Genomic DNA, 576,716 nt, shown 5'->3' on the forward strand with positions numbered 1-576,716 from the left:
CACCTACCGTCGTCCACTTTTGGGCTTCTTTCTTTGTTTCACGAAATTAATACTCTTTCCGGACCACTGCTCGAAACAGGGCGGCATAGAACAAATTCCTACAACCATTCTTTCCGGTTCCGACTCTCCACATATGTGGATCTCAGTTGTGAGCTAATTTCTCGTGTGTTTTAATGCGGAATTTGTTGCGTAGCGACCGCAATCCTCGTCTGTGTACCTCTTAATTCACCTTGTTGCCACAGGAACGCTGTGTTACTCCTGTCATGGTAGATTTAAATGTAAAGAGTGGTGAGCGAGAAGATGGCTTCCTCCCATCATGCTGAAAGTAAGTATATATTTCCCAGTAAATAACTCAGAATCTTGCTAAGCTGATTTTTTTCAGTGTTGTGTAGCATTTGTAGAGTCGGTGAATTAATTCAATTTATCAATATTGTTAAGTGGTACTGATATTTATCGCATAATGTGATGGTCCTCATACGTGGACCTCAGTTGAGTGTTGTATTATTTTTTCTGTAGGTTTTGATATGGGAGTGATAAGTAATAGCATCACAATTACCGAATGATACTACAGAAAATACGTTGTTTTATGGCAAAATAACTTACTTTGTTTATTCCTTTTTTTACAGAAGGAAGATTTCTTGAGGAAAGCGATATATGGGCTTTTCTGGATGAAAGTGATGCGGATCTGTCCGAGGGCGAGCTTGACGAATTCTCAGTTACTGATGTTACTAACTTTGACTCATCTTCTGTGTACGATAATGACGGTGATGTAAATGAAGGTGAAGGTCTTGGAAATGAATGTGTCCTAAATAGAGAAAATGATGTGCTTGGCAACAACGAAGACGAAGGAAACAGATCTACGGAATTGGTGGTATCTCAGGCGCTCACACCTCCAACTACTAAGACCCGCGATATGAAATGGAGAAAGAAACCTATGACTTTACAGGACCCCTGCAATGATGAAGTATTTTTAACAGACTATGACAATGAAAAGGGAATTTTAGATTCATTCTTGGAATACCTACCTCTTAGTTTCTGGGAACAACACGCGGAACAAACTAACCTCTATTCAGTTCAAAAGCGCGACTTGAAATCCGTAAATACTACTAAGGAAGAAATGATGCATTTGGCTGGTGTGCATGTGATGATGGGTGTGCTGGGTTATCCACAAACCAAAATGTACTGGCAACGTGATACTGAGGTGCCGATAATTTCTAAGTGTATGTCCAGGGATCGTTTTTTCGAACTGAGGAATTTTATGCATTTTGTTGACAATCAAGGGGAACGTGAGGGACCACTCTGGAACGTGAAACCATTTCTTGACTGCGTGAAACAAAAATGCATATCTCTCCCACGGTCAAAGCATGTATCACTTGATGAACAGATGGTGCGTTTCTCAGGCAAGTGTGGCTTTAGGCAGTTTGTCCCTTCAAAACCCAACCCATTAGGATTGAAGAATTTCATTTTGGCAGCACCAGATGGATTAGTTTTAGATTTTATGTTTTACACAGGGGCAGGTACAGTATCGATTGAGGACCAAAAATAATATGGTCTTGGTGGTGCTATTGTCAAGGTTTTGACAGAAAGCATTCCACAAGATAAAACTCATTGTGTGTACACTGATAGGTTTTTTTACCAGTGTAAAATCAGTAGACATGCTACTGCAGAGAAATATATACCAAACAGGGACTGTCATGAAAAACAGGGTGGGATCAGTGTCACAAAAACTGAAAACCGATAAGGAACTGAAAAGGGGAGAATGGGAGGAGTGGGTAAGGGAAGATGAAAAAATGTGCATTGTAAAGTGGAAGGACAACAGAAGTGTTCTTCTTCTGTCTTCATGTGTTGGCAGTGAGTCACCTACAACATGCAAAAGATGGTCGAAGGAAGAAAAGAAAAAGGTTGTTATTCCTCAGCCATTGATTGTTAAATACTACAATGAAAAAATGGGTGGAGTAGACCTTTGTGACAGATTCATGTCATACTATAGGTGTTACATTCGTACCAACAAATGGCCAGTGCGTATGTTCAACCACTTTGTTGATCTTATAATTGTTAATTGTTGGATAATGTATCACAGATGGTGTGCAGGTAGTGGTATTATTAGACAAAAACGACTCTCATTAATGGATTACAAAATGCACGTAGGAAAGGCATTGATAAATTTTAAGGACATTGGTTACATAAACATTAGGAAGCTAGGACGGCCTCCGTCAGCATCCACCAACCCTGTTGACGAAGATGATGACTCCGAGGATGACATGGACAAACAAGGTACGGTGAAAGTATGAAGAGTTCAGAGCCAACCCATTCCAGAGGTTCGTTTTGACAATATAGGCCACTTACCAAAATTTGTTGATGCAAAGAATGCCTCGAAATGCAGAAGGCCTGGATGTCGTTCCAAAACGAGGGTAGTCTGTACAAAATGTGGTATGTACCTTTGCGCTCTAAAAAACAACTGCTTTTGGCATTATCACACCAAGTAATGAGTAGAATGACTTGTGTAGTGAGAAATTGTTCAATTATGTATATATTTCGTTTCTATGTATGCATGCATAGAGTATGTATGTATGCATAGAGTGTTTTAGAATAGGTGTTGGTTATTTTACGTTAGTAATACACAGTTTCCATGTTATGAGAGTGTTTTAAAATAGGTTTTGGTTTTTTAAGTAATTAAAGTGCATAATTGGAATGAAAACGCATATTGTTTCCAAAAAACCCATCTGCTAAATCAAGAGAAGTGTAATCCATAATGTGTTAACAAAGACCTGAGGTCCACATATGAGGACCCTCAGTTATGCCCTTTGGGCACGTTGCGAAGAAAAATTGTATTGCATGGTTTGCTTTCTAGTGACCCATATTCTCAGAAATGGCATGTATAAAAATTCTGTTTCCGGAGTATTCAGTCCGGGATTGAAGAGGTTAATACTCTTTCCGGACCACTGCTCGAAACAGGGCGGCATAGAACAAATTCTTACAACCATTTCTTTCCGGTCATTGCTTCGACCTCCAGTGGTTGGGGGTGGTAGAACAACATCCACGGTATTCCCTGCCTTTCGTGAGAAGCAACTAAAGGGGGAACAGGGACCCTCAACTTGGGAGCGTGTGCTGGCGACCATGGCTCCCCTAGCTGAGTCTGGCATTGTTTCCACTTAATTGTGTCAGGCTTCTCGCTTTTATCTTTCCTATCCGACCTCCCTTGGTTAACTCTTGTTTGTTTTCCTACCCACAGGGTATTATGTCTAGGGATGTGCCTAAGGAGTGTTTTATTTTCACACCCTTCGTGGCCCTTGTCTTTCTTTTGGCAATACCTTCATTTTTTGAAGTGTCGAATCTCTTCCACTTTTCCCTTTGATTAGTATTAATAGAGGATGGTTGCGCTGTTGTACTTCCTCTTAAAACAGTAATCACTACCACCACTGCTTCGAGGGTATGGAACACGATCCCGGTGGGTATTAAGAACTCTTCTTCGTTTAGGACGTTTAAAACTGCCTGCCGTAAATTCTTCCAGAGTACATGCAGTTGGCTTGAATGAAAGTAAGCGTAAGTGATGTGTGAATGAGAGGCCAGAAGTCAGGGGAAGGCACTGAACGTGATATTAATAACGAGTTGCTCCTCCGCGAACCCTCAAAACGACAGCAATACGGCGAGTTGGAATCATTCTGAAGGGATCTGCACCCACGCATTTTGCACTCTACCCACAATTGGTCTTGTGCAATTGGTGCGAGGTTCATGGAGCGTATACCAGCATCGACAGCATCCGATAAATGCTCGATTGGATGAAGATCGATGGATATGGAGGGTCAATCCATGGCCGTAACTTCACTGTAGTGCTCCTGCAAGCACGTGGGTGCTACCACAGAGCGGTGAAACAGGGCATCTCCATCAGGGTACTCTAGGGCCAGAAAGGGATGCACTTGGTCTGAAAGAATGTCCACATAACGTGCACCTGTCAGCGCTCCCTGCAGCCTAATTGCGACGATGAGAACGCCGCCCAGATCAGAACTGAACCACCTCCCGCCTGGACACAACCTTGTTGACACGCTGGATCCGTAGCTTCATGGGGCATACGCCACACTCTCACGCGCCCATCAGCTCGATACAACTGGAACCGAGATTCAGGGGACCATACCACACGCCGCCACTGTTCCATGGTCCATTGCCGATGTTTGCGGGCCCATGCACGTCGTTGAGCTCTTGTGTCGAGGTGTCAGCAAACAGGCACGAGTTGGTTGTCGGATGGTGAAGCCTATGCGGTGCAGTTTCCTCCTTACAGTCCTGGTAGAAATGGGTTCCTGACTCCCAACATTCAACTGGGCGATGATCTGACTCACAGTAGCCCGTCGAGCGCCCAGTATGGTTCTGCGGAGACGACGTGATGTCCATTCGTTAAACACCTGTGGTCTTCCCATGCGGCGGTTTACGCAGGTGGCAACATTCACTCTGCGATATTGAAGATCCACCCTCGACACTGTTGACCTCGGAACCCCGAATTCGCGTGTTATCTCGGCAGTGCTGTGACCCGTGCGCCGTACACCAATGATCGTCCCGTGTTCGAAATCGGTTAACTCGTGACATGTTGCCATCTTCACGACACTGGTGTCTGTGACAGACTGCTCAGCTACGCCGCAGCTAGCCCCAACGCTCAGGGGTCATACACGGCATATTTTCTAGGGGGGCACCCCTTCCCGTGACTTTTAATCACTCAGTATATCTTAAATGTAACTTTACGTTTTACCCTTCTCATTTAAAATTATGCATCGGTTGCTCTGTCTGTTAGGTCAACAGCGCAAAGGCTGGTTGGATCCTCAAATAGCACCACCAAAGGTTATGCGGTTATAAGGAAACCCCAAAAACCGATGGCAGCACCAAAATGAGGCGAAGTAGGCAAGATAGGAGTGAGGTAGTTTGCCATTGCTTTCCTCACTGGATCAGAAAGTACTATTGCAGCACGACTGACCCTGTGAGCAGCACCTTTCATATCACTCAGATGCACTAGTCCTGCTCTGAATGTCATTACTCAGCACTACCCATACCCCAGCAGCTTCCATATTGTCACAGTCATGGATGTTGACTGGGACTTCGGTGGAAGCTACACCTTACTCTGGCCTCTGCAAAAGTAATGTATCCATCAAGAAATGACAACAGGCAACATCGGTTGCTAAGAATATATAAAATATAGTAACGCAGTAATATGGTTCTTAGTTGACTGAGATTGGAAAAAAGTAATATTCACTTCATCATTTTTGCCTCATATTCAGTAGAACAAATTTCACTTTAAGGTACTTTTTTATTTTCAAAATCTTCCTCCAATCGGAGGCTACCTAAGACAAAGAATAACTAAAACAATTTCATTCAAAAATATAAAAAACATATTATAAGTGAATTATTTCTCACTCTGGCGAATACAGGTGGTGTCTGGGACCAGAAGAGAACCTCTGAGCCCTTTCAGCCGCCAGGCGATGAACTTCTTGGAGTTGATGTTGAACGTCTTCATCAGCTCTGTCGTCTTCTTAGGGACTGTCCCTCTCGCATCGATCATAAGATCCCTCACTTCTGCGACGACCAGCTCGTATTTATTCATATAATACGGCACTGTAGGCAGGTAGATATACTTTTTTTTTCTCTGTCTACTTCGTCTGGTTGGTCGGAGTCCGTTTGAAATCTTACTGTGGGGCGATCATGTCGCTTAGTAGGCCCTGGTCTTTGGGGCTGTTGCGCCGTGGGGTTTGGTTTGGTTTGGTTTGGTTTGGGCATCGTATGACATGGAGTCTCGAATATATTTTGGCCCTTCAAAAATCCGACTACCGCTGCCGGTTTTGAACCTGTAATCCTGTGATGCGCAGGTCGACACTGTACCACTGATCCTCAGAGCAAGCGCTACTGATTAGTCCCAGAGCAACAGACAGGAGCAGCTAAATTCTAAACGGGAGAGTCTTGAGTGTAAACATGCCACAGGTCACCTCCAGCACTGATGTGGCACGACAAACACATGCAGTATAAAAGTTGTCTCAAGGGAATGTCAACAGTACATGACCAAGAGTGAGTAATCTGCTAGAACAAACAGTACTGTATCACGCTGACACTTATTGTTCCCACTAGTATAATAGAGGGCCGCGCGGGCTTTTAGTCTGTGGTGGGCTATCATGGAAGCTGGAAATGACTAGCATCTAGTCCCGAGCTTTAGGAGATGTGTCGCTCTATCATCTGAGCTTTTTGCTTTACGTCGCACCGACACAGATATGTCTTATGGCGACTATGTGATAGGAAAGGCCTAGGAATTGGAAGGAAGCGGCCGTGGCCTCAATTAAGGTACAGCCCCGGCATTTGCCTGGTGTGAAAATGGGAAACCACGGAAAACCATCTTCAGGGCTGCCGACAGTGGGGCTCGAACCCACTATCTCCCGATTACTGGATACTGGCCGCACTTAAGCGACTGCAGCTATCAAACTCGATCTCTGAGCTATTCAGCCGGAATTATTATTAGCCTCAGACCTCTCACCTGTGGGTTCCATGGTTCAGATCCCGGTCTTTCCATGTGAGATTTGTGTTGGACTAAGCGTAGGCGGGACAGATTTTTCTTCGGGTACTCACTCCAGTATCATTTCATCTCATCTGTCAAATCATTAATCATTGCCCCAGAGGAGAGCGGTAGGCTTCGGCAGCCCTCACAATTCCTATCCTCGCCACTACATGGGGCTTCATTCCCTTCCTGACCCGGTTAGATGACTGGAAACAGGCTATGGGTTTTATTATTATTATTATTATTATTATTATTATTATTATTATTATTATTATTATTATATCGCGTGGCCTCTGGAGGGGCCTAGTGGAGATGTCTCCATTTTGACGTCCGTGGATAAGCTATTGTTCTGGGTGTGGTGATGGTGATGACAATGAGGCAACCTGAAACCTGGTCTCGGCACGTAGCCTACTCCTGTCGAATAACACCACGGAGTCTGCTCAAGTCTTAAACGTATCCACCCGACGGACATACAAACTTTAACAGCATCATATGCCTTCACTCCACGCATGGACGCTACGGAGAGGTTTGTAATTGAATCCATGCTCTTGGCAGGCAAATTGGTGATCAGAAATTGTATACCACTGCAACATTGTGATGGGGAATATTGTCTACCGACCACGTAACCTCGATATCAGACCATAAAAACTTGACGCCTTAATTATCATGACCACTAGACAGGCTGCTGCTATTATTATTATTATTATTATTATTATTATTATTATTATTATTATTATTATTATTATTATTATTATTATTATTATTATTATTGAGGGGAGTGGCTGCGCGTGCTAATGCGCTACAATTATGGAACGAATCTCTGCATTCGGGAGGGGAATGATGTCGGGAAACAGTGGGTTCGAACTCCACGGTCGGCAATCCTTAAAATTGTTTTCTGTGCTTTCCCATTTTCGCTTCCAGGCAAATGCCGGGGAAGTTCCTATTCAGACGCTACAGCCGATTCCTTCCGCCTCGTGACCCAATTTCACTCACCATCATTCATTTTATCTTCATTATCTCGAATTGAGCTCTACGTCCCAAGGGCATTCGGCCGTTAAAACATGCCGTGTAATTCGGCCGGCTGTGGACTTCGTTATTTCAACCATTAGCATCCTTGAGGTTTAATTCTTTCCCACTATTCTAGCATTTGCTTTCTGTGAGCCTCCCTTCTTTCATCAGTCCACTACTTGCCTGTTTTCCACTTCGACTTTTCTTGGAATCGCTGCTATGCTTTTTTTCTGGAGAGGAACATGTTCATGGATGTCTTCATGTGTGACCCTTATTTCTTGAAGGTCTGTTTCAACTTCAGTGAACCAAGGTCCCTTGGTTTTCTTGTTTATAAAGTAGGAAAAGATCTGGCTGGCCAATCTCTGCGAGCTCATACTTGTTATGTCGCCATAAAAATTAATCCTCTGTTTCCGAATGGTTTCCGTTACCCTTTCCATATGCGGGTACATTTCATTGTTTTGCCGTCTCCTGTACTCGCCATTTTCTCTGATTGGTCAGGATTTTTCTTTCTTTGGCTTCTAACTTTTCAGTTAGGCTCTTCCTGTTTAATGCAAGGTATTCTGTTGCATACACATCCTCTGGACGAATGACTGAAATTATTATTATTATTATTATTATTATTATTATTATTATTATTATTATTATTATTATTATTATTATTATGTTAGTGCATCTCGACAGGATGGATGATGTCGAGAGAGATCGTTACATGTAAAGTTAAAATTCAGCCGAAGTGCTGACGTGGTGCGGGACTTTAATTTATGTTAACGTCGAGCTGTGAGGGAGAAGGGGTTGGTGTAGATTCTCTCCCGGGCCAGATCACTCAAGTAGAGCCTGACCTCGGGGCATCAGAGACCAGAACAGCCAGTTAGAGCGCCACGGAAATCTGACCTGCTCTCTTCTCTATTTTCCCAGCTGTGTCATTGTAATGCCCTCATTTCTCTTGGGACTAGTAAATGTGAAGTAACCTTTCGCGATCATCTTAGGCTAGATTCACTCTTTTTAACGTGAATAATAATAATAATAATAATAATAATAATAATAATAATAATAATAATATGAATATGGCCTCCGCTACCTTGTGCAGGAATTTGAATTTGACACCATTTATACTGCTTGAGTGTCAAATTTCGACTTCCTGTTTTGCTCCACCAGTGGGAAGATAAAATGGATCTCCGTTGGGCGACTTCGTTTTTAGAGTGTGGATGATGAACGGGGAGGTGACAATCTCGAGGTGTTTGTTCTTATGTGGAATTTACAGTATTGTATTATCGTCTACTCCTCCAGTGCTGGCGAGCTTCTGATAATGACGTGACAATCACGGAACCCTAACTTAATCGTTAGTAGACTTCTCTCTTTTGTCCTTCATGTGGGGCCTCCCTTGATCTACTGTTGTCTTCTTCCGACCCTACGAACTTAGACTTGCGATGCCTCAGATTTTGTGTGTGTATTTTCAGTCCCCAGTCCGAAGGCTGTTTGGATCCTCAGCAGCACACCATTAGCTGTCATAGCTGGCGTAGGCGTCACTGAAGAGGCGTACTAGGAAAATGAAGAGTGAGGTGGTTTTTCGTTGTTTTCTTCACTGAGCCAGCAGTTACTATTACACATCCGTCTGCCAAGCCCACTGATACGCATAAACGGTTGGCTGGACACCCCTGTTACGGTGAGGGATGAAAAGAGCAGTGAAAACCAGTCTAGAAGACAGCAAGGCGCAACCTTCACACCAGTTGTTACCAAGCAGTGGGATTAAAAGCAAGTTAAGATGTCAATGTGGTCTAAAGGTGAATATCGTGCAATTATCCGGTACAATTTTGCTCGTAGATTAACTGTTGACCAGTGTCTGGAGGAAATGACTCCTGTGCTGGGGAAAGGCGGTCCACATCGGACTACAATTTTCCGCTCGTACAAAGAGTTGCGGGGGGGGGGGGGGGTGATTTTTGGGGTTGAAGACGATCCTCATTTTGGGCGACCGTCTGAATCAGTGACTGAGGAAAACATTGAAGCTGTGAGGGAAATGTTGCAGCAAGAGAGGCAGTTGACATATCGGCAGGTAGAAGAGACCCTCCACATCCCTGCACCAGCTATTCATTCAGTTCTACACGACCATCTCCATGTTAGAAAGGTTTGTTCCCTTTTGGGTGCCCCATTCACTTTCAGAGGAACAAAGGGCACATCAAGTGAAATGGTGCCGAGAAATGCTAAAACAGTTTGAAAATGGGATTTCGCGTAACGTCCATAGCGTTGTTACAGGTGACGAAACTTGGCTTTATTATTACGATGTCCCTACAAAATGCCAGAACAAGGTGTGGCTGTTTGAAGATGAGGGTACTCCTGTGACTGTGCGAAAGTCAAGGTCAGTGAAGAAAAGGATGATTGCAGTATTCTTCACTGAACGTGGCATCCTGACTCGGGTTGTGCTAGAAACACAAAGGCCAGTTTCTGCGAAGTGGTACAGTGAGACTTGTCTGCCTCAGGTCATCCAGGCTCTCAAGCAGCTCCGTCCAAGGTCACAACTCAACACTTGGCTCTTGCATCACGGCAATGCTCCAGCACATCGTGCTAATGTAACAATGGATTTTCTTGCCAGATCAGGGTTGACTGTGCTTGATCACCCTCCTGATCTTGCCCCGTGTGACTTCGTACTCTTCCCAGAAGTGAAGATGAAGTTGAAAGGGCGGCGTTTTGCATCCGACGATGAGCTTCTGGCAGCATATGATCAAGAGTGTGAAAAAGTAACCGAAGAAAAGTGGCAGATTTGGTTCAGTGACTGGTTTCGACGTATGGAAAAGTGTATTGAGTGTGGTGGAAATTATTTTGAAAAAGTCTAAAGCGTTCACTCACATTGAAAAACTTTCCTAGTGCCCGTTGTACTTGCACCAACCGACCGCATGAAGAAAGGTTTCTCTATAACACCCATAATGAAGGACACTTATTGCTGATTGAACCGCTCTTCGGAGTAGCTTAGTTGGTGGTCAGAGCATTCTTCAGGAGACCAACGACGTGAAAATCAACGTGGAGCATCAGCACACGTCGTGACAGTTTTCCCTGTCTAAGTACCATCTTGCACAAGAATTGAATCATGTCACTTTGTATTGAATGTCACAATTAATACGTCGAGCGCCACAGCGAGCACCGGTGATTATTTTCGAATTCCCTACTTGGCCACAGGAGACCACGTTGTCCTCTTGCGCCCAACGTGTTGCATACGAAAATGATCTTCAACGTTTTACCTTTACTTAGCGGCCACGTCACTTCTTGGCAGTCTCGCAGGCACGGTTCTGCCCTTGGGTCACATGGTCACGTGCCCTACCATTCTTGAAGCATTTAAAGAAAGACGTAACTATGACGTTATTTTTCATTCAAAGATGCTTTGTTGTAGCGTTTATACGTCACGTTCCTTTCCCGCATGTTGGAAGAAACTTGGCAACACAGCAATGGTCACATTCTAGTTGTAGACTTCCTCTCTCCATTCGCCAACCCCTTACCCTCACTTGCAACTGCTTGAAGATGAAGCGGGGTTACGCTGAAATCCACTTACGAAGGTCACGGAGATTTTGAGATCGGACACTCCGGCGCTGTAATAGATAGATCTTCCGCATAATTTATATTATGTACACGAGATGGTGACAGGAGCTATTATAATATAATGCGCAGCAAAAAATTACCAAGCACGACAATATCAATTGGTTACACATAAAGTGGTTTCGCTTTACACAAGGTAGCAGCTCGGTTAAGTTTAAGTATTCTGCGAAGGACGAATTCCGTGAGATGTAGGTTAACCCTAAGGGCACTTAAATAGGATGGAATCACTCTTCAACCGAAATACAGACAGCTGCTACCTATATCACTTCAAAAGAAGAGAGATTTGTTGACTATGTTGAAAACTGGAGTCATCCCAGCTGAATATAAGGAGTTTTACAATGGTTTGTCTTCGGCAAAGGGAATTCATGACGAAGCTGTTTGGGCAGCCGTAAGAATGGATGAGGCAAATGAAGAGGACCAGATGACAGTAAATACCCTTTGGATTGAAAATCGGTGCAAAATTCAATTTCTCTTGCTTGCGATGCATGAAAATAGCACCTGTATTCACCTTATGCAAAAATGTTTCTCAAACAAAAATGGTTCATAACAGTCGTTTCTAACGTAGGAGAAATTTGATTTTGATTTGATTTTACTACAAAAATTCAGTTTAGTAAAAATCCTACGTTCTATAATGTACGTATTTCTTAAATTTAGATGAATAAATGTATGTTCTATTGAATTTATGACCTGGTTTATAATTATAAGAAAAGACAGTATCCAATGTCCAATAAAACTGCGTTTAACAAGTGCTCAGTTGTGCTATGTCCTGACATCCGCACAAATAATCACATTTAGAAAGAATGTATGCAAATTTTGAGTATAAATTGATTAGAAAAACACTTCTGAGTGATTATTATACCTAAAAAGTCAGCAACCACCAAAGAATAGCACATCATTTGGTACCGAAACACGGGTTTGAAACTTTGTTTTTGCATTTCCCGCAATTTAAGAAATTTGGACTTGACACTACTCTTCTTTAAGGTATCGATATTAACTTTCTTTTTAGCAGTCTGGTAGGATGAAGGATATTTCCTTCTTTCCCTACAAATTTTAAACTCCCATTTCTCCAACGAATTCAAACCTTCTCACGATACAATCGTCATGAAACTAGAAGCGCAAATAATGTGAAGACAATTATAAATTGAAAAGATACATTTTCGTGCAGTATTTGCTTTCACTGTCCGGCTCGATGGCTAAATGGTTAGCGAGCTAGCCTTTGGTCACAGGGGTCACAGGGGTCCCGGCTTCGATTCCCGGCAGGGTCGGGAATTTTAACCATCATTGGTTAATTTCGCTGACACGGGGGTTGGGTGTATGTGTCGTCTTCATCATTTCATCCTTATCATAACGCGCAGATCGCTTACGGGCATCAAATCAAAAGACCTGCATCTGGCGAGCCGAACATGTCCTCGGACACTCCCGGCACTAAAAGCCATACGCCATTTCATTTTCATTTTGCTTTCACTGTTTTAGAGTGAACCAAATCAGTGGTGTGAATGTAGCGATTTCTCCACTAGACCTAGCTGTTTGAGATGTTTTTAGCTGTGGAATTTAAAACAAACCATATGTTCATGTGGGGATCTATTGATTTTTTCAACTTTTAGCTGCACAGAAACATTCCTTTTCAATCATTATAAAAGGAATTGAGCTAATTTTTGTTTCGTCGTTGTCGGTTTTCGATGCAATTACAAGTGATAAGCGAGAAGTGAACACATGATCACTCTTTATTGTAGTATGCGATTACGGTGCATGTCGCTCTTCGATACGTTTTCGATTTTTTGCTTGTGAATATTCAAATGTGTGTGATATTCCTGTGTGATGTGTCAGTGTAGTAAGTAAAATGAATCAGGTGAGATGTTAACGAATTTAAAAGGAAAACGAGAACGATTACTTGCTAAGGAATAAGATCCACCACGACGAGAACTTGATATAACGCAGGTGTTTAAGGATAAAAATAGAACATATAACAGGAATTTCAACAAAAACGTGCACGAAGAATGGGAGTGAATGGGTGTCAATTTACCTCGCTCACTATTTTGCTTTCCGTGTATTTCGTTTGGTGGGGAAAGAGGCTAGGCCGGCCGCAAAATGAGACGCAGGTCCGTGAGGTGACGAAGGATGGCTCACGGTGAATTTCTACGAACCACAGAACTGACTGGACCCGCGCATGTTACGTGACGTGACGCAGATGCTGCGCGTGGTGACCCTGTGGACCGCAGTCTCTCTTCCGCAGTTTCCTGCAAGACTCACGGTGATTTTGGTTGTTCATATTATTGATAAGCCATTTTTCTGACTCAGGAATTTTTTGAAATATCATATTAAATGTATTTTTATCGAAACCACCATAAACTGTATACTGTGTTTTGAGAAGAATTAATGTACACTATAAAGCAACGGGATACCAATTTATTACAGTTAAATGTTTTATCTATTGATGAATGCAAAATTAATTGTTTTGAAATGAGAAATTCCAAAATTAAACTCATGTGAGAAATACAAATTATTTGTAATGGCTAAGCTGAGATATACAAATTGAAAACAACTTATTTCCAGACACAAAAAGTGCGTTTTAGTGAGAAAAATAAGTAACAAATAATGTGACGAAGTCATGACGAGGAGGTGTGAGAGAAGGAAGTAATTACGAGTATTTCTTTTCTTTTTACAAGTTGCCTTACGTCGCACCGACACAGATAGGTCGTAAACTGCGTACTGAAACTGCAATCCAACTTGCGACGATTGTCGCCATGACTCCCTCTGCCGTGAAGAATTCGACGTGAGTCACCCTGCATCACCTCACGGACCTGCGTCTCATTTTGCGGCCGGCCTTTAAGACTGGAGTAAAATACCTGAAACAGTGTGCCCCATCTCTTGTAAACCCCACGAATTGCGATGCTGTCTCGTTATGTATTTGGAGTGTTGACAGCCCTATCTATGTTTCAGTTGGGCAACCCTGATATTACTCAATATATTAAAAAAGGATAAATTGTAAGCACTATCGGTTAAAATAGCTTTGGCTGTTTTTATGTAATGGGTATGACCATTATCTGTCTACCCCAGCGACGCTGGAAATCTACCTCTGTTTTTTGCGAAGTCAAACAGTTATTCACAGAGAACTTTAAAAAACTATCAGAAATTCGATTGTACTACCAGTAGCGGCGATTGGTTTTTTAATTTTTTTTACAATTTTGCTTTACGCCTTTTTGGAAAGGCCTAGGAGTGGGAAGGAAGGGCCGTGTCCTTAATTAAGGTAAATCCCAGCATTTGTTTGGTGTGCAAATGGGAAACCACAGAAAACCATCTTCAGGGCTGCCGATAGTAGGGTTCGAACCCACTACCTCCCGGATGCAAGCTCACAGCTGTGCGCCCCTAACCGCACGGCTAACTCGCCCGGTGATTGGGAATTAAAAGTGTGTGTGGCAGGGCACGAAATGTATAGAGAACAAAAAGTACCGGGAGTTTGGGGGATATAGTGGCGGGTAGAAAACAACATTTTAAAAAATAGCTACAGAATATTACGTTTTTGATGCTGTCTGAGCGAATTTCGACAGAATAGTAATGGTTGACAGTGTACCTATCTAACTACGGTACGAATAGTTTTTTCGAGATTTTGATTCAATACTGCACCATAAAATTTTCACCAGAGGAACATCTATGACAAACAGCAGTACAGCGTGATTATACAATAAAAAGCGATTTATTATTTTTCAGTACTCTAAGAAAATAGATAGAAGTACACACAGACACATTGACTGAGTGAGGCTGCCAGACTGATGAATGCGCGGGGCAAAAATGTATCCCTTTATTCCCTTCCTTGCAGCACATGCTGGAAGTGCGACTACTATCTGATGGCGCAAACCTGCGCGAAGCCCCGAGCTTGGAGGGAAAGTAGAGGAAGGCAGGCGGTAGAGGGGTTAATTACTGTCGAGTTGTTGGAAGCGAAATGAAGCCTTGTCGCCTTAACGTAGTAGCCAGGAGCCGATGTGAACACTTCCGTAGCAACTAACAAGGTGGCCGTTCTTCCCCTCTCACATACATTGCAACTCATGGACTTGTCGGCACACAAAACTCATTTAGTGCTCAGCTAAGGTTTTATGTCATCAGATAGTAATCGCGCCTCTGCACGCTGCTGCATGGGTCTGCATTACTTGCTGTGGCGTACGAATCGGTTAGCCGCGTCGAGTGACATTTTATGTGTATTTCCGCTAAGTAATTTTTCTAATATTTATAAAAATCGGGGGAGTAATTAGGTGATAAGTCAACAGGGTTTGCATAACAAAATACAATCCTTTGTTTTAGGTGGCTAAAATGGAATAAAAAAATGTTTTTCCAAAACACTTTTGTGGGGTGACTGGGCCCCGCCCTTTTCCCTCCCGCCCCTAATAACCGACACTGTGTACTACTTAAACTTTCCAGTTGAATTCTACTGATATATTTTTTCTTAATTCGACAATTTTCTTAGGTGGATTGGCGAATATATGTTCAGTTCTACGATATGTTATTAGTGTTATTACATCATAATCCAAATATATACCGGTTCATTCCTTCGTGTGCTGTTTGTTGGATTGTTACTGCGAGTATCGAAGGAAAGCCGGCGTCTCTAGGACTGATTACCCAGTGTTTGTCCTCCAACGATCAGCAAGTTTAAGGCAATCTCGTTCTTCTCTAAACTTGTTTGTTCGCCTCGAGAGGAGCGGATAGCTCTGATAACACTACTCTCGTTGGATCGAAAGCCGACACCAAGGAACACAGACCGGAGACAAAAGGCTTACGTCAACAGCACACCATGAGTTAAGTCTTCATTTCGTATCGTGAATAATGATCAAGGACGGGAAAATTTAGCATTTATGGTAACTGCGCATTTTTGTTTTAGGAATTAAAAATGAAGATTTATTTTTTTGATAGTTGTAGGTTGTGCTGGAACACTATGTTACCAATACTTAAAATGCGACACAATGTTAATTTAGCAAAACATTAGATTTTGTAGGGATATTTTATTTGCGAAAATCATGTTATTCGACTGGAAAGTGTCGAAATTTCTATTCTCAACCAGTACTATCGATTGGTATTAACAGAATTAATCGATTATGATGTAAACGTCGATCATACTACTTTTTTTCGACTTTTAAAATGCATTTTTAAAGGAACGAGATCGGCACGAGACAAGACGTGAGATGTTTCCTTTCCCTTCATTCCTATTTGAACTTCATTGTGCGCAATGCGAAGAGAATAAATCACCATTAATCGATATACGGCTATAAAATAATGCCCATGAGAGAGCTCGGATTCAAATGAAACGATAACACGCCACAGATTCACTGACAGAGTTTTGCAAATTTTGTAATTGTAGAGTTGCGTGGGATGAGAAGGACAGTATTGTAACCCATGTTAAGAGTTTAGACGTGACGGAAGCGACGCGAAAATTCCACCGCTGGCGCTGGTCAGCCTGTATCTCAAACAAAATAGACTTCTGTTATGAGCGATTGGACAGCTACAAACGCGGGAAATTTTCCAAAGATAACAGTTGAAGTGTTTTTCAGAATCAAACATCCCTTTGGAAAAGATAGAAAACCAGGAGTTACGAGCATGGATTATAGTTTTTTCGAATGAATATGTGCCATGTGTGAAAACTCTGCGTGAGATGTATAAACCAGGTAAGGAAAATGTAATTGAACCAATACAGAAGGTGCAACTTCAAGGAAAGCGATGCAAAAGCTGAGCAATACTTCATTTGAATAGTTAATTTTCTCGTTGATTTGAGCAGTATTGTATCATGTCCTCAAACCATTAAAATTTAGAATAAAAAAATATAGAAAAGAAGTGCTACAAGTGCTTATTTTAACGTTTAAAAATAAGCACTGTTTTTCAGAAAGATGCTAATTTTAATAAACATATGCTAATTTTTTCACTCTCTAATTAAACGTGTGACAACGCTGTCTGTGTTTTCCGTCTATACTAATAGATGGAAGTCGAAAGGTAGCGATTGATAAAGTCATGTTGTAACGTTCCAGACGTTACAGTGTAATTATGTTAATTTTATTATGTGTAATTAATTCAGGAATTTAACGTCATGATATTTATTTGGTATGTAATTGTATTATAATTCATGTTTAATCATTTGCTCACTATCATTTCATTACTTTGTAACTACGACTTATAAACGAGGGCTGAATATCCTCATATTCACTTAGATTCTTGCGACAGTTGGTTAAAATTAACTTGCAGTAGATTTCAGTTATCTTGCCACATCACCGAGGAGGAAGGAAGGACAAATTTAGACGCCAAGTTCTGGGAAAAGCGAGCACGTGTTCACGCGTCCTAACGTAAGCTACCGTATTTCGACCAGAATTATTCGAACTGATCAACGCCTATATTTTCAAAGGAGCGTCATGTTGCCATGGATACTGATTGAAAGGACGAATAGAAGAACAGTTGATATCTTGTGTGGGACCCATCTACTCTAAAATCTAGAGTGGGGAGAGAAGTGTCATCTGATTGGACCACGTGGTAGCGGCCTGTAATTAGCGCGAGAGAAGGTGATAAAAGGACGTGTTGGAGCTCGTGGCTTCATTCTTATTCGCTCTCTACAACGTCTTATTCGCTTCTGCGAGTCTCTCTACATTATTCTACGATCTTCTACGAGGCTTCTACTTGATTTTCTACTTGATTCTGCGTCTCGATACTTAGAAATTCTGAATGAGGGGTGTATAGCCACTCTCATGAGGAAGTACGTACAGCACGGCTATAAGACCGGTTTGAACCAGTCTAAGTCAATAGATAGTTTTAATCTAGATAGAAATGAAACTTCAGAGAACATTTTCAGTAAAGTTGGAAGGATTCTTAATTGAGTATCCTCTCCATATAACCCAAGGTGGTTCTTCTAACTATGACTTAGGGCTTATCTCCAATATATGGGATAGAGCATAATAGGGAGTGTTAGTTTTGAAGTCATCTTCCAATTAGTGGTGGATGCAATTGGCAAGGCAGGAATGGTACTGAGCTGCAGATGAAGAGATATCAAAGACGGCCGGTGATGTTCCCGCTACAAGGAGGGAAGCTTTCCAAGGACCAGCAGAACAAGACGACATGGTGAGCAAGCGAGTTAAAGATATTGCAAGTTTTCGCGAAGTAGAGTCATTCAATTTTTATTAAATTCATTTTCTAATTTAAATTCAGTTCTCGTTAAACCGTCGTCATTTATATTAAATATAATAAATAGTATTTTTCTAGTTTACTTTAATCAATTTGCCTTAATTAGCCTTTTGATTTCTAATTCTCCTGCTTAATGATTAGTGTATATCACCCCACCCCTGTGATAAGAGTCCGTCCAAGCTTGATTATAAATTTTTATCTTTAAGTCCTCAGCTTAAAGATTGGCGCCCTTAGCTTGAATGGTTGCATTTCTCATTTGATGATTGTTCTCCGAGAGGGGAAGTCACAATGTTAGAAAAACGTAAATCTACATGAATTAATGTGGAACTTCCAGGAGCTCGAGAACGTTAAAATTTGGTACCCCGAACATCCGCTGCAAATTCGAACGTTTCCAGAGCTCCCGGAGAGGCCTGAGGAAGGTGTTCCAAAATTTGAGGCTCTAAAGCAAAACAGCACAAGTACTCGAGTGTAAGCAGTTGTTTTCACCCATTGAGAAGATTCTCATTTTCTTGGGTTTAAACGTCCCAGTTAATTTTCGACATTAAACCCGGAGAACATGTTATGGGAAATTTTTAAGATAATAAGGTGGTAAGAGATGTGGGACTAAACGAAGCCACAGAGGATTGTGGAGGTGGTTAGTAATTCACAGAGGTTTGCAGACTGAACGCTAGAAAGCGTAAGTCTGTAATTAATATGTAAGCTCACCGGACAAGAAATTAGTCACCGTAGTACGCACGCTCAGATGGATCGTTAAGCCTGTACGGATGGCGCAGCGAACGATTCCCGAGCTCAACTGCACGCGCTTTGCATCTGCGTGAGCACGACAATCAGTGAGACATTGATGTTTCAAGCGGACGTTGTACGTCAACATGGTTAGCTGTAAGGATGTGACAGAGCGACAAAAAGGGGCAGTCGTTTTTGGCCGTGCCCATGGCCATACGGTGCGTGAAGTTGGTAGATTTGTTGGTGTTTCGCAGCGGACTGTTCAGCGTGTCTACAAGCAGTGGTGTACTTACTATACTATGTGGCCACGAAACACGACGGCAGAATTGGGGTCGGAAAAATATCCTGACTGAGAGGGACCGGAGACGCGTTTCACGGCTTGTGAATCAAAATCGCTTCCAAACCCGAGAGGAATTGCTGGAGTCAGTGCATCCCAACCTGTCAGTGAGAGAACATTGCGACGAGAAATGTGTGCAATGAACATTTGTAGTTGGTCACCTCGCAAGAGGCCATTCCTCACACAGGCACATAAGTCTGCACGTCTTCAATGGGCTAGAAATCGAACATGGACAGTAGCTGACATGTAGTCTGACGAATCACGTTTTTGCGTGTATTCCAATGACGCACGTCGTCGAGTGCACCGAAGGCTTAATGAAGCATTTCATTCTGGATGTGTGCAAGGTCCGGTTCAAACCGGAGGGGCCTTTCAGTCAACATCTGCATGATGAGTATTCTGTTGATACTCCGATTTTTCAAGATGACAACAGCAATGTTCATCGGGCTGGACACATATGTGTCTGGTTTTATGAACACTCCCCCCACCCTATTACATCTCGATTGGCCTGACTTGAACCTCATTGAAAGTCTGTGGGACATGTTGGAAAACGCCGACATCAGTGTCCCCGCAGTTTGGTGGAAATGTGCGATCAAATCCTCAGCGAGTGACATAACCTGGATACGACGTACCTGCACAACCTTGTGGACTCACTTCGTAACCGAATTCAGGCGGTTATCAAGTCCAGAAGCGGAGTTACACGACATTAAATGATGCTTGTAATGATCTTTCCGGGGCTGACTAATTTTTTGTCCGGTGGACTTACGTATGATGCGTTAACTCAGATGTTCCCAAATATTTCTTTGCGCGTAAGTTGCTGTTGGTGGTACAGTATTATTTTTTAAAAAAGTACCTGCAAGGTCGTAGCGATTGAATGTTTATTTAGATTCTTGATTTGCCATAGAGGTTGTTTCTTAGATATGTTTAACCGGGCGAGTTGGCCGTTCGGTTAGGCCGGCCGCAAAATGAGACGCAGGTCCGTGAGGTGACGCAGGGTGACTCACGGTGAGTTTCTGCGAACCACAGAACTGACTGGACCCGCGCATGTTACGGCGCAGGGTGACGTGACGCAGTTGCTGCCCGTGGTGACCCTACGGACCGCAGTCTCTCTTCCGCAGTTTCCTGCAAGACTCATGGTGATTTTGGTTTTCATATTGTGTTTTGTAATTCGAAATGGAAGAAAAACTCATTGAAGCCGTGCGTGTTCGGGAAGTTCTTTATGATACAAGCAACGAAGCCATTGTTGCAGGTGCTGAAGCGAAGGCGATCTGGGAGAAACGGAGACATCCGCTGAGAGATGCTCTCAGAAGACAGCAAAAATACATGAAAAAATGGATCACCGGTTGAATCTGTAACATATCGTTTCGAACACAAACTCGGTATCGGAATCCGATTCTGAACTCAAATCTATTAACATAGCAGCAGTATTCGCCATCTCTGCCAGAGCTGAAGTTTCGTGCTAAACTGCGTACTGAAACTGCGATCCAACTTGCGATGATTATTGCCGTGACTCACTCTGCCGTGAAGAATTCGACGTGAGTCACCCTGAGTCACCTCACGGACCTGCGTCTCATTTTGCGGCCGGCCTTAGGGGTGCGCAGCTGTGAGCTAGCATCCGTCAGATAGTGGGTTCGAACCCCACTGTCGGCAGCCCTGAAGGTGGTTTTCCGTGGTTTCCCATTTGTACACAGCAGGCAAATGCTGGGACTGTATGCAGGGTTGGTCCCAAGTATTTGTTATACTTTACAGATTCCAGCTGGGTGTTTCCGCATGTGAACACGTCTAACCTGCTGGTTTTTCCACCCCTCCTGAACTTTGTAACTTTGGTCTTGTTTAGTTGTCTCTCAGGGGGTGTTACTTCGGATTATGTGCCACAGTTGCATAAGAATCTTGATAGCTTACGCCCTTCGTCTTAAGCATCTTGAAGTACATAAGGAAGTACATTGCTTTGTTGATCGAATTGTCTCTCAGCCCACTGACATTGACAAGGAAAGGGATACACGAACTTTCCATCCCCCTTTTCCTTCAGTCATTTAATTTAAAGGCAGATTGTTTTGACAGGTATGTGTCACGAGGGGAACAATTGCGACATCATCTATAACCTGGCGGCAGAAATAAGAAAACCCTCCCAAGATGAAATCGTGACGTGCGTAATAAAATAATTTTTCTCCGTAGTGTGACACCTTCTGTATGGCGTACATAGCACGCAGTTGCGTTTGCAGCCTGCATGTACTGTATTTGTAGATTGATTCAGATCAAATTGTTTCTTTAATTGTTTGTATATATTTGAAAAAAAAATTGATTGTGTGCTTTTTCGTAGCATTCGGCAAATCCATATACTGCATGTTGGATCAGGTACGTAAAAGAATAAATAAATAAATAAATAAATAAATAAATAAATAAATAAATAAATAAATACATTTATGCTCGGACCGTACGTTTAGTTTGTTGCCTGCTGTAATGCGATCTTGTGTCTGGAGTGAAGTGCAGTATTATGTGTCATCTGCATAAAGGAACAATTCCACTTACGATGCAGTCACCTTTTCCACTACCTTGTGGGTTAAAATTTAGAATATAACAGGACTCAGATGATGTAAAACTCCGTTGGTTTGCATGATAGCTTCCGAGCTCCTTACTCCATCAGCGACTATCAAGAGGTTATGTATTGTAGGATATTGCTTATTATCGATAGGAAATTCTGGTTTAGTAAAAGTATCTTAAACTAAGTTCGTCCCAAATACTTCTCAATTGCTTGAAGCGTGGATCTTCGGGCCACTAAGCCATACTGCTCTTCAAGTATTGCATCCATTAAGGCAGGCATTATTCGATGTTTTGAGATTGTCATTCACAAGAATAGAGTACTTTTTTTTTAGAATACCTCACCGAGCTCGATAGCTGCAGTCGCTTATGTGCAGCCAGTATCCAGTATTAGGAGATAGTGGATTAGAACCCCACTGTCGGTAGCCCTGAAGATGGTTTTCCGTGGTTTCCCATTTTCACACCAGGCAAATGCTGGGGCTGTACCTGAGACCATGGTCGCTTCCTTCCGACTCCTAGCCCTTTCCTATCCCATCGTCGCGATAAGACCTATCTGTGTCGGTGCGACGTAAAGCAACTTGTTAAAAAAAAATACTCAGATTATTCTTCTCAAAAAATGTTCAATGTTTTCCATCATCCTATAGAAATCCTTCGAATTCCTCCGTTTTTTTTTCTTCCTGCAGTATAGCTTAATAGGGGTATACCGTCTATAGTTTTTCCTCTCGGGTTTGAAGCGGCGCACTGTTAGTTCAACAGAAGCGAAGGAACATTGAGTAAATACGGCAACCCTCATAAATCTGGTGTTGTATTCCTTTCTTTCGATAATACGTTGCATGCTTTGGTCTCGTTATTCAATATCAAGCTAGAGAGTACAGTATCCAATGTGTTCCTTTCTTATTTATCTCCGGCTATTCGTTGATATGAGTCGTGATTTGTGTTTCAAAATATTAGCGGCGAATGATGTATACATGTGATTTATTGATGTCAGCGTCGAAATTTGTATCGACATATGGTTCACCAATACACACTGATGATTTGTGAAGTATACGGCCCCACCTTTACCTACGATGCATGATCTTCACGAGTGCTGTTTGTTTTCACACACATTCTGACAGACCTGTAAACAGTTTGTACGAGTGCCATTTCAAAACTTCTGCACAGAGCGCATGCGCGTCCGTTATGAGCCAGACTTTCAGCTGTCGCCACGTGTTTTCAGTGTTATGATAATTTGTGTTTTGAGTGAGAAATTTTGATTTGAAATGGAGGAAGAAAATGACTTACATCGAATATCACATAGTGACCAGCGGTCTTACATGAAAATTGAATGTTTGCGGGTTAAAACACCTACCGAAATTCACAACGCTTTTGTTGAAATTTTTGAGGGATAGTGTATTGGATCGAAGCAAAGTGTCATGATGGGTTTCCTGTTTCCGCGAAGGCCGGACAAGTACTAAAGGCAATCCAAGGAGTGGGGGGCCGGTAACTGCAACAGACTACACGACCGCTGTCATAATTAACGACATTCTTCAAGAAGATCGGCGCAAAACATGCGAGGAAATTTCAAATAAATCAAGACGATATTACACGAGCTTTCTGCGGAATGTTTTGTGGCCAAAGATTCGCCGATGAAGATCCGACACTTTCGCAGCTGGAATGCTTATTCTGCGTGATAACGCACGACCCAATACTGCCAAACCAGTTCGCAGAGTTTTGGAGGATTGTGGTTGAGAAATCCTTCCCCAACCACCTTACAGTCCTGACAAGAGTCCGCCAGAACTTGATTTGTTCCCAAAACTCAAGAATCCACTTCGAGGTAAAGGTTTTCAAAGCATTTGAGTAGGCTTCCGGTGCAGCGACCCGAGTAAATCAGACAGATCAACAGAGATGGGGTCCTAACGGCAATACAAAACTTGCCGAAACACTGGGCCGCTGTTATTGAAAAGGATGGAGATTGCATTGAAGGCCTGTAAAGTAATTTTGTGGAAAGAAAATACCAACGTAATTTTACGGTATGCAGAGTTTTTGAATTGACCTTCGTAACCTCTGTAATTACCTTCGTAATCCCTGTGGGTGGAGGACGCAGACGAAGAATACACCCACGTTATCCCTTGCCTGTCATAAGAGGCGAATAAAAGGGACGACCAAGGGATGATGAAGTTAGAACATTGAGACTATTTGTGATTAGTACCATTACGTGATGAGCATCATGAGTCGACATTACTTGCGATTGGTACGGTACCACCATGTGAGGAACACCATAGATCTACGTTACCTGTGAATAGTACCCTTATATGAGAAACACTACGGGTCTGGGCGTTGCTTGTGGTTAGTAGTCCCCACGTGTGTATCCCTCCGAGTTGGAGTGGCGGGGGGCACTCGGCTTCGCAGACTAATGTCCATGCGAGAAAAGACCGTACTCTGCGCTGGAATGGGTCTGTTGCCCTGTATTCAGAATGGGTCTGCGTTACCTATGTGTAGTACCACTATATGAAGAACACCACGAGTCTACGTTGCCTGAGAGTGGTACCATTATGTGAGGAACACAGCGGGTCGTGCCTGTGGATGGTACTATAATGTGTAAGACGCCGTGGGTTTGCATTGCCCATGATTAGTACCACCAGGTGAGCGGCACCAAGAGTATACGTGGCCTGTGATTAATTTCACTATGTGAAGAACACCATGGGACTACCGGCGGCCGTGATTAGTCCCACTATGTGAAGAACACCATGGGTCTGCGTTGCTTGCGATAGGTTCCCTTGTTGTTACCACAGAGATGGTCCGGCTCCATGGCCAGCGTGCTGGCCTCTGGTCACAGGGGCCCTGGGTTCGATTCCCAACAGGGTTGGGAATTTTAACCATCATGGGTTAATTTCCCTGGCACGGGGCTGGGTCTATGCGTTGTCTTCATCATCATTTCATCCTCATCACGACCCGCATATCGCGTACGGGCGTCAAATCAAAAACCTGCACCTGGCGAGCCGAACCCGTCCTGGGATCTCCCGGCACTAAAAGCCATACGTCATTTCGCCATTTCATTTACCACAAAGATGCACACGCAAAATGCTGTCAATTGTGTACACTATTTTATTTACAAATTATATACACATATTCTACACACACGCACTAATAACTGCCATCTTGAAACAAAACACTACTGCGAAGAAGAAGCAGAAGAAGATTGGAGATTGCAACACTTGCATGTCAACTAACTACCAACGTTAAAAATTCACATACCGGTACTCGATTAACGACTGGCACTCATAACTCTCACTAAAACAACTCCACTCAACCCTCAAGACTGCCCTTTTATGTACATTGCCTGGCCAGGCTGCTAGAAGAATATGACACAACGTGTTTTTTCCTCGTAATTTAGAGAGTCTCCAATAACCTATTTACAATGAATGGAATTTTCTGTAACTTTCCAGCTCCAAAAATACGTTGTTCTGGACTATTACAGCATGTTGCACAACACTGCACTCGATTTATGGATTTATACATCATATATACAGGTAATAATACATTCTATTCCATTAATTACGAGTTTTTACATTAAATAAACTCATATTAATATGCATACAAGCAAACGTGTCGTAATATAACCTCACATACAACACACAAATAATAAGACCACGATTTATACCAAATAAAGTCCGGACATAAATACATAAGTAATAATAATAATAATAATAATAATAATAATAATACTCATCATCAAGTTCGATATTCCCGTTATTTACCCATGGGTTAGAGAATTGTTTTCAAGTTATACTAGTCCATTACGCTTGCATCACCCTTATGTGGGGAACACCATGGGTCTGTGTTACCTGCGATTAGTACAACTGTAGGAGGAACGTCATGGTTCTGCTTTACCAGTGATTAGTACGAGGGGCCGGTGACGACCTGGATTTTGGACCTCTTTTATAACAAGCATCTCAGAAAGAAAAGAAAAGGGGGCATTGTGAATTCGATCCACTGATTGTTTTGGGTTAATGGTCATTGTTTCATTATTCGTTGTATATGTAAGTCAGTAGATACATTTTGAAGTTCTAATTATTTCATTTCGTTGCACCTCGTACCATTAGGGGCCGATGACCTAGCTGTTAGGCCCCTTTAAACAACAAACATCATCACATGTCTGCATGTAAAAAGATCTCTAGTGACACATTTGGTGTTTACCCGACAAAATTAATTAAATCTCAGCCTAGACGCCCAAGAGAGTTTCGGTTTACTCGTCTGCCATCTAGTAGGCCTAGAGTAAAACGGACCGTCGAAATTGACGAGCAGACAGCCAGATGGCGTCAAATTGAAATGTCTGCACATCATCACCACTAGGACAATGTACACTTCATTTCGCAATATCGTCGTTGAAGAGCCCAAACCTCGTATGCCACAATGCTCTTCCTATCCATTATTTTCATGACGGATCACTCCTCCCAGCCACATATGGATATGCAGTCCATGAGCACAATTTTCGTTGTTCATTTACCCATGCTTATGTGTAAAGGAAAACGAACCTTACCGTAACGTATTGTAGGGATGTATGTTCGCTCGACGAATTTACCCACTCGCACAGAACACTGTATTTAAGGTTCGTGTAAAATGATGGCATCAGGCGACACACTTGACTGCGCTGGCGCAACTGGCTGTGTAGCAAACCAAACTACCAACGAAGGCACTCCGTGACATCCATCTGCCACTAGTAGTGATGGGCTGCGAATGGACTCGCGAAGACTCGAGTCTGGGATCGTAAAACTCGAGGTACTCGAGTCCGGACTCGAGGCCGAGGACGCTGGCAGCGTTATCTGCAAGCCGTGTATGGAAACAACGCGATGCTTAATACTGTAGGTAGGCCAAGGACAAGTACTGGGTCCGTTTCCCAGTAATGCACAGTGATATAATGTACTAACTGATGTTGTGATGCGGTACTTAACATCACTTTAAAGAAGTGTGTACACAGTCACCCTTTGAAACAGTCGTTAATCCCGAAGCATACACACAGTACCTTACCGAAAAAATAAGTTCGATATTATACGGCAGAACAAAATACCGGAGTTGGAAACAATATAATCGTTATTCTTGGGTACCTCACCAAATGCCCAGAGCATTCCTTCAATCAATTGAACGTTGTGGACGTTTAACTAAGGCATTCGTTGTTCTACTGCACAACAATATATACTATACAGCCGAACACGTACATTATGCCGTATTTACAAGAATGTATAGGCCTACACAACAAAACCATATTGTAACGTAAACTAAGGAACGTGTGGACACAGGTGCTTAGGAACCACAGTCCGGCTCCATGGCTAAATGGTTAGCATACTGGCCGTTGGTCACAGGGGTCACGGGTTCGATACGCGGCAGGGTCGCGAATTTTAACCATCATTGGTTAATTTTGCCGACACGGGGGCTGGTTGTGTGTGTTGTCTTCATCATTTCATCCTCATTATGACGCGCAGGGCGCCTATGGGTGTCAAATCGAAAGACCTGCATCTGGCGAGCCGAACATGTCCTCGGACACTCCCGGCACTAAAAGCCATACGCCATTTCATTTTACCGGCGCTCAGTGTGAAATTGTAGAGATCAGGCAGGACAAAAGTACATTTTTGCCTAATCTATTTATATTATAAAGGGCATTATTGTACGCTGGTGATTATACAAAGAATACCTGACCGCAAAGCTTTTAAAGCTGTGTGTGGTATATCTGACCTCTACAATATTGTGTGAACATTGCGCCCCTTACCGAACCTTGCGTCTCGCACTGGCAATTGTATGCAGTGTGTTCAGATGAATCTACGTAACTAGCGACTGTGTTAAGATATTTTTAATGTGAAATAGGGATACAGCTAGATTGCAATCTTTCTTTCTTAATCTGTTTACCCTCCAGGGTTGGTTTCTCCCTCGGACTCAGCCAGGGATCTCACCTCTATCGCCTCAAGGGCAGTGTCCTGAAGCGTGAGACATTGGGTCTGGGGATACAACCGGGGAGAATGACCAGTACCTTGCCCAGGCGGCCTCACCTGCTATGCTGAACAGGGGCCTTGGTGGGGGATGGGAAGATTGGAAGGAAATCTACAATGAATAGTTAAATTATGCTCCTAATCTTCACTCCGTATCTCATGTTACCAAAGGCTAACCTACTGGGCGATATAATGCAAATATGCAAACTCATATCCTCATCCCGAGGTGGTGCCGCTCCTTTCGGGAAAACCCCCATTGCAGGTGAGCTGCATATACCATTTCAATCACATACCAGCCTTCCCGACATTCTAAAATTTCTGGCGGAACCGGGAATCGAACGCAGGCTTCCAAGGATGGAAGTTAATAACACTACACGTTACTCTACAGAGGCGCTGTAATGCGAGCCCAACTAAATATAGATGAAGGAGAAAAGGAAGAATGTCATTGTGTGACAAACTAAACGAATGTGTTACGGTCTTACACTCGCGTGTTTCACGGTATGGTCATCGTTTACGTAGCTGTTGTAATAGTACTTAATGATTGGGGCATTTCCTCCGACTGCTTGGCAACAGGTCGCAGTTACGGATCGTGACGTCACAGTGGAGACTCGAGTACTTCGCACGGTTTACTCGGCGAGGCTTGGACTCGCCAGACTCGATTCTCGCGAGTCCAAGCGTCACTCGCGCACATCACTAGCCACTAGAGTTGCTACAGTCCGCCGCTAGCTTGTGCCATTTACCGGCCAAGTTAAAAGTTAGAAATACGTACTGCATGTATGTTATACAACAGTAAATTTAAAATAAAGCATTGTGTGTTTACAATACAATTTCGCTCTGTAAGTAATTTCTACTTACATTATTATTGTGAACCCCGTGGATTATCGTCGCGGACCCCTAGGGGCCCGCGGACGACAGTTTGGGAATGGCTCTCTTAAATCATACAGCCTCCTCCTTTGAAGGCGCATGCCAGAGAATCTTCAGTTTTCGCGCACAATACAGAACGAGTAGTGGTACGCCCATTCTACCCATTCTGCGGATTTCCCCACGAGCACACTTCTTATTGGTAAACTACTGACCAGAAGCAGAATACTGTGTAAGTTAAGACGTGATTCAGCAAAAAATATCAACAAATACATAATGAATTCTGTCAACATATACACTGTTGCCTAAAAAAAAAAAAAAAAAAAAAAACCACCTCCATTACGCTAACAGCTTGCATTCGGTACATAGTGGGTTCGAATCTCACTGTCGGCAGCCCTGAGAATGGTTTTTCGTGGTTTTCCATTTTCACATAAGGCAAATGTTGGGGCTGCACCTTAATTAAGGCTACGGTCGCTTCCTTCCCCACTCTGAACCCTTTCCTTTCCCATCGTGGCCATAAGACTTCTGTCGGTGCGACGTAAGGCAGATTGTAAATATATACTCCATTACATAGAGCAACGACTCCCAACGGAGGTTTCCACAAAAATACATACACTATTTTAATAACAGATGCAATTCAAACTTATTTCTGTTGAAGACACAGCACACGAACTTTGCTGACGTTCCGACGAGCGGACTTGCTGCCATCTGGTGCTACAGAAAGAGGTTGGTCAGTATAGTACCGCCGACTGCATCTCTTGCTTACATCTGTTATACCGGCGTCATTGGCAGCAGTGCATGCATTTGGCGTTCGTACTGCTGTATATTTGTGTTAGTCACAGTGTGATGATTAGCAAAATTACATTATAGTAAACTGCTGTAGAACTTTGTGTTTACCTACCAAAGTTGCGACCAAGAATAACATTATTGTGTTCCAAGAGACGAGCTCAAGCATCACATTGAATTCTGTTTCGACAGAATTATATGTTTAAAGAACAGGTTACTTGTTTTACTGCCAAGCTGAGTGGTTCAGACGGTTGAGGCGCTGGCCTTCTGACCTCAATTTGGCAGGTTTCGATCCTGGCTCGGTCCGGTGGTATTTGAAGGTGCTCAAATACCCCGGCACGTAAAAGGACTCCCGGGATAAAATTCTGGCACCTCGGCGTCTCCGAAAAAGATAATTAGTGGGACGTAAAAACCAAATACATTATTACTTGTTTTACTGAGGGTGAATCTTTTTGGTATATGCTTTACGTCGCACCGACACAGATATGTCTTACGGCGACGATGGGATAGGAAAGGCCTAGGAATTGGAAGTGACCGTGGCCTTAATTAAGGTACAGCCCCGGCATTTTTCCGGTGTGAAAATGGGAAACCACGGAAAACTATCTTCAGGGCTGCTGACGGTGGGCCTCGAACCCACTATCTCCCGATTACTGGATACTGGCCGCACTTAAGCGACTGCAGCTATCGAGCTCGGTGAGAATGAATCTTAAAATAGTGCTTTGTAGAAACAGTATTAATATAAACTGTATTTGAAAATACTTTTGCATCAGTTAAGAAATTCTGCTTATGTTATTTAACAGTTATTGTATGTTTTAAAGTAAAAACTTTTAAAATGAAAACCATTAAATACTGTTCTAAAATGTTACTGAAGTCATACGAATTGCTGTTCGGCTCTCCTTTCAGGATAACACAGTTATTTGCACTAGGTTAAAATATGTGCGTGGCAGTCAGTTTCTCAAGGTTCAGTTAAAACTCGAAAGTCTATAACTCGAATTTTCGGCATCTCGAAGAGATTTAAGTTTCCCGACGGAATCTTACATATTTTCTATAATTCGATGTTCTTACTTGAATTTTTTGATACCTCGAAGGATCTTCGGAGTTCAAATGTAAAAGAGTGTTTCTATAATTCAAAATTATGCGGAACATTCCGCTTATGCGTACACATTATTCCCGCAAAAAGCTTGTTCCTGTAGAAGGAACCTGAACTTAAGTCGTCTCCTTACAAGTACAAGCAATCATTAAATTTTAGTCTGTGTGTGTTTAACTAGCAGCAAGCCAATAGCATCTTAACGGCACTAGACATCGCAACCTTGAGTAGCCGTGTACTAGAGCTCGAAGTTCGAGTGGCTATTTCTAGCAGAGTTCAGCCCTTGTAAGGTAGACCTTCCGATGTGGGTGGGCGGCATCTGCCATTTGTAGGTATGTATGTATTATCGGCACACTTTATCTGGATGCATTTGTGTACGGGGGTGAGGAATAAGGAGGGAGCTGTCCCGGTTCCGGTAGTGCTGCCAACTGAATGAAAATGAAATCTGAATTGAATCGAGAATATGATCGATCGATATGAAGTTTCTAAACCGTTATTATCTTAACCCAACAACTGTGTCACATACACATTATATAACATTATATAACATTTCTCGATGCGAATCTTGTTCCTAGCATGAATTCAATAGTTTGCCTTTGCTGTGTAAACGACAGCAGTACTAGTACGTAAAGTGTACGCCAGATGTCGCACAACGATGCTTAAGCGATTCATAGTTTGTGTTTCAAAGGTTGCCAGTACGAGTCTTGAAGATTGCCGAGGTCGACCGATTCAGCACTATAGGGTGTAAATGCATCCAGATAAAGTGTGCCGATAATATGTATGTTGTCTTCAGCCCTAAGGCTGGTTGGATCCTCAACAGCTCCGCCATCAGCTGTCATAGATGGCCTAAGCATTACTGAAGAGGCGTACTAGGGAAATGAGGAGTGAGGTAGTTTCCATTTGCTTTCCTCACCGAGCCAGAAGTTGTAATTACGTATCAGTCTGCCATGCCTACTGAAATGCATGCACCAACCGACCCTATGAGCAACATTTTCACACCATTCATAGCAGGGATTGGCTGCATAAGGAATGGCATTACTAGCATCGCTCATACCTCAGTCACTTTCATATTGTCAAAGCCAAGGATAAGACAGAGACAGATCAATGAAAGTAACAAAATTGCTCTAGCCTATACCAGAAGACATAGTGCACTGTAAACAGTAGGTGCTGTCAGCAAAGGCATATGTGTAGGTAAATGCGTGTTAATGTGGTGGAGGATAGTTTTATGTGTGGTGTGTGAATTGCAGTGATGTTGGGGACAGCACAAACACCCAGCCCCCTGCCCATTGGAATTAACCAATGAAGGTTAAAATCCTCGACTCGGCCGGGAATCGAACCCAGGACTTCCTGAACCGAAGGCCAGTACGCCAACGAGTCGGACACTTGAGCAGCTTAAAATTCTACTTAGGCTGCTTCGCAACCCTCAGCAAGCTGTTGACAGTACGGGGTTGTGTGACAGTTCCCGGCCTGTTAGCTTGGTCGAACCATGGCGAGATTTTCCCAGCTTTGTTAAAAAAACATTCATTAGTAGGTGAGGACGTGTTTGGTGCTGTCAGTATGCTAGATAACTTGTAGAGAGTACGGTTTTACAAAGAAACGGGAAAGGTAAATCACGGACTTCTCTTCAGTACGAATTTGAAGTATCCAAATGGAGGTTGTTCCTTATATAGGCATAATAAAGCTTGTTTTAAAACACCATTGTGTTGATGCAAAGAAAATATAATGACATTGGTGGAGCCGAAGTAGAATGTACGCTATTCTATACCTCGAATATTCGATAACTCGAAGAGTTTTCAACCTCCACAAGCTCTTCGAGACAGTAGCAGCGATGGGAGTTAGAAGTTAGAAGTGTGTGTGTGGGGGGGCACAAACATTTATAGAACAGCAAAAACTACCCGGGTGTAAGGACTTATAGCAGAGGGAGGGGGTGACATACAAATTTGAAAAAAAAATATATAGCTACAAAATGGTACGATTTTTAATGCTCTCTGAGCGAATTTCGATAGAGACGCAAAGGTTGAGTCTACCAACTTTAGTGCGGTAATAATAGTACTATGCAAGAAAACTGCCAGCAAAGGGACAATAATTACACGTGTATTACAATTAAATAGAAGTTTAGTAACAAAGTAACAGGCACTAGATAGAGTGAGACTGCCAGAATGACGATTGCGAGCGACAAGAGGGTGAACCATACCTTTTGCCCATGACCTTGGTAAAAAAAAAAAAAAAGTACCTCTGCTGCGCTGTATGCATCAGTTAGCCGCAACGAACGACATTTTGTACACTGACTGACAGAGCAAATGCAACACCAAGAAGGAGTGGTTCGAAAGGGATGAAAGTTGGGGAAAAAACAGAGACGGCACGGACGAATAATTGATGTTTATTTCAAACCGATATGCAGGTTACACAATGCGCACGGCATCGACTCAGTAGGATGTAGGACCACCGCGAGCGGCGATGCACGCAGAAACACGTCGAGGTACAGAGTCAATAAGAGTGCGGATGGTGTCCTGAGGGATGGTTCTCCATTCTCTGTCAACCATTTGCCACAGTTGGTCGTCCGTACGAGGCTGGGGCAGAGTTTGCAAACGGCGTCCAATGAGATCCCACACGTGTTCGATTGGTGAGAGATCCGGAGAGTACGCTGGCCACGGAAGCATCTGTACACCTCGTAGAGCCTGTTGGGAGATGCGAGCAGTGTGTGGGCGGGCATTATCCTGCTGAAACAGAGCATTGGGCAGCCCCTGAAGGTACGGGAGTGCCACCGGCCGCAGCACATGCTGCACGTAGCGGTGGGCATTTAACGTGGCTTGAATACGCACTAGAGGTGACGTGGAATCATACGCAATAGCGCCCCAAACCATGATGCCGCGTTGTCTAGCGGTAGGGCGCTCCACAGTTACTGCCGGATTTGACCTTTCTCCACGCCGACGCCACACTCGTCTGCGGTGACTATCACTGACAGAACAGAAGCGTGACTCATCGGAGAACACGACGTTCCGCCATTCCCTCATCCAAGTCGCTCTAGCCCGGCACCATGCCAGGTGTGCACGTCTATGCTGTGGAGTCAATGGTAGTCTTCTGAGCGGACGCCGGGAGTGCAGGCCTCCTTCAACCAATGGACGGGAAATTGTTCTGGTCGATATTGGAACAGCCAGGGTGTCTTGCACATGCTGAAGAATGGCGGTTGACGTGGCGTGCGGGGCTGCCACCGCTTGGCGGCGGATGCGCCGATCCTCGCGTGCTGACGTCACTCGGGCTGCGCCTGGACCCCTCGAACGTGCCACATGTCCCTGCGCCAACCATCTTCGCCACAGGCGCTGCACCGTGGACACATCCCTATGGGTATCGGCTGCGATTTGACGAAGCGACCAACCTGCCCTTCTCAGCCCGATCACCATACCCCTCGTAAAGTCGTCTGTCTGTTGGAAATGCCTCCGTTGACGGCGGCCTGGCATTCTTAGCTATACACGTGTCCTGTGGCACACGACAACACGTTCTACAATGACTGTCGGCTGAGAAATCACGGTACGAAGTGGGGCATTCGCCAACGCCGTGTCCCATTTATCGTTCGCTACGTGCGCAGCACAGCGGCGCATTTCACATCATGAGCATACCTCAGTGACGTCAGTCTACCCTGCAATTGGCATAAAGTTCTGACCACTCCTTCTTGGTGTTGCATTTGCTCTGTCAGTCAGTGTATTTCCGCCCAGTATTTTTCTTAATTAAAGAAATTAAAGGCAGGAATTAACTGCAAAAGCTATAGGGATTGTACAAATTGCTTTTTTATAATTTCTAGTTTCGTGCAATTTTTTAAATACCTCTTAGGTTTTTCAGTCTGGAGAATTTTAAAAAGTCAGGTGGCTAAAATGAAATTCAATTTTTTCCCCCGCAAAGTTGGGGGGCCGCACGCCGCCCCTCATCCCTCCAATCGCCGCTACTGCTTCGAGATATAGAAGTTCGACTCTATTCTTATTGATCGCATTTGAGTACTCTATCTTTATCTGGATTATGCTGACATTTCGGGTTTATCTTCTGACTGTAATGGGGAGTCGAGAATTCTATCATGATATTGCAGAGTGGGAAGGCAACGTTGGTCCGCATTAATGGCTGAAGCTCAGCGTCACAAATCAAACCAGAGAATAAGAACAGATCGCTGAGGGGCACATCAGAACGTATGAATCTCGAAATCTGGCAAGGAAATGGTTCCAGTTTCTGTTCACCCTTGTCAAATGAGAACAAAGAGATTGGGACTCAAAGAGAGGCGTGTATGCTCCAAACATGAATAATGAGAGGGGAAGTATGGCTTGGTTCAGTGAATAGCAGATAATGTTGTAGCCAGAGTTCAGATTCCAAAATGTCCTCTCTGTACACGTTAAAATACTGTTCTGAAAAGAAAAACGCACTGCTACTACTGCTACGCAGGTCCCAGGGCAATAATCGTTATCCCTACAGTGAAACCCGGCGACTTAACATCACGCGATATGAAGCTTCACCGCTCAGTCATTAAGAGACGCTGGCTACACAGTGCATGACGAGGTCAGTGGGTTGTCGGAGATTGGCAGCACCCATAGGATTGATATGATAGCCTTAAAAATAATATCAGTGAATATATTTTATTAATCATCCGGGAGAATTGGCATATACAAAATTGAGACTAGAACAAGATTTATACAAATCATCAGAAAAAAAAATATGCCACATTTTTAGAAAAAGAAGATTAAAATTCTTTGGTCACCTGTACAGTATGGACGAAGGCAAATAAACAAAACAAATTTTTGGACACTATGCAAATAAAAAATCCAGCATTTTTTCGAAGAAGCCGAAGATTTGGAACTACTCAACATTAAAAAAGTACCAATTGCAAATAGAAAAGAATTTAGGAAAGGAATATTTGATGGTAATTTTCCACAGAAAGCCAAGGAGAAATCGGGCGGTAAATGGACGGAAGAAAGAAAACACCACCACCGAGGAAGGATGAAGAAGTTTTGGGAAGGCAGATAGTAGGAAAAATATGTTTCATTTGGTCTTAAGGTGGCCTAATCGAAGCAATAATATTACTGCTAATACTGATCGTATTAATAATACCAGGCGAATTGGCCATGCGGTTAGGGGTGCGCAACTGAGAACTTGCATCTGGGAGATAGTGGGTTCGAACCTTACAGTCGGCAGCCCTGAAGATGGTTTTCTGTGGTTTCCCATTTCACACCAAGGAAATGCTGAGACTGTACCTTAATTAAAGGCTCCCTCCTTCCCACTCCTAACATTTTTCCTATCCCATTATCGGTGCGACGTAAAGCAAATCGTATAATAATAATAATAATAATAATAATAATAATAATAATAATAATAATAATAATAATAATTGTGTCCTGGATAAGGTCATCAAGGAATGGGAAAAAGAACTCGCAGAAAAAGGCATTAAGGACCAAATAAGGATAGGATACAAGGAGAAATCACTATCAACTGCTTAGCATTTGCTGACGGTCTTGTACTTTTATCAGAAAATATTGAATCAGCGATAATACAAATTAACACTTTAAAAGAGATAGCAGTGAAAACCGGCCTGCAGATATCATTTGAAAAGACACATTTCATGACCAACATTAAAGAAGCCCCAAGATACATAATAACAACAAACAATGATAAGATAAATAAAGTTGTTAAATTCAAATACCTTGGTGAGATGATACATCCTAATGGGCTTGATAAAGAAACGAACAGCGATAGAGCCAGAAAATTAGAGCTTGCATTCCACCTTACAAAAAACACATACAACAAGAAAGCGGTCCCTATTAGGACAAAACTACGCCACTATCAGGCTTCAGAATGCCTGGGAGATTAACAACCAGGAAAGGTATTGAAGAAACTGAGAAGAAGGAAAGAAAGATTTAATAATAATAATAATAATAATAATAATAATAATAATAATAATAATAATAATAATCCCGTTGACTACTTTTGACGGTTTACGGAGACGCCGGTGTGCCGGCATTTTGTCCCGCAGGAGTTCTTTTACGTGTTAGTAAATCTACCGACACGAGGTTGACATATTTAAGCACCTTCCGATACCACCGGACGGAATCAAGATTGAACCTGCTAAGTTCGGGTCAGAAGGCCAGCGCCTCAACCGTCTGAGCCACTCAGCCCGGCAGTGTGTTTGTCACCTGCCCTCTGGGGAGAGAAGTATTCACTAGTGTATGAAACCAACGGGTGGTTGGTAGTGTGGTGTGTTGTATATAAATCAGGATGTGTGATAATACGGACACGGTCGCTCAGTCCAGAGCTACAAAAATTAATCCGACGCGAATAAAATCCTCGGCCCGAACGAGAATCGAACCCAGGATCCTTTGAATCGAAGGTCATAATGCTGACTTCAACTAAGAAGCCAGTCAGAATTGCAAACTACTAATTAATTAAAAATAATGAATTAATTTTGTCAAGTAAGCACATTGTTTGAAATAAATGTTTTACCTAACGACATCGTATGAAAGGGAGTGTCGAACGGACTTTTTCCCCGTTCAGTACTCCGGCTACCTTTGCCAGATCCGGAGATGGAAATTTGACCACTTATCCACACGGGGAGATAATTTTAGCCTTCGTCTATATCTGAGCCGAGGTTACGCTAGATGCGGGCTTATTCTTGTTGCAACATACACACCGTACTCCACTTTTGACATCATACAGTGAAACTTAGTGAATTAATCGAGGATTTTCTGTACTCCTGTGCTAATTATTCTGTGAATTAACGATATAAATTAAACTGTGTTTCGTCTGAGAAATCTTGATAATTACAGATAGGCTACCAAAATATCCCATTACAAAGTTTCGTCAACTTAATTGTTTCGCGGTTGTAACTGTTGGATTATGGATAGTTCCTCATGGATTTCAAAATTATTGATTGATGCGATTTTTACTGAGTAATAGGTATAATATCATATACTAATCAATAATCATTTATAGAGAATATATTCTACACGACCTTTGTAGTTGTCAATCCACTATTCATGTAATCCTTGCACCTCTCTCTCTCTCTCTCTCTCTCTCTCTCTCTAATGTTAGTTGTCTTATAGGCTAAGAATTTTCACACACCTGTTTCTGATGCAAGATGATTTCTCAAATTTGATTTTTTACTTTTTCGTCTGTTAGAACACGAGGTTTTCGTCTAGGAATTATGTTATTTAGTTTTAGCGAAATCAGAGATGTCTTCGTTCTATATCCCTTTGTAAAACTGGCTCGCCAGGGAATTTGACCAAAAATCGCCTCGCGCATCTACAGTACATGACCTTATTTTCATATACAGTTTTCATTGATTACATTTCATGCTGGCTCCCTTTGCCTAAGGTGGCGGGCTCGATCCCGACTCAGTCGGGTGGCATTTGAATGTTTTCGATGTCAGCTTCCCCGTTCAAATATTTCCGATTCATAGAGACATTTTGGTTTAATGACCATCTTGTAATATCTTAGTTTTGTATGGTTCAAAATTCATATTTTGCTGTCTATTCTCGTTGGCTTTTGTTTCAATTCCGTTTTCCGGAATTGTTCCCCTACAATTTTTAAATTATGGGGCACGTTTGATTTTCTGTATTTTGTTTCACATAATTCGCTGCTGGTAATGTTTTCTGTTTTTTCTTTCGAATGATAACTAGACTGAGTATCTCCGCTGTTTATCCGACCGCTGCCGTATGTTTTCCCTTTGGGTAGGGATGGTAGAATACATCCACGGTATCCCCTGCCTGTCGTAAGAGGCAACTAAAAGTGAAGCCCAGGGGAGCGTAGATTGGCGGCCACGGTTTCCCGCGCTGAGTCTAGCATGTCTTCAAATTTTGTAAGACCCCTGACTTTCATCTTTCCTATCTGACCTTCCTTATTTTTTACCCACGTCGACGGTACAGTATTAGATTTCCTAGGCCTAGGGGGTCCTTCATCTTCATGCCCTTCTTGGCCCTTCTCTTTATTTTGCCGATACCTTCGTTTTTCGAAGAATCGAACCTCTTCCCTTTCTCCTCTTTGATTATACAAATAGAGGATGGCTGTCCAGTTGTACTTGCTCAAATACTTTTAATAACATTAGAATTAGCTGTAGCAATTAATCATATGTCTTTATAACAATAATCACCACTACCACCACTTTTCCCCTGTTTCTTTTAGGACTTTGATACGTTTTGGGGCTTTTGGGATATCGCGAGTGATGATTGCTAGGTCGTCTGCAACTGTTGGGCAATTTATATCTAATTTTCCTCTTCCCAATGTGGTTGGCTGGTTGATTCATTTTGAGGATGAATATTCGTTTGCACCATTCTTGTATTACTTTGTCGAGGACAAGAAGCGAAATGGAGAGATTCTGTCTCTTCTTACTCTTGTTTTGATTTTGAATGTTTCTGAGATGATGATGATGATGATGGTGATTATTATTATTATTATTATTATTATTATTATTATTATTATTATTATTATCATCGAATAAGCCTACTAGGACTACGCAGAGTACTTAGAGGCGTGCTTTTGCTGTCCTTTGTGCCCATATTTCTTTCTTTCTTTTACTCTGTGCGTACTTTCTGTCTTCAGACCAGGTTTTTCCAGTCTTCTTCTCTGGTTTTTCCTGTTGGTCAGCTTGCCATTTGTGAATTTTGGATCTACAGTTCACCCGGCTTAGGACATCTGCTGGTGTAATTCATGCCTGTATCAGATCGGGTTTGATTCCGCCATTCCATTCCCTTGTGTCTGTTTTGGCTTTACTCTAGTTTTCGTAGAATTTGACTATTTGTTTTGTAAGTCCGTCTGGGTTCTTTTAATCTGTCCACGGAATCGTAACCTGAGTTTTCTAATGTCACTGTGAATGTGTGTGTATTGTTTGATTTCCTGTTTGTCTTTAGTCGGTATCGTCCATCTAAGCCTAGAATTTTTCGTATGATTTTGTGTTCCTTTTTCTCATTGTTTTCAATGTCTACTTTCCTGTTCAAAATCAGGCGTTTATTTTCACAACGTTGTGCCCATTTAAGGAGCGCGATTGAACTTGTTTAGCAGATGAATTTGCTTTCTTCTCTTTCCAGAATTCCTTCGTCCTATCGCTGTGATTTTTCTTCCGTTCTACCGTCCATGCAGTGATGGTTCTCACCCTGGATTATTATTATTATTATTATTATTATTATTATTATTATTATTATTTATTTATTTGCGTATGGACCCTATTGGATCACACAGTGCTTTATTGATTCGCCTTTCTAGTCTTCATATGGCTTTAATTTTTCTCCGTGAGCTCTCTTCCTTTCTTCAGTGCACTTGGTTCCTGGTCTCTTTGGAACTTCATTCTCTGGCTGTACTTCCCATCTGCTTTTTTTTTTTTTTTTTTTTTTGCGGAACAGATTTCTGTCTGATATTTCCGATACATCTCTCTGGGCTTTCTCCAGGTCCTTTTTGACTTCTTGGATCCGTGGTAGTCTCTAGAATTTTCTGCTGTATGCCATGATCTTATGTGGAAGCCTTGTTGTTGGGAGTCTTGGAAGCCTTGTTGTTGGGAGTCTTTGAACGTGTCCATAAAATTTTAGTCTTCGTTTTCTAATATCTGCTGCAAGTTGAACAGTTTCTCTGTTGCTTTACGGAATTTCAGTCTGTGTCCATCTTCAGGTTTTTTTTTTTTTTTCTGGACCAAAAACCTCATACCGAGCTCGATAGCTAAAGTCGCTTAAGTGCAGCCAGTATCCACTATTCGGGAGAGAGTGGGTTCGAACCCCTCTGTCGGCAACGCTGAAGATGGTTTTCCGTGGTTTTCCCATTTTCACACCAGGCCTTAATTAAGGCCACGGCCATTTCCTTCCCACTTCTAACATTTTCCTTTCCCATCGTCGCCATAAGACTTCTTTCTACTGCCTACCAACGTGTTATTATTATTATTATTATTATTATGTTTATTATTATTATTATTATTATTATTATTATTATTACACTGGGTATGTGTGTCGTCTTCATTCCTCATCACCACGCACAGGTTGTCTACGGGCGTCAAATCAAAAGACCTGCACCTGGGACGTCCTCGGACACTCCCGGCGCTATAAGCCATACGCCATTTTATTATTATTATTATTATTATTATTATTATTATTATTATTATTATTATTGTTCAAAACTGAAGGATTCGGCTTCGAAACAACATTGCTAATACATTTTCCTTTCATAAAATTCACATGTGGCGTAATTTATGAAATCTGCTTATTCTTAAAGGGGCATTGAGCACGGGTGTTAGCTTTTGTCATAGTTAGTAACTTTTTCTTGTTACTGTAGTTAGTCAGCAGTGAGGGTGCTGAAGGTAATTTTCTGGAAGCAGTGTATGAACGTGGAATCATGCGGTCTGTTTGGTAAACATCGTGTGTTTTTATTGTTATTGTGATGATGGTAGGACGCTGTGCGCGAGAGTTTTGGGAGTGTGCGCAGTTGTTGGGTTTGGTACAGAGGGATGAAGAGGGATAGCAGCCGCATCAGCAACGCAGTATATTGCAGGAGCCCTCTCGGGTTGGTGTGTTCGTGTAACGCTGTTACGTACCGTGACCGGGAGTATTGTAGTGTGTGGTGTGTGGTCTACCTTGGAAGGGCGCAGTGGCGGGGCTGGAAGGTGCTGCCCTGGAAGGCCTCAGAGCCTTCCTCAAGGAGCTTCTACGTCGTCTGCTCATGTATGCCAGGCGTCGCCGTCAGCGTCATCATGGGCTGGTTCCCAGACCCAGGTAACATCTGTTGACATTGTTGACAGCTTTCAGTAGAATAATGAAATGCATCTGCATTTTAGTCTGCAAACCTCTGTGAGTTTACTTGAGCGTCTGTACAACCCTTTATTTGCAACTTGCTCCGTGGCCTCATTTAGTTCAACATCTCTTACCTTTCAAAAAAAAAAAAAAAAAAAAGTCTAATCATCGTCACTTTGGTGTCCCTCTGTTTCTCTTATCTTCCATGCCGGGCTCATTGTTCTTCTAGGTAACCTGTCCTCCTCCATTCACCTCATATGATCCCACCACCCAAGCCGATTCATTCGCACAGCCGCATTCATCGAGATCATTCCTAAATTTCCTCATTTCGGGTGGATTCCTGCCATTGTTGTCAACTGTTTGTACCAGCAGTCACAGAAAAATATCAGTGCAAGTGTGGAATTTACGTGATTCATAACGTGAAGTCACAGGGCTTACAATGTTATGTCGAATCTGAAACACTAGAACGTAAATTTCCATTTCGTAAACATCACTTGCATTCGAAATACTGCGCCTTGAAAGTAAGCTAAATATTACATCACACGGTTATAGGTTTGCCTTCCTGCTTATGTAATAATAATAATAATAATAATAATAATAATAATAATAATAATAATAATAATAATAATAATAATAATAATAATGTTGCTGTTGCGACGATTTTCTTGTACTAGACACTTCGCTCTCATCATTTCTGTCTTACCACCCCGGGTCACCTCTTGTCCTCCTTGACCCGACGTCGGTACTAGGTTTGCTAGGGCTAAGGAGTCTTTCATTTTCACGTGCTTCCTGACCCTTTTTTTCATTATCCTCTTTCTTCATCGTTTCTTTCTCTTCTGAGGTTAAAGAGGGAAGGGATGCTGGAAGGGATGCTGGATATATTTTGCTAGTAGTTTTCACATCACTCTCAGGTTAGTTTCCGGTGATAATGTCGTAAGAAGGTGACAGTGGCTTTTATTAAGATACAGCCCCTGCATTTACCTGATGTGAAAATGGTAAACCATCTTCTGGGCTGCCTGTCGTGAGGTTTGAACCCTCTCTGTCTTCCGATTCTCTGTTCTGTTGGAACGGATCTGAATTTCAGCTGGCATTGCAGCTAACACAGCTGTAGAGTGCGCGCCTGTCGTCCGCTGCGGGCCACTTCGAAGTGAATATATAACGTTCACGACGGTGTAAATACAAACTTGACCAAGGCCTCGGTAGGGCATCTGGTGCGAAATTGGATGGTTGTGGGTCCTGTTCCCACCGGTAGTTCGAATGACCATTGTTCTGTATTTAACATTCGTTCGTCAATTATTATTATTATTATTATTATTATTATTATTATTATTATTATTATTATTATTATTATTATTATTATTATTTTACAACTTGCTGTACGTTGCACCGACACTAGTAAGTCTTATGACGACGATAGGTTAGGGAATGACTAAGATTCGAAAGGTAGCGACCGCGTCCTTTATTAGGGTATAGCCTCAACATTTACCTGGTGTAAAAATGTCCGGCATGTCCGGCTCCATGGCTAAATGGCTAGCGTGCTTCCCTCTGGTCCTAGGAGTCCTGGATTCAATTCCCGGCTGGGTTGGGGATTTTACCCTTCATTGGTTAATTCCGATGGCTCGAGGGCTGGGTGTTATGAGTCTGCATCTTCAGCACTATAGCTCATCATAGGTAGGACCCCATTCTTACAGACGCGCAGGTCACCTACAAGTGTCAACTTGGAGCTGCATATACCACGGCTTAGTGTTTATTTATTTATTTATTTATTTATTTATTTATTTATTTATTTATTTATTTATTTATTTATTTATTTATTTATTTATTTATTTATTTTTAACGTAGACTTACATTCCTCAACAACGAGTACATGGAAATAAAAAAATAAGTCTCTTTTAGTGTTCGAGCAGAACGCACGTATCACCGAGTGTGTTTTATTTACTTGTTGAGAAAAAAACCCTCACGAAAATCTGAAACATAGTTTTCATGAAATAGCGCTTCAAAGAAAGGCAACATTTTTGTGCTAAATATGTGACGTCACACACATACTCCGTTATAAGATGGCGCTGCGTTGAGTCGAGCGCTCAGTTAGAGGTTAGCTGTCTTTGTGAATACATCATGGCCTGTTGTATAAAATAACAAATTTAATAATGGGAAACAAAGATTTGAATAAGATTTGGCAAAAACGTGCAAAAGGAAGAGTTGAAATGAGAAAAGTGAATGATGAAGAAAAAAAAATGAAAAAGTGTACTAGGGGTTAGCATGAGAAATTGAAACAGCAAAAACAATTTGCATTAAGTCCTTTATTTCTAATAAGTAAGTCTACGAATCCCTCAAAACTCTGCGGCCGTTGCAATAGTGACAGCCTACCGCCAATTTTTTATTTTCTTATTTTTTACCGCGCGAGTTGGACGTGCGGTTAGGAGCGCGCGGTTGTGAGCTTGCATCCGGGAGATAATGGGTTCGATTCCCACTGTCGGCAGACCTGAAAATTGTTTTCCGTTTTTTCCCATTTTCACACCAGGCAAATGCTGGGGCTGTACCTTAATTAAGGTCACGGCCGCTTCCTTCCAAATTCTAGGCCTTTCCTATCCCATCGTCGCCATAAGACCTATCTGTGTCGGTGCGACTTAAAGCCACTAGCAAAAAAAAAATATATATATATATATATATATATGTTTCACGTTACTTTTGTATTCACTGGTTAAGTGTAAGACAAGGACGTGTGTTCCTAACTTTGCCAGTTAAAATAAATCATCTATCTGTCACTCTCTATGCCTATGAGGAGAAAATTTGAAGTGTACAGACACAATTATTTTATTTGTATAGACAGCACTGTAGTTTGATTTTCGTGAACGGGTAACGTATTCTCCATTCTCTTACGTCAGGACGAGTATTTCAACAACGATCCTATTTGTAAGTCGAGTGCGTTCTCCCGTTTTTTTTTCAAAAAAAAAAAAAAGGACAAAAGGGAGATGAGAAGAGAGTAAACGAAGCCAGTGCTTTCGCGTCCTGCGTTTACATACATGGTGAAAGAGAAAAGGAATGGGACCAAAAACAAAAGAGTGTGCGACAGCACTTTAGAATGGGAGTGATGGTAGTGCTCTCTTTTGTTCCCCCACAATCTGGTAATGACGGAAAACGACAGGACGAGGCGCCACGCAACTGTCTCTCTTGCTGCTATCACATACAGTACATGTGTGGTTATGTATGTCTCCTTCCATTACGTGGAGCACGTCAGAGTAAGATTTCTCTACTCTCTCCCCCCTCACCCCTCACAATTTTAACATGGATACGTTTTTTTTTTGGGCTGGGGGCCTGTCGGGAATTACCGTCATCAAGTTAGCGTGGACAGAAAACCAGCACCGTGGTAACAGTAGCGGCGCTAAGTATCTCCCCCTCCCCCCGCCCGCATTAATTCAAAATGGGTCCTTCGTTTCCTCATAAGGAAAGTTAAAAGTTTATTTCGTAGTACACAGTTGTATATTATTACAATGAAGAGCAACGGCAATGATGATGATGATAATTTATACCTGTCTGTCTGTTAGGTCATCAGCCCAGAGGCTGGTTGGATCCTCAAATAGCACCATCAAAGGTTATGCGGTTACAAGGAAACCCCCAAAACCAATGGCAGCACCAAAATGAGGCGTACTAGGCAAGATGAGGAGTGAGGTAGTTTGCCATTGCTTTCCTCACTGGGTCAGAAAGTACTATTGCAGCACGACTGATCCTGTGAGCAGCACCTTTCATAACACTCAGATGCATTTAGTTTTAAAATGCAAAGGAATGAAAATAATACACTTATATGGTACGAACACACACACACACACACACACACACACACACACACACACACACACACACACACACATACACAAGAAATGCATATTCCAATTATAGAAACCAAAACACGCTGACCGTCACAATGTTAAGAAGTAATCTCGTTCCTGCGACCAAATAATTTACTACTATTTACAACTCAACCGTCAATCGTAAGCCTACTTACCTACACTGGCTGCCGAGAGTTAGAAACAGGCTCGATACCTCAGTATTTAAAGTTTAGATAAGGAGGATGTCTTTGTTACCGCATTTTCGCTGACTATTGGGTTCTCAGAACTGGCTAATTACTTCAAAAGCCTTGTTGATTGTTGTGAGTGGTAGCAAGGGATGGTTATTATTGAAACAGGTTGGGAAACTCACATTCTTTCAGAAATAACTACCGTATTCCTATCGACGAGAGGAGCTCTGCAATGTGTTGGTCTCAGTTTGGAATAACTCTCTGTAGTACAAATAATACTGTGTTGTGTGCTGTAGCTTTATCAGTGTGTAAAATCACTCTTCAGCTACTGATATTAAGAAAGAGTCATGGGTCCCTCACGAGCCATGCCCCCCGCCCCGCGGGGTCTGTGGTGTCCTTATCGCCGCCACTGCGTAGTAACCAGGCAACGGGTGTTTGTCATCTGTCTGTACTAACGAGGGGAACCCGCCAAGTGTAACAACAACCCGATTTGCCAGAAACTTATCTCAGGAAAGAGGGGTCGAAATAAGCGAACACGTGTTTCGGCTTACCCGTAGACACTCAGGCGTTTCCGAGGAAATGATGATCGAAGTTTCCGACGTGCTTTATGTTGTATGTCCGTCGCGCCCTTCTCGATCCGCCAGCCAGCTACACGCGTGCCAGTGTGTTATTCTTCGAGCCTCGACGCGCAGCCCTCAGTGCGCGTGCCTGGAACGTTGTGTGTGCTATAAATAGGAGCTCCTAGCCTGTCCAGGCCCACTGACCCCGGTGTCCAGCTCCAGAATACACCCTACGTCGAGCACGGAGGCTACTCCTCTTGAAAATGTGCTTCGGCCAGGTGGACTGAATTTCTGGCAGTAAGAGGTCTCACCTCGGGTCACCGCTCCTCTTGCTTGTCCCACTGTCCATGTCCAGTCTTACCATTATATGCCACTATCATTCCCTAGCTAATGCAAGCTCCCATTATCAACTTAGTTTCGCTAAGTAGGAACTCTTCAGTCATTGAACTTACGTTAATGAACTCAGACACTTCAACAAGGAAGGATTCTCTGAGATATTTACGTCAGTGCTTCTGATAGTTTTCGACTATCAAGAACTTTTCATGTCACAAGGACTATCTTTCCGAGATAGTAGTGAATGTGAATACTCCAACGTGTATATAGTGTACAAAAGACAGACTCTTTCTCCAAATTCATAGTTCATTTTGCATCGAGATAACTTTCAGTTTTGTTAGTGTAAATATTGTAATTTTACATATGAAGCAAATAAAGAAGTTGTGTTTTTGTAAACCCAACCTTGTTTACAACACTTTACGTCCCTATTGGCGCGTAGCAAGTTCACCCGACGCGGTGGCGCTGTGGATTTCGGCGAGATCTCGCACTATTGCGCCCCGTGTTCAAATCCCGATGAATTGGCTTTTTTGTTTCATTTATTTACTTTTGTCTATTGACGATTACTATATGAATGGTTTTGTTGTGAGTCACTTAAAATAAAACAGTACGTAATATTATGAAAGGTAGTACGACACACGCAGTGATAAGTAAAGTCTCTCAATGTGACTCACAATTTCTACCCCCATCATCAATTTATATTTCATCTTATACCGATCCAGAGTTCACTTATTCTTTTTCATATGCATTGTTTTTCTTGTTTTTTATGTTTTGAACGGCTGACGATGACCTGGACTAGGGTCGAAACCGGTCCCATTTCTAATCACTATTAAATAAGAATGTAATCACTACATTCCTTTCTTTTATGTATTGAATAGGTTGAACCTCTTTTTCAATTATTTAATTTTTAACAATAATAGAGATGTTCATGAATTTGGATTTTTGTTGCTAAGTCATATACACGCCGAACCACGAGAAAATGGGTGAACAGAATTTAATGAAAATTGGTACGTAAAGTCGGGGAATAAGCAACTACATTCTACGCTATAAATAATTTTATTCACCCTGGTTGAAATGGTAGTTTAGAGGAAGGCGCTTAAAATTTAGTTTTTAATTACCTATGTTATTGGTCATATCGGAAAGTACTACATGACAAAAGTTACAGAGAATATAATTTCCCATCATTCATGTCTTATTCTGTTTTACCGTACCGACTATAATACGATTAATAGTGAGGGGTGATTAAATTGTGAAGATGATAATACGAATGAGAAGAAAAAAATTAGAAGGAACGATCACTTGAATAACAACACAAGAGGAAGTCATGAAAGAAAGGAGTACTCCCTTTACATTAGATGCTCTAATATCACAGAGTATGAAGGAAACTAATTGTGAAGGCCTGCAATATTGAAAGCTCATGAAATTGATCAACAATAACATTACATTGACCGTTGTTTGTTGTGATGTGCTTTGTGTCTTCTGCTGCCATTCATCTCCGATTAATGGGATTACTGCTGCGTACCGAGTATAACAGCCTGCCTGAATATTGGCGGGAAGTAGCTGGGGAGTTAGATCTCTCTCTTCTTTAGCATGCCATTCCTCTGGTTCATAAATCTGATAATACTGGTAGATAACGCACTGGTTCATCATAGTATTCCAGCTATTCGATCCCTACTCGGAGACACTGATTGGAATGAGCAGTGTGCACACTTAACGGAATAATGACAGAGGAGTGTTCGCGGCTATCTGCGGCCTGGTCATTCTAGCTCTGGAACTTTGAACTGTTAGATCGGCAGCGTAGTACTTTTCGTTAAAAATGAGAAAGTGTGCGGTTTTTCATTGATCGAGTATTTCATATGACAGCATCGCTTTTAATCGCGACATTCGTACTGATGTCATTGTAATGACCTGTGTTGACTTCAGTTGGGAAAACAATAAAGACAGTCTTTCTGAGAATGGCGTAAAACGAAGGACGGGTACATCAGCTAGTATATAATAAATACAGAAAATTACTGTGAAACCCAGTTGTAATTTTACAATCAATATAGCGCCTACTGACTTGATAAGCTACATTCGTGCAGTAATCGTCAGTGGTCATAAGTAGATAAAAGAAACAAAAAGAAAAGAAATTCATCGGGATTTGAACACGGGGCGCAAAAGTATGAAGCCACCGCGTCAGTTGAACATGTTACGCCCTAAAAGGCACGTGAAGCACGTCGGAAACTCCGACCGTTATTTTCTAGGGAACAGTCGAGTGTCTACGTATAAGCCGAAACTCGTGTTCGCCTATTTCAACCCCTCTTTCGCTCAGCGATGTTTCTGGCTGTTAGACTTGGCGAGTTCTTCTCGTATTTTCTTCCTCAAGTTGTTACCGTGTGCCATATTATCACAGCCATGGATGAAACTGGGACTTAGGCGGAAGCTACATTTCGCTCTGGCCTGTGCCAAAAGACAGATGCAAAAGTGCTTGCATCCATCAAGAAATGGCAAGAGTAACAGTCAATTCATCGGTGTATAAATTTGACATTGTGCATATGTTTTGCCGTAGTTTACTTTAAAGGGTGAGCGAATCAGAACCAATAGTTTGTCAGATCACCGTTGGTTTACAATCCAAAGACTGATGACTTGCCATTAAATCATTTCCAGATCATCCTGCCATATGCCACTTCCTTCATTCAAACATAATTATGGGCCTGGATGTCAATTATAATTTATTTAAAGAAGGTATTTCTAGGTCTTCCTCGTGGATATTTTTCTTCTGTCACATTACATTCGAGTGGAGCATTGTGTGATGCCACCATGCGAAGGATTGATCCCCTTTGGTTCACATTGTCTAGAACTGTGGTGTTTGACATCTTTCCACGTCACGTTCCTTGCAAGGTCAAGAACTATGTGCGCGCCTCCCGTACTGCTGCTTAGGTCTCGGAGAGTAAAAAGCGCCGCTGGACGGTCTGAGTTCATAAGAGAGGCCCTGTATGGTTATATCTAAGCAGATTATGCAGAGGACGGAGGAAGCATCACTGAAGTTTAGTACCATATTGTTCGGGAGAAAACTGCGTTAATGCAGAAGAGGATATTACTGTTCCAGGCAACTTAGTCTTTCCTTCAGAATAAGAATCATTTGTAGGAACAGTTGAACTGTATGTCTCTGGAACGTGGACACTAATTAAAAATTTTGAAAGAACCGTCTTGAAGCTTTGTAAGGTACTGTATCAACATTTATATTAAAAGAGTATGACAAGAAATGTTTTAATTAAAAATATCATAGCTTGGAAGCAAGCCAGTAGTTTTACGTGTGTCTTGATATAATAACTACGGGACTTCCAGTTTTATGTGAAATCCAAGCCATAGAGATGTCACCTTCAATTTTTAAAATACTCAAGAAATTGGCGAGGATTCGAACCGCGACCATTGGGGTTAGAAGCCAGCAACTACGCCATTTGGCTATCAAACAAGCGAAAAATCACACCTCATTGAGCTACAACCCTGAAAATTGGGCTTTTGACCTACCAAGCGACCGCTGCTGAGCCCGAAGGCCTGCATATTTCCAGGTGACGCGTGGTCAGCGCGACGAATCCTCTCTGCCTTTACTGTTGTTTTTCTAGGCCCGCATCGCTACCTCACCGTCGATATCTCCTCAGTTCTCTCATAGCCTGAATGGATCTCGAACCAGCCCCTATACTCTGGTAAAATATCTGTCCTTACCTGGAATCAAATCCAGGGTTTCTAGGTAAAAGGCAGGCTCGTTAGCCCTAGATCGCCGGGCACTTGGCTGTCACCCCTCTTCCCCCGCCCAAAAAATGTACTGGACGAGTATGGTGTACAAAACTTGAAGTTAATTCTTCCTTAGACACGTCTGCATAATTTATAAAATTTTTATTTGCCCTAGAAAGTGTAGTCGGTTCCATTACAGTAATTGTTGGGAAGTCCCCAAGAATGACTCAGTCCGAGTGGCTTAGACGGTTGAGGCGCTGGCATTCTGACCCCAACTTAGCAAGTTCAATCCTGGTTGAGTTTGGTGGTGTTTGAAGGTGCTCAAATACGTCAGCCTCTTGTCAGTCGATTTACTGGCAGGTAAAAGAACTTTTGCGGGACAAAATTTCGGCACTTCGGCGTCTCCGGAAGCCGCCAAAGTAGTTAGTGGGACGTAAAAATAATAAATGGATTTACGTCAATATTGTCATTACCATAGCCATGGGTCGTTCGGTGATAAGTGGGATCAGAGTCATAGAGACGTGTCTTCCCACGATATTCGTTTCAATCCGGCATTCCGACCAGAAAAGATGGAGGGGTGATTTTAAATATACATAATGGTCCTCCAGCCCTTTAAAAATTTAGTTTTGCGTAACCCGTAGTTTATAGACAACTTAAAAATACCGATCCTTGTTCATTACAGTATTAGTACAACTGTATGTTTGGGGTTAAGCTCCAGAATACGAACGGAATCATTAGCGCCAATGGTAATTCAATGATAGAAACGGTAATGAATACAAGAAACGATCACAGCTGCGAGTAACACATTAGGACAGGAAGCGCACATTAAGCCTACGTACAGATGATACCGTAAATACCGTACTGCGAAGTTACTGCCTCGCGCTGTAACTAGGTGCAAATGTTCATGGCATATGGAGCCGGTGTAAACTATTTAAGTGTTAACACCAAAAAGTTTTGTTCTCTGCGTAATTTTAATAGTGTTATGTGCTGTTCTCTTGCATACCTACCCACCTAGTACCGCACCGCGCACACACTGGGATTGCCTACTTCTCATATGCCATTAACTCTGGCACCTGGTACAGGGTGAAACAATAATGTACGGGCAAACTTTCAGAACACATTCCTCACACGTAGAAGAATAAAAATATGCTATATAGGCATCCATCTACCCGCCCTCCCATTGAATCCTGTTACAAGGTGCCGAGAGCCTTCGAGCCGTATCAGCAGTGATGCTAACACTGTAAGAGTGAAATCCGCTAATTGACGGTGCCAATTCCGCTGGAAATCCTCTAGTTTCTTCAACATTTCTGTTAATTTAAAATAATCTATATAAATAAAGTTGTAGGGGGGTCCGCTGTCTGTAATTTCGTTTGTTTCGCCAATTTTTCAGATATTTATCCGTTTTAGGTCAACTCAAGACCGTATTAGTGGTTTTTGTTTTTCATGTCGGTTTGTTCCACCATCACGGCGAAACGGCTGGATATATCTCAGCCAAACTTCATATTTAGAATATACTCATCGCGAAGAAGGTTTCGATGTGCATATGACTTTAAAATGTCTGAATAGACGAGGGGTTTATAGGAGAACCAGAACAGTTTTCTTCCATTTTCTCTTACACTATTGATTTTTTGTAAAATTCCTGGACCGTATGTGAAACGTAACTTTTGTTATGTACATAATTTCGCGTATTCTTCAAATGACGGAGAAACATACTATTTTCTGCGGGTCTCATGCTCTGCATTGAGTGCCCGATAGACCAACAACGAACCTATAGGTTAGCATGGCAACGTCTCTGACTGCTTACCAGTAGGGAAGTAACATATTGCCATTTCCGTCATCATTCCTGTAAACTCATGGTTGTTCCTTGGGTAGAAAGCAAGAGAGACGTTAATCGGCCATTTTTGCGGGATATTGGCGGAATACCGTTGGAGGTTACAATTGTCATCGGATAGCACTAAGGGGCGTTGTTAATATTTGAACAGTACTGCGGAGTGTAGCCCATTATTTCACACCGTAAGGTGTTTTCTGGTATTTGCTATAATTTTTACTGTATTTCAATTCTACTTCTGTTACCCGCTTTAGTTTCTTGCCTCTGCCTTGCCTCTTTAGGCTTAAGTCATCCTCTTATTAGTTTATCTAAGAATCCATGCGCCTAAATTTCTCCTCTGTTACCGCCTTCTTATATCCGTAACTCATACCATCACAACTTATTGAGGGGTATTTTATTTTCCAATACATCCACTTGGTATTTACAGTACGTATTTGTCCTATCCGACTGTCCTCAGTTATAATTCCATTTCCTGTTAATTTCAACTTTCTAAATTGTATTACTTTCTTCCTTAATTTATCCGTATGTATGCAATTGCTGATCCAAAAACCTGGACGCACTGTTCTTTGAGGAAAAATTCCAAGTTGTTCAAGTGTATAACTTTTGGCCCCGGAAGATATCGAAATATGGATGCATTTTAATGACGGTGCAGACCTTCCTTTCGGGGTAGTTTTTTTTCTGAACGGTGAGTGGTACACTAACTGACAGAGCAAATGCAACACCAAGAAGAAGTGGTCAGAACTTTTTGCCAATTGCAGGGTAGACTGACGTCACTGAGGTATGCTCATGATGTGAAATGCGCCGCTGTGCTTCGCACGTAGCGAACGATAAATGGGACACGGCGTTGGCGAATGGCCCACTTCGTACCGTGATTTCTCAGCCGACAGTCATTGTAGAACGTGTTGTCGTGTGCCACAGGACACGTGTATAGCTAAGGATGCCAGGCCGCAGGAGGCATTTCCAGCAGACAGACGACTTTACGAGGAGTATGGTGATCGGGCTGAGAAGGGCAGGTTGGTCGCTTCGTCAAATCGCAGCCGATACCCATAGGGATGTGTCCACGGTGCAGCGCCTGTGGCGAAGATGGTTGGCGCAGGGACATGTGGCACGTGCGAGGGGCCCTGGCGCAGCCCGAGTGACGTCAGCACGCGAGGATCGGCGCATCCGCCACCAAGCTGTGGCAGCCCCGCACGCCACGTCAACCGCCATTCTTCAGCATGTGCAAGACACCCTGGCTGTTCCAATATCGACCAGAACAATTTCCCGTCGATTGGTTGAAGGAGGCCTGCACTCCCGGCGTCCGCTCAGAAGACTACCATTGACTCCACAGCATAGACGTGCACGCCTGGCATGGTGCCGGGCTAGAGCGACTTGGATGAGGGAATGGCGGAACGTCGTGTTCTCCGATGAGTCCCGCTTCTGTTCTGTCAGTGATAGTCACCGCAGACGAGTGTGGCGTCGGCGTGGAGAAAGGTCAAATCCGGCAGTAACTGTGGAGCGCCCTACCGCTAGACAACGCGGCACCTTGGTTTGGGGCGCTATTGCGTATGATTCCACGTCACCTCTAGTGCGTATTCAAGGCACGTTAAATGCCCACCGCTACGTGCAGCATGTGCTGCGGCCGGTGGAACTCCCGTACCTTCAGGGGCTGCCCAATGCTCTGTTTCAGCAGGATAATGCCCGCCCACACACTGCTCGCATCTCCCAACAGGCTCTACGAGGTGTACAGATGCTTCCGTGGCCAGCGTACTCTCCGGATCTCTCACCAGTCGAACACGTGTGGGATCTCATTGGACGCCGTTTGCAAACTCTGCCCCAGCCTCGTACGGACGACTAACTGTGGCAAATGGTTGACAGAGAATGGAGAACCATCCCTCAGGACACCATCCGCTCTCTTATTGACTCTGTACCTCGACGTGTTTCTGCGTGCATCGCCGCTCGCGGTGGTCCTACATCCTACTGAGTCGATGCCGTGCGCATTGTGTAACCTGCATATCGGTTTGAAATAAACATCAATTATCCGTCCGTGCCGTCTCAGTTTTTTCCCCAACTTTCATTCCTTTCGAACCACTCATTCTTGGTGCTGCATTTGCTCTGTCAGTCAGTGTATTACAGAACTGATAGCACAATTACAGTTCAATTTGGAGAGATCTACAGCGATGGTCCTATGACTTACTGTCGTTTCGATTGTTGATACGTTAGATAACGCTGCATTTCTCGATTATCATCAAATATCTCTAACCTAATTGTGACGCATTAGAAAAAGGGGCCTGTCTTTATAATTAAAACTCCATCTCTACTGTGAATGGCGGTTACGAATGGAGCGTGCCGTTATAGTAGAAACTCCCGAATTCGATTGTGATGGCAGTAGGGAATGTGGCCTGCCATTATTGTAAAAATTCCCAATGCCTACCTTACATCGGAAGCAATGTATGGCGTCCTCCCTGTTTTGTTTTTTGGATAGCGCTAAGAGACATGCAATTTAATAATCTTTGTCACTGTCTTTACAGTAATTTACGGAGAAATCCGTATACGATGTAGAATACCGTAGCGAAGCACGGGTACATTTGCTACTACGTAAATAAAATGTGTAATCTTGGATATTAGTTTCCCGAGTTGAAACGAAGTTTAATAGGGAATGGCGGCAGTAGCACCACCACCGTAGTGGTTCTATTGTTCTAAAAATCTCTGGCAACGACCGGGTCTATAAACATCGTCTTGCAAACTTTCCCAAAGTGATCAGTGGTTAATAAACTATAGTGCACCGGACGAGATGGCCGTGCGGTTAGGGGCGCGCAGCTATGAGCTTGCATTTGGGAGATAGTGGGTTCGAACCCCACTGTCGACAGCCCTGAAGATGGTTTTTACGTGGTTTCCTGTTTTCACGCCAGGCAAATGCTGGGATTATACCTTAACGCCACAGCCGCTTCCTTCCCGCTTCTAGCCCTTTCCTATTCCATCGTCGCCGTAAGACCTATCTGTGCCGGCGCGACATAAAACAAATCGTAAAAATAAAAATAAAATCCTACAGTGTCCACGCAGTAGCATAGCCGGGATCGACCGATTTGTGGAGAGGGGAATTCATAGTTACAAAATTATTACAGAACATCATGAAGGGGCTTGTGCGTATGTGGTGCGCGCATTTTTTTTTGCTTGTGGCTTTACATCGCACCGGTACAGATAGGTCTTATGGCGACGATGGGATAGGAAAGGCCTAGGAGTTGGAAGGAAGTGGCCGTGGCCTTAATTAAGGTACAGCCCCAGCATTTGCCTGGTTTAAAAATGGGAAACCACGGAAAACCATCTTCAGGGCTGCCGACAGTGGGATTCGAACCCACTATCTCCCGGATGCAAGCTCACAGCCGCGCGCTCCTAACCGCACGGCACGAGTGTAATTATAAGGACACTGGTAAACGTGAATTATGTTGATATTTAGAAATACACTACAGAATATTACATTCGTTACAGAACAAGAACAATATGATCAAGGTCAACTGTTTTACCGCGAATGGTATGTTCAGTTTACAATCTGAAATCCAAAATTCGAGACTTCTTAGAAAGTAGATTCAACAGATCTGTTGGTTTTAAAATTATGTATTTTCAGCCTCGACCTGATGTCATCTAACAGTAGTGGTACTTTCCCCCGGGGTTTGTTACGTTCTGATTTTTCCCACTAATTTGATTCAGTGATATTTATGCCATTAATTTGTGATATTATGTTTACATTTTACAGAGCCACTAGAAAATCCACTGACATATCATATTTCCGCTAGCCGCTAAATGCACTTTTCCGATGCTGGAAGGATATAAAAGCCGCCAAATTTAGCGGAAAATCCGCTAAGTTGGCAACAGTGCGTATCAGTGCTAACAGAGGGCATTTTGAACATTTAATATAAGAAAGAATTTCATGTGGTATGCTGGTACGTTCTGTTCAGGTGTGTTTCCCATGTACTCTGTGGAACTGTAGAAAATGAGTTCTGACATGGAAATAGTTTCCGGACCAATGCCCATATAGCATATATTCTTCTACGTATGAAGATTGTATCTTGAAAGTTTGGCCTACCTTATTGTTACATTCTGTATAGTTAAGTCTGCAAAAGCGCGCACCGTTAAGATTACCTACCTTACTGTGTAATACGGACACATTCCTCTTCATTTCCAAAGAATGTATTTTTATTACTTTGAAAAGGTCCGTTTTTGACGACCGTTACGTACCGTCGGTGTTTGTTGTGAAATCACCTAAGTACCCTTGCCTATTGATGGCATAATCGAAAACTTTTAATAATCGAATAACATTCATCCGATTATTTAAATAAGCGAATAAAATAATCGAAAGAGTTTCAAATATTCAGTTGTAGTGATGGCATAATCGAATATGTTTAATATTCGAATAACCTCCATCCGATTATTTAGATAATGACCGAGATTATTAATGTACGTGTGTCTGTTCAAGCATAGCTCTGAACTAAACATGATACACATATGATTTACTATTTGGGAAAGAAAACTGGGGTAAGACACCCGTACGGGCGGGGGTGGAAAGGGGAAGAAAGTGTGGCTGTTCCAGCATAGCTCTGAACCATACATGGTACACATATAACTTACTATTTGGGAAAGAAAACCGGGGTAAGACACCCGTACGGGCGGGGGTGGAAAGGGGGAGAAAGTGTGGCTGTTCCAGCATAGCTCTGAACCAAACATGGTACACATATAACTTACTGTTTGGGAAAGAAAACTGGGGTAAGACACCCGTACGGGCTGGGGTGGAAAGGGGAAGAAAGTGTGGCTGTTCCAGCATAGCTCTGAACCAAACATGGTACACATATAACTTACTGTTTGGGAAAGAAAACTGGGGTAAGACACCCGTACGGGCGGGGTTGGAAAGGGGAATAAATATTAAAATAATAGAAAAGGACCAATATTACCGGGTGAGTTGGCCGTGCGGTTAGGGCCGCACAGCTGTGAGCTAGCATCCGGGAGATAGTGGGTTCGAACCCCGCTGTCGGCAGCCCTGAGGATGGTTTTCCGTGGTTTCCCAATTTCACACCAGGCAGATGCTGTGGCTGTTCCCACTCCTAGGTCTATCCCATCGTCGCCGTAAGACACATCTGTGCCGGTGCGACGTAAAGCAAGTTGTAAGAAAAAACGACCAATAGTAAATGTGAAAACGATGTACAGTATATATACACACACTGACTGACAGAGCAAATGCAACACCAAGAAGGAGTGGTCAGAACTTTATGCCAATTGCAGGGTAGACTGACGTCATTGAGGTTTGCTCATGATGTGAAATGCGCCGCTGTGCTACGCACGTAGCGAACGATAAATGGGACACGGCGTTGGCGAATGGCCCACTTCGTACCGTGATTTCTCAGCCGACAGTCATTGTAGAACGTGTTGTCGTGTGCCACAGGACACGTGTATAGCTAAGAATGCCAGGCCGCCGTCAACGGAGGCATTTCCAGCAGACAGACGACTTTACGAGGGGTATGGTGATCGAGCTGAGAAGGGCAGGTTGGTCGCTTCGTCAAATCGCAGCCGATACCCATAGGGATGTGTCCACGGTGCAGCGCCTGTGGCGAAGATGATTGGCGCAGGGACATGTGGCACGTGCGAGGGGTCGAGGCGCAGCCCGAGTGACGTCAGCACGCGAGGATCGGCGCATCCGCCGCCAAGCGGTGGCAGCCCCGCACGCCACGTCAACCGCCATTCTTCAGCATGTGCAAGACACCCTGGCTATTCCAATATCGACCAGAATAATTTCCCGTCGATTGGTTGAAGGAGGCCTGCACTCCCGGCGTTCGCTCAGAAGACTACCATTGACTCCACAGCATAGACGTGCACGCCTGGCATGGTGCCGGGCTAGAGCGACTTGGATGAGGGAATGGCGGAACGTCGTGTTCTCCGATGAGTCACGCTTCTGTTCTGTCAGTGATAGTCACCGCAGACGAGTGTGGCGTCGGCGTGGAGAAAGGTCAAATCCGGCAGTAACTGTGGAGCGCCCTACCGCTAGACAACGCGGCATCATGGTTTGGGGCGCTATTGCGTATGATTCCACGTCACCTCTAGTGCGTATTCAAGGCACGTTAAATGCCCACCGCTACGTGCAGCATGTGCTGCGGCCGGTGGCACTCCCGTACCTTCAGGGGCTGCCCAATGCTCTGTTTCAGCAGGATAATGCCCGCCCACACACTGCTCGCATCTCCCAACATGCTCTACGAGGTGTACAGATGCTTCCGTGGCCAGCGTACTCTCCGGATCTCTCACCAATCGAACACGTGTGGGATCTCATTGGACGCCGTTTGCAAACTCTGCCCCAGCCTCGTACGGACGACCAACTGTGGCAAATGGTTGACAGAGAATGGAGAACCATCCCTCAGGACACCATCCGCACTCTTATTGACTCTGTACCTCGACGTGTTTCTGCGTGCATCGCCGCTCGCGGTGGTCCTACTTCCTACTGAGTCGATGCCGTGCGCATTGTGTAACCTGCATATCGGTTTGAAATAAACATCAATTATTCGTCCGTGCCGTCTCTGTTTTTTCCCCCAACTTTCATCCCTTTCGAACCACTCCTTCTTGGTGTTGCATTTGCTCTGTCAGTCAGTGCATATATATATGGTTTTAAATAAACGGTTTAGAAACATCGAACGCGTTTAATTTAATAAACGTGGGCGGAGCCGCGGGCATGTGCTAGGTATTATATAATATTCGCAGAATAGGTGACCGAACAGGGGCGTAAAGTTAGAACATGCAACTCAGGCGAGCCCGGGCCTTCAAGGCAAAAAAAAAAAAAAAAAAAAAAAAAAAAAACCACCACCACCTACTGTATGTCTACCCTAATGTCACTCTGCACGGGAAGGGCCAGAAGCTCAGATCACGACGAAATAGTTCGTTTTTACAGTTTGCAGGTAGATGAATTGTATTTGGTTGCATCTAGCAGCAGTTAATATAGCACAGCTGTCTCTCGCAACACCGCAACACGTTCTTCACAAAAGACCTGCACCAAATTACTCAAACATAATGACAGGAATGAAAATTGATACCAAAATATCATATTTTAGCTAGAAAATGATACTTTCTTGATGTGTATTGTACCTGAGATCGTGTTATGCACAAATTTCCCTTATTTAACTTTTTTCGCGCACTTATTCGACAACACTGTATAATTCCAATAATAACTTGGTGTAATATATATATATGGTTCTTCTTCCTCTATATCTTGCTTCCCTCGTTTTAATATTCATCTTAGTTTTTTTTCGTTTTCCATTTAGAGTTCATATCGCGCATCATGGCCTGACGGCAGTTCATTTCCACTCAATGGTCTGGCTGGCATTAAAATTAATTTAATCTACATTTATAAACTCTATAACATTCTAGAAATTTTTGTATGGAGTGAAATAACAATTTCAGTAAATTAACTAATAATATTTTTACGTGAAACAAATTTTAAGGACAGACGAAACTTTTAATTACATCATTGTCATTTATTACGTAGAACTGTTCAATGTCAGACTCATTTTGACTTCATCATACTACATCAAGCGTCTCTTTCATCTAATGTTGTTTCATTATTCACCTATGTTAATTTAAAAATAAGTTATATGAATGTTTTACTGATGTTTTGCAAGTTTCAATACATTAATTTTAAGTTATTTCTAGACAGCTGAAGATGGCCTAATGCGGCCGAAACATATACCATCTCCCGCATGCAAGCACACAGCTGCGCGCCTCTAACCGCATGACCAAAATGGTGAACTTACACCACGGGTAGTAATAAACTTATCAGTTGTGCGGTTTGATATTTTTCAAACTTTATTTGGACAGTTTTTTATTCAATTTTGTTCGCATATTTTTCTGTGTTGCGCTCGAATAAATTATTAGAATTATGACTTCAGTAGCGGTTACAGAGTGTACTGTAGTTACTGAAAAATTCAAACCAATTTTAAGTTCGAATATATAAGTGGTGTACGGTTGCGTAGGCAGTTTAGCAGCTTAGCCGTTAAACCACAGAGGCAGCCAAATAAAACCCATTAAAAATTATTGTTAATAATCTTACAATAATGAATAATCCCTTTGTTCGTATAATTTGAGCCGGGCTGAGTGGCTCAGACGGTTGAGGCGCTGGCCTTCTGACCGCAACTTGGCAGGTTCGATCCTGACTCAGTCCGGTGGTATTTGAAGGTGCTCAAATACGTCAGTCTCTTGTCAGCAAATTTACTGGCTCGTTAAAGAACTCCTGCGGGACAAAATTCAGGCACCTCGGCGTATTCGAAAACCGTAAAAGTAGTTAGTGAGACGTAAAGCAAAAAGCATTATTATTATTATTATTATTATTATTATTATTATTATTATTATTATTCAAAAAGCAAAGCAAAGTCATCTCCGTACAGGTCATGAAGGCACTTGGAGGGGTGAAAGGTAAAGGCTTCCACTATCCGTAACCTCGGCACTTGATGCGGTAGAGTGGTTAGCTCTACGCCCGGCCGCCTTTGCCCCCATAAATTAACCAGATACTCATTTTTTGTGTAGGCTGAGTGAATCTCAGGGCCATGTGCACCTCCGGAAGTGGAAATCTCGTTTCTTAAATTTTGCGACCTCCTGACGGGGATTCGAACCCAGTCCTTCCGGGCGAACCGAGTAATCCTTTACCGCCTCGGCCAGGCAGCCCCTATTATTATTATTCTTATAATGACAAAATATTGCATTATTTATACTTGCTGTAATCACATTTATATTAGTTATTCATTGCTTTTACATTTCATTTGAGGTGGCCCGGATTTGTATTTTGCTAGTCGGGCTCCATTCCATGACTGACTTTTCAGTTGCTCAGTCCTATTTTCTTAATGCGTGTCCTATCGAACCCCACTTTCTTTTTCTTATTTCTAGATCTATGGGTTCTGCCTCCTACAGGCACTTGTAAAACAGACTATCAGGTGCATCACACTTTGAATACCACTGCTTTAGAGGATATCATAAACTGGATAAACAACCACACAAGTAATGTGAATCGCGACCATTCTTTTGAGCAGATGATTAGTTTTCGTAATTGTCGAATTTTTTGCTTAATAATGTGTTTGTCTTTCCAGGTACGTATGCTGCTTATTTACTTCTGCGTGGTTGATTCTTTTCCATCACGTAAGTACAGTATAAGATGGTGCTAACGGTTTTTGGTAATTTGCGGGAATGCACAACATTGTAGCTGTATTGTCCCATATACTTTATCTTTTAGGAACCCGAGAGATAATAGCCACAGCGGGTTAGATCAAGAAAGTGGGTGGGCCAAATAGTGTAATTGTGTCATCAAACATTTCCTCCATTGTTCACATTGAAACATTAACTGTAATAACTATTGAAGAGACCTAATAAAAAAATATAGTAAACTGTGTTCCCTCTCAGTTAATTCTACAAAGAAGGCTTGCACATTATTTGCACATCCATCATTGTAAATTATATCTTCAAAACATATTTGTTTTATTATTCTCTTCTTAGAGTTGAACCTACGTTTGTTTATAGATGGTGCGTTAACACTTAAAATATTCACGATATGCTTTAACCCTTTATAGGGCAGAAAACTGGAACTGCTTATTAAATTAAACTAAACTTATTTCGATTGCTTGTTGTCCGTTAGTGGTAAGTTCAAAATATGTTTGTACTCCCTTATTTAGCGGAGTGGTAACATTATGTGCCATCAGTTTTCTTGAGCAGTAGTTCCTGCTGGATGATCACTAGTAAAATAATTTACTAACAATCTGAAAATTTAGTCATTCAGAACCAATGGAAAAGTTGAGATAAATTTCTTCTTAGTCATCATTTAACACATTTTCGGCATAATAACAAAACGTGGGATCACTTTACGGAATGTATTCCCGGTATATATTTGAAAATATTTCTAGGAATCCTTTTTTTACCGTGTATTTTTATTACTCGCTTAGTCATCTTTGATAAGTGAAGAATATTGTACCTTACACGTTGTTAACAACTCTGTTAGTGAATTTTACGGCTTCGCAAAAGTGCCTGCTTTAAAAAAAGTCGATTTCGTATATTAAAATTTGTAATTCTACAGCTGTAGGAAATATGTAAACTTTTCAGCATTGTAATTGTACGATAAATGTAAATAAATGCCTAGTAATTAGTGATAAAATATATTATAATTTCTATCGTTTGCTGACAAGGCCATGGGCGCTTAGCAGATATAAATTGTGGCGAATACAAACTCGATATGATAACTGAGATTTTTCATAAAACTGAAAACTGTTCGTCAAGCCCAGCAGGGACATTTTTCTCTTACCCTCATTTTCCCTCTCATCCAGTATATCATATGTGATCATTAATGTCGGTGATGCATGTTATTTTAATGGGGGATCGCATGTGAATAGCTCAGTGAAAGAGAGATCCAACGGCCAGTGCATTAATTGGAGTGTGAGTTGACTCTAATTAGGTTAAACATCTCTGGTTGGAATCCCTTGGTTAATTATATCTCGTGTCCTCCTCGAGTTGCATGTAACACTTTTTTTTTCATTTGCGAAATTATGTTCCGTCATTCCACACTTTCAGATAGAATGTGGATAGTTCTATTTAAAACAGCGATGTGATGTATATACAGTCAAACTTGTATAACTGGAACATCTGTTACTCGCATTTTTCGATACCTCGAAGGACATTAGGACATTTTCAGTTCAGATGTAAAATGTGCTTATGTAACTCGAAATCATGCGTAACATTATGCTTTTGCGTACACACATCATCCTCGAGAAAATCTAGAGTTTAAGACTGGAAGTGTTTTGGCAAAACTCCAGCAAAGTCTGCAATGCAAAACTTAGTGGCAAAATGGCGTGAAACGGGCTTTGTAGCGAATAAACACCGTAACTATCTGAAAAGAGTTCGAACACCAGAATACATTGCTCGAGTGAAGAAAATCCTGGGATGAAGTCCGAGGAAATCGCAACGCCGTTTATCTGTGCAAGTGGGAATTGACAACCTGGTCACGAGTGCATGAGGTGTTCGGCGAGGAGAGGACAATCAGCAGAGGTAGTGCAATCAGCTGGCCTACTTGATCGCCTGATTTCTCTCTCTGTAATTTTTACCTGGGGGAAAAGTTGAAGGGTTAGGCGTACTCCACGATTTCCAGCATCTTCAATGATATTCATAAACAAGGATCAGTTCCGCGTCAGTCGTTTTGTTAATGTTTTCCGGGCCAGTTTTATTGTGCAGACCCTGTACTACGTAAACAACTGATAGACAGTCCGCCACTTGGGCGACAGCCCTGAAGGCTTAATCGAATTGCGGGTTAACTCCATGATGTTTGTTAGCAAGGAAAAACACAAATCGTAATCATATGTGGCACAACGAATGCCTGTTATTGAAGAACGCGATGCCAGCTGGTCCGACACGAGACTCTGCATTCAGTCGACAAAACAATATTCCTGAGTGACGTCAAGCCTGTTACTTCTGCAGCTGATCTTCCAATGCAGAGGTAGCAGGCGCGACCCAGTCCAAGCGTGCGTCCATGGTATTTACGACAGCTCGGTAAACAGGTTGCCCGGCTGTTCAAGTCAGTATGTGGAGAAATTGCGGAATGGAAGGGGACACGGTCTTGGAAAAGGAATACAAGATGAAAATAAATGATTGTTTAAATGGGCCTAAAATATACGCCATCAGCCCTTGTGAAAATAAATAAATACATATGTAAGTTCATAATGAGAGTAATGCAGTGTATTTGGAGAAAATCAGGCATTGCAGGAAATTAAGTCTGAGATGAGGTAAATGAATACAGTTACTTGAAACAATCTTTCAACTCAGTAAGTCAGATTCAGTTCATTTAATATATGCCAAAGAGTTGTTAAATACAGAGCATAAACTGGACATGCACGATGATGATTGAACATCTGTGCTCGCATGTGGATGAACCTCGAGTTGCAATTAACTCTGCTGTATTCTTGGAGGCATGGAACTTTGATTTATGCTTGCTGCACCGCGATGGTCATTAGTTCCACAGTTCGGCGTGGTTGAGGCGAGTTGCTGAGTCGCCTAACAGTAATTTCCCACACTTGTTGGATTGGGATTAGGTCCGGCGATCTGGTGGGCCGTTGTAAAGTTATACCTGGGGTTGGCATCAGAAAGGGCATCTGGCCGGAAAACATGACCGAGCCCTCATGTGGTGATATACTTCGCACCCACGACCCCGCTAAGCTGTGGGAAGAATGTGGTGGTTTGGTTGTCATATGGCGCCTCGTGCAGGGTGTTCTTGTTGACGCCCATGGCCGATATGTGTGTGTGTGTGTGTGTGTGTGTGTGTGTGTGTGTGTGTGTGTGTGTGTGACGATAATTAGGGACGGAGATGGTGAAACCTGGTGTCGGCTCATATCCTACTACTGTCGAATGATGCAAAGGGGTCTGGTCAAGGATTTATGTCCTCCATCCGACGGCCTAATCACCATCAACAGCGTTAAGTGCCTAACCCCACATGAACACTCTGGAGAGGTTTGGAATTGAGCCCAGACTTTTGACACACGCTGTAGTGATTAGAGGTTCGAACCTCCCTGTCGACAGCCTTGGAGATGGTTTTCCGTGGTTTCCCATTTTCACACCGGGCAACTGCAGGGGCTGCACTTATCTTTTCTTACGTCGCACCGACACGGATAGGTTTTATGGCGTCGATGGGATGGGAAAGGGCTAGGAGTGGGAAGGAAGCGGCCGTGGTCTTAATTAAGAAACAGCCCCAGCATTTGCCTGGTAAATGAAATGTCGTATGGCTTTTACTGCCGGGATATCCCAGGACGGGTTCGGCTCGCCAGATGCAGGTCTTTCTATTTGACACCCGTAGGTGACCTGCGCGTCGTGATAAGGATGAAATGATGATGAAGACAACACATACACCCAGCCCCCGTGCCATTGGAATTAACCAATTAAGGTTAAAATCCCCGACCTGGCCGGGAATCGAACCCGGGACCCTCTGAACCGAAGGCCAGTACGCTGACCGTTCAGCCAACGAGTCGGACATTTGCCTGGTTTAAAAATGGGAAACCACGGAAACCCATCTTCAGGGCTACCGATAGTGGGGTTCGAACCCACTATCCTCCGGATACAAGCTCACAGCTGCGCGCCTATAACCGCACTGCCAACTCGTCCGGTACACTTTAAGGCCAGGGCCGCTTCGTTCTCACTGTTAGCCCTTTCCTGTCCCATCGTCGCCATAATACATCTGTCAGTGCGACGTAAAGCAGATTGTAAACATTTGCTTGTAGTGATTAGAAATGGTATACCTTCACCCCTCTCACCCTGCCGGCCAACATTCTGAATGGTGATTTTTTCCATGAACGGGACTCGAACCAGTTAACTATAGTGTCAGACCATACGTGCTTCATGCCTTAACGATCACGGCCACCAGTTAGGCTAAGAAGAATGTTGTCATCTTGTGACTCAACGGCTACATACCTACATAAATGGCTACGCAATTGTAAATCGAAGATGGTCATGCTAATGGGTTTTAGTAGCCGAGGCTAATCGGGTAATTACTTATACCAGCTGTGTGTGTAATAACAGGTCCAGGTTCAGACGAGAGTGAGGTGGATGGGGAGGAGGGAGGGGGCAGTCTACAATGCCCGTATCGATCCACTTGCTTATATATACCGTGCACGATGGTTTAAAAATCCTCTCTCCTTCAGTCTGTAATGAGTTTGGAAACTGCTTTCTACTTTGACTTGCGGGAAAACAATGGGTTATTCAGACTTATAGCGTTTATAGCTCCTTTTCTTTATTCCTTTATCATTTATTTTTCTTCATCTTAAGTTTAACTTGTAGCTATTATTGCCAAGGCTTGTTTGATGAATAAAGATTGTTAGAAAGCAAAGAAAAAAATGTGTTCTGTGAACTGGAAATTCGGGATTCTCATACATTTGTTCTATTTATTCCCACTTAAAATTCCTAAGCATACCATTTTTATTGAGGTGTTTAAAAACCCGATAAACTGTGATCCATTTCTGGTGAGAGTATGTGTACAGTAAATATATCTGTTATGGTCTTAGAGTAAGTTTGTTACTTTTATTGACCTGTCTCAACAAGACTTAACAAGAATAACAGTTGTTCCGGATGGGCTTTAATTGAAACTTGTGCACCACAAGGATCTGTTCTAGCACCACTTCTACTTCTGAGGTATTGTCGTGACATCTTTACACCATCTAAGTGTGTGAAATATGTTTGTAGATGACCTGCAAGCATATATACATCCCATTGGCTTGCAACACACACCCATGACATTATCCAAAATATGAATGAAGATATTGAAAAATTGTTGTAGTGGGCAGCTGATCACAGTTTGACTCTTAAGAACTCAAAAACGCAACTCATTTTGATTGGACATAGGCCTACACGATTACTCAGTTGTTTTGCTCTACGAAACTTTCCTCCTGTATTAATAATATTGTTATTGCAGAAAATAGTTAGGTAAAAATATAACCTGGAAGGATAATGGGTAGCACTCAATCACAAGAATTATTATTATTATTATTATTATTATTATTATTATTAACTAGCAGTTGCCCGCGGTTTCGCTCGCGTCGATTTCCTGCTTTGTTAAAAACAATCGTTCCCCGGTATTGTACTAAGACATTATCTGAAAATCTCTAAAGTATAAAAGCTCACTGAACAACTGAGTTTCATTTACCCCAGAAATTCTTTGTAAACCACGTTTGTGGTATTGCCTTCCTGGGTTAAGATGACCATGCGACATAGAACTGTACATGTGAGAAACAATCTTCTCTCAAGTCGAAGAAAAAGTTTCTTTATTTTTAAAAGAGATTCAAATGCGTATTTCCACGTCAGTAACATCTTCAGTTTTTGAGATATAAGTATCCCCGTCAAAAGAATTCGACCCCTTTATCAGTCTCCCCTCCCATCCCCACCTAAGTGGATTTTCCGAAAACCAATAAAAAATACCTTCATTTATTTTTAAAGGATATTCCAATTACCAATTTAACGTCTATAACATCTTCCATTTTTTGAGATATGTGTCCTCATAAAAAGTAATTCAACTCCTTTTTCACTTCTTTTTACCCCCGACAAGTGCCTTTACCGAAAACATAAACAAAATACATGTTCCTGTATTTTTAAAGGACTTTCCGAATACTAAGTTTTACATCTGTAACGTGTTAAGTTTCTAGATATACCGCTACTCATTTAAAAAATTCACCCGCTTTTCCAATTCTTTTTTCCCCTTAAGTTGATTCTCCAAAAACAAAAAAAAACACGTGTTTCTTCATTTTTAAAGGCGATTCCAAATACCAATTTTCACGTCTATAAAATCATTATATTTTGAGATATAAGTACCCTCATACAAAGAATCCAATACCTTTTTCAGCCCCTACTCCCAGTTGATTTCCTCTCCCAAAAATGGTTTTCTTTGTGTTTAAAGGAGATTCCAGGTACCCATTTTCACGTCTGTAACAGTCAGTTTTTGAGATATAAGTATCCCAATAAATAATTTAGTTTTTCCACTATCTTTCTCGCTCCCCCGTAAGTGAATTTTCCAGACACCAACAATACGTGTTTATTTATAAAGGAGATTCCAAATACCAGTTTTTATGACTTTAACATATTCAGTTTTTGATATATATGTATTCTCATACAAAGAATTTAACTCCCAAGTTGATGCCCCCCCCCCCCAAAATGCGCCGTCTTTATTTTTAAAGGAGATTCCAAATACCAATTTTCACGTTTTGAAACATCTTTAGTTTTTTAGATGTAAGTATCTTCATAAAAATAATTAAACTTTCAATTCTTTCACCCCGTTTAGTGGATATTTCGTAAACTATAAAGTACACATGCTTCTTTATTTTAAAGGAGATTCCAATTACCATTTTTGAGGTATAAGTATCATCATACAAAGAATTAACTAATTTTTCAATTTTTTCACCCCCTTAGTTGGGGTTTCCGAAAACAAAAAATGCATATATCTTTAGTTTTAAAGGAGACTCCAAATACCAATTTTCACCACTGTAACATCTTCAGTTTCTGAGATAGCGCTATCGTAATAAAAAAATGTAACCCCCTTTTCAGTCCTTTCCCCCTTAAGTGGTTTTTCCCAGAACAAAGTATAAAGAATTTTTTATTTTTAAAAGAGATTAAAAAACATTTTCACACCTTTAACGTTCTGTAGATATTCTCATTTTAAAAACTCACCCTCTTTTCGGTTCCCGTTAAATGGATTTTCCGAAAATAAATTATATAAGTTTCTTTACTTTTGCAGGAGATTCCAAATACCAGTTTTCACGCCTATAGCAATTTACGTTTCTGAGATATACTATGTAGTCTTTCTTTAATTCATCCTCTTTGTCACTCCTGTCCCCCATTAATTGGTCTTTTCCAAAACAAAAAAAGTACGTGTTTCTTTATTTTTAAAGGAGATTCCAAATACCAAACTTCATGTCTGTAACATCTTCAGTTTTCGAGATGTAAGTATCCTCATAAAAGGTATTCAACCCCCTTTTCACCCTTTTTCACCACCCCCCTAAAAGGATTTTCCAAAAACAAAAAATACGTGTTTATTTTTAAAGGAGATTCTAAATACCAATTTTTACGTCTGTAAACTTTTAAGTTTCTGAGAATAGACATGATCATTTAAACATCCCGCATTTCATCCCCCCCCCCTTTTCACCCCCTTAGCGACGGAATATCCAAAAATTCTCCCTTGGTAAGCACCTACACTCTAATAGAATTATATCCCCAAAATTTCATATATTTATGTCCAGTAGTTTTGGCTCGACGATGATGATTCAGTATGTCAGGGCATGTTATATTAGTAGATAAAGCTGTCGCTATTGTTCATCAACTTAGAATAAACATCTCATGCATGTCAATAAATATACGAAAGCCACTTGTAAAGTCCCTTGTATTACCAGTAGTATATAACGATATTTCAAAAATACTCAGCATCGAAATTCAACGTATACAGAGGGCATGTGTTAGATAAATTGTTGACGTCCATAGAGATGATCATATAACATCTTATTTCATTCAACTCCAGTGGCTTAAATTAAAAGAGAGAAGCATACTGGCAAAGCCTTAACACTAAATATAAAACAACCCTCCTCCCCGTCAGCATATTCTGAATTCTCTTGACTGGAAAATATTCATGATCGGTACAATAATACAGTGCAGATACCGCACCACTGGACGTCATAACACAACAAATTGTTTAATTCCTGTGCGGCACGCATACCAGGTATTTGCGTAATTTTTTGCCGGTTTTGTGGTAAAGAAAACACGTAATTTTCAAGGTTTTTTTTTTTTAAAATTCAAAATATTGGCCACCGTCTCCTACACCCTTCGCCCATCTTTCAGGTAAGTTATGAATACCATGCCAGAAAAACTGCTTGTCTTTTGTGGCAAACCATTCGTCGAGCCATTTTCCAATTTTCTCGAAATTGCTGAAGTGCATGCCCCATTGATGTGAAGAGGTGATAATCAGATGGCGCCAGGTTTGGGCAGTACGGCGGGTGCGGAAGGATGTCCCAACCAAGCGATTTCAAGGCGTTTTTCACTGGTTTTGCTGTGTAAGACGGCGCATTGTCGTGTAACAAAATCACTTTGCCATGTCTTTTGGCCCATTCCGGTCGTCTTTCGATCAATGCGTGATTTAAATTAATCATTTGTTGGCGATAGCGTTGTGCATTAACGGTTTCGCCGGGCTTCGAGAGTCTTCGCACTTTTGTGGTCTACCAGAGCGCGCACTGTCTTTCACATTGAAATCACCACGTTTAAATTGACGAAACCATGTCTCACATGTTGTAACCGATGGAGCGTGTTCACCATATGTTTCTACCAGCAAACTATGACTTTCCACAACCTTTTTCTTTGATCAAATAAGAAAAACAATGCGTGCCGCAAATGTTTACCATGCAAAAACGTCGATATAATCACCGAACGATACAACACAGACGCTAGTATATGGCGGACTCGACTTGTGTGTGTTGGTAGGTTAATGTCAGACGAACAAACTGACGTATGTGTCAAATTAGTTTCTCTCTTAACTCGGCAATCCTTGTCCTTATTGTGAATTGTGTGAAGGTGTATCTCATGGGGTTGGTTGCTGTGTGTACATTTTGCTGGGCTTGGGCAACTGATATATAATAACAACTTCTGGTTCAGTGACGAAAATAACGGGAAACCGCCTCACTTCTCATTTCCTACTTTACCTCTTCAGTGATTCATGAGCTATCTATGATACCTGATGGTGGAGCTGTTGCGATCTGCCATAGACAGCGTATGACGAGGCACTTAAAGTGCATGATGCATTGCAGTGAGGCATACTGACAAGCTTGCTTGGACGTCACATCAGCTCTAGTGTACTGGATTTGTTTACCAATCGTGAGTCGAACGCCCGTAGCTGTAAAAAAGCCAGGGTTGTCATGATTTAAACAACGTACTTACTATCTAACCATAAATGAAACATAAATCTTAGACATTAGTGGGTAAACCGCAAATATGTTTAACATTTTTGGATGAGTGTATGATCGTTGGATTTTGATTAGCAAATAACAGTGATCACTGACGCGAAAGAAATATTTCGCTCATGTGGATTTATGTTAAAAGATGTAACTTTCAGACAAACATTATAACCTCACTCCAAACTAATGGTGTGTTCCTCACCCCGGACGTCCGCTCGCCGAGGCAGGGAGCCGGAGGGATTGTAAGACTATGTTAAATCATCAGAAATCCTTATATTGCGGAGAAGATTTCTTTCTGCGCGATGGTTCGTTCAGACAGAAATTGAACCGGTGTTCTGTAAGGTCTTATTGTGACATGGAAATTATTTTTAGGTCAAATAAAATGATCACTTTCATAAAGTGCAGACAAAACATAACTTATATTTATAAATGTTGGAATGGCGTATAGCTTTTTAGTGCCGGGAGTGTCCGAGGACATGTTCGACTCGCCAGGTGCAGGTCTTTTGATTTGACATCCATAGGCGACCTGCCGGGAATCGAACCCGGGACTCCTGTGACCAAAGACTAGCACACTAACCATTTAGCCGTAAGGCCGGACTAGAAATGCTGATTACTAGGGAAAGGATTTTAAGGTGGAAAGTATGATCATAAAAGGGGCAAAAAAAGGTTCTGAAAATACATACAAAAAGCTGTTGATGGAATAATTTTATTAAGGTTTAAACAAGTTACATGAGCTTTATTTATTACATTTACTCGGTTCTAATAATTACTCAACATGTTATATTGGATTACACGCAATATTTAAATGTTTTTGACAGTAAGTCGCTGGCGCTTTGAGTTCAGTAGATCCTTATATAGCGAGAAACACCTCTCGACAACAACAGAAACCAATGGAGCATGTCTTGTCAGCACTCGTAAGGGAGTTCGTTCGAAGTTACAAAGGTTTCCACATCCGGATTGTTCTTGAAATTTAATTCCAATTTGGCCTTAGCAAATCTGTCGGGGTTGTCCCTAACTTCTTCCACTGTTCCTCCTCCATATCTCCTTCTTAATCTTCGACATGATTTTGTGTTTTAAAAAAATACGCTCTGGTGCGGACTGGTAAAACACTAACACGGCCAACAAGAGAGTACACAGGAGATAGGTGGAACCGTTAAATTCGTGCCAGTACTGACTGAACTTAGTGTAAACTGTTGCAGTATCATTGTTTAAATGTTAATTCGATTTCACAGCTGCAGATGGCCATTCTTACTAGGATATAAATTACCGTTGGTTTCCATAATTATATTTTAATGTTTATTTATTGACCAGTGTTGAGTTCTGATCAAACGGAATGTTAAAAATCTGTTCAAGAAAGGAAAAAAGTATAATCTTTTAAAAACGCAGATAAATAAGGGGTGGTGGATAGGTGCTGAAACATGAAATAGAACAGAAAAAGTGGCAAAAAGGTGTAACAAATTGTGTTTATTTCGCTTCATTTCATGTCCCCACATGCAAATCGGTATTGACTTAACTGTATGCAAATAGCTATATTCTTAAAAAGGTGCTGCACTTTAAAATCCTTTCAGTCGCTGGAGGCAAGAGTGTCAATATTTTTAGCAGTTGAGAATATGGTATTCTTCGTTAAAATGGTTGAGAATTAGTGTGTTCTTAGGTTCAGAGCTCGCCTGTAATGTTTGCTTACGACCTTCTTGTGCAGCTAAGTAATGAACGTGGTCCTGAGAGAGAAGATAAAGCAACGAGGTGTAAGTTAAGACGGCGCGCCAGCGGCCCAGCAGCTCGTAATGTATGGCTGGTGGTGGCGGCAGCGGTTCTTTTTAGCAAATAGCGTCTTCTCTCGGCGACATTTCCGCAGAGTAATCCTTTCTAGACTTGCTGTGTAAAGATGGAAATCATACTTTTTTTTTTTTCTTTCGTATCGCATGCTGCTGATCTATGTAATACACACTGTTTATGAAGAGGTGCGAGGGTGAAGCCCCTCTGTCTTAACTCCCCGAGGGTAGAGGCGATACAGTTCATTCACAGTATCCCTTACGTGTCGTAAAAGACGACTTAAAGGAAGACAAGGACTTGCCCATGCCGTCTTCGCACTGTAGAACTAGATATCGTCAGTCATTGTAGAAGTGGTATGTCCAAAGTAAGGTAAAAATAAATTCCCTAAATTTGATCATATAACTGTTAACAATGCCCTATTGTTTTGGACTAATACAGTCAACGATCTTTTTTTTTCTTGTTTATTATGACCTTCGTCCATAGGACATTTAGCTATCAATAATGTACAATGATAAACATTGTTACAGAAAAGAGAAAGAAAAAGGGACAACAAGTTAAAAGACATACAAAATAACAGAAATGACCTAGAACAGAGCAAAAAAGTCAACGATCTCAGCCTAATATTGGATCGTATTTATCTCGGAGACAAATATAGAACAGGCCTTGCAGCGATCTGCGGCATGTGTGGCAGCCCTGAGACCTCTGCTATATTACATACCTGCCAACTTTCCCGATTTAGGCGGGAGACTCCCAATTTTTTACAGTTTTTCTCGCCTGCCGATTATTCTAGTATTTCTCCCGATGTTAGCTTATGTTTTGGTGAACTTCAAACATTTGTTTTCAGATCCCGCCATTTCAGCATTGTACGCCAGTGACTGGAAGTCCTTCGTTCATTGGCCGCTTTCAAACGAAATATCGACGTTCATTAATACTAGAAATTCGCACGAATGTGCGATGTTTATTGAAACCTGTATATTGCGACGAGTATATCGATTGTCAATCTCTCGTTACGCGTACTATGTTTGTATTCGTTCACATCAGTCTAATATATTCTAGAGGTTAGTCGCTAGATTTGGAGTTTTTTTTTACAGAATTTCAATGATAGCGACTAGTGACTTTTCCAGAGATTTAAGGAGCCGTTTGGAGACAATTCTGGCGAATTTTAATTTATTACCTGATAATAATAGCATTGCGCTTCGCATAATCCTGCGGGCGCGTGATACAATATATTATTCTGTGCATTTGCTAAGTAGGTCTAATGGCATCGTAAGTGCATTACTGATTCACACGTGTGGAGAATGAGTTCATACTATTTTTATATCAAAATCTCCTGATGTATGGTTTTGTTAAGTTGGCAGGTATGTTATATAATAAACTAGCTGCAGTATCTGTCGTTGACGGGCAGTCGTCTAGTATGTACAAAGTTATCGGAATCCCCAGTTACTTTCCGCCAATTTTCAGGCACGCTATTTTACTCGGGAAGTAGCAGTAAGCTCATCTATCGGAGATGAGTGGCAGCAGAAGAGACTAATAGAATCACAGTGGTAATTGCAATGTTATTCGATAGGGTAGGCCTTCACATTTAGTTTTCTTCCGACTCTATGATGCGAGGGATGGCCCAGAAAATAATGCACCACAATTTTTTCTCAGCCCCAACAATGGTACGAATGCGAAACTGTAGATATGAATTCTTTGAAGTTTTCGGAGTGCGCGTGCGAAGTTTCCGCTACTTCCGACAGATAGCTTACTTGCAGTAATGGTTCAACATTTGATGCATGTTACAAGCAGCGTATAGTCAGTCATTGAATTTCTCACTGCAGAGCAAGAAACGGTTGAAACATTCCAAACGTTTATGTGCAGTTTATGGAGCATCAGCAGTTGACAGAAGTACAGTTAGTCGCTGGGCAAAGAGGTTGAGACCATCTGAAAGCCGTTCGGCAGAGCTCCCAAGATATGCAGCGGTCAGGGAGGCCACACTCCGGCTGTCACACCTGACAAGATGCAGCGTGGTAATGTTCTCATTCGCGAGGACCGACGCAGAACGACTCGGCATTTGGCGCGGGAGCTGTTAATCAGCAAAGGAAGTGTGGGTGTAATCATCAGTGCTCTTGATTACGCAAAAAAGTGTTCACGATGGGTTCTGTGCCGGGAAGCGCAAAACTCTCAGAAAAAAAGTCATTTCTTCTAAATTGCTGCAACGTTTTGAAACTGGGGGGGAAGCCTTCTTGTCTCGGATTGTGATGGGTGATGAACCCTGGGTTCACCATTTTGAGTCCGAAACAAAACTACAATGGATGGAATGGCACCATCCTGACTCTGCACGAAAGAAAAAATTCAATGCAACTGTTTCCGCTGGTAAGGTCATGATGACGAAGAGGTGATCCGCACAGTGAAGAAATGGCTTCATGAACAGAACAAGGACCGGTACCGACAGGGCATACATGCCCTTGGGTCTCGCTGCAGGAAGGCCGTGTAATGGGAAGGAGATTACGTGGACAAATAGGGAGTATAAAACTGTATAAGACGTAAATGGCCCGAACTTGTATTTATTCTCCTATAACTATTGTTATTTAATGATTTTTCGATAGGATCATTAACATAGGTATTTAGAAAATGAAATTTTAGACGTCTTCCCCTAAACTTGTGTAAAATTTCATTGTGTTCATTAAACAATTGTTTAAAACATGTGGTGCATTAGTTTCTGGGCTGCCCTCGTATTAGGGCACCTAATGTAAAGGGGGGTCCTTAATTTCATGACTCCGTCCTGCCGTATTCTTCAAAGGATCGTTCCTTTACGATTTGTTCTCATTTTTAACAATCACCTTCTCAATTTTCCTTGTCGATATGGACTGATGACCACGCGGTTTTACACCTTAAGACAATCATGACAAAAACCATCGCCAGCTAACATGATTAAAGAATATCTCCATGTTAGCTACGCTCGGCGCTGACATGGACTAAGCATAAAAGACTAAATTCATGGATTCTATTATCGTAGTAGGTATGCTAAAACTGTATAAGACGTAAATGGCCCGAACTTGTATTTATTCTCTATAACTATTGTTATTTAATGATTTTTCGATAGGATCATTAACATAGGTATTTAGAAAATGAAATTTTAGACGTCTTCCCCTAAACTACCATTTCACCCAGCGTGAAAAATATATTTATAGCCTAGACTGTACTAACTTATTCCCAGACTTTGCATACCGATTTTCATTAAATTCTGTTCACCCATTTTCTCGTGATTCGGTGTTGATGTGGACTTATCAACAAAAATAGAAATTCATGAATATTTCTGTTATCATAGTCGGCAAGGTAAAAAATGTATAAGACATAAATGAACGGCAATTTAATTCTGTATAACTTTAGTTATTTAGTATTTATCGATAGGACCACTAATACATAAATATTTGAGATTTCAATGTAGGCCTTCCCCTAAACTACCATTTTAAGCAGCATGAATGAAATTAGTTATAGCCCAGATTGTAGTGCCTCATTCCCCGACGATTTGCGATTTTCTCTTCAGGCATTTTCTCGTGATGCGTGTTCAGATAGACAAAACTACAGACACAGACAGAGGTGACGGAAAATTAAGTGCACTTCTTTGTTACTGTGTACATGACCGATACAGAAATGACGTTCTTTTTAAATTCTGAGCAATGTACAGACAAAAATCTTATTATATATATATATATGCTTTTTTTTTTTTTACCAGTTGCTTTACGTCACACCGTAGGTCTTATGGCGATGATGGGACAGGAAGAGGCTAGGAGTTGGAAGGAAGCGGTCGTGGCCTTAAGGCACAGCCTCAGTATTTGTCTGGTGTGAAAATGGGAAACCACAGGGCTGCCGACACTGCGGTTCGAACACACTATCTCCCGAATACTGGATACTGGCCGCACTTAAGTGACTGCAGCTATCGAGCTCGGTAGATGTATTTCTACCAACATTAAGATAAACATTTAATTTAGCATGTATCAGGCCCATCCTGCTGTATGGCTGTGAGACCTGGTGCTGTATTCCTAAAACTCCATTTTCCAAATTACAAACTTTTCAAAACAAAACTCTACTTATGATAAGGGCCCCATTACTCAAAACTAATAAAAAGATGCGACCCGAAACTCGTATTCCGCTTGTTTGATCTCACGTAAATACAATAGCGAAGATGACAAAATCTAGAATCCTCCTCAGTCAGTCTACCGACCCAGGCATCCTGCTCTCAAAACAGGTCGTAAGGGCCAAGAAGCCGAATATTCATTTTAAACATCGAAGCCGTTGGTTAACTTACCTTTTCCAAATTCTAGTAATTTCTCACTAACTATCTAGAAATTCATGTCTCTTTCCAAGCGCGCTTATCACTCCCTCTTTTCAAAATTTCCCCCGGCCCTATTTTATCTAACAGATTAGTGAAGAGGGGGTTTCTTCTCTGATTGGGGCAGAATACCACCTCTACGACAGGTCGTTTTCTCTGCCGCCAGTATAGTACAGTGGTGATTTTCCGACTCATCGGGTATTCTCGCAAATAGATGAGTAAAAGGGCGTAGTTTTTAGCCCAAAAACTCTCATGTACTCGCTTTATTTAAAAAAAAGTGGCAACGTGGGTTGGCGGCCATGGTTCCCCTGGAAGAGTATGCTATTGTTTGTGTGTGTCAGGCTCCTGACTTTCGTCTATCCTGTTAGCCTTCCCTTGGTCAACTATTGTTTCTTTCCGAGGCCTAGGGAGTCTTTCATTTTCACGGTCTTCAAATACCTTCACTTCAGTCTTCGAACTGTCGGACCTCGTTATTTTTCCCTTTCAGTTAGAGTTAGTAGTACCGCACTTCCTCGTAAAACAATCACAACCATCTCTCTAACTTATCCAGAGACCCCAGGTTCGATTCCCCGTGTGGTCGCAGGATTTCAATCGTGATGTAGCAGTATTATATAGAGAGGTTGCGAATTCGGTGTGAATACCAAGCAGTGTAGTTTGGAGTCGTTAGACGGACTGAGTAGTTCAGACGGTAGAACGCTGGCCTTCTAACTCCAAGTTGCTAGGTTCGATCCTGCCTCAGTCCGGTAGTATTTGAAGGTGCTCAAATACGACAGCCTCGTGTCGGTAGATGTAGCAGCAAGTAAAATAACTCCTGCGAGGCAAAATTCCGGCACCTTGACGTCTCCGAAAACTGTAAAAGTAGTTAGTCGGACATAAAACCATCATTATTATTCTCATTATTATTATTATTCTCGTGGAGAAATTTCAAGGTACAGTAGGTTTCAGTATAAGTTCTTTGATGGCAAATGCAATAAAATACAGCTCATTTAGAAGAGAATGCGATTTGTGTAAAGTAATAGCACTGTGGAAGTTACTGCCACATAAACATGCTCTCCGTGGAATTTATGCTTCCCCATCTTCTGTTCCTTGCTACTTCTAAGAGTGAAATGACCCGAACGGAATACAGACTTGTCAGTAGAAGAACAACGTTTTGGAAGGGAGGGTTGAAAGGGAAAGCTTAGATTAAAGCTCTTCGCTCTTCATCTGCTGGCAAAGTTATGCCAGCAAACATTCCTGAAACACAAAGTTTTGTGGCAGATACCGAGGAAACAAAACAGGGGAAAAGTAAGTGCTGGATTAAGAACCTACAACTTCTTGCCCAGAGCAACGCCAGTTAAGTAGTCATTGGGCTTAAAAAACAATCTCTTATTCTGTTTACGGAAAATACATGTTAGAAATATACAACTAAACAAACATGCCCAGTGACTCTAATATCTGATAATACTGTGTATTGAAACATACAATGATGGGAAAAGTACAAAATAAAATTAATTGGGATAAATTACAGTTACATGGGAAATATTCTTAATTACTAATTACTTTTTAAACAAGTAATCAGTAAATTTACAATTACTTCACAGAACGCGAATCTTTCAGGAAATTACTGAAATGTTGTTCACGTGGGGCTGGATCGATAGTAAAGTTTGCAAGGAAAAAGACATTACTTCATTTTGTGTTTATTTATCCAAAATGTTGCTAAAGCTGAATGAAAAAGCTAAGAAATTTGGTAAGAAAATCAATGTTAATAAAACAAAAGTCATGATGTTTAGTAGGAACCCACGTACTTTGCACGTGATGATGTACAACAGATAGCACAGTTTAGATACCGTGGCCAGATCATGACAGAAAACTTTCAGTGTCACGCTGAAATAAAAACACGAATAGCAATAGCAAAGCAAGCCTTCAGATATAAACAGTCCCTTCTATGTCAGGAAACAATGTCCCTCATCTTACGTAAAATAATAATGAAATCTTGTGTTTGGTCTGTTGCGCTGTATTATGCTGAGACCTGGACGTTAACCAAGAGTGATATGGAGATGCTAGAATCCTTTGAGATGTGGTGTTGGCGTCGGCTGCAACGGATAAGTTGGTGACGAAGAAGACCGACACTGCGGTATTGAACATTGTCCATGAAAAGAGACAGCTGCTGAGTCAAATTGGGAAGGGACAACTTTCTGGATGGGACATAGGCTTCGACGTAGGAGTGTGTTGATAGAAATTTTGGAGGGTAAAATACCGGGGAAACTCCCTCGTGGAAGACCAAGAAAGAAATTGATGATATTTCTTGTGAACTCGGGATGCAGGAGCTATGCAGACGCAAAACGCACTTCACAGGATCGACCTAGCTGGAGAAGACTCGTCGCATGGGAAAACCAGTCATTAGACTGAATTACTGAGAGAAGAAGATTTTCTGAATAGAGGCATTAAGTAGCTATCATCACTAAAAGAAACTAAGCAGACTTTCCACATGCTCGCTCCCAAGTCCAGTTTGCAGATGACTTTCGTGTTTTCGGCATTTTCAGGGCCAACTAATTCAAAATATTTATTCAAATAGGGGAATGAACATTCAGAAACCCCTTCCTCGTCAAATGTTTGTTACGGGTCTATTCTCGACCACGTAGTACAGGATTATCTACGGTACATCTCAACTAGTAACCACAACAAGCTGTGAGTAAATGGACAAGTGCGCGTAGTATCCTTGGTTTTATACCCTTGGCGCGATGCCTTGCGAGTGCTGGGGCTTCAAATTTGCCGAACATTCGATGCGATGTATATTGATGACTAGAATGTAACTACAACGTATTACCAAACTGTAACGATTGCAATTTTATTTCAAGAAGTAAATTACAAGTTCAAATTACGTTTTGTGCAAAGTAACGATTACAAGTAATACTAAACAGTGATCGTTACAAATAATTCCTTTACTTTCACTCGGTTACTTCCCAACTCTGGAAACATCACTTTCAGGTTTACCCGAAAAATGAAATTTAAGAAAAGATAAAGCAATCGCGCTATTATGAACCTAGCAACTTTTGAGATGGTGCCGGAGATCTTTATTTAATGGGGCAGCTCCCGCTGCGAGTCGGAGGTAAAGTTTTGGCCTTCGGATCCCAAGATCGAGGATTCAAACCTGGCAGAGGTGACAAGATTTTTGAAGAGCGGAAGAAAGTCCATTTGGCACTTCCATTTCGTGCAATGCCACCTTGTGAAAGATTTCTCACACATTTGGTGTGTACACAAAAATATTAAGTCAGCTTTAGATAGCCACGCACGGGTCCATTTTTCCTGCCATCTTGTGGAGTTAAAGGAGCAAAACAACGGAATTATTTCATTCTTTTTTTGAATAATATTGACCTGCATTATCCCTCGTGATAGCCGTGATATTTAAGGCATCAAGTCTGTACGGTCTGACATCTATGGCTCTGCCTCAGGTGTCGTTTCATCATCTTCGTTTGCGTTTCCTGTAGGATATGTTGATGTTTTGAGGAAGCTTTCAAGAGTGCACCTTTGAGTTTTATCCATTGGAAGTAGTATCATTGGGGATATTCGCAAGGAAACTGTCCGACTTTTTAAAAATAGAAATTTCGGGTCGATCCGTGGGTTTCTGATTCTTATGGGTTTGTGCCTGTTGGGTTGAAACTTTACTTTGATAGGAGATAGGTGGTGGTCAAAATCATTTATTCCTTTTTTGACTTTAACATTCATAATTTCTTTTTGGGTTTTCTTGGAAATGGAGGCGTATTATTATTATTATTATTATTATTATTATTATTATTATTATTATTATTATTATTATTATTATTATTATTATTTTCTTCATCCTTTGGGGCCACTAAGGACCGCGAGATCTCAACAGTTTGTCTTCTTGCGGACCCCCCAGGTTTTCATCCTTTCGGAGTGTGCTTTCTTCCATGCATCAGAATGGACATGCTTCAGTCTTCATGGTGAACCTGTCTGAGTGGTGCTTGGAGTTGAAGGTCTGTTTCTGAGATTCCATACTTCGAAGGATCTTTATCGATCTCCACCAACGAAGGAGAAATCGTTTTAAGACTTCTGAAGTAGGATAACTTAACAAACGTTAACATATTCTTTAAGCTAGCAACCTATAGAGATGATCGTAAAATGTTAGCCTTCTTTTCCATATTATGCTTGATATCTTTTCATTGTGTGTGTATATTTCTAAGTTGATCCGAAGTCTGTAAACACCATCTTTGAGACTGGGACCAAGAATTTTTTGGACAATCCTCCTTTCCGTAATTGCCAGTTTTTCAAGCGAGCTATGCGTTCGAAGTACTAAACATTCTGCTGCATATAATGCATCAGGTCTGATTACAATTTGATAATGTCGAATTTTTGCATTTCGAGAAATGGACTTACTGTTATAGGCCTATATGTTTTGAGTGAGTCAGAAGGCTATTTCAAATTTGTTAACACGTGTTAAGACGGCGAACTTCTAAGAATTTTTGGACTCAGCCCTTTCACCAAGGTATTTGAATCTTTCCACTTTTAAGATTCTACCGTGTGTAGTTAGAAGATGTCGTGGAGCGTGTATGATGTTAGAAATGAAGTAGGTTTTGGTATAGGAGATTTTGAGGCCAATCTTAACTGCGTACTCATGCAGGTAATTGATTTGTTGAATAGCTAGTTCAGGAGAGGCAGTAAGGAGAGCGACGTCATGTGCAAATTATTATTATTATTATTATTATTATTATTATTATTATTATTATTATTATTATTTCATTCTAATCGTCGCCAGTGCCAAATTTCGAAACCTTCCATTCTTTTAATTTCGCCCTTGCTTAATGCATACGTTTTGGCGCTGTATGTATGTGTAAGGTATGTAAAAGAGTAGGTGTTTGTGAAGGAAAATATGCATCGACGTATGTTTGTAGATAACGGTATTTCACTGGGGTTTCACTGGCTCCTACCTATTCAGATGGCGAACTATTGTAACGCCATACAGGTTGAGGGGGACGGCAGGGGAATACCATCCATGCAGCAAAGATTAATGTACCGCCTAAATGAGGTCACGAGAATTATTACTGACGGATGCGGATGTCCTGGAATATGATGTGCACTTCCAAATCTCCTGCAAACTGTTACAAAGATATCGTGTACATATTATGAAAATAACGTAATGAAAGAATGAAAGAAAGAAAGAAAGAAAGAAAGAAAGAAAGAAACGAGCGAACGGATCTGTGGCTCATATAGGCCGTCGAATACCTTAGCCTGCCAAGACAACTGCTGTCCACCCAATTCAACTTGACGACATTCTCAGCCATATTGTTCGGCTTCCGCGACCAGGCCCGCGGCCTCTCGTATCACTTGACTGAGTGAACACATTCAGGCACTCAATCTGGAAAAAATACCGGGCCCTCCGGGTAAGAGGAAAGCACGCTACCCCTGCGCTACGGGGCTGGATGAGAAGAACAGGACTGAGTAGTTCAGGCGGACTTCTGAACCTTACTTGGCAAGTTTGGTCCTGCCTTAGTCCGATGGTATTTGAAGATGCTCTGTTACGTCAGTCTCGTGTCGATATATTTACTGGCACGTAAAGGAACTCCTGCGGGACGAGATTCCGGCGTCCCTGTATGACGGCAACGAGAAAGGAACACGTTTATCTCATAGGGTCAATTCATGCCATTTGTGCAGTTAGGGAAATAAGTTGGTTGTGGGTTAAAAACGAAATTATCAGCAGAAGCATGAATCAGCTGTCAATCTGTGAGCATTTTAAGTTGTACATATTCTTAAGGAGCCCCTTGCACCGAACTTCCGGTGCTAGACGGATGGAAGTCTTGTTTTTTTCTTGTTCAGATTCTAGCCCTTGATGACCCAGAAATATATTACTAGACTACAATGGAATTACCTAAAATGTCACTAAATGTCAGCAGGAAACATTTACTATAACCTTTACAGGAGGAGACATTAAATCTGAAAGGCGCGTCTAATTGCAAACAATCGCATTTTCAAAAGCCACTTAAGATGGTAACGATCATTATTTCTATATAGCTGCATATAAGGAACATTATGTAAAGTAACGCAATTATAATACGCCGTAAGTTACTAGTGAATATAAATCAAATCAAGCCTGATTGATCGAAGCACGTTACAGGAACCTGAAAACGAGAAATGAAATGTTTGCATGATATATATACAATTATATAGAGGCACGTGAGATATTAAAACAAATAACAACTTATAAACAATGGCGCATAAACGACCTAATCTGGCTATGCATAACCGTTCCAAACCACCCGCCAAGTTCTACTATTTTTCACGCGGCGCCATCTGTTGGCATAAAGGAGAACCTTTTCTCTAAATAGTCTACATTGATTTCCAAAGTTCTCCGAGGTCTCGTAATCTGAGTTTGGGCTGATAATGAAAATTGTGTTGCGTTAATAACGCTTCACAAAGCAGGACGATAGTCTTCAGACATTTTTGAATTTGCATCAGCGGAATGTTCGTCGATTGCGGAGTTCTCGAGTTGGTTCCGATGCCTAACTTCTGGAGCTCGAGTTGGTTCCCTTTAATACTGTATTGGATCTTGAAATTAACATTACTTGATTTTGTTCCTGTAAGCTGTGGGCCCTGAAGTATAGTTTTATTGAATAATAATAATAATAATAATTGTCATGTCCTACACCCTCAATATATTCCATGTTTCAAAAAAGGCTTTCACGGCCGCAGATCTTATAATCACAGCAATAGAACCAGCTTTTGGGTGGTTAGGCCGTGTGCATAATGCAGAGTTTCGTCCAGACGTGCCATTTGGACTCATCAGCTGGAATGGCACGCCCCTCCAGGACTCTGCATAGCAGAGGCAGACCAAACTGTGTGGCCCCGCCGAGTTAGCAAATCAAGTTTGCTAACCTGCTAAAGGAGAAAAGATTTCTCCGTTCAAAAAAATGCTCCCCCATTGGAGATACAACATCAAAAAAGGCTTTCACGGCCGCAGATCTTATAATCACAGCAATAGAACCAGCTTTTGGGTGGTTAGGCCGTGTGCATAATGCAGAGTTTCGTCCAGACGTGCCATTTGGACTCATCAGCTGGAATGGCACGCCCCTCCAGGCCACACAGTTTGGTCTGCCTCTGCTATGCAGAGTCCTGGAGGGGCGTGCCATTCCAGCTGATGAGTCCAAATGGCACGTCTGGACGAAACTCTGCATTATGCACACGGCCTAACCACCCAAAAGCTGGTTCTATTGCTGTGATTATAAGATCTGCGGCCGTGAAAGCCTTTTTTGATGTTGTATCTCCAATGGGGGAGCATTTTTTTGAACGGAGAAATCTTTTCTCCTTTAGCAGGTTAGCAAACTTGATTTGCTAACTCGGCGGGGCCACACAGTTTGGTCTGCCTCTGCTATGCAGAGTCCTGGAGGGGCGTGCCATTCCAGCTGATGAGTCCAAATGGCACGTCTGGACGAAACTCTGCATTATGCACACGGCCTAACCACCCAAAAGCTGGTTCTATTGCTGTGATTATATTCCATGTTTGTCCACGTGAGGCAATTTGGATGTCCCGGGTAGCGGGTCGACGAATGTTGTGATTGCTACGATTATATTTGGATCTGCCTTGCCTGTTTTTGCGGCGGTCCAGCATTGTATCTGTGGTGTTCGAACCATGCTCGTGAGTCCATGATATCCGTCGCTATCCTGTGCGATAGTATACGTCGCGCCTTGACACACCGGTCTGGTCTGGGTCGATTTTATATTGGATCTCTCTTCTCGTCGATACGTGTGTGTGCGTGCCTGTACTGTATGCCTGCGTACGGTTTATAATACTCTCCGTATCTCGTAATTTTAATTTTTTTTCTTTTTCTTTTATTTTTCGTTTTAGTTGGCTGGTTTGGGCCATGTGTGGTGTGCTATTTTATTTTTGTAGGCCGTTATCTGCTCCATTGTCGGCGATTTTTTTTTTGTAACTGTGGCAACATCTTGTTCTTTTGCTTCTGCTCCTTTGGGAGGCTGTGCTTTAGCATTATTGTTGTGACGAGGTAGCATCGAGTGGACGCTCGTTTGGAGCACGGATGCTAACTGTTGATATGTGCGCGGTCCGCATTAGTGCGACTGCATTATCCCTTTCGTGGTTCCATTTTCTGATTCCTTCGATGACGTGTTCCACGTCACAATATTTTTCTGAAACGAGTTTGTAGTTTTATGTGGTCATACGGAAGTGAATTAGTGCGACCGTGTGCAACACAAAACTTACTATGTTACTGAACGGGATACTACTTGATGTCCTATTTTTCTGCAGTTATGTAAGTAACTTTTAATGCAGCTTCCCATTTTTGCTTTCATTTTAATACTGTGTGTTCGTTATAAACCCCACCCTCTTTTGATCCGTTATTTTATTCATGGGGGTTACGGGTACTTGCCTTTCTGTCCTTTCGCTCCCCTTTTGTTTACGCACGGGTCCAGCTCCGAACTGTTTTAGTTCGTTCCAGTCCATCCATGGCAATTTTTGAAGAGAGGTAAATGAAGTAAGTATCTGCGAGTACATGTCGTGTACTGTGTTGTGTTATGGTAGCAGGGTAGGGGGTGGTAGAGGAACACCATTGGTTTGCGTTGCCTATGAGTGGAGCCATTATGTGAGAAACACCATAGGTCTGCGTTTCCTGTGCGACGTACAATACTTGTGAGTAGTACCATAATGTGCAGAACACCATGAGTCTACGCTACTTTTGATTAGTACCGCAACTTGAGAAATACCATGGTTCTACTTTACTAGCGAGAAGTACCATTATGAGGGGACGTTGACCTGGATTTTGGACCCCTTTAGACAATAAGCATCCTCGATTCAGCAGGATTGTGCTTAGAAGCTGTCCCTTGGTCAGTAACACTATTGTTTATGATAGTTTCTAGGTCGGTCCACTGATTGTTTTAAATTCATATCCATCTATTCATTCTTCATCACATTTTTCATTCTGGTCAGTGGATGATTTTGAACTTTTAAATTGTCATTACATTTCGTACCATTAGGGACCAATGACCTAGATGTTAGGCCCCTTTAAACAACAAGCATCATCATCATCATCTTCGGAATAGGGAGCAAGGCAAATACAATGGAGGAAAACGTTAGTTTCTTTACTCCGCTCTCCTATGTCTGCGGCGTTGGTATATATTTGTACAAACTGCTAGCTGCAACTCTAAAATGTGCTATCCGTAAGAAATGAGAAGACGTTTTACAACTTTATTTTCCTTTGTTTCCACTAAAAACGATTAATCTCTCTTCTAATCCAACATCTTCTAGAATATTTTAAAGATATCTTCAAGACTTTTCTTGGAATCTTTTTGGTCTTACTTTGCTGATACCGCAAGGCCCTCTTCGAAGTTTTTGAGTGGGTCATTACCGTGAACAAAATCATAACCTTTATTATAAATATTCCCCATTTCATCCATGTGTATCTTTGATAGCTCGGTAGTTTCTTCTCGGACCCTCTTCTTCGCTTTCTCCACTTGCTTTTTCACATCTGGAGCAGCGTCATCAGAGGGTCCACACAGATGTTCGGACACATACTACCACTTCTTCATTCTTGGGCCACATCTTTCGCTTCCATTGACTTAATTTTTCGTGTAAGCACATCCACGTAACCACCACCTTCTTTCGATTCCCTAAATTTACGATACGCGTAACTGTTGTAATGGCCAAAAAGCCGTGGTAACAACTCCGGTACTGATTGTCACTCTGCAAAGGTCTGGAGCAAAGAAGAACAAATATTTACAGTGGAACCCTTATGCAAATGGGTCGTTTAACCGTTGGAGCGAAAGGGCACCTGTTAATCGAGATCACGGACGGTCTTTCCCATTGCCATTTATAGTGGAGTTCAATCGTATTCTCCGCAAATCTCCGGTATCCATATATTTGTAGCTTTCCATCAAACCTTTGCCAGGTAAGACCTGCTGTTCGCAAGTCGCCGCAAATAGTTCGGGTCGATTGCAGAAACGGTATTTGGACGATGGTTACGGTTAAACAACGTCTAGGTATGGCTGTCGCATTGCGAAGACATTATTTATCACTTAGACACTGTCTAAAACCGATGTTTAACCGGCCATGTTTAAACATTGCCGAGAACACTGGATAACAAATTTTAGGATGCCGAGAACACTGGATAACAAATTTTAGGAGTGAATCACAATTAGAGGTTATGCACCATGAAATATATGACACAAGGGACAGTCCGGTGTCCCGATCATCAGAGGGCTGTCACATACATCAACAGGGAGGGATTCAGTTATTACGTACATTGACTGCCAAGTAAGCACGCACAATAGTGACACTAAAAAGTAGGTTGTGTGTGTGAGTTTTTTTGTTGTGGATAATCGTCGCGCTAATTCAGTAAGTTTTCGGGAACTATGAGATAGGAAAATGCAAGGACCAGCAAGCAAGAGCTGGTAGCCATAATAACAGCCCCAGTATTTGCCTGATGTAAAAATGTGAAAACTACGGAGAACAGTCTTCAGGGCTGGCGATGGTACGTTTCGAACGTATGATCTATAGAATGCAGGCTACATCTATATGGCTCGTAAGACTCCTTCGGTAACACAGTAATATAGTTTTGTTTTCCCTTCCCATAAGCTATTTCGATTACACTGACCGTAACAACACTGTAATCAAAGCTACACTTCCTCTTTACTCTCGATAATATTATGAGATTTTATTTCCATCGAAAGCGATATTCTTATCTGCGGACAAGTCATGCTCAAGCTCAACCATATTTGAGCAATGTGTAGGAAGACGACAGCTGACTAACATTTGGCGCACGCACCGACGAATTTCATTGGGTGCGACATGCAAAGAGTTGCACGGAAGATAGGCCTACTTCTATTTCCATTTTCGAACCAATATTGACATTTTAAACGACTTCTAGCTAAACACCGGCTGAACATTGTTTATGCAATGGAACATCGTGCTCGACTTAGACGTTGTCTAAGCCTTAAAACTAGTCATCATTTCTGCTATCGGTTCTTAAGGTTCGCATATCTGCGTGTGCGCTTCTATCCGGACTCCGAACTTACATCAAATTAAGGAGCAAAGATAAAGCTGGCGAATAAAACAATTTCAAAAGAACACGGAGCGGCTGTCCGGTTTGCACCCTGGTGCATTTTGGCGGGCACAGGGTTTCTATTTGGGTATGGCAGTGCATCCACTTACTTGTACTGGGTTTCTCACTTTCGTCTTTCCTATATCTCATCATCTTTCGTTCTTCTCCGACTCTGACGCTATTCGGCAAGCTTACAGTTTGACGCGATTATTTATATCGTGATCACAGCCTCGGGATCTCCGGCATTACATAGACGCCGAACTGCTAGGACGTGCTTTTTCATTTCAAAAGGCCCACCCACTTGCATTGGCATTTTTCCAAGGACAAAAGAAAGTCCATTCGGCACATCCTATAAACAAGATCTGGGGGGATATATTATTATTATTATTATTATTATTATTATTATTATTATTATTATTATTATTATTATGATGCTGGAGATAGAGAGTGCGTTACCCTCTCGTGTTCCCGTTTAGCTATGGAGTGAGGGCATATGACGCTGTTGATGGGTATTCATCCGTCGGATGGGGACGTTAAGCCTTGAACAGATTACTTGGTGTTATTCGACAGCAGTGGACTATGCGCGCACATTGGGTTTCACCCTGTCCCTACCTCATCAGTATTAATATCATCATCATGTCCGACTCGTTGGCTGAAGGGTTAGCATACTGGCCTTCGGTTCAGAGGGTCCCGGGTTCGATTCCCGGCCGGGTCGGGATTTTACCTTCATTGGTTGATTCCATTGGCTCGGGGGCTGGGTGTTTGAACTGTCCCCAGCATCCCTGCAACTCACACACCACACCTAACACTATCCTCCACAATAACACGCATTTACCTACACATGGTGTGAAATTGAATGACCTTCACCTCGCGAGCCGAACATGCTCTCCGACACTCCCGGAACGTTGTTCGTTGAATGTACGCACAGCTTCGCCCGCGTTTATTAATTCAGTCGTAAGCTGTTTTTAAACCATTAATTTAAAAGCAATAGAGCATTAGGCCTACATATAATAACACGTATCTTTTTACACAAATTGCATGAATGACATTATTTTAAATTAAATTGTTACTTTCAGAAAACTGATTTTTCCTTATAGTGCTTTCGGTTAAACTATATTGTCATTCTATTTCGAGCTGGGATGTGTAGTGTATTTGCCTTTCCAACTCTTTAACATCTCAAGTACAGTAGAACATGAGAGAAGCACCGTTTCCGAAGATTAAGAGTCCTACAACTTCAAGCGATTGTCCTTGTGCCTTGTTGATCCATATAGCGGAACTCAAAGAAACGGGCAGTGTTGCCAACTTAGCGGATTTACCGCTAAATTTGGCGGAATTAGAAGACTGTCGGCGCAGAAAAATATCATTTAGCATATAGCGGATTTTTTGGCGGAATTCTAGATTTATTATAGCGGAATTTAGAGTTTTATCAATTTTGCGCTTTTAAAAAAATTTTACTCCAGTCTGTCTCCGAATTTTTCCGTATTTTTTTATCAGTAGCTAGTAATCACGTGAGGAAAACGTGTTATTTGGATTTGATGTTATGAGATCATGGTATCATAAATTTGTAATGAGTGGGGAAAGGGTACTTATCTCTTAGTTGACGAATGACGACAGATAATGAAACTGTGAGAGAGTAGCATTTATATTTATGCTATGATGGGAGACCGTTTAATGAACTGGCCTGTTTTGTGTGTGGCCCTTGAGGTAGGGGATTCACCTAGTTTGCACCCGGCACTAAAACGCCTACAAGTTTTAGCTCACCAGCTCGCAGGCAGGGGGTTAATCCCAGTGAAACTCTCAGATCAGGTGAGTACAGATATTTATTATTATTATTATTATTATTATTATTATTATTATTATTATTATTATTATTATTATTATTATTATAGATCGATTTCTTGGCGGAATTTTAGCGGATTTTTAGTAGTATTTAGCGGATCTTGAAAATATAAGTTGGCAACACTGGAAACGGGGAACTGCAGACGTCTAAATTGAAACGGTATATCCGAAGTGATGATTTGAACCCCAGGAATGAATACTATATTGCCCGCGGCATGTCCGGTAATGTGGTGTCTTCAATAATATTCAGCATTACTTTCTTGACTGAGAGTCATGTTCCGTTGCAAAGGGGAGGAGGATTAACATTCCTGAGAAAGATAATTGGTGCCACAACATTCAGCTCCAAGATGTTCGAGGGTACTCCAGGTGACTCCAAGTTGATCAAAAACTCTGTCGTGTATTTGTGTATTATGTCGTGTCGATATACTTGTACATTTGCAGAGCACCAAGTAATTCTTCTAAAAGTTGCTTATTGATGACGTTCACAGCTGCATTTCTCGGAGCTCTTTGACACAGCCATGCGTGAAAATTTTAAGGGAATGAAATGAATATCGGGTAAACAAAATAATTAATTGAAACAATAAAAAGTAATAAAATTATTAATGAAGGCATGTTTTGACCTATAAAAAGATTCACCTAAGAATACGCCTCTGTTCACAATTTAAAATCCGTCTAGCCATAAATTTGGCTGGGCATCACACACGTACACACAAACAGATCCCGATATTACCTACTGAATATGGCTCTTCCTGTCGGGGACCGAAAATGGCTTCCTATGCCATGGACTTAAAATGGCTCCTTGACTTGTATTGCCTATCTTATATACGCTGCCTAGTGACAGTGAATCTACGCATTTAATCCTGGTGACTGCACGATGGATTATTATTATTATTATTATTATTATTATTATTATTATTATTATTATTATTATTATTATTATTATTACGGGGATACCCGTGGAGCAGAAAGAGGTTAAAGAAGGTGCGGGCTTGAATGGTTCTAACTACCTTATCAAGAATTGATTTAAAACTTTAACAGAGGTTATATTTCTGTTATGACTTCAAACTTAATAATTTTTCATAACAATGAAACATCAGGTACAATGACAATCTTGAAACAAGACAAGGAAAATCCAAAATTTAGTGATTTTTGCAGATTCTGGGCTTCAAGCCCCTCGTTTTACAATTCCTGAGCTCCCAGCTCAAATTTACAATTCAAAATGAGAACTAATTTGGTCAAGGGCTGAAATCCCCTAATTCAAAGAGCACTTGCTCCCAAAATTGCAACATCTAGCCTTCAAGGCATTCGTTACTCTTACAAAAACTTTGAAAAAGAGCTAACAGGCTTTCAGTTTTCCAAGCCTACACAAGGCACATTACATCAAGATATACAACCTCTGGCCTCACTAGGCACAATTTACAATTGACATTACTTTTACAGGGGTATTCATAACCCAACCTACTGAGCCTTCATGGAAAAAGAACAGGTTAGATAACTGGTCCAAACACAAAATGAATGGAGGCGTACACTTGCACTCCTAGATAATAAAGAATAAAATCCTAACAGGGCTCTTGGCCTAAAGATACAGGGACTAATCCCAAGCTACTGAGGTGACACGAATAAAGATTCAATTAATGCATTACGGAAAGGAAGAAAAACAGTTACAAAACGTATTCACCTCAAACCAAGATTAAGGGGAGCTCGAGAGGGTACTTCACTTTCTATCCCCGGGTTTACAGTTAAAGATTTTATGATATTTTTACATTAGCCGGAAAAAGTTACATTTTAGAAAAGTAGGTTACATAACTAAAGATTCAGACCTTTCCCCTCGGGTTAAGCTGCGGAGGTAGCTACAACAAGAAAGATGTAATTTATGTGGCCATTGCCTTATAGATGTTCTGCTGCCGACGAAAGAGGCCGCCCGCCTCCTGCTTAAACACACACATACTCAGATAGACGTCGATCAATTGGCAAGGAAACGTGGAAAGCCGTAGTTTATAAACCCTCAGGAAAGGTTCGAGATCATTCAAGACTAAACCAGCCACACCCTCTCAATTTAATTGGTTAATCTCAAAGTTACACTCAGAATCGAACAAGAAGCCTGTGATAGGTTGAAAATTAATTACATAAATTTTTCATTGGCCAGATTCAAAACTGGCGGAAAGAAAAAAGGAAGTATTGCCAACCCAGAAATAATTGAACATAGATCAGTGAAGGAAAACCTAGCAATATGAAACTTCTTTAAATTATAAGTTCTTTCACCTTGCACCAGGGTGCATGATCATAGTTTTTAGTAGTGACATCTGTGGAGAAATGTCCAAACTTCTTGATATATAGCAAACAAAACTAGGAGAAATTCAGTCAGTTTAGGAAACTTCACAATAACAAAATTACTCAATATTTTAGTGGTGACATCTTCTGATTAAAGTTCCAAGTTGATGTAGTTTCAGTTTCGCTGTTTGACCAATAGAGGAGTTCATTTAGGCGCTGATTTTGAATGTGCGGCGTTGAGGTGTACCTCCCGGTATAATTATTATTTCCGTTGACTTTTCAAGAAATGAGAGATTTTTCCTGTACTCTTCAGACGATGTGGAAGATTTTGGTACAAACCGCACCTTTTAACTCCCTCTGGTTTAAGAGTTTGAGTTTTGTGAAACATACACGTTAGCGTTAGATATACACACATAATAATAATAATAATAATAATAATAATAATAATAATAATAATAATAATAATAATAATAATAATAATTCTACGGAACATTTTCGCCCGAGTTTGTAGCGATGGAATGTAGATGAAAGGGAAATCTGAGGAAATATATTGTCATGCCGAAAATAATCTCGCACATCTTCAGAAAAAAGACTAAATTTCTATGGACATATTTTCAGAATGATAGAGGATAGAAAGCTTAAAAGATTTTCAACCTAGCCCTTTCATTAACAACCTAGGGCAACTGTCCTAGTGAAATTGAAACACACCTCCAGGAAATCAACATCATCGAGGAAATTATGTAGGATAGATGTAAATTTCGAACACTAATCGATAATCACCAATTTGCAGACGAAACCAACACCAGAACCACCAACACATGGACAGAAGAGCGCAGGAAAATATTAGTGCGGAGAAGAAGAGAATTTTGGAGAAGAAGAAAGCTAAAACATCAGCTAAATGAGTTCAACCGCGCTCCTCAGGCATAGTGATGTAAAATATTTTTACTACTACTACTACTATTACCACTATTACTACTACTACTACTACTACTACTACTAATAATAATAATAACTTCAGTTTTTTCTTGGTAACCCTGATGTGATTGAAGTTCCTTCTTAAAAGGACTCTGTCTCTGATTATCTTCGTGTGTGATTGCCACTTCTTGCAGGTCCCTGTCCACCTCGGTGAACCAGACTTCCTTGGTTTTTTCTAATTCAGAAAATGGGTGAATATTCCGTTGGATTATCTCCTAGTGCGCACATTCGGGTCAGGTGGCCATAAAAGACAATACTCCATTCCCGAATTGCGACGGTGATCTTTTCCACGTGCGTGTGTGGTTCGTGTTTGTCTTGTTATCTGGTTTACGTCGCACTGACACAGGCGGGTCTTACGGCGACGATAGGACGGGGCAAGGCTAGGAATGAGAAAGAAGCGGACGAGGCCTCAATTAAGGTACAGCCTGGTGCAAAAAAGAGAAACCACGGAAAACCAATCCAACAAGTAAACAAGTTTAAGTACCTCTGTTGCTGGATTACTGACGCCCTAGATCTTGATTTGGAAATCAAGAAATAGCTCGAACCTACATAATAAAAATCTTTGTTATGTAATGATGTTCTCAATTTAAAACTTTCTTCTTCTTCTCTGTGAAGTGTTCCGTCTAGGTGCTTTCGTCTTCTTCAGTGATAATCGCAGAATTTCATACTTTCTGCTTAGCAACTGTTGAAATGTTTGAAGAGAAGTACCTATGTATCACATTCTTAATGTTTAAAACTTCAGAATGTTTTGCATGTTTGTAATAATTACTTAGTTTTGTAAATGCCGCATTGTTTGGGAACCCAGAACGACCACCAAGCTGACACCTTTCGCGTTCCAAATCTATACCATTTTACCAAACCTGTCGCGAGCCTCTTCGCAACTTGATTAACACATTCTTCTTTCTTCAGGTCGTACGTGGCTCAGTCCGGTGGTATTTGAAGGTATACGTCAGCCTCGTGTCGGTAGATTTACTGGCACGTAATAGAACTCCTGCGGGACTAAATTCCGGCACTTTGGCGTCTCCGAAAACCGTAAAAGATGTTAGAGTAGGGTGACCAGCACTAGTGTGTTACGGGATCGCCCCTTATTTTTCTTAAGTGTCCCGTTGTCCCGACAAAATACATACGGGACGCAAATTGTCCCGTGTATTTTGAGGTAGCGTGTTTTTAAGTACCGGTGACGTGTAGCACAACCAAATGGAAGACAACTGTGATCATACCCAAAGAGTAAAGAAAATACACGCTTAGATGAAACCAAACTGAACGAGACACGAATTTTGAAGTGCTTTGGTTGGTAGTGCGTAAGGCTTTAACATGACGTGCAGATCGTCATTTCCGATCTCATTGTGCATTGGCTATTATCTGCGGACCTTTTAGTGATAGATTTATACCCTAGTGCTGAATCGGTCGACTTCGGTTATCTTCGAGATTCTTATTGGCAACCTTTGAAACACAAACTAAGAATCGCTCATGATCGCTGTGCGACATCTGGCGTACACTTTACGTACTCGTACTGTTGTTGTTTACACAGGTGGTGGTGATTATTGTTTTAAGAGGAAGTAGAACTAGGCAACCATCCTCTATACAACACTAATCAGAGGGAAAAATGGAAGGGATCCGACACTTCGAAAAATGAAGATATCGGTCAAAGAAAGACAAGGGCCACGAAGGGCGTGAAAATGAAAGACTCCCTAGCCCTCGCAAACCTAATAGCGTCGGGGTCGGAAAAGAACAAGAGTTGACCAAGATAGGTCGGATAGGATAGATGAATGTTAGGAGCCTGGCACAAGTAAGTGGAAGCAATGCCAGGACTCGGCTAAGGGCCCCGTGGTCGCCAACGCACGCTCCAAAGTTCAGAGCCCCTAGGGCCCCTTTTAGTCGCCTCTTACGACAGGCAGGGGATACCGTGGGTGTTATTTTGGTGTTTCTTTTACTAGCTATGGATTTCAAAAAAGAGGTACGATGATCTAGTTGAAGCATAAACCAAGTATTTATGTTATTATATATTAAGCATCGTCGCCAAAAGACCTATCTGCGTCGGTGCGACGTAAAGCAACTAGCAAAAAAAAAAAAAAAAAAACCTTATATATTAACCTATTTGTTTTAACAGAATATTAATTAAAATTTGCTATAAAAATATGTAGATGTAGTAATAACGAATGTTTACACAAAATGTCGTTTAATGTCAACTTTTAATTTGTGTCCCGTATTTTTATTTCGGAAATCTAGTCACCCTGAGTTAGAGGGACGTAAAGCCAATAACATTTACTACCTTCAGACCGGAACTGTACCTTTACCATACACCTTTTCTCTGAAAGTTCTGGAATCGCCATCTGAAAGTCAGTAGCGGTGCTAAGAAGCTAGCCCCGCCCCCCGTCCCCTGAATAATTGAAAATGGGGCCCCCCGTTTCCTGATAAGGAAGGGTACAAGTTTATTTCGTATTGCAAGGTTGTATATTATTACAATGAACAGCAATGACCATAATAATAATAATAATAATAATAATAATAATAATAATAATAATAATAACATACATACATACATACATACATTATCATTATAGACTGTTATGCCTTTCAGCGTTCAGTCTGCAAGCCTCTGAGAATTTACTAAACGTCGCCACAATCCTCGATTTGCAACTAGTGTTGTGGCCTCATTTAGTTCTATATCTCTTATCTTTAAATCGTTAGAAACCGAGTCTAACCATCGTCGTCTTGGTCTACCTCTACTTCTCTTACCTCCATAACAGAGTCCAATAATAATAATTTAGTTTTCAAATTCGAAGGAATAAAAACAAGACACGTATATGGTACGAACACACACACACACACGCGCGTTCTAATTCTAGTAATCAAAACACGCTGACCGTCACATTATCAAGAAATAATCTCGTTCCTAGGACCAAATAATTTAGTACTATTTACAACTCAACCGTCCATCGTAGGCTTACTTAGCTACACTGACTGCCGAGAGTTATAAAGAGGCTCGAAACTTCAGTATTTTAGAGTTTACACTGACTGAGCAAATGACATGGGATAGCGGGGCACTGATGCGCAGGTGTGTTTTCTGCGCACCACACGCCCCCTGTGCCAGCGGCAGTTGTATAGCAGACCTTGTGAGCAGTGGCTGTGCATGTGACAGGTGTAACATGGAACGTCGTCGTGAGCTGACACCGTTCGAACGGGGTATGGTGGTCGGTGCCCGACGAATGGGAAGTGCAATTTCGGAAGTGGTGCGGAAATTCGGCTTCACACGATTAACCGTCTCCAGGGTGTATCGTGAATGGTTGAATGCGGGTGTCACCGTCCACAACAGACGAACGACCGGCCGTCCAGCCACCCTCGATGACCGTTACCGGTGACATCTGAGACGGATTGTCAATAGTGACAGACGGGCAACCGTGCAACATATCACGGCTCAATTCAACACATGCCGTGCTGGACACGTCTACCAGTGGACAATCTTTAGGAACATGGGTTCTATGGGGTATTGGAACCGGCGCCGCACACGGGTGCCACTGTTAACCCAACGTCATCGGGCACAACGACGCCCATTTGTCGCCAGTCACCAGGGATGGACACTGGAACAATGGCGTAATGTGATGTGGTCGGACGAATCATGATTTCAACTGCACCGTGCCGATGGGAGGCACCGTGTATGGCGCAGACCACATGAAGCGATGGATCCCGCCTGCCTCGAAGGTGTGGTCCAGGGCGCTGGTGTGTCTGTTATGGTCTGGGGTGCATTTTCTAGTATGGAATGGGCCCCCTAGTTGTTCTGGAAGAGACTTTGAATTGTACGCGGTATGTTGAGCTGCTCGGAGACCATCCCGACCCATGTTTGGCCTTCCAGCGCCCAGACGGTTCTGCGGCGTTTCAAGATGATAACGCGCCGTCACATCGCTCCCACGTCGCGTGGGAATGGTTCCAGGAGCCCCGATATGAACCCTATCGAGCATATCTGGGATGTTCTGGAATACAGGCTCCGTGCCATGGATCCTGCACCCATGAACAGACCAGCATTGGCGGCCGCTCTGTAAACAATTTGTTGTCAGCTGCGTCCGGATGACTAGGGACTTGTCGACTCACTTCCACGGCGTCTCACTGCAGTTCGCAGGGCCAGAGTGGGCCCCATACGCTATTAGGTGACTCTCCGATGACATTTGCTAAGTCAGTGTAAATAAGGAGGGTGTTTTTGTTATCGCATATTCACTCACTACTGGGTTTTCAGAACTGGCTAATTACTTCAAAAGCCTTGTTGATTGTTGTGAGTGGCATCAAGAGATGATTATTATTGGCACAGGGTGGGAAACCCACATTCTTTCAGAAATAACTACCGTTACTGAAATGAAATGAAATGAAATATCGTATGGCTTTTAGTGCCGGGATATCCCAGGACGGGTTCGGCTCGCCAGGTGCAGGTCTTTCTATTTGACTCCCGTAGGCGACCTGCGCGTCGTGATGAGGATGAAATGATGAAGACAATACATACACCCAGCCCTCGTGCCATTGGAATTAACCAATTAAGGTTAAAATCCCCGACTCGGCCGGGAATCGAACCCGGGACCCTCTGAACCGAAGGCCAGTACGCTGACCGTTCAGCCAACGAGTCGGACACTACCGTACTCTTATTGACGAAAGAATCTCTGCACTACGACGGCCTAAGTTTGGAATAACCCTCTGTAATACAGATAATGCTGTGTTGTGTGCTGTAGCTTTAATATGTGAAATCACTCATTACTGAAAGAAACAGTCATGGGCCCCTCACAAGCCAGCGGGCCACCCGCTCCGCGGGGTCTGCGGGGTCTTTATCGCCGCCACTGCTGCAATCTGAAATGGTCCCTAAAATGTATGCGTGCCTGGCATTTAAAAGTAACGCTTGACGTTTAAAAATGGCGGAACATGGAGGATAATACCGCAAAATGATCCACCGGTATCATATGGGAAAATTGAAAAATACATATTTTAGACATATTTGGCATAAAATTCAATGCCAGTGTTAACACAGTCACTCATTTCTCGACCTAGAAGAATTAACAAACACGGCCAAAATCGAATTGAACGCAGGACCTTATGATTCGAAGGCTTCTGCGCTGACCTTTCAGGTAAGGAACTTGTCTTGTTTTTTGAAGTATATTGCTATGAAAATACGAGTTGAAACTTATCGAGTACAAAATTGGTGGTTGCGAAGCGGTCTCGATGTCTCTTGTGACTAAGGATATCAAATCCAAAGGGGGGAAAAAAAGATGAGAAAGATTTTAGAAGTGAAGTGTCATCTTGAGGTAGGACTGTTGAAGGAAGGAAGCAGCATATTTAATTCATCAGCCTCTAAAGCCCAGGTTAATGCAGTCATTAGTCGTAAGAGGCTCTTAAGAGCGCTCTATGATGAAGCGAGGCAATTAACCTTAAATGGAGCCTCAACCGGGAGCAGTATTTCATTAATCTATAGGACCGCTTCCATCTGCATAAGGGTTATCTACATCGTATATCTAGACCTAGATTTTGATGTACTTGGAATATATTTGGGTAGCTACAACAGGGTCGAAAACCATTCACGGAGGCTGACTCATTCAAAAACCAGCATACAAATATTTACTTTATATTTAGTTGCGACTTTTATTAATTAAAGAATTTGACCTATTATAGACCGCTAAGAACCTAAGGGTATGATGCAGTGATTTTCTTTTTCTTTTCTTCCCAGAACTTCTTCGTACATCGGCTGATTGCCTGCCTCCGTTCCAGAGATAACAATCTCCGAGGTTGACGTCGAATTTGCAAAAGCGAAAAATCCTAGAAAGTGATCTGTCGCCGGAAGGCCATCCTGTTTTTTATTATGTCATCTGCGATCTTCTGTCTTTGTAGATCCCATCGTATGTCTCCCAGCCAACCGGTGGTGTGTTTCAATTTGGTGATATCAAAAACCTTCTTAGCCTGTCGTTTTCATTCCGTGAAGATGGCCATAAAATTGTAGTCTTCGACTTTTAATTGTGTCTGTAATTTTCGCTATATTGCGGTAGAGGTCTTGAGTTTTTTCTTTTCATCCAAATATCTTTATTCTTTTGGGTTCCTTAAATTTTCCTAAGTATTTTCCTTTCTTTTCCAATTGCTCTTGTTCACCTCTTTTGTAACTATTTTTTGACTAATATTACTGTTGATTTTTAATTACGATTATTATTTCAATAATACTAAGGAAAATTCAAATTAATTTCATCGATTGCAAATGTTAAAAACATTCAAATTCTTTACGCCTTTTCAGTCATGTAATTATCACACTGGTTATTATTACGAGGGCAAGTCAATAAGTATCTGCAATCAAGTTTTATAATTCGTTACAAAAATGGTACTTACTACTGATATAATTTTTAACATAGTCATCCTGCTTTTCAATGCACATGGTGCACCGTTTCACAAACTTTCTGATACCCTCTGCAGAAAGTGCGCAGCAAGCCATGTACAAAGGGCACTAGAAAAGTTTTGCAGCGTGAGTGAACGCTTTAGACTTTTTCAAAATAATTTCCACCACACTCAGTACACTTCTCCATACGTCGAAACCAGTCACTGAACAAACTCTGCCACTTTTCTTCGGTTACATTTTCACACTCTTGATCCCATGCTGCCAGAAGCTCCTCGTCGGATGCAAAACGCCGCCTTTTTAGCTTCATCTTCACTTCTGGGAAGAGTGCGAAGTCACATGGGGCAAGATCAGGACTGTATGGAGAGTCAACTCTGATCTGGCAAGAAAATCCATTGTTACATTAGGACGATGTGCTGGAGCATTGTCGTGATGCAAGAGCCAAGTGTTGAGACGTAACCTTGGACAGAGCTGCTTGAGAGTCTGGATGAACTGAGGCAGACAAGTCTCACTGTACCACTTCGCAGTAACTGTATTTTGTGTTTCTATCACAACCGGAGTCAGGATGCCCCATTTAGTGAAGAATACTGCAATCATCCTTTTCTTCACTGACCTCGACTTTTGCACAGTCACAGGAGTACCCTCATCTTCAAACAGCCACACCTTGTTCTGGGATTTTGTTGGGACATCGTAAAAATAAAGCCAACTTTCGTCACTTGTAACGATGCTGTTGACGTTACGCAAAGTCCCATTTCCAAACTGTTTTAGCATTTCTCGGCACCATTTCACTCGATGTGCCCTTTGTTCCTCTGAAAGTGAATGGTGCACTCAAGGGGAACAAACTTTTCTAACATGGAGATGGTCGTGTACAATTGAATGAATAGCTGGTGCAGAGATATGGAGGGTCTCTTCTAGCTGCCGATATGTCAGCCGCCTCTCTTGCTGCAACAGTTTCCTCACAGCTTCAATGTTTTCCTCAGTCACTGATTTAGATGGTCGCCCAGAACGAGGATCTTCTTCAACCCCAAAATTTCCTCTCTGGAACTCTTTGTACCAGCGGAAAATTGTTGTCCGATGTGGACAGTATTTCCCCAGCACATGAGTCATTTCCTCCAGGCATTGGTTAACAGTTAATCCACGCTCAAAATTTTAGCGGATAACTGCGTGATATTCACCTTTAGACCACACTGACATCTTAACTTGCTTTCAGTCCCACTGTTTTGTAACAACTGGTGTGAAGCTCGCGCCTTGCTGTCTTCTAGACCGGTTTTCAGTCCTCTTTTCATCCCTCACCATAACAGGATTGTCCAGCCAACCGTTTTTGCGTATTGCAAAACTTTCCTAGTGTCCTTTGTATGCACAGCTTCCTTCACCTGTTGATCGGAGCTGCATCGACGGCCTCTTAGAGCATTCTTAAGTGGACCAAATATATGGTAATCCGACGGGGCGAGATTGGGGCTGTACGCAGGATGCTCCAACACCTCGAAATGCAGCATCTGAAGAGTTTAAGCGGCGTGTGCGGCGCCATGTGGACGCGCATTGTCATGCAAAAGAAACAACCTCTTTCCGACTATCGACCTCTGCGTTTATTGCGAATTGCAAGTTTCAGCTTGTTTTCCAGCATATCAGTGTAATGTTTACTGTTTCCCCTTTTCCTGGTAATGTTCCAGGATTGGCCTTGAGAGTCCCAAAACACTGTGACCATCACTCTTCCTGCAGAAGGTTGACTCGAATTTCTTTTTGACTGGGAATCCGGGATGCTTCCATTCCATACTCTGACGTTTGCTCTCTGGTTCGAAGTGGTGAACCCATGGATCATCCCCAGCGATGATCGTTTCAGAGACGTTTCACCTTCGTTAGCATGACGGTCCAGTAGGTGCCGACAGATTCTCACACGATTGCGCTTCTGCTCTTCATTGAGTGCAGAACCATGGCTAATGTGCATATGGTTAGGCACGTCATCAACAGTCACTCGTCTGTTATTCAGGATCATATCACGCACTTGTTCAATATTGGCAGCAGTTACGGCTGCAGATGGACGCATGGATATTTCCTCATTCTTCACGCTCGTGCGACCCCTTTTGAACTGTTCAGTTCACTGGTAAACACTTTGCTGTGGCAAAACATTGTCCCCGTATTCTGCTGAAATCTCCTATGAATTTCCGTTCCTTGTATACGCTCAGACCACAACAATCGTATTATGGAACGCTGTTCTTCCTTGTTGCAAACAGAGAGTTGCGCGGTTGTCTTTACGGCGCAACAGCGCAAGCTGTACTAATCTGATAACGGTGAAACCTACCACAGATGTAGACAGCGGTGCCATCTAGCGGCTGGTGAGCACACAACGCCATAGAGCCAACCTAAAGACAATTAGAGCAAAACTTCAGACTTGCATACTATTATTATTATTTTTATTATTATTATTGTTATTACAAATGATTTGTGCGATTCCAAATCTCTACAATAACTTTATTATTTGACACATTGTCACAAGGCTTTGCACACACATAGAAAACTCAAAAGTTTTTTGACATTTACAAATGTTCGAAATGTGCCCCTTTAGTGATTCTGCAGATGTCAAGCCTATAATAAAGTTCGTCCCACACTAGGCGCAGCATGTCCCTATCAGTGGATGTGAAAGCACGGTTGATACGAGCTCCCACTTCTGGCAGGTTTGTTGGGAAAGGAGGTGTAAACACTGAGTCTTTCACGTAACCCCACACAAAGAAATCGCATGGGGTTAGCTCAGGAGAGCGTGGAGGCCATGGCATGAATTGCTGATCATCAGCTCCACCACGACCGATCCATCGGTTTGGCAATCTCCTGTTTAAGAATTGACGAACATACCATGGAAGTGGGGTATAGATGAAGATGGAAGATGAAGTCCGCGCTGTCCTCCACTTGCGGCATGGGCCAATTTTCCTGCTTGTCCAGATACACGTGTCCTGTAACGGATTTTTCGCAGAAGAAAATGGGGCCGTACACTTTAAACCGTGAGACTGCACAAAACACTTTCAGTGAATTTCGAATGTGCTGCACGATAGCGTGAGGATTCTCTACACCCCCCCCCCCCCCTCCAGTTTCGCACATTGTCTGTTCGTTGCACCATTAACAAAAAATGTTGCTTCATTACTGAAGGCAAGAATCGTATTAAACTCATCCTCTTCCATACACTGTTGCAACCGCACCGAAAATTCAAGGCGTTTCACTTGGTCATCGGGAGTCAAGGCTTGTAGCAATTGTAAGCGTTAAGAATTCTGCTTTAGTCGTTTCCGTAAGATTTTTCAAACGGTCAGCTGTGGTATGTTCAGTTCTCTGCTTGCTCTCAGCGTCGACTTCTGTGGACTACGCGTGAAACTTGCCCGCACGCGATCAACTGTTTCTTCAGTCACTGCAGGCCGACCCGTTGATTTCCCCTTACAGAGACACCCTGAAGCTTTAAACTGCACATACCATCGCCGAATGGAGTTAGCAGTTGGTGGATCTTTGTGGTACTTCGTCCTGAAGTGTCGTTGCACTGTTATGACAGACTGGTGCGTGTGCATTTCAAGCACAACAAATGCTTTCTCGGCTCCTGTCGCCATCTTGTCTCACTGTGCACTGCTCACTGCTGCTGCGCTCTCGTGGCAGAAATCTGAAGTGCAACTTCAGCAGACCAAAACTTTTTGAGTTTTTCTACATTACTGTTGAGTTTTGTGGAGCTACAGCGAATTTATGAAATCGCTTCAACCATTTGTAATAACCCTTTATTATTATTATTATTATTATTATTATTATTATTATTATTATTATTATTATTATTATTATTATTTACTAATGCCGTAATTATCTTGCGGGTTATTTTAACAATTATTCCCTACTTCCGCCATTATCTGGGGTCTACACTAACACGGATTAAGGCCTGTTTTACGACCGGATGCCCTTCCTAAGACCAAGACTATGTGCAGGGATGTTTTCACTATTTTGTGTTAGCCTTAATCCCCTTTTCCCAAGTACCCTCTTGTCTTAATTCCCGCTTGTTTTTATCGGCACTTATTCTCACTACATAATCTATCACTTCCCAATGTATGAACATATCCCGAGCCCATCCAGCTTTTATTCCCATACAGAAAAGTTGGTTTGCTGAAAACAGTTAATTGTCAAGAAAATTTCGTCCGTGAGGTTACTTCTTTCTTAAAAAAATACCGTTGGCCGCTTATTTTATTTATTTATTTATTTATTTATTTATTTATTTATTTATTTATTTATTTATTTATTTATTTATTTATTTACACTGCCTGACAAAAGTTGGAGCACCCAGAAGGGGAGGGGTGGGGGAGAAACGAAATTAAACTTTACATGTTGAGAGGGTATGTGATGTTATTTCAGTAATGACAAAATCGAATCAAATTTACTAAGAACTTGGCAGTACAAGCCCACTTCTTATTGTGATGTTGCGTCCCCTCTGGCCTGAATGCCCTCACTGATTCGGTTTGGGAAGGGTGTCATAAAGCCGTTGTATCCTTTCCTGAGGCAAACTAGCCTACACCTGTTGTAACTGGTCCTTGATATCCTGGATATTAGCACTGGGACGGAGTTGACGTCCGAGCTGGCCTCACACATTTTCTATCGGGGACAGATCTGAGGATCTTGCTGGCCACGTGAGTACCTCAATATCTCATAGACAGCTCATAGACACACGTCCCATCTGTGGTCGAGCATTGTCCTGTTGAAAAATGGCACCACGATACTGTCCCACGAGAGGTAGGTAACACATGAGGATGCAGGATGTCCTTGACGTACCGTTCTGCCGTCAGAGTTCCCTCAATCACTTCCACCCGTGACCTGAAATCATACCCGATGGCTCCCCACACCATGATCCCACCAGTACTACCACTGTGCCTCTTCGAAACATCGGAAAAATGCAAACCTTTCCCTAGGTCGCCGCCATACTCGCAGACGATGATCATCGAGGGTAGTGGAGAACACAGTGCGACGCCATTGATCAACATGTCGTGCTTCCCGGTCATGCCCCCTGTGGGTGCGGGAGGTAGAATAACATCCACGGTATCCCCTGCCTGTCGTAAGAGGCGACTAAAAGGGGCCCCAGGGGCTGATAACTTGGGAGCGTGGGTTGGCAACCACTGGGCGCTCTACTGAGTCCTGGCATTGCTTCCACTTACTTGTGCCAGGCTCCTCACTTTAATCTATCCTGTCCGACCTCCTTTGGTCAACTCTTGTTCTTTTCCGACTCGGGCGGTATTAGAGCACTCGAGGCCTAGGGAGTCTTTAATTTTCACGCCCTCCGTGGTCTTGTCTTCCTTTGGCCGATATTTTCATTTTTCCGAAGAGTCGGATCCCTTCCCTATTTCCTCTCTGGTTAGTGTTATATATAGGATGGTTGTCTAGTTGTACTCTAATCATCACCACTTCCCGGTCATGACACCACTCCAAATGCAGCCGTTTTGTATTGGTGGTGTTAAGGGCAGCCTACGCATGAGACGCTAATTCCCTGGTCTGACTGCTGCTTGTCTCCGACCAATGCTGCGGGATGACACAGAAAGTTGCAGGGAGTCCTTTACATGTTCTGGGATGACAAGCGCAGGTGTGAAAAGGTTACCATGTGCTTGGTGCGCAATATGGCGATCCTTTCTTGTAGTGGTCAGACGTGCCCCACCGGAAAGTTGTCGATGAGTACGCCTGCCCTCGCGTACATACCCGCCGATGGTGCGTACGTGTACGAAGTTACATTGACATCCGACCATTTCTTCTGGGTGTCCTTTTTTTCACCCATCTGAATCCCTGCCACTTTGTAGCATTTAGTAGATGATCCGTGTTCACTACGAAAAATGAGGGTGAAAGTTTACGATCTTCTCTAACTCCTGTTACGTTACTACTTTGAATAAAGAACTCATTTTACCACCCTTTCTCACTGTGGCCCATTTGTGAACATGTTTTGGCATTCATCGCCGGATGAGGATTAAGTTATTTAGATGCATCAAGCGTAGGCATTTTATTTGAGGTCATGAATTTCATTACCTCGCTGGACAGGTAATAAATCCGTTTCCTCTCGCTGTTGGTTGTGCGGTTTGGTGGTGGAGATTTAATTTGTAGGGTTGGAGCCAGGTTCGTGCTGGAGGGCTATAATAGGTAAGGAAGGCAGCTTAACGCGTCCCACTCATCAGGTTGAAACAGACGAGTGCTGACCACGCAAGAGTGAAATACTGCAGCCATAACAACGGCCATCCAGGCAGCTGGAGCAGCTGAGGGATCTCACATTATTACAGCGCTGAATGACCTCTCACGGCTTCTGTTCTGTTTAAACTAACAGCCACTCCAAATCTGACATCACCGGTATATGTAGGCGAGAACATGTCAATTTGGACCCTAAAGAGCAAGTACTGTATAACAGACCTAAAAGAAAGGTCCGGTCATTGTGGCCATATTTATTTACTAGCAGTTGTACCCGTTCTTCGCACGGAAATTGGCAATGGATTACATGTTTCCTTCATTAATTAATGCGAAGTTACATGACTGTATTTAAACGTTTAATCCGGCGTGTTAAACTGATATTTTTCTACGAAAGCGCGTGGCAGTAACGTGAAGTAGGATAAAAGATGAACAAAGTAGAGACAGAATGAGGGCGATTAGAGAATTTATTGTACGGTACAGTTCCTGATCCGAAGTTATGCAAAATTCTCCCTGCGTCTTGGTCACATCTTGTCTTTCTAAAAACTGGAGTGGCGCTGAGGCTGAAGACTCATGAAACCCATCCTTGATGATAACCTCCCTCGTTGTCTTGAACAAACTTTTAGTGAGACACCTCCGTAGTTAGTTCCGCGACCGAAAATACATCTAGATCTACTCCGAGCTCGATAGCTGCAGTCGCTTAAGTGCGGCCAGTATCCAGTAATTGGGAGATAGTGGGTTCGAACCCCACTGTCGGCAGCCCTGAAGATGGTTTTCCGTGGTTTCCCATTTTCACACCAGGCAAATACTGGGGCTGTACCTTAATTAAGGCCACGGCCGCTTCCTTCCCATTCCTAGGCCTTTCCTATCCCATCGTCGCCATAAGACCTGTCCGTGTCGGTGCGACGTAAAGCAAATAGCAAAAAGATCCACTCCGTGGACCAAAAGTGAACACGGATTCCTCTGTTTATCGGAGGTATTTCCAGGACTTCGTTCACCAATATCCGGCCACGAGACTTATCTTCACGGATGGTTCTAAAAATTGGAGAAAATGTTGGTTGCTCTTTCGTCACCTATGATATGAGCACGAAGATCGGGCTTCCTAGTGTATGTAGCGTGAATACTGCAGAGCTTTACGCCATCTTAGAGGCTCTGCAGTTTGCACTGGGTGACGAAAGAAGCCACTTTCTTAGTGTACAGACTCGTTAAGCTCTCTGCAGTCTATTGAAACCTGTTTCTGGCAACACCCACTGGTGCAGCAGATTCCTGACCTAGCCGGGTTAAGTGATGCTGGTACCAGAATCACTTTCGCGTGGCTCCCAAGCCACGTTGGGATTGGGGAAAACGAACTTGCGGATGAAGCTGCGAAGGAACCGGTACTTTTACCTCCAAGACCTGCCAATGTACCTGCTAAAGATATTTTTTCTCAGCTACGTCGAACCATCTTGGCGTCCTGGCAATCGGAGTGGCTAGCTATCCGAACTCCCAAACAAGCTGAGAACAATTAAGAAGACAACTACCGTGTGGCGGTCCTCTTTCCGGCCCTCGCGGAGAGAGGCGATAGTATTGTGTAGGCTGATGATAGGTCTTGGACGATCTACGCACTCATCTCCTAAAGAGGGAATATCCCCCCTCCCCCCAGTGTGTTCTTTCGGTGCCGACTTCACCGTGGTCCACATCCTCACAGACTGCGCCGATCTCTCTGGCCTAAGAAGGAGCCTCGGCCTGCAGGAAACACTCGAACGCATACTAGCCGATAACGCGACTACTGCTGATCTCGTCATCCGCTTGATGTGAGACAGTGGATTATTCAAGGGAATGTAAATTACAAGTGTACTGTTACTCAGGGAACACACGTTCACTTTTGATTCGTTAGTGATTTTTCGGCCTAATTCAATAATTTTTTGTTTCATTTTGTACTTCGTTTACAAATACCTTCGTTGAATATACAATTTTATTTTATTTTATTTTAAATTTCTTTTTCACTAATTTGTTCAGAGGAGATGATTACGTAGTTGTACTTCCTCTTAAAAAAATCACCACGACCACCTGTAAAATACCTCTTTGTTTCTTCCCGTTAATCCACGTTGAAGTGACATGCACCAAGTATTCCACGGGACTTGGGAATAAAAATCGGATTTTTCGTAAGGATCTCCGTTATTTACAGTCGTACGATTAATGCGTATACGGCATAAAATAATGGAAATAACATACACTTAAACGTTTGTTATATACAGTCTTTAGATAGACCTGATTTAACTAATTATATTAAGGTTGGTAATGTATATTTTGTGGGAGTGAAAGTCACTGTTTATATCCTCCCATAAACGTCCAAGCTATACAGGGATTTAGAAATAAATTTAGCCCTAAAACATGCCCAAGGGCAGGTAGATTCTAAATATGAAGTTTGGTAGACATATGTCCAGAAGTTTTCTAGTTATAAGAACTCAGACAAACCGACAGGCAGACACCAAAGCTAAAATAAATCCAGATGGTCATTATTAGACCTGAAACGGATAACCTTCTTCTTCTTCTTCATTTCTTCATGGGGCCTCTAAATATTACTTCCTAATTAGCGTCGACCTCTAAGATCTTTTGCTAACATGTTTTTCCTTCATTCCCACCTAGATGTAGTCCGGCTCTATGGCTAAATGGTTAACGTCCTGGCCTTTGGCCACAGGGATCCCGGGTTCCATTCCCGGCAGGGTCGGGAATTTTAACCGTACTTGGTTAATTCCGCTGGCACTGGGGCTGGGTGTATGTGTCGTCTTCATCATCATTTCATCCTCATCACGACGCGCGGGTCGCCTACGGGCGTCAAGTCAAAAGACCTGCATCTGGCGAGCCGAACTTGTCCTTGGGCACTCCCGGCACTAAAAGCCATACGCCATTTCATTTACCTAGATGTACCTGCTCCCTTCACAAAGCTGCAGGTTGTTCTTATTGGGTCGTCTTGGATTTTTTCTCTCTCTTCACCTGGTAGTCCTAGAGTAGGGAGTCTGATTCTACCCAGCGCCTCACATTCGAAAAGTATGTGTTCAGCTGATTCCTGTGCTTCATTACATTTCCTACATATATTGTCTCTTATTACTCCAATTGTATGTAGGTGTTTTTTCAGATGGCAATGTCCTGTCAACAGTCCTACTACCCATCTTATATTTTCTCTGCTGAGTTTTGAGAGCTTCAGGAGAAGTGAATGGCAATACCAGTTAATTCTGGATATTATTCGGACTGCTTCTAGTGCCTTAATGGCCGCTTGGCTGTCCGTAAAATTGAAAATGTTCTTATTCCTATAGTTCATTTTCAGATTTTCTTCAAGACATGTTGTGATAGGCTATCACTTCAGCTTGAAAGATTGTAGTGTGTTTGCCCAGACTCATCTGGGTTGATCTCTCAGGTCTTCCCCCCCCTTGATCCCTCCTCCTGTGCCATCCACAGTCTTAGAGCCATCAGTCCACCACACTATATCTTATTTTTCAGTATTCCATTTGTTGATATCCCAGTCTTCTTTTATTATTATCTGGGTCTCAAACGGTTTTTCAATGTTGCACTTTGGTATCATATGATTAGAAGGCATGCGTAGAACTTCTTCTGTTATTATTCTGTTAATTTTACGGTGTCCTAGATTAGGCCTTTGTGCATTCCAGCACTCTGATTGTGCCAGTCTGTATGAACTCATTCTAGCCACGTATAACCATACTAAAATTTCGCCAAAAGTCAACGTACAGACACACGGCCGTTACGATTTTATTTATCTGGCATTCTGATGTTTTTCTTTGACATCACCTTTATGGCACAAAAATGTAGTTATATATGAAACACTTTATGAACTAAAGCTCAAATTCGTTAATCGATGTCTTAATTGCAACTGATCCAGGTAATTAAATTATTTATTTACCTGAAATTGCAGGTGACCACAAGGATCCGGAATACTACAACATTATAGATTAACTAGTAGTGCCCATATTGAAGTCCGAATTATAATTTGAACACTGTTGATAAACTGTAGGAAACAGTCGACTTCATACTCTGATTACCTCTCTGTCACGTCCCATCTCTCTCGTCAGCATCTAAATCAATTATCATGCCAGTTCCCCTCAGCCAGGGAACATTACTTGTACTTCTAACATGGGGATGACGTCAGGTAGGGCATCCGGACGTAAAATTGGGCCAAATCCTCATAATAAAATACCGACCACAATAAATTGGGAAAAGGGCTAATGATAATCGTCTGGCCTCGGTTACCGGATACAGGCATTGACACCATCTAGACTGCATGTGCGTCAGTGTTGACGAATGGCAGAGGAACGAAGTCTTTATAGACGACATTACCGAGTTTTTGAATGGGTGTGTCACCAGAAATCTTCTATACAAGGGGTCCGGGTTAAAGATATAATAATATAAAATTTAATAACGTGAGAAGTAGTGGAGATATTTACTTGCGGTTTGTTTCTACAAGTAGGGTAACTCAAAATGTTTGTTTACATACCTAATAATACTCGATATGCGCACCATTAGTGGCGCGACAGATATCTAAGCGGTATTCCACTTCTCTCCAAGTGTTCTGCAGTATTGTAGGCGTAACATTTGCGATAGCTGCACGAATGCGATGACGCAGATCTGGTAGATCACGAACTGGTGTCTGGTACACTTGATTCTTGACAAACCCCCACAGGAAAAAATCAGGTGGCGTAATGTCGGGGTTTCTAGGGGGCCAAGCAATTGATGACCGAGCTCGATAGCTGCAGTCGCTTCAGTGCGGCCAGTATCCAGTATTCGGGAGATAGTAGGTTCGAACCCCACTGTGGGCAGCCCTGAAGATGGTTTTCCGTGGTTTCCCATTTTCACACCAGATAAATGCTTGAGCTGTACCTTTATTAAGGCCACGGCCGCTTCCTTCCCAGTCCTAGCCCTTTCCTGTCCCATCGTCGCTATAAGACATATCTGTGTCGGTGCGACGTAAAGCCAATAGCAAAAAAAAAAAAAAAAAAACACAATTGATGGACTACCTCTCCCAATCCAGCGATCTGGGAACTCACGATTCGACAAATCGCTCACAACTTCCGCATAATGGCATGGTGCACCATCTTGCTGAAAGATCACGTCACGAGGAAAGTGTGGCACAGCATACTGCTCAGTGGCGGTTTCTGGTATAGCGCAATGGAGGAATGAACCTCCAGTTTATATCAAATTGTACTCAACTACGTAATTTTCATAACTCCCTTGTCAATCTCGAAGCTCTTGCTAAGTCCCTCTATCCGTAATATACTCGTACTGGCTTTCAATTCATGCGAGCTGCGCCAAGGTCTGTGGCTGGATACTTGTCTGGAATGAACCCCCTTGCAAAGGCGATCTCTCCGTCCGTACATAGGCGAAGGGAGTGGCGAGGTGCGGGGGGACGAAAGGCAGCACTAAAGCAAGACCAGGATATCGCAGAAACGGATCTCTGTTCTTTACGCATGCGCAATAGGCCACTGTCTCAAGACTAGCTAGTCGTGTTGTTGGGGTTGGGGTATGTGCCTGCCATCTGTTGGCCTTACGGGAATTTGACTAGGCAACAGAGAATAGTGCACGTAACTAGCGCTAGTGTTGAAAAGCATCGTTACTACCAAAAGTCACATTAAACTGTCAAATTCAAATTAATATCTTGTCCCAAATATATCATTACTTACTAAATACCTATTAATTTGCCTTCTTTGGAATAATTACCTTTTGGAGAGAAACTTAACTCAAAAATCATTGAGGCAAAGAATAGCGGCAAGGTAATACCAATGAAACTTTTAAATATAGTTGTTACTATTCCTATGACATCGGAAGCAGAAAGGTGTTTCTCTACCTTGAAGAGAATAAAGACTTTCTAGCGCAGCACAATGACCGAGGATAGACCTATTGCTTTTGCTATGTTGTCAATTGAAAGGTACTTTGTTCGAGACTCTGCGGACTTCAATGAAGCAGTTATTTCTTATTTTGCATGTGGTAAAACTCGGCATGTAGGCCTACCGTATTTTCTGCTCCTCTCGTATTTGATCACATTTCTAGAACTTATGTCATCTTAGTTTAGGAGGTTACGGCCCACGATGGAAGAGAAGCTGGCGGAGATGGGGAGAGGAGAGGTTGGGTGGGGAGGCAATTTTTTCTTCTTTTGAACCCCCAGTGATGAAAGTCACGCGCCGCCACTGATACTGCTCCAATATGTCTAGGTAACGTGTTCCATTAACTGTAGGCTTCGCGAAGAAGAATGGGCCAATAGCCCTGTCCTTCAGCAATCCACACCACACATTCACTTTCGTAGGGGTGTTCAGATCCCCATATGCGGCAGTTGTGCTTGTTTACCGTGCCGGAAATATGGAATGTAGCCTCGTCCGAGAAACAGACAGAATCGAGGAATGCCTCGTTTCCGTCAGTTTTTGCCAGAATTGTCTCTGCGAATGCCTTCCTAGCGGCCTGTCCTGAGGTTTGATTTTCTGACGAAGCTGCAGTTTGTACGGCCGTAGGCGCAATCTTTTGTGGACATCGCGCACTGTCGAACGAGGTAACTGTAACCGCCTACTTGCTTGTCGAATTGACTTACGAGGAGAATGGAGGGAAAATCTCCCATTTTAACAAACGGCCCCTTAGGGTTTACTTTTGAGGTTTATTCATGAGAAAGTCTTTTAGAATTTGGAAAAGGCCGAAATATTTTGTTTACCTATTTAAAACAGGTCGTAAGTGAGCCAAAGGCCACGATATTTGAATCGTGTGTTCGGCTTCTTGGTCCTTTGACCCGTTTTAAGAGTAGGATGCCAAGGTCGGTTGAGTGGGTAAGAAGGATTCTACGAATAGATTTGGTCATCTTTAGTATTTTGTTTATCTGAAATGTAGTAAGCGGAATACGAACTTCGATTCGTATCTGTTTATTATATTTCAGTATTGGGGCTCTAATCATCATTCTTAGGGTTTTATTTTGGAAGACCAACATTCTAACCAATCCAGACCAAAGGTCTTGTTCAGACCAGCATTCTAACCAATCCAGACCAAAGGTTATCCACAGCAATATTCTAACCAATCCAGACCTGTGGTCTAATCCGCACCAATATTCTAACCAAGCCAGATCAGTGGTCTAACCAATCCAGACCAATATTCTAACCTATTCAGAACAATGGTCTTCCCCAGGCCAATATTCTAACCTCTCCAGACCATTGGCCCTGTCCAGACCAATATTCCAACCTTTTGAGACAAGTAGTCTTGTCCAGACCAATATTCTAACCAATCCAAACCGAAGGTCTTGTCCAGACTAATATTCTAACCTATCGAGACCATTAGTCATATACGAGCAAAATTCTTACCAAATCATATCAATACTGTTGTCTCAGAACGGGAAAGAAGTTCATCCATAGAATGTGCCGCTCTGCCGTGCCGCCTCTTTAATTCTCCGACGTTGACAACCTTGTTTATTGCTTGTAACGTCGTTCCGAGCCACGCCATGTTGGATCTTTAACATATCGTTTGCGAATGGTGAACGGAGGTTTTACCATTCGTAATTTTTGAATCCGGAGGCCGACTCTCAACCTCTCTTCCTCAGAAGGAGCTAATTGAAACATTGTCATCTAGTGGGTAGGAGATGAGTGTACTACAGAAAACTACAGAAGAGACCTCAACTAACAACAGTCAGTTGGTATAATGTGCTTTTTTAATGCGTTTTGGGCTTAGAGAATTGTAGAACATAACATTCTGTTTTCTTCTGGCTCGGCGATATTAGGGCATTCGTGGTGCGGGCTTTCAACCCCAAATTTTACGATTCCTTTTCCCACTCATTCTTCGAGTAATCCTACCTTCACGTTCTTCTTCTCATTTTGATAGTCACCTTCATGATCTTCCTGATCAGTTGGTGCTAATGCCCACGTGGTTATGTTCCTTATAGAAACAATCACGATGACGACGACCACCATCAGTTAATTCCGTAGCATGACGACTGAACATTATTTCCACGTCAGCGGTGATCGTCGGTGATAGACTAGATACTAATCTAAATTCGTAATTATCTCCTTATATCAACTCATATGGCAAAAATACAGTATATGAAGCATAACAGATTGAACATTGCAGTTTCCAAATTTTGTCGGGCACAGATTTTAGATGGAACTATTATTTACGGAGAAATTTGGGAATTTATGAAAAAAAAATTTAAAAATCGTAAATTAATTTTTTTGCAAAACTTTCTATTTTGTACAATTTTTCGTTACGGCCAGTATTAACGGAAACATTTGAAACAATTATTTACAAGTTAAACACAATTACATGTTGGAAAAGGTATGGATTCGTATTTTATAAGTATCCCCCCCCCCCAAAAAAAGAAGGAAAGTCACTGATACAGTAGGTGCAGGACGTCCGGCTTCTTCTTCGGCCCCGCGGACTGTAGTAGACGTTGGGATCAAGCCGTCGAAAACTTAAGTATTGTAATCTTGTATATACAGAGCGTTTCAACAAAACTTCAGGAATGGATTCCTCATGTACGGAGAAGAAATAAACTGGTACGACAACCTGGATTCGGAAATTTACAATTGCAAAGTTATCCAGCCTTAGTCTGGCCACCACGCTCTCCTGACTTAAACACCCCTGGAATGTTACTTTTCGCGAGACAAAGTCTGTCATGTATTCGAGTTCCGTTGATGGTGAATCAACTATCCGTGGGCCTATTATGGCAGCTTGTCATACAGTAAGCACTACAATAGTCAGTTTTGATCGTGTTCGGCACTCAGCGTGAAGACGAGCGGAGGTCACTTTGAACGTTTCACCTAGCGTTACAGATTCACAATGTCGGGAGTGTCGAATTGCACTGTTACTAAAGCTGGAAAACACTTTTTTTTAAAAAAATTCTTTTTGTATGAGGAATCAATTCCCGAAGATTTGCCATTGAGTTTTGAGATACCCTGTATACTATCTCATAAACTTGATTCTTTAAGTTACCCTCGTATTCGTGATTAAGAGAGTCCATCCGAAAGGTATTGGATGTCATTACCATTACGCCTCGTCTGTTACACTCTGTAATGAGAAAATGGTTACACGCTCCGTCACGTCACGTGATGTGACGTGATCCATGATTTATAGCGCTAATTAAGCGAGGATCATTATTCTCTGACACAGCCATCATTGGCAGATTAACACCACTTTTAATTACGAACTCGTCAGTACCAACAAGATGAAATAATATTAGACTAAAAGCGTAGCCGATGCTAATATTTCATGAAACCGTTTTATTGTAAAAGAGATTCCTTTCCATTCCACGGTACTTGGTTAATAATAATTATACTGTAATTGAGTCTAGTAACGAAATTAATGGTTTTCAGTCGAAGAAGAGATAAAGCTGTTCTTAAAGTGAAAGGTGAACAAATCCAACAAGTTGATACGTTTAAATAACTTGATTGTTGGATAGCAGACTCGTATAGAAATGGCAAAATAAACGTTCAGAAAATTAAGGCTTTACTGTGTGATAATGCCTTAAATTTAAAACTGAGACAGCATATGGTTAAATGTTACGTTTGGTCAATTTTGCTTTATGGAGTTGAAGCTTGGACATTGAAAATAACCACCATAAAAAGGCTGGAAGCTCTGGAAATGTGGTTTCATAGAAGAATGCTAAAATTCTCCTGGATAGAACATGTCTCTAATGAACAAATATTGAGAGAGCACACTGTAAACCCTCCTGTGGTTGGGGGACGCAGACGAAGAATACACACACGGTGTCCCTGTCTGTCGTAAGAGGCGACTAAAAGGGGCAACCAAGGGATGATGAATTTGGAACCATGAGATTACGTGAGGAACACCATGCGTTGACGTTACCTGCGATTAGTACCACTGTGTGAGGAACACCATGGGTCTGTGATTAGTATCATTCGGGGAAGAACACTGTGGATTACGTTACCTGTGATTAGTACCACTATATGAGGAACACCATGGGCCTACGTTACTTGTGAGGAACACCATGAGTCTACATTACCTGTAATTAGTACCACTATATGAGAAACACCATGAGTCTACATTACCTGTAATTAGTACCACTATATGAGAAACACCATGAGTCTACATTACCTGTAATTAGTACCACTATATGAGAAACACCATGAGTCTACATTACCTGTAATTAGTACCACTATATGAGGAACACCATGGTTTCGCTTTACCAGTGATTAGTACCATAACGAGGGTGCGGTGACCTGGATTTTGGACCGCTTTGGACAACAAGCATCATCTCAAAAAATAAGGCATTGTGAACTGGATCCATTGATTGTTTTGGATTCATGGTCATTTTTCATCATTCGTTTAATATTCTAGTCAGTGGATACGTTTTGAAGTTTTAATGATCGTTTCATTTCGTTGCACCTCGTACCATTAGGGGGCGATGACCTAGCTGTTAGGCCCCTTTAAACAACAAAGATCATCGTCGTCATTGCAAACTCTAAAAGAGAGCTGATGACCACCATCAAATGCAGAAAACATCGTACCTGGGTATGAGTTACGTGGTGAAAGATATTCACTATTGCACCTCATTTTAAAAGGCAAAATTGAAGGACAGGACATCGAGGAATAGGAAAAAGAGAGTATGTCATGTCTCAAGAACATTGACGACTGGACTGGAATAAGAGCATAAGAACCATCGAGCAACTCTACCGTGTTGCTGATGATAGAACAACACTGTCCATATTGGTCGCCAACGTCCGGGAGACTAGAGGCGGCATATAGAAGAAGAAGAAGAAGAAGAAGAAGAAGGAGAAGAAGAAGAAGAATTGAGGCTAATGGTACAATGAGTAAAATGAGAAGGCAGGATTTAGGAAAGGCATCGGGTGACGGATGGATTGGGGATCAAGTACGATTGAGATCTAGTCAAGGATCAGAATTTGTCCTCGGTCACTACATTTCTTCAAGCGCCGATCCGTTACCGGATGTCGGCGGTCCAAGTGACCATCTTGTCTTGCAGTGGATAGCCACATTCGTAAATGTTCTAGCAATTAAATCTGTCTTCTTCCAAGTCCATGTTTACCGACCATTTTCCCTTGATGTATTAGTTGAAGGAGCCCGTATCTCTCAGAATCTCTTCAGATGATCCAGGTATTCAGACACAGCGTTGCTTCATTCCCTTGCCAAGCATTTTGCATTGCTACGGGCATTCGTGTAGAGTGATTTGCTTCACCTTTTCAAAGTTCATGGTAGAACGCACAAGTTGGTTCTTAAAATGCTGCGCTATTGTTTCGCGATTTCCTTTTCCCCAAAATTGCCTAGTTCCTTCCCTTCTGGCCAGGTAAATGTAGGCCCTATCAAATACTTTGGTGCACATTTCATTGCTTTGTTCACTCTTGAGAAACCTCTCCTCTAAGAGTTTTGCTCCATCTTGGAACAAAGCTTCTTTGCCTGCTTGAAGAGAAGAACTGGCATTACTATTATACACTTGTAATTGCACACTCGTAACTCAACAGAAATAAATATATTGTACGAAATTTCCTAAACGAAAATTGGGAGTCAGTCGTATACAAACGTTTCCTAACTTAAAACTGGGGATCATACTCTTTTACAGTTACAGTTGTGACATTCATGGTAAATCTGAAACTTCGAACTTAATGCGGTAACGAATTTATTAAAAACTTGTTCTTAATCCACATAAAAATCAGATATACTGGCTGTTAGAAAGTGGAAATACCAACGTCAGAAAAACCTAGGCGCCTAACTCTTGTATTTCAACTGGCCATAGTGACTTGGCGTCCGAGATATTTCGAGCCCTGGTGATAAAACTCGAATGATAGAACAAAATTGTCATATATCCTCAGCAGTGTCGCTGATTCATGAACATTTCTGAAGTTAATTTTGTATAGATAGATAATTTTGCATCCGTATACATTTGTTTGCTATGTTTTGCTTTAGGCTCTATCAGTTTAAAATCAATGTACAATTTTATTATACTTAATGCAATTATATTTTACAGTTAGATCTGTGTATGTGCGATTGTAAATTTACATTACTATTACCAAAAGGCTGTGCGTGTTTATCAGAGTCAACTTAAGTTCCATGTTTTTCTTCAAAACTCTACATAAACGCTAAACAAATGCTAAATTTACACATGTATAAATCGAAAAGTGATACTTTTTATTTCATTAAGTATCGTCATCTGTAATTATAGGTAATTTTCGTTGATAATTATTTTAAAAGTTGCATTTTAAAAAATAAATCTAGGGCGTAATTGTCACAGTCGTCTTAGCCAGCTAAATAATTCCTGTTGTAGCTGTGATGCTGGTCTTCGTTGCGAGAGAAGTTTCATTCCCTGCGGAATGTGTACAGGTGTATGTTTTATTGTTTAGGTGCAAGGCTGGCTAAACTTTCCTCTATTCTTCCTCTAGTAGTGTATTGATCAAGCTCTCTCGGATGTTGTCCAAGATGGGAGGGAGAAAGTGCGACCTGGTCTTCTCCTATCCCCTTTCCTCGTGCTGATCTGTCAGGGTAAGTTAGCCCAACTGTAACTCGTGCGGGAGCCTCTGGGAATATGAGAGAGAGAGAGAACCTATTTGGGTCTCCCCAAGGCTAACAGTTCGGACCAAAATAATCTTGGGGTATTGCCACTTACCGATATTGAAGGAAAAGAACCGGCTGCTGCTGCTGCATCACGCTAACTTCACAGTAGAGTGATATGCAGGTGCAAGGTGGTCTTATTCCATAACTAAATGCGGAGAAAAAAAAAAAAACATGATTGCACCAGCCGAATTGGCTTGACGGTAAGGGTCTAGTAAGCTTGCATAAGGTAAATAGCGAATTAAAATTGCACGAGTAAATTACCCCATCATTGAAATAAAGATACTATTAGACCTAATCATTCGACGACAACAAATCTATAATCGTGTTCGAATATGACGTATTGCAATTGACACCATATTATCGTTTGATCGTCAAGGACATTTGTCGATCGCTACTACAAATGAATTGTCCGTCAAGAGTAATTGTTGGTTACAAGGATAATGTCAAGGTAGGGGAGGTGACTAATACTAAAGAAGTATTAAAATTTACCTATAATAACGACATTTACAGTAAGATACAAAAGTTGAAAACTAGAAAGCAGCTGGAATTGATAATATTTCGGGGGATGTACTAAAGAGAATTGGTTGGGATATAGTACCATATCTGAAGTACTTATTTGATTTTTTGGATGAAGGAGCAATACCAAATGAATGGAGAGTTGCTATAGTAGTCCCTTTGTATAAACGTAAGGGATATAGATATAAAGCTGAACATTACAGACCAGCCAGTTCGACATACATTGCATGTAAGCTTTGGGAAAGCATTCTTTCTGATAATATTAGACATGTTTGCCAAATTAATAACTGGTTCGATAGAAGGCAGTTCGTGTTTAGGAAAGGTTATTCCACTGAAGCTCAACTTGTAGGATTCCAACAAATATAGCAGATATCTCGGATTCAGGAGATCAACGGACTGTATCGCGATTGACCTATCTAAGACATTTAATAGGGTAGATCATGGGAGACTACTGGCAAAAATGAGTGCAGTTGGACTAAACAAGAGAGTGCTTATATTTCTAGAAAATAGATATCAGAGAATTAGAGTAGGCGAAGCTTTATCTGACCCTGTAACAAATAAAAGGGAAATTCTTCAAGGTCGACCTATGTTTTCTTATAAATATAAATGATATCAGTAAAGAAGTGGAATCAGATTTTGCGGATGATGATGTTATTCTGTACAGAGTAATAAATACGTTATAAATTGTGAGAAACTGCAAAATGACCTCGATAATGTTGTGAGATGGACAGTAGGCAATGGTATAATAATAAACGGGGTTAAAAGTCAGGTTACGAATTTCACAAATAGGAAAAGCCTTCTCAGTTTTAATTACTGCGTCGATGGGGTGAAAGTTCTTTTTGGGGATCATTGTAAGTACCTGGGTATTAATATAGGGAAATATCTTCATTGGGGTAATCACGTACATAGGATTGTAAATAAATGGTACAGGTCTCTGCACATGATTATGAGGGTATTAAGGGGTTGTAGTAAGGATGTAAAGGAAAGGGGATATGTCTCTGGTAAGATCCCCAACTAGAGTACGGTTCCAGTGTATGGGACCTTCATCAGGATTACTTGATTCAAGAACTGGAAGAAATCCAAAGAAAAACAGCTCGATTTGTTCTGGGTGATTTCCGACTAAAGAGTAGTGTTACAAATATGTTGCAAAGTTTGTGCTGGGAAGACTTGGGAGAAAGGAGACCAGCTGCTCGCTTAAGTGGTATGTTCCGAGCTGTCAGTGAAGAGATGGCGTGGAATGACATTAGTAGACGAATAAGTTTAAGTGGTGTCTTTAAAAGTAGGAAAGATCACAATATAAAGATAATGTTGGAATGCAAGAGGACAAATTGAGGCAAATATTTGTAGGAAGGGGAGTTAGGAGATGTTCAATAAATTTCCAATTTCTTTGCGATCATTTAAGAAAGGGCTAGGAAAACAACAGATAGGGAATCTGCCACCTGGGCAACTGCCCTAAATTGATTGAATTACTGGAGTTGAGCGTAGTTGATACCTTTTCAGATAAGTCCTATATAAATACGAGTTCATCTCGACGAAAAGCATATATGACGATGTTATCGTCTGTAACTTGAAATGCTTTTGCATCAGAGTTTATTTGTACAGAAATCTTCTTCTTCCTCTTCTTCTTCTTCTTCTTCTTCTTCTTCTGCATTTCCTAGCTGATGACAGATTGGGATCTTCTTCAAAGCCGGTAGTTACTTTGGGTGTCTCTGGTTTTTGGACTTCGCCAATCTTCTTTCTCATGACACGGGCTTCAGTTGTAGTAAACCGTAAGATTCTCACGTCACGCTCGAAACGGCTTCTTGGGCGCTCTTTTGAACCTTACATTATGCTGGTCACCATCGCCAGAGCAACCTGTATGGTATTCTGTCCTGGTGTTCCAATTTCATGAAAATAAACGTCGATTAGGTATATTCATATTTCGATATCGATATTGCAACGATCGGAAGAGCAGATTGTTTTAGAATATATTACATTAAAATGTTGTTATAACTGAGGAATTGTTGGATTGGCTGGGATATCGTTTGGAACATGTCATAGTGATGGCGATGATGATGATGATGATGATGATGATGATATTATGATTGTAGTAAGATTATTGTGATGTTTCAGGTACACTTAACTCTCGATTTACCGAAATCGGACCAACCGCGTTGCGGCTTAACCGCGATATCAAAAACACTAAAAATGCACGACTGCTAGGAGTTACAGTAATACAAGCACAACAAACAGTTACGCATGGGGCATTATCCCGATTAATCGAGAGTTGAGTGTATACTAAATACTACAGCATGCCCAGACGACGTTCACAACCGAGTTATATTTTCTGACCTTTCTGATTTTGGGAAGGGTCGCATAATTGGCGTGGGGAACATGGGAGCATTATTCATACAGACTGCTAGCTCAGAGAGTTGATTGTGGTGTAATGACAGCAGAATGAGTGGCGAGGAGATGGACTCAGGAGAATACTGTAGCAAGAAGACCAGGCACGGGTATTTCCAGACAACCCACAGCAACAGAAGATCGTCGGATGGTGCGAATGGCTCTGGCGAATAGGCGAATAAGAACATATCAAATCAGAGCAGCCGGCACGGGCAAAGTATAGCCACGAACCATTGGAAACTAGTTGCTTGAAGCTGGACTGAGATCACGATTTCCCATCATTGTATGCCTTTTACGTCATACCACAAAAGAGTTTGATGGAGTGGAGTCAGGGAAAACTGGCCTAATTAATGGCACTGTGTCGTTTTGACTGATTCGCCTTTATCTTGCGCTGTCCTATTGTAGGATTCCGGGAAAATGTGGCAGATTTTTAGATTCAGGTCGTCGTATGGACCGTATCGCTATTGACCTATCCTAGGCTTTTGTTATGTTAGATCATGGGAGATTATTGACGAAAGTGAGACCTATTGGACCAGACAAAAGACGGTTGAATGTTGGCTACATTTCTAGAAAATATAACTCGGATAATTAAATTAGGTGATGTGTTATCTAATCCTGTAATGATTAAGAGAGGGGTCCCACAAGGCAGTGTTATTGGACCTTTATTTTCTTATATATAGGATGACGCAAAAGTCCGTTAACATTCGACGAGGCAGTACGTCACGCACTATTGGAGGTAGAGAGGTAATAATTGACACACATTAATGGCATGACATAGGGTTTTATTGACACCAAAATAAAGTACACAAAATAACCAACAGATGGCGCTGGACAGCAACACTTCAGGTACAAATGGCCACACATGTTTGACATGACATGGGGTTTTATTGACACCAACAGTGGGTGCACAAACAGGCCAACAGATGGCGCTGGACAACAACACGTTAGTGATTCCGCATGAGACCCGTGTTCGGTATAAAAGGTGCTGTCGTGAGAGAGGGTGTCGAATGCGCCTGCGATCGTGACATGTTGACGTTACCAGAAAAGGCGCTGTTAGTGAAGCTTTATTTTATTTTGGTGTCAACAAAAGCCCATGTTATGCCAATCATGTGTGTCAATTATTACCTCTCTACCTCCAGTATTCCGTGAAATATTGCCTCGTCAAATTTTAATGGACTTTTGGATCATTCTGTATATAAATGGTATGAGCAAAGAACTGGAATCACCGATAAGGCTACTTGCGGATGATGTTATACTGTCTAACAGTATTAAATAAGTTACTGCAGGGGGACCTAGACATTGTTGTGATGTGGACAGTGGACAGTGGTTTCACCAAGAGGAGAGGTCATTCAGTTTTAATGACTATGTTCATGGGGTAATAGTACGTCTAGGGGATTACTGTAAGTACCTAGGTGTTAATTTTCACACCAGGCAAATGCCGGGGCTGTACCTTAATTAAGGCCACGGCCGCTTCCTTCCACTTCCTAGGCCTTTCCTGTCCCATCGTCACCAAAAGACCTATCTGTGTCGGTGCGACGTAAAACAAATAGCAAGAAGAAAGAAGAAATGATCTTCATTGGGGCAATCAGATTAACGAAGTTGTAAAGAAAGGTTGCAGCTCTCTTCACATGGTTATGAGGATATTTAGGGGTTTCAGTAGGTACGGTGTGTAAAGGAGAGGGGCGTATAATCCTTTGGTAAGACCCCAGTTAGAGTATGGCTCTGATGTATGGGACCCACACCAGGACTACTTGATACGAGAACTGGAAAAGATCCAAAGGAAACCAGCACGATTTGTTCTGTATGATTTCCGACAAAGGGGTAGTGTTACAAAAGTGTTGCAAACTTTTGGCTGGGAAGACTTGGGAGTAAGGAGGCGAGATGATCGACTAAGTGGTATATTACGAGCTGTCAGTGGAGAGATGGCGTGGAATGACATTAGTAGACGGATAAGCTTGAGCGGAGCTCTTAAAAGTAGAAAAGATGCAGATATAGTTGGATTTCAAGAGGATAAATTCTGGCAAATATTAATGTATTGGACGAGGAATAAGGGATGGAATAATTAGGGACATTTTTGATGAATTCCCAAGTTCTTTGAAAATATTTGAGAAAAATGTAGGTAAACAATTGATAGGACATCTGCCATCTAAGCGACATCCCTAAATGCAGATCATTGATTGATCGATTGTTTTATTGATTTATTGATTGATCAACAGTGTGTCCGCAGACGAGTTGAATAGGGTAAATCCATTAGTATCTTTGTTTCCACGGGCAGGTACAGAGCCTTATTGGACCTCCGAGTTGGCCGATAATTTATGCGCCGGGTAACTGCGATTGATGCTGCCGACAGCGCTACCGGGGAGTGATCCAACGATATTTTCTTATTACTCGGAGGGTAAGTTACGTGCTGCTTTAGCCGTAGATGGTAGAACCGACCCCTAATTAATATAAATAGTAAAGATTCTACCCAAGAATTCTTGGTTCAATGTACACGATAGAAAGATGACGACCTGTCCATTGTAGAATAGAATATTCCCATCCCGTTTGAAACTGGAGAGAGCATTAATTTATTGCAATTCATTTATTTGTTACATGCATTAAATTAACCTTCTTACTATTGTTTGTCGGTTACTACATTAAATATTGTACTTAAAGCTAATAATATTCATATTCATTCCACAAATTCTCACCCCTTCTTTTCTTCTCGTTTAACTTTCTTTTTGTCGTAGATGTACTACAGTTCGACATATTCTAGGACAAACATGTATCCCATCCGTCATTCTTTTAGTTAGCGTTTTTCTTTTTTCATTTCCTTTTGCTACATATTTTTAAAATGCAAAAAAAGTATACTCTTCCTGGTGTAATCATTCTAATTTAGCAATTGTGTAGAATTATTTCTCCCTTCCATTATCCAAATACTTAACTCTCAGTGCGTCAGTTCCCCTACATACTCTCAATAGATGCACCATTTCAATTATATCTATACAAAATAAACTAGAATATTCGTTATGTTTCTCTCTGACCCCTGTCGCTTGTAATGATTAAAACTATTACATGGTCCCCCTCCTCTAAAGAGAGCATTCAAATACCAGATGTATGCATAAGTTTTTGCCGGTTTTTTGTGGTAAAGAAAACACGTAATTTTCAAGGGAAATCAATTTCTTGTTTATTCAAAATATTGGTCATCAGCTTCAATACAATTCGCCCATCTTTCAGATAAGACTGCTTGTTTGTTGCGGCAAACCATTCGTCGAGCCATTTTCCAACGTCTTCGAAATTGCTGAATGCTGCTCTGCGAGCGCGTTCCCCATTGATGCGAGGAGGTTATAGTCAGATGGCGCCAAGTCGGAGAGAAGGCGGGTGCAGAAGGTTGTCCCATCCAGGCGATTTTTTTTTTAAATAGATTTATTGATCAAGTAAATTACAGATTTTTTAATGTTACATCTTCAAAGAAATACTGTAATTCTGGTACGGACTGGATTGTCTTTTTAAAAATGCTGTTTACGTGTTACATGTTAGACACACCTAAGAAGTGATACAAACTAGTTTCACAGAGTATTCTAGACAAAGACATTACTGTACTGTGTTCAAATTTCTCTCTGTTGAGGTTTTAGAGTCCGTAATGTATCCGAAATTCCTGTGGCACTTTCGTAATTCCTGTAACAAAACCAACAAAGACGTCAACAACAAAGTACTACTTATCACAAATCACTTAGATAATGTCCACACACGTCGTTGACTCGGGGAGCAACAAACTTCCATCTTGTTCGCTTCAGGTATGCACCGTAAAGTTCCTTGTCCAGCTGTCCATCAGTAGTCATTATAAAATGGATAGTGTGTCCAATTATCCATAGTGAAGAATTGTGCTTTGTCCTTGGGGTAAGGAGGTAATCTGGTCTTATGAATTGGTCATCTCTATTGATTGTGAAGTTCAGTTGGTGAAGAAACACTTTGGCTTGCATATACACCGGTCTGACCCTCATACAAGTGGTCAGTCTGTGAAGTATTGAGTCATGTTGAGTACAATATGAGCAGGAGTCCGAATCAGTCATTCGTATTCGATATAGCCGTTCTTTTGTGGGTACAATGTCATGGACTACCATATACCATGTAGATCGCACTTTAGCAGGGAGATGAGGGGCACTAATGTTTTTCCAAAGTTGTTTAAAGTCGGTGTTTGAAGGCACTTGTTGAAATAAACGCATAAGTGGTGTAGGTGTTAGACGAAATAAATCAGTATAAACCCGACGTGTTAATTGTACTTCTGATACGAACTTGGCTTCCGTCAAATAGCACCATTCTTGCAAATAAATTCGGAGATACTTCAGGGCAGACGGGACAATCCGAAGATCAGGTGGATTGCGCAAGTCCGTCACAGTAGACCAGTGTTTCAGCCAAGCAGATGAGAAGCTCCGTTGGTTCATTTCTATTTTTCTTCCACGACTCAAGAAGAGGGCTTGACATTTAATGATGACGTTTACCAACCCAAGTCCACCAGCTGTTGGTGGAAGACACAAGGTAGTTATCGGTACTCGGAAGATATTGCCACGCCATATGTACCAGGAACTAGCACATATTATCTGTCTAGCAAACGTTGCAGGCAGTGGTAGTACTTGTGCAAGATACCAGCATTGTGATAGAAGGTATGTGTGGACAGTCCAGATTCTTTGGATTAGAGAGAGGTCTCGGCAGTAGAGTTCTTTTGCATAGACTTTTATCTTGTTGACAACAGGTCCCCAGTTTTGTTGATTCATGTCACTGGTCTTTCGAGTGTAATGTATTCCAAGTATCTTGTGTGATTCTACCGTTTGTAGCGGTGGGAGTTGAGGTAATGATGCCCAGTCTCCTAGCGGAATCACTTTCGATTTACGATAGTTAATAGACAACCCAGATACTGCACTGAACTGTGCGAGAGCATTTCGCATGTGGAGTATATCGTTATCCGATGATAATATTACACTGACGTCATCCGCGTAAGCAGCTACCGCGAGCTTTGCACTTCCTTGTGTTATTCCTCCTATTTCTTTATGCAGCTTGCAAATGAGAGGATTTATGGCCAAGGTAAACAGCACCATCGAAGCCGGACATCCTTGTTTTACTGACCTCTTAATGGGAATGGTTTTAGTGTGAAAGCCATTAATTTGCAAAATCGCAGATACGTTTGTGTATAGGCACTGAATGTAAGAGATAAATGTGGGACTAAGACCATGCCACTTTAAGCAGTTTAGCAGATACTGATGATTCACACTATCAAACGCACGCTGGTAGTCTAAGGACACTAGTAAGCTCTGTGAATGAGTGCGTTCCGTGGACGCCACGTAATCACGCAGCGAACAGGTAACATCAAAAATTGTTCGTCCAGGCACTCCACAGTGTTGTGCAGGGTGAATGATGGAGGATAATAATGGTCGTAATCTGTTGACGAGAATTCTGGCTAATATTTTGTAGTCGTAAGTAAGGAGGGTAATTGGGCGATAGTCATTGACAGTGATAGCTGTAGAGAACTTCTTTATCAGTACAACAATCCCTCGACGATGTGATTCACAGAGTTGTTTCCTCTGTAACACAGTGTTCAGGACGCAGGTGAGGTCTTCTCCAATTATCGGCCAGCAGGTAGAGTAAAATTCCTGAGGTATTCCATCAATCCCAGGTGTTCTTGAGCTCTTCCCTTGTCGTATCGCTTTTAAAACCTCTTCCTTGGTTATGGGTCCTTCAAGGCTTGAGTTATCCTCTTCTCTGAGCGGTGGAGGCTTACAGTCAGCAAAAAAATTAATTTCATTGTCGTGGGTGGGCTCGGCATCAAACAGTTGTCGATAAAAGGAATCGAAAGCCTTACTTATAGTCGGTTGTGTTATGTACTCTTGTCCTTCTGGGTCCTGAACTTTCAATATGAGAGATGATCTGCGGCGCTTGAAGTCCTTCATTAAATGATAAAGATTGATCCGTTCATTTTCGATTGGTTCGTTGACCCGACTGCGTATTTTGAGTCCCTGCAGTCGTTTGTGATATATAGAAAGTATTTTTACTTTATAGCGGCTGATTTTACTTCTCTCTGGTGATGGCTGGTAGTTTTCTTGTAAGTCATAAATACACCTAAAATAAAGGTTTATTAGACGTTCTTCGTCTTGATAAAGTTCGTAAGATTTTCGCTTAAAGAAATACTTTATTTGCGGCTTTACATACCGATCCCACCAATCAGCACAATCTTGATATCTAATCTTTCTTTTACTCCATTCTGACCAAAGCAATTTCAGCTCTTCAAGGATACTAGAATTTTGAAGACAGGTTACATTCATCTTCCAGTAAGAGCGTCCTCTAGGTATAAAATTTATATTTAATCTTATACGTAGGATAACAGCTTCATGATCAGAAAATGTGACTGGTACTACTTCTACACGACTTATGTCATTAGCTAAATTTTGAGGAACATAAAATCGATCCAGTCTTGCTGCTGAATTTGAAGAAAAGAAAGTAAATCCTGGGGTATTATGTTTTAGCACCCAAGGATCACACATTTGGAGATTTGTAACTAAAGTCTGTAAGCTGCTGCTCGGCTTAAAGGGACCTGTACAATCTACTGCACGCAGTACACAGTTAAAATCACCCCCCATCACATAATGCGTAGGCAAGGAGCGAAGTAAATATGTTAAGTCCGACTGGAAGAATTCGTTCCTTTCCTGGCGTTTATTACTCCCAGATGGTGCATAAACATTGTAAAACAGGTAATCTTGAAATCTGCCACTCATTCCACGACCAGAGGGAAGCTTCTCTATGGATTGCAGTTCAATACCTGACTTAGTAAGGATAGCAGTACCTAGGTTATCACTACCAGTATTTACATAGGCATTATAGTTTAATACCGAAGAAAAATCATTGATGGAGACCTCCTGTAGCATTACAAGATCTATATCATGACACTGTAGAAATTTCAGCAGAGCATGCATTTTAGTTGGGGATGAATTATTGTTGAATTGGACTGTCCCCACTGTTAGTGTGAGGGTCATGACACTACAACAGAGAGAAAAATAGAATGCAGTCCACATATTGATATTCTGTCAAACTATTTCTTCGTAGTCGGGGGAGGTAATCCTTGCTTACTCGTTCCTGTCTTATACGGATGGTTTCGTTGTTTACTAGCTAACTTGCTTACTTTTTGCTGACCGGGGTTACATTTTGTTACATCAAGCGATATTTCTGCTACTGGGTCCTCACTCCGCAATACTTCCTCCTCCAGGTCCATCTGACTGTTCCACGATCCGAGAGTGGGAGGATGCTGTTCAGTGATCACAGACCTATCCATATCAGACGAAGATAATGTACTTTCCGGAGGGCGCTGGCTCTCAGTTTCAGACCTTGTCAAAGGTTGAAGAGTGATGGGCATTGTATCAAGTTGTTGGTCTTCCTGTCTCAGCGTGTTTGTGATCGCGTTATTTTCTTCTATGGTTCTTTTATCTGATACGTGTATGTCCCTGATATCTAATGTTTCTTCTACTGATACGGTATCTGAGTCTGTACTGTCATTTGAAGGTAATGGAAATTGGTCCCCTGCAGGTGCGTTAGCTATATCCTGTGAATCGGCTGTTAACACTAGTGTGTTTACTATGTCCATATGTTCTAACTTATTGTCATGACTTGAGCCAGGTGTTGTAGGGTTGACGTTGCTATCTGTGCTACTTTCCACTGCACCGTTCGCTACCCTGCTCTGCACGGACGTTGGTTTGTTTACATCCGTGAGAGCGGGTTCTCTATCTGACCGCGCACTGTCAAATGAGGGAGGTTTGAATAGATCGCTCAATGTGAAGCGTGATCTAGATGCCGTCGATGGTTTGCTGTTAGTAAATCTAGTGGGACAATTAGTCCGAATATGAGAACAACTTCCACATGAAAAACAATGTTGCTCCTGTCCGGGATAGGTTACATATGCCTCATAACCCGCTACATTGAGGGTTGAAGGAATAGGCTTTTCAATTGACATCTGAACTACCCTTATTCCTGTATCGACTTGATAGCGGTATCTGTTTGACCACTTCTCGTTTTCTATCTGTTGTACCTTGCCATAATTCTGCAATACGTACTGTACCCGCTCGTTTGGTACTTCCGGCGGTATATTCATTAAGCGTACAGTGATAAGTTCTATTTCACCGGGCATGATTGTAACTGTTACTGAATCGCCATTCATTAATGTAAGAGAATTTGTACCTCTAAAGGAATGTAAGTACTTCTGGTAGCTTCTGTCATTATAAAATTTGAGATAGGCTGCATTCTGTTTTCCAACTAGTTGAATTGTTTGTAGTTCATCATCACATACCTTTAGAACGTCTTCTATCCACTGGTGAATTTCGTGGGCTGTTGGTCTTTGTTGCTCCTTGCCAAATACAACTTTCAGGGTGTTTTGCCATGTAATTTTGGATGCCATGTTTCCTAACTGTACTTGTTCAATAACTGCAACTTCAAATGAACAAACACTCACGCTACCGTCCTCGTCAAGTTAGCAGGGCCCGGCCAGACAACCTGCTTGGCCGGCTGTACAAGCAAGACTGTGCGATTTCAAGGTGTCTCTCACTGGTTTCGCTGTGTGATACAGCGCATTGTCGTGTAACAGAATCACTTTGCCATGTCTTCTGGCCCATTCCGGTCGTCTTTCGATCAATGCGTGATTTAAATTAATCATGGTTGGCGATAGCGTTGTGCATTAACGGCCATCATCCAGTGACGCCTGCAATTGCTCGTCTTCACACTTTTGTGTTCTACCAGAGCGCGCTGTCTTTCACATTGAAATCACCACGTTTAAATGGTCGAAATCATGTCTCACATGTTCTAATCGATGGAGCGTGTTCACCATATGTTTTTACCAGCTAACGATGACTTTCCACAGCCTTTCTTTTGATTAAACAAGAAAAGCAATGCGTGCCGCAAAAGGTTTTTTTTTTTCCAGGCACAAACGTCGACATGATCACTGAACGATACAACACAGACGCTAGTGTTTGGCGGACTCAACTCATGTGTGTTGGTAGGTTAATATCAGACGAACAAATTCTCTTCGTTATATATTCATCATTTTGTTATCCTTTTCTGTACCTATCTGTATAACTGTGTATCCTAATTCGTTATCCTCCTACTTTTCCCTTACGTATGTCTATACATACCACTAAACATTCGATTTTCTTTTACATATATATTGTATACGGCCTAAGAGCTACTTTGTATAGCTGACGGCCCGCCTACCCATAGGGTAGGAATGAAATAACCTTCTAATAAATAAATAATAATCAGACCAACAAACTGACGTATGTGTCAAATACATACGCTGCGTACTGTTCGCTGGCGCCATCTCTTAGTGAAACCGGAAAAGACTTGTGCATACACCTGGCATCTGGTATTTCTACTGCCCCGCTTTATTCCGAGCAAATGTCACAACCCGATCTGTGATTTTGTCAAGGTTCCGTCTAAGTGTTCCGAAACGTATAATTGCGGCAGGGCCGGCGGTCGAGGAACTTGGGCTTAGCTGATTCACTCTTATTACAAGAAATAAAGAGTTACCTGTATGTATTGTTTGGTATGGCAAGAAGGGATATCTCGGTTCCAAAATTAAATCTGGCGTTTTATTGTGTTGTTTCCCCGTACCGAGGAATCATTTTTCTTGTAAAACCTTCGTTCTTGTGTATACGCTCTTTATACTCCCGTACCTCGCGTGATGTTGTTGGCTGTTGTCGAGGGATGATCCCCACAAGCTTGTCTTTCTTTCCATATTGTGTATATCGCCGACAGGCAGGTTCAGGATCCGGAAACAAGCTATCGATCACACGGGAAGACCGAGTGTGTTGCTCCTTATTTACAAGCTTACTCTAGCCCATTGTTGTAAGATATTTAGAGTAGAAATTCCCATCACATTCCTCATCTACCTGATTTTTTCCCCACAGCTCTTGGTGTTCATAATCCTACATACCAGACTAATCTTCACACTACTATAATCCATTAAAACAAAAATCAAAAAGTGGTAATTTGATGGACACCAATGAAAACTAGACACAAACAATGATTGCTATAATATATCTAATATACCACTTCCTCAAATAATAATAATAATAATAATAATAATAATAATAATAATAATAATAATAATATGCCGAGCTGAGTGGCTCAGACGGTTGAGACGGTGGCCTTCTGACCCCAGCATGACAAGTTCGATCATGACTCAATCCGGTGGTATTTGAAGATGTTTAAATAAGTCAGCCTCGTGTAGGTAGATTTACTGGCACGTAAAAAAACTCCTGCGGGACAAAATTCTGGCACCTCGGCCTCTCCGAAAACCGTCAAAATGTAGTTAGTGGGACGTAAAAACAAAATAATAATAATAATAATAATAATAATAATCATAATAATAATGCTCTTTAATATGTGCCCTGCTACATTGGTCACTACGGATTACTAACTGACTAGCCGAAGCACCACTCCAGTAGTTGCGATGGTATGTATCATACAGGGTGTTCGAACACAGTGCGTATCATAATACTCAAACTTACCGGCAGATTGTATTATTAAAATATGAAATTCCAAATATTCGCCTTATGGAAGATTTATTGTCGCATATACACTGACTGACAGAGCAAATGCAACACCAAGAAGGAGTGGTCAGAACTTTATGCCAATTGCAGGGTCGACTGACGTCACTGAGGTATGCTCATGATGTGAAATGCGCCGCTGTGCTGCGCACGTAGCGAACGATAAATGGGACACGGCGTTGGCGAATGGCCCACTTCGTACCGTGATTTCTCAGCCGACAGTCATTGTAGAACGTGTTGTCGTGTACCACAGGACACGTGTATAGCTAAGAATGCCAGGCCGCCGTCAACGGAGGCATTTCCAGCAGACAAACGACTTTACGAGGGGTATGGTGATCGGGCTGAGGAGGGCAGGTTGGTCGCTTCGTCAAATCGCAGCCGATACCCATAGGGATGTGTCCACGGTGCAGCGCCTGTGGCGAAGATGGTTGGCGCAGGGACATGTGGCACGTGCGAGGGGTCCAGGCGCAGCTCGAGTGACGTCAGCACGCGAGGATCGGCGCATCCGCCGCCAAGCGGTGGCAGCCCCGCACGCCACGTCAACCGCCATTCTTCAGCATGTGCAAGACACCCTGGCTGTTCCAATATCGACCAGAACAATTTCCCGTCGATTGGTTGAAGGAGGCCTGCACTCCCGGCGTCCGCTCAGAAGACTACCATTGACTCCACAGCATAGACGTGCACGCCTGGCATGGTGCCGGGCTAGAGCGACCTGGATGAGGGAATGGCGGAACGTCGTGTTCTCCGAAGAGTCACGCTTCTGTTCTGTCAGTGATAGTCACCGCAGACGAGTGTGGCGTCGGCGTGGAGAAAGGTCAAATCCGGCAGTAACTGTGGAGCGCCCTACCGCTAGACAACGCGGCATCATGGTTTGGGGCGCTATTGCGTATGATTCCACGTCACCTCTAGTGCGTATTCAAGGCACGTTAAATGCCCACCGCTACGTGCAGCATGTGCTGCGGCCGGTGGCACTCCCGTACCTTCAGGGGCTGCCCAATGCTCTGTTTCAGCAGGATAATGCCCGCCCACACACTGCTCGCATCTCCCAACAGGCTCTACGAAGTGTACAGATGCTTCCGTGGCCAGCGTACTCTCCGGATCTCTCACCAGTCGAACACGTGTGGGATCTCATTGGACGCCGTTTGCAAACTCTGCCCCAGCCTCGTACGGACGACCAACTGTGGCAAATGGTTGACAGAGAATGAAGAACCATCCCTCAGGACACCATCCGCACTCTTACTGACTCTGTACCTCGACGTGTTTCTGCGTGCATCGCCGCTCGCGGTGGTCCTACATCCTACTGAGTCGATGCCGTGCGCATTGTGTAACCTGCATATCGGTTTGAAATAAACATCAATTATTCGTCCGTGCCGTCTCTGTTTTTTCCCCAACTTTCATCCCTTTCGAACCACTCCTTCTTGGTGTTGCATTTGCTCTGTCAGTCAGTGTATTTAGGATTCATTATATGCTACTAAGCACGCTTGGCTTGGAGAAAGAGTACAAGATGAAACTATGTAAGTCAAAAATACAACAAATATTGAACCTTGTTGTTTTCTTTACGTTTCGTACAGTTTGCCGACGTTTCGAATACACTGCAGTATTCATCGTTAAGGCGACTGAAATGCCTCTTCTCGTCTGAGGTAATCAGTCTCCCTGGCGGGTAATCAACTGAGTAGGGGTGTTTCAGTCGCCTTGACAAAGAATATTGCAATGTACTCGAAACGTCGGCAGACTCTAAGGTATGGCAGCAAACAACAACACGGTTCAACCCGGAAAAAGAACCAAATAACTCTACACACTGTGGAAGCTTACATCTAAGAAAAGTAATGGAGTGCCGTCGAACGAAGTCAGGTGATGTAGGAAATATTAGAACTGGGAAAGGAAGTAGACGAACAGTAGTACTAGTGTAATAGAATAACAAATGATCGCATCAGTAAGGAGAACATAAAAAATGCCGACTAGCGCAAGCAAGGAAGGACATTCTTAAGAAAATAAATTTGCTTGCTTTGAGCGTTGATATAGGAATTATAAAGATATTTCTGAAGAATTTCGTCTGGGGTGTGGCATTGTATGGAAGTGAAACATGGATGATAACTAGCTTGGAAAGAAGGAGAATAGAAGCTTTTGAAACGTGGTGTTACAGAAAAAGTCAGAAAGTGAGGTGGATAGATCGAATCACTAATGAAAAGATACTGAATTCAGTTGGTGAGAGGAGGTCGATTTGGCTACATTTGATGAGAAGAAGAGATAGGACACGTCTTAAGGACACCCAGGACTTGTTCAGTTGGTTTTTGAGGCAAGTGTAGGTGGCAAGAACGGTAGGAGTAGACCAACATGTGAATATGACAAGCAAATTAGAGCAGATGGAAGATGTAGTAGTTACGTAGAAATGAAAAGGTTGGAATAGGATAGGGTGGCATGCAGAGCTGCACCAACCCAATCTATGGACTGATAACCCAAACAACAACAACAACTACTACTTTAACTTTTACACTCAATAAAATATTATCCAAAAGTAATGTAAATGCAGTCAGAACTTTAAACATTTAATTATTATCAACCGATTGTTGAGCGACTGGCCGCAATGTTGCGGATAATTTCAGGGTTTGCGCAAAAATAGAGAATCGCTCTCATTCGAATTCATTTATCTAAATGTATAAAGGAACGGCATAATATATTTTTTTTTGTAAACGGGGGCGGCGATTTTAAAATTCCCAGGTTTTTCAGACATTCTTAAAATGTTTCAATTTGTCCTTACTATTCAAGAACCACCTCTATGTTTCCCCTTTTTCATGGCAACATTTCTCTACTACGGCTGAGTTCTAGAAGTCCTCAAAAACAAACTTTCCGTTTGTAATAAGTTTGTCATATCATTGTTAATAAGGTTCGATTTGTTAAGACATCTTATGTTTTTTTTCTCTCCTCCTTTCTCGTAATAGCTGCCTCGGTGGAATATTAGTGGAGTGTCCGACTCATCGCATGGTCGCGGGTTCAAACCCAGCATATATAGTCGGATTTTAAAGAAGGCGGGAGGATAGGGAAGTAAGTCCATTCGGCTCTCCATGTTGTATGATGACATTTAAAAGATCTCTTGTAAGACATTTGGTGTTTACCGGACAAAATTGATTACTATTCAGCTATAGATCGCCGAAGAAAGATGCGGTTTCTGTGCCATCTGGTAGGAACAACGGAACGTCGAAATTGACTCAACAGACAACCTAAACGGCGTCAATTAAAATGTTCCCTTGCAATAACTGAGGCAATACTATTATTATTAATTCGCTGGGGCCATCAAGGACTACGTTTAGTCCTGTTACATTTCGCAGTGAACTTTGCTTTCTTTTGAGCCCAGAATTGCCTCATTCTTTATGAGTGGGCCTGTTTGCGTTCCTCTGTCCAAGGGACACCGTGTCTTCTTTTCGGTTGCTTGTCTCGATTTAGCCCGTTCGACACTAACTTTTTTCGGAAAAGACCTCTCTCAAAGGCATCTTCTATTTGATCTGTAGCACTTGAAGGTCGTCTTTTACAAGCTGCTTTACGTCGCACCGACACAGATAGGTCTTATGGCGACGATGAGACAGGAAAGGGCTAGGAGTGGGAAGGAAGCGGCCATGGCCTTAATTAAGGTACAGCCCCAGCATTTGCCTGGTGTGAAAATGGGAAAGCACGGAAAACCATCTTCAGGGCTGCCGACAGTGGGGTTCGAACCCCCTATCTCCCGAATACTGGATACTGGCCGCACTTAAGCGTCTGCAGTTATCGAAAGGTCTTCTTTGGTGTTCCTTAACCAAGGCATCATGGTTTTAGGTTTTGAATCAAACAAGTGAAATATGTGTTGTTCGACCTGTTTCCGTCCATTCGTTTGAAGTGACCGTAAATTCGCACGTCTTTTGTTGATCGTGTCTGTAATGTTCTGTATTTTGTTATAGACTCCCTTGTTGGATCTTTTTGGGTGGATGCCATTCTTGTGGTTGGATGCCATTATTCCCTTTAATGATTCTGCGCTCCTTTTTCTCCAGTTCTTCGAGGAGTCCTTTATTGGCATTAAGGGATAGGGTTTCGGCTGCATACATAACTACTGGTTTCAGAACCGTTTCTTAGTGACGTATCTTACTGTTTTGTGAAAGGCATTTTTTTGTTGTAGATCGTGCGTGACGTTTGGTGGGCTATTTCAAGTTTGCATATACGTTCCCTAAGTGCTTCCTTGTCTAGTCCATTTTCCATTGAACTTAGAAATCTTTAGAACATGTGCAGGTAATGTAGGCCTGCTTATTTATCTCTGAACCGGCTAAAGTTTGATGTACCGGGCGAGTTGGCCGTGCGCGCAGAGGCGCGCGGCTGTGAGCTTGCATCCAGGAGATAGTAGGTTCGAATCCCACTATCGGCAGCCCTGAAAATGGTTTTCCGTGGTTTCCCATTTTCACACCAGGCAAATGCTGGGGCTGTACCTTAATTAAGGCCACGGCCGCTTCCTTCCAACTCCTAAGCCTTTCCTATCCCATCGTCGCCATAAGACCTATCTGTGTCGGTGCGACGTAAAGCCCATAGCAAAAAAAGAAAAAAAAAAGTTTGATGTGTAGTTACTTGGTGCACCCTACTGCTCTTGGCGCGACATCCATCAGTTCATTCCAGTTATCTTCAAAATACATGTGAGGATGAAGAATCGAATAGAATGATGATAAAAATTGGCATATACTAGAATCCTTGATTATTTATCATCTTGTGTAACATTTGCATTGTAAAAACATAATTTTTCCATGTCCATATAACTAAAAGACCATAACTTAAAACAATCATTTTCACTTGCCACCAAAATAGTATTGGTCTGAATTAACATAACGCATTTTTTTGATCCTTTGTGAACGTTTCTGTTTCTGGTAGGTCCTCCTTTCCTCTTTATAATATCATATAACCTATTTGGCATAGATCGTACCGAAGTTTCCGTATTTTCGTTTGGTATGTTATTCCATTCGGTGAGTAAGGCTTCTTTCAGGTCAGTTTTATTTGATATTGCATGCTTTCTCACGTTTTGCTCCAAATAGTGCCACAAATTTTCGATGTGGTTGATGTCGGGAGATTTTGGTGGAGTTTCCATCCAACGTAGTGTGTTATATAACAGCCATAGCTTCATGTTCAGGCCTGTGTGTTTGGGGTCGTGATCTTGCGTAAACGTATACTTTGCTTTACAATCGATGGAAGATATATCCATAGTCCTTCAATAAAGGCTAATACACCCACACCATTCGCACTCATGCAACCTCACACCATCAGGGAACCACCTCCATGTTTCACAGTAGCTCTCAGGTTCTTCTCTTCAACTTCAGAATTCGTTTTCCTCCACACAATCAATTGTCGGTCTGACCTGAAGAGGGTAAATTTACTCTCATCGGTAAAAACGACTGTCTTCCAATCTTCATAGCTGTAATTTCTGTGCTCTTTAGCGTACGCAAATCTCTTCTCCTGTTAGCCTTACTGATGTACGGCTTTCTACGGGCTGTACTCCCCTCATATCCTCTTTCGCGTAGCATATTTCGGCTGGTTTCAGATGACGATTGCACTTCTGCATCTTGTTGTAACGCAGTTGCTATCTTCAGCGCACTTAGCGGAGGATTTTGGGCCACTGTACACACAATTTGCCGTTTGTCTTGTATTGATAACTTCGAGGGGCGACCGCTTCTTGGTCTATTTTCTATTGTATTTGTTCTTTTGTACCTGATTTTTAACAGTTCTAACAGCTCTTCCAATAATTTCACTATGCCCTTGAAAGATGTACTTCTTGAAATGGTCACACTGCAACCCTTCTTCCTTCCACGGTTGTTCCTTTCATTTTCCTTCCCATTGCTAGCTAAACGCGGAAAAAGTGCTGAATATTACCTTCCAACGTGTCAGCACAGATCAATGAGCCCGAGTTGCTGCAGACAGCATGATGTCACTATGATAATGTTTACTAGACCAATACTTGTTTGGCGTGTAACGACGTATGCCGTTGTTTTACTGGTCCGTTTGCAAACAGCGTGAATCTCCTTGGCTCCATATTCAACCTACTGATGTATTTGACTGTCCTACATATCTGCATACGTGTAATTCCATTATATGTACCATTATTTGTGCTATACTGTTCCGTCCATACCACGGGTATGGGAAGACCAATACTTTTTTGAGCCACTGTATCTCCTGAAGAATTATTTAATAATCTGGGTTACAGTCTGTCGTGAAAATAGTCACACATTGGGAAGGCGGTTATACTCCATTTGTACTGTGCTGTTTTAGTTGGTACTTGACCAGTCCTCAAACGATTCCATCACTGCCAAGTTCTTCTGGGTAATTCAAGCACTGGTCGATGAGGGGGTCGCCAAGCGACGGTGGGTGAAGCTTGTGGTAAAGTGGGGTCGCCAAGCAGTAATTGCTAGGGATGCGCTTTCTTATTGCCTACTACGCTTCATCTATTATTAATTCCTCTTGCTGGCTTATGGTCCGCAATGGTTTCCTTGACTTGAAGCGAAGAGCATGGTTGTCTAGTTCTTCTTCCCCCTAATGCAGTAACCACCACCACCACCTACTGTATCATTTTTACACACTTTGTGGCCCTTTCGTAAATGGTTGAGCCTCTTCCAATTAGATTAAAGAGGGGGTGGTTGTCTAGTTGTACGTCCCCTTCAAACAGTAATAGCCATGGGCTGAGTGGCTTGAACTTGCTCTTAAAACAATCTCCCCCACCGTTCAGACGGTAAAACTTGTCCTACTCAATCGCTTTGTAATACAGTAGTTAAGCCTGGGAGTTTTAGGTTTAAAGATTTTTTTTTTTTTTTTTTTTTTTTTTTTTTTTTTTTTTTTTTTTTTTTTTTTTAAAGCACTATATGCATTCCTGCACGTTTCAAGTTGCAAAAGTTACATACATTCTGCCTTATGCGTCTTTCTGTTTACTCGTTGATGAGTGGCGCATATAGGAGTACAGGAAAGTGTATTCTAAAGCATTTCATTGTGTACGTGTCGCTGCCACTTTCATTATAATTATTGAAAGCGAGTGGAAACGTAATCGAAAACTATGGAAGTTACATCTCCTGAGAAATCGAAATGAAACACAAAGAAAAACCGGAATATCCTTTGAGGTCAGACTGGATAGGTATTATTTACGCAAGAACTTTAGTACAATCTCAGCAGTTGATTAGACCTGACATAAAGAAACACGGTACCGGTACTAATATTAGAGAAGCTATTTCAGTAAGATCGCGTTTAGCTGTGATTTTACGATTTTTAGCCATTGGCGATTCCTCTCATACGTAGTCTTGTGTTTATGGTTTAAAATATCAGTTTCTACATTCAAAAGTAAATTTATATCGAATGGAAGTTTGTAGTTACTTTGTACCTAAATTTCAGTCACAAACACACTTTGTACCTATCTTTAGTCACAAATAAAGCACGTATTGCACAGAATGAGGCATTGAGATCTGCATTCCTATGATTCTCCGTTGGCCACATGGCCACTGAAAGCTACCCTCTTTTTCCTGGCACAGTTAGAGAATCTCTCTCTCTGGGAGTATAGAGCTCTGAATTGTGGCGCCTCTGGTATTCCCCACCTTGCAGTACCGGGCCTAGGATCTTTGAGTATTCTTCTTTCTCTGACTTACAGTTTTTCAATCAAACCTCTGTTTAGCAACGGGCACTCTGTGGCATACAGGGCTTCCGAGCGGATGACTGTTAATGTAATTTCAGCTTCAGATTGTGTGACATATCTTATTGTAGGTGTTTTAAGTCAGCCGATAAAGCAGTTCCAGCTTATGTACATTGACCGTCATAATTTTTCGGACAGGCAGAGTTCCTTTCAAATTAAGAAAAACAGATTAATAAAAAACATATATTGTTTAATTTTGCTTAGTTCAGAATGAATAGTTACACATACAGATACCAAAAATAAACATGCACTTCATTTCATGATACACAAAACATTTGAAACTTATGAATATAATTACAATAATACAAAATTTCCTGTTCATAAATATTCGGACAAAAATGCGCAAGTACAACAAAAATTTGAAGGATGGAGTCCATGTAGGAATATTAATACTAAGTGATTCTTCCCTTCCTGCGAAGCACTTCAGTTAGGCGTCTCGGCATGCTCTCCACGAGTTTTCCTGTAATGGAATGGGACAATTTTTCCCACTCCTCTTGCAGTCGTCTCTTCATATCAGCTTTGGAATGTATGGGATGTTTCCGGATGTTGTTTTCCAGTATATCCCACACATTCTCTACGGGATTAATGTCAGGACTTTGTGGGGGAGGATTCACAACTTTAGGACAGTTGTACAACCACCATAGCCGTACATTATAGGCCGTATGTTTCGGGTCGTTGTCCTGATAAAATTTAAAGCAGTCCCCAACTCCCGTATTTTCTGCACTTTTCTTCAGGTTTTTTTTTTAAATCTGAAGGTACTGGCGATGGTCCATGTTCTTTCTTCAAACTCTTTATTGGGCTGTCTCCAAACTATGATGCGCCCATCTGAGCCAGAAACGTTGTATTTCGATTCATCACAGAAAATTAGTCTTCCACCAGTTCATATCTTTGCTAAGATGCTCCTTAGCAAATCTTTGTCGTTTGATCCTATTTATTTTGTTGATATAGGGCTTCCTTCTTGCAGTTCGCCCGTGATAATCACCTCTATGTAACACCCTCCAGATTGTAGGTGCACTGATCTTCTTTCCAAACTCGTTCTCAGCTGCAGCAGCAATAGTGGTTCTAGTAAGACGTGGATTTCTTTTTACTTTTCTTACTACTGCCCTCTCTTCTCTCCTAGTAAGGACCCTTGGGTGACCTGTCTGTGACAAATTTTCAATTCTGTCTTGAAATTCGTATCTGCAGATAACATTGTTAACCGTACTTTTCCTCGTGTTCAGCAAATCTGCGATTTGTCGACATGTTTTCCCTTTTTTCATTATGGAATATTTTAAATTGTCTTTGATCAAATGTACTGGTCTTTCCTCTGCGTCCCATTTCACTCATGAATCGTTGTCTACTTTGTGCATGAGGAAGGTACTGACTGGGACCTGCCTGCACAGCGCATAACAAGTGCAAAGCATGCCTCGAGTAGCTAAACATCTCCTGTCCGAAAAATATTGACCAGCAAATTTTTGTATCTCGAATAAGTAAACGGTATTGTTACTTTGTAAACTCATCTACAAACCGCAGTTGGATAATTACAGTACATACGAAGTGCATTAACTTCAGTTTAGTAATTTCGAATTTATTACCTGTTCTTTCTTTAACCCTCAAACACACGCGCCAAATTTTAGGACGCAGACACACGCGTGGGGGTGCTTACCACCCCACATATTATTGTATTGTAAAATATGAATTACTGTATTATTTGGAGATTTTAAAATAGATTATATAAGAATGACTCTGTCTGCGTGGATCCAGCCAGAAAGATATAAGAGCGGGGAGAGCACAGGAGAGTTATTTGTACATATCACTAGGAAATAAAATGACCTGGGGTGGATTCCACCCCATACGCGTGTGTTTGAGGGTTAATAACAGGGCTATTACATGTATAGACTATTCTGTCCGAAAAATTCTGACTGTCACTGTATGTATTGTTACGCGCCAAGCCTGTCGCATCCACCTTCAGTACTCCCTGGAAGGAACTAGTGTGTCATTTGGGAGCTCCAAACCTGAGAGTGTAGCCGGTCATTCCGTGTACTGTTCTTTTCGTCTCTTTTACCCGCCCGCATTCTGCTAGGTGCAGCGAGAATATTTCCACGCGCGAATATTCCGGTACGCATCACCCGAGCTATACAAAGGAGGCTAGCCGCGAACAGTCAGTCAGAGTTGGAGTCAGTGTCCCACCGGAGTCTAAACGAGGAGTTGTCGTATCAGTGTCGAGCATTGTGTTGGAATGCCGAATACGGAAAGCGGAGTACTGTGTTGTGTACTGCCTTGGAGTACTATCTGTGTACCGACGTGGAGTGAGTGACTGGAGCTTGAAGGCAGCAGTGCTGGTTGTCATCTGTGCCCCGCCATAATCAGAATATCTTCGCGTACGGAATGCAATACTATGTGTACTGCCTTGGAGTACTGTGTGTGTGCGCGTGCGCTGAGGACCGTCGTAGAGTCAGGGTGTGGAGCAGTTGTCCTGAGTGTAATTGGAACAGTGTTAATGGTCGTTGTTATGAGGAATATTGTCTTGCCGGTTAGCACTATTGAACTATTGCTACCTAGTTTTCAAGCAGCTCACTCTATTTGACTCTGTGTATTAGTGGACAGTCTCTGGAATCGAACCAAGGAGAAGTCATCGTGTGTTATGTGGCCAGTAGCTCTGTGCTCAGTCTTATCTGTCTGCACGCAGCTGCTGTGGAGGACTGGACTTGGAGGAGAAGGGAAAGTAAGGCGAGCTTCTCAATAAGGACTGTAGCCCTGTCAATGAAGACTACCTAACTGGTCGCCCGGCGTGAAGAGAACAGAGACTTGTAAATAGCCAGCAGTTAGTGGATTCTGGTCATTCATGGTTGAATAGAATTGTGTGTGTGTGTTTTGAGTCATCCTAAAATAAATTAGAGCAATAAAACATGCGGTGTTTTATTCATAACTGAATCGCAACGATTGTGAAACGGAAGTTTATCCATAATGTAGAACGTATGTAACATACCAAGACATTTCTTTGCTCTTCAAACTACCGACATGTATATTTTGTGTAATATTTCCTTTGTTCTAAATCTTCTGGGCAATCTAAAAAACAAATTTTAAATGTCAAAATGAAAGATCGTCCATTGAAGGCTTAAGATCGCGCTAACCCGAACGCCTCAATGGGGATTTAGAAAAGAATAGTGAATTAACTGGAACTGTCATTTGCCTCCCGTAATTTCATCCTGTCTGCGGAAGCATTCAACTCGACTTACGAATTGATAACCCCAACACAATTGAACGTGATGCCCAGTCGAGTACCTCGTACGTTTAAACGATGCGCTGAAACATTTCCATTTCGAGAGTGACCTTTTCAGCTGAAGCACTTTTGTTTGTATTGCGGACGGCATAAATAATTAATGGCTCATTTTGCGTTGCCAGCTATGAATACACGGATTGATTTTATTGTCTAAACCATATTGTATTTCAAATAACGTGTTATTAATGCTTCCTGCAAATAAGTGCGCTTCAAATTGCGTGCCCGAACAGCTGGCAGAGCGGATCACTCGTCACCGTTGTTTATTATTTTTCCGGTTATCATTTGTATGGCGTCAGACCAACTCCGTGATGGATTCGGCTCTATTCATACGTGTTCATTTGTTTTAATGTAGTAGTCTAATACGTTTGTATGTGGTTTTTAACATGGCACTGAGCAATGACATATTTTCCGAAGTAAAACCTCTTCTGTTTTCTGTTCAAATCTGCCTGAATGCTGAAAAATTGCACTTCACCTCACACGAGGTAAGAGCTACGGACTGCGTAGTGGCGATTTTTTAATGATTAAAAGTCAGAAATTCTTGCAACTTCCCTCCCGTTTTAATAAGTTTGTTATTTATAACATTTCCAACTTGAAATGCAAATTTATATTCCTGCTTGACGTTCGAAAAAAATATAAAAAGCAGGACATCTCTTGGTGGCAACCCTAATAACGAGGCTGATGATTAGGGGGCGGGTGATGATGACCTAAAAAAATCACTGAAAGTGATCAACAAAATGTCCGTATGTTTATGGGAAAGTGCTATAAAATAAGTAAAAAAAAAACAAAAAACTTTAATATATATGACCAAACTGAATTGTTGTGATTGTACTTTGAAGGTTGAGTCAAATGTTCCACCTTTACAATTCCAAGATTCTTTATTATCTAATTATTTACAAATCATTTTTAAAAATATGAAGGGACATGTTTCGTGTAACTTGTAGACATCATCAGCCGCAAGAGTCTTTAAGAGAAAGCAACAAGGATAAGGACAAAGCAACAATTAAAATAATTCGGGTAGCCGAATACGTCAATTAAAATGGTGAAGAGTGTTCAGGATTGTTCAGAGCACAACAGTTAAAATATATTGTTGGCATTAAAATTAAAATTGTCCATATGGGATGATTCAGTAAAACTTGGCGTTAAAATTCTTCTTTTTGAAGGTGCTGTGTTGACTTACAGTATTCTGTTGTGTCGGTGAAAGTTTAATAATGTGGTGCACAATGTTAAATCCAGTAGCATAAAAACGATGTATAAGGAATCCAGTGAGCCGATGTTAAGGTCGTCTTATTGGCATGATGTTGATATTTCTTGCTGAGAAGTTAGGTGGAATATTTGAACATAATGTGTGTGGAATGTGCAGTGAAGGGCCCTAGAACGAGAATGATAGCTGTTTTTAGTGTTTAAAATAGGCAAGTTTTAGTATCTTGTGATATAAAGCAACAATGGTTTCACATGAAATATATCCCCGTTCTATTCACTCCACTGTTCTTGCTTTACACATATAATTACTAATTACCTACTAGTTTACTGCATAATTTACAAAATAAAGCACACCCACCTAACGTAAACACGTCTTTTCCAAATTACTCGCTACCTGATTTAAAATACACTTTCTGGTAATTTCACTTTTGGCATTTGGCTTGCACAGAACACTTGGGAGGGTAATTCTGTACTGAAGCGAAAAGTTAACATGGATTCTGTGAAAAGTGCAACCTTAGCATGTTTTTTTTTAAAAAAAACCTATGGCACTACAGCCCTTGAAGGGCCGTGGCCTACCAAGCGACCGCTGCTCAGCCTAAATGCCTGCAGATTGCGAGGTGTCGTGTGGTCAGCACGACGAATCCTCTCGGCCGTTATTCTTGGCTTTCGAGACCGGTTTTTTTAAACTACAGTATAAAAAATAGCGATTTATTTAACTACACTGCTGGCCAAAAGTTTACGGACTAAACATATGTACTCGCACGAATATGTTTAATGATTGTTTAATGACGTAATATATTATTGTAAACAAGTTTCGAAGGTTTTCGGGCAACGGCGACGAGTTTATATTTTACGTTCAGCATTGAAAAAAAAAAAAAACATTGAACATCTCCCTTGGCAAATTATTCCGACGAGTTGACCGTGCGGTTAGGAGCGCGCAGTTGTGAGCTCGCATCCGGGAGATAGTGGGTTCGAATCCCACTGTCGGCAGCCCTGAAGATGGTTTTCCGTGGTTTCCCATTTTCACACCAGCAAATGGTAGGGCTGTACCTTAATTAAGGCCACGGCCGCTTCCTTCCCATTCCTAGACCTTCCCTGTTCCATCGTCGCCATAAGACCTATCTGTGTCGGTGCGACGTAAAGCAACTAGCAAAAATATATATATTCCGATCCCTAACTCCTGTTCATATAAACGGATATTTGCACCAGTTTGTCCTTTTCAATTCCAACTTTAACTTCATATTATGATCTTTCCTACTTTTAAAAACACCATTCAAACTTATTCGTCTATTAATGTCATTCCACGCCATCTCTACACTGATAGCTCGGAACATACCACCTAGTCGAGCAGCTCGTCTCCTTTCTCCCAGGTCTTCCCAGCCCAAACTTTGCAACATTTCCGTAACGCTACTCTTTTGCCGGAAATCACCCAGAACAAATCGAGCCTCTTTTCTTTGGATTTTTTCCAGTTCTCGGATCAAGTAATCCTGGTGAGGGTCCCATACTCTGGAACCGTACTCTAGTTGGGGTCTTACCAGAGACTTACGTGCCCGCTCCTTTATATTCTTACCACAGACCCTAAATGCCCTCATAACCATGTGCAGAGATCTGTACCCTTGATTTACAATACCATTTATGTATTTACACCAATGCATGTATTTCCTTATACCAACACGTAGGTACTTATAGTAATCCCCATAAGGAACTTTCACCCCCATCAACGCAGTAATTAAACCTGATAAGACCTTTAGGGCCGATTGCAGAAACGATGCCTAGTTTTAAGCCTTGGACAAGGTCTACCTAAACAATGTCTAAATCGATCACGATCTTCCATTGCATAAACAATGTTCAGCTGGTGTTTAACTAGTCATTGTTTAAAGTTTCATTATTGGTTAAAAATGGAGATAGAAGTATCTTTCATGCAACTCTGTGCTTGTCGCAACCAATGAAATTCGTCGGTGCGCTCGTCGAACGCCAGTCAGCTGTTTGTCTTCCTACACATTGGACACTCCCGGCACTAAAAGCCATACGCCATTTCATTACTCAAATATGGCTGAGCATGAGCATGACTTGCCGGCAGATAAGAATATCGCTTTCGGTGGAAATTAAATCTCATAATATTATCGACACTAAAGCGACATGCCAACGGCTCTTCTTCCCCAGTCCTCCTCTTTAAACGATAATGACCACAATCACCACCACTTGCTTGTTCCTATCTCGTACATAGTTGCCGAAAACTTATCTGAATTTGCGCGACGATTATATACAAGAACGACACACAACCTACTTTTTAGTTTTTCACTATTATGTATTGCTTACTTGGCAGTAAATGTACTTAGTGAATCCCTCCCGGTTGATGTGACAGCCCTCTCACGATTGGGACAAGTAATTCTAACATGTATGTAGTCAAAGTGACCTATAATTACATGGAAATCACCCCCATGCATAATAAAATATATCGGTTACCAAGAATTTTGTTCAAGTTGACAGTTACCGGACTGTCCTTGTGTCAGTCTCAAGAAACAAGCGAAATCGTATTTTAAGCTTTACCTCCCCACACATTTCAAATGAACTGCTGCGATTTCGCAGCGGGCGACCCACAGAGAGGCCGTCGGACTAACCTTTCTTCCCGGAATCGTCTCAACATAATACAAATTACATGTTTCATGGTACATAAATTCCGATTGTGATTCACTCCTCTCATTTGAGGTTAAACAGTGCCCTCGGCAGTGTTTAAACATGACCGGTGGAAGCAATGCTAGGACTCTGCTAAGGCCTCCGTGGTCGCCAATCCACGCTCCAAAGTTTAGAGCCCCTGAGAACCCTTTTAGTCGCCTCTTACGACAGGCAGGGGATACCGTGGGTGTTATTCTACCTCCCCCACCCAGAGGGGGAAATAACCCTCATTTACACTACGAGTTAATAATATAAATCTGTGTATAACAAAATATAGAAGTAATACTTTATTTTTTTTAGACAGTGTCCAAGTGTTAAATAACGTCTCTTCAATGCGGCAGCCATATGTAGGCATTGTTTAACCGTAGATATCGTCTAAACACAGTTTCTGCAATCGACCCTTAGTATTTTGCCTTTTCACTTATTTGGCACAGGTTCCTTTTTTGGTGGACGAAGGTAGCCCTCGTTCTTGATCCCAATCGATTGATCATGTGTAGGGCATCAAAAAATTATTATAGAAATTGAAAGTATATCTTGACGTGTCTTTAACATCTGTGTACTGAAGCTGTAGTGTGTCACATCCTTGCGCCGTACACGGAGTGTCAGATAAGGGAAAAGTTAACAGCAGCGCAGTCGCACCCGACACTTCACTTCCTGCCGTGAGCAATACGTCACGGTTCCAACGAGGCTCGAGTCTCCCAATGAAAAAACGACGTCCACATTTAATATCATTCCATGTGACTTGAAGGTTCGTGATTTGAGATAGTGTTCTGTAAAAGGAGTGTAAAATTCTGTGGGAAATATCAACATGGAGATGTAAGTAACGAGAAAACATCCACGTATATTGCTGTTCGTTTCTTTATCACGTATTAGGAATACATTCCATCACTGCTTGGCTAGTATTACTGCTTTACTCTCAAAATGCCGGATTTATGTGCAGGTTAACCAGGTGCCAATTCTTTGGGTTGTAATTAAGTTTTACTACTGTATGGATGGATGGATGGATGGATGGATGGATGGATGGATGGATGGATGGATGGATGGATGGGTGGATAATGTCTTTAATAATAATAATAATAATAATAATAATAATAATAATAATAATAATAATCATTTTAACGTCCGACTACCTATTGTAAGGTTTTCGGAGACGCCAAGGTGCCGGAATTTTGTCCCACAGGAGGTGTTTTATGTGGCTGTAAATCTACTGACACGGTGCTGACGTATTTGAGCGCCTTCAAATACCACTGGAGTGAGCCAGGTTCGACACTGCCGACAAGGGCTCAGAAAACCAGCGACTTTAATCGTCTTAAGCCACTGAGGCCAGCAGTGCATTTATTTATGGCGAAGTTATGGCTGATAACCCTCTGGTGGTGGTGTTGGTGATTATTGTCTTAAGAGGAAGTACAAACTAGTACAACACTAATCTGAGGGGAAAAAATTGAAGGGATCCGACACTTCGAAAAATGAAGATATCGGCCAAAGGAAGACAAGGGCCACGAAGGGCGCGAAAATGAAAGACTCCCTAGGCCTCGCAAACCTAATAGCGTCGGGGTCGGAAAAGAACAAGAGTTGACCAAGAGAGTTCAGATAGGATAGATGAAAGTGAGGAGCCTGGCACGAGTAAGTGGAAGCAATGCCAGGACTCTGCTAAGGCCTCCGTGGTCGCCAATCCACGCTCCAAAGTTCAGAGCCCCTGAGGATCCTTTTAGTCGCCTCTTACGACAGGCAGGGGATACCGTGGGTGTTATTCTACCTCCCCCACCCACAGGGGGAAATAACCCTCTTTTACACTACGAGTTAATAATACAAATCTGTGTATAACAAAAGATAGAAGTAATGCTTTATTGATTGATTGATTGATTGATTGATTGATTGATTGATTGATTGATTTACCGAACGAGTGGGGCTGCGCTATTTGGGTCACGTAGTTGTCAGCTTGCCTTCGGGTGATAGTGGGTTCGAACCCTACTGTCGGCAGCCCTGAAGACGGTTTTTCGTAGTTTCTCGTATTTCACATTAGGGAAATGCTGCGGATGGATTCCTTCCCGCTTTCAGCCCTTTCCTGTCCCATCGTTGCCATAAGATCTGTGTCGGTGCCGCGTAAAGCAAATTGTAAAATATAAATAAAGATATAAATGAATCTGATTGAAAGTAGGTTTGTCTAACCGGCACTGAATTACTGAATAGACTTGTTTTACAAAATAATACTAATGCTGATAAGAAAACGATTGCAGTGCAATTCATATAAATTAATTCTTGGTATGACTCTCGTTCTGCTCTCTTGGTAGGGATAATGTTGACGCTGGCAGTTCCCGACCTTTTGAATCCTGTCTCGTAGATATCCTTCACAGTGTGTTTATGGGATTTGCAAGCATCCTGTGTTTCATTAGTTACCGAACGAAGTAATATTAAAGAAGTGACGTAAAGTACGGAAGAGATAAAAAGAAAGAAACTTGTGATACTGTTACAAATTTGTCTCGTCTACTTTCTTGTTTGCTAACATTAAATCTCCAGCATCACAGAGATTTGATGAATTGGGGTTCGTTAGACGTGTAGCTTTGCTATTATTTTTTGTTGCCTTAGAACCTCTTGAAACTGTAGAAGAGGATTGAGTTTTGCCTTGTCATTAGCACAGTGACTTTGCCCTCTTTCTTCTAGCCTATCCATTGAAGAACGACGGAGGCTGGTCTTTGACATGCTAGTTTATGGTAATGAAAGAGACTGCCTCATTGCTGATCAGAGGCTTTTTAATCAGATAATGATAGTTGGAGTTATACAGAGGTTTTGAAAACATCACTAGAAGATTTGCAAAAGACAGACAGTTGAGTTCATCCATTACTTAATTCACCTTGAGGAGAGTCGGAATCCTAAAGGTAGATTTTCAGATTTTTGTAAACAGAAAATAATTTTAAAAATTGCGCGATACAGTTAGTGTATTATTTACAGATCAGAGTGCCTTATTTTAAATTGAAAAAAGGGGGAGCTCCAAGAACTATAGAAGAAGGAAATGAAAAATCTGTGACCGCAGAAGACTTGGATGATGAGGAGAAAGGAGGAGCTCTCTACAAATACACTGGAATGATTACAGACACAATGCGGAAGCGAAGGCTGCCATTCTACGAATACCTGGTAAGAATGGATGACAAGCGGCTGACCAAAAAGAGCTTCAAATGCATCATGGGGTTAAATGCCACCTCTAAGTGGGTAGAAGAGGTCAAGAGGAATGCGGAAGAAGTTGGAATTACACTACACATGATCCACAGTAGAAGAGATTTCAGGAGAAGAGTTGACGGTCTAAAATCGTTAGAAGCGAAAAACCACTAAAACGGAGGCCGGAACTGATCATTTCCGAAGAGGAGAGAAGGATTAGGAGCGAAAGAATGAAGAGGTTTTGGGAAGAGAAGAGAAGAAAGGCCAAGAAGCCTTAACTTCTATGCAGTCCATAGGTGGCCACATTCGGAAAAAGAATGTTAAGAATCTCGTTCTTGAAATTTCTGACGTTTGCCATTTATAGTTACAAGCATACCCGCTCTCTCTCTCGATTTAGGCAGGAAACTACCGATTTTTTTTTTTTTTTTACTTTGCCTCGCATCCTCGCAGCTAGTTAACTGATTCTCCGAATTTTGCGTCAGTTATTGCAGAACTTAATAGTTATTCACGCAACATCCACGGAAAGTGATATTTTACGAGTGAGATGAAAATGAAAATCCACAGCGTGTTCTTTGCCGAAATTTAGAAACGAGTAACGTGAAGTTATCACTTTAGTGACTGTTGCGTACAATGTTTTATTTCATACAATGACGTAATTGCTTTCTTCCTGTACTCAAGAGAGTGCGGAAAATGTCACTCTCTTCTTGTTATGCCGCTTAATTGCAGTGTCTGCTGTTCTTCATTTTCTTTTCCATGTGATGCGGTCATGTGCATCTTCAGCAGAGACTTCCGCCACATGCATGTCCTCCTGCAGTGTGTGAGGCCAGCACTTCTTTGGCCACCCTCGCAGTCTGTGACCCTCAGGACTTAAGTTTAATGCCCTTCTCGCAACTGAAGAACCGTTCCTGCGTAGCCCCTGGTCATACCATCGCAAACGATTTTCTCAGGGTTTGAGGCCGCACCAAATGCCATCCGAGTATCCTTATTTCTGATGAGATCCAGTCTAGTGTGTCCCATTGGCCAGCGAAGAATCTTCATCTCCGTGACATTCAGCTGTCGTTCGCGACTCCTTGTGAGTGGCCAACACTCGGTTCCATACTGTGCCACTGCTTTAATGATGGTTCTGTACCACGAACCTGCTACGCAGGCGTAGCAGGGGGAGAGGTGATACTCCCACGAGGCGCGTCCCAGGTTGCAGATAGGGGGGTCCTAACCGGCTTGCCGGCGGACTTGAGGGAAATAAAATACCTCTCGCGGACCAAACACCCCCCCCCCCCTGCGGGTGGGGGACGCACATGTAGAATACACCCGCGGTATCCCCTGCCTGTCGTAAGGGGCGACCAAGGGATGATTGTCTTGGAACCATGAAACTACTATTGATTCGTACCAACACGTAGGGAACACCATGGGTTGCCTGTACTTGCGAGTAGTACCACTATGTTAGGTATGAAATAAGTTTGTGATTAGTAGCAGCTGGAGGGGGTTCTCCTGTGGGTTTCCAGTACCCGTGCGTCGTACCCATGTGAGCAACACCGCGGGTCTGGGCGTTGCCTGTGAGTTGTACCACTATATGAGCGACACCGTGGGTCTGCGTTGCCTGTGATTGGTACTCACTCTGTGAGGAACACCACGGGATGTGTGGTTAGTACACCTAGGTGAGGAACCTTATCGGTTTGCGTGGGCTATGAGTGGCGCCATTGTGTGAGAAACACCATAGGTTTGCGTTCCCTGTACGAAGTGCAAAACTTGTGAGTAGTACCTTCTTGTGTGGAACACCGTGAGTCTTTGCTACTTTTGATTAGTACCCCGACATGACAAATACCATGGTTCTACTTTACTCGCGACATGTACCATTCTGTGGGACCTTAGACGTGGATTTTGCACCCCTTTAGACATCCAGCATCCTTGTGCTTTATATGTGGTCCCTTGGTCAGTAATACTATTATTTACACCCACGGTATCCCCTGCCTGTCGTGAGAGCCGACTAAAAGGGGCGACCAAGGGTTGATTGTAATAGAACCATGAAACTACTTGTGATTAGTACCACCACGCGGAGAACACCAAGGGTTGCTTTTACTTGTGCGTAGTACCACTACATTGGGTACGAAATTGGTTTGTGATTAGTAGCACACAGGAGCACTGTGCGGTCGGCTTTTGCAGTACCTGTGATTAGTACCACCATATGAGCAGGACCATGGAATGATAGCTACCATGGTTCTGCCTTGCCTATGATTAGTACCCACTATATGAGGAACACCACGGGATAGGGAGAGGTCCCTGTGGTTAGTACTCTTATGTGATGAACACCATAGGTTTGCGTTGCCTGTAAATGGCGCCGCAAAGTGAGAAAAACATAGGTCTGTATTATGTGTCGAATTTCATAAGCTCTGAGTAGTACAATAATGTGTGGAATGCCGCAAGTCTCTGCTACTTTTGATTAGTACCGCAACAGAACAAATACCATGGTTCTATTTTGCTAACGATCAGTACCGTTCTGAGGGGCCGATAACTTCGATTTAGGACCCCTTTTTGACTGCACGCATAATCGATTCATTGTTATGCTATAGCAGTAGTCCCTTGGTCAGTAATACTATATTGTCACGTCTGTTTATGTGAATGTGAGACATTGCGGGTCGCAACCACTGATTGTTTTAAATTCATGTCCATCCATTCATTCTTCGTTCTCATGTTTTTGCATTCTGGTCAGTGGAGAATTTTAGACTTTTAATATGTCATTCCATTTCGTCTCATTTCGTACCATTAGGGGCCGATGACCTAGATGTTAGGCCCCTTTAAACAACAATCATCAATCATCAATCAATCGATGGTTCTGTAGATTTTGGATTTCAGATACATTGGCACTCTCCGATCAAAAAATACTCCTGTGACTTGGCGCCACTTCATCCAGGCAGTGTTGACCCTGCTTCGAACACCTAGGAGCGTGTCATCATCCGATTGGATAAGTGATCCCAGATCTTTAAATTGAGATGTTTTGAGAATTTTAACGCCGTCTATATTAATTGATCCATCACTTTGTACCCCACACTCTAGGTGCAGGCTATATCTGTCCAAAGAGCTTTTCCAACGTGATTCCTTATCGTACTGTATTTACTGAATATATGTCATTGGCCATTATTGACGATTGCTCCCATCTTAAAATGTGTGACAATCGCTCCCAGTCCATTAGCTGTTTACACCTGCGCGTGACTCACTGTCCGGCTCCCTTCCCTGAGACAACGGTCGCTGGAATAAACACGGAAAATTTCCCAGGACTATCATTTTCACTCTAAAATTTGCACTTGCCTGCTAACCCCACTTTCTCTCATTTTCGCTCTGAGTATCATAGTGTTCTGGTCATAATTATTTAGTGCATTCTAGTTGGGCTTGGTATGTAAGTTTCAACGAACAGTTACGGGAAGCGCTAACCTAACCTAACTCAACCTGAACACATCTGATGGACTGGCAGAGTCAGCGTAACATACAGGTGTCAAAGCTTGCCCGCCGTAAGCATAGTGCCCGTTCTAGAAATGCCAGTACACGAGAGCGCAAGCCACTCGGCTTGTACTTCCTCACGTTGTTGACTCAGAGCCGTGCACGCCTACAAGTGGTGGTTGAAACATTCAGCTGCATTGGCACTGTAATTTTTGAGGTGTCTTTGTATTTGTGTACAGTACCTTTGTATCAGCATGGTTGCTAGAAGAGATGCTACTTTTATCGTAGCCTAGTTTCTTTTCGGCAAATTTGACCATTTTCGGTCCATAGTTGGTCCGTTCAATATGTTATCAAGTTCCTAATTTTGTACAATTAGTTCACTCGTACGTGTTTCGGCAGCCCCAACTCCCTTCATGAGCGATTTCTACCTCATAAAGCAAGATTCCCCATATCTTAAGGCTTAACATCATTCAGCTATACATAAAACATCGTCTATATATAGCCTTAAAAACATTTGCAACGGTTTCCTTCTAAGAACCTTATTTTTGAAAAATATAGCCTTATTTTTAACATGTACACACACACAAACATTTCTTGATAATATTTGTTGTTATGTAATAGAACACTTATAAAAAGTTCAGCTGGTTATTCTTATGTTATATAACACTTTAAAGCGCGTATTAAAACGTCAGCTGGTTTCCTCGGAAAAACCAAAGATAGAATGTTTCTTGCTACTGTTTCTTTTGTTTAAGTTTGTAAAAGCATGACGTTTAGCTACAGAGGCGTTGTAGTAGCGGCGTAGTATTAGGTATTATTCTGCTTCATAATTGTTCATAGGAGAGTTACGCATGTTAAACTCCTAAAACGTAAATGCCTATTATTTTGTGCTTCATTACTTATGGTAAACTTTAAAGCAATTATTTTTGTGGTACACGGTGATTACATCGTTCGACACATTTTATGCAAACGTGTTGAACACATTTAATAATGAGCGCCCTTATATGAAAGAATATATACATGTATTGTACGGAGTACATCAGTCAGTGTAATGTACACCCCTGCAGGCTTGCGCTTTCTGATGATAACGTCCTGGGCTAGCGCTCGTAACAGCTGTTTCTCGTGCACGCAGAGTTGTCAGTCAACTTGTGATCTTAACATGACTGGTGTAGCACTTTCCCCGCCCGTAGCTGGCCCGCCGTACACTGCTGAATTTAAATAGTGAAGACAGGTGGTGGAGAAAACCCTCAGGAATACTCTTTTGATGACAACGGCCCCTTCTGGGGACGATTGTGTATGGTGAACAGCTGGATTGGACTAATAGACTGATGATGATGATGCTTGTTGTTTTAAGGGGGCCTAACATCGAAGGTCATCGGCCCCGGACTAATAGACTGAGAGCGATTGTCGCTGGTGGCGATTGATAGGACACCTTAATTACTTTCCGAACTGTTTCATTATAAATCGTCTCTGATTGGTCGAACTCCGCTTCACACTAACGTGAACACGTGGAGTCAGAGAGATCATGAATCAAGGAACACCTGTTTCTCCACCTGATAGCAGCACCGTGATTCCATACCCATCTTAAAAAAACCGTCTCTGCATTCCCAGCTGAAGTATAGTAATTGCCGCCATCACAATACTGACTAATGTTTAGATTAATCGATATCCAACATAAATATCACATACATCAGATTATATCATAAAGTTCGTTTTACCTTCATTAATCCAGGACCAGATCGACTCTGATAGCTTAGCGCAGGGCCTCTCAAACGCCCAAAATCTCACGCGTGCAAACTGAGGCGCAGATTTCCTGTGCACAGTGCATTGGGCCCACTCGGCTCGGCTCGGATCAACGCTTCGTCTCTGGGCTACTTAGCTAAGCTCGGCTCAACTCGGCTCGGATTTGGAGCGCTACGGAGTAAGTGAGGAAGAGGGAGACAGGCGGAGTGAGCGCAACAGGCGTGGGGAAAGAGAGAGACAGTGCTATTGCTCCAAATCGAGGAGTGGGGGTGTGCACTCAGCTCGACCAAGCGAAGTCGTCTTTTGAACCGTGCACAGTGCATGCACCCTGAGAGGCCCTGGCTGACCCGTGCGAATATTTCGCACAATATAGTGATCAGTCACCGAATGGTAATTCGTATGTGGAAATAATTAAATGTAAGTATTTATTAATGAAAGGTATTTTATTTTGAAGAGTATTAATAAATATCAGGCTCATTGTAAAAAAAAGTCGTTACAATTTTATATATATGTTTAATTGCAAAACATTTAAAAACTAGATATTACAAAAATAGATATTGTCTTTGTCAGATGTGAATGTTGTTTTCAAACTTGAAAGAAAACAATGTTTGCAGTTATGTAGTACGTTTACATGCAGGATTCAGATCGATCTGAGTACACTTCCCGTATTGAAAATGCCATGTAAACGGGGACTCAGTTCGGATTGAGTCTCAAGGTCAATACGGTAAAATCTGGGATCCTATCGTACTCGGTTCGAATTGAGTTCCATGTAAACGCGGATCGTATTGAGATCGTATTGAAAACGACTCCATGTTTGTTCTGACAAAATCATCATTAAAGTTATGTCGAAATAACAAATATAATTAGCCAGTAAATCCCATTTACCTGTATAAATGATCAGCAACTGCAATCATGTTATAAGAGGCCAGCCCTGGCGATTAAGAAAATCACGATAACCTTCTGTTGGGGGGTAAAATTGGAATGTGCGTTCTATCTACTGCATCAATTACATTTGGAATACCACACATACTTTCAAAACTGAAAGTTATCTCCTGGGCTTCTACTTGATTTCGCGTTTTTAAATTCTAAGAGGTGTTATCGATTTTACTACAATTCTGCATCGTCTGTATACGTCGATGTTGCCTGGCGGTTTCAATACGATACTCAAATAGCCTACCTGCTACTACTGTACATGTAAACGGGGTTCGTAAGGGTTCGTATTCAATACGGTAAGTGTACTCAAATCGATCTCAATCCCCATGTAAATGTACTAATAATGTGGTCTTCGTTTACTTTTTGGGCGTATGTGTCTTTAACACAAACATAAATATCACGAACTCGTGAAAAAGCCTCTTATAAAACAGGTGCGAAAAAACAGGTTCTGGTTAATACAATCCTGCCCTTTGAAGCGTCTGACCTTGTGATTTATTAATGGTCATAGCAAAGGTTACTTTTACTGGGAATTGTTTTCTTATCCTGTGGAGAGGCACGGTTGGACCAGAAGGTGCGAGGTTAATGCGGGGTATGAGCACAGTTTTATCGGAGTGAATGAATTCAGCAGTGATGATGCACTCGCCTAAGTGAGTTACCATTAATTAATCCCTGATTTGCGTTAAGATTTCTAATTAACATAGTATTAGCATTTTTCTTTAAAAGCAGTGTACGAAGTGGTAAAACGGACGGATTTAAGGAGTTCAAGAATTCCATGATGTAATTGAACGTTGTTTATTTCTTCATGTTGGACGGAGTCGGGACTAAGGTAAACCTCTGTGACACGTTCCATCGCCCTCTACTATGACTGCGCTAATACGCCTTCTCATTCCGTTGCCTACGCTATAATACAAGGCCTTGAAATGCACTCATGGAAACGGGTGACATCCTAGTTCACCATTCAGCCGCTAGGATCGCGTCATTGCCCCCTTGTATTCGCATGCTCGTATATGTCAATAAGTAAATTATATCCTAAATAAAAAGAACTGAATGTTTTTGCAAGTATTAAAAGTACTTTATTTATAGAGCGGTGCTGCATTGGCTTGGATATGTCACTGAAGTTTAAAAACTTTCCTTTTGAGGGGCTTCTTATCAAGTTTCAAAACTTTCTCTCTTCTACTTGAGTGGCTCGAAGCAATGTTGTCACATGGAGGTCTCAGAGATTTTCAGAGTAGAAAAAGAGATGGTTTATCGTCTTCACACTTTCTACACTTAATTTCACTGTTGAACATGTCTTTCGAAAAGAAAAACCGTACACCTTTTAGTAACTCTCTTCGGGGCAAGTACTGCGTAGCGGACGTGACATATTCCGTCGTTCACTGCAGAAGTGCCACAGACGATGATTTTTGGTATCTGACGGCTCCTCTATCTTGAAAATGAATAAGACACAACGTTGGACTTTGAGTAGGTGGAGAAGAGATATATTCTAAACAGCCTTTATAGTCTGTTTGTTCTTTTGCCACACGAACCATAATGTCATTGTATTCCGCTTGGCATCTTAGGTAGCTGAAGAAGAGCTCGATGCCATCGCTTGTCAGGTTCCTCGTCAATGCATAATGCAAATGTATACTTATGAGGTATTTTACGCAGGCCACAGTGGATTGGGCAGTCAAGATCTATGCCTGATACATTTCCCTCATGAATCTTATTTTACTTTCTCTGAATGCATTTGAATTTTCTTTATATATGACAGGAATTCATTAATTAACAAACTGAGGCGTTCATCTTCAGTACTAAAAGATGCTCGTTTGTTCTCATTCCTGGAATATGTCCCATGTGAGGTGTTGCAGACGTCATGCACATCGAACAATTTCATAAAATTCTTCATAAAACAAATGGTTTATTTTAAACTGTATTTAATGTTCTCGGGACAAACCACCTCCACACTTTTCAAACCAGAGATTGTTTCAGGGGAAAATACAATATTTTTAGCTCTTACTACATTCATTTACTCCAAATTTGTTGGGCAAATTATTTTTCTGGTTGGTATCCTAATTTAAGATTTCTGAGGTTTTTTTGCTAGTGACTTTACATCGCACCGACACAGATAGGTATTATGGCGACGATGGGATAGGAAAGGCCTAGGAGTTGGAAGGAAGCGGCCGTGGTCTTAATTAAGGTACAGCCCCAGCATTTGCCTGGTGTCAAAATGGGAAACCACAGAAAACCATCTTCAGAGCTGCCGACAGTGGGATTCGAACCCACTATCTCCCGGATGCAAGTTCACAGTCGCGCGCCCCTAACCGTACGACCAACTCGCCCGGTTAAAAGATGCTCGTTTGTTCTCGTTCCTGAATATGTCCCATGTGAGGTGTTGCAGACGTTATGCGCATTGAACAATTTAACAAAATGCTCCATAAAACAATTGGCTTATTTTAAACTGTATTTTATGCTCTCGGGACAAAACCACCTCCATACTTTACAAACCAGAGATTGTTTCAGGGGAAAATACAATATTTTTAGCTCTTGCTACATTCATTTTCGTGAAATTTGTTGGGCAAATAATTTTCCTCGTTGGTTTCCTAATTTAAGGTTTCCGAGTTTGAAGATGCCTCTCAAATGATTGCCGGTGACGGTAGCATAGTTTAAAAAAAGTCCAGTGACAAATTCTGGGATCGCCCGATTCTTATGACGTAACTCGGATTAAAACTTAGGAACATTCACTGGAAACTTGTGAAACGAAATTCCACTACCTTTAATTTCTCGTGAATAAACCATGACTGGAACTGCGAATGCTTAACATCAGACAAATACATAATACATTCACAACCAACTCAGTTAATGAATACGTTTAAAGGCGCGAGCCAGGTCGACAGGGGGCAAGATAGCGATCCCGGCGGCCCGGCATTGAACTTCAGTGTAACCACTTCCATAGCGTTTTACGGGCTCTATTTCCAGGCCTTGTATTATAACGTAGGCAACGCTCATTCGCCCAGTCACACGTCATGTAAACGAGCGAACTAGTTACCAGTTCAGGCGCTTGGAGCGCTGATAAGCTGGCATTAGTCTGCTTGACGGGACACGCTCAGTAAACATTGCTAAGAGTGCTGGTTGCATCCGGGAGATAGTAGGTTCGAATCCCACTATCGGCAGCCCTGAAAATGGTTTTCCGTGGTTTCCCATTTTCACACCAGGCAAATGCTGGGGCTGTACCTTAATTAAGGCCACGGCCGCTTCCTTCCAACTCCTAGGCCTTTCCTATCCCATCGTCGCCGTAAGACCTATCTGTGTCGGTGCGACGTAAAGCCCGCTGGCAAAAAAAAAAAAAGAGTGCTGGTGTAATTTGAGCCTGTGTTTACCTTATTTGGCTTGTTTCGTTGGTCGTGAACCGTTTTAATGTTTATGTACATAATATTGTTTACTACTGTGTGCCTTAATGTAAGACGAAAAGCAGATCGGCAAGTGGGACTTCGTTTTATGAATTTACTTTCAAAGAGTTACGTCATAAATGGCTAAATGTTACTTCAAAATGAATTTCTCGCCGAATTTCAATTCAAAATCATCGAAACGATATTTTTGCCGCACGGAATAAATCCACACTTTCACGCTACGTAGGAGATATTAACTGCGAGACTGTAATAACACACTTAGTAAAGGAGCGCCTGTAGTCATTGCCTAAATGAAGCAGAGAGATTGTGATTGCTGGTAGTCCATCGAACAGTCGAACAGCAGTTGTAATATGACAAGAAATTCGACACCTTCTTTCAACAGGAAGGCGCTTCATTCCATGTTGAACGAATAAACACTACTCAAGATGACTGTCATGCAAGGGGAAGTAGAAATCGAATTACCTTAGTCAGTAACAATTTCTGTTTTATAATTTCTGCTGTGGATACCAAATAAAGGTTACAGCAGCATTGCTCTTCTTTAAGAGGCTTTTAGGTACAGAGCTACATACTTTAACACTCAACCAATAAAGGAAGTCGAAGCTTGCGGTTTTATCGTGTTGCGCATTGTGAGTGATAATCATAAGATTAATGTTAGCAGGATAAGAAGAATGTCTTCTTCAAAACACATTAAACCGAAGATCTGTCATCCTGTTGATAGTGAAATGCCTCTTCTTGCTTTCGACAAATGGCACATTCTGAAAAGTAAGAAATTCTTTACTAAAAAAATCTACGTTTGATGGTTCCCAGGATATAAATGGTGATTTTATCAAGAAACTGTATCAGATGCAATCAAATGAAACTGTGAAACCGGTTCATTTTTCTTACATGCAAAAACATCGAGCTGTCTAAGTTTAAGAAAATGAATGTGCTGCGCGCGAAAGATATTTTCGCGACTAAAGTAATAACAGCCCTATAATATTTGAAAGACCATTCGTATACATACATGCACGATTTTTTAATGCAGGCACATTGTCAAATACAAGTTATCAATAAAAAAAAGATTCGATATAAGCGTCAGTAGCACAAATGTAGCAACATTGCAGCCGGACAAGATGCTTGATTCTTTTAACAAGACCAAGGTGCTAATGGACTTGATTTATAAAAGAAATTAAAACAGCAGGCTGCAGTACCCATCTGATTTGCCACTGTGGATTTTGAAAGTTATTCATGATTTTGTATTGAAAACACAACCATTTTGTGCATAAAAGTCCTGTTGCATCTATGAATGACTATTTATTGCGAGATTTTCCTTACTTCACTTCTCCTGAAATCGGACATTTATAGTTATGGAGTGAAGTTATTTGCGAGTGTGCTATTCCTGTATTCTTAAATAACATAGCTACATAAATAACAGAGATCTTTGAAAGATTTGAACGCGAGAACGCGAAACACTTAAACAAAAAAGTGTGTGAATATTGTTTCTGCAATATTTACTACCTACCGTTAATATTATTGTGTACAGTTTTCCCTCTGCGGAGGGGTACGTTCTTCACACTGAATTTCTTTATTAAGGTGTAAGATGAGATTCAAATATGTTTATTGAGTGATTGGCTATATATTTGAACAGAAATATACTAAACACTTAACGTGTGCTGTAATGAAAAATCGTGTTTCAATGCCAGCGAAGCAGAGCTCGATGGTAGGAAGGGGAACTATGCCCATATCGCTCATATTGCTGTATTGGGAAGGCGTATTAGCGCAGTCATACTACTACTACTACTAAACGTTTTCATTCCTCTCCTGAAGGGGGAGGCGGGCCTCTTAGACGGTGACGCCGTCTCTCAGGCCAGGAGATTTGTTACGGTGTAGGAGAAGGTGAGGGGGTGGGCGGCCGTGGCCTATACTACGAACTGTCCGGCATTCGCCTTAGTGCAGGAGAATGGAAAACCACGGAAAACCATTCTCAGGACAGCCGACGGGTGGGACCAGGCTGAAGTCCGGCACTGTGCCCCAGGCCCGTCTCCCGAATGCAGAGGAGTAGAGCCACGGTAGAGCCGTGGCCAACTTTCCTCTGCTCGGTTGGCCGGTCAGAGTACAGAGCTGTTGGATCACGGACAAACCGTGGCCTCTTAAGGGACGAAACCCAAGGGCCGAAACCCACTCTGCATCTACCGACCAGTCATAGAGGGCGATGCACGTTCTAATGGTGTGGAACGCCCTCTGGTTGGAGGTCTCCCTCTCGGTCTGTCTGTTGTGTCCCTTGGCATCGTGGAATGAATTAGCAGACCTATGTTGTTCAGGTTAGGAGCAATGAAAGTATACGGTACTTAATTTAAAAACAGAAAACAGATTGTAAATAGATGGTGCCTTCTAGATTCTTTAAACAATGTAAACAATGCCCTCAGACAGCTGTCGTGCATGTTAGTTAAATAGGTTGTCAACAGATGGCGCCTGCTACATTCTTTATGCAAATAAGGTTTAAAAAAATAAAGTTTTAAACGAAAACAGGAATTTTAAACTGTTTATTTATCGTCATTACCAGGGAACGTAATCTTCAAAATGATGTCTCAGTCATTTTGATAAAGTATTAAGGAACATATGGCTTACTGACAAAAAGCACCTTTGAGAACTAACATAAACTAGAGGACCCTTGCTGCTCAGCAGCATTCCTTATAAATAGGACAGATAACTCGTAGTGATTTGTGTTGTGTTTTGAATTTCAGTTGATTGATTTCAGTTGCGGTAAACTTGTGTGTGTGTGTGTGTGTGTGTGTGTGTGTGTGTGTGTGTGTTTTGTGGTCACCCATCCAGTGGGTGGCCACTCCCAAAGTTGCTTAACTGTCTGTGTATAGTGTATCTGTGTGTGTTAGTGTTTTTGTAAATGTGTAAGGTGCCCGGGGAAGATGCTCATTCGGTGACATGGCTAGCACAGAGGTTTGTGTGTACGATGTTGCTCAACCTGTTAGTATTTAGGGCTAGCCTAGCTTGGTGTTACTTTCGGAGATCTGCAACGCTACATCATACTTAAGTTCGCAGCTTGCTATTTTTGTATTAATAAAAATAGCAGGTATTGCGGGTGTTGAGTAAGAATCAGAATTTAGGTGTTAATTAGGAAAAATCAGCATCTGATATGTGCAGTTGTTGGCACACCGCCTCGGCTATACCCGAGTTCCAGTGCTTAGGAAGTGAGAACTTGACTTGGTGGTTGGGAGCTAATTTATAATTAGCTGTCTGGAGGGTAGGCTGGAGGGTTGGGTCTGATTTTGGGCCGAAAGTAGGTTCAATAGGATGAGATTTAACAGGGTGGATATGTTTTGATTGGGTTGAATATGGAGATTTGGAATGCAGGGTCCTGGGTTCGAGGGTGGAATGGCTGGATTGTTTATGAGGGCGGTAGGTTTATTGTGACTGTGCAAGTATTGTGCATGTCTGTAGTGTGCCTTAACTGCCTTTTTGATGAAGGGGCATCCAGGGAATGAGGCGGCATGACTGCCATGGCAGTTAGCACACCTCGCCTGGGCCCTAGGTACCGTGCAAGCAGTGTGTCGGTGAGAACCACCACATCTGTTACAGCGGGTAGGCTCAGTCACTGCCTTCGTGAAGTACAGGCCATACTGTAGCAAGCGCGGGAAAGCAATCAGCTGATCGTTAGGGGGGAAGTTTAGCACGTGAGTTAGTTGAATTACATGTGAATTCTTCGCTGTTTTATTGAAGCTTTTTAACATTGGCCGCATGTTTACTCCAATATAAATCAGACTGAGGCGTTGTTGACTGCATTATTAAGTGAGAAGTCCTCAATTAGTGAAGAAAACTTAGTGTGAGCGTGTAATCATGTGAGGCTATAGGTTAAGAATATCGCTCTGCCGTGCTTTAATTTTGTACTTTATTTGTGTACTGTTATATCGCTAGTGTAAAATGAACTGAGTTAGTGCATTCAGGGTTTTGTTATCAATCAGGATGTGTATACAATTGAATTAAGGTTATCAGTGAGAGAAATCACCATGTTAAGAGTAGCTGTGTGCCTGGCTGCAAAGCACATTATAAACGAGGAGAGTACACTCCAGTATTAGTGTTTCCTTCTGATGAAGAAAGGCTATGGGAGAAGGCTATTCTTAGGGAAAAATTAATAGTGAATCACCAAACAGTTGTGTGTGTCAACCAATTTTCTGAAGACTAAATCCTGAGGGAAATAATAGTGTCTTATCCAGAGTTAAAATTTCTCATTATATCAAGAATATGGGCAACATTAGATATATTTTTATGTAATCAGACTTACGGCTTATTTGAATTCGGTGTATCTGTATATTTAAGTACAATTTATGCATTTTACCATTTGAGGTAGAAATGTATTGTGGAATAACTCTGCTGAGATTTTTCCTATCAAATTTCATATCATAGGCAATGAGCTTTAATTTTGCATGAAAATTGAATATGAAAATAATTGCATAGGCATGATTTGCTGTTAAAAATACAAACTTTTTTGAAACAGTAACTGAATTTCATGACAGTGACAGTAAATGTTTTGTTATTGTTGGAGGTTAGCTTACTCGTAATCTTTCTTGTAGGCACTGAATTGGTGGTACAGAAATAATTTACATTTGTAGCATATTATATTGGTAATTGGTTGCTTGTTTTCTATCAGTGTGTATGATGTGAATGTTCCAGTTGACTAGAAAATGGATAGAAACGCAAGAATATGTCCCAAAGTGTTAGCGAGAAATAGAACGTTACGGGGAAGGATATGCATTGTATGTCAGAACTAAGAAATATTTAAGAATAGTTTTTGGTTTTATAAGGTGTTATTAATAGTTTCTTAAATAATTTATACGAGTGTGTAATTCAAGCGGAGCGGATGCGTATCGCCTCCAAGTTCCACCCAAAGCGTGACGTCATCCGAGCTACAGTACGGCCTGGAGATCACGAAGGCAGTGGCTCAGTGCACGTAGCAGCTGAGTGATGTAACTTTAGGCAGTTAAAGCACTGTATTACAAGTGCGGGTCTGGGGGTGTGTGAGTTCGAGTGCCTGCCTGAAGAGTTGAGTGTTGATGGCCTGTCAGATTTTGGAGCAGGTTTTTTACGCCTGCTCCTAGTCTGAGTGTACTTGTGCAGAGTGTCCGAGCTCGGTGGCGGGGGTAATAAGTTCCCATGCCCGGGCTCGGCGGTTGTCTGAGGGGGGGGGGGGTATGATGTGTGCCCGTGCATGTGGGTGGGTTGGAGGCTGTTTCCGGGGATATTTCAGCCTCAGTCCTGTCTGTTTGTGTAGTTTTGGTGGTTTGGTGAGGAGGCGGGGGTGGGGGAGGAAGGGGAGGGAAGGTTTGAGTGGATGTGTCTGTTGTTGCGGTGGTAGTAGTGGTTGGAGGGGAACAATCATATCAACAAAACACACAACTGAAAACTACCACGAAAGGCCGACAGAGGAGTCTCGATGGAGACACCGGTATCGGCACAACACCAACATCTATCTCTTTGAGATAGGTGTAACATACGGAGACCAGGGCCGATATGCCTGTCGTTGTCATATTGTTTTGTCTGCCCTTTCCAATAAGTTTCATGAACATTTAATACCGGTACATAATAACCGATTCATTCGTAATATAGTTTATAACACTTCTTCCCATACAGTATTCACTGTACTTCGATCATTCGGGCTTACCTGGATCTTAACATTTTCAAACGATCTTCCCCGAGATAGTGCAATGTGATTGACACTATTTCAAGAGGTTGTCCCGGCGTTTCATTATTACTAATGGTCATACAGAAGGCTAGCCGACATGATACCTTCCCGTCTGTGCGTACGTCGATGTTTTCTATTAACAGCAGGTAAGTTATTAAGAAAGTTCTTCCATCTGTTGAGTATATTTAGAAGCTGGGGAAGGTCCGAGAATCAAAGAGTATCTAGCAGAGAATAGTGTTCTTCCATGATCAGAGGCAGTGTATACTGTCTGGCTTAGCAGGTGGTAATTAAACATGGCTGCATGCAACGACGTTACTAAGGACGAAAATCATATATATCAGAATATTAATGAAAGTGGTAGTCGCGAAGCAACCTGTTAAGAACAGAATGTATTGCGGATTAGGGTGAGCCTTCACCTGCAGTTATTGCAGTGATCATTTAATGATTACTCAAAGCTGGCGGAACATAGATAACCATCAATGTCTCACGATTGACCGGCAGGTAATTCCGGAGAGAATCAATCAAAAATTAAGCATATCGATCCAGTTGAACGGACTGATTTGCCAAAGCTGATTTTAGTAAACTATTAATATAACCCCATGTAGACACACCTTACATCTTTCATAACAAGACATGAACAAGAAAACAAGAAAATGTCGTTTCTTTGCGTCGCGAAGAATCAACATTATTTATAATTAAATTAATGTAATTTAAAATTATTAAATTTACCACAGTATACAAAAAATATTGTACGCAACATTCACTAATGTGATGTTTTCGTTACTCGTTTCAAGATTCCTAACGTAAACTTCTCACTCGTAACGTAAGAAATTACGAATTTTGAATTTTCAGTTATAAATAATTTTGATTAGTCGTTACGCAAATCGTCCAAGTTTGACTCACGCAGTGACTTTTTTCCTGGTGTGTGTGTGTGTGTGTGTTTATTTTGTTATGGATGTCCGGCTCCATGACTAAATGGTTAGCGTGCTGGGTCCGGCAGGGTCGGAAATGTTAACCATAATTGGTTAATTTCACCTGCACGGGGACGGTGTGTATTTATCGTCTTCATCATCATTTCATCCTCATCATGACAAGCAGCTCGCCTAGAGGCGTCAAATCGAAAGACCTGCATCTGGCTAGCCTAACTTGTCCTCGGACACTCCCGGCACTAAAAGCCATAAGCATTTTTTGCTATGAGAGATATAAGAGACGTGCTCATGGAGTTATGTGGTAATTATACATCAAAATTAATGTTATGTGAAGCAATGAAAAGTCCACTAAGCTACCAGAGTCGTAAACATGGTCATCCGGTCCTGGATTAATGAAGGTAATACGAACTTTATGATATACTGCGATATATGCGATATTTATGTGTCTGAAAGCATTAACCTAGACAATAGCTTGGAATGCAGAGACATATTTGGTGGAGATGGGTACAGAACGACAGTGCTGCAATCAGGCGGAGAAACAATTCAACAAGTCATGTTTGGTCACGGCCGACTGGATCCCTCGCTGCGCTCCGGAGTTCAATCAGTATGAGGCGATCTCTAATAAGATTGCGGGAAGTAATTATAGTGCGGTAAAGTATCATTTTCCGTACGCCGGTTTTCGGTGACGTTGAGGTGCTGGAATTTCGTCCCATAGGCGTTCTTCTATGTGCCTTTAAATCTACCGACACGAGACTGACGTATGTGAGTACCTTCAAGTACCACCGGACTTTGTCGGTATTGAACCCACCTACTTCAATACTCAGCCTGGCCCCGACGGACGAATCAGCAGCTTCATTGCTCTCGCTCCATATGAGCACTATGGAGAGGTTTGGAATTGCATCCCAGGCTTTTGCCACGCAATACAGTGATTAGGAATTGTATACCACCATCTCTCCCACCTAGCAGGCCAACATTCTGATGGTGAAAATGTTCTTGTTTTTTTTTTTTCAAGTGTCAGACCATAAAAGACGACGCCCTAACGATCACGGGCATTTGGCGGGCACAACATAAATTGCATACAGTACACTTTATAACAGAAATAACATTAAGTAAATATATATTTATATACGATTAAAATTTTGAATATTTCGTGTTATGCTGCTAGTGTTCTATTTTCTCACGCACCCTATACAACAGTAAGCTTGCAAACACAAAGATTTCTGTGCATATGACGTGCACATTTGAGCATATTTACGTGCACATTCCTGCGTATAATTTTCAACACTACCATTCACATTTGATTTGTAATCTGAAAACCATGTCTATGTACAAAATTGTACCTGCTCAGCACAAAATAGGAGAGCTGAGAAAAGGTTTCAATATTAAACATGCTTTCCTAATGTCTGGGATTCTAGAACCTTATATATGACTATTCCAGATTTCTGTGGAATACTGATTCGGTTATGAACTGTGTGCAGACATTCAAGTGGATGGATAAACTTATTAGTCTACGTTTCTTGAAACGTAGCCACTGTCAACAATGTTTCTGTTTGATCAAGAATGTTCATCTCAAAATTGTATTCGATTATTTAGTATTTTGTTTTTGTATGGTGTAATTTGCTATTCAAGTTATTACAAATGCGCCATTTAAAACTCTAAACAACTTCACTCAATGGGCCTGCCTCTGATTCATAAGACAGTAGGTACCGGTAGCTAGGTTTTTCAGATGTGGATTAAGCCCATTCGGCGCTTCGTGCTATACGATGTTGATGTGTAGAAGATCTCTGGTGACACATTCTATGCTTGCTCGACGAAATGAATTTAACAACGACATTAAAGATATATAGACTGCTAAACATACTCGTTACAGCGCCCCTGGTTGAAGCACAGCGAACTAACTTTTGCCTACAACTGTCATGGCGGCTGCTACTTCTTAGTCTTGACAGTTAGCCCTTATCAGTTCAATGAATTGATGAGATTATACGTTATTGCAAATTAAAGATATATTTAAGAATAAACACGACATTTTCAAACATGCTTAATGTTGCATTGATGTTATAATGAAATAAGCGCAGTGAATATGGTGAGCATTTGCTTGGTTAAAACGAGAATTACGTATGTAGAAGAATGGATAATTCGGCGTCATGCACTAACAATAAAGTCATTCACTACAGAAAGACATGTTATGCGTGCAGCAGTTCATTGAGGAATTCACACGCGTAGAGAAAGATACCCTGCCATTTCATGACATACCTTCAGTGTCATTCTGGTATAATTTTTGAATTTTGCTTCTTGGTCTGGTTTGTTATGTTTTATGCTTTTTGCTACTTATGGCTACTTTCTAAGAACTGCTGTGCGACATGCAGCACATACGTCCGTTGGTTGCGGTGTAGAATATCTCTACGGCATCCTCTGCCTGTCGTAAGGGGCCACTAAATGGGGTAACCCCAGATTCTAAAGTTGAGACCACCGGACCCCTGGTTGAGTGTAGCATTCCTTCCACATGCGGTATCCTATCAGGTTTACCACTTTAATATTTCTACCGGACCTCTCTTGGTCAAACCTCGCCTGACTTCATTCGACTGAATTCATAGCCTACATTTATTTATGTATTTATTTATTTATTTATTTATTTATTTATTTATTTTAACCGTGCACACCTTCTCAAAGACCGTACTCCAACACACAACAACTTCTGCAGAGCCTTTTCTATGGCAGATTCAGAGGAAATAAGCATATGTTTTGCCTACAAGTGTCATGGCTGCCAGTGGTTCAAGTAGATTCAAAGATGGCCATCAGATTAGCAGTCTATACCTTTAATGTCGTTGGAATTTAAATTCAAGAATATTTTACGGTTTCTCTGCCATCTGGTGGAATAAGATTAAACCTTGAACGCTGTATGATTTATTGTCTTACTAAAATTTAATGTTTGTGTGTTTCAGGCCTACTGCCATGATGATGGAACTTAGTCACAGTCTGACTCTCAATGAAGAGGCCCTCAAGCAGATCCCAGAGGCCAAGAGACCTGTCTTCGTCTTCGAATGGTTACGCTTTTTGGACAAGGTGCTGGTTGCTGCGCAAAAGGTAAGTGGCCGATGTTTTCCAAGCAGATTTTACAATGAGAACATTTCACATAGACATTCAGAATATTGTTTGTTAAGCACTGTCCAGGAATGTCAAAAATACCTCAATACGGATTCCACTCTTAGCTTATGGCATAAGATAAGCTGCTCAAATCTTTTAGCTTCCTCTTTTCGTTTCATGATTTTTGGGAAGGGAAACATGGCAGATATTATAGAAATTTGATATTACTGGATATAACTCATATACTGAAAAGTAAATTTACGTAATCTCCAGTCAGTCAGAATGAAAGCGCTGTTTCTTTGTTACTCCACTGTGGAGTTCGGAAGTCGAATATGGTTCAGGCAGTTGCATTTAAACAAACCTATACTCCAGTGATTGAGACTTCTTTCGACAAATATAGATCCACCAAGTGTTCGATGATAAGTGGAGAGCATTTCTCTCATTCCTACCTTACTTCTAGGAAGAGTTTTTTATTTATTTATACAGCAAGTTTGACAGTACTTCATGCTGGACTTTGTGGATGAATGATTCCCACTAATCGGCCGAGGGGATCAAGTTTCAAGAGCTCTTCCCCTCAGGTTATAATCAGAGCTAGCATGTTTGAAGGTCCCTCTACGGATTAAAATGTTGCATTGAATGTTCAGAGGTAACTTGAAAAGGTGAGGAATGCTGAAAGAACGATGTTGTGTGCGAATGTGGTGTGGGACAAATAACTGAGTTACGTGTTCTCTGTATCGACTTACGTACACAAAATTAGATTTTTACAATAGCACACTCCTCTTCTACCAGAACAGTGGTCTGAAGAGCTATTGCCCAGTCGTTGTCCGTCACTGCTAATGATGGGAGGATTACTGACCTGCACAGTAGTACTGTACATTGAAGAAATCCTTCGGTCACATATATACTACATTACCGGCCAAATGCCCAGGAACACTTTTCCAATAATATTAACACTTGCCCACACACTATTTGGACTTCCAGGGATGTTAATGTCGCGCTTAATACCTTTTTCGCCTGCCCAGTCTTCTGATTTGTTCGCCGTCGAACATTTTGTGAGACTGGATGGGTTGCCAGTGTCTTCCATGTCGAAGTGTACGTGATTTGCAGCATAATTTTGAACAGTTAAGGGCAAATCTGCTGCGAGATTGCATGCAGCGTTTGTTTTGATTCCATGCCATATCCTATGAACTAATGAATTTCGTTTTCAGTTACCACTGATCTGCATTTAGGTCTGTCGCGCAGGTGGCAGATTCCTTATCAGTTGTTTACCTAGTATTTTCTTAAACGATTTTAAAGGAGTTCGAAATGTGTCGAACATATCACGTAATAAATAATTATTCTAATCCCTAATTCCACTTCCTATAAACGAATAGTTGCCTCCAAATTTTCTTCTTGAATTCCAACTTCATCTTCTTTTCTACTTTTATAAACTCCATTCAAGGTTATTCGTCCAATTAATGTCATTCCACGGTATCTTTCCTCCACTGACAGTTGGGAACAGACTACTTAGTCGAGCAGTTCGTCTCCTTACTCCCAAGTCTTCCCAACCCAAAATTTGCAACATTTTCGTAACAAATGAAGGCGCTTCGACGAAGTACTATGAGATACGTATTTTGATAGACGAAAAGCTGTCTGAATTTAATTGAAACCACTTCTTTCAATACTATCAATCAAACAAGCCTGTGGCGCAACAGGCCATTAAGGCCTTGTCTCGCCAAGGCTACTACTGCCCGACCAGACGACCTGCATATATTGAAATTTTACGTAGTGGGCATGACGAAATCTTCAACCTATTGCTTGGTTTTTCTTGGACGGGTTTGCAGCCTGTCGTATCTAGCAGCGCCTCGGTTGGTTTCGTGAGGCTGGAGTGAACCTCGTTGCAGTCCTCAGTCCAGAATGAAATCAGTGGACTGGCCAGAAACGGACCCAGGGCCTCCATGTAAGAAGCCGTCACAATAATAACATTTAGCTTAAATTCAGGAGCTTCCTTCTTGATACGTAAATTTGTATGTGCAGACTAGAGTATACTATAACAGGCTTTTTGTTCATGGTAATAAATTTCACATTATTCCGTATTGACGAGCAATATAATGTAAAAAAAAAAAAAAGGTTCCCACCTATTCAGTATAATTTATTGTAACCTTAAAAAGTTACATATATTTGATTAAACTAGTTTCGGTCTTGCTACAGACTCTCATCAGTCAAAATCAATAAAAGTTAAGGCAAGACATGAATTATAGATAAAATTTATGAAGCAATCGTGTGTTGTTGATATTCAGTGCAAGACAAGTAAAGCTTTGCATGTTATACACTCATCATGATCTTTAGCTTTTGTTTTACATTATAGGCTTTTTGTTGTTGAAAAATTGAAAGTCTGAGAAATATAATTTTTCCAATTTGTTTACGTCGCACCGACGCAGATACGTCTTTTGGCGACGATGAGATAGGAAAGGGCTAGGAGGAGAAGGAAGTGAAAGTGACCTTAACTAAGGTAGAGCGCCCGCATTTGCCTGGTGTGAAAATGATAAACCATGGAAAACCATCTTCAGGGCAGTTGCCAGTGGGGTTCGAACGCACTATCTCCCGAATGCAAGCTGACCGCTATGTGACTCAAAAATCATATTTTAATACTTTGACCACGTTTGTCAATTTCTATGGCTTGTTCTTTGTTATAACCGTGTAACTATGTACTTTGCTTGCTCTATAGAAGATTGCTTGGTAGACATAAATCAACTCGCTCGTTCTCCGCTGACGCTGAATTATGCGTCTTTATGTGACGTCTGCTGCTTACATTACTCTTGATCAGGTTTGATGGTGGCCTCTTGAAGCAGCTTGGTGAATATCGACCAAAAGCGATTTTCATTTTCTTCGATATCTTTTCGCAACCTCGTGCCTGCTTTTAAAATGATACGAGAAGAGATGATGGTATGCAGCAAGATTTAATCTCGCTCTGAATTGAAGGGGAGTAGAAGTGGTAGTGCGTGCAGTTCATATGTGCAGCCGAATAGCGCGCACTTTATAATGTTCTCGCTTCTTTCGCACAAGGTTGCAATTATTTGACATTGTCTACTGTAGGTGTTAGGTGATCGTGGCTGAAGTGGTCGATAATTGAAAGGTGGCCAAAAATCTTGACAAACTATGTCTGTGTCGTTGTTGGTATGTTAAAGATTTCTGGTGGCGCACCTCCGTGTCATCCGACAGCCGTTGATACCGCCCAGTAGAATTCCGCGTTTGTTGCTAGGTAGCAGCACAGTCGGAATGTTGAAATTGGTAGGCAGGCTGCTTAGGTGGCACCATTTCAGATATGGTCCCACACCGTGCTTAGCCGGTTCGAGTCACATTGGAGGAAAACATTTTCACCAACAGAATGTTGGCCGGAAGGGTAGGGGATTGCGCACTAAAAGCCGGGATTAAATTCCAAACCTCTCCGCAGTGCTCATATGGAGTGAGGACATATGACGCTGTTGATGGTGATTCATCCGTTGGATGGAAACGTTAAGCCTTGAACAGACCCCCTTGGTGTTTTTCGACAGGAGTAGGCTACGTTCCGACACCAAGTTTCACCTTCTCCCTACTTCATCATCGCCATCGTCCTCCCACATCCCGACGCGCAGGTCGCCCATGAGAATCAGATGGAAAGGCCTGCACCAGACGAGCCGAACATGTCCTCGGACACACTCGGCACTAAAAGCTATACACACCGAGCTCGATAGCTGCAGTCGCTTAAGTGCGGCCAGTATCCAGTATTCGGGAGATAGTAGGTTCGAACCCCACTGTCGGCAGCCCTGAAAATGGCTTTCCGTGGTTTCCCATTTTCACACCAGGCAAATGCTGGGGCTGTACCTTAATTAAGGCCACGGCCGCTTCTTTCCCACTCCTAGCCCTTTCCTGTCCCATCGTCGCTCTAAGACCTATCTGTGTCGGTGTGACGTAAAACAACTAACAAAAAAAAAAAAAAAAAAAAGCTATACAAGTGGTCTTCAAAATAGCGGACTCCAGTCCAGTCCCGAAACCCAATGTTTTTCTTTCCCGAAGCTGCACGGTTTATACGATGTCAAGAGTAAGGAAGAAAGAAACAAAGAAAGAAAGAACAAATCACAATTTAAAAAGTAACAATATTTCATAGAGTAATGCACGATCGTTGCCTACGAGAGGCAATGACACGACTTACCCGTCCCCTAGCATAGAAGAACGTCACATTTTGAAGATATCAAAGTGAAATTGTTTTCCGTTTGCTCCGAAGATGGCATTGTTTACTTGATTTCTCTCTAGTCTTCAGCTTCTTCCCTGTTTCATTTAGTAGTTAGCGTTATTTTTGAATTCGTGTGTTCAAGAAGGAACGGCTTACTTAGATCTCTTTACTCAAGACTTGAAGGAGGAAAGAATTAATTTTCCCAAACTTCCTTTGGTGTCTTGTAATGAAGGTTTGTTGCGAAAATTTATAGGATTTTTTGTACCAGCTGAAGAGAGAACTTCATGAAAATTTCATGCAGTTTTACAAATTGGAAGACTTTTTCAGACTGTGGAAAAACCTTTCTCTGTCGATTTTCGAGGAGAATAATGTACCGTAGCAAATTAATTGTTGAACTTTGACACGGCACTACAGCTGCACATGACATAAGAAAGGGTAGGGAAATACGCGCATGATGTGCCGTATGGCTCTTTCTTGGTAGAGATTCTTCCCTAACTTGCCCAAGTTTTCGAAATATATACTGACAATGTTTGGGCAGACATATGTGTTTGAAAGTATGTTCTCCAATATGAATTTTGTGAAAAATAATATTATATCCAGAATTACTAATGAATACCTGAGGACTGCTTTGTGGATTTCAAATTTTGAAAGATTTCACAAATCAAGACATGTCACTTCTCTCACTGATGGGGTTGGTAAGTAATGATGGCATGTGGCTTTCGGAGAGGCTTGGTGAAAATCCTTAGAGTCGACGCCTGATAAGCGGCCTTCGCGTCTGTGAGATTGAGGTCCTACCTATGGTGAATTCTGACGATGAAGACGGCACTCACACCCATCCCCCGAATCATCGGAACTAGCCGGTGGAGGTTAAAATCCTCAACCCGGCCGGAAATCGAATCTAGAGTCCCTTGGACCAAAGGCCAGAACTTTAACCATTTAGCCATGAAGCAGGACATGACGTTGAATGGGTGTATTATATGTTTCAAACAAACGTACGTATGGACACTGAATTTAAAATGTCATTTATTTAAAATGTTGTTTGTTTGTGAATGTTTTGCATGTAAACACTCCACTGGTTGAAATTTAAAAAAAATGTATACGCATTTACCTTTTTTTCTGTATTATTGTATGGAGAAACCAGTCACTGTAAGCAAGACAAGCACCTGTTTTATTCAGCCAAATATTTGTCCCCCAAAGCCCCCTTTTTACAATATTGTCATCAGTCCGGTCCCAGGAAAAACTACAGTCGAAAGCGTTTATTACGACTTCGCTTTTAACGATGTATTGGATATAACAACAAATTCTAACGGTCCCGTCTAAATCCTATATAATCACTGTATTTAGAAAATCGCTTAATACTACAACATACATACATACATACATACATACATACATACATACATACATACATACATACAATATCATCCGGGAGATAGTAGGTTCGAATCCCACTATCGGCAGCCCTGAAAATGGTTTTCCGTGGTTTCCCATTTTCACACCAGGCAAATGCTGGGGCTGTACCTTAATTAAGGCCACGGCCGCTTCCTTCCAACTCCTAAGCCTTTCCTATCCCATCGTCGCCGTAAGACCTATCTGTGTCGGTGCGACGTAAAGCCCCTAGCAAAAAAAAAAAAACATACATTATCATTATAGACTGTTATGCCTTAAGGTACAGCGCCTGATGTGAAAGTGGGAAACCACGGAAAATCTTTAGGGCAGTTGACAATGGGGTTCGAACGCACTATCTCCGGAATACAAGCTGATCGCTACGTGACCCAAAAATCATATTTTACCTTTCATCCTTCAGCAGATGATCCATGTAAACTATGAACAGCAAAGGTGAAAGATTACAGCCTTGTCTAACCCCTGTAAAAACATGAAATAAATTTCATTTTAGATCCGTATTGGCAATTATGTTATATAACTTAAAAGTTGCAAGCCTCTGTGAATTTACCAAACGTCGCCACAATCCTCGATTTGCAACTAGTGTTGTAGCCTTATTTAGTTCTATACCTCTTATCTTTAAATCGTTAGAAACTGAGTCTAACCATCGTCGTCCTGATCTACCTCTACTTCTCTTACCTTCCATAACAGAGTCCATTATTCTCCTAGGTAACCTATCCTCATCCATTCGCCTCACATGACCCCACCACCGAAGCCGATTTATGCGTACAGCTTCATCCATCGAGTTCATTCCTAAATTAGTCTTTATCTCCTCATTCCGAGTACCCTCCTGCCATTGTTCCCACCTGTTTGAACCAGCAATCATTCTTGCTACTTTCATGTCTGTTACTTCTAACTTATGAATAAGATATCCTGAGTCCACCCAGCTTTCGCTCCAGTAAAGCAAAGTTGGTCTAAAAACAGACCGATGTAAAGATAGTTTTGTCTGTGAGCTGACTTCCTTCTTACAGAATACTGTTGATCGCAACTGCGAGCTCACAGCATTAGCTTTATGACACCTTGAATCAATCTCACTTACTATATTACCATCCTAGGAGAACACACAACCTAAATACTTGAAATTATCGACCTGTTCTAGCTTTGTATCACCAATCTGACATTAAATTCTGTTGAATTTCTTACCTACTGACATCAGTTTAGTCTTCGAGAGGCTAATTTTCATACCATACTCATTGCACCTCTTTTCAAGTTCCAGGCTTTCGGCACAATCTGCCATTAAGACCAAGTCGTCAGCATAGGCCAGACTGCTTACTACATTTCCACCTAACTGAATCCCTCCCTGCCATTTTATACCCTTCAGCAGATGATCCATGTAAACTATAAACAGCAAAGGTGAAATATTACGGCCTTGTCTAAGCCCTGTACAAACATGAAATAAATTTCATTTTAGATCCGTATTGGCAATTATGTTATATAACTTAAGTTGAAAAACTACAATGACTTATTGGTTCCATCTAAGTCAATACCCATAAATTGATTTAGAATTCAAAGTTGTAAAATATCACATTAAAACAACAGGACGTTTCGTCCGCATTAGGCCATTTTCAGCTGTCTAGAAATAACTTAGAATTATTATATTTAAGTTCTTCTTCTTCTTAATCTGTTTACCCTTCAGGATTGGTTTTTTTCCCTCAGACTCGGTGAGGGATCCCACCTCTACCGCCTCAAGGGCAGTGTCCTGGAGATTCAGACTCTGCGTCAGGGGATACATCTGGGGAAGATGACCAGTACCTCACCCAGGTGCCCTCACCTGCTATGATGAACAGGGGCCTTGCGGGGGTATGGGAAGATTGGAAGGGATAGACAAGGAAGAGGAAAGGACGCGATCTTGGCCTTAAGTTAGGTACCATCCCGGCATTTGCCTGGAGGAGAAATGGGAAACCACGGAAAACCACTTCCAGGATGGCTGAGGTGGGAATCGAACCCACCTCTACTCACTTGGCCTCTCGAGGCTGAGTGGACCCCGTTCCAGCCCTCGTACCACTTTTCAAATTTCGTTGCAGAGCCGGGAATCGAACCCAGGCCTCTGGGGGTGGGAGCTAATCACACTAACCACTACACCACAGAGGCGGACATATTAGAAGTTACAAAACATTAATAAAATTTACATTCATATGATTTACTTATAAACCAAAATAAGTGCATGTTGAAACATAATAATAATAATAATAATAATAATAATAATAATAATAATAATAATAATAATAATAATAATAATAATAATTTTATTTATTCGTATCAGAAGCAGTACATCATATAAATTATTAATTAAGAACGAGAAATAATTAGATATGCCTAACTGGTGAAAAACATTCTAGAGGTACATTCAAGTAACAATTATATCATATCGGACCAGAGTTTGACAAGATCTCGACCATTTGGTGTGGCCTTCACCAAATCTTGCATGGTGCAAACGAGAGGAGAGGAGTTGCAATTAAGTAGGTGTGCCATGGTTTGTTCATCTCCGCAGGCACAGAGGGTTGACTCTTCAGATAGACCCCACTTCTTCATATTGTTCTTAGATCGGCCGACCCCAGACCGCACCCTGTTCAGACTCTTCCATGTAGACCACGACTCTTCATAACCGGCTGGAAGAGTTTCAGATGGGTCCATCCATCCATCCATTGAGATGGAGGTTTCTGGATCTCCAGGAAGTTAGTCTTGATGATTGAGGTTTAATATCGATTTAATAATAATAATAATAATAATAATAATAATAATAATAATAATAATAATAATAATAATAATGCCATAGCAGCAAGCATCAAGAGAATGGAAGTCACTTTCCAAACCACCCGCAACATATACAACAAAGTGCTTTCCCCTGAACACAAAAATTCGTCACTACAACACAGTCATCAAACCAGTATCGCTGTATGCATCTGAATGCCTTATCCTGTCCGAGAAATGTTTTGCTTGAGTATTGAGAGAGGAAAGAAAGAAAGATTCTACACACCATACTTGGTCCAAACTACAAAAATGGCATCTACAATATAAAATCCAGGCAAGAAGTATACTGAAGTATACTCTAAAAGAGAGAAGATCAAGGACACAATGCGTAAAGGCAGAGTTCGCTTCTACGGTGATATACGACGGATGATGGACTCTCGATAGACGAAACGTATCTTCAGTATATTTGACTCAAAATCAAAAACGGCAATGCCATGGTACCTTAATGTCAAGAAAGATCTTAAAGACCTGGGCCTACAAGGAGGAGATGCACAAGACCGAAATCTTTTCAGAGCAGCCATCAAGACTTTTGGGACTTTCCGGGAGGAAAGACGGGCAACTGGTGCTAAATGGACAGAAGGACGTCGTGCTAAACACAGTGAGCTGATGAAGACGATGTGGATCAAGCGAAAATAATCGTATGGCCTCAGCTACCGTGTGCAGACATTTCAATTTGACGCCATCTTGTTGTCTGCTCGTCAATTTCAACGTTGCGTTTTACTCTAGCCCTACTAGATGGCAGACTGAGTTAACCGAATCTCTCTTGGGCGTCTATGGCTGAGTTTTAATTAATTTTATGGGGTAAACACCAAATGTGTCACCAGAGATCTTTTACATGCAGACATGGTACGACTTGGAGTGTCGAATGGACTTTTTTTTCCGCCCTTCAAAAATCCGGCTACCTCTGCCGGGTTTGAAACCGCTGTCTTGGGATCCGGAGCCCGACACTTTACCACTGATCCACAGAGGCAACTTACTTCATCAGTGAAGTCGCTTGATGTAGTGTGATGAAGTCAGAATGAGTCTGACATTGAAATACGACTGTAGTATAAAACGGCGTATTTTTAAATCACATCTATATATAAAAAATAGGAGTTTTGTCTGTACATTGCTCAGAATTTGAAAAGAATGGTATTTCTATATCGATCATGTCCACAATAACAAGGAAATGCACTTTTTTACTTTCCCGTAATTTCTGTCTATACGGCTGAAGGGACTTTAATGAAAATCGGTATGTAAAGTCGGGGGATGAGCAACTGCAATCTAGGCTATAAATCATTTTATTCACGCTGGGCGAAATGGTAGTTTAGGGGAAGGCCTAAAATTTAATTCTCAAATATTTATATTATTAGTGGTCCTTATCGATAAATAGGCTACTACATAACTAAAGTTATATAGAATTAAACTTCCGATCATTTATGTCTTATACATTTTTACCGTACCGGCTATGATAACACATGTATTCATGAATTTGTATTTTTGTTGTCAAGTCCATATCAACGCCGAGCCAGGAGAAAATGGGTCAACGGAATTTAATGAAAAGCGGTATATAGAGTCAGGGAATAATAAAATTCAGTCTAAGCTATAAGCAATTTTATTCACCCTGGATGAAATTGTAGTTTAGGGGAAGGTACCTAAAATTTCATTTATGTTCTTTTTCAGTTCTACCGTGCCGACTATGATAAGAGTGGTATTTCAGAGTAGGAAGAAAACTAAATGTGAAGGCTTGCGCAATATCGAAAGCGCATAACAGTGATCAACAATACCATTACATTGACCATTGTTTGTTGTGATGTTCTTTGTCTCTTATGCTGCCACTCAACTCCGATAGATGGGATTACTGTTGCGAACCGAGTGTAACAGCTTGAATGAATATTTGCGGGAGATAGCTGGGGAATTAGAAAACTTTCTTCTTTAGAATGCCATTCCTTTCGTTCGTACATTTTCTGATACTGCTGGTACGTAAGACGCCGGCTCATCATAGTATTCCAGCTATTCGATCCCTACTCTGACGCGCTGTTTTGAATGAGCAGTGTGCACACTTAAGGCAGAGGCTCACTTAGTAGCAGTACAGTATTATGACCTGGTCTAGAATTATAATTTAGGCCTGTTCCAAATTATAGGACCACAATTCACTAAATAACTCAAAATTCAACCCGGAAAAGAGCCGTTTCTTAAAAAAAAAAAAGCTTCTTCCTCTTCACTTTTATTAAATTCTACATTAATTTTATTCCAGATTAGCAGAGAAGAGGGGGGTTTCTCCATTGGCTTGGAGGAAAAAATTGCCGCCGCCAGTGTAGTGAATTGAGATTTTCCGACTCATCGGGTATTCCTAGGAAGCAGATCAGTAAAAGGGCATAGTTTTGTCATGGGACTTTCCACTATTCGACCCCTCTCCCCCGCTGAAAATAGACGAAGAGTGTTCTCGGATCACGGCTGTCTGCGGCTTGGTCATTGCAGGGCTGGAATTTTGGACTGTTAGATCGGCAGCGTAGTACTGTTCGTTAAAAGTGAGTAAATGTGTGGTTTATCATTTCATCGAGTATTTCATATGAAAGCATTGCTTTTAATCGCGCCATTCCTACTGACGTCATTGTAATGTCCTATGTTCATTTTAGTTCGGAAAACTACCAAGACAGTCTTTCTGAGGATCTAAAGAGGCAGGTGGAGAGTGTGTGTTTACCATTATAATGAAAACTCCCCAAGCAAGCGGGCCTACCATTACAATAAAAAAAAATCCCTAACCCAGTCTTCATATGCGAAAAGACGTTTGGTGACTTCCCCGTCGCGTTTCTTGAGTAACGTTACGAGCTATGCAATTCGATATAATTTTGCTCACACGGTGTACACTACCTAACCTAAAATACTGTATACAGTGTAGAATTCCGTAGCAAAGCACGGCTACATCAGCTAGTTTTCGGACAAATGTATCCAATGTTGAATTTTGTTTTTGCTAAGCGTTTGGGAATAGCTGACAATAATGTAAAGCTTATTTTCAATCTCTTGTTATTCAATAGGTTGTAGATTACACATCAGTCTATCTAGTCTAGACATGCATCGCTGTGAAGATGGCGCAGAAGAAAGGGAAAGTGGTTTAATATTGAAGAAAAGTCACAAATAACAAGGCGATTACAAAATGGGGAAACAGACGTCAGCGTCGCCAAGGGATTGGGTTTGTCGGTCTCGACGATTTCTACAATTTGGAAGGACAAAGAGAACATCTCTTTTATTAGCCAAGACCGTGTGCGATATTATTGATCAATTTGTATTCTTGCTATTTCTTTGTTCATTAACTATTTTATACTTTGTTGACACACTATTGCTGTACGTGCTGTGTAAACATTAGAAGAAAAATGCCTCTCAGTCGCACTCCACATATACTGTAATTTAAATACAGTACTTATTTCACTTATTATGTTTTTTAAGTTTTAACTTTATTCTGTTAATTAACCCTGTAAGTGTGCACCCCTAAACTTACAGATATGATATTATTAGGAACAACAACAAATACCGGTTTGTACGACTATCGCCTATAACGACCAATAATTGACGGTCCCTTCGGAGTCGTTATAACCGGTGTCGACTGTAATTGAAGACCTCTGAGCTATACGGTAAATAAATAAATAAATAAATAAATAAATAAATAAATAAATAAATAAGAAACGGCAGGCTTCCGAAGATCTTTTCACTCCTCAAGACTGGAAGCATATGGCTAAATGAAGTAAAAAGAGACATCGTCCGCTGGGATTTCTGATAGCCTACTGATGTCTCAGACCGCCTTAAATTTTCTGAATTGGTAAATTTATGGTCTCCTCTACCAAAGGTTATTAAATCTCGCAAACCTCTTTCACATGAAAGAAAGGAAAAATTAATAGCAGGACTCAAAAGGTATTGGGAACGAAAGCCAGCATCCAATAAGAACTAGTCATAAGTGCTCCCTAGTGAGCTTAAATCACTAATAATAATAAACAATTAAAACATCGCAAACCGACGGGCTAGATGTTATATCCCTTGAAACGACAACCTTACAAAATTTTAATATTTAAAATCTTCCTTACTTCACTGCCCATGCATAATATATTGGCGTTGTACGTGTTCTTTCTGGCAATTAGCACCCATGTTAGGTACTCTAACACTCACGAACTCTCTTAACTCTAGGGTGGTTCCCTAGACGGCAGTTTGGCCTGTGAAAATGTTGCCAAGTTACTAATTAAAGCCATTGTCATCTTCCCGTTGGTTAAGCCGCTGCCAGCTTGTCGGTTTTTCTTTTCGCTTTCTCTTCTGAGTGACGAACGACGAGCGTTAGCTTCGTTTTAAAAAAAATCGTATTCCAAGTGAATTGCTGCGAGTGAACCAATCTCTACCATTGTATGTTTTTTTCCTTTTATTATGTTAAAAGAAAAACGTAGTGTAATTTATCGCCTCTCTTTCTTTCAGTATATTTAAGAGAACAAATTGACACAGCGCAACGTCAGCGCCAATTCGTAGGGTGAAGAAGTTAAGTACATTGGTCTCGCATGGACTCGCACCATTCGAATCGCTTCGTAACCGGTGATGGAATGTTGTAAAGGCTTTGACCATAGCGGTCAGCATTCTTCTCTACTTTGTGTGTGATTTCTTTCATCCAGGGGTTTAATGCCGACTAAGATTTAGCTTGGCGACGATAGGTTATTATAGGGCTACGGCTGGAAAGAATTGAACGTAGCCTTGATTAAGTTACAGCTCAAAGAAGATTTGTCTGGTTTGAAAATAGGACACCATGGAAAAACACCCTCAAGCTGCCGATGGTGGGGTTAGAACCCACAAGTTTGCAGCTATGTGGCCCGTATCACACATCCGTCTCCCTCAGTCGTCTACTTTATGTGTGATAAAACGGGACAGACACTTGCATTCGGGAGATAGTGGGTTCGAACTCCACTGTCGGCAGTCCTGAAGATAATTTTCCGTGGTTCCCCCATTTTCGCACTAGGCAAATGTTGGGGCTGCACCTTAATTAAGGCCACGGTCGCCTTCCCACTCCTAGTCCTGTCCTATTCCCATCGTCGTCATAAAACCTATCTGTGTCGGTGCGACGTAAGGCAGATTGTGAAAGGAAACGGGACAGATAACCTTCCTTTCTCCTATCTGAATTTTTTTCCACGGATAGAAAATTTAATGTCCGACTCCTTGGCTGAATGGTCATCGTTGAAGCGTTCGGTTCAGAAGGTGCCGGCTTTGATACCGGATCGGGTCGGGGATTTTTAATCGCGTGTGACTCAATCTTTGGGTGTTTGTCCCAACACACTCCACTTCATAATCAGGCAACACATCCTACTAGTTACCATCAAAAGAAACACACATTAGTCATGAATACCCACAAATCAGTAGAAAATTTGTAAACTCAGACGATGTATTAGAGAAGATAATAATCCAGAAGAAGCTCTGCACATTATAATAGTCACCCGGTTTTTGACTTGCAGTACTTGCCTCATTTCCTTTTATTATATTTATTCCACATCATATATTTGTAGCCGGCCCTGCGGTGTAGGGGTAGCATGTCTACCTCTTTCCCAGAGGTCCTGGGTTCGATTCCCGGCCAGGTCAGGAATTTTTACCTGAATCTGAGGGCTGGTTCGAGGTCCACTCAGCCTGCATGATTACAGTTGAGAAGCTATCTGACGGTGAGATAGCGGCTCCGGTCTAGAAAGCCAAGAATAACTGCCGAGAGGATCCGCCGTGCTGACCACACGACACCTCGTAATCTGCAGGCCTTCGGGCTGAGCAGCGGTCGCTTGGTAGGCAAAGGCCCTTCGAGCCTTGGTTTTTTTTATATTTTTTACTCTCGACGTTGCGAAACAGTGAGAAAATATGCAAATAACACTTACAGAGAATATAGACTGTAGTCTGGTATTAAAGGAGAGGAGGGAGTAGATGTTTCATTTTCCTATATGGGAGGTGTGTGTGTGTGTGTGTGTGTGTGTGTGTGTGTGTGTGTGTGTGTGTGTGTGTGTGTGTGTGTGTGTGTGTGTTGAAACACACATCCCCTGTCTGTCATAAGAGGCGACTTGATACGGGACCCCAGGAGCTGTGTATTTGGAAACATAGGTTGGCGACCATGGGGCCCTAGTTGACTCCACATACTTGTGCCAGGCCCCTCACTTTTCTCTTTCTTGTCCGACCTCCATTGGTCAAATCTTGTTCTCTTCCCATCTCGAGGCCTAGGGAGTTTTTCTTTCACTGATATCTTCATTCTTGGAAGTGTCGCGACCTCTTCCTTTTTTCCCTCAGATTCGTGTTCCTCTTAAAATAATAATCACCACTACACGTTTCAATTGTCAAGCAGTCATCTTCAGATTATTTTGCTTGTTATTTCATTTTTTTTTCATTATCACTTGTGTTAGTTGAACATCTTCTTGCGTCTTAAAGTGTAGTTTTGTTACAAACTCCTAATGTTAGAAATGAATTCGGACACATTGTTTAGGTTGCCTTAGGCACAGTTCTGTTACCATCTACCATATATCACTTCTTTTCCTTCCACCAGTTTACTTCCCCACATTCCCCTAATAATGATGAATAATTTTGCAAATTTCTCCGGGTGCATCCACTCTCTGTTCAATAACTTCACAATCGTGTACAGCTTATTTTCATTATCAATTTTTCTCATATCCTCCTCATCTACTGTATCTATAAATCTCTCTCTTATTTCCCTTGTCTCCAAACAGTCTTTTATAAGGTGTGCCCATCCCATTTCTTCAGAACTTTGTAAACACGTATTTTCGTTATATTTTGTCTGTATGATTCATTTTTGTGTAACTCCCCCCTCTCCCCCTTCCATCCCCCATGAACCGGCATTAACCGTAATTTCCCTTTTTGTTATATTATGTACATTTGTCCTCATTTTCCCAATTACAGTACAAAATTCCTCTAGTTACCTCTTATGTTTACACTGCGAAGCAATTTGTTACTTTTCAGTATCCTTAAACTCTTAGAATTTTTTAAAAGACATATTCTTCGCTGCTTTATGCATTCCCTTTCCCAGAAATATCCCATTCCTTCCGTTTCCAAAATGTTCCGTACCGCATACACCGCCACCTGATCCCAACTTCAGTCTCAGCCAATACTTGATTATCTTTTTAACAATATCTTCCTGTATACTTAAATCGTTGCACATCATTCTTACTCTACAGTTAGCTGTACAACTGGGCAGTGGCATAATTATTTTAGCAAATCTACTCGTGATTGCATCCAATGTGCAAAACTTTCCCTTCGACTCCCCAGATCTCTGCTCCGTACAATGCCCTAGATTTAACCAATACATTTTAATACACTCTGAAATTAGTGTTGAACATCTTTTTTACCACGATGTTAATAGATTATAGGGCACTCCTATCTTTTAGTTTTAGTCTTTTTTTATTTGCTCTGACTAGTTTCCATTTCCACTTAATATCATGCCTAAATACTCCAGAACCGGGCGAGTTGGCCGTGCGGTTAGGGTCGCGCAGCTGTGAGCTTGCATCCCGGAGATAGTGGGTTCGAACCCCACTGTCGGCAGCCCTGAAGATGGTTTTCCGTGGTTTCCCATTTTCACACCAAGCAAATGCTGGGGCCGTACCTTAATTAAGGCCACGGCCGCTTCCTTCCCACTCCTATCGTCACCATAAGACCTATCTGTGTCGGTGCGACGTAAAAAAAAAATCTCCACTTTCTTGACAAATTCTAATCTTGTCTCACCCATCCACCATTTTTCATTCTTTGACAATTTTTTTTACATACAGTTTCCTTGGTTTTCTGTGCATTATTTTGAAATTTCACAGTAATTTACCTCTTCGTTTATACTTCTCTGCATGCTAGCGGGGGTCAGTATGAGTAGAAGGTTGTCATCCGCAAAAATGAGACCTGGTAGAAAGGGATTCAGAAGACGATGCAACTTGGTTCTCTACTGATCTTGCAGATAATTTCGAAGATGGTCGCAGGGTCATAAATTAAATCTGCGCCCTCAGTAGACCAGCGTTGTCTTTCTGAGCTCACATTTGTCCGACAAGGGAAACATGTTTGTGTATTCGCAATGGCCATCTCACTGTTAGCCCACGTTGTACCGTGCATCTGCACCACCAAAGAATAGTCCACGAAATTAGAGTGGACGTAAGGCCTATCGATTGGTAATAGAAAAGGTTCATTCCACCGCCCCGCAGTTCAATCTTCCTGCCTGTAATATTCATGCTGGGTGAAAAGAATCCCCTTACCTTGTATCCGTGATCCGCTTCTCTCTCCCTCTCTCTCTGTATTGGCCTTTGTTGCTTGTATAGAAGGCTTTGAAAATGTAGCTGCACTATGATACACAATTACAACGAAGTGTCACAGAAATATTTCAAGCAATTATCCATTAACATGAGTCAGCTTTACTCGCTTGTTAATAATAATGTCCGACTCTTTGCCTGATTGGTCAGCGTTGAGGCATTCAGTCCCGAGGGTCCAGGGTTCGATTCCCGGCTGGGCCGGTGATTTTAATCACGCCTGATTAATTCTTCTGGTTCGGGGATTTGCTGTTTTGTGTTTGTCCCAACACACTCCTCTTCATATCAGACAAGGCACCACTCTACGAACCACCACAGATACACGCAATATTGATTACATCCCTCCACATAGGTTGCGTCAGGAAGGGCATCTGGTCGCACAACATGGCCAAATCCACATGTGCGACACAGTTTGCGCCATCGACCTCACAGATGTGGAAAAAACGGTATAATAATAATAATAATAATAATAATAATAATAATAATAATAATAATAATTACAACAACAACTAGGGGACCCGTGCTGCAATGCCGCATTCGTTTTAAGTAGGTCAGATAACGTGTCTTCATATAAAATTGCTCCATGTGCTGCCTGGGTACTTTTTTCAACGTTAACTTTTAGAGTTTGTATTACCTGTTAATTATGTTTGAAACAGCTGCTGCTTCGCCCGAAAACATTAGTTCTGTTAATCTCCGTGGCTGGAATCTGGACTTACACGAGATGCAACAACAATTGCACCCAGGTTTACCATATTAACCTATGAAACAAGCCTGTATAGAGTTATTCTCCAATTACAAGAGGATGAATGAATAAATAAATAAGTAAATAAATAAATAAATTGAATGATCTCATCCTACAGCTCCGGAACACCTGCAGCAGAGGCGAGAACTTTACGTAATGGATGGATGGATGGATGGATGGATGGATGGATGGATGGACGGACGGACGGACGGACGGGCGGGCGGGCTTGGTAGGCCTACCCACTATGTGAGGAACACAACGGGATAGTGCTGGTCCTTGTGGTTAGTCCACATATGTGAGGAACGCCATAGGTTTGCGTTGCCTGTAAATAGCGCCGCAGTGTGCGAAACACCATAGGTCTGTGTTACATGTGCGAATTTCATTACCTGTGAGTAGTACCATAGTGTGTGGAATACCGCGAGTCTACGCTATTTTGATTAGTACTGCAACATGACAAATACCATGGTTCTATTTTCCTAGGGATAACTACCATTATGAGGAGCCGATGACTTGGATTTTGGACCCGTTTCGACTACAAGCATCATCGATTCAGTATTGTGCTTTAGAAGCAGTCCCTTGGTCAGTAATAGGCCTACTATTATTTAACGCTAGTTTCTGGGAATGCGGAGCATGGCGGGTCGGATCCACTGATTGTTTTAACTTCACATCCATCCATCCACCCACCAACCCATCCACCCACCCACCCACCCATCCACCCATCCACCCACCCACCCACCCATCCATCCATCCATCCATCCATCCATCCATCCATCCATCCATCCATCCATCCATCCATCCATCCATCCATCCATCCATCCATCCATACTCACGTTTTTCGAATCTGATCAGTGGAGGATTATGGACTTTTAAATTGTCATAACATTTCGTACCATTAGGGCCCGATGACCTAGATGTTAGGTCCCTTTAAACAAGCATCATCATCATCATCATCAGTATATTTTACAGTAAAATAACAAAATTAAAGTCATATCAAATCGACGAAGGGTGTTCGTTCCAATGATTTAATATTAAATCATACGCTATAACGTAATTCATAAGTGTTTTCAAGGTTATATCTATAGTTTCAAACCGCCACATGTTGGCAATACTCTTCTCTCATCTCTTTCTCTTTTTCTTTTCTTTACATCACAATCTGTTAGGGCCAGACAGCGGGCGGCTCGACTAACACACCAGCTGATTGCTAGTAGCTTCCTCATTCCTCATCAATCACATACATTTATTATGGAGTCTATAAAACCCCCCGCGCTTCGCTGTGGATAGTCTTACCGGGTCTATAATCACCTATCATTTTTGTCATGTAGCATAGAACAGTATAACAAAGCAATACACGAAACACTTCTTCAGTAATAGGTAAATTCATTGACAGTCGAGTTTCAATTATGAACATACGTGTAGAAATATTTGGTTTCACGTCTACATTTCTTTTGGCATTTTTATTGGCATTAGCCTGACCATTGTGAGTGGTATTTGTTTTGCTCGAGTCTTTTGTAAATGTGATGTATGCATATAATGTAATGTGTGCATATAATATACTGTATATATTATATACAGGAGACTGGTTCACGCGTTCTCTCTCTCAAATCCTGTGTGGCGTGAAGATTGATGGTTTGTGAAATAAATGTTAGCAGAATGTGTGAGGAGTGTTTTACTAGCATATTCCCGTCTGGTCGGCTAAAACACGGACCGCGATAATGTACGTACACGGTTTTGTATGCAGAAGCGCCATGAACAAAAACTTCGTTTACTCGTGGGCGTTAAACAACCTCAGGTAAAAAAAAAAAAAAGAAACAAGCTTCTCCAAATTAGCGTTTCTCCAATCGCTTACATAATGACGTACCGACGTACGTCACTTTGTATGAGCATGGTTTTACGATTCTTCTTTGGCTACTTATCTAAAGTATGCATGTGGTAACAGTTTTCCTCTTTCTTTTCGTTTACCGTTTCCAGTTAGGTAAAAACAAACGTGCCTGGGGAAGAGGTAGAGTGCTGAAAAGGAGCTCAAGGCTGTTAAAAACAAGGCGGTATACAGTTTTTCATGGCGAGTCTTGATGGAATTCACGCATAACCATAATTTCTTGAACAACACAGAAAGGAAGTTTCGTCCTCCTCTTTTGCAAACTTTTAGGCTATCAGGATACCGACTTCCAGTGTTTCTCATCGAGAGTAGTTGAAGGATGAATTCCTTCCTACTATTTCCCTAATAATAATAATAATTGTAAAAATATGTTTAGATGTTTCTGAAACTACCACATGTGAACGACGTGAAGCATCTGGATGAATTTTCACACATAATTCGACCCCTCCAACTAAGAACGTCGTATTTGCATAAAGTAAATTGCTGAGAGCAGTTTAAAGTTTTGAAAATTTCAAACAAATTCGATATTAGCGATTATGGGTTCTGTGGAGTACATTTACTGCCTAGTTTATTTTGCCCAAAGAAGAGAGTTCCAATATATTAATTAACCCATTTACATGTAGTTACGATGTTCTTCATTGGAGATGTGTGAACAACTAACTGCAGAAATCAGGTTATGACGTCATTGTTTGGACACTTCATTCCAATAATGACATCAGCTGCAAGTTATGTCTTTTCTAAGTTAAATTTTGTTTTTACTCTTTAAAATGAGTCAGAAGGAAGAATTGACTGAACCTAATATTCTTGAGATTATTGCCTGTGAATAACAAAACATCGTTAAAGACCATGTCTTTCAAAATAAATTACCAATTTACAGGCTAGGCGATTTCTGGAGGTTTAGGGGTATTTTTAAAAATGATTGCGGTAGTTACTATTTTTACCTTTTGAATTATTTATTGTTTTGGAAAATACCCAACCAGTTGAGACCATTTTCATAAACCTTTATTAGTCACTAATTGTGCCTGATTCAGTTGATTCGGCTAGGGGAATTTCCAGATTTTTGCAGAAATTAATGGTTATACATATCTGGAATGTGCTCATAATGACAGCAAATCCTTCCTCTTTTCCGGAACTACTGGCAGCAGTCCCTTGTAAGCATTCCCAAGTTCCAATGTGCGAATAAATTCCCGCCTTCCTCGTCGTTTCTGGCTAAACTTTCACATTTCTCCCTAATCGGAGACATTGGCTGTTGCTGGTGAAAACTACCTTTCCGACACACAAACATGACTGGTCCTGCTGGACAAATGCATATACACTTACCTTGTAACTGAGTTGAACAAGCAGCCATGTTCCTCACTAAATCAACCATCAATTTGCCTCTTGAATACATTTTGGAATGGGTAAAACACTACACACAATAATCACCATACCATTTTAGTCGGCGTTTTACATTGCACTGGTAACCTTTCCGCCTGTACTGTGTCTCGACTTCATTGACAGCAAATATCTCTCCCTAGCTGCTAAAATGAGTACTATAACACCGATCAACAACAACAACAACAACAACAAATCGGTGGATATCTTGGTATCCAACAAGCGTTCTAAGACAACTGAAACATATTGGTTCAGAATATGCAAAGCATTTGTCTCTATCACCCACCGTTCTTGAGATATATGACAACCATTTACACATTTTTAACATTGTATCAAGGAAAACAACTCACAGACAGAAGTATCACTGAGAGTCAAATCAAGACCTTAGCGGTCTCTTTGATGTTAGACTTCTGGTCGGTGAAAAGGCTTCCGCAGCGCCAAATAGTTCCCTAGGTTTGTTACTTGTTCCTGAAGTCAGGAGCGTTCTTCAGTTTGGTTAGATATTCTGGTGAACTGACTTGACGAATTAAAAAAAATTTGCGCTGTATAAATATGGAAAATATATCACAGGTTGTATGTTATTCGTGTTCGTTACCAACTCTTATATTTCATACGTAGATGGCTATGTTCTCAGTGGTGCATGTAGCAAAATAATAATAATTTAATATGATATTGATATCTTATTGCACTGTGTACTTAGTAAGCTTTGTTCGAGTTCATTCCATTGCTGATAAGTTCGCATAATATGTGAACGTTGAAGATTGATCCAAGAAAACTGTTGGCAATACTGGCTGCAGCAGCATGTTCAGTATTCATAATGGCTGCCAGCTGTAAGCAAGATGTGTGTGATGCTGTGACTCTTGAGTCACCTGTGAAATACTTTAAAGCTAACAAAAGTGAAGGAAATCTTAACCAATTTTTTTTAAACGCTTACAGTAGCCTACGAGATGAGAATCCGCTGTGGACTGTGGAAGACGTGAAGAAGACCGAGCAGCTGACCGGCGTTTCTGTGTAGTGTTTATTTTTGCTATTCGCTTTACGTCGCACCGACAGACAGGTCTTATGGCGACGATGGGATGGGAATGGCCTAGGAATGGAAATGGGAAACCACGGAAAACCATCTTCAGGGCTGCCGACAGTAATCTCCCGATTACTGGATACTGGCCGCACTTAAGCGACTACAGCTATCGAGCTCGGTGTGTAGTGTTTACGCCGCTCGATTGGAATTTAAACTCCACGGGAAATCCAAGTCTCCAGCGAAAGGTCAATGTGTCAGCTCAGTTCAAACTATGCACTCGCCGTATATAAAACACGGTATGGGAATAGGATCCTTGGCGTATTCGATGATGGTGATGATGATAATAATAATAATAATAATAATAATAATAATAATAATTGTACTTTATATTCGTAACCGCCCTCTACCTGCAGAAATGTTGTCATGAGGGAATCATGAATTCGTTTTTACCTTCCGAATGACGAGACTACAATATTTACAACATTCCTGGAAACATTGTATTTTGTAATCCCACTCACGGGTAGGGTTTTCAGTTTTTTGAACTGTGAGAAACTGCCACTGACAGTCGTTGCACGAGAGTGGAATTGTACACTTATGTTGTAAGTCTCCATGAGCACCACACAAATTGCATTTTGAAATTAAATCTTGCTTCTCTTGCCTCGGTATTCGTCAGAAATCTGTAGGTTTTACATGGTCAGTAAAGGAATAAATAGGTATGGTACGTAATCAATGTACAGCTATGTGAAAGGAAGTGATTTCGTTGATGCTTCACTATTTCAGAATGAAGTACTTACCAGATAGACGCACGGCGTTAATGATAACCTGGTTGTGGCGGAGATTGTGAACGGCGACGGGAAGGGGGATCAGGGGACGTGCTCACATGCGGAAGGATACTTTTCCTAAGCTCTTGAGCTAAGTTTCAGTCTAGAGCATTGATTGCTGCATTGACTACGAATGAATATGGCTTAAGCTAAGATTAGTGCTAATGCACTACACGGAACATACTGAATTTATCTGTTATATAGCAAAACAGATCTAGTGAATTTATATAACCTCTAGACGCCACTGACAATAAAGGAGAAAAAATGAAAAGTTCCGGCTTTGTATGAAAAATTACGAAAACCGTATTCGATGAATGCTGTTCCATGAAAAATCTTTAATATATTCAAAACCTGACGTGGTAGAGCAAAACTGTTTTCATATTTGATATCAGCATGAAAACTGCACTAGAAATAGTATATATCATGTCAAATATCTGTCCCTCGTAAATCGGTGTAATCAGGTGATGATCTCTCAGGTCACTAAACAGTAGAGATGGGCACTATCGACTGATAACTATCGAACTAGTCGATAGTTTAAACTATCGTAACAGTCGACTACTTTAAAAAACAAGTCGACTGAATTCAGTCGCATTCCCGCCACGCATCTCTCCACGTTCCACTGTCCAGTCAGCACAAAACAAGTCGACTGAATTCAGTCGCATTCCCGCCACGCATCTCTCCACGTTTCACTGTCCAGTCAGCACAAAACAAGTCGACTGAATTCAGTCGCACTCAAGTCACAGCGACATGGAAGCGAATGGAACTATCGGTTCATGGTCACTTTGGATATGTAATATATAATTATGTTAACTTCATATGTACCTACGATATATGGCGATTTTCTCTTGTCGTTTATATGCTCTTTATTTCGTAGCATATTTGTTTATGTTAATTACGTTAAGCCCTATACGCTATGGTATAACTATAATAATAATAATAATAATAATAATAATAATAATAATAATAATAATAATAATAATAATAATAATAATAATAATAATAATCTAAATAACTATAATAATAATCTAGAAAATACGGTAGTATTGTGTTTGGCTGTTCTCATCTACAGTATATCTTGATCGTGTACTACAGCAACGCGTTTTACATATTATTATTGTTAACATTGTTCGGGAATAGAGCCTCATTGGCGTCTTTCTACGTTTCACTGTCCATTTAGCACCAAGAAAGGCCATTCGTATGATGTTGGTTCGTATTAAGGGCATCTCTCTATCTATTAGCCCCGTGTACGAACGAGTGCGTAAATCGGATTTTAATGCGTGTCTATACAAGTGATTTCTAATTATTGGTAAACTGCGTTAAAATGAGGCGAATTCGTAAAAGTACGGCTCTCCACTTTTGATACGGAGAGTTTCGACTGGAAACATTCGAATTTTTTTCATGGACTGACTAGTTGCGTTATATGAATACTTTCATTCGACTGAAATCATTCGACTGTTCAGTCTTCTCGACAGGAAGTAATGAATACTTTTGTTCGACTGAAAACATTCGACTATTTAGTCGATAGTTCGAAGGGACTATCGCCCGACTAGTCGATAGCGGTTTTCAGTCGATAGTGCCCATCTCTACTAAACAGTGAGAATGGAAACTTGGAACATCTTGGCACGTCATTGTAGACAGATGCTCATAATCAGTGCAATCCTTAATATGCAGTGTTGAGTGAATGAGTTGAATACTTCCTCTAAATGATCGTAACTTCATCTTTACTGAACTTCTTACAGACAACACTCCATTATTTTAAGAATATTGTATCTTAAGTTACGATGTTCTTAATTGGAACAAATTAAATAATAACAGTTACGATATTCTTAACACTTCGCTCACAATGTACATTATAGCGGACATCGATATTACAGTATCGGTTCAGGATGATGCAGTATGACCGTTGAGTCAGAGTGTACATTGAGATGAACATCTTCCGTGTGGCAACTCAGTGACTTGGCCCGCTATCTGGCGGAGTAAGAGAGGAAATACTAGTCTAAATTTCAAAAGGTCATTGTTTAAGAAACCTTTGGACTGTCGAGATTTTCTTCTGATGACGCAGAGCACAGTTCTCTGCGAAACGTAAAGAATTTCACCTTATTTTCTTGACACGGCATATGCCCAAAAGCCTATACAATATCATGTCTATAAGTACGGGCTGTGAGCTTAAGTGCGGCCAGTATCCAGTATTCGGGAGATAGTAGGTTCGAACCCCACTGTCGGCAGCCCTGAAGATGGTTTTCCGTGGTTTCCCATTTTTACACCAGGCAAATGCTGGGGCTGTACCTTAATTAAGGCCACGGCCGCTTCCTTACCACTCCCAGCTCTTCCCTGTCCCATCGTCGCCATAAGACCTATCTGTGTCGGCGCGACGTAAAGCAATTAGAAAAAAAAAAGTACGGGCCGTGAAAGCATCAATGGCAACCTTCTCCTCTGCTATGGGGACCAAAATTGCAGAAATCAACACAGCACTGAATTCACAATATGCCAAACTAAGCTCACCGGACACAAAAATAATCACCCTAGTGCGCATGCACAGATGGATCGTTAAGCCTGTACAGATGGCGCAGCGAACGAGTCCCGTGCTCAACCGCACGCGCGCTGCCTCTACGTGAGTATAAGGCCGTAACGATCAGTGATACATCGATATTTCAAGCGGATAGAGTACGTCAATGTGGGTAGATGCAAGGATGTGGCAGAGTGGCAAAAAGGGGCAATCGTGTTTGGCCGTGCCCATGACCACACGGTGTGTGAAGTTGTTGGATTTGTTGGTGTTTCGCAGCGGACTATGTCTACACGTAGCCACAAAACACGAATTGTGATCGGTAATAGATCCCGACTGAGAGGGACCGGAGACGCGTTTCACGGCTTGTGAATCAAAATCGCTTCCAAGCCCGACAGGTATTGTTGCAGTCAGTGAACTTCATTCGGAAGTTAGCCTGTTAGCGAGAGAACATTGCGACGGAAACTGCATGCAATGAACATTTGGAGTCGGTCACCTTGCAAGATGCCATTGCTCAGACAGGCGTCTTCAATGGGCTAGAAATCATCGAATGTGACAGTAGCTGACTGGCGGAACGTAATGTGATCTGACGAATCAATCTTTTGCCTGTATTCCAATGACGCACGTCGTCGAGTGCACCGAAGGCCAAATGAAGCATTTCATCCTGGATGTGTGAAAGGTCAGGTTCAAGCCGAAGGTGGGTCTGTGATGTTTTGGGGGTGTTTTTCGTATCATGGATTGGGCCCGCTCACTGAGGTGAACCAGCATGTTTATTTAAACATTCTCGATGATCAGGTGTTGCCTTTCAGTCAACATCTGCAAGATGAGTGTGCTATTGATACCCCGATTTTTCAAGACGACAACAGCAAAGTTCGCCCACCCTTTTACATCTCGATTGGCCTGTAAAAGTGGCCTGACAACCCCATTGAAAATCTGTGGGACATGTTGGAACAGCGGGTAAAACACCGACATCCCCGCAATTTGGTGGAATTGCGTGATTAAGTCCTTAGCGAATGGCTTAACCCGGATGCCACGTACCTGTACAACCTTGTAGACTCACTTTCTAACCGAATCCAGACGGTTATCAAGCCCAGAGGCGGAGCTACACTGTATTAAATGATGCTTGTAATGATTTCTCCAGGGGTGACTATTTTTTTTGTCCGGTGAGCTTGCATACGGTAAATAAATAAATAAATAAATAAATAAATAAATAAATAAATAAATAAATAAATATTTCGTTGCTAGAGAAATGTGGACAAAAGGTGAACAATAATTTCTTGCGGGGGGGGGGGGGGGGTGTGCGCGTTTCTCCGCATACCGTACTAGCACGCTCTCTCTTAAGGAAGCCATGCAGCGAAAGAAAATTTGAAACGAATCAGAGGACAAATAACCCTTTTAGAAATCCTATTAAAATGTAGCCTGTCGGATGAACTTAGCACGCAATTTCTTACAAAAATAAGTTAATAAATTAATAAATGCATAAATAAATATTTTTGAGGAAATCAAGAGGAAACTACCTCACTCCTCGTTTCCCTAGCACGCCTCTTCCGTGACGCGTAGGCTATTTATACAAGAGCTGTTGGCGGAGCTGTGGAGGATCAAACCAGCCTTCGGGGTGAATACCCAACATACATAGACTGCAAATAAAATTTTTCTTCGTAACTCTTGTTTTCCACGAAAATAGGCTTTTAGTGTGTTTTAGCTCACGTTTCACCCGATAAAAGGATTATAGGGAAACTGTTATTCATATCGGAAAATTAGAATAAGGAAAGCATTTAGAATTAAATCTCCTAGAAACATTCGGCACTCCATGCCGCCATGGTGACACATTCGCTGTATACTAAAACTCAGCAACAGGTCGCCCGATAGCGTTCGGGTTTCTTGGGTATCTCTTGGAGTACAATGGTACTTCGCCATTGACACGCAAGCAGACTAAATGACTTCAAATCAGGATTCCTACAGGCAGTAGCTGGACCCATATTATTATTATTATTATTATTATTATTATTATTATTATTATTATTATTATTATTAATGCTGGCTGCTCATGTAATCATGCTCTATGCCAAACAGCCAGTGTGCGAAAGGAGTAAGCTAAGACTGTGAGAGAATTTGGCGAAATTGGCTCGTAACTGCCAGATATTTAACTGTATTTATGTCTGCTTTAGGAAGGAAAAAAAAAAGTAAAGAAATGAAGGAAGAAAAGAAGTCTGCATTTGGTTGGTTTTCCCGAGAGGGTGTAATTACTACAATCTGCAAGTGTAATGAGCTGTATGTATGTACTCTTGGCTTGACGCCATGGACCGTCGTGACGCATCGTGTTCCTTGCAGCAGATTCCGTTTTTGTACATATTGCCAGAAGGGTAATTAACAGGGAAACCGACAGATAAAAAAGCTAAAAATGTAGGAATGAAACTAGTTTTAATGGACTCCAAAATCTCGTTAGTGTATAAATAATTTTTAAGGTTGCGAGCTCTAATGTGATTTACAGATTGGAGAAAATGTCTTAATCAAGGCATTCGCAATTCTTTTATCTTTGTGCGAATGTTTATTAATAACTGAAAACCGTTGCTTGGGATTGGGAAAACCGAAGTGTGATGCTGCCATTGTACTACCCTGGGAGGTAAGACTACGTGCTTGCCCTGAGACTACTTCTAAGGGTGGCGAATTAGTAGCTGCCAATTTAGGAACACACTCTCCCAATGCTTTCGTCATTGTGGGGCTAACAGCATAGCGTCGAAAATTGTGGCCTGTCGACCAGTATTCTTGAGTGCCATATCCTAGTAATCTATTCCCTGACTGCATAGTTCACTGTTTAGAGTGGCGTATTTAAGTACGTGAAGAGCCTCCGAGGTTCAGGTGGCAGCGCGTCGGTCTCTCCCCGCTGAGTTCCGTGGTTCAAATTCCGGTCACTCCATGTGAGATTTGTGCTGGACAAAGCGGAGGCGAGGTAGGTTTTTCTCCGGGTACTCCGGTGTTCCCTGTCATCTTTCATTCCAGCAACACTCTCCAGTATCATTTCATTTCATCTGTCAGTCATTAATCATTGCCCCAGTGGAGTGCGACAGGCTTCGGCAGCCGGCACAATTCCTATCCTCGCCGCGAGATGCGGGATTCATTCATTCATTCAATCCCTGACCCGGTCAATGACCGGAAAACAGGTTGTAGGTTTTCTTCATTTAAGTCCGTGAGGTCATGGCTGGCCAGTGTGTGACTAGACGTTTGGAGCATAGACTGGTGATGGAGGTCCCTAGCTGAGTCTGGGAATAGTCTCGTTATCTGTGCCAGGCTTCTCACTTTCAAAAATCCCATCCGATCTTCCTTAATCGCTAGTGTGTCAACGAACGGTTTTCGCTAAAAGCAACGGGAGCGATATTGTTTCTAATGTGCAATTCCTTATTTAACGGCTTGTAGTTGGGTTGTGTACGGGAGATGGCAGTTCTAACTACAGTCGAACCCGGTTATAACGACTCCAAAGGGACGGCCAATTATTGGTCGTTATAGGCAATAGTCGCACAAACAGTTTTTTAATTTGTTGCTAGAAATGTCATATGAGTAAGTTTTTGTCTAGACACTTACATGGTCAATTAACAGAATGACTTTAAAACTTGAAACCATAAATGAAATAAGTACTGTACAGTATTTGCAATACAGAGATTGTGGAGTGGGGCTGAGAGGAATTTTGTTCTAATATTTACACAGTACGTTTAACAATAATATGTCGCCAAAACATAAAATATTAAGTGAGGAAAGAAATAGTAAGAATATAAACTGATCAGTAATGCCTCACACGGTCTTGGCTAATAAATTAGATATTCTCTTTGTCCTTCCAAATTGTAGAAAGCGTTGCGTGTGACACACCCAATTACTTGGCGACGCTGACGTCTGTTTCCCATTTTGTAATCGCCTTATTATTTGTGACTTTCTTCAATATTAAACATTTTCCCTTTCTTTCGCGACATCTTCACAGCGGTGTTCGCCTTATTCTTTAACAGACAGAAATGATTTGAAAGCTACAATCTGCTGAAAAAAAGAGTTTGAAAATAAGCTTTACATTGATGTCATAACTTTATGTATAGGTGCAGAGTCCTGCTAAAACACAATCAATCTTATGTCGCATACGCTGTCTACCCAGGTCTTCACAGCTGTCTCAAACACCTCATTGCAGCCAACAGCATTCACCGAAAGGCTCATAGGAAAATTGGGGTAGCGTGACATGTCCTTTGTTACTCACCGTTTTCAAAACCATCGCAATTGCGGGAAACTTGGTGTGCAAAATCCGCACCTGCTATTTCTTCTGTTTGTCTTCAGGTAGAAATTATTTTCATCGGAAAAGAAGCACGCTAGCACTTCCGAATGTTTCAACTTGTTCTGTAATGGTTTTACACGATGTGTGTGAGCGCCAGCATGAACGGCTTTTTCTTCCTAACATACAACTTACTTCGAATATCGTCTTGCAAAATCATTGCGGGTAGTTCCTTTGGGCACATTGAGATCTTTAACAGTGACTTACTTCACAGTTTCTGTTGCCCGTCGTGAGACACACGACATCAACAAAACATCGCCATCAGGCCAGCCTCTTTATTGCATTCTAGGTCTTTCCTTTTTCCAGTGCCACCGTGTGGACAGGTCTTTGCCATGAGTGTCTGGGTCTTCCCTTCTTCCCTTTCCTCTGCGTGTTCAAGTCCAAAGTCCCCTTCATTGCCCTTCCTCAGAGTATGTCCAATCCATTTCTATTTTTGCCGCTTGATACTCTATGGGCATCTGAATATTATCGTTTCCTTGTCCAGAGTTCAAGGTTAGTGATAACTTCAGGCCAATAGATGTTCAAAATTATCCGCAGTTAATGCCTGAAGTGGATTTAGTTGTTCTGTCGACCGACCGATTCAATTACAAAAACGAACCCGTCAATTAGGGAGACACAGCAGCTAATCCCAAACAAATTACTAAAGAAACTAATATACAGACAGTGGAGCCTCTTGATGGGGGTTCCCAACAGAAACTGAGACTTTACTCGTAGTTCGAACGTGGTTATTCGAAGGAAAGAGACATAATGCATGCGTCGGTGGATGGCTACGTATATCAGGAGGAAATCTGATGTCGTCGGGAAGTGTTAGCGCACTGTTTGTACATGCGGAAGAAAAGTGACTAGGTACGATTTTGCCATAATTTCGTCCAGAATTGTCCAGCGTCGGTTATTCGGTTCATGGTGGCAGACGCTGTTAGCGGAGCCGACATTTACCGCCGTATAAAGGATGTGTGTCACGCTGGACGGTGTTCAATTAGTGTTGGGATTTGCATCATGGACGAGTAAGGATGTGCCAAAACCAGCTCAGGCACAGAAGGAAGGCTGGTATGAAAATGAAGAATCAGAAACATCAAAGGATGCCGGTTCGCAGCCAATGCTGAGTCCGAGGCGTTGTTGGAAAACGGTTACACCGCCAACCCCTTACGTCGTTCGTTCGGGGGTATCCGCCACCAACAAAGTGACTACATTTAAGCAGATGCCACCCATACTTCACTCTTTACTTTCTGAATGTTCACGTATTCCAAACAATAAACCATTACAGAAACCAATAAAAGCCTCAGTTTACTTTGGGCGGCCTTTATATTTAGGAAGCGGAGACAAAGTAAATTAACATGTAATGCATTAATTCTTATCCTCTAGGACAGGACCGTCTATTTCTTCACCCGTTAGCTACCTCTGGTCGCCTTCGTATTTGCGGTTCAGCTGACTGCTACTGTTTGCATTTCTCGTGGGCTGGACGGAGTTAACAATCCCATTAGCACCTCTCTGTGTGACGCTCTAATCCGAGCCGGATTGAAAGAACAGGAAATTAGCAACTGGGTCGAAACGAGTCTTGTAACCACATGTGACCTTCAGAGCGGCAGGATGTTACGTCTGTAGCATGACGGGACGAGCATCGAGATGGGAAGTCGGCTTCTCGTGTGGTGTCTCTGTGGGCATTGTCAACACCACCTGACCACTAATTCGCGTAAGCACCTTCTTGGGGCTTTAGCCTTTTCTTTCTTTCTTTCTTTCTTTCTTTCTTTCTTTCTTTCTTTCTTTATTTCTTTCTTTCTTTCTTTCTTTCTTTCTTTCTCACCGTGCCTGGGTAATCTCCGAGGTCACTGTCTAATACTGGATTTTGACTGGTGGGTTTAAATCTGGATGACCTTCCTGACATCACATGCTTTTCCAAATGAAAATGTCACCCCTGGATCTACTTGCTTCGAACTTCTCTGCTATTCACAACGACTAATAATAATAATAATAATAATAATAATAATAATAATTTCTAATGGAAACTCTAGAGGCTAAAGAAAGGAAGATTTTGAGAAAAATCCTGGGCCCATTCAAAGAAAACAGGGAGTACAGAAGGCGTCACAATCACCAATTATACAAGCACGTGGAGAAAATAAGTGACACAATTCGAAAAAGAATTGCCTTTTATAGCCACGTGACAAGAATGAGCCCAGCCAGGATATCTAAACGGATATTAACGTACTTTCAAGATAAGAAAACCAAAGGGGCATGATTCACAGAAGTTGCGAAAGATCTTCGAGAAATGGAAATTTCTCCTAAAGATGTCCAGGAGCGTGTTCTGCTTAAGGTAAAACTACGTACACACAAAGGTTTCCAGGAAAAGCCGAAGATGAAGACAGGGAAGGCGTGGACCCAAGAGAGAAAAGAACAACACCGGAGACGAATACAGGAGTTTTGGGTGGCAGTTAAAGCTCGAAAAAGGTGGCAGTTGAACTGACGTGGTCCCTAGTTGGCCGAAACGAAGAAAGAAAAAAGAAACAATAATAATATCATACAATATTATTAGAAAAGACGGCTGAAATTTTATGGCCATATTCAAAGAATGGACAATGAAAGACTTACTAAATATATATATATATATATAGTCTATATAAGTACACTGACTGACAGAGCAAATGCAACACCAAGAAGGAGTGGTCAGAACTTTATGCCAATTGCAGGGTAGACTGACGTCACTGAGGTATGCTCATGATGTGAAATGCGCCGCTGTGCTGCGCACGTAGCGAACGATAAATGGGACACGGCGTTGGCGAATGGCCCACTTCGTACCGTGATTTCTCAGCCGACAGTCATTGTAGAACGTGTTGTCGTGTGCCACAGGACACGTGTATAGCTAAGAATGCCAGGCCGCCGTCAACGGAGGCATTTCCAGCAGACAGACGACTTTACGAGGGGTATGGTGATCAGGCTGAGAAGGGCAGGTTGGTCGCTTCGTCAAATCGCAGCCGATACCCATAGGGATGTGTCCACGGTGCAGCGCCTGTGGCGAAGATGGTTGGCGCAGGGACATGTGGCACGTGCGAGGGGTCCAGGCGCAGCCCGAGTGACGTCAGCACGCGAGTATCGGCGCATCCGCCGCCAAGCGGTGGCAGCCCCGCACGCCACGTCAACCGCCATTCTTCAGCATGTGCAAGACACCCTGGCTGTTCCAATATTGACCAGAACAATTTCCCGTCGATTGGTTGAAGGAGGCCTGCACTCCCGGCGTCCGCTCAGAAGACTGCCATTGACTCCACAGCATAGACGTGCACGCCTGGCATGGTGCCGGGCTAGAGCGACTTGGATGAGGGAATGGCGCAACGTCGTGTTCTCCGATGAGTCACGCTTCTGTTCTGTCAGTGATAGTCACCGCAGACGAGTGTGGCGTCGGCGTGGAGAAAGGTCAAATCCGGCAGTAACTGTGGAGCGCCCTACCGCTAGACAACGCGGCATCATGGTTTGGGGCGCTATTGCGTATGATTCCACGTCACCTCTAGTGCGTATTCAAGGCACGTTAAATGCCCACCGCTACGTGCAGCATGTGCTGCGGCCGGTGGCACTCCCGTACCTTCAGGGGCTGCCCAATGCTCTGTTTCAGCAGGATAATGCCCGCCCACACACTGCTCGCATCTCCCAACGGGCTCTACGAGGTGTACAGATGCTTCCGTGGCCAGCGTACTCTCCGGATCTCTCACCAATCGAACACGTGTGGGATCTCATTGGACGCCGTTTGCAAACTCTGCCCCAGCCTCGTACGGACGACCAACTGTGGCAAATGGTTGACAGAGAATGGAGAACCATCCCTCAGGACACCATCCGCACTCTTATTGACTCTGTACCTCGACGTGTTTCTGCGTGCATCGCCGCTCGCGGTGGTCCTACATCCTACTGAGTCGATGCCGTGCGCATTGTGTAACCTGCATATCGGTTTGAAATAAACATCAATTATTCGTCCGTGCCGTCTCTGTTTTTTCCCCAACTTTCATCCCTTTCGAACCACTCCTTCTTGGTGTTGCATTTGCTCTGTCAGTCAGTGTATGTCTGCTCACTAAGGTTAAAAAGTAATTGGATAGTCGAAATTGAGAAAGTCCTTCAAGAAATCAGCATAACAGCTTTAGAACGATTGTGAACAAATATCATTTTACTGAAAAACCCAAGATGAGAACCACCACAGCATGGACGAATGAAAAAAAAAAACAGCGAGAGGAAGAGAAGAGAAGAAAGCAAATTCATCTATTAAATAAATTCAATCGCGCTCCTTAGTTGGGCGCAACGTTGTGAAATAATAATAATAATAATAATAATAATAATAATAATAATAATAATAATAATAATAAAAACACCACCGCAAAACCAAAAACGGCAATGCCATGGTACGTTAATGTCAAGAAAAATCTTAAAGAACTGGGCCTACAAGCAGATGCACAAGACCGAAATCTTTTCAGAGCAGCCATCAAGACTTTTGGGACTCTCCGGGACGAAAAACGGGCAACTGGTGCTAAATGGACAGTAGAATGTCGTGCTAAACACAGTGAGCTAGTGAAGACGATGTGGATCAAGCGAAAGATGAACAAATGCCAGAATGTAAAGTGAAGCTTATCGTGGTCCCTAGTTGGCCGATTAGCGAAGTTGAATGAATGAAAAAACACCACCGACAAGACCTGGCAGATCATCCAAAGTACACTCACTGGTATGTCTTACAAAGTGAAATTCAGATTGGAGATTTCTGAAGCCTTTCAAATCCAATCAGGAGTTCGACAGGGAGATGGACTACCATCACTACTTTTCAACTGTGCTCTCGAGAGGGTCATCCGGAAATGGAGACATTCTCTATTCTAAAGGAATTCCTAACGGAGTTCAAATAGGACGAACTCGTAATGGTATCAGTATTTGATTGCCTTACTTTTGCAGATGACCTCCGTCTCCTTATTTCCTCTTCTGAACTAACTACTCAACAAATCATTACGTGCATCAAGGCACAGTTAAATTTGGCCTCAAAATCTCCTACACCGAAACAAACTTCACTTCTAACATCATGCATGCTCCACCACATTTTCTGACTACTCACGGTAGAATCTTGAAAGTGGAAAGATTCAAAAACCTTGGTGAATTGGTTGAATCCAACAATTCTGAGAAGTTCGCTGTCTTAATACATGTCAACAAATTTGAAACAGCCTCCCGACTCACTCAAAACATATAGCCTATAACAAAAAGTGGCTGTTAAAAAAACTCGCGATTAAGGAAAGGAGGATTAACGGAAAAATTCTTGGTCCCAACCTCAAAGATGGTGTTTACAGACTCGGAGTAACTTAGAAGTATACACCCACACTGAAAAGATATCAAGCGTAATCCGGAAAAGGAAGATAACGTTTTACGCTCACCTCTTCAGGTTACCAGCTGAAAGAATCTGTTAACGTTTGTTGTCCTACTTTAGAAGTGTCAAAACAATTCCTCCTTGGTTGGCGGGAATTGATAAAGATCTTTTAAAGTATGGAATCACAGAAACAAACATTCAACTCCGAGTACCACTCAAACACGAACTTAGACAGGTTCGTCAAGAAGAAGTCCCAACTCTTTAGATGTACTTCGTACACAAATTATACGTTTGTAGATTTTTCATATGACTTTTTTCGGTGTAAATTATTAGCTCATTACTAGACACCTTGCAAATACTTTTTTTTTAAATGTATCATAACACCTTTCGACAGTAAATGTTTTTATAATATGTTATTTTAGTGAAAAAGTCATGTTACTTGGTCATTGTTTTAAGCTTGTGTTCTGATCTGTGTCAAGACTTATTAAATCTAATGAATCCTTTAATCATTGTGTTAAATGTTCGACTTACAATAAAGGATAATAGCACCAATATTTTAAAAACGGATCTATCGGCGATACATCGATAATTTGAAGACCGATATATCAATGACATCGATATTTTAATACCAATATCGAAAAACTATATATCGATATTCTGAAACGTTTTGCCATCACTATCTGTCGGTCACTGTTGATGGCTACGCAATAGCAAATACAGTAGAGACAATACGCGACGCTGAGCGAGATATCGAGGGACAGCTATTGGAGCTCTCTCTAGCGAGTAGACCTGAAAACTACTGTTTCTGTCATAAGAGCACGTGTATTTTTGCGTGAAGTTTTTGGTGTTATTCATGCGTTTTCAGTGAGTTGACATAATTAAATAGTAGCGTGTGTCATTCCTTGATATCTCCTCTCAACATGAGGGGAAGGTATGTGCTGTGTTTGGCTGCAGTAACTATGAAGTAGAGAAGAATGCGCGGTCGTTCTTCAGGTTGACTCGTGGCAAGAAAGTGTAAGTAATATTGTGTTTGAATATATATTCTTCCGGTGACAGTGATCTTTATAGTACTTCATAATCTTCTGACCTGCTCGACGCATATTTTAACTGGCTTAAAATGTAATACGCATATTTTATTGTATAGTGCAGCCGTTAACCTTCAATACCGATGTGTTGTTGTAGGTGTGATCTGTGGGTTTTGAAATGTCACAGAAGTGATTTGGATAAGGTGTACAAGAAAGAAGGGACGTTACGCTTATATAAGAATTATAAGATCTGTTCAGATCATTTCCAGGCCAGCGACTTTAAAATTCCTCGACTATAAGCCAAGGGTATGTTACATTTTTACTCTAATTGTACGTAAATATTCCTCAAAGCATCACTATCGACAACATTTTCATACTTTTCTTTCTTTTATCCCTCTTCTCAGATTAAATCCGGGATTTTATAGATTTTCTTTCTGTTAGTAGGCTTCATGTTAAGAGGAAAATTGTCCAGCTATTAAATGTTAATTCATTGCATCATATGTGTAAGGAATGTGGCGATATTTTTATTAACAAGTGTCTTAATGTGATGATACAATGTTTTTAAATGAGAAAAAAGACAAATCCAACCGTAAGAGTTCAGGCAGGAATGCTAAAGCTAAAAAAGTAATGCATAAATGAAAGATCAAGCCATTTCACAGCAGTCCATTTCACATCTTGTTTATATGTCTAATTTCAGTCTTTGAATAATAACCTTTTAAATAATTCTTCATTCATTTATGCAGAATTGCTTTAGCAACTTCGAAGTTAATATCTCAATAACACGTTCTTTCTAGACGTAATTTATTTATCCATTTCCGTATATACATTTCCATTGATATTTGAATTTAGCGCGATTTTTTCAGGTCAAGTCACCAGGAGCGCCACCGTCAAATTGTCTCCCATTTTAACAAGGCTAAATCCGTTAAGTGTCGTGTATTGTCTCTACTGTATTTGGCAATAGCTGCTCAGCACACAAGTATACAGAGATAATATACAGTACTCACGAAAGACTTAATACTTGGAAACTAATTTCGACAGTGAAGGCTCTGATGATGATAGCAAACACTCGTAATCGAGTAGGTGTTTCTTCCAGACAGGATGCCTATTCGCCTATGCGTTCGGAGCTCTGGGGCCTATTCCACGAACGAACTTTGCAACTTTTCACTTTGCACTTTGCACTTTTCAGTTCAGATTTTGTTCCACCATCACTTTTCAGATTTAGCTTGCAAAGTGAAAAGTGAAAAGTGAAAAGTTAGGAATCTTTTCACTTTACAAGCCTGTTATGTTCCACCATTGGTACAGAAATGCAAAGTGCAAAGAAATAAAGTGAAAAGTTTTCATAAATCTTGCAAAGAGATGATTCCCTTTTCATATGTTAATTAACAAGTATCTACATTAGTTTCTCGGCGGAGAATTTGGTTTAGTGATATAAACACGTTACGACGTGAACTTTTGTTAGCATCAAGTGAGGAACAGTGATGAAGAATCCAATAATAGAACGTACAAAAAAAATGATTAATTTTCATAACCTCACTTCGACGTAATAACGCGAGTGATTTCGTATTACCCCAACACAGGCTAACTATATTATTGAAATGATCGGGCATTTATTGAAACATGCAACAAAAAGAAGTCAATTCCTTTCCTAAAAAAAAAAAAACAAATTCGTATATGCTTACAGTACATTGGTTAGTAAATGATGCCCAGCTGCACGGTGTAGCAGCAATGCATGGGACATCAAAATCAATTATTTGCGAACTGTTACCAAAGTCGGAGATGTTATAGTAAATGTAATATTTCCTAACAGTACGTTGGCCTGATAATCCACATAATATAGCGACGGGATTTCTAATGAAGGGCGAATTTCCTTCTGTGTGTGGATGTGTTGACGGTACTCTCGTTGACATTGATGTGTGTGATCATTTAAGAGGTTATGTTTAAAGTTGTCAAAAAAGTATGTCACGTTTCTCCTTGACAACTTCCAGCACAGCCAGCTTCTTGTAATAACCTTTCTTTCCCATGATAAAAACTTTAATGGTACGACAATTATACCGCCAAGTTCGCCGCGAAAAGTAAAGCATTAAAATCGGAGTATTAGGCCTATAAAGTTTGCTCATGGAATAAACTCGATCGGATCACTCATTCGCAAAGACTTTTCACTTTGCGAAGAAATTGAAAAGTACAACCTAGTTCATGGTGGAACAGAAAGACTTTGCACTTTGCAAGAATTGAAAAGTGAAAAGTGCAAAGTTGAAAAGTTGCAAAGTTCGTTCGTGGAACAGGCCCCTGACTATATAGTCCAATGCGGGAATTACACAATTTGCCAGAGTGATGACAGCTAGTCCCAGGTGGAGCAGTCATGCGGTTTCTATTTCTCCAGAGCACTTCTCTTTCTTTCCTACGTTGCCTCTTGTCATTCGCTGTACGTCGGCGGTTTTCTTCATAAGATAGTGAGCCATGATGCACTAAATGATTTTTTCACGAGAGTTTAATCCTAATGTAAACAAGGCATGTCCACGCCTCAGCCAAAGAAAGAGTTGTGATTCGCTGAGCGTGTAGTACCGACCTCCGCCCCGTCAACGTCTCGTGTTCGTACATACAGTGCTGCGCATATTACCTAAAATAGACGAGGAACAGTTTTTGAGCTGTGCGAAACTAAACAGAGGGGTCTAAAGGGAGATCTACTGCTGAAGATTAGGGCCTACGTTATTTATTTATTCATTTCTGAATATTAAAGAAAGCTATCGTAGGCTAGAGCACCTCTTGCTCCATTTCTCTCACTGTGAATACTGACACTGACAGCTGCTGCAAGATGCAACACCTTATCTCCACACTGTACAGCTTGGGACTTTCCCTCGCTATGAGAAGACTTCCTGCATTACACCACGCCTTCTGCCTTCATATCTCGTTATTTAATCACTGTTTTATTTAAAAAAATTATAGATACACACCGGTATATATGACAACCATATTTTAATTTGATTACGTACTCTTTCAGACTATCTAAATGTAATAAACTAAGATAAAATTAAATTAATGCCACGTATTAATTTTCTTCGAGCTCGCATACAGTCCAGTGAGTGCGACGGTTGCTTCTCCAATCAACTACATCTGTGTCCACGTGCAAAGCCAAGGTGCTCCGCCTATTTGTTTACATCAGGATTAAACTCTCGTGAAAAATCATATAGTGATCTCCAGGATGAACGGTCAAGGGCTAAGTTCTCCCAGTTATCAACATCAGTGTTACATCCCTTCAAGTTACCCTTGATTACATCTTTGAATCGCTTCCTCTGACCGCGTACACAGCGTTTACTTACTGATAGTTCAGAGTAAAACATTTGTTTGGGAATGCGATTACTGGACATGCGAACTACGTGCCCCGTCCATCGTTTTAAAACCATCAATGCTATACTGGTGCTGTGTGCCTCTTCAAGAACGCTGATATTTGTGCGCCTGTCTTGCCCAGTTATTTGCAGTATTCTCCTCAAGCAACGCTGACGAATGTGATGATATTGTTCTAGCTTCTTAAGGTGTCGACTGTAGCATGTCCAGGATTCAGATCCGTAGAGTAACGTTGGAACTACAACAGGATTGTACACAAGAGTGAAGGCTCTAACCACGCATGAACTTCAGTATTGTAACAAGTTTCCGTCTCAGTAATAGAACAGGTTCGAATCCCACCTTCGGCAGCCTTGAAGATGGTTTTGTGTGGTTTCCCACTTTTTACAATATGCAAATACTGGGGTTGTACCGTAATTAAGGTCTCGACCACTACCTTCCCAATCCTAGCCCTTTTTCACCCTTGCGTCGCCGAAAACCTTCAATGTCTTAGTGCGACGTTCAGCCACTAGCAGAAAAATAGTAACAATTTTTCTATTGGGGTTCCAGAATTATCGGAAGAATGAGTTATCTTCCAAGGTCGCACGACGCATCGAACTCTGGCAATTTCTTATTCGTTGCGGAATTATTATTTTTTCTTTCTTTCTCTGTTAGGTTCTTCTAGAGAGCACGCGACAATTTCAATGTTGTTCAATGTTGTTGTTCTTTCTTCTTCTTCCACCAATACTCCATCTGCTCGCTATCCCCCCTTTCCCTTTCCTCGGACCATTTTGAGCATGTTTTCTTTCCCTCCGGACATTGGAATCCTTCCATTTTTAACATTTTATTTCTAAAAATCTCTCGCTCTGTTGCTTCTTCTTCTTCTTCCCTTACATGGTTTCTTTCCAAATCTTTCTTGATATCATGAATCCAGGATGTTGTTGACTTGTTCCAAAGATATTTGGAGATCTGTTTGTCATCCTTTCTGTATAAATATCCAGAAAATATCATTCGCTCTTCCGCATTGTATCTGTTGCGTTTTCTATGTTCCGGTATATCTCATCATTACTTCTTGATTTACGGAGTTCTGTAGTTCTTAGCGGACCGAGTATTTTCCGTATAGTTTTTCTTTCCAATACTTCTAAAGTCAGTACTAGACATTCACTCGCGTATAGCCATTGGTTTGACTACTGTGCTATAGTGTTGTATTTTGAGGTTTTTAGATAAACACTTTTTGTTGTAGATACTCCTATTATTACTATTATTATTATTATTATTATTATTATTATTATTATTATTATTATTATTATTTTCCATCATGTCTTAAGGTTGAAGTCGTGTTGGAAAAAGGTATAATCCTCTTCGATGTTACATCTGTGATCGAATCGCCAGATGGGTCATATTAGGCCGCCCAATATGGGAACAGACGCCTTTGATTACAGCCCCTAACATGGGGAACAAACGCTATCGGATAAACGCTGATATTTCATCAAAACAGATACCTTTTACTAAGCACTGGGCTGCCTATTCCTCCACCGATGCTTACCGCATTCACCACAGTTGCCGTTGAGGACTTCAACACAGGCAGGCTATCAGCCAACGTAGTTCTGGGATGAAAATAAAAATACTGTACCATAGTCTTAGGTTCCAAGCTGTCTATAATTGGCCTAATTCTTTAATAAAAATTAGTTATTATTTCCAGCAGTTGTGAGTCTTTAAGAGAGGTAGGGGTTCACGAATTTCAAAAAAGAAATGTTCGCAGAGGCAAAAGCCATCACTCTTAGTCATTCCATTTCATGAAGGAAAGAAACTGTTATTGCAGTGTAATTTGTATACCCTTGGTATTAATTAATATTAAGCAACACTTAAAAGTTAAGGAACAGATCCCAGCTGGAGTGCCTAGGGCTAATTTAAATTGATTTATAACCTTGCTTTAAAAGCCAAATGGACCTGTAAATATGCGCATAACTCAGAGTGAGGAAGCCAGGGATACAGCGTTGAACATCGCTCCTCTCACAGCTAGCGTGTTGCGGCGTGTTCGTCTTTTGTTTTCAGCACGCCACGAGAGCACGATTCTGAGGGCCTTGCTAATTAATAGAGCCCCCATAACTGCATATTATAGGGGGGCCATGTTTCGAGCCCTCTTTGACTGGGTCTGCAGTGTAGTTGGCTTCTGGGCTTGTAGTCGAGGAAAGGAAACACAACACAATCGACTTCAGTTAATCAGAGTTAGGTACTGTAGTGAAAAATGAGCATTCACAGCCTCTTTCCAGTCATTCCACCGGGTCAGGAATGGAATGAAATGTAATGTGCCGGCTGCCGAAGCCTGTCGCACAGCTCTGCGGCAATGATTAATGACTGAAAGATGAAATGAAATGGTATTGGAGTGTGTTGCTAGATTGAAAGATGACAGGAAAAACCGGAGTACCCGGAGAAAAACTTGACCGCCTCCGTTTTGTCCAGCACAAATCTCAGGAGTGAACGGGATTTGAACCACGGAACACAGTGGTGAGAGGCCGGCGCGCTGCCGCCTGAGCTACGGAATTCTGGTTGTAAACAATGGAGTAAAAGTAACCGGGGTGCACCTCTGTGGTGTAGTGGTTAGTGTGATTAGCTGCAATCCCCGGAGGCCCGGATTCGATTCCCGGCTCTGCCACGAAATTCGATAAGTAGTACGAGGCCTGGAACGGGGTCCACTCAGCCTCGGGAGGTCAACTGAATAGAGGTGGGTTCGATTCCCACCTCAGCTATCCTGGAAGTGGCTTTTTGTGGTTTCCCACTTCTCCTCTAGGCAAATGCCGGGATGGTACCTAACTTAAGGCCACGACCGCTTCCTTCCCTCTTCCTTGTCTATCCCTTCCAGTCTTCCCATCCCCCCCGCAAGGCCCCTGTTCAGCGTAGCAGGTGAGGCCGCCTGGGCGAGGTATTGATCATCCTCCCCAGTTGTATCCCCCTACCCAGAGTCTGAAGCTCTAGGACACTGCCCTTGAGGCGGTAGAGATGAGATCCCGCCCTGAGTCCGAGGGGAAAGCTGACCCTGGAGGGTAACAGAAGAAGAAGAAGGAGAAGATGAAAAAGAAAAGTAACTGGATTATTTGTAACGATTACATTCTTAGTAATTTTTAGTTGTAATCGTTAATTTTTACAAAATGTAATTTTTCATTATTATTTACTTCTTGAAATACAATTGCAATCCTTACATTGCAGTAATTGATATAGATCGCACGGAACCAGAAACGGGGAAAAATAGGAGAACCAGTAGCTTCAGCAGTTCTAGATGAGGTACTTTCTTACCTCTCCAGTACTTTCAAAGACATTATACTTATTCCAACGATATCTTTAAAATTCAGCATTTGTATTATTTCAAGTTGGCGACCCCCGCAGGGCTTCATTTTAGTAAATGCAAAGATGTACCTCTCCCCCTCCCTCCCACCACCGGAAAGACGTCGAGGATTATCAATGAGAATGTCCGCCCCTGTAGCGTAACGGTTAGTGTTATTAGCTGCCATCCTCGGAGACCCGGGTTCGATTCCCGGTACTGCGAGAAATTTAAGATTGGCAGGAGGGCTGGTATGTGGTTGAAATGGTACATGCAGCTCACCTCCAATGGAGGTGTGCCTGAAAAGAGCTGCACCACCTCGGGATGAGGACACGAGTTTGGTCCGGCTCCATGGCTGAATGGTTAGCGTGCTGGTTTAGCGTGCTGCCTTTGGTCACAGGGGTTCCGGGTTCGATTTCCGGCATGGTTGGCAATTTTAACCATAATTGGTTAATTCCCCTAGCACGGGGACTGGGTGTATGTGTCGTCTTCATCATCATTTCATCCTCATCACGACGCGCAGGTCGCTTACGGGAGTCAAATGAAAAGAGCTGCACCCGGCACTAAAAGCCATACGCCATTTCAGTGAGAATTTTAGAACCAGTTAATTTATTTGCACGGTAAATGGCATATTATTTCAAACGCTGAAAGTCATTAACTAAAATAAAGATGCTGGGGAAACATCATTTCGAAAGTACCAAGGTTTCTTAATGTCTCTATGTTAAATATATAGATGGGAAACCATTTATAAGACTGACGTGGAATTAACTCCTCTTATTGAACAGGAGAACTGTCATCGCAGGAAGTGCTGGAAACCGTGATTTCGATGCACCAATCTGTCACATGTCTGCGCGTGCGCATCTCCCGAGCACGTCACTGTGTCATTACGTGTGAGTGAGTGAGAGGAGCAGACGTGTTTAGTGACCAGTTGAATGCCACACAAAATGGTGTTCGCGATAAAAGAGCGCGTTCATTGTCGAATGTTATGCGAAGTACGTTTCGTGGAAAACCTGTGCGGAACTGTTTGCGCAAGAGTTTAAGAGTGGAAGTGTTTTGGCAAAACCTCCAGCAAAATCTGGAATGCAGAACTTTGTGGCAAAACATCGCGAGTGAAACGGGCTCTGTAGTGAGTAAAAACTGTAACTCTCCGAAAAGAGTTCGAACACCAGAAAACATTGTGCGAGTGAAGGAAAACCTAGAACGAATTCAGACGAGATCTCAGCGGCGTTTATCTGTGCAAGTGGGAATTACGAGATCGTGTCGAAATAATATCAAAAGGTCCTGCATCTGTATCCTTACAAATTTACTGTTGTGTATGCGTTAAAGCGACCAGACGAACCTTCGCGTGTTGAATCCTGCCGGTGGTTTCTGAGTGAAGTGGAGTCAGGACTTTTGGATCCTCAGTTTCTCATTTACCCGGGGAGTTGACCTGGTGGTCAGGGGCGCGCAGGTGTGAGCTTGCATCCTGGATATAGTGGGTTCGAACCCCACTGTCGGCAGCCTTGAAGATGGTTTTCCGTGGTTTCCCATTTTCACATCAGGCAAATGCTGGAGCTGTACCTTAATTAAGGTCACACGCGCTTCCTTCCAACTCCTAGACCTTTCCTATCCCATCGTCGCCATAAGACCTATCTGTGTCGGTGCGACGTAAAGCCCCTAGCAAAAAAAAAAATAATAATTTCCGGGTCAGTTTTATTTTGCCTTCCCGGTATATTTTTATATTCTGAATAACTAGGGAGAAATATGGTGGACGCTCAATATGAGCAGCTGATGGAGGCTGGGCAACCTATTGCCTATGTGGAGAGTAACGGGATACACCTCGTATTTCCCAAGTAGAGGTTCTCTACGAATTCATGTAGGTTAAAAAAATAAAAAATAAAAAAAACTGTCGTCCTTATGATATGGATTTCACGTAAAATTTGGTGGTGACGATCTCTTATATGAACAGAATTTAATACCACGCAGTAAGCGAACGAACGCAGACTGTAGCCATATTTGGCAGGATAACTCAGAAATTAAGCATTTTCGCACCCGTGTTGAAATTTTACTTTTCTTCCCTATGTCTGTATGTTAGGTCATCAGCCCAGAGGCTGGTTGGATCCTCAAATAGCACCACCAAAGGTTATGCGGTTATAAGAAAACCCCAAAAACCAATGGCAGCACCAAAATGAGGCGTACTAGGCAAGATGAGGAGTGAGGTAGTTTGCCATTGCTTTCCTCACTGGGTCAGAAAGTACTATTGCAGCACGACTCACCCTATGAGCAGCACCTTTCATAACACTCAGATGCACTAGTCATGCTCCGAATATCATTACTCAGCACTACCCATACCCCAGCAACTTCCATATCGTCACAGCCCTGGGTGTTGACTGAGACTTCGGTGGAAGCTACACTATACTCTGGCCTGTGCCAAGAGATGGATGCAAAAGTACTGTATCCAACAAGAAATGACAGCAGGCAGTTTCTTCCCTATATGAGGAATTTATTTCTGAAATGTATCTTTGTATTGTGTTACATTCTGTTCATACGTAATTCAAGCATCGATTACTCTATATACATGTATGGATTCGTGTATGGTTTAATTTCTTTTTAATATCGCAATAATTAGTTATGTTTAATCTGTATAACGCTGTCCGCAGGAAAAAAACAATATCCAGATTTAGTTCGTTAAAAAATGCTTTACAGTGAATGGTTAAGCATACGCGGTGCAATATTTCAATGTCTCTTCCACCATATTAACAAAACCAACTGTACGAATACCAGTTGGCTAAACTGGACAGGGCAACAGATGAATGGGCTGTATATAATATTGTTTGTAGTACGAATGCAAATAACAGAGAATGCAAAAGCTGGAACCATATTATAATTGCTCCGGTGTGTGGTTTGGAAGTTCAATGAGACTGTTTAGTATTTCACTCACTCACTCACTCACTCTCGGTATTGAACTGTAAACAAAACGAGAATCAATTGCATTCTCTCTCTCTCTCTCTGTGTGTGTGTGTGTGTGTGTGTGTGTGTGTGTGTTTAATGCATTTGCTAACATTTTTGATTACAAAATGCATACGTACCCAAGTACATCTGTTATGTGACATATGTGATGATGGACGCCTCTGCGTCGGTACGTTGTGACCAGAGTACCAGGTATCAGGACTTGCTGAAAGAAGGGAATAACTAAAGAACGTTTTCGAATCATGCCATTATGCGGGACAGTACGAATTTTTGTTTTATGACGAAATAAATGTTATTTAGCATCACAAAGCAGACAAATATATTATGATATACCATTCAGACAACTTATAAGTATAAATTGTTAAACATAGAGAGTGGTGCTTGTAATTGCGACCGGAATGTGAATTTGACTAAGCCTTAAATGCCATTAACAGTTTTAATAAATCTTAATGAAGAATGGTTCTGTACCTATTCTGTGGCCTTTCAGAAGATCAGATTCATTAACTTTTTTTTTTTTTTTTTTTTTTTTTGTATCCGTGGAGGCAGCTTTCCCCGAATTTGAGTAATTTATTTCATTTATGATTCGTCGTACTATACAAATGCTAATTTACAATTTGGAGAGTGACGGAGAATATTTGTGGGAATTTCTAGTTCCACCGTACTACTGTAATAAAAATCCAAAAACCGGGCGAGTTGGCTGTGTGAGGGGCGCGCAGCTGTGAGCTTGCATCCAGAAGATAGTGGGTTCGAACCCCACTATCGGCAGTCCTGAAGATGGTTTTGCGTGGTTTCCCTGGTTTTTTAGGGGCTGTACCCTAATTAAGGCCACGGCCGCTTCCTTCCCACTCCTTCCTTCCTTCCTTCCTTCCTTCCTTCCTTCCTTCCTTCCTTCCTTCCCGCCCGCCCCATAAGACCTATCTGTGTCGGTGCGACGTAAATCAGGAAAAAAATCAGAACTCCGAAAGAATTTAACGTAGAATTTATATTTCACTCCTTGAGATCTAAACAGCAGTCCAATCTCTTCTCAGTTTCGAAACAAGTTGTATCTCGCCTCTAGGTGTTTAAAGAGCTGTTCATAATGCCTCTTCTTTTCAGCATCAACCTCTTCTGCAGTCAGAGGAAATCATTTTGTATTCTTGAAGGTAATACAAAAGAGTTCCAGTAGAACATTAACTTAGAGATTGATTGTTATTTTTTTTACTAGGTGATCTCGTCTTGGAGATGATGAATGCACGAAATAAATTGAACACGTGCAACTTGTCCCCTTTAACTCATATGTGCCCAAGATATTTCCTGCTTGAAATGTTGCCCTGTTGTAAAGTTTTCTTTCTCATACCTTACTTTAATAGGGAACTTAAAAACTTAAAGGGACCGATTACTAACTTTTCAACTTCTACAGTTTTGCAGATACGGCATGGAATTTTGTGAGCACATTCGTGAAGTAAATATTAATTACAAGAAAGTTTCAAAGCAGTGGATTGGTTCAATCTTCTAAAATTATTATTTTTCTATATTTATTTGAGTTACTGAAAAAAGTTCCCCGAGGCACAACCTTGATTTCTGTGACTTCAGAATTTCATAATGGTGTTTACAAACATATATGAACATAACTTACTAAAAAAAATGTATTTCTCCTCAAATGTTTATCAGACTAGAAATTTTTGAATTTCTGGTTCGCTAATTTCTAGAGAAAAATAGTATACTGTCGTAATCAAATGCATGTAACGTTGCTTCCAATCAACAAATACAATTATTTATAAGTATGTTTTGTTTCTGAAAATGAACTAGAACATTTTCATTTTTAGGGACAGCCAAGCGGCCATTAAGGCACTAGAAGCAGTCCGGATAACATCCAGAATTGTCTGATATTGCCATTCACTTCTCCTGAAGCTCTCAAAGTACAACATTGTCAAAATAATATGGGTACTAGGGCATGCAGGTATAGAAGGAAATGAAAAGGCAGATAAACTGACCAGGAAAGGGGCAGAAACATATTTCGTAGGGCCAGAACCTGTATGCGGGATTTCCTATGGACAAGCCGGACACAACATAGGAAAATGGGTACAAAAGAAACAAATGGAGAACTGGAAAAAATACTCAAGGATGCAGGCTTGCAAAGGGACTGATAAAAGGACTAAACGAGAAGCATACTAAAGAACTGTTGAAACTCAGCAGAGAAAATATAAGATGGGTAGTAGGACTGTTGACAGGACACTGCCATCTGAAAAAAACACCTACATAGAATTGGAGTAATAAGAAACAATATATGTAGGAAATGCAACGAAGCAGAGGAATCAGCTGAACACATACTTTTCGAATGTGAGGCGCTGGATAGAATCAGACTCTCCACTTTAGGACTACCAGGTGAAGAGAGAGAAAAAATCCAAGAAGACCCAATAAGAACAACCTGCAGCTTTGTGAAGGGAGCAGGTATATCTAGGTGGGAATGAAGGAAAAACATGGTAGCAAAAGAGCTTAGAGGTCGACGCTAATTAGGAACTAATATTTAGAGGCCCCATGAAGAAAAGAAGTAGTTTTGTTAGTTGAAGATATTACTATAACTCCAGGAAGTTTCATATTAGACAAGCACCGCTTTTCGCAGGAAGCAAAGCACTGAAAAAAATGAAAGGTGAGAAATAGGCATCAGATGTTTTGAATGCACCTTTTATATTTTTAAGATTATGAGATAAACAGTGGAACGTCGTAAAGCGCTGACACCATACCACTGTCATTTGTCAAACCTTGGAGCCAAAATCAAACGGAAACGGGCAAAATACTGCAAAAATATGCGATAAAGAGCCATCGGTGTGAGGTGGGCGTGGCAAAGACACCCACACGGCAGTCCGTTAAAATGTCGGAGTGGCTTACAAAAATGGCGCAACTTGAAATATTCTGCCATTTTCTGATAATAGAAAGATTGGTGTTTTTTAACAAAAATCCCGAAAATCGATGTTTTGCAAGGAAATCACAAACTTTCAGTCACCAGTCCCCTTAAAAAAGAAACTCTGAATAAGCATTGCTTGTTGGTGGTGGTTGATGATTTTGCTATTTTTGTCGTCAAGATTTTGTTTTGAACATGAAGAAGTGTACCTTTTTATAACGATGGGTTTTAGCAGTGAAATAAAGCGCTTCATTATTAACTCTGCATTGTGTATGTTGACGACATTGTCACTAAAAATCAAAAATCTGTTTAGTTTTCGACAAAAAGTCCAGGTCATATTCTTGCATCTTCAGCGAATGTGTAGGTTATGTTTGTACGTTTGAGAGAGGGATTCCTCGATAATATTTTAGTAAAGAAAGATGATACGAAAATCAGAACTACAAGATATGCGAATGCAGTTTTGTTCTTATTTTCTGGGTAGCAACTTAATACACTTAAAGTGAAATTATCATTGATGAAAGAATAATATGTATATAACCAATTTCGTACTTAATACCCTTAAAATTATATTGTTAGGGATTATAGCGTACTAATGGCCCGTCGCAGCAATAGCTGCAAACAAAGACTAAACATGAAACTGATGATACTCGAAGCGTGAGAAAAGTAACGGAACATAAACTGAACGCTGGATGACCATTTATTTCCCTTTAAACTCACACTGCCGTTGTAACTGTACATATGGAATTTATGGACCTTTTTAATTTATAGAATTTTTGACAACAATTTCTGTTCACAAGACTTGAATCTATCACATAAAGCTGGCCGTATAATGCTCGGCAATTTTCAGTAGGGAGTAAATATGAAATGTACCTATGAATCAGACCCTGAATCATAAAACAGTAAGGACCTAATCCTGGAATGCGGCTACATTTAGCAGAGTAGGATGCAAAGGACATTGTACTATTATACTGCCTTATATGGTTCTTACAATCATCATCATGTGGCATCAAACCTTTAAATACGTCGTTTACTTGAGGTTGTGGAAAATAAACCAAACCATCGTGGCAACACGAATTAAAGTGTACATTTATCATTTCCGCAGCGAAATATCGTGCTTGACAGTGCATACAGATTTAATAACCCTACATTGAATAATTCAGTGTAAGTTTCATAATGAAGGACATTTTGACATATAGAATATCATGAGATAGATTTCTTTCTGTTTTTCGCTTATTTCAACCAACATGGAGCAACACCTAACATTCTGGTGATAACTTGATTTCACAGAGCCATCTATCGAACTAACATAGAAAGATCTGCATAGACAACTTTCACAGAGCCCTCTATTGGGCTTGACATACAAAGATCAGCGGAGACAACTTTCATCACCTAAGCATCGTATGTTTGTCCAACCCTTGTCCCGTTTCTCTACGGAGTCGGGTATGACATGATATATGATAGTAGGAAGGGAGAGGGTGAAACCCGCTGCCGGCACATAGCCTACTCCTGTCGAATAGCACCAAGGGATCTGCTCAAGGCTTAACGTCCCCATCCGACGGAGACTAATCACCATCAACAACTCCGTATGGGCACTGCGGAGAGGTTTGGAATTTAATCCAGACCTTTGGCTCGCTATCTAGTGATTATGAATTGTATACCACCACCTCGCCTACTCGAACCGGCTAACCATGGTGTCAGACCTTTTAGATTTCAACGCCATAACGACTAATGCCACCAGGCGGACTGACCTAAGCATCGTATTATTCGAATACGTTACTATTTTACGCAAATAAAGGACTTAATGAATGAATAATGTTTTTCGTGTAATCCTGATAATTTTAATGTATTATGCATTGGTGTTAGTATTGCGGTTTTCCACTATATTGTGTTGCACGTTCAAATTATATATAGACCTATATATATATATCGAGAGAGGGAGAGAGAGAGAGAGGGAGAGAGGGGGGGGAGGGGGCTGGAATATAACAGTTAGGCACGGAAAACTCGAAGGTTAATTGTGTTGAAACTGAAAAGAAATGACGCCCGCTTTGACAGAAAGCCTGGAACGTGGAGGATACGGACATAGAAAATGAATAGCTTGCTATATACAGTACACTAAATGCAAATAACAGTTGGATATAAGGATATGTGGATGGTAAATTTGTCACAGTTTTAATGTCCAGAGCCGGCCCCGTGATATAGGGGTAGCGTGCCTTCCTCTTACCCGGAGGCCCCGCGTTCGATTGCCGATCCGAAGGCTGGTTTGAGGTCCACTCAGCCTACGTGATTAGAATTGAGGAGCTATCTGACGGTGAGATAGCGGCTCCGGTCTTAAAAGCCAAGAATTACGGCCGAGAGGATTCGTCGTGCTGACCACACGACACCTCGTAATCTGCAGGCCTTCGGGATGAGCAGCGGTCGCTTGGTAGGCCAAGGCCCTTCATGGGGGTAGGTTAGTTAATGTCCAGACTCCACACAGTCCAGCCGGTTCACTTGCGGCATAAAGCTCTTGGTATCCTCCCAGGAAGCTCCGAAGCGGGCATGATGGACTGCTTATCGTGTTCCAGAAATTGAAAACTTGAGAAATTTGCTGAACTTAACGGTCTCCTCAAATACTTCCACGTGTCTCAAATGTATACACAGAACTGTTCGTTTACTACAAAGAATTTGGCGACGGTTTTCCAGATTCAGTTTTAATGAACAGATTTGCGAGATAGGACTTCAATCATGTAAAGATTAATTTCTGCAAGTATCGCCTTTACGGAGCTTGATGACTACTCTTTCTCAGTTTTCTACCCCTGCATATAATTCTGGAACATCTTGTATTAAACGGAAACTCTTTAAAAGTTCACTCCCAAGTTTTTGAGAAATATGTTTACGGGGGTTAGGATCACAGAGATAATAGGAAACACTTTCCGCCAACCTACTCTTCTCCTCGTTATTCGCTAAATAGCCTGATAAAATGCTAACTGATAATGTTAACTGTTGTGGGCCGCACGGGATCGATACAGAGCACCGGGCGCTTTCTATAATAACCAGTAATACAGAATGCAGCCGAAAAATTACGGCCGTGGAACAGCAGAACTCTTGGCTAGTGTTAGAGAAGCCTGGTAATGCGTTTCGAATTTGCTGGTTTGCCTGTAGTTCCAGCAAAGTTTTCATCTCTATAATGTAAATAACATAATTAACTTTCTGAAGATATAAGAAAAGATATGTCGTATACACTTCTTTCCTTGTCTTTTATTTACTGGGTTAGGCCTATACCAATGTTTATATTATTTACAAAAACTTCCCTCAGTTGAAGGTTGCCACATTAGGCAAAACATGACGAGAGAATGACATATTTATTTATTTATTTATTTATTTATTTATTTATTTATTTATTTATTTATTTATTTATTTATTTATTTATTTATTTATTTATTTATTTATTTATTTATTTATTTATTTATTTATTTATTTATTTATTTATTTATTTATTTATTTATTTATTTATTTATTTATTTATTTATTTATTTATTTATTTATTTATTTATTTATTTATTTATTTATTTATTTATTTATTTATTTATTTATTTATTTATTTATTTATTTATTTATTTATTTATTTATTTATTTATTTATTTATTTATTTATTTATTTATTTATTTATTTATTTATTTATTTATTTATTTATTTATTTATTTATTTATTTATTTATTTATTTATTTATTTATTTATTTATTTATTTATTTATTTATTTATTTATTTATTTATTTATTTATTTATTTATTTATTTATTTATTTATTTATTTATTTATTTATTTATTTATTTATTTATTTATTTATTTATTTATTTATTTATTTATTTATTTATTTATTTATTTATTTATTTATTTATTTATTTATTTATTTATTTATTTATTTATTTATTTATTTATTTATTTATTTATTTATTTATTTATTTATTTATTTATTTATTTATTTATTTATTTATTTATTTATTTATTTATTTATTTATTTATTTATTTATTTATTTATTTATTTATTTATTTATTTATTTATTTATTTATTTATTTATTTATTTATTTATTTATTTATTTATTTATTTATTTATTTATTTATTTATTTATTTATTTATTTATTTATTTATTTATTTATTTATTTATTTATTTATTTATTTATTTATTTATTTATTTATTTATTTATTTATTTATTTATTTATTTATTTATTTATTTATTTATTTATTTATTTATTTATTTATTTATTTATTTATTTATTTATTTATTTATTTATCGTTGAATACTACGCGGGGTTTGAACCACAAGTAGAACCAGTGCGTTCATTCATTGGGAGCTGAATATTTTAAAACGCCTTTCTTCTCGTATCATTGAAAGGGTACTGAAGTTCTTTGGACACATTGCGAGACGACCTGGAGAAAATCTAGAGAAGTTAATCATGGAAAGGAAGGTTGAGGGTGATGGACCAAGAGGAAGGTCTGCAACAAGATGGACAGGAGAAGTGAAGACTATCGCCGGTTTATCTTTCCAGTGTGCCCTGAGGGAAACCAAAGAACATCCGGGTTGGCGAAGCTGCTGCAGAGATGTAATCAGCAAAGCTAGTGGGGTCAACACACTCAGATGATGATGATGATGATGATGATCAGGTTCTTCAGTCTGTCGAAACATCATTTTAAAAAACCAACTAAATGTTGGAAACATCCTAGGGATAAGAGCTACGAATTTTAGGTAAATAAAATATCATTAAGTATGAGAATATGCTCTTTATTTATTCCTAAAAATTACAATACTTTTTTAATCGTCGTTATCCGATCGATTAGATTAGCAGTTTGTTTTTTTCTTTTACCACGGGCGCTAAGGTGAGTCAATGCAGAGTTTCACTTAATCCCTCGTAACTGCATTCGGTGTGGACATTCTCCAAAAAAATGGAAAAAAAACCGCCCAAGGGTATTGAACCAAGGAACACAGAAAGAATTATGTAAATAAGTTAATTTGGCTAGGATTTGAATCAGAAAGAAAAGGAGTAAAGAAACGAGCGATTTTAGGCTCTTTTTCGGAACTGCATTTTGGCAGGAAGTATTTTTGATAAAATTTTTTTATAGAGCTATCAAAGACTGTCAATTTGAAATCTTTTCGGGCCGTTTATCCCTTCAATTTCGCCACAATTGAAGAAATTGCTTAATTTTACGTTTTTCGTAGTATGGGGACCCCTGTCCGGCCCCGCGGTGTAGGGGGTAACGCGTCCGCGTATCACCCGGCGGCCCCGGGTTCGATTCCCGGTCGGGTCAGGGGTTTTTAATTGTAAATGATTAATATCCCTGGCCTGGGGACTGGGTGTTTGTGTTGTACTTAACATTCCTTTCCTCACATTCAACACTTTACACTTCCGCAGTTTCCACATACACACAGGTTTGTAACATACGGTGCAAAGTAGGGGCAAAAGATCTTTCTAGGTCAACGCCCCAAATAAATAGCATTTTTTAAATGAAAAAAATGGGGACCCCTACTTTGTCTGCTAAGAAATGTTTTCAACATTACAATGTACAATGTTGGTGTAAGAGGATAATTTTGTTAATTAAATTATTCTTATTATGTCGCTAATACACAAGAGTTCTAGCATATAGCAATGATTTCTAAGTGATGAAACTGAACGTCTAAGTCAAACGGCTTCCAAAAATTTACGAAGAATTGAGGATTGTCCATCGAGCTCCTATCGTTAATAGTTGACCGTGCGGTTAGGAGCGCGCAGCTGTGAGCTTGCATCCGGGAGATAGTGGGTTCGAACCCCACTGTCGGCAGCCCTGAAGATGGTTTTGCTTGGTTTCCCATTTTCACACCAGGCAAATGCTGGGGCTGTACCTTAATTAAGGCTACGGCCGCTCCCTTCCCACTCCTAGCCCTTTCCTATCCTGTCGTTGCCATAAGACCTATCTGTGTCGGTGCGTCGTACAGCAAATTAACCTACCGTTAAGACTATCAGTTTAATGTCCTTCAGTCCAAATGTACCTTTATAATAGAGTTTGGTCGGATCATAGATTAGCTTCTTTTCCTAGTCCACTTCTTCTGGCTGGTATGTGGAAATTTCGAAACGAAATGTGGGGTCTATCATATATCCCACACCCTGATTCCTTGTAGGCTATGGTGTCAATTCTCCTACTGCTACTGTTATCGGCAAGTCCGGATACCTCTTCGGCGACCCTATAACTTTTCTTTCAGAGGAAATTTGCTCTGAAGGACCGACTCTTGTTATACATGGCGTTCCGCGGCAGAACAGACACTTTTGAAATTACAAACTTGCTCTGAAGGTCAATATAACATGCAAGATGACGACGTCAGCACGTAGCCTCCAACAAAAATACACAATCTCGATAGAATACTGTATTGAAGTTACACTGCCCGGCTAGAGAACATCGCACCCGTTTCTTCAAGGTACGCAGAACTCTTATCTACCTTGCGTTGCTTGTGACGAGCTATCGAGAGCTACCGCAATATCCTGCCATTTGTCATCGAAACTACTCAGCGGTACCTGGTTATCAGTATGATTATGAGCTCTCATCGAATTCTATTTAACAGTGATAGCTGGAGGCACTCGTTCATGGGGATGTTTTGCCAAATTTCATCAGTTTAAAAAAGTTATTTCGATATATTTTTCGGTATGTTTATTGTATTTCGTCAGAAATTTTTATCAATGCATTGTATTTCCACTTTTCAGCAGTAACAGCTAAACCAAAATATACAAGGTCTCTCTTATAAACCCATACCGTCCAGCGGTGTTCCTACTCTCCGAGACCTAAGGAGTTGTACGGGAGGCGCGCGCATAGTGCTTGATCTTGTAAGGAGCGTGCACGTGTTTGTCCTGGCATCAGTCGCCAGTCTGAATCTCAGATGTTAACACGGTGTGACGTAAAGCCCGTAGCTAAAAAAAAAAAAAAAAAAAAAAAAAAAAAAAAAAAAAAAAAAAAAAAAAAAAAAAAAAGTTATCTTTGCAACACCGTATTTTCGTATGCAAAAGATATTTTAAGTACACTGGCTTAGCAAATGCCATGGGATAGTCACCTAATAGCGTGTGGGGCCTGCAAACTGCAGCGAGATGCCGTGGAAGTGAGTCAACAAGTCCCTGGTAGCCCTCTGGACGCAGCTGACACCAAATCGTTTGCAGAGCGGCAGCCAATGCTGGTCTGTTCGTGGGTGCAGGATGCATGGCACGGAGCCTGCGTTCCAGATATGCTCGATAAGGTTCATATCGGGGCTCCTGGGTGGCCATGGCAGTCGTTGGACCTCCGCTGCATGTTCCTGGAACCATTCCTGGGCGATGTGGCGGCGCGTTATCATCTCGAAACACCGCAGGACCGTCTGAGCGCTGGAAGGCCAAAAATGGGTGGAGATGGTCTCTGAGCAGCTCAACATACCGCGTACCATTCAAAGTGTCTTCCAGAACAACTAGGGGGCCCATTCCATACCAGGAAAATGCACCCCAGAACATAACAGAATCCAGCGCCCTGGACCACACCTTCGAGGCAGGCGGGATCCATCGCTTCATGTGGTCTGCGCCATACACGGTGCCTCCCATCGGCATGGTGCAGTTGAAATCGTGATTCGTCCGACTATATCATGTTACGCCATTGTTCCAGTGTCCATCCCTGGTGACTGGCGACAAATGCGCGTCGTTGTGCCCGATGACGTTGGGTTAACAGTGGCACCCGTGTGCGGCGCCGGCTCCCATACCCCATAGAACCCATGTTCCTACGGATTGTCCACTGGGAGACGTGTCAAGCACGGCGTGTGTTGAATTGAGCCGTGATTTGTTGCACGGTTGCCCGTCTGTCACTATTGACAATCCGTCTCAGATGTCGCCGGTCACGGTCATCGAGGGTGGCTGGACAGCCGGTCGTACGTCTGTTGTGGACGGTGACACCCGCATTCAACCATTCACGTTACACCCTGGGCACGGTTGATCGTGTGAAGCCGAATTCCCGCACCACTTCCGAAATCGCACTTTCCATCCGTCGGGCACCGACCACCATACCCCGTTCGAACGGTGTCAGCTCACGACGACGTTCCATGTTACAACTGTCACATGCACAGCCACTGCTCACAAGGTCTCCTATACTACTGCCGCTGGCACAGGGGTTGTGTGGTGCGCAGGCAACACACCTGCGCATCAGTGCTTCGCTATCCCATGACATTTGCTCAGTCAGTGTACGAGTCTGCTTGATGCATTTGTACAACAATTTCCTGGTGCAGTGCCACCTTCATGAGTACAGATTCACGTAATAGTAAATAAATTTGCTGGTTCAGTGCTCAATAAAAATCATGCGCGCATACGGTCAGTTTTAAGAGAGGAAAAGCTAGATGACATTGGTGCGAATCTTGAACGGTCACCGAATAAATCACTCAGAAAATTAGCAGAACAAGTACAGGTTACGGTTTTTTCTGCACACAGAGCTACAAAGCTGGTACATACCAAACCGTACAGGTTTACATGGGCCCATTGTTTAAAACCTGCTGATCCAGCCACAAGAGTGAGATATTGTGAGTGGTATCTTGCATCATTGAATGATCGTTTATTCGACCCACAGCTTGTGTTCTTTTTTCGGATGAGGCCTGGTTTCATCGTGAGCGGTCCCTGATGGTGTTTATAAAAGTCCCTCATTATGAAGGATGGCACTTCGGCTACATTTTATAAGGTCGTATTTCATATACGATTGTATACACGCTTAAAGCAGGGCGGCCGCGCGCGACGTAAGTTGGGCTGAGGCAGCTGCCGTAGCGCAGAGTACAAACATCGTACGCTCAGTCTGGGTTATAAGAGAGACCCTGTAGTTAACAACATATTTGCAGTAAAACATATTTTATTTTTATATGCATACAAGTAACATGATCGTTATGTTTCTGCTGAAAACGTATGTTATATGTATCAAAGCATGGATGTTAAAAAAAACTTTCATTCTGCCACTTTAACAAGTAGTGCCAGGCCTAGTGCATAATTTCCACATCAATCCTTAAAAGACAGAGATACCATCCGTTCCATATAACTGGGAATCAGAGCTGTTATCTTGTCAGACATTTTATTACAATACTTTAAAAATGATCTCTCACCATTAACTTTACTGACTGAGATCCACAAAGCCTTCGACTGTAGCTCCCAAAAATTACCATATTCTGATTTCAGGGAAAAAGGAATGGCAATCACATGGCTCTGCATCAGAGGTGCTCACGCTGGGCATTCCGTCCATCGGGCACCCAGCACTGTAAGGTAGGCGATGAGCATATGCTATTGAACCACAGTGACGTTGTCGCTACGTCACAGGCCGTGAAAGTTGGGCGAAGTTCTCCCAGTCACTCTCGATCACTGCGGCGATATTCGAGTCTGAAAGAAAGAGGGCAGAAATCCACGTCATTTTCCATTTACGTTGTAAGAAATACGTTATTTACGTTCATTACAGTTTATGTATTTTGACCGCATAGAATAAAGACTTAGGCCTACAGTCTCAAATATTTGTATACTGTACGTAATGTATTACAGTGTTTACTATTACATTTTAAGAGGTGTTTTAGAAACAGTTCTTATAATTCGGAGTTAAGGTGGATAAGCTGTGGCCTGTGGTTGTTTGAGATGAAATTATCTGATAAACTCATCAACAATCCAATCATGCTTACCGGGAATAACATCAATGAGGTTATTTATTTGGAGGCATGCTGTACATCTGTCTGGTAAAAATATTTACGTTGCTGTTATACTTTAATCTTGGATAGTAAATATCTATATGTCGTCACTCTTGATCAAACCTTCTTTCGCTATTTAGAGGCTAGCTCTTATCACCGGACGTCTGTTAAATTTGAAATACCTGTTTTCAGAAATTAATTGAACAGGAAAAGTAACACAAGACTACAACACTGTGCAAAATCATTGTTGCATTGTATAATTCTATTACTTTTTACTTAATTTATAACAACAATTTTACATTTAAAAAATGGAAACACCGTCATTCCCATCCAAGGAATTGTAAATTGTAGCTTGTACGCTTAAACCCTGTACCTTTGTAGAATTGTAACACAAAACTTATAATGTGACAGTTTTCTTTATATGAATAAATAGGCCTATAAGAAAATAAAACAGACTGTTTATATCGAGCGCAGTAGAAATCAAACCAGACAATCTTGAAAAGGTCAGGGTTTTGTGTTGCGATTATAAAGTTTTATTTTAAATAATGTACCCTCAAGAGCCTCCGTGGCTCAGACGGCAGCGCGTCGGCCTCTCACCACTGGATACCGTGGTTCAAATCCCGGTCACTCCATGTGAGATTTGTGCTGGACAAAGCGGAGGCGGGACAGGTTTTTCTCCGGGTACTCCGGTTTTCCCTGTCATCTTTCATTCTAGCAACACTCTCCATTCTCATTTCATAGCATCTATCAGTCGTTAATAAATCACTTTGGGAGTGGCGACCCCATCGTACTAATAGCCTATATCTGCTTCATTCATTACATCCCTGACCCAGTCAATGACAGGAAAACAGGTTGTAGGTTTTCATTTTCATTTTCAGTGTACCCCCAATCAACACTTCGCTGAGTAGCGGAGGAGAGCTTCGTAATCAAAGTCGAATGTGAATGCTCCCTCGCTTCCCTGCAAAGTGTGTCCGCCCTATCGCTTCACTGTGACGTATGCTTGTTACGTAAGTGCCCGCATTTTCGTCACGCCAGCCCAGCCGCGCTGGGCTAGCCTAAACGGGCGCCCAGTTGAGCAGCTCTGCTCTACATGGACTACGAGCTAGACCCCATGCACCGCGTGTCATTTGGTGACACGTGAACACAATTTCGGTGGCACGCCACATGAACACATTAAAGTTTTTATAACACTGTGCTGGGCTGAGTAACTGAGACGAGGTTAAGGCGCTGGCCTTCTGACCCCAACTTGGCAGGTTCGATCCTGGCTCAGTCCGGTGGTATTTGAAGGTGCTCAAATACTTCAGCCTCGCGTCGGTAGAGTTATTAGCACGTAAAAGAACTCGCGTGGGATACAATTCGTGCACCTTGGAATCTCCGAAAACCGTCAGAAGTAGTTAATGCGACGTAACAAGATTAACATTAATTATCCTAAACACTGTATATGGTTAGAGCCTCCGTGGCTCAGGCGGCAGCACGCCGGCCTCTCATCCCTGGGTTCCGTGGTTCAAATACCGGTCACTCCTTGTGAGATTTGTGCTGGACAAAGCGGAGGCGGGACAGGTTTTTCTCCGGGTACTCCGGTTTTCCCTGTCATATTTCATTCCAGCAACACTCTCAAATATCATTTCATTTCATCTGTCATCCATTAATCATTCCCCAGAGGAGTGCGACAGGCTTCGGCAGCCAGCACAATTCCTATCCTCGCCGCTAGATGGGGCCTTCATTCCACTCCTGACCCGGTCGAATGACTCGAAACAGGTTGTGGATTTTCATTTTCATTCACTGTGTATGGTTCAATATATTCTGATGTTGTAAGTGCTGGTAGGATGGGAATTTGCTTTTGTAGATGACACTTAATTTTCTAAATCACATTTCATAAGCTTCTTGGATCAAGAGTGATTCCACACAATTTCGTCAGTTATTTCTGTATTTTTCTTAAGGTACATAGTTTTGCATTTGGAGCCGAATTCGCAAAATTTCGCAAAATTTTCGCTATTTCACTCTGCGAAAAACATGTGCCTCTACTGATGGCTTTATGCTAGCCTTCGCTTTTACCTCGTGGTGAAATTTCCAGGAGTAATTTTTGTGTGTTTTGGTCAATGTTCTTGACTGCTACTTGTAGTTGTTGAGAATGTTATGTTCGGCTCTATGGCTATCTGGTCAGCGTCTTGGCCTTCAGTCCTCAGAATCCCGGGTTCGATTCCTGGCAGGGTCAGGGGATTTTTAATCTTAAACGAACCGAGCTCGAAAGCTGCAGTCGCTTAATTGTGGCCATTATCCAATATTCGGTAGATGGTGGGTTCGAACCCCACTGTTGACAACCCTGAAGATGGTTTTTCGTGTTTTCCCATTTTTGCACTAGGCAAACCTTAACGAAGGCCACGGCCGCTTCTTTCGCACTCCTAGCCCTTTCCTGTACCATCGTCGCCGTAAGACATATCTGTGTTGGTGCGACGTAAAGCAACTATTAAAAAGATAATTTTAAACGGTGGTTAATTTTCTTGACTGGGGGACTTGGTTTTGTGCTGTCCCCAACATTCTTGCAATTCTCACACAACACTTAACACACATTTATCGATGCATAGCAGATGCTGACCACCCTCACCGGAGGGAATGCCTTACAAGGATTGCACTAGGTTACCTCTAACCACACAATTTATTGTTATAGTATGAAGTAGTGTGAATGATTGATAGTGCAAATAGGTGGGAACGATGACAGGAGGGCATTCCAAATGTAGGAAATAGATGCTAATTTAGGAATAAACTCTGTCAATGAAACTATACGTCTAAACTGACTTCGGTGGTGGAGTCGCATGAGATGAATACGGGGTGTTTCAAAATTATAAGGCATAATTTCGGGGTTGTATACGTCAAATATAGAGAAGGGGAATGGTTTATATAAACGCGGGACCGGAAATGCGTACTTTCAGACATATCGTGGACTAGAACGTCAGTTGTTGAGGGTTACCTTTCATGTATTGATGTTCTCCCGTTCTTACCTCACATAGGTGTTCAAAATGCCCGCCTCCTGCTGTATTGCAAGCTTGTACTCGTCACATGGAGTTACGAACACGTTCGAATATGCCCGATGTTGTACATATTGTCTGAAAGGAACTCACAGTTCTACCAGGAAATGGTGCTTCATCCTCCACAGCAGTCGAGTACACCAAAAATTTTGCGTAATCCAGCACAAAGAAGTCCAGCGGGTGAAGATCAGGTAATTGTGGAAGCCAAGAAATTACGCATTTCCAGACCCATGTTTATATACACTTTTTCCCTTCTCGGTATATGAGGAATCCAACTCTGAAATTATGTCAAGTATTTTTGAAACACCCTGTTTAGGAGGATAGGTTATTTAGGAGCACAATGGACTCGGTTATGGAAGGTAATACAATTAATAGGAGACTCAGTTTTGAATTATTTAATAATAAAAGGTGTGGAATAAAACCAGGTCACAGGGCTAGTTACAAGAGCCTCCGCGGCTCACGCGGCAGCGTGCGGGCTCTCACCACTGGGTTCCGTGGTTCATATCCCGGTCACTCCATGTGAAATTTGTGGAAGTCTACAGGGTGTTTCAAAAATATAGGGCATAATTTCGGGCTAGTACTCCTCAAATATAAAGAAAAAGGTTTCTATAAACATGGGTCCTGAAATGCGTAAAGCGGAGGGCAAAACAGTCGCTATTCTATGTAAAAACAAAAAAGATACACTTGCGGAATATACATATACACTCCTTCATTATAGACTGTTATGCCTTTAACTTTCAGGAAGGCCAGATCCTGCAGTGCAGTGTAGTGCGGCTTCTTCTCCGTCATTTGTGGGCCGAAGCTGAAATATTAATGGCAGTTGCTTTCGCGTAAACATAACTTTCCTTATATTGATTCGAATGCGTATCTGATGCAGGCAGACTCATTGCAGGTATGCTAGTACTATAGCCTATGCGAACATTTTCTTGAGCCCGATTTTTACGGGGTGAGGAGTAAGGAGGGAACACTACCGGTTCCGGTTATATTGCCAACTGGATGGAAATGAAATCTGAATTGAATCGATAATATGATCGATCGATATGAATTTTCAAAACATTTATTATCTTACGCCAACAACTGTGACACACATACATTATTTAACATTATATAACATTTCTCGATGCGAATCTTGTTCCTAGAATGAATTATATAGTTTGGCTTTGCTGAGTAAACAACAACAGTACTAGTTCGTAAAGTGTACGCCAGATGCCGCACAGCGATACATAAGCGATTCATAGTTTGTGTTTCAAAGGTTGCCAATATGGATGTCGAAGATAACGGAGGTCCACCGATTCAGCACTAGGGAGGTCAGGGTTCAAGAAAAGGTTCGCGTATAGTACGTAGATTGTATGTTAACAAGAAAGAGAGATTAACTTATTACGCACCTTTGAGACCAAGTTTGTGTTAATTCATACAATCAGCGGATGTGAGACAGGTTTTTCTCCAGGTACTCCGGTTTTCCCTGTCACCTTTCATTCCGGAAACATTCTCGAGTATTCTTCATTTCATCTTTCAGTCATTAATCATTATCCCAGAGGAGTGCGACAGGCTTCGGCTGCCGGCGCAATTCCTATCCTCGCTGCCAGATGGGGCTTAATTCATTCCATTTCTGACCCGGTCGAATGACTGGAAACAGGCTATGATTTTTTTTAATTTACAGAACCAGTTACAAGTAGTAGAGGATTGTTAGTTAATTCACAGAGGTTTACCGACTGAACGTTGAAAGGCATATATGTGTGTATATTATGTATGTATTACCTTTTTTGTTTTACATAGGATAGCCACTGCTTTTTCCTCGCCATTCTCGAGATGCTTGCAAAGGGAATACCACCAAGAGCTAAGTTGATAATGCAATGAATATTCTGTCACGTTTTTCCTCTCCTACCTTTATGACCAGTGGCATTCGGTGTAGCAGGTTTCATGAAGGCCAGATCCTGCAGTGCATTGTAGTGCGGCTTCTTCTCCGTCATTTGTGGGCCGAAGCTGAAATTTTAATGGCACTTGCTTTGGCGTTAACATAACCTTGCTTATATTGATTCTAATGCGTATCTGATGCAGGCAGACTCATTGCAGGTAACTTATGCTAGTAGATTGTATGTTAACAAGAAAGAGGGAGACGCTTAGTACACACCTTTGAAAGTAAGTGTGTTATTTCATGATATCAGTGTGATAAGTTTGAGAAGCTGCTTCATTCTCTGATGACAGCAGATATTTTAATTATACAGTAGTTTGCCCCTCCCCCAGAGGTTCACATCTTGCAAGGCGTGTATAGGACAGTCAGAGTTCCGGTGATGGTAGCTTTAAGAGGAAATACCCGGAAAATATTTATAAGACTGGCGCGGATTTGACCCTTGTTAATGAGCAGGAGAACTGTCCTTTACAGGAAATGCTGAAAATGTGGTTTCGATGCGTCTCATGCTCAACACGCGAAGGTTCGTCTGGACGCTTTAACGCATGCACAACAATAAATTTGTAAGGATACAGACGCAGGTCCTATTTGATAATGTTTTGGCACGACGTTCTTTTAATTCCCATTTGCACAAATAAACGGCGTTGCGATTTCGTCGGACTTCATTCCAGGTTTTCTTTCACTCCAGCAATGTTTTTCTGGTGTTCGAATTCTTTTCGGATAGTTAGTTTTTATTCCCTGTAGAGCCCGTTTCGTGCATTTGCCACTACGTTTTGCATTGCAGACTTTGCTGGAGGTTTTGCCAAAACACTTCCAGTCTTAAACTCCTGCGCAAACAGTTCCGCACAGGTTTTCCGCGATTCGTACTTCGCGTAACACTCGACAGTGAACACGCGCTGTTTTATCGCGAGCGCCATTTTGCTATGTGCTTTACGTCGCACCGACACAGATAGGTCTTATGGCGACAATGGGACAGGGAAGGCCTAGGGGTGGGAAGGAAGCGGCCGTGGCCTTAATTAAGGTACAGCTCCAGCATTTGGCTGGTGTGAAAATGCGAAACCACGGAAAACCATCTTCAGGGCTGTCGACAGTGGCATTCGAACCCACTTATGTCCCGGATGCAAGCTCACAGCTGCGCGACTCTAACCGCACGGCCAACTTGTCCGGTAGCACCATTTTGTGTTGCGTTCAGCTGGTCACTAAACACGTCTGCTCCTCTCACTCACTCACATGTAATGACACAGCGACGTACTCGAGAGCTGCGCACGCGCAGACATGTAACAGCAAACGATTGATGCATCGAAATCACAGTTTCCAGCACTTCCAGTGATGAGCAGTAGTGATGGGCTGCGAATACACTCGCGAAGAATCGAGTCTGGGACCGTAAAACTCGAGGTACTCGAGTCCGGACTCGAGGCCGAGGATCTGTGAGCTGTGTATGGAAACAACACGATGCATAATATTGTAGGTAGGTCAAGGACAAGTATTGGTTTCCCAATAACGCACAGTGATATAATGTACAAACTAATGTTGCGATGCGGTAATGAACATCACACAGTCACTCTTTGAAACAGTCGTTAATCCCGAAGCATACATACAGTACTTTACCGAAAAAATAAGTACGATATTATACGGCAGGACAAAATACCGGAGGTGGAAACAATATAATTGTTATTCTTGAATACCTCACCAAATGCCCAATTAATTGAACGTTGTAGACGATGAACTAGGGCATGCGTTGTTCTACTGCACAAGAAGATATACACCCGAACATGTACATTATGCCATATTTACATGAATGTATAGGCCTACACAACAAAACCTTATTGTAACGTAAACTAAGGAACGTGTGGACACAGGTGCTTATGTACCACAATATCACCGGTGCACAGTCCAGCTCCATGGCTAAATGGTTAGCGTGCTGGCCTTTGGTCATAGAGGTCCTGGGTTCGATACGCGGCAGGGTCGCGAATTTGAACCATCATTCGTTAATTTTGCTGGCACTTGGGCTGGGTGTGTGTGTTGTCTTCGTCACCATTTCATCCTCATTACGACGCGCAGGTCGCCTACGGGTGTCAAATCGAAAGACCTGCATCTGGCGAGCCGAACATGTCCTCGGACACTCCTGGCACTAAAAGCCATACGCCATTTCATTTTACCGGCGCACATTGTGAAATTTTCGAGATCAGGCAGGGCAATTTCGACTAATCTATTTCTATTATAAAGGGCATTATTTTACGCTCTTGACTTCCTTTTGCCAATACCTTAATTTTTCGACGTTTCGGATCCCTTCCATTTTTTTTCTTCCTGATTAGTGTTATATAGAGGATGACTGCCTAGCTGTACTTCCTCTTAAAACAATCACCACCACCACCACCACCACCCTGGAGGAAGTATGTGATACCTACAATGAATAGTTAAATTATGTTGCTAATCTTCACTCCGTAAGTTACCAAAGGCTAACCTAATGGGCGATTTAAGGCAAAAAATGCAAACTCATGTCCTCATCCCGAGATTGTGTAGCTCCTTTCAGGAAAATCCCCATTGCAGGTGAGCTGCATGCACCATTTCAACCACGTACCAGTCTTCCTTTCATTCTAAAATTTGTGGTGGTACCGGGAATCGAACCCAGCCCCTCAAGGATGGCAGCTAATAACACTACCCGTTCCGCTACAGAGGCGCTGTAAAGAAAGAGCCCAACGAAATACAGACCAAGGAGAAAAAGAAGAATGCCATTGTGTGACAAACTAAACGAATGGCGTTTCTAAACAAATATGTTACGGTCTTACACTCGTGTGTTTCACGTTATGGTCATCATTTACTTAGCTGTTGTAATAGTACTTAATGATTGGAGTATTTATTCCGACTGCACGGCAACAGGTCGCAGTTACGGATAATGACGTCACTGTGGAGACTCGAGTGCTTCGCACGGGTTACTCGGAGAAGCTCGGACTCGCCAGACTCGATTCTCGCGAGTCCAAGCGTCACTCGCGCACATCACTAATGAGCAGTTCTCCTCTTCATCAACAAGGGTCAATTCCGCATCAGTCTTACAATTATTTTCCGAGCCAGTTTTATTTTGCCACTCTGTACAACTACCGAGCGATTTAGTCGCGCGGTTCAGATCGCGTAGCTGTGAGCCTTAAGATGGATATTCGTGTTTTCTCATTTTTAAAACCGGGGAAATGCTGGGGCTGTACCTTAATTAAGGACGTGGCCTCTACCTTCCCAATCCTTGCGTTGCCGAAAACCTTCGTTGTAGCCTATTAGTGCGACGTCAAACCACTAACGAAAGAAAACAAAAATAAAGTAGTACGAATGTGCAACCACCCGTTTAACCCCCTCCTTCTTCTTCCCCGTCTTCTTCCGCTCCTTTGTCCACACCCTGTGTTGCATATTTCGATTTAATAATAATAATAATAATAATAATAATAATAATAATAATAATAATGGTATTGGCTTTACGTCGCACTAACTACTTTTACGGTTTTTCGGAGACGCCAAGGTGCCGGAATTTATCCCCACAGAAATCTACCGACACGAGGCTGACGTATTTGAGCACCTTCCAATACCACCGGACTGAGCCAGGCTTGAACCTGCCAAGTTGGGGTAAGAAGGCCATCTCTTAACCGTCTGAGCCACTCAGCCCGGCATATGGCGATTTGGCCCTGTTTAATGGCCGATTGCCCTTCCTATCGCAAACCTGTATGAAGGGATATATTCACTATCAAGCGCGCGCGCGTGTGTGTAGGATACTGGAACGAACACCTAATCCCCTAGTCCGAGGAACTAACCAGACTTGATTAAAATCCACCACGATCCGGCCGGGAACCGAACTTCGGGCCCTTTGAATCGAAGGCCTTGGCGCTAACCATTCAGCGTTGGAGAATCAAACATCCTTACTTAACAATAACCAGTTGAAGGAAAGGGAAGAGGTCCGACCTTTCAGAGATATAAGGGTCTCGTTAAAAGAAAAGGGAGGTCTTCGAAAGGCCTTAAATGACAAAGGATCCTTAAGAGGTCAGAAGAGATGAATATTTGACCAAGAAAAGTAGATAGGTAAGGTTAAACTAAGGAGCTGTATGTAGTTGACGAGTTGATCTTCGGCCAGACTATCGAGTGGAGATCTTCGACTGTGGAATAGAGGTGGGAAGAAAGTATTTCTACTACTCGGCCTGAAAATATTTGTTCAAATTTTCATAGATGAAATCTAGACTTACGACACACCAATGAATTGCAATTGGGCTCACGAGATTTAACTCACGTAAATCAGCAATAATATTCTGAAAATCCCTTTATATACAAAAGAAATGTCTAAAATTTTATCTGTCCATTTCATACAGTCCTTTGCGTTATAGGCTGTTTATTAAATTACATCTCTCTGTCCGTTCGGGAATGCGAGGCTTCTCGATTATTTGCTATATCAATTAATATATTGCAATTATAATATCACAACAGAATAAAAAACGTGAAACTGAAGTGACCACGTTAAAGTCAGCTATATTTAAGATGGAAATAAAATAGGCAGTTCTGAAATTGCCCTAGAAGGGGTGAAACTTAACTCTCAAATCGGTTTCGTTGGAATAAATGTATTCATCAGAATCTTCTTCGCTGCTGTTATCCGTGTTGCTAATAATGATTTCATCACCGACATCTTCAATTATCCCGTCCTCTTTCCAGTACTCTTCTTCCAGCTTCTGGACATGGCGACTATATCCGCAACCAGTCGACTTCTGTTACCGGCGTGGTATCGCCGCTTGGTGGCCGTTATCACTAAGGCGTCAAATTTATATGGTCTGACGCCGTGGTTAGCCGGTTTGAGTCCCGATGGTGGAATAATTACACCATCAGAATGTTGGCCGACAGGGTAGGAGAGGTGGTGATATACAGTTTCTAATTACTGGATTGTGTGACAGAAGCTTGGATTTAATTCCAAACCTCTCTGCAGTGGCTGAGGGTATAGTACACTTCAGCTGATTGCTAGCACCTTCATCATCTCTCACTTTTTTATTAAAAAATAGATAATGGTATCATGTCTATGATCACTTATTTTTGACATGAAGCAAAGAACAGTACAAGAAAGCAATGTACGAAAAACTTCTTATAGTAATTCACCTATTTGTAGGGCCCGGATGTTTATACACAGGGCACTAGGACAGTTTTGCAATACGCAAAAACGGTTGGCTGGACACCCTTGTTATAGTGAGGGATGAAAAGAGGGGTGAAAACCGGTCTAGAAGACAGAAAGGCGCGACCTTCACGCCAGTTGTTACCATGCATTGGGATTGAAAGCAAGTTAAGATGTCAGTGTGGTCTAAAGGTGAATATCGCGCAATCATCCGCTACAATTTTGCTCGTGGATTAATTGTTGACCAGTGCGTGGAGGAAATGACTCCTGTGCTGGGGAAAGACTGTCCACATCGGACAAAAATTTCCCGCTGGTACAAAGAGTTCCACAGGGGCAATTTCGGGGTTGAAGACGATCCTCCTCCTGGGCGACCGTCTGAATCAGTGACCGAGGAAAACATTGAAGCTGTGAGGAGGAAAATGTTGCAGTAAGAGAGGCAGTTGACAAATCGGCAGGTACAAGGGATCCTCCACATCCCTGTACCAGCTATTCATTCAATTCTACACGACCATCTTCACGTTAGAAAGGTTTGTTCCTTTTCGGTGCCCCATTCACTTTCAGAGGAACAAAGGGCACGTCGAGTGAAATTGTGCCGAAAAATGCTAAAACAGTTTGAAATTGGGACTTCGCGTAACGTCAATAGCATCGTTACAGGTGACGAAACTTGGCTTTATTATTACGATGTCCTAACAAAATCCCAGAACAAGGTGTGGCTGTTTGAAGATGAGGGTACTCCTGTGACTGTGCGAAAGTCAAGGTCGGTGAAGAAAAGGATGATTGCAGTATTCTTCACTAAACGGGGCATCCTGACTCGGGTTGTGCTAGAAACACAAAGGACAGTTACTGCGGTACTGTGGTACAGTGAAACTTGTCTGCCTCAGGTCATCCAGGCTCTCGAGCAGCTCCGTCCAAGGTCACGGCTCAACACTTCGCTCTTGCATCACGACAATGCTCCAGCACATCGTGCTAATGTAACAATGGGTGTTCTTGCCAGATCAGGGTTGACTGTGCTTGATCACACTCCGTACTGTCCTGATCTTGCCCCATGTGACTTCGCACTCTTCCCAGACGTGAAGATGAAGCTGAAAGGGCGGCGTTTTGCATCCGATAACGAGCTTCTGGCAGCATGGGATCAAGAGTGTGAAAATGTAACCGAAGAAAAGTGGCAGAGTTGGTTCAGTGACTGGTTTCGACGTATGGAGAAGTGTATTGAGTGTGGTGGAAATTATTTTGAAAAAGTCTAAAGCGTTCACACGCATTGCAAAACTTTCCTAGCACCCTTTGTATTTTATTTCTTTGTATTATTTCCATGGAAAGTAAAAGTTACGCATGATTTTATCTATGGTGACTAAAATTATGCAATTTTCACGGATCATATAAATTCATATTTTGGCTCTTTAAACGTTTTTGCCTTTTTCCGGTAATGTTTCATATTATGTTCATATTTCCCCATGAATTTTCATGTTAGTCATATTTTTATCTTTTAATTCCATTTTCGCATACCTGCTTCCAGTCGTCTCAAATACGGATTTTTCACATCTCCTAGTTGTCTGTAATTTATTACAATTTTCTTTGAAATATATATACTTACCGGTATGTGAAATAGGAAGGTAAGCTGTATAGAAAGAGACAGATGTATAGAAAACGACAGAAAGGCGAGCTTCAATTGAACTCTGATGATTTGATTTATTTCAGATATGCCCCAATAACATCCTGCTTTTCCCGTTACAAGTCAATGTTGCGTGAGACAGAAGATGGAAAACTTTAAAATGTATATAATTTGCTATTGTAATTCTTTCTAATCGCCCATCAAAATGTGACATATATTTCATTCTTTGCAGAGTCAAAAATTATACCTCTGAACTGAGTAATAAATAAATTCAAAATATAATATTAAAATGAATACCGGTATTATTACTTATTTATTATTATCATCGAATGTTCTAGATTTTAAAAGTACATGTTAAGTATAATGTTAATGTAAACAGCGGCAAGATTTTGAAGATTTCGAAAAGGTGACCAAAAAAATTTTCAGTCATATTTTAATACATTTTAGGTAATAAATGCTTACATATTTATACTATTTTTAGATCATAAACATCCGGACCGTAGCTTTTAGGATTAATTTTCACCGGTGGTCAAATTGTATTTTAATCTGCAAATAAACATTTGCAGTTTGCTTTCTGACACGATGCATATTTCACACGGTATGTTGAAATAAAATGATATGTCTCCGAAAACCGTAAAAGTAGTTAGCAGGACGTAAAACAAATGACATTAATAATAATAACAATAATAATAATAATAATAATAATAATAATAATAATAATAATAATCTCACACCTGCAGAATTTTAATACGTATTATTTGCAGAGGATTGGAAAGACAAGTTGAAACTGAGTTGGGAGAATATCAGTTTGGCTTCAGAAGAAATGTAGGAACCCGTGAAGCAATCCTGACTTCACGTCTGATCTTAAGAGGATCGAATTAAGAAGGACAAGCCCACGCACATGGCATTCGTAGATCTTGAAAAGGCATTTGATGATGTTGATTGGACCAAGCTAATTGAGATTCTGAAGGTAATCGGGATCAGATACCAAGAACGAAGAATGATCTACAATCTGTATAAAAATCAGTCTGCAGTGATAAGAATCGAGAGCTTTGGAAACGAGGTAGCAATACAGAAAGGAGTGAGGCAAGGTTGCAGTTTGTCCCCTCTCCTTTTCAATGTTTTTATAGAACAAGCAGTAAAGGAAATCAAAGAGGAATTTGGGAAAGGAATCACAATCCGAGGAGAGGAAATCAAAACCCTGGGATTTGCTGATGATATTGTTATTTTGTCTGAAACTGCAGAAGATCTGGAGAAACTGCTGAATGGTATGGGCAGAGTCTTGGGTAAGGAATATAAGCTGAAAATAATAAGTTCAAAACAACAGTAATGGAGTGCAGTCGTACGAAGTCAGGTGGTGCAGGTATAATTAGATTAGAAAATGAAGTCTTAAAGGAAGTAAATGAATACTCTTACTTGGGTAGCAAAATAACCAACGATTGAAGAAGTAAGGAGGACATAAAATGCAGACAAGCCCAAGCAAGGAAGGTCTTTCTTAAGAAAATACATTTGCTCACTTCGAACGTTGGTATAGGGATTAGAAAGATGTTTTTGAAGACTTTCATGTGGCTCTTGGCATTGTATGGAAGTGAAACATGGACGATAACTAGTTCAGAAAGAAAGGGAATAGAAGCTTCTGAAATGTGATGTTACAGAACAATGCTGAAGGTGAGATTGATAGATCGAATCACGAATGAAGAGATACTGAATCGAGTTGGTGAGAAGAGATCGATTTGGCTAAATTTGTTGGAAGAAGAGATAGAATGATAGGGTACATATTAAGACGCACAGGACTTGTGCCGTTGCTTTTTGAGGGAATTGTGGGCGGTAAGAGCGGTAGAGGCATGAATATGACAAGCAGATTAGAGCGAGCAGATGTAGGATGCAGCAGTTATGTAGAAATGAAAAGGTTAACACAGGATAGGGTAGCATGGAAGCTGCATCAAACCATCTATGGACTGATGACTCCAACAACAACATCAACAACAACAACAACAACAACAACACCAAAATAATAATAATAATAATAATAATTATTATTATTATTATTTGTTTTGCGAGCCTCCGTGGCTCAGGAGGCAGCACGCCGGCCTCTCACCGCTGGGTTCCGTGGTTCAAATCCCAGTCACTCCATGTCAGATTTGTGCTGGACAAAGCGGAGGCGGAACAGATTTTTCTCTGGGTACTTCGATTTTCTCCGTCATCTTTCATTCCAACAACACTCTCCAATATCATATCATTTCATCTGTCAGTCATTAATCATCGCTCGAGAGGAGTGCGACAGTCTTCGGCAGCCGGCACAATTCCTATCCTCGCCGCTAGATGGGGGCTTCATCCATTCCATTCGTGACCCGGTCGAATGACTGGAAACAGGCTGTGAATTTTCATTATTTGTTTTAACCGGGCGAGTTGGCCGTGCGGTTAGGGGCGCGCAGCTGTGTGCTTGCATCCGAGAGATAGTGGGTTCGAACCCCACTGTCGGCAGCCGTGAAGATCGTTTTCCGTGGTTTCCAATTTTCACACTAGGCAAGTACTGGGGCTGTACTTTAATTAAGGCCACGACCATTTCCTTTCCACTCCTAGCCCTTTCCTACCCCGTCGTATCTGTATCAGTGTCAGTGCGACGTAAAGCAAATTAAAAAGGAAAGAAAAATAGTCTTAAACGATTTCAAAGAAGTTGGTAGGAAAGTTTAACATTTCCCTTGTTAGATTATTCCGTTCATGAATTCCTCTTCGTGTAAATGAATATTTTCCCCAATTCCTCGTGAATTACAACTTGATCTTCATATTATGGTCTATCCTACTTTTAAAAGTTACACTCAAACTTATTCGAATTTATTCGTGACATCATGACAGACGGATAGAAATTGAACTGTATGTAGGATGAGGCAAAAACAAGGAATACATTTAAAATGTATATTTATTTATATACAGAGTTGGGCACGAACGGCTGACACATGTTTATTTTCGATTCATAACAATGAATTTACACAGATACCATACTCTTCGGAAATATATTTCTCTTTATCACATGTTCGATGTAGCCTCCATTACGGCGGACAACCTCTTCATGACGAGTGCGCATGTTCGCGATGACTTTTCGGAACAAGTCTTCAGTAAATCCACGGCATGTTTCAACGATCCGCGCACGCATTTTGATTATATTATTGGTTCTTAGTGAAAATACTTCCTTTGCTAATCTCCATATAAAGAAGTGCCGAGCGAACTGGCTGCGCGATTCGAGATAAAGTAACTGAGAGTTTGAATTCGGGAGATGGTGGGCTCGAAACCCGCTGACGGCAGCCCTGAAGATGGTTTCCCATTTTTATACCAGGCCGCTGCAAACGTTAATTAAGGCCACGGTTTCTTCATTTCCAGTTCTAGCCCTGCCCAATCCCATCGTTCGAGTCAGTGTAACGAAAAAACAAACAACAAAGCAATCGCAAGGATTTATATCTGAACCGGAAACAACTTGGCTCGAAATTTTCTTTGCGCCACTGTGGCACAAACATACGCACAGAGTTTTAAGGGGCCCATAGACGTGCAATATTATTGCGCAATATCGGGGTTTGTGCAATAAAATTGATAGTGTGTATTTAATATTGAAGGGTTGTGCAATATATTGTACGAAATCAAGAAAGTTTGAAATATATTGCGCAAATCGCAAAATACTGTACTGTGTGTTGGCAGTATTGTGCAATATCCCGTCCTCCCGCCAGTTGGTATCAACAAGCGTTGGAGAAGGTATCGTGATGGCAGGCAAAAAGGAGGAGAAAATGTTAATTTTGGAGTTGATCGAAGTGTACCATGGCCTTCCGGCTCTGTGGGACGTTAAGAGCAAAGCGAGGAGTTCATCACACAATTCACTATTCATGCGCAGAAAGTTTCGAAGATCATTTGGTTCCCATTTTCACAGTTCATTGAGTAAATTTTCATGAGTGTACTTTTCTCTGTCTAGAAACCACTGTTTGGCCCTTGTGCTTCTTTTCCGTTTCTGCTTCTTTTTGGCACTTACGCCCACAGCGATCAAAACGCAGCAAAGATCAGTGTCACTCAATATAATCACCAAATAAAATACCGGCATGGACTGACTATATATTGCAACGCATATTGTACGTCTATGACCGCTTTGCACAATATTTTGCACAACTATCAATATTATCTACACACGATTCTATTTATTGCACAAACTCGATTTTTTGTGCAATAATGTTGTACGTCTATAGGCAACTAACAATATATTGTATAATCCATTTTGCGCAATAATATTGCACGTCTATGGGCCCCTTTAGCGAGAGGCGCCTGTGCTCTGCCGTGGTGAAAACACTGAAAGAGTAGCGGCTGGCCCTTAAGGATTCCCGGATGGTGTCTTTGGCCTAGAAAACGGAAAGGTTCTTTTATTTTCTCTCGACATGTGAAGTCAAATATTGGACTCGAATAACGATAAGAAAATTACATTTGTTTGTAAAACTGCAATTCTCACCAATAAGGAAGACTGCTCGGCAATATCAAACTTAGGTGACTGTCTTTCAGCGCGCAGTTCACTGGTAAATGTTTCCAGGTTGAAGATAAGGCACGGACTCCCAAGCTTCCGTCCGAGGATATAGTGTGGGTGAAGGGGTTGAGATGTAAGGGGGAATCGTGCTGCTGGACGGTTTCGGGGGGAGGAAGGATGCGGGAAGAGGCTTTCACGTGGACAGAGTCCGTAGCAGTAAAGATGTCCTCACAAGCCAGCCAAATCTCAGTTTGTTGCATACAATAAAATTAATAATGTATGACCTTGTTTGCCCTATTATTTATATTTTAAGAAGAAAAATAATAAATAATCATATTGAAATGTAACATTTGACTATGTATTTTGATTCAAATTGGGCCTCTGGCTTGCATCCTGCATTTTGTGAGGGTTGGGAGCCGTGAATTACTTTTTGTGCGGAGGGCTTTAATGAGTGTGATGGTACTGGTCAGTGGCAAAGAAAGAGTTATGGGGAAAAAATACTGTGGCCGTTCTGAGAATTCACCGGCCGCCACTGAACTGAAACAAATGTAGTTCACGGTCTTATCCACGGCAATGACTTCTCCGTATTTTCTCAGGGAACTGTCGAGCCGCGTACGAAAGTTGAATGGCATTCGACCCATGATTAAAAAGTTATTTACTTTATAAATGTGTCAGCTGTTCTCGCGCCACGCTGTATATACAGCCGGGATTTTTTACTTGAACTGCCTTAAAAAGTTTGCGTTGTTGGCGGCAACGATTCGAGTATCACCATCTGCGTACTTTATCCCAGATTCTAGAACCCAGACAATATTTTTTAAATTGCGTATTAAATGTTAATTAAAAGGTGAGATAGCAAATGTTATTACGGTGTAGTAGGTTTGGGTGTAGGGGGCGGGGGTGAGGAATAGCTAGTGGCAAATGTAGCTGCTAAATTAATACTCGTAATGACTTGGGGAACCTCGGATATTAAACAATTCCATGTGGTCATAAAAATGTATGGAAACGTAATCCATTGCTGGTTTCATCATCCTATCGATGGGGTACTAATATGCTTCTGCCTGCGGGGTTGATCAGAATTGAATCGGAAGTTGGAAAAAAAAAAGGTGGCATGTGATTTTGTTGTTGCCATTTCTACTTTGTACTGGATATAAGTTCGATAGTCCGGTTCCATGGCTAAATGGTTAGCCTGCTGGGTCACAGGGGTCCCGGGTTCGATTCCCGGCAGGGTCGGGAATTTTAATCATCATTGGTTAATTTCGCTGGCTTGGGAGCTGGGTGTGTGTGTCGTCTTCTTCATTTCATCCGCAACGCGACGCACAGGTCGCCTACGGGTGTCAAATCATAAGACCTCTCTGGATGCCACACGGCATTTTACCTCGTATTTCATAAGTTCTATAGAGGTAGACACACATTACTAGGCAAGAAAGGTGACTTGTAGTGATGCAGCCTGAGAACGTATATAATAGCAGTCAGGAATATCTTGGCAGGGTGCAAAAACGGGACATGTGCAATACATCACCTTTGTGAAAAGTATGACTGATGTTGGCCCCCACAGAACATATTCAAGTCCATCGAATATTATTTCCTTATATGTGGGCATTTATTTTTTCCCTGTGATAGGTACTACTTGAATAGCATACATTCCCATCCCGTGAGTCCAGAGCTTAAGCCATGTATAAAATAAGAAAATTCCAGTTGATGAGAACAAAATGTGTGATATAAAGGTATCTGTATCTCAGTACACACAATTCAATAGAAAAATTATACTTAATTGTTACTTATGATAGGAAAGGCCTAGTTGATAAATATTTTAGAAACTCTAGAAATTTACAGACATCAGTTAATAAATCCTCAATAGATGCTGAGTGATAACATTCGCCTTTTGCGAAAATGTGACGTGTGAATCATAAACACAAACTTTTAATTACATAGTCCGAAGACTCATAGTAACTAATGTATTTTATTTTTTCCAAGATATGCATACCTACAGTAATAATTGCGATATGTAGTAAACTCATCAGTGCGTATATTTAGGGAAAGAATTTTTAGCCCCTAATAGGTTAGAATGCAAGTATCAATCTAGCCGCTTTACAGTTTTGTAAGGTGAGTTGCATAAATTTTAGGGGTTCTGGCAGTCCAGATCGCTAATATTTATGCAAATCTCACTGCAGAACCGTTGTGCGGGTAGCATACATTTACGCCTTGGTTAAATACGTTTGCATTCTAACCGATCAGTGCTTAACAATCCGTTCCCCACACATAACGTTAATTCGTTTTACAAAATCAAAAAGCATTGCTTCAAATTAAAGAAAAAATACCAAGTGTTGTTTAGGCTTTCTATCGTGAATGTGAATTTATTCTTTATAAATAATTAAATCCGTTACCAGTCACAATTTTTTCAATCCGAAAAGGATAAAATTAAATATTTTTGAAACTCTAGAAATTTACAGACATCAGTTAATAAATCCTCAATAGATGCTGAGTGATAGCATTGAAAATGAATATTTAAAAACAATATTAAATAATAATAATACTGTTATTGGTTTTTACGTCCCACTAACTACTTTTACGGTTTTAGGAGAAGCCGAGGTGCCGGAACTTTGTCCCTCAGGAGTTCTTTTACGTGCCAGTAAATCTACCGACACGAGGCTGACGTATTTCAGCACCTTCAGATACCACCGGACTGAGCCAGGATCGACTCCCCCAATTTGGGCTCAGAAGGCCAGCATTCAGCTGTCGTCTGAGCCACTCCGCCCGGCTCCTGGATCTGAAAGCTTCTTCTTCTCTGTCACTTTCCTCAGTCTCCTCTCCGTAATTATTTCGTAGCACTGCAGAGACACACTCGATAAGCAGACTCAGTAGTTTTTGCGATCGGTCTTAATCCCGTTCTTATAGATCGGTACTAATTCATTTCAATGAAATTTTATATTAAGTTTTGGCCATTAAGACAACTTCTGATTAGAAGCAGAATAAAGTTCTGTTCAATCTCTGGCCCTTCCTAAAGTTTTATCTCTCTTCTCTCTTAATTGCAAATAGTAGCTTGCAGCGCATTGCAGTCCTCTTCCTAGAATTTATAGCAACTCGCACGAGGGGGTCGTACAGCTCTTGTTGAATTCCGAGAATTGCTCCAGCTGAGTTAAATCACAGTCGGAACTAAGTTATTGGACGTCTTCTTTCTAACATGTCCTAGTTTTATGTACATCACCCGTCACCACTTTAACTGCTCCCGGACGAAGGCAGAGGGACAGGAATTGTTTGTACTCAGAAGTTCAGATGCTACGATATGCACGTATTTTAATTTTACCCCGTTTGGGCTTTTAGGTTTGATCCTGCGATCTTGTGGTTCGGAGGCGACACTGCTGTTGACCTGTAGAAGGAGCTGGAGGCAGCCGGCTTTCAAGTATGGGAACGAGACTTGTAAGACGAGAACTGCAGAGCTCGGCCAACTGCTTGTGGAAAGGTCCGTCGAAGGATAAATCCCCCGGTTCTGATGACAGAACTATAAGAAATATTAACAATCTCGTGTCAAAATTAGTATTTTTTGTGGTATATTGAGAAGAGAAGAGAAGAGAAGAGGAAAAAAGGCTAGAAGCAGAGGTGCCAATTATTACAGATTGTCCATAATTATTACAAATTTCACCTCGCGATTACGGCATTACGGTCAAAGGGTAAATTATTACGGACAAGTGATATTATCACGAAAAAAAATAAATATATTTCTACGAAAAAGGAGGAAAGAAGAAAATCGTTCCATCCTTCGGAGCAATACTCTCAACCCTCCTCGTTTCAGTGCTTGCGAGTTGGCAACTACACTTACTCGATCGTCACTTCCTTTCGCTGACGTCAAAGGACGGGGAACATACAAGAACCCTTTTTTATTTCTTCTTTTTTTGGTATTTGCTTTACGTCGCACCGACACAGATAGGTCTTTTGGCGACGATGGGGGACAGGAAAAACTTAGGAATGGGAAGGAAGCGACCGTGGCCTCAATTAAGGTACAGCCCCAGCATTTGCCTGGTGTGAAAATGTGAAACCACGGAAAACTATCTTCAGGGCTGCCGACAGTGGGATTCGAACCCACTATCTCCCGGATGCGAGCTCACAGCTGCGCGCCTCTAACCGCACGGCCAACTCTCCCGGTACAAGAATCTGAAGTGGATAGTAGAAGACAGGAGAGCATGGAGAACTGCCGTGTGAAAGCCTGCCTGTGGGCAGAGCAGACCATGATGATGACGACGACGATGATGATGATGTTTATGACCTAAAATGTTAGAAATATGTAAGCATTTATGACCTGAAAATGTATTAAGCCGGGCTGAGTGGCTCAGACGGTTCAGGCGCTGGCCTTATGATCCCAACTTGGCACGTTCGATCCTGGCTCAGTCCGGTGATATTTGAATGTGCTCAAATATGTCAGCCTCGTGTCGGTAGATTTACTGCCACTAAAAGAACTCCTGCGGGACAAAATTCCGGAACGTCGGCGTCTCCGAAAACCGTAAAAATAGTTAGTGGGACGTAAAGCAGATCGCATTAATTAATTAAAATTTATTAAAATATGACTAATATAACTTCAAAAAATTTTGGCCATATTTTAGAAATCTTCAAAATCTTGCCGTTGCTTAAATTAACATTGTCAAAAATATACTTTTAAAATCTAGAACATTCAGTAATAATAAGTGATAATATTAATTTTATTATTATTATATTTTGAATTTATTTAATTACTCATTCTGGGGGTAACTCTCGACTGTGCACAAAATGAAATAAAAGTCGCATTTTGATGGGCGATCCGAAAGAATTACAATAGCGAATTACATATCTTTTTAAACTTTCAAATACGAACGATCTTCTGTTTTCACGCAACATTGACTTGTAACAGGAAAATGACCGCTCAACATCGCAGAATGTTATTAGGCCATATTTGAAATACGTCAAATCATTTGAGTTCAATTGAGGCTCACTGTTCTGTTGCTTTCTACGCATCTGTCTCTTTCCATACAGCTTATCGTCCTAATTCACATAAATATATATTTCCGAGGAAGATAATGTACGAAATTACAGACAACAATTAGAAGAGTTAAAACGATCCGTCTTTGAGACGACTGAAAGCAGATATGCGAAAATGGAATAAAAGATAATATGACTAACACGAAACTTCACGGGGAAGTATAACCATAATATGAAAAATCACCGGGAAATGACAGAAGACGTTAAGAGCCAAAATATGACTATATTACCCGTGGCAATTGCATATTTTTAGTCACCGTAGATGAAATCATGCTTAACTTGTATTTTCGATGGAAATAATATAAGAAAATGACATGTCATGAACATCCGGGCCCTAATTATGATAATATTTGCAGATATTTTCATATATTTTAACAGGAGGACGTGTCCGGTGAAAAAGAGGACATAATCTAACCGTATGGACGTTCAGATAAATAATTTGGAGTAATTATTCTAAGCAGAATACAGGTCTTGTAGGAAAAAGTAATTGGGCTGAATTAAAATTACATGAGACATATTTATAACAAGTAATCAATAAAATAACAATTACAATTGACGAGCTGGATGAAATAACGACTTAACTGCAAAAGTATGGTTTTGAGATATTGAGGTTCAGTGAGTGTAGGTAATGTTTCTCTTTACAAATGGCAGAAGTTGCCTCAAACATTACTTCATGGTTATTCGTGAGGTGATAGTAATTGCTAAAACCCCAAACATTTTTTACAAAGGTGACGGCTGTATACTGAGTAGATCATGGCTACTTTCCACAGTTACCTCGTCAACATCTTTCTCCTTGACTCTGGAGGCCCTGGAATGAACTATATTTCTAAGAGGGTCTCTCTATCTTGAGTCTGGTCACTATGGAATGACAGTCCCCACTACACAATCTTTGTTCTTGCTCTGATGAAGACGATCCTGGTTGCAGGTTCGAAACGCGTCAGCATACAATAAGTAAGACTAGAGGACCCGTGCCGCTCCGCAGCATTTTTTATAAATAGATCAGATAACATGTCTTGATTTGAAATTGCTCCATGCTTTGCCCGGGTCTTACAGCGACGATGGGCTGAGAAAGGGGATAGGAATGGGAAGGAAGCGACCTTGGCCTTAAATATGGTACAAACCCACTAATTTCCTGGTTTGAAAATAGGAAACCATGGAAAATCACCTTCTGAGCTGCCGACAGTTGGGTTCGAACCCACTCTCTACCGAATGCAAGCTGACAGTTACGTGACTCAAACCGTGCAGCCACTCGCTCGTTTTTTTACGAACTGTTTTGTAGTTTTAGAAATTATTGTTGTGCGTTTGGAACTTTCAGTTTTAGATTATTTTGTTTCGCGGAAAAATTCATATTTGTGGCAGCCCAAATTGTATGAGAAGTAATTTATCTTTTCAAATGATAAAACTACACTGGAACCTCGATATCTCGAATCATGCCGGGAGCTAAATTTTATTTCGAGTTATCGAAATTTCGAGATATAGAGAATATCGTTTTCGAGCATGTATTGCGCATATTGTATCTACGGGCGTATACTGAATATATTATCTTTAACAGTATTTAAAAATATACAAACGAACTCTCTTTTACGGCATCACTTTAATCATAACCCTTATGCAGTAATTTTTACATACAGTAGTGAAACAAGAAACATACCTCGGTGAACACCTGTGGAAAAAATCCGTTAGTCTCTTCTGTGTGTTACTGTTAACCTTTCCTTCTTTCACGTTGAAACTTCTCGTCAAAACCACGCACCCGAGATTCGTAACTGGAGCTAGTCATCCGCGACTCCGGGGGTTGCTCTCTTACGTGACTGGTAATTAATTCACACCCGCGAAACAGCGGCACTTTGCCGCTTTTCTGATCATTAGAAAATTGTTTTCCTGTTTCCGTCATATTAGCTTCCAGTATTACTGCAAACCTTTCTTTACTTGTTAACTGTACCTCACAAACCACAAATGCCATGTTGCACAGAATTCGAGTTACAGAGTATTATTTTGCTTCAAGGGTGGAAATGTTTGCTTCGAGAAATCGAGACATTCGTGTAACCGAATTTCGAGTAATAGAGGAATAAATTCACGTGAAGAATAGGACAAATGGTTCGAGATATCGAGGTTCGACTGTAAGTGATAAATGCGTGTATTTATACGTAGCACTATAGGTATGGAGCGTACGGTTCCAACTGTCATTGGAGCTGTCGGCAATCAGCCTAGAGAACCCCAAAACTGCAAATTCAGTACTGAAATCTGTACGGTATTCTGGACATTTTCTGCCTCATCCCTTATGACCCGCATTCCCATGGAGGCTGAACTTGGACTTAAATGTCATCCAAAGTGTCACTCTTCATCTCAGCGACTCCAAAAACTATGGATTCTATACTAATATAGGTCGTTTTCGAATATTTTTGCTTCCTCCACACTCCACTCCTAGGGGTGCTATAGCGCTTTGCGCGAGAGTTTAATCCTGATGTAAACAAGTAGGCGGAGCACGTTGCCTTTGCACGTGGACATAGACGTAGTTGATTGGAGAAGCAACCGTCGCACTCATTCGGCTGTATGCGAGCTCGAAGAAAAGTAGTACTTCGCATTAATTTTATTTTATTTTTGTTTATTACATTTAGAGAGTATATGTTTTTTTTTAATTTTTATAAAGTAGTGATTAAATAACGAAGTCTTCTCGTAGTGAGGGAAAGTCCCAATCTGTACAGCGTAGAGATAAGGTGTTGCATCTTGCAGCTGCAGTCAGTGTCAGTATTCATAGTGAGAGAAATGGAGCAAGAGGTAGGACCATCGCGTACAGTGAAGTACAAAAGAGGAAAACCACTCAGAACTGACCATAGGCAGTGCATTGTGAATGTGTTCAATAAACTAAGTAAACAGAATCCAGGTTTAGTCGTTTATTCAGATCTTCGCACTGTTGTCGTATGCGATGCGCAGCCGTGTACGTCCGAACACGAGACGTTGATGGGGTGGAGGTCGGTACTACACGCTCAGCGAATCACTCTCCTCCTTTGGCGGAGGCGTGGACATACCATGTTTACATCAGGATTAAACTCTCGTGAAAAGAGATACAGGTGTGTCTTCCTTCCACGGCATTTCTCTCCAGATAGTATCAAGTCATGTGTGTGCCAAGTTTGGTTGAAATTACACGTTTGTTTATAGTCGCCGTCATTTTCTAATCTTTTAGCGTAGCCGATATCTTTACGTAAAGATATTGCTCCTTAACTGTATGCAACCCGCTAAGCACAGAATGTATTGCGGGCTAATGTACGCCTTCGCCTGCAGTTATTGGAGTGATCATTTAATAATTTGTTTTTAAGATTACTCAAATCTGACTGAACTTAGGGAACTACCAATGCCTCATAATTCACTGGCAGGTAGTTCTGGAGAGATTAAAACGTAAACGAAGCAAATTGGTCCAGTAGAACGGACGGACTGATTTACCGAAGCTGTTTTTAATAAACTCTGGTAATGGAAAATTCTAAGTTCCCATGGAGGGAATTAGATATTTTTCACCAATAGAGCTTGTCAAAAACAGATCAGATGTAAGGCTTTTCAGGCGTTTGCTCTATTAACCAGCGTTTCGTCTTAGGTCTGACACTAGACTCATCAGAGTGGGATGTGTCAGACCCTACCCACTGACGCTGGGGTGCATGCAGGTGAACTTATCAGAAGCCCATTATAAGAGGCACAGTCTGATAACTGCATACGGGAGATAAATCTCCACAATGGAATTATTGCCCGCCTAGCAATTCTGAATGGAAAATTCCAAGTTCCCATGGAGGGAATTAGATATTTTGCACCAATAGAGCTTGTCAAAAACAGATCAGATATAAGGCTTTTCAGGCGTTTGCTCCATTCATACTTATATAGATATGGTTAATACTTATATAGATTACATCACCCAATATCCCCAAAATTGTATACGGTGTTGTCATTTAGCGGTCGTGAAAGTCTACATCTTAAGATTTTTATTTTTGTTAGTGGCTTTCAGCGTTTCAAATAATTTTGTCATTTGTTTTACAAAATAAGTTCTTAAAATGTTCATCGTTAAAGCTAGACTCATGGGGAGAAAGGAAAGTACATCTTTGCTTTTGTTGAAAAGGCGTCGTACTGGGGCACTTCAAGGAATACCTGTGAAGAATGTCCCCAGCAGTGATGGATATTCTAGGATAAGTTTGATGGTCTTCCTTTCTTTATTTTTCTTTCTCTGTTTTTTTTTTGAGAGAGAATTTATTAAGTTTCATGCCACTGAGACTGAAAATAATATACAGGTTTATGAAGACACTAACTACATTTTTATAATGTTAAAATATTAAATTAAACATTAAACTTAAATTAAAATACAGATACCAAATCCAGTAAAATTAAAACATATATAATCAAGAGTTTTGTCTGTACACGCATCACGAGAGAACGGCTGGAATGAATTTAATGAAAATCGGTATGCAAAGCCGGAAAATAAGTCGCTACAATCTTGGCCATAATTCATTTTATTCACGCTGAATGAAATGGTAGTTTAGGGGAAAGCCTAAAATTTAATTCTCAAATATTTGTTATTATTGGTCGTATCTTAATGAAATTCGGTAGAAAAAGTCGTAGAATAAGTCGCTACAATCTAGGCCATAAATAATTGGATTAACGCTGTGAAAAATAGCAGTTTAGGGGAAGGCTTAAAATTTAATTCTCAAATGTTTGTTATTAGTGGTCGTATCGATAAATACCACATAACTAAAATTAAATAGTGTTAAATTTTGGATTATTTATGTCTTATACATTGTTACCGTACCCACTATGATCACAGAGATATTAATGAATTTGGATTTTTGTTACTAAGTCCATATCAGCGCCTAGTCACGAGAAAATGGGTAAACAGAATGTAATGAAAAACGGTAAGTTAAGTCGGAGAATAACGAACGTCAGTCTACGCTATAAATAATTTGATAAGACGCCCTAAAATCACAGAGTCGAAAGAAAACTAAATGTGGAGGCCCACAGTATAGAAACCTCATAAAATGGATCAACAGCATTACATTGACCATTGTTTGTTGTGATGTGCTTTGCGTCTTCTGTTGCTACTCATCTCCGATAGATAGAATTACTGAATTTATTTTTAATTTGCCTTACGTCGCACCGACACAGATATGTCTTATGGCGACGATGGGATAGGAAAGGGCTAGGAGTGCGAAGGAAGCGGCCTTGACCTTAATTAAGGTACAACCCCAGCATTTGCCTGGTGTGAAAATGGGAAACCAGGGAATACCATCTTCAGGGCTGCTGACAGTGGGGTTCGAATCCACTATCTCCTGGATGCAAGTCCACAGCTGCGCACCCCTAACCACACGGCCAACTCGCGCGGTTGTACCGGGTGTATATAACAGCCTGCCTGAATATTGGCGGGAAGTAGCTGGGGAGTTAGGTAACTTTTTTCTTTAGCATGCCATTCCTCTGGTTCATAATTTTTCCGATATTACTGGTACGTAACACACTGGTTCATCATAGCATTCGAGCTATTCAATTCCTACTCTGAGGCACTGATTGGAATGAGCAGTGTGCATATTTAACAGAATAAAGGCCGAGGAGTGTTCACGGCTGTCTGTGGCCTGGTCATTCCAGCTCTGGAACTTTGGACTGTTAGATCGGCACCGTTAGTACTGTTCGTTAAAATGAGAAAATGTGCAGTTTTTCATTTGATTATTTTATATGATAACATTGCTTTTAATCGCTACTTTCCTACTGACGTTTTTGTAACGACCTATGTTGACTTCAATTAGAAAAACCACAAAGTCAGTCTTTCTGAAAATCCCGTAGCGAAGCACGGGTACATCAGCTAGTACATTATATAATAAGAAAGTACTGGAGAGGTAAGAAAGTACATAATCCAGCACTAGTGTCCCCCTGTGGGTGGGGGCGGTAGAATAACACTCACAGTATCCCCTGCCTGTCGTAAGAGGCGACTAAAAGGTGCCCCAGGGGCTCTCAACTTGGGTTTCCCCTGTGGGTGGGGGTGGTAGAATAACACCCACGGTATCCCCCGCCTGTCGTAAGAGGCGACTAAAAGGGGCCTCAGGGGCTCTGAACTTTGGAGCGTGGGGTGGCGTCCACGGGTCCCTCAGCTGAGTCCTGGCATTGCTTCCACTTACTTGTGCCAGGCTCCTCACTTTCATCTTTCCTATCTGACCTCTCTTGGTCAACTCTTGTTCTTTTCCGACCCCGACGCTATTAGGTTTGCGAGGGCTAGGGAGTCTTTCGTTTTCACGCCCTACGTGGCCCTTGTCTTTCTTCGACCGATATCTTCATTTTTCGAAGTGTCGGATCCCTTCCATTTTTCTCTCTGATTAGTGTTATATAGAGGATGGTTGCCTAGTTTGTACTTCCTCTTAAAACAATAATCACCACCACCACCTCTCAACTTGGGAGCGTGGGTTGGCGACCACGTGGCCCTTACCTGAGTCCTGGCATTGCTTCCACTTACTTGTGCCACGCTCCTCACTTTCATCTGTCCTATCCGACCTCTCTTGGTCAACTCTTGTTCTTTTCCGACCCCTACGGTATTGGATTTCCGAGGGCTAGGGAGTCCTTCATTTTCACACCCATTGCGGCCCGTGTCTTTCTTTGGCCGATACGTTCATTTTTCGAAGTGTCGGACCCCTTCCAATTTTTCTCTCTGGTTAGTGTTATATAGAGGATGGTTGCCTAGTTGTACTTCCTCCTAAAACAATAATCACCACCACCAGCAGCAGCAGCACTAGTGAAGCTACTGGTTCTGCAGTAGTAGAACTGAAAAGTTGCTTCGTCATCTCTTAATTTCTTCCAGTTTCTTCTTTCATGCGATGTTGTATGGATTACTAGAGATTAACGATTGCAGTTTTATTCCAAGAAGTAAATTACGAGTAAAAAAACTGTTACAAGTAAAAATTACTAAAATAGTAATCGTTATAAGTAATTAGATTACTTTTACTCAATTACTTCCCAACTCGGGAAATAACCGTAGCTTTAAGAGATAACCTAAATGTGGCACGAAGAAAAAGAATTACATATATCAACAGCTTTACTACCGCAAGTACGGGAGGGAGTAGGGTGCATTTTGTGGTCGGCTGTTTCTTCTTCTCCTCCTTCAAGAGGCCAGAAGAGGAAGCAGCAGAGCTTATGAATAAATGACACATCCCGGGTGAGGGAATAAATTGAAGGCCTAGACGAAGAGAGATGGGAGAGAAGGAAAAAGAAGGAAGGAAGGAAAGAAAGGAAACTAGAGTCTGCATAATTGAAGAGTGGCGTGTATAGGGAGAAAGGGAGGAAAAAATAAACAGAAATGGCCAGTACTGAGAAAAATACCACTACCATATTTACACATTTCAATAAAGGGGATAGTAGAAGGCTGCATCACGGAACTGGGGATGATATGAACCATAAACATTTCTAGTGCTCTGTATATGGGATATCCAACAGAAAGACAAGGCTTTTTTTTATGCCCTGTGCTATCACAGTTCTTTCCTTCTTTGGCGAATTAGCTTCTTATTCTCTAAACCTAATGTTTGGAAGGAGCTCTCCCTCTGTGGATCATCGGTGGAGTGCCGGCCACCGGATTGCAAGATTGCGGGTTCGAACCCGGCAGATGTACTTAGGTTTTTGAACGATGGTTCAAGTCCATTCTTTACTCCATGTCGAATGATGTCATGTAAAAAGTCTCTGGTGACACATCTGGTGTCTACTGGACAAACTCAGCCGTAGAACACCCACCAAAGATTCGGTTTACTGTGCCATCTGGTGGATTAGAAAGTAACCTTGAAATTGAGTCGCAGGCAGCCAAAATAGCGTCACATTGAAAAGCCTGCACACTGTAGCTGAACCCATATGATATAATTTATTAGTGCCCCGTTGCGTTGGTCAAGTGACCACTTTCAACCGTTCAAATGCTTCGACTTAAGAATCAAGTTAGCTACACGGTACGGCTGTGAGCTTATATTTGGCAGACAGTGAGTTCGATTCAAATTCCACTTTCGGCAGTCCTAAAGATAATGTTCCATGGTTTCCCATTTTCAGATCAGGAAAACGCTTGCGTTGTACCTTCATTTCCGGCCCTGCTGTGTAGGGGTAGCGTGCATGCCTCTTACCCGGAAGCCCCGGATTCGATTCCCGGTCATGACAGGGATTGTTACCTGGATCTGAGGGCTGGTTCGGGATCCACTCAGCCTACGTGATTGCAGTTGAGGAGCTATCTGACGGTGACATAGCGGCCCTGGTCTAAAAAGCCAAGAAAAACGGTCGAAAGGATTCGTCGTGCTGACCACACGACACCTCGTAATCTGCAAGCCTTCGGGCTGAGCAGTGGTCGCTTGGTACGCCATGGCCCTTCGGGGCTGTTGCCCCATGGGGGTTTGGTTTGGATTTGTTCCTTAATGAAGACTACTACAACTTCCTTCCAGCGTAGACCTTTTCCGCCCTGAATTACCTAAAACCTGTGTGTGCTAGAGAGACATTAAACCACTTGTAAACCACTAGCAAACCACTGGCAGAAGAAAAAAATATCTGGGGGGATGCAGACGAAATCATTACGTATCATAAGAGTGAAACAAGTGTAAAACATAGATGCCATTCTCCGTTTTGAGCAGTTCTACTGCAATCTGCTGAAGTGTATGAAAATTATGAAAGGAAATAAGATGAATCGGGCAGTTTAGTGTATATAAATATTTCAGTGGGTAACCAATTTTTTCGTGCCACTGAAAGTTCTAGAGAATTATTCACTTTTTCCTTCATTCCTATCCGCAATGCAAATGCTGAACATATCTTTTGTGATACATGCGCAGTGGACTAACGACAGAAACAGGTTTACGATTTGCAGTGTGGAAGATTTAGTGTTCGTGCAGTACAGTGTTGAACGTACCAGCAGCATTCAGTTTTACGAACATCTGTCAGAAAAGAAAGCTTGCGAAAAACTTATTTTTTTTTTCTGGAAGATATTCGCGGTTCGGGACGCAAACTCAAAAGTATGAAGGTGAAGTGTTCTGAGGGAAGAGCGATTGTGAAATGGGCCCTAAACGCACTAAAACATAACTACGGGTCTTCTTCTTCTTCTTCTGTTGCTGTTGCTGCTGCTGCTGCTACTTTCGTTTTGGCCGACTATGTACCACGTTAATTCGAATTCACCTTCGTCTATTTCTGGGCTTTGATCCTCGTCCAGTACTCCTTCATCCTTTTACTTTGCAATCTCCTCCTTTCTTCTGTTCATGGCGCTTGAGTACGGGATCTAAATTTTCTTGCAAACTCTTGGTGGTCCTGATCCTCGACTTGTAAGCATCCCCGTTGCTGATTTCTGTTCATTGTAATCCCACATCTTCCAGGTCCTTCTTCACCTCTTGATACCAGCGCACCGTAGTTTTCCTGGTCTCAAAAATTCTTATTATCTGTTTGGTCAATCTTCCCACGTTCATTCTGTAGATATGCTCAAAGAACATGACTCTCCTTCTCCAGATGGTATCTGGTATCTTTTCTGTCTTGAGATATAATTCTTGGTTTCCTTTCTCTATGTTCTCTGTGGTCCATCCCCTGTTCTTTTATCTTCCTCAGAATCTTTCTGTCTACTAGTTCCAACTTCTTGACCAGTTCTGTTTTTATTGGGTGTAACTTCGGGTAATATTAAAGCTGTGTTCCATTTTTTAAAGTGCTTTCTTGAAGAAGCGTAATGTTAACATAGATCGTGAACATTTTTGGACATACTTTAGGTAGTAAACCCTATGAAATATTTTACTTTTGTCAATAGAAATGTCTTCTTTTTTCAGGGATGTATCTTTTTCGTGGTGTCATATAGTAATCTTAAATGCTCGGCTGCAAACTGTAGTTGCTTATATTGCAGGACTTAGTTGAGGTGCATTTACACCGGCTGATAGAAGTTTGAAGGAGCTACGTCGTGTTGTTAAAATGTAGTTATTGCTGTCGACCTGTAGTTGAGGCGTGATCCATTACTGTAACATATCGAACTACAGGATGACTGACTTTAGCTTCCATGAACAGAATGGAACCGTACACTTAAGCTTGTGATACTGCACAGATCATATTCAAGTGCGTAGTTTGGGTTACGTAGCTTGTTAGTTTGCATTCTGCAGACGGTGGGTTCGAGCCCCACTGTCGGCAACCCTGGGCTGTACCACGATCGCTTCCTTTCTAATCCTAGCCCTGCCCTGTCACATCGCGAGCATATTATCTTCTTCTTCTTCTTCTTCTTCTTCTTCTTCTTCTTCAGTGTTTCTCCCGCATTGTGGCAAGATCCGCTTTCCTGGCTTTGTTTCTCCATTGGGCAGGATAATATGCCTGGTCGGGGCTTAGACCTACGATCTTCAGGTAGTTATGAATGCTGTAGAGCCATCGCTGCATTGGACTTCCTGCCGATCGTTTTACCGTAACTTCCATGGTCAAACCTCTTCCTGCTACAGATGTGCTATCTGCTCGAAGCACGAGGCCGTACCATCGTAGCCGGCTTTCCCTCATCTTGTCTGCGACTGGTGCAATTCCGTAGCATATTCCGTTGATGATAACTAACTAAATAAATAAATAAATTTATCGTCGCCATAAGACTTGTCTATGTGGGTGCGACGTAAAACAAATATTAAACAAGGAAAGAATACTGTTAGTTTCGGTGAGTCTCGCAAATGTTTCGAGAACCGCGTTGGATTCTCAGTGTCCCGAATTCTGACGTTATGTCGAGTAAGAGGTGAAAGGTGCACTGGTCGCTAAATACTAGCTTATCCATAAAGTACAGCTGCCTCTGTGGATCAGTGGTAGAGTGTCGGCCTCCACATCCCAAGATAGCGGGTTCAAACCTGGCAGAGGTAGTCGGATTTTTGAAGGGCGGAAAAAAAAATCCATTCGACACTCCCTGTCGTACGATGTCGGCATGTACAAGATCTCTGGTGACACATTTGGTGCTTAGCCGACAAAATTAATTAAATCTCAGTCATAGACGCTTTCGGACATTTCACCAGACAGATGCTTGTGGAAGCTGAAGCCGTCCGTTTGCCCGAACTGTTGATTTATGTGGGCTTCATTAGACATTTTCGCAGAGCCATTTCAGAGTCGCTCGGCACTGATGATCGTCCGATGGATTTCCCTTCGCAACGACAACCTGTAGCTACGAATTGTCTGACCACAAAATTCGTTCTCCACTGGAACCTTATGATCGTAACGTACTTTTTTAGTTTAACTTCGCGACAGAGAACGCTTTCGCCGCTCTGGATGCCGCCATTCTGCATTGCACTCTGCTGGCGGCGAAGTGTAGAACCAGAGATGCCCAGGACTATTCGATTAAAACACCCATGTGGAGACGATGCATTCTCTACATTCCTCGCAATGAAATGCTGAAACCAGGGAGATGTTTTAGAATAACCCTTTATAATCACATCCAGGAAGAAGAGAAGACGCATCTACTGTCCTCACTTAGAAAGAATGGATCACCAAAGACTAACGCACCAATTCCAGAGCTGTCTGTCTGTCTATATCGGTCCCTCAATTCTATCTCCCAAAAGCCATCTTACGCCATATGGAGAGAGAGGTCTAAAAATATGTCGGTCCAACTGAGATACACAATAGAGATCTGAATAAATCCGCAGCTTCCATAAACCTCTAGCACTAACTACACAAAGCCAATAGATTTAAGAAAGCAGAAAAGCAGCACGTGTAGTTAAAATGAGGTATACCAGACCCGAAGAATTGTCCAAGAGACCTGAAACCGCGTGATTACTATTGATGGCCTTAACGATGCCAAAAATAAATAAATAAATAAATAAATAAATAAACTTACTTGTCACAACTGGTATAAAATGTTCTTCGCGAGGAGATTTACCTCGAGACATTTCAATTTTCCTTCCTTCGAGGTGGCAGGAGACGTTCTGAGTGTATTCTGCCCTAGTCTACAGCTTTCTCATTCATAAATTCATTAATCTCTTTCCGTTTCTATCATAGAGTTAAGAAAATGAAATACTTCAAAAATAATTTCTGTCAAACAAAAGGCGAGGCGAAGTTACTAACACAATTATAATGAGCCAACGCAGTGTTCTGTATCGATTTGACAAGAAGTTGATGTCCTAAAAGGAGACTTGGGTTTTAAATAATCTTCTAATGGGAGCGAGACAGCCAGGAACTGAGAGAAGGTACTTACAAATAAAGCCAAAAGATAGTGCCGCTCTGATGCAAAGAGGATTAATGGGATATTACGAAGACTTTGTTTTAAGGATGTCTCCTCCACAATTAACGACGTCAGAGAGATAGGAAAGCCTCTTTGATTCCGCTAGTTTCAAGTCTATGAAAAATAAAATTTCAGCTGGGGAGTTTTGAAACGACGGCTAGTTTTGCCTGGAGTATTCTTAAGTTTTAAATTGAAGTTAAAGAGAAAGTTATTTTTTGTTCAGTGGTTTCGTATTTAGCCTAAACTTCTTGTATTCAAAATAATTGATTTGATCCCTGCCGACTCGATGTCAAAAGCCTGGATGCAGTTTCAAATCTCTCCGCAGTCTTCGTGTAGATTGAGGGCATGATATGACGCTGCTGAGTGTGATTCGTCCGTCGGATGGAGACCTTTAGCGTGGAAAGGAGACAGGAGTAGATTTTGTGCTACCACCGGGTTTCACTCTTCTCCTATCTCATTATCATCATCAATTCATCATAATGTCCACCCAGGCGCGCAGTTTTCCCATGGGTGTCAAATAGAAAGACCTATACCAGGCGAACCGAACATGCCCTTGGACACTCCCAGCACTAAAAGCCAGACGGACGGGCTAACTGGCTCAGACGGTTGAGGCGCTGGCCTTCTGACTTGGATGGTTCGATCCTGGCTCAGTCCGGTGGTATTTGAAGGTGCTCAAATAGGCCTACGTCAGCTTCGTGTTGGTAGATTTATTGGCACGTAAAATAACTCTCGCGGGGCAAGATTCCGGCACGTAGGCGTCTCCGGAAAACAGCAAAAGAAATTAATGGGACGTAAAGCAAATAACATAATAATAATAATAATAATAATAATAATAATAATAATAATAATAATAATAATAATAATAATAATATTGAAGCCAGACGCTAAATAAAACTAATCATCATTACTATTTTACATAATGCTTATTGCAACATCAATACCGTGATTTATACCCGTTTAATGTATCCCATTGGTGTTTGTAGGAAAGGGTAAATTTTCGTGCCTCTTCTCATCAGTCTTTAAGTGGTGATGTCTAGGAGGTAGTGTTCATATGAAGAAACTTTACAGGAAATTTTAACTGGATTGTAAAAATAAATCTGTATTTCAATGAAATGTTTCCGTATGAACATTCTTTGTGTGAAAATCCACAGCCTGTTTCCAGTCATTCGATCGGGTCTGGAATGGAATAAATGAACTAGCGGCGAGGATGGGAATTGTGCTGGCTGCCGAAACCTGTCGCACTCCTCTGAGGCAATGATTAATGACTGAAAGATGAAATGATATTGGAGAGTGTTGCTGGAATGAAAGATGACAGTGAAAACCGGAGTACCCGGAGAAAAACCTGTCACGCCTCCGCTTTGACCAGCACAAATCTCACATGGAGTGAGCGGGATTTGAATCACAGGACCCAGCGATGAGAGGCCTGCGTGCTGCCGCCTGAGCCACGGAGGCTCCTATTCTTTATGTGAATACTTTTATTGATTTCCCTGGCATTTTACCTCAATATCTTGAATGAAAATAATTGTTCTTTTGAACTTCATGCTGGTAAACGCAACGTAGGCCTATAGCTGTATATGGGAAAATTCCCACGCTGTTCGGGAAAAATTCCACGTGCTGCAGGATTTCCCTGCGCTTAATTAATGGTAATAAACCATGAGACTACTTGTAATTAGTACCATCACGCGAAGAACACCATGCGTCGCCTTTACTTGCGAGCAGTGCCACTATGTTAGGTACACAATAGGTTTGTGATTAGTAGCAACAGAGGGTGAATCAGTATGGGGTTTACAGTAGTGTTGGCTACTGAATGCATGATTCGAAGCAGTGTATCGATTCATTCAAGTGTCCGAGTGAATCGATTCACAGGAAAGGCGAGCTCACGGCACACGATTCAGCTTACTCCCAGCGGACATTGCTGAGTGGCGCACTCACTGGACGTTGACGGGGAGCCGAGCTTCCGCTGCAGCGAGACAGTGTATCATGGCACATCGAAAGAATCGTGAACGAGCGCGGCTCAGTGAGACACATGATACACACGGCTCCTTCGGCTCACTGGACACGCGGAGAGCCGAGCTTCCGCTGCAGCGAGGCATACAGTGAATCATGCCACATCGAAAGAATCGTGAACGAGCGCGGCTCAGTGAGACACATGATACACACGGCTCCTTATCGGCTCACTGGACACGCGGAGAGCCGAGCTTCCGCTGCAGCGAGACATACAGTGAGACGTGCTAGACTGAAAGAATCGTATGCTATAATAGACTCTCGAGCTCAGCTCATTTGAAAATAATACCCATTTGCATTCACTGTCCTCTTCTTACAGGGAGGTTTAAATAATAGATGGATTTATTTGCAGTGTTAAAAAGGTAGTCACAACATAATTCTGAAGTAGCTAGTAAGTAGGTAGGCTATTAGGTTATACTATTTATTAGTTTAATTAATCTTAGTATTATAACTTAGTTGACATTTGACAGTTAAACTCGACTCTAGCCTGCCCTATGACTATGAGTCATGCTCATGAGTCATGACCACTCAAAAGTACCTGTTTTATTTTGGGAAGAACGGCTCAGTATTTTCTCAGTTCATATGTCACATCGTTGCACAAGACTTCAATCATATGTGGACAGACGCAATAACAGTATGTTGAATCAGAAAACCAGCGGGCTACTGTACATCTCGAGTAGCCTATACAAAATATGACGATTTAAAAAAATCCTCAGCTGATAGAAAAATACTTTTTTAAAAAAGACTGAGCGAGTTGTCGTGCGGTTAATATCACGTGGCTATGCGTTTGCATTCGGGGGATGGTGGGTTCGAATCCCACCGTCGGCAGCCGTTAAGATGGTTTTTCCGTAGTTTCCCCATTTTCACACCAGGAAATGCTGGGACTGTACCTTAATTCAGGCCATGGCTGCTACCTTCCTAATCCTAACCTTTCCCACCCTGCGTTGCCGGAAACCTTCGATGTATTAGAGTAACTAGCATTTTTTCTAAGAAAGGAGTTCATAGCATGAAGACCAGATGGCAGCTGCGAGCACTGAATGCTGTTGCTGCTGTCTTACCAGCACATACTACACTGATGCAGTAGGAGCGGTGACCAATGAGCCGTGAATCGGATCACTGTATCGATTCAGTAACGTGAACGGAATCAAATGAATCGATTCAGTAAAATGAATCGAATGTCCCATCACTAGTTTACAGTGCCTGTGATTAGTACCACTATATGCAGAACACCACGGGCTTACGTTGCCTTTGATTAGTACCCACTATGTAAGGAACACCACGGGATAGTACGAGTCACTGTGATTAGTACCCACTATGGGAGGAACGCCACGGGATAGTACGAGTCACTGTGATTAGTACCTCTATGGGAGGAACACCACGGGATAGTACGAGTCACTGTGATTAGTACCCACTATGTAAGGAACGCCACGGGATAGTATGAGTCACTGTGATTAGTACCCACTATGTAAGGAACGCCACGGGATAGTACGAGTCACTGTGATTAGTACCCACTATGTAAGGAACACCACGGGATAGTACGAGTCACTGTTATTAGTACCCACTATGGGAGGAACACCACGGGATAGTACGAGTCACTGTGATTAGTACACATATGCGAGGAACACCACGGGTTTGCGTTGCCTATGAGTGACGCCGTAATGTGAGAAACACCATAGATCTGCGTTACCTGTGCGTAGAACCACAATGTGTGAAATTTCGTAAGTCTACGTTACTCATTATTAGTACCGCTGCATGAGAAATAACATAGTTCTTACTTTCATAGTGATAAGTACCATTATGAGGGACCGTTGGCCTGGATTTTGGACCCCTTTAGACAACAAACATCATCGATTTAGGATTGTGTTTTGGAAGCAGCCCATTGGTCAGTCTGCAGTGATAAGAATCGAGGGCTTTGAAAAAGAAGCAGCAATCCAGAAAGGAGTGAGGCAAGGCTGCAGTTTGTCCCCTCACCTTTTCAATGTTTACATAGAACAGGCAGTAAGGGAAATCAAAGAGAAATTTGGAAAGGGAATCACAGTCCAAGGAGAAGAAATCAAAACCTTGAGATTTGCCGATGATATTGTTATTTTATCTGAGACTGCAGAAGATCTCGAGAAGTTGCTGAATGGTATGGATGAAGTCTTGGGTAAGGAGTACAAGATGAAAATAAATAAGTCCAAAACAAAAGTAATGGAGTGCAGTCGAACGAAGGCAGGTGATGCGGGAAATATTAGATTAGGAAATGAAGTCTTAAAGGAAGCAGATGAATATTGTTACTTGGGTAGTAAAATAACTAACGATGGCAGAAGTAAGGAGGACATAAAATGCAGACTAGCACAAGCAAGGAAGAGCTTTCTTAAGAAAAGAAATTTGCTCACTTCAAACATTGATATCGGAATTAGAAAGATGTTTTTGAAGACGTTCGTGTGGAGCGTGGCATTGTATGGTAGTGAAACATGGACAATAACTGGCTCAGAAAGAAAGAGAATAGAAGCTTTTGAAATGTGGTGTTACAGAAGAATGCTGAAGGTGAGATGGATAGATCGAATCACGAATGAAGAGATACTGAATCGAATTGGTGAGAGGAGATCAATTTGGCTAAATTTGACGAGAAGAAGAGATAGAATGATAGGACACATCTTAAGACACCCAGGACTTGTTCAGTTGGTTTTTGAAGGAAGTGTAGGTGGTAAGAACGGTAGGGGTAGGCCAAGGTATGAATATGACAAGCAGATTAGAGCAGACGTAGGATGCAATAGTTACGTAGAAATGAAAAGGTTAGCACAGGATAGGGTGGCATGGAGAGCTGCATCACACCAGTCTATGGACTGATGACTCAAACAACAACAACAACTATTGTTTTAAGATAGTTTCTGGAAAGGTCGAATCACTGATTGTTTTAAGTTCATAATCGTTGATCATCGTTTCTTTCTTCTTTTTAAAAAAAAATTCTAGTCAGTGGACTGATTTTGGAATTATTTTTAAATTTCAATATTGCGAGTTGGATCCGCTGATTATTTTAAATTCATATTCATCCATTCTTTCTTCATCATCGCGTTTTGCATTCTGGTCAGTGGATGAGTTTTAGACTTTTAAATTGTCATTACATTTTGTCTCATTTCGTAACATCAGGGGCCGATGACCTAGATGTTAGGCCCCGTTAAACAACAAGCATCATTATCAGATTCTTCACGTTTTATGAAGCGCACTGGAAGAGAGAGAAAAGTCCTTATGAAGTGTAATGTTTGTTTGTTTGTTTCAGTCGGACATCAAGGGGTGCCAAAAGAAGTTGGTGGAGCAGTTGACACATCACATACAAGAGTCACCAGGACCTCCTACTCGAAAACTGATAGCACGATGTCTAGCTACGCTGTTCAGTGTTGGTGACACATTCCTGCTATTTGATACCGTCAACAAGTGTAATGATATCCTCAAGAATAAAGATGACTCGCCTAGTTTCCTACCAACACGCCTGTAAGTATAGTACAGGTTATAGGAACATTCCACATGTAATGATTGCAGTTTTATTTCAGGACGTAAATAACGAGTAAAAATTAAATGTTGTATAATGTAATAGTTGGGGTGGTCGACGTAAAAAGGGCACATAGACCTAAGGCCCGTTATACGCAGAATACGTAGATTTGTCCGCCATTTTCTTACATTGGATTAGATTCAAAGCACTGTGTTTAGGTCTTGTTTATTGAATTTTACCACCGAAAGATTCAGCTGGATAGTCGTGCAACTTCCAGTTCGTGATCACAGCTTCTCACAATGTGATAGGGCCGTGGGCGTAGAGGCGCGCGGCTGTGAGCTTGCATCCGGGAGATAGTAGGTTCGAATCCCACTATCGGCAGTCCTGAAAATGGTTTTTCGTGGTTTCCCATTTTCACACCAGGCAAATGCTGGGGCTGTACTTTAATTAAGGCCACGGCCGCTTCCTTCCAACTCCTAGGCCTTTCCTATCCCATCGTCGCCATAAGACCTATCTGTGTCGGCGCGACGTAAAGCCCCTAGCAAAAAAAAAAAAAAATGTGATAGGAGCCTTGGACTTATCAGACAGTACATTAACCATACAGAAGTGATTGCAGTGGTATTGTGATGCAGAAACCCTTCTCCATTTTTGATGTTAAAATGCATGTCGACCTACTGCCAAACGGGGATAAGTTTTTATTTGCATTCATTTTGGACAAGGCAGTATCCAGAAATTATGTCCCATTCAACATTAATGCAGTTTTTTTTATCCTAAACACAGTGAGAGGTGGTCGTGTTTTGTGTTCTCCCACCTTCACTGCAATTTTCAGCCTTTTTCGCATTTGGATATGTCCTTACAGACAAGAAATCTTCACAAATGAAAAGACCGCTCCTCCGGACATCAACCAAAAGAAAATGCAGGATATAAGAAGCCTGTATAAATTTTTGTCTGAAGACAATGTTGCGTTTATTTTTTCTATTCTCTGACAATGGATCTATTGTAGCCCGTTTATTGTCCGACTTGTTGGCTGAACGGTCAGCGTACTGGCCTTCGGTTCAGAGGGTCCCGGGTTCGATTCCCGGCTGGGTCGGGGATTTTAACCTTCATTGGTTAAATCCAATGGCTCGAGGGCTGGGTGTTTGTGCTGTCCCCAACATCCCTGCAACTCACACCACACATAACACTATCCTCCACCACAATAACACGCAATTACCTACACATGGCAGATGCCACCCACCCTCATCGGAGGGTCAGCCTTACAAGGGCTGCACTCGGCTAGAAATAGCCACACGAAATTATTTAGCCCGTTTACTTTCCCACAAACAGAATTTTCGGTATTAATATTGGATTACATTTAATTTAAAGCACTGTATTTAAGTCTTGTTTATTGAATTTTACCACCGAATATGCTGGCTGCGTTAAAAAGGTTGATAATATTGATTTAAAAGTTCTTATTTATTTAATTCATGAGCCATTTAAGCCGTATTGTACATGAATTATTCATATCTGAATTAAATATTCTAAACAATAACAAACGCTGCAGTATGGACAGGAAAGCAGCGAATAGAAACGAAGATAAATATTTCATTTCCTTTTTTTCTCCAAAATGAGTTTTTACTTATGTGCCCTTTTTACGTCGACCGCCTCGATTCGATTACTTTTACTCCGTTACTCCCAACTCCGATTACAGATTACAGTAAAATGCAACATACGCGTTTCGTAAGTACAGTTCAGTACAGAATACAGTACGCAGTTGCTTACAGTATATTGGTAATTAGGACGTCATTATAGCTCGACTTCTGTTAGAGTTACAGTATACTAAATACTAGCTTAAAAATTAATCATTTTAAAGTACAGTACTGTGATAAAATCCTTTCTTTGCATTAACAAGTCCTTGTGAAACGGATTTTGTTAGGAAAATCGGAATGTTTGGGGTTCGAATTACTGTATTCCTCGTGCTTTTAATTTGTATTGAAATCAAACTTTCAAAAATTTTCTGCAAATATGGTGAAAATATTTTGGAGTTAGGCCTATATCATGTGATTCTTTAACTAATTCTCAATGTGTTCTGTATGTGAAGGGCTGCCATCTGCTGTGTCGGTTGCATGTATGAGAAACTTGGCCGAATGATGGGACGCTCGTACGAGGAGACCGTGCAGATCCTCATCAAGTCACTTCGTAGTGCCGAGTCGCAGACACGCATTGAGATCATGCTTACACTGGAAAAGGTATTTATTTATTTACATGTTATTTACATGTTATGTTAGCCAATTTTATAATTAAAAAGAGTTTTTCAGTTTTCTGTCAGCCCAATTCGTATTCATTCTCTCGGTTCTGAACTTTCTTTCTTCGTTTGAAATCACTTGTCCCATTGTCCATCTATTGATCTTGGTTTGTAGTCCGTTGTCTGCGAAATACCTGATTTTTTGTCTGTTTTATATTTTTAAATCTTCTATTGTAATTTGTAGTTCCCTCATATCTTACTTGGTTTCTGTAATACATCTAATGTTGCTCTTACCGGGCGAATTGGCCGTGCGGTTAGGGGCGCGCAGCTGTGAGCTTGCATCCGGGAGATAGTGGGTTCGAATCTCACTGTCGGCAGCCCTGAAGATGGTTTTCCGTGGTTTTCCCCATTTTCCCACCAGGCAAATGCTGGGGCTGTACCTTAATGAAGGCCACGGCCGCTTCCTTCCAACTCCTAGGCCTTGCCTATCCCATCGTCGCCACAAGACCTATCTGTATCGGTGCGACGTAAAGCCACTAGAAAAAAAAAATGTTTCTCTTACTGTTCCATAATTTGTCTGTAATTCTCCTGGTGTCCTGAGTAGTGAGAAAAATATGTACAATGAAACCTCGGAATCCGAGTAACTTGGTCTACGAGTGTTTTACAAGACGAGCAAACATTTTAAATAAATTGTAACTTGATAAGCGAGTCAGGTTGCGCAATACGAGCGTCACATGTGCCTACGATTTCCCCTTCCCTGTTCGTTTGTTGAATGGATGAACGAGGTCTTTGGTCCTGTAGTGAAGAAATACCCTTCAGAACATAATCTGCCGCTCAAAGTCTTGCTGGTTAAGGACAATGCTCCTTCTCATCTTCCAGGTCTTGAGGCCTTGAGGACGACTTACTGGAGGAATTCAAGTTCGATAAGGTTAATTTCCTTCCTCCCAACACTACTCCAGCCTATGGATCAGCAAGTCATTTTGAACTTCAAGAAGCTACTGTATACACCAGAGCACTATTTGAATGATAATTCGAAGTGACCAAAGAAACAAACCTTACTCTCCGAGAGTTGGGATAAATCATTTCCCCATTGTGAGCTGCCTGAAGATCATCGATAAAGCCTGGGATGGAGTCACCAAGAGAACTCTCACTTCCGCTTGGGGAAAGCTGAGGCCTGACTGTGTTCTTGGACGTGACTTTGAGGGGATTGTTGGTGACAATGAGCCGTCGATTGTCGATGAAATTGTGTCCTTAGGGAAGACTATGGGGCTGAAGGTGAATGATGTGGACATTCAAGAGCTGGTGGTAGAACATAGCCAGGAACAACCACCAACAAACTGATGGACCTGGATCGCTAACAACAGGAGGAGGTTATGGAGATCTCGTCTGGGGAAAAGGAGGAGGAAAAGTCAGTGGAATCTCTCACTTCAACTGAGATTAGGGAAAAGTGTAAAATGTGGGAAACGGTGCAAAATTTTGTAGAAAAACACCATCCGAATAAGGCTGTAGCATTGCGAGCGATGAATCAGTTCAATGAGAACGCAATGTCACATTTACGTGAAATCCTCAAAAAGAGGCAAAAGCAACAGTCATTGGACAGGTTCCTCGTTAAAGTTGCACAAAAAGAAAATAATTCCAGTGAGCCAACAGATAGCAGTGATTCCGTTAGTGAAATTTGTGCTACACAGTAACTCTTCTCATGTCATCCCTTGTCTCCCTTACACCAACAATGATTCTATTGGAAGGAAAAGTGAACTTTAATTTGTTTTACATTATATTTTCTTTTAGAAGTGGTATGCAAATAAATATTCTTGTGTTGAGGACGAATCATCCGCGTTTCAATTGTTTCTTACGGGAAAACTTGCTTTGATATACGGGCGCTTTGGATTCCAAGCATGTTGCCGGAACGAATTATGCTCGCAATCCAAGGTTCCACTGTAATTAGTCCACCTTGGTCAGTACAACAAACGTTAAGTAAAAACACATTGGAGATAAGATTCGGCCCTATTGGGTCTTTTTAAGCCTTTGAAAAGAAAATTAAAGTTTACGCTATAAAAACATGACATTGAAACTCCATATGAATTGATATATTTACGGTTTAGCTTGTAATGTAAAAACAAACAAAAAGTCATATAGAATAAAACACACACACACTCTCTCTCTCTCTCTCTCTCTGAGTAAGATAGCATCAAAATTATCGTCCTGTAGAAATGTTTAGAAATTGGCTATTAGAAAAATTGAAATAAAATATGTTGTCAATACGGAAAACAAAAGAAACGTGGTAAAAAAGTCAGCTGTTGATCACGCCAAGGGAGGGAGAAGAGGGAAGAGGAAATCATGAGAGGTAGAGCTTTTATGAAATGGCAGGAAGAGTTGTGACTTTGTTTTGTCAAGGAGGATTGTAAATGTCTCGAAAATATTGTTAGTTTGTTCAATAATTTCATTTAAGTTGAAAATAGGGTTAATCCTTTGGTCGAAATATGAGATTTTTAAATTGCAAAGGATGAAACTCGCTTGTTCCTGATTATGCTCAATACCAGTTCAATTTCCTTATAGAACATTTCATTAGAGGAGCATCCGTGGCTCAGGCAGCAGTGTGCCGGCCTCTCACCGCTGGATACCGTGTTTCAAATCCCGGTCACTCCATGTGAGATTTGTGCTGGACAAAGCGGAGGTGGGACAGGCTTTTCATCGGGTACTCCGGTTTTCCCTGTCATCTTTCATTCCAGCAACACTCTCCATTAACATTTCATTTCATCTGACAGTCATTTATCATTGCCCCAGAGGAGTGCGACAGGCTTCGGCACATTTCCTATCCTCACCGCTGACCCGGTTGAATGATTGGAATCGGGCTGTGGATTTTCATTTCATCATTTCATGAGAGACTAGTCTCCAGTGTTCATTTTTTGGTTATTTATGCATTTTCTTCTTCTTATTACTACTACGGTGCCGTCTCCTCACAGAAGATCGGCGACTATCAGGGAGTAGTTTTTCTCCTAGTTTGTTCTTCCTGTATGGTATCAGAGCTTCCGTATCATGGGTTAGGATTTAACATTATTTCCTGATATAATGGAGTACCTCCTCACTGGTGATGTGGTCTACCCATCCCCCTGTGGGTGGGGGCGGTAGAATAACACCCATGGTATCTTCTGCCTGTTGTAAGAGGCGACCAAAAGGGGCTCCAGGGGTTCTCAACTTGGGAGCGTGGGTTGGCGACCGTGGGGCACTTAGCTGAGCCCCGGCATTACTTCCACTTACTTGTGCCAGGCTCCTCACTTTCATCTATCCTATCTGACCTCCATTGGTCAACTCGTTTTCTTTCTGACCCCGACGGTGTTAGGTTCCCGAGGCCTAGGGAGTCTCTCATTTTCACGCCTTTCATGGCTCTTGTCTTTCTTTGGCCAGTGTTTTAATTTTTTGAAGTGTTGTATCCCTTCCATTTTTCCTCTGTGATTAGTGTTATATAGAGGATGGTTGCCTAGTTGTACTTTCTCTTCAAACAGTAATCACCACCACCCCCATTTGTGATCTACCCATGGGATCTTCTACATTCCAAAAGCTCACAGTCGGTTCATTGACAAAGCCTTCATTGTCCATCCTTTAACTCAGTAAAGCAGCACCGATAATACACAACACTTCACAACCTGCCAACGAGTTTCGAATCGGAGACCATAACTGCACACAGGATGTTTTAATTTCAGAAGCGCACTTCATGCGATACCAAATCTGGTTTCAATTTATTCACCTGTATCTTATTCTTGTAATTCCTATACAATTCCCTATGGGAATCAAAATCTACATCATCTTATTCTTGTGTTAGGCAGGATCCTCCTGCTTGAAATAGGGCACCCTTTCAATTATTCTACCAATATTGTCCAGCTGGGCTGAGTGGCTCAGACAGTTGAGGTGCTGGCCTTCTGACCCCAGCTTGGTAGGTTTGATCCTTGTTCAGTCTGGTGGTATTTAAATGTGTTCAAATATGTCAGCCTCCTGTTGGTGGGTATTCTGGCATGTAAAAGAACTCCTGCGGGACTATATTCCGGCACCTCGGCGACTCCAAAAACTGTAAAAGTAGTTTGTGGGATGTGAAAAACAATATTATTGTTATTAATATTGGCCAGTCCTGAGAATTGAAGCCGTTTACCAGATACAGACAACGTAGTAATTGTATATCAACCACCAATGAAGAGCTGAAGTGTGGAACAAGCAGCAGACACGGTTCAAATCAATCATCAATCAGGCATCAGTGATCTGCGTTTAGGGCTAGGCTCATTGTTGACAGAGGAGGGTTCAGATTGCTCCTGCAAACTATAAACTGTTGCTAGTACAGCCTCATTAATCCTCCACCTCCTCCTCCTCCTCCGCCTTCTTCTTCTTCTTCTTCTTCTTCTTCTTCTTCTTCTTCTTCTTCTTCTTCTTCTTCTTCTTCTTCTTCTTCTTCTTCTTCTTCTTCTTCTTCTTCTTCTTCTTGTTACAAAGGTTGGCAATCCAATTTATTATGTTAACTCTCAAAATAGCTACTTGAAAGATTTTGATGGATTTTCGTCCATACCAACGGTGCAGGTCTTAAAGCCAGGTATTTCTCCGTCTCTCCACAGATCGTTTTCTTTCAGTTCTCCCCTCGATGATGAGTTGGAGAAGTTCATATTGTTTACCTCCCATGATGTGCCCGATGTACCTGAGCTTTCGTTCCTTGACGGTTATTGGAAGCTCTTTTTTTTCTTATTTAACAATTTGAGACTTTGTCACTGGTCTTCTTTTCTACTCAGAATATTCGAAGCATTCTTCTGTACAAGTACATTTTGAAAGCTTCAGTCCATCTTTCCAGCAAAGGACTGAGCATCCAGCCTTCAAAACCATACAGAAGGGCACGGAAAACATAGCATCGCAACATGCGAACTCGGAGCTGAAGGTTGAGATCTCTATTGGTGAATAGAGCCCTCATACTATTGAACAAAGTTTTGGCTTGCCCAATCCTGGATAAGATCTCATTCTTGGGATCACAATGCTCTGTCATTACAGTCCCAAGATACTTGAAGGATGGCACTTTTTGAATAGTTACGTTTTTAATGTGGAGCATGGTCCGTTTAGGTTCTTTTCGAAAATACAGTCAACTTGGTCTTGCCAGTATTCATGAACAGACCAAATGCTGCACTGATCCTTATGATGTAGCAAGCAAGGTTACTGGCTAACACAATGGTATCATCAGCAAAGCGGATGTTATTAATGACATTGCTGTTTATCCTGATCCCTAGGTTAACATCCTCAACAGCTTCTCTGAACACAGCCTCAGAGTAGAGAGAGGATAGGATACAGCCCTGTCGCACGCCTCTGTGTATAGCTATGTCCCACCACAGTATCTTAATTGACCATAGCATCTACCTTCTTTGTCTTAGCCCTATCCTATCCCAGCATAACTTTCCTCGTACAACACTAAACAGTTAAAAATTCCTTGAAACTTTTATTTCAATTTTTCCCCCCCTAAATTTGTTCCATACTGATTGTCATTTTTTAGGTATGTTCGGGAATGGGCAGTGCCATCTCCAACGTGCACAAGGAGATCTACAAAGCAGCCCGACATTGCCTCACCGACCGTGTCATGGCTGTGAGGTGTGCAGCAGCCAAGGTGAGTCTTTAACTTAACTTTCGGGGTGTTCATGTGAAAATTCTTTCTTTATATGTTAGTAAAGTTTTAATGCTGTATGCATAAACTGACTTAAGTGATATGGTCACGTGAGACGAATGAGGGAGAATAATGGACTCATTTTGAGCAGGAGACCAAGGTGACTCGGTTTTTAATAATTTAATGACTAGAGGTTTGGAACTGACTGAGGCCACTGAGCTAGTTGCAAGGAGATTATATGGAGGTACTTAGTTCTCAGATGCTTGCAGCCTGATTGGTGAAAGGCATAATGATCTGTAATGAATATGTACGTATTTGAGGAAGTCTCTTCATTGTAAGCTTGTTGGTGGCTTTATTAGGCAATGAATCTGCTATTTTGTTTGCCTCCAACCAAATATGAGGGGATCCACTCAGATGCAGCAGTTTTTCCGAGCCATTCTAAGGTGGCAAAACTACAGTGTGTTCCACTCCCAGTGGAGCCAAGGGACAACATGCATGTTCCGAGAGGTATATTCATAACCTTCCACATATTCTATTACTGATATTGTAACATTTATTGCTTATTTATACACCCAATAGCCTTTATTGTTAGTATTAACCTTTTTTACGGGCGGTGTTGAAAATGGTGTCCTTCAGAATTCAAACATTCCTGGCATCTTCTAATAAAATTGCTATTCACGTGCATAAGTTCCTTTCGTGTAATTGTCCTAATTACTGTTGTTATATTGTGTTTTAAGTTCAACTAGGGTTTGAAGATTACTTCCATGAACTTTATTTTATTTTTTGGGTTTCCGATAAATAAGTCACACAGTGAGATCGGAGGGAGCCGGGGGGCCATAACGCTTTTGATATTATCCTATCATAAAAATCCACGTCTATGTTTTGCAAAGAATCATATGCAGTATGAGCTGTGGAAATAGCTAATACTTACCTCATTATCTGTGAACATTTGAAAAGATTGGTGCGAGAATATTTGGTGCAGTATCTTTCTAAATTTATTTTATCCTTGAAAATATGGGGTCTTATATCCGTTCTGCAGTTACAGCTCGCCATATACCAATTTTCTGGTCGTGTAAAGGAATTTTGTGAATTAATCGCGGATTTTCAGTGCACTAATACATATACACTGCTGAATACACCTCTCGGAGCTTGCATGTGCCTGTCGACTGCTGGCCCCACTGGGAATGGGACACACTGTACCTCGGCTTGGCCTTCGCAGTTGTTTTACTCAGTGATTACTTAACTTTAGTCTGGTGATGTAACTTGTAGTAATGTAAGATAGATGCTGTTGCAGGCTTTTTTGTGTGTGACAGAAGTGTTAATTAATTTTCTTTCCTTAGTGTCTGCTAGAGATGTTAAATCATGCTCCATTCTTGTACACCACCGAGTTGGAGAGTCTGGCTACCTTGTGCTTCCGTTCGTTTGATGGCTCCAACTACGAGGTTAGATGTGCAGTAGCCAAACTTCTTGGTGCTCTGATAGCCACTACACAACAGGCACAGAAGGGAAATCCTGCTGGTAAGTTCTGCTTCCAGTAGTTTATCTGATACTAATATCAGAACTCATTGCTTTGACCATATTTCTGGGCATATGAAAGAAGTAATTGGTATATAAGCAGGGCCTGGATTTTGAAGACATATCATCTTTTAACTGGTGCATCGTATCCATTTCTAATTTATATACAAATACTGATCATGGCCCCCTCGTTACAGAAATGTACATTGATGAAGTCAGTTTTTGTCATTGTTTTTTTGCCATTCTGCCTCATTATTTTGTCATTTTCAGCAATTTGTTACATTAAACTCTTATTTTTAAGTCATTTATCCTTATTTCTGCATTATTATTTAGTCACTTCTGTGCATTTACATTGGGTAATCAACATAAAAGTATTGTATAGATGCTTAGTAATTTTGCTTGTAAGAACTGCTTTTTAATAAATGACTGAAAATATTATTATTCTTTCAGATATTTCTTCTTCTTATTATATTGCGTTTCTCCCTCTAAGGAGCACGTAGTACCATTACTTAGCATCAGTTTTTCTTATTCTTCTTATCCTCCTTATCGTCCCAAAACTTCCCCGACCAAGCTCGATAGCTGCAGTCGCTTAAGTGCGGCCAGTATCTAGTAATCGGGAGATAGTGGGTTTGAACCCCACTGTCGGCAGCCCTGAAGATGGTTTTCCATGGTTTCCCATTTTCACACCAGGCAAATGCTGGGGCTGTACCTTAATTAAGGCCACGGCCGCTTCCTTCCCATTCCTAGGCCTTTCCCATCCCATCGTCGCCATAAGACATATCTGTGTCGGTGCGACGTAAAGAAGAAAAAAATAAAACCTTCCTCGTCCGTTCACTTCAGGCCTGTCTTCTTTCTTGCATCCATGCGGTTTTGAGTTTCATATTCCTTTCTGTTGGATTCTTGGGTATGAAGTTATGTGTATTGATTTTCTACCTATATGTAGTCCGTGTGGTTGCCAGTAGGTCAATGTCGATTTCTGTGAGGTCACTTTGGGTGTCTACCAGCCAGTGTATTTTGGATTGTCGGATTCTGTTGATAATGTGGAAGATTTTCATGATCAAGCAAGAGTTGTCCATTCAGGCTATATGACCATAGAATTACATTCATCTCTGAGAAGCAGTCAATCTATGTACATCATGGAGAAATACAATGTAAACTCTGTCACCGTTTACGGATTTTTAGTGGGTGCAAAAGGTGCCATACCAGGGATGATGGCCGAGTTTTGGAAGAGGTTTGCCCTCGGGGAAAGCTTCCTAGCTACGATTGCCGAGGTGGTTGTGTGTGGGTCCGTGTTTCTTTTCAGGAATCATTTATATTCCAAGACATAAACTTTTTTATAATACTGTGTCTTATGGCAAGCCCGTTGAGGATCAGTTTCCTAAATAAAAGATTATTATTATTATCATCATCATCATCATTATTTGATGGCATTATTGTATTCACTCCAATGGGAATGTGGATAATGCACATATTTACTATTTTGGGTAAATATATACTTTCCTTCATATTTTTGGGTCATTTTCTCACCAATTTTAAGTCATTTTTTAGAATATTTAAATTTTTTATAGGTAATTTTTTTGGCTTTTATTAGACTACCAAAATCTGGGCCCTGCGTATAAGTAAAGAAAAGGAACAAACAAGTGAGAAATCAAGTCATGTAAATTAGAGTTCTGTTTAACTGATCTTCGCTTATCTGACATTCTGTTTCATCCGACACAATTTGCAAATTGTGGAAAATTTTGTGAAGCAAGAAGGAGTCAGAGAAGAATTCTGACAGTTAAGAAATTAGCATGGAAAACATGGGCAATTTGTTGCCTTTTCTGAAACAAATACCTGGATTTGCAGCTGCAACAGATGAAGACCTTGGCATTGTTAACATTGGTGAAAAGAAAAAGAAGAGGAAGAAGACATAATTGAAATTTGCTTTACGCCAACATGGATTTTATGGCGTTAATGGGACAGGAAAGTGTTAGGCGTGGGAAGGAATCGACCATAGCCTTGATTAACCCAGGAGGAGGCACACCACGATCTTTTCGGCCGCAGCAGTATTTGTTTGTTCATTCCCTCACCTCAATCATATCATACTAGGAGATGCAGTGTTGGGTGGCACATACAGCACCGTCAATCCCTCAGTTGTGATTGTGTTAATATGGTGATTGAAAGTGTAAATTAGTGGTCCTTTCGACTGTACGCATCCTGTGGCATACTGAGCTTCTGACATTTATTGTATTGCTTATTCCTGTATTTTGATTGTTTTGTTCAGTTAGCAGATTGCATCTTTAACTTCATAATGGATCAGAAAGAACAGGAAAGAATAAATAAACTTCTTGAATGCATTGAAAAGGAAGAGACACAAAACGTAGCACTAGCAGGCCTACAAGAGGGTTGAGTACTGACAGCACTTCACTGTCATCCTCATTCCGTATTATGATCACTGGCCTCAAAAACATCTTTATCTGCTTCCTCTTCCAAAACATCCATGGAATTTTGTCTGATAACATCTTAAAAATACCTCCAGCGAAATGCACCCTGTTCTCTTGCTAGTGCTTCATTCCATGTCTCCTCCTTTTCAGTGTTCCCGAGAAGTTTGTGTGTTCTTTCCTGTTCTTTCTGATCCTTTATGAAGTCAAACATACAATCCACTAACTGAACAAAACAATGAAAATACAGGAATAAGCAGTAAACTAAATGTCAGGAACTCAGTATGCCACAAATCATTTGTATGAAACGCAGAAGGAATAACCTCCTCCGAAAAAAGGAACATAAATAAACAAGTAAATGTATAAATTGAGAAATATACAACAATGAACTGTGATTGCTATCTATGAGTAAATACAGTGAACGTGCTTCTTACTTGGAGGCTGTGGGTTCGATTTCTGGCCAGGTTGGGGCTATTTCCTTGGATCTGAGAGCTGGTTTGAGGTTCATTCAGCATATATGAAAACAATAGAGGAGGTATCTGATGGTGAGATAGCAGCCCTGTTTTAGAAAGCTAAGAATAATGGCTGAGAGCATTTGTTGTGCTAACCAAGTCATCTCATAATCTGTAGGTCTTTGGGCTGAGCAGCATGTCACTTCTCAGTCCAGTCCTTCAGGGCAAAATCCCATCCATTTCTTTTTTTCCCCCATATGTGGTGGTGGTGGTGGTGGTGGTGATAATGATTATCTGAACTGGAATCTTATTTTAAACAGGTAAATTGTATAATGGGTTAAGCCCTTGTTTTCTCTTCTTTAGGTTGTGAGATTGATTTCTGGCACACTCCTTGAACCGTTTTTAGTGCTTCATTATGAGAAACAAACATTGCTAGATTTATTGGCATGAATAAATAAAACCTGCACACTTCAGGGAAGAATTCTCTGAAATATTCCTACATCCCTTAACCATTACTAGTATATTATGTTTATTTGAGTTCTTATTGTATCTTTCCCTTGCAGCTCAGCAGAACAAAGGTTACAAGCCCATCTCATTGGAAGAAGCTCTTGGAGTACTCATGTCTGGCTTTCTTAGAGGAGGTATTGGCTTTTTGAAAGGAACGGGAGAGATGATCAAAGGCAGCTCTGGAGTCAATCGGGAAGTGCGGGTCGGTGTGACGCATGTGAGTATCTCCATTTCTTTAAATTAATACTGGTATGTACATGTGTCAAAAACCATTTCATGGTTTGGCGAATGGCCCTCAGATAATACTCTCAACCCAGTTATGTTAAGTGATGACTATGAGATCTAGGATTACAATATACAATACATCCGTTGGTGTCAAGATATGGCAACCCCATCACCACTGCAGGTAGCCTCCCATGTATAGGCGCATAAACCATTGATGTAATTGATGTGAAGGAATGCTTCTCAGGCACTGACTGTCTAGTGCAAAGCAAAGCACTAACACGAAGATCCTCAGTAAGCCTAGCAAGGTAGTGGTAGAATCTTCTATCACAAACACAAAACAAGCTTCAGATGTCATTGACAGAGGTAGAAGGGTCTTGTGCACCACATATGGGTAACTGTAGTTGGTCAACGATAATTAAATAAAGTACAGTTTCTTTTTTTTAAAATTTTGTCCTGCTCTACTGATTCGTCAACATTTTTATTCATAGGGAACAAATTCTCTATCATAAAATCTTGTGTTTTAGATCATAGTGCCATTGTTAAAAGGTGCATGATTTTGGTGAAACGGTACAATACCAGAGAGGTGGGTATGTATTACAGATTTGAGAAGAATATTTTCAGCAATGGCAATAAAATGGAGGAATGAAGGAAACAAAATTTATGTAGATTTAATAAAAAATAAATTCTTTGTGTACTTCAACTAAGGATGAGAATGGTAAAGAAGTTCATAATAACATAATAAAAATTTTGTTGAATAAGATAATCATGCCAACGGCCATAGCCGTGTTGAAACACTGGATCCCGTGAGATCTCCGAAGTTGAGCAACACTGGGCGTGGTCAGGAGTTGGATGGGTTGCCACGCGCTGTTGGTGGGGGGGTAAGGGAATGGGGGAGCGGAAAGGAACTGGCCACCCTACCGCACGTAAACTCCGGCTCAGGAACACCTCTGTGGAGGTTCGGACCTGCCTTCGGGCAAAATACACCCTTACCTACCAAAGAAAGTGGAGGTGATCTCAAGTTCTTCCTTTTCGGTGATGAGTCCTAAGTGCGAGCCAGTTGGGTTGTTTATGCCTGTAAGGAGCTATGAATTTAGCTAAGAGGTTTTCCATTGGAAACCCTGTTAAGCAAGACAAAAGTATAAGAGAGAACCAACTGCATTCAATTGTGTATTTTGTTGCAGGCATACGTGATCTTCGTTCAAACCATGGGGAGTGTATGGCTGGAACGGAACCTAGCAGCTCTTCTGGCTCACATCTTGGACCTGGTAGCCAACCCCAAGGCAGCATCGTCTCATGTCGATGCCGTGTACTCCCGCAAGTGTATCAACTTCATCCTGCGGAGTCTCCTGGGGCGCATGTTGGGGGAAAAAGCTCAAGCATCTGCATGCAAAGACATAGCCCACATCATCATCAAACAGATGAATTCCATTGGTAAGTGAATGATCATACTAGTCAATATATTTGGATTTATCTACAATTTACCATTGAAAAACATCAGAAAAGGAGCACAGTACACTTTAACATTGATACTTTCATGGCCTGTACTTGTAGACATGATATGAACTTCTGGGCTTATGCCGTGACAAGGAAACAAGGTGAATCTCTTTACGTTTCATAGAGAACTGTGTTCCGCGCCTTCAGAAGAAAATCTTGACTGTTCACGAGGACAATAATGAGGGTTTGAATTTAAGCATGCTTTACCATTGGAGCTGTAGCGGTACGCTCATTCATCACCAGGTGGCTCGCTGTGTGCTGGCAGAGTGATAGCAATGTTCTCTGCAAAACGTAAATGAGTTTCACCGTGTTTTCTTGACACGACATAAGCCCAAAAGCTCATATCATGTCTACAATCACTGTATAGTCCGTGAACCTTTTCTTGATACCAAGTTCCGATTCAGCACTAGGGAGCTCAGGTATCAAGAAAAGGTTTGCGTACTATGCATGTTTCGGCCTTTTTAAGCCATCATCAGCTGCTCTGAAATGTAAAAAATATGAAACTTTATATGCTGTGAGTACAATTTACATTCTTGTAAAAATTTAGGGAAAAAACCCAACGTGAAAACATTACAGATGAAAGATTTAAATGTAAAAATTATTTTGGTCTTCAGAAACCATTCTTCTTAATAGATGTATGGCAAAAATTTTTGTTTCATGTAATATATTGGCAGCCAAAAATTTCTGAATTTAAAGACGTTGAAGTATGTCAAATGTAATGCCAGCCAAGTAGTAGTGTTGCAATTTGAACTGCCATCAAACCACCTTAAGAGGTGCAAAGTCTAAAAAAAATGAAAAGTCTATAATGAGTAATGAAAAGGTGATAAGAAAGTCGCAAAGAGAAGAATAACCTTATAACATAATAAAGAATAAGAAGATAAAATAAAACTCGCTTTCAGTAGCTCTGTATTTGCGTTACAAGAAGTTAGCATACTGGCTAAGCTATTACTAAGTCGATCACACGTCCGTCCTTGTGCCCGTGCTGGTGACGTTATCAAAGGAAGGCAGAGCGGAAGGGGAGAGGGAATGTAAACAATGCGAGTGAGATACTGGACATCTGCTTTCAGCTTCTACCCACCATATAGGCTGTTTCCAGTTTCCTCCTAATGCCTTGATGCTCTTCTTTACACCTTTCAGCCGTCTGTCCCTCGGTCTTCCTCTAGATCCCCTTCCCTTCAACTCCATTTCCAACATCTTTCTTGGTATTCTCTCCTCTCCCATTTTCTTAACATGTTCATACCACTGCAGCCTTGATTTTTCTATCTTTTACTGTAGGGGTACATCATTTACCATTTCCCAAACTCTCCCATTTCCTACTGTCTCTCTGAGCAATCTGTTTTTAAGTCTTTATATTCAACTGTACAGCTTCCTCCAGTCTTTTTTATTATCCACTCCGTTATTTTGTCTACTGTGGTACTCATGATTAATTCCATGAATACATTAGACTGGAGCATCTTCTCTATGATTTTCCTCATGCTGTCTTCCATTGGGTTGGCATTCTTGCACTCGGCCTGCTGTTGGTTCTTCTTTGATGCTGGCGCCATTTCACTATCACACTAATTACACAACACTCGAACAAAATATGAAAAAATTATTGATTACACTTTATTCCATGATACACAAATAGACGCACTGTGGTAAGTTACAGCACTGTCGCAATTGTTTTCACCTGCCAAATCACTTAAGGCTTGTTCCCTGCCCACTCCTTTGTTTCATGGCCTGCCTACTTCCTCCAGCAAGTTAGCGCTTATTCCACATCAGACGTTAGAGATTTACTTCTTTGTCTGAGGTCCTAAGTGAACTTAAAGACATCATATCATGACAAGATCATAACCATAAATTTTGTTATTATATGTAATTTAATGTTACATATAACAGATAAAGACAATGTTGCAGGAATAATTATATGTTTTAGGTATCACATAATCTTTTTAATTTTTATTTGGCTGAAGATGGCCACTAAATGGCGGAAACTAGTCCCAAGACTGATGTAATATCATTTACGTTATAACTATAATGGATTGTCATTATATCCGATTTTTTGTAAAAGTCAGGGAAAACCCCACACACACATTAAAATCGGTATGAAACAATAATTGTTTTGTTCAAAACTTGCGTTTTTACAGATGATATCCACACTACAGCATCGCCTATCCTTACTTAACCGTACTCTATGTATCATAAAAACATATTCCAAGTGCCAGTAGAGAAATTATAACATTCCCACTATAAATTTACATGAGAATAGCCTCTCTGAAATTTAACCAGACGCAAGAAAATATAAAGTAACCTCTGAAATCAGTAATGCACTCTGCCATATCTTGTAATACATTCTTACTTAATTTCAGCGTAGAGCCTCCGTGGCTCAGGCGGCAGCGCATCGGCCTCTCACCACTGGATACCGTGGTTCAAATCCTGGTCACTCCATGTGAGATTTGTGCTGGACAAAGCAGAGGCGGGACAGGTTTTTCTCCGGGTACTCCGGTTTTCCCTGTCATCTTTCATTCCAGCAACACTCTCCATTGTCATTTCATAGCATTTATCAGTCATTGCTAATCACCTTGGGAGTGGCGACCCCATTGTAATAATAGCCTATATGGTTCATTCATTACACCCCTGACCCGGTCAAAGACTGGAAAACAGGTTGTAGGTTATCATTATCATTATCAGTATTAAAATGAAGCGATCGTTTACTTAGCCTTCATTTCTGATGAGTTAACAACTGCTATCGACCACGTTATTTACGTATTTGTTATGAATTTTCTTTATGGAACAGCAGTCGACGGGTATTACTAATCGACTTCAACATTGCCTTCGAATGTCGAAGAGAGAGCTCGCAAGCGCACATAGTCAGTAAACGATACTGAAGGTTGTATTTTGTGGCAAACACTTCAGTGTTCTTACTCAAACAGCATCACCTAAACTAACTTAACCACGTATGTACCATGAAAACATATATCCTGCGCCAATAAAAAGTGATAACCTTCTCGCTAAAAATTTACATGGGAATAGCCTTACCAAAATTTTATCAGACACGAGAAAATATAATCTAACTTCTGAAATCAGTGATGCACTCTGCCATATCTTGAGATATGTTGCATTCTTACTTAATTTCAGTGTACCGGGCGAGTTGGCCGTGCGCGTAGAGGCGCGCGGCTGTGAGCTTGCATCCGGGAGATAGTAGGTTCGAATCCCACTATCGGCAGCCCTGAAGGTGGTTTTCCGTGGTTTCCCATTTTCACACCAGGCAAATGCTGGGGCTGTACCTTAATTAAGGCCACGGCCGCTTCCTTCCAACTCCTAGGCCTTTCCTATCCCATCGTCGCCATAAGACCTATCTGTGTCGGTGCGACGTAAAACCCCTAGCAAAAAAAAAAAAATTCAGTGTAGAGTAGTACAATTAAACAATCGTTTACTTAGCCTTTATTTCTAATGAGTTAACAACTGTTATTGACCTTGTTATTATCTATTTATTACAAAAACATGTTTTCCTCTTTCATTTCTGATTTTCTTTTCGGAACAACAGTTGATGGGTATTACTAATTGACTCCAACATCGCCTTCGAATGTCGATGAGAGAACTCGCTAGTGCATATGGCGAGAAAACGATACTGTACCAAAGATGATCTATCACATTTTGTAGCAAACTTTTCTGTTTTCTGATTCAAACAGCATCACCTAACCTAAGTTAACCGAACTATATGTATCATGAAAAACATATTTCAAGCGCCAATAGAGTAATTATAACCTTGCTATAAATTTACGTGATAATAGCTTTTCTGAAATTCAACCACACACGAGAAAATATAAAGTAACCTCTGAAATCAATGATTCATTCTATCATATCTTGAGGTGTATCCCATTCTTACTTAATTGCAATATTTAGCATTAAAATTAAGTGATCATTTACTTCAGCCTTTATTTTTAACGAGTTAACAACTGCTATCGGAAGTGTTATTTATGCATTTATTACGGAAACATGTTCTCCTGTTTCATTTCCATTTTTCTTTACGGAACAGCAGTCGATGGGTGTTACTGATAGACTCCGACATCGCCTTCGAATATTGACAAGAGAGCTTGCTAGTGGACATAGCGAGGAAACAATACCGAAGATGATTGATAACATGCAATATAATAGCTGGGTGCATAAATATCAGTAACGGAAAAAATTGTGCACGCTTAATCGCTCGTAATAACAGATGGGTCAATGATAGGGCTCTCACTGTAACCGAAGGATAATACACAGTTTAATACACAGACAACAACTGTCATTATAGAGGGGTTCTTATTATATGCTGCACTCACTGTAGCAGACATCTACTGTATTAGTATAGATTATGAAAAGAGATAGAATGTTGCCAGGAGGCCACATTATAAGTACTACTAGATTCTCTTGCATTCCAACTGGGAAAATTAATTCTACTCTTGTCATAAATCTACTAACAGTGGCCAGGATAGAATTCACAATTCTGGGGACTAGGGGATCCCTCAACCATCTACACCTGCATTGTTGTAGTAAGGTAACTAGATATGTATGATAAGTTGTTTATACGTCTGTTTGAGATGATTGTTATTTTGTATTGTAGACTTCAACCCAGAGAATGCTAAAGACTGCAACCAAGAGACCCTATTCAGTCAACACCTGCTAGTCTGTGCTCTGCAAGAAACTGGGAGTTTGGTGCTCGGCCTAGGTACTACAGCTTCGAGCCTCATCTCTGACCCTAGCCTTAGTAAGTAAAAATACAGTTACAGATTCTCAAGAATACCTTGCATTTCCACTCCATAACTCTTCTTTCTAGACTTTGCAGGTATGTACAGGATTTCTGTTATTTTAGAACTGCAAATAATTTCATTGTCATGGGAAATGTTTAAAATTCTGTAATACCTACATCTAGATTTCAAATATTCTCTTTTTTCTTCTTCTTCTTCTTTTAGATAGAATATGTTTTTCGTTTCATCCGTGTACTGCCTAGATATTTGAGTATCTGACGGGAATGTATGGTAAGTTTGGTTCCATTATTTTGCAAGTGCAAGTGATACGATTTTGTATTGACATTGATATGAATTTATAACTGTTACGTTCTTCAGACTGCCGAAACTAATTTTGAGCAATACATTTATAAATTACTTTAAAAATAAAAACATATGGTAAGAGTATAATACTTGAAAAAAGAAACAACTTAATTAAAATAGAATGACATGTTTTGTTAATAAACGTAGGTTTTCTTGGCTCATTGTATTAACATAAAGAAATTGCGTAACTGGTTTAAAGCCACTATATATATTTATTTAATAAAGCCCAGCTTTTAGCCAAATTGCACTGGCCTCCATCGGGGCATGTAAAGTTCTGCCTCCGACAGTGAGCAAAGTAATTCTTCAAAGGAACGTGGAAGTCATGACCATACTATTCACGGCACAGCGCGACAATCCTTGAGTCCAGTTAGTGGGGTAGGCCGTGGATAGTACGAGCATGACTTCCACGTTCCTTCGAAGAATTTCTTTGCTTACTGTCTGAAGCAGAACTTTACACGCCCCGATGGAGGCCAGTGCAATTTGGCTGAAAGCTCGGCTTTATTTAGTAAAGAAATATATATAGTGGCTTTAATCCAGTTACACATTGACATGTTTTGTTCTTAAAAGAACATCAGATTATATTACATCCCATTAAAATCTTAGAAATCTATAAATATTTATGTTTTTCTGTTTAACACAATGCGGACCGGTCCCGAGAAAACTCGTGTTTGCCTAGCCGAGCGTTGCGGACCGGTCTCGAGTTATCTCGTGTTAGCAGCAGACTGAATTTTAGTGCTATCTCTTGAGATATACGGGAACTATTTGGAGGTCAAGGGTGATAGAAATCTGTTATGTATGGTTCTCCACACTCGATAGTCACATTTCTTTTCGAGTATTCTTCATATCATAGATTTTCCTTGCATTTCTTGACAACATATTTACAAAGTTCGAAGAAGTAATAATAATAATAACTTAAATGTTTCCACCTTTTCAATACAATATATTCACAAAATTACAAAATTATACGGTACTAGTTTCGACCCATCTAGGGGTCATCATCATCAGCCGTATGGGTCGAAACTAGTACCGTATAATTTTGTAATTTTGTGAATATATTGTATTGAAAAGGTGGAAACATTTAAGTTATTATTATTATTACTTATATATTGTTCAATACGGACCAAAAACATGAAATTCATAACCATCAAAGTTCGAAGAGCCATGCAAGATGGCAGCGCCCAGGGATCGCACGTGTTTAGACAAAGATGAAATTATTTGCGAATTATGTGCTGATGCATGCTCCGAATATCTAAGTGATGCTGAATATTTAGAGTTCGATGATGAAACACCTTCTAACAGAAATGTTTCAAGTGATGAGGATATAGTCTTATCTTCAAGGTGTGAAACTCACGTAACTCAGAACGAGTCTGATAATTGTCTTACGGGTGTAAATCTTCTAAATATTGTAAATAATGTAGTGTTTTCTGACAACTGGGTTATGGACAACAGTGAACCTAGGCTAGAGGATATTGAAGGTGCTCCTTGTATAAAGGTATGGCCTAATGAATCTGGAAACATAGGACAAGTAGCAGGACTTATGTTTGGTGAGGAATTTTTTCAGTATGTAGCTGAACAGACAAAGTTATAATATGAGCAGAATTCACATTCTCATAACGTATCCCCTAAAACACTAACGTGGACTAATGTCACTAGCAGGGAAATTAAAAAAATATTGCTCTGATAGGGCAAGTGAAGAAATCATGTCTGAAAGATTACTGGCCAGCCGATACCCCAATAAAAACCCATATTTCCATAAACTATGAGTTGAAATAGATTTCAAAAAATACCTCGCATTTCAACAACTATTCAGGAAGGGCACTAGAAAAAAGCACAGTAGTCCTTCAAAAGCTAGTGAAGTTCTGACAGTTTATTTGAATGCATGCACTCCAGCTTGGAGGTAGTTAGAATGTGGCCGGGAACAGGGCTGTGCATGGCGTGAAGGGCACCCAGTCCGCAATGTGTTAAATACTTAGGAACTTGAAATCTGGAACTTATATTAATGAAGTCCTCTCTTCTCTCCACTGTAGCATGAAATGAGAGGTTTTGAAAACATCGTATGTTATCATATGTTTTCTTTTTCAGGTAATTTATAAATTTATTACTCAAAATTAGTTTTGGCGTACTGAAGAACCTAACAGTTATAAATGAATAATAATGTGATGTTTCAACGGCCCATTCTTGTAGACAAGATATAGGCTTTTGAGCTTATGCCATGTCAAGAAAACAAGGTGAAACTCTAAGTTTTGCAGAGAACATTGCTCCCCGTCTTGAGAAGAAAATCTCGACTGTTCATGAGGAAGACTTCTACAATTATGAGGGTTTGAATTTAAGAATGCTTTACCGTTGGTCGCCAGCTTCGTGGTGTAGGGGTAGCATGCCTGTCTCTTACTCGGAGGCCCTGGATTCAATTCCCGGCCAGGTCAGGGATTTTTACCTGGACGTGAGGGCTGGTTCGAGGTCCACTCAGCCTACATGATTAGAATTGAGGAGCTATCTGATGGTGAGATAGAGGCCCCGGTCTAGAAAGCCAAGAATAAAGGCCGAGAAGATTCATCATGCTGACCACATGACACCTCGTAATCTGCAGGCCTTTGGGCTGAGCAGCGGTCGCTTGGTAGTCCAAGGCCCTTCAAGGGCTGTAGTGCCATGAGGGGCGGTTGTTACCGTTGGTCGCTGTAAATATGCTCATTCATCACCAGATGGCTCGCTCTATGCTGGCACAGCACTAGCATTCCAAGCGGGAGCTGATGACACCATTAAACTCCAATTAATATATTCCATCACCCCATGTGTGCGTGAGAAGTAACAGAGGGGGTCATCAGATGAATCAGGGATGTATGTGCTAGAAGAAATAACTAGAAAATAATAAGTGCAACAAAAGACACCCAGGATAGAATAGAACAGAGCTGAAGAATGGAAAGAAAGTTTGTGGAGAAAACCAGAGGATGATGATATTATGAGATGGCATGGGAGGGGGCATAATTGGTGCACAAGTTATGAAAGTATGATATTTAATACATAGCATGGAATGTAACGTCTGATGATGTGGAATGTACGTATTCGGAGAACACTGAAACAAAATAACAGTAGTGAAAGGATAGGGAAGAGAACAACGTAGTAAATCCTTAATAGCTGGCAACCTTGTATTACTTAATTGATAACCTCTCCCTGTTGAAATTGTTAGGATTTTTACATATTTCCAGCTTCCTGTTCATCAGCAAGTTACAGTCAGAAGGCGAGCACCTCATCCGTCTGAGTCACTCAGCCCGACAGTTATAAATTATCTTCCTTTTGTTGAATGAGGCTATGTTTGCCAGTGATTTATCGAAATGCATTATTTGTAAAATATAAATGCATTTTATTGCATATATTTTGGAAATAGTTTTCTTTATCCCCATTTTTTCCAGGCTTAAACTGAGAATCAAGGTGCATGCAGTGACGGGTCTTAGAACATTTTGTGACACGGCAAAGGTTGGCGTTTCTGAATTACCAGTTGGCGGTTAATTCGAAATCACGTAATTCGAAGTCTGATTTTTGCGTCCCAGCGACTTGTAGAATAAAAAAAAATAGAGCACAACTAAGTAGTATTGTAGTGTAGTCGTATATTAATTACCTTATTGTTGTGTACTATCCCAGACAATATATCCCTTTGTTCATTTATTTTTTGCAAATAAGTTATTTTATTTTTTAATTTAATTTTTTCCTCCCCGTAAAGAATGGCTAAGGAGCGCGAGTGTACTTATTGTGGGTGTGGTGAGGCATTGAAGGGTATGAGGGAGGAGTTGGAAAGTTTGAGGGAGATAATTAGGATTCTCACAGAAGACAGGAAGGAAGATAGGACTCCCTCAAACAATGTACAGGTTACAGTAGGTGTACAAGAGGGAGGGGAAGGAAAGGGAGGAGTTGTAGAAGACAGGTGGTCTAATGTTCTAAGGGGAAGGAGATTGCAGGCTAAGGGCTCTATTCAGGATCAGAATTCAGAACAGGTGTCTGTGCGAAATCAGTACGAGTCACTCCAGGTAGAACAACAGAGGGAAGATGAGGGACAGGGAACTGTTGCTGAGATGCGTGGAAGTAGGAGGAAGGGAAAAGGTAGGAAAGGGAAATGTAGAGTAGAGGATAGGAAAAGACAGGTGGAACAGGGTCATGGGAAGGAGAAAAGGGAGGAGGAAGTAGCTTCTGCAGCAGTGAGAGAAGATAGGGCTGACCAGGAGGGGAGGTGATCAGATGAGGTGGGGAGGGTTGAGGCTCTGGTCATGGGGGATTCCATCGTTAGACACGTGGGGAAAGTGTGTGGAGGAAAAGGAACCAGGGTAGAATGTTATCCAGGAATTAGGTTGAGGCAGATGTTGAGGAAAGTAGAAGAGAGGGAGGAGGGGAAGGAGAAGGTGGTAGTGTTTCACGTTGGTACCAACAACGTAAGGCAAGCTGATATAAGTACCAACATAGTTGGAGATGTGTGGGATCTGGTAAATGCAGCACGGGTGAAGTTTAAGAAAGCGGAGATTGTTATTAGTGGAATACTGTGTAGGAGGGATACTGACTGGAGGGTGATTGGGGATTTAAATGAGACTATGGAGTGGGTATGTGGGAAACTGGGAGTGAAATTTCTAGATCCTAATGGGTGGGTAGGAGATAGGGATCTGCGCTCAGATGGCCTTCATTTAAACCGCAGTGGTACATATAAGTTAGGAAATTTGTTTGGAAGGGTAATAGGGAGGTACATTCAGGGAAACGGGATGGCCTAGGGAGCGGTGATAAGGGAACAGGGAACTGGAAATCAAGTAGGGATGACATAAAATTGTTAGTGTTGAACTGTAGAAGTATTGTAAAGAAAGGAATAGAATTAAGTAATTTAATAGATATATATTTACCAGATATTGTAATAGGAGTTGAATCATGGCTGAGAAATGATATAATGGATGCAGAAATTTTCTCACGGCACTGGAGTGTGTATCGTAGAGATAGGATAGGAATGGTGGGAGGGGGAGTGTTCATTCTGGTGAAAGAAGAATTTGTAAGCTACGAAAAAGTTAAAGATGAGACACATGAAATTCTAGGTGTAAGGCTCATTTCTAAAGATAATAGGCAACTTGATATATTTGGAGTGTACAGATCGGGAAAGGGTAGCACTGACGCGGATTCGGAATTATTTGATAGGATAGTCAGCTATGTGGGAAACGACATGGAAAGAAATGTGATTGTAGCGGGAGATCTGAATTTGCCAGATGTAAATTGGGAAGGAAATGCGAATGACAGGAAGCATGATCAACAAATGGCAAATAAGTTAATATGGGAAGGACAGCTGATTCAGAAAGTGATGGAACCAACCAGAGGGAAAAATATCCTGGATGTGGTGCTGATAAAACCAGATGAGCTCTATAGGGAAACTGAAGTAATAGATGGTATTAGTGATCATGAAGCTGTTTTTGTGGTAGTTAAAAATAAATGTGATAGAAAGGAAGGTCTTAAAAGTAGGACTGTTAGGCAGTACCATATGGCTGATAAAGCAGGCATGAGGCAGTTTCTAAAAAGTAAATATGATCGGTGGAAAACGGTAAATAAAAATGTAAACAGACTCTGGGATGGGTTTAAAGAAATTGTTGAGGAATGCGAAAACAGGTTTGTACCTTTAAGGGTGGTAAGGAATGGTAAAGACCCACCTTATTATAATAGAGAAATAAAGAGACTAAGAAGGAGGTGCATACTGGAAAGAAATAGAGTTAGAAATGGCTGTGGAAGTAAGCAGAAATTGAAGGAACTTACTAGAAAATTGAATCTAGCAAAGAAGGCAGCTAAGGATAACATGATGGCAAGCATAATTGGCAGTCGTACAAATTTTAGTGAAAAATGGAAGGGTATGTATAGGTATTTTAAGGCAGAAACAGGTTCCAAGAAGGACATTCCAGGAATAATTAATGAACAAGGGGAGTGTGTATGTGAAGATCTTCAAAAGGCAGAAGTATTCAGTCAGCAGTATGTAAAGATTGTTGGTTTCAAGGATAATGTCGAGATAGAGGAGGAGACTAAGGCCAAAGAAGTAATAAAATTTACATATGATAACAATGACATTTACAATAAGATACATAAGTTGAAAAATTGAAAAGCGGCTGGAATTGATCAGATTTCTGGGGATATACTAAAGACAATGGGTTGGGATATAGTACCATATCTGAAGTACTTATTTGATTATTGTTTGGTCGGAGGAACTATACCAGATGAATGGAGAGTTGCTATAGTAGCCCCTGTGTATAAAGGAAAGGGTGATAGACATAAAGCTGAAAATTACAGGCCAGTAAGTTTGACATGCATTGTATGTAAGCTTTGGGAAGGCATTCTTTCTGATTATATTAGACATGTTTGTGAAATTAATAACTGGTTCGATAGAAGGCAATTCGGTTTTAGGAAAGATTATTCCACTGAAGCTCAACTTGTAGGATTCCAGCAAGATGTAGCAGATATCTTGGATTCTGGAGGTCAAATGGACTGTATCGCGATTGACCTGTCTAAAGCATTTGATAGGGTGGATCATGGGAGACTACTGGCAAAAATGAGTGCAATTGGACTAGACAAAAGAGTGACTGAATGGGTTGCTATATTTCTAGAAAATAGATCTCAGAGAGTTAGAGTAGGTGAAGTTTTGTCTGACCCTGTAATAGTTGAGAGGGGAGTTCCTCAGGGCAGTGTTATCGGACCTTTATGTTTTCTTATATATATAAATGATATGAGTAAAGGAGTGGAATCGGAGGTAAGGCTTTTTGCGGATGATGATGTTATTCTCTATAGAGTGATAAATAAGTTACAAGATTGTGAGCATCTGCAACGTGACCTCGAAAATGTTGTGAGATGGACAGCAGGCAATGGTATGTTGATAAACGGGGTTAAAAGTCAGGTTGTGAGTTTCACAAATAGGAAAAGTCCTCTCAGTTTTAATTACTGCGTTGATGGGGTGAAAGTTCCTTTTGGGGATCATTGTAAGTATCTAGGTGTTAATATAAGGAAAGATCTTCATTGGGGTAATCACATAAATGGGATTGTAAATAAAGGGTACCGATCTCTGCACATGGTTATGAGGGTGTTGAGGGGTTGTAGTAAGGATGTAAAGGAGAGGGCATATAAGTCTCTGGTAAGACCCCAACTAGAGTATGGTTCCAGTGTATGGGACCCTCACCAGGATTACCTGATTCAAGAACTGGAAAAAATCCAAAGAAAAGCAGCTCGATTTGTTCTGAGTGATTTCCGACAAAAGAGTAGCGTTACAAAAATGTTGCAATGTTTGGGTGGGGAAGAATTGAGAGAAATAAGAAGAGCTGCTCGACTAAGTGGTATGTTCCGAGCTGTCAGCGGAGAGATGGCGTGGAATGACATTAGTAGACAAATAAGTTTGAATGGCGTTTATAAAAGTAGGAAAGATCACAATATGAAGATAAAGTTGGAATTCAAGAGGACAAACTGGGGCAAATATTCATTTATAGGAAGGGGAGTTAGGGATTGGAATAACTTACCAAGGGAGATGTTCAATAAATTTCCAATTTCTTTGAAATCATTTCGGAAAAGGCTAGGAAAGCAACAGATAGGGAATCTGCCACGTGGGCGACTGCCCTAAATGCAGATCAGTATTGATTGATTGATTGATTGATTGATTGATTGATTGATTCGATTTAACAAGATTTTACTGCACGTTGGCTGACCAATTACCTAGTATAGTTTTCTATATTTGTGGGGGTTATAGTGCAAGTTGTTGAGGGAAGACTTCCTCCAAGTGTGGAAATAGTGTATAAATTTAAGGCAGCTCTCTCTGTATATGACTTCAGGCAGAATATTTAATCTTACAGGTTGTAGGGAAGAACAAAGTATCCTCACCTTCAGTTATTAAACTCCAATATGCAGCCAACAGTTTTGTTCTAGTAAATACAGGAGAAGACTTAAAAGCTATTTTGAATGCATTTAACTGATCGTTTTATTAAAATTTCAACTAAACAAAAGTTATTTACAAACCTGCACCAAACTCCAATAAGGCAGCTCCTTTCATCATGACCAGTGGTATTACCCTGCTCAATATCAAACACATTATTTCTTACCTTGGGATTCTAATCTCAGCAAATGCTTGCATTCAAAATACAGTATCACCTCAGATGTGCTATTGTGGACTTTTGATCGTTTCCTCAAAAGGGTTTTCAGTAGCCATGACCTTGGTGTTGAGACGAAGCTCTACATTTACACTACCATAGTAATCTCACTATACTGGATTCTGGACACTCTACATGTCATGGAAATGAGAATGTTCCTGGTAAAATTGCCAACTTTGTCCTTCATTTCAATGTTGATGGCCAATGTCCCAGAGTACAACTGAAGCTGTGCTGGCAAGATTCAAGTGCAGAATTGAAGATCGTCAATCTGAAGCCCAGCAACACTCAAGATCATGCAAAATGGCATTCATTGACCCACAGGAACGGACCCTGTGCCTGTAGGATTATGCTAAGGAGATGGAGGAGCAGTCGTAGAAGATAGCTTTACAAATGTAGAAATTGGATAAAAATGCCTACTGTGTTTAAAACTCAACCTCCTCTGAACTTCCATAGTGCATTCCATATTTTCAGCCACTCAGCCATGTTCTACATTTTCTGTATTTAATACAGTTCGGCTCCATGGTTACATGGTTAGCGTGCTGGCCTTTGGTCACAGGGGTCCCGGGTTCGATTCCCGGCAGGGTCGGGAATTTTAACCTTAATTGGTTAATTTCTATGGCATGGGGACTGGGTGTGTGTGTCGTCTTCATCATCATTTCATCATCACGACACACAGGTCGCCTAGGGAGTCAAATCAAAAGACCTGCACCTGGCGAGCCAAACATGTCCTCGGACACTCCTGGCACTAAAAGTCATACGCCATTGTTTGTTGTATTTAATACAGAATTGTGATCCTTTTCTTGTTTTGCTAATTTTTTTCTGAGAAAATGATGCCTGTTTCTGTTAATGGCAAAATGATGTCACTTTTGTCCTTTTCTAAAAATTTTAGGCCTGGTTGAAGCCACCATGGCTGTTCTAATGCATCCATGCCAAGCAGCTCGACTTGCTGCAGCCTGGTGTCTGCGCTGTATCTGTGTTGCTGTTCCCAGCCAGATCACTCCTCTTATTGACAGGTATTTAACTAAGCTTGTGTTAATACTGAATCCTTCAGTAACTGCTTATAACTTCCTTGTAAATCAATGCTGAAATGTCAAGCACTGGATTGTGGATTGAAACCTGATGGAATTAGTTAATTGTTAACTAGCGATCAACAGAGCGATCTTCTAACTCCTTAGGTTTCTGATATATTCATAGATTTCAGCCAGGTCCTCAGTGAGAAAAAGATTTTAATGTAATTTGTCATTTTTTCTTGTATACTTCGGCACTTCCAGGTGCATTAAAATCTAATATTTATTAGAAAATTGTCCAATATATTTTCTTTCCAACTTAGAACCTTTACATTATTGTTGATTCTATTAACGGAACATGTTTTGCCCTTATTTTTTGGGCATCATCAGCCATATTTCTTAACTCAAAATTAAAAAAAAGTATATTCAGGAAAGTATATTCAGGATCCTGTTTATTTTCTTGTAGTATTCTACAAAAGGCTATATTATGAAGGTTAGTTAAAATATGCTTATTGCAGTACATAAGTGTCTACATTTGATTAGACAATGATGGCCAGTGGGATTCTACATATATACAGTAGAACCTCGATTATACGTACTTGGAAACTATGTTTTCCCGTATTATTCATTCAAATTACGTGGTCCCGCGAGCATCCTTATTAAACTACGCTGTAGAACTCCCACATTATCCGTTCCTCGAAGAAACGATTTCCCAGATCAACCGTCCATGAAGTTCAGTCCCATCAACGCTAAGTCCTCGATCGCGCGGTTTTTTTTCTTTTCAAGAAACTGTATCTCACGAAAGGACGGCTACGGCATACTTACCGATCTTGGTGTTAACGTCCCATCATTGCGGTAATTTGAGGAAGTACTGTACCATGCTGGAAAAGCGATCGGCGGTGAACTTGCATAAGGGACCATCTTAGCATTGCATTCGGGTGGTATTGTTTAGAGAATCCTCGGAAATCATAAAGCAGAGAGTGTCCACAACAATTGGAAGGAGACAGAGCGCAATTTGACAGCACTACTTGAAGACGGAACGAGTTTCGTCAAATGTTCGAACACGGTACGTGCAAAACGTCTACATTATTGTCCAGGGTTACATGTTTACTTTGTTACTTTTTTCGAGTGTATCACTGAATAGGTTTTCAGTACTTCCCTCGGGGCACTGTATAGTCATTGCGCTTTCAGGCAGGAATCAAAACTGCTCCTTCTTAAGTAACACAAATTTAGTATTTTAATATTATTGTATACGTTGTTGTACCTTACATACGGTACTGTACATAAAGCCTATTACTGTTTTGGTCCTAATGTAAGACTGGGAATTTCACGTTTTTGAGTTAAAATGTTATAGAAACTGCAGTTGTTTTATATGCGCATGTTAATTTAAAACTTTGTATCATTTCACACTCCTACAGACTAGTACAGCGAGCGCGCTTTCCAGCTGGGCTCAAGGTTGCGAATAACCGTAATTTCGGAAGTGTTAATGATTTTTTTTTTCTCTTTTCAATTTGATTGTGATTAGTGGCGGGCAGAATTGAATATAATGCATTCGGGAACTAGAGTATCGATACTTACATTAGAAACTGACCGAGCTCGATAGCTGCAGTCGCTTCAGTGCGGCCAGTATCCAGTATTCGGGAGATAGTAGGTTCGAACCCCACTGTCGGCAGTCCTGAAAATGGTTTCCCGTGGTTTCCCATTTTCACACCAGGCAAATTAATTAAGGCCACACCCGCTTCCTTCCCACTCCTAGCCCTTCCTTCTCCCATCGTCGCTATAAAACCTATCTGTGTCGGTGCGACATAAAGCAAAAAAAAAAAAAACAAAAAAAAAAAAAAAAACAACCCACATTCGAAACCGTATTCTCAAGTTCAACACAACCTTTGAAAGTCGATGTAGGCCTAATTTACGCAGTACAAGATTTCCATAATTTGACTACGAACAGTATTAATTCTCCTCTTGTCATAAATCTACTAACATACCGGTGACCAAATTACAATGGAAGATCCAAAAAAAGGTCATTTCGCCATCATGTTGGGCGCTTTTGTATCTAATGTTCTTTATTTTAATAGATTAGAGAATTAAAAACTACTTGTGGTCAATTGTTGTTTGGCTTGGCGTTACGGGTATTAGATTTTTTGGAGAGTTTAGCTGATCAAAGTTGCTGAACTGAAAAGAAGTTTTCAGAGGAAACTGACAAAGTTTCGCTGGTAAAACTGAATGTAAAGTTTCGAGATTTTTAAGTCGCGTATCGGTAATTCATGTTTGATGCCGGTTCCACGGTCTAACTTGCCTGCCTCCAACCCAGAGGGCCTGGGTTCAATTCCCGGCCAGGTCAGGCATTTTTACCTGGATATGAGGGTTGGTTCCAGGTTCACTCATTCTACAATTAGGCCTACCTTTAATTGAGGAGCTATTAAATGGTGAGATGGCGATTCCGGTATAGAGAGCCAGAAATAACGGCGGAGAGAATCCATCACACTGACCATGCATCACCTCGTAATCTGCAGGCCTTTGGACCGAGCAGCAGTCGCTCGGTAGGCAGAAGGCCCGTTGGTGCTGTAGTTTGGCTTGGTTTAGGTGTGTTGGTAAGATTATAAGTATACATATTTCACTTTTTTTATGTTTAGCAAAATTGTTGATGGTTCATTCGTTCCCGGATTTTCCGTTTTCCCGTGTTGTGTGTTTTTTATTCATGGTCCCTCCAAAAACGGAGAATCGAGGTTCCACTGTCATGAGTAGACACTAAACCTAATATAAACATATTGGAATAACACTAAGAAACTATAATTTAAAATTGTTGAAACAACTTTGGCATGTTTCAGCATTCAGTCTTATTGACCACTGTAGTGTTGATTCATTTTTGAAACATGTACGCGTGAGGATACAATTTTAGTTCCCATTGGAAAATTCTATAGCAAAGTTATTATACTAGCTAAATGTCTAGTAAGGTTTTTTTAACAAATGTACTTAAACGCCAATAACATTAATAAACTAATAGCTACATTTGTAACTTATTGAAAGATGTTGGCTAGGTTTCAAACAGCAATTTTTAGTGTTTAACAGTGCATGTCCTGTTGATTTTTATAGAAATCCTTAAAAGTCATTATTTTTTAATTATTGTTAACATGTAATAACATGTAATACTGCCAGATGCGTCGAAGGTATCGAGAACATGCGAACATCTCCTGAAGCTATAGCTGGCTACAGTGCAGCGCTGGCCGCTGTACTTGGTGGTGTCCGGCTGTCGCCTCTTGGAGTTCCTCACACAAAGGGAAAGGTAATAATAATTGTTTTCATGTAAAGGTAAATAATTAGTAGATCATGATGTTTACTTATGCATAATGCCTTTTCTTCTGCTTTTCACTTAGGCTGACTGCAGACCACGTTAATTCGATTTCAGCTATTTTCACACTTTGATCCATACCTATTACTCCATTGTCCTTTTATTCTATATTCTTCTCCTTTCTTCTGTCCATGGTGGTTGAGTCCAGGATCTAATCTTTTCTTGCAAACTCTTGATGTTCACGATTCTGGACTTGTAGGCTTCTCTGTTGCTATTTCTTCTAGGTCCATTTTCACCACCTGATGACAGGTTCCCCTGTTCTCTTGGTTGCAGAGAACGTCGCTATTTGATTGGGTATTGGAAAAGAACAAAGAAGTATCAAATCACACCATATATACAGTAGATAGATAGATAGAAGGAACAAGGAAAGGAATGCAAAATAGGATGAACATAAAGGCAGGTCAGCAATGTGTGAAGATGGAGCAACAGAAATAGAAGACAAAGACAAGCATGGAAACACTAAAGGTCAAGAACAATCTCCACATCTTCAAATAGATAGGCTCTCTACTCATCAATCCCATTTCTTGTACAACCATCTCTTCTCGGCACCGACTGAGTTGGCCGTGTGCTTTTAAGATCACTCAGCTGTGAGCTTGCATTTGGGACCATGGCACTATGGCACCAGGCGAGCCGAACACTCCCTTGGACACTCCCGACAATAAATATCATATTTCTCTAAATCCAAAACGAACCTGAATGCAAGACGACCCCAACTTTTGGCTTCAAAAAATTTAAATCAGGCTTAAAAAGTGCTTTGTGAAATCATAATTTTATTTGTAACAAATTTCATATTTAATTTGAGATAAAAGAAACGCACACAAGTATCATGTAAATCCTACCACTGCCTTTCAATGTTCAGGGAATTCCTCTTTGCAGGCCCACATTCGTATCGCATCACATGTTATGTCCATTCTGACCTCGCATAGCTCACAATTTCACATCCGACTTCTCTAAAGCGTCCTTGTTGCGAGCCACTGTATGCCTTTCTTATACAGTATGCGGTTTTAGATTATTTTTGTCTTCATGCCAACACTGAACATTGGCTTTAGTTATGCCATATTTTCTTGCAGCTGCACAATTATTCTTTATTTCCATGTGTTTAATAACCATTAACTTAAAATTGTAATCATAATATTGACGAGATCCTGTTGAAAATTTGCTGGCAATACCTCTTCTACGTGTCTCTACAATACAATGATCCATCAGGAAAATATTCGTATTGTCTATAAAATTGTTACTTTTACTAAGCATCAGGTATTGGCTGCTGCTAGACGCACATCTCGCTTCAACGGCTAGCGATATTTAATAATGACGTGGAAGTTGAAGGTGAGCGAGTTTTGCACGCTGTGTTATGGCCATTCCACCCTTGTGTTTTACATGTGCATATCTCACAATTTCATCTTCAACTTTTTTAAGTGTCCTTTTTTCGGGCCAATGCAATTTTTTTGTACAGTACGCATTTTTTATGCTACTTCGTCTTCACACCAACGCCAAACATTTGCTTTAGTTATGTCATATTTTTTGTGGCTGTGCAATTGTTCTTCATTTCTTTGTTTTTAATAACTGTTAACTTAAAATTGGCATCATAATATCAACGAGAAACCGTTGAAAATCTGCTGGCAATATCTGTTCTACATGTCTATAATATGTTGATCCATCGCAAAAATACTCCTGCTGTCTATAAAACTGTTACTTTTATTAAACGTCAGGCACACTAGACGTGTTATAACTCTGCCACTGAGTAACTGTGACCTTTCTAAGAACTCTAAGGGTCACATTCTTGCTATTCCAATTCAAAAAACATTTCCTGCCCAGCTGAGTCTCAGAAGTACATTATGTTCAACCTTGCAATCGGCTCAAGATAGTAATGTTTTGATGCCATTCTGCGGATTTGAGAAACTTTTTTATAGAGGCTAGTAGAATGTCATTCACTCCTCACTATTTCCTGAGAACCAGTGACATTACACAGAGGCACTGTATAACTGGCCACCGTCCTTCGTCCATTCTATTCCTCTATTTAACTTCATTCAGCCATCTTTTCCTATGTCTTCTACATGGTCTGATTGCTCTCCATGTTTTTCTGGATCAAGTGTGTTTGCCACACAGTTAAGGTCACTTAGCTGTGAGATTGCATTCGGGAGACTGCAGGTGCAAATCCTACTCTGAGGAGCCCTGAAGGTCGTTTTCCATTTTCACACCTGGTAAATGGTGGGGTTATACCTTAATTTATCCTTCTCAATGCAATTTTATTTCGGTGTAAAGAAATATCACACAAGATACGAGGTGTGTTCAAAAAAAGACCGAACTGTGGCTAGAAAAACTTTATCATGTAGCTTACATCATTTCACAGACTGTCCCCTTCAAAATAGTCCCCTGCACTATCAACAGCATGTTGCCAACGTTTCTTCCACTTTTGGAATGCTTCCTGGAATGCACTTTCTTTGATGGCGCGAAGTTGCCTCGTCGCATTCTCCTTGATCTCTTCAATGTCTTGGAAACGATGTCCTTTCAAGGTGGTTTTCAGTTTGGGGAATAAGAAAAAGTCTGCTGAAGCCAAGTCGGGAGAATAGGGCGGATGGGGCACAACAGGTATTTGGTGTTTTGCCAGATAACTACGGACCGAGAGAGAGGCATGTGCTGCGCATTGTCATGGTGCAACATCCAGGATTTGTTTTCCAACAGTTCAGGCCTCTTCCTGCGCACAGCATCTCTCAAATGCGTTAAAACATTCTGGTACAGTTCTTTGTTCACTGTCTGGCCTCGGGGTACAAACTCGTGATGGACAATGCCTTTCCAATCAAAAAACACAATCAGCATCACCTTGATGTTTGAACGACTCATTCGTGCTTTTTTCGATCGAGGAGAACCTTTCCCCACCCACTGTGATGATTGCCTTTTGGTTTCGACATCGTAACCGTACACCCACATCTCATCTCCAGTGTTTCCACAAACGTTTTCCCAACTTTGAAGCAGAACTTCACGCACACGCATTGTTCCTCAAGCTGTTTCATCATAGAATTCGACGAACATGTGACAAGCAATCACTTCAGAGGCTCTAACTCAACTGATAATGCAGGCAATGGAATGCGGAAAGCAGCGGTCTGTTGTCAGAAGTTGCCGCTAGGCGCCGCCACAGTCACAACACGCTCAATATTGTGGTTTGCGCGCAATTTACAAAGTTCGATCTTTTTTTGAACACACCTCGTATGCTCATTTCCTTGCATAAAAGTACTTTATTTCTGCTACGTCCATTCCTTAACAACAAACAGTTATACACAACTATACACAACACTACACTGTTAAGGGAAACACACTGAAGCAATTTACTATCGACTCTGTTGAGTACAGATATCAACAAGTTCCCACACTGGTTATTCACTTCACCATCATACAGTTGGTTCTGACAGGTTCAGATATCAACAGTCCACACACTGATTATTCACTTTGCCATCACAAGGCAAGACTGACTACCCTCTCACTCAAGTCGATTCTGACAAATACAGATATCAGTTCACTCTTCAGCTCACTGTACCACTCACTCTAACCCACAATCTACGTTCTCTTACTGCACTGACTCACTCACTCACTCACTCACTCACTCACTCACTCACTCACTCACTCACTCACGTCTTGTCAACTTGATATATAGTATGTTCGACAAACAGTCTAGAAATATTAAAAAAATCAGTCACCTCTGTACAGGCCATGGAGGGCCTTGGAGGAGTGGAAGGTAAAGGCTTCCACCGTTGTTAACCTCGGCACGTGATAGGGTAGAGTGGTTAGCTTTACGCCCGGCCGGCTTTGCCCCCAGGAATTAATCTGATACTCATTTTTTGGTGTAGGCTGAGTGAACCTCAGGGCCATATGCACCTCTGGAAGCGGAAATCTCGTTTCTTAAATTTTACGGCTTTCTGATGGGGATTCAAACCCACGTCCTTCCGGGTGAACCGAGCACGTCTTTACCACCTCGGCCAGGCAGCCCCTGTCTAGAAATATTGCCTTCTGGAAATGTTTTTGCAACGCTCTAAATGGAACACATCCGAACACACAAGGGACAATCAATCGACTGGTCTCTCGATTGAAGTAGATCAAACTCGAATGTTCGATTACCGTTTATAAACATACATGGACATGTCTACAAAATTCCTAATGTTTCCACATGTATCTGGATGATCAATCATTACAGTAAGTTTCCAGAAATCTCCATATATATCAGACTGATAGTGGATTATACCCAATATATGAATATTACAGAGTTTTCTGAAGTTTTCGACTACACAGATTTTGAGGTTAGATGTATTCACAATACATATTTGAGATTATACAAATGTACAATACATATTTACAGGGAATATTCGAACTTAGCATTTAATAAAAGATAATAATTGAAGGTTTTACAAGAGTTAGGTTATTTGTAGGTAGTATACATATGACAAATTAAAGGCATTGTCACTTCCTTCCCAGTTCAAGTACTTCCTATCCCATATTCTGTCACGTGCCATTCCTTTAACATGGCCGAACTTGTACAGAGATGACTGGACTAACTTATAATAGTGTTGGTTTTTTACTTGCAGATCATATTCAACACAGCTGAAGAGCTCTTGCGTAGTGCAAGCCAGAACAGTCGTCTATCTCTCAACAGGACTCAAGCAGGCTGGTTGCTGATTGGTGCTATCATGACCCTTGGTAAGCTCTTAGGAATTAGATTTATCACTGTCATCTTGCCTCTTTATTTAAAGACTTTCTCATGAATTTACCATTTCTGTAATCCAGAGATAAAAAAATACTATATTGATGTACCAATTATACATATGTAGATTTTAATGGCTAATTTGAAAAACTCTCAAATGGCCTTTGGGTAGTTTGAATGAACAATATTCTTTCTAAATTCTTTCACTCTTGTGTTGTTTCTATTCTTCTTAGCTTCCTGACGTTAGATGTACAGTGGAAGTCCGCTACAGCGAGAACTCCATTGTACGGGCGGTTTTTTTCATCTCCCTTGAAAATTCCTATTTTAAACTGTATAATGAAAATAAGTCAGTACCTTCAAGAATTCAGGAAATGGAACTAGCTTTTCAACACACAAAAAATGCTTGTACTAGAACAGTAAAATTCATCGTTACTTTACAGTCATCAAACCTGAAGCTCTTTATGTTTCAGAAACGCTCAATTAACAACATGAATATTTAAAGGAACAATTAGAAATTAAAGAAAGGAAAAAATCATGAGAAAATTCTTAGGACCAAGAATTAAACATGGAATACATTACCCCAAACCCAACTCAGAAATATAGTTTAAAATATATACACTTACTCATACAATGAGACTGCGACAAATTCAATTTATAATCCATTTGGATAGAATGAATAACAATAGACTTACTTATCAAATACACAAATTTTTGCAAATCAAACGTACAAGATCGAAATGGTATAAGCAAGTAGAGAAAGACTTCACTGAATTAGGATCACTAAATCTGCAGGATAGAAATATAATCAGGAAAATTGTTTACACCAGGGGATTTGAGGAAGATGAGATGAAACCAACACTACGAACCTGGTCGGAGGAACAGAAATTACAACAATCGATGAAAAGGAAGAACTATTGCGCAGGGAGGAAAGCTCAACAAATGTTGATTCTGCGTGGTCCTTAAATGACCCATTTGTGGAGACGAATAAGAATAAGATCCTTCAGTTACAAGAACCCTTGCACCGATTCATCCCTTATTATGAATGATTTAGCGTGCATAATTTTTCCGTTCTTGGTATTGGTGCACTCTGGTGTTTATATTCAGTGCAATCTTCTATATCGATTTCTCGCTGCATATACTAGAGAGTTCTATCGTCAATATTTGAAGGTGATGCAGAAGTAATACCTGTCAACTAGTGTAAACAAACCTTCACATTCCAAACAAAGGCAGAGAACATGTTTTTGTAATAAATGCTTAAATAATGTAAGTATTTTGGTTTTTGAGGAAATTCTACCTGTACGATACTATAATTATTTATTCTATCGAGAATAAGAGGGTTGACAGGACAGGTTTCATCTCTGTACAAGACATCCTCAGCCGTTAAAAGGAACAAAAAAAAAAAAAGATACACATACATTTTAAAAACAACACTGAAATATTTCTTATATAACATTATCTTAGTCTTTGGTGATAATAGTCTTGAAGACTATAGTAAAATGTGCCACTGTGGAGACATATGAAATATAAAGTGACATGCATTCAGTTGATTAGCATTCACACCATTGAGGTCGTTTCTTACGAGTTGTATATTAAGGGTTTATAAAACCTTGGTTATTGAATAGTCTTTAAAAAAAAAAAAAAAAGTTCTTATGGAGCTCTGATATGTATGAAGCAGATTATATAAAAATGTTACTCTGTCCTTAAAATTTAAAATTCTTTGGATTTGTTCCTATTCTAAATAATTAATCCACCAGGTTTATTTATTCATCCTCTGGATTTTCCCTGTGTTCATAATCTTCTATAATCTTTAGTGGGTTCGAATCCCACTGTCAGCAGCCCTGAAGATGGTTTTCAATGGTTTCCCATTTTCACACCAGGCAAATGCTGGGGCATCACTTAATTAAGGCCACTGTTGCTTCCTTCCAACTCCTAGGCCTTTTCTATCCCATCGTCGCCATAAGACCTATATGTGTCGGTGCTACGCAAAAAAAATTTTAAAAAAAATAAAAAATAAATAAATAAAAAACCAACTCAATCAATGCAAAACTCAAGACATTACCAGACAGTGATCCATCCAGAAGCCTTATATGCAGCTGAATGTTTGAACCTGATAAAGGTAGGATTGGTCATGAAGTTAGAACTGGTGGAGCGAAAAATTCTAAGGAAGAGACTGGGAGCCCAAAGAACAGAGGATGGATCATACAGAAAGAAAGCGGACCAAGAACTGTACCGCAAGATAGAAAATATCTCAGATACCATCCGGAAGAGGAGAGCCATGTTCTTTAGACGCATCTACAGAATGGACCCGAGAAGACTGACCAACCAGATAGTAAGGTTTCTTGGGACCAGGCCTCAGGAAGTGAAGAAGGACCTGACAGAAATGGGAAAACAAGGATCGGAAATAAGCAACGGGGAAACTTACAAGTTGAAAATAAAGAACACAAAGAGTTTCCAAGAAAAAGTTAGTTTGTGGACCCAAACACCATGGACGGAAGAGAGAAGAAGGTTGCAGAGTGAAAGAATGAAAGGATTACTGGGCGCAGATCAAAGACCAGAAGCAGCTGAAATTGAATTAGCGAAAGAAAGAAAGAAAGAAAGAAAGGAAGGAAGAAAGGTAGGCTTGAATGCAGTCCAGAAAATGACCAGGCGAGAAAAATTCATTATATCAATAAGTCTTGTGTGATGACTGTTCATCCATACTGGAGCACATTTGTAAAATGTAACCTCATTTGTAACCCCATGTTATCAGGAGGTTGTCATTATTCATCATACGCCAAATAAATAAATAAAATCAGGAGGGTAGGCTTCAACACTCGTAGAGGAACTACCTTGACAAATCTTCAGTCTTGGTGCTGGAAAAGAAGATAAAAAGAAAGGTGGATAAAGGCAGAAGGGATTTTTTGTTTTAGTGTATGGCACATACAATCAAGTTGAATACAGAAATAAATTATATGCATATTTACATGACCGGAAAACAATGAACAAGAAAAGACTCCTTACAACTGAATGTCGAGATCATTGATCCACTGTATTGCTTCTGCAGTTGTCGTCAGAAAATCCACTTCGCTGCCTTTGTATACCCACGTTTCACATTTTCTGACAATATGGTTTATGGTTTGTCGTGCAGTTCCGCAGTCACACGCAGGTGTCGGCAATTTGTTCCATTTAAACAACATGTCTCTGCATCTGCCATGGCCTGTTCTTATTCTGTTCAGAGCAGTCCATGTTTTACGTGATAACTGGATGGAATCCACTTGGAAGTTTGGCATTCGAGAACATACTGTGCAGGTGCATCTCTGTTACTGCTTTTCACCATCTTTTCCACTCTGTAGTTGGGTTGTAGCCTCTAGCAACCATGTCTAAGGTGTTATGCAAGGTTGGATGGTGTGAACGTAATCTGTTTTGGTTGATAGTTCGTAGATCTTCATGTACAGGTAAATCGGGGTTCCTTAAGATTTTATTGAAATTCCGTGATGAGAGCAGTGGATCTGCGTAAATCAGATGGCATTATTCCAGATAAAAGCGGGAGCCAACGAGTTGGCACAGATCGAATTGTGCCAGTTATGCGCATAGTGGAATTCAATTCAGTATCAATAAGTCTTGTGTGATGACTGTTCATCCATACTGGAACACAGTACGCATCACTTGAATACACCAAGCCTAAAGCTGAAGATCCTAACACACTTTCCGAAGAACCCCAAATAGTTCCACAAAGCTTATGAATGATGTTGCTATGTGTTTTCATTTTCTGTGCGGAATTCAGCAGACGTTGCCTGTAGGATAGTGTTCGATCCAAGATTACTCCAAGATATTTAGGGCTCCAGTTGTGGTGAAGTATCCTGCCACAGAAACCACGTTCATTTTAGTATTTGCTACATGATTGTTTAAATGGAAACAAGAAACCTCCGTTTTATTGGTGCTGGACATAAGTCTTCAGTTCCTGAAGTAAGTTTCCAAAATGGACAAATCCCTTGTTAACATCTCTCCAGTTTTCTCCAGTTCTTTGTGCTGCACATCTAATGCTATATTGTCAGTATAGCAGAATTTCCATGTTGTAACTTCAGGAAGAGAAGAAGGGAGAAGAAATAAGATAAATGTGAATACAGATGGTAAACGATAACAAACGTAAGACAAACACAGAAGAAGAAAAGGATGCCCATGAAGGTTGGGAGCAGAAACAAGCTGGTCACAGGCTGAGAAGAAATTAATGTTGAAGAATTAGGATTGATGAAGAGAGAGTTGAAAAAGATAATTCATGAAGATAACGGGGACCTTTTTTTTTTCCCCTTCATATTTTAATGTTTCTCCTTTTCTCCTCTTTTTGTTGCTCCCTCTTCACACAGTGACCTGTCATTGTGTTTATTCTCTTGTATATTCCTTTCCTGTCTCTTTCTGTATTTCATCATTACAATGTTATTCTGTATGTTCTAGGTGTTCCAGTGGTCCGAGGCTTACTGCCTAGAATGCTCCTACTGTGGAGAAATTCCTTCCCTCGCTCCAACAAGGAGTTGGAGTCAGAGAAAGCTAGGGGAGATGCCTTTACATGGCAGGTAACCCTGGAAGGACGTGCCGGTGCTCTGTCGGCCATGCACAGCTTCCTACAGAACTGCCCCGAACTTGTTACTGATGACATCATTAGAAGACTCCTGACACCTGTCGAGTCAGCGCTGGCCATGCTCACAAAGTAAGTGTGTGTAATTTTGTGTTCAATAAAGGGAGAGGAACAAACAAGTTACAAATAAAGTAAGGAACAAATAAGAAACTTGATTAGGACACAGAATTAACATGTGGTGTCCGTATGTTAGGCCGAAGCTACTAATCAATGACAACAGTACAGGTTACTGATGATGATAATAATAATAACTAAACACTTTTGTTCACAGTGGAATATAGCCCAGAGGGATCTGGGATCTAAAGGATGGTAACAAGATACACAACTAAATGAAAAGATAATTTCAATAATCATAACAACCACCTTTTACTAGAATAGATATACGTGCATGTACACATCCGACCAGCGGGTACAAATATAATTCAGTGGATACTGGGACAAATATTGAAAGTGTATGGTACGTGTTTTGTTTATATACATTATACAGGGTGAACCGAAATTTGTGCAGTCGGGCGTCGCAGCGCGACTCCTCACATGCCAGTAATAAAAAAATGTCTCTCACAAAAGTTTGTCCTGCGAGTATATCCGGCAGAAAAAGGACGTTGAAGAGTGGCAATCTGGCAACACTGTAACTACATGTAGGGTAACTACCTCTGTCAGCACATATTACTCGTGCTGTACAGTTGGTGCAGTGGATAGAGTTTTGGGTTAGCATGCAGGAGGTGGGTCAAACCTGGGTTGAGGCGTATGTTTTTTATTTCGTAAATGTAGTCCAGGTGGTATGGTATCTGGCATCTTAATTGTCAACAGTGAATAAATTCACGCCCATGACATGGAAAGGGCATCTTTCAAAGCTGACCAATGAAAACTATTGTTCGTCCATTTCTAGGATCGTAGTATGTAAGTGCAAATGATTTCTAGAGGACTCGCTGCAATCGCTAGTGACAGGAACAGCATTGGTCTAACACGTTAGGGGTGCGTAGCAGGAAGCCTCTCGAAGTGGTGAGCCCCTGAATAGTGGGGGGGGCTTAATGTTTCGTATCAACCATTGGCCCACATTGTTGGTGCCTGCGAGTCATTCATTTCATTTCATTTCATTTCTGCATCCGGCCAGGATTTCCAAAATACTGCAGCTGCAATGATTTTGTTGTTTTCTCTAAAAAATATCTTGTGATGTGCATGGGTTGTCCAGGAGGGGCATATAAGTAGGTGGCTTACCAAGCTCGATAGCTGCAGTCGCTTAAGTGCGGCCAGTATCCAGTATTCGGGATATAGGTTCGAACCCCACTGTCGGCAGCCCTGAAAATGGTTTTCCATGGTTTCCCATTTTCATACCAGGCAAATGCTGGGGCTATACCTTAATTAAGGCCACGGCCGCTTCCTTCCCATTCTTAGGCCTTCCCTGTCCTATCATCTGTGTCGGTGCGACGTAAAGCAACTAGCAAAAAAAAAAAAAAAAGTAGGTTGCTTGGGTCTTGTTGAGCACCACATTCATGCGAGATATCTGCGTTTGCTGGAAGAATTCACCATTTCCTCAGATTGGTGTTGCATCGAGGGACACCCACTCTTAAGCAGTTGAGAGACCTCTGTACAGGGTAAGGTAGGTCTGCGCCAGGAGCTATATCTTCCTTTGATATGTCTGTAGGTATTGAGCTCCTCCATCTGTTAGACGAGTTGTCTTTGGTGTTCCCTCCAACGGCAGAGTCCTATCAAGAAAGCTCTTCTGGGTCTGAGGCAAGACCTTGCTGCTAGGTGACCAAGGAGTGGATGTCAATAGTAATTGTCTTGCTTCGCTCTATCGGTGTCTGCAGCAGTGGCATTTGAGGTTATATCTCTATTGTTAGGAATCATTAGCAAGGCTTGCTATTACGTCTAACTGCATTGCATTATGGGAGCTAAAATGCATCAGTGTACAGCAGAAGTTTGTTGGTAATGGTGCAGGATATCTCTGTGTTTTTTAATAAAAGTAAGTTTCTTCTGGGAGTCAGATGGTGGGATGGTAGCATTGGCGATGAACACATCTCGCCTCTACAAGCATTTTAAGGTAACATTCATATATTCCATCTCGCAAAGTAACGTGAAACATTGAGGCCATGGAAAGCAAAACAAGATCTAGGAGATGATGGTTAGACTCACTTCTGTGATGATTTGCAAGAGGTGGAGAACTAGATGAAGCCACTATGATAGTTGCAAACAGAAAGTTGTGGAGGTGTTTAAATCACTTGAACACTGAAATTCTGATCATTATATTTAGCATATTTCTGGCGTACATCACTCTGTTTGTTTTGCTGTTCCAGCATATCCACTGTCCTCAAGACATATGGACAACATCTGAAAGCTCCAGCTGCGATGGTGCGGCTTCGTTTGTACGAGACATTGTCCCTGCTCCCGCCACAGGCTTTTGAAAGTAAGTCAAATGAATCTCTTAGTAACATATAATCACTCCTTCAATGAAAGTTAGCAGTCCCTTTGACGAAACTGTATTGATGTCTTTTGTTTCACTTATTCAGGTATGCAGAGTAGTTTTTGAAAAATGAAATGTATCACTTTACAATGCCTTTGCTGGAAGGACGTAGTGTTTACAGTGCACTATGTCTTCTGGTATGGGCTAGAGCAATATTGTTCCTTTCATTGATCTGTCTCAGCTTTATCCTTGGCTTTGACAAGATGAAAGTGACTGAGGTATGAGTGATGCTAGTAATGCCATTCCTTGTACAGCCAGTCCCTGCTATGTATGGTGTGAAAATGTTGCTCATAGGGTCAGTTGGTGCATGTATTTCAGTGGACTTGTCAGACTGATATGTAATAGCAACTTCTGGCTTGTGAGGAAAGCAACGGGCAACTACCTCACTCCTCATTTCCCTAGTACGCCTCTTCAGTGATGCCTAGGCCATTTATGACAGCTGATGGCGGAGCTGTTGAGGATCCAACCAGCCTTCGGGCTGAAGACTAAACATACATCACTTTACAGTCAATTCCACATTCTTGACTAATGACTTGCAAACACTAAAAAAATTCCGTTGCACATATGTCTTCAAAATACAAAGTTGTGTGAAGGTGATCAAAAGGTTGATTATCATGTATTAGGAATAGGTCTGCATGTCAAGTCATCAACCTGGAGGCTGGTTGGATCTTCAAATAGCATCACCAAAGGTTATACAGTTGTAGGAAAACCGTCAAATTAAGAAGAGTCCATTCTTTTCATTACTAGCATATTGTATATTTATGTTTTTTTCTTTTAAAAAGATATTACAATATTCTAGTATTGAAAAGGGGGACTCTTCTCAATTTGACTTCCATCAATACAGATTTTAAAAAGTTCATCACATGCAATAATAATGAAGGTAGTTTGTCAATTTATTTATTCAAAAATTAGTTTTGGTGGACTGAAGAAGGTAACAGTTTAAATTAAATGCAGTCTAATCTGAAAGGAAATGGCTTTAGATATCACAAAAGAAAAGTTATGTTTGGTCTTCATTTGGCGATTTTATAATTATTTATATTGATAGAGATCTGTCTTATGCATCCAGGTTCGTACACGCACCTACTGCGGATGTTAGTGGCTGAGTTCACCCTCACAGAGAATCCAGCCAATACTACAACGTCTCTCTTACGCACTGTGTGCCACGCCGATGACTCGGTCATCTTGGGTACTTGGTTACAAGAGACGGATCACCGCACCATTGAGGATCAGGTACCTGTTTGCTTCTTTCTACCTAATGGCCCATGACCTGTTCTGCCTGTCATCCTATTTTCAAAACATTCTTCATTCCACTATTGATGAAAACAAAATTCTCTGGTTATGAACTTCAATTTGAAAGTATTTTGATTATCTCATGGTCTTGAATTTGCATGCTTTTATAAGCTCAGAAGAACATTTGATGCTTTACGGACATCATTGACTTACAATAATAATGAGATACTTAGGCATTTTGTAGCAAGTTTTCTAAGTTGTGCATTTTGAATACATGAAGGATTGCATATCTTGAACATTTTCCTTTAACATGGAGTGTGTTCTTTTGTCCTGTTGCTTGTGACTCTCAAAAATTATGCAGAAGTTTTTGAAGTAAATGTTAATTTTTGTCTCAGTGCAATTTTATATGTGAAAATAGAGAAAATTCTGAAAACTCAAGGAATTATGTAAGTTAGGAATTTTTAGATTAGATTGGAATTTTTTAAGCCTTATTTTCTTTATATGGAAGTCATTGGCAACTTTGTTATGTCATCTGAGATGGCTGCAGTACGGAAAATCTACATACAATGTACACTGACTGACAGAGCAAATGCAACACCAAGAAGGAGTGGTCAGAACTTTATGCCAATTGCAGGGTAGACTGACGTCACTGAGGTATGCTCGTGATGTGAAATGCGCCGCTGTGCTGCGCACGTAGCGAACGATAAATGGGACACGGCGTTGGCAAATGGCCCACTTCGTACCGTGATTTCTCAGCCGACAGTCATTGTAGAACGTGTTGTCGTGTGCCACAGGACACGTGTATAGCTAAGAATGCCAGGCCGCCGTCAACGGAGGCATTTCCAGCAGACAGACGACTTTACGAGGGGTATGGTGATCGGTCTGAGAAGGGCAGGTTGGTCGCTTCGTCAAATCGCAGCCGATACCCATAGGGATGTGTCCACGGTGCAGCACCTGTGGCGAAGATGGTTGGCGCAGGGACATGTGGCACGTGCGAGGGGTCCAGGCGCAGCCCGAGTGACGTCAGCACGCGAGGATCGGCGCATCCGCCGCCAAGCGGTGGCAGCCCCGCACGCCACGTCAACCGCCATTCTTCAGCATGTGCAAGACACCCTGGCTGTTCCAATATCGACCAGAACAATTTCCCGTCGATTGGTTGAAGGAGGCCTGCACTCCCGGCGTCCGCTCAGAATACTACCATTGACTCCACAGCATAGACGTGCACGCCTGGCATGGTGCCGGGCTAGAGCGACTTGGATGAGGGAATGGCAGAACGTCGTGTTCTCCGATGAGTCACGCTTCTGTTCTGTCAGTGATAGTCACCGCAGACGAGTGTGGCGTCGGCGTGGAGAAAGGTCAAATCCGGCAGTAACTGTGGAGCGCCCTACCGCTAGACAACGCGGCATCATGGTTTGGGGCGCTATTGCGTATGATTCCACGTCACCTCTAGTGCGTATTCAAGGCACGTTAAATGCCCACCGCTACGTGCAGCATGTGCTGCGGCCGGTGGCACTCCCGTACCTTCAGGGGCTGCCCAATGCTCTGTTTCAGCAGGATAATGCCCGCCCACACACTGCTCGCATCTCCCAACAGGCTCTACGAGGTGTACAGATGCTTCCGTGGCCAGCGTACTCTCCGGATCTCTCACCAATCGAACATGTGTGGGATCTCATTGGACGCCGTTTGCAAACTCTGCCCCAGCCTCGTACGGACGACCAACTGTGGCAAATGGTTGACAGAGAATGGAGAACCATCCGCACTCTTATTGACTCTGTACCTCGACGTGTTTCTGCGTGCATCGCCGCTCGCGGTGGTCCTACATCCTACTGAGTCGATGCCGTGCGCATTGTGTAACCTGCATATCGGTTTGAAATAAACATCAATTATTCGTCCGTGCCGTCTCTGTTTTTTCCCCAACTTTCATCCCTTTCGAACCACTCCTTCTTGGTGTTGCATTTGCTCTGTCAGTCAGTGTACATTGTGTCAATACTAGCGTCAGATGTGATCGGGGTACAGGAGCTAACAACAGGGGGCAGTTGAAAGATATGCATATAGAATGCAGTGATGTAGTATTTTATTATGCACTAACTAAAAGCCAACGCACATTAGAAACAGCTAATGATATTCAAAATAGTCCCCCTGAGCGTTGTTACCAACCATGAGGGAGACGTTGAATACCGTTTGTGGTGTTGGTTGCTTCAGTGTGTACCACCTTTCACCAACATAAAGTTACTATGTCACATATTAGATAAGTAAAATTAAAAATCCACCTTTTCAGTGCTAATATTAAACTAAACAAGTTACGACATTTACTTGGAACTAGTTTCGATGCTGGTGAGCGTCATCTTCAGCCAAATATGGGAACAGGCAATTGTAAATAAACATATCATTATATCAATGCACATATAAACACTCTTAATATGGGACTTATGATGCCCCTAAAACTATCTGGAGAGTAAGACTTCAAATAATCACAATTTCAAAATCTTGAAGTTATGATTAGAACAACACTTAACACAACATAATTCTTTTCACTTAAGTTAGAACTTTGAAAGTATTGAGTTCGACTTAGAACCATAAGATTCTCAAATAAATAAAGTCTTGTCATAAATGAAATGTTATACAAAGCTCGAACCATGTATAGAGTTTCTCTGTAAATATGGCAGTCCCAATTAGAACGACACTTTAACATAACATAATTATTTAACTCAAGATGGAATCTTGGAAGTCCTGAGTTCTAATTAGAGTAGGAAGATTAACAATTTAAATAAAAGGTCTTGTAACAATTGGCTGAAGATGACGCTCACCAGCATCGAAATTATTTCCAGGTAAATGTTATAGCTTGTTTAGTTTAATATTAGTATTGAAAAGGTGGATTTTTAATTTTACTTATCTATTATTCTCAGTTCAGTTCAGACTTAAAAATGAAATTCTTAAATTTAAACTATGTCACATCTCAGACAATTACTTCTTCAGTTTCGGAACAAGATCATATTAGCATGGATTAAGATATGGTGGATGGAGGGAGTTATTCTAAGACTTATCACTCCCCACCACTGTCCCAGTGCCTGATGGGAGATGCAGCGTGTAGCATTGTTACGGAGGAATATGAGGTTGCTGGATGTGCATGACACAGTTGACCCTGTATTAATGTGTAGTAGTACAGGGCATTGATGCTGTGGCCCTCAGAAACAATGATACTCGAGAACACTTTGCTCTCATTTTGTGGCTATGTTACATCATTTGATAACGATGTTGATTCCGATAGGGAACTTGAAATATTGTTCCGCATTAGTAAATTTATAATACCGATATAGTTGGTCCATTATTGGACATTATAAATTTTCCAGCTGGTTGCCAGCATTTTGCCCCAGTGTGCTAAGTTGTTATGGTGCTGAGTGAGCCATTTAACTGACTGTTAGTTTAGTTCTGTTTCAAGTACTCGCGCCCTGCTTTCATCAGTTGCGATAATGCGATTGAGCCTGTTGTTCCCTTCATGCTGAAATCTCTCAGTGGATACAGCAGGTCTTGTTTTTCATCCACTTCAGGACCTCTGTTAACTGATGTGGCACCCACTTTGAATACTTTTTGTGCACCTGCAAGTTCTGTTGTAAAATGCAGAACCCTGTTGACCGACGCATACCTGTGTGTGAGAGTAATTCGTCTTCTGTTAAGAACTATTTTACACTGTGGAAAGTGAAATCCCAACACCATGTAGACTTTAGTTTAGAGGAATGTAATTTAGGCTAATTAGGCTAATTTAGGCTAATCAATTGTCTAGGTTACGTATTTGATTAAAGTTTCCAGGTCACAGGTTCAAGTATGCACGAGAAAACATGTAACGTGTAGGTGCATTAATAACCACTGTAGTCGCCATGATTTTGAAAGCAAGCATGCAAATGTGCATACATTGTGTCGTGCAGGTGTTGTATGTCATTTGGTGGGATGGAATTCCTTGCCTGTTGTACTTGGTCAGTCGATTCAGCAACGGTTAATGCTGGTATTGTCGTCCCATATGTGTTACAAGTTGTCCATTTCATGACCGTATCGATGTTTAATCAAGAAGTAAGTATAAATAACCACCTAATCGATACTTTATTAATGCCTCAGGCAAAATTGAATAAAATTAAAACTTACAGGACATGTTTCAACCACTTAGTGGTCCTCTTCAGCTGTATAAATAAAGAACTGAAAAGAAAAACATTGACAATAAGCACAAATAAAAGTTCTTTGGAGACTCCTTTGATAAAAATGGAGGTCGTCAGAATAGGTCATCTTGCCTTTCGTTCTTGTTTGGAAAAGATGTTTATTCTGCGCTGTCTAGAGGGTCTGTCTTTGAGCGCGACCTGGTGAAGTAACGATGTGATACAGTTTGACAGTTCATGGAAAGCTCTGGAGAGAAGGGAAGTAGAGTTTCATCGTCATCTAAAATAACATGTGAGGGAGGAGGGAGATTGGGCTGTGCTTCTGCGATGTCGTGTTTGATTATATCTCTTGTTCGTCTAGTCTGTTTCATGTCTACCCATTCTAAGTATTTGCTAATATTCTCATATAAGATGTTTTTATGCTCGTTGTTTTCGTTGAGATTTTCTTCACCGTTTTCCAATTTATCCCATATGAAAGAGTCCAACCACAAATTCACCAATATAAAACAGGACCTTCAAATTATCTGTATGATTAATAAAGGTAATCTTATGAACAACCTGGAAAACATCCACATCGTTCTTGATAAATTGGAAAACGGTGAAGAAAATCTCAACGAAAACAACGAGCATAAAAACATCTTATATGAGAATATTAGCAAATACTTAGAATGGGTAGACATGAAACAGACTAGACGAACAAGAGATATAATCAAACACGACATCGCAGAAGCACAGCCCAATCTCCCTCCTCCCTCACATGTTATTTTAGATGACGATGAAACTCTACTTCGCTTCTCTCCAGAGTTTTCCATGAACTGTCAAACTGTATCACATCGTTACTTCACCAGGTCGCGCTCAAAGACAGACCCTCTAGACAGCGCAAAATAAACATCTTTTCCAAACAAGAACGAAAGGCAAGATGACCTATTCTGACGACCTCCATTTTTATCAAAGGAGTCTCCAAAGAACTTTTATTTGTGCTTATTGTCAATGTTTTTCTTTTCAGTTCTTTATTTATACAGCTGAAGAGGACCACTAAGTGGTTGAAACATGTCCTGTAAGTTTTAATTTTATTCAATTTTGCCTGAGGCATTAATAAAGTATCGATTAGGTGGTTATTTATACTTACTTCTTGTCCCATATGTGCTCAATGGGCGAAAGGTCTGGTGATCTTGCAGGCCAAGGCAATTGCTTGACACTCTGTTGAGCATGTTGAGGGCAGCAGCGGTATGAAAACAAGCATTATCCTGCTGGAAAACACCCCCTTGAATACTGTGAATCAATAGCCGCACAGCTGGTTCAGTCACCAGTCTGACATACAAATCCTCTCTCAAGGCTCTTGGGATAATGACGAGAGTGTCCCTGTTGTCAAAGGAAATCGTTCCTCAGACCATAACTTCTGGTGTAGGTCTAGTGTGTCAACGCCACAGAGAGCTAGGTTCCAAGCGCTCACCTAGCCCCCTTACCAACCTACGGCCATCACTGGCACCAAGACAGAAACTACTGTCATCTGAGAACACAACAGATCTCCACTCTACCTCCAATGAACTCTAGATTAACACTACTGAAGTTGTAGATGGCAGTGATTCGGCATGAATAGTACAGGATGTCTGGCTCAGAACTGTTCAAGTATTTGATTTGTTATAGTTCCCTGTGTCATCCAGGTGCCAACTGAAGCTCTGATGGCTGCTGCAGATGTAGTACAATCCACCACAGCCATGCAGCAAATACGGCAGTCTTCCCTCTCCTTAGTGGCCGTTCTTGAGTCAGTGCCTTCTCGTGACAATTGTTGTCAACAGCAATGTGCTGTGGATACATCCCTGCCAAGTGTTTCTGCAATATCGCAGAAAGAACATCCACTTTGCCTTAGCCCTATTACACGACCTCGTTTAAACTCAGTAAGCTGCTGATTCTGCCTTCTTCATCTCCTTAACACATTGGAGACCGTGTCTCAAGGTGGCATATGGGCAGGCAGACCGCCGTATTTTGAAGGTTTTTAAAAAATTGTAGAAAATAGTAGGTAGATTGGAATTGTAACACGTATATATCATCAAAAATTAAAAGTGTGTATTATACAGATTAAAATGTTGCATTAAGATCTACTGAATACTTTTCACATTACACATTTTCCAACGGTGTGCCTTTTGCAACAACAAAAAAAAGTCTGAACAACAAAGTCTTACACATAAGCTTGAGTGTGGAATAGTTTGACGCATTCAGGGATGCAAAGTGCTACAGAACACATTGGATACCACCAGCATGTCTCTTTTCTCGTTACTTTCCCATTTTGCGCTTTTCCTTTATCTGCACAAGCTTTGCAAGTGCTCCAAATCACCAAAAGTACCTGGCGAATGTGAATTTGAATGATCATCGCTTGCGTCGTTTCATTCTAAATGAATTTCCAGTCATATGACGATCATGAAACATTAGCTAAATAAACTACAAAGTGCAAAATCACACCTGGGTGTGACAGCGCAGACTGACCACGCCCGAGGCTAACTCGGACCTGCGTATTTGTTATATTGTCAACACAGCCAAGAAGAGAATCGGGCAGAAACTATACATACCACTTTAAAGAACTTTTATAACAGCTATACCAAGTGTTTATATCTTCTGTCATTTTCTCAAACTTATAGCAGCATATTTTTGCGAATATTGTCTGGTTTTTCTGTAGCCCAAAACCGCACATTTTGTTATTTAACTGCCCCGTTGAGATGATAATAGGCTTCATCCGAGAACCAAGTGTTAAAAACTACTTCACCTTGAGTCCATAAGGTGTACTGCAAACTCTTTTGGCTGTGAAGATTTGTTAGATTGTGTAGTACAGTCATTTTGTACGGGTACAATAGAAGGCCACCGTGTAACAATCTTTGAAGTCAATGTTGCGATATTCCACTTTCTCTTGAACCTCGCCGTGTTGACTTGTGGGCTGCGGTGCATGTGGTCACTTTTCTACCTTCACACTGCCTTGTTCTTCAAAGTTTTTGTACAAACAAAGGATGGTGTTCCTTGCTGGTACTCACCTAGTCTGAAATACAGCTCGAAATTTCCTTTGTGTTGCCATAACACTTTTTGATTTGCAATAAAAGATAACTGTTTCGGAGCGCTGCTGAACGGAAAGTCAGCTGTGGTCGGTCATGGCAGAAAGCTCACTGGAATGCAGGCATTTGGAGACAAAGCAGCAGTGTCACCTCTAAAGATATTTCCATGAAACAGGGAAGGTGTGTGCGAAATTTTAACAACATAGTACATACGTTTCATTTTATATTTGCTTTTCAAATATGTCAACTATTCATGCGCCACCTTGTATAACACAATATATTATCCCCATTGACATCATTCTTCAGTTGTGCAAACACACCTCCTGAATTTAGTTGATCTAGCACTACTCCTTGGTGCTGGGATATCATTTTCCACAGGTATATAATGGCTATGGACATGCCCGAATAGATGGACATAGGACTTCCAATGTGTACCTGATCGTCAGCAGCTACACGCCAATTATAGAAAGCTGCCACCCAACATACAGTAGTTCAGTATGGTGACATGCTATCACCTACAGCTTTTTATAGGTCTTCATGAACCGACAGGCATTTCTACCATGAAGAAGTGTAATTTTCACGTACATCCATCTTGGAGCACGACTGAACTCGCAACAAGTGTGACAGGAGCTGATAACTAGCCACCCAAGCCCATAGATGTAATCTGTGAGTGCCTTTAATAGGAGTGCCACAAAGTTTCCAATGTATTACCAGCCTTTCCATGTTGTCATGTGTTTGGATGATGTAACTCTGTTGCTCTGACTTATGGAATGAATTATGTAATACATGTATGGTATTTCCCGTAACAACTTTCACTTACTTGAAGAATAGATTACAGAATTCTGAATTCTGTTTACTCTTGTGGATTTTGGAATTTGTTATGTTCATGCAAATGCTTCTCCTCAGTTGCCCCTGCCCCTCCCAGTTACAGATACCGGTGCTTTTATTAGTCAATGATTTTGAGCTGAGCATTGTATTGTATGTGGTGACTGTGGCATGTCTGCATGTGACATCTTAGTATTGTGTAACTAACTGGTGATGGTCTTGTCGGATATTAATGCGTGCCATTTCTCTTTTTTGTTCATTTTCACATTTAGATGGAGCCTAACCGCAGGGCTGATGGGGATCATGTGAGTAAATCTCGCACTTTCTGGATGGCTTTCTCCATAAGCATGATCTTTCTAGCTTTGAATTACTGGTTTTTTATTTACTTTTAGCATGTTTGATTTTTACAGGATCAGAATGCAATCCACTGGATGAAAGCTGCAGAATTTTGGTTAAATATGTACAGGTGGTTTGAGAAATAATGCTAAATTTTAAGGCTTATTATTATTATTATTAACTTTATTAGCCACATTGGAGCACTTGAATCGTTCCACGTTCACTTTCTCTTTGAGAGTTGTTCTGTTTGGTCATTGTGATCTGCCCAAGTACTTTTTCATTCGTTCCAATTGTAATTTTCTCAGTGCATCTGAAATCGCTATAGCTCTTCTATGTGTCATTCTTGCTGAAAATTTGTGAGTCTTAAGAAGGGTGTTAATTTTATTTTAGCTCTCTGCATCTGCTATCTCCGGTTCAGTTGCTTTGAGATCTTGCTGAATTTTGTGGATCCAATGCCCTCCCATCTTCTTTCCAAGATTTTTCATCACTAGTCATAAAATCCGGCTTCCTGGCAGTTACAAGATATGAAAGAAATACAGAATTATTTTCTTCTTCATTCCCTGGTGACTGGGTCGGTCTCTCGATAGACAGTTTCATTAGGAAGGTTTGTCCATATTCATTTGACCTGGTATTTGTATTTATATCAGACTTATTATGAAAGAGAAATGAGCATATTAACTATGAATCAAACTACTGGAAAGGACAAGATCATGAAAGAAGTAAACAGGAAGGTAGCCGGTGTTGAGGTCCCTATTACCAATGTAATAAAAAAACATAGACTTCAGTGGTGTAGGCACATCATGAGAATGAAAAGCGAGAGACCTGCCAGAAAATATTTCAGCCTTACTATCCAAGGAAAAAGACCAAGGGGAAGCCCAAGGAAATGCTGGATAGACACAGTGAAATCAGATGAGGAAGAGAGAGGTCTCAACTGGGAAGATGTCCTGGAACAGAAGATGTACGCAGGCAGAAATAGATGGAGAGTGATTGTACGCCACACCCAGGAAATTGGAGTTGGAATGATGATGATGATGATGATGATGATGATGATGATGATGATGATGGATAAATGAAAGAGAAACACAGTATTGTTTCAAGAAGTTTCTGTGGCTCATACAGCCATGCAAGTTGACTCTTAAGGGTTACCAACCTTGCATTACAAAACTATTGTACTGAATCTTCAAAATGATGGCCTTTTTTCGTCAATTTTATTGTACGTTTTAGAGAGGAAAAATTTTTTTGAATGAAGGGAAATATTGTATTACTCACAATCCAGATGACTATGAAGGTGGCACAGCATCTGCATTCAATCAGTGGAACAGTGTGAGGCGCCAGTGCCGTGAGGTTACTGCCCGAATTAGTCTTGGAAGGAGGAATTATCCAACACAAGGCTCACAAGACTACCCAGGTTCGAAAAGCTTCAGTGTGCTTCGGCAGTGTTATTGAAGGCAGGGGCCACAATTGTTGCTGCCATGAATTATACTTCGACACGTTTCTGTTCATACCATCTTCGTCATGATAATCACCAATCATCTGACTGCGCTGAGTGAACACAAAGATAAAATTGCACAAGTTAACTCATGGGCGATATTATCTACAGTTTTTAAAATGATCGTGTGTTTTGCCAATATCATACAATGTGATGTTGTACATCATATCAATTTAAAAATTATCCCTGTGAGTGTTGCTCTGGCAAATGGCATGGAAAAATTGGATTGTCTCATGATCAATGTAATGTTCATCTGTATTCCTTGCTTTTCTTGGCCATATTCTCTTTTCCTTGTATAAGTCAGCTTCTCAGTTGGTTTTCACTAGGCTGTACAGCTGGACTCTTGAGAGTTCAGGCTTTCCGAGTCCAAGTTTTTGTGTGTGATCTCAACTCAGCTTTGCAGTATTTGAAGTTTTCTTCTGTTGGTAGACCACCTCCTCCTTGTACATTATCTCTTTACACTTCATAGGAACTTCTGTTCCACACCAAGTTCCTTTACATTCTGGTAGAATGTATTTCCCACTGATCTCCTTATCCAGCCTTGCATCTTGCATTATTTCACTTCTTAAATATTTGAAGTATTCAACAATCTCAATGTTTTGTCTCCTAATACTAACGATTCCTTTTCCTTCTCTTGTCATCACCACTGTTTTGCTCTTTTCTGCACTGATTTTCATACCATATTTCTCAATATTGCCATTTAAAGCCTCTAGTTGGATTTGCACATCTGTATTGTTGACTCTCCAGACCACTATGTCATCCACAAACAGTAATTTCATATCCCCTCTATATGTTACCATTGTTTCCTTTAGCATTTCCTCCATCATCATCATCATCATCATCATCATCATCATCATCATCATCATCATCATCATCCTAAACCATCTCCAGTTTCCCGGGTGTGGTATATGAGCCTCCTCCATCTCATCCTGTCCTTGTACCATTCTTCCTCCACCAACTTGTCCCAATCATGACCTCTCAGCAGTACATCGCTCTTAACTAAATCTATCCATTTCCTTCGTGGCCTTCCCACGGGTCGTCTTCCTTCTACCTTTCTGTCAAATTCCTTCCTTGCAGTTCTGTTTACTGGCATCCTCTTCATGTGACCATCCATTTCATCCATAACCTTTATAAATACAAGTGGAGACAATAAATTTCCCTGTCTTAGTCTAGTTTGGTTTCTAAACCAATCTGTTCTCCCCACTGGAGTCTGGTCACAACTGGAACAGTTTTTATACTTTGCTTTCACTAATTCCCTTGTTTGTTTGTTTGTTTGTTTGTTTGTTTGTTTGTTTGTTTGTTTGTTTGTTTGTTTGTTTGTTTGTTTGTTTCCCTATGCCATAGTAATTGAATAATGATTTGGTAGTATGCATGTTGGTAATGTTAATCTCAACAAAGCTGTCCAAGTTATGTGGATGGAGGTCCCTATCCTACACCTTTGCATGCATCAATGTGAGTTGGTTCTAATGAAGGCAGCCTCCTACAGTCCTTCCTGCTTCATCAGGAGGGTAGGCATCAACTTTCACTGAGGGACCGTCTTGACAGATCTTCAGTCTTGATGTGGGAACTTGTAGGATTAACACAGTATCCGGGAGATAGTGGGTTCGAACCCCACTGATGGCAGCCCCGAAGATGATTTTCCGTGGTTTTTCATTTTCATACCAGGAGAATGCTGGGGCTGTACCTTAATTAAGGCCACAGCTGCTTCCTTCCCATTCCTAGCCCTTTCCTGTCCCATCGTTGCCATAAGACCTGTCTGTGTCGGTGTGGCATAAGCAAATTGTAAAATATAAAAAAATTTTAAAAGTAGGATAAGAAGAAAGCCTGATAAGGAAAGGAAAAGTATAAAGATTAATACAGATGGTAAAAGACCAGGAGTACAGGACACGCACACTCAGTAGGAGAAAGGGACTCCAACAGATGAATATATAAGTAATGGAAGGGAATAAACAAGCAATAAATCAAGTCATTAATAGAAAGATAGGTAAAGGTCCTCACAATAGGTTTAAGACAGTGGCAAGCCAGTGTGGGAAGAGGGTGCAACAGAAAGAGAAGACGAGGACAGATATAAAAACTAAAAAAGGACAAGGACAAGGGATGTAGAAGACATTGGAATTGATAAGGAGAAATGACTATGAACAGGAAAGGCACAGATTCAAACTCTATTACAATCTGTTTCTAACTTCAAATACCTCGGATGTATCATTTCAAAAGATAACACAATAAACCAAGAAATACCAGTACTTAATAGGACTCGGAAAGCTTCTCAATTTTATTTTCAAGTAAGAAATCTACTCTGGGATCATAAAATACCCCAGAAAGCAAAATTGACCATATTTTATACCCACTTCATTCCATTTCTCACCTATGGACTCGAAATATGTACCCTATGTAACAAAGCTAACAGTAAAATCCAGTCATCAGAAATGAAATTCATCAGAACAATGATCCTAAAGACCAGAAAAGACAAGATTAGAAACAAAGCAAACAAGAAGAAGGCTGTCATCAAAATACCTGTTACAGAGCTTTTAGGAAGATACAGACTACAGTGGTTTGGACATGTTATGACGATGCACAGAATGAGAACAGCAAGGAATTAGTTTGACAGAGAAGTGAAAGGCCAGAGGCCAGTAGGGAGGCCAAGGAATCGATGGACATACACTGTGAAATCGGAGGTCAGCAAGAGGAACGTCAAGTGGGAGGCCATAGAGGAACAGAAACTATGGTTTGACAGGAAGAAGTTGCGAGCGCTTGAACACCACACCCAGGAAACTGAAGCAGGAAAACGATGATGATGATGATGATGATGATGATAATCGAGGAAGTCAAATTTATTTTCAGACATCATTGTAAGAAGATCTGGAAATTGCCCTTGTCCTTTCGTATTTTCATGTTTGTCCATGTCTTCCCTTTCTGTTGCACCCTCTTCCCACACTGACACCAACTTCTCTGTTTATCCCATTAAAATGTAGTATGTTGTCTGGCCTCTGCCACTGTTTTACAGACCTTTCAAAGAGGTGCCATTTAGGCAGGCTATGTACCAATTACCATGTTCACATTGTCCTACTATCTAGCAGCAAAGTAGTCCTCTACGGCCAAGTTAATAGTTAATTTTCTTCAATGAACACAAGAGTACACCTCCAGAGAATTTTTTTCATGCTGACAGTATAATCACTGAGCTAGTTGGCCATGGGGTTAGGGGCGCGCGCTGTGAGTTTGCATCCGGGAGGTCGTGGGTTCGAACCCCACTGTCGATAGCCCTGAAGATAGTTTTCCGTGGTTTCCCATTTTCAGCAGACAAATGGTGGGGCTGTACCTTAATTAAGGCTGCGGTCGCTTCCTTCCCACTCCTAGCCCTTTCCCATCCTATTGTTGCTGTAAGACCTATTTGTGTTGGTGCAACATTAAAAAAAAAAAACAACTGACAGTACAATTTCCCCAGCCTTCAAAACTCAACTTTCTCTCAACTTTCTTAACTCAGATCACATCCATGAATTAATTATTGTGTGCTTAATATTCTTCCTCTGATCCATACAGCCATATGCTGTATTTTGTGAACTGTTTACATACTATGTCAACAAAGCAGGAGCACTTGCCTGCAGTTCTCTTTCTGTAGAATGTTTGCTCTAAATTAGAATTGCTTTTAGCTAACTTAACTCTGACTGAAATAGTATAATCTCTCTTTTTCTTTTTACCGTCAGTTGCTTGCTACAAGTACTTTAAAAAAAAAATCTATTTGTCTGTTGAACAAAAATATTGGGGAATGTTAAATCCTGTGTGTAAATTTAGTTGAAAATTGCTTGTAGAAAGTTATTTTGATGTCGGTGACATGTTTGATCTCATTTCAGTTACAACCCAATAGCGCAGCTGGTTCTGGAGCCTTGGAGCATGATTCTTGTTGCCTTTATCGGCCTGTGCCAATGGTAAGTTCTGCAATCAACCTTGGCGGGGAATAATTCTTGTTAAAATGAATTAGCTGTGTACTTTCTTAATTTATTCCTGTAATGCACATAAATTACATCTGCTCATTTTATTTATTTATTTATTTATTTATTTATTTATTTATTTATTTATTTATTTATTTATTTATTTATTTATTCATTCATTCATTCATTCATTTACACCATTCCTTATTTAACCACATAAGTTTAATAGTTTTAAATATAGAAAAAAATATAATTTCTTGCTTGTTCTGCTTTGTTTAAAGGGTGAAAACATCCCAGGTCCTCTGCCTTTGGGTGTAGCAGTAATAGATATGTCCGTCACCCTGTTTGGTCTCATCTTCCCCCGTGTGGCCAATAAGCACAGACTCCAGATGCTGGACCACTTCGCCGAGTGTATCAAGCATGCCAAGTCTTCCCGCCAAGAGGCTGTGCAGATGAACGTCTTCACGGCTGTTTTGAGTGGACTGAAAGGACTCACGGAGACCAAGACTACCTTCGGCCAAGAAGACGTCAAGAAATCTGCCACGTTGCTCATCATTGTAAGTAAAGAAAGCACGAGAATCATAAAATCTCAAATCTGAATCCCCTGCTTTCATGGTGGATGTATTATCGATTTAAGTAGGATACAGTAGACTCACAATAGAATTATATTCAGCGTTGTGTTGTTGAAGTAGTTGCTATCAGAGCAGTCTGCAAGCCAATACAGAATTACTGGCATGTTCATTTGACAGTGTGTCGTCAGTGTACTCTGTCAACTATGTCAGAAATTGACAAAATTGTTAGAAGTTTTGAAATGGCTATTTTAACATTAAAAAGCTGAATGTTATTCTCTTAGATATTAGCTGTTGTGGACCAAATCCAGAGAACTTAGAGGAAGCTGTCTCTCTGGATCAGTGGTAGAGTGTCGGCCTCCAGATCCAAAGATAGCGAATTGAAATCTGGCAGAGGTAGTTGGATTTTTGAAGGGAGGAAAGAAGTCCATTCAACGCTCCATATCATATGAAGTCAGCATGTAAAAGATCTCTGAATACGCATTTGGTGTTTACCTGCCAAAATTCATTAAAACTCAGCCCTAGACGTCCAAGAGATTTGCTTCACCCTGCCATCTAGTGGGCCTAGCGTAAAATGGAACGTCAAAATTGATGAGCAGACAGGTAGATGGCATCAAATTAAAATGTCAGCACACGCTAGCTGAGGCAACCTGAGGTAACCTCTGAAATTAATTATGCACACTGCTGTATCTTGAGGAGAAGTATCACATTCTTATTGCTTTTTCAGTACACAGTATTAAAACTAAGCAATCATTTACTTCAACCTTTGTTTCTAAGGAGTTAACAACTGTTTTCAAAGCACTTACAGTGAAAACATGTTCTCCCAATGTTTGTTTACACCAGTCGGAGTTGTGAGGAGACCTCAGGCTCGCTCAAGATCAACTCGAGTGCGTGCATAGTGAGGAATTGGTACGAAAGACGATTCAATATAAACGCTGGAGTAGAGTGTATGAATATTGTTAACAGATAAAAACAAACACGCCCAAATTTGTTTGTAATAGTTGATCAATCAGTAAAATCGTTCTCAATGTAACCGAAGGATATTGCACAGGTTAATATAGGGATTTTCAAAGGTTATAATTGTCATTAAAACAGGGGTTCTCTTGTGGTACAGCTGCCGTGGTCAGATGTGTATCAGAGTCCGAAATTTCACTTTACCCCTAAGTGCCCGCGCTCTAAATTCTCTTCTACCTTGAATCACCCTTAGCAAGCTTATAACGTCTTTTTCATAGGTTCTTAATGTCCCATAACCAAAACGAATAGAAATAAATATTTGAGAATTTTAGCATTTCCTTAATACTAATGTGAATTACATTAAATTGAATATAAAATTGCATTCCTCTTATGGAATAATTTTTGGGACTGGAAATTTCTTCCATTAAATGCGGGTTTACGCTAAATTGAGGTCACGCAAAATCAGGGTTATACTGTATTATTGGAAGGAATCCTAAAAAGTGTGCAAGTGTGCTTCCACTTGAATGTTTGTTTTTTCTTATTCTTCTAATTTATAACTGTATCGTTCTTAAGTGCGATTTTGTTGACGGAAATAAATATCACACGTTCACTTCCTTGTATAAATTACTTTATTGTCACTGTAAGTCACAACACACAACTATACACACTTGCAAACGACACTGCAACACTTAATAGCGGAGTAACCTGAAGTCGATTCTGACAAGTACAGATATCAACAACATTGACTCACACACTATAACATACGCTCTCTTGAACTCACCGCCTCACTGACTGGCGGCTCGATATATATATTGTTCGATCAACCATCTAGAATTATCGATTTCTGGTAGGGTTCTTACAACACTCTAATGGAACACACTCAAAACATCGATCGACCAGCTAGTCAAATGGCGTACTCCAGTAACAGATCCAGCTTGAACTTTCGTTTACTGTTTACCAATACACACAGAAATTTCTCTAACATTCCTAATGTCTCTACATGTATCTGGATAATAAATCTTACAGTAAGTTTCCAGAACCTTTCATATGTACCAACATACAGTACAATAAATCTAATATATGAACATTATAGAGTTTTCTACCACTTTGGACTATATAGATTTTGAGCTTAAACTTTTACACAATACGTATTTGAGGTTATACAAACATATAATACATACTTACAGCGAAACCATGTATTAGTCATGTTTAAAATTTAATAAAAGATAATTTAGCATTTAATAAAATAGAATTAAAGTATATTAAACATAATAATTGAGGGTTTTACACCAGTTACGATGTCGTACCTACGACAACTGTTAGGTTCTTCAGTCTGTTGAAACTAATTTTGAATAAATAAATTTATAAATATCTTTTTATATCATTTATAATTTATTCAAAATTTATTTTGGCAGACTGAAGAACTGAACTGTTATAAATTAACTGAGTCAAAACTGAAAAGAGACGATTTCAGATACAGTATTACAGAATATTCTTCTGATGCCATCTTTTCACAAGAGGTTGTTATTCTCTTCAATGTTGGCTGTTGTGGACCAAATCCAAAGGAGAGACAGAAATCCAAACGTCAAAAGCAGCAGCGGCTCATGTACAAGAGCGCAAGTGCATGTAAACACCCAGAATCTGAAACTGTGACCCTTGTTACCCTTTAATTATTTCGTATCTAACTTATTAATTAGAATCCTGATCTCCCGCATTTTAAATTTGGTGGGGTTATATACTTCAAACTTCCAGCATTTCCTAAATGTGTACATTGGTCTTGTGTTCTCACTGTGGCAGGCAGGTTTCACGCATGCATGAGCTGTTGTGACACCTTACCTTAAAGAGCTGTTACTGCAAGGCAAGTGCACACGTCCAGTGTGCTCTTCATCTTACTGGATGGTACTGCCATCTCTACGGATTTTGTGTTAATTCATACTTCTTTGGAGAGCACTAGTCTTTGTTTTAGACTTCAGTAACCCACAATATCACACTCTTTGGTATCGTGCAGTTTTTAAACTGGTGAAGACTGGTTTGAGTTACTGTTATTGTGTAGTATGAAATGAAATGGCCTATGGCTTTTAGTGCCAGGAGTGTCCGAGGACATGTTCGGCTTGCCAGGCGCAGGTCTTTCGATTTGGCACCCTTAGGCAACCTGCGAGTCATGATGAGGATGAAATGATGATGAAGACGACACATACACCCAGCCCCCATGCCAGAGAAATTAACCAATGATGGTTAAAATGCCCGACCCTGCCAGGAATCTAACCCGGGACTCCTGTGACCAAAGGCCAGCAGGCTAACCATTTAGCCACGGAGCCGGACATTATGTAGTATGACATGGTTTATGTACTGGCTTTGAAAAGGTACAGAGTAATCGTGTCTGTCATGTGAGTTTTCATATAGATTTCTTTATTCTGATCAGGCAAGGCAACCATGGACTCTATAGATTCAGTGGAAAAAAAAAAAAGAAATAAATGGCGTATGGCTTTTAGTGCCGGGAGTGTCCGAGGACAAGTTCGGCTCACCAAATGCAGGTCTTTCGATTTGACACCTGTAGGTGACCTGCGTGTCGTGATGAGGATGAAATGATGATAAAGACGACACATGCACCCAGCCCCCGTGCCAGAGATATTAACCAATGATGGTAAAAATTCCCGACCCTGTCGGGAATTGAACCCGGGACCCCTGTGACCAAAGGCCGGCACGCTAACCATTTAGCCGTAGAGCCAGACAATAGATTCATATTTACATACAGCACTGTTAGGCAAGTGACAAGCATTTGACTTAATACATTATTATTACTGGTCTATTTTGTGAACGCCCAATTTTCTGTTTGACGAGGTGCCACTGGTCAAAAGACTGAATAACTCTGCTTCTACATAGCTAGTCCCAACGGGAGGATGGCAACCATCATAGTCATTTTCTAGCTCCAGTTTCCCGGGTGTGGTGTACAAGCCCTCATGATGTATTGTGTTTTCTCAAGTGAAATGTGTAGCCGTACTTTGCTGTTCGTTGTCTGAGAACAGTGAGTTGTTTTATAGAAGTTTCTGAAGTATTAGATAAAAGTGCCAGGTCATCGTCAAATGCAGGCAATCAATATTGACCTCATTGCTCTTATGTTCCAGAGAGTTACCAGATGAATCTCTTGTTTAGCTAACTCCTTTTGCCACTCTTTTCCAGTGCACAGTTAAAGTGTAAAGGGGAGAGACTATCTCCCTGTCTTACCTCTGTCTTGATTTCAAAACTTACAAGTGTGTTCCTCTGAACTTCACTTCTGACCTGGTGTTATTTAAAGTCTGCTGGTTAAGGTTATGGGTCTTCTGGGCCAGTTCTAGTACATGAAGGATTTTCATGAGTAGGCCTTCTTAAAGTTGACAAAGACGATTACATATTTCTTACCAGCCATTTTTGTCTGTCGTAGTACTGTCTTCAGGTTGAGTATCTGTTCAGTACAAGAGTGATACTACTACTACTACTACTACTGCTGCTGCTGCTGCTACTAGTACTAGTACTACTGAGCACGTATTATATAAGTTTCTTGCAGATACACTTTTCTTGGAAACAAACAAGTGTCAAATCAAGCTACGAAGGTAATCCCAAAAATAAGGTCTCTTATTTTTTTATAAATACATAGACCTGTTTATTTCCACAATGGTTTACATCATTTTACAGCTTGAACATTTAGCTATTTTTCTACATAAGCACCATTTCGGTCGATGCATTTTTTTAGACACTGTGACAGTTTTTGTATGCCCATGTCATAAAGGCTCGCCGCCATGCTGCTCAGGAAGTTGTGAACCTCATCTTTCACCTCGTCATCGGTGCTGAACCTCTTTCCAGCCAAATGTTCATTCAATCTAGGGAACAAGTGATAGTCACTGGGTGCCAAGTCGGGACTATAGGCTGGATGGGTGATGATGTTCCACTGAAACTGTTGCAGGAGAGCAACGGTTTGCTGGGCAATGTGTGGGCGAGTGTTGTCATGGAGAATGTTTATGCCCTTGCTCAACATTCCTCTTCTCTGGTTCTGAATTTCCCGTCTTAGTTTTTCCAGGGTTTCACAGTACTTATCAGTGTTAATTGTGGTCCCAGCGGGCATAAAGTCGACCAGTAATACCCCTTTTCGATCCCAAAACACAGTTGTCATGACTTTACCGGCAGACTGTGTTTGCTTGAATTTCCACAGCTTTGGCGAAGAGGAATGCCGCCACTGGCATGATTGTTGCTTGGTCTCGGGTGTAAAGTGGAATGCCAAGGTTTCGTCACCAGTGACAATTGAGTCCAAAAAGTTGTCCTCTTCGGCTGCAAAGCGTTGAAGAAATGCACAGGAAGAATCAACTTGTTACCGCATGTGGTCTTCAGTTAGCATGTGAGGCACCCATCTTGTACACACCTTCCGGTATTTCAACTTTTCCGTTAAAATTCTGTGAGCGGCACTTTGGGAAACCTCAGGAACCAAAGTGCAGAGATCATCCAGGTTGCTCAACCTTCAAGACTGTCTCGATGGTAATTGATGGTCTCCCGCTCCTTTGTTCGTCGTGAATTTCAGTCCAATCGGCTGCAAAATCTCTACTCCACTTAAGAACATTTTTGATATCCATGCACAATTCGCTGTATGTTGCATACATACACCATACACTTCCGTCAATTGGCGATCGATTTCAGTCGGTTCAGTACCTTTCACGTTTAAAAACCGAATAACTGCGCGCACTTCGCACTTGGCAGTAACATCCAACGGGAGCTCTATTCTCAACAGCTGCCAAGTCAAGAATGAGTGCCTCAGTGCGGCATGCGGATGTTTATATGCGAGCGCGGGAAACACTCTTCACAATATTGTGACCAACAGCCACACAAACAGAGTTCTGTATTTATAAAAAAATAGGAAACCTTATTTTTGGGATTACCTTCGTATGTTTAGAAGGATAGGTTGAACCTATTGGTATAACGTTTTGTTGTGTGTATCCACAATATTTGTGTGTACATGTGAGGTGAATTATATTTTAATAATAATTGAAATTAAATCTGATAAAATATTAATTGTGAGGAACGTACAATACTATATGTTTTTAAAAAATTTTTATTTTATATTTTTAATTGTAGACCTCCCCAGAATAAGGATGTAACCAACAAATTTTTGAAAAGTGAGATCAGTGGAACTAGGGTGTATCATCACATCTCTATACTGTGGTAATAATAATAATAATAATAATAATAATAATAATAATAATAATAATAATAATAATAATAATAATAATAATAATAATAATAATCGCATGGCCTCGGCTACAGTGTGCAGACATTTCAGTTTGATGCCATCTGGCTGTCTGCTCATCAATTTCAACGTTCTGTTGTACTCTAGGCCTACTAGATGACAGACCGAGTAAACCAAAACTCTCATGGGCGTCTGTGGCTGAGATTTAATTAATTTTGTCGGATAAACACCAGATGTGTCGCCAGGGATCTTTTACATGCCAACATCATATGACATGGAGCGTCAAATGGACTTTTTCCCGCCCTTCAAAAATCCGACTACTTCTGCCGGGTTTGAACCCGCTATCTTGGGATCCGGAGGCCGACACTCTACCACTGATCCACAGAGGCAGGTTATGCTGTGGTGTCATCTTGTGTCTTACATTTGAACTTCAAGCTGATTTACAGCCAGCAGAGCTTTGTCCTCTGTGGTGTAAGGATGGAACACCAGTCATGATGATGGACAGTGCTTGTACTGGTCAATCGCCAGGTGTAATAGATCATAGACAAAATCACATCTATATTTTGAAATATTTTCATGATATTTTATTGTTATTATTTTTTTATTATACTAATAATAAATATACACAACATATACCACATGATAGGACGTCCTGTTGCTTTATACGGTATTGAATGTCGACAAAGCTACAAAGCGACAATTACACACCATGGAAATGCGTATGCTCCGCTGGTTGATGGGCATCACATTCCTGCATCATGTCAGAAACGACACTGTCCACCAGCAAATGGGCATTCCACTGAGAAGGCACGGGAGAAACGTCTTCAATGGTATGGTCATGACCTGCGTGCTGCACCTGGAACATTTGCCAGTTCACCTGCACCTTCGAAATGAATGGGCGACGACCACGCGGACGTCCAAAGCAGCGCTGGCATGACACAGTGAACGCTGATTTGAAGACTCTGGACTTAAGACCACATGATGCCCAAGACCGTGCAAAATGGCAAGCCAAGATTAGAACAGCAAACCCTGCATGAACAGGAAAATGCTAGGAAGAATTGTTGTTGTTGTTGTTGTTGGTGCATGTACAGGATTTCTCTTCTGTTTTATACAAATGTAAGATATACTTGCAGATTATTTTCTACTGCATCACTTCCTTGTTCATACATTACTTTTAAAACTGTAAGTTATAACAATAAAATATTGCTTTTAGTAGATGAACTCATTTGTACACTTACGTATGCATTTGATTCAAGTACGTACCTTGAAATTAACCCACAAAATAATTTTCCTCTCTCATGAAAAATTACTGATTTGTTGGTTACATCGTTATTCTGGGGAGGTCTTCAATTATATTTGAGCGACTATACTTCTGGATCCTGTTTTTGTGTTGGTCACGATCTTGGGTACATGGAAACTGACATCGTTTCAGTGGTATTTCTATCCAGGGTGATTTTCTGTTTGGTGATTACCATTGCAGTCTATCTATCTATCTATTTATTTATTTGTTTGTTTGTTTACAGCAAAATTAATACAGAGAAATGAAACTCTTCATTCTTAAAATACTAACCCGTTGTTTTAAATTGGGACATTATTATTATTAATGTTGTGAATTTTTTCAGGGTGCTCTCACAAGTCCTAACCCCATCCTACGGTGTGCCGCTGGCGAATCACTGGGACGCATGGCACAGGTGGTGGGAGACTCACGGTTCACAGCCGAACTGGCGCAGATGAGCTTCGACCGCCTAAAGTCGGCCAGAGATGTGGCGTCTCGCACTGGACACTCGCTGGCTCTGGGCTGTCTCCACCGATATGTGGGCAGCATGGGTTCCAGTCAGCATCTCAACACCAGTGTCAGCATTCTGCTTGCCTTAGCTCAAGATGCTACTTCTCCAGTCGTGCAGGTATTGCAGTGTTCTTTTAATTAGCATAATGAATGTATGGTACGTAATATCATCATCATCATCATCATCATCATCTCCTCCTCCTCCTCCTCCTCCTCCTTCCTCTTCTTCAGTTCCATTTCCGGTTCTCTCCTGGGTCAGGTTATGAATTGAAGACCTCCATCATTGTCTCTCTCTCTCTGCTACTCTTCTCTATAATCTCCTCCACTGTAATCATCCATCCACCTCTTTCAAGGCCTTCCTTGAAATCTCTTTCCTGTTGGTTTTTCTGTGAATACTTTCAAGGTTCAATTTAGGTCAAGCTTAAATATGTCCTTATCTCTTTCACAGTCACAGGAACCCAAAATTGGTACATACTAGGTGAAGGGGTGTTGCAGTACACTTATATCCTGATTTGCATACAAGTTAATTTCATGATGAAATTAGTAAAACCGGGCGAGTTGGCCATTCGGTTAGGGGTGCGCAGCTGTGAGCTTGCATCCGTGAGATAGTGGGTTCGAACCGCACTCTCGGCAGCTCTGAAGATGGTTTTCCGCGGTTTCTCATTTTCACACCAGGCAAATGCTGGGGCTGTACCTTAGTGAAGGCCACGGCCACTTCCTTCCCATTCCTGGGCCTTTTCTGTCCCATCGTCGCCATAGGACCTGTCTGTGTCGGTGCGACGTAAAGCAAAAAAAAAAAACAGAAGTAAAGTAAAGAACCAGTCCACAAATGCTCTCATGAAAATTAACTTCAGCATTTGCTCCTGAATTCCCAGTGAAAGGCAAAGGGTGGTAAAGTGGAAACCAAGCAGGCTGGTTAAGATCTCTAACCATTTAGTTGCCAGCATTGGCTTTCATATTTGGAAATTTTCTCATTTCACTTATGTTTTGTTTTGAAACAGGTGTGGTCTCTACATGCCCTCGCATTGATAGCAGATTCAGGAGGACCCATGTTCCGTGGTTATGTGGAACCAACGTTATCACTGGCCTTAAAGCTACTCCTTAATGTTCCACAATCATACGTTGACGTACATCAGTGTATTGGGAAAGTCCTGGCAGCTCTCATCACTACTGTGGGTCCAGAACTGCAAGGTAAGAATATTCAGTTAATATAAACAGTCATATTACCGGTACTTGATATATTATATTGAAAAGGTCTTGTCAATTTATTTCTTATAATTGCATTTCAATACGAAATAAAAATGAAATTCATAGCTTATAAATATAAACAGTGTCACAACATTTGATAGTATGTAAGTGTACTTCCATTTTAAGCCCTGATCCATGTTGTTGTGACGTTAAAATCGTGGTGGACTTCTTGCGTAGTCTGATGCCTACCCTCCCTTCTTCATCCAGGCTTGGGACTGCCATTAAGATGTCTGTGGTATATCTTCTAGTTACAAGTAACAAACTTTAACAGCTTCATTTTTGTTATAAACCCGTATTGACTTTAAAATCAAGTAGCGAATATTTAAGAATAAATTTAAATGAAACTTCGACTTGTGTCACATTACCTTGTTGCATTGAAGTAACTATTTAGATTCAGTCTTCTGCTGAAAGCATGTGCTGTAGCATTGTCGTAATATAAACAAAACTGAATAGCAGTATTCAGAACGTCAGTCTCTGATCTAACCCTCGTGACTATTCGGTATGTCTACTTACTAGTGAACAAATGAGAGCTTAAGTATGTAACCTAATGCTTTTTTTTACAAGTTGATTTACATCGTACCGACACAGATAGGTCTTATGGCGACGATGGGATTGAAAAAGCCTAGGAGTTGGAAGGAAGCGGCCGTGGCCTTAATTAAGGTACAGCCCCAGCATTTGCCTGGTGTGAAAATGTAAAACCACGGAAAACCATCTTCAGGGCTGCCGACAGTGGGATTTGACTCCACTATCTCCGGATGCAAGCTCACAGCCGCGCGCCTCTAACCACACGGCCAACTCGCCCGGTACAAAAAAACCTTTATGTAAGGAAGTTTGTCAGAGGCTCCTGCATCACTACAAGGAGGAAGGACAGGATTTCTTGTGTCGTGTTGTGACTTTCGATGAAACTTGAGTGCATCATTACACCCCAGAGTTAAAGTAAGCAAGCAAGGAAGGAAGGAAGGAAGGAAGGAAGGAGTGGCAGTGAAGAGACGAAGCAGTTCCGGTTAAGGCCAAAACATGCCCATCTGCTGGAAAGGTGCTTGCAACCATTTTCTGGGACTCCGCAGGCACTTTGCTGGTAGATTTTCATCACAACCAAAGGAAAATTAAAGCAGCTTATTACTGTCGCCTTTTGGATGAAGCAAAAGCTGCTTATTGCAACAAGCAACGCCGGCAACCGATCCGAAACGTCATTCTTCTCCTTGACAATGCAAGGCCGCATACTGCCACTTTAATGCGGGAGAAACTAGAGGAAATTCATTGGACGCCTCTGGAACACCCTCCGTGCAGTCCAGTTTTATTGCCCTGTGACTACATTTGTTTGGATAACTCAAACAAGACCTAGGAGGACAGCGGTTTGATGATGCAAGTGTAGAAGAGTTTGTACGCAGCTCGCTCCGCACATGTCCCTCAAAAACTCCATCAAAAACTTACCAGCCCAACGGAGATAATGTGTATCAAAGGCAGGACACTATGTAGAATGATCTCTATATGTATATTTTTTTGGTTGATGCAATAATTTTTTTAAAATTACATTTGATCCACCCTCATAATATATAGGCCACTTTATCACAGCTCATTCAAGCATCAGAGGTTCAAAAAATCAAAATGTTAAATTTTGAGCTTGTCTTTAGAATTGCTTTGAAATAAAAGTTTTAAAGGTATTGTGTTTCTAAAAATTTTTCACATCATTTGCAATTAGCTGTACATACTGTTGTCTTACATGTCCTCAGGTAACACAACCTCTATCTGCATGGCCCGATCTTCCTTCCTGTGTGCGTGTGCCATAATGCAGGATCATCAGGACCCTCTGGTGCAGGCTGAGGCTACAGCTTGTCTGCAGCAACTTCATCTGTTTGCACCTCGTCACGTTAATTTGTCTTCCTTGGTGCCAACATTATGCGTAAGTACCCTGGTCTCTTCAATTAGCTGCATCAGGAAGGTGGTCACCTACACTCATTGAAGGACTGTTTTTGACAAATCTTTAATCTTGATGTGGAAGTGTGGGATAAGAAAAACGCCAGATGAAGGCAGGAATAGGGAAGAGACAAAAAAGATAAAGACAGACACAGGTAGTAAAAAGATTGGGTATACAAGACGAACACAGAAGGAAAAAGGAACCCAACACGTCAATAAAAGTAATGCAAAGGGACAAATATATTAATAAGCTCGTTTTCTTCCAAATTTTTATTTTTGATTTTAACATGATATGTTTTTTGGCTGGAGGTCTATCTGGAATTACCATTGTCAATTTAGTGTGGGCAGAAAACCGACACCGTTGTAGCCTGGCAACCAGTGTTCATCATCTGTCTATACTATGTCTTCATCGTCTTCTTCCTCATGTTAGTCGTCTTCTTCCCCGTGTTATTACGGTATGCCAGAACTCTGCCTTCTATATATACAGCAGGTACAAATGGCGCCATGTTTCAAACAAGTTTCTACCGTCTTTGACTGGCATTTCAACTAACTGACAGCAAAGTTCCTTACACATGGTAATGTCACCGAAGGCAGTAGAATATTTTCATGATACATATCTTGCAAAGAGAAATGAGTGTCAGATGAGGGACACAGCTGGAACAGGTGGATAATTTCAATTATTTAGGATGTGTGTTCCCCCAGGATGGTAATATAGTGAGATTGAATTAACACTATTCTGTAAGAAGGAAGTCAGCTCCCAGACGAAACTGTGTTGACGTCGGTGTGTTTTCAGATCAACTTTGCTTTACAAGAGTGAAAGCTGGGTGGACTCAGGATATCTTATTCATAGAAGTAACACACATGAAAGTAGCACAAATGATTGCTGGTACAAACAGGTGGGGAAAAATGGCAGGAGGGTACTGCATTGGAATGGCTACAATTCAAGGTTGCACTTATCGGGGCTAACTCTGATACGGTCCAGAACATGGACATGTGCTATAGCCAATAACTGGGATACGGGCGCGTGAATTTGTTAAGTGGTGGAGTCATGTGAGGCAAATGGATGAAGATAAGTTACCTAAGAGAATAATGGACTCTCATTGTGGAGGGTAAGAGAAGTAGAGGAAGACCAAGATGGCGATGCTTAGATTCAGTTTTAACGATTCAGAGCTAAGAGGTATAGAACTAAATGAGGCCACAGAACTAGTTACAAATAGAGGATTGTGGTGGCGGTTAGTAAATTTAGAGAGGCTGAAAGGCCTAATAGTTTATAGTGAAGATGTATGCAAATTGATAGCGGCAATTAGGGGGGGGTGGGGTGAGGGGGGGCAGTTGCCTCCCACTTTTCGGAGAACATATTACATATTTATTCGCATTTTTGCCGGCTGAAACTAGGAATTATAGGAATTATTTGAAAAGGCAATTTGTACAAGCTCTGTTATCTTATCAGCTAATTCTTTCCTTTATTTTCTTTAATCATTAAAATAATTATTAATGGACGTACGCACAAAATATCGTTCGTCCCGGCTAACCGATTTGTATAGTGCCACAGCAGTAGTGGAGACTTAGCATGTGCTGTAAGGGTAGCAGGAGAGAGAGAGAGAGAGAGAGAGAGAGAGAGAGAGAGAGAGAGAGAGTGTGTGTGTGTGTTTTTTTATTTATTTATGGGTTTTTTTTGCCGACGTCATGGACACTGAGGAATGATTCACTCGCTTGCCGTGCGCATTCGTCAATCTGGCATTCTCTTCAGTGTCGGTTTCTTAGTGTGTAGTCAAATACTAAATGATTTTAATTGTATAATCACGCCGTACTTCTATTTAATTGTAATAAATGTGTAATATTATTCCTTTTGTGAAAATTTTATTGTACCGGTGTAGTATTGGATCAAAATCTATTTGAAAAACTATTATTACCGCACTTAAATTGGTGAATGCTCAACCTTTTCCTCTCTGTCGAAATTCGCTCAGAGAGCATTAAAAGACTTACCATTTTGTAGCTTGTTTCTTCAGTTTTGATGTATAGAACTCCACTCCTACCCCCGTCCGCTATATCCCACAAACCCCGGTACTGGTTTTTGTCTGTATATTTTTTGCCCCGCACTTTTAATCCCCAATCGCTGCTACTGCATGTATGTATCTCTCTATTTTGCGAATATTTATGGCCATAAAATCGTGTGCTAAATCTGCGACCATTTTGTTGGACGTAGATCTTGATAGGTGGGGCTATCTTGTTACACCGCATAGAATAGTTATGTGCTGGATCAGCTGCCATGTTGTTGGACGTAGTTCATTATGCTATGTATTTCTTTTGATTTATCGGACCTCTTTATTTTCCCTGTGGGTGGAGTCCTCTGCATGTTGTAAGAGGCTAATAAGAGAGGAACAATCAAAGAATCTTTACATACTCTCTCCATATATTTTTTCTGTATAGAGGAGAACTTTACGTATATCTTCTTATTCACTCTTTGCTTTTGTTATCACCATTGTTTAATAATTTTAATTCTCATTTCCCATTGCTCAACATACTCTCTTATTGTATCGAGCTGTTCTTGAATCTTCCTCTGTCATTGTTATATTTAATATTTCAGAGGACTCTATCCAGCAACCACCTGCTGTTGCGTAAGGCTGCCATCTCCTGTCTCCGTCAGCTGGCTCAGCGAGAAGCCAAGGAGGTGTGTGAACATGCCATGACTCTGGCTAGCGAGAGCAGGGAGTCCAACATAGTGGAAGGTAATTAATTGTTCAAGATTGCTTTCTGTAATAGTTGAGCATATGCACTGAGAAGTGAAGTAGGACTTTACTTAACGATCGCACATTAATCCAGATTTTGTATTTATCTACAGTAGATGGAGAATTGTACTACATACTAGCAGTTTTTATTTATTCCTCTTCTGTTGATCATTTCATAGTTATTGAGGATTGCGATCATTCTTGTTATTTTTGTGTGAGAGTTTTCCACGTTGTTCTTTGTTATTTATATAGCCAAAATTGGCCTTACAACAGAAGACACTACAGATAAGAAAAAATTAAACAAAAAACCTAGGACGCAAACAGTTGCTTCAACTCACTAGAAATAAACTCACAACACAAATATTTTCTTCGCCAGAAAGGGCACAGAGGTTGGAACATATGGAAAAGTTACTGGGGTGTTTAAACCCTTCTGTGGAAGGGCAGAAGAAAATCTATTTTGTTATATCAGCATGTTTTAAATCTGGTGTTTGCTCAACAAAATGAATTAAAAACCGGTCATAGATTGCAAGCAGAGTTCTGATTTTCCTGTCATCTAGTAGAATAAAACAATGTCATAACTGACATTCAGGCAGCCTAAATGGGAGTCAAACCAAAACATGGTAGCTGAGTTAATGTGTTTTTTAAACATATAATTTTGCCCTCTTAGTACCACGATTAACAATTGCCATCGTTTCTGGATTTCCAGTACCCCTCCATCTTGATGGAGAATTTAGTTTCTGGACCACTTTACACCAGGTCGTCTAATTGCTCTTTCCAGGAGATCCTTTAACCCATGTACCCAGGTCCTGAACTTCTTTCGTGGACTAGCGTCTCAGAGACACCAGCCAGATCTCCTTCACTGCAGTTTCCCATGGAGTGGTACATTTCCAGGTCATGAGAAGATGAAGAAATCTTTGAGATATTCTGCTGTTGCTTTTTTTCTTTTTACAATTTGCTTTATGTCGTACTGACACAGATAGGTCATGTTAAGAATGACACCGTTCACCAGGAAATGGGTATTGCACCCATCACTGAGAAAGGATGAGAAAAATTCCTCCATTGGTTTGACTACGTGGAACTTTGTTTCAGAAATAATTTCCACTTTTCAGTACTTATTTATTTTCCTATATCACATAAAACTAATACATAGCTTAAGTGTCTTTTGTAGTACATGTTTCATCCATTTTGAAAAACATTTTTACAGTGTTGTAACATGTTTTTAATGCCCGTGTCATTTTTTGAATGTATTTTTAACTGAGGATGTCTCGTCTAATAGACAAAGCATGTACTGAAAAATACATACATGCTATGTATGAATTCTATGTGATATAGGAAAATAAATAAGTATTGAAAGGTGGAAACCATCTCTGAATCAAATTTGAATTACTGTAGAGTCGGTATGTCCCATTACAATAAAATTTATAAATTATGTTGCCCATATGCTGTGTGCTCCACATGGAAGAGTTGCTAATCTTGCTCACCACTTTGAAACTGTTGGACACCGCCTGTCTGGACATCCAAAACAGTGTTGGCATGACGCAGAAAATGCTGACATGGTGACTGCCAAGTTAAGGCCAAATGTTGACCAGGATCATGCGAAATGGTGTGCTTTGATCAAGGAAAAGAAAAAGAAGATGATGATGATTGGGATCCTCTCTGTTTCACCGTGGTTAGTGATGGCCTAACATTCAGCAGCAAATAAGGGTTCAGGACATACCACTGTGTTGTAATGGCAGTATTTGACTTGCCACAAGATTGTACATTATCTCTTTCCCTGGTATTTTTATTCCAGTCAAAGTTTCGTACACTCTGGTAGAATGCATTGCCCTGTTGCACCCTCTTGCTAATCCCCATGTCCAGCTATGTATTCTGCATTAATTCATTCCTTAGGTATTTGATGAAACTGTCCACAATTTCAAGCCTTTGACCACCAATTTTCACATTGCCTTTCCCTTGTCTTTCTCCTCTTGATATCACTGTGGTCTTGCTATTCTTTGCGCTGATTTTTCATACCAAACTTTTCAGTTTTCTTGTTCGATGCATCAAGCTGTTCTTCTACATTTTTGCTGTTTGACCAATCGACACACATTTTAAAAATGTAATTATGATACAAAAAATAGAAATAATCGCTTATAAATACACCTCAAATGACTCCAAATGTGTGTGTCTATTTCTCGTTTGCAAATAAAGATAGGTTTCTAAAAAGTGCCAGATTTCTTGGGCACACTTCATGTCAAGTTGCAACAAGAAATTACTGATAACTCATATTACATGTGCAGGTCTTGTGATCACGGAGAGTGGCTTGCCGGGCGTCCTGTTCTCCATGCTGGACACGGAGACAGATGGACGGCTCATCAAGGATATCCATGATACTCTCACCAGTATGCTGCAGATGATGGCTGCTGATAATCTGTCCCAGTGGCTCTCCCTGTGCAAGGATGTTCTCACCGTAGCTACAGGTAAATGAAACAACTGGTTCTTCTAAACTATATTTGTATACTGATTCAAAGAGCAATGTTATAGTTCAGAGTTTTGTTCACAAGAAATAATGTATCATCATCATCATCATTTTATGGAAGGTGTTTGGCAAGAAAACATCACGCTTGCCAGACGTGTTGGTGAGTTGTGATTCAGCCGCCCCCAACATGGGGAACAGACGCTGTCAGGATGCCGCTACTAACAGGTGGAGCCGTCGTGCCCTTTGTGTGTTGTACAACACATATCTCGACAAGACTACAACAGGCTGACCTCTAGGATTGTCCACTGGAGACCATGGGAACACAAGAGAGGCATTGGAAGACTCCAGAAGAGATGGCTCGATGACATAAAGCTGGTGGCTGGAACACACTGGTTCCAAGTGGTGTTAAAAATTAAATAATTGAAAAGGAGGTTCAACCTATTCAATACTTAAAAGAAGGAAATGCAGTAATCACATTCCTATTTAAATGGGACCGGTTTCGACCTTAGTCCAGGTCATCATCAGCCGTAAAAAGATGTACAATGTTTATGAATATTGGAGGTCAGTTTCACACTTTGATAGGCACAAAGACACGACACCACATTCTGTATGCACAAAGTCACAACACTATCAACTAATATATGAAGTTCAAAAATAACTAGAAGTCGTAGACGAATAGATTTGTAGTAGAAAGCCGCCAGCTCCTGGTGATCAGCGCAGCACATTCAAGGTCATGCGCTGCGGTCAAACGCCAAAGTAGAGTGGAGAATGTTTTTAAGGTATAGAATTTGTCACTGTTGCGGGAAGTTAAGTACGTATATAAAAATATACGACGCAAATCAGAATAATTGAGTGAGTACTTGTACTCCTGCTAAGTTCTGAAGACAATGGAATCATATGGAAGAGGAAGAGGATTGAAATAGGATAGAAAAGAAGAAGAAAGTATTATTATTATTATTATTATTATTATTATTATTATTATTATTATTATTATTATTATTATTATTATTATTATTATTATTATTATTATTTTCGAATGGGTCTACTATGGACCACGTTAAGCATCATTCATTTACGGTTCTTCCTCTTTCGATCGGCCCAGTACTTCTTCATCCTTTCGAAGTGGGCTTCTTTACATTCTCGTGACCAGTTGTTGCCGGTCCGTTTTTTGCTACTTTGATCTTGGAATCCCTTAATTTTGTAGATGATTTTTCTGTATTCCTGTCTGTTGTATACTACCTGCTGTGATATATTATTTTCTTCCATATCCTCCTTGACCCCTTTAAGCCAGCTAGTTTATGTCTTCCTGTTCTCCATGTATTCCAGAATTCGCTGATGATGATGATGATGATGATGATGATGATGATGATCATCATCATCATCAATTAGTGAGCGTGTTTGAACTTGTTATCTTGGTCTGATGGCTTTCCCTTCTTATTTATTATTCTCCTTCGTGTATTTGTTGTGGTGATTTCTTCATAAAGGTTGAAAATCATGCCTCTTTCTTTTGGTTAATCTGATCTCGTCACCACTTCGTACGATGGATGTTGCACAAATATACTTACTGTCTGATTGTTGAAAGGTTGTTGAACAAATAGAACAAACAAGGTACCACTACACTGCTCACTGCATAAAAACTAAATTATATTAAAATTTCTGAAAATTCTAAATAAGCTAGTTCAAATGATTCATCCTGTATCTAGGCTGTACTGTGTCTCCAAACCTATGTTTGAGGCCTGAATTTGCCGTTCCGGTGATATGGCTGCCATCTCCTTTCATTGTCCGACTCTGAGTAAGTTACAAGACACAGTGCGCTAACGCTAGTGGCAGGTCACGTGCGTACATCCAGTGTAACCTAGTGGGCATCAGAGAACTAGTCCACCACGCAACTTAGATAAACAGTTAAACGCACGTTGTTGGATAACAACAGCATTAAATATTATTATCAGTCCTATGTAATTAATGCATAATTAAAATCCAGGATAAGAATGTCTAGGGAATAGGTACAGAACTAAATTACACAAATTTCCAAATCCTCCCAAAGGGAGTAGTTACCAAATAAATAAGTTACCTTAATAATGGTTCATGTGTATGAATGATTGTCAAAGTCAATACGAAGTATGAGTAAAGAATCACAGAAGTAATTAAGAAGCAATTTTCTTTCACAGAGTCAAGTGTAGGTGGCTCCGAGGAGACAGTGGGGATAACGGGAGAAGACGGAGAAGAACCAGAGCCAGATGATGACCAGGCAGAGTTCCATGCTGATGAAGACCAGTCCACTCACCCTGCTGTTCAGCCACGGTGGCCCACGAGAGTGTTCGCTGCTGAGTGTGTGCGGAGGATCATTGTAGCCTGTGAGGCCAACAAGGCAGCCCACTTCGACCTAGCTCTTGCCAAGGAGATGCAACTTACCAAGAGCAGAGGTATCACCTTCTTCTTCTTCTTCTTCTTCTTCTTCTTCTTCTTCTTCTTCTTCTTCTTCTTCTTCTTCTTCTTCTTCTTCTTCTTCTTCTTCTTCTTCTCAAGTCAGGTGTATGTATAAAATAAGCCTGTTCCGGTTTGTCCTGTCTGTCCACTGCTGATAATTGAATATACAGTGGTTGATCATATTATTAGGGCCACTAGGTAAGAATTGAAGAATTTATGTTTGGATCATTATTCCCTTGTAAGTGTTTACTTATTGCTTATTTTTATGGTTGGATATTCTTAATTACACATTTCCATAGTTAAATTCAACAATCAGCCCTACATTAAGAAGCCTAATCATGAAAACTCTGGTCAAGAATTGAGAAAGGCGCCAATTGTGTTACAGTTCCCTGCTGACTGTTGTTGGAGTAACACACGTGATTTATTGTAGATTTGTTTCCTTGCATCTCTTGTGCGAATATTGCTCTCTAGGTGATACAGTGAAGTGACAAGATTAGAATACAGTTAATTATAGTTCAGTATATACTTACAAATACAGGTATTTAGAAAACAAACATGGGGAAAGCTAAAGACCTTTCTCCCAGTAAAATTTCAGAAATAAAAACACTTTGAAAGAATACGGATTATTCTCATAGAAAAATAGCGTCTAACACTTCTGTTTCAAAGTCAACAGTGGACAGAATTAAGAAAAAAATTGACCAAGGCACGAATTTGTCACCTGAACGGTGGGTAAATGAGGCCGCAAAAGAATCACTTCTCAACGAGCAGAGTGCCTGTTAAGAAATATCGTCATTAAACACAGAAAAGTTTCAATGAAAGTAATTTCAACAAAGATTCGACAAGCGGGGATCAACGTATCTTCAAGGACAGCTCGGAGGAGGATCAACGAGGTGGGTTTCGCTTGTCATCGTCCAGCAAAGAAACCATCACTGACACCAACCATGATGAAGAAGCGACTATTATGGGCAAAACAACATCGAAATTGGACTGCTGTTGAATGGAAAAGGGTAAGCTGTTTACAAACATTATAATTTGTTTACTTCCTCCCTGCTATGCTCAACCGCACTTGGCGTAAACAGGTTTTAATACAAAACTACAGTTTTTTCCAGGTTTGCTTCTCGGATGAGTCATCAGTACATATCCTTGATGACAGATCTGTATTTGTGAGGAGGCGCAAGGGTGAGAAATACAATAGTGACTGCATTGTCAAGACCGTTAAGCACCCGTTAAGTGTCGTGGTGTGGTCCGTCATCAGTAGTAATGGAACCGGCCGCCTGTATATTGTCGAAGAAACCATGGACCAACACCAGTACATTAAGGTTCTGGAGAAACGGCTACTTCCACAAGTTCGTGAATGGTTCCCAGATGGCAAATTTGTGTTTATGCATGACTCTGCACCTTGTCACAAGGCTAAAACTGTGACAAAATTCCTTCTGGACAACAAAGTGAAGGTTCTGGACTGGCCTGGCAATTCTCCTGACCTCAACCCAATCGAGAACCTTTGGGGACTAATGAAGATGAAAATTTGTGCTCATAATGTCACGAATAAGATCCAACTGATTGAAAGACTAATCAGTGTGTGGCATCATCATGGTGAAATTAAAAAACGCTGCCTCAGATGCATTTGTAGTATGCCAGATAGAGTCGAAGCGGTAATTGCTGCGAAGGGAGGTGTTACAAAATATTAGATTTTCCTAGTTTCCTTAGTTTTTCATGATTTTCATAAATATTTCAAATGTAAAATTGTGTAATATGTTTGTCAAAAGTCAATTTTAGATTAATTAAATGTATATAAGTGAAGTTGAATTGTGTATGTCTTATCAAGTTTGAAAAATACAACTTTCACCTAGTGGCCCCAATAATATGATCAGCCACTGTATTGTTCCAGTTTGCTCATCTCTTTTCTATGTCTTTACAAATTTCTCCTCAGTGTTGTTAACTTTTCCTTTGGTTCTTTTACCTTTGACAGTTTGTTCATCTATGCTCTTGTGGTCATTCTCTTCATAAGCCTATAGCTTCACGGTCTTCTCATGCTTCCATCCATCTCCTTTCCACATCAACTTATTTTATGTTCTCATATTTTTTTTAAAGATCTTTTTTATAATCATTTCAGCTAGCTGTTGGGTACAAGAGTATTCATTTCCCATCGCTTTCTTGAGTTCTTTTTTCTCTCCTCCTCCTTTTGTTAATACTCCATTCTCTGGCTTGCATTAGCTTGTTACTGGTCAGAGAATACCTATGTTGTTCTCTTTGATTATTTTTTGGACAAATTTGTCCTGTCTACAGTTTTCTTTCTGAACATTTCTGGTTTCTACATCTTTCTACATCTGCACATTTTTTAAAGTTGTATTCCACTCCTTTCACCCATGAAACTTGCATTTTTCTGTTCTCCTGAAATTTGAGGATTTTTTCACCATTCTTTTTCAATTCATTCTGTTAATGTGTCCATAATATGTGTCATTTTAAAATTTTTAACATTTCTTGTCTTTTCCTCTGTTCAGAATAGAAGAATTTTAGTTCAGCCTCCTTGTCTGTCAATGTTAAAGCTTGTAAATCTTTTGTACTTCCTCTTCTCTCAGTTGCTTCAGTTTACAGACTGGAGAACTTCAAGGTTATTATATTAATAACTAAGACAAAACTAATTTTTAAAACTTTTTAAAAATTTGTTTTATGTTGCACTGACAAAGATAGGTCTTACGGCAACATTGGGATAGAAGAAGGCTAGGGGTGGGAAGGAAGTGACGATGACCTTAAATAAGCTACAGCCCCAACATTTGCCTGGAGTGGAAATGGGAAACCACAGAAAACCATCTTCAGGACTGCCAACAGTGGGGTTCGAACCCACTATCTCCCGAATGTAATCTGACAGCTGTGTGTCCCAAACCGCATATAGCCTGTCGCTTCATCAAAATTAAAGTGAAAATAGCTTCAGCATTAAAGAATGATTATTGAGGTGAATAATAATTTTGATAAGGATTGCATTATTAATCTCAAAGCATGGTTTCTGATTTTAAGTTTGATTTCTCACTGCAGACTATAAAATAAAAATGCTTATTGAGGGCTTCCTTTTACAGATGGGTATGTATCTTCCTACACTTTTTATAGAGCTTCTTATACTCAGCAGTTCTTCCTCACATACTTGGGGTCTATCGTTGACTGTTTCGGCAACAGAAGTCATGGAAACGCTCAGATGGCCGTTTCTTCTTTCACCAATGCTCAGTTCCCTTTTGTGGTAGATTAATGTTTTGTACATGCAAAACTTCCTAAATAAATCATCGTTATAACAGTGAAAACTGAACCAAAGTCCATTTAGTGGTTCTTGTGATTAGCTCGCACCAACACAGGCACACACCTACCAGGGATTATGTATACATGTATGTTTTTACCAATGTGTGAGAGGTACACTGTGGATGTCCGCTTCTGTAGCGTAACGGTTAGTGTTATTAGCTGCCGTCCTCAGGGGTCCGGATTTGATTCCCGCCACTGCCAGGAATTCAAGAATGGCAGGAGTGAAAGAGCTGCACCACCTCGGGATGAAGACACGAGTTTACTATAGTGTGGATACCAGGGATTATGTACAGAAGTAATGTAAGAGGAACAAATTAATGTATGTCAGAGACTGCGATATATGAAGGAGAATCAACATTTCCCCATTTCCAGTCTTCTGGGTCAGGTTATGAATCCCCCTCCACAGTTTTGTATCTCTGTCACTCCTTTTCTTCCTCCAATATTTCTTTTATTTTTACTCTAATCTTCCTCCTATTACTGTATTTATGCGAATAATCCACACCGCCGAGTAATCCCCGCACCGTAATTTTAGGAAGGCTCATTTTGAAAAAAATAAAAGAAATAAAATTCCTTCAATTGAAAGAGTAAAATAGGCATAAAGAAATATTTCATATCACTCCGCGAGATTCACGTAGTCTTTACGCAAATATGAATGTGTAAATTTACGGATATAGCTGCTTTGCTTGAACATATTTGAGAAATACATTATCACTTCTACAAAATATATTTGCCTTGAAAATGATCAAGCAGGCCTAGGTATTTCATTAATCTGAACTTGCAGTAGGCTCGATTCCCTGTAGATCGAAAGATTCGTTGTCTCTTGCACCACTAGTCATCATCATCATCATCATCATCATCATCATCATCATCATCATCATCATCATCATCATTTCCCAACTCCAGTTTCCCGGATGTGGTGTACAAGCGCTCGCCATCTCCTTCTGTCTTCATACATCTTCTGATCCAGTACATCCTCCCATTTATATCCTCTCTCCTCCACATCTCTATCCAACGTTTTTTTGGTCTTCCCTGTGTTCTTCTTCCTACGAGATTAAGGTTGAAATATTTTCTGGCAGGTCTTTCCCTGTTCATTCTCATTATGTGCCCATACCACTGAAGTCTGCGTGTCTTTATGACACTGATAATAGGAACCTCAATACCACTAGTATCCTTTCCTAAATTTCTTACAAATTCGTTTCACACCATGTCTAAAAGAATATTCACACGCGGTCTTTTCTTTATGCGGATACCAACCTGACCGGTGGTGGATAATTATTTTCGTGCAATATAAACAGTTGAAAATGACACACCGCCGAACTTGGATGTTAGTTTTGCGATATGGTAAAACCTTGTTAATTTGAAGTGGTTGGGACGCAAAAATCTGACTTTGAATTACGTGATTTCGAATTAACTGCCAACTCGCACTTCAGAAATGCGCGACAAAAATTATTCTAAGATCCTTATTGCATGAAATTAACATTGATTCACAGTTTAAACCTTTCAAATGCAATGGAAAAGCACAATATCCACAATGTATCCAACAAGGTGCATTTACAGTATTCAAATAATGCACCTGGATAACTCACTGACAAACATAACCTCACACAATGACAGAAAGAGAAGAAAAAATACTCAAGAGACGAGTACCCCAATTTCGTGCTTCGAATTAAAAAAAAAAGTCTATGCTGGCTCCCCTGTGTAAGTACTTTATTCATTGTATTGCTGTATTGTATGCATTTTTTAGATACCTTGTATTTCCACGGAAAGTACCTGATGACCTTAAAACTTCGTGGCTTATCGAACTTTCCTATGACAAGGGGAGGAAACCTTTCACTTCCATCTGCATTGCAACACAGTACGGTGACCCCATCTCCTTTTAAAAAGTCTGTTTGGGATAGGTATAAAAAAACCAATTCAGTTTCATTGGCGTTGACAATATTGTTTGTGTGTGCGAATTGATTATAATTATGAGCCACGTTTTTTCACCAACTGTCGGCATCACCAGTGTTCGTGGATTCTACTTCTTCGTACATTGCCTGTTACATGATACTGTGGCGTTCCTTAAAACACTGAATAAAAATGAATTAATATTTCACTCAAACTTAGCAGCTATGAAACAAACTGTCAACACACCGAAGTGAGTGAAAGTGCGGAAAGTTACCCCTGAACGTCCTGGAAGACGCATTCTATCATGATGCGGAGAAATTTTGAATTTAAATTACTGTGTAATATACTATTTTTTAATGTAAAGACGGATTTAAATTAAAAGTCTGAATTGTTTTTAGTTTAAATATGATATATGGGGGAGTTTTCTTCCATCTGCGGTTACACAAAGCATAGCTGTACACCCAATATCGAAAACTAGGTGAGCCGGGAGCGTGTTGTCAACATTAACGCAAATAAAACCCACACCCCAAAGTCGTGCCTCGAATTAAAAAAAAAAGTATGTGGGGATTATTCACGTAAATACGGTATTTTCTTCATAAATACTCACTTTTGAACTCTATCCTCTTCCATTCTCATATGTCCATACAATTTTATAGTCTGTATCTGTCTCGTCTTGCAGTTTAGGGAATCCAGTTCTCTCTCTGATTTCTATGTTTATCCCTTCATGTCTTCCCAATTATTCCTCTAAGGAATTTCATCTCCACTGCTCTGATTCTGCTTTTATCACGTTTTGTTGTTGTCCATGTGCCAATCGCTTATGTCAAAATATATAATACATTTAGTACAGAATTTTCTTCCATTTCTCTGGGACGTCCCCGTTCCACACTATATCTCTCACGCACTGGTAAAACCATTGGCTTGTTGGATTCTCTTTCTAATTTGTTCATTTCTTTATTTCATTTCCACAAATGAAATAAATGTAAGGACAGAATAGTGTGAAAAGTAGGAGCATCAGAAAGACGACACGAATACACAAAAAGAGGGGGATTAAAATAAATGTCACTGACAGACATGTTAGCTATTATAAAAATGAATGTATGACGGGGAATCAAATATAAACAGGATTTTATTTTTTATTTAAATTCAGATACTGAAAAACACAAGGCAATTACAATGTTTTTTCCCCACATAGTTTCCTGCTTTAGAAATGCATTTGTTCCAGCATATGGGCAGCTTTTTGATGCCCTCATCGTAAAAAGAACAGGGTCGTGTCGCCAGCCAGTTGCACGCAGAGTCTTCCACACTCTCGTCATCTTCAAATTATTGCCTTCCTAGAGCTTCTTTAAGCGGTCCGAATGAATGGAAATCACAGGGCGATAAGTCCGGGCTGTAAGGAAGATGATCAAGTGTAGTCAAGTGCATTTCCTGTTGCTTGGAGACGGTTTGAGCTGCAGTATGGGGCTGTACACTGTCGAATCAGTTGGTCTCATCTTTTGCAGCGATATGCAACCCTCTCCTTATTCAATAGCTCGCAGTAATAAGCAGCCTTGATTGTGCATCACTTCTGCAAAAAATTCATCAGCAAAATGCCTCGCCAATCGAAGAAAACAGTTGCAAGAACTTTGCCAGCTGTAAGTCGAGTCTTCGCTTTTACTGGTGTTGCCTCCCCTTTCCTCCACCCCTCCTTACACACACGCGTCCTCGACAATGTTTGATCACCGAACTGTTGCTGTCAATCTCTGGCAAATTTGCACTGCTGTAACTCCTTCATGAGCAAGAAATTTTATAATTATGCATTGCGCAGTGGAGGGGTGCACCTGTTGCTCGAATATCGTGAGCGTTACTGATGAATCGGCGGGAAATACCTAACAGCATGCTCTCCCCACTCCTAATGGTCCCATCTAAGCATAGCAGAAGTACGGGGCCAGTCCTACCAATTGTTGATGTTCAGGAACAAAAATCCTGTTTATATTTGATCGACCTTCGTATATACAAGGTTTGGTTTTTATGTTTTGGCAACTATTTTATTTATTGATTGATAGCACCTACATACATGGTTCTAAGTTCCATAGGCCTTCGATATAGTCACCAGCCTTGCATACAACGTGTTCCCAGCAGTGTGAAAGCCATTGGATCCCGTTGGCACTGCCCAATCTGTCATCTGTCAATGGTGTGAAGAGAGCGGTCGGTGACCTCTAAAACATCTTCAGTTCTACAGAAGCGTAGCGGCTCCTTCCTCTTAGGGATTATATCGTTGTCACAGGGACTTAAATCCAGAAAGTATGGGGGGTGATAGAGCACCCCTAGCAATTGAACAATTCAGACACAACTCCTGCTGTGTGAGCCATAGCATTGTCATGCGGAACAATGGGTGGGTTATCGATGAAGTTTCACCGTTTTCTTCTCAGAGCTGCTCGCAGATTGTATTGCAAAAAATGGACATTAGCACACTGCATTAATGGTCTGTCGCGGAAGAACAGTATGCGGTAATATCACATCCGGTGCATCTCAACTAATGCAGACACAGTCTGTACATGTTCATCACTTACTGGTGGGTGACCAGATCGAGACATGTCCAGCACACGTTCGCGTCCTTGGTGCGACCTCAGTGCTTGCTCACAACTGCTCATCTTCACCTTGCCACTCTAAATGGACGTAGAGAGGGGGTGGGGGGTGAGGTCATATGCTCTGGGGAAGGGGACGCAGGTCAGCAAACTTTGGTAAGAATTACAGAGCCCGGCACCTTTGCACGGCTGTGCTGGAGCGTGGTTGCCAAAACTTAAAAAAACCAATGTAGGTATGTTCTTGTTATCATTTCTTCTTAACATGCTGCAGACACCGCTCATATAAACTATGGGCGTGCTATTTCATTGCTGCTGACAGAGTTCGGAGAATCTATGGGAGCATGATTCCACTGTAGCTAAAAATATTAGCCGCCATTTCAGTGAGCTGTGACTTCACTAGGATACTATTGAATGCTTCTATAATCATAAAATGTACTAGTTATTAGCATAAGTTGATCTTCTTTCAAAGCATTGATAACACAGCCACGTTCCTACATAACCTGAGGCTGCGTCATCGTTGACTCAGCTGTGAAATGAGTGGGGAAAGTAAATACGGTACATGCAGACAGGAAGAGTGTGTGTTCGAGAGGCAGGCTTGTTTATGTAGTTCTTGTTAACATTTAGCATGTCTAATTCAAGTGTAGAAAATTTTGACAACGAATCCATAATGGATGTTCTAATGGAAGACACGAGTTTTGAAAATGAAGATGATGATAAAAATTACTCACTAACTGAACATGATGATTCTGGCGCTTCTGGTAAGTAAATGTAAATAATGAGCTAATTTCAAATTAGTATGAAGTGTAACATAGTTTTATACCGCTTCTTGAAGTGAGTTCTATTATACAATTTTATACTGCTTCCTACGAATGTGGGTGTTCCCGTATACAGATGACAGCCTGCAGCAACTCGATGCAACCCCGTCGTCAAACAACAAACAGTGGGAAAGCAAGTTACTGGTTGTAAACAAGGATACCGGTGCCAGTTGACCAATTAGGTTAGAATCTGAATTAGTGTGTTTCAGTAGATGTGTCCACAATATTAGACAAATTTCGAAATATTAACCCAACTGGCAACCATAGCTGCGTCAGATTTTTTTTCGTTTGTAAAGCTTATAATCTTCTTAAATTTATATTTAAAAATTGCTGCCCTATTATGATAATTAAAACTTATTTTTGTGTAGAAGAAAGTGTGATCTTTCTAAACATGTCAAAAGTTATTACTAACATTGCTTTCCCTAGCATTGAAATAATTTGAAAAACAATTAAAAATCCTTTGTTTTCTGGAGAGTAGCACATTTAAGTATGGCCAACATGTTAAACCTTGGAGTATTTTCCGGCTTCACACTGACTTACATCATGGCTACACTGATAAAACCTTTATGAATTTCCATTAGTACTATTTTATTTGTCAAGTGAGCTCCTGTGGATTTATTAAGAGTTTGTATTACCATGACTGGTTTATATTTCATTGTCCATTTAATATATTTAATATATTTTTGTCGTAGGAGACTATCTGGTGCTCCATCTTTCCGACTTGGTGCGAATGGCTTTCATGGCTGCAACGAGCGATTCAGATCCTCTGCGACTTGAAGGACTGAAAACACTCCAGGAGGTCATCGATAAGTTTGCTCGTGTACCTGAACCAGAATTCCCTGGCCATCTTCTGTTGGAGCAGTTCCAAGCACAGGTGAGATTGAGTCATGGGGAGTATTTGTAAAGTAATCAGAGCAACCTTAAAATGTAGTAGGAAATTTAACTGAGATTATACTGTAATTATGTAAGATAGCAAGTACAGTACTAACTTATTTTGTGATAAAAATGCACAGGTATGTCACCAGGGCGTAATGTTGTGAAGTTTGTGGTAAAGATGCATTACCATAGACTCTTGCATGATGAGTAAGTATGTTCCATGAGACTAGGTAGAGTTACTGTGAGGCCTCATTTTCTTAGATCACCGATGAACTGTCCTAGAATCCTTAGAAGTTAGGATTAGTCATCACTCATTGTGGCCCAGTCTGAAGAACATTCTCTGTCTGAGGAAAACTACATCCTGTTGGGAGTTCCCTCCGTCTTACACTTGTTCAGAAATGGCAGAGGCACAGGCACGCTCTAGCTGGTACCCATCTTGACAGGTGCCTCAATGAAGAGGATGCATTTATGCAGTGTATTGTAGTCATTTACGAAGCTTAGGCACAGGCGTTTGAGCCCAATTTAAATCAGCAGTTGAGCGAATGGCGCCACCCTGGATCTCATCGTCCAAAGAAAATTCAATAGTATCTCAGTAGGGTGAAGGTTATATTGATCGTGGCATATGCCACTGAAGATGTCAACATTAGCCACGCTGTACCCCAACGGAAAACTGCCAACCCAATGTAGTATTGCCATTAGCACCACTTGCATCGGGTTATGCAGCGGAAACATCCAAATTTCTTGCATCTTGCTTGCCAGTGCACCTAGCCATGTGGCAGAAACAGCGACTACCTTCTTACGCAGGTGGCCTTGGGAAGTCTTAGAACTTCCTCAATACCACCTTGACACAAATCCTTGCTACTTTGATTTGTTCCCTGTGTTGAAAGTACCTCCCCAAAGCATCAGATTTCCAGATACTCCATCAGTACTCCGACGAGTAGGGTGTTTCGTTGCTGTGATTAGTTGAGACTGCCTCGCTGACTGAGTCCTACTGGTGCTTTATATTTGTCAGATGGTCCAGAATTTTGCTGGAGGTTATGTTGAAGAAAAGTAATGGAATTTTGCTTGTGACTGCAATAAGCTTGTGGTGGTTTGTGCGTTGCCATTATTTTATTTACAGCCCTCTTATAACACAATTACATATGAATTTGCAGAAAACTTACTCTCCAGTGTCTGAATGCTACATGTTACAGTAAATTGAGCAGTACAGTGACTTACTTCTAGCATAATATTATGTTTACAACACCATCACATAGAATTTTACCAAAAATTCACAGATATTTGTTATTTTTTCTTGGTTTAAGACATCGAGTATTATCAGTATCATCATCTTCATTTCCCATTTCCAGCTTCCCGGGTCGGGTTGTGAATCAATGACCTCCATTGCTGCCTGTCTCTCCACTATTCTTCTCCTTTTTTAAGTACATCTTCTGGTTTTCCTCCTCTCTTCTCTATGTACTTCCACACTGAATCTGTCCATCTCTTTCGGGGTCTCTTTCCTGTTAACTTCTCTGAAAAAACGTTTTTTGGTTCTCTCTCTTCTCCCATTGTCATCGTATGCCCATACCACTTTAAGCTTTGTTATTTCTATCCTGTCTTGAAGTTTCAAGATTTCTGTCCTTTTCCTTATCTCTTAATTTCTAATTCTATCCTTTCTGATCTTGCCCTCGATACCTCTTAAGAATTTCATCTCCGCTGCCTGTATTCTACTCTCCACTCGTTTTGTTGTAGTCCACAGTCCAGCTGCATAAGTTAGTATGGGTTCATAATGGATTGAATATAATACTATCTTACATTTTTTCAGGACAGTTTGGTTCCACAAAATACCCCTTACACTCTGGTAGAAGCTGTTTGCTTGTTGTATTCTTTTTCCAATTTCCTCGGTTATCTTTCCATCTTCTGTGATCACACTCCCCAAGTACTTGAAACTTTTAACCACTTTCAGAATTTTACCATTCAGTTTTGTCTTTCCTCTTCTTTCCGTCCCTTCCTTCCCCGTGTCATCACTATTGTTTTACTTTTCTCTGTGCTTACTTTCATCCCAAATTTTTCTATTTCTTGATTCCATAAATCATCTTGTTTTTGCACTTCCATTTCATCCTCACTCTATGTCACTATCTCATCTGCAAACAACGTGGCTTTTGTTGCCTGTCTTCCCAATATCTGTTTAATGTTCTTATGAATTTCATCCATGACTATGTTGAATAGTATGGGGGATAATACACTTCCTTGTCAGAGACCAGTTTCAACTTTAAACCATTTTGTTTTTTTGAGTATCTCATCCCTAAATAGACTCTTATATGTGTAATTTCCAGTGTTAGCAATTTCCTATAATCAGTATGTACTAGTTAGTTTGAGCTGATACCATTTTCTTAATGACAGGTGGGAGCAGCGTTAAGACCAGCTTTCTCACCAGAAACCCCGTCGCACGTAACAGCTGCAGCATGCCAGGTATGTAGTGCATGGATCGGAAGTGGAGTAGCACGGGACCTGAATGATCTCCGTCGAGTGCACCAGCTGCTAGTGTCGTCGCTGGCCAAGCTGCGCCGTGGTACTAACACCATTCAGCTGTACAATGAGAGTTTAGCTACCCTGGAGAGACTGGCCATCCTTAAAGCATGGGCGGAGGTGAGTTCTGTGATCTGTGAATAGTTGAGAGGGTCTTGCTAACATGAAGTAACAATCAAGTCTTAAATAATACAATTAGAGTGTAAGTGGGCATTAAGATATGACCAGGTGAGTTGGCCGTGCGGTCAGGGTCACGCGGCTGTGAGCTTGCATCTGGGAGATGGTAGGTTTGAATCCCACTGTCGGCAGCCCTGAAGATGGTTTTCCATGGTTTCCCATTTTCACACCAGGCAAATGCTGGGGCTGTACCTTAATTAAGGCCACGGCCGCTTCCTTCCAACTCCTAGGCCTTTCCTATCCCATCGTCGCCATAAGACCTATCTGTGTCAGTGCGACATTAAGCAGCTAGTAAAAATAAGGAATATGAGGAAGGGTTAGAGAGTTTGAGGGAATCATTAGGATTCTTACAGAGGACAAGAATGAAGGTAGGTCTCACTCAGTTCATAGGATATATACTGTAGTAAGAATAAGACAACAGTGGGTAGAACAGAATGGTTTTGAATTAACAATGGGCTAAAACAGGGGAGTGAGCTATCACCTTTACTGTTCATAATGGTAGTGGTTGACACCATAAAGGCAGCAAGGGAAGATTATAGAGAGGAAAGAATGAATATAATGAAAAAAACATTTAACCTCTCAGAGTGGGAGGACGTTCACTACCTGGCTACTCTGTGCTGCGGGAGGAGTATACCACCAAGCATGCTATAATGCAGGCTTTTAGTTAATTGAACACAACCGACAAATGGTTCAATGAATTTTACCAAAATTTTCAGTTTGTTAATAATGCATAAACACACATACAGCAGAATTACCTAAGGTCATTGCAGTAGAGAAATCTTGTTAATGCTTTTAAATCGAACAAGGGATATTGCTGAACCAAATATAGGAGTAGCTAGTACTCAGTTTGAAAAAAATAAGATCTCAATATAGGTTTCTGTACTATGCTTATTAGCATATAAACTACAAAAATCACATGCATTTCCTATACAGTATCAGGTACCCATTAATTTACCCTCAATCGGAACAGAAATAACATACCATGTCTTGTTGAGCAAAAATATCTGCCTGTTCTACTACCATCTTTACGAACTCGACAGTAAAAAACAGCTGAAAAATTTCATAGGATATAAGCAATTCTTTGCAGTATTCTGAGGCCCATAATATGTCATGATTTGCCCTCTTTGCCCTCTGTAATTATCTATGCTTTCCCAAACAAACCCACCATTGATAACACTATGGACGATATATTCCTACGTATTACAAACAACATCACTGTCAGGATCACTACTTTCACTCTCAGATTTTATATTCTAGTCCTTGTTTAACAAAACTGAACTTTCTGTATCATCATTTTCTAAAACATCATTAATTTTTGCATCCACTATCATGAAAAAATGTTTAGCAGCTATGGTGTCAACAGCAGAACTTGTTGCTTCTTCAGGTGCGATGTATCATACGTAATTGATAAAAAACGTGATAGAAATACACTAAAAATGAAAGATGAATGCTTTGTCTATAGATATATCTCATTACATTTGTAATAGTTCAAGAACTGTTCGCTAGATAGAAGCACAGAGTGGAAGCTGCTACACTCATGCTATGCATGTCACTCCGTGACAGAGAGCATTAGGGAGTCGGGGTGCACTGTACGGCACTCCAAGTTGAGTGGTTAAGCTCTTTGGGTTTTTTCAGTCGTGAAATTACCAGAGTTTCGCCCCAGTGTAGCAGTAGGCTCATCAGTTGGATTGCTACACATTTCCAAGATACTGGTGGCTAGTGTGCCATTGAATATAATTATGTTGTGATCTGGGGAGAAGATCATGAGGAGGTACAACAGCTGAATGTACTTAATAGAAGCATTGAACAATTGGGATTGAGAATCAGCATGGAGAAGAGCAAGATAATGGTGATTAGTAGAGGAAGTAAGAAGGGGAAAGATCTATCAAAATTGGAGATAGTTGAACACTTCAAATACTTGGGAAGTAAACTGACAGAAAATGAAAGACTGAATATGGAAATTAGTAGAAGGATACAACTGGGGAATGCCTTTTACCACCGTGTACGTAGATTAATATGGAATAAAGATGGCTAAAGAAGTAAGGTACAAGGGATATTATTTACCTACAATAGCATATGAAGGAGGAACCTGGACAGTGACTCAGGGAGGTGGGAGTAGAGTACAGGCAGCTGAAATGAAATTCCTGAGGAGTGGGGTACAAAAGACAAGGAAGGATAGAGTGAGAAATGAAGACATATGAAAAGAGCTAAATGTGCAAAAACTAAATGACGCACTGGAACAGAACCAATTGAGATGGTTTGGACATGTGAAGCGGATGAAAGAAGAAAGACTGTCAACACAAGCACTGGAAAGACAGATGACGGCATGGGACAAGGGAACCTCGACAGTAACGATGTTGGATGAGGAATGGTGGAGCGACAGGATGAAGTGGAGAGGAACCGTATTTCCCCCACCCGGTGTCAGGCAGAAAACAGGAGATGATGATTCTGATGATGATGATGATGACCAAACGGAAGGGAAGAAGTTGTGGAAGACATGTGGGCTAATGTTTTAAGCAAAAGAAAATTGAGGGCACAGTTCAGAAGAGGGATCGATATGAGTCACTACAGATAGAACAGCAGAGGAAAGACGCAGACCAGAGGAAGTGTTACAGAGGAGGGGGAGGTAAGACGAAACAGAAAGATAGGAAAGGGAAATGTGGAGAATAGGATAGGAAGAAGGAGGGAGAAAAGAGAGGAGGAAGTAGCTTTTACAGCCATCAAGGAAGATGTAGTTTTTCACATCAGTACCCACAACATACAGAAAACAGGAATAAGTACCAACAAAGTTAGGGAGGTGTGGGTCATACATAATGCGGTACAGGAGAAGTTTAAGGGAGCGGATATTGTTTACAGTGGGCTATTGTGTGGGAGGGATACTGACTCATTATATAAAACATATTATAGACCCATCCTCACGTATAGCTTGGAAACTACCACGTTAACGAGACACTGAAGTTCCTACGCACCATGACACTGAAGTTCCTACGCACCATGACACTGAAGACCAGGAAGTACAAGTTCAGGAATGAAAAAGTCCGAGAGGAGGTGGAAAGAGGAGACTCCCTATTACAGAGGATTCAGAAAGCAAGAGTGAAGTGGTTTGGCCATGTAAGAAGGATTAGTGCAAGCAGGACTGCAAGAAGAGAATAAGAAAGAGAAGTAAAAGGAAAAGAGCAGTGGGCAGACCCAGAGGAAAATGGACAGAGCTGGTAAAGAAAGATGTCGAGGAGAGAGGACAAGATTGGGAGAATATTATGAGAGAACGGTGGTTCATGGACAGACAAAGATGGAGGGGGCTCGTACACCACAGCCGGGCAACTGGAGATGGTCAATGATGAAGATGATGATGATGATGAGAGATACTGACTGGAGGGTGTTTGGGGATTTAAATGAGACAATGGAGTGAGTATTTGGGATACTGGATTTGAATATTGTGGATCCTTCGTAGGTGGGTAGAAGATAGGGATCTGTGCTCAGATGGCTTCCACTTGAACTGTAATGGTACTGGTATGTAAATGTTAGGTGGTTATTAGGAAGGAATACAAGGAGGTACATTCAGGGAAACGAGGTTGACTAGGGAGTGGTGATGAGAGTACACAGAGTTTGAATTCAAGTAAGGATGACATAAAGTTATTGGTGTCAAACTGTAGAAGTATTGGAAGGAAAGGAATATTATTCACTTAATTATGATATTGTTATGAATAAAACACTGTTTCATTACTCTAATTTGTTTTCAGGATGGCTCAGTAAATGCACGCACGTGCACTCTCTCTCTCCTAATAATAATAATAATAATAATAATAATAATAATAATAATAATAATAATAATAATAATAATAAAGAGGTAAAGTTTGTTTGTGTGTTATGGCTAATCTCAGGAACTACTGGACCGATTCTAAAAATTATTTTGCTAATGTAGATATTCGTTATCCCTGAGGGACATGGCTCTATTTTATTTACAAAACAATTCAGGGGGGGGGGGGGGGGGGCATGGGAAGAGATGTTAAAATAATAGGCTAATATATGCAAAATATCGAATTTGTTGTACAAGGACAAGACAAAGCTCAATTTAAGCCCCTTGATGTAAAGAATAAAACTCGGTATGCCCTATGGGCCCAAAAACCATGTTTTAAGGCCCTAAAATGAACCATTATGGAGATATTGGCACCACACTACCTCTGCTCTAGGAATCAGATAAAGAAATGAACTGCCGTAACCATGGCAACGTCAGCTCCGGGATTCTACAGCAGCAAAATTATCTACAATATGTCACAAAAACCTAACATGTTACAGACATGAAAATAGGTATTTGTAGTCTCCTTTAAAAATAAAGAAACACATACTTTTTGTTTTATGAAAATCAACTTAAGCTGGAGATCAAAAATAGGTGAAGAAGGAGGATACTTTCAGAAACTAAGATGTTAAAGACGTGAAAATTGGTATTCGGAATCTCCTTTAGAAATAAAGAATTTTTTTATTTACTTAAAAGAGGGTGTTTCTCACAAATAGAGTTCCATGTCGCATGTTCCAGATTTAGCTCTGCCAGTAGCCTGGTCATCTTAGCCCCAAAAGACAATGCCACAAATGTGGTTTACAAAGAGTTTCTGGGGTAAATGAAATGCAATTTTTCGGTGAGTTTTTTTTCTTTTCTTTTTTTTTTCTAGTTGTTTTACGTCACACCGACACAGATAGGTCTTATGGCGACAATGGGACAGGTAAGGGCTAGGAGTGGGAAGGAAGCGGCCGTGGCCTTAATTAAGGTACAGCCCCAGCATTTGCCTGGTGTGAAAATGGGAAACCACGGAAAACCATTTTCAGGGCTGCCGACAGTGGGGTTCGAACCTACTATCTCCTGAATACTGGATACTGGCCACACTTAAGCAACTGCAGCTATCAAGCTCGGTCGGTGAGTTTTTATACTTTAGGGATTTACAGATAATGTCTTAGTGCAGTACCGAGGAACAAGTAATTTTTTATCAAATTACGAAATCCTCGCAAGTGAAGCGGTGGGTAACAGCTAGTAGGTATATAAAATTATATGAGTAAAGCACTGGAATTACAGGGAAGGCATTTTTGCAGATGGGCGATATACTGTATAGAGTAATAAATAAGTTACAGGATTGTAAACAACACTGGAAAAAGACCTTATCACTGTTGTGAAATGGACAGCAGACAATGGTGAATGGGAATTCTCACCACGGCCATCTTATCAAATTACAGAATATTGGTTTAGGCTCCACTTTTCCCTCCTTTTCCAGCTTGCATTTTTGTTTAGAAATAAAGTAGTTAAAATTCTTCTTCTTCTTCTTCTTCTTCTTCTTCTTCTTCTTCTTCTTCTTCTTCTTCTTCTTCTTCCAATTTTATGACCCCATAAGATCACTTTAGTCAGTCCATTATCCAAGTCTCTTCGAAGAGACTGTTCAGGCCTTGTGGCCCTCCCAGTACTTTTTCATGTGGTCCGATATTTGTGCCCTTTTTGGTGTTGAAAATATATGTTTCTTTCTTGTGAATGTGAAGGGGATGTTTTTATCCTGGATATTTTGTTTAATTTTATCTTATCTTTGGGTAGACCTGACAGATTATTGATTTTGTTTTCTGCATTTATGTGTTATGTCCTTCAGGTGTACATTGTTGCCATGGCTGGTAATGGCTCAGCACCTGGATTCATAGATCCAAATCTACGACCTTCTCCAGTAAGCAATGTGACCTCCCCCGATAAAGACGAGGATGAATTTGGGGAATTTGAGTTCCGAGGAGAGAGTCTGCTCACCTTAGTGCAACCTGAGTTGGTCAGCTTGTCCCAGCATTGGTTGGCAGCCCTGCGTGACCATGCTCTACTCTCCTTACCTCCAGGTAATATGCTTTATATCTCCTCTGTAAAATTGTCTTCAGCATATGATACTGTTACACTCAGATTTTAAATAAAGCAGACATGGCAGCCTTCCTGCTTGGCACTGATCCTGCCAAGATATGGGGTCCGCTTTTTTGCATCTCACCCTCCATTTCATCCAGGATGGACTTCAACAACTCGCATATCCATTGCTTCCCTGCCATTCTTTTGGTCACCATTCATCTGGGTCGAGTACGAGTGTCTGTCATGCAATTAATTCTGCATTAGCTCCGTCTATCTGAACAGATCACCATAGCCTCACTTCCTTCATTGTGTTCTGTAAGAGAGCAATTCTGAAGGTTTTTCTATGACGTGTTGCTATTTGAATCAGGTGTCGCTGCCTCTTGCTTTGAGATCTAAGAATGTTCACCATCAGTTGCTATGCAGGAGTTAAGGTAATGGGAACCAGAAACCTTCAAAACCAAGAAACTATACATCTGTGTGGGTGCCACATTTTAGATTTGCAGTATTTGCTGTAGATGCTCGTAGGAGTTCAACATCTATATAAATAAAATTAAAGAGTCTGTCTGTTGGTAATTTAGACTGGTAATAAAAGAGTTTTTCCCTACATTTTGAATCATTCTGCAGTTACTGGGACCAATACCAAATTATTATCTTGTTTGTTTGTTGGTTTGCTTGCTTGCTACCTTACTGTGAAAAATAAAAGTCTGATGTGATTTATGTTCAATTTCATATTTATACTTCTGTTTGAAACAAAGAGATGTGTCCAACAAGGAAGTGCCCTATCACCACTCCTGTTTGTAATAGTAATGGACAAGGTCATAAAATCTATCAAGAAAATTGACAGTCAACCAAACGCCCTGGTATTTGCTGATGATGTGCTTTTATGGGAAGAAACAGAAGCTGAAGCTCAGAAAAAACTTAACAAATGAAACAATACATTCAAAAATTTTGGACTGAAGATGAGCAAAACAAAGACAGTGGAAATGACCATCAACAGGGAAGGAACAAGCTCAAATATATTTTGGAAGGAGTAAAAATCGAATCAGCTTCCCACTTCAAGTGCCTCGGAAGTACAATCTCAAAAGAAAACACTGTTAGGCAGGAAATACTCAGCAGGACACAGAAAGCATCAAACTTCTACAGTCAAGTCAGAAATCTTCTCTGGGACTGCAAAATTCCACAAAAAGCGAATCATGTACCACACTTACTTCGTACCAATCCTCGCATATGGTTTGGAGACGTACCCTACTAAACAGACTTCAATAGAATCCAAGCAACTATTCATTAGAACCATGAACCAAACTACCAGAAAGGATAAGATCAGAAATGAAGTGAATAGGAAAGTAGCTGGTATCAAGGTTCCTATTACCAGTGTCATGGTATGTGCACATAATGAAAATGAACAGGGAAAGACCTGCAAGAAAATATTTTGACCTTAATCTCATAGGAAGAAGACCACAGGGAAGACCAAGAAAATGCTGGATAAAGACTGTAAGATCAGACGTGGAGGAGAGAGGACACAAATGGAAAGGATGTACTGGAACAGAAGATGTATGAAGACAGAAAGAGATGGCGAGCGCTTGTAAACTACACCCGGGAAACTGGAGTTGGGAAATGATGATGATGATGATGACTCCTGTTTATCTAAATTAAAAATTAGGCTATGTTTTGTTGTTAATTAAAATTGAAGTTGGTGGGGATTAGGGGGTATTTAAAGAAAGGTCATTAAAGTGACCAAATCCTACTCATTTCAATAGTTTCAACATGAGAAACAAAACCCTTGGGTCCAAAGGACCCAGAAATCCAGGATTTTAGGCTCTAGGATGAACCACTTTTGAGGCTTGGAGCCTGCTGCATGTTAACACAACACCACTTGATAGTTGTGTGCGACATTTTCGAGAATGATTTCCTATTCACAACGTGCTATGGCTGTGGAGTTTTAACAGCAACTCGTGCAAATAAAGTTCTCAGCAGGTGCTGAGTTTTCCTGTGCAGGGTTGAAACAATTTTTTCCTCTTCATTTTTTCATTATGGCTACCATGCACACCTATCTATGCTGGGCTCAAATCTCTAACATAATGCTGAATGAAGACAGAGTGACTATCTTGGGTACTGCCTTGCATCTTAACTGGTACTGTATAATTAAAGATAAAAATTTCATAATGTTCCGTATTGAAATGTATCACAATGGAATTGAAATAATAAATAAGGTAGTTCACCGGGAGAGTTGGCCGTGCGCGTAGAGGCGCGCGGCTGTGAGCTTGCATCCGGGAGATAGTAGGTTCGAATCCCACTATCGGCAGCTCTGAAGATGGTTTTCCGTGGTTTCCCATTTTCACACCAGGCAAATGCTGGGGCTGTACCTTAATTAAGGCCACGGCCGCTTCCTTCCGACTCCTAGGCCTTTCCCATCCCGTCGTCGCCATAAGACCTATCTGTGTCGGTGCGACGTAAAGCCCATAGCAAAAAAAAAATATAAGGTAGTTCAACCTATTCAATACAAATAAATACGAAATGTAGTGTTACATTCCTATTTAATTATAAGTGGAAGCGGTACCGGTTTCGACCCTGATCCGGGTCATCATCAGCCGAATAAAACTCAAAAAACAATGCATAGGTAAGAAAGAAATTAAAGATCAAGTCCCCACAAAAACAGTTGAAGAGGCAAAATAAAACAACGGGGATAGGCACTGTAAAATTCAGAAGTAGAAGGTAAGTCACTTAAAAGAAGCAAGGCGCAATCTTCTGAACAACAGCATAGCACACGCAAAGTTCGGCATTGTCTCATAATGTTTACGAGAAGTGGAGAACAGTTAAATGAGCCAGCCTGCATACACTATCGGGCGCGAAGTCACAACACAATCCAACAAATGTGAAGATGCAAAATCGTGCAGAAGCCGAAGACGAGTAGCTCAATTGAAGTAAATTGCCAGCTCCCGAAGATCAGCGCGACATATTCAACGTCAGGCAGGCACTGTACTTTCAAACACCGACTGAACTTGATGAATAGCTTAATGATCCAGTATTTGCTTTGGTCGCAAAAGTGTACATATATATATATATATATACATATAATATAATTCAATATAATTGAAATATGTAACTAGGATCTTGTAGATTTTTTAGAAGTTTTTTACGTCAACTTCTTGCTAGTGTATCTCGAGATATTACACTGCCAAGGTATGTAAAGTTTTCCACACTTTCCAGTGGGTAGTTTTCTTGCATGATGTTTGCTGGTCGTCCCTCCCTGTTTATTGCTATCACTGCTGTTTTGGGTTTGCTTATCTTGAGACTGAATTCCTGGAACTTAACCTTCCATTCATTGAGTCTCAACTGGACTTGTTCCTCAATTTCTCCCTAGATCATAATGTCATCAGCGGTTTTCTTGATGTTCTTTATTATGTCATCCATGATAATGATAAACAGTAATGGGAATAGTGCACCGCTGTGCTGGACTCTACTTTTGGTCTGGAACCAGGATAAATGGTCATCACCCAATCGCACACAGCTGGTGCAATGCTCCTATAGCATCTGAACTTTCCTCTCCAGTCCCTCCGGCACATTCTTTTTTTAAGGGATATAAACTTCATGTTCGTTGGTCCGTATTGAACTGTGATTACATTAATAGTTAAATCAATTTTATCAGTTCCACCTTTTCAATACAAAGTTTTGCAATATGTTTACATTACAAGTTAATTTTAATTTGGTACTAGTTTCAGCCTAAGGTCAAGGTCATCATCAGCTATAACACAAATTATACAATGTATCAAATAGTCCAAAAACAATGTACAGTACAATGATATTAAATTGAACATGTGAGAGTTGGAGTGTGTTACAAAGTTAAAACTGAAGATGAAAGGTAGTCACAATGATATTAAAAAATTGAAAATTAAATCGTGCACACAATACATTAAAATAAGGCAATTGAATGCCACTAAGGAATGTCTCTAGTTAATTGATCTGGATGCTGACATTCCTTATTCTCAGGCATTCCCATATCTTCTCTCTTGCAATGCTGTCATATACCTTAATGAATTGTATGCCCTCAGTGGCTTTGTGTTGGTTTTTGTGGAGCTCATCAAATATAGCTACATCTCCCTCATTCAAGTTGATAGGTGAGATTGGATTGTTTAATAGTTTAGATACTTTATCTTGGGTGTCAATGGATGTAATTTTTTAAAGCAGTTTGTACATTATACGTCAACTTTTTTTTTTCCTCATTCATTTTAATGCTATTCCTTTTCTCCCCCTCAGGTTAGTGTTAAGAAAGGATGCTTGTCCAGTTGTACTTCCTCTTTTAAAAAGAAAGGTGAATACCAAGGCATCAACATTTGAGACTCATCCTCTGTATGGCTACAACCCAGTATGATCATGACCTAAATGAAGAAAAAGATAACACCATTCAAGGGCTTCCAGGAACACCATAGCAAGCAAAACTGAAATGTGTTGTGGAAGATGCAAACATCTCGAGAAGCAGCAAACACCCAACGAAGATCTTCTCCCTGGTCATACAGAGAGGACTGCGCGGTTTGGAGGAGATCTCTCAATAGGCTACGTCGGGTGTCATGAGGTGGAAGACCAACCTGCAGAGATGGAATCTTGACATTCAAGTGTGGAGAAATGTAGACTTCAGTCTACTTGCTACAGTGTCACCTGTACCCAGCCACTGTTTAAAGCAACTGTAAATGCACTGGACATCATCAACTTGTGGCGTTTCATAATTTATTTCTTTGAGCAGTGTCTTTCAAGTACTGTATGTATTGTGTGTACCTATTTGTTTATTTATTGTAATATGCTTAGTGTCAATCTTTCTTAGGATATAAACTTAATGGTTTTGATCCGTATTGAATTGTGATCACATTAATAATTATGAAATTAATGTTGTAATGGTCCACTTTTTTCAATACTATAATATGCAATATTATTAAATTATATTACTAAACTAGGGACTAGTTTCGGCCTTGGCTGGCCATCTTCAGTCTTAATGTAATACATCTAATAATTAAACAAATGTACAAATTCACAATTGACATAAAACATAAAAAACAACAATTAGGCCACCACATGCCACAACGAGAGGTTAACTTCATGTACACCGCAATGAATTGTGAATTTATACCAGCCACAAATTAAGAATGTGTCACCTGTACCCAGCCTGACAATGTCCAACAGCATTTCAGCATGATTTCAACAAGCACTACGGGAACATTTCATTTTATTTACGTTGGTTGATGTGGAAACACCATCAAGCAGTTCTACGTCAGCTGGTGGTTATTTACAGTGGCGTCTATTGGCTTGCATACTGCTAACACCACTGAAGTAGATTTGGTGACTGATGATCTGACTATGAATCAGCATTTACCAGTTCCCATTTTGCAATTGTCTTTGTAATGATTAGCAGTGATGGAACTTACAATTCTATGAATATTAAGGCAAGAAAGAGTCTGGATGATGAGCATACTCCAGAATTTAGAGCCTAATTTATTTTTCAAATTTTACACATAGTTCATCCCAGATTTTAATGTCAATTATGTGTTTGTACCCTTGTTTTTATGTCAGTTGTGTGTTTGTACATTTGTTTAGTTATTAGATGTGTTACATTAAGGCTGAAGATTTCCAGCCAAGGCCGAAACTAGTCCCTATTTTAGTAATGTAATTCAATAATATTGCATATTATGGTATCGAAAATCATTCCAATACTTACATATGGGATTGAAATTATATGGACACATCTGAATGAAAAGAACTTAGCAACACTGGAAAGAGTTAAAGCAACATACATCAAAAGAGCAATCGGAGTGGCAAAAACAACAAGATCCAGATTAGTCTACCTTCTCGCGCAGGAAACTTTCCTCATAGAGAATTTAAGGACAATGTACCCCCTGCCTAACACAACGGCATCGGAGAACCTACTAAGGACACTAATAAGGAAAAGAGAAGTACCCACGGAACGCTATGGAACTGGGGCCATGATCAATCGTACATGGACAGTTTGAGATGAGGCACGTGTTTACAAGACTTGCAGTACATGGATTCCACCATGTCATTTGCGAAAACCCAACATACCACGAACCGTCAAACTCATGCAAGTGTACATTATGTGGACAGTTATGTGAACGATATCACCTAGAATTCTGCAACAAGAGGACTAGATCAATCAGAGACTATGCTACCAATGTTGCAAGTGTTAAATTGTTATAATACCTTTCACGCTGCAATAAATGTTTTATTTATAGTATTGAAAAAGGTGGACCATTACGACATTAATAATTATTAATGTCATTCTGTCTTGTTAAACTTGCTTTTGACACAATAATAATTAGGACCCATATTTTACTGAATAGTCTTTTTTTTTTTTCTTTCCTAAGTCAGTGAGGATGCATAGTAGCAGTTAAGTGCATTCTGCAATAAATATTTTAAATCTGTGGGTGTTTTGTAGATCATTAGAATGAGTTTTATCAATATTTTTCAGATTTATTCTTTTTTTTTACATTCAGATGGAGTTTTAGATTATTTTCTTCACTTTCTGTTCTTTAATAGTTCATTTTATTTTTGCCTATGGTTAAATGTTCTTTTTAAAAAAATTTGATGGGTGAAATCTAGTTGAGGGTTGTGGTTTTATTTTTTTTTCCTCAGGTCAGTGGCATATTGCTTTTCTCTTTAGGCAACTAAACTCGACCTTGCCCTGTGTATTAGAGTAATTGAAACCACTGTGTGTTCTTCCACATGTTAAGATTATGGGGCATCCCCTTCACTACTGACACACATGTTTAGTTAGGTTGAAAAAAAAAAAAATAGAAATGAGAATCACCTAGTAATAATAATTATTATTTTAGTAGTAGCGCACTTATTCTGTTAAAAAGTTTGTTGTGTTACAATACAGTTATTGTAATCAGTAATCATTGTTTGCCTTGGAACATTATTAATTATCATGAAATAAATTTGTAGTTTTCATAAGGTAATTGTTTACTGTTTTTTGTCATTTTAAGAGAATTTTAAGGAAATATTTAGGTATTTTTTTATAAATATGTAGTTCATAAACATGTGAGCTCTAGTAGTTATAATCATAATGATGATAATCACTAAAATTCACATTCTAATGCTATTCAGTTATATAGCTGAATGAATAATTTGAGTTAAAGAAACTTTTATCGTTGTGAACAGAATTCGCCAGCCAGCTTCCTCATGACGGAGGGGCGTTCTATACCACTGACACGATGGAATCATCGCGTCCTCACTACATCTCATCCTGGCCCCCCATCCTTCATGCTGCTGCTTTGTGGCTAAATGCAACAGGGTTCGATAGTCAGCCAGAGAAGATACCAGCGAATGCCCCTGGATCTCCTATCCGCATCAATAACAATGGTGCTGCCACTGCTAACTCCAGTAGTGATCGGTTTCATCTGCTGTTCGGTAAGTACTGCATTTACAAATAATGTGATATTCACCATCATCTCAGTATTGAAAATAAAAAATAAAAATAAAATCATGATTGTCTAGCACCAGACTGAGTGGCTCAGACCCAACTTGACAGGTTCGATCCTGACTCAGTCTGGTGGTATTTGAAGTTTCTCAGATATGTCAGCCTCGTGTCGGTAGATTTACTGGCATGTAAAAGAGCTCCTGCAGGACAAAATTCTGGTTCCTCAATGTCTCTGAAAACTATAAAAGAGTAGTTAGTGGGACATAAAGCAAAATAACATTATTATCATTGTCTGGTATAGTTTCCAGCCCCTGGTCTGATCTATTTAGAATATGAGCTTCTCCATCCATCATTTCTCCATCGTTACTCTGTTCCAGTCTTCTCAGTACAGTACTTCACTCCCTTCAGCCATCTGTGTCTGGATCTTACCTTCCACCTCTTGCTCCTAGTTGCATCTCATGCATTCTTCTGGGTATCCTTAAGTCCTCCATTTGTTTGAGTGTCCAGACCATCTTAGTAAGAGTTCCTCTTTCATTGCTTCCCTCACATTCTGTCTCTTCTTATGACTCTTATTCTGCTCCTCAAGAATTATATTTCACTTACTTGCACTCTACTAATATCACTTCATTTCATTACCCAAGCCATAGGTTAGTTTTGCAACATAATGGGTATGATATATAATTTTAAAAACCCAAAACCAAACTACATGGCTCAACAGCCCTGAAGGGTCATGGCCTGCCAAGCAACCACTGCTCAGCCCGAAGGCCTGCAGATTACAAAATGTCACATGGTTGGCACGACAAATCCTCTCGGCCGTTATTCTTGGCTTTTTAGTCCGGGGCCACCATCTCGCCGTCAGATGGTTCATCAGTTATAATCATGTAGGCTGAGTAGACCTCTAACCAGCCCTCAGATCCAGGTAAAAATCCCTGACCTGGGCAGGAATTGAATCCAGGGCCTCTGGTTAAGAGGCAGGCATGTTATCCCTACACTGCGGTGCCGGTATGATATATAATAAACTGTTATACAAAACAAATACACTCAAGATATTGAAAGGTAAACACACTAGACAACAGTTGAAAATCAACAAGCAGAGAATAGGAAGAGCGATTCCAGAAGCAGAAAGACCGTTCAGAAAGGATGAAACAGTATTGGGCTGACAAAATGAAGAAAAACCTCCATAAACCTGACTAAAGTAGTCCTATGTTGGTTAAAAAATTAAAATAAATAAATATAATAATCTATTACGCTTATGACTGACACCAGTATGGACCTTGAAATTCAAGTCCAAGCATGGTTTGATCATCTGAGAAGGTTTGGCCTTTGTCTGATCATCCATAAGACTGAGTAACTAAAAATGCCTCCTTACAAATTAATAGAGTCCCTCTTACCAGGGTAGATACAGTGTGGCTTCCTAGGGTCTCGACTGCAGAGTGATGATTGCATGAATGAAGATGTGTGAGCAAGAATCGGAGAGACCTGGATGCGATTCAGGGATATCGGGTATTTTTCTTTTTTTTTTTTACAATTTGCTTTACGTCGCAGTAACACAGATAGGTCTTATGGCGAGGGTGGGACAGAAGTTGGAAGGGAGTGACCATGGCCTTGATTAATCCAGCAGTCCAACCTGGTATGAAAATGAGAAACCTCGGAAAACCATCTTCAGGCCTGCTGACAGTGGGGTTTGAACCCGCTGTTTTCCGAATGCAAGCTGCATGACTCAAACCGCACAGTCACATGCTTGGTGTCACAGGTATTATGTGTGATGGAAAGTGGCCTACGTGCCTAAAATCAAGGATATGTTCCACATTGGTAAGATCAGTTGCAGTATATGGTACTGAGTGCTGCCCTACTCCTGGAAGTGTTGCACATTATGAAAATGTGAATATTATAAAAAAACATTGGAGATTTCTCTGCATGACCATATCTATCATAGAACTAGTGGGTATAGCTTCATTCAATGAGAAAATGTAGAAACAGAGACTTCATTGGTATGGACATGTTTTATTACGAGCTCCTCCTAATTCTCTTACCAGCTCAGCCTGCCATATTAGTGTCGGAGCTGCCTCTGTGGATCAGCGGTAGAGTGTCGGCCTCCGGATCCCAAGATAGCGGGTTCAAACCCGGCAGAGGTAGTCGGATTTTTGAAGGGCGGAAAAAGTCCATTCGACACTCCATGTCGTACGATGTCGGCATGTAAAAGATCTCTGGTGACACATTGGGTGTTTACCCGACAAAATTAATTAAATCTCAGCCATAGACGCCCAAGAGAGTTTCGGTTTACTCGGTCTGCCACCTAGTGGGGGCCTAGAGAAAAACGGAACGTCGAAATTGACGAGCAGACAGCCAGATGGCGTCAAATTGAAATGTCTGCACACGGTAGCTGAGGCCATACGATTATTATTATTATTTTTAGTGTCGGAGGCAACAAGGACGTCCTAAATTAAAGCGACTGGACAATATGAATGCTGACCTACGAACTTGAAATCTTAGACGTGATAGACACATGAAGGGGCGTGCATAGATCTGGAAAACTCTAAGATGATGGTGGTATAATATGTACTGCCTTGCTCCAGATCAGGCTATCAGTGTATTTGTCTCTCTTCCTCATTCCCAAATCTTGGTTTCTTTCTACCACCTTCCTCTGCTATACTTCCTAAGTATTTAAAACTTTCTGCCTTTTTCATCCCTGTCCCCCAAGCAGTATATCTACTGCTGATCAGTCTTTCTTCCTTATTATAATCAGAAACTCACTTTTCTTCATATTGAACTTCATCCTATACTTTTCTACTGTTTATACCCATGGGTATATGATTAAGAAGAATTTTGATATCTATTACTTTTGATATGCAAGCAGTGGTGAGTCCCAAGAATGAAAGTTGCACAAGGAGTCCCTTGGACTGAATGAATAAAATAAATATTTGTTGTTACAGGTATCTGCATGGAAGCCTTGTGCAGTCCTCGTTCTTCAGAGCCATTGGAGAGTGTCCTCACCTGTTTACAAGCTCTGTACACCCTCTTAGATTCCCCTTGGCCTCGACAGGTGCTCATGGCCGATCGCTCTCTGGCCATAGAACTTTGTAATGTCCTCCACAGGTTGGTTCATTTGCTATAGTAAAATATCCAAAATTACAGATTTTTCTTAATGTGTAGGTAAAATACAAGACATCTCATTTCCTTTCATACACTGTAACTGATTACGTCTGTTGTTGTTGTATGTTTTTTTTTCCTTTTCTATTTGCTTTACGTCGCACTGACACAGATAGATCTTATGGCAATGATGGGACAGGAAAGGCCTAGGAATGGGAAGGAAGCAGCCGTGGCCTTAATTAAGGTACAGTCTCAGCATTTGCCTGGTGTGAAAACGTGAAACCACCGAGCTCGATAGCTGCAGTCGCTTAAGTGTGGCCAGTATCCAGTATTCGGGAGATAGTGGGTTCGAACCTCACTGTCAGCAGCCCTGAAGATGGTTTCCCATTTTCACACCAGGCAAATGCTGGGGCTGTACCTTATTAAGGCCACAGCCGTTTCTTTCCCACTCCTAGCCCTTCTCTGTCCCATCGTCACCATAAGACCTATCTGTGTCGATGCGACTTGTAAAAAAAATTAATTAAAAAAAAAAAATTAAAAAAAAGTGAAACCACGGAAAACCATCTTCAGGGCTGCCGACAGTGGGATTCGAACCCACTATCTCCAGGATGCGAGCTCACAGCTGCACGCCCCTAACGGCACGGCCAACTCGCCCAGTACAGTCTGTTGTTAGCTTTATACAGAAAGGCACAAATACCTGTGCTATTGAAATAAAGCAAGGAGTCAGGCTAGGCTGTGTTTTATCTCCACTCCTCTTCAATATTTACTCTGAAAAGGTATTTTCTGAAGTACTAGAAAGAAAACAGGAGGAAATCTTTAATGGGATCGCAGTAAATAATCTGCAATATACAGATGACACTGTTCTGCTTGCAACAAGTGCTGAAGATCTGCAGACATTACTAAACTGTGTGGTCGAACACAGTGCTGCAGCAGGTCTGCATTTAAACACGAAAAAGACCAACGCTTTATATAAGTATCTCAGCCGTGTAGTTGCTAGAACGATGCTGGTGAAATTAGGTCCCAGATTGAACAGGCAAGAACTGCATTCAAGAGAATGAGCAAAATTCTCTGTAACAGGGACTTTAAGATCAATCTCCTACTCCATTTACTTTGGTGTTATGTATTTTCTGTCTTACTTTATGGTGGCGAGACTTGGACCTTAACAGAGAACACCACCAAAAAACTTTGATCCTTTGAGATGTGGTGCTACTGAAGCCTGCTCAGAATATCATGGGTTGACAGAATTTTTAACATTGAAGTACTACTACACCTGAACAAAGAGCAGAGAGGTCATGCGCAACATCAAAAAGAAGAAACTTAAGTACTTTGGCATTATCATTCAAAATGTCCAGCTCCATGGCTAAATGGTTTGCCTACTGGCCTTCGGTCACAGGGGTCCCACGTTCGATTCCCGGCAGGGTTGGGAATTTTAACCATCATTGGTTAATTTCTCTGGCATGGCGGCTGGGTGTATGTGTCGTCTTCATTATCATTTCATCCTCATCACGACGTGCAGGTCGCCTACGGGTGTCAAATCAAAAGACCTGCACCTGGCGAGCCGAACATGTCCTTGTACACTCCCGGCACTAAAAGCCATACACCATTTCATTTTATATCATTCAGAATGACAAATATAGACTCCTTCAGCTTATCAGGAAGGAGAATATCTTGGCTACGGAATCTACAAGAACGGTATGGGCTCAGTACCCCCACGCTTTTCCGAGTTGCAGAGAACAAGAAGCAGATCACCCTGATAAGTCGACATCCAATGAGGATATGGCCCAAGAAGAAGAAGACGATTTGGTTTATATTTGACTGATTGTGTAATGCTAGTTATCTTGTGAGTGATTGTTGGAACTGTGGGTCTGCTGTCATGAGCAGTGTTGTGTCTACCTTATTGGTGTGCGAGTGTCGTTCATGAATGTCGTAAAATGATGCCAAAAATCCACTTATTGGGAGTGGTATATTATGGCCCTTTCTCATGCTTGTTATTTATATAGACAAATAGTGAAACAGTGTTGGGAGAATGGTTTAACACTCAGAGTGACTGTTGTGAAAGCTACTGTGGCCTGTTACACACAGCAGGAGCCGCTGATGGAAAATTCACACACAAAAGCTCCAGGAAGAGGGCACCAAAGAAAGTATCACTTGTAGTGCTTTGTGGGATTCGCAGATTGGCATGCCAAGGAAATCTAGTATCCCAATGTGGCATGTTGATAATACACAAGGTAAAAAAGCATGAAAGTGAATGCAAGATACGTCCAATGATCATCAACACCTGTCTGTCGGGCAGACATCCCACAATTGTATTGAGTGGACTCAAACCAGGTGCAGATCCATATTGTTAAGGCGTAATGAAATCATACCGCAGAACATCTGTATACCCCCAGAATATCTCTTGTGTTTTTATGAGGAAATGGAATGGGAATTAGGAATATGTGTCATTCTATCTCAAGACGTTCCTGTGAAGAGTCTATGCCTATCCAGTGGATTTCTTTGGATGTGTACTGTTTAACCCTCTTGGAGCCAAGAGCCGATCTGGTCGGCCACTCCCCATCAGCTGGAAGAGGCCAGAGGTCCACCTCCACTCTACTACTGTAAAGTGCCAGGCCGTTTTCAGTGGAAATACATGTATTTTAAAATTCGCGTATATCTACCGCTGTATAGCAAATACCGGCATGAAATTTTGTACATATCGACTACGTAGAATAAGAAACTGGTTTGGAGTGATATAAAGAGTCAAAGACGTTTTATTGTTGATTTATAGTTGTCGATAACGTTTATTTTTAGGAAGAGAAAAATATTTTCACACTTTCTCTCTCAATATCTACTTTGAAAAAATAATTTACGATACAAAAGAATATACGTAATTATGTATAATGTATTTCTAAATACAATTCTATAGAATAACTAATTTGAACGAGAAAATTAAAAACGTAAAAAATAAAAATTCGAACATATGTCACTAGTAAAAACAAGACAATTTTACTCACCGATAAAATTCGCGTACGTGTATCGATGTTTGGCAAATACTGACAACAAATTTTCTACGTGCGGACAACACAGTATTAAAATAATTCTGAAATATTAAATAAGTAAAAAATAGTAGTTGATATTATAGTTTTTTTTTTTTTTCAGAAAAAGAATTTCTCGTTTTTTCTGTTGCAGTATACATTAGAAAAATAATTTTACAATACAACAGAATTTACGAAATTAAGAAATGTATGGCACTAAAGCCGTGATTTGCTTTGACCTACTAAGCCACCGCTGCTCAGTTCGGTACCTGCAGTTTACGAGGTGAATCATGGTCAGTGAGACGGATCCTCTCAGTAATTATTCTTGGTTTTCCAGACCGGGATCGCCCTCTCGCCCTCAGATATATCCTCAATTGCAATCACTTAGGGTCACTTAGATTGAGTGGACCTCGAACCAACCCTCAGGACCAGGCGAGAATTCTTGGCCTGGGCGGGAATCGAACACATGACCTCCGGGTGAGAGGCAGGCACGCTACACTTGGCTCGCGGAGACCGGCATTTAGGTAATGATAGAGGACTATATGTGACTATAAGGTTTAGCATAGAGTAAGTGAAAAGTAAATTGAAGTACGATATAGGCGGAGAATCAGACGGTAGGGCATGTTTAGGTCCAAGAACTTCCTTGAAGGAGACAGGAGGTTGAGGAATGTTGTCGGGTTCACTGGGACAAATTTCCACAAAATGTTCTCCAGAGACATCATCATCATTTTCGTTATCACTAGTTTCATCTCCCACCATATTCAGAGTAGCTTTAATGCTGTTAGACACAATTAAACGTCTCTTCTTTAGCTGCGGTGATTCCGCGGACGTGTCCGGTGTAATTTTGTCGCTACTCTCTGAACTAAATTCCCTATCGCTATCCGATAAATCATCCGCGTTAACTTCGCACTGTTCCAAATACTGCATTAATTTATTGTCATCATTACCTGCTGAAAAAATATCACGTGAACGACATGCCATTTTCCTGTCACAAATCCACTCACTGCAAGGAGCAATCTCTTACTGACCGGTTAGCGATATTTGTAAACACAGGAAACGACTTGTGAAAGGTATAACATCCTCTTAGAACTGCCAAAGCAAGGCCAGGCACACAATAAAGTGTAGCCCCTTTACTACAGGTTGTAACAAAAGTATGCACTTCACTATAGGTTGCCTCAAAATTACGTATACCACAGAATTTTAAGCCGGCCGATGTAATCGGCTCTGGCAACTTCCGACTGGATTCTTAACGGCCGACCAGATCGGCTCTGGCAATTTAAAGGCCGGGTGCTCGCACTACCGCCTGGCACCAAGAGAGTTAAAAGATGTCTCCGACATTGCCGTCTATACTACTTGAATAGTCTATGGATAGCTTGCAGGGAGGAATGGGACAGAATTCCCATGTCTGTGCTCTTCCAGAGTTTGTTTCACTGGAAACTTTGATGTTGGTTGATAGACCACAGTGCTGGGGTCCAATAGAACAATCGATAGTGGCAGTGCGGTATCGCGTAAGGCAAGTACACTTGAAAATCAGTCAGATATAAACCAAACAACTTTTTGTGTGGTGCATTCCAGAGTCACGCCCCATGCAGATTGTCAAATTGTAGCACAACTGAAAGAAAAAGTTAACCCTTTAACACTCATTGTGTGAAATGCGGGAAGTACATGCAGAAAGTACTGAGCATGTTCTTATCTGTTTTGAAAATATGTGAGTTAAATACAGTATGGGCAATATAAATGGTACAGTGAAACCCCGTTACAGTGTTTCTGCAGGGGATAAGGAAATGAAAGAATATGTGCAACGAGCAAACTTACTGTTGTTATGTCGTCCTATTCAGTACATGTGGCCATCTTTTGATGGAGATTTTGTATTCAAACATATTGCACAATTCCGCATGAGATTCATCGTTACTACTTTGTCTCGCACTTTCTTCTAGTTCATATTGCCCCCTATATATTCTCCATCGTCATTATCAAAATATAGCTGTCCAGAATCGCTATTTAAAGGAAACATTCAGTTTCTTCGTCAAGAAGAGATGAATGTATACTTCAGGATGCCATGATGGCTGCACGTTAGCGGGAAAGATGTTCCACTCCAAACAAACTGAAATAGTATCATATGGTTTCAAAACATGTGGAATGGAGTGTTATATCTGCCGCACAGAACTTTGAGCATTTCCATGGAATTTCAAAGCATGACACTATATCCCGTGAAGGTGAAGTACACACTACACCAAAACGTATATATACGCGTTTGCCGGACGAGGCACAAGGAAGGGACTGGTGTGATTATTCCATAATTTGTCTGTAGTGGGGGGGATCTTTGGATATTCTGGTGTCCATTAGCCATGATATGAGTCCTCTGATACGATATTTGGAGGCCCGTCTTTGATGCTATCTCATGTAACTTCTCTATGGCATACCTCGTTTATTCACTAGTCTTGGTAAAGATAGCTAGATCATCAGCAAAAAGCTAGGCACTTCACGTTAATATGTTAATATGTTGATATTTATATATATGGGTTTGGAGTTGAATGGGTTAAGGGAGTGTCATTAAAAACGATGAGAAAGAATATAAAAACAAGTGAAACATGATAAATCTAAAACAATAGGATGTTGTTGCAAGGTTGAGAACCTCTCAGTCTAAAAGTACAGCACATCACATTAAAAAGAGGACAAAATCACAAATTAAAACATGAGAACAGTCTATCCTCAATGAGTCACATGCTCATGTGGTGTACAGGGCAACAGTTAGTGGACGTAGTGTGAGGGAGATCAAATGCCAGGTACAGCGTTGTGATTCGAAATAGTGTAAACCATCAATAAAGTCCAATCTGTAATGAAAAGAAGGTAATTAAGTGTATGTGAAAAGCTCGAGCTAATGGATGAGAGATAAAATGAAAAAAACTTGAAACTTACTTATAGAATAATTGCCCTCTCAAACGGCCTGACCTTCTTGGTTTTAGAGGTCTCACTTCCACTAGTTGTGTTTGTAGCTGACTCAGCTGTGTTGGTATGGTTGGATGAGGGAGTGAAGGGAGTGAGGAAGGGAGGCACTAAGCTGGTAGGGAGAGGGAGAGGCGATGTTGAGTTGGAAAGCTGGAAGCTGGGTTCATTTTCATTATAAAATTGTTGGCAAATAAATGGAATGAACATTTTGAGTAAAGTGTTCTTTTTTTTTGTTAATCTCATTTAAATTGTAAAAAGGGGTTCCTAAATTGATCTCTGTTGATGTGGATGCTCTCGAGAATGTTGAGCAAGGTGCCTTTTTGTTCCCAATGTAGAATTTTCATACCGTGACCAATTGTCGTGTATTCGTGACCAGATTCTTTATGATCACTCATAGCTGAAAAGCGATTATATTTAAGAGCATTTTGATGTTCAGCATACCTTATTGCAAAGTTTTGGCCTGTTTGACCTATATAGCTGGAACTGCAGGATTGGCATTCCAATTTGTAAACTCCAGAGTTCGTGTATCTATTACTGTTATTATTATTATTATTATTATTATTATTATTATTATTATTATTATTATTATTATTATTATTATTATTATTATTATTATTATTATTATTATTATTATCATTATTATTATTATCATTTTTATCGTTATCATTATTATTATTATTATTATTATTGTTATTATTATTGTTATTGTTATTATTATTATTATTATTATTATTATTATTATTATTATTATTATTATTATTATTATTATTATAGGAAAGTAGAGAAAATCTTTTTAAGAGCAGGAGATAGTAAGTTCGAACCCCACTGTCGGCAGCCCGGAAAATGGTTTTCCGTGGTTTCCCATTTTCACACCAGGCAAATGCTGGGGCTGTACCTTAATTAAGGCTACGGCCACTTCCTTCCCACTTCTAGCACTTTCCTGTCCCATAGTCGCCGTAAGACATATCTGTGTCGGTGCAACGTAAAACTACTAGCAATTTACCCTGTTAAGTTTAGGAATTCAAGGCATTTTCCTGTTATTGTGCAGCTTTCTCCGACCCACCTCCTGTTGCAAGCACTCTTTCCTTCGTTGGAAATCACATTCTCCATTCACAAGCGATGACAAACAAAATTTTCAGGGCTGAGAAAAATGTGATTGTACTAAGCTGTAATAGCAAAATTTGTTATGCAATAAGTGAGGTAATTTTGAAACAAAAAACACAAATCATATGGCACTACAGTCCTGATGGGCCTTTGCCTACCAAGTAACCGCTGCTCAGCCTGAAGGCCTGCAGATTATGAGGTGACGCATGCTCAATGCGACGAATCCTCTCGGTCATTATTCTTGGTTTTCTAGACCGGGGTTGCCACCTTACAGTCAGATAGTTAATCATTTGTAATCATCTAGGTTGAGCAGACCTCGAACCAACCCTCAGGTCCAGGTAAAAATCCTTGGCCTGACCAGGAATCGAACCCAGGGCCTCGGCGTGAGAGAAGGACATGCTACTCCTAGACCGCGGGGCCGGCACTCACAAAGTTTTGCTGTACTGAAATTATAAACATGCTCTGAGTATCATCATACGTCATTATAACATGCAGGGTGACAATGGCAACACACATCTAATTGTGCTGGTAATAATAATAATAATAATCGTATGGCCTCAGTTACCGTGTGCAGACATTTCGATTTGACACCATCTGGCTGTCTGCTCGTCAATTTTGACATTCCGTTTTACTCTGGCCCACTAGATGGCAGACAGAGTAAACCGGATCTCTCTTGGGCGTCTGTGGCTGAGATTTTAATGAATTTTGTCGGGTAAATACCAAATGTATCACCAGAGATCTTTTACATGCCGACATCGTACGACATGGAGTATCGAATGGACTTTTTTCCGCCCTTCAAAAATCCGACTACCTCTGCCGGGTTTGAACCCGCTATCTTGGGATCCGGAGGCTGACACTCTACCACGGATCCACAGAGGCAGCTGGTACAGCACGTGTTCAAACTGTGCATCCGTGCATCTCGCAAGTTGTTCATAGTGGTCCTGTAGATTATTGTTCATATTCGTGAAGATATAAATTACTGTTTTTTTCTCTCCTATTCAGGAGCATTCCTAGGCAAGTCATTTGACAGGAAAATGGGTTCTTTGGGAATTCCCCAGATTACAAGAGGCTCCTTCCGTCTGCTTATTCCATTATTATATTAATATCACAATGCAGCCTATTTGTGTTTTATTCAATCTTAGAACTTTTAAGTCCTTCATTGCATTAAAAACCTCTGATAACCCCCATACATATGCCATACTGTAGGATTTGAGAGAGATTTATTGCAAAACTAATATTACTTGAACATAGAAATACACAGTTGAATTAAAGACAAGCAGGAGATGAAAACAACACACAAGTTTTAACTGAGATGTAAGAATATCAACATTGCAATTGACTGCCTTTCATTTTTTCTCCAAATTTCCCTTGACACACCAACTGTCCTCTTTGACACTGCCCATATGATTCACTCTCCATAATACTATAAAGAATAGTTATAAATTTCCTGAAAGAAGTCTTATCACTTGCCAGTTGACACTCGTTATGAAAACCTGTGCCAGTTTATTAGTTTATATTTTGTTATTAGCATTTCGATTTGCAAAATTTCAAGGGAGTTTTTTATGTCCATTGTTTGTTTTATGTGTAAGACAGAACTCTAAAAATCTGACACTTTGCAGGCTGCTGCTGACGCGTGACAGTCCGACTGCTCAGCTTCTAGTCATGGAGGTTCTAAAGCAGGTGATGAAGGCTGCTCAGGAAGACTTGGATCAAGTGAAGAAGAAGAAACTCAGAGGTAAACTAAATTTATGTGAGGGGGTGGATAAGTTCTGTTACTTCGTGTAAATTGTGTTTCTTCTTATTTATAGTCAAGCTGTAGGCTTCACAAACATTCTTCATTTGTCTGTGGGAGTTTTGTGCAAGAAAAAAAGAAAGATAGAAAGAAAGAAAGAAATTTTATTCACATATTGTTCGATTACTGACATTTGCAGGTATGATCGTCGAAAAATATACTTACTGTCCAGCTCAAAAAGGCAACTTTTTTTTTTTTTTCTAAAATGAGTTTTATTTTCATTTCATTTTAACTTTGAGTGACTGAAATAGTATTTTATGATATAATACTGTGATCTAGGAATTGGAAAAGGCTGCCTGGCCAATGCAGTAAAACCCTAAATTTGAGACGGCAAAATACAGAAAAAAAATGAAAATCAAATAACTTATATACCGGTACCTATTTAATTTTCTTCAAATATACCACAATATAAATTCAAACAGCTTACAATTAATAAAATCATCACGAAAATCAATTAAAATCGGTCCAATACTCAGATCATTCACAATTCACAGTCATCATCTGAAGTTTCACCATAGGAACTTTCGTCGCTGGCATCTTTCCACAAATAGTCGTCATCATTACCGTCCACTGAATTTGAAATTCCACATTTCTTAAAGCTTTTGTGCACTAGATCATTGTGTGCCCATGGGGTCTTGATCCAGCTGCAAATTTAAATGAAAAATCTTCATTATTGTCAGCATAATTGCACGAGTTACATCGGAGTTTAAATGTTTAACTTTTCACGTAGTGTTGTGCGCTAGTGGTGTCTGGATTAGTGTGGAATCGCATGCAAGCACTTGATTCCATGGGACATAACAAACCTGTCTGACATTGCACAACAACTGAGTGATTACGAACAAGCAGTAGAACACTAGGAGTTCAAAATACTCTGTTATGTCTTCTTTGTGATAACACTAAAACAGTTCATTTTTTAAGTTGATGTTTACCTGTCTAATATTATTGTTAATGCCCTGAGGGGAATAAATTTAAATGTTACCATGTTCACTTTTTACATAGTGTTCCCCGTCCGGCTACTCATTCCTGCCACCCACCTAACGAAAATTTCTGGGGAGAACACTGATTATCATCATCATCACATTGGCTCATTGAGGTATTATCTCTTCAAAGAACAATATGCGTATTTGTTATGAAAATGTCCGTCATGTTTTGTCCCCAAGTATACAAGCATGGTGATAGAAAAATCATACCACCCACTTTTCCCAAGTGAGTTACATAAACATTCCAAAACAAAACAAAGTGATTATCTATCATTTACCTTAGCTCTAATATCTAGTGAATTGCTCAGCAGAATTAAACAGCACAAAGGTAGATTTCTAGAGCCACAAATGGATAAATAACAGCAGGTGACACGCTGAGATTCACTTCCGTGAAGAAAGAACACTTAGACAGCTGATAAGAAGAACAGAGCATAATGCGCGCTCTATCCACAGAGTTAAGAACTAGCATAAAAGCACAAAGTGGTGGTAGTAGAAATTTACCATCATACAGCGTCCTCAGAATGAATTAAAAATTTGTTATATATTTCATGAATATTTTGGCCTGACTGTCAACATTCAAGAGATCAAAGTGCTTACTAAGCCTGCTCCTGGAACCCCCCCCCCCCTCGATTTTCATATCATCATATCCGGCGTAGCTCAGGAAAGGGTGGAGCACTTCTCGTACCTTGGGAGTATTCTCTCAATGCACTGTACCTCTGAGAAGAACATGGAGAACAGAATACAGGCTGCCCATGTGACCTTTGGACATCTCTCACATTGTGAATTCCAGAACAAAGATCCAAGTATTCACACAAAAATAATGGTGTTCCAAACTGTTATTTCCACGTTACTCTACGGGTGTGAAACCGGACCCTGTATTGCCGGGACATCAAGAAACTGGAATGCTTTCATCAACAAAACTTAGATCCATCATGAACATCAAATGGGATGACTATATAACTAATATAGCAGTTCTCGAGAAACCAAAGCTAAACAGTATCGAAGCCACCATCGTTGGTCATCGACTTAGATGAGCAGGCCATATCCATCGTATGAGTGACAGCAGACTACCTCGGCGCATCCTGTATGGTGAACTCAGCACTGGCAAGAGGACTCGTGGAGCTCCTCTGAAGCGATATAAAGACCAACTGAAGCAGACAATAAGAAGAATAGATATAAACCAAAATACTTGGCATACTCTCGCATTGGATCTCCCTCGCTGGTGTGCTACTATCTCGGCTGCAGTTGCACAGTTTGAGCAGGAACGTCGAGGACAGGAAGAGGAAACTCTGCAGAGAAAGAACCTACGTCAAACACTGCCACGTCCCCCACCATCCATCGGATGCAACAAGTGTGGCCACATGTTTTATGCAAGAATTGCTTTGATAAGCCATCAGCGCCACATTCATTGTGTGGACTAAGGATTATGTAACTGCAGGTGAGAAGCGAAAACTCGGATACGAGTATCGGCCGACGACGATATATTTCATACCACCATGCTTCAAAGAGTTAAATGTTTGCTTAGCTGTTAAATATTTTTGTTGAGAGATATTGTAAGAATTTGTGTCAAATTTATAAGTTTACAATATTGATCTTCTTGTCTAGAGTCTCACTATAACTGTTATTACAGAGATGGTGCCTGCCAACCAGGAGTCAAAGGCCTCTCCGGAGGTGGATCTACTGGGTGAGGGAGGTACACTAGGAGACATAACACCTGGGAAATCTCTGGTGTTTGCGGTGCTCGAAGTGTGTCTGTGCCTCTTAGTCCGCCAGCTACCAGCCCTCAACCCATCGCCTTCATCGTCGGCCATTCTAAGGCCATCATCCCGTATCTTAGTGCCCACCGAGGAATCTGGGAAGCTCATCGCAGTTGCTCTCACCATCATGGAGGGACTACCAAGACTGTGTTCTCCACAAGGTCTGTTTGTGGTTTGTCTATGTTGGATCGTATGTTTCACTGATTTGTTATTACAAGTAATATATGACATGTTTAGCCCATATTGTCAACTTTGAACAGTTTAAAGATATTAACATTAAAAGTCCCATCTTTATAATACTTACAAAAGTTTTTATTCTTAAAGCGAAATTATAGGTACATATTTCGTCCCCCTTGGGGACATCCTCAGCCTAGCCAAGAACGATAGTTAAATAGTAAAATTAGCATAACAAAAATAGGTGTTATATACATGTCTGCAGCAAATCAAACACCCAGAGACATCTAATAACAACGATAAAAAGGAGAAAAGCATCGGTTTTTGGTCACATTCTCCGGCATAATGACTTCATAAAGAACTTGTTCGAAGGCAAGGTGATGGGAAAGAAAGGCAGAGGGAAACCATGGAAGAAGATCATTGAAGAGGCAGTTGAGATGATGGGATGCCAAGGTTATGGAGAGATTAAAAGGATCGCAGAGAGAAGAGACCAATGGTTGCAGGGACAAGGCAAAGCCTTTAGATAATGATGATGATGATTTATCTTTTGTTCTTCGCTAGGCTGAGGATGTCCCCAAGAGGGACGAAACGTGTACCTATAACTTCGCTTTAAGAATAAAAACTTTTGTAAGTACTCTAAGGGTGGAACTTTTAATGATAATATCTTTAAACTGCACATTGATCTGCATGAAAGACGATTGAAATCAAAAAATTATCAAGCGAAGCTGGTGTAATAAATTCATTATAGTTGTTATGACCACTACAGTACGTAATAGATGTCACCATTGAAGAAAAGATCACAGTAAACTCTCAATATAACAGACTATTAGGGGCTAAGGGGTAGGGATGCCATATGTTCTCTTTTTCCCAGACATATCCTCTCTTTATGAAAAGTGTCCGGCCGAATTTTCAAAGAACGTGACAAATGTCCTCCTTTTTGAGCTTAAAAAAATTATTTAAACTTTGTGTTTAGTTATAAACTGCACCGCCATATTTAAATAAGCAGCACCTTGTGTTTACAACTGTTGTTTGCTTCCATTTTCTTTCTAGCTCACCATTGTTTAGAGATTGTGTCTGTGCTGTATAAATTGAGTTCTGAAAGTTTTATCAAATATCATTTTGCCGTAAATACGAAAGAATATCCAAAACAAAAGTACTTGTACAGCGATCTATTGATCGAAAAGTATAAAGTCTTTCAGAAAGGTTGAAATGCTGAATGTTTAATCTTCCATCCGGGAATGTACATCTCGGTTGTTTAAATATCAAACAGCCATAACAATAATAATTATCCATGTGTGATTCATATGTTCTCTTCTTTCAAGCCTTACTTCTGTTCTCAGAACACTATCCCCGTTATTATCAAGAGATTTTTTGAAGATGAGATGAGTGAAGTGAGTTTATTATTTGTGCATTCTCTGATGTCCATATTTAATGTCAATATTCTTGAATTAGAGAAGGAATCAAATCGTATTGATGAAACAGTCTCTATATTAGAATCTACAGTGGAAAAAGTACAAAAAAGATATAGTCATAAATTTAAGTCTCTTGAAGTGAAAGAGATTCTTGAAATGAAGAGAGAGGAAGGTTACAGTGCAGAGTACGATCATTTTCAGAAGGAAGTCAGAACTGTTTATACCTCAGCAATAGAGTACCTGAAAAAGTGGCTGTCTCAGTATGAACAATTTCAATCATTTAAATGGATAAAACTAGGGAACATTCCAACATGGGAAGATGCAGAAAAAGATATACTAAACCTGCAAAAATAATACAGATTTCAAAATTGACGATGTACTGTATTTCGACCAGTTTTGTAATTTTCTAAATTTTATGTAAAACAGTGAAAAGAAGCAACAGGAATAATTAGCTAAACGGCAGTGCGAATATTTTAATGAGTCGCCAAAACCATCATGCTATTCAGAACTCCTGAATTGAGCTGAATTTATCTTTTGTGTTCACACAGAGCGAATATTTTCATTGGCTAATTTACAGTGGACAAAGGACAGAAACAGGTTTACAATTGAGACTGTGAAAGTTGTAGTGTGCCCTCTTTTTTTCAGGTTGGTGGTCTTCTTTTCTTAGGTTGGTGTTATGGCATCCCTACTATGGGGTGTCCATAAAACCAAGAGTCCATTAAATAGGGAATCTTAGTAATATTATTGACAGTAAAAGACTAACAATTAGTTTTACGTCGCACTGGCACCGATAGGTCTTATGGCGACAATTGGATAGGAAAGGGCTAGGAGTGGGAAGGAAGCAGCCGTGGCCTTAATTAAGGTACAGCCCAAGCATTTGCCTGGTGTGAAAATGGGAAACCATGGAGAACCCTCTTCTGGGCTGCCGACAGTGGGGTTTGAACCCTTATCTTCCGAATGCAAGCTCACAGCTGTGCGACCTAACCGCACAGCTACTTGCTCGGTAGTAAAAGACTTTCAGTGGTAGTAATGTTTATTATACAAGCACTTTGTTTATCCGGTCCTTATTAATCCAGATTTCTGGTGTATTTGGATTGATTTTATACTTACTGTATTCTTCTTCTTCTTATTTCTTTGTTATGCCCGTGTACAGAGCGCGTTGGAACTTAGCTTGATGGTGGTTTTCCTTTCTTCTTGTCCTCCCTATATCTCTTCAGGAACTCACTATGCTGTTTCTTGTGTTCTTCTGTCCATTGTTTCCTGGTATTTTTTCACAAAAATATGTATACCCTTTGAATAATATTCTACGTATGAAACTTTACGGTTATTATGTTTGCCCTGCGGGTAGGATAGAGATCGCTGAAAACAATATGGATGGGATTCTACCGCTGAAATTTCTGAAGTTGTTGACACTTCCGTATTCCTTGAAATATTTACAAACATTCCTGGTTGCAAAATGATAGTGCTGGTTACGGCATCATGACTAATGATGAAATTATTGCCGCCTGTGATACAGAGGACGACAGTGATGGCAAATTGGAAAACGCGAAGGTGACATTTTAGGGGAAGAAGTAATGTCTCACTTGGAGGCAACAGCATAACTTGAAAAATTAATTAATGGTTTTTCTAGAATGTCAGACAGAAGCAGCTCAGCCGAATTGATGTTAGTGTTATGTCTATGCATTGCAAGTTATGAATCTCATTCCGTATTGACGGTTATCACTTTACAAAAGAAAATATTTATAAAATTCTCCTGTCAATACAATTCAAGTCATCTGTTAGATGAAGCAAAGTCTATACATGTTTCAGCCTAATCTCAAGGCCATCTTCAGTAGTGAAACAATGATTACATAATATACAAACAAATTAAAAAACGTAATGATGTGAAGTGACAGTGATCATGATTAGTGAGTTAAAAACACATTGAGGTGCAAAGTCCTCTCGTCTAATAGATCTTGCTGACTGTTAAATAAAACACTATGCTGAGGAGTGTAGTGAGACCGTCAATACTAGGAATAAAACGTGTAGCATCTGTAATGAGAAAAAAGGAATATATGAGTGGATGAAGAACAAGTTAAAAATGATGTACGAAAAGAAAACTCATATGACTTACTTGCAACTAAACGTTGTCGTCTCGAATGGAGATGACCTTGTCGGTCTCAAGTCACATTGACAACTAAGCCTGTGTGTGTGGCTTACTGTGTATCTGTAAAGCCACACACAGGCTTAGTTGTCAATGTGACTTGAGACCGACAAGGTCATCTCCATTCGAGACGACAACTTTTAGTTACAAGTAAGTCATATGAGTTTTCTTTTCGTACATCATTTTTAACTTGTTCTTCATCCACTCATATATTCCTTTTTTCTCATTACAGATGCTACACGTTTTATTCCTAGTATTGACGGTCTCACTACACTCCTCAGCATAGTGTTTTATTTAAGTCAGCAAGATCTATTAGACGAGAGGACTTTGCACCTCAATGTGTTTTTAACTCACTAATCATGATCACTGTCACTTCACATCATTACGTTCTTTAATTTGTTTGTATATTATGTAATCATTGTTTCACTATTGAAGATGGCCTTGAGATTAGGCTGAAACATGTATAGACTTTGCTTCATCTAACAGATGACTTGAATTGTATTGATAGGAGGATTTTATAAATATTTTCTTTTGTAAAGTGATGTCTATGCAATCATGTTGTTCTCAAATGCCACACAAATTTGAAACAAAAGAAACTTGCACACTATTTCAGTAAATAGAAGCGAGTACAGTACGTACTCTATTGAGTTTGTGACAAAAAAGGTTTTTTTAAATTCTTGTTAGTGTTAAAATAAAGCTTGTATATATTAGTAGCTTAATTCATTTATTACCAGTAAAATGTTTCCAGATAATCCGGATTACCTCTGGTTCCACCTAATCCGGATAAATGAGGTTCTTGTGTATGTATGTTCAGTCCTCAGCCCTAAGGCTGGTTGGATCCTCAACAGCTCCACCATCAGCTGTCGTAGATTTGCCTACGCATCACTGAAGAAGAGTACTAGGGAAATAAGGAGTGAGGTTTCCCGTTGCTTTCCTCACCAAGCCAGAAGTTGCTATTACATATCAGTCTGCCAGGCCCTCTGAAATGCATGCACCAACCGGCCCTACGAGCAATGTTTTCACACCATTCATAACAGGGACTGGCTACCATTGCTCATACTTCAGTCACTTTCATATTGTCAAAGTCAAGGATAAGACACAGACAGATAAATGAAAGTAACGAAATTGCTCTGGCCTATACAAGAAGACTTAGTGCACTGTAAACACTAGGTCCACCAGCAAAGGCATGGTTCTTGTGTATTGGGAACAATTTTATATGCATACAATTTCACAGTAGATTTGGCTTGAGAGAAGAGTCAGGTTTCATGTGCCTTCCACTTGTATACTGTTCCTTGATAATTCTTGATCAAAATTGCCAAAATGTTCATAATAAGCAGTCATCCATGGACCTTACAAGATATCTATGATGATGATGACCAAGCAAGTTGGCCGTGCAGTTAGGGGTGTGCAGCTGTGAGCTAGCATTCGGGGGATAGTGGATTCGAACCCCACTGTCGGCAGCCCTGAAGATGGTTATCTGTGGTTTCCCATTTTCACACTAGGCAAAAGCTGGGGCTGTGTCTTAAACAAGGCCTCAGTCACTTTCTTCCCATCCTACCTCTTTCCTATCCCATTGTCACCATAAAACCTATTGTATTGGTGCAACGTAAAACAAATTGTAAACATTGGGTGCCTTTTCCCTCATGAATCCAGTCTTTATAAGATTGTTTAGCAGGCACATAGAATTTCAGCTGGGATTATTGGTTATTTATAGATGGAAAGACAATCTGATAATCTGACGATTGGTCAATCAAGAGACAAATGATGGAAGTTCTCTTTTATTTTCTTGTCAAAAAAATCGAGTGTTCTACATGTCAGAACACAAGCACAACTCATTTTCTTTCTTTTATGCTGTAATGTTTTCTTTAATTTTGTGTAGGTGCTGTGGCTATCCTACCCACAATCTTGTACCTGACAACGGGCGTGATACGGGAGTCGGCCACTAAGGGAGTGCACGATCCCACCGTTCTGGCTACCACGACACCTGTGGCTTCAGCACTGCATTGTCTGAGAACTCTCACTACTGACAAACACTGCCAAGACGAGCGGTCGTCTGAAGAGTGGAAGAGATTGTTACAGAGTGCTTTAGCAAAGATTATTGACTTGGCTAAAACAGGTGAGTTTATCACCAACTTCTTTATTAATTGTTAAGTAATATTTAGAAAGATAGAAATGTGAAAAGGAACACGTTAGATGAACACAGTGACAGGGCAGTGTAGGGAGAGGGAGCAGTAGAAAGGAAAGACATGAAACACAAAAGGACAACGGCAATCTCCGATAGTGTTAATGTTGTGATCAATCCAGTGTGTCTCCATCCATTTGAAGATCTTCACATCTTAATATGTCAGCACTGGGAGCGGGGCCATAACGAATGTGGTATGGGCTATCTGCCTGAATAAACATTCTGGCCCCCTCAAATAAAATTCAAAACCTATGAATAACTATTAAAAATGTAATTACAACAGGTAGATAATATGAATTGTCAAATTATATTCCATAAACAAATGGGTTATTCACTATTGTAAGATTATTAAAAAATAATGTTTAATAGGTTTTATTTGGCTGCCTCCATGGTTTAGTGGCTAAGCTGTTGAACCATACACCTCTTAGTTGCTCGTGTTTAAAATTGGTTTTATTTTTCAGTAACTACAGTACTATATTCTGTAACTGATACTGAAGTCTCAGTTATAGTAATTTATTTGATTACAACACAGAAAAATATGCAAACAAAATTAATTCAAAAACTGTTCAAATAATGTTTGAAAAATATCAAACAGCACAATTGACAAGTCTGTTATTACCTTTGCGAAAAGTGTGATTTTCTAACAAAAATATGATATTTTGGTATCAATTTTCATTGCTGTAGGTGTTTTTAAATAATGTGGTTGAAGTCTTTGGTGAGGAGTGTGCCGCAGTGTTATGAGAGACGGTAAGGGCAAGCATTGTTTGCAGTTGTGCTGTTTTTCACTCAATACAATTATAATAAGTGCAGCTAGATGCAAGCAAACGATAATTCCTCTATGTACAAATTTTAAAATAAACAAACTATTTAGACCGATTCTACAGGACTGGCATGACCATATCCTTGCAGAGTGATATTAGGCTAGATGTATATTATTTTTATTTTTTTTACGAGGAGTCTGCGTGGCCCCTTAAAGGCCCAGGCCCGGCTGCTTTACAGGCCCTGAAGGCCCTAATGTTACGCCCCTGACTGGGATCCATTTCTCTTTTTGTATTTGTACTGTATACTGTCTGTTGCCACCCGTATTGTGTTTCTTCCCTTTTCCTGAGCTTATCCAACTTTCTTCTTATCCTACCTGCGTCAAGGCTGTAGGTCTGCCCTTCTGGTGAGGCTGGGAGTTGGAGGCGAGCTCATTGGGCACTGGGAGGAGGGGTGGATGTGGGGGAGCTGGGATTAATGAGTAAGGGCCTGTCTCTCTGAGAATAGCATGAAGGGGTGGAGATTGTCCTTGTCCTCGTATGTTCTTATTGTACCTTGTCTCCTCTTTCTGTGATCCCTATTCCCTTCTGGTCCTGCCATTGTGTTTGTCCAAAAGGTTGTTACTTTTCTTGGTCCTCTCTTTCTTTATGCATATGACTTGATTTGACATCTTAATACACAAGAACCTCGTTTATCTCGATTAAGTGGGACTGGAACTGATCCGGATTATCGAAAATCCGGATCATCCGGGAAAACTAAGAAACAAATACACTACATGTTATATAATCTATTAATGTAAGTTGTACAGTAATACCTTTCTTCAATGGTACAAAAGAATATAAGAACATTTTTTTTTTACATTTATGACTGTTTTATGCACTAAAATAATGTGCGATTTTTTCTGTTTTACATTTGTATAGCGTTTGCGCGCAGCACGATCACAAAGACGTTTTACTAACAACAGTTCTGCTGGTGTGGTTTCAGTCAAGGATTCTAAATAGGCCATCAGTTTGTCCAGCTGCATTGTTGCCTCCGCATAGGTCATTGTTTCTTTCGATGGAACACCTGTTTCATTTTTGAATTCACCATCAGTGAATTAACTCTTTCGCTGCACTATTTTTAAGCAGAACACTTACAGAAAAATGTAATTTTTCTTGTATTTTCCAAATGAACTGAAACTTTATTTTTTTAAAGCTTAGTGACATTCAACACCAATTGCACCATTTTTAACTTAACTTTGGCAAACTAGCAAGTGACATTTGACCTTGACACACACATTACTGTGATACATCTCCGAACATGGAACTGGACACAGTGGAGGCTGTCCTGAGCAATTCTTACAAAAAAATACTGTCTGTTTTCTCTTGCACAGTCCCTGTCCTTTATTTGAACATTTTGCTGTTAATTTGGAACAAACAACACAATTAGGTTTGTGACTTGTCCTGTTGCTCCCCACGAAAATGCCTCTCCGTCAGGTGCGCTTGAGGTATGTAATCAGAAGGTCTTCGTTTCTCCAGCGGACTGCGCTGATACTCTTGTAGAAGTCCCATTATAACAGAATTTCTGAAGTCAGGAGCACTAATTGCCCTCTTTTGAAGCTTATTGTACAATATTCTTCCATTCATTAGTGCAGTTTCGATGTCATCACTAATATCCCGCTACTCCGATACAAATTGAAGATCTTCCTCGTTGGTACTTTCTTCCGAACAATCACTGTGCACATCATCACTTGTTTCATTATCCAAATTTACTGAACAGTCTGAATCAGAATCGGCCACTAAAAGATTGAAGATTTTTTCACTGTCACTACTAATGCTGTTCCGCGCGCTCATAGCTACTGAGTAAAGCCTGCTATCGGCCAGACAGCTGACAGAAATGTTGGTGGGCGGATGGGTGAAAGATAAGAAATAAACATAGGTCCAGTATTTGCGGCAAAGTTTTCAAACAATGCTTAGTACATAGTCAATACATGACTATAGATGTTTGTATTATTAAATGAGCCTTTATTAAAGAAGCGTGCGGAAACTATAGCAGGAGAGTACCAAGTCGACAAAAGTCGATTACCTCAGCGAATGCTATAGGGATGTAAGTCGACAAAAGTCGACTTCCGCAGCGAAAGAGTTAATAGTGCGTTTTATTCAGAAGACCGTGGGTCTAAATCCCACCTCGGCCGTCCTGGGAATAGTTTTCCACAGTTTCTCATTCTCAATTCAAGGCGATGCCGGGACGGTACCTTTGATAGACCATGGCCGAATTTCTTCCAATTGCTGTCCTTAACTATCCTTGGCAGAAAAGACATTCAAAAAGAGTCGACACCATAAAAGAAATACTGTACAAGTGAAAATAAATTTTTATTATTTTTGATCCGGATAAACCGGAGATCCGGATTAATGAGGGCTGGATAAATGAGGTTCTAGTGTATGTGTTACGCAGTAGTGTGTTAATAATGCACCGAGCAAGTTGGCTGTGTAGTTCAGGGTTCACGGTTGTGAACTTGCATTCACAAGATAGTGGGTTGGTTTTCCATGGTTTCTCATTTTCACACCAGGCAAATGCTAGCTGGGGCTGTACCTTAAGGCCACGACCGCTTCCTTTCCACTTCTAGTTCTTTCCTTTCTGTCTACTTCTCTTACCTTCTTGCCGGGCTGAGTGGCTCAGATGGTTGAGGCGCTGGCCTTCTGACCCCAACTTGGCAGGTTCGATCCTGGCTCAGTCCGGTGGTATTTGAAGGTGCTCAGATACGTCAGCCTCATGTCGGCAGATTTACTGGCACATAAAAGAACTCCTGTGGGACAAAATTCCGAAACCTCGGCATCTCCAAAAACCTTCAAAAGTAGTTAGTGGGACGTTAAAATCTTACTTTCTTCAGTTAGACCGTTCATCATCATTGGTTTGCCCTTCCAGCGAGCTGGGTAGGGTGTTTGAAAACGAGTGTCTTCCCTATTCAAAAAGATTTTGTTGTCCATAGCAGATTCCCAATTCCATCCTCTTTAGACCATTAATCTTGTAAATAAACTAACATCTAGAATTCATCTCTGTTCAATCCAACCACTAACACTGATTCATACTCACAGTATCTTTGGATTTCTTCACTCTGTCATTCCCACCTTACAAACATCTTCCTTCTGTCAAATCTAGCTCTTTGTCCCAGCTGTTGTTCTTGCTACTGTATTATTATTATCTCCAAAGTCATCCATCTCTCCACTGCTCTCTACCTTTCTCCAATATTTCTTGTACATACTTTTACTCCTCCCTTCTCTATACTCTCCTTCACCATATCAATCCTCCTCTTTCTGGCCTTCCCTATTGTCTCCTTCCTATTATTTTCTTTGTAAATACTCACTTTGGAATTCTGTCATCTTCCTTTCTCATCATATTTCCATAACATTTCAGTTTATTGGTCTCTGTCTTGTCTTGCAGTTTTGTGAATTCTGTTCTCTCCCTGATTTCTATGTTTCTGATTTTATCTCTTCATGTCTTTCCAATTATTCTTCTAAGGAACTTCATCTCAGCTGCCTGGATTCTGCTTTCATCACTTTTTGTTGTAGACTGTGCGCCTGCTGTGAATGTAAAAATTGTTGTGTAACATGCAGAGTACAGAATTTTCGTGCATTTCTTGAGGACTTCCTGGTTGTTCCACGTTATACCTCTCACACACTGGTAAAACCCGTTGGCTTCCTGAATCATCTTTCCAATTTTTTTTGGATTTATTTTTCCACCTTCTGCTTGATACCATATACAGTAAAACCTTGATACATCGTTTTTGAAAGGCGAGGGGGAAAATGACGATGGACGTGAGAAATGCGGGTAACATAAAAAATGGGGGGAAAGCAAAATAATAAAATATGGGTACTATATTTGGACATATATCATTGTGTAAATCTCAAAAAATATATAAATAAATAATAATAATACTAATAATAATAATAATGATATAATGATATAATGATGGTCTCAGCTAAGCTACTGTGTGCAGACATTTGAATTTGACGCCATCTGGCTGTCTGCTTGTGAATTTTGATGTTCGATTTGACTCTAGGCCCACTAGATGGCAGACAGAATAAACCCGATCTCTGGGTGTCTCTGGCTGAGATTTTAATTAATTTTGTCAGGTAAACACCACATGCGTCACCAGAGATCTTTTACATGCCGACATCATACGACATGGAGTGTCGAATGGACTTTTTCCCTCCCTTCAAAAATCAGACTACCTCTGCCAGATTTGAAGCCTCTATCTTAGGGATCCGGAGACTGACACTCCACCACTGATCCACAGAGGCAGCTATCATGTTTTTCTTTAAATCATATTTTTATTAACAGTACAGACGAAAGCAAAATTCTAAAACTGTGGCAAATCCATCATCATCATCATCGTCGTCATTGTCGTCGTCATTTTCCAGTGCCACTTGTCCTCCCACTTGGCATTCTTTTTGCTGACCTCCAATTTCACTGGGTCTTTCCATTGATTCCCTGGCCTCCCTACTGGCCTCCTTTCACTTCTTTGTCAAAGTGAGTCCTTGCTGTTCTCGATCTGTCCATCCTCATAACATGTCCAAACCATTGCAGCCTGCGTCTTCCCAAAAGCTCGGTAACAGGTATTTTGATGCCAGCCTCCTTTCTGTTTGCTTCATTTCTAATCTTGTCCTTCCTGGTCTTTTGGTTCATTGTTCTGATGAATTTCATTTCTGTTGACTAGATTTTACGATTTGCCCTTTATGCAGGGTACATGTTTCAAGTCCATAGGTGAGAATTGGTAAATCAATGCAACAATATATTTTGCTTTGAAATTGAATTTAATGTATTTATAGTAGCATGAAATGCATAACACTCTAACTTCTTTTACACAGTATACAGTTTAAACTTTACGTCACTGTGCCCATGTGTGTTTGAACTAATACGACTCCACCTTTTTGCTCTGTCAGACTCCTGCATCTTAAATGCAGGCTTTGTTGGCCACTGATGTAGGATGATTTCAACCTTAATTCAAGTTCTGGTAAACTGAAATTCATTCTGTTAATGACAACATCCTTTTGATGTTCCAGGCTCTGATGAGACCAAGTTGGATGAAGTGACGATGCTTCTAGCTGTTGCTGTGTTCGTGCTCCATGCTCCTGCAGAAGTTGTATGTGCTCCCAACTTGCAGTACCCTTGCATCAACCAGTTCAGACAGTGTCTGCAAAGCAACTGTATACCTGTAAGTACCAGTACCATTTTCAATATTCCTTTGTGTCCTTCATGGTATTTTAATATTTTGGTTCCTGATTTGATTTTTGTAGTTTGGTTTTTGATATTTACAGTTAGATATATTGTGGCCATTACTACTACTACTACTACTACTACTACTACTACTACTACTACTACTACTACTACTACTACCACTACTACTTACTGACACTACTGTTAAACTGGTCATCAGACCAAATTCACATTTTATAAGTACAAAATCTGTTATCCAAATTTTTATGTCTTTATGTTATATGTGGGACATTCTACGTCAAATTGACAAATAACTACCTCAAGATATAAATTTCATGATTTCCGTATTGACAGCTGTGCTTACTTTTATAACAATTTATTACAAAATTTTCCTCCTATTCGGTACAGTAAACGTGTGTTTGGCACTTAAGATTTAAAATCTATGTCTAGAAGACTTGTCACCCTAGTGAAAACATAACAAACTTTATAAACTGAAACTTTCCATTGGACCATGAAGTCTTATCTTCAAAGCATTATATGCCAGCCACACACATCATCCATCAACATAATTTTAATTTATTTTAATTATTGCTATGTTTTAATAAATGTAACTTAAAACCTATACGTTCTCACAGTTACTGTTGGATATCTCTCCTCTGATGAATAGGAAACGGCCAGGAAGATAATTACTCGTCAGTTTGTTGTAAGTAATCGAGCATGCTAGCAAAGACTTGTAAAATAGGGATAAGTCTGTGACGATGTGACGATGCATTAGAAAGTAGACTAAAGGCCTGGAAGGGATGGCATTCGAACAGCAACAGCGAGAACTTGGAAGACTTCAAGGACACAAGGAAAAGAACAGCTAGGATCATAAGAACAGAGAAGAGAAAATATGACAGGAATAGGATAGAGAAGATAGAAGAGGAATTTAAAAGGAACAATACCAGGGAGTTCTACAAAACCTTCAAAGAAGACCTAAGGGGATACACACCACCAAATCATTGCTTTAGACGAACAGATGGTAGCATAGCAACAAATGATAAAGAAAACTGCCAGCTCTTGGCTGACTACTTCCAAACACTGCTCAGCTGTGAAGAACCGCATGAAAGATTGCCTGTCCTGAAACTATCCAATGAGAATCCACATTCCAAACCACCAAGTCTAGATGAGATAAAATGTGTAATCAGAGAGCTTAAAAACAACAAAGCACCAGGAGAAGATGGCATTGTGGCAGAAATGTGGAAGATTGGAGAAGAAGTGGCTGCAGAAAGAATACATCACCTCATAAAAGAGATTTGGAAAACTGAAAGGATTCCAAATGATTGGAAATGTGCGCTTATCCACCCACTCCACAAGAAAGGTAGCCGAATGGATATTAATAACTACAGAGGTATCTCTTTACTTTCAGTCGCATACAAAATATTCTCCAAAGTGCTACTGAACAGGGTTGAAGAACAAATAGACTCCCTCATGGGAGAATACCAAGCTGGTTTCAGGAAAGGGAGGTCATGTACAGAACAGATATTCAACCTCAAGGGTATTCTAAGGACTAGAGCATCGAGGGGCCAGAACACAGTGGTAATCTTCGTCGATTTCCAAAAAGCATATGACTCAATTCATAGACATTATTTAATGTCCTAGAAGAGTTTGGAATCGACAGGAAAACAAGAGAAATAATAAAACAAACCCTGACAGACACCGTCTCAAAAATTAAATTCGCTGGAGAAATCTCTGATCCATTCCAAATAAAGACAGGAGTCAGACAAGGAGATGGATTGTCACCCATCCTGTTTAACATTGTATTGGAGAAAGTCATAAGAACCTGGGAAAACTCTCTGAAAGTAGAAGGCATACAGGGAATTCATCTTGGGCGCAAGGGACAATACTTGGAAATTAAATGTCTGGCTTTTGCTGATGATCTTGCTCTCTTAGCTCAAAACAGAGAGGATGCCCAAAGCATGCTGGAGCTTCTTCATGACATTGTGAAAACAGGTCTCAAAGTCTCCTACGAAAAGGCGAAGTACATGGAGTACCGACATCAGGGAGAGAAAAGCATGGAAGTGAAGTGCGGAAAGGTTAGAAGAGTAGAAAAGTTTAAGTATTTGGGAGAACTGATCCAACCTTATGGACTAGACAAGGAGGCAAACAAGGAAAGAGCTAGAAAATTGGAACTGGCCTACAGACTGACACAGAACAGATCAATAAACGGCCAATATCCTACAAAGCCAAAATTAAACACTACAACGCTGTTGTAAAACCAGAGGGGCTGTATGGTTCAGAATGCCTTATATTAAATAAAAAAGGGGAACTTAAAGAAATTGAGAAGAAGGAAAGAAAAATTCTGAGGAAAATTCTTGGACCTCAGAAAACGACGGATGGTACGTGGAGGAAAAGGAGAAATGAGGATCTTTACAAGTATTCCGAAAAGATCACGGACACAATACGAAAACGATGACTGAAATTTTACGGACATCTCGTCAGAATAAATGACAACCGCCTGACTAAAAGGATATGTAAATATATAATTGGATTGAGGAGAACAACGAAATGGGTGGAGGAGGTTAAGAAGGACGCAGAAGAAATTAAAATAACACCAGAATTGATCCTCAACAGAAAGAAGTTCAGAACTCGAGTAGATAACCACAAATTTTATGAAGAGCAGCGGAAGAACAGGCCCAAATTTGTAATATCTGAGGAGAAGAGAAAAATAAGGAGTGAACGAATGAAGAAGTTCTGGGAAGAGAAAAGAAGAAGACTGGCCAGAAAGCATTAAGTTTCACGCGGTCCACAGTTGGCCAAATTCGGAAGCAAGAAGAAGAAGAAGGGATAGGTCTCTTTGTCCAATACATGTTTAATGACTGCAAATGCTTAGGCCTATATCAGGTAGAAAATAAGTGTACTGCAATTTGCATAATATTTTTGTTCATATTTTTAACTTCACATTCCCTCAAATAATAATTTATTTTGTTCAAAACATGTAGCTGCTTCGAGACTCAAACTCAACTCGTCGAGGTTTGCAGACAAGTACAGTGATTACTCAGCCACTGCTCCGGTTGACTGTGCTGTAATTCTCAAAGTATATACACTTTGCATTGGAATCTGGGATTCATCAATTTTTGGGAAATTATAAGGTTGTGGACCTGACGTATTTAAGTAAAAATTGTTCACTTTTTAGTGTTTTATCACTTTCACTTTGGTCCAAAGCGGATCCGACATCATGACATTTGACCTAAATAAAAAAAATTTAAAAAAAAACAAACCATATTCACCTAAATCCTTATACATGAGTTACTTTTGAGTGTACCCCTACAGGTATATTGAAGCTCATTGAAATTGGTTGGATGCAGGACCTGGCCTCTCCTTGTGAGATTCACACTACTGATGACCACCTTTGAAGGTTGGCATCTCTGCACTATGCTTCGTTCTCAGTTGTCCAATTTCAGAGCTTCAACTGCATCTTTAACCTTATCATCCCACCATGGCGTTTCTTTGTCTTCCTTCTGCCCAGATATTCTTCCACATGTTTTAATATGTCATTATACCAAAATAATCTTCTTTTACTCCAGGTGAAGCTGAAGTGTGTGCAGACGATGCGAACGATATTTGCACACTCGAATCGCAGCATAGCAACCCCGTACATTCATGCTCTGGCCCCCCGCCTTATCGAGTACCTGTACACGGAGTCCAGTAAACAGCTGTTATCCGATGCTGAACTATCCCTCACACTAGAGAGCATACAGACCGTCGAGACCCTCATTACACTTGCAGAACCACAGCACAGTAAGTATTCTAAAATAATATAGACTGCATGAATCTTGGTTGTTTTTAATTTTTTAATTTTGATTATATGCAAACTTCCATGGCAATAAGTATATGATAATTCTTTGAGGATATCAATTACAGTAATTTATTTCCAGTACTCAGGTCTGGGTCTTGCTCGTAAATTAAGGTGCCTTTTATATAGGCCTCCATTCTTCTTCATTGTCCACATGAACAGTCGCAGGCAAACCTCCCACTCTGTTAGGCATTCTCAACTTGGGAGCGGGGGATGGTGATCACGGGGCTGTTAGCGGAGTCATGGCCTTGCTTCCACTTACTTGTGCCAGGCTCTTTACTTTCATCTGTCCTATCCAACCTCTTTTGGTGAACTCTTGTTTTTTTTCCAACCCTGATGGCATTAGGTTTCGAGGCCTAGAGTGTGTTTCATTTTCATGCCCTCTTTGACCGATTACTTAATTTTTCTAAGTGTCAGACCACTTCTGTTTTGTTCCTCTGATTAGTAGTAATAGAGGATGGTTGCCCTCGTGTACTTCATCTTAAAATAATAATCACCACCATTGTCACTGATGTCTTGATCTTTATTATTGCTGTGATAATGTAGATAGTGCTGAATAATGACAGACTCTGATGTCTGCAGTTACAATGGACATTAACCCTTTTGATGCCTGGCTGTAAGGTAGTGGTTGCGTTAAGAATGACAAGACAAGTTTAATAAAAATGCACACACTAAGGAAAAACATTCTCCTATTTACATTTTTGGAGGTAAATCCCCGTTAATTTTTTTTTTTCATAGCACATAAGTGAATACAGAACACGAGTGTCACCATAATTACAGTAGAGTTTCATTTTCTTAATTTAAAAATGTTTGAATTTTTTATTATTTTTTGAAAAATTTAAAATTTAAATTTGACCTAATTTTTACTTATATAGTGTATTTTTTTCACAGGTATGATGCCTTTGTGAGAATATTAAATTAATTTTGAACAAAAAACTAAAGTTTTATATAATTCTTGATAGTAGTTTTTGAGAATGACAATTTTTACAAAATTATGCACATGCAGGTTAAATTCACAATGACCTTCAGTATTAGGCAGATTATCTGTGTCACCTGTAACTTTTTCCTAATCACTGTTCGAACTATCAACAGAATCTGAGGAAACCTCTGTCAGTTCGCATTCAGTATCAAAGCTACTTGGAATTATTCCTACATGCGTCGGAGATACATTCGTCAAATGGCATTGCCTAGGCAGCGGACATACAGAAATATCACTGTTGTCAGAAGATGCAAAGTCGTCGCTGTCATCGGGCGATAAATCACTCTAATGAGTCACTAAATGTTGAAACATTGTGTATTTCATCCTCTTTCATATACTTAGCCATCTTCGCACTGTTGGAGGTACCAGTAAATAAACAAACGTATAAACAAGCGAGATAACAAGCAAGTCACTCGAAGCGGCAGAGCGCAGGGCTTCCATGCGCAAAACTTGCAGTGCGTTGAATGAAAGCTTTTATAAAACTTTACTGATATCGATATCGCACGTTATCAATATTTCCAGAGAGTAAAAACTTCAATCTTTCCGTTGGTATTACTTATGCTGCCATCGTGCAACAAGGAATGAAGGTACAGGCAAAAGAAAAACTTGGCCGATAGATCGGACCCCGGTAGTTTTAGCAGCAGCTAGAACTCCCTTGGGACTACATTTTGGCACCTCGGCATCTCTGAAAATCATAAAAGTTGTTAATGGGAGGTGTTGTTGTTGTTGTTGTTGTTGTTGTTGTTGTTGTTGTTGTTGTTGTTGTTGGTGTTGTTGTTGTTGTTGTTGTTGTTGTTGTTGTTGTTGTTGTTGTTGTTTGTTGTTGTTGTTGTTGTTGTTGTTGTTGTTGTTGTTGTTGTTGTTGTTGTTGTTTGGTCCCAAGGGCTGTCATGTGCCCATAAATGTACTGACATGAGGCTGATGTATTTGAGCACCTTCAAATACCACCGGAATGAGCAAGGATTGAACCTGCCAAGTTGGGGTCAGAAGGCCAGCGCCTCAATCGCCTGAGCCACTCAGCCCAGCCCTCCCATCTCCTTCTTGGTTTCCCTCTTGGTCTCTTTACCTCAAATCTGTGCTCCAATAATGATGCACAGAAAGCCTGTAGAGATTTCAGATGAATTAAGAACACTGGGGTCAGAACGAATGGAGAAGTACTGGGCAGATAAGAAGAATCAAACAGTACAACCTTCAAAGAAAAAGTGTAATGGAAGGCTCAAGTGGTGCAATGTGGCCAATAAAGTTAATAATAATAATAATAATAATAATAATAATAATAATAATAATAATAATAATAATAATAATAATGATAATGATGATAACAATAATGATAATGATGATAATGATAATGATAATAATAATAATAATGATAATAATACTGAGCGAGTTTGCCTCTGTGGATCAGCGGTAGAGTGTCGGCCTCTGGATCCCAAGATAGCGGGTTCAAACTCGGCAGAGGTAGTCGGATTTTTGAAGGGGCGGAAAAAAGTCCATTCGACACTCCATGTTGTACGATGTCGGCATGTAAAAGATCTCTGGTGACACATTTGGTGTTTACCCGACAAAATTCATTAAATCTCAGCCATAGACGCCCAAGAGAGTTTCGGTTTACTCGGTCTGCCATCTAGTGGGGGCCTAGAGTAAAACGGAACGTCGAAATTGACGAGCAGACAGCCAGATGGCGTCAAATTGAAATGTCTGCACACGGTAGCTGAGGCCATACGATTATTATTATTATTATTATTATTATTATTATTATTATTATTATTATTATTATTATTATTATTATTATTATTAGGGAACAACAACAACAACAACATCAACAACCACCACCACCACTGAGGTATTTCTCTTCTGCCAATAGCATACAAAATTCTGTCACGTGCTCTGTTTACCAGATTGGAACAACAGACAGAAGATAAGATCGGCAAATACTAGGCGGGCTTCCGTCCACATCGATCGTGCGTGGAACAGATTAGGAACCTTAAGATGATACTCCAACACCACCAGTCAAACCGTACAGTGGTTACTTTCATAGATTTTAAAAAAGCATACAACTCAATAAACCATGGTACCCTGTTCAATGTCCTTCGAGAATACGGTGTTGATAACAAAACAGTCACGTTAATCCAACAAACCTTAACAGATACAACCTCTAAGGTGAAGTTTAAGGGTGAAATCTCTGCACCCTTTGAAATAAAAACAGGCGTTAGACAAGGTGATGGATTGTCCCCACTTCTCTTCAACCTACTACTGGATAAAATCATTAAAGCATGAGAGAAAGAAGTACCCGGAATAAACATGGGAACGAAAAGTAAATGGATTAACATTAAATGCCTTTCCTTTGCTGACGATCTAGCAATAATTACCCGGACTCCTGGAAAAGCCAGGCACGCCATCGAAAAGCTTCATGAGATTGCAATCAAAACTGGTCTTCACATCTCCTATGAAAAAACGCAATTCATGGACTCCAGGTGCACACACCTAACATCACTAGCGACCAAATATGGCAACGTTTTAAAAGTCAAACAATTCCAGTACTTGGGTGAAATTATTGGTAATTCAGGCAATGAAAAAGCAGCAAACAAAATGCACACAGAAAAACTACTGAAGCATACCTAATCACCTGGAACTTCTACAATAAGAAATCAATATCCACAAAAGCCAAACTCCGACACTACCACACTGTTGTCCTCCCTGAGGCACTCTACGCAACAGAGACATCATCACTCACCATTAATATCAAGGCCATTAAGAAAATTGAACGACAGATACTGAGAAAGATATTCAGGCCCAAGTTTCAAGAGGGTATACGGATCCGAAAAAGCTCGGAAGAACTCTATGCATTAACTGAGCGATTCACTTCATTTGCACGCAAACGGCGTATGAAATTTTATGGACATTTAGCACGAATGGATGACTCACGACTGATTAAGAAAATATTTCTTATTATCAATGTAAACCGACAAACCAAAGTTCGCTGGCTAGTGGATACACAAAAGGACCTCTCAGAAGTCGACGTTGATCCAATGGCAACCGCAAGGAATACATAGAGACAAAAGATCAACACCCATAAATTTGCACTCAAGAATCCATCTGAGAAAAGCTTGAAACTAAAAATCTCGTGGACACAAGAAAGACGGCAGGCCCATAGTGAAAGGATGAGGAAGTTTTGGGAAGATAAGAAGAACAAAAAGATGAAGAATACCAGTGCTATTTAATGGTTCCACGTGCTCCTTAGGGGCTAAACGAATTTATATTATAATAACAACAACAACAACACAGCCTGTTTCCAGTCATTCGACCAGGTCAGGAATGGAATGAATGAAGCCCCCATCTAGCGGCGAGGATAGGAACTGTGCCGGCTAAGCCTGTCGCACTTCTCTGGGATAATGATTAATGACTGACAGTGAAATGAAATGATATTGGAGAGAGTTGCTGGAATGAAAAACAACAGGGAAAACTGGAGTACCCAGAGAAAAACCTGTCCTGCCTTCGCTTTGTCCAGCACAAATCTCACATGGAGTGACCGGGATTTGAACCACGCACGGAACCCAGCATTGAGAGGCTGGCGTGCTGCCACCTGAGCCACGGAGGCACACAATAATAATACTAATAATAATAATAATAGCTGGGCTGAGTTGCTCAGACCGTTGAGACGCTGGCCTTCTGAGCCTAACTCAGCAGGTTCAATCCTGGCTCAGTCCGGAGGTATTTGATGGTGCTCAAATACGACAGCCTCATGTCGGTAGATTTACTAGCACATACAAGAACTCCTGCAGGACTAAAATCTGAAACCTCAGCATCTCTGAAAACCGCAAAAGTAGTTAGTGAGACGTAAAGCCAATAACATTAATAATAATAACAATAATCATGAAATCCTTATTCAAAGAAAAATAGAAAAATGATTTTGGCGACATGTAGCATGGTTTCCTGGGCCGCATCAAAAATAATAAAATATTATTATTATTATTATTATTATTATTATTATTATTATTATTATTATTATTATTATTATTATTATTATTATTATTAAAACAGTGGTATTGAAATAAATGCCCCTTAAACTGAATTATCAACCTTTTCCAACTTCATAAACATATCAGAGTCTTTGATAGTTATGAATTTCATGTTTTTGGTCCGTATTGAACTGAGAATAATATATAAGTAATAATAATAACAACGTAAACGTTTCCACCTTTTCAATACTACAATATATTTACAAAATTATAAATTACACGGTACTAGTTTTGACCCATCTAGGGGTCATCATCAGCCGTATTGGAGCAAAGATCATTTGTGGCGAAATCCTAAGAAAATGTTATTTTAAAGAATAACAAGTGAAATGAGATGTTATTATGGTAATAGTTAATAATACAAGGAATATACATACTAAGAGGTTTTTAACAAAGAATAAAGTATAATTGGGGTGTTGTAAAAATTATAATCATGGAAATCAGTAAGTTCTTGTATTGAAATGAAATATGGCTTAGGAAGAGGGCTTAAGGTGGGGCTGAAGGGTGTGGGAGAAAGTGTAATTGTCTTGGAAAAGTACCTTTGATTAAATTTAGGATTGAGTTTAGGTTGGCTGCATTATTGTTTCTGAGGAAAGTGATAAATAGATCGAAGAGTATGTTGGGTTTCTCTGAGATTTCATTGAGATTGTGACTGGCATTAAAGTATTGGTCTAGGTGTATGTAGTAATTTTCCATTATGTTGAGTAAAGGGCCCTTGTTTGCTAATACGAGGATGTCCATGTCTTGTTCAATATTGGTGAAATTATGGTTATAATCTTGCATGTGTTGGCCGATGGCTGAAAACCTGTTGTATTTTATTGTGTTAGTGTGCTCGTGGTATCTGATAATGAAGTTTCTCCCGGTTTGCCCGATGTAGGTTTTTTTACAGGTGGTACATTTGATCCTTCAAAACCAACAGTAAGAACATGAACGTTTTATACAATACTTCACACATCAACAAGACCAGCAGTTTTTTAAAATCAGGAGTTTATAGGATCAAATGTACCACCTGTAAAAAAACCTACATCGGGCAAACCGGGAGAAACTTCATTATCAGATACCACGAGCACACTAACGCAATAAAATACAACAGGTTTTCAGCCATCGGCCAACACATGCAAGATTATAACCATAATTTCACCAATATTGAACAAGACATGGACATCCTCGTATTAGCAAACAAGGGCCCTTTACTCAACATAATGGAAAATTACTACATACACCTAGACCAATACTTTAATGCCAGTCACAATCTCAATGAAATCTCAGAGAAACCCAACATACTCTTCGATCTATTTATCACTTTCCTCAGAAACAATAATGCAGCCAACCTAAACTCAATCCTAAATTTAATCAAAGGTACTTTTCCAAGACAATTACACTTTCTCCCGCACCCTTCAGCCCCACCTTAAGCCCTCTTCCTAAGCCATATTTCATTTCAATACAAGAACTTACTGATTTCCATGATTATAATTTTTACAACACCCCATTTATACTTTATTCTTTGTTAAAAACCTCTTAGTATGTATATTCCTTGTATTATTAACTATTACCATAATAACATCTCATTTCACTTGTTATTCTTTAAAATAACATTTTCTTAGGATTTCGCCACAAATGATCTTTGCTCCAATACGGCTGATGATGACCCCTAGATGGGTCGAAACTAGTACCGTGTAATTTATGATTTTGTGAATATATTGTAGTATTGAAAAGGTGGAAACGTTTACGTTGTTATTATTATTACTTACATATTATATCAGAGTCTCTCGTCTTTTCTTTCATGGAGTTGAAAGCATGCATGCTATCCTTTTGTAAAATTAATCAGCAATCCATAGGCATTCCTCTTCATGAGGCTGTCTGCGTAGCATTGCTGGTCAAGTGTTCTCCTCTCATCCTTGAAGTTGTAGGTCCAATATCATCATTCAGCATTAAGTGATTGTTAAATTAGAAGAGAAGTATAATGGTGGATTTAATGGCACTTTAAAGTACTCCTTTCAAGGGAAAATTCTGTCAATCTCATAAGACTTTAGTTGAAGGGACATGAAATAGATGGAAAATGAGAGGGAAGAACCCTCTTTTGATCTCTTATATTTCTATATGTTTGCTAAGTTGGTACCACTGATTCTGATTCAGTTTGATATATCTAGAATTAGACTACAGATGTATTATTACTAGACAGTAGCAACATTTTACCAGTTGTATTTTTCTTGTGAAAAGAATTGGCTAGAGGAGAGATCTAGACCTTTCTCCCCTCCTCTCACATCTCAGCCCATGTAGCTTAGAAATGTAATATCTGAAGTGAAAAATAAGTGGAAGCATTTGTATAATCAAGTACAGCACAGAGAAACCCCTGATGTCAGATATTTTGTTGATAATTTTGATCAATTTATTTTGTTGCAAAGATGCTTGTTGTAATGTATTTCTAGTGATGAGAATTATCAACAAAATTCTACATACAGCACCAAACCACCTTCCTTATTAACCGTTTTGATGCCAGACTGTAATGTAGTGGTTGCGCTAAGAATGCCAAGACAATTTTCATAAAAATGCACTCACTAAGGAAAAATATTCTCCTACTTACATTTTTTGGAGGTAAATCACTGTTCTCTTTTTCCATAGCACATAGGCGAATAGAGAACATGCGAGTGTAACTGTAATTGCATTATAGTTTCATTATCTTCATTTAAAAGTATACAAATTTGTTATTACTTTTGAAAAAATGGAATTTCATTATTTGACCTAATGTTTTAAGTTTATAGTGTATTTTTATCATGGGTACAATACCTTTGTGAGAATATTCAGCTAATTTTGAATAAAAATTAATGTTTTACGCATTTTTTGACAGTACCTTTTGAGAAACACGATTTTTTTCGAAATTATGCATGTGCGGGTTAAATACACAATAACCTCTTCTTTACTTCAATACTTCGATAAATTATTCACTAATGAATCACTTAATGTTAAAACATTGCATATTTTAATCTTTTTTTATATACTTATCCATCCTTACACTATTGGAAGTAAATAAAGGAACGTTTAAACAAACAAGTTTACAAGGAAGTGTCACGAAGCAGCATAGTGCAGAGCTACCATGCGCAAAACATACAATGTGTCAAAAGAAAGCTTTTATAAACTCCACTCCACCGGAGGTGTAGAAATGGGCCCAGAGCATTCACGTGAGACACTTTGTGTTGTGCAACATCCCACCACTCTCATCAACAGCAGGCTGCTGTCAATCAGCCTGAAGTGTCTTCCTCTCTTGGCGAACAGAAGCTCACTGAATTAGATTAGTTCGTTCAGACAGTCAATATCGCTTGCTCCACAAATTCCAAGTTTTTGTTTCAAAATGTCTGTTCCATTCATAGATGCTGAAAAATTAATAATTGAAATACAAAATCGTCCTTATCTGTAGGATTTACAAATGACAGACTATTCAAATAAAATAAAAACTTCAAATGTGGATTGAAGTTTCCCAAGAAGTGATTCCCAATTTTTGCCGAACTGGACCCAATGAACCCTAGTACGCTTCTTGCTCCTCAATCTGCTTTTTGTAAGAATATAAATCCCTAGGATAACATTCGCGACCATGATCGCACTGGGACGCAAAAGATGCGGTGGGGACTAGAAGTTGCTGGAAGTAGACAGCAGTGAAAAACATAGTGTGTGAGAAGTGGAGTGGAGTGACGTGGCGTGGAAAACAGTGGATTGTGTGAAAGGGGCCTAACAGTTAATAATGTAAAGGAACAAACAAGTGAAAAATTGGAATATGAAAAGAAACACACATAACACGTAATAGGATGAACACCACGACAGATTAATGTGGAAGAGGGAGCAACAGAAAGAGGAGACGGGGACTCACATGAAAATGCAAAAGGTGAAACAACCTCCACATCCTCATACACAGCCATTTTCAAATAGGCAGGCCATCTCCTCATCACTCCCAATCCTCCCGATGGAGCTGGAAAACAGAACCAAGGTGACTGTAAAGAAATGGATGAAGAAAAACAAGTGGCAAGCCTGAAGAGGAGTCGGGCAGGCCACGAACTCAAGGAGCACCTCAAAATGGACCAAGGCTCTGATGGAGTGGAGTTGGAGGAATGACATCCAATGCCATGCAGGAAGGATCTGGGTTCTCACTGCTCAGTAGAGTTTGATATGGAAGGGAAAAGGAAGAGGCTTATGTTCAGAAGTAGAATTTAACAGGCTAGGAGGAGGAGGAGGTACCTGTGAAATTGTATTTGAGAGATTGTGAGTTTGAGCCACACTGTCAATAGCCTTAAAGATGCTTTCCATGTTTTTTTTTTTAAATTTGCTTTACGTTGCACCGACACAGATAGATCTTATGGTGATGACAGGATAGAAAACGGTTAGGAGTAAGAAGGAAGCTGTATAGCCTTCATTAAGGTATCATCATCATCATCATCATCATCATCATCATCATCATCAATAATGTTCCACTCCAGTCGCCTGGATGTGGTTTACAAGCCTCCTCCACTCCTTTCTGTCCTTCCACTTTTCCTGCTCCATTACTTCCACCACATCCAATCCAGCTTCTCTAATGTCCTTCCATATCTGATCCATCCACCTTCTTCTCAGTCTTCGAACTGGTCTCTTTCCCTTAACTTCTCTTTCCAATTCCCTTCTTGCTACCCGTTCCTTTCCCATTCTTTTTACATGTCCAAACCATCTCAGTCTTGCTTTCTGTATCTTCTGTAGTAACGGTTCTATAGTTAGCTCTTCTCTGATTTTAATATTTTGAATTCCATTTCTTCTTGTCTTTTTAACTGATGTTCTTAAAAATTTAATTTCTACTGCTTGGATCGTCATTAAGGTACAAGTGTGAAAAATGACTATCTTAATTAAGACCACGCATGCTTCCTTCCTAGTCCTAACCCTGCCCTATCTCATCATTGCCAAAAGATGTAACTGAGTCTGTCCTTTGTTAAAAACTGTAGTTAAAAAAAAAAAAAGAAAAAAAAAAAAAAAGAAAATTGACTATAGCTGTCTAGATGCTTATCTCAAAAGAATTATTTAAACCTTCAGTTTTGAAGAATGCGCACAGGCTCCAAGAGGGACAAAGAACTTTTACATTGGATAAAACCTGGCATAACATCTAAAGTCTCAGGAAACATCTCTCAGCTCTAGCAGAATGTAAGCTGTTAGATTATACTCCACACTACCTAAGCATCAGCAACAACAGCAGTGTTTCGCTTCTATGTGTGTGCTATCAACTATCCTATGTTCCTCCATTATTTTTCACTTCATGTACTACAGATAGACATTTCCAACACAGTGGTAAATCACAGAATTTTAGGGCTAAATATTTTAAGATAAAGCATGATAAGATTTTGATATATAAGTAGCATAAACTGTATCACACTGAACTGTGTAGAAATTTGGGTTGTTGTTTACTCTCTCAAAGTGTTTGACTGTTCTATCTGTTTTAGAACTCCAGTTATACATTTTTCATGGGACATTGCTAAAATCTGTACATATTATAGAATGAGGTCCCTAGTATGTGTGTGTCTGTGTTTGTAATCCTGAGAATCACCAGATTGATTTTATATGATTTCCACCATTGTACAGTGTGTTCATCGAGAAGTTTTAGGTTAAATGTTAAACAATTGGTTTTAGGTTACCAATATAAATTATCTCATTCGGGACAAATATTTCAGGTTCCATATGGGAATCAACATCTATATGAAGTTTTAGGTTTATGAAACATTAAGCGAGCTGAACACTGGTGAATTCAGTGAAGGAAATCAAAGAATAAAAAATTGCCATACCAAATGCTTTCTTGGCTTCTGCTGCCATAACTGTCGAAGATGGACTTTAAGTACTGGTATGTGAGGAAGTATTGTTGAACATAAAAATTCTACAAAGGGCCTGCAGTGATCTATCCTCCAGGGCTCTTTTTCTAAAGAGAAGTTTAGGTGTACTGTAGTCTAAGGATCAACTTAATCGGTAACCACAGTTTTAAATTTTCTGTGCTAAGAGAGAGGGATGTGTTGGTAGTAATAGTAATATAACTAATAGGCGTTGTATTGTGTAATAGAAATTAACCTTGCATCACAGCAACTTACAAATTGGCATCAGTTTGCCTTAATCTTTATGGTGTTGCAAGGTATCTTCCTTCTAGAAACCAGGAGTTCACATATACCCATTCAATGATGAGTTAAAATCCTTGTAGTTGTCCTTAGAAAATATTTTTTTTTTTTCACTTAAGTTACAGCAAAAGTGACAGTTTACAGGACCAAATATTTTGATTGTTATAAAAAATGTTGTAGTCACTGAATTGTTAAAGAAATGTGCTAGGGACTGCTAAGGGTCTTCCATTTGGTGTGGTACTTTTCTAAGCAACCCTCAACATGCAGAGGAACTCCACCACAAGGCTTGTATTCTCATCATTTCACAGTATCCTCATCTTGGAAACTACTTTTCAATTGCAGGAATGTATTTTGGAAGGTATCAGGCTGTGAGACGAGTTGGTTGTTCAGTGAGAGATGATCATCCTCCTCCTCCTCAGGATGTTGACTTCTCCATGGTGTATGTCCCCATAAGACTGACTTTTTCAAGCCTAACTTGTGGTCACCTGAAAAAGAGTTTCAGCCAAGATGCACTGCTGCATTTATTCCATCATCATCTTGAAGCATCTCCAGTTGCTTGGTTCTGGGGTAAATGAGCCCCTCACATCCTGTCCTTGTACCATTCTTCTTCCACTAACTTTTCCCAATCGTAACCTCTTTGCAGTACGTCATTCTTCACTAGATCTCTGAACGTTTTTTTCTGGCCTTCACTCGGATTGTTTTCCTTTTACTGTTCTGTCAAATTCCTTCTTTGCAGTTCTGCTTGCTGGCATCCCCTTCATGTGACCAAACCACTTCAGTCTTGATACCTGGATCTTATTGAGAAGTGAATCTTATATTTGATTATAGTCAATACCAGATTAGTATCACTTGAAATGAAGCTGTTAAAGCTTGTTACTTATATTGCTACTTCTTCTTTAATCTTTTCATTCCTGATCTTGCCTTTCTTGGTTTTCTGAATCATAGTATGGAGGAACTTTATTTCAGCTGCCTGGAGTTTAGAAATATCCCTATTGGTCAGTGTTGTGGTTTCGAGACTGTATGTAAGAATCAATGTATAATAGGAGTTGTACAATGTCGTGTTTGTTTTCATGGGTATTAGCTCATTCCACAGCAGATGTCTTCCTTGGTGGTAAAATTGTGTTGCCTTATTAATTCAATTGTTTACCTCAAATTTTGGTAGATTGTTGATTGATAAAATGCTGCCTAAGTACTGGAAATCTGAAACACTATCCAGCTTGACTTCATTTAGCATGACTAATGGTTCTGCTCAATCAATCATCACTGATCTGCATTTACGGCAGTCGCCCACATGGCAGATTCCTTATTTGTTGTTTACCTAGTCGTTTCTTAAATAATTGCAAAGAATTTGGAAATGTATTGAATATGGAAGTAATGAAATCAACCCAGAAATTAATAACAGACTAAGTAAAGGAACAACATTTTATCATCAAGTCAGAGAGCTATTATGGGATAACAAAGTACCCAAGAGAACGAAATTAACATTATACAAACAGTATTTCATACCAGTTGTAACATACGGACTAGAAACGCTGGTAAGTAATAAGAGACAAGATAGTAATATCCAAGCAGTAGAAATGAAATTTTTAAGAACATCGGTTAAAAAGACAAGAAGAGATAGAATTCAAAATATTAAAATCAGAGAAGAGCTGAATATAGAACCGTTCATTCAGAAGATACAGAAAGCAATACTGAGATGGTTGGGACATGTAAAAAGAATGGGAAAGGAACGGAAAGGAAGAAGGGAATTGGAAAGAGAAGTTAAGGGAAAGAGACCAGTTGGAAGACCGAGAAGAAGGTGGATGGATCAGATTTGGAGGAACATTAGAGAAGCTGGATTGGATGTGGAAGTAATGGAGCAGGAAAAGTGGAAGGGCAGAAAGGAGTGGAGGCGGCTTGTAAACCACACCCGGGCGACTGGAGTGGAACATTGATGATGATGATGATGATGATGATGATGATGATGATGATGATGATGATGATGATGATGATGATGATGATGATGATTGAATATCTCCCTTGGTAAATTTACCCCATTCCCTCCTTACGCACTGCCATCACCACAGTCTCGGTCTTGTTGATGTTTAAAACATAGTTCTGCATTTATTTACCATTTGTATTTGCCTGTCATCTTCAAGACTGCTATAATCGCTGTCAATGAATCACAAATTCAGATTACTACCAGATTAGTAATGATAATAGGCCAGACAGAGTAACCCTAGTTCCAAGGACCAGGGGAGAGTCATAAATATGGGATGCTGCAAGTGCAAAGGTATTGGCAGCATCACATATAGCATCTACATCATGCATTGCAGACTCTGTGGCAGAAACTGCACAGCCCGTAATAAATGGCTGAACCAAATTCTTTGCAAAACTTGAGGTAAACAACTGAATTAATAAGGCAACAAGATTTTACCACAGAGTATGACATCTGCTGTGGGATGAGCTAATACCCATGAAAACAAACACGACGTTGTACAAGTCCTATTATACATTGATTCTTACGTACACTCTCGAAACCACAATACTGACCTCACATTACGGGGGTGCAAGGCTGTAGCATTGAATGGAGATCATGTTAAAAAATAGGGTAGTGTAGCAAAAGGATGGGGGAATAACATGGTGTATTTGAATCCTCAATAAAACCAACCTGCTTTTAGGAAAAAAATGTGGTGCGTTATGTATTGAATTCCCTTTGTGTTACTACTACTACTTAGGCCCCATAACCACTTTTATATTTTCTGGAAGCATCAAGGTGCTGGAATTTTGCCCTGAATTTTTTTATGTGCCAGAATATCCAGTCATAGTCATAGGGTTTAGATACTTGAGAATCTTTTCTGTTGATCCTCCTTTTGCTCTGTTAGCTGCACAAAATCTGCGTTCCTCAGAGAATGCAGTGTTGAAAACCATGCTTCGCTAGATGATGATTGATGACATATGGCCTCTGAAGAGCCCCGGTACAGGTCTTCCTACTTAACATCCGTGGGCTAACACTTCTGATGGGGGTTAGATAGTGGGTGGGAGGCAGAGAGAGATATTCATACATTCCGAAGTTACATCAAGTAACATTAATCTGCTGCTTTTTATTATTTTTTAAATTATTGATTTTTCATGGCAACAGGTCTGACAGTCTAGGACTGGAAAGGAAACTACCTTGGCTTTAATTAAAATGAAAAGCGGAAATAACAGACAACCATCTTAAGGGTTTTCATTCAGGGGCTCGAACCCACCATCTCCCAGCTGCAAGTCAACAGCTACACAGTCTGAATCATGTAGTCAACTTGCTCATTGTACTCTAAAGGTTGCCAATAGAAAACCTCCTTGTTCTGCTTACATGTCATGGTTATTGTATGAACAAAGTATGAAATGTGAAGATTGTATAAATATTTTTGTATATAAAAGTGTGGACTACCCCAATCCCTATCTGAGAGAAAAGATCCTAAAATAAAATTAAACATATTTTTTTAGTGTGAATGTATGTAGGTAAAATTTCATTCTTTTAACTTGGATTTTCTCTCAACAGAACCATATTTAAATTCTAGTTAAGGAATGAAATTTTAATCTACTCTTCCTCCTGACCCTATCTTATTGCTATTTTAGATATAAATTTAAGAGGAATGATATCATTAGTGGCATGTTTATTCTTTGTATTTTAATATAGGCTCTTTTTCTTTTCTACCTTGCTTGCATCAGGAGACCTCATGCAAGGTCAGTTTCAACAAGTCAGTGTAGTGTATGGTTTGTATGTTGTACGTAGCTTACTGTCTTAGAATTAGATAAGAAAGAAGAATAGTGATAAGGTAGTCTAGAAATGTTGCTGGTCTCTTAAAACAAAGTATGCTAAATGGTAATGCTTTAATTTGCCAAACCTCAATGTAGGATAGAGGGATCTTGATAGAACTAAAAAACTCACTTGTTGGTCAGACTGGTGAGAAATGTATGATACCATGTGGATGATTTTAGTCTAATTTATTTATTCAGTAATTCAAATTCTTAACAGCACAAACTCTAGTGATGATTTAATTTTGTAAAACAATATACACTGCTCAAAAAAATTAGACGACAAGAATTTGATTGGGTGTACAATGTGAGTAGTTTGTGATTAAGATATATACTGTTGCTCTTATTCTTCTGATATGTTTTAAGAATGAGAGGAATCCTCCACATTTCACTGGAAATCCATGGCTTTGTGGCAGTAGTCAAATGCCTCAGAGTGAAATGGACTCTCTGTGTACGTTGCATCAGTCAAAATTAGGTATCTGAATGAGGCAGAACGTGTTCGGGCAGTGACATTGCTGCAGAAATGTTGGACTATTTGTGCAGTGTCTACAAAGCATAATATGGCTTCATCTGTTGTTGGGAGGGTTTGGAAACGGTTTTGTGAAACTTGTACATACACACAAAAGCCAGGTCAAGGGAGAAAAGTGAAAACATCGACTAGAGAAGACCAATATGTGGTGAACTGTTCTCTCCGTCACTGCTCTGTGACTGCCCAGGGCCTACGAAATGATATAAGAGCAGCAACTGGTTGCAGTGTTAGTGACCAAACATTATGCAACACACTGCGAGAGGGAGCTTTAAGACCAAGAAGACCTCATCAGGTCCCTCGATTAACTGTTCGGCACAAGAGAGATCGACTTTGATTTTCTGAGGACAGTAGGAACTGGCAGCTGCGTCACTGGTGCAGTGTCAGATCAAAAATTAGATGGATGGCTTTTCCGGCGTTTGCTCTATTAACCAGCGTTTCGTCTTGGTCTGACACTAGACTCTTCAGAGTGGGATCTAATTTTTGATCTGATTTTTGATATGCTCTATTGGTGGAAAAGAATCTAATTCCCTCCATGGGAACTTAGAATTTCCAACTGGTGCAGTGTATCGTTTATAGACGAGTGCCGCTTTCGTCTAACACGGTGCGACGGACGTTTAAGCAGCAGTCCAGGAAATGGACAGATTTGGCTGTGGCTCAGTCATGGTGTGGGGTGGCATCACAATTGATGGCCATTCGGGCCTTCAGATAACCAGAGGCCGACTTAATGCTCAGAGGTACATCAACAAGATTGTATTGGTCATGTTATGCCCATTGCAGTTGTAATGGATTCCCAGTTTATCCTGCAACATGACAATGTGAGAGCACATTCAGCAGCAGCCACCATGGAAACTCTACAGGACTTAGCGATTCAAACATTAGACTGTCCTGCTCCGAGTCCTGACCTCAGTACCATTGAGCATTTATGGATTTTTGGGATATGCTAACAGACAACTTGGGGCCCATCCTGTAGCACCTCAGACTCTTGAACAACTTGCAGAGTTCCTTAGTGATGAGTGGGACAGAAGCCCGCAAGAAACTGTTTACAGACTTGTCAGGAGCATGCCTCGAAGATGTGAGGCAGTAATACAGGCACATGGAGGGCTTACCAGATGTTGAATTTTTTTTTTTTTTTTTTTTTTTTTTTTTGCTCTATCAACATTGTGTTGAATTTCTGGTCATAGCACCAACATGTGTGATAAGAAGTGAACAGGATATGTATATTTCAGTTAAATAAATGTTTCACTTTCCTGATAAAATGTCTGTTCCACTCCCACCATTCCTGAAAAAGTAATGCAGGTGTTTAAAATGTTGTCCCTCTAAACTTTTTTGTGCAGTGTGTTATTTATTACCTATTTTCTGTATCACTTAAGCAAACCCACTTAGGCCTAGTGCCAGATTAGATAAATAAACTTTTTTGTTTTTTTTAGAAATGGTTGATAAATCTGCCTATTCCCTGAGTAGGATGAGTAGATGCAGTATACATCTTTGGCATGTCAATAATTGAAGACCTCCCAAGAAAAATGATGTAGGCAGCAAATCAGTAATTTTTCAAGAGAGAGGAAAAAATATTTTTAGGGTACTTGAACTGAATGCATTTGCAAGTGTATCATTTATTTCATCTATTATAAACAATATTTTATTGTTATAACTTAAGGTTTCATAAAATAATGTATGAATTGAAAGTGATCAAGTGGGAAAATAATCTGCAAGGATGTCTTATGTTTGTATATAGCATAAGAGAAGGAACAAAAATTATAGCAAATAATATTAGTGTAATACATATAAAAATAACAATGTAATGAAAATATTTCAAAATATAGATGTGATTTTGTCTATGGCCTTTACTTACGAGGATGGTTTGAAAAGTTCTCGGAATCACCGCTAGATGTCCGTGCTAGAGCAACGAGGTTCCCGTGCAATAATCACACATCCTTTGTGAGTGAACACATGGCGCGTCAGTGCTCTAGCTGCAGGAGTGTGGTAGTGACGACTCTTTGCTGTTGTTCCCGCGTAGTGATTTGTGACAATGGAAAAAACTGAGATTCGAGCAGTGATTAAATACTTTGTAAAGAAAGGTATGAAAGCAAAGGAAATTCATGCCGACTTTCAGAACACACTGGGGGACTCTTCTTCTTCATTTTCAACTGTTGCCAAGTGGACCAGCGAGTTTAAATTTGGTCGCGAGAGCTTGGATGATGATCCGCGTAGTGACGGCCAAAAAGTGTAACGACCCTAGAATTTATCACAAAAGTGCATAAAATGGTCGTGGAGGATCATCGACTGAAAGTGCGGGAAATTGCTGAAGCTGTAGGGATGTCTTCTGAACGGGTATATTATATTTTAACCGAAGAATTGGGTATGAAAAAATTATCCGCAAGATGGGTGCCGCGGCTCTTGACATTGGACAATAAATGCACCAGATTGGAAATGTGCGAACAAAGTCTGGCCCGTTTTCAGTGCAACCAACAAGATTTTTTGTGCTGGTTTGTGACTACAGATGAAACTTGGGTCCACTACTATACCCCAGAGACAAAACCGCAGTCAAAGCAGTGGAAACATGCTAATTCACCACCACCACCAAAGAAAGCAAAGGCAGTGCGTTCGACCGGAAAGGTCATGGCCTCAGTTTTCTGGGATGCAAAAGGCATTCTGCTGGTAGATTATCTTCCTACTGGCCAAACAATTACAGGGCAATACTATGCAAACCTCCTAGACCAACTACAGGAAAAGATACGCGAAACAAGGCCTGGTTTGGCAAGGAAAAATGTCATCTTTCATCAGGACAACGCTCCGCCGTACACAAGTGTTCTTGCCATGGCAAAACTTCATGAACTGGGGTACGAATTGTTGCCACATCCACCTTATTCACCTGATTTGGCACCATCAGACTTTCATCTATTCCCCAAGCTGAAAATTTTTCTCGGTGGACGGAGATTTTCTACAAGGGAAGAACTGACAGCCGAATTGGAGAGGTATTTTGCTGGCCTGGAGGAATCTTATTTTCGAGATGAGATCAAGGCATTGGAACATCGCCGGACCAAATGCATTAGTCTACAGGGAGACTATGTTGAAAAATAAAAACAGTTCCACCGAGGTAAGATACTTAATTCTAGTACATTCCGAGAACTTTTCAAACCACCTACGTAAATGATCTATTACACCTGATGATGAACCAACACAAGTACTATCCTTATCAGGAGTGATGTTCCATCCTCACACCACAGAGGACAAAGTTCTGCTGGCTATAAACCACTACAGTGTTGCCAAGTTATATTTTCAAGATCCGCTAAATACTACTTAAAATCCGCTAGAATTCCGCCAAGAAATCCGATATCAAATAATGAACAATAAAATGAGCAATAATAATAATAATAATAATAATAATAATAATAATAATAATAATAATAAAAGTAAATGTCTGCACTCACCTGATCTGTGAGTTTCACTGGCATTAACCCCCTGCCTGCAAGCCGGCGAGCTAAAACTTGTAGGCGTTTTAGTGCCAGGTGCAAACTAGGTGAATCTCCTACTTCAAGGGCCACACACAAAACAGGCCAGTTTATTAAATTGTCTTCCTTCATAGCATGAATATAAATGCTACTCTCTCACAGTTTCATTATCTGTCGTCATTCGTCAACTAAGAGATAAGTACCCTTTCCCCACGCATTAGAAGTTTATGATACCATGATCTCATAACATCAAATCCAAATAACATGTTTTCCTCATGTGACTGCTAGCTCCTGACAGGAAACACAGAATAGTTTGGAGACAGACTGGAGTACAAATTAAAACAGAACGTAAAATGGATAAAACACTAAATTCCGCTATAATAAATCTAGAATTCCGCCAAAAATTCCGCTGTCTGCTAAATGATGTATTTCTCAGCCGACAGTCTTATAATTCTGCCAAATTTAGCGGAAAATCCGCTAAGTTGGCAACACTGGCTTGAAGTTCAAATGTAAGACATAAGATGACGCCACAGCATAGAGGCGTGATGCTACACCCTATCTCCACTGAAACCTCACTTTTCAAAAATTTGTTGGTTACATCCTAATTCTGGCGAGGTCTTCAGTTATGTCATGGTGTGCTACAATTCTTTTATCCACCCTCCAAACTTCTCTATCTAGGCTGAGATCAAACTTGGTATTAAGAGTTTGGTTTTCTATCATTGATCCACCGAGACACTTTGTAACTTTGCTAGCCATAGGTTTTTCTTATCGGACTGTGTTTCTGGTTCATAGTCAGACATCTAGTGATGAATGATAGTACCATTTTACCAACAGGGCAACGATGAAATTAATTTCAAACCTTTCATCATTTTAAGGAAAGATACGATTTACTCCTGTGAAAACAGAATAAGGTCTTTGTGGAAGTTTTCTATCAGTTTGTTTTGTTCTTGTTGCTCATGGTATGAACCAAGAAGACTACCACGTTGCATTCTGTTACTAACTAGCTGCTGTTGGTTTTCTGTCAACTAGCAGATATGAGTGGTGGCAGAAGAGACAAACTGTACTTCTCAACTAAGAGCAGTTGATCAGTGTAATGTTATTGTTCATTAGTTTTAGACGATCTGGAAGATATACTGTAACACATGAGCATAATCTCGTGGAGAACCATTTTGAGTTGTAAAAGAAATGTATGTAACCTTTGTTTTTATAAGACTGAATTAATTAAAAATTCATATGCTGCGCTTCATTTTGTGATATGGCTCACCATTTACTCATTACTCTGCACAAGCTCAGTGCAAGTAATCTATTTTCGAGATAAAATATAGTCATGTAACAATCCGCTCTGATAATGTTTGTGCTAAATTTTGATTAAATTTCACCCAGCACTTTAGATGTGATGTCATTTTGAAAGACAGACATTTGTCATTTCATTTTTATGTAGAGAGATTCATAATTTTAAAATACACCAAGCTGATGACCAAAAATGTACCTTTAATGTAAGCTGTGCTATGGATCAGAAACTTGTAAGTCAACTTTTCTATGTCCTAAAAAAATCACACTAGCTTACTTTTATTTTTGGTATGTTTTTATGTGCATTAATCCTTATACTTTACAAAGGAAAAGTCAAACTATTACTACTCCATCTAATGATGAAGATTTGTATGTATTGAATAGGAGGACATATTAAATTTCCTTGTATGTACACTCAACCACACAAAAATTGTCTAGCAAAGAAATATTTTATGCTCTCCAACAGACGTTTGTGTGTTGTGGTTGGGAGGAGGGATAAAATAGAAAGAAAGATATAAGAAACATAAGTGAGGATCATATATAATTCAGTAAGAAATATGGTAAATGTAAATTAAATTCAAATTGAGAAAAGTTTTAATGTGTTTTTTACTGATACCTGACAAAGGATTAAGTCTTTTGGGTCTTTATGGTACAAGTCACTGGTTTGATTTTCAACAGTTAGCAGAGAAAAAGAAATTTAAAAATGAAAAAAATATGAAATATTTTAATGTTAAGTCTATTCATTTCACACCTTCTCTACAATTAATACTTCAAACTTATGTCCTGAAATGCAGCTGCTTTTGTCTTATACTCCTTAGCCCTGACAGAAAGATTAAATCTATAAAATATAAACAGTACTGCAGTAACAATGTCTCCTGAGCAAATCTACTTACTTGAAATTTATGAAAAGAATTGTATTTCGTTGACCACTGAAAGACGATGGAGCAAGTGTCTCGAGGAAGGATGTGAAAACTACATAGATGACATAAAACCAAGCTTGGCAACTTTTTTTTTTTTCATTCTCTACCATTAAAGTTCCTGTTCAATCCAGTGCAACAGAGCTTCCATACTGATTAGCGTCCAGTGCTCAGAGATGTCTGCATCATTATGCACAAACCATGGTCAGAATGACAAATCATTCAGTTGTTAAATGGCTCTATTCCTTTTATACCTTTCTTTACAATAAAAATCTTATGGAATTCATTTTGATTTTTTTTTTTTTTGTATGTGCTTGTAACAGCAGTTCAATTTTATGTCTCTCCATTATGACAGGATTGGACTTGCCTGTAAAGCGTTTAAAAATTAGAAAGTCTAGGTACAGTGGCTTAATGCACTGTTTGTTATGAATCAAATATTGACTGTTTCATTGATCTAATTTTAAACAGGTTGACCTATTTAGTACACACATGCATATCATAGTCATCGTCATCATTATCATCCTTTTCCCATATCCAACACCTGCCAGGTTGGGACATTTATGGCACTTCTCTACCTACTTCTTTTTTTCCACTATTCCTCTTCCATCATTTTGTCCAAGTTCAGGTTTCTTCTTCTTTCACTCCTCTTGACTGAATAAATCCAGTTTGTTCTAGGTCTCCCTCTCACTCTCTTTTTCTCAAACTTCATCTCCATCATCTGTTTTGGTATTCTTTTCTCCTCCATCCTCTTTACATGTCCAAACCATCCTAGTTTACTCCTATTAATTCTCTAATTTAGGTTTTCCTTTCCAACCCCCTTTTTCACATCTTTCTCTTACACACATATACACTCACAATTATATTTGACCAGGCGAGTTGGCTGTGCGCGTAGAGGCGCGCGGCTGTGAACTTGCATCCGGGAGATAGTAGGTTCCAATCCCACTATCGGCACCCCTGAAGATGGTTTTCTGTGGTTTCCCATTTTCACACCAGGCAAATGCTGGGGCTGTACCTTAATTAAGGCCACGGCCGCCTCCTTCCAACTCCTAGGCCTTTCCTATCCCATCGTCGCCATAAGACCTATCTGTGTCGGCGCGACGTAAAGCCCCTAGCAAAAAAAAAATATATATTTGAGAACAGATGTCAACATTTCCCTAATTAGAGGTTATTTACAAAGTCTCTATCCTCCTCACAGTAGGCAGTCTGGCTCGCTGGTATTACCTAGGTCGAGCTATAATCGTGATTGACAGGCCTCCCTTCCACTTCGCTTTGCACATTCAGTCGTTTCACACAACAGCTGCACGCAGACAGATTCGAACACACAGTTTGTTAGCAGTCACTTCACTCGATAACTGTTCCTTAGATGAACCTGCAAACTCTCACAATCAATACTGTGAACTCAATTAACTCACAGTCAACATCACTACTCCACACAGTGAACTACAGTACTTAACAACTAAACTGCTCAACAGTGTTAACCAGCACCACAATACTCCTCACAATGGCAACAGTTAACACTATTCCAACTCTTTCCGCATCAGTACACACACAGTATTGAGTACTCCATGGCAGTACACACACAGTACTCCACTCCACTCAGTACTCCAATAACACTCCAACATGACAACATGATTCCTACCACATCAACAATGACGACAGCCAGCATTACTGCCATCCAACTCCACTACAATGCAATTTGTTTTACGTCACACCGACACAGATAGGTCTTATGGCGATGAAGGGATAGGAAAGGCCTCGGAGTTGGAAGGAAGCGGCCGTGGCTCTAATTAAGGTACAGCCCCAGCATTTACCTGGTGTGAAAATGGGAAACCACGGACAACCATTTTTGAGGGCTGCCGACAGTGGGGTTCAAACCCACTATCTCCCGGATGCAAGCTCACAGCCGCGCACCCCTAACCACACGACCAACTCACCCAGTCCACTACAATGTGAAATATTTAAATACATTGAAAAGCACCCTTCTAGATGCATATGAGCATTGAATTCTTTTTCCTGGCCAAGAGATGTATTTAAACCCTGGAGTTGAATAATTATACATTACTATTGGAAAATAAATAACTAATTCAAGTAAATGTTTATAAATATATATATATATTTTTTTAGGATTCCAGATGCTAACATTAAATAACTAATTCAAGTAAATGTTTATATTTTTTTTTATAGGAATCCAGATGCTAACATTGCTGGTACCCATATTGGTGAACTGTCTTCTGGAAGGCTCGGCATTGAAGCAAGCTAATAAGTACTGTCACGTGTTACACGAGCAGAGCCTGTGTCGTCTTATGAAGATAGGGCCTCAGTACCCACAGGTGCGGTATTACTTTTCAAGTTTAGTTGTTATTGTAGCTGTACAATATTCTTGAATACTCACAGATGATCTTGCATCTAATTCTTGGCGCAGGCCAGAGCAAAATGCGACTTCCATTGAAGTCTCAGTCTCGTTTTTGGTGCTGTGTAATGATACTTGGAGCACGACTAGTGTGTCTGGTTGTTACAAAATTTGTTGCAATAGCTTTTTCTGATCCAGTGAGAAAAGAAGAATGGCAAAGTACCTCCCTGCTCATCTTCCATTGTACACTTCATTCTGGTCCTACTATTGGTTTTCGCAGTTTCACTATAACTGCATAACTAGAGAATTTTTTTTTTTTTTTTGCAGTAATTGGTTTGATTTTGCAAAAACGAAATCATTTTTAGCACTATTTCATAAAATAGGTTTTGACCCATCCCTTGAATTTCGCTGTAATAATTTTCTAACGTTATTTATAAAAGGTCCCAGTTATGTGATTTGTTCCATTATTTACAGAGTAATATTCTCCCCAGAAATTTTTGCCAGCCGTGAGGCAGGAATGAGTAGCCAGGCGGTAAATACTATGTAAAAACTTAATATAATAAAATTTCAATTTATTCCCCTCAGTGCAATAATAATAATAATAATAATAATAATAATAATAATAGTATGGTCTTAATTTGATGCCATCTGTCTGTCTGCTCATCAGTTTCGATGTTCCGTTTTACTCTAGGCCTACTAGATGGCACAGTAAACTGAATCTCTCTTGTGTGTCTAAGGCTGAGTTTTAGTGAATTTTGTTGGGTAAACACCAAATGTGTCACCAGAGATCTTTTACCTGTTGACATCGTACGACATGGAGTGTCAAATGGACTTTTTTCCACCCTTAAAAAATCTGACTACCTCTGCCGGGTTGGAACCCACTATCTTGGGATCCAGAGGCTGACACTCAACCATTGATCCACAGTAGGGTTGGGCAGACTGGAACATTCAGTTGTTCCGCAACATTAGGAGCTTGAGGCGGAGTGTTTCGGTACAGAGTGCTGGCACATGGTACACGGGACTGTAACTGCGTAGTAGAGAGAACTTCGAGAGGCAACATGACATGCTCCGCATCAGCTGGAATATGCCTGTACTGAATGTGCTGTGTCGAAGGCCGCACTAGATAGACTAGTTGGCCTTGGCTGTGACTGACTGTCGATACCGGCTGTGTGCCGCCCTGTGCTGGAGTGTAAACATTTTTTCATCCAGTTATATCTTTAATTCCAAAGTGATGACCTATATTTTTCTTGGGCTTAAAAGTTTCCTTAAAGTCCAAATTATTTTTTAACATCAAACCCCGAGAAAGTGTTGAGGGAAATTTTTCGAGATATTAAAGAAGGTAAATGGAAGTTGAGAGGGAAGGAATTCGAAGTGCAAAGAGCTTACAGCACGAAAGTAATTAAACCGTACGAAAGACGGTAAACTTTGCATAATGTCGCATCGGAGTCCTGTTCTGGACTTTTTTTACTAGAAGAAAACCAGATGGAGTGAAATGCAATTTATGTTCTATTTTGTCTGCAAAGGGATCTTCAACTGGCACAATGACAAGACATTTCAAACTTAAACATCCCACAGTTTTTATTTTCGTGTTCTGCTTGTATATTGTGTTTAAGTTTTATTTTCGTGTTCTGCTTGTATAGTTTTATTTTTAATCTTTGTATATAGTGTTTCATTTTTATCTTCGTGTTTCACTTGTATGGGTTAATTATTATTTTCGTGTTCCACTTGTACATTATGTACGTGAATAGAGTACTGACGAATGTTTCTTCAACTGTGCGAGTATACTTTTAATTGGTGAAAATAATATTGTGACATTTGTAAACACATGTACTGCCAGTGTAATTGTGACAGGTGTATTTCAGAATGAATGAAAACATTCTTATCCTAAAAGGAAAATTTAGACATGTTTTTTGGGGTGCGTATTTCATTCAGAGTTCCGACTGCTTTCTCACGTGCCGTGAAGTTTTATCCTGGCCCCAATTACTCACAATACAGGCCGATACATTCAACTGGTGAAAATATTATTGAATTAGTTAATTTTAAACACTTGTACTGCCATTGTAACCGTGTTATGTGTATTTCATATTGACCGGAAAAATCTTAACCTAAAAGCAGCCTTTAAACATGATTATTGGGCACGAATTTCAGTGTTCCGACTGTTTGTTCATGTCCTGTGCAGCTTTACGCTGTACATGGCCACACACCAACCATACAGCACATTCGGTACAGGCACATTCCCGCTGGCGCGTAGCATGTAATGTTGCCCCTCGAAGTTCTTTCTACTGCGTAGTTACAGTCCCGCGTCCCGTGCGCCCACTGCACAGTCAGCTAGTAGGTGAAGGGCAGTGCATAGTGGCGCTTCTGACGGGACAGCAAGTTAGTGTCTCCGTCTCGCTTGAGAATGTTTCGAAACAATTAACACTCAGTGTTCCGGAATAGCGGAACATAACTGTGCACCGGCACAGTGCTCCGAAACAGGGACGTAGTGCCCAATCCTAATCCACAGAGGGTATTAACAATAATATTAGACAGGTAAACATTAACTGCAAAATAGATTTTAGCGTTATCACAAACAAGATGTAACAGAGTATTTTAAAATTGTAGTGTTCTACTGCTCGTTCATAATCATGTAGCACCAGGCTTACCACTCGGTTGCTTAGGTTTGTGATGTCGTAAAGAATCGATTACTCTCGTGCGATTCCATGCTAATCCAGACACCTCTCGCGCACGACACTGTGTTATAGTTATTTAAATTCCGATATAACTGATTCAATTATGCTGACAATAATGAAGATTTATCATTAATTAAGTAAACATTTTTACAATATTTACAGTATTTACATTTTAATTTGGAGCACCCAGTGTAAAATGGCCCTAGGGAGAACACTGTAGAGGAGGCAGCACCTAACAAATGAAGGATAAAAGTTCCTTGGTTGCAAACCCAATATTTTCAGAATTATGGTCTGCTTCCTCTACCATCAGTGATCACCATGTCCTCCCCGACCAATCCATCACTCATGGAAGACCCATGTTAGGTGTCACCTAAACCTAAAATGAAAATGGGCTAGTGCCCCATCATGCATGTACCACATGACACAAGTGTAATAGACTGATATAACTTTAAAACAATATTCTTTAACCTATGGGTAGATAATACAAGTATCAAGCTTGTATTATTATTATTATTATTATTATTATTATTATTATTATTATTATTATTATCATCATCATCATGACTTTTGAAGTATGGCTATGAAGTGTTTACATCCATTTAGTATTAATATTATTATTATTTACATAGTCGGATGATTGTATCATTTGTGAGGTTATGTCATGAAACGTGATGTAAATATATATTTATATGAGTTTAGTTAATGTAAGGACCTGTAATTGAGTTTAGTTAATGTAAGGACCTGTAATTAATAGTATATAATTTATTATTACCTGTATATATGATGTGTAATCCACAGTAACATTGTGCAGCACACTGTAACACCCAGAATAACGTATCTTTGACACTAGATGGTTGTAGAATGTTCTTTATATTATAACTGTGTTATTAGGCACTCGAGAATTTTTGAGAAGATATGTTGTGACATATCCTTCTAGAAGCCTGGCCAGGCGACCTATATAAAGAGACAGTCTCGATGGTGGAGTTGAGTTATTGTTTAACAGGAGTTGTTTTGATGAGATGTGTGTAGAAGTCTTGTTTGAAGTATGTGAATTGGTTTTGTAGAGTTTATGGTTGACATGCAGTGGTTGCAGTCTCCTTGTGCTTCGTGATAGGCAGTTGTTAAAAATGGTGGTCTTTTGTGTGTGTTTAATGTGAAGTTGTAAATAAATGAACGTACGCAACTGACAGCATTTTGTGTTTGTCTTTGTGAATAATCACACATTTGCAGTTGCTTACGACCAATGTTTAGGTTTTGTTTTTTGTCTTTTAACATATTCATTAACTGCATGCTCCATTACAATTTAAGTAATACTACATGCATTAGTGTTTGTTTTGTAGCCGTGATTACATTTTTCTTTTTGTTACGTTACCTATACCTACGTGTTTGATTTTAGTGTGTTTAGACTAGATATATCATGTTACAGTTCTTTAACTGATAGTGTTCTTTCTTGACACAACTATGCCCTACATCAGATTATCAAAATTGATGCACTTTACAAATAATTTAAAGAAATATGAATATTTATCTATAAGTTCATCTTTCGTTCCTGATCCAATGGAAGTTTCTCTCCACTCTTCTTCCCACAATTGTAAACTTCTCTTACGCAATACCTTTTCTACTCCACCATCAGGAATTTGATCGAAAGTCACTTCTAGGTCTGTTCTGCTGGCTGCTTGTTTCGCCAGTTGATCAGCATTTTCGTTGCCTTCTCTGCTGACATGAGCCTTAACCCATGAGAAGTGGATTTTCCAGTTTTGTAGTTGCAGGTCTCTCATCTTCCTTCTGATCTCTTCTACGAGATTGTTGCTTTTTCCATTGTTTTTGAGTAGGTCCAGGGTTATTTTACTATCAGTGTAAATAATAGCTGCTCTTGCTTTTCTATTTACGTGGTTGATGCCTTGTAAATTCTCCAGTGCCTTCAATATTGAGTATTGTTCTGCTTGATTACTGGAATAGGTATTTTGTAATTTGAATTGATATTGCTGAGGAGGTTCATGATGACTACAGAATTATTCCAGATCCAACTCCAGCCTCACTTTTGCTTCCATCTGTATAGATTTGGAATGGGCAGGTTTTTATCATTGATTTTGTCCTGTATTTTAACCGTTAGTTTAGGTAGGTATATATTTCTGACTTTTGTTTCATACAACCTTCCGTAAATTATTGGAACATCATGATCATTGACAGTAGTGGTAGTGGACCATTGGATTTGCGACCAATGTTTATAGATCTCACTTAGTTTACAAAAGGAGTATATTTATTACCCCATCTATTCAATACAATTAGTACCACGTTATGTGGTTAAATAAACAGCATAGTCAGATGATCGTATTATTTGTGAGGTTATGTCATGAAACATGTGATGTATATTTATGTGAGTTTAGTTAATGTAAGAACCTGTAATTAATAGTATATAATTTATTATTACCTGTATGTATGATTTATAATCCACAGTAACATTGTGCAACACACTGAAACATCCAGAATAATGTATCTTTGACACTAATTGTACTAATTGTATTGAATAGGTGAGGTAATAAACATACTCCTTTTGTAAACTAAGTGAGATCGCTGTTTGCAATATGCAACAAAAATTACAGTAATGGTTTGCAATGTTTATAGGATATTTTTCTTCTTTGTTTGTTGTGTGCTGCCTTCTCTGTAAATATTGGAACTTTTTTGAAGGCATTCTGTATTGATATTCATTATTCCTTATGTAATCTTGATTAGGACTACAATATAGCACTAATCAAGATTACATAACAAATTACCATTTTACCCTATATGGCCATACGATTAAGGGATTTCCTAGAATATTAGAACTTATAGGTATTTCTGTCGAATTGAGAAATCCTTATTCTTTCTTACATTTCTCTTCAAACAGGTAATTTTGGAATACAATTTAAAGTTCTGTGGATCCGTGGTAGAGTGTTGGCCTCCGGATCCCAAGATAGCGGGTTCAAACCCGGCAGAGGTAGTCGAATTTTTGAAGGGCGGAAAAAAGTCCATTCGGCACTCCATGTCGTACGATGTCGGCATGTAAAAGATCTCTGGTGATACATTTGGTATTTACCCGACAAAATTCATTAAATCTCAGCCATAGTCGCCCAAGAGAGATCCGGTTTACTCCGTTTGCCATCTAGTGGGCCTTGAGTAAAACGGAACGTCGAAATTGACGAGCAGACAGCCAGATGGCGTCAAATCAAAATGTCTGCACACGATAGCTGAGGCCATACGATTATTATTATTTATTATTACTGCAGTTTCGCTTTTGTTGCAAAATAAGTAAATTTCACTTTAAACTGGCTGTATCGCTTTAATTTGCTGTAATTTGAAAAAATCATAATTACTGTTTTTTAACCAGAATCCATACCTGCTAACTTTCCCGATTTAGGCGGGAGACTCCTGATTTTCGACAGTTTTTCCCGCTTCCCGATTATTATATTATTTCTCCCGATTGTGGCTTTTTCTTTGGTGAACTTCAGACATTTGTTTTCAAATCCCGCTGTTTCAGATTTTTTTACGCCAGTGGCCGGAAGTTCTTCGCTCATTGGCCGCTTTCAAATGAAATATCGCCGTTTATTAATGCGCGAATGTGCGATGTTTTTTGAAACCTGTATATCGCGATGCGTATATCGATTGTCAATCTCTCGTTCTCGCGTGCTATTTTCGTGTTGGTTCACATTAGTCTAGACAATTCTAGAAACTAGTCGTTATATACGGAGTCTTTTTTTAGTAATTTAGTGACAGAATTTCAATGATAACGACTAGTGACTTTTCTAGAGATTTTAGGAGCCATTTGGAGAAAATTCTGACTAATTTTATCTCAATATAAATAGAATATAAGAGTTTTGTCTGCACATTGCTCAGAATTAAAAAAGAATATAAGAGTTTTGTCTGCACATTGCTCAGAATTAAAAAGGAATATCTCCGTACCGGCCGTGACCACAATAACAAGGGGAAATGCAAGTTTTAATTTTCCGTAATTTCTGTCTGTATGTATGTATGTATGTATGTATGTATGTATGTATGTATGTATGTATGTATGCCCATCACGAGAAAATGGCCGAAGAGAATTTAATGAAAATCAGTATATAAAGTCAGGGAATAGGTCGCTACAATCTAGGCCATAAATAATTTTATTCACGCTGAGTGAAATGGTAGTTTAGGGGAAGGCCTAAGATGTAATTCTCAAATATTTATATTTTTATTGGCCCTGTTGGTAATTAATATATAACTTTATATAACTAAAGTTATATATTATTAAATTTCGTATCATTTATGTCTTATACATTTTTACTGTACTGGCTATGATAAGAGATATTCATGAATTTGGATTTTTGTTGCTAAGTCCATATAAGCACCGAGGTACGAGAAAATGGGAGAACAGAATTTAATGAAAATCGGTATGTTATGTCGGGGAATAAGGAACTACAGTCTATGCTATACATAATTTTATTCACCCTGTACGAAATGGTAGTTTAGGGGAAGGTGCCAGAAATTTAATTTTTGATTACCTATCTTAGTCATATCGAAAATTACTACATAACTAAGTAATAGAGAATACAATTTCCGATAATTTATGTCTTATTCAGTTTTAGTGTACCGACTAAAATTAAGTTAAATTGTGAAGATGATTATAAGAATGAGAAAGTCATGAAGGAACGATCGCTGGAATAATAACACAAGAGGGAGTCATGAAAGAAAGGAGGACTTGCTCTATATTAGATGCTCTAATATCACAGTCAGAAGAAAACTAAATGTGAAGGCCTGCAGTATAGAAAGCTCATAAAATTGATCAACAATAACATTACATTGGCCATTGTTTGATGTGATGTGCTTTGTGTATTCTTCTGCCATTTATCTCCGATAGATGGGATTACTGCTGCGTACTGTTATTGTGTATAACAGCCTGCCTGAATATTGGCGGAAAGTAACAGGGAAGTTAGATCTCGCTCTTCTTTAGCATGCTATTCCTCTGGTTCATAAATTTTCTGATACTACTGGTACGTAACACACTGGATCATCATAGTATTCCAGCTATTCAATCCCTACTCTGGGGCAGTGATTGGAATGAGCAGTGTGCACACTTAAACGGAATAATTACACAGGACTGTTCATGGCTGTCTGCGTCCTGGTCATTCTAGCTCTGGAACTTTGAACTGTTAGATCGACACCATGTTATTTTTGTTAAAAGTAAGAGAATGTGCTGTTTTTAATTTTTTCGAATATTTCATATGACAGCGTTGCTTTTAATCGCAACATTCGTACTGACGTGATTGTAATGACCTATGTAGACACTTCAGTTGGGAAAACTGTAAGGACAGTCTTTCTGAGAATTCCGTAGCAAAGCACGAGTACATCAGCTAGTTATTTGATACAGATAGTATTGCGCTTCGCATAATTGCACGGAAGCTTGATGCAATATATTAATCTATGCATTTGCTAGGTAATGGCATCTAAGTGCATGACTGATTCACACGTGTGGAGCATGGATCCATGCTATTTTTGGAAATATTATCAGAGACCGATCATCTCTCTCACATACTTCCTGTGAGGGAATAAAGATGTGGAATTTTTAGCATTGTAGCTTCGTATAGCAACAGTCGGGCTTTGAGACAATAAGTGTTATAAATATATCATGTGCTGTATTGTGCTAGACATAGAATAAGCAGTTTTGACCAATAATGTATCTCCTGATTTCTCCTGAATTTTCCTGATTTTCATATCAAAATCTCCTGATTTTTGGTTTTGTAAAGTTGGCAGGTATGAGAATCATATGATTCATTAGGATATCTCAAAATCGCCTCAAGTTATTTTTTTTCCCCCCACGTTTATCATTAATGCAAAAAAATCATGCCTCCATGCATAACCTTTGGTGGTGGTATTTGAAGATCCAAGCAACAGACTGTGAGCATAGCCATTACATCTCCTTGTAATTCCCAAATGTTTTGCAAGATTTGATCTGTACTAAAACATTTTGTGAAAGAAAATGTCTTAAGAATTTCTCTGTAGAACTGTTTTTGTTCTGCTTCGTTTCCAGGAGTTCAAAGCGCTGATGTCCCAGTCATCGGAATTACGATCGAAACTGGAAGCTGCCTTGAGGTCAAATCAACAGGCTCAACAGAAGGCGAAGATTGAATCGAGTACAATTAAACCAATTCATACTCAGTCCCCTACAATTAAGCTAAAAACAGATTTCAGCAATTTCACTTCTTAAAACTCCTGTCCCTTCATCTCCCCCCCTCCCTAACAAATTTCCTTTTTATCCCGTTCTCATTCCCTCAACAACCCCCCTCCCAGTTTCATAAGTGAGACACATTCCTAAGACTTCTTATTTAGGGGCGTCCAATGTGCTAATGAGTTTAGTTTTAATGTAACTTGATGTATTATCATGTTGATATACAAAGTCTGATTATTATAGGCCTCTTCACTTCCTATCCTTTTGTATTGTGTCCTGTGTTTATTATTATGATAATTTATTCAGTAATTACTTCTTCCCTTATCATTGTTATCTTGTATGCTTAAAGCATGACTTTTATCATATTGATTTGGATAAAACCAGTTTGGTAATAATATACCTGTATGTAATTGAGAATTATCTGTTATATTAGTGCTCCTTTATAACCAATTTTTCTCCATTTCCATCCTAATTCCATTTGCTGTTGAAATACTAAATAATTTTTTAAGGGTCTCTTAAAAACTGTCCCTGAATAGAGACTTCTTCCCTAATGGATAGTACAAATGTTAATACATTTTGTTTCTCTTCGTGATTCAGAAAAGAAAAAGAAAAAAAACAACACAATTCTAATTCATTCAGGGAATGGATATCCAATTATGTTTTGTTGTTTTTGAGATTGATTTTAGAATTTCAGATCTTCTTCCAACCCATCGTCTACTGTTAATCCCTTTCATCGTGCAACTTTTATGACTTTTTATTGGAATATTGGGGGCTGACAGTGTCTTCAGAAGATTTATTAACAACTGCCAATCACAGTTATGGTTACTTCTCTCTAGAACGAAACAAAACTGTGTATGGAATGTCTGTAAAATGAAATTCTTTTTTGAACAGCAGATCTACGTTTAGGTTCAGAGAAATACCATGAGTCTTCATGATCATCGTTGATGAGGAATTTCTTATTCAGAGCTGTGACTGTATTATATTCCCTTTATATATTCTTTACTTTCATCTTTATTTCTGATTTGCTCTTGTAACCTCTTATCATCATGTGAGTAGAAATGTTAAACATCCTTAGATGTGTCTTTCCTCAGCAGTTCATTTGACCGAGTCTGATTACGAGGGTTGTTTCATAAGTGTTACATCTTCTGAAAAAGTAGCAGCAATGTAAATCCACTTTGTACACTTGAAGGCCATAGGCATGTGCTTTCAATGCCAGCACCAAATTGAATCTATGTACAGGACCTGTTGGTAAAAGGCAGTTGAAGTTTACGCAAATAGAAAACTTGAACAAAATGGACACAAATCATGCACCTCTGCAAGATCTGTTATGAATTTTGGAATACTATTGACTCAGAAATACCTGTATGTGTGAATAACTCCTGCACAGTCCAATGCTTGTCTTTAAGCATTTTTCGATTATCATCACCAGCACATCTGTGTGAGTGGATGCGGGATTTCAACTCTGTGACAGTTCAGTTGTTATGTATTTACAGTATGTTTGAAGGCCTTTACCACTGACATGAATTTCTGTTACAGAGAACTGTAGTATTCACGTTATGAACACTGTTCAACTTTACTTGCATCTGTCTTGGAATCTGACCAGAGGCAAACTTAACTTTTTCATGCATTATTAACTAACTACCATTGCTCACAAGTGTCCTCTGTTGGTGGCATTAAGTAGTTAGTGAAACAGGTTTTCAAACATATGTACTGGATTTAGCATGCTCCCTCATGTTTGGAAGATATAATACGTTGCCATAACTTATCTGGGTAGTGATTGATGTAACAACCTCCATGTTTTCATAGAGAGGTATGCTAGAAGATTTTTTCCTCATGCATAAGTAAGACAATTTATTTTGGATAGAGAACAGTTACTTTTTGGGCAAATATTTGATGATTCTTTTATTTTATATTTTAAGAACTGTTAATTTAAAATGATCTACTGCAAACCCTCTCTGGTTCTGATAACTTTGGAAGTAATTGTGTTTACATTTGATACTACCACAGATTGTCATTTAACTTTTTCAGGAAGGGTTCATTCCTGTTCCTAACTGATCCATTTTTATTGTTTTCTGATCTTCATAATCTGCTCTAAAGCATATCAGATATTGCCACTAATTCGTAAGTCATAATTTCCGTCCTGCAAGATCACCTCTCTCTGTGTCCATCCATTCGCAATAACTCTGCATAATTGTGAACCAGTTGATATCTAAAAGAAGTACAATGTTTTTTTTCCTCATAAAGTTCTGAAGCAGAAAATATTTATTTTAACTTTGAACCTTTTTTCGTAAAGTTTGGTATCTTTGAGTCAGTCCATTATTCTCTTGTTTGCATATTTTAGAACTCTACTTCTGAACAGTGATTTAAGAAGTTTATATGATTTGCATCCGTTTTCAATGCGACATTGGATTTTGAGTAATTACAGGCCATTTGAGATGTGCAGGTTAAGGTGTGTCACCTGCTTGATTTCTGCGAATATTGAGGGAGATGCAGTCATCATTGCATTTCAAACTCTCAAAGAAAACCGTCTGATTGAGAAAGTACAGTTGAAACTGGTTTATCTGTAATCCAGTTGAACATAGTTCCAAATTAAGTGAAGTAGTTACATGTTGGGCTTGAGTTGGAAAATATTGAACTACTGGTATTCACCTAACTTTTTTCAGCATTTCCAAATGGATTCACACCGAGTGATTTGGCCATGCGATTAGGGTTGCACAGCTGTGAGCTTGCATTCAGGAGATAGTGGGTTCGAATCCCACCATCGGCAGCCTGAAGATGGTTCTCCGTGGTTTCCTATTTTCACACCAGGCAAATGGGCCTGTACCTTAATTAAGGCCATGGTCACTACCTTCCCAGTCCTAGCCCTTTCCTATCCTTCCATTGCTAAAAACTTCTCGTGAGTTAGTGAAACGTTAAACAGGTAGGAAAAATTAAATGGATTCACAGGGGTGAGGTTCTGTTATTTTTTTTTTCTTTTCTTTTCTGGAAGTTGGGGTGATCATCTCCCAGATGATAATAAAGTTTTTATATATACAGTACTGTAGTCCCAAAATTTTCTAAGATAGGATATGACAAACATCGGATGCAAGACCACCCTGATGTTTTAAATTAGTGGGTTATAACTAGTTACAACAAACTTCCCTCAATTTACTGTAAATCAGGCGTACTTTATTTATTCACACTGTGTACGCCCACATTGGAGCACCAAAATCAAACCTTATATAACAAAGTCTTCAAAGAATAAGTTCAGCTTTTAACACTTGACAACTTTTTCCTTTCCCGAAACCTCTTCATTCTGGAAGATCGTGTGGCCCGTTCTTCTGCAGATATAGCATACTGCTTATGCTGTGATATTTTTAGTGATAGTCTTGTGTAATTGTTATTTAGAATCTGTTTCTCTTCTCTATTTTCAATTCCCCTAAATCCATTTGCTTTTCTTTAAACCATGTGTTTTTGTTTTACTATTCCAAAAAGAATCAAGCAGTTGTTTCATGAGTCTAGTATTTGGTAAGTGGTTAATGTGTCCAAAGAATGCAGTCCTCCATTTTTTGCATCGTGTCAATGATTGATTCACTTACCTTGTAACGTATTGAATTTGGCAAAAGTCTCCACTGGCCACCAGTCTGGTGTTTTTTTATTAAAAACTGTCCAAAGAATTTTTCTATCAACTTTCTGCAGTTTGTCTGTTGTTGATTGGGTATTCAGTTTAAATAATGTTTCACTTGCATATGTTGTTTCTGGCTTATATAAGATATTATGATGACAAATAAGAAATCCATATCTGAATGCACTTGTTTGAAAATCTTAATTTGCTTACACAGTAGTTTTCTATTGTACCTACTTCCTGCTATTTAATAAAAAAACAAATCTAAGGTGTGTCTTTTCATTTGCGATCACACTTTTTGCTGGAACAATCTTTGGAATTGACGTATGTTGCAATATGATGGTTTTCCAGATACGTCTTCATATATTTCTCAGACTTAAAATTGGTCAACTGATGAGACATTTTGAATAAGGCTGGAGACGTAAGCAACGAACAGTGATGACCTTAAATAAGTAATAGCTCCAACACTTGACCGGCAGTAGAGTGAGAATGAGGAAGCTACTGGGATGCGCAGATCTCGAAGGCTGATAGTGTTCCTAGAATTAGGGGCGTGCTGCACAACTGTAGTTAAGGGTTAAACTCAAGGCTGGAACCACAGTGTGCTTTACTTCTAGCCTGCTCCCATTGCTGAGTACAGTATGGTATAAATTTCGCTATAATTTCCAAACAGGCAGGTGAAAAAAATATCAACATTGCACAATAACATATTACATGAATTATAAACATATGGTAACCTGATTATCCGTGGACAGCTGCACGTCAGTAATGTGACTTAGTGTAGTCGTCGCCCCCCTGCGTTCGCATTTCTCAGCGTGTTATCGTGAATTACATTAGCAGCATCACTATCTTCAATGGAGTTATAACCAACTCATTCTCTGTATTACTCTCACACTCCAAATTACTTTCCCTGCCATTAATAAAGAGTATATTAGCTATATCTGAGTCTCCAACAGCTCCACCAAGACCTGCCATGTTTACAAAAAAACTTGAGACTTGTGCAGAGTTTAAAAAAAAAAAAAAAATGACTGCAAACATATGCGACAACTCTTGGCAATAATACCGGTAGATAGCTCTCGCCGGGTTGAGTGGCTCAGATGGTTGTGGTGCTGGCCTTCTGGCCCCAACTTGGCAGGCTCAGTCCGGTGGTATTGAGGGTACTCAAATACGTCAGCCTCGTGTCGGTAGATTTACTGGCACGTAAAATAACTCCTGCAGGACTAAATTCCAGCACCTTGGCGTCTCTGAAAACCGTAAAAGTAGTTAGTGGGATGTAAAAGCAAATAACATTAATAGATAGCTCAAAGTATAGCTGAAAGTTGCCTCTTGATACCATCTTACGATAAAGCAAATAACTGTTGCAAAATCCACATAGCAGGCATTTCAAATGTCACAGTGAACCATTGCGTCGCACACACTAGGTAGGGGGGGTTAAACAATGCCATGTTCTATTTTTTTTTTGTTTTTTTTTTTTTTTGAGCCATTTACATTCTTCTTCACTGAGAATTTTTTTTTAAATCTCAAAATTATAAATAATTCAAATTTATTCCTGGCATATAAATCACTTTCAACTGTACCTTCGTTAATTAAATATTTCCTGCTGGTTGATTCCGTCTGGTATTGTATAGAAGATAGAAAGGGAAAACAAATCCCCTAACATTAGAAAATGAGCTGAAATCGAATTGCTTTTTTGGTGGGAATGTTTTAAAAATAGAAATAGCAGCTTTTTATATTTGTAAATTGAAGGATGGTGCCTGATTTACTTTCCTTTACTTTATAATTTTCTCCCACATTAAAAAGTTGAGAGGAACTGACACATTGCCTCCGTTGAAATAAAACTTGTCAGACCCCTTTCAGTGGCAAAACAGGTTGTGCAAATAATGATAAGAAACTGTTGTGGATAGTTCTGAACCATTAGGACATTGGACACCTTAGTAGTACTTTTACTTATGTGATATGTGTAGAGAGAATGTATCTGAGATTGTTGTGGATGGTGTCGCATTCCTGATCCTTTCACTGCCACTCGTCTATGATCTAAGGACTTAGACATTTAATTAAACCTATTTATCAACAGCATAATTATCCTTGAATAAGAACAACTAGCTATTATAATCATTCTTAGGACTCATTCCATCCCAGATTCTGCTTCCTAGGTTATACAGCATGTTTGAAACAATTTAAATGAGGATAGGATCCAATCATTCTTCAACCAGACTCAAATGGGACATGTAACGTAATGCCATTTTAGATGATATACCTCAAAAGGAGCCCTCATGATGTCTTAAATTGCATTTATGTTATGCAACCAACTTCTTTTGGTGTCTAGTGTCCATAAAACTGGGGTTGCCAACTTTTTCTTGTGTCAAAATAAGGGGGAATTTGATGCAAGATAATGACTAATATGGATTATTACAATAATAAATTCATAAAAGAGATTGCATCAGACAAACAAAAACTATAAATTGGTTATTAACTACAGAAATCTTGCAAAAATTTGTGTTTTTTTTTATTGCATCTGTAAGTTAATGATTAGCCTTTCCATATTCTACAACTTCTTGGTATGCATGAGCGCAATTAAAATTAGACTCTTATTTTAAATTTAACTTTTGTTAGATTTTCAGTGCAACCGTACATGGAATGTCAAGATCTGTAAAAATGCGGATGTCTAATTTTTTTGCATGGATACAATACTCCCGTCACTCACACTGTTGTTTGAAAATAAAAGAATAGAACTGAGCAGGATGGCCATGGAGACTTCTACATAACTTATGGTTCTGAAACTGCATTGCGATACTTTTACCAGTCCTACTGTGGATGAAAATTGTGAGTTATAGAGTTGGTTCCTGTCCTTATTCACTTTACCACTTCCAGTGATTATTGGATGGTATTTTTCTTACACCTTATTGTATCCACCTTAATTTCCTATTATGATAGAACTGAACATAGTGATCTAAGGTGTGAGTTATGATGCTGACCTTAGTTATCGTGAACCTTAATCACATGCTATCCAAGGAAGTGTAGCAAATTATAGTGGATAAGCCTTTCGTACTCATTCTTTCCAGCAAAGTGAAGGTATAAAATAAGTTGACCAAGTGGATCATTGATAAGTGCACAGGTTTAAACTTTGCTGAGGCAGTCAATTTTTGATAGGTGGCAAAACATCTTAACACTCCATGTTGTAGGTGTTGGCACGTTGAAGATCTGTGGTGGGGTATTTGGAGTCACCGTACAAAATTAAATTAACTCAGCCATGGGATTTTTAAATAGAATTCCACTCTCGTTACTAGATAGCAGCACAGTCAGAATGTGGAAACCAGCATTGCCTCAGTTTTCCTACTGATCCTTCACCATAAACTTGCAGTGAAGAAGCAGTCTTTGCCGTACTTGATTCCTCTTCTCAAAGTTTGTGATCATACCAGCACAGACAACTTTCCTTCATCTTCTCTATAATTGGAGCCACTCCATATTGTCCACATACTTCAGCATTTGTCACATGATCGAGAAGTTTCAGGCCAGATGTTCACTGTAGCATCCTTGTTTCCATCACAGCAAATTGTTACTCCACTTCCTTGGTAATTGGTCAACATTTGGCACCATAGAGTGCAACTGGCTGCATGACAGTGTGGTACATATTAAATTTAAGCTGGTCTAAAAACCGTGCAATGATTATTATTATTATTATTATTATTATTATTATTATTATTATTATTATTATTATTATTATTATATTATTATTATTATTGGCGTATGGCAACAAGTTAGATACATATATACAAGTATATGATATTTACAAATACACACAGACAAGAAACATGTTTTATAGCAGAATGTTCAGTTGGGTGATCCACTGTATGGCTTCCTCTGTTGGTTCCAAAAAGTCACTCGGGCTACCTGTATAGGAACGTCGTATACATTCACTTACAATATGGGGGATCTTCTGCCGAGATACACCACAGTCGCACTCTGGGCATCCCTGCATCATCCATGATTTGTTCTTACCCGATTCAGAGTGGTCCAAATCTTACGCGGTAGGTGATGTCCACCAGGAAGATATTCACCAGAAAAGATGTTGTGAAAGGAACTGTCTGTGGCAACTTTCCAGCAACTTCTCTCCATTCTTCTAAAGGGTGAAAATTCCCATCAGCCAATGTGACAGCATCACGCAAAGATGGATGACGTGACTTGAGTCTCGTTATCTTGAGAACAGGAATATCATCCAGAACAGGCAGTTGAGAGTTCATTTCTATTTTCTTGAGCTCTCGAATGAGAGCATTTGATCTTCTTAAATCAGGCGACATTATACCTGACAGAATTGGGAGTCAATAAAGGGGTGTGGACTGGATAGTACCAGATATTAACCGCATGCGTGCAGTGGTGATCTCTATTTATTCCTGGTGCTGAATGGCACTCTATACTACTGTAATCCTGGAAAAAATGGTATATGACACATTTTTGAACATAGGTTTGTGAATTGTCTCCCCCTTTACACCATTATATAATCTTTCCAAGTTAGTTTGTTTTCTGTGTCTCTTCAAGACTTTGACACCCCGTCCTCATCCGAGGGTCCTCCAAGTGACCCACTACTCAGTTCTTCTTTAGGAAGAAAACCTCCCTAAATTGGTGCTGTTTCCTTCTAGAGCGACATACACAGGTTTTATGGTTAAGTCTGCGAGGGCACTGTTCTCTGGATAAAGCTCCTCCTGGCTCTAAGGCAGGGTACAGTTGCTGTATGGTTGAACATCGGGTGCTCGGGGTCCTTCTCAATTTTTTGCTTCTCTATCTCCACAACCACAACATGGCAAATGGCTGAAGGTGTGATGCCAGCAAGAGGGTAGATCTTCTGCACTGGAATCTGTCTCAGGCAACCAGCAACCATGCAGATGGACTCATTCACCAGCTTGGTGTGAGCAGGTGCTTCCCAAACTAGTGCCCCAAACTCTGCAGCTGCAAAGCAGAGTCCCAAGGCATACAGGACCTCAGGGTTTGTTCCCCATGTCAAAGCCTCTCAGCTTCCACAGATACCATTCCTTGAACTGACCTTATCCAATATAAATTGTCTGTTATTGGATATTATATTAGAATTACGAATTTACTCATTCAGGACAAATATTTCAGGTTCCCTATGGGAATCAATGTCTATATCATCTGACCTTGCCCTTCAGTTCTTGGTACTGCTTCCTAAAAGTCGATAGTTTGATGCCCAGGGATCGGAGTGTGTCACAGTGGGCAAGGGTGAATCATCTCTATCTCATACCTATTAACCCAAGATATCTTGGAGTCTTCCTAAACAAAATTTTGAATTTGAGAGGTTGGCCATTTCTTCTTCTTATCCTCTATTGCTTGGGATTGGATTTTAAAAAAAATAACAAAATAATAATAATAATAATAATAATAATAATAATAATAATAATAATAATAATAATAATAATCATATGGCCTCAGCTACCATATGCTGACATTTTGATTAGATGCCATTTAGGTTGCATGCGTGTCAACTTCGACGTTCTCTTTTGCTCTGCCAGATGACGGAGAAACCTAGACCCTGTTGTGCAATCTATGGCCGAGTTTTATTTTATTTTGTCAGGTGTACACCGGAGGCTCCAGGTTCGATTCCTGGCCAGATCAGGGATTTTTACCTGGATCTGAGGGCTGGTTCGAGGTCCACTCAGCCTACGTGATTACAATTGAGAAGCTGTCTGACAGTGAGATGGCGGCCCCGGTCTAGAAAGCCAAGAATAACGGCTGAGAGGATTCGTTGTCCTGACCTCATAATCTGCAGGCCTTCGGGCTGAGCAGTGGTTGCTTTGTAGGTCATGGCCGTTTGGTGCTGTTGCGCCATGGAGATTGCCATAGATCTTTTACATGATGGCATCACATGACATTTAGTGCTGAGCGGATGTACCGTATTTACGCGAATAATACCCGCATATTTTTTTTAAAAATTGAGGCACGAAATTGGGGTACCGGTTTTATTTGAGTTGATGTTGGCAATTTTTTTTTTTCAAAATCAGCCTTCCTAAATTTAGGGTGCGGGGATTATTTGGTGGTGGGGATTATTCCTGTAAATGCAGTACTTTCCGCCTTGAAACATCTGACCTCTTCAGCCAAGTTTGAACCTTTGATCTTGTGATCTGGAGACTGATCCACAGAGGGGGTTTTTAGACAGGAATTGAACTGAAGACTTCCCGCTCAAACTAACGTATCGGCATTACTTTGAATCATTCCTCGTTGGTATTACACAGAATGTTTTTTGAATAAAATTTTATTGGTTTAAACTGAATGTGTCCCTTTAAGTGGCAGTGAGAGGATCATCACAGAATAATATTATACCCAGTCTTCCTGTTAGCAATATATCTTCCTTATAACACTGTGCAGCTGTGTGTGTGTTGTTTGTCTTTAAAAATAGGAACATTGCAAACAAGTCACAGAATTATTTGTGTATTATTAGAGAATAGACTTGGCCTACATCTGGTAAGTTTGCAAACTGTGGAAAATATTCTTAGGTGTACAACTTAATGTAAAAATTTCATCAGCTTATGTTTCGTTCTAAAGTCCTAAAATGGTATATGTTTCATATAATGTATGTCTATCCCTTAGTCCCATTTTTCTGATACAGGGTCAGGGATGACATGACAAGAAATTGTATAGCATGTTTTTGTGGCCTAATGCCTTTCCTTATGCCAGTTTCAGTTGAGGAGCTAAGTATTTCATATAATGTTATATAATTTCAGTGATTTTGCTAAGAAAATAGCTTGCCATTTTGAAACAGTTGTAAATTTCAGTCTAAAGTAGTGGAACTTCTTCTTCTTCCCCACATGGAAGATTGCAACCACCGGGGAATAATTTTTGTTACTTTATGTTTCCCATTATGAAATCAAGGCTTACTTTGAAGGATTACGAGAGAAAGACTGCATGAAGTGGGTAGAAAGACCTGGGAAAAAGGAGCTCAAAATGGAGAAAGATACTGGGAATGAAATGGTGGCAAGATAGGAGTTTATGCTGGAGTATAAAATCTGTTATGATGTGTTTCCTGTATCATGGATGTTGAACATTGTCAGAGGTTCCAGTTAATCTTCTGTGCTCATGTCTGTGTTTCTCTTCTGTCTTGCCTTGTCGTATATCAGCCTGTATTTATTAGTTTGGATGTGTGACTGAAATAGTTTCCTTTCCTGCATTTTGTGAGGGTTAATACTTTGTACAAATTTCCTACTTGATGGATTACCTCTTCGCTGATGATGTACGGTGAAACTATAAAATTTCAAAAGAAAATTAGGAAGGAAGGAAAAAGAAATGCTTTTTTGAATGACTTAATGAACTATAGATTTTTCTTAAAGAAATAAGAAAGAAAGTCCAATACCCTTGGATAGGATCTTAGCCATCATATTGAACATAATGGGCTGCATGGATAACAGACATTCAGTCAAATAAAATAGTTATAACAATAGGGCTTCTGTTTAAGTTAAACACCTCTCACTCAACAAAAACTACTAAATCATATATAATATAATAAAACGCTATTATAATGATATAAGTGTTAGAATGTTTTTGAATTGTTTTCAGACATTCACTTCTTAAAGTAGAAGTGAGTTGATAATTCTGGTTTGTATCTATCTGGCACTAGATTTATTTTTATTTTTAACACATGTTCACCTTCTGCATCTTCCAGTTGAATTGAAGTTTTGTCCTCTAAAACTGAAACTTATTGGATTGGACTCGGAACATAAACTGATGAAGTTTGTTTAGCTTTAGCTTCAAAATATGAGGAGTTGGCAAGATTGAGTCAAAAATTTCTAGTTAATTTCAGCTTAAGTTTTTCTTTCATTGCTATGATTATTTCTTTATCATTTCCTTTGTATTAAACTAGGTCATTCGTGCTCGTAAAACTCTGTGAAGGAGAAGGTTATTGCAGATGAATTGTTCATTCTTGTGCAACCTGCTTGTCGAAAGTTTTTCACCTCTCCAATTTAGATTCGAGGAGATATTTGAAAATCATTGGCTCCAACGCACAGTACATTTTAGAGAATTTTCTGATAGTAACACAAGGGTTTTCCTCTGAAGATGCATCATTGTTGCTCCTCATTCCCATGCTACTAGCAAAGAAGTAGCCTACATTAAAGTCTTGACTGCTCTGCTGATTTAAAACCCAGTTAATATTATCTTGAGAGTGGGTGATTCTGTGTTTCTCGGGGAAGGTCTTGAGAGTTCTCTCTTCGTCTATTACGTAGCTGGGATGTGCTGTTGAGATACCTCAATTCTTCAGCATTGGTATGCCTTAAACGTAGTTACATTGTGATCGTTTCGAGTAGGCTGTTATGTCGACAAGAGTTTAAAATGTACAATTTACAAACTTCATCATATAGATCCGTATTGATACAGTTGATACAATGTGTATTGATTGGGTGGACCAAAACCTAACATTGTTTCTTAGGTTAAAATGTATTCGACACATTCTTAGTGACACAATAATAAACCTTATCTCTTGTATTATGCTATTATAAAGGAGTGGGTCAATTATGCCCATTATTTTATACTTGTTTATGAGTGCAGTAAGGTTATGGTGGGAGGATCTTGCTGTGAGCTAAATTAATGTCATAGAAATTTTGTAAGCAGTAAGGGTAATACAATAATCTAGATATGGAAATGAATTGGACTGTGATTAGCTTGAGCACAATATTATTCTGCTCATAGAACATTAATGTGGTTGTGGAAGAATTATATTATCTGGTGGAGAGATATTTTTCACTCACATCAAACGTTTGCGAATGCTGGAGTTGTAGTATAAACCAATATTTAGCACTGGTATGCCTGGCTTGAAAATATTTGTGTGTACAGTTACGTCAGTGCCATGTAAACTCGCATTTTCTAAGCCAGGCTACATGATGAGATAGTGAGAAAAATTATATTTTGGAATATAAACTATGATGTTTAAATGACAGTGCACATTTCATTTCTGTTATACTTAAATTCCTTTCTTTGTTATACACTCCACTGATATATATCATTGCAATTATTACATTTTGATTTGCAAGCAAGTAAAGGCACCATAAACTTAGCATCGTTCAAGAGGATTTAAAACGTTATTTCTCAGACTTATGTCATTGTTACAATTAGTCATCCATCTGCACTGCATTCGCTAATATTATTCCATGAATGACCTGGTAGTTATTTTTACAGTGATATTTATTGATTTATTGATTGCAAGGACTTGGAATTGATTGCTATCATAGACTAGAAATACAGGTAAAATTTAAAAAGTCAGTATTACTCTGTAATTTTTTTACTTTTGTATGATTGAGAGTTTCGAGTGGGGTGTGTTTTCATATATTAGGTACTACATTAGTACTGGACCATACTATACAAGTATTGTGATATCTCTCTGAACCCTTTTGTCGTAATGTGACACCATCCTTGTACATACAGAGCTGTACTCTATGTCAAAGTGAAACTTATCTCAGCAATATATTATAAAATAAAACTATAAGTGGGGAGCGACGTTTGTCTTTGTTCTACCGTTCCTCGGACACAGGTTGAGATATTTCAATTAAACTTGGTGTACGTTTAGGTTATGCAGTGTGTGTTGCAAAGTTATCCATACAAATTGATACGGGAGCCGGAGAACACCAAGATGAATTTATTTTAGATAAGACTGTGCATTAATGAATGTATTTATTTATTTCCCCTTTGTGTTTGGTTGATGTCAGAAATTAGGATTGTATAATATATTTATTTTGAATGAGCCGGGCTGAGTGGCTGAGGCGCTGGCTTCCCCTGACCCGAACTTGGCAGGTTTGATCTTGGCTCAGTCCGGTGGTATTTGAAGGTGCTCAAATACATCAGTCTTGTGTCAGTAGATTTACTGGCAGGTAAAAGAACTCCTGCAGGACAACATTCTGGCACCTCAGCGTCTTTGAAAACCATCAAAAGTAGTTAGCAGGATGTGAAGGTATAACATTATTTTGAATGAATGATTTTTGAGATACTGCTTCAGAAAAAGGAAATAAATCACCCAACAGTGAACATGTGGACGAGTGTAGGCAGTTTTCTTCTGCCCATGAGGTCAGCTCCAAATCATTCAGAGGTTTAACTTCATTCTGTGAGCATGCCTTCTTACTGTTGTCTGCAATATAGTGGTCATTTCAGTTGTCCCCATGCCTTAATTAAGGCTATGGCTGCTTCCTTCCCACACCTGGCCTTTTCCTATCACATTGTCACCATGTGCAATGTAAAGCCAATCATAAAAGAAAAATTAAAAAAAAGAATTAATTGGAGCTTGAGATTATTGAGATAATTGAATCAAATTTAGGGGGCGCACTTGTTCTTCCACTTCCAGTTGCATTTGTGAGCCACCTATCGGTGGATAGATAAATAAAGCTGACTTAATACAAAATACAGAAGACAGTGATTTTAAAAGAATGAAACCAACATCTATGGTCTCTAGATAGTGCACATGCTAATAATAGTTATAATTTGCCTGTCCGCCAATATGTAGCTTACGAATGCAACTGGAAGTTCAAGTATATCTTACTATGCTATGGGCAGGAGGTGCACTGCTTCTGCTGCACACATTACTATGTTTTTGTACAATATACATTTTTTAAATATGGGTGGGACATGGTGGAATGTCATCAGCCTAAGTTGAAATTGAACCCTCAAACACTAAGATAGATTGGTACCAAGAAGGTAGATGTGGACTGCTTATTTCTCATTCAGAAGATATTTCAAAATTCTCAACCGAAAGCACAACTTCCGGCACAGAGGCTGAGGTAAGAAGTTCACTTGTTGGGCAGACTGTACAACTCTGTAAGATGATAATCTTCAGTATTTCCCAGAAAGTGTTAGGAAACCAATGACTGTGATGCAGATATTTTGCCAAGCAGGGTTGACATGGTATAGTGTGGTAGGTATGTAGAAGTAATATTAAATCTTAACTGTGGTAAACACACAAATCAACTTTTTCCAATACCTATTCTGTGTACTCTACTCTTTATATAGACCTTCTTTGTACAGATATAGTCTGAGTATTGTACAGATTGCAATTTTAGAAAGCAAAATATTCATAGGGAAATAAGAAAAAAAATGTGAATGTTTTGTTCATTCCTGTAGGGCCATTGTATATGTATATACCTTCTGATGATGCAGTTCATTTGAAAGCGCTGTTTAGGCAAAAAGGAATGTTGAGTTCCACTAATTGATATTATGAGCAGATGTTAATTGGAAGTTGAATTATTTATTTTTATTAATGTATGTAGTTATTTATTTATTTCCCCTTTATGTTTGTTCATTTAATATTCACTTAAAGGTACTCATTCCTTCTGCTTGTACTTTTTAAAATGATGTGAAAGGAAAGCTGCTCTTCAGTAAGGGACATTACAGGGTCACAACCTACCTCCCCTCCTCTTTAATATGTATATTCACTGATGACAAATTGAATTACCTGGCTGGTAGCATGTAGGAACATGTTTCGCCCTGATGGTGGTGGCCGTGCAAAGTGGCATGGGCTCAACTGGACACTGGAAGCATCGGGAAGCCATCCTGATTCACAACTGCTGCACAGCCTCCCATAATACATGGCGATTTGTTGGCACAATGTCCAGGGTGTGCACGTCCATGATAGCATCCCTGATGGGGATTGATTAATCGACTCTGAGGGCTATGTAAGTATCCTCATGGCCATGGAATGTTAATCAAAGCAGTTGTCACAATTTGGGTGTGATAAGCAAGTACTGCTGTATTGCTGTAGGTGTAGGTCTCCTGCAGAGAAAAAAAAAGTGTGGATATGATCTGTCTGTAGGATCCTGTATCATTCACCGATGAGGAACATTGGCAGATATATCTGGAGCTACATTTCATCTCACCTGACCAAGTGAGTTGGCCATGCGGTTAAGGGCACGCAGCTGTGAGCTTGTATTTGGGGGATAGTGGGTTCGAATCCCACTGTCGGCAGCTCTAAAGATGGTTTTCCATGGTTTCCCATTTTCACACCAGGCTGTAACTTAATTAAGGCCACGGCCACTTCTAGCCCTTTCCTATCGTTGCCATAAGACCTATCTGTGTCGGTGTGACTTCAAGACTATTGTGAAAAAGAAATCACCTCGCCTGCACAGTCTCCAAACAAAGATAGCGCCATCACCAGTCTCAAATGTACTTTGTTGGCAAGAGGGCCTCATTGCCTTATGCTTGGCAACACACTCGTGCCATGCCTTTGGTGAATAGCAGTTTGTTCCTCGACTTATCTGTTCAGGTGAACCTTTATCATGCTTGGAGGGTTCAGTGGTGATATCCTTTGCCCATCTTGGTATTTGTGCTTTATGACGTAGTGAGGAGAGGTCCTCTAATGGGACAGCAGCAGTGGTTGTTCCCAAATCGACATACACATGGTGGCCATTGGAAACCTTAGTGTCTGCACGACTTCAAAGGTAGAATTGCTCATGCATCTGGAGCTGACAATCTGACCACCTTCAAATGCGTTGAGATCTCGTTTCTTACCTATCCTGTTCTGAATTGTCTTTAGGTTGACTCCATGGCGTTGTATGTTCACCAGCTGCTAGATTGTCTACGTCTGTGGTAGGTTTCAGCATTACCAGATCAGTACAGCTTGCGCTGTTGCGGCGTAAAGATGGCCGTGCCACTCTCTGTTTGCACCAAGGAAGAACAGCGTTCCGTAATCCGTTTTTTGTGGTCTGAGGGTGTACCAGGAGCGGAAATTCATCAAAGACTTTCAGCACAATACAGGGACCATGTTTTGCCACAGTGAAGTGTTTACCAGTGGATTGAACAGTTCAAAAGGAGTTGCACAAGCGTGAAGGAGGAGGAAAGATCTGGGTGTTCATCTGCAGCCGACTGAGGGAATATTGAACAAGTGGGTGATATGATCCTGAATAACAGATGAGCGACTGTTGATGACATGGCAAACCATATGCACATTAGCTGTGGTTCTGCTGTTCTTCCTTGGTACAAACAGAGAGTGGCATGGCCATCTTTACGTCGCATCAGCGCAGGCTGTACTGATCTGATAACGCTGAAACTTACCACAGACATAGGCAATGGTGCCATCTAGCGGCTGGTGAGCACACAACGCCATAGAATCAACCTAAAGACAATTACAGCAAAATTCCTTATACTTTCCGACTTACCCTCATAGCTGCTATAATGGTCAAATTTATCAAAATTTGTATCGGAATCGAACATCATAGTTAATGCAACTTATAGTACACCTCATTCTAGATTCTGAAGTTTATGGGTATATGGGGGATCTAAGCTGGAGTCTCCCTCGCAACTAGTTGCCACTCTCGACTGGGTTCTAGAAGAACCAATTAGAACCAAGTATTGCTGCTCCTAAATCATTTCTAGGAGCTCTGTGTACATTTCACCAACATCATATTCAGTCCAATCTGGATCTGTTTTGGTGATCAGTCTTTATAAAAACATAGTGAAAAGGAGCTTCCTTGCATATGTAAACTTAAGTCACTCTTTGTGCATCCTTATCCAATCTGATTTATTTTTGTCTTTATGCTGCATCTCGAAATGTGTTCTTTCCATTTCTGTTGCATTCTCTTGACCATGTATGTTCTTTTTAAGCTTTCTAATTCCCTGGCTGTTATGTTCGGTTTGATATAAGAGCAAAACTATGTGGCCTGAAGAGTTGACAGTAGCAATGGCACACTCGTGGAGATGAGAAAAAGACAGAGTAAAACTGAAGTCTGATTGGAATAACGTCTGTGAGAACTGCGAACTTACCAAACTTAAGTCTTTAGATAGAATTACAGTTGTTAGTATCCAGTTAGATCACAGGGAACTTTGCGGTGAAATGCTTAGAAAATTCTCTACACTTACTGCTACTGCCTTCACTCATCTGCTATTTGGCTCAGAAGCAACCTGGGATTTTTTCAAACTGAAATTATTACTGAGACTACATTTTTTTAAATACAGTGTTCCTATCAGACCTCATACATTTTATTTTCATTTGCATAAGTATCCATTGTTCCATCAGTGATATTTTTTGGGCAGACAGTTGTATACTGTACTGTACAGCATTAAACACAACTGACCTTAACTGAATATAATGGTATTCTTTAATCTGCAATTTTAAAATGACCCCAGGTCTTTTAGATATGGGAATTTGGGAAAGAAAGCTTATCTTCTGTTTAGGTAAATACAATATTTTCAAGGAGGTTCGAGAAAGAAACATTATAAAAGGAACTACCAAATAGAGTATGGAAGTGGAAATGGGAAGAATAGAAATTGATTTACAACAGACTGAGGTACAAAGTGAACTGTTACATTTTAATGTAGTTTAATTTATTTCCAGTATTCTTTATAAGGTGTTAAGGCTGATTTTCAATTTTAAGGACTCTGTATGAACTTCCCAACTTATCTCTGCTCATATTTATCATACTGTGGTAGTTTTTAAATGTATAGAAACACAAGACTGGCATATTTCATGATGTTCCAACATATAAGAAAGGTATATTTCCTCAGTAATAATATTTTATATCCTGTAAGACAGTGTTCCCATAGATTGTGTTCACAATAATGATAGCATTCTTTCTAGGCCTACTTTTATCCTGATGCTATTTACAGGCATTGGATGAGACTTAGTATTATATGTAATGTATTGTAATTTACTTTCCTTCTAATAAAATAAGTTGAAGGCAATGCTTCTCATGTTCTCTTTTTCCTTACACTGTATAAGAAATTTTGCAGCTTCAGATTAATCTGGTATTGCTTCCTCCTCCTGTCACACTTTCTATCAACTCTTTTTTTCTTCTAGCCATAATAAAGCTGAAAGAACCATTCATTTTCTTGCCTTCTACAGTGTGTAGCTAAACAAACTGCACTGACATTATTGCTCATTATTGTTAACTTGAAGATAAACTTCTAGAAAATAAAACTCAGAGAATTAGAGTATGTGAAGCGTTATCTGCAGTGATGGTTCATGCATGAAGGGCTTTTGGGCGCCGCCCCACCGCCTTTTCAAAACATTTAATGTTATTTCACTCTGTAACTGATTACTAAAGCCCGGATTTCCATGAAAATGCATGTTTTTAAATAAGCTAGCTACACTTCTCAAACTTTGCAAATATTCATTTTACGGCTTAACAATTCCAAATAACCGTTCTTTTTCCGTGCATGTTTGCATGTTTTGGCATTTTTTGGAGAAAATTCATGCATAATGCATATTTGGAAGATTTTGGATTTAATAGCGCATATTTGGACGTTTAATATTGCATAATATGACTTTTATTCTGACTTTGACGCATATATATTGTTAACTTGCATCATAGTGCATTTTCTGAATGTTAGTTTGCAGAATTTGGGACAATTTTTCACGTTGTAGGCTACAGTATGTCTATTACTGAGAGACGGAGAGAATGTATTCCTGGCATCCTATATAACCATAGTTAGTAGCCTACATACGGTACAGGTCCTACAGTATAATGCAATTAACCAAACACTTTCTTATCTGTTGCTTGAGTAAACAATGACGTAAGTCGGAAGGCCCCACGTCGAAATCTAATTCTTAGGAATAAGATGTCCCAGTTTTACAGTTGTACATTGCTATAAATTGAACCGAAAATTGTGCATTAATCATTGCCGGCTCATTTTTCGTCTATTAGACGAACGAAAGAAACCTTGTATTGCACTTCTGTGGCGCCGCGTTACTGGGATAGCAGCTTACAAATTCTCGTTTTTCATTGAACTCTCTACTGTTGTTTTCCTGGAATCTCCTACCCGGAACTCTCAATCGTCACACGTCTGTGTTATCGCAGCAAGCAATCGTTACCACTTATTGAGGACATTCAAATGTGTCTGCAATCATCGCATGGAGAAGCAGCTGCCGCAGATAGAGATAAGTTGAACAAACTATTTCGTTCAAATCCTGATTTTGAATTCGTCAAGCTTATAAAAGACGTATTGTGGTGAAAATGCAAAAGACGTACAATTTGACCTCACTTTGTCCACATGTCTTCATTGAATTATGCATCTATCACTTCTCGTGACGTAAACAGATAATTTTCTGTGCTTAAGTATGTGCTGAATGATAAACAGATGAGCTTAAATCAAGACAATTTGGAGAAATTAGGGTAGTTTTTGTTCATGTTTCAAAAGGAACTGAATTTTGATAGTGCATATTTTCCAGTTTATTGTGCATGTTTTGCCATATGATAGTGCATGAATGCATGCATATTTTGAGATTTGATAGTGCATGGAAATCCGGGCTCTACTGATTACATAAAGAGATGGACAAATGTAGCGAAGTCGAACTTATGTGGTGTGATATTCAGTTATACAATGTTATCTTTATTATATTGGCTGTAAACTTTTTACTTTTCTATTTTCAAGAAAGTGGCAAAGTCTTCCAGACCGTGGTTGCTGTCCAGCAAGCATGATGTTTTCTGTTTAGTCGTGAGGCGCTCGGACTGTGGCAGCAGAGCCCTGAGTAGATCCCCTCACTTTGGTAGTGTGCGGGGTACAGGAGGAGCCTGGCAGGACAATGTGGGCTTGTCAGGGGAAGGAAGAGTGCAGGCGAGTGTAAGTGTTCAACGGCAGAACCCTCAGCAACATTGCCAACTACTTTAAAATGTACTTAGGTTTTCTCCCCATGTCTTATATTAATTGTTGTTACAGATTAATTCCAAAACATTTTACAAAACAATGAATTCCATTATACTGACTATTTAATCGATTCAGTTATATAAAGAAGCTAAAATAAGGATTCAATACATAACCATAACGTGACGGCACTATTTGTCATCATCATCATCATCCTTTCCCTTTATCCAGCTGTAGCCGGGTAGGGGCAAATATGGTTCCTCTCCACTTTCTTTGGTCTTTCCACCACTCCTCCTCCAACACTGTGTCCCAGTCCAGGTTTCTTTCTATAATGCTGCGTTGGATGGTATTCTTCCATCTCAATCGTGGTCGTCCACGGCCTCTCCTTCCTTGGATTTGCATTTCCATCACCTTTTTTGGCATTCTTTCGTCGCTCATTCGCTTTATGTGCCCAAACCATCTTAGTCAGCTCTTCTCTATTCTATCATTCATTTTTTCCACTCCAATTTCTTCCCGGATGTTCTCATTCCTTATTTTGTCTCTTCTACTCTTCTGTATCATACTCCTCAAGAACATTTCGGCTGCCTGTATTCGACTCTCATCCTTCTTTGTCATTGTCCAAGTTTCTGCTCCGTAAGTTATTATGGGTATGTAATACATCTTGTACATAGTATCCTTTGCTTCTGTTGGCACATCTTTGTCCCATAACATGTTTCTTACACTATGATAGAAACAACTTTCAGCTTGAATCCTTTTACTAATCTCAGCATCCAGTCGAGCATTCTCCATTAATTCACTCCCCAGGTATTTAAAAGTTTCCACTACTTCCAGGGGCTTGTCTGCAAGTCTAATCTGACCTTTCCCTTCTTTTTCCCCTCTAGTCATAACAAGAGTTTTACTCTTTTCTACACTTATTTTCAATCCACATTCTTCGATCTTCCCATTCACCACATTCAACTGTTCTTGAACCTTCCTGTCGTCTTCTGCCCAAATCACAATATCATCTGCAAATAACATCATATTCATTTCTCTTCCTCCATATGCTGCTTTTGCTGTTCTCATGATGTCATCCATTACTATTGTAAACAGGATTGGTGATAGAACACTTCCCTGTCTCAGCCCACTAGTTATTTTGAACCAACTTGTCCTGCCAACTTGTGTTTGCACGCAACTACAACATTCCCTATACAATGCCATGATCATTTTTATTAATCCCTGTCCAATTCCTTTTTGCACCAGACTGTCCCAAACTTTCGTCCTGGGGACACTGCCATATGCCTTTTCAATGTCAACGAATGTCATCACCATATCATTCCCGTACTCCCAATGCTTTTCCATTAGTTGTCTCATAATGAAAATGGGCTCTATTGTTGACCTTCCACTTCTGAAACCAAACTGATTTTCCTGTATCTGATTCTCAACCCTCAACCTTATTCTACTTTCCAGTATCCTTTCCATTATCTTAGCAACATGGGATATTAGAGTAATTCCCCTGTAGTTCTTCAAAACTATCTTTTCACCTTTCTTGAAAATTGGGATGATTATTTCTTTTTGCCAATCCTCAGGGACCTCCTTATTCTCCCAGACATTCTTGAGAACCCGATATGTCCACTGCAGACCTACAGCTCCAGGTGCCTTTATCATCTCCACTGAAATTTCATCTATTCCAGCAGTTTTTCCATTTCATCTTTCTTACTGTCATTTCAGTTTCATTCATTGTAATTTCTTTATCCATTTCTTCATCAACTAATTGCCTTTCCAGGTCGTCCATTGAATGACTGTCATCCGTTCTTATGTTCGGCAGCTTCTGAAAATACTCTCTCCATCTATTTCTTATTTCTTCTGGCTTTGTTAAAATTATGCCACCTTCATCCTTCACAAATCTGGTGTTTACTTGATCTCTCTTTTTGTTTCTTAAGATACCATACAGTAATTTCTTGCTGCCCTGCATATCATCTCTCAATTTCTGTGTGAATAAGGCCCAGCTTTTCCTCTTTTCTTCCTCCACTGCTTTCTTGGCCAAATTCTTTGCCTCCACATATTTTCTTCTACTTTCTTCAGTCTTCATGTTTTCCATGCTTTTCATGCCATTTTCTTTTCCTTCACTTTAATCTTTACCCTATCATTCCACCAGTGTGTTTCTTTGTCTTTCACATTTCCTGATGTTCTACCACACACCTTTTCTGCACATCCAACCAGTGCTTCCTTAAATCTTTTCCATTCCTCTTCAACATACCCCACCTCTGTCCTGGGTACCAAGGGTATTATTTCCCTTTGAAATTCTTCTTGTATGCTTTTCTCCTTCAACTTCCATACTTTAATTCTTTTCTCTCTTCTTAATTGAGGTTTTTCAATCTTTCCAACTTTCAATTTTCCTATCACAACTCTATGATCTCCACCAAAGGCTTCTTCAGGCATGGCTGTTACATCTACAAGGTTCTTCCGGTGTTCTTTCTCTATGATTATATAATCAATCATGGTCTTTGTTCGTCTGTCTCCCCAACCATACCTTGTAATCTTCTGACTGTTCTTCTTCCTAAACCAGATGTTTCCAAAAATCATTTGATTCCTCATGCAAAAATCCACCAACAACTCAACTCGCCTTCTGGATTTACATTTCCATATCCAAAGGGCCCTACAACATCTTCCTTTCCTTGTCTTTCCATTCCAACTTGTGCATTTAGATCTCCCATCAATAGTACTTCCTTATCTTCTATCTGTCTCTCCACTTCCTCTAAAAAGTCCTCTAGATGTTCATCTATGCAACCAGTTTGTGGGACATACAACTGAAACAGATCTTTCACGCCATTTTCAAACTGGAGTCTCATCATCATCATCCTATCGCTGACGTACTTTGTATATTCCACATATTCTTGGATTTCTCTTCTAAGTATGATGGCCACTCCATTTTTTGCTTCAGGTCCTCCGCTGTAATACAGCCTGTATCCTTCTTTCAGAGGGATCTCCCCTGTACCCCTCTTCTTGGTCTCGCACAGTCCAAGTATGGCTATATCTTTTTCTGTCATGAAGTCAACCAGTTCTTCTGTCTTTCCCGTCAGTGTCAGGACATTTACTGTTGCAATTTTGATGTAGTTTGGTGCTGGTTGCCCATTTTTCACAGTTCCCCCAGCACCTGAAGAGCTGCGCGTCGCTTTTAGCAGGGGATGCCCTAACCTTTTCCGAAGCACCATATCTGCTTTGTCCATATAGGCTATTGTTACGATGGGCTCGCCACACCCAAAAGGCATTTTATACCTACTGCCAGATTCAAAATTAGGCCGCCCCTAACATGGAGACAGACGCCTTTCTTAACCGCTCCTCTGGAGTACAGATGCTACGGGTATGCCCCTTCCGCCATCTCCGCTGTACCGAAGTCCACCTTCTCCGCCGTAGATACGGCACTATTTTTAGGGTGGTTAAATTGTTAAATACATTGTCATGCTTTGAAATTTGAGCATGGAGATAGAAATTTGGTGGTGCACTGTTTATTTGTTTTCATCATTGTTGTTGTTATCAATTGTGATTGTGATCATTGAACAGTGCAGTGCTGTAATAGTCAGGATTGCATTAGCTGTTAGCCTGGTAATTAATGTGTGTGCATAAATGCCACTGTAGTGTAGTTAATTAATTAATTAATTAATTAGTTAATTAATTAATGTAGTGCAAGCAGATTTCTATTCAGTCAGTGTCATCAGATTATTATATTCATATTATATTGATATTAATATTCATCTAAAAGGATCGTGGTGTTGGTCAATAAAAACCGGACCGATTGGAGAGGGGAAAAAAATGGCGGCACAGCCCTGCCAGAGTAAAATGTCATGAACCACCACTGGTTATCTGATCCTATAATGATTGAGAGGAGGGGGAGGGGATCCCACAGGATAGTATTATTGGACCTTTATTTTGTCTTGTATATATAGGCTAAATGATAGTCTTGTATATATAGGCTAAATGATATGAGTATTAAAAAAAATTGGAATCACAACTAAGGTTTTTTAGATGATAATATGCTGTATTGAGCAATAAATAAGTTACAGGATTGTGAGCAACTACAAAATGACCTCAACAATTGTTGTGAGACAGACAGCAGAGAAGGGTATGATAGTAAATGAGATAAAGTCAGGTTGTAAGTTTTACCAAGGAGAGGTTGCCGTCTCAGTTTTAATTACTGTGTTGATGGGATGATAATATGTTGTGGGGAACACTGTAATTACCCAGGTGTTAATATAAGGAATGATCTTCATTGAAAGGGTATTCACATTAATGAGGTTGTTAAGAAAGGTTACAGATCTCTGCACATGGTTATGAGGGTATTTAGGTGTTGTAGTAAGGATGTAAAAGAGAGGACATTTAAGTCTCTGGTAAGAGCCTAATTAGAGTATGGTTCCAGTGTATGGGACCCTCACCAGGATTACTTGGTATGAGAACTTGAAAAGATCTAAAGGTAAGCAGCACGATTTTTTCTTTGTGATTTTTTACAAAATAGCAGTGTTACGAAAATGTTACAAACTTGGGGCTGGGAAGATTTGGGAGTGTGGAGACGAGGTGCTTGACTACGTGATGTCTTCCAAGCTATAATACCAATATAGTTGGTCCGTTATTGGACATTATAAATTTTCCAGCTAACTCATTCCTGGTTGCCAGTGTTTTGCCCCAGTGTGCTAAATTGGGCTCATCAGTTGGTAAATAGCACAACTACCAAGACGCATGGCTAGTGCATACCGTGAAGGCCACTGCGTAGGCTACTTGGAGCCACTGGCAGGTGCCAATGCACTATTAAGAGACTGTCTCTTTTTCAAAAATGATGCCTGTCTGGCCATCAGAAGTCTGTACATTTTTTCCCCTCTCGCTTCTAATTCCCAATTGCCATATTGGTCGTGATGTTTATTGCTTTAATAGGAAGTACAACTGGACAAACATCCTCTATTAACACTAATCAGAGGGAAAAAATGGAAGTGATCCAACACTTCGACAAATGAATATATCGGCCAAATAATAATAATAATCCGAAGAAGCCTGGTGCAGGTCTTTCGATTTGACGCCGTAGATATCTATGAGGATGGGGCCCTACCTATGATGAGGATGGCACATTCACCCAGCCATCGGAATTAACCAATAAAGGTTAAAATCCCTGACCCAGCCGAGAATCGAACCCGGGAACCCCTGGACCAAAGGCCAGCACACTAACCATTTAGGATCATGAAAGGCGTGAAAGTGAAAGACTCTCTAAGCGACGGGGTCGGAAGGGAACAAGAGTTGACCAAGGGAGGTCGATAGGATGGATGGAAGTGAGGAACCTGGTACAACTGGAAGCAATACAGAGACTCAACTAAGGGCCCCGTGGTCCCAAGTTAAGAGCCCCTGAGGCCCCTTTTAGTGGCTTCTTACAACAGGCAGGGATACCGTGGATGTTACAGTATTCTACCGCCCCCATCGTATGGGGCCCTGACCCGGCCGAGAATCGAACCCGGGAACCCCTGGACCAAAAATAATGAGTTTTAATTGCTATGTATCGTGTTTATAAGCTTTCTTTTGATGTTGTTGCAATATATGTCATGATTCTTAAAACCTGATCCCTTGGCCTTATTATTTGTTTGGCGTCCCCTTTTCATTCCTATGCTCCTACTGCGGAATACCTCTGGGAAAGGGCCGATTTTTGTGTTCTGCGCGACTAACTGCGCACTGCCTCGTGCACGTTTCCAGTTACTCTGCTTGGCCTGACACGTAAACATTGTGCTCTGTCATATGATTGAGGAAAACTCTCCTCTCCTCTCCTCGCAGCTGTGAGCTTGCATCTGGGAGATAGTAGGTTCGAGCCCCACTGTCGGCAGCCCTGAAGGTGGTTTTCCGTGGTTTCCCATTTTCGCACCAGGCAAATGCTGGGGATGTACCTCAGTTAAGACCACGGCCGCTTCCTTCCCACTCCTAAGCCTTTCCTATCCCAGAAATTCTCGCTATCATCAAGAGAAGGAAGCTAGAATACTTTGGTCATATGATGCATAACAGTAAATACCACCTCCTACAAGTAATACTCCAAGGGAAAATTAATGGAAAACGTGGTCTTGGGCGAAGTAGAACATCGTGGCTCAGCAACTTGAGCCAGCTTATGCTATTCAGAACACCTGTCAACAATTTGGAATTTAAAAGCGAATCACAATCCAAGGAGATGAAAGCAAAACCCTGAGATTTGCTGATACATTGTTACTTTATCTGAAACTGCAGAAGACCTCGAGAAATTGCTGAATGGCATGGACGGAGTCTTGGGTAAGGAGTACAAGATGAAAATAAATGAGTCCAAAACAAAAGTAATGGAGTGCAGTCGAACGAAGGCAGGTGCTGCAGGTAACATTAGATTAGGAAATTAAAACATAAAGTGGATGAATATTGTTACTTGATAGTAAAATAACTAACGATGGTAAGAGTAAGGAGGACGTAAAATGCAGACTACAGTAGTACAAGCAAGGAAGAACTTTCTTAAGAAAAGAAATTTGCTCACTTCGAACATTATTATAGGAATTAGAAAGATGTTTTTGAAGACTTTCGTTTGGAAGTGAAATATGGATAATAACTAGCTCAGAAAGAAAGATAATAGAAGTTCTTGAAAGGTGGTGTTACAGAAGAATGCTGAAGGTGAGATGGGTAGATCCAATACTGAATCGAAGTGGTGAGAGGAGATCTATTTGGCTAAATTTGACGAAGGGAACAGATCGGTCACATCTTAAGACACTCAGGACTTGTTCAGTTGGTTTTTGAGGGAAGTGTAGGCGGTAAGAACGGTAGGGGTAGACCAAGGTATGATTATGGCAAGTGGATAAGAGCAGATGTAGGATGCAGTAGTTACGTAGAAATGAAAAGGTTAGAACAGGATAGGCTGGCATGGAGAGCTGCATCAAACCAGTCTATGGACTGATGACTCAAACAACAACAACATGAACAAAGAACAGATCGTGGTACTGATCGCCAACGTTCTGCGAAGACATGACAGAAGAAGAAATGCGTCATTCAAACTCAAGTTGTGTAATGGTGTTTCCAGGCTAGGATGTTAAATTGTTAAAGACATTCAAGTTTTTGGGCCTTTTCAGTCGTGAAATGCCCGGCTCGATGGCTAAATGGTTAGTGTGCTAGCCTTTGGCCCAGGGGATCTCAGGTTCGATTCCAGGCCGGGTCGGGGGTTTTAACCTTGACTGGTTAATTCAAGTTGCTCGCGGGATGGGTGTGTCATATGTAGGGCCGCATCCTCACAGACGCGCAGGTCACTCACACGGTGTCACCTCGAAAGGCCTGCACCAAGGCTCTTCGAAGGCCGCACGACGCGAACCTTTTCTTGAGCCCTGAACTCCCTAGTGCTGAATCGGTAGACCTCGGTTAACTTTGACATCCATATTGGCAACCTTTGAAACACAAACACAGAGTAACAGCGCTCCCTCCTTACTCCTCTCCCCGTAAAAATCGGGCTCAAGAAAAGGTTCGCGTATAGTACATAGTTTTGCGTTGCCTAAATGACGCCGCAATGTGCGAAACACCATACTGTAGATCTGTATTCCATGTGCGAATTTCCTTACCTGTGAGTAGTACCATAATGTGTGGAATACCGCGAGTTTACGCTACTTTTGATTAGTAACACAACATGACAAATACCATGGTTTTACTTTCCTAGCGATAAGTACCATTATGAGGGGCCGATGACTTGGATTTTGGACTCCTTTAGACTACAAGCATCATCGATTCAGTATTGTGCTATAGAAGCAGTCCCTTGGTCAGTAATCTTCTTCTCTTCTTCTTCTTTTCTAGCCTATTTCAATCCACTGCTGGATATAGGCCTCTTCCATGTGCTTCCATCGTCTTCGGTCTTGAGCCACTTGGAACCAGCGTGTTCCAGCCAACAGCTTTATGTCGTCGAGCCATCTCTTCAGGGGTCTTCCAATGCCTCTCTTGTGTCCCCATGGTCTCCAGTGAACAATCCTAGAGGTCCACCTGTTGTAGTCTTGTCGAGCTACGTGTCCTACCGATTGCCATTTTAGTTTTGCTACTATCTCTAGGATGTCTGTTACATTAGTTCTTCTCCTGATGTCCTCTGAACGGATCTTATCCCTAAGGCTGATCCCTAGCATCTGTCGCTCCATGGCTCGTTGTGTTCGCTGAAGCTTGCGAGCACTTTCCTTCGTCAGAGTCATCGTTTCCAGACCGTAAGTTGTAACTGGCAGCACGCACGTATTATAAACCTTGGTCTTCAGGTTAATTGGATCATCCTTGTTAGTGAGGATGAATCTTAGTTTTCGGAATGCAGTCCAACTCATACCTATTCTGCGAGGAATTTCTGCACGTTGGTTGTCTTTTCCAAGTTTTATCTTGTGTCCAAGATAGATGTACTCATCGACAGCTTCTATATATTGGTTTCCCGTTTTAAGTGGTCGACTCTCTGGGCTTAGTATTTTCGTTTTATTAATGTTCATTTCCAAACCAATCTTAGCAGAAGCAGTTTTTAATTCTTGGATCATGCTTTCTAGCTCATCTAGATTTTCACTTATGAGCACAATGTCATCGGCAAAACGCAGGTGGTTCAAATATACCCCGTTGATTTTTATTCCTTTATTATCCCAATGAAGGGTTTTGAATACATCTTCCAAGGCAAGGGTAAACAGCTTTGGAGAGATTGTGTCACCTTGTCGAACTCCTTTGCCAACTGGGATTTTATTGGTGATGAGGTCTTCGTCCACTCTGACTACCATTGTTGCTTGATCATAAATGTTTTCCAGAAGCTTTATATACCTTGAGTTTATCATGGCATTTTGAAGTGCCTTCATGATTGCCCAGATCTCCACTGAGTCAAAAGCTTTTTTATAATCAATGAAGGCCAGATGAATCTTGATGTTGTACTCAGTGGTTTTCTCCAGAAGAAGACGAATAGTCTGGATGTGTTCAACAGTTGAGAAGCCTTTACAAAATCCCGCTTGCTCGGCAGGTTGATAAAAATCCAGTTCTCTTGTGAGGCGGTTGGTTACAATTTTAGTCAGGAGCTTATAAAGGTGTGATAACAAACTCACGGGACGATAGTTCTCTAAATTTTCCTTATCACCTTTCTTGAAGAGAAGTATCACTTCAGCATTTTTCCAATTTTCTGGTATTCTTCCAGAGTTAATACACTTGTTCATGAGTATTCTCACGGCTTCTAGCAGATCTCTTCCACCTAATTTCAGCATTTCATTCGTTATTTTATCCTCCCCAGGGGATTTTTTATTCCTTAGTTGTTTAAGAGCACTTTCAATCTCAGCAGTGGTTACTTCCGGTGTTACTTCATGTGTATAATTCTGGGCTAGTTGTTCATCACTGGATGGTTTATTAATGGTTGATGTATACAGCTTGTAGTAGAAATCTCTAATAACTTCAGTAATCTTTTGCCTATCTGTGACTATTTCTCCATTTTGGTTCTTAAGTTTTGTAATTTTTGGTCTTCCTGTAGACATGCTGTTCTTTAAAATCTTCATGTTTTTATTTTCTTCAATTGTCTGTATGATCATGTTATTATTAAATTTCCTTAGATCTTTTCTTATTTCCTTGCGAATGGTCTTGTTAAGATTTTTGTATTCTGCTGTATCCCTGTCCATTGTCTTCCTGTCCTTAATGAGCTGCATGGTATTGAGTGAAAGTCGGCTCTTCTTATTAGTTTTCTTCAATGGGATCTCCTTTGCTGCATTTTGAATACTGACTGTAATTTTCTCATTAAGTTCGTTCACGTCCAAGTATTTCAAATCTTCTGTTGGGTTAAGTTTTTTGGTAAGAGCTTGTTGAAATGATGATTGATGTGTTTCTAAGTCCTCTACTCTTGGAAAAGTGTACCCCCTTGTCATTTTGGACCGTTCAAGTTTGAGGTCAAATGTAAAGGTTGCTCGAACTAGCCTATGGTCGCTTCCTGTATCAAATCTATTGAGAACAGTAACATCTGTACAATATTTCTTCTTGTTGGTCAGGATAAAATCTATCTCATTCTTGGTTTGTCCATCGGGGCTCTCCCATGTCCATTTTCGTTGGATGGGCTTTTTAAAGGAAGTATTCATGCAATAGAGATTTTCGGCTGTGAGATATTCTAGCAATCTTTCTCCTCTTTCGTTTCGATCGCCTAGTCCATATGTACCAATGTTCTCTGGGTCTCCGATTTCCTTTTGACCCACTTTTGCATTGAAGTCTCCAATGATGATACAGAGTTGTGTCTTTTCTGAATTTTTCGCTTTGGTGATATCTTCATACAGCTGTTCCACTGCCTCTTCGTCAGAAGTACTCGTTGGAGCATAGACATGTATGACTTGTATGGAGAATTTACTATTCAATTTGAGGACGATATATATCACTCTGAAAGAGACACAAATCATCTTGTGTATGAATTCTTTGATATTTTTATTGACAAGAATAGCAACCCCATGTGTAGAAGCATCCCCGTTATTACGTAAGATGACATGACCTGATGGAAGGGTCTCAGGTTTTTCTCCTTGAAGGCGAGTCTCACAAATACCCAGAATATCCCATTTTATGTCATGCAGTTCTTGTTCTAGCCTTTCAAGGTCTTCAGCTAGTCTCATAGTTCTTATGTTGTATGTGGCTATTCTTACTTTTTTAGTCGTTCTTTTCGAATTTGTGCCTCCCCCAGAATCCTTGAGGCAGACTGACGTATTGTCAGTGTGAGATTCTGAGTCTTTCACTCTACTCACCTGGGGTAGTTTCGTTTGAAAATTCGAAGTCATAGGAGTTTATGGAAGGTGTTCGGCAATAAAACACCACGCTTGCCAGACGTGTTGGTGAGTTGTGATTCAGCCGCCCCTAACATGGGGAACAGACGCTGTCGGGGTACCGCCACTAACATGTGGAACCGTCGTGCCCTTTGTGTGTTGTACACGTATTAATCCCCATGTACAGGGCTGCCTCTTCCAACATCTCCGCCGTACCGAAGGTCACCCTCTCCGCCGTTGATGTCGTTGAGGTCTTCACTCGTAACCCTGAGCTGGGACCCTTACCAGATACTACACACCGGGTCAGCGTGCTCTGGGACTCGCATAGGCAGGGGCGCCACTCCCTGGGTAGAGCTGCCTCCAAGGAGGGTCTCTACCTGCTATCAAACCCGTTGCCTTATCCTGTATGAATACAGCCGCTCCTAACATTGGAGATCAGACGCTGGGTGTAGCCGCCCACTCTGGATCAGACGTTACACGTCGTATCAAAATTTGCCCTTCTTAAGATGGCTGACAAAATGGGCAGGCTCTGTGTCCTAGGCAACCGCGTGAAAAGAGAGTAGAGTGCACATCTTCTTTGTGGTCTCCATGGTAGTGATGGCAGACGAGACAAGATGGGTGCCAGTTAGGGCAAAATGTTTAAAAGAGATATAGCGAGTTTCCATCTAAGTAGTGATATCTGTGGAACTATTGTAGCAGTGAACAAGATGGCAGATATTTAGGGCACAAAACTGAGAATAAATATGACCCTAAAACACTATTAAATGAACGTGGACTCCCTAGATAACACTAGCATAAACTCAGCACCTAAAATAAAATCACAAATACCCTCTGGAAACCACAAACGAAGTGCAGTTCTTCTTAACAGATGGATATAAGACGCACTGCCACTACACATCTCATTTTAGTAAGTAACAAGTCTTGGTCAGTAATACTATTGTTTTATGTCAGTTTCTGTGCATGTGAGGCATTGCGGGTCGGATCCACTGATTGTTTTAAATTCATATCCATCCATTCATTATTCGTCCTCACGTTTTGAATTCTGGTCAGTGGAGGATTTCGGACTTTTAATTTGCCATTACATTTCGTCTCATTTCGTACCATTAGGGGCCGATGACTTAGATGTTAGGTCCTTTTAAACAACAAACATCATCACCAGTAATAAATAATAATAATAATAATAATAATAATAATAATAATAATAATAATAATAATGTTAACGTATTAAAATGCAGGGTAATATAATTTGTTTAATCGCAGGGAAAGTATAGGTAGAACACATTGATGGCAATTTTTCAATATTTATATTATACGAATCAAAGAACCGCCTTGATTGAGAAATCACGTGCAAGTGGAGCTTAATTACTGCTCATTGCGTCATGTTTGCTGTGCTACCCAACTGTCTAGGTAATGCAAGCCTTAGCCCAGTTTCTAGATAGATGTAACATCTGCCTACAAAATGATTTCATTATTGCGTGTGACCCAGTCGATCTGTTTGCACACAGTCTGCTGGCAAGACAACGGAATGATAAGTATCTGACTTTCCTTGTGATAAATGTTGGTCAAAGGGTGCCACTTGGTCAGAAGGGAAAGAATATTGGATTTATTTATTTAGCTTGGGGTACAAGTTAAGCCGCGCACAAATTGAGTAACGTTATGAAAGCAAAAATAATTAACAAAACAAAGTTGAAATCGAGAGATATATGTACAATACAGTAAAATTGAAAGAAAAAGAAATTACAACACGCAGAATTGAAAATATAAGTAAATGCATAAATTAACAGATGAAAAAATGGAAACTAAACTAGGATGTCCGGTTGTTGCAGCAACTGAATGCCGTTGTTGAAGCTGTCAGGAGGTCGTCGATAGTTCCGCGGAAGACTCAATGTGGGCATCTGAAGGTGATGGGTACTTTGTAATGGTCAATTCAGTTTGACATACTAACACCTTGACTTAATCCACCTCTGTGGGTAGGGGCAGTAGAATGAAAACCTCGTATCCTCTGCCTGTCGTAAGTGGCGACTGAAAGGGGGCCCAGGGGCTCTTAAGTTCAGAGCGTGGGTTGGCGACCACGGGGCCCTTAGCTGAATCCTGGCATTGCTTCTACTTACTTGTGCCAGGCTCCTCACTTTCATCTATCCTATCCGACCTCCCTTGGTCAACTCTTGTTCTTTTCCGATTCCGACGGTATTAGAGCATGCAAGGCCTAGGGAGTCTTCCATTTTCACGTCCTTCGTGGCCCTTGTCTTCCCTTGGCCGATATCTTCATTTTTCGAAGTGTCGGGTCCCTTGCATTTTTTCCCTCTGATTAGTGTTATATAGAGGATGTTTGCCTAGTTGTACTTCATCTTAAAACAATAATCACCACCACCTAAGAGGCGTCTAAAAGAGTCCGCAGGGGCTCTTAACTTGAGAGTGTGGGTTGGCGACCACGGGGCCCTTAGCTGAATCCTGGCACTGCTTCCACTTACTTGTGCCAGGCTCCTCACTTTCATCTATCCTATCCGACCTCCCTTGGTCAAATCTTGTTCTTTTCCGACCCCCGACGCTATTAGGTTGCGAGGGCTAAGGAGTCTTTCATTTTCATGCCCTTCGTGGCCCTTGTCTTTCTTTGGCCGATAAATTCATTTTTCGAAGTGTCAGACCCCTTCCATTCTCTCTCTCTCTCTCTCTCTCATCATCACTGTCTAAACTCTAAAGGCAATGTTTGCCTATGCAACCATTCTTTCCTGTTCTCAGCTCATCGTTTCATTTCATAACAAGAACCATAAATGAAGACTCTGTGCCAAGTTTTGAAGGGATTTTTTCCCTCGATCTTCTTCGGCCTTTCTTCCCCGTGATTTTTCCTTCCAGCAGATTGGTAAGAACGGTACCGTGTCGCAAGTTGTGGCCAATGAATTTATCTCTTCTTCTTTGTATCGTGAACAGGAGTTGCCTCTTCCCTTGATTTCTTCTAGAACACTTTTGTTTGCTCTCTTTTCAATCCATTTAATCCTTAGCATTCGTCTCCAGACCCACATCTCAAACGCTTCCAGTCGTTTCCACTCCTCATATCTGATTGTCCAAGATTCACAACCATACAATAGCACACTCCATACAAAAGAAAACACAAATTTCTTTCTAATTCCAAAATCTGTATTTGCACTGATTAAAACATTTCACTTATTACTAAACGCCTATTTGGCAAGTTTATTTATTTATTTATTTATTTATTTATTTATTTATTTATTTATTTCGTATGGCAAAAATAAGGATACACAGGAAACATACAATAAACTTATATAAAATATTTACATGTCAGACTGTAGGTAATATTTGGTTTGTTAAAATACAATGTCCGGTGTTCGCAGCCAGGTTACTACTTCTTCAGTGGCACTAGGTATTTCTTGTATAGATCCATGGAACCTTCTTCTTGGACACTCCATAGCAACGTGCTGGATGGTCTGAGACACGTTATCGCAGTCACACAGTGGACTCGTAGTTTTCCCCCGTTTGAAGAGCCAGAATTTACATCTTCCATGGTTTGTCATGATTCTGTTTAAAGATGTCCATTCCTTTCTCGGCAAGTTGAAACCAGGCGTAGCTCTGCATAGATTATTGATTAAACCCAGGTGGTCGGGGTTTGATGAGTTTCATTCTTCACGCCAGGCTTGATCAGCATTGAAATGTGAGTTGATAAGCTTCTCACCAAGCTTCCATGATGGGTTCCTGGATTTCAACCTCTGTCGTGTCTGACGTTTGCAGTCGTGATGTAAGGGCAATTGAGGATCACTACGACATTTCTGCAATCCTTTTAGCAGAGCTGCTTCTCTCCGTATGCGAGGTGGGGTGGATGTTGGATAACACTGGCACCAATTTCGGAGGTGTTGATTTGATGGTGCCTGATATTGTCCTCATTGTGTCATTCAGCTGGACATCAGCTTGCAGTATGTGCACTGTTAAGCCATACAGGGCAGCAGTATTCTGCAACTGGGTAGACCAAGGCAAGGGCTGATGTTCGCAGAACTGTTGCGTTGCTCCCCAGCCAGTTCCACTGAGCTTGTGCAAGATGTTATTCCTCATTTTTAGCTTTGCAGCGTTATTTAGGAGGTGTTTTTTTATACGACAGTGTCCGATCTGTTGTGACGCCCAGATATTTTGGGCAAGGATTGTATTTTAGTTGCTGGCCTTTGAATTCCACTTGGGGTACATAGTTGGCTCTTCGACTATCTAGATCAGGGCCTCTCAAACGCCCCAAAACTTACGCGTGCAAATCGAGGCGTAAGAGCTCCGTGCACTGTGCAACGATCCCGCTCGGCTTGGCTCGGACCAACGTTTCGTCTCTGGGCTACTCGGCTAAGCTCGGCTCTACTCGGCGCAACTCAGCTCGGTTTTGGAGCGCTACGAAGCAAGTGTGGAAGAGGGAGACAGGGGGAGCGAGCAAGACAGGCGTGACGAAAGAGAGAGTAAGCGCTATTGCTCCAAATCGAGGAGTGGGGGGTCTGCAGTCTGGTCAACCAAGCGAAGTCGTCTTTTGCACCGTGCACAGTGCATGCACCAAGCGCATGCACCCTGAGAGGCGCTGATCTAGATGAAAGCAGCTCACTACAGTTTTGTTCAGATTAGGTTTAAGTCTACAGGTGTTGAAGTATTTGTTCAAGTTGTGGAGATCCTTGGTGAGTGCAGTGCTATTCGGCTTTTGATCTCTTTGCTGCACCTCTCTCTCTGATTAGGTTAAATAGAGGATGGTTGCCTAGTTGTACTTCGTCTTAAAAAAATAATCACTACTAGCACCAACTTGACTTAATTCCGTGTGGATGGGAGGGGTATAATACACCCACGGTATCCTGTGTCTGTTATACCATGGGCTGGGAGCATAGGTAGGCAAGCACGGAGCCTTAGCTTTGTCTGGCGTTGTTTCCTATCCTCTCTTGGTTAATTCCTGTTCTCTACCGACCACGATGGTTATTAGATTTGCGACGCCTGGGTAATCGTACATTTTCACGATCTTCGTGGCCCTTCCCCTTCTTCTCACGGTACCTTGATTTTTACTTTTACAATTTGCTTCACGCCGAACCGACACAGATAACTCGTACAGCGACGGTGGTATAGGATTGGGAAGGAAGCGTAGAGGCCTTAATTAAGGTACAGCCCCTGCAATTACCTAGTGTGAGAATGGGAAACGACGGAAAACCACCTTTAGGACTTGGGATTCGAACCCCGTTCCTAATAGAGGATGGTTGCCCAGTTGTACTTCCTCTTAAAACATTAACTTACCTCGTATGAAATGTATGCATGTCCAATCCTTGTCCCGTTTCTTTGAGGTCGTGTACGAATTTAGTCCAACTCTGTGGATTAGTGGTTAGTGTGATTAGCTGCCACCCCCGGAGGCCCGGGTTCGATTCCCGGCTCTGCCACGAAATTTGGAAAGTGGTACGAGGGGTGGAACGGGCTCCACTGAGCCTCGGGAGGTCAAATGAGTAGATATGGGTTCGATTCCCACCTCAGCCATCCTGGAAGTGGTTTTCCGTGGTTTCCCACTTCTCTTCCAGGCAAATGCCGGGATGGTACCTAACTTAAGGTGACGACCGCTTCCTTCCCTCTTCCTTGTCTATCCCTTCTAATCTTCCCTGCCGGGCTGAGTGGCTCAGACGGTTAAGGCGCTGGCCTTCTAACCCCAACTTGGCAGGTTCGATCCTGGCTCAGTCCGGTGGTATTTGAAGGTGCTCAAATACGACAGCCCCGTGTCGGTAGATTTACTGGCACGTAAAAGAACTCCTGCGGGACTAAATTCCGGCACCTCGGCGTCTCCGAAGACCTTAAAAAGTAGTTAGTGGGACGTAAAACAAATAACATTATTATTATTATTATACTAATCTTCCCATCCCCCCGCAAGGCCTCCTCCCCAGTTGTATCCCCCGATCCAGAGTCTGAAGCTCCAGGACACTGCCCTTGAGGCAGTAGAGGTGAAACTCTCACTGAGTTTGAGGGAAAAACCGAACCTGGAGGGTAAACAGATAAAGAAGGAGAAGGAGTACGAATTGAATTGAAAAAAATCCAAAGAAAAGCAGCTCGATTTGTTCTGGGTGATTTCCGACAAAAGAGTCAAAGACAAAAGACAAAGTCACCTCCGTACAGGCTATGAAGGCCCTTGGAGGAGTGAAAGGTAAAGGCTTCCACCATTGTTAACCGCGACGCGTGATGGAGTAGGGTGGTTAGCTGTACACCCGGCCGCCTTTGCCCCCAGGAATTAACCTGGTACTCATTTTTGATGTAGGTTGAGTGAACCTCAGGGCCATATGCATCTCCGGGAGTGGAAATCTCGTTTCTTAAATTTTACGACTTCCTGACGGGTATTCGAACCCACGTCCTTCCGGGAGAACCGAGCACGCCTTTACCGCCTTGGCCAGGCAGCCCCTACCGACAAAAGAGTAGTGTTACAAAAGTGTTGCAAAGTTTGGGCGGGGAAGACTTGGGAGAAAGAAGACGAACTGTTCGACTAAGTGGTATGATCCGAGCTATCAGTGGAGAGATGGCGTGGAATGACATTAATAGACGAATAAGTTTGAGTGGTGTCTTTAAAAGTAGGAAAGATCACAATATGAATTTAAAGTTGGAATTCAAGAGGACAAATTGGGGCAAATATTCGTTCATAGGAAGGGGAGTTAGAGATTGGAATAACTTACCAAGAGAGATGTTCAATAAATTTCCAATTAGTTTGCAATTATTTAAGAAAAGGCTAGGAAGACAACAGATAGGGAATCTGCCACCTGGGCGACTGCCCTAAATGCAGATCAGTAGTGACTGATTTTTATTTTTTTTATTTTTGAGATGAATCTCCGTAGCGAGTTTTTACGACTGGATGCCAACCTCATCAGAGGAGATAATAGGTTTGTTCCAACACTCAGTTCGGAACGAGTTCGGAACGCGTTCAGAACCGGTTCGTTATTGTAGCGTGTTGGAACGCAAAAGGAATCGTTCTGTACGTAATCAGCGTCATCTAGTGACAGCGGGAGAAACGAATAATTTATTTGGTGGGTACTTAATTACCGTAATTAAAACCAGGGGCGAAGCGTCAGGGGAGACAGGGTAGACAGCGTGTACCCCTGACATTTTGTGAAATAAATATTGTCTAGTTAATGCAATTAGTTTTTAGAACATTAATTTTTTCCACACTCGTGACGTTATTGTATTCCCCGCTTTACTTATTTTCTTCTCACTTCGGCAATGCTAAGGCTCGCGTCAGTTACACGAAGCACGTAGGCGAAAGTAGACGCTGTCCATTCTGTGTATTTTCCCTTTGATTTTCAAAGCTTTCAGATAGAGCGACACTAACGCTATCTGTAGGCACTGACTGTGGAACTATGACTTTCCTATAGCGAGATGTCTCCGCCCAGTAGACAGACTTATACCAGCGTCTCTTCTTGCTCTCATTGGTTAGTATTTGGATCTCTCTTGTAAAGGTGCTCTTATTGGCTACCATCTCAGACATGCTTTTAATGTAATTAATATGAATTTACTTTATTATAAGACACGTCTAAAAATAAATAAATAATATTCAAATACGAAGTATAGTAAACTTACACCTAATAAATGAATGACACCATCAAAACCCTTCAAGTACGTGCATTTTCTTGCCTGCCAATGTTAGTTGCGGTATTTTTTATAACCCCAACAACCCCAGAATAAGGTATTCTAGAGTACGCATACGAAAAAAATTGCTTAACTTGATGCTGCATATTCCGTTAGTCAGTTTCTATTGATCGCGCTATGAGTGCCTTCCAACGAATTAAAACGTATTTAAGGAATTGGATGACCAACCAGACTATCTAACTTGGGAACTCTAGCTATAGAGAAGCAATTTTGTGGAATCTTAGCAAGACGCCCGACTTCAAGACGAGAGTAATAGATATATTTGCCAAATTGAAGGACAGGCGGATTAAACTCATTTACAAGAATATTGTTTAAGGTGACTTGTACGAACAACTATTTATTTCTTATTTCTCTTATTAAATCTACATAACAATGAAATATATTGCTATTTTTTATTTTAAAAGTATGTTGTTATTTGACAACTCCCGCGGCATATTTCGTCTATATTTAAAAATAAATCAAGTGCACGTAGGGTTATAGGTTGTTATAGGGTTTGTCTTATTTTCAGTCATTAATATACTACTGAATACAGATGTATGCGTCGAAAAGGAAATTCCTTATAATAATAATATGATTGAAACAGTTTAAATAAAATAAATCTCTGTCTACCTCGTTACTTAGTTCACGTTTCGCCACTGATTAAAACTACATCATCACATTCTCTTTGAACTACGTACAATAAGTAGCGATGAATTTATCCGAAGGTAGGTTCAATAAATTTGCTACATTACAGTTTTATTATTGTAACTTTGTTAATAAACTAGCAATTACCCGCGGCTTCGCTAGCGTGTATTTCATAATTTAATCAAAGTAATCGTTCCTCGGCATTGTACTGTACTAAGTATAAAAACTCACCCAAAACTTGAGTTTCATTTACCCCAGAAATTCTTTGTAAACCATGTTTGTGGTATTACCTTTTGTGGCTAAAAAGACCATGCGACATAGAAATGTACATGTGAGAAACAGTCTTCTCTCACGTCGAAAAAATAAATACATGTTTCTTTATTTTTAAAGGAGATTCCAAATACCAATTTTCACGTCTGTAACATCTTCATGTTTAAGATATAAGTATCCTCATAAAAAATAATTAAACTATTTTTCACTTCTTTCACCCCCTGTTAAGCGCCCTATTCGAAAACAAAAAGGTGTAGATTCCTGTATTTTTAAAAGACTTTCCAAATACCGAGTTTCTTGTCTCTAACATGTTAAGTTTTTGACATATAATGTAGATATACCGGTACTTATTTTAAAAATTCACCCGCTTTTCCAATTCTTTTCAGCCCCTTAACTGGATTTTTCGAAAAAAAACATGCGTGTTTCATTATTTTAAAAGGAGATTCCAAATACCAGTTTTCATGCCTGTACGTCTGTAACACCTTCAGTTTTTGAGACAAATGTATACTCATAAGAATAATTCTTCTTCTTCATCTTCTTCTTCTTTCTCACTTCTTTCCACCCATCTCCCGCCCGCCATAAGTAGACTTTCCGAAAACAAAAAATACGTGTTTCTTTATTTTGAAAGGAAGTTCAATATACCAACTTTCACGTCTGTAACAGCTTCAGTTTTTAAGATAAAGTACCCTCACAAATATATTTCAACTCCATATTTACTTATTTTCAACCCCACACAACTTACGTCTATTCTCCGAAAAAACAAATGGGCGTTACTTTATTTTAAAAAGAGATTCCAAATACTAATTTTCACGTCTGTAACATCTTAAGTTTTTGAGATGTAAGTATCCTCATTAAAGTAATTCAACTCCTTTTTCACCCCCCCCTTCCTACCCGTTAAGTTGATTCCCCCCTCCCCAAAAGTGCGTGTTTCTTTATTTTTAAAGGAGATTCCAAATACCAACGATCACGTCTTTAACATTTTCATTGTTTAGATATAAGTGTCCTCACACAAAGAATTCAAATAATTTTTCAATTCATTCACCCCCCTTAAGTGGATTTTCCGAAGACAAAAGAACACGTGTTTCCTTACTTTGAATGAATATTCCAAATACTAATGTTCATGCTTCTAACATCTTCAGTTTTTGAGAAAGAAGTATCCTCATGAAAAGAATTCAACTACTTTTTCACCCCAGTCTGTTCAATTAATCCCCCACCCCCTCCAAAAATGCGTGCCGTGTTTATTTATTCTTTTAAGGTGATTCCAAACACAAATTTTCATGTGGGTAACATTTAAGTTTGTGTGATATAAGTTTCTCCATAAAAATAATTAAATTCTTTCACTTCCGTTCGCCTCCCCCCCCCCCAGGTGAATTTTCCGAAAACAAAAAAACTTGTTTCTTTGTTTTTAGAAGAAATTTCAAATGCTAATTTTCACGTCTGTAACATCTTCAGTTTTTGAGATGTAAGTATCCTCATGAAAATAATTCAACTCCTTTTTCACTCCACCCCCGCCCGTTAAGTTGGTTTCACCCCACCCAAAATAATATGCGTGTTTCTTTATTTTTCAGTGAGATTCCAAATACCAATTTACACGTCTGTAAACCTTCGGTTTTGAGATATAAGTTTCTCCAGAAAAAGAAATTAATTTTTTACCTCCTTTCACACTCCCCACTCAAGTGAATTTTCCAAAGACGAACAGTACCCGTTTCTTTAAAAGAGTTTCCAAACGCTAATTATCACGATTGTAACATCTTTAGTTTTTGAGATATATGCATCCTCGCAAAAGGAATTCATCTCCGTTAACTCCCCCCCCCCCCCCGAACCAAGTTGATTCCCCCTCAAATGCGTGTTTTCTTATTTTTAAAGGAGATTCCAAATACCAGTTTTCACGTTTGTAATCTCTTTAGACTTTCTGGTATATACAAAATACGTTCTCATACAAATCAACTAATTTTTCAATTCTTTCACCCCCTCCCCCTCTCCACCGTTAAGGTTTTCTCTCCCGAAAACCAAAGAATACGTGTTTCCTTACTTTTAAAGGTGATTCCAAATACCAATTTTCACTTCTGCAACTTGTTAAGTTTTTTAGATATACTGTAGATACGCTAATTTTAAAAATTGACCCCCTTCTTCAGTTCCCCTTGAGTGGATTTTCCGAACTGAAATATTTATGTTTCTTTACTTTTACAGGAAATTCCAAAATACCAGTTTTCAAACCTGTAATATGTTACGTGCCCGAGATAATTTGCAAATATAATCATTTTAAAAATTCGCCCCGTTTGTCACTTCTGTTCATCCCCTATTCATCGAATTATCCAAAAACACAAAAATACACGTTTCTTTATTTTCAAAGGAGATTCCAAATTTCAATTTTCATGTCTGTAACATCTTCAGCTTTTGAGATATAAGTCTCCTCATAAAAGGTGTGCAACCATATTTGCCCCTTTTTTTCACTCCAGTTAATGGGATTTTCCGAAAACAAAAAAATGTTTCTTTATTTTTAAAGGAGATTCCAAATAGCAGTTTTTACGTCTGTAAACCTTTATGTTCTCGAGATATAGATATCCTCATTTTAAAAATTCAACCCTCTTTTCACCCCCTTAGCGAAGGAATATCCAAAAATCCTTCCTTAGCGAGCACCTACATGTTAATATGAATATATCACCAAAATTTCATTTCTTTCTGTCCAGTAGTTTTGGCTCGGCGATGATGAATCAGTCAGTCAGTCAGGACAAGTTACTTTATATACACTGACTGACAGAGCAAATGCAACACCAAGAAGGAGTGGTTCGAAAGGGATGAAAGTTGGGGAAAAAACAGAGACGGCACGGACGAATAATTGATGTTTATTTCAAACCGATATGCAGGTTACACAATGCGCACGGCATCAACTCAGTACGATGTAGGACCACCGCGAGCGGCGATGCACGCAGAAACACGTCGAGGTACAGAGTCAATAAGAGTGCGGATGGTGTCCTGAGGGATGGTTCTCCATTCTCTGTCAACCATTTGCCACAGTTGGTCGTCCGTACGAGGCTGGGGCAGAGTTTGCAAACGGCGTCCAATGAGATCCCACACGTGTTCGATTGGTGAGAGATCCGGAGAGTACGCTGGCCACGGAAGCATCTGTACACCTCGTAGAGCCTGTTGGGAGATGCGAGCAGTGTGTGGGCGGGCATTATCCTGATGAAACAGAGCATTGGGCAGCCCCTGAAGGTACGGGAGTGCCACCGGCCGCAGCACATGCTGCACGTAGCGGTGGGCATTTAACGTGCCTTGAATACGCACTAGAGGTGACGTGAAATCATACGCAATAGCGCCCCAAACCATGATGCCGCGTTGTCTAGCGGTAGGGCGCTCCACAGTTACTGCCGGATTTGACCTTTCTCCACGCCGACGCCACACTCGTCTGCGGTGACTATCACTGACAGAACAGAAGCGTGACTCATCGGAGAACACGACGTTCCGCCATTCCCTCATCCAAGTCGCTCTAGCCCGGCACCATGCCAGGCGTGCACGTCTATGCGTGGAGTCAATGGTAGTCTTCTGAGCGGACGCCGGGAGTGCAGGCCTCCTTCAACCAATCGACGGGAATTTTTTTTTTTTTTGCTAAGGGCTTTACGTCGCACCGACACAGATAGGTCTTATGGCGACGATGGGATAGGAAAGGCCTAGGAGTTGGAAGGAAGCGGCCGTGGCCTTAATTAAGGTACAGCCCCAGCATTTGCCTGGTGGACGGGAAATTGTTCTGGTCGATATTGGAACAGCCAGGGTGTCTTGCACATGCTGAAGAATGGCGGTTGACGTGGCGTGCGGGGCTGCCACCGCTTGGCGGCGAATGCGCCGATCCTCGCGTGCTGACGTCACTCGGGCTGCGCCTGGACCCCTCGTACGTGCCACATGTCCCTGCGCCAACCATCTTCGCCACAGGCGCTGCACCGTGGACACATCCCTATGGGTATCGGCTGCGATTTGACGAAGCGACCAACCTGCCCTTCTCAGCCCGATCACCATACCCCTCGTAAAGTCGTCTGTCTGCTGGAAATGCCTCCGTTGACGGCGGCCTGGCATTCTTAGCTATACACGTGTCCTGTGGCACACGACAACACGTTCTACAATGACTGTCGGCTGAGAAATCACGGTACGAAGTGGGCCATTCGCCAACGCCGTGTCCCATTTATCGTTCGCTACGTGCGCAGCACAGCGGCGCATTTCACATCATGAGCATACCTCAGTGACGTCAGTCTACCCTGCAATTGGCATAAAGTTCTGACCACTCCTTCTTGGTATTGCATTTGCTCTGTCAGTCAGTGTATATAGATAAAGCCTATGCAATTTTACAATGTAAGTTTAATACGGTATATATTATTAAATACCAGTATAACATATCAGATGCTTGACCGTAATCTGGACGAAAATGAGACATTTATCGGAGCTCAGCAAATCGCAACACTTGCCTGAACGGAGGTACCTATACTGATGTGTTTACATTAGGATTAAAATCTCGTGAAAAAAAAAGTTGTGCAATCATTTTAAAATATTCAGTATTATAGCAAAGTCATCAGCGTACAGGCCATGAAGGCCCTTGGAATGGTGGAAGGCGAAGGCTTCAACTATTCGTAACCTTGACTTCAATATTATAGGCCTAACCTAATTATAAAGCTTGAATTGTTTGTTACCTAAATAATTTTCATTCTTTTTTTCTCATTATGTTCATATCTAACTCATCCTCATCACTTAAGCTGTCCTCATAGAGGTCACTGTCACCATCTAAATCACTCATTTTCCTTACTTTCCAAAATCTCAGATGTAGGGTTATCTCGGCCGTGAGGGTTATAGCGTTATAGAGGAAGTGCAGATCGAAGTGCGCAGATTGCGTTCCGAACTCTTATTGGAACAGACCTTTTAGTGTGCATGACCAGAACGTCTAGTTCTCGCTCTAGACCGAGAATCGTTTTCAGCGGTTCGGAACTGTTACGAACCAGTTCCAAATTATGTTGGAACAACAAGCTGGGAGTTGAGAAACGTTGAGAACCGATTCTCATTTATGTTGGAACTCTCGTCGAGTTACTGCGCATGAGCAGACAGTTCAGAATTGATTCGGAATCGTGTTGGAACAAACCTAATGATAGGAAATGAATGACGTGATATATTACAGCAGGAAGGAAGACAGTGAAACCTGGCCTACTCCTGTCGAATAGCACCAAGGGGTCTGCTCAAGGCTTTACGTCCCCATCCGACGGACAAATCACTATCAACAGTGTTACATGCCCTCACTCCATATGAAGTCCATCTCCATGGATAAATGGTTAGCGTGTTGGCCTTTGGTCACAGGGACCCCAGGTTCGATTCCCGACACGGTCGGGAATTTTAACCTTAATTGGTTAATTTCGCTCTCACGGGGGCTCATCACGACGCGCAGGTCGCCTACGGGAATCAAATCAAAAGACCTGCATCTGGAAAGTCGAACTTGTCCTCGGACGCTCCCGGCACTAAAAGCCATACGCCATTTCATACTCCATATGAACAGTACGGAATCCAGCATTTCGGCACGCAGACTAGTGATTAGAAATTCTACATCACCACCTCTCCTATCCTGACGGCCAACATTCTGATGGTGAACATTTTTCGACCAACGGGACTCGAACCCGCTAACCACGGTGTCAGGCCATAGAGAATGAACACCTTAAGGACCGTAGCCACTAGGCGGGCTTTATTGTTTGAGTCATCAGTCCTTAGACTGGCTTGATGCAGTAGTCCATGCCACCCTATCCTGTGCTAATCTTTTCATTTCTACATTACTGCTACATCTGCTCTAATTTGCTTGCTATATTCATACCTTGGTCTACCCATACCGTTCTTTCACTTCCCTCAAAAACCAACTGACCCAGTCCTGGGGGTCTTAAGATATGTCGTATCATTCTATCTACTCTTCTGTCTGCCTTCTTGGCTGAATGGTCAGCGTACTGACCTTCGGTTCAGAGGGTCCCGAGTTCGATTCCCGGCCAGTCGGGGATTTTAACCATCATTGGTTAATTCGAGTGGCTCGGGGGATAGGTGTTTGTGCTGTCCCCAACATCCCTGCAACTCACACACCACACATAACACTATCTTCCACCACAATAACCAGCAGTTACCTACACATGGCAGATGCCGTCCACCCTCATCGGAGGGTCTGCCTTACAAAGGCTGCACCCCGTTAGAAATAGCCACATGAAATTATTATTATCTCTTCTTCTCATTAAATGTAGCCAGATCGATCTCATCTCACCACTTCGATTCAGTATCTTTTCATTTATCTCACCTTCAGCATTCTTCTGTAACTTTACATTTTAAAAGCTTCTGTCCTCTTTCTTTCTGAGCTAGTTATCGTCCATGTTTCACTTCCATACAATGACACGCTGCATACGAAAGTCTTCAAAAACATCTTCCTAATTTCTATATCAATGTTTGAAATGAACTGATTCTTTTTCTTAAGCCTTCCTTGCTTGTGCTAGTCTGCATCTTATGTCCTCCTTACTTCTACTATCGTTAGTTATTTTGCTACCTAAGTAACAATATTCCTCTAGTTTCTTTAAGACTTCATTTCCTAATCTAATATTTCCTGTACCACATGACTTCGGTCGAAGCACTCCATTTTTTTATTTGTTTACGCGTAATTTTTTCCATGTTGTACTCCTTACCGAAGACTCCGTCCATACGATTCAGCAATTCCTCCAGATCTTCCGCAGTCTCAGATAAAATAACTATATTGTAGACAAACCTCAGGGTTTTGATATCCTCTCCTTGAATTGTGATTCCCTTTGCAGATTCCCCTTTGATTTGCTTTACTGCCTGTTCTATATAAACATTGAAAAGCAGGGTTGGGGGCAAACTGTAGCCTATTAAATATATATATTTCGTAAAGGGCACCTGAGCCGTGGCTAATATAGGTGCAATACACATCTGATATTCTTCTTCGTTTTGCCTCATGACTGAGGCGTCGTGACTATCATAATATTCAGCCCTCTAGCCGATGAACCATACTCCGCTATTATTCCCTATCTCAAGCTTTCAATGTGGTTGCTCTCAGAGAACACTGTAGGGGCCCTTCACCATGTCAATCCATCGCGTTGGTACTCGTCCTCGGCGCATTATATGTCCAAAGTAGCGTACAATCCGCTGAGAGACCTTACACGGTAGACGAACTTTTATCTGAAGTTGGTTCAGGATTGATGTCTTCGTGCGATGAGCTGTCCAAGGAATCCTTAACATTTTCCTTCAGCACCACATTTCAAAGCTTTCTATCCGTTCACGATCACGTTTGAGGATGGTCCACGTCTTTGCGCAATACATGAAGACTGAGAAGACTAGAGATTCAACGAGCTTCTTTTTTGTATTGATGGTGATGTTATTATTTTTCCAGATCTTCCGCAGACGGATCATCGCTACCTTTGCTATTTCAATTCTTCGCTTTATTTCATCTTTATTGGATAGTAAGGAGCCTAGATATACATACTGATGTACAGCTTCACACCCTCCAATCTGTTTGATATGTGGACTGTTGTTGTTCTTACGATCAACAATCATGACAAGTAGCAAAATTAGGAGATAACATAGAATCGTAAGTACACTGATGTTTTACATGAGAATAAAAGGAAAGTGAGTTAAACTCATTATAGAGGTACGATACATTTAACGTATACATTTTACATAGTCAAGATAACTCATAATTATGTTCATAGCATCTTATGAAAATATTTTGCAAGTTTATGCTTCAATACAGAAAATGAAGCATCGTGTCGTATATGTTCACATGTGCAGAGCAGTACCGTATAGATATGTTGCCACATTTAGTTGAGTTAGTTCATTTAATGTGAATTTTATTGATACCTCTTGAATTGTATGAATGAATGTCAGAATTTGTCACACATGAACTATTGGAGTCAACCTAATTATTTCTCACTTCATAGACCATCATAGCTGAAGCTTTCTGATGTAAAGCCTCATATGGAATAATATTACAACATTTGTGTAGATAAGTTGACGTCAATATAGGTAGCTTAAGAAATACTTTTAATGCTCTCTTGTGAAAAATTTCAACAGGCTGAAATAGCTCTTCCTTGCAACATGCCCAGATAATATGTTCCATGGTGATAAATATGCTCCTGGATCCTCAAATAGCATCACCAAAGGCTATGCAGTTATAGGGAAACCACAAAAACCAATGGCAGTACCAAAATCAGGCGTACTAGGCAAGATGAGGAGTGAGGTAGTTTGCCATTGCTTTCCTCACTGGGCCAGACAGTGCTATTGTAGCACAACTAACCCTATGAGCAACACCTTTCATGACACTCAGACACACTGGTTGTGCTCTGAATGTCATTAATCAGCACCACCCATACCCCAGCAGCTTCCATATTGTCACAGCCATGGATGAGATTGGGACTTCAGTGGAAGCTACACTTTGCTCTGGCCTGTGCCAAGAGATGGATGCAAAAGTACTGTAACCATCAAGAAATGACAGCAGGCAGTCTTATCACCGCAGACTGAATTTTATACAGGTTGTATATAGGCGGGCTTTATCTTATATAAAATGTGGGTCTTTATATCCGTATGCCAGGCGGTAAAGAATTACTCCACCTGTAGCTTTCCGTATTCTCCAACGAGGACACAAATGGTAGTGATTTTTAACACAAAAGACGGGCTGGCATCACATTTTCTGTGTGTCTCTCACTTTTCATCTTCCGCTTACTTCCTCGTTGTACGAATTACATTCAGCGTACGGCTTTTCTTTGATGTTTCTTTCAGATCTCGTAATGGCGACAGAATGTCGTGACCTACATTTTTAAGCTGCGTCTCACGACTGGGACATGTTTGTCTTCCTAGAAATGAGGTTAAAATTGACCTCAGGGAAGTTAGGGATAACTTTCTCGAGATCAGATTTCCATAAGGAGTAAGGCCGGCCAAATCCTGCTCCCGCTATGCAAACTTGCACAGCTGCGAGGGGGAGCCTATTACAGATGCAAACGTCTACTCACGATGCTGATAAAGTGAAGAATGTGTAAGGAAAATGTGAGCGAACAAGAATAAGTAGGGTACAACAGACATGCATTTATAATAATAATAATAATAATAATAATAATAATAATAATAATAATAATAATATGACCTCAGCTACCGTGTGCAGACATTTCAATTTGACGCCATCTGGCTGTCTGCTCGTCAATTTCGACGTTCCGTTTTACTCTAGGCCCACTAGATGGCAGATTGAGTAAACCGAAACTCTCTTGGGTGTCTATGGCTGAGATTTTAATGAATTTTGTCGGGTAAACACCAAATGTGTCACCAGAGATCTTTTACATGCCGACATCGTACGACATGGAGTGTCGAATGGACTTTTCTCCGCCCTTCAAAAATCCGACTACCCCTGCCGGGTTTGAACCCGCTATCTTGGAATCCGGAGGCCGACACTCTACCACTGATCCACAGAGGCAGCTAAAATAATAATAATAATAATAATAATAATAATAATAATAATAATAATAATAATGCAGATCAAACAAGTTCCACACTTTAAATATCTCGGTGAGATCCTAGAACCAACAGGGTTGGAAAAGGAAGCACAGACATTTCGATTACAAAAACTCAAGAGAGCATGTTGGAGAACCCGTGACATCTGCAGCATCCGGGAGATAGTGGGTCCGAATCCCACTGTCGGCAGCTCTGAAGATGGTTTTCCGTGGTTTCCCATTTTCACACCAGGCAAATGCTGGGGCTGTACCTTAATCAAGGCCACGGCCGCTTCCTTCCCATTCCCAGGCCTTTCCTGTCTCATCGTCGCCATAAGACCTATCTGTGTCGGTGCGACGTAAAGCAAAATAGAAAAAAAATGACATCTGCATTAAGAAATGCATGTCCATACATACAAAAATCAAACATTATAATACGGTGATTAAACCTGAAGTGCTGTATGGGAGTGAAATCTTGGTACTTAATAATAAAGGTGATCTGGAAAACATCTTGAAGGAGGAAAGGAAGATCTTGAGGAAAATTCTGGGCCCAGAGAAAAAAGAAGAAGGGTATAGACTTAAATCACGCAAAGCTACGGAAAGACTGTCCAACTTTGCCGCAGACGTCAGGAAACGAAGACTGAAATTCTATAGACACGTTCACATAGTATCGTCTTCAAGGCTAACCCACAAGATTTTGACATACAGTATACTGAAAAACTGAAGAACGTACCATGGGTACAAGATGTTAAAAATGATCTGGAAAAGGCCCAGATAGAACCATCAGAAATACTGGACAGAAACATTTACCGTCACAAGATAAATAGTTGGGTAGTAAAGCCAGAGAATGAAGTCCCAAAAGATCGGGGACTAAGTGGTCAGAAGAAAGGAAACAGGCACACAGTGAAAGAATGAAAGCAATAGGGTCTGTTAGAAAGGCGAATCATAAATGTAATGCGTGATCCAAAACAGGGTCCATACGCTAATAATAATAATAATAATAATAATAATAATAATAATAATAATAATAATAATAATAATACGAAGTAATAATGTGTTGTATGTTGGGTATTCAGCCTGAAGGCTGGTTTTATCCTCTACAGCTCCCCCAAAATCTGTCATAATAGGCTAGGCGTCACTGGAGAGGCGTACTAGGGACATGAGGTAGTTTCCCGTTGCTTTCCTCACCGAGCCAGAAGTTGCTATTACATATCAGTCTGCCAAGCCCACTGAAATGCATGCACCAGCTGACCCTACGAGCGATTTTTTTCTCACCATTCATAACAGGGACTGGCTGCATAAGGAATGGTATTACTAGCATCGCTCATACCTCAGTCTCTTTCATGTTGTCAAAGCCAAGGTTGTTAGTGTGATTAACTGCCATCCCCAGAGGCCGGGGGTCGATTCCCGGTTCTGCCACAAAATTTGAAACGTGGTACGAGGACTGGATCGGCGTCCACTCAGCCTCGATAAGTCAGTTCGAAGTGGTTTCCCCACTTCTTCTCCAGACAAATGCCGGGATGGAACCAAACTTAAAGCTACGGCCGCTTCCTTCCCTCTTCCTTGTCTATCCCTTCCAAACTTCCCATCCTCCACAAGGCACCCCCTGTGGGTGGGAGTGGTGGAATAACACCCACGGTATCCCCTCCCTGTCGTAATAGGTGACTCAAAGGGGCCCCAGGTGCTCTCAAGTTGGGACTGTGGGTTGGAGACCACGGGATCCTTAGTTGAGTCCTGGCATTGCTTCCACTTCCTTGTGTCAGGCTCCTCTCTTTCATCTATCCTATCCGACCTCCCTTGGTCAATTCTTTTTATTTTCCGACCCCGACGCTATTAGAATTTAAGGCTTCTTGGCCTTTCTTCTCTTCTCTTCCCAAAACCCCTTCATTCTTTCGCTTCTCATCTTTCTCTTCTCTTCGGAAATGATCCGTTACGGCCTCCGGTTTAGTGGTTTCTCTTCAAATGATTTTAGACTATCGAAACTTCTTCTGAACTCTCTTCCATTGTGGATCATCTGCAATGTAATTCCAACTTCTTCTGCATCCATTCTGACCTCAACAATTTTAAAAATCTCAGCGTGGAGGCCTTAATTAAGGTACAGCCCCAGCAATTACCTAGTGTGAGAATGGGAAACGACGGAGAACCACCTTTAGGGCTACCAACAGTGGGATTCGAACCCCGTTCCTAATAGAGGATGGTTGCCCAGTTGTACTTCCTCTTTAAACATTAACTTACCTCATATGAAATATATGTATGTCCAATCCTTGTCCCGTTTCTTTATGAGGTCGAGTACGAATTTAGTCCGCCTCTGTAGTGTAGTGGTTGGTGTGATTAGCTGTCACCCCCGAGGCCCGGGTTCAATTCCCAGCTCTGCCACGAAATTTGAAATGTGGTACGAGGACTAGAACAGAGTCCACTCAGCCTCGGGAGATCAACTGAGTAGGGGTTCCCCCCTCAGCCATCCTCGAAGTGGTTTTCCGTGGTTTCCCACTTCTCCTCCAGGCAAATGCCGGGATGGTACCTAACTTAAAGCCACGGCCGCTTCCTTCCATCTTCCTCGTCTATCCCTTGCAATCTTCTCATTCCCACACAAGGCCCCTCTTGAGCATAACAGGTGAGGCCGCCCGGGCGAGGAACTGTTCCTCGACCCCAGTTGTATCGCCGATGCAAGGTCTGAAGTTCCAGGACACTGCCCTTGAGGCGTGAGAGGTGGGATCCCTCGCCGAGCCCGAAGAAGAAACCAACCCTTGAGGTAAACGGATTAAGAAAGAAAGAAAGAAAGAAAGAAAGAAAGAAAAATTACATATTACTGTGTGTTAAATAACTTGTTATGGTAAAAGCAAGACTAGAATTTCTCATATAAAATAAGGGGTAACGCATTCTTTTCCAAGTGTACAATAGTTTACCACATTAAAATGAAATACACCGGGCGAGTTGGCCGTGCGCGTAGAGGCGCGCGGCTGTGAGCTTGCATCCGGGAGATAGTAGGTTCGAATCCCACTATCGGCAGCCCTGAAAATGGTTTTCCGTGGTTTCCCATTTTCACACCAGGCAAATGCTGGGGGTGTACCTTAATTAAGGCCACGGCCGCTTCCTTCCAACTCCTAGGCCTTTCCTATCCCATCGTCGCCATAAGACCTATCTGTGTCGGTGCGACGTAAAGCCCCTAGCAAAAAAAATATGAAATACCTACCAGAATTATAATATACTCAGTTTGAAAGATACACAAATAGAGACAGTCAATTCAAATCCAAGCCCTGAAGTGTACACAGGTAGAAAATGTAGTCTTGCAGGAAGACTGGAAAATATACACAAGATCAAAATAATGGGACTACATTTCTTAATTTAACACCATTATCCCCACCTGAAGAAAATAAGATCAGAAATTAGTTTAGTGCTTTGATTCACATTTAGAAACTCCAGCTTCGATAATTGAACATATTTCCACAACACACAGAGTAAATTTTGCAATAAAGGCCTACTAAATTGGCATTTTGATTCGTTTGAAATTTTTGTTAAAGCATTGCAAATCTGACGGCATTGTAATCGGAATAATTTGTATTCATTATTTCCAGAGCTGGGAAGTAACTTAGTAAAAGTAATGGAAATATTTGTAATGAATACTTTAAAAGTAACTTTTACTTGTTATCTTTACATTTTGCCAAAGGTAATTCTTACTCGTAGTTCGTCTTGGTCTTTGAGATGTGGGCTTAGGTTAAACCCAGCAAAAACGCAAGCCATCGTCCTTGGATACCCAAAACTACTCGCGAAGGTCAATCGACCAGAGATTCCATCTATAAGGTTGTGTAATACTAACATACCATTCATGTCATCAGTAAAAGTCCTAGGCATTACTTTCGATGATGATATGTCATGGAAAACGCATATCATGAATATCACCCAGAAAACATTCTCTGCATTGCACATGCTGCGCGGGTATAAATACTTATTTCCTGAAAAACTAAAAAAAAAGAAATGCTGGTAGAAAGTCTGGTTTTCCCTCATTTCGACTATTGTGGCGCGATTTATAGAGACGCTCGAGGCAAGTTATTGAGCAGATTACAACGTGGTCAAAATGCTTGTGTGAGATACGTCTGTAACCTACGATACTATGACCACGTAACTCCTTCATATAACCATCTATCTTGGCCCCGACTACAAATCCGTCGCACTGTGCATTCCCTATGTCATCTCCATAAAATCCTTCATTCTTCACAACCATTTTACCTTACTTCATACATCCAATACTTATCCTCTTATCACAGTCTTAACACCAGATCCACTAATAATTCCATACTTGCTTTACCTACCCATAGAACTGCCATCTATGAAAAATCATTCACAGTAATTGCCTGCCGTGAGTGGAACCTCCTTCCCGAAAATGTCAGGGGGTTAAGCGCTATTCGCACTTTCAAGGAAGCACTTTGGAGACATTATGCACCAGTAAGGATCATCTGTAAACTTGATGCTGTTACTTACAACCATTCTATTGTTATGGATGTCCTGGTAGATAGTCTAAAATTCTTATCCGATTAGTCTTTAAAATCAAATTTTATGTACTGCCTTTGTTTTTTTTTACATGTAGGATATTAATTTTAAGAATTTATCCCTTTTTATATCTGATTTATTTCATCTTAATCTTAATTTATTAATTTAATCTTAATTTATTTCATCTTAATGCAATCTCACCATTCTTGTATTATTATTAATTTAATTTGTATTAGATCTAGTTATTGTAAGTAATACAATGCAATATATGTATATTTCAGTTCCTGGTTAGATGGAAGAGAAGGCCTGAAGGCCATAATCTAGCCAGGTAAAATAAAACTCAACTCAACTCCAACTCCAACTCCAACTCCAACTCCAACTCCAACTCCAACTCCAACTCCAACTCCAACTCCAACTCCAACTCCAACTCCAACTCCAACTCCAACTCCAACTCCAACTCCAACTCCAACTCCAACTCCAACTCCAACTCTTTCTTGAAATAAAATTGTAGATACATTCTAGTAATCGACACATCGCATCGAGTTTGACAACGCTGGAGTCCCAGCACTTGCAAAGCTTCGCGCCTAGAGTATAAAATATAACGACTACAATATTTCAGACCTTAATGCTACTATCGATTGAGAGGAAAATGGTGCGATCGTAGTGACACATAATAATGTTTGCATTGTGAATGGAGCAGAACAATATCATGTTACTGAACTACGCTATATATTGGGGGATATTCACACTCTTTGACGGGTTGTTATTATGGTTTAGTGTCCGGAGTGTGTGCATTAACATATGTAGTCAGTTATTATGTAACGGCTGTAACATTTCCAAAAATGGGTCGTTTGTGCCACGTAATAGGTTGTAGGTTAATATATCCTGTTATGATTATTATTCTCCAGCCGAAAACATACAAAAATTACAGTTAATGTACAAGTCATTTTGAATTATACAAAACACAACATGTGAGATCATATTGTACATGCCCAGTATTTTGCAATATCCAGTACACTCGGATTGGCTTGTAGGAGATCATCCTCTGTGCAAGATGTTGGACACAGCATGTGGCTCGTTGTTTGTTCTTGTACACGTTCACACCTTGTATCGCTTTGCTGAACCCCCATGGCTAAATAAATGAGTTTAATACAGACGTTCGTGTACTTCAGTAGCTTATGTTCCGGACTTCCAGACACCAGTAATAACCCAAATTGGTCAAACATTCATTAAGCAGAGCAGGTTTTGATCCGTAGCCTCTCAGTTCTTGATGAACGCTATTCCATGAAAAATAAAACTTTGTCAGCATCTTCAAAACCTGACGCGTAGAGCAAAACGGTCTTCAGATTTGAAATCAGTATGAAAAACTGCACCGGAAACAGTAAACATCATGTCAGACATTTGTCCCTTGTAAATCAGTGTAACAGACTAACGAAGAGAATCGTTGAATTCTCAGGAGGAAGAAAGAGCTGAAATGTTTTCAAGAAGTGAGGTTAGAGTTGACGAAGATGGGAGTTCCGGAAGATAATAATCTATCATGGACAGAAATCGATTTAGAAAACTCGACAAAATGTTCCGTGGTTCCCAGGAATCTGAAAAACCACTAGTGAGATTCTATTTGTATAAGATAGGCGGCCCATATTTCGTCCCCTTATCAGTTTTGGATCCGCCTCTGGGACTCATAGAAATTCAGGAATATTATGGACAAGACTAGAAATTTGTATACACAGTATATTACTGAATATATTCTCCACTAACGGGCGAATTGCAATGAGACTGTTCTAACGCAACGTAGTCAATATTTGACATAAAGATAAACATTGGAAAAACTAAACTACCAACAATGTCTTCCTAATTTCGTCCCCAACCAAATTTATGAAAAGTACAATTGATTTTAATGTATTTTTCCTTTCTAACCTTACCAAACACTTTCCCTATAATGAATTACTTGAAGGCCATTTATGAAAAATGTTTTCTCCCATTTCTGTTTAACACAGTCTTTCAGCGTTACTCGTGGGATGTTAAATGCTTTACTTCCACATTTGTAAGGTCGGTAGATGCAGAGTGGGTCTCGGCTCATAAGTGGCCACGGCTGGTCCGTAGTCCAACAGCTCTGCACTCTGAAATGCCAACAGAGCAGAGGAGGGGTTACCACGGCTCTACCGTGGCTCTACGCCTCTGCATTCGGGAGACGCGATAGGGCTGGACCTCACGGCTGGCCTCAATCGTCGGCTGTCCTGAAAATGGTTTTCCGTGGTTTTCCATTCTCCTGCACTAAGACAAATGCTGGGACAGTTCCTAGTATAGGCCACGGCCGCCAACCCCCTCACCTTCTCCGAGGACCTCCTTCACAGTAACAAATCTCCCGGTCTGAGAGACGGCATCACCGTCTAAGAGGCCCGCCTCCCCCCTCAGGGAAGGAATGAAAATATTTTAGTAGTAGTACGTTTGTAATTCATTATCTTGTCCTTCACTGCCTTAATAGCCTTTTCCATAGCCTCCTTATCCCACGCCTTGCGTTTTCCCATGTGAAAATAATAAACTTCATAAATAACAAACAAAATGAGTGGGGACGAAATTACGAACATTCCCTCATTTATTATAATGGACACTATAGGAGCTCACGTCTACAATCTCACTAAAAATGTAAACTCGTGTCCTCATCCCGAAGTGGTGCAGCTCTTTTCAGGCACACCCCCATTGGAGGTGAGCTGCATGTACCCTTTTAACCACATACCAACCCTCCTGCCATTCTTCAATTTCTGGCAGTACCGTTAATCGAAACCGGGCCTCCGAGGCCAGCAGCTAATGACACTAATGCCTAATGCTCACGGTAAAATGTTTCGTAAATTTTGTTGTACAATTAATTTTATAAAAATCTGGTGAAAACAAGTTGTGTTGCTCACGGTAAAATTATTTTATAAAATCCGTGGAAACATCGGGATGACCATCTATGAACTCACTTCTGAACTAAGATGTATATGTGCTGCCATCTATCGATAAACTTATAAACGAAGAATCAGCTGTTCAACTTGCAGTGTGTTTGAGAGTATGGCTCCAACAAACAAAGCAACACTTGCTGCTTTGGCTGCAATTATATGTTGTACGGTGGTAAAAAGGAAGAAAGTAAAGAAAAAGGAAGAAAAGAAATGCCAGGAAATGCTGGACTCGGGATTGGATCAAAAGAAGGGAAGAAGGTAGAGGATTGCTGTCGTTGGTCGAAAGTTTTACAAAGAAGTGTTTGTTTACAATCGAGCTTCACAATCTTCTCACGACGTAGCGCCAGCATCATCGTGATGTCAGCTTCGCTGATTGGTACGTTTCGTAAAATTAATTTTACGGAATAGAACATGTCCTATTTTATGAAAAGTTTTATCAAAGGTTTTATAAAACTTGAATTTGACCGTGAGCAACAGAAATTTTATAAAATTAAATTATTGTACAATAAATTTGACAGAAAATTTTACCGTGAGCAATAAGTGTTACGCTGTGGGGGCGGACAACCACCTCACTATAGCGATCACACGCCAGAAACTACACTACACGACTGAAATACAGTCCATTATTTCGTACACATATCAGAGCTCACTCTAGGAGCAACAGGCTGTTCATTTGAATGCTGCACTAACTCAGCTCAGCACGAAGAAATGAATCCTCCTTGTACACGGAAACTAAACTCTCACAACAAGACAACGGGATGAAGCTACGCGTGTGTGCGCGCGGCTAAACGTTAAGTACCAAGCGTACAAACTGGAAATCCATAGAGGGACGAAATTAGGTGCGCGGACGGAATTAGGTCCCCCTACGTTACATAAGAGCATAAGAAAGATGTAGGAGAAAGGATGAAAATATACTGGAAAATAATGCTAAAAGAACTGCAAACATATTGTCAAACGTGCTCCATAGAAAGAAAAACCTGGAAAGTTATGAAATGTATACCCCGTATCAGTGGCGTGCACTGAACACATTTGTTACCGCAGCGGCAAAAAATATTTTTAAATATAAGCAATCGTAGCCACTCTCGAAAATCAACATTACCATTTTTTAAGGCTGCATTTTTCGCGGAAAGGTCTACCTCAGAAAGGTCTTTCGAGAATATTTTCAACCACAAACTTGCACATATTTCGAAATTGCTATTCACGGCAGTGACGACACCATCATAACTTAATATGTAGCAGATTTTAAACAATGTACTTAGAGTTTCACCCGGTGACACTTCGTGATAGTACACTAAGGTCATGGTTTTCACAAAAATACACTGGGACTATTTGTTCTTTACTTAAAAAGCCTAACCTAAACTGAATCACCGGGCGAGTTGGCCGTACGCGTAGAGGCGCGCGGCTGTGAGCTTGCATCCGGGAGATAGTAGGTTCGAATCCCACTATCGGCAGCCCTGAAAATGGTTTTCCGTGGTTTCCCATTTTCACACCAGGCAAATGCTGGGGCTGTACCTTAATTAAGGCCACGGCCGCTTCCTTCCAACTCCTAGGCCTTTCCTATTCCATCGTCGCCATAAGACCTATCTGTGTCGGTGCGACGTAAAGCCCCTAGCAAAAAAAAAAAAAAAAAAACAGAATCAGCAAAATTTAACTGGCATTTTACCGTCACTGAAGTTTTAGTTCCACTTGCTTACTGAGTGTACGTGCATCAACTACAAACGAGGGAAAATATTCGTCATGTCATATAACACACGTTATATTCGTGAAGAATGCCACAGAACTCGCGAAATCTTCACATTTAATCCAAGAGGAACACTAAAAAAAATTCACTATATACCACCATCACAGACAACCAAATACACAATTCTTTTACTTCGCGCTTAGCTCTGTGTTCATGCTGGGCAATCTAAATATTTTTCTGCGACTATCGGAAAACATACTCCACACGCGCCATGGACGAATTGCTCGAAATAACCTTATACATACCGAAATACAAGAATAAAATATATTCTTCTATATTACAGTTGATTTCATAAACTGGTTCTATTTTTATTAGCAAGACGATGTGCATGTTACTATAATGTTGACATGTTGATATTCATCTTGTAGTCTCTAGCGTGTGGCGCTGAACACTTCGAGTTTCAAGTATTAAAACTAACATACCTTGCAAAGCTAGCTGGCCTGTCGCCGTAAATTACTGTCGGGGGTGGAGCCACAGCCCCGCCCCGTTCCCAGGACAAGGAATCTTCAAGTGCATGCATCATCCAAGCGACTTAAATTTCGCTGGGGTAGCTCTCACGCCGGAAAGGAAACCCACCTCGCTGGAGAAGCTGAACTGCGGTAGTGCGAGCGGATTGTCGAGACAGCTGTACTTGGTTTGACTTAGATGTTCGCAGTTTTTTTTAAAGTTTAAAAAAAGCGTTCCAAGGAATAATTAAAAAACGTAAATACACTGACTGACAGTGACAATGCAACACCAAGGAGGAGTGGTTCGAAAGGGATGAAAGTTGGAGAAAAAACAGAGACGGCACGGATGAATAATTGATGTTTATTTCAAACCGATATGCAGGTTACACAATGCGCACGGCATCGACTCAGTAGGATGTAGGACCACCGCGAGCGGCGATGCACGCAGAAATACGTCGAGGTACAGAGTCAATAAGAGTGCGGATGGTGTCCTGAGGGATGGTTCTCCATTCTCTGTCAACCATTTGCCACAGTAGGTCGTCCGTACGAGGCTGGGGCAGAGTTTGCAAACGGCGTCCAATGAGATCCCACACGTGTTCGATTGGTGAGAGATCCGGAGAGTACGCTGGCCACGGAAGCATCTGTACACCTCGTAGAGCCTGTTGGGAGATGCGAGCAGTGTGTGGGCGGGCATTATCCTGCTGAAACAGAGCATTGGGCAGCCCCTGAAGGTACGGGAGTGCCACCGGCCGCAGCACATGCTGCACGTAGTGGTGGGCATTTAACGTGCCTTGAATACGCACTAGAGGTGACGTGGAATCATACGCAATAGCGCCCCAAAACATGATGCCGCGTTGTCTAGCGGTAGCGCGCTCCACAGTTACTGCCGGATTTGACCTTTCTCCACGCCGACGCCACACTCGTCTGCGGTGACTATCACTGACAGAACAGAAGCGTGACTCATCGGAGAACACGACGTTCCGCCATTCCCTCATCCAAGTCGCTCTAGCCCGGCACCATGCCAGGCGTGCACGTCTATGCTGTGGAGTCAATGGTAGTCTTCTGAGCGGACGCCGGGAGTGCAGGCCTCCTTCAACCAATCGACGGGAAATTGTTCTGGTCGATATTGGAACAGCCAGGGTGTCTTGCACATGCTGAAGAATGGCGGTTGACGTGGCGTGCGGGGCTGCCACCGCTTGGCGGCGGATGCGCCGATCCTCGCGTGCTGACGTCACTCGGGCTGCGCCTGGACCCCTCGCACGTGCCACATGTCCCTGCGCCAACCATCTTCGCCACAGGCGCTGCGCCGTGGACACATCCCTATGGGTATCGGCTGCGATTTGACGAAGCGACCAACCTGCCCTTCTCAGCCCGAACACCATACCCCTCGTAAAGTCGTCTGTCTGCTGGAAATGCCTCCGTTGACGGCGGTCTGGCATTCTTAGCTATACACGTGTCCTGTGGCACACGACAACACGTTCTACAATGACTGTCGGCTGAGAAATCACGGTACGAAGTGGGCCATTCGCCAACTCCGTGTCCCATTTATCGTTCGCTACGTGCGCAGCACAGCGGCGCATTTCACATCATGAGCATACCTCAGTGACGTCAGTCTACCCTGCAATTGGCATAAAGTTCTGACCACTCCTTCTTGGTGTTGCATTTGCTCTGTCAGTCAGTGTACAAAGCAGCGCTGGGGTAAATGGAGTTCAGTGCACGCCACTGCCCCGTATAATACGTCAATACAGCTAAATCCTTTGTAAAGCAAAACAGTATTTCAGGATATATTTACTCCCGATCGCTGCCTGCAGTCCCATCCAAACAGTTTTATACAGTACTGTATATGTGTTCTTGAGCAGGTGTACAGCAAGGTATTTGAGCGAGACGTGATGGCTTACCAGTTTAGAAATTCCTTGCTTTAGAGAAATGCATTGGGAATCTTAATGTTCGGCCATCAACCCACCCCGTTACCAGGAGTAAACAAGCCGGTAATGGGGCAGTGCCTTATTGATTGAAGGAACTGTAATTATAACAGGTAATGTAGGAGGAGTGCACGGTGTCATACAATTCTAACCTCCAAGTATGTTTTAATGTTGAAAATATTTCTTAGCAGATAAAGTAGGAGTCCCCACACTAGGAAAAATGAAAATTGTGCCGAAAGTTGAAGGGCTAAGGGGCCTCGAAATGTTTCAAATTGTGAGCCATAGCTCTAATAAACTTAAAAAAGTCAAATTTAGAAAATCACTTCGAGTCTAAATGTAGTTCCGAAAAAACGGTCTAAAATCACTTGTTTCTTTACTCGTTTTATTTTTGATTCAAATCCCAGCCAAATTAACGTATTTACATAACTCTTTCTGTAATGTGTTCCTTTGTTCAATACCCTCAGGCGATTTTTGATTTTTAAATAATGTCCACACCGAATGTAGCTATAAGGGCTTAAGTGAAACTCAGCATTGACTCACATTAGCGCTCAGAGTAGAACAAAAAAGGTAAACTGCTAATGTAATCGACCGGATAACGATGATTAAGAATAGGATTGTAATTTTTAGGAATAAATTAAGAATATGCAGAGCCTCCGTGGCTCAGACGGCAGCGCGTCTGCCTCTCACCGCTGGATACCGTCGTTCAAATCCCGGTCACTATATGTGAGGTTTGTGTTGGACAAAGCGGAGGCGGGACAGGTTTTTCTCCGGGTACTCCGATTTTCCCTGTCATCTTTCATTCTAGCCACATTCTCCATTATCATTTCATAGCATCTATCATTCATTAATAAATCACTTTGGGAGTGGCGACCCCATCGTACTAATAGCCTATATATGATTCATTCATTACATTCCTGACCCGATCAAAGACTGGAAAACAGGTTGTAGGTTTTCATTTTCAAATAAAGAATATATTCTCATACTTTATTATATTTTATTTATCTAACATTCGTAGCTCATATCCCCAGGATGTTTTCAACATTGAGTTGCTTGCCTGAAGGGCTGGAACTGTGGATTTTTGAAGAGGTTCTATTTAATAGATCCGGCCCAGCAGTTTAGATGCAGTGAGCCTCTATCTTACTGGTGGTCTCCGGGTTTGATTCCTGGCCAACCCAGGGATTTTAAGATTTCTTGTAAAGTTTTCATTTCCTACCCTGAAAGGGGTGGAGAGGGCCACTTAGAGGTTTACGCCCTCTCTTCTGCCCAGAAATGTGGGTATGTTAGGGAGACTAGGTGAAAGATGATGACTTTAGTGCGCGGGAGTGGGCAGTGGGGAGTATAAAGCCTCTTGGCTAAGTTCATTTACAGTATAGCACCATGCAATCGTGTGAGAGTAGTAATTTAATAATAATAATAACAATAATAATGTCATTTGTTTTACGTGCCAGTAACTACATTTTTATGTTTTCGGAGACGCCGAGGTACCGATATGTTGTCCCGCAGGAGTTATTTTACGTGCCAGTAAATCTACCGTCTCGACGCTGACGTATTTGAGCACCTTCAAATACCACCGGACTGAGCCAGGATCGAACCTGCCAAGTTTGAGCTGAGCTACTCATCCCGGCAGAATCGTGATTTTAGAAGGCATGAAATGAAATGATGATGAAGACTACGCATACACCCAGCCCCCCGTACTAGAGGAATTAACCAATTATACTGTAGTTATAATTCCCGACCCTGCCAGGAATCGAACCCGGGATCCCTGTGACCAAAGGCCAGCGCGCTAACCATTTAGACTTGGAGCCGGGAATTTTAGAAGGCGAATTATCTTGATTTCTATACACTATTTTATATATACCCTACCTGCGTATATAGTTTTTCCTGCTTGACATAATCTATTCTTAGCTGGAGAATTAAGTTAGGTGAGTTTTTAACATTTAATTTCCTATCATTCATAGACATTTGCATTTTTTGAATATGTATATAATTTTCTCTTCATTTTTTAATTTTAATTAGTTTTCCTTTTCTCTTTTAACCTTTTTTGATTTCTTCTTTTTTACCGAATTTGGACCGCATAGAACTTAAGGCTTCTTGGCCTTTATTCTCTTCTCCTCCCAGAAACTCTTCATTCGTTTCTCATCTTTCTCTCCTCTTTGCGAACGATCCGTTCGGGCCTCTGTTTTAGTGGTTTCTCTTCAAATGATTTTAGAATATCGACTTCTTTTCTGAACTTTCTTCTAATGTGAATCATCTCTAGTGTAATTGCAACCTTTTCCGTATCCCTATTGACCTCTTCTACCGATCGGGAGGTGATCTTTAACCCCATGATGTATTTGAGGATCTTTTTGGTTAGACGTTTGTCATCCATTCTCACAAGGTGTCCGTAGAATTTCAGCCTTTATTGCCGTATTGTGTCCATTATATTTTTAGTGTACTTGTAGAGCTTCTCCTTTCTCCTTTTCTTTCAGCTCCCATCAGAAGTTTTCTGCGGTCCCAGAATTTTCCTCATAATCTTATTTCCCTTCTTCTGGAGTTATTAAAGCTCCGTTCTTTATTTAAATAAGACACTTTGAAGCCTATAATCCTCCCGGTTTTATTGCTGACTTATGATGTGGGATTTTAGCCTTGTAGGATATTGCCCATTTCTTATACCTCTTTTGGGTTAGCTTGTAGACCAGATCTAATTTTCTGACTCCTGCCTTGTTTGCCTCTTTATCCAGCCTGTTCAGTTGGATCCATTCACCCAGGTATTTGAACTTTTCTGTCCTTTTAATCTTGCCATGTTTTACCTCCACTTTGGTGCTTGTACTCCATAAGAGACTTCAAGACCCACTTCATGCAATCTCTCCAGCATGTTTTGAGCGTCTTTTCGGTTTTTGTTTATTTTTTTGTTGATTCGTTATGCCCAACTAAGGAGCGCGTTTGAACTTATTAGCACTTTTTTGGTTATTATTCTTCTCTTCCCAATATCTATTCATGTTTTCCTTTTTACGTTGTTTTCAGTCCATCCTGTATTTAGTCGGGTGGGCTTTACAGGAAATTTGTATTTGTTAATTAAGGTTGTAAATTTTATTCTATCTTGAATGGTTTCTTCATTAATACCACTTTCATTTAGGTCTTCCATGATTTCTTTTAGCCAATTATTGTGATTTTTCATGATAAGGCTAAGTTTAAATGTTTTTTGTAAGCCTCTTATTATCCATCTACATAAGTGCATAAAATTATAATCGATGTTTCCTGATTATATCTGTGAATTTTTCTGCCACTTGATAGATTTCATGTGATTTCTTTTTCATTCAATTTCCATTTTCACAGTTTGGTCCAAAGATTTTCCTGAGGATTTTTCTTTATTGTTGTTCCTAAGATATTCTTGAGGATTTTTCTTCCTTGGTTTTCGATCATCTTTATTCCTAAGATTTTCCTGAGGATTTCTCTTTCTTGTTGTTCGATCATCTTTGTTCCTAAGATTTTCCTGAGGATTTCTCTTTCTTGTTGTTCGATCATCTTTGTTCCTAACATTTTCCTGAGGATTTCTCTTTCTTGTTGTTCGATCATCTTTGTTCCTAAGATTTTCCTGAGGATTTCTCTTTCTTGTTGTTCGATCATCTTTGTTCCTAACATTTTCCTGAGGATTTCTCTTTCTTGTTGTTCGATCATCTTTGTTCCTAAGATTTTCCTGAGGATTTCTCTTTCTTGTTGTTCGATCATCTTTGTTCCTAACATTTTCCTGAGGATTTCTCTTTCTTGTTGTTCGATCATCTTTGTTCCTAACATTTTCCTGAGGATTTTTCTTTATTGTTGTTCCTAACATTTTCCTGAGGTATTCTCTTTCTTGTTGTTCGATCTTCTTTGTTCCTAACATTTTCCTGAGGATTTCTCTTTCTTGTTGTTCTATCATCTTTGTTCCTAAGATTTTCCTGAGGATTTTTCTTTATTGTTGTTTCTAAGATTTTCTTGAGGATTTCTCTTTCTTGTTGTTCGATCATCTTTGTTCCTAACATTTTCCTGAGGATTTCTCTTTCTTGTTGTTCGATCATTTTTGTTTCTAACATTTTCCTGAGGATTTCTCTTCCTTGTTGTTCGATCATCTATGTTCCTGAGATTTTCCTGAGGATTTTTCTTTAATGTTGTTCCTAACATTTTCCTGAGGATTTCTCTTTCTTGTTGTTCGATCATCTTTGTTCCTAAGATTTTCCTGAGGATTTTTCTTTATTGTTGTTCCTAAAATTTTCTTGAGGATTTTTCTTCCTTGTTTTTCGATCATACTTATTCGAGATCTGCCACCAATTATTTTTCAGATGCATAAAGTGTTTCTGTTTTAACTACTGTGTCATAATGTCGTAATTTTGCCTTTTTAAAATTTCGTTCATTTTTGTTTCTTTGTCCGGCTCCGTGGCTAAATGGTTAGCGTGCTGGCCTTTGGTCACAGGGGTTGCGGGTTCGATTCACGGCAGTGTCGGGAATTTTAACCATCATTGGTTAATTCCGCTGGCACGGGGACTGGGTGTATGTGTCGTCTTCATCATCGTTTCATCCTCATCACGACGCGCAGGTCGCCTACGGGAGTCAAATCAAAAGACCTGCACCTGGCGAGCCGAACATGTCTTCGGACACTCCCGGCACTAAAAGACAAGCGCCATTTCATTTTTATTTTTGTTTAACATTTTTCCTCGTGAATATCTAGAAGTTATTTCTTTTTGTCTCACGAGGCAGGATTTATACCGTGGAGAATGCGAGTCAAGAAAGTCTAGAAGGCCGTGGAAAGGTCTAGAACAAGTGACGTCAGTTCACGTGACGAGAAGCCAGGTGTCCCGTAGAAGCAAGCTAACAGTTTGAATGCGACCGGGTTGCGCGGAGAATATGATGGTGAAAGAAACATAACCGTAGCACATTTCACAGAAGTAGGGAGATCTTCATGTCTTCATAACTTTCCACGTCAGTTTCAGGTAAGCGATCATTTCAGAAGATAGACCAATAAACGACTTCAATATTGTGATTAAATCGCATCTGATATTCAGTGGAAACGGATCTTGCAGAAAGATTATGGCTGAATTACATGTAGAAAGGTTTATGTATGCCACAGGAGGGAAATTGAAGCTATATATTCATTATACATATCGTTAATAACTGATATGGACTATCATGTTTTCACAATGTCTTTTCTAATGAATTAGGTTATTTCTGTCTGTTAAACAATGTTTTGATTGGCAATATAACTCATTATACCCAATATCACAGTTCAGAATCAAATAAGGAGATAATTATTTTGAAATCAAAATAGCCTATTGAGGCTGGTAGAGATATGGAACTCGGATACTAGTATAACATTATAATCGGATTAATCTATTTACAGCCTTCCCGTGCAATTTGCTACACACAAAAATCGCTATGAGTTTTAAGAAAATAGTTCAACGATAAAAGTACATTATCAATCGAATGGTCCGCCTCTGTGGTGTAGTGGTTAGCGTGATTAGCTGCCACCCCCGGAGGCCCGGGTTCGATTCCCGGCTCTGCCACGAAATTTGAAAAGTGGTACGAGGGCTGGAACGGGGTCCACTCAGCCTCGGGAGGTCAGCTGAGTAGAGGTGGGTTCGATTCCCACCTCAGCCATCCTGGAAGTGGTTTTCCGTGGTTTCCCACTTCTCCTCCAGGCGAATGCCGGGATGGTACCTAACTTAAGGCCACGGCCGCTTCCTTCCTCTTCCTTGCCTATCCCTTCCAATCTTCCCATCCCTCCACAAGGCCCCTGTTCAGCATAGCAGGTGAGGCCGCCTGGGCGAGGTACTGGTCATACTCCCCAGTTGTATCCCCCGACCAAGAGTCTGAAGCTCCAGGACACTGCCCTTGAGGCGGTAGAGGTGGGATCACTCGCTAAGTCCGAGGGAAAAACCGAACCTGGAGGGTAAACAGATGATGATGATGATGATGATGATGATGATCAATCGAATGGAGCATGTTACCTAAATAATATTAAACAAATAGGTCAATGAAAGACATGTTCTTCAAATTAAAGGGCCACAAGGCACATTAAGTTTGTATAAGGGTTCAATTGGAACAGAGAGAGCTGGCAAAACTGTAAATAAAATACCGGGCGAGTTGGCCGTGCGCGTAGAGGCGCGCGGCTGTGAGCTTGCATCCGGGAGATAGTAGGTTCGAATCCCACTATCGGCAGCCCTGAAAATGGTTTTCCGTGGTTTCCCATTTTCACACCAGGCAAATGCTGGGGCTGTACCTTAATTAAGGCCACGGTCGCTTCCTTCCAACTCCTAGGCCTTTCCTATCCCATCGTCGCCATAAGACAAATCTGTAAATAATTGAAGGGACAACCAAGAGATGGTTTGACGTTTGTAGTAACAGCTAGTGGTGGGCAAAACTCTCGATCGAGATACTCGAGACTGACGTCACCACTCTCGAGGCACGCTCCAATTGGACCTCAGCCAGGACGAATATGGTAGAAACAGAAGTGATTAGCAAACATTGAACTCGAGCTGTTAGCATGGCTCAGTTGGCTAAATAGCATCCTCCGTTACGTTTTGTGATGGTTCGAATCTTCTCTTCAAATATTTTTGTTTGTTTTTTGTTTTGCAATCGGAGTTTTTTTTTGCAAGGGGCTTTACGTCGCACCGACACAGATAGGTCTTATGGTGACGATAGGATAGTAAAGGCCTAGGAGTTGGAAGGAAGCGGCCGTGGCCTTAATTAAGGTACAGCCCCAGCATTTGCCTGGTGTGAAAATGGGAAACCACGGAAAACCATCTTCAGGGCTGCCGATAGTGGGATTCGAACCTACTATCTCCCGGATGCAAGCTCACGGCCGCGCGCCTCTACGCGCACGGCCAACTCGCCCGGTCAAACGGAGTTTCGGCTAGCAAACACACGCCTGGTCGTGCAGGAACAACCAAATCGCTAATAGAAGTAATTGTAACGTTACTGAACATACAAAATAACCAATATATAATAAAATCTCTTCCACTTGAACACATGCAATATACACCAATCATAATGTAAACAAAGCCGCCTCTGTGGTGTAGTGGTTAGCGTGATTAGCTGCCACCCCCGGAGGTCCGGGTTCGATTCCCGGCTCTGCCACGAAATTTGAAAAGTGGTACGAGGGCTGGAACGGGGTCCACTCAGCCTCGGGAGGTCAACTGAGTAGAGGTGGGTTCGATTCCCACCTCAGCCATCCTGGAAGTGGTTTTCCGTGGTTTCCCACTTCTCCTCCAGGCGAATGCCGGGATGGTACCTAACTTGACTATCCCTTCCAATCTTCCCATCCCTCCACAAGGCCCCTGTTCAGCATAGCAGGTGAGGCCGCCTGGGCGACGTACTGGTCATACTCCCCAGTTGTATCCCCCGACCAAGAGTCTGAAGCTCCAGGACACTGCCCTTGAGGCGGTAGAGGTGGGATCCCTCGCTAAGTCCGAGGGAAAAGCCGAACCTGGAGGGTAAACAGATGATGATGATGATGATGATGATGATGATAATGTAAACAAACTTGATTACCTCGTGGCCATGTCATCATATCAGTTAGCTTTGTATCTGTATTGCACTGAAAATAGTACTCATAATAATGTTATTTGTTTTACGTCTGTCCTAAATGCTAGTTCTTGACAGATGCCGGGGTGTGGGAATTATGTCCCGCAGGAGTTCTTTAACGTGCTGGAAGCCAACGATATGGAATTGTTACCTTTAAAACAGTACGCTGACAGAAAATATTGAACACACTGTGATAAAAGTGTACGTGTTTCTACAGAGGGTATTCGCATTACTGTGTTTTGTGTTGTACGTTTTGGTTCTTGAATATTGCAGGCTTTTTCTCTGTTGTGAAGATATTTCCACAGAAATAAGGTTGTTTGCGGTAATAAAACCGAATAAATCATAATTTAATTACCTGTTCTACTCTATAACGAGCCACCGGAGAGCACACGGGTACATTCTACCAATATACACAGAAGGTTTCCCTCAACATTTTCCGAAAGTTTGTTGACGGAGTTCGGCCTCATCCTGTGTATGTGCCTTCAGGTCGGATAATATTGTGGCTGGTCTTGAAGGATCCTTTTCATGGAAACGATCAATTTGTCACCATACTTATATAAAAGTATCGATAGTCCAGAAGGAGGCTTAACCCGAGAACGAGTCCCTTTTCAGCATGCACACATACATCAGTATCTTTATGCCATTGCCGGTATATTTTCCTTTCTATTCAAATTATTACAAAACTCGATCCGTCGTAAAAGAAATGGTTTTAATAAAATGTTAAAAATATGTCACACTCTTCATTACTATTTATTTCACATACCCAGTCCCCAACATTAGGAACTAATCAATGGAGAATTAAATGTATTACGTAGCCGAGAATTGAACGCGGAAGCCCTTAGACCAAACGCCAGCACGCTAACCATTTCGCCGTGGAAGCGGACAGCGCATAAGTAAAATGCAGGAAGTACAGGTAGTAAGCTGACTGCGAGTAGATTAAAAAGTAGGCGTATCGTCATTAGTTGTTATAACTAGCTGATGTACCCGTGCTTCGCTACGGGATTCTCAGAAAGACTGACTTTGTGGTTTTCCTAACTGAAATCAACATAGGTCATTACAAAAACGTAAGTATGAATGTAACGATTAAAAGCAATGCTATCATATAAAATATTCGATCAAATGGAAAGCCGCACGTTTTATCACTTTTAACGAACAGTGCTGCGGTTAGACTGAGGTGCCAATCTAATAGTCCAAAGTTCCATAGCTGGGATGACCAGGCCGCAGATTTCCATGAACACTCATCTGTCATTATTCCGCTAAATGTGCACACTGTTCATTCCAATCAGTGCCTCAGAGTAGGGATTGAATACCCCGAATGCTATGATGATCCAGTGTGTTACGTACCAGTAGTATCAGAAAATTTATAAACCAGGAGAATGGAATGCTAAAGAAGAAAGTTATCTAACTCCCCAGCTACTTCCCATCAATATTCAGGCAGGCTGTTACACTCTATACGACTGGGCGAGTTGACCGTGTGGTTAGCGGTGCACAGCTATGAGCTTGCATCCGAGAGATAGTGGATTCGAACCCCATTGTCGGCAGCGCTGAAGACGGTATTCTGTGGTTTCCCACTTTCACACCATGCTGGGCCTGTACCTTAATTAAGGCTTAAGGCACTCCTATCCCTTTCCTATCCCATCGTCGCCATAAACCCTATCTATGTCGGTGCGACGGAAATCAAATAGAAAATACTCTGTACGCAGCAGTAATCCTATCTACCGGAGATGAGGGGCAACAGAAGACAAAGCACATCACGACAAACAATGGTCAATGTAATGTTATTGTTGATCAATGTTAGGAGCTTTCTATATTGTAGGCCTACACATTTAGTTTTCTTTCGACTCTGTGATTTGTAAAATATTTTATACCGTAAACTGCAGTTTCTTATTCTCCGACTTTACATACCGATTTTCATTACATACTGTTTACCCATTTTCTCGTTACTCGGCGCTGATATGGACTTAGTAACAAAAATCCAAATTCATGAATATCTTTGCGATCATAGCCAGTACGGTAACAATGTATAAGACATGAATAATAGGAAATGTAATACTATATAACCTTAGGTATGTAGCATTCGTCGATTACACTTCTAATAAGAAATATTTGGGAATTACATTTTAGGCCTTCCCCTAAACTACCATTTCACTCAGCGTGAATAAAATAATTTACAACCTAGACTATAGCGAGTTATTTCCTGACTTTGCATACCGATTTTCATTAAGATAGGACTACTAATAACAATATTTCATAATTAAATTTTAGGCCTTCCCCTAAACTACCATTTTTCTCAGCGTGAATACAATTATTGATAGCCTAGATTGTAGCAATTTATTCCCCAACCTTGCATACCCATTTTTAAAATACGACCACTAATAACATAAATAGTTGAGAATTCAATTTTAGGCCTTCCCCTAAACTACCATTTCACTCAGCGTGAGTAAAATGATGTATAGCCTAGATTGTAGCGGCTCATCCCCCGACTTCACATACCGATTTTCATTAAATTCTCTTCAACCGTTTTCTCGTGATGCGTGTACATACATACAGACAGACAGACAGACAGACAGACAGACAGACAGACAGACAGACAGAAATTACGGAAAAGTAAAAAGTGCATTTTCATGTTACTATGGACATGACCGATACAGAAATACCATTATTTTCAAATTCTGAGCAATGTACAGACAAAACTCTTATTTTATATACATAGATGATGTTATTTTGCTTTACGTCCCACTAACTAATTATTCAGATTTTCGGAGACGTCGTTAGTTGATCAGCAGGCGTAGTATAGACGAGGGATAACATGCGCGTGATGTCCCGATTCAAACTTCGAGATAGGATTACCGTTACGAGTCATGGACTGCATCACTTGCTCGAAATGCATCGAGAGCTCTCGATACGTTTCCCAGCACTGCCTCGAGACAAAGGGCTCATGCACCTGACGTCACTATACGGCATCGAGAGAGCATCATGAGGCACGTACTGCATCGGGAGCTTTGCATCACGCGACCCATCACCAGTAACAGCGCCGAACATGGTCGTCTAAAGACGCACTTTCTATAAGTCAGAGACACGCAGAGTTTATCGTGTGGTGGGCCAAATAGAAGAAACAGTAAGGGATGCGGGCAATAAGAGCTGTTTATTATTATTAGTATTATTATTATTCATTATCATCATCTGTTTACCCTCCAGGTTCGGTTTTTCCCTCGGACTTAGCGAGGGATCCCACCTCTATCGCCTCAAGGGCAGTGTCCTGGAGCTTCAGACTCTTGGTCGGGGATACAACTGGGGAGTATGACCAGTACCTCGTCCAGGCGGCCTCACCTGCTATGCTGAACAGGGGCCTTGTGGAGGGATGGGAAGATTGGAAGGAATAGGCAAGGAAGAGGGAAGGAAGCGGCCGTGGCCTTAAGTTAGGTACCATCCCGGCATTCGCCTGGAGGAGAAGTGGGAAACCACGGAAAACCACTTCCAGGATGGCTGAGGTGGGAATCGAACCCACCTCTACTCAGTTGACCTCCCGAGGCTGAGTGGACCCCGTTCCAGCCCTCGTACCACTTTTCAAATTTCGTGGCAGAGCCGGGAATTGAACCCGGACCTCCGGGGGTGGCAGCTAATCACGCTAACCACTACACCACAGAGGCGGACATTATTATTATTATTATTATTATTATTATTATTATTATTATTATTATTATTATTATTATTATTATTATTATTATCAAACGTTTTCTTCCTACATTAGCGCATTTCGTCTATTGTGATTTATCAATGAGTTTACACATCTCGCAATCAATTATCATGGCCTCCTCCAAATAACCATTCCCATATTATTATTATTATTATTATTATTATTATTATTATTATTATTATTATTATTATTAAGGTGTTCTCCACCAGTACTTACACACTTGTAAGGGTAAAGACATTGCAGCTTGGCGTGCTCCAAATCCGCGACAACTCTCGTTACAGGGGGATCTGTGTTGCTAGGCAACGGAAGATAACCACTCTATTGTCACTGAAATGTTTCTTGAGAACTAATATGAAGACAAGGAAGCTTTGCAATGTCGACCTATCCAAGATAAAACAGAGATTCGGCGATATCTCCTCTCCTCTCCTATGGAACAATGAAGAGGTGTATCAGTATTTTAAAAAAAATAGCCCATTACTCGAAGTTATTTCGTTCAACACCACGTGCTTGCTAAATAATAATAATAATAATAATGTGATGTACTGTGGCCTCCGGAGAGGCCTGGCGCAGGTCGTTCTAGCTGACGCCCATGAGATACCTGCGCGAGGTGTGTGTGGTGGTGGTGGTGGTGATTATTGTTTCAAGAGGAAGTACAACTAGGCAACCATCCTCTTTATACCACTGATCAACGAGAAAAAAGAAGGTATTGACTAAAGAAAGACAAGAGACACGAAGGGCGCGAAAATGAAAGACTCCCTAGGCCTCGAAAACCTAATACCGTCGGAGTCGGAAAAGAACAAGAGTTGACCAAGGGAGCTCAGATAGGATAGATGAAAGTAAGGAGACTGGTACAAGTAAGTAGAAGTAATACTAGGACTCGCCTATGGGTCCCGTCATCGCCAACCCACGCTCCCTCTGGCGCCCTTAGTCGCCTCTTAAGAGGGGAATGGGCTATCACGGGTCTTATTCTACCGCCCCTTCCCACAGAGGGAGTCTAGTTGTGTGCGATGATGATAAGTTAGGGATGAAACCCGATGTCGGCGCATAAACTTCTCCTGTCGAATAAAACGAATGGGTGCGATCAAGGCTTAACGTAGCCATCCGACGGACCAATGATTGGCTTCCAATAATCAAAATACTTCAGATGTGTGAAAAGAATGTTATGTACTGTAAATCGTGGAGTGTATGTCCAAACCTTGTTCCGTTTTTATATGGGTTGATGTATGAAGTGAGATGAATCTTCGTAGCGAATTTTTACGACCGATGCCCTTCCTGGCGTCACTCCCATCACAGGAGTTAATGAAATGAAATGGCGTATGACTTTTAGTGCCGGGAGTGTCCGAGGACAAGTTCGGCTCGCCAGGTGCAGGTCTTTTGATTTGACTCCCATAAGCGACCTGCGCGTCGTGATGAGGGACGAAATGTTGATGAAAACGACACATACACCCAGCCCCAGTGCCAGCGAAATTAACCAATGATGGTTCAAATTCCCGACCCTGCCGGGAATTGAACCCGGGACCCCTGTGATCAAAGGCCTGCACGCTAACCATTTAGCCATGGAGCCGAACACAGGAGTGACTGATTTGAAATGAATGGCGTGATGCATGATAGTAGAAATGGAGAGGGTGAAACACGGTATCTATACATAGCCTTCTCCTCTCGGAAAGCACCGAAGAATCTGCTCTAGGCTTAACGTCCCCATGCGACGGACGAATCACCATGATCAGTATCATATGCTGTCACTCCCTATCAACACTACGGAGATGTTTAGAATTGAATCCCGCGGCCAAAATTTTGATGGTGAAACTTTTTTTCGACCAACGGGACTCGAACAGGTTAACCACGGTGTCGAACCATATAGACTTGTCGCCTTAACTATCTTTGCTACCAGGCTGCACTGTAAATCATGGAGGATTTTACACAATTTATTTAATTTCTTGTTGCCCTCATGCCCTGAAATGAAACAAATAAACGTTACCAAATACAGTTAACATTGTTTATATGTACAAAAATATTACATTCTTCGCATAATGGCTAAAATATGTAATACTGGCAGGTGCCCGCGGCTTCTCCCGCGTTTATTAAATCAACCGCGTAAGATGTTTCTAAACAGTTTATTTAAAAGCAAAAGAAAAATATATTGATTTACATACATCGTTTTCACTTTTAATGATGGCATATTTCTAGTATTTTAACATTTCACCCCCATTTCCATCCCCGTCAGTAGGGTTGTCTTACCCTACACTTTTCTTTCCCAAACGGTATGTCGTATGTGTATAATGATTGGTTCAGAGCTATGCTGGATACACACGCACATTCATGATTTCGGTCATTTTGGCATTCCTTTTCACCCCTTCTGACCCCCATTGACTTAAACGGCACCCAGAGTTTCACGGTTCATCTCAGCTGTTCCAAGAACCATGAATGCGCATCTACCGGGCGAGTTGGCTGTGCGGTTAGGGGCGCGCAGCTGTGAGCTTGCATCCGGGAGATAGTGGGTTTGAACCCAACTGTCGGCAGCCCTGAAGATGGTTTCCGTGTTTTCCAATTTTCACACCAGGCAAATTAATTAAGGCCACGGCCACTTCCTTCCCACTCCTAGGCCTTTCCTGTCCCGTCGTCTCCATAAGATCTATCTGTGTCGGTGCGACGTAAAGCAAATTGTAAAAAATATAATTTGCAACTTATAGCGATTATTTTCGGATTTTCACATTTCAAACTCTTCCTTCCACATACGCGTGGTAAGTTATATGTGTATCAAGTTTGATTGAAAACTTGTTGGAACATAGGCCTACACACATCCATCGGTAATCTCTGTCATTTTCGACATTTTCTTTTTTCACCTCTTCTCACCCCCTATGCCATGGGGACTGAACTTGGACTTTTCATTTTTATATAATAGGCCTTTGTAGAAGATAGAGGAAGAAGAAGGGTTTTAAGAAGAAAGAAAATCCACGGCCTGTTTCCAGTCATTTGACTGGGTCAGGAATGGAATGAACGAAGCCCACATCTAGCGGCGAGGATAGGAATCGTGCCGTTTGCCGAAGCCTGTCGCACTCCTCTGGGGAAATGATTAATGACTGACAGATTAAATGAAATGATATTGGAGAGTGTTGCTGGAATGAAAGATGACAGGGGAAAACCTGAGTACCTGGAGGAAAACCTGTCCCGCCTCCGCTTTGTCCAGCACAAATCTCACATGGACTGACCGGGATTTGAACCACGGAACCCAGCGGTGAGAGGCCGGCTCGCTGCCATCTGAGTCACGGAGGCTTAAGAGTTTTAAGAAACACATCCTAATTTTCACATACTGTTGGGTAGGCAACCCTACGATCAGACTTGTCTTGCGTTTTGTTTACCTTCCCCTATTTTCTCTTTTCACACCTTCTCACCTCCTATGCCGAACTACCTTTCAGATTTCATTCAAACTACTTCCTGAACCCTTTCAGGAATAATAAGAACAAATTGTGGAATTGTCAGCGAAATTGGTCCCGTACGTTTTTTCTATTAATCCCAATATACCAACATCCACTTATATATATATACAGTAGATTACTAAGAATATGTGGAAATATGTAAAGTGAAACCCAACTAACCATATCTGAACCACAATTCGTCGACATTTGTTTCCATTTAGCGAATCGTGCTGCAAACTACAAACCAACAGTTCTGCTCAATGGACGAAAGCTGAGGTACAATCCTTTCCCAAAATATCTTGGAGTCGCTTTAGATAGAACCCTGAACTTCAAAGAGCACATCACTAAGCTTTCTCATAAAGTCACCGTAAGAAACAACATACTGCATAAGCTCTGTGGTACCTCCTGGGGAGCCTCTGTTGATTGTCTACGTTTAATTGGCATCAGCCTTGTCTACTTGGCTGCTGAGAGCTGTGATCCTGTCTGGTTGGAAAGTGTGAAGAAGGTAGACACAAAATTGAACGATACAATGCGTTGCATTACTGGTACCATCAAATCAACTCCATTTCACTGGTTACCTGTGCTGAGTTACATCCCTCCACCTCACTTAAGGCGGAAGCAAGCTCTACTAAGGGAAGTTAAGAAAATCTTTGCATCACCCTCTTTGCCACTGCACCAAGAATTCTCTCATCCGTCACTGCAGCGACTGTAATCAAGAAGACCAGCAAGTGTCACTGCAGGGTAACTCACTGCAGATGGATTTGACCTAAATGAAAGCTGGAAGCATGAGTGGTCAACAAAAACGTTGGGAACAAGTGTCCACCATCTTGATCCCACAAAGAAGCAGAACGGTTTTGACCTACCGAGGAACCTCTGGTAGCGTATCAACAGATTAAGGACTGGACATGGCTGTTGCAATGATTTCAGGTGGAAGTGGGGTTGGATCAGTTCACCAATGTGTGATTGTAACCTGGAAGAACAGATGATTGAGCACCTGGTCCAACGCTGTCTCTTCATTCGTACCCTGGCACTCCTGACGATTTGTTCGCTCTCAGACGCGGCTTAACTGAATGGCTGAGAAGGATGGACTTTAAAAGTTTGATTTTTCCTTGTGTATATATATATTGTATAAAATCGCCATACGATTAAATAAATACATACATTTTCAATTGTCAACAAGCAAAGGAATGAAATATGTAATTACATAGGGATCCAGGCCCTGCTGATTGTCGCCCCCAAGTCTCGCGTATATCTCCACGATCATATTGAGTGGCTGAAAGAAAGTAACACATTTTGAAGCTGAATGTTTCTCCACCTCTCAATATTTCTGTTTTGCCTATAGCGTGCCACTCAAATACGCGTGCTCTATCAAGCATTTGCACAAGATGAGATTCCTGTCAGCTAATGAAATTCTCTAGTTCACGTAAGGAGGGGCTAAGCTTCTACTCAACGTAGAGATATTACTAAGGGAACGCTTGAGTTATGGAATACCTTCCATTATTACCTGATGTCACGGCGGAGACGTGTGAGGTCGCAGACGGTGAGGAATAAAGGGGTGTGAACAGTATTGCGTAAGAATACAGCACGCGTACATGTGAACCATGTATTAAAATAAGACAGAGCTGGAGGGATGTTCCGCCATTCAACACATTGTAAAATACATTAAAATTATAAGAAGACCGGTTTCGACTCCCTTGGAGTCATCATCAGTTCCTGTTGAAAATTAATTCAGGGGGAATCTGATTACAATCATCATAATAAGAAAATTTAAAGGTGATAGCCTGGAAAAACATGGTTTTCCGTAGTTTCTAATTTCCACACCAGGTAAATAAATGCTGGGGCTGTACCCAAATTAAGACTACGGTAGCTTCCTTCCCACTCCTAGCCCTGTCCTATCCCATCGTCGCCATAAGACCTATCTGTATCGGTGCGAAGTAAAATAAATTGTAAAATAATAATAATAATAATAATAATAATAATAATAATAATAATAATAATAATAATAATAATAATGGCGGAGCTATTGAGGTCCAAACCAACCTCCGGGCTGAGCACTCAACATACAATATTATTATTATTATTATTATTATTATTATTATTATTATTATTATTATTATTATTATTATTATTATTATTTGACTTTGCTGGCAACACCTAGCGTTTACACTGCACTATGTCTTCTGGTGTCGGCTACAATAAATTTGTTACTTTCATTGACCTGTCTCAGTCTCATCCTTGGCTTTGACAATATGAAAGTGACTGAGGTATGAGTGATGCTAGTAAAGCCATTCCTTATGCAGCCAGTCCCTGTTATGAATGGTGTGAAAATATCCCTCAGACGGTCGGTTGGTGCGGGCATTTCAGTGGGCTTGGCTGACTGATATGTAATAGCAACTTCTGTCTCAGTGAGAAAAGCAACGGGAAACTACCTCACTCCACATTTTCCCAGTATAGCACCCTTCAGTGATGCCTAGTTCACCTGTGACGGCTGATGGCGGAATTATCGAGGTCCAATCCAGCCTCCGGGCTGAGCACTCAACATGCATTCTTTTTCTTCTTCTTCTTATGAGCCGGCCCCGTGGTGTAGGGATAGCGTGCCTGCCTCTTACCCGAAGGCCCCAGATTCGATTCCCAGCCATGTCAGGGATTTTTACCTGGACCCGAGGGCTGGCTCGAGGTCCACTCAGCCGACGTGATTAGAATTGAGGAGCTATCTGACGGTGAGATAGCGGCCCCGGTCTAGAAAGCCAAGAATAACGGCCGAGAGGATTCGCCGTGCTGACCACACGACACCTCGTAATCTGCAGGTCTTCGGGCTGAGCAGCGGTCGCTTGGTAGGCCAAAGCCCTTCAAGGGCTGTAGCGTCATGGGGTTTGTTTTTGTAATCTATTATTATTATTATTATTATTATTATTATTATTATTATTATTATTATTATTATTCCCGGCTCTATGGCTAAACATTTAGCATGCTAGCTTTTGGCCCAAAGGGTACTGGATTCGATTCTGAGCCTGGTCAAGATTAAACTTTATCGGTTATTTTTAGATTGACACTTTCACGGCTTGTTTTTGTAAACATGATAATAAGCTTTTGGGGTTTTTTCTTGACAGAAAAACAGTGAAATTCGTTACGTTTCATAGAGTACTTTGCTCCTGGTCTTCAGAAGAAAATTTAATCTGCTCACGAGCAAGACTTCTCTAATAACGAAGGTTTGAATTTAAGAATGCTTTACCGTAGGTCTATAGTAAGTAGTACTTTCGTTCGTCACTAGATGGCTCGCTGTACGCTGGCATTCCAAATGGGAGCTTGCCACACCATCTGAACTCCAATTAAGATGTTTCTTGTTACACCGTATGTGCGTTGCCAAGTAACAGCAAGGTCATTAGACGAATCAGGGACGAATGTGGTAGAACAGATAAATAGAAATAAAAACAATAAAATAAATTGTAACGAAAGATTCTCAGGATAGAAGAATAGAACAGAGCTGAAGAATGGAAAGGAAGTGTGTAGGAAAAACAAAGGGTAATGAGTGTGAGTAACATCATATATTTCCATGTTACATCGCCATGCACTAAGGACAACCACATCAAGCATAATATAGGGGTGTAAGTGCACTCAGAATCACGCAATTACCTATTCTGTATATGTATTCATAACCTAATATTTGTCATGTACATCAGGCGTAGGATTATAAGGAAAAAAGAGAGAGTAAAAAACTAATCCTGAAACAATATACTGATGTTGAATGTCTTCACCTACTTCTATATATTTAATTATTTACCTTGAATAAACAATATTGTAATCAATTATGAAATTCAATAAAATTTAGCCCACTGCCCATAAATTCCCATTCCCTTTCCATCTCCTTCATTTCTCACATACTTTACTCAACTCCCTTTTCCCGCACATCTCCCCAACCCGCCCGCATCTCTTGGCGGGAGAGAGAGCGTAACCCTCTATGTGGCCCGCCCCACCCCTTCAGGGTGGGGAATGAAAACTTTCTCAGACAGACAGGCAGGCAGACAGACAGACAGACAGACAGAATGAGTGTGAGTCGACCGAGGATGGGGGGGGGGGGAGGTCATAACAGGTGTTTTTTTGCTAGTTGCTTTACGTCGCACCGACACAGATAGGTCTTATGGCGACGATGGGATGGGAAAGGCCTAGGAGTTGGAAGGAAGCGGCCGTGGCCTTAATTAAGGTACAGCCCCAGCATTTGCCTGGTGTGAAAATGGGAAACCACTGAAAACCATATTCAGGGCTGCCGACAGTGGGGCTCGAACCCACGATCTCCCGGATGCAAGCTCACAACCGCGCGCCTCTACGCGCACGGCCAACTCGCCCGGTGTATAACAGGTGTATATTATGTTACAAAAGTATGACACTTAACACAAAGCCGGTAGGTAGGACACTGGATATTTGTGCCACCTTCAACATTAGAATTTATTAATCTCAGATAGGGATCCTTTCTTACAGACACACACAACGCCTAAAGGCATCAATTCGAAACACCTGAATCAGGCCTCTCCGCCGGGATGAGTGGTTCAAGAGGTAGAGCGCTGGTTTTCTGAACCCAACTTGACAGGTTCGATACTGCCTCAGTCCGATCGTATTTGAAGGTGCTCAAATACGCCGGCCTCTTGTCGTAGATTTATTGGCAGGTAAAATAACTACTGCGGGACAAAATTTCGGCACATGGGTATCTCCGAAAACCGTAAAAGTAGTTAGTGGGACGTAAAGCCAATAACATTATTCAAAATTAGAACACAGTAGGCTATACAAATTATATAAAACAACGATAACGTTGTTGTAAAATGCGAGTCATAATATAAGGAATACAGGAACATTTTTGTAAATTTAATGAATTAATATTACTATACATTTTATGAATATTACATATTTAATTACATATTTCGCACTTCCATATGACTGAACTGGTCAAAAAATCCCCCTTCCCACCCTTCTCAGGTACAAGCTATGCGAAAGGAACAGAGCTTTCTGATTCCAGAGATTTCCACGGCTTCCTAGTCTCGCGGAGCATCTGAAAGGGCGAGTCTCCCTATATAAGACAGACCGGACGAGCTCGGGATTGTTCAGTTTGGGCTCAGTTCTGCTACATATTCAGTCAGCGTGATTGTGCTCTGTACTGCTGTGGAATACTGGATCAATAATCAGTGATGAAAAAAGTATAAAATCAAATTAAGTCATGACTGTAATCTTTAATTTCTGCAATTTACCACTGATCAAAACCAAATTTAAAACACATGCACATATTAATAAGATAGAGCACCACAAAACATTTGATGTTGATTAGTTAATTGGTTGCAAATTTATTGACAAATAATTATATATTTTTATATGTTGCATGGATAATGCTCCTTACAGCGCGTTTTATATTTTATATTTCTCCGCTATATTTAAGAACAACTCTGAGTTTTGCAAACAGATATGCAAAATATTGGAGATTTTTTCTTTTCAATTTGGCATTATTCATTCAATAGTGTAGTTTCATGCTATTTCAGGAGTAAAAATATGAAGGTAATATCCAACTGATTACAAAATGCAGAACTACTTTTAATTCCTGTACATATTGAAACGTTTCAGAAGAATCTGATAAGAACTCTGTCGCAAGGAGCTTTTTATGCGTGGGAAAGAGATGGAAAAGTTTTAAGGTAGATAAAAGCATCAATTTTTCGGCACCATTGTAACCATGGTGACACTAGGTCAGTAGCGTCATCTTCTCACTGTGCGCTTTCTTCCTGTAACTAACAGCTTGAGAAAATCTCGTATCAGGTGAACCACGTTGTACTCCTCAGTCCAGAAGTAAAATCATTGAACTGGCCAAAAATGCCCCCTTCCCACCCTTCTCAGGGACAAGCTATGCGAAAGGAACAGAGCTTTCTCATTCCAGAGATTTCCACGGCTTCCTACTGTCGTGGAGCATCTGAAAAGGCGAGCCTCCCTATATAAGACAGACCGGACGAGCTCGGGATTGTTCAGTTTAGGCTCAGTTCTGCTACATATTCAGTCAGCGTGACTGTACTGTGTACCTGCTGTGGAATACTGGATCAACGCACTGCAGTATCGATGGAGAGCTGTTAGTGAGCCGACAGCGAAGGCGGATCAGTACAGCTGAACGACGTGGGACTGTAAACGAAGATCGGCGTGAGTGACTTGTAAGACTGTGTTGCGTGCGCGAAGACTGTGAAGTTGCCGTCCCTTAAGTTGTGCAGTGAATTTGTTCGCGAACTGCCCTGGGGTTCGACTGACAGTTACAGAAGTGAGTGTAGTGCAGTTTGTTTAGCTCGTGTCAGAATGAATAACTAGTTTGACTGAACAGTGAAAACTGAGAGAAAGCTTGCCTGTCTAATTGTATAAGAATTAGTATTAGTTTGTAAATCTTAGAGATAAACGCTACCTGTCTTGCATTTATTTACCTGCTACCCGCCTACACCTGACAATGTAATCAAACATTGAAAAAATGCTCAATATTGTTTCTTTTAAAATCACACCACATGTACATTTATAATTCTCAATGTTCTTCATTAGGAAATTCGCACTATTTTGGACCATTCATTACCTATAATGCCTGTATAAGATCTGACAGTCACAAATAAACTTCGTAACATCAAAGAAATACATCCAATGTGGAGAAGTGAGCGCTTGTATTTGATCGCATGTACCTTGCACACGTAAGAACCATAACGCCGGGTAAGCGTACCCGTCTTACCGTTTTATGGATCCGAGCTGAATATAAGGAAATACAAATTTCGTCTGATGTACTGTATAATGTAACACACTTATCAGAGTTCGTGTTTACATCCAGATAAATACAAGCAGCAGAGCAGGTAAGGAAACTAGGATTGTAGAAATGACAAAACCATTTTTAATTTCTAGCATACGTAAAAATATTATGTATAATAATTTATTTAATACAAATTAATTACAGAAATGAATGCTTCGATCATTGTGGCAAACAAAATTAATTCTTAACAGGGTAATAATTTCTTACGGTTTCTATATAGTGAAATGTATGTGACCTTATGTACAGAATGAAATAAGTTGAGCATACAATACTGTAAAAGATAATTCTCTATATTAATTTTTAAGGTAAGAGTTTCTCCTACATAAATCATCTCTGGACATCAGTTCTCTCAATAAAATAAAAAAGTAAATTTCCCTAAGTTTTTATAGTTTATAGTTTAAGGATGAAAGCGTAAAATCTTCTGCGTCAAACCTGTGTTTTTCGAACAACGAGAACTGAATAATTCGGTGAGTCCAAGAAAAAAAAAGAAGGACTTTCCTGTTCAGAATGTTCGAACGCCCTAAAGATGTCATGCAACATAACAGCTGTATGAGCAGTTCCAGGTAGAAGTCTCAGAACAAACCGCTGCCGTCAAGAAGGTTATAATCCAAAAGAAAAACCCACTAAATGGTTTCCTCGTCCTAGATTATTTCTTTGAAGTTATTTTTCTCACTTACTTGGTTAAATATCATCTGAAAGCAGGACGATGTTTGTTGCATGGTTGCTGTACTCTCAACATACTTTCACTTCGTATTTAAACGAAGAAATGCATGTGAGAAAATTGCGGGAGATTATTGATCCAATGCTACGCTTTGAATCTTCAACTTCTCAGCCGACTGACGTGGACAAAGAGGAAAAAGAATATTTTATAATCCAACATGCCTTTCTTCCTTGAGTCTTATAACCTTCGAAAATTACTGTAACTGGAATTCACTTTGGCGCTAGGGGAATTATTCCCAAATCCTTCGTGACATGGCGACAAAAATATCAAGTGTCGAAAAATCTGCAAGATGAGAATAGATAGTCATTTCAATAATAAAATCGATTCATCGAAATCATTTATATGGAGTTCATGCTATTTAATATAGTTAATTATAAACTATATTTTTTAAAAATATTAATACGATTGATCATCTTTCATAGAACATTACTGTGCATTACTCTGTGTCATTTGGCAAGTCTAGAATGTCCTGGATCAGATTAATTAAATGAATAAACTAATAAATAAATATAATAATAATAATCATCATCATCTATAAAATATACAATATTTTAAACAACAAATACGTCTTCAGGTTATAAAATTTACCATCATTCACCACTGATATTCTACTCAATAAATCTTCTGGCAGTTTATTTGTTTCTGGCGACTCTGACAAGAATCATTAATGCAAAGTAAAATGAAGTATTATTTAAGGAAAGACATGTACAGTTCTCATGTCGAACTTAAACAGTGCTAATGATGCTAAGTTGGGAAACTAATGGAAATATTTCACATCCGCTCTTTTTTAATATGCATCCTTTAGCCTTCTTTGTAACATCAGAGTTCTTTTATGAAGAATATTACGACGTTAATATTACTTCTCCAGTTGAAGTGTGTTCCAATCGGACGAGATTTTCTTATCCGAATCATTGACTGTGTAGAACGTGACATTCTGAGGATGGAAGAATTCATCGTCGATATCCCTTGCCTGTCGCAAGGTGTGTCTAAAGGAGAATATTTCCCAGGAGTATGGATTAGTGACCACGTGTCATCGAACTGGGTCTGTCATTCTTTCCACGTAGTTGAGTCAAGCTACTCACTTTAAACTTCCCTATCTCCCTTGGTGAACTCTTGATGTCTTCCAACCTCGGCGGTATTTCGTTTTCAAGTCCTAGGGAGACTCAGATTTTCCCATGTCGTAAGAGGTGACTAAAAGGGGCCACTCCAAACGGCTCTCAGACTAGAACAGCAGGCTGGTGAGTGGGTTTGGCGTTGCTTCTTCTTAATTGTTCCAGCCTCCTCCGTTTTAATATTTCCTTTTTTTGCTAGTGGCTTTACGTCGCACCGACACAGATAGGTCTTATGGCGACGATTAATCTACGTATATATATAAAATAAGAGTTTGGTCTGTACATTACTCAGAACTTGAAAAGAATGGCATTTCTCTATCGGTCCTGTCCATAGTAACAAGGAAATGCACTTTTCACTTTTCCGTAATTTCTATCTATCTGTCTGTTTGTCTGTATGCATGTACACGCATCAGGAGAAAACAGCTGAAGAGAATTTAATGAAAACCGGTATTTGAAGTCGGAGGATGAGCCACTACAATCTAGGCTATAAATCCGTTTACTCAGGCTGAGTGAAATGGTACTTTAGGAGAAGGCCTAAAATTTAATTCTCAAATATTTATATTATTAGTGGTCCTGTCGATAAATACTACATTATAGATATATAGAATTAAATTTCCGATTATTTATGTCATACATTGTTACCGTACCGAATTGTATTGTTGTCAAATCCATATCAACGCCAAGCCACGAGAAAATGGGTTAACATAATTTAATTAAAGTCGGTATATAGAGTCGGGGAATAGGAAACTACAGTCTAAGTTATAAACAATTATATTCACCCTGAATGAAATTTTAAAAACCTATGTTATTGGTCCTATCGAAAAGTACTACATAACAAAAGTTATAGAGAGTACAATTTCCGACCATTTATGTTTTATTCAGTTTAAGCTACCGACTATGATAAGAGTGGTATTTCAGAGTCGGAAGAAAACTAAATGTGAAGGCCTACAATACTGAAAGCTCATAACATTGATCAACAATAACATTACATTGACCATTGTTTGTTGTGATGTTTTGTCTCTTATGCTGCCTCTCAACTCAGATGGGTGGGATTATTGCTGCGAACCGAGTGAAACAGCCTGACTGAATATTGGCCAGAAGTAGCTGGGGAGTTAGAAAACTTTCTTCTCTAGCATGCCATTCCTCTGGTTCATACGTTTTCTGATATTGCCGGTACGTAACAGACTGGTTCATCATAGTATTCCAGCTATTCGATCCCTACTCTGACGCGCTGTTTTGAATGAGCAGTGTAGGCCTACACACTTAAGGCAGATACCCACGTAGTAGTAGTAGTAGTAGTAGTAGTAGTAGTAGTACCTGGTCTAGAAATACAATTTAGGCCTATTCCAAATTATAGCACCATAATTCACTAAATAACTCACAATTCAACCCTGAAAAGAGTCGTTCTTAAGAAAAGCTCCTTCCTCTTCATTTTATTAAGTTCTCCATTCACTTTACTCCAAATTAGCAGTGAAGAGGGGGTTTCTCTTTTGGCTTGGAGGAAAAATTTGCCTCCAAGTCAAATTTTTCCGCCGCCAGTGTAGTGAATTGAGAGTTTCCGGCTCATCGGGTACTCTTAGGAAACATATTAGTAAAAGAGCATAGCTTTTGCCCTGGGACTGTCCACTATTAGACCCCCCTCCCCCGCCGGGAAAGACGAGTGTTCACGGATCACGGCTGTCTGCGGCCTGGTCATTCCAGCTTTGAAACTTTGGACTGTTAGATCGGCAGCGTAGTACTGTTCGTTAAAAGTGAGAAAATGTGTAGTTTTTCACTTGATCGAGTATTTAATATGAAATTCCTACTGACGTCATTGTAATGACCTATGTTAATTTCAGTTGGAAAAACCCCTAAGACAATCTTTCTGAGGACATACAAAGGCAGTGGACAGTGAGTATCTGCCATTATAATGAAAACTCCCCGACCTGATTATGACTGATGGTAGGCAAGCGGGCCTAACATTACAATGAAAATTCCCTAACCCAGTAATTTATTTAACCGGGCGAGTTCGCCGTGCGGTTAGAACCGCTCAGCTTTGAGCTTGCATCCGGGAGATAGTGGGTTCGTACCCCACTGTAGGCATCCCTGAAGATGGTTTTCCATGGTTTCCCATGTTCACACCAGGCAAATGCTGGCCACTAAGGCCACGGCTGCTTCCTTCCCACTCCTAGGCCTTTCCTATCCCATCGTCGCCATAAGACCTTTCTATGTCGGTGCGACGTAAAGCAAATAGCGAAAAAAAGAACCCAGTAATTTATATGAGAAAAGACGTTTGGTGACTTCCACGTCGCGTTTCTAGGGTGACGTTAAGAGCTATGCAATTTAATACAATCTTGTTCACAACGTGTGCACTACCTAACCTAGAATTCTGTGTACAATGTAGAATTCCGTAGCGAAGCCCGGGTACATCAGCTAGTCTTTCCTAAAATAGCTTATTTGTTCATCTGTTGTTTATCTGGACCCAGAATTTCTTTTTTTCTTTTTTTTTTTGCAGTAACAGGTTAGAATGTAAACTAATTTGATTATTAGGACGTGTCGTCTAGGCCACTCTTCCGTAATGTAGTGAGTGTAACATAAATTCTAGGGCTTCTGATGGGGCCGAACCCCTAACTTTTATGCAAACCTCATACCATAACTGTTGTGCATATTTGAGTACACTTGTTACCCGTTTCACTAAGTTTGAATTCTAGCGTATTACTGCATAAGAATCCAGGCTCTATAAACTTATTACCGCCCTAGAGAGTGGTTTATTTTCACGCACTTAACGGCTCTTCGTTTTCTTTTACCGATACCTTCATTTCTCGAAGTGTCGCACCTCGTCCATTTTTCCTCTTGCCAGTGTTAATAGAGGATGGTTGGCCAGTTGTACTTTCTGTTGTAACCACCACCAGTATTTAATTTTCATGCCTGTCGTGGACCTTCATTTTCTTCGTACTTCGAAGGGTTGAACCTCTTCTCCTCTTTCCTTCTGATTTGAGTCAGAGGATGGTTGCTCATGTAAAACAATAATCACCACTGCAACCACCACAGCCAATCGAAAGTAAGTTTCTCGGGTTGACCTTATTGTGCAAAACTCCGAGCAGTACCCACTGAATAGCGGGATGAGCATCACTGTTCTAGGTGAATCAGCCTTCTGATGAAGACGGGAGTACTTTCCTGCCTAATGACCCATCAAGGAGCACACGACAGTCAAAAAACATGTGTATGGTTTGCGATCGGCCCGATAATGATAGCAGTACTGGCATGTATCAGATTTGGATGTACCGGCACTGCTGAATGGGGATGAGACATATCCTTGGTTCGCTGGTTCCATAACACTTGCGGCGCGTTGGTTCGATCTGGAATAGAAATAATAACATTGTTAGGTTACATTAGCAACATTGTAACAATAATAAAATAAATTCTGGGGCCAAAATGTGAAAATGGAATGTGGAAGAAACGGAAAACACAGGAAATTGATCAAATCGCAGATATAATTAGGGAAAAGGTGACTGAAATTCTACGGACGGTTATACAGAACGGATAACAATAGGCTGACAAAGATACTTCTAAACTTAGCAAAATACCTGCAAAGAACACAATGGATTATTAGAAATAAACAAGTTTAATGCTTCTGCCTCTGGAATTCGTCTTTTAGCAACACCCAATACTTATCTAATTGGTGCAACGCAATCCCCTGAATATTGGCTGAGAAGACGTCGAAACTGAAGGTGTTTATTTCACGCTTTTCCATGGTGTCGGCACGTTTAGCCTTCTTCTTGCTCCGTGCTTCGTTTTCCGTCCCGCGTTTGATGTACTTCCTGTGTTGTTCTCCGTCTTGGCTTGAGACCCCACTACTGGAGGAATTCGACTGCGTTTTAAAAACTGGACTCGAAACCATACTCAGTTGCTCCCTGAGTGACAATGCCTGGTCACAGTTCCTCGTTTTTTTCTTGACCTCTCCAATGTTGTCAAATCGGTGTCCTTCCATGCCTCTTTTCTTCCGTGCAAATAAGAAAAAGTCGCACGGAGCCAGGTCAGGCGTGGGGCAGCGGAACCATGCCATTTTTAGCCAAAAAACTGTCTAACAGAGATGCTGTGTGTGCAGGTGCGTTGTCGTGGTGGACGAACCAGTCTCCTGTCTGCCACAAATCGGTTCTTTTTTTGACGAACACTGTTGCGCAATTTTCTTTAACACTGGCGTATGCTGGTATCAAGACGTGGGCTACCACTAGACTTAGGCTACCCCTTTTCGATAGTTGGTTTAGGGAACATCAAGCCTTAAGCATTTCGAGCTGCAGCCAACAGCCAACGGAGTTGCCCTCTGTGTTGTCAAGGCTGCTTCACAAGCTACTGCCCTGGCATCTGCCCCCGTCAATACTCAGCACCTGATTAATCGAGTTGGTAGCCTAAGGTTTAGCAAATTGAAGTCCAGCTTTGAGGCTAAATGGATAGAATGCTTGTCTTTGGTCCGACGGCCCCGGTTCAATTTTTAGAATCAACCCCCTCATAGTGTTAATTCCCCTGACTTGGGAACTGGGTGTTTATGACGTCTTCGCCATTCATTTTATCCTTATTAGGTCACCACCAAGCCTATGTAGATGCCATGCACCATTATTATTATTATTATTATTATTATTATTATTATTATTATTATTATTATTATTATTATTATTATTATTAACATCATCATCATAATCGTTAAATAACAATGTTGAATTGTACAGTGGTCGTATCCATCGTTCAATGGTTAATTATCTTCCTCGGAAGATCAGTGGTGGTGTCCGACCCATGATCACGGGTTCGATTCCAACCAACAAAAGAGAACAGTAAACCTGAAAGATTGCGTTTCATTTTAGCAGATCTACCAGTAAAAAGAAAACTATATTACTTCTATAACAGCAGCCCTGCAGTGTCTTCCTACAAGGATGTAGAAGTAAACGGGAGTTAAATACCAGCACTCCGTTATCTATATATTGAAGGCACAAGGATGAGGTGCGGAAGTATACACGATGAGTAACGCATGGTGATAGGAGTGGCGATCTGACGGACCGAAGCCTAGCACAGCTATCATCCGCCGGTCCCCGCACCTGTAGGCAGACAGCAGCAAGCCGCGTGAGGCGAGTCGATGGGAAGGGGCGAGAGTCTGGGCTGCAATATCAGTCTCCGAAGCCTTGTTCTCAGAAATACGTGCGACGTGTTTTCTCATTGCTTTCAAGTTTTGCAAATGGAACAATGAGTCAGATGCTTACAATATAATGTTCTTTAGATTTCCATCGCTAGCATTTGAGGTTTGGGCTTCACTGATAGCCTTGGTAGCAATCAGTATACGCCACTGTTCTTTAAACTTCCCAGTAAAAGGTTTGCACATTGTTCACTTAAACTTGGCATCATAAAAAACGAAAGAAGAACAGAACAATCACTGCAGATGAACAGAACAAGCCAGGTCGACAACAAAGGCGGCACTGAACTGGCAATGAGTTGCGCTGTACACGCTTAGCGGTGGTGGTGGTGATTATTGTTTTAAGAGGAAGTACAACTAGGCAACCATCCTCTATATAACACTAATCAGAGAGAAAAATGGAAGGGATCCGACACTTCGAAAAATGAAGATATCGGCCAAAGGAAGACGAGGGCCACTAAGGCGTGAAAATGAAAGACTCCCTAGCCCTCGCAAACCTAATAGCGTCGGGGTCGGAAAAGAACAAGAGTTGACCAAGAGAGGTCGGATAGGAAAGATGAAAGTGAGGAGCCTGGCATAAGTAAGTGGAAGCAATGCCAGGACTCAGCTAAGGGAACCGTGGTCGCCAACCCACGCTCCGAAGTTCAGAGCCCCTGGGCCCCTTTTAGTCGCCTCTTACGAAAGGCAGGGGATACCGTGGGTGTTATTCTACCGCCCCCACCCACAGGGGGAAACACGCTTAGCGGCAGAAATGCGTACTACACAAGCGTCGCTCACGGCAATGTTATTCCGGTTATCTTGCCCCCTCGTATTTACTGATGACTCAAATAATAATAATAATAATAATAATAATAATAATAATAATAATAATAATAATAATAATAATAATAATAATAATAATAATAATTAATAATAATAATTAATAATCGCGTACGGCAAGATAGATTTTTTGACGAACTAGTGTTGAGCATCGTGGACGATGGAAAACACATTTTGAAGAATTACCAGCTGGACGACTTGGAGATCTCCAAATAGGCCGCGTTCGGGTGTTAACTATGTGCAAGACCAATTTGCACAATTGGAGATATTCTGTTTTGTGTGACTGATGAAGTGCAGACTACGACCTATCTGCTAGATTGTCATCTTTGTCCTACCACTTGTACTGAGAAGGAGCTGCTTGAAGCGACAAGGATTGCACTCCATGTTAGTAATTTCTGGTGAACCACAGTATGTATCTTTGATGCACAATTTATTTTTATTTGTTTTCTATAGATATTTTTATACATCTTTATATGTAACTCTGATTCTGACACAATGTAAATAAATAAATAAATAAGTAAATAAATAAATAAATAAATAAATAAATAAATAAATAAATAAATAAATAAATAAATAAATCGCGTATGGCTTTCGGAGAGGATTGGTGCAGGTCTTTCTCTAGTAGGCGGTCTACAGGTAACTCTACCTAAGATTATTGCTTAAGGTTGAAGTTATAACAATCGCCCAGTCCCGAGCCATACGACCATTTTTTTTTTGCTAGGGGCTTTACGTCGCGCCGACACAGATAGGTCTTATGGCGACGATGGGATAGGAAAGGCCTAGGAGTTGGAAGGAAGCGGCCGTGGCCTTAATTAAGGTACAGCCCCAGCATTTGCCTGGTGTGAAAATGGGAAACCACGGAAAACCATTTTCAAGGCTGCCGATAGTGGGATTCGAACCTACTATCTCCCGGATGCAAGCTCACAGCCGCGCGCCTCTACGCGCACGGCCAACTCGCCCGGTAGCCATACGACCAATTAAGGTTAAAATCCAAGTCAAAATCGGGAATCGAACAGAGGACCCTCTGGAAAAAAGGAGAGAACTCTAACCATTTAGCCATAGAGACAGACAATACTATTAGTGAAATGGTACTAGAGAAAATGGGTTGGCAACTCTGAATCAGTTAGTGGTATTCTACTTACAGATAGCCAATTTCTATCTTCAAGAAAAGCATACTGTATCAAATACTTGTATAACTTTGATGATCATGTTGAACAGTAGGCAGATTTGTATGGAAATAAAGCAGTGTTCTTTATCTTATTCTATCTTTACCTGTTCACCGAAAAAACCTAGGCAAATTTGCATTTTGTCTTATGCACTTATATTCGATGGCATGGACTCACCTGTTTTGTATCGCTGGAGGTCCCAGTGGCTGTTATTATTCTTCATGGAGGGAAGCTCCAATACATCCTTAGCTTTCTTCCGAAAACAGCAGCATTGACAGATGATCTTCTGGAAATAGACACGAAACCTGCAACAAAAAGAGTATTTCATTAAATAAATTTCTCATGATAATGAACATTTATTTATTTTATTTAATTCGTATATCCTGTAGGAATAATAATAATAATAATAATAATAATAATAGAATAAAATTGTAGAATTAATACATTTTGAAATTGACTAGTACATTTTCTTTGTTGTATATTTAGTTGTTTATTTGTCTGCATGTTTACTCCTACAGTGTATCAGTACGAAATAATTCAATAATATAAAACATATAAATATGATTATATTTTTATTTTACAGGCTGAACCGAAATTCGCGCACTCGGGCACTCGGCTATTCTCGCGCCACATGCCGATGTGGCTGTATTGAGAATTAAACGGCATTCGGAATGTCACTATTCATCTCAGCGATCCCGAAAACTATGGATTCGACTGTATTTTCAATTATTTTTGCGTCACCCCCTCTCTAACCCTTGGGGTGCTAGAGGTGTCTTACCTGAACATTTATTTTTTCAGACAACAAGTAACATGTGTACGGTATGTGTTTATTGAAATCAGTCCTGTGTTTTAGGAGATGTAGAATAAACCCACATAGAAACAAATGCACAGTGACTTTTATTTATGTCAGAATGTAAAACAATTTGCGAAGAAGTGACTGCGTGATTTTGGTCACCTTGCATTCGGAAGATTTTGGTTTCGAACCCCATTGCCGGCAGCCCTGAAGATGGTTTTCCGGGGTTTCCCCACTTTCACTGGGGCTGTACCTTAATTAAGGTCATAGTCCTTTCCTTCCCTTTCCTATCACTTTGTCGCGATAAGACGTATCTCTGTCCACGAACCTACTATGCTGGCGCAGGAGGGGGAGAGGTGATACTCTCACGTGGTGCGCCCCAGGTGGCGGATAGGGGGGATCAGCCGGATTGCCGGCGGACTTGAGCGAAATAAAATACCTCTCGCGGACCAAACACACAACCCCCTGTGGGTAGGGGGACGCAGACTAAGAAAATACCCACGGTATCCTCTACCTGTCGTAAGAGGCGACTAAAAGGGGCGACAAAGGGATGATCGAATTAGAATCAATCAATCAATCAATCAATCAATCAATCAATCAATCAATCAATCAATCCTGATCTGTATTTAAGGCAGTCGCCCAGGTGACAGATTCCCTATCTCTTGTTTTCCTAGCCTTTTCTTAAATGATCGCAAAGAAATTGGAAATTTATTGAACATATCTCTTAGTAGGTTATTCCAATCCCTAACTCCCCTTCCTATAAACGAATATTTGCCCCAATTTGACCTCGTGAATTCCAACTTTATGTTCATATTGTGATTTTTCCTACTTTTAAAGACACCAGTCAAACATATTCATCTACTGATGTCATTCCACGCCATCTCTCCACTGACAGCTCGGAACATACCACTTAGACGAGCAGCTCATCTCCTTTCTCCCAAGTCTTCCCAGCCCAAATTCTGCAACATTTTTGTAACGCTACTCTTTTTTTGGAAATCACCCAGAACAAATCGAGCTGCTTTTCTTTGGATTTTTTCCAGTTCTTGAATCAAGTAATCCTGGTGAGGGTCCCATACACTGGAACTATACTTTAGCTGGGGTCTTACCTGATACTTATATGCCCTCTACAACCCCCCTAAAATACCCACATAACTATGTGCAGAGATCTGTACCCTTTGTTAACAATCACATTTATGTGATCACCCCAATGAATATCTTTCCTTATAGGCCCTATTAACACCTAGGTACTTACAATGACCCCCAAAAGGAACTTTCACCCCATCAACGCAGTAATTAAAACTGAGAGGACATTTCCCATTTGTGAAACTCACAACCTGACTTTTAACCCCGTTTATCATCATACCATTGCCTGCTGTCCATCTCACAACATTATCGAGGTCATTTTGCAGTTGCTCTCAATCTTGTAACATATTTATTACTCTGTAGAGAATATCATCATCTGCAAACAGCCTTATCACTGATTCCACTTCTTTACACATACACTGACTGACAGAGCAAATGCAACACCAAGGAGGAGTGGTTCGAAAGGGATGAAAGTTGGGGAAAAAAACAGAGACGACACGGACGAATAATTGATGTTTATTTCAAACCGATATGCAGGTTACACAATGCGCACGGCATCGACTCAGTAGGATGTAGGACCACCGCGAGCGGTGTGGCGTTATTAAAATAGAAACTCTTATTGAATCATATACCTTCGGCCAGCTACGGGGACTGCTACGCTATCTATCAGATTGAATGTAGTACCAAAGAGTGTGATGTGACTGTTGCTCGCGAGGGCGCGTATCGAGTCTGCCAGGTGTCACGCCTAGCGGCGAACTTGGTAGCGCGACTTTTTGCGCAGGATGTCTTGGAGGCTGGTTGTAGCAATGATGGCTGCGGAGACTGTTACCAGAACGATGTGTAATCCAACTGGTGTTGGATGATAAACAAAAAGGCCACATCGAGTGATGGGAGTTTAAGTATTTTGTTTTGGTGTATAATATGTGTGTTAATTTGTAAATATGTAATTATATAGGTAGTTTATTTATACTTGTGGAGTGATATTGTTAGGTCGAACTACGAGGTGAGTTATCTTGGCATAAGGCTTGCTTGTAAGTATTTTAAAGTATCATTGCTATTAATATTATTTTACTGCGTGTGTGTAATATTTGAATTTGTGGTGGAATATGAACATTGTGGACATCTAAGTTTTAGTGATGCCGTGTTTTGCTCCTAGTGTACGTGATGTACATAACGGTGAGCTATCCTTGTGCTAAGATAACATTTGAAAATTTTTATCGTGTCCTTGTTCTAAATTTGTCATTCTCTTCGCTCGGGCTTTACCTTTCGGTGTTTTTGCTTGTGATTTTCCTTGTAATGCCCGTATGCGTGTGCCGCCTTCCTTTTATACTGTGGTATTTTATCGTTTTCTTACGTGTTGTATTTTTGGCGTATATTCGTGTTTCTGCTTGTCTCCTTGTGCGAATTGTGTTGGTTGTCGCATGTTTTGGCTATCCTGTGCCCGTATTTTGGCCTAACAATGCACTTACATTTCTCTCCATAATTTTCTTTAATCTTTTTTTTCATTATTATTATTATTATTATTAGTCACCTTTGGTAAGTTGAATTATGCTTAATTTTCTTGGTGAATAATTGAGTTGAGTCTGTTTTAGTTATATTCCTTCCCTTTGAGGGCTTTAAATTAAATATCATTCCATTGTTGGTGTAATATCGTATAAATGTTATCAGTTTCAACAATACAAGTAACGTTTAGTAGGTCGAGGGCTGGACACCCCTGGAGAATGGGATGGTTCCTTATCTTATCCTTTTGTGTGGGTATTGTTGTTATTATCACTTCGGGCCTGACAGTTATGTAACATTATTAGTGTGTGATGTGTGTGTGCATTGTGTCTGCCCCGATGACTGTATCGTGTATTATACTCCATAAATTATTCGTTGTATTGATTTTTTTCTTCTGAATCTGTTGGTTCTATATTGTGTTCTGGGTTATGCTAAGTGATCTGTTCGTGCTTTTCTTGATGTTACTGTGACTCATGTTTACGTTTGTTCACCTAGGTTTGGTGATTGAAAATTTATTGTAACTTGGGATATTTCTTTTAATCGGTGCCGCGTGAGCTTGTGATTGTAACATGTTCGTAATCGTGGCTTGATTTGACTGTCACGTTCCGTGGTGATGCCTTCGTATCCGGGTTTGGTGCGGGCCATTTACTTCTACCGGGTGCTGTCTCAGTCCTCGATTTGCTAACCCTTTCTCCTCCTTTCGGGCTTAAATGTTAAAATTTCATTTAATTTTAGAATACGTCAAACATGTGCGTACCATGGTTCCTACGTAGTTTTCCTGATGCATCAGTATATAGGTGTATGAATATGGTTGTTCTTAAAGAAATGAATGATTTTATTTATTAGCAATGAATTTCTTTCTACTTATATAATTCTGTGATTTTCTGTATATTTATTTTACCCTAATGTTGGGTGTTAATTGTAAGCTTAATACCTTTTTCAGTTTATTTAAATTTGACCCAAAGGTTTAAATTGTAGTGTAAAAGATTTATTTATTATATTTTATTTTAAATTTTTGAATTTTTCTGGTGTCTTTTCTTGGTGTGTTTGCTAAGCAATTTCCTGATCCCGTCCTCTCTCATTAAGTGGGTAGGCTCCTGGTCCCTACATGCTTCCTCTTGTCTATTTCCTTGGGTATGTTTTACTGTCTTATATTATTTTTGCTCTGTTGAAAATTTATTTGTAAGCGCTCGTCCCTATGACCATCGTCATTTACTCATACTTATTAGGGGCGTTGCAGCGGCGATGCACGCAGAAACACGTCGAGGTACAGAGTCAATAAGAGTGCGGATGGTGTCCTGAGGGATGGTTCTCCATTCTCTGTCAACCATTTGCCACAGTTGGTCGTCCGTACGAGGCTGGGGCAGAGTTTGCAAACGGCGTCCAATGAGTTCCCACACGTGTTCGATTGGTGAGAGATCCGGAGAGTACGCTGGCCACGGAAGCATCTGTACACCTCGTAGAGCCTGTTGGGGGATGCGAGCAGTGTGTGGGCGGGCATTATCCTGCTGAAACAGAGCATTGGGCAGCCCCTGAAGGTACGGGAGTGCCACCGGCCGCAGCACATGCTGCACGTAGCGGTGGGCATTTAACGTGCCTTGAATACGCACTAGAGGTGACGTGGAATCATACGCAATAGCGCCCCAAAACATGATGCCGCGTTGTCTAGCGGTAGCGCGCTCCACAGTTACTGCCGGATTTGACCTTTCTCCACGCCGACGCCACACTCGTCTGCGGTGACTATCACTGACAGAACAGAAGCGTGACTCATCGGAGAACACGACGTTCCGCCATTCCCTCATCCAAGTCGCTCTAGCCCGGCACCATGCCAGGCGTGCACGTCTATGCTGTAGAGTCAATGGTAGTCTTCTGAGCGGACGCCGGGAGTGCAGGCCTCCTTCAACCAATCGACGGGAAATTGTTCTGGTCGATATTGGAACAGCCAGGGTGTCTTGCACATGCTGAAGAATGGCGGTTGACGTGGCGTGCGGGGCTGCCACCGCTTGGCGACGGATAGCCGATCCTCGCGTGCTGACGTCACTCGGGCTGCGCCTGGACCCCTCGCACGTGCCACATGTCCCTGCGCCAACCATCTTCGCCACAGGCGCTGCACCGTGGACACATCCCTATGGGTATCGGCTGCGATTTGACGAAGCGACCAACCTGCCCTTCTCAGCCCGATCACCATACCCCTCGTAAAGTCGTCTGCTGGAAATGCCCCCGTTGACGGCGGCCTGGCATTCTTAGCTATACACGTGTCCTGTGGCACACGACAACACGTTCTACAATGACTGTTGGCTGAGAAATCACGGTACGAAGTGAGCCATTCGCCAACGCCGTGTCCCATTTATCGTTCGCTACGTGCGCAGCACAGCGGCGCATTTCACATCATGAGCATACCTCAGTGACGTCAGTCTACCCTGCAATTGGCGTAAAGTTCTGACCACTCCTTCTTGGTGTTGCATTTTCTCTGTCAGTCAGTGTACTAACACACTTTGAGGTGTGAACCAAGAAGAATTTTACCTGTTGTTCATCCAGTAGTAGATGACAGGGTTGACCATAGCGTTGGCCATCGCGAGCCAGTAGAAGGCCAGATATACATGTTGGACGTATTTGTAGCTGGCTATGGAGTTGTCGTGGTATGCGTAGATGAAGTAGCCGTGGTAAGGCAGCCAGCAGAATGCGAAGATTGTCACCACGAAGATAAACATCCTCACCACCTGGAATAATAAATAATAATAGTAACAATAGGGAAATGTATGCAACAGTCAGATCACCAGCGGTATGAAAAGAAATGAAGGTTGACTTTTAATAGAATGAATCCGGAGAGATTGGCGGCCAAATTGCTCACTTTTCAGGGAAAATGGAAGTCTCATTTACGCTGGCTGAAGAAGATGCACAAAGACATGCGGAAAAATGATATGAGACTAGAGGACATAATGGAGAAGACAATTTTTAGAAAGAAAGTTGCGACGGTTTGAAGGATGATCCAGAGAAAGAACCTGCTAAACCGCGGAGCATCCCGGTGGAAGCACTGCTGAAAAGGAGCATGAGGTTGAAAAACCTTTGAATACAATGTTTGTTTTTTTACAAGTTACTTTACGTCGCACCGACATAGATAGTTCTTATGACGACGATGGCATAGGAAAGGACTAGGACTGGGAAGGAAGCAGCCGTGGCCTTAATTAAAGTACAGCTCCAGCATTTGCCAGGTCTGAAAATGAGAAACCACGGGAAAAGATCTTCTGGACTGCCGACAGTGGGGTTCAAACCCACTATCTCCCGAATGCAATGTGACCCAAACCGCACGGCCAACTCGCTCGGTGCTTACAATGTAAACAAAAAGGTGTAAGCCTAAGAAAGAGAAGTACGTAACTTGGGTAACCGTAGTCCACAGTTGGCTGTATCGTCCATCTCTGTGGTGTAGTGGTTGGGGGTGATTTACAGCCACCCCCGGAGCTCGGGGTTCAATTCCCGGCTATGCCACGAAATTTGAAAAGCGGTACGAGGGCTGGAACGGGGTCCATTCAACCTTGCGAAGTCAACTGAATAGAGGGGGTTCGATTCCCTCCTCAGCCATCCTCGAAGTAGTTTTCCGTGGTTTCCCACTTCTCCTTCAGGCAAATGCCGGGATGGTATCTAACTTAAATCCATGGCGAATTCCTTCCCTCTTCCTTGTCTATCCCTTCCAATCTTCTCATCCCCAACAACGCCCCTGGTCAGTATAGCTGGTGAGGCAGCCTGGGCGAGGTACTGGTCCTCCTCTCCAGTTGTATCCCCGGACCAAAAATCTTACGCTGGGATCCCTCGCTGAGTCCGGGGAAAAAGACCTACCCTAGAGGGTAAACGGATTAAGAAAGAATGAAAGAAAGTAATAATAGGCTCCGAGGCTCGGGCGGCAGCGGGCCAGCCTCTCACCGCTGGGTTCCGTGGTTCAAATCTCGGTCACTCAATGTGAGATTTGTGCTGGACAAAGCGGAGGCGGGACAGGTTTTCTCCGGGTACTCCTATTTTCCCTGCGATCTTTCATTCCAGCAACACTCTCCAATATCAATTCATTTGATTTGTCATTCATTAATCATTTCCCTAGAGGAGTGCGACAGGCTTCGGCAGCCGGCACAATTCCTATCCTCGCCGCTAGAAGGGGGCTTCATTAATTCCATTCCTGACCCAGTCGAATGACAGGAAACAGGCTGTGTATTTTCATTTTCAATAATAATAATAATAATAATAATAATAATAATAATAATAATAATAATAATTGTTACGGAGTTGTCCGTGGTAGGTAGAGGTGAAAGAAGGTGCTGGGATGAACAGGTCTCAAGCTACGAAATTAAAGTTCATTTAAAATTTAACAAGGTTATATTTTCTTTGCAAAATCAAGAAATAACAAGAATGGCAGGTACAGAGTAGCAAAGGAACTATTCGAGAATGTACAATTACAGAGTTAAAGGATTTGGGCTCCGAGAGCCAGCCAGACACACAATTCTTGAGCAATGAGCCCAACTTTCCTTCTATACAAGGTTCAACAAAGGGGCAGAAAACCCCAATCATGCCTAGGAGCACTTGCTCCCCTTTACACAGTAAAGCCTCCTCGAGGCACGCAAAAACAAATTTTTATTTTGGAAAGAGCAACCCGCTCTCAAAGTTCTAGCCTATCAAAGGCCACACCAAATTCCACCTTCAAGCTGTCCTCCAGGGACATAGACACAGGGGTACAAATACCCAACCTACTGAGGCCTATTAAGTGAAGAAACAGAAATATTACATAGCCTCGACAACACCAACTTGAGGGGAGGCACAACTGCACTCCTAATATATTTTACTAAAACCTACTTGGCACTAGGCCGCTTATGCAAGGGCTAATCCCATACTAAAGAGGTGACTTATATAAGAAAATGATTTACATTACATTAGAAGGGAAGAAACGGTTGTGAAAATAAGTTCACCTCAAAGCAATATGAGTGGGAGCTCGAGAGGGTTAAGCACTCTCTATCCCAATTTGCAGTTTAAAAAGATAGAATAGATACCAAGTGTTTTTACATTTTAGGGGAAAGTTACATGGTAAAACGCTTCGGACCTGCCCCGAGAGTTAAACTGCTGAGATAGCAAGAAAAGAAGTTATTAAACGGCCATTACCTGGTGGTTGAACTGCTGCCCGAAGAAAGAGGCGCTACCCGCCCCCTGCTACATAAATTACAGACTGATAGCTGTTACTGAAGTGGCGCGGAGACCCGAAAATCAGCAGTTTATATACTCTCGCGGAAAGTTCGAGCCGTTTCAAGAATGAGAACACCCTCTCACAAGAATTTTATTGGCTAACCAAGAAAACCCCTACACAAGATGAAGAAGAAACACATTATAGGTGGAAAATTGATTACTGAAAATTATGATTGGCCAGTTTCAAAACTGGCAGAAAGAAAGGGTTAATATTGCCAACTTAAACAATAACTGAAAGAAATTTAACAAAGAACAAACTTATAAATTCAAAATTTCTCCAAGAAAACAGTTCTTTCACTTCGTACTAGGGTGCACCATTGTAGTTCTTCAGTAGTGTCCTCTAGAAGAGAATGTTCACACTTCTTACTACTAAACAAAAATACATCGAAAATGACACTGTTCAGAACACTTCAAAATTTACAAGTAGTGACATCTTCTGAAAAACTTGAGAATTAGCGCTGTAGTTAAAGTTCAGGCTTCCTCCAGTAGGAGAGTTTCAACTGGCGCAAATTTTAAATTAGCGGCGCGGAGGTACAATAATAATAGCTGAAACAATAAGACCAGGAAAGAGTTCGAGGAACGCAAGACAGAGTTGAGCAAGGCAATGAAGTATTACTGGGCAACAGAAAAGGCCAAGGTACCCAAGAAGAAGGCAGCAGCCAATCCCACCATCAAGGTCACCAAGGGAAGCAAACAACAACAACAACAACAACAACAACAACAACAACAACAACAACAACAACAACAACAACAACAACAACAACAACACAGCTAAAGCACAAACACGGTGGTCCTCAGGCAGCCCAAACGAACTCCAAACAATTGGCGGTAGGCTGTGATTATTGTAAAGGCCGTAAGGTTTTGAGGGTCCCTAGACTTATTTGTGTGTGTGTTTGAGTCATCACTCCATAGACTGGTTTGATGCAGCTGTACATGAGCTTTTCTTTTCTATGTAACTGCTGGATCCTACATCTGCTCTAATCTACTTGTGATATTCATACCTTGGTAAACCTCTACCGTTCTTACCACCTACACTTCCCTCAAAAACGAACTGCACAAGTCCTGGGTGTCTTAAGATGTGTCCTATCATTCTATCTCTTCTCGTGAAATTTAGCCAAATCGATCTCCGCTCACCAATTCGATTCAGTATCTCTTCATTCGTGATTCGATCTATCTATCTCACCTTCAGCATTCTTTTGTAACACCACATTTCAAGAGCTTCAATTCTCTTCCTTTCCAAGCTAGTTAACGTCCATCTTTCGCTTCCATACAATGCCACTCTCCAGACGAAAGTCTCCAAAAACATCTTTCTAAATCCTACATCAATGTTCGGCGTGAACAAATTTCTTTTCTGAAGAAAGGCCTTCTTTGCTTGTGCTAGTCTGCATTTTATGTCCTCCTTACTTCTGCCATCTTTAGTTATTTTACTACCCAAGTAACAATATTCATCTACTTCCTTAAATACTTCATTTCCTAATCTAATATTTCCTGCATCACCTGACTTCGTTCGATTGCACTCCAGTAATTTTTGTTTGGGACTTATTTATTTTCACCGAACTTGATAGCTGCAGTCGCTTAAGTGCGGCCAGTATCCAGTATTCGGGAGATAGTAGGTTCGAACCCCACTGTCGGCAGCCCTGAAAATGGTTTTCTGCAGTTTCCCATTTTCACACCAGGCAAATGCTGGGGCTGTACCTTAATTAAGGCCACAGCCACTTCCTTTCCATTCCTAGCCCTTCCCTGTCCCATCGTCGCCATAAGACCTATCTGTGTCGGTGCGACGTAAAGCAACTAGCAAAAAAAAAAAAAATTCATGTTGTACTCCTTACCGAAGACTCTGTCCATACCATTAATTTCTCCAGATCTTCTGCAGTCTCAGGTAAAATAACAATATCATCACCAAATCTCAAGGTCTTGATTTCCTTTCCTTCGATTGTGATTCCCTTCCCAAATTTCTGTTTGATTTCCTTTACTGCCCGTTCCATATAAATAATGAAAAGGAGGGGGGACACACTGCAGCCTTGCCTCACTCCTTTCTGGATTGCTGCCTCATTTTCAAAGCCCACGATTCTTATGACTGCAGACTGATTTTTATACAGATTGTATAATTCTTCGTTCTCGCTACCTAATCCCGATCGCCTTCAGAATCTCAAATAACTTTGTCCAATCAACATTATCGAATGCCTTTTCAAGATCTACGAACGTCATCTATGTGGGCTTGTATTTCTTAATTCGATCATCTAATATCAGATGTGAAGTCAGGATTGCTTCACGTGTTCCTAAATTTCTTGTGAAGCCAAACTGATCTTCTCCCAACTCAGTTTCAACTTGTCTCTCCATTCTTCTGTAAATAATATGTGTTAAAATTTTACAGGCGTGAGATACTGAATTAATGGTGCGGTAGTTTTCACACTTGTCAACATCGTATTCCTTGGAAATATGTATAACAACATTCTGCCGAAAATCAGATGGCACTTCCCCTGTCTCATATATCTTGCACACAAAATGGAATAACCTCACCATGCTGGTTTCTCTTAAGGCAGTCAGTAATTCCGAGGGAATGTCATCAATTTCAGGTGCTTTTTTCCTATTTAGGTCTCTTAAAGCTTTGTAAAATTCTGACCTCAAATTTGGGTCCCCCCCCATTTCATCACCATCAACAGCCTCTCCTTGTTCCAGAACCATATCATCTACGTCTTTACCTAGATACAACTGTTGGATATGTTCCTGCCATCTTCCTGCCTTGTCTTCTTTCCCTAGAAGTGGTTTTCCATCTTCGCTCTTACTATTCATACACATACTTTTCCTTTCTCCAAAGATTTCCTTGATTTCCGGTATGCAGCATCTACCTTTCGCAGTACCATACAACCTTCAACATCCTTGCACTTCTCCTTCAGCCATTCTTCCTTAGCTGTTCTGTACTTTCTATTCACTTCATTCTTTAGTCGCCTGTGTTCCTCTTTGCCCTCTCGATTTTTTGCATTCTTTCACTTTCGTCCTTCGTCAGTCAGGTCTAGTATTTCTTGAGTTATCCATTGATTCTTAGGTGATCTTTCCTTTCTTCCTAACATTTCTTCATCAGTCATAGAGACCTCATTCTTGACAACTGTCCATTCTTTATCTATTGTGTTTCCTTCATCTTTTTCATTTAGTCTTTTTGCAACATGTTCCTTGAAACAGCCCCTCGCACTCTTTTCTTTCAACTTATCTAGATTCCAGCTTCTTGCATTCCTTCCTTTCTTCAATTTCTTCAACTTCAGGTGGCGTGTCATGACCAACAAGTTGTAGTCAGAATGCACGTTTGCTCCTGGGAAAGTTTTGCAATCTAAGACCTGGTTTCTGAATCTCTGCTTAATCATAATGAAATCTATTTGATACCTTTCAGTGTCTCCAGGTATAGTCCACTTGTACACGTATACTAAATTATGATCGGTGCAGAATTCAACCAGCGGACTTCCTCTTTCATTCCTTTGTCCCAATCCAAATTCTCCCACTGTATTTTCTTCTCTTCCTTGGCCTACCACTGCATTCCAGTCTCCCATCTCAATTAGATTCTCGTCACCTCTTGCATATTGTATTAAATCTTCTATCTCTTCGATTTATTCATCATCTGATGAACTAGTAGGCATATAGACCTGTGCTATTTTGGTGGGCATTGGTTTGGTGTCTATACTTGACGACAATAATTCTTTCACTATGCTTGTCGTAGTAGCATACCCTCTGCCCTATTTTCTTATTCATTTTAAACCAATTCGTGCATTTCCCCTGTCTGATTTTATGTTGATAATTCTTTAGTCGCCTGACCAGAAATCCTGTTCTTCCTGCCAACGTACTTCACTTATATCAACTACTTCTAACTTAGTTTATCCATCTCCCTTTTCAGATTGTCTAACCTACCACAACGATTCAAACTTCTAACATTCCACGGTCCGACTCGCAGAATGTCAGTGTCCATCTTCCTGATGATCGCCCCCTTTAGTGTAGCCCCCCGGGGCTATTTTACCTCCTGAATATTTTATCCGGGAGGAAGCCATCATAAGTACAACATTCATACAGAGAGAGCTGGATGTCCTCGGGAGTTAGTTACGGCTGTAGTTTCCCGTTGCTTTCAGCCGTGTAGCAGTATCAACACAGCTAAGCCATGTTGAGTATTATTACAAGCCCATACCAGTCAATCATTTAGAGTGCCGCCCTTGTAATTTCCGAAAGGCTTCTACTCCCCTTTCGATGAACCATTACTTAGTCTGGTCTCTCAACAGGTACCCATCCAGATATGGTTGCACCTGCGGCTTGCTATCTGCTTCATTGGGGCACGCAAGCCTCCCCACCGCGGCAAGGTCACACGGTTCGCAGGGGAGAACTTATTAAATTTTTTTCGCTGTTTCATTTCTTACAGTAACACCTATTTCGCTCTTTTTATTTCCTCTATTCCAACTCCTACTTCTGCATGATTTCACCGAATCCTAATCAAATCTTCCTTTTCCAATTCAATTCAAATTCAATTCAATTCAATTCAATTCAATTCAATTCAATTCAATTCAATTCAATTCAATTCAATTCAATTCAATTCAATTCAATTCAATTCAATTCAATTCAATTCAATTCAATTCAATTCAATTCAATTCAATTCAACTGACCACGATGTATTCACAACGTCAGCTAACCTCCAACTGAGTGCGTGAGGCAACACAGCGACATCTTATAACAGAGTGCGTGTGACGTCACATATTTAGTACAAATGTTGCCTTACTTTGAAACGCTATTTCATGAAAAGTGTTTTTCAGAATTTCTTTTCTTTTTGAAACATTTTATCTGCAAATTGAGACATTTAACGTAATCGTAAGTTACTGTAAATACTTTCGGTGATGTACGTACGCGTTCCACCCAAACACTGAAACCGTCTTAGAATGCTTCTTTCCCTGTACCCGCTTTCGAGGAGCGTAAGTCTACGGTAAAAATAACGTTGAGAAACCCAGTCTTAAAGGGGACAGAGTACATGGAATACAGACGCCAAGGAGAAAGAGACATGGAAGTGAAGCATGGAACCATCAAAAGAACTGATTACTTTTCTTCTTCTTCTTCTTCTTCTTCCTTGTCTTGATCTTCTGTTTATTTTTACTTACATATGTATTGTAAGCATTACTGCATTAAGAAGGTACTGTATTGGCCTACTGCCTGTGTACTTTCAAAACGACAAATAAATCAATAAATAAATAAATAAATAAATAAATAAATAAATAAATAAATAAATAAATAAATAAATAAATAAATAAATAAACTTGAGGTACTAGAAAGGAGAATCATTAGGAAAATTTTAGGCCCCGTGAAAACAACAGAAGTATGGAAATTAAGATCTAATGATGAAATATGCAGGAACATAGAAAACATAACAGAAACCATAAGAAAAAGGAGATTGCAATTTTTCGGACACATTTACAGAATGGATGATTCCAGGTTAACAAAAAGGATTTTCAATTACCTTTGGCACAAAAAGGCAACAACTGGCTCGATTCAAGAAGTAAGGAAAGATTTAGAAAGAAATAATATAAGAGAAGAAGAAACTATGGACAGAGACATTTTTAGAAAGAGGGTAGTAAATATGGCAGGATTCCAAGGAAGATTGAACAAGAAGCCTGGTGCGAAGTGGTCCGAGGACAGAAGAAAACAGCACAGTGAAAGGATGAAAGAATATTGGAAGGAACGGAAGAGAAAACAACACAGTATGAAGAACTGAATTGAAATTGGCACGTGGTCCTTAGCAGGCCTCATCGGAAAGAAGAATAAATAAATAAATAAATAAATAAATAAATAAATAAATAAATAAATAAATAAATAAATAAATAAATAAATGGTAAGGCACTAGGCTTAATAACACATCATTACAGCCGTTTTTAATATAACTATCTCCCGTTTGTTCGTGAAATATGTTTGATGAAGTGTTTGGGAATACATACTTTGGGCTAACCTACATTATTCTTTCTCCCCTCTCCCGTTACTTAATTTATTTTTATTTGTAGTATGATAACTTGCTTATTATTCAATAAGCAGTTTATCTTGTATATCTCTGGCAGTGCACTGATTTACAGCAGCCATAACGTTTTCACGTTAGTGTATTACACGGAGAATGAATTAATTTATTAAGTTCTACGAATTTGAAAGTCTAAGAACACAGGTTCCTATATCACATTTGCGAGATCTGTAGGCCTCCTTTACAAATATACTTATGGGCGTCTATTTTCTCCCTATATAGGAGGATGGTGACGAGCTTTTAGACAGTAGATCTGGTCTAGATGGTAGAAAATACAATTTTATAGTTCGATCTACACTAGGAGTGGCGATGAGTCTTTTCACTTTGACAATTACCAGAGCGTATTGCCATCTTAAATGATTGCTTTGTGGAATTCCCAAACTGAATGTATCCGCTCTAGTTGCCTTCTCCCGGAGGCTCTCAACTCGAGATAAATTTACTCGAGTGAGAAACCACTCGCACCTTCTTCCTTCCTCTATATAATATTCTTTCCTTTGCGCCATTCTCTCTTTACTCGGATTTTTTTCTATTTCTATATCAATCTTCTTTTATCCTTCCTACAATTTTCTTTGCATTCGCCTTACTTATTTTCCTTCTTCATTAATTTTCATTTCATTTCTCCGCTTCTTTATCTCCCTTTCCCTGCAATTCTTTCTTTATTATTCTTTCCTGGATTCTCATTGTGTACTTCCATTTTATTATTTTCTCGTTATCACACATCTTGCCGGGCTGAGTGGCTCAGACGGTTGAGGCGCTGGCTTTCTGACCCCAACTTGACAGGTTCGATCCTGGCTCAGTCCGGTGGTATTTGAAGGTGTTCAAGAAACGAAAGAAAGAAAGAAAGAAAAAAAAGAAAGAAAGAAAGATATGGAAATGAAAGACACGTGGAAATGTAACAAGAATAGAATAATATTGATGGTGTTCAAATTCGTCAGCCTCATGTCGGTAGATTTACTGGCACGTAAAAGAAATCCTGAGGGACTAAATTCCGGCACCGCGGCGTCTCCAAAAACCGTAAAAGTAGTTAGTGGGATGTAAAGCAAATAAGATTTATTATTCACACGTCTTACTTTCTTCTTTCCCATACCCCTTTTTCTTTCTATGTTTCTTTAAAACCTGTCATCATTTTTCCATTTTCTTTCTTTCCATTATTCACTCTCTTTTTCATCCTTCCTTACTTTTCTTCCCTTCTCTCTACACATATTAATTCAATTCTTCTTGAAATTTGCCCTGGCTGAGTGGCTCAGACGGTTGAGGCGCTGGCCTTCTGAACCCAACTTGGCAGGTTCGATCCTGGCTCAGTCTGGTGGTATTTGAAGGTGCTCAAATACGTCAGCCGCATGTCGGTAGATTTACTGGCACGCAAAAGACTTGAGAAAACTTGGGAGAAAGGAGACGAGCTGCTCGACTAAGTGGGATGTTCCGAGCTGTCAGTGGACAGATGGCGTGGGAGGACATCGGTAGACGAATAAGTCTGAGTGGTGTCTTTAAAAGTAGAAAAGATCTCAAATATGAAGATAAAGTTGGAATTCAAGAGGATAAATTGGGGCAAATATGCGTTTATAGGAAGGGGAGTTAGGGACTGGAATAACTTACCAAGGGAGATGTTCAATAAATTTCCAATTTCTTTGCAGTCATTTAAGAAAAGGCTAGGAAAACAACAGATAGGGAATCTGCCACCTGGGCGACTGCCCTAAATGCAGATGAGTAGTGATTGATTGATTGATTGATTGATTGATTGATAGAAGAACACTTGCGGGATTAAATTCCGGCACTTCGGCATCTCCGAAAACCGTAATAGTAGTTAGTGGGACATAAAGCAAATAACATTATTATTATTATTATTATTATTATTATTATTATTATTATTATTATTATTATTATTATTATTATATTCTTGAAATTCAATATTATTCTATTCTTCTTATATTTCCACACTCTTTCATTTCCATCTCTTTCTTTCTTTCTTTCTTTCTTTCTTTCTTTCTTTCTTTCTTTCTTATTTATTTCCTTCCTTCCTTCCTTCCTTCCTTCCTACACGCTGCTTTCATTCTCTTTTTTCACTCGCTTTCGTTCTTTCTCCAATTTTTCTCCATATGTTCTTCCCTTCGTTCTTTTGTTATTTTTCCTTCTTTGCTCCTATACTTCTTTCTTAATTTTCTCTTCATTTCATCACATTTCTGTCCTGTTGTTTGCAATTATCTTGTCCCTCTTGTTTCCACCTCTTAGCTATTCTGTCCTTTCACTCCGTTTTTCTTACTTCTTTCTCACTTTTATTTCTATCCAAACGTAACTGCATGAGTCAAACGTGAACGGATTGTAGAGCGCGGATTCTTTGGCGGTAATAGGTTAGAATGCAAACTTACTGAAGCAGGTAACAAGTATAGCCTATACTGCACAACGTTTATGCTACGAGGTTTGCATAAACATTAGGGGTACGGTCAGTCGAAACCCCTGGAAGTTATGTTACTCTTGCTACATAACCGAAGGACGGGCTGGTCTACACTTCATAATAACCAAATTAGTTTACATTATAACCTGTTACTGCCTGAAAACTCGGAATGTAATGATCTGCGTGGTGACGTGTCAAAATGATTTATTAGTCAATATTTAATTTAAGTAAATTCTACGAAATAAAATAAAATATTGTACACAACACTCACTAAAGTGGTAAGTTTACATTATTAGTTTCCAAATTCCACGGTGACAGTTGCGTAAATAAATATAACAGTAGTTTATGTTAACTATGACCGCAGCAAATTGTACGCATGCGCTGTACAGCTGTCGATCACACTGTCCATGTGTTACTTTCGAGCAAGTGGCCTCTGTGAAAAAAAAAAGTATTTTTCGTTAAAAATTTGAAATGCACAGATAAATAGGATGGTATTTCATATATGTACAGATGTTGAACGTCGAATATGTACCTTACTGGAACTGCTGTGTTTGTTTCAAACAGGCTTCTTCTTATCGATCCCTAGCTAATGCCATCCAGTTCGTTTCAATCCCACACGACTTTGCTCGTCATCAACACTAGCGTTAGGACATGATTTATGCCGCTTACGGGCAGCTGTCGGCGGTTAGAACACGAGACCACATGCTAATTTCCACCACGTTGTGGTCATTGATCCTCAGTTTCGAACTCACTAAGGCTCCTGCAACTCTCATCACGATTCTGTAGGAAGAGTTGCATACACAGCAGCGGATGAAGGAGGCTTCTTCCTCGCCTCTATACGAACACAAGTACAGTATAGTATGCTCTGAAATGTATACGTAAATACAATAATGTTAATTTTATCGACGTCTATAACGAAACAAGACTGAAATTACGTCTTAAATTACAAATTATTTATTTTCTTACCAGTTTCAGCGATCAGAGAAAAATACAGTAGACGACTGTAAAGAATTTGTAACCCTCACTTATTATGGGAAGTTATCGAAGAATGTGAGAATTTGAGAAAAGGGGTTTTCAAGGTTGCATTTAAAACAAATAATTCTTTAGATCTTTTAAGGATATAATTAATTTGGAATAATAATAAAGTTATTGGTTTAACGTCCCACTAACTACTTTGACGGTTTTCGTAGATGCCGAGGTGCCGGAATTTAGTCTCGCAGGAGTTCTTTTACGTGCCAGTAAATCTATCTACCCGAGTCTGACGTATTTGAGCACCTTCAAATATCACCGGATTGAGCCAGGATCGAACTTGCCAAGTTGGGGGTCAGACGGGCAGCGCCTTATCCGTCTGAGCCACTCAGCCCGGCAAAGTCGGAAGAAAAAGTGAGGTTTAGAAATTGAAATGAAATTTTGAATCAGAACTTATCTTACAAAAAGGAGAATAAAAGGAGCCAAAATAATGCTAAGGAAGAAATTGTAGGTCATCATTTTCAAGTCGTATAAGTGAAACTGGCCATACTTATAGTTTCGATCCCCCAGACAGGCAGCAGGTTGAATTCCCATACTTCCCGTGAGCTAATATAGTACACTGTCGGGAAAAACACATACAGCATCCTCAAGGACTGTGTTCAGTGGCACAATAAGTGGGGTTGTGTTAGTGATTCATTTGTCACGGACATCGGCGATCAGACGGCGCTCAGGATGCCTGTCCGTGCGCACTCCGTTTTGACTTTTCAGACAGGAACTCTGTTGAGGTTAGAGGTGAACAGTTTTTGCAACATTCATTCTAGGGTACAATCATTGCCCGCCGACAAGTACATCCTCGTTTTGAACAACTGCAGCCATTTGGATGGGCTTGTATTTTGGGCCTGTAGTAAGCTGGATGGACGTATCGACGGATTTGTGCACATGTTGGGCAGAATGTATCGGTGGTGTGTGGTAAATTCCTACACCCGTACACAAGGCTCTGGACGTCCGCGTAGTACAGACGCACGCCAAGGTCGAGGCACTGTGCGAGTAGCGGTGGCCGACCGAACATCATCCAGGAACGAAGTCCGGTCACATGTTGCACCTGCTGTGTCACCAAGGACCATTGGGAACTGTCTGCTTGCAGCAGGATTACGATCAAGTGTTCCTCTGGCCAGGCTACCATTGACAACACGACACCGTCAAGCACTCTGGTGTCGTGAAAGTGTCGACTGGGGATAGGAATGGAGCTCTGTTATCTTCAGTGACGAGATTAGGATCTGTCTATATGCAAGTGGTGGACGTACACGTTACGGCGTATTCCAGAGTGCATTCGCCAACGACACGCAGGTCCCACCCTAGGTTTCATAGTGTGTGGAGGAGGGGGGGGGCATCAGTTAGAACTCATGGTCACAGTTAGTGTTTCAGCAGGGTAACGTACATTGCACAGTGTGTTGACACCGTGCTACTGTCATTTATTCGACAGGAGGTGATGCTCTTGGACAGTGCACGTCCACATACAGCTGCTGTGACGCAACGTGCTCTACTTGGTGTACAGCATCTCTCGCCAACTGGACACGTATGGGACATGAGGAAGCGGGAACTTACGCGTTCTCTAGAGACAGCAAGAACCATTGCCGAATTGCATCAAAATGTGCAGATGCTTAGGACAATCTATCGCAGGATGCAATTCGGCACCTTTATGATCATTTGCGCCGGCTAATACACGCCTGCATTGACGCGAGAGGAAGGGGACCTGTAAATTGTGTATTGATGCGACTGTTTGGCCACCATTTACTGCGACAAGTGTGTTTCATTTCGTCTGAATTTGTAATCATACAACCTGTGACAATAAAGTTCGGTGAATAGTCCTGCACTATCAACATAGATGAACAATGCACGACAGTGACCTTACTGTCCTTCGAAATAGTCCCCTCCCATAACTGTGCACCGCTGAGATCGACGATGCATGTCTTGGAAACTTTGAAAGAAGGCTTCCTTTGGGATGGTGTTCAAAAGCCTCGTCACGTTTCGTTGGATGTCAGGAATATCGACAAATCTCTTTCCTTTCAGAGCGAGTTTGATGCGTGATTTTCGGCTCTGACCTTTTTCCAACGAGGGTATTCCGGAGGATGCCATTCCATGCTTTGCCGTTTCGTTTCAGGGTCGTACCTGAGACACCAGGTTTCATCCCCAGTGACAATACAGGTCAGGAAATTTGGTGTCGCATCCGCCGTTTCGACAAAATCCTGTGAAGCCTCTAAACGTGCCTGCTTCTGATCGTTAGTCAAGTGATGTGGAACAGGACGAGAACACGTTTTCCTCTTCCCTAACTTCTGGGTAAGCTGGCTCCGTGGTGTAGGGGTAGCGTGCCTGTCTCTTACCCGGAGGCCCCGGGTTCGATTCCCGGCCAGGTCAGGGATTTTTACTTGGACCTGAGGGCTGGTTCGAGTTCCACTCAGCCTACGTGATTTCAATTGAGGAGCTATCTGACAGCGAGATAAAAGCTCCGGTCTAGAAAGCCAAGAATAACGGCCGAGAGGATTCGTCGTGCTGACCACACGACACCTCGTAATCTGCAGGCCTTCGGGCTGAGCAGCGGTCGCTTGTTAGGCCAAGGCCCTTCAAGGGCTGTAGTACCATGGAGTTTGGGGTTTGGTTTGGTTTTAACTTCTGGGTAACGATTTGTCGCACGGATTCACGGTTAATCTGCAGTTCATCCGCTATCATGCACACAGTTAATCGCCGATCGTTCGTGATTAATGTCCTCACCTTCTCAATGTTTTCGTCACTGACGGCGGTCGCCGGTCTTCCGCTACAGGATGTCAGAAATACTTTCCCGGCCTCCTCGAAAACGGGCGAACCACTCGTACACACACTTCAAGGGCACTATTTGGTTTTCATGAACATGTACCAGCGTTGCATGCGTTTCTTTCGGTGTCTTGCCAAGCTTAAAACAAAACGGTACATTGATCTTTTGGTCGTTCATGTTCCAGTTCGCAGTTCAGAAACAACGCACTAAACACGCACTGTGTCAAACAGGTCTTACACGGTACACACATGATGCTCAACTGAACAATGTTGGGAGCAGGTGGTCAAAACCTGCTGCTACGCAGGTGCACCGTTGTGTGTCGCCAGTGTTGCCGGATCGGCCGTTCTGACTTCATTCACCGAACCTTATTAACACAGGTTGTATATTCCTGTAATGATGGACTACCAGTTACATCGGTGGTGAATAAAATGATCTTGTTTCTGAGGATGCTGCATGTTCATTCCGGCAGTGTATTTTATTTTTAGGCCGCTTGGTTGCGTTGGTAGCTCGTGGACCAGTATGGTAGTTCATTTTTACGTCACTTGGAATGTCTAATTTATCATGGGCTGATATAATATTACGATAGAAAATTTTGAAATTACCATTTGCAGTAAGAAAGGAAAGTATTTAGATGAAAGGATTTCAGAAAGTTCTACAGTGATGGATTAATTCCTTTTGAGATATGCTTATTTTTATATTTAATTTCAGCTTTACTTTACTATATTATTTCAAATCACTGGAGACTGAATGTCATTCACCCACAATAATCTCTGTCGATTCATTCAGAGTATCACTGTCGGCGAGAAAAAGTTTGCTTCGTGTATCCAGAAATGATTTCCCGAGAAATGGTTAAAACATCCAGGTCTGTAGACTAATCATACAGCTGCCTGGAAATCAATGGATTTATGCGCCGTGTTTATCAGTGCAATTTAGTTTTACGTCGCCAGTTCAAATTCAATTACATGTGTCGTTTTCAATCACAAATTCCTCACTGTCGTCATTAGTTTCACTCACACTGCTATCACCATTACGTCCATAGATTTTCCTTCATCAAATTCACAATCAATACAATCCGATATCTCATTTACCCACTCTGCGAATTGTTGAGATTCCACGAACTGTTCATCGTGGGGGTTGCTATATTTTCGAATGTGAACATGGAACGTCACTGTCTCGATAAATATTCCTCATTACAAGAATATCGTCGTTACGTCGTCTGTTATTTGCAAGGCACATCTATAAACGCCAATAAATGGATTGAAATGAATAAACTGATGATGATGATGATGATGATGCTTGTTGTTTAAAGGGACCTAACAAATAAGGTCATCGGCCCCTAAATAAGGAAACAAGCCCTATATATGAGAAAAACAAGATATTCAAACTTTTAACTCATTGTTGGTCTTCCGTCGTAACAAGAGCTGAAAGCCGTGGATAGCATGTTCGTCTTTTTTCTCCGAGCGGTTAACATGAGTGCTTAGGGTTTCATTCAGTATATATCTGTACTCATAACAGAAATATATTTGGACTCTTTTATTTTGATCGCTGAAATCTGTAAACAAATAATTTTTAGTGAAAGCGATAATTCATTCATTTTCGTGTCTGGTCAGTATTTCCAGAAAGCTGTAGCTGGGGTCGTCTTGTTGTTCCTTCTAAAACATCTTGTGATGTGCATGGATTGTCCAGGCGGGGACAGATAAGTAGGTGGACTGAGTCTTGTTCAGCACCACATTCACACGAGGTGTCTGCATTTGCTGGAAGTATCCCCCATTTCTTCAGGTTGGTTTTGCATCGAGAGACGTCCACTCTTAAGCGGTCGAGGAACCTCTATTTAGAGTAAGGTAGGTCAGCGCCAGGAGCTAGTTCATTCATTTGGTGACTTGCCTGTGGGCAATGACTTCCTCCACTTGCTCAGACGAGTTGTCTTTGGTTTTCCGTCCAGCGGCAGAGTCCTAGAAAGGAAGCTCTTGCGGGATCTGATGCCAGACATTGCTGCTTGGTGGACCATGGAGTGGATGTCGATGGTCATCCCAATGCTCTGTTCCCTCAGCGTCTGCATCAGTGGCCATCCGGAAGTTGGGTGGGGTTATTCAAACAATCGGGTACAGTTTCTGCACTGGCGTTGGTTTTAGGCATCCAGAGATTATCCTTGCATTATCGTTGAGCGCAGTATCAATCTGCTTAGCGTGTGCTGAAGTGTTCCACACAAGAGCGGCATACTCAGCGGGTGACACACAGAGCGCAAGTGCAGAAGTCCTCAGGATGTGTAGGCTAGCTCTCAAGAGATAATTTCACTTTGTTTCTAGATACTTAGATATCTTTGTTTCCCACAACATCAGTAGCAACGAACTGTAATTTTAATTTTAGTCGAAATTCATGATAATTCTGAGGTTCTACTGGATGGCCCACGTCATAAATTAATAGGTTATCAGAAGAATTAGAAAGAGAATTCTGAATGTAGTGAAGATTAAGAAACTGCAATATTTGGGTGGACTTGAATCGCAGTACAACTGTGCCATCAGCGATCTATTCACGGCGGCAATGATTATCAACTCTCCATCAGGAGATGGCACAAGTAAAAGAAACATTTTCCTACAGACTTGGATCATCATCATATTCTAAAGGCTGAGCCTTGTCGCCGCAACTATAGTTGTCTATCTCAAACCAGTCTTTTCAACTCAGTGTAGGTCTTGCAGTTCATCCTCAGAAGAAGGTTTTTGGAATAAGACACTCTGGGTTGTGCTCTTCCTCTTTTTCCTGCAATTCTTCCTTCAATTATGTTACAAAGAAACATCTCATGCCGCAGAATGTGACCAATACATTTTATTTTAATTTCAATTACCACACTCCGTTTTTCTCCTCTCTATAACGACTTCGATATTGCTCTTCATTTCAGTCCAACTTATCATCTGCATTCTTCTTCAGATCCACACTTGAATTGTCTCTAGTCTTTCCTTGCATTCCAAATGTCCAGCTTTTGCAACCACATAGAAGCACGCTCGATAGAAAGGTTTTTCCAACGGCGTTCCGAGTTTGAATATCTATATGTTTGTTGGCGAGCAAATGCTTTTGTTTAATCTTGGAAAGTTCTCCTTGGCATTGCTAATCTTTTTGTGACTTCTGATATGTCGCGATTATCACTCGTGATTAGGGTGCAAGGTAGGAAAACTGTTTCACTTGTTCAACGTTATCAGGTCCAACTATTCCTCGATTATTTGCGAGGAACAAGAATCTATTGAAATAAAGAAACTGGCTCCATATATGAGGAAAAATAAGATATAGAAACTTTTAACTTGAGACGGGTATTGTTTGTCTTCCGTCGTAACAACAAACGGAAGCCGATAGAAATGGATAACCGCAATAATAGCAGGTTACGATAGCTCAGGAATCAGGAAACTGGTATAGAGATTCCAATTAGGTCATAAGTAACGCTACGAAAACATTTTGAACAAGTGCACATGAGGATGTAAACTAGCGAACAATGAGGCATATTTTGGAGTGATATATCGCGGGCTGCTCTGATAAATATTTGTGGCGTGATAATTATTTTTTACAATTCGTTATACTTCGCACTTCGCACATGGCATCAATATGATAATAGAAAAGTGCTAGGAGTGGAAAGGTAGCGACCATGGCCTTAATTAAGGAACAGCCTAGTGTGAATATGGGAAACTGTAGCAGACCATCTTCAGGGCTGCCGACAGTGGGGTTCGAACCTGCTATCTCCCGAATGCAAACTCACAGCTCCCTAACCGCACGGCCAACTCGCTCGGTAAACTGCAATATCAGTGGGTCAGCTTGGAACATGATATAATTTAACTGTACTACCAGTGAATTTTTTGAGTTATCATTCCGTTCCCTGAAGGGGTGCGGTGGGCCTTTTAGAGGGGGACGCCATCTCTCAGGCCAGGATATGTTTTGCGGTGATTAAAGGTGCTGGGAAGGTCAGAAGAAAGCTGCAGTAGCATATAAAATGAACTCTCCTGGCATTTGAATGAGTGTGAAGAATGGGATATACCATTCTCATGACAGCCCATCACCTCCCGAATTAAGTCCTGTAGAGTCGGAGCGGCTCTTCTTGATGAGCAGTGATTTATTCAGGCCTTCAGGTATAGCTGTGATGATTGTCAAATTCGTAAGAAGAGATGACACATGACGGAGAAGAATTAATTTTCATCTAGGCTTCTAACTTAAATAAAAACCACTCATTCGTTGCGAAAGCTCAGGAATGAGAAAACCGATGCGAGTGAAATTTTTGTATAGAGATTTATCTTAGGTCCTACGTACAGTATGGCCCGGATTTTTAGGTAGTAATAAGTTAGAATGCCAACTTACTGAAGCGGGTAACAAGTATAGTCTATCCTGCATAATTGTTGTGCTATGAGGTTTGCATGAAGTTTAGGGGTACGGCTCTTCGGAACCCCTAGAATTTATGTTACTGTCGCTACATTTTGGAAGGGCGGGCTAGTCGACACTTTCTAATAAGCAGATTAGTTTGCATTCTATCCTATTACTACCTAAAAAAGGTCTAGTTATAAGCAACAGCTAGGATTTTTTTAAAAAAAATTCAGCCCCAAAGATGTGCAAGCAAGGGAGTAAAGACGCGAACAAAGGGTCATGTTTCAAAATTATATATCGCGGGGTGCTATGATAGTTTAACTTTGTCGTAATAAGTAGTTATTAAGACAAATGACTCAAATTCAGGTACTTAAGTTTTGACCTTATTAAGTCAACCTTCACATCGCAGAAATTTGAGGATGGCTTTAAATAAAGTCGAAACTAAAGTACCGTGTCTGAATTGGCTTTATTTTTGCTAAAACTGGAAACTTATCAAAATAAGTAATAATATATCTGCTACAAACATTAAATAAACTTTGTCACTTGGCAGCGTTGATAGCTCGTGAGCTGATATAACAGTTCACTTTTACGACCAGGAATGGATCCTAATGGAAAGTAGTGCACTCACCTTTTTCTTACATTTGATAGCTTCGGTCTGTCGGTGTGTTAGCTCTCCAATAGAGCGACTTCCCCACAGCGCCTTCCCCATGATGGTGTAGCACACAGCCATGGCGGTCACTGGGAGGAGGTACGTTACTGCTAAGAAGATCAAATTGTACCTGGAACAGAACATTACTGTACAGTGAGATGCAGTTAGGGAAATATGATATACAGTGTAACTCATGTCACGTGACTTGTAAACCGTCCACCCTCAGGTGCCGATCACGCACATATCGCTTCGTAATCTGGAGGTTCCCAGGCGGTAGAAATAGTCTACGACATCCTCATTCTGGTGTAAGTTTCCATAAGACCAATGTATAGCGGCCATCTTGCACATTAGCCCCTGTGCCAGCTGTCTCACCCAGTATCGCTTATTCCCACAAGAACAATGTATAGCGGCCATCGTGCACATTAGCCCCTGTGCCAGCTGTCTCACCCAGTATCGCTTATTCCCACAAGAACAATGTATAGCGGCCATCTTGCACATTAGCCCCTGTGCCAGCTGTCTCACCCAGTATCGCTTATTCCCACAAGAACAATGTATAGCGGCCATCGTGCACATCAGCCCCTGTGCCAGCTGTCTCACCCAGTATCGCTTATTCCCACAAGAACAATGTATAGCGGCCATCTTGCACATTAGCCCCTGTGCCAGCTGTCTCACCCAGTATCGCTTATTCCCACAAGAACAATGTATAGCGGCCATCGTGCACATCAGCCCCTGTGCCAGCTGTCTCACCCAGTATCGCTTATTCCCACAAGAACAATGTATAGCGGCCATCGTGCACATTAGCCCCTGTGCCAGCTGTCTCACCCAGTATCGCTTATTCCCACAAGACCAATGTATAGCGGCCATCGTGCACATCAGCCCCTGTGCCAGCTGTCTCACCCAGTATCGTTCATTCCCACAAGAACAATGTATAGCGGCCATCTTGCACTTTAGCCACTGTGCGAGCTGTTTCACCCAGTATCGGTTATTCCCATAAGACTATTGTGTAGCCCACACTTCTTCCGCGATCCTACTGAATGTTTTCGTGACGATGATACAGACTTTTAGGAACACTGTATCAATTTGAGGTGGGGAACTTCGGCCCGTAAACGTCTCAGTCGCTGGATAAAATCGACATTTGTTTTGAGGTCCTTATCATTGGCGGTTGGTGGCATCTAAAGCTGGGTGTTTCAACAAAAATTGCAATGTCAAACTTTTATATGAGAAGCTTGCAAAAATAACAAGATACTCTATTATCCTTAAGAAATGAACTACTTCCCTATTAAAACTGAAACATAATCGGCAGTTAAAACACTGGAAACAAGAAGTAAGTATAACTACAGTTATTCTTGCCTCACTTAAATTCAAAATTATCCTTCCTGTTTTTCATTGATTCGAAGTGTTCGTAATACTGTGGGTGATCCTATATGGCGTACGCTAGTTGCGTGGAAATTACCGCTGTGAGTGGTGAGAAAGCAGGGATGAAGTCATCTCCGCAGAGTGGTACAATCTGACGTGTCATCTGGAGTTGTTACCTGATAGTAGGCTTGCTGGTCTCATGCAACACCCAAGGAGCGATCCTGGTAAGCGTGCTACCTGATGCTTAGGCTCATCCCTGCTGAAACTGCATTACGAGGCGCTGTGCGTTTGGAACTTTTCGTTGGAAAGCAAACCCCGTGAGTTCGTTTCGAAGCTGTAGTGTTTATTCGTCCATTACGAGGAATTAGTACATAGAATGACCAAATTGGTTGATTTTTAACATATTTTAGAAGATATTCTAGGTTTATTAAACGAAAAATTAGAGGAGAAGACGACAAATGAAGTGGACAATTATTGGGAGTTATGAAAAACTGCAACAATGCCACGCACTGCCCCTGGTCTTTATGAACGTGGGATTTAAAACACCTTAATACTCTCTGTGTGGAGTTGTAATACCTTTATTTACCTGAACTGTGTACACACGTTAGGAGGACATCTACAACGTCTGTTCAAAATAGTGTCCCCCGGTTTCGAGAATATCGCAGTAAGTTGTGGTGTATCCGGTAGAACACTTCTGGCGTCGTTCTAGCATTGCCACTAAGGAGTAATGATTCTTGCCAGGAGCTCCTTCTTCAGTTCCTAAAGGTGTCTCGCAGGCAGGACTCTTCCCATAACTCCACAAGAAGAAATCAAGTGGGATCAGATTAGGAGAGCGTGGTGGCCACGCGATAGGCTCTCCTCTTCCTATCCACTCTGTGAACGTCTGATTAACATGTTTATTTATTTATTTATTTATTTATTTATTTATTTATTTATTTATTTATTTATTTATTTATTTATTTATTTATTTATTTGTTTGTTTGCCTTGTTCAGTGGCGAAGTTTGCGCTGTAGGCATTCTCCTGAAGTTAACCGCATCGTGTTTACAATCTAAAATAAATAAAAATAGTTAAAACTAAACAAGTCATTAGAATCAAAAGGAATTTAAATACGTACCCGTAACAAACTAAATTAATATTAAAAATGAACACAATTGAAATTAAATTAAGATCATCAAACTTGAGTATGAGAATTATTGAAAACTTAAATTAAAGGAAATCAGAACATACTTTAAGAGCAGGTATGAACACAGTAATACAACAATACTGCATTAAATCAAAATATGCAGTACATGATCCTAATATATTTTAAGAATTAAATAATGATGATGATTATTGTTGTTTGAATGGGCCTAACATCTAGGTCATCGGTCCTGAATGGTACGAGATAAATAACAATTTAAAATTCCAAACTTCATCCACTGAATAGAATTCAAAAAGGCGGCTATGAACAATGATTATGAACTTAAAACAATCTTACATATTGACCAAGGGGCTGCTTCCAAATCACAATCCTGAATGGATGATCCTTGTTGTTTAAAGGAGTCCAAAATCAAGGTCATCGGCCCCTCATAATGGTACTTCTCGCTAGTAAAGTAGAGCCATTATGTTTCTCATATCACGAGTAACGTAGACTCGCGGTGTTCCTCACGTTGTCTAACTACTCACAGGTAATGTACTACGCACTTGTAACGCAGACCTATGGAATTTCTCACATAATGGCGCCAGTCAGAGGGAACGCAAACCCCAGCGATAATAGGGTCTGCTTGGGGTGTTCCAACGCAACCTGGACAGAAGGGCGCCTCCGTCATAGTGGCGCATACTATATACGGGTACTGTAAACGCATAGTGATCTACCCACAGATCATTGGTATTCATCACGTAGTGATACAATCGCAAGAAAAGTCAACGCATGTTTTTCCTCACATGATGGTACCAATCACAGGTAATCGCATGGTTCAAATTCAGCATTCCTTGGTCGCCCCTCCTAGTCGCCTCTTACGACAGGCAGGGGATACCGTGGGTGTATTCATCGTATGCGTCCCTCACTCATAGGGGTTAAAGAATGAAATAACGTCGAAATAAAATTAATAATGTATACCTAATAATAAATAGTAATCCGTTTTTTCTTACAGAAATATTAATCGGTAGGTCCTGTTACTAAAATGTTCTTATAATTACACTGGTGAAAAGTGAAATCTCATTACCAAGAAGGAGTTCTGATAGACAGCAAATTCGGGAGGGGTGTTTGCACATCTGAAATTCACAATTTTGTGCGCTAGTTCACGAAGAGTTGTACTGGTAGTTGCACTATGGTAATTTCGCTTTAAATACGCGCTGTACTCTTCATGAGCGTTAGTCATCGTCCGGTGTTGGCATTGTGAAGTGAGTGTGAGTCAAATAGGGTTTTAAGGAGACAGTGAGATGCCATTAGGGAAATATGATATACAGTGTAACTCCCGTCACGTGACTTGTAAACCGTCCATCCTCAAGTGCTGATCACGCACATGTCACCTCGTAATCTGCAGTTTCCCAGGTGGTAGAACTAGTCTACGGTATCCTCATTCTGGTGTAAGTTCCCATAAGACCAATGTATAGCGGCCATCTTGCACATTAGCCCCTGTGCCAGTTCCCTTGCCCGGTATCGGTTATTCCCACAAAAGCAATACATAGCGGCCATCTTGTACATTAGCCCCTGTGCCAGTTCCCTCGCCCGGTATCGATTATTCCCACAAAAGCAATACATAGCGGCCATCTTGTACATTAGCCCCTGTGCCAGCTGTCTCATCCAGTATCGGTTATTCCCATAAGACCAATGTATAGCGGCCATCTTGCACATTAGCCCCTGTGCCAGTTCCCTCGCCCGGTATCGATTATTCCCACAAAAGCAATACATAGCGGCCATCTTGTACGTTAGCCCCTGTGCCAGTTCCCTCGCCCGGTTTCGATTATTCCCACAAAAGCAATACATAGCGGCCATCTTGTACATTAGCCCCTGTGCCAGTTCCCTCACCCGGTATCGATTATTCCCACAAAAGCAATACATAGCGGCCATCTTGTACATTAGCCCCTGTGCCAGTTCCCTTGCCCGGTATCGGTTATTGCCACAAAAGCAATACATAGCGGCCATCTTGTACATTAGCCCTTGTGCCAATTCCCTTGCCCGGTATCGGTTATTCCCACAAAAGCAATACATAGCGGCCATCTTGTACATTAGCCCCTGTGCCAGTTCCCTTGCCCGGTATCGGTTATTCCCACAAAAGCAATACATAGCGGCCATCTTGTACATTAGCCCTTGTGCCAATTCCCTTGCCCGGTATCGGTTATTCCCACAAAAGCAATACATAGCGGCCATCTTGTACATTAGCCCCTGTGCCAGTTCCCTTGCCCGGTATCGGTTATTCCCATAATACCAATGTATAGCGGCCATCTTGAACATTAGCCCCTGTGCCAGCTGTCTCATCCAGTATCGGTTATTCCCATAAGACCAATGTATAGCGGCCATCTTGCACATTAGCCCCTGTGCCAGCTGTCTCATCCAGTATCGGTTATTCCCGTAAGACCAATGTATAGCTGCCATCCTGCACATTACTGAGTGTGAACGAGGCCGTGTAATAGGGCTACGAGAAGGTGTGTTCTTTCCGCGATATTGCAGGAAGACTTGACAGGAATGCGTCCACAGTGCATTGGAGTTGGCAGCAATGGTCAAGGGAAGGCACCGTCTCAAGAAGTCCGGCGTCCAGCCGTGCACGAACCACTTCGGAGAGGGAAGACCACCGTTTTCACCGCATGGCTGTGGTGGATCGTACTGCATCTAAAACAGCCATTAGAGCTTCAGATGGCACCGTAGTGACACAGTCAACTGTAACAAATCGATTACTTGAGGGACAGCTCCAAGCGAGACGTCCTGTAGCGTTCACGCCGAATCACTGCCATCTGCTACTTCATTGACGTCATTTTTGATCTCACTGGAGAACGGAATGGAGATCTGTTGTGTTCTCAGACGAGAGTCTTATATTTATTGGAACTAGAGATGACCGTAGATTGATAAGAATGGGACCAGGTGAGCATTTGGAACCAACCTATCTGCGGTGTCGACACACTGGACCTACACCGGGGGTTATGTTCCGCGAAGCCATTTCGTTTGACAGCAGATTTGTACGTCAGACTTGTGACTGAACCGGTTCCCCTGCTATTCATTCGCAGTATTCAACGGGGTGCTTTCCAACGGGATATCACTCGTACTCATGCCAGAGTGTCGACTAGTTGAGTTGGCCAGCGAAATAACAAGACCTTTCACCCAACGAGCTCGTATGGGACGACAAATCCAGCGTCATCCAGTTCCAGCATTAACCGTTGCTGATAAACTGACCAAGTGCAACAGGCGCGGAACTGCATCCCACAAAATGGCATACGCACCTGTAGGACATATTGCGTGTAAGTTTCCATGCTTGTATTCAAAATCTTGGCAACTACACATTTGATAATGTATTAATATTTCACCATGTCACACGTCTTCCCATGCATACTTGAAACTGTGACCTGGTAACTTCAATCAAATACGAGGGTTGAGTCATATTCATGGCAACTATTTTTTCTCGCGAACAGGAGACAACACGGAAAATCTAAGATATGCATTTGGAAATATAGGGCATGTACTTATGCATAGTGCCTGAAGACAAATTATGACTTCAGGAGATTCTCGTATTAAAGTGATAGAACACAGGCCATTGGTAAACATTGTTTATTATGGTATAGACAGCAAATACACAAGCCTACGTATAAAGGACAGGTCTCCACTGGTTACAGACCTCCGAAATAATCACCCAAGGTTTCCACTGTGCGTTGCCAGCGGTGGGGCAGGCGCTGAACACCATTCGCTGCATGTGTATCGCTAACGTGTGACACCTCTCTCCGAAATTCTGTTGCGATGTCCTCTTTGTTAGCAAACCGTTGTCCACGTAATGGCTTCTTGACTTTGGGGATTAGATCATAGTCATACACCTAATGCTTCCCGCAGCTCTGCATGGCATTGGCGTGCATTTTTGCCACGGATAACTAATATTTTAATATACGATCGTTGCTCCTGCTTGTTGACTTCCATTTTGTGATGCTCTCGCTCACACACAACTTGGGAGCATGCTTAGACCCACACTGTTGTTTACATACACCATCTAGTGGCATCATACGCAAGTACATACCGCACGTTTCCAAATGCATATCATAGATTTTCCGTGTTGTCTCCTGTTTGCGAGAGAAATAAATAGTTGCCAAGACTTATAACTCGACCTCCGTTATGTTACCTAGACAATTGCTTAGGTTAAATTGCAATCCTTTAAACTAATATCTTCTTGGAATAGGGATTTCACTTTCCGTGAGTGTATCTAACTACTCTTCAGGCACACACTCATTCATACTTCAACTATTCTGTAGGCTGTCCTCAGTCTCGGCAGGCGACCTTAAATCGTGTTAAAGAGCTAGATTTTCTGACCTGAGCTGGCAGGGTAACATGTGGAACGTGGGTTAGGGCTGCACCATATTGAACCCACATGCGTTGATAAACCTGTAACCTACAAAAAATTTGGTTGGTGTAAGAGATTGGACCCAGACGTTTCCAGATTGCTGTTCCGTATTGATACATGTGGCTTCCACAGCATTCATAAAAGTCTGTACCATTATCACCGAAACACCAGATAGTTATTTATGATACGGCAATTTCGTGGATCACATAGGTGTAAGAATTTGCCGGGGTGAATGGGCGGACAAGGAAATGGCCAGAGCATAAGTTAGAAACGTTATTTATTTCCTTTTTTTTACTTTAACATTTTATAAATAGAAGATATGAATAAACAATAACAATACAATAATGAGCTCGTCAACTCCAATAACAACAATTTAAAGTCCAAAAATCAGATACAGAACTAGAGAGAATTATCAATACGTAGGATGATCATTATAGCTCTGAAAGCAGGTACGATATTTTATAAGAGCCTGTTTGTTCTACTAACTTATACAGCCTAGGATTCTGAGCTCTATAAGTTAATATAGTCTAGCGTCTCAGACGCATAAGCTCTTAATAGTGCACTTACAACCTGTAAGTTCTCAACTAAAGTGTTTACACATCTTCGCCCTGATGTGGGCTTATTTATCGCTCACCAGTTTGTAACGCACTAGTCTATACACAATTACAAAATCAACAGAGCAATGAGTGATCATTATAAATGGCCGTGACTTGTGCCAGACACCTCACTTTCACCTATCCTATCCGACCCTCCTTGGTCAACACTTGTTCTATACTGACACCGAAGCTGTCTATCTCTGGCCGATATATTCATCTTTCGTAGTGACGGATCCCTTCCTTCTTTTCTCTCTGTTTAGGCCTAGTGCTAAAAGATGGATGGTTGCCTAGTTGTACTTCCTCTTAAAACGGTAATCACCACCACAACAATCACCCCGGTCTAGAAAGCCAAGAATGACGGCCGAAAGGATTTATCGTGCCGACCACCTCGTCTTCGGGATGGGCAGCTTTTTAGGACAAGGCTAATCAGAATTGTGGATCCATGATATTTGGTTTCTTGTTATTTACTGTTAGGTTTTCAATTTTTCAAGCTTTATTGTGACGTGCTTAAAACATATTTTGAAAAGAATTATGTTCAATAAACAAGAAAACATTAGAAAACATTGTTTAATTTAAAACTAAATATTTGGAGCCTGATAGACACTATTATACAAGTTGAGGGATAAAGATATTGAAATTTTGTTTCCCTTTCAGAAATATCACTAAGGGCTTATAATTGAACTTTCTGCCCTTTCCCAGGGTGTCAAGATCTGTTGAGATAAATGTACTAATATGTTCTTTTAAAAGAAACCACGCCATTTCTATATCTAGCATGACAAGATGTTGGTACTACTGCATTCAATAAGTTCATGGACTAGCGCCTATGGTGTAGGCAACACGGCGTACACTTATGTACTACAATCAATAACTTCTGGGATTGGCGCCTACAGTGTAGGCAACACACTGTACACTTGTGTACGTACTGCAATCAATACGTTCTTGGACTGGCACTAACAGTTCAAGGATCATATATCTTTTGACCTGTCTTTTGTGTCTTTTTCCTTCCGTGGTGATCCGGGTGAAATCGAATTGATTATCTAAAATGTTTCGCTAGCGTATCTGCTAATTTTTGACAGAACTTGAAATTTGCCCGTTGCTCAACATTCTCAGGTTCCGTCGCTGACATTCAACTACTCTTCACAAAAGAGACACTGCAAGCTTGCAACTGACTCTTAGTGGGACTAGCGAAGAACTAATACGGCACCATCCCGTGATGCGAACTCTCCATTGTATATACCGCAGCGACACTAGACGGCCAATCCACGAACTTAATGACTCTAATACGTATCTCTAATTTTGACCATAATGGCCACCAATGGTCCTTATTGACTTAAATCACTCTTAAGTAGTTAATTTAGTCTTTGTTAATACTTGGATCAAACACCACAAACGACGGCTCTATACGTGCACGAGGCATGGAGGCACTGGAAGGTATCAAATAGACTTCATTATGATTAGGCAGAGATTCAGAAACCAGGTGTTGGATTGCGAAACTTTCCCAGGAGCAGACGTGGACTCTGAGCACAACTTGTTGGTCATGAAATGCCATCTGAAGTTGAAGATATTGAAGAAAGGAAGGAATGCAAGGAGATGAGATCTAGACAAGTGTGAGGGATTATTTCAAGGCATACTTTGCACAATGACTAAATTATAAGGCTGAAGGAAACACAATAGAGTCAAGAAAATGAAGTCAGTATTGCTGCTGAAGAAATGTTAGGAAGGAAGAAAAGATCAACGAAGAATCAGTGGATAACTCAGGAGGTACTAGACCTGATTCATGAACGACGAAAATACAAGAATGCTAGAAATGAAGAGGGCAGAAATAAATACAGGCGATTAAAGAATAAAGATAGAAAGTTCAAGGTAGATAAGGAAGAATGGCTGAAGGAGAAGTGCAAGGATGTTGAAGGTTGCATGGTCCTAGGAAAGGTAGATGCTGTATACAGGGAAATCAAGAAGACATTTGAAGAAAGGAAATCTGGATGTATGAATATTAAGAGCTCGGATGGAAAGCCACTTCTAGGGAAAGAAGACAAAGCAAAAAGATGGCAGGAACATATCCAACAGTTTTATCAAGGTAAAGATGTAGACGATATGGTTCTGGAACAAGAAGAGGCTGTAGATGATGATGGAATGGGAGACCCAATTTTGAGGCCAGAGTTTGAAAGAGCTGTGGGAGACCTAAATAGCAAAAATGTACCTGGAATTGATGACATTCCCTCTGAATTTCTGACTGCCTTAGGAGAAACCAGCACGGAGAGGTTATTCCATTTAATGTGTAAGATATATGAGACAGGAGAAGAGCAATCCGATTTTCGCCTGAATGTTGTTATACCTATTCCCAAGAAAGCCGGTGTTGACAAGTGTGAAAACTACCGCACCATTAATTTAGTATCTCAAGCCTGCAAAATTTTAACACGTATTATTTACAGAAGAATGGAAAGGCAAGTTGATGCTGGGTTGGGAAAAGATCAATTTGGCTTCAGAAGAAATGTAGGAACACGTGAAGCAATCCTGATTTTACGTCTGATCTTAGAGAACCATATTAAGGACAAGCCCACATACATGGCGTTCGTAGATCTAGAAAGGGCATTCGATAATCTTAAATGGACCAAGCTATTTAAGATTCTGAAGGTGATTGGGAACGGATACCGAGAACGAACGAGTATCTACAATCTGTATAAAAATCAGTCGGCAGTGATAGGATTGGAGGGCTTTGAAAAAGAAGCAGCAATCCTGAAAAGAGTAAGGGGAGGCTGTAGTTAGTCCCCCCTCATCATCAGTGTTTACATACAGCAGGCAGTAAAGAAAATCAAAGAGGAATTTGGAAAGGGAATGACAATCCAAGGAGAGGAAATCAAAACCTTGAGATTTGCCGATGATATTGTTATTTTATCTGAGACTGCTGAAGATCTCGAGAAGTTGCTGAATGGCATGTCTTGGGTAAGGAGTACAAGATGAAAATAAATAAGTCCAAAACCAAAGTAATGAAATGCAGTCGAACGAAGGCAGGTGATGCAGGAAATATTAGATTAAGAAGTGAAGTCTTAAAGAAAGTAGTTGAATATTGTTACTTGGGTAGTAAAATAACTAACGATGGCAGAAGTAAGGAGGACATAAAATGCAGACTAGCACAAGCAAGGAAGAGCTTTCTTAAGTATAGCAATTTGCTCACCTCAAGCATTTATATAGGAATTAGGAAGATGTTTCTGAAGACTTTCATCTGGAGTGAGGCATTGTATGGAAGTGAAACGTGCACGATAACTAGCTCAGAAAGACGGAATAGAAGCTTTTGAAATGTGGTATTACAGATGAATGCTGAAGGTGAAGTGAATAGATCGAATCACGAATGAAGAGATACTGAATCGAATTGGTGAGATGAGATCTATTTGACTACTTTTGACAAGAACAGGAGATAGAATGATAGGAGACCTCTTAAGACACCCAGGACTTGTTCAGTTGGTTTTTGAAGTTAGTGTAGGCGGTAGGAACGGTAGGGGTAGACCAAGGTATGAATATGACAAGGAAATTAGAACATATATAGGATGCAATTGTTACTTAGAAATGACAAGTCTAGCAAGGAGTAGAGTGGCATGGAGGGGTGCATCAAACCTGTCTATGGACTGATGAGTCAAGTCAAATGAAAACCGAACAACCGCTACAACATGACATTTATCCCATCGGGAGATGAGACGATCAATTCCAGTTTTGTAGAAAGAGGTAGGTCGCTGACGGATACACAACTGCACTCACTCTTGAACTTCCTCGTCCAAATGAAACCGAAGTCCACTAATGTCTTTCTTGAGGTCGCCAAAAATGTGAAAATCATAAGGGGAAAGATCCGGGCTGTACGGAGGGTGTTGAAATCTTTGAAGCCTGGCCTTTACCAGATTGTAAGTACGGGGTATTGGGGGTACATAATCATGCAACAGGATGACTCCGTCCGACAGCATTTATGGCGCGTCGCAGTTTCCGCAAAGTGTTTTCATAACGCTGCGTCACCAGAAAACGAACCACTCTTCTCTGCTTGCCTTCATTTCTACAGCTGGACGAACAGATTAGGCAAGTCCATGCACGAATAAAGACACAACCCAACAACTGCGTGCACCTGTGAGTTGTTACTATGCAGTATTCCTACCACAGCGATGGTAGTATCGATACGTAACAACAGTGTCGCCACCATGTGCACCGAATGTGTGTTATGGCGGGTGTTCGGTTTTCATTTGACTTCCCCTTAAATTAATATTCTATTAATGTTTTGAGCATCTAATACTATTCTACTAATATGATATTAATTGATTCTCGAAACACGTACTTAATCTTTGTATATTTGATGTATTGACGAATACACTAGCCTTTTCATTGCATTGACAAGGCGGATCTTTAAATAATTAATACCGTAACAGTCTAATTAATACGTATGTTAGTTTATCAGGACACAGGCTGGTTGGATCTTTAAATGACACCATCAGAGTTTAAAGAGTTGTGAAGATGCCGAAAGGCTGATTTTTAAAATGAATTTTGTCCAATTTATCCATGTTATCCAATTAATGGTTGTCAGTCTGAGTTTCATTTATTGAAAGATATCAAAAGTGTCAGTTATATAAATCTTCTTTCCCGACTTTCAAGAATCGGAACCTTGTTGCCAGATTTAAGCTTGCGAGACAAACTCACTATCAATAATCCACAAAGAGAGATAGTAGAACATTATTTGTAAATATTCTCTAACTGAAAAGGAAGCGGCCGTGATTCTCATAAATTACTCTCACATTATTTGATTGCATTCAAACCACGAGACGACATCAAGGATGGTGGGTTTCTCTGTCATTTTACAATTTGATATCCTGAGGGCATTGACTCTAATGAAACTACTATCATTACTTCCATGAGAGAAAGTTGATGACAGGTAATGAATTAGGGATAAGATATGCCAAAGGGAACGTAAATCATATTGAAATTGTTAGCATTCGCACGCTGCATCATGTCGGGTACATTAAGCGGATTGCATCTCGATCCTTAGGGATATACACACTGCTATAGAGTAATTAGTGGAAAGTGCAGTTTGAGGCTAATGGGTTACTCTACAGTTGTTTATTAATGAGACATCTCGAAATCATAGTTCCTAAATTTATGCAAACCTTCCTACAGAAATGTTTTGAGGTACCTACGTAGGTTGAAATTTGGAGCAGACTCTCTGAAAATGTAGAAATCCTCCAGAAATATGACACCGTTTATTGTCAATATTCAGCAGCCTTTTACTTTTGGAGTGTGATAAACAAAACTGGAAACCAGTGGAGAAATGTGTTCATCAGTCTACCAATGTAGAATTTTTACAAGAAGTAAATTAATATAAGGATGCTGCTGAGAAGAATACTTTGTCTGAAACAGTTCCATTGGCTCCCTCTAATTCCAAAGTTGCCACAATGAAATGAGGAAGTAGAGAGAGAGTTTATAGGCAGGTACATGTTATGTAAAACATTATTAGTCAATTCTTCTTCTTCTCAATCTTTTCGATTTGCTATCTGAGGACCATTTTGATTCGTATCAGCTTCGTTTCTTCTGGTCTTGATCTTTGTCCAATATACTTGCTCGCTCATACTTTGCAACCTTCCCCACCGTTTTTACCATGGTGACTATTTCTGGGCCTAGTTCTGTCCTGAAAACCTGTTCCGGCCCGAATCTTTGATTTGATTTAAAATCACTCTGTTATGTATCTCTGGTTCCTATATTCCCACTTCGTCTAGATTAATTCTTACCTCTTGGATCCAGCGTAATTTGTTTCTCTTGCTCACAAGAAACTGTATTATTTGCAGTGTTAACCTCCTCTGCTCCATTCTCAGGATGTGTCCGAAGAACAAGCTCCTTCTTTTACGTATGATGTCCGAGATTTTCTCTATCTTGGTATACATTTCTTGGTTCGCTCGTCTTCTAAATTGACAGTCCTCTGTTCTTCTCGGTCTCAAAATCTTCCTGACAATGTTTCGTTCCACCATTTCTAATCTCTTAAGTACTCCTGTTCTTACTAATTTTCTCCGTGTGTTTTTGCTCGATATCTTGGGTTCTAGATAAAGAAAGTAAGAGGAAATGAGAAATATAGGGCACTGAGGCTCAGCAAGTATATGGGAGGGAAGGGGTTTGAATTAGCAACGGTCTTAGACAACGATGGAGGTCTGAGTATGGTAGTGAGGCAGTTCGGAGCCTAGAGCATTCAGCCTTGTCGAGAAGCAGTGAAATGTGACTCAAGGACGAGGTTATGTATTATTCTAGGTCATGGCCTGCGAGTGTACAGTTTAAAGTTGGATGATAAGACTTGCTGATTCAACCAGAGTTTGACAGGTGGGCCATTGTTCTTTTGTTTTTTGTTTTGTGTTGCCGTTTAGTTTTATTTAATAGTGTTGATTATTAATTGTACCTTTAGTGTTTTGTATTTTCCTAGTTTTTCTTGTCTTAATTTTTTTCTCTGTTTTCCTATTTTCTCCGAAAAGATTAATAGGTAAAAAAATTTTATAATCTGGAGAAAATTAATCGACATTACATTAAGAGTTTCTGCTTTGTATAAGGCTTCAGAGCGGACCACTGTCTGCTAATGTCTCAATTTTGCATTAATCGAAATATTCTTCTTATTGTAGACGTTCATAGTTAGTTTGTAATTCAATCAATCGATCAATCAATCAATCAATCACCATTTATCTTCATTTGGGGCTGTCGCCCAGGTAGTGGATTCCCTATCAGTTGTTTATCTAGCCTTCTCTTCAAAGTTTTCACGGACCTTGGATATTTATTGAACATTTTCCTTGATAAATTATTCCAGTTCCCAGATTCCTTGTCCTATAAACGAGTATTTGTCATTTATTTTAATTTTATTATCTCTCCTATAGTTTAACCCCCACACAAAGTTATTCCCTTACTAATGTCATGCCAAGCCATCTCTCCACTGACATCTCGCTTAGTCGAGTATCCCGTCTCCTTACTCCCAAGTCTTCCCAACCCAAAGATCGCAACATTTTCTTAACACAGCTATTTTGACGGCAGTCACCCAAATAAAAACAGAATGAAAATATAAGACCTTCAGCGATTCTAAGAGAAAGGTCTCGACTTCACCACGTGGAAAAGTGTAATGTTTGTTACGAAATACCATCCAGTGTTGTGAAACATGTTTGTAGAAAGGCAGCATGCGTGTCAGCCAAAACAGCAGAGAAAACCAAAATTACTGCGGTGGGAATTGATTCAGACGTGAGAAAGGTACTGAATGGTTGAATTTAAATTTTTGCTCTCTGCGCGGTCATAACTAGCAAATTCTCTCTCTTTAGCCATATCTGCATACATTTAAGAGTTTTAGCCACTTTCTCTCACTGATTTTGGCAACAGGGTATGAAAATCAGCGCAGAGAAAAGCAAGGCCTCGGTAATATCAAGAGTGCAAAGACAAGGGAAAGGCATTGTGAAAATTGGTGGTCAAAGGCTCGAAGTTGTTGACAGTTTTAAACACCTAGGAAGGGAATTAATGCAGAACACAAGGCTGGACATGGAGAATAGCAACAGGGTGGAACAGTGCAATGCATTCTACCAGAGTGTATAAAACCTGTCAGGAAGTGTAAAGAGATAATGTTCAAAATCTGTTAGGGGCAGTCTAATGAAAACCGAACCCCCGCTACAACGTGACCGTGGAATGGTTTCATTTAAAACTAATTACCAAGAGCGTTAACACGTTTCTCCCACTGCGAGACGAGACGATCACTTCCAGTATTGTAGAAAGAGGTAGGTCGCGTCCACTCTTGTGTTCCTCATTCGAATGAAACAGACATCCATGAATGGCTTTCTTGATGTCGCCAAAAATGTGAAAATTACAAGGTGAAAGATCCGGGATGTACGGGGGACATTGAAGTGTTTCCCAACCAAATTACTGAAGTGTCGCTTTCATCAGATTGGAACTATAGGTGCGAAGAATATTATGCAACAGGACGACTCCGTCCGACAGAATTCCAGACCGTTTTTAATTAATGGCGCGTCGCAGTTTCTGCAAAGTGTGTTCATAGCGCTGCGTCACCAGAAAACGAACCACACTTCTCTGCTCTTCTTTGCTTGGAGCTGGACGAACACACTAGACCAGTCCGCGCACCAACAAAGATATAACCCAACAACTGCACCTGTGTGTTCTCACTATGCAGTTCTCCTACAACAGCGATGGCGGTATCGATTCGTAAGAAGCGATGGCGGTATCGATTCGTAAGAAGCGATGCCACCTTTCGCTCGGAATATGCGTTATAGCGGGTGTTCGGTTTTTATTTTACTGTCCCTTATATTATGCATCCATACTGCCATATGCGGCTGAGACCTCGACAGTAACAAGTAGGGAGGAGAGTAGAATTCAAGCCAGTGAAGGCCGGTGAATACCTCAGAATTATGATAGGAAAAACAAGGAAAGACAGTTTGAAACGATGGAGAAGGGAGATCATGATGGAACGTATAAATGAGAGAATTGACAGGAGTAAGCTAAGATGATTTGGACTTGTAAAGAGGATGGAAGAGAAAAGAATACCAAAAACAGATGGAGATGAAGTTCGAGAGAAAGACCAATAGCAAGGTGGATCGATCCGATAACGAGGATTGCAAGAAGAAGAAACCTGGAGTGGGCAACACTATTGAAGAGGAATGGTGGAAGGAGAGAGGAAGGTGGAGAAGTGCCTTACACGCCCCGATCTGGCAGGAGGTGTATAAGAGGAAAGGAGGAGGATGCCAGGTACCCTTCGTCCAATCCAACGATTTGGAAATAATCGGGAAGACAAGTTGCAGTATGTCGTGGACTCTGATTATACTACAGTGTGTCCCACTCCCAGCCGGGCTGGGAGAAAATAACATGGATGTTCCTAGCGGTATATTCATAACCTACCACGTATTCTATTACCAATATTATTTAATTTAATGCTGATCTATGCACCCATTAGTCCTTTTCATGAGTACTAACCTTTTCTACAGGTGGTGCTGAAAGTGATGTCCTTCAGCATTCAAACATTCCTGGCATCTTCTAATAAAACTGATATTCATCCGCATAAGTTCCTGTTGTGTAATTGTCGAATTACAGCTATTATATTGTGTTAAACCCTCTCGAGGCCTATGATTTCTAAGTAACTCACATTCCACTTGGAATCACTATCCTGTGTTCTTTATTTTCCCTAAAATTGTATTGATTTTTGCACAGAAACTTTATTCGTAACTAGCTGAAGGGGATTTTTAGTCATTTTCTTTTTCATGCGTCAAATGAATTTGAGCTCGAGAAGGTTAAATTCATCTGTGGTGTGAGGATTATTTCTGTAAACTTTATATTTTTACTGTTCCACACAAATAAAAGTCGCACATAGTAAGATCGGGGGAGCCACAACCCTTTCGATATTATCCTACCATCAAAAAGAGCCCGTGTCTTGCAAAGAATCATGTGCATTATGAGCTGTCGTAAAACCCTGTTGGAAATATCCATATATTATCTCGCGTGAATGACCGTCTCGTGGCTATGCAGTGAGTCGGAATGAGGTTATGAGTTCACTGCTCGGAGCCTGCATTTGCATGTCGACTGCGGCCCCGCTGGGAGTGGGACAGTTTTATATGTTCGTCCTAGTCTGCAGAGGAACATCTTCTAAAATCCGTGGAAGTTGGTCTGTTAGTAAGTCGAGATACTATGACGGCTCCTAAACTACTAGTACTAGAATCCTTATAAATGCACCACTGACGTTCTAGTTTACTATATTCTTATTGTGTTAATGTCAACCACAGTGCTGAAAACAGAGTACGGGAAAATCAACAAGGTTAATAAATTTAAAAACCTTGGTAAAACAATTAACATTAATGGACTCGATAACGAAGCAAACGCATCAAGATCAAGAAAACTGGAACTAGCACACCAACTGACTAAATATACCTTCATTAAGAAGAATCTCTCAAGGGGAACTAAAATCAAACACTACAACACAATAATCAAATCAGAGTCTGTATGCCTCAGAATGAATGTTCTCAATGAAAACCGGTGAAATAGAAGAGAGATAGAGAGAGAGAGAAAAGGAAAGGAGTATATTGAGGAAATTACGGGAACCATTGAAAACGGAGGAAGGAGTGTTTGGACATAGGATTAATGAAGATCAATACAAGGACAAAGAAAAGGAAAGGATGTCGGACACGATCAGAAAGAGGAGAATTAAATTACTTGGTTACTTAATGAGGATGAATGAGAGGAGATTGACAAAACGATTGTTTAACAATGGCAACCAATGGATCCAAGGATTAAAAACAAGATACGAGAGATATTGGAGTAACATACGATATAATATAACACAGAACAACTTGCAGAATTTCAAAGGATTTTAGGAAAAGGAGAAGAGGTAAAGTGATAACATCTGGGCACCAGAGAGGAGGAAACAGCAAAGTGAAAGGATGATGAATAGAAGGACCGAGAAGAATGCACTGTGTTATTTTTCATAATCCTTAGATGGCCTAAATCGAAAATAATAGAATATTCATTGTTTTATTTGAAAGATTAACTTTCTAGAACACTTTTATTATTATTATTATTATTATTATTATTATTATTATTATTATTATTATTATTATTATTATTATTATTATTATTATTATTATTATTCGAGTAATACAGTCTAATGACTGGTTTGCTCCTGTGATGAGACTTGTCCAACTGGGTCGATCCTGTGCAGTACTTTTTGAATCTGCAAAGTTCCTGCATCCTGAGTTCACACGAAATGCCATCGTGAATGTCCTTCTTGGTCTTCAACGAGGGAGTTTCCCTGGTATTTTACCTTCCAAAATTTCCATCAACACAGTCCTATGTCTAATACATATTCTATTAATTTAAACAATAATCTCTGTATGAGCTACAATATATGAGCCGTTGAATACACCTTATGTCTGTGAAAGCAGGACATCAATAACACCTTCCATTTCAAAAAATACTTGGGATGTAAGTAGTTTCACCCTGTATACACGTTACAGGCTACATGTGAAGTATTACCCGTCATCTATGAAATGACAATTCTACAAGGTAGGTTGTTCATATGTCAAAAAAATAATGGCGTATATCTATTTCATAATACAAGGTGTAGCTTAAAACTTGGGAAATTTCACTTTTCACTTCAAAACTTTCATGAAAGTAACATTTATTTATTTATTTATTTATTTATTTATTTATTTATTTATTTATTTATTTATTTATCTATCTATCTATCTATCTATCTATCTATCTATCTATCTATCTATCTATCTATCTATCTATCTATCTATCTATCTATCTATCTATCTATCTATCTATCTATCTATCTATCTATCTATCTATCTATCTATCTATCTATCTATCTATCTATCTATCTATCTATCTATCTATCTATCTATCTATCTATCTATCTATCTATCTATCTATCTATCTATCTATCTATCTATCTATCTATCTATCTATCTATCTATCTATCTGTCTATCTATCTATCTATCTATCTATCTATCTATCTATCTATCTATCTATCTATCTATCTGGGAATACAAAACAGCGAGAAGCCTAACTACAGAGTTCCTCAATGAAAATGTATTTAAAATGGACACAATGCACATTTAAAGAATTAAATGAAAGAACAATGTGGAAAAATCGTCTAATGATAAAAGTAGTGAAAGAAAATTAAAACTAGCAAGATAACAGTAAGGACACAATAGTTAGGCCTAACAAATAACATAAAGGCAAATGAAAGGAACGAGGAAAATTATCGTAAGTAAAACGAAGAAAATAACATTTAGCTAGGCATAGTAAGGTAAATACAGATATGTCACATAATTAACGGTATAGTAAAGCAAAAAATAAATATTATATTATGTAGAATAGAGAGGACAGCAGTGAGAAGACAAAAAAGGAATATGAAGGAAAGGGCCTAGGTTAAGTTGTGGAAGAATGAATTAAAGGAGGCATAGGAGGAAACAACGTCCAAGTTCTTGTCAGAAGATAAAGGGTTAAGGAGGGTTGGAATGCGGATAAATGAAGTTACTTAAAAAAGAGACAGAGGCGGGAATACGAAATACGAAGGGGTGTGTTTGTGCTGGTTTTGCGAGTGGGGACATGCAGGGAAAAGAAGGATGCAGATTCAGGAGAACGAAATAAACCGTTAACAGCGTCATGTAGCAATCTAAGGTCGTCTACTTTCCTGCGACTAGATAACGGGCGAAGGTTTAAGTTACCCAGTATCCGAATGCTGCTCTATTTGTGAAGTTGTCATATAAATCTACAAAAGTTATTGTAAGCTTTGTATGAAGCACAAAACAGTCACAATGTAAGTAAACCGGTCTAACAATTTCCTGTCACCTGTAATACTGTAGATTTTATGAAATAGGGCCCTGGATTTTATATGATTCCACGCTCCTGAAGGATATCAAATACAGTAGAGACAATACACGACACTTACGGATTTCGCCTTGCTAAAATGGGAGACAATTCGACGGTGGCGCTCCTAGTGACTTGACCTGAACAAATCGCGCTAAATTCAAATATCAATGGAAATGTATATACGGAAATGGATAAATAAATTACGTCTAGAAAGAAAGTGGTATTGAGATATTAACTTCGAAGTTGCTAAAGCAATTCTGGGTAAATGAATGAAGAATTATTTAAAAGGTTATTATTCAAAGACTGAAATTAGACATATAAACAAGGTGTGAAATGGCTTGATCTTTCATTTATGCATTACTTTTTTAGCTTTAGCATACCTGCCTGAAATCTTACGGTTGGATTTGTCTTTTTTTCCGCATTTAAAAACAATGTATCATCATATTAAGACATTTGTCAATAAAAATATCGGCACATTCCTTACACATATGATGCATTGAATTAACATTTAATAGCTGGACAATTTTCCTCTTAACATGAAGCCTACTAACAGAAAGAAAATCTATAAAATCCCGGCTTTAATCTGAGAAGAGGGATAAAAGAAAGAAAAGTTTGAAAATGTTGTCGATAGTGATGCTTTGAGGAATATTTACGTACAATTAGAGTAAAAATGTAACGTACCCTTGGCTGTACAGTCGAGGATTTTTAAAGTCGCTGGCCTGGAAATGATCTGAACAGATCTTATAATTCTTATACAAGCGTAACGTCCCTTCTTTCTTGTACACTTGATCCAAATCGCTTCTGTGACATTTCAAAACCCACAGATCACACCTACAACAACACATCGGTATTGAAGGTTAACTGCTGCACTATACAATAAAATATGCGTATTATATTTTAAGCCCGTTAAAACATGGGTCGAGCAGGTCAGAAGATTATGAAGTACTATAAAAATCTCTGTCACTGGAAGAATATATATGCAAACACAATATTACTTACATGTTCTTGTCACGAGGGAACCTGAAGAACGAGCGCGCATTTTTCTCTACTTCGTAATTACTGCAGCCAAACACAGCACATACCTTTCCCCTCATGTTGACAGGAGATATCAAGGAATGGCACACGCTACTATTTAATTATGTCAATTCACTGAAAACGCATAAATAACACCAAAAACTTCACACAAAAATACACGTGCTCTTATGACAGAATCAGTACCGTTCAGGTCTATCCGCTAGAGTGTGCTCCAATAGCTGTCCCTCGATATCTCGCTCAGTGTCGTGTATTGTCTGTACTGTATTTGAGGATATTGACCACTCCTGGCAGACGGTCGAGATTTAATGAGTTGATCTGCAACCGCTTTGCCTTGCTCCCTCCAAGGGCGAACTCTACAAATTTATATCTCCCTGGGGCACACTTACTTCAGCCAAACCTGGACCAGTTACTATCTCGGTCGTAGAAACCCCTAAAGACTGAGATTGGGACCCCTTAATTCTGAACTTAATACAGCACAGCACAAAAGCAAATTTCATTCTATCAAGGGAAACTTTCGATTCAGAAAGAGAATCTAGCAAGACAAAACCTAATACATCTCCGTAAGTATCGTGGAAAAATCCCTTGGAGGAGTAAAAGGTAAAGACTTCCACTATCTCTAACCCCGGTACCGAGTGACGTACAGGGCCAATCGCAGAAACGATGACTAGTTTTAAGCGTTAGACAATAGCTACCCAAAACGAGGTCTAAGTTACGTACGATGTTCTATTGCATAAAAAATGTTCAGTCGATGTTTATCCATGTTTCAAAATGGCTTCGAATATGGAGATAACCTGTCTAAACCGGAATTCCGTTGTATGCAAGGTTAACCAATATTTTCAGCTTAGTATGTTCGAATATGGAGATAACCTGTGTAAACCGGAATTCCGTTTTATGCAAGGTTAGCCAATATTTTACAATTAATGTGCTCGTATTTTAATCCATGTATCGAAAACTAGAAAACAAAATATTTCCGTTTTACGGGGGTTTCCGTTTTGTGCAAGGTTAGCCCAAATTTTAAATTTACTGCGTTCCTATTTCAATCCATCTATCGATTAGTAGAAGAAAACAGAAAACCTTTACGTTTTAGAAGGTTTCCATTTTATGCAAGGTTAAGCAAAACTTTAAGCTTACTCTGTTCATATTTCAATAAATGTATCAAAATATAGGAAACAGAAAATATTTCTGTTTTATGGGGGTTTCCGTTTTATGAAAGATGAAGCAAAACTTTAAGCTTACTCTGTCCCTATTTCAATCCATGTATGGGAAAATAGAAAACAAAATATTTCCGTTTTATGAGGATTCCATTTTATGCAAGATTAGCCAGTATTTAAAGCTTACTGTGTTCCTATTTCAATCCACGTATTGAAAAATAGAATTTGGAGAATTTTTTGAAACGAAGAAATGTTATGCAAATACTGTAATACTGTACTGCAGATGTTTTGTTTTAATAATTTTCCCCACCTTCTTCCTTTCTCTTAAGACCTGTGTTTTTAACGTTGCTTACGTTTATTATACAAGTCTGGCAAAGGAGCAATGGGAAGTGGAGTCACTAAATTTAGTTTTCAGTTCTCCCGCTAGGATCGCCTTTATTAGACACAAGTTTTGAATGTTTTCTTACTGTATATTCAGCATGGATCTTGTGACAAGTGCTCGCGAAAATTCCCTAATATATAGCTAATTATGATACTTTGATACTTACAGAGAAACCATGTGTTTTAAATGTTGCTTATAATCCAGTTTCGTTGTAGTGAAAATAATCCATCAATATGTTGTTAACATATCCTGTTGCAAACTCTTTTACATAAATACGTTGAGATTATGAGTCGTCGTAGTATGGACGCACAGTCAGCACGATATGTCATTGTATGTAATTGCCAGGAGATCGCAGTGATAGACTGGCTGCCAAATATATTGTTGCTCGCTTAGCACCACCCAGGGGTCACGTGTAGGATATTTTGAGGTTAAACCTACGGACGTGAGCAACATCAATCCCCCCAAAAAATATTTCTGTCATGTTTCCATTTAAACAATCACTTAGCAAATACTAAATTGAATGTAAGTTTCTTTGGCAGGATACTTCATCACAATTGGAACCCAAAATATCTTGGAGTAATCTTGGATCGAACACTATCCTACAAGCAACATCTGCTGGGCTCTGCACAGAAACTGAAAACACGTAACATCATTCATAAGCTTTGTGGAACTACTTGGGGTTCTTCGGCAAGCGTTTTACGGTCTTCAGCTTTAGGCTTGGAATATTCAAGTGCTGAGTACTGTGCTCCAGTATGGATGAACAGTCATCACACAAAACTCATTGATACTGAACTAAATTCCACTATGCGCATAATAACTGGCACAATTCGATCTACACCAACTCATTGGCTTCCGCTTCTATCTGGAATAATGCCATCTTATTTACGCAGATCCACCGCTCTTATCAAGGAATTCAGTAAAATGTTAAGGAACCCCGATCTACCTGCACATGAAGATCTACGAACTATCAACCAAAACAGATTACGTTCACGCCATCCAACTTTACGTAACGCCTTAGACACGGTTGCTAGAAGCTACAACCCAACTACAGAGTGAAAAAGACGGTAGGAAGCAGCAACGGAGACGCACCTGCACAGTATGTTCTCGAATGCCAAACTTCCAAGTGGATTCCAGCTACCACGTAAAACATGGCCTGCTCTGAACAGAATAAGAACAGGCCATGGCAGATGCAGAGACATGCTGTTTAAATGGAAGAAGTTGCCGACACCGGCGTGTGACTGTGGAGCTGTACGACAAACCATACATCATATTGTCAGAGAGTGTGAAACGCGGGCATACACAGGCAGCAAAGTGGATTTCCTGATGCCAACTCTAGAAGCAATACGGTGGATCAATGATCTCGACATTCAGTTGTAGGGAGCCTTTTCTTGTTCATTGTTTTCTTGTTATGTAAATATGTATATAATTTGTATCTGAACTCAACTTGATTGTATGGGCCATACGCTAAATAAATAAAATGACAGTCAACACGAATTTATACATATTTCAAAGTTGTTTTAAAGTGTTTACGTGAATCTATAGTCAATTTGTAGACACGTAAAGCTAATATTTTAAAAAAGCAGTCTTTGTAAAATTCTGCAGTTCAGAGTAACCATTTGAATCTCACATCACTGCCTAGCCTAACTTAGCTTGAACACTTCTCTGTTCAAAGGTTTGCTGTGTGTAAAATAATATGACACAGGAATACTGCAACGTGTGGGAAGTCCTTTGAACAGAATGGAGAGCAATTAATTAGAAAGCTTGTCTTCAATACCGACAGCATCACACACTACAGTACATCAGTCATTCCAAGAAGCTTATGCAAATTCCTGTCACAGACCAGCTTTGATTTTATTGCCGTTTCATCTATCATGAGAGAAGCAACGTTTTCATTGTCGGACACTTCAGGCACTATACTAAAAGCCATACGCAAAGTAACATGTACATTTCTAGCAGGTAAATGACTAACTGAACTACATTACTCAGCGTAAAGATTCCAATTGAAATATCATAGCGCTGCCTTGCAGCAATCTTGGTGAAAGGCCAGCTGGTTACTCTGAACTGCAGACTTTTACAAAGACTGCTTTTTAAATTATTAGCTTTTACGTGCCTACAAATTGACTATAGATTCTCGTAAACACTTTAAAACACCTTTGAAATATGTATAAATTCGTGTTGACTGTGGGTCCTTACTACGACGACTCATGACCTCAAAATACTGATGTAAAAGAGTTTGCAACAGGACATATTAACAACATATTGATTTCTTTTCTGCAATCAGACGAGCTAGTACCAAAGAAGAAATTCCGATCTCTCCTCTGGAGAGGCCAATGTAAATTTGGACAGTAATATGCAGGCCTTTATAGTATTCTCTCTGACTTTACACTTCTGTTTACAAAAAACTTGGCTCTGCTCAATCAAAAAATTTGTTTTCAAATCACCCTTTTCAGCTAGTTCTGTAATTTTATTTAGTTGACTCTCAAGTCCATTATGATTTTTTCATTTTTGAGTTGATGCATCCTTTCTTTTAAAGTGGTAATAATATTTGTGTGCTTCATTATAAGCGCTCTATGTTTCCTACATTTTCTAAGTATTGCTTTCAGTTTCAAACTTACTTTCGTGCTGTATAGTTTAAGTTTAATAGAACACTCTGTGCCTGTGGTTTTATGTAATGGTTCACAGATAATTACAGGTGGAGGGTCCTTCACTTCGATGTCTGCATATGAGGTTGTACATGAAGTTCAATTTCCTTGTAAAAGTTAGCTTCATTTCCCACTTCTGCAGCCTTCCTCTTATGTGGTCTTCCTGTATGTGATTGTGTTTGTTTGAAAACTTGAAATACTGATTGAATGACATTCGAAAATAGGATTTATAGTGCTGTATTTACACTAGTCTAAGTCCTTAAAGTACCCATTGCAAACAGTGAAATACACACTGGGTTTCCATAGAGATCCCAGTCTATTTCCTTGTTGACAAATTGCCAAACAGCATTTAGTTTAATGTTCCTCGTCTTCCGGAAATCTGTGAAATGAAATACCACATCCTTTTGTGGGTTTTGATTTACAGTAAGGAACATTACAGTACACCATGTGTTTTTAAGAATTATCCGATGTTCGCAATGCGTAAATACGGTCATTTCTTTCAGCCATTAAATTATAAATCACCCGCTCTAGCACAAGAAAGGTCATATACATACATACATACATACATACATTATCATTATAGACTGTTATGCCTTTCAGCGTTCAGTCCGCAAGCCTCTGTGAATTTACTAAACGTCGCCACAATCCTCGATTTGCAACTAGTGTTGTGGCCTCATTTTGTTCCATACCTCATATCTTTAAATCGTTAGAAACCGAGTCTAATCATCGTCGTCTTGGTCTACCTCTACTTCTCTTACCCTCCATAGCAGAGTCCATTATTCTCCTAGGTAACCTAACCTCCTCCATTCGCCTCACATGACCCCACCACCGAAGCCGGTTTATGCGTACAGCTTCATCCATCGAGTTCATTCCTAAATTAGCCTTTATTTCCTCATTCCGAGTACCCTCCTGCCATTGTTCCCACCCATTTGTACCAGCAATCATTCTTGTTACTTTCATGTCTGTTACTTCTAACTTATGAATAAGATATCCTGAGTCCACCCAGCTTTCGCTCCCGTAAAGCAAACTTAGTCTGAAAACAGATCGATGTAAAGATAGTTTCGTCTGGGAGCTGACTTCCTTCTTACAGAATACTGTTGATCGCAACTGCGAGATCACTGCATTAGCTTTACGACACCTTGATTCAATCTCACTTACTATATTACCATCCTGGGAGAACACACAACCTAAATACTTGAAATTATCGACCTGTTCTAGCTTTGTATCACCAATCTGACATTCAATTCTGTTGAATTTCTTACCTACTGACATCAATTTAGTCTTCGAGAGGCTAATTTTCATACCATACTCATTACACCTATTTACAAGTTGCAAGATATTAGACTGCAGGCTTTCGGCACAATCTGCCATTAAGACCAAGTCGTCAGCATAGGCCAAACTGCTTACTACATTTCCACCTAACTGAATCCCTCCCTGCCATTTTATACCTTTTAGCAGATGATCCATGTAAACTACGAACAGCAAAGGTGAAAGATTACAGCCTTGTCTAACCCCTGTAAGTACCCTGAACCAAGAACTCATTCTACCATCAATTCTCACTGAAGCCCAATTGTCAACATAAATGCCTTTGATTGTAATAATCTACTTTTAATCCCATAGTCCCCCAGTATAGTGAACATCTTTTCCCTCGGTACCCTGTCATATGCTTTCTCTAGATCTACGAAACATAAACACAACTGCCTATTCCTCTCGTAGCATTTTTCAGTTACCTGGCGCATACTGAAAATCTGATCCTGACAGCCTGTCTGGGGTCTGAAACCACACTGGTTTTCATCCAACTTCCTCTCAACGACTGATCGCACACTCCCTGCAAAGATGCCAGGTCATAAAGTACAAAAATACGTCTTGACATGTTCGTAAATGCGCAATTATATGATTGAGAGGAGCACACATAGCGGCAAAAAAATGCGTTTCATGAACACGAGTGTTAACCATTTCACGACCACCGAAGCCTTGTACTCGTAATGACCCTTCTAAGAGATTTCACTGAATGCTTGTGATTTTCGTTTGCTTCTTTGAGGTTAACATCTTCACAAAGGGATAAAGTTTAATGTTGCTTCCCCAGCATATTCACTAACAGGGGTCTATATGTAATTGTGAGAGTTGACAAATTGAGGTTTTGTAGATGATAGGGCAAATCTAATGTACAGTATGGCTTAGTATTGAAATAGATCAAGCATGGTTAAGCAAGGATGAAGCAAGGATGAAATTGCAACAGGAGAGGAATAATGTAAACACAGACATGGCTGGTGAGGCAAGGTTGTCTGGACTCAGCAATCCGGAGTAGGTCAAACAGAAAAACAATGGCGGTGATGGAATGTGATGTGTCAACAAGGACAGGTGGATGCATGGTGTAGTCTTGCTCCGGAATTGCATAGGTGTTAATATATGTTTATTTTTATGTATTTATGTCTTTATTATGTATGTTGAAAGGTCGTGAGGGAGAAGTATGGAGAAATGATGGTGTAAATGGCAAGGAAAGTGGGGAAAGGGTGAGATGGACTCACCCGTAAGAAGTCCGGGTGGGAAGGGCCCAAGACCAATATACCTATGCTGGACATGACATGAAGACACTGAGGATGGCTACTGGGTGGCTCTATCTGAGGGGGTCACATATCCGGAGTATCCGACGGACTTAACGGCATGTCCAAGGAGTACGATTAGGAGTGGAGTGGTGAGAAGGAAAAATTGTCATCTGGTTAGATCTTGGGGCCTTCAGGAGGTCTCCACAGGAAGGGCCGGTCGAGTCATCACTGGGAGGGTGACCTTCTTCTCACCAGGGGTGATGACTTGGCCGGACGGTAGGTTATTATGTGGTGTTCTTTTCTTTTTGTTTTCTTTTTTTTTGTTGTTTACAAACTGTGGTGTCCTTTTATTTCTTTTAGGTATATTAACTATGTCTGTTTGGTTTTAATGTTAGTAGTAGTTTGTGTGTGTGGCTTAAGATGAACGATGTTATTTTTCTCACTCAACGGATTGATTGGGTATTTGTGTACTGTGATCTTGAGAGAAATAATAATAATAAAAGTATGTAAAGTATATTCACTAACAAGCTAAAGAATAACAAATACAGAATTCAAGAATCTGATCACAAGGAAAATAAAATTTGTCGGTTGCCAATAATTGTAGTCAGATTGACAGTTACCGGACTGCCCATTGTGTCAGAATCAAGAGACGAGTCTCTTATATTATCTCTTGAAAAGCGAAATAGCATTTTAAACTGTACCTCCCCGTTTATTTCAAATTAATTGCTGCGATTTCGCAGCAGGTGACCCACAGTAGGCCATCGGACTAACCTTTCTCTTCGGAATCGTCTCAATATGAAAATCAGAATATGTTTCATTGTACATAACCTCTGATTGTGATTCACTCCTAACATTTGAGATTAAACTGTACTCGGCAGTGCTTGAACTTCAGCTTTAGATAGTGTCCAAGTGGTATACAGGACGGTCTTAAACAACGTGAAAGGGGTATGTGAGCGTTAGGGGGTTGGTCATAGTGATAGATAATTTGAAAAAGTAATTCGATATCTCATGCCATTCTCACTTTATAAGCTGCTGAACTGAAGTTAGCCAATCAGATCAGGGACTTCTAATGGGCTTTGCGGAGCGGTGTTGCTAAATATGTACGTAGATTAACATCGGCTTGAGAGCGCCAATCCAAGGAAAGAAAATTGGCGGGAGGCTGTCACGTTTGCAATGGCCGCAGGGTTGTGAGGTTTTCGTAGACTTACTTATTAGACATTCGTTTCTTTTCTTTTATTCTTTCAACATTCACTTTTCTTGTTTCAACTCTTTCTTTTGCATGTTTTTGCAGAATCCTAATCAAATGTTTCTTTTCCATTATTAAATTTCATATTCTATACAACTGACCACGATATATTCACAACATCTAACCTCCAACTGAGTGCGCGAGTCAACACAGCGCTAGCTTATTACAAAGTATGCGTGTGACGTCACATATTTAGCACAAATTTCACCTTACTTCCAAGCGCTAGTAAAAGCCTGCGCGGCTCAGACTGCAGTGCGTCGGCCTCTCACCTCTGGGTTCCGTGGTTCAAATCCCGGTTACTCTATGTGACATTAGTGCTGGACAAAGAGCAGGTGGGACAGGTTTATCTCCTGGTACTCCGGTTTACCCTGTCATCTTTCATTCCAGAAAAACTCTCCACTATCATTTCATTTCTACTCTGACATTAATCATTGCTCCAGAGAAATCCAACAG

The 576,716-nt window shown here is 40.7% G+C and overlaps 2 protein-coding genes and 1 pseudogene across 2 annotated transcripts in view; 2 read left to right on the forward strand and 1 right to left on the reverse strand.

Annotated features, from left to right (window-relative positions):
- Positions 1-1,117: 1,117 nt before the first annotated feature.
- Positions 1,118-2,291, forward strand: LOC136884798 (piggyBac transposable element-derived protein 3-like; annotated as a pseudogene).
- Positions 2,292-41,166: 38,875 nt separating this feature from the next.
- Positions 41,167-431,188, forward strand: LOC136884962 (HEAT repeat-containing protein 5B). The gene is made up of 35 exons (XM_067157308.2): positions 41,167-41,269; positions 167,915-168,056; positions 264,437-264,648; positions 266,727-266,874; positions 272,386-272,496; positions 273,834-274,011; positions 277,444-277,604; positions 278,794-279,043; positions 283,692-283,835; positions 293,197-293,320; positions 296,471-296,597; positions 301,238-301,349; positions 305,785-306,037; positions 308,263-308,372; positions 309,496-309,659; positions 323,344-323,418; positions 323,703-323,978; positions 331,779-332,060; positions 332,944-333,133; positions 334,924-335,093; positions 337,695-337,836; positions 340,116-340,295; positions 342,463-342,717; positions 351,968-352,149; positions 354,534-354,779; positions 360,461-360,692; positions 367,858-368,106; positions 371,050-371,212; positions 379,893-380,008; positions 382,676-382,963; positions 388,411-388,647; positions 394,515-394,666; positions 398,235-398,448; positions 421,758-421,903; positions 430,642-431,188. The coding sequence occupies exons 1-35, from the start codon at positions 41,217-41,219 to the stop codon at positions 430,816-430,818; spliced, it is 6,261 nt and encodes a 2,086-aa protein (XP_067013409.1). The 5' UTR covers positions 41,167-41,216; the 3' UTR covers positions 430,819-431,188.
- A 53,315-nt stretch (positions 431,189-484,503) lies between these two features.
- Positions 484,504-576,716, reverse strand: part of LOC136884797 (tachykinin-like peptides receptor 86C) — a 238,896-nt gene continuing 146,683 nt past the window's right edge. The window contains exons 5-9 of the mRNA XM_068230031.1: positions 547,405-547,555; positions 527,544-527,740; positions 521,822-521,949; positions 517,763-517,836; positions 484,504-484,656 (exon numbers count right to left, since the gene is read on the reverse strand). Coding sequence (XP_068086132.1) covers positions 484,504-484,656; positions 517,763-517,836; positions 521,822-521,949; positions 527,544-527,740; positions 547,405-547,555 — 703 coding nt within the window. The remainder of the gene's footprint in view (positions 484,657-517,762; positions 517,837-521,821; positions 521,950-527,543; positions 527,741-547,404; positions 547,556-576,716) is intronic.

Source organism: Anabrus simplex, chromosome 13 (assembly GCF_040414725.1).
Source record: "Anabrus simplex isolate iqAnaSimp1 chromosome 13, ASM4041472v1, whole genome shotgun sequence".
In the NCBI taxonomy this organism is placed as follows: Eukaryota; Metazoa; Arthropoda; class Insecta; order Orthoptera; family Tettigoniidae; genus Anabrus; species Anabrus simplex.

Excerpts from the sequence above, each read along its gene's own strand:
- LOC136884962 (XM_067157308.2), top strand. The coding sequence starts at position 41,217 with ATGTATGCCAGGCGTCGCCGTCAGCGTCATCATGGGCTGGTTCCCAGA. Across the intron at positions 342,718-351,967 it reads GCAACTTACCAAGAGCAGAG|GAGACTATCTGGTGCTCCAT; the intron begins GTATCACCTTCT and ends TTTTTGTCGTAG. Across the intron at positions 382,964-388,410 it reads AAGACTGTGTTCTCCACAAG|GTGCTGTGGCTATCCTACCC; the intron begins GTCTGTTTGTGG and ends AATTTTGTGTAG.